The sequence below is a fragment of the Schistocerca serialis genome, chromosome 7, assembly GCF_023864345.2.
Source record: "Schistocerca serialis cubense isolate TAMUIC-IGC-003099 chromosome 7, iqSchSeri2.2, whole genome shotgun sequence".
Lineage (NCBI taxonomy): Eukaryota > Metazoa > Arthropoda > Insecta > Orthoptera > Acrididae > Schistocerca > Schistocerca serialis.
The window spans coordinates 268,184,899-268,761,614 of NC_064644.1; the positions used below are offsets into that span (position 1 = coordinate 268,184,899).

At 39.5% G+C, this 576,716-nt stretch overlaps 1 protein-coding gene and 1 non-coding gene across 2 annotated transcripts; one reads left to right on the plus strand and one right to left on the minus strand.

Annotated features, from left to right (window-relative positions):
• The first annotated feature begins 43,250 nt into the window (after positions 1-43,250).
• On the plus strand, positions 43,251-475,074 carry LOC126412662 (putative helicase MOV-10). Its single transcript, XM_050082364.1, has 20 exons — positions 43,251-43,766; positions 77,905-78,165; positions 130,678-130,894; positions 143,662-143,885; positions 175,931-176,046; positions 192,588-192,706; positions 217,719-217,856; positions 227,824-228,007; positions 288,778-288,920; positions 290,942-291,106; positions 296,317-296,467; positions 331,458-331,594; positions 366,896-367,021; positions 386,283-386,497; positions 393,028-393,191; positions 399,964-400,082; positions 423,158-423,281; positions 423,524-423,700; positions 440,241-440,448; positions 474,350-475,074. Exons 1-20 carry the CDS (start codon positions 43,727-43,729, stop codon positions 474,397-474,399), a joined length of 3,078 nt encoding a protein of 1,025 aa, XP_049938321.1. The 5' UTR covers positions 43,251-43,726; the 3' UTR covers positions 474,400-475,074.
• On the minus strand, positions 434,303-434,377 carry Trnas-cga (transfer RNA serine (anticodon CGA)). The gene has a single exon. It is a non-coding gene; the product is annotated as a tRNA-Ser (tRNA).
• Positions 475,075-576,716: the final 101,642 nt, after the last annotated feature.

Sequence of the window (576,716 nt, forward strand, 5' to 3'; positions counted from 1 at the left end):
AAAGACAATTGCGGTTGTCCAACACGTTAGGTATAGTTGTACGTGGGAGAAACACGCTTCTTTTCAGTTGCCTCCGAGACGCAGGAATGTTTGCTCTTGCGCTATATTGAAAGTCATGTTATACGCTAATCTTACCGGAAATTGCAGTCAAGCTGAATGGTAAGTTAGTTGACACGAGTGACTTGTGTGGACATAATGAGAATATCCACCCCCCATGAACCATGGACCTTGCCGTTGGTGGGGAGGCTTGTGTGCCTCAGCGATACAGATAGCTGTACCGTAGGTGCAACCACAATGGAGGGGTATCTGTTGAGATGCCAGACAAACGTGTGGTTCCTGAAGAGGGGCAGCAGCCTTTTCAGTAGTTGCAAGGGCAACAGTCTGGATGATTGGCTGATCTGGCCTTGTAACAATAACCAAAACGGCCTTGCTGTGCTGGTACTGCGAACGGCTGAAAGCAAGGGTAAAACTACGGCCGTAATTTTGCCCGAGGGCATGCAGCTTTACTGTATGATTAAATGATGATGGCGTCCTCTTGGGTGAAATATTCCGGAGGTAAAATAGTCCCCCATTCGGATCTCCGGGCGGGGGCTACTCAAGAGGATGTCGTTATCAGGAGAAAGAAAACTGGCGTTCTACGGATCGGAGCGTGGAATGTCAGATCACTTAATTGGGGAGGTAGGTTAGAAAATTTAAAAAGGGAAATGGATAGGTTAAAGTTAGATATGGTGGGAATTAGTGAAGTTCGGTGGCAGGAGTAACAAGACTTCTTGTCAGGTGCCTACAGGGTTATAAACAGAAAATCAAATAGGGGTAATGCAGGAGTAGGTTTAATAATGAATAGGAAAATAGGAATGCGGGTAAGCTACTACAAACAGCATAGTGAACGCATTATTGTGGCCAAGATAGATACGAAGCCCACACCTACTACAGTCGTACAAGTTTATATGCCAACTAGCTCTGCAGATGACGAAGAAATTGAAGAAATGTATGATGAAATAAAAGAAATTATTCAGATAGTGAAGGGTGACGAAAATTTAATAGTCATGGGTGACTGGAATTCGGTAGTAGGAAAAGGGAGAGAAGGAAACGTAGTAGGTGAATATAGATTGGGGCTAAGAAATGAAAGAGGAAGCCGCCTGGTGGTATTTTGCACAGAGCACAACTTAATCATAGCTAACACTTGCTTTAAGAATCATGCAAGAAGGTTGTATACATGAAATAATCCTGGAGATACTAAAAGGTGTCAGATAGATTATATAATGGTAAGACAGATATTTAGGAACCAGGTTTTAAATTGTAAGACATTTCCACAGGGCAGATGTGGACTCTGACCACAATCTATTGGTTATGATCTGTAGATTAAAACTGAAGAAACTGCAAAAAGGTGGGAATTTCAGGAGATGGGACCTGGATAAACTGAAAGAACCAGAGGTTGTTCAGAGTTTCAGGGAGAGCATAAGGGAACAATTGACAGGAATGGGGGAAAGAAATACAGTAGAAGAAGAATGGGTAGCTCTGAGGGATGAAGTAGTGAAGGCAGCAGAGGAGCAAGTAGGTAAAAAGAAGAGGGCTAGAAGAAATCCTTGGGCAACAGAAGAAATATTGAATTTAATTGATGAAAGGAGAAAATATAAAAATGCAGTAAATGAAGCAGGCAAAAAGGAATACAAACGTCTCAAAAATGAGATCGACAGGAAGTGCAAAATGGCTAAGCAGGGATGGCTAGAGGACAAATGTAAGGATGTAGAGGCTTATCTCACTAGGGGTAAGATAGATACTGCCTACAGGAAAATTAAAGAGACCTTTGGAGAGAAGAGAACCACTTGTATGAACATCAAGAGCTCAGATGGAAACCCAGTTCTAAGCAAAGAAGGGAGAGCAGAAAGGTGGAAGGAGTATATAGAGGGTCTATACAAGGGCGATGTACTTGAGGACAAAATTATGGAAATTGAAGAGGATGTAGATGAAGATGAAATGGGAGATACGATACTGCGTGAAGAGTTTGACAGAGCACTGAAAGACCTGAGTCGAAACAAGGCCCCCGGAGTAGACAACATTCCATTGGAACTACTGACGGCCTTGGGAGAGCCAGTCCTGACAAAACTCTACCATCTGGTGAGCAAGATGTATGAAACAGGCGAAATACCCTCAGACTTCAAGAGGAATATAATAATTCCAATCCCAAAGAAAGCAGGTGTTGACAGATGTGAAAATTACCGAACTATCAGTTTAATAAGCCACAGCTGCAAAATACTAACACGAATTCTTTACAGACGAATGGAAAAACTAGTAGAAGCCGACCTCGGGGAAGATCAGTTTGGATTCCGTAGAAATACTGGAACACGTGAGGCAATACTGACCTTACGACTTATCTTGGAAGAAAGATTAAGGAAAGGCAAATCTACGTTACTAGCATTTGTAGACTTAGAAAAGCTTTTGACAATGTTGACTGCAATACTCGCTTTCAAATTCTAAAGGTGGCAGGGGTAAAATACAGGGAGCGAAAGGCTATTTACAATTTGTACAGAAACCAGATGGCAGTTATAAGAGTCGAGGGACATGAAAGGGAAGCAGTGGTTGGGAAGGGAGTAAGACAGGGTTGTAGCCGCTCCCCGATGTTATTCAATCTGTATATTGAGCAAGCAGTAAAGGAAACAAAAGAAAAATTCGGAGTAGGTATTAAAATCCATGGAGAAGAAATAAAAACTTTGAGGTTCGCCGATGACATTGTAATTCTGTCAGAGACAGCATAGTACTTGGAAGAGCAGTTGAATGGAATGGATAGCGTCTTGAAAGGAGGATATAAGATGAACATCAACAAAATCATAACTAGGATAATGGAATGTAGTCGAATTAAGTCGGGTAATGCTGAGGGAATTAGATTAGGAAATGAGACACTTAAAGTAGTAAAGGAATTTCGCTATTTGGGGAGCAAAATAACTGATGATGGTCGAAGTAGAGAGGATATAAAATGTAGACTGGCAACGGCAAGGAAAGCGTTTCTGATGAAGAGGAATTTGTTAACATCGAGTATAGATTTAAGTGTCAGGAAGTCGTTTCTGAAAGTATTTGTATGGAGTGTAGCCATGTATGGAAGTGAAACATGGACGATAAATAGTTTGGACAAGAAGAGAATAGAAGCTTTCGAAATGTGGTGCTACAGAAGAATGCTGAAGATTAGATGGGTAGATCACATAACTAATGAGGAAGTACTGAATAGGATTGGGGAGAAGAGATGTTTGTGGCACAAACGACCTGAAGAAGGGATCGGTTGGTAGGACATGTTCTGAGGCATTAAGGGATCACCAATTTAGTACTGGAGGGCAGCGTGGAGGGTAAAAATCGTACAGGGAGACCAAGAGATGAATACACTAAGCTGATTCAGAAGGATATAGGTTGCAGTAGGTACTGGGAGATGAAGAAGCTTCCACAGGATAGAGTAGCATGGGGAGCTGCATCAAACCAGTCTCAGGACTGAAGACCACAACAACAACAATGAGAATATTGAGCGAATTTAGGAATTCCGTTCGAAGTTCATGCTTTTGTCTTGGTTCATCGTTGCATCGATGGATTAAAATATTTTTCTTCCCCTGTTGTACGTAATATTCTGTTTCACTTATTTGTTTGTTGAACTACCCCCTACGTCATTTTCGTTGCTAAAATTGTTCGCTAACAGGATATTGCTAGTTTATGTTGTTTCTCTCTATAAGCAGGAACATTTTTCCGATGAGTTGTTCCTCTGTATATACTACGTTGCACAACACTCATAGGTCAAGGACAGTTTCTCGGAGCGGATCAGTGCGATATGTGCCGTTTCCAATTGTATTGTAGAGCATTCGAGAATATTCTAGAACATTGGAAAACCTTAACTAACAATCGAGAATATTCGTAAAACCTCGAGAACATTACAGAACAGTCGAATTTTTCACGTAAATATACAGTAATGCAAAAGAGACAGAAGATAGCTAGGTGGACCACCATGATGTGACGGCCACCAGATCAAACACTTTTACACTCTAAGACAAAACAAAAAACGACGCACCACGAATGAATTATGCCAATGGGGCGAAAATCGGTACATGTGATGTATATTATAGGTAAACAAATTATTAAAATTTCAGAAAAAATTGATGATTTATTCACGAAAATGGCTTCACAAATTGGGTAAGTCATTAACGCGTTGTTCCAACTCTGGCACTTATTCAAGCAGTTGTTTGGCCGGGCATTGATTGATAGAGCTCTTGGAAGTCCTGCTGGGGGATATCGTGCCAAATACTGTCCAATTGGCGGGTTTGATTGTCAAAATCCCGTGCTGGTTGGAGGATTCTGCCCTTAATATACCAAACGTTCTCAGTTGGGGAGACATTCGGCTACCTTGCTGACCAAGGTGGGGTTTGGCAGGCATGACGATAAGCAGCAGAAACTCTTGCCGTGTGCAGGCGGGCATTATTTTGCTGAAATGTAAGCCCAGGATGGCTTGCTATGAAGGTGTGAGGTAACGGGCGAGTCGTCGCGCCCTGAAGTTCGGAGGAGACAGTGGCCGCTCGGCCAGCCGGGGCCCGGCGGCAAACACGTGGTGCGGAACGTTTGCCGGACGAAAGGGGTAGTCCCAGCGCGCGGTCCATCGGGCACGTGGCTGGGAATTCCTTGGTGACGCTGTGCGCCTGGAGACCCAAAGCTGGCGGACTTTGTGAAATCATCATGGCAGACATTTCACGGTTCGTCTAGAAATTAATAGTAGCCAGACGAATCATGATACCTCAAAAAGAAACATGTACATTACTATTATTTGCACGACGATTCTTATGGTGTAATCAGATTTTCAGGACCTTTGTTAGTTTAAAGTTTAGTATCTGAGAGTAAATTATACAAGTAACACCCAGCAACGAATTTCCAAAATATAAACGCTTCATCCGATTTTGTCGATTGCCGTGTCTGTAGAAAGCTATTAGAGTAAACCTAAATTAGTATGAATTACAGGCATCTAACTTGAATATGTCATAAGTTATTGGAGGTCAAAGAGGCCGATTACTATCGATCGCGTCAGGCCACAAGTATTCCACAGTTACACGAAAAAACGGTAGCAGCATGCTTATAAATATATTTATTCGTCTATGTCTTTGTTTATATCCGATATATACTATTCATGAAGAAATTGGTTAAATATTTACTGTATTTTAGAAAGCACAGAGAAATTAGGCTCCTGGCCTACCTTTTGCTTCTTTTCTTTTGATATATGTTTATTTAATTGCTTATGTATTCAATAATGTGTGTTAGAGCGTGTTTATGGTCCATCCGTAGGAATATTTATTTAATTTCAAGTACACTACTGGCCATTAAAATTACTACACCAAGAAGAAATGCAGATGATAAACGGGTATTCATTGGACAAATATATTATACTAGAACTGACATGTGATTACATTTTCACGCAATTTGGGTGCATAGATCCTGAGAAATCAGTACCCAGAACAACCACGTCTGGCCGTAATAACGGCCTTGATACGCCTCGGCGTTGAGTCAAACAGAGCTTGGATGGCGTGTACAAGTACAGTTGCCCATGCAGCTTCAAATCGATACCACAGTTCATCAAGAGTACGGTAGTGACTGGCGTATTGTGACGAGCCAGTTGTTCGGCCACCATTGACCAGACGTTTTCAGTTGGTGAGAGGTCTGGAGAATGTGCTGGCCAGGGCAGAAGTGGAACATTTTTTGTATCCAGAAAGGCCCGTATAGGAGCTGCAACATGCGGTCGTGCATTATCCTGCTGAAATGTAGGGTTTCGCAGGGATCGAGTGAAGGGTAGAGCCACGGGTCGTAACTCATCTGAAATGTAACGTCCACTGTTCAAAGTGCAGTCAATGCGAACAAGAGGTGACCGAGATGTGTAACGAATGGCACCCCATACCATCACGCTAGGTGATACGCCAGTATGGCGATGACGAATACACGCTTCCAATGTATGTTCACCGCGATGTCGCCAAACACGGATGCGACTATCATGATGCTGTAAACAGAACCTGGATTCATACGAAATAATGACGTTTTGCCATTCGTGAAGCCAGGTTCGTCGTTGAGTACACCATCGCAGGCGCTCCTGTCTGCGATGCAGCTTCAAGGGTAACCGCAGCCATGGTCTCCGAGCTGACAGTACATGCTGCTGGAAACGTCGTCGAACTGTTGGTGCAGATGGTTGTTGTCTTGCAAATGTCCCCATCTGTTGACTCAGGGATCGAGACGTGGCTGCACAATCCGTTAAAGCCATGTGGATAAGATGCCTGTCATCTCGACTGCTTATGATACGAGGCCGTTAGGATCCAGCACGGCGTTCCGTATTACCCTCCTGAACCCTCCGATTCCATATTCTGCTAACAGCCATTGGATCTAGACCAACGCGAGAAGCAATGTCGCGATACGAAAACCGCAATCGCGATAGGCTACAATCCGACCTTTATCAAAGTCGGAAACGTGATGGTAGGCGCCGGCCGATGTGGCCGAGCGGTTCTAGGCGCTTCAGTCTGGAACCGCGCAACCGCTACGGTCGCAGGTTCGAATCCTGCCTCGGGCATGGATGTGTGTGATGTCCTTAGGTTAGTTAGGTTTAAGTAGTTCTAAGTTCTAGGAGACTGATGACCTCAGATGTTAAGTCCCATAGTGCTTAGAGCCATTTGAACCATTTGATGGTAGGCATTTCTACTCCTTTCACGAGACATCACAACAAAGTTTCACCAGGCAACGCCGGTCAACTGCTGTTTGTGTATGAGAAATCGGTTGACACTTTCCTCATGTCAGCACGTTGTAGGTGTCGCCACCGGCGCCAACCTTGTGTGAATGCTCTGAAAAGCTAATAATTTGCATATCACAGCATCTTCTTCCTGTCGATTAAATTTCGCGTCTGTAGCACGTCATCTTCGTGGTGTAGCAATTTTAATGGCCAGTAGTGTATCTAAATGTAAATTCAGTATTTCGAATATGTTTCATAATGTTTGTGTGACTGTGCGTTGGCAAGAAGACATGGCGCTCGTGAATGGGAAGACTGGATGGAAGCGAGTTTCCGGAGAGGACACAGGGGTAGTCCGGAGCTCGGTACGGCAGAGAGAACACGGAAAGGGCTGGGACGCGACGGCGCGGCGGACGCACGGTCGCGACAGAGACTTGGAGAGAGTGGAGCGGTTTGCGAGTGGTCGCGGCAGATAGTAATACATTGGAGTGCCGACTTGTGCACTTGTGAGATTTCCGTGGCTTCTACAGCGAAGGCGTAGAGTGCGTTTACAAGTGAATATCACGCGAGTTGTATTGTTGTTCATAACTAATTACGTGCTGTAGGAATCTATTGTTTCCCTTTTATTCAACTTATATGTTATTTAATTGGTGGACCATCGACACCAATAAGTGTTTTGCAGAAATATACCGCATTCTGAAAAGTACTTCTAGTATCGTACTCATCATTTAAAGTCATTAAGATAGTACCTGCAGATTTTATTTAATTTCAATCTTTCATTTATAAATTTTCATGTTACTTTCATAATTCGAAGTTGCCGAGTGATAGAAACGTTCGAGCAATCGATTCATATGTGTATTCTTATTGTATACTGTAGACTCAGCAGTATTTGGCCTGTAATGCGGCAACTACCTTTCCCAGCCCCTAGACAACGAAACCAGCCAAAACTTTTAATATTTGAACGTTGAGTAGGAGGGCACGTAGTTGGTGGCGACCACACACCAACATCTTTTCATTTCATATTGTATTTGAAAGCCCGCAAAGGACAACAAAACGAGGCGTAGAATATCGGCGACCAACCGCTGTCTGTAAAGATGCCGCGGGTGACAACCAAAGGGGTCCCGCTATGACAGGAAATGACACCCCAAACCATAACTCTTGGTTGTCGAGACGTATGGCGGGCAACTGCCAAACTGGTATCCCACTTCTGTCTGGAGCGTCTCCAGACACGTATTGGACCTATAATGTCAGTGACTGGGTCTCGCTTCGAGCTGAGACCCGATGTCCAGCTCCGGGCAGCACTGGGATACCAAACTGACTGTCGCCCGCCATACATCCCGACAACCAGAAATTATGCCCTGGGGCGCCATTTTGTGAACAGGCCTTGGTTTTCCCATCGTCTAGGGTCCAACTGATACAGTCACGAGCACAGAGAGGCGCTGCAGGCGATGTCATGCTGTTAGCAAAGGCACTCGTGTCGGTCGTCTTCTGTCATCGCCCATTAACGCCATATCTCACCGCACTGTTCTAACAGATACGTTCGTCGTACGTCCCACATTGATTTCTGAGGTTGTTTCACACAAAGTCGCTTGCATGTTAACAATGACAACCCTACACAAATGCCACTGCTGTCGGTCGTTAAGTGAAGGCCGTCGACCACTGTGTCGTCCGTGGTGAGAGGTAATGCCTCAAATTTGGTATTCTTGGCACACTCTTGACACTGTGGATCCCGGAATGTTGAAATCGCTAACGATTTCCTAAATGGAATGTCCCAAGCGTCTAGCTCCAGCTACCATTCTGCATTCAGAGTTTGTTAACTCCCGTCGTGCGGCCATAATCACTTTGGAAACCTTTTCACATGAATCATCTGAATAAAAATGACAGCTCTGCCAATGCACTGCCATTTTGTACCTTATGCACGCGATACTACCACCAACTGTATATGTGCATATCGCTGTCATATGACTTTGTCGTCTTGGTGTAAAACATCGTCTAATTTTTCCCGTAAAAATACGTTGATGTAAACTGATGGCATGGTCGACCACCAAGATATGACAGCGACCACTTCAAACATTTATACCTCCACAACTATACAGATACATCACTTTGTAGGTAGTTTTGAATCGTAAATGGAATTGTTATGTTTGCAAATAGATCACAGACATCATGCTGAGCCGATACTGGTAACGTAGGTAAAGAGAAAGCGCAAACCTCCTCGCTTCCCTTAAAAATTCATCAACAATATCCACACCATTGTGATGTGACTGTCACGTTAGCTAGTTCAGCAGCGAGACGAACTGCTGCAAGTGTGGTACTCATTACTAGTGAAGCTTTTTATTTATATGCACGTTTATAAAGGAAAACATTACAGGAGATTAGATCCGAGATATTCATAAAAGATAAACTTCGAATGTAACCTAGGAGCTTTATGATATTTGCATTTTTACAACCTGCAGAGTCAACATTGTATATTTCACAGTCGTATGGGATCTGTCACGCAAATAATTTAGAATATCGGTAGTAATTCAAGACTTATAAATTCACTCCTTTTTATAAACATCCAAACAGTGGAAATATACAGGCCACAATAGGTTTATAGATGTATCATACCAATACTTTTTTCTAATGCATACTATTATGGCTGAACGACTTGAGGACAGGGAAGGATAACCCATACAATTAAAGCTCATCACACAGTCTTTTGGGAAAAGCACAAGAAGCAATATTTTTAATGCATTAACCAAAGTTTTTTTTTTCACGAAGGGTAAAATTCGTTGGCTATACTTTAAGCGAGAAACACCAGTCTGCTGCTCACAGTAATTAGTATACTCCATTCGATGTAGGTACTGCTTTAAAATATTTCAGTTTAAACCTAAGTTCAAGGTGATGTTTTAACGTCAACCCCCGTTAATTGGGATTTTATTATTTTACTTGCAATTAATACGGCAGGCAATTTCTGGTTGTGAATTATTTTTATATTAAAATGAAAAGCAATGGCGGCAACGTTGAAAGACACTAGGGCCTGTTTCATTAAATGACTGACTTCATTCTGAACTTTTTTACGAAAGTTAATGCAAATTTCATCTGGAATTAGCAATGGCCCTCAGTTTTGTCTCGGAGAGTAAGTCTATTTGGCTCTGAGAACTATGGGACTTTAACATCGGAGGTCACCAGTCCCGTAGAACTTAGAACTACTTCAACCTAACTAACCTAAGGACATCACACACATCCATGCCCGAGGCAGGATTCGAACCTGCGACCGTAGCGCTCGCGCGGTTCCAGACTGAAGCGCCCAGAACCGCTCGGCCACACCGGCCGGCGCAAATCTATTGGTAAAATTTGTTACTGGCAATGAATTTAAATGTTTCCTTGCGGAAATTAGTATTAATTCGATTATCGGACTTCATAATATTAAAACGAGTTCAGATTCTATCGCATTTCACAAACAAACACTACGGCGCATGAAATAGTGCAAGCAAACTACACTTAAGCGCCAAAGAAACTGCTATATGCTTGCGTATTCAAATACAGAGATATGTTTACAGGCAGAATACGGCGCTGCGTTGGGCAACGACTAAATTAGACAATAAGTGTCTGGCGCAGTTGTTAGATCAGTTACTGCTGCAACAATGGCAAGTTATCAAGATGTGAGTTTCAAATGGTTCAAATGGCTCTAAGCACTATGGGACTTAACACCTGAGGTCATCAGTCTCCTAGACGTAGAACTACTTAAACCGAACTAACCTAAGGACATTACACACATCTATGCCCGAGGCAGGATTCGAACCTACGACCGTAGCAGCAGCGCGGTTCCGGACTGAAGTGCCTAGAACCGCTCGGCCACAGCGGCCAGCTAAGTGAGTTTGAAAGTGGTATTACAGTCGGCGCACGAACGATGGGACATAGTATCTCCAAGGTAGCGACGAAGTGGGGATTTTTCCGTTCTACCATTTCGCCAGTATACTGTGAATATCATGAATGCGATAAAACATCAAATCTCCAACATCGCTGCGGCCGAAAAAAGATCCTGAAAGAACAGGATCAACGACGACTGAAGAGAATCGTTCAACGGAATGCAACCCTTCGGCAAATTGCTGCAGATTTCAAATGCTGGGCCATCAACAAGCGTCAAAGTGCGAACCATTCAACGAGACATAATCGATTTGGGCTTTCGAAGCCGAAGGCCCACTCGTGTACCGTTGATGACTACGCGACAGAAAGCTTTACGACTCGCCTTGACCCATCAACACCGAAATTGGACTGTTGAAGACTGGAAACATGTTGCCTGGTCGGACGGGTCTCGTTTCAAATTCTGTCGAGCTGATGGACGTGCATGGGTGTGGAGACAACTTCATGAAGCCATGGACCCTGCATGTCAGCAGGGGCCCTGCGTGTCAGCAGGGGAATGTTCAAGCTGGTGAAGGCTCTGTAATGGTGCATGGGGTGTACAGTTGGAGTGATTTGGGATCGCTGATGCGTCTAGATACGTCTCTGGTAGGTAAACGTACGTAAGCATCCTATCTGATCACCTGCAGCCGTTGATGTCCATTGTGGATTCCGACTGATTTGACCAATTCCAGCTGGACCATGTGACATCCCACACGTTCGTAATTGCCGCAGAGTGGCTCCAAGAACACTCTTCTGAGTTTAAACACTTCCGCTGGCCTCCCCAGACACGAACATTATTGAGCTTACCTGGGATGCCTTGCAGCGTGCTGTTCAGAAACGATATCCATTCCCTCGCACTCTTACGGATTCATGGTATCAGTTCCCTCCAGTACTACTTGAGGCACTTCTTCGTGCTCGCGGGGGCCCTGCACGATATTAGGCAGGTGTGCCAGTTTGGTTCAAATGGCTCTGAGCACTACGGGACTTAACATCTGAGGGCATCAGTTCCCTATAACTTAGAACTACTTAAACCTAACTATCCTAAGGACATCACACACATCCATGCCCGAGGCAGGATTCGAACCTGCGACCGTAGCGGTCGCGCAGTTCCAGACTGAAGCGCCTAGAACCGCTCGGCCACATCAGCCGGCTGTGCCAGTTTGTTTGGCTCTTCAGTGTATAATAAACAAAAGAAATGCTTCCATATTTAAAAAAACACATAAAATTATGAATCTGTACAGGAAGAACAGGTTTGTAAATGAATTATGGTTAAACGTTAACAGTATATTTTAAAGAAATAAAAGTCGACTTACACTATTCCACACAGCAAACACTTGATGCTTAATATTTAAAACAAAAGATCCTCTACGTGAAACGCGCGACATTCTGTTTTCTAAGAACAGTTCCAGTTGTAAATAATTAAGTAACAGTCCAAGAAAGATATTCTATGATCATTACGTCAAGCCCTCACAATTAATTGCGTAACGTGAATCAAGCTAAGCTTGGAACACCGGTTGAAAGTCGCACTTTTTCGTGTGCAGTCATTGCTATTTCGTAACATAAACTTAAATGTCATTTTCAGTGTCTAGTGTATCATTTGTTTATGTAAGGCTTTCCTGCTTCCCCCGATTTTGTGTTTTCACTTTTTTCTGTCTGTCTGCATGTGTGTTTATGTAAGCGACTGGAGGGTTATTTCCAATTCCCGCAGTTGCGTGATTGTCCTTTGTCTTAGGCAAATTTTTAAGTATGTGTATGTACGTATGTATGTACAAGGGGCTGTCAAATGAAAACGAGACAGATGGAAAAAAAATAAGTGAACTGTTTATTATTTCGAAAGTAATTGCTGCAACAATACATTTATATTACTGTGAGACAAGACGGTCATTGCCTTCGTGAAGAAATGTTTGCGGTTGCCTACGCAACTATGATTGTACCCAGGCGTGCTTCTCTTGGTCCAAAGCAAATCGACGGTCACGAATGTCTTGCTTCAGGGTTCCAAAAACACGGGAATCGCATGGGGATGATGTGTACGGGCTTCACAGCAAAACTTCTGCAGCGTACTGGAAACAACCTTGGCAACATGTGGGTCGTCATTATCCTGTGACCTTTCTGACAGGAAATCACGAATCCAGTCGCACAACTTAGGCGAGATTCCATAAGCACCCAGTTCGGTTAGAATACGCTTGTGAGGAACGGTGTCGAAAGCCTTCTGGAAATCTAAGAATATGGAATTAATTTGAAATCCCCTGTCGATAGCACTCATTACTTCATGAGTATAAAGAACTAATTGTGTTTCGCAAAAACGATATTTTCTGAATTCGTGCTGATTACGTTTCAATAAATCGTTTTCCTCGATGTACTTCATAATGTTCAAATACAGTATATGTTCCAAAACCCTACTGCAAATCGACGTTAGTGATATGGGCATGTAATTCAACGGATTGGTCCTACTTCCCTTTTTGGGTATTGGTGTGACTTGAGCAATTTTCCAGTCCTTAGATATGGATCTTTCTGTGAGCGAGCGGTTGTACTTATATAATTGCTAAAAATGGAGCTATTGTATCAGCATACTCTGAAAGGGAGTTGACTGATATACAATCTGGACCGGAAGCCTTACTTTTATTGAGTGATTTAAGCTGCTTTGCGACGCCGAAGATGTCTACTTCTATGTTTCTCATTTAAGCAGTTGTTCTTGATTGGAATTCATAACACTGTACCTTACCTCTCACCACAATATGAGACAGAAAACGATATTCTTCATCGGATACCGTACCACGTGCTGTAGTAATGTCGACATTCCTTGACTTCTGCTGCTCCGTTAGGCTTTGAGGAACCCACTACGCACAGATTTACCGAAGCTTCAGACGCTCTATCATGATGGCTTGAGCGGTACCGTGACCGTTGACCAACATGAACCGAATGTCTTCCACTGCACTGTCCACCATCCGTCATTTTTGGCGGCAGCATCCACCGCAGTAACGACAGAAGGAGTAATGACACGATGAAGTGGGTCCCCCCCGACTGCTGTGTTTCAATGACACCCCGACATTGTCGAAATCGTTTATTCCACACGCACACACGCGCATCTGACATACATTGAGCTGTCAAAAGTCATAGGTTAACAATTTGCGCATATACAGATGACAGTAGTGTTGCATACATAAGCTGTAAAAGGGCAGTACATTGGCGGAGCTGCCATTTGTTGTCAGGTGATTTGAGTGAAAAGGTTTCCGAGGTGATTATGGCCGTACGACGGGAATCAACAGACTCTGAACAAATAATGGTAGTTGGAGCTACACGTATTGGACATTCTATTTCGGGAACCGTTAGAGAATTCAGTATTCAGAGATTCACAGTGTAAAGAGTCTGCCGAGAATAGCAGATTCCAGGCATTACCTCTCACCATGGACAGCGCAGTGCCCAACGGCCTTCACTAAACGACCGAGAGCAGCAGTGTTTGCGTAGAGTTGTCAGTGCTAACAGACAAGCTACACTGCGTGAAATAACTGCAGAAATCAATGTGGGCCGTATCCGTTAGGGCAGTGCGGCTAAATTTGGCGTTAATGGGCTATGGCAGTAGATGACCGACGCGAGTGCCTTTGCTAACAGGACGACATCGCCTGCAGCGACTCTCCTGGGCCTGTCGCCATATCGGTTGCACCCTTGACAACTGGAAAACCATGCCATGGTCAGATGCGTCTCGATTTCAGTTTGTAAGAGCTGATGGTAGGGTTCGAGTGTGGCGCAGACCCCACGAAGCCATGGACCCAAGCTGGCAACACGGCACTGTGCAAGCTGAGGGTGTCTCCTAAAAGGTTTCGGCTCTGTTTACGTGGAATGGACCGGGTCCTCTGGTCCAACTGAACCGATTTGACTGGAAATGATTGTGTTTGGTTACTTGGAGACCATTTGCCGCCATTCAAAAAATGGTTCAAATGGCTCTGAGCACTATGGGACTTAACATCTGAGGTCATCAGTCCCCTAGAACTTAGAACTACTTAAACCTAACCAACCTAAGGACATCACACAATACCCAGCCATCACGAGGCAGAGAAAATCCCTGACCCCGACGGGAATCGAACCCGGGAACCCGGGCGCGGGAAGCTAGAACGCTACCGCACGACAACGAGCTGCGGACAAGGTTATGTGAAAGACCGGGTATACGCTAAACCAGTAAAGGACCTGCAAGACTTGAAACAGCGCATAAGAATTGTCATCAACTATGTCACAGAACAGATGCTCCGCAACACATGGCACGAAATTGATTATAGACTTGATATTCTTCGCGCTACCCGTGGCGCCCATGTTCAAGTGTACTGAACCGTCCACCTGTGTATGAAAACTTGATGAGCTGCTGTATGATTTTTCTGTATTTGTTCGTCAATAAATTGTGTTTCATCTCAGATTTTATGTGTCCAAATGTTGGAGTCTCATTGTGGACACCCTGTATATTTCTGGTTTCTGAATTGCCTTCAGATCTTCAACTCCTAAATACATTTGGTTTCAGGAAGAAACTTTGACCTTTAGTTGTGGTCAAAGTCAATCAGTTTATCGGTTACGACTTACTGCAGATCCATGTAGTAAGGCAAAATCTCCTTACTATCATATTTCATTTAAGTCAATAATAAAAACCTTACCGTCCTGGAAGCGAGTGGCTTTTACATTTGAGAATAGTTAGACCAGGACATTTTTCCATTAAACGAGTAGCAACAGAGTTTTTTGATGCCATCATAGAATTACAACCATCAGAAGCAAATACTGTAATACTGTTTTCAGAAACATTGTACACAGAAAATGAATGCATTTGATTAGAATAACGGTTTTTACTTGTTGCACCTTCGTCTGCCTTACCACATTCACTGTGTTTAAAAATTTCACAAAGTTTCAAAATTTACTTTCAAATTTATTTGTGTCTTTATCAAAATATGTAGTCACGATACATGACGTTTTAACAGATCCTACGTGTGTTCACTCATCAATAAGAACACTGAATTCTGTATATCTCAGTTTTCTAAAAGTCCGTTCTTGTGGATCTCCCCTGTCACGTTTTTTTACGACCTAAGAACATTTAGTGTGACGCAGATGTATAGCGTCGGCGATTTTAGAATCAGGAAAGCAACTCTCAACGACGCCCTCCAGGTGATCTACAAAACTGAAAGGAAATTGTGTTCTGCTACGAATCCTGCCACTTCTTCGATGCCAACTATTAAGACTGATTCAGTCTAAAAGCGATATCTAGATTACTACCGTATGTAAGGTCATAAATGCGTACATCACGTGTTTGTGATAAAAACTTTCTAAAGCTAAGATCGCATAAATATTTTTTATTTACGAGCAACCGGTTTAAATGATAGAACATGTCCAGCTAACGTTAACAGATGTGCTACTGTTCATTTTATTCTCTACTCTGTTTTTTATGACGTAAACAATCATCTGTGTGCGTATATAGTCATGGCAATCTGCAAAACCTGTTTCTTGATTTTAAATGTTTTATTTATGACAGATGTTTATATTACGTGCAGTATTTTATCTACATGACAACTTGGCGTGCGGTCCAACTCGAAATGAACAAATTTTAAAACGTAAGTTTCTGAAGACCTGAAGATAATAGCAAAGTGTATCAAAATCGGTTGCAAATATTAATGCGATCTTGGGTTTAGAAAGTTTTTACCAAAACAGTTCGCTTCTTCTAACTTTTCAGCATGAGAAAATTCAGTCTTTATGATAATGACTCCTTCAACTTCTGTTTTCTTTTGGAATAAGGTACAATTAATGATGGAAATTACTGAGAAGGATGACCTATGTGATTCACTAACGTATTCAGCATTACTTTGACAGTTCTTGTTGATTTCTTTTGCCACACGATTACTATTAGCGTACAGTATAGTTTCCACAGACCCAAAACAAAGAAGAAAATGTCTGCAGAAGAAAGTGTAACGTGTGAGTAATTGTTTTTCACTTGCAGTGGTTCCTGATGCGTGAAGGATGAAACCACTTTTAGTGGTATGGTATAGGCCTGCCGAGAGTTCTTTAGCGTCCTACGTACTCTCCATGCCTTGTTGCCCAGACTGTTTTGCGGACCAGTGGAGTTCCACGGTATGTCAGTAAGTACTACGCGAAAAACTGTCTTTTCTTTTTCGAAATTTTTTCTTATTTCTTAAAAATTTTATTATGATTTCTCTGTTATTATTTATGAATTAAAATTGAAGTAATTACTGAAGAAAACATAGTTTCTCATTTTTTAAAAAAACCGTCCCATTCATTCGAAAATAAAGAATTTACTTTTATCTTCTCTTAAATTTACAGTCTCGCGAACGCTCCTTTCAGCAACCGAGAACTAACCATTGGATGAATCCAAAAACAGTTGCGCTTCTTAATGTAAGTTTTCAATAATCGAGACATGATTTTTTTGGCTGGGGGAGGGAGGGGGTTGTGTGGTTGAAGAGTTGCGTTCCGGCATTTAAAACTTCAGAAACTGAGCAGTAGGAGACAGGATCTACAGGGAGAGGACAGTACCTCAACTACCTTCGGTATCTCTGGTGCAAGACACTCGATAGCTTTCCCAACACAACTATTCCCTGCTGACTGCAATCGTTTGACAGTAGTCAGAGCGGTTTCCAGCTGCTTTTGAACGCCAACTAGCACATCCCGTATTCGAGAACGTCATTCACGGAATTTATGTGACTCACAATTGCTTTTTATTGCGCTGGTTCATCAGTATAGTTTCTGTTGCGCACTCTTAAATATCCCTGTTGTATGCTTTTTACCAATGACATTTTGATTCCGCCAGAAAAGACTAATCACGTGGGAAGTCAGTTTAACGGAATGAAGTGTGTCCAAAAGAGGCTATAAACATAAAAATCAACGAAAAGAAAACACGGGTTGGGGAAATTAGTTGAATTAAACCGGGCTATACGGAAGTACGAGGGCGTGCTGAAAAGTAACGCCTCCGAATTCTTTATTGTGTTCTCAACATCGGTTGATGTATTACATGCCATGTATATCAGTCGACCTACTTTCCTCATTCGCTGACGCAAGTTGCAACTAACTGCCATTCGAGGGCTGAGAATTGTAACGTGTAACATGGCGCTGTGTAACGTAACTATGAAAAACCCTCTAGATATTGTCCACACATGGAGCTCCCTCTTCTTCAACATGTCAGTGCCAGAACACACACGAGCGCTGTCACATCTGCGATAATCCGACGCCTTTGGTTCACTGGCATCTGTCATCTTCTTGGCCCTATCCGATTTTTATCTGTTTCCAGAACTTAAGGAACACCTTCGAGGGCTTCACTTTGATAGTGTTGAATTGGTAAAAGCGGAGCTAAGATTGTGGCTCCGTCAACAAAATCAAATGTTCCACAGTGACGGTATCAACAAACCAATCCCCCGTCGGGAGAATAGTTAGTACCGTATATCTATACGTAACACAGATGGCGCCAAGATAATCGAAGTCAGCGAATTTATTTTGAATTAATTTTGGACGGTTGTCAATCTTCATTAATGTCTGTTCATCCAGACATGCAAGTAAAGAAATGTGTTCGTACTAAAAGAAGTTTACTTAGAAATGCTATGCCATATGCTATAGGGAGTTACAGGATGCCTCAGAGTAACAGTTGGCGTGGCTAGGCTAGGTAAAGTTCTCAGTCCTCATCAACTGACAAAAGCCTCCTTCAGTCATGAATGTCCAGTCAGATGTGTTACGACCCGTGGCTCTACCCTTCATTCGATCCCTGCGAAACCCTACATTTCAGCAGGATAATGCACGACTGCATGTTGCAGGTCCTGTACGGGCCTTTCTCGATACAGAAAATCTGCGACTGCTGCCCTGGCCACCACATTCTCCAGATCTCTCACCAATTGAAAACGTCTGGTCAACGGTGGCCGAGCAACTGGCTCGTCACAATACGCCAGTCCCTACTCTTGATGAACTGTGGTATCGTGTTGAAGCTGCATGGGCAGCTGTACCTGTACACGCCATCCAAGCTCTGTTTGACTCAATGCACAGGAGTATCAAGGCCGTTATTACTGCCAGAGGTGGTTGTTCTGGGTACTGATTTCTCAGCATCTATGCACCCAAATTGCGTGAAAATGTAATCACATGTCAGTTTTAGTATAATATATTTGTCCAATGAATACCCGTTTATCATCTGCATTTCTTCTTGGTGTAGCAATTTTAATGGCCAGTAGTGTATTAGCTTTTGTGTCATTCTACTTCATTCATTCGGAAGCTCCCAGATTTCACACTTACAGGAAAGAGACCGCCAGGGAGACCCAAGAAGCGTGGGAGGGATGGCCTCCATGAAGATTTAAACCAAGCAATAATAGATGTGGACAGATGGCGGAGAGCAGCAATGGACAGAATACAGTGGAGGAGGAAACTTGTGGATGCGTGCGGTCCACTGGGCCTGATCACGTCGTCGTAGTAGTAGCAGCAGTCATTCTATTTCTGACATCATTCGTACTACAGCCAAAGATGTCATTATTACGTAATTGTCAAAAGTTGGAATAATTATGTTTTAATAATCTAACAGATTAATGTTCACTTCGTTCTCAGTTCATTTTAAGATTATCTCGGTTCGTACAAAGGGATATGATGGATACTACTTGGATAACGACTTCGGAAAATTATTTACGTGACAATATGCACGAATACAACATTATTCAAGCAAAAAAATTCCAACTGCGTTGGTCAGTCCATTACACTTCTAGTTATAAAATGTCTAGATCTTATTTCGCTTTATGATGCCGTTGGTTTATCGAGCGGCTTCATTTAGCAGTAAAATAGGGCGCAAGTTGATCTTCTTGCAGTACCATATCCAATAACAAGGGCCCAAAGTACTCCTGATGTTATGTGAATTGGTCTCGGCGGAGGTTCGAGTCCTCCCTCGGGCATGAGTTAAGTAGTGTGTAAGCTTAGGGACTGATGACCTTAGCAGTTAAGTTCCATATGATTTCACGCACATTTGAACATTTTGTTATTTGAATTACTCTTGCTGCATTTGTACTGTGCCCAATAATTGCCATACACATTGTAACCTCCCAACAGATATTTTCCGTAACCTACCAATAATACAAATATATATAGCATTCACATTCAGCGTAACCTACCAACAGATAAATTCTGTAACCTCCTAATAATACAATGTGACTAATCTCTCAATAAAATTGTGGCTCACTTATAACCTTTCAATAATTGACTGTGAATTTAAACTGGTAAATTTTGGATGTCAGCAGTGCTGCGTCATGGCCCTGAAAGATCATACTGAATAAATTGAAAATTCTTACCTTAATAACGTCGCCGGATACATATATCTGCTCCTATAAGAAATATTTCTGGCACAGCCCAGTGCAATGCTGGCCGATAAATTTGTCACGTATAAAAAGAAACAACTGATTTTTCTTTAAATAATCGGGATGACCATGGATTGGAGAAATTAGTAAATTCTTTAAATTGAGATGAATGATAGTCAAAAGTTACTTTTTTTGAGAAAGATTATTACTAAGAGATTTTTTTAAAAACATTTACATGGGACTTGACATAATAATACTACATACGCGCAAGGCTGCTTTTACCTTAGGCAACGCCATCGCTCCGCACGACCGGCCCAGCTAACCCCATACACCAGACAGATCGCTCCTACTTACTCCTACTACTACTCAGTTCCTACTGCTGACAACACTGCTCTCTGGTCTGAGATTCTCTTATAGCTTACATGTCGCAAACAGCGCATGGGCAATCCATCGAAATTACATCTGCTCAAGTGCGCTAGCAACAAATTTCTTAATCATGGACCTCTTACAACATAGCTGGCCCATATTAAACATCTGTCAAAACAATCATTTACGTTTTCACTACTGAAACATCCGTCAAAACAACCATTTCAGTTTTCACTGCTCCGCACTTCAGAAACAGACTTTTTATCTTCGGACTTTTGCATTGCCAACCGGCAAATACAAACAAACAACGACACCAACAGTCTCCTCGTGACTCCGAACTGCTACTTTTTCGGCGCGTTCGCACGCCCAGCGATAATACACTTACAATTTATTGTACTTTTTCACCATAGCTTTTCCCTGGCGAGGCCAGCGTGTCTACTTACAAAATGTTAACATTCCACACTTATTCTCTTTCTTAAATAAGAAATAGCATTTGTAACTTGACAACATATTTACAAGAATAATATTCAGCACAACTAATCAAACAAATTTCGTAAACCACGTTGAAAATGTATGACTATAAACAGAGTTGTGGTGTTATCCACTCTTTTAGTTCTCATTTGGATGATCTCACACTATTTATTGTGCAGGGTCAATTGCTACTTTTCACGCCATGCAGATATCTTGTCTAAATCATTTTGTAACTCGTTTTGATCTTCTGATGACTTTACTAGACGATAAACAACGGTATCATCTGTAAACAATCCAACAGTGCTCCTCAGATTGTCTACTTAATCGTTTATGTAGACATAGAAAAGCAGAGGGCCTATAACTTCGGTTTCACTAGATGATGTACTGTCTCTTACTACGAACTGTGACCTTTCTGAGAGGAAATCACGAATACATTATCACAGCTGAGATAATATATGATATCTGAGTTATTAATTGTGCAGCTCATCTGCGAATACGGAGGGTCCAGAAAAATGTAGACACTCTTTGATAGTTAATATCTTTGGAATAAAATGACATATCATTGCAATTTTGCGGGGTAGCGTAGTCTGTTGTTTTCTCAACAGATCTTGGCGCGCGTTTTCCGTCAGATGACAGTGCAGTAATGAATGGCATATGATTGACTTTTGAGCAACCCAGTGCCGTATTGGAGTGCAACTGGAAGTACGAAAACACCATGGAGGTAAAACGACAGTGGCGTAATGTGTACGGAACTCAGTCACCAACACGTACAATAGTTTATCGTATTCGGTATAAATCTGGAGCCGACGGTGCTGTTCACGATGTGCATAAGGAAAGTTCTGACCGAACAAAAACGTCAACAAGTCCAGCTTCCAGCGCTGCTGTGTTGCAACATTTTACTTGATCACCTCAAAAATCTGTGAAACAGGGTGCACGTGAAAGCGGAGTAAGCCGATCAAGCGTGTGACGAATTTTGAAGGCTGAAAAGTGGAAAGTGTATATTCCAAGATCGCTGCACGCTATGAATAAGGACGACCTGGATGGAAGCAGGGAGAAGTGCGAGTGGTCTGAAGGTATGCTCCGCTAGGATGAACGGTTTGCAGGGATCTGGTCTGACGAGGTGCAGTTCAAACTGAACGGTACTGTAAACCGCCATAATTGCGTGTATTGGGCCCCTGAAAATCCTTACATTCACATCGACAAACATGTTAATCTATTGGGTGTTAATGTATGGTGTGGTCCGTCATCGCGCGGTTTGATTGGCCCATTCTTCTTTGAAGATACCGTAAATGGTAAGGTGTATCTTCATATGTTGCAAACAGCGATTTTACCTGCCATCCGAGAGGTGTTTCGAAATGAAAGATTTTACCTACAACAAGATGGCGCTCCGCCTCACTACCACAGAGATGTCAGAGCCTACTCGGACGATGGATAGATCAAAGAGGAGTTGATGAGTACCCACCACGGTCTCCAGACCTCACACCTCTTGATTTCTAACTATAGGGGACCTTGAAAAATGAAGTTTATCGCTAGAAAATGGTTCAAATGGCTCTAAGCACAGTGGGACTTAACATCTGAGGTCATCAGTCCCTAGACAGAGAACTACTTAAACGTAACTAACCTAAGGACTTCACATACACCCATGCCCAAGGCAGGATTCGAACCTGCGACCGTAGCAGCCGCACGGTTCCGGACTGAAGCGCCTAGAACCGCTTGGCCACAGCGGCCGGCAGTTTATCACTAGAAACCAGCTATGCCGGCCGGAGTGACCGTGCGGTTCTAGGCGCTACAGTCCGGAGCCGAGCGACCGCTACGGTCGCAGGTTCGAATCCTGCCTCGGGCATGTATGTGTGTGATGTCCTTAGGTTAGTTAGGTTTCATTAGTTCTAAGTTCTAGGCGACTGATGACCTCAGAAGTTAAGTCGCTTAGTGCTCAGAGCCATTTAGAGCCAAACCAGCTACACTAAATGAGCTACGAGACACCATCGAGGCGTCCTCTGCGGCTATCACGCCGGCAACACTGATAGCAGTAGTTCGGTCAACAGTTCAGCGAAATCCACGTTGTTTTACTGCTAGTGGGGGTCACTTTGAACACGTGCAAGAATTATGTCATTTTGTTCCATTAATACTGACAATCAAAGAGTGTCTACATTATTCTAGAGCCCTCAGTATAACCAATGTATTGTTAAGCAACAGTAATGTGTCGTCTGATATAATTAGTGTAACCATAATTAAATTAATAGGGATGTAGCCGTACTCTATACAATGAAAACATGTGCTCATTTACAAGGTGGCTATTTACAAGGGGGCTACGTAATTTGGTTTCTCTGAGTCCTGTTATAGCATTGATTGATAGAGACCGTCTCTATATTAACTAGCTGAGCTACTTTTACGTAGGTTTGTGACTGTATGCAACCATAATTTGTCAGTTGTTACAGTGAAATATGAGATATCTTTAATTACACGATCCACTTTCACACTGAAAATATTGGCACAGGTAAGTAAACTCCTGCAGTACATTCCTATTAGTTAAAGATGAAAAGCTGCACTTATATTAACAATTACGCTATCTGATCAAAAGTATCCCGATACTGATTGGTGGATATATGGGATGTGTCAAGCCCTTCACCTTTATTACGGCCTGAAGTCTGCGGGTGCTACTTACAGTGAGGTGTCTGAATGTCTGTGAAGGAATGGCAGCCCACTCTTCCGCCAGAGCCGAAACCAGAGACGGTAGTGATGTTGGTCGCAGAGGTCCGGAGCGAAGCTGACGTTCTAATTCACCCCAAAGGTGTTCCATTGGATTCAAATCGGGCATGTCAGTCCATTTCAGGATTGTTATTGCTAACGAGACATCTCTTGACACATGATGCTTTATGGCAGGGTGCGTTGTCATGGTGATACAGACAAACATTGTCTCCCAAGTGTTTCTCTACTGCACGCGGTGTTCTTATCCTTACGCATTTAGCGATTTCTTAAGCACGACAAGGAGACCACACCCTAGCCACGAAAAACACCCCCATACCTTATCACTACCTCCTTTATACGAGGGTAGTTTGAAAAGTTCTCGGAACGGGATAGAAAAAAAGTACTTACACCACTGAAACATTTTTTATTTTTCAATGTAGTCTCCTTATAGATTAAGACACTTGGTCCAACGATGTTCCAGTGCCTTGATCACAACTCGAAAATGAATTTCCTCCAGACCTGCAAAATAGTTGTCAAATCCCGCTATCAATTCTTCGTTTGAAGTGAATCTACTTCCACCAAGAAAAATTTTCAGTTTTGGAAAGAGGTGGAAGTCTGACGGAGCCATATCAGGTGAATAAGGTGGGTGTGGCAACAATTCATACCTTAGTTGTGTAATTTTGTCATGGCAACGGCACATGTGCGCAAGCGCACATTGTCTTGATGGAATATGACTTTCATCCTTGCTAAACTTGGCCTTTTTTAGCGTATCTTTTGTTGAAATTTGTCCAGGAGGTTAGCATAGTATTCTCCAGTAATTGTTTGCCCAGTGGAGAGATGATCCACAAACAGAATCCCTTCGTATCCCAGAACACTAGTGCCCTAGCCTTTCCCACTGAAGGAATGATCGGAATGATCTTTTCTTTCTTTGGTGGCGGAGAATCGGCATGTTTTCACTGCTTTGACTGTTATTTTGTCATCTGTGGCCACAACCCAGCGCAAAAAATCTTGTTCGTTTCTCATAAAACAGGCCAAACATTGTTCCGATGTGTCCATTCTCAAGTGTTTTTCAAAATGGTTCAAATGGCTCTGAGCACTATGGGACTTAACATCTGAGGTTATCAGTCCCCTAGAACTTAGAACTACTTAAACCTAACTAACCTAAGGACGTCACACACATCCATGCCCGAAGCAGGATTCGAACCTGCGACCGGAGCGGTCGCGCAGTTCCAGACTGAAGCGCCTAGAACAGCTCAGCCACACTGGCCGGCTCCCTTATCATTTAGCTACAATATAGCAGGTCAGCAACTGGAAGCAGTTAATTCCATAAATTATCTTGGAGTACGTTTTAGGAGTGATTTAAAATGGAATGATCATATAAAGTTGATCGCATGTAAAGCAGATGCCAGACTGAGATTCGTTGGAAGAATCCTAAGGAAATACAGTCCGAAAACAAAGGAAGTAGGTTACAGTACACTTGTCCGCCCACTGCTTGAATACTGCTCACCAGTGTGGGATACATACCAGATAGGGTTGATAGAAGAGATAGAGAAGATCCAACGGAGAGCAGCGCGCTTCGTTACAGGATCATTTAGTAATCGCGAAAGCGTTACGGAGATGATAGATAAACTCCAGTGGAAGACTCTGCAGGAGAGACGCTCAGTAGGTCGGTACGGGCTTTTGTTGAAGTTTCGAGAACATACCTTCACCGAGGAGTCAAGCAGTATATTGCTCCCTCCTACGTATATCTCGCGAAGAGACCATGAGGATAAAATCAGAGAGATTAGAGCCCACACAGAGGCATACCGACAATCCTTCTTTCCACGAACAATACGAGACTGGAATAGAAGGGAGAACCGATAGAGGTACTCAGGGTACCCTCCGCCACACATCGTCAGTTGGCTTACGGAGTATGGATGTAGATGTAGAAAGCGCTGTTGTTCTGACATGGAGGAGACACATAGAGACAGGAACTGTCGATGACATACCTCACTCAGGCTGCCCAAGGGCTACTACCGCAGTGGATCACCGTTGCCTACGGATTATGGCTCGGAGGAACCCTGAATAATGCTTTTCGTACAGCCACAGAACGTCGTGTTACGACTCAAACTGTGTGCAATAAGCTGCATGATATACAACTTCACTCCTGACGTCCATGGCGAGTCCATCTTTGCAACCACAACACCAGCGCGGTGCAGATAGGCCCAACAACATGCCAATTGGACCGCTGAGGGTTGGTATCACATCCTCTTCATTGATGAGTGTCGCATATGCCTTCAACCAAAAAATCGTCAGAGACGTGTTTGGAGGTAATCCGGTCAGGCTGAACGCCTTAGACACACTGTGCAGCGAGTGCAACAAGGTGGAGGTTCCCTGCTGTTTTAGGGTGGCATTATGAGGGGCCGACGTACGCCACTGGTTGTCATGGAAGGCGCCGTAACGGCTGTATGATACGCGAATGGCATCCCCTGACCGATAGTGCAACCATATCGTCAGCATATTGGCGAGGCATTCGTCTTCATGGACAACAATTCGCGTCCCCATCGTGCACATCTTGTGAATGACTTCCTTCAGGATAACGACATCGCTCGACTAGAGTGACCAGCATGTTCTCCAGACATGAACCCTATCGAATATGCCTGGAACAGATTGAAAAGGGCTGTTTATGGACGACACGACCCACCAACCACTCTAAGGAATCTACGCCGAATCGACGTTGAGGAGAGGGACAATCTGGACCAACAGCGCCTTGATGAACTTGTTGATAGTATGCCAGACGAATACAGGCATACATCAATGCAAGAGGATGTACTACTGGATATTAGAGGTATCAGTGTGTACAGCAATCTGGACCACTACCTCTGAACGCCTCACTGTATGGTGGTACAACATGCAGTGTGTGGTTTTCATGAGCAATAAAAAGGGTGGAAATGTTGTTTATGTTGATCTCTATTCCAGTTCTCTGTACAGGTTCCGGAACTCTCAGAACCAAGGTGATACAATGTCCCATTTATCTTGACCACCCTAAATAACTGTTTGTCCAGATGCAAATTCCAAAATGTTTCAAGCAAATGCTCTTTAGCCGTCAGCGGGACATCAATCAGCATGATTACCTTCGTTGTAGCTTTGTTTTTTACAAAGATATGAACAGCGATATGACTTTTTTAAATGGCATGCTGTAGTTTGTATTCGGAAATTCATTTCCTCTCTGAAAGTACTATTCAAAAATGTATTATAGTGTACCATTCACTCAAACAGAATATTATTAATTACATAACACAACATTTACATTGTTGTTCCAAGTGCTTACTGCAGGTTCTCGGGGTAATGGAACACATCCACGTGCTGACGTTCACAGAGGACAAATGTAAACACAAGTAGAATGCACACCCGCCATTCCTTCAACAACCATCGTCAGTTGAAGAGTTGTGTCACAAGTTCCATCCTTGCCATGTACACCTAAATCAAGAATTGCATGAGAAAGATTTCCAGAAACATGTACAGTTCTGTCAGTGGGCACAGCAGCAAATCCTTGCCAACCCGAACTTCTTCTCCAATGGTGTATTTACCGACGAATGTTCCTTCTCAAACAAAGGACAGATAAATACAAGGAACATGCATTATTGGTCCAGCGACAACCCACAATGGCTTAGATAGGTGGAACATCAGCGTCAATGGAGAGTTGTGGGATGCTTGGTACTACGATTATTGGTCCTTATTTCATCAATACAGCACAGCGTATGGCAACTTACTCAGACGAATTCTTCCTCTTCTGGATGAAGTGCCGCTAAGAACCAGAATGCTTATGTGGTATCAACACGATGGATGACCAGCTCATAATGCCTTGCGTGCACATCGTGTTCTGAACCAAAGGTATCCTGCCAGATGGATTGGTCGAGGAGGAACAGTTACTTGGCATGCTAGGTCTCCTGATTTAAATCCTCTGGACTTTTTTATTTGGGGATGCATTAAAGACGTTGTCTATCATGATATTCCAACAACTCCAGAGAACATGCAGGAACGTATCATGTTTGCTTGTGATTCTCTTCAGCTGGCAACACTGGAAGCAGTAAATAATTCTTTCATTCAACGAGTGCATCAGTGTATCGGTGTCCAGGGTCACCACTTTGAGCACCTGTGAATGTTCTACTCCTGGGCAATGGTACAGGAGAGTCGAAGTCAATTTTGTGTTATGTTTTTAGTTGGTTTTCATTTGTATTCTGACAACTCCAGCAAGTGGACGAGTTTGTGATCCCAGGCTCAAAGTCAATGTTGTGTTATGTAATTAATAAGGTTGTGTTTCAGTGGATGGTACACTGTGATACATTTTTGAATAGGTCTTTAGGAAGGGAGATGAATTTCCGAATAAAGAATACAGGATGCCATTTTAAAAAGTCATACTGCTGTTCATATCTTTGTAAAAAATAAAGCTACAACGAAGGCAATCATGCTGATTGATGTCCCTCTGACGGTTGAAGAACATTTGCTTGAAATATTTTGTAATTTGCATCTGGACAAACAGTTATTTAGCGTGGTCAAGATAAATGGGACACCCTATATACGTAACTGCTAATACTAGTACATAGATATTTTCCTCTTTTTCTAAAAACTTACGCGATTGTATTCGCTGCTGCGAGAAGTGGTTCCACAGCATGTCTGATATATTTTTCCAGCCTCCAACAGTTTCTCCAAACCATTCTGGATTTCCAGCATGTGAACTATATATAACAAGAAAAAGAAATAAACCATCGATACAGAAAAAAAAACAAATTACGCTACTGCTAAAAACACAAAAAAATCATACTCACGTGGTAGTCCTAGACGCTGGCTTTCCACATGAGGAGGAGATTTCTGTGGCCCAGCCTCTTCCTCCTTTGCCTCCCATGTACTCTTGCAATCCAGGATAAAGTCCTGGAGTTGTGCTGTAAAGAAAAAAGAAACTACGTTACCTACAGGAATTATTTTTTTAACACGCCCATTTTTTCACAATTTAAACACCATAACCATATATATAAATTATTCACTTATATGGTTGTTCATATTCTGCCTCTTCTTCTTCAGCCATTCTACCATGCTTGCTACTGCCACTGAAGTTGGTGATGGTGGTGCTGCTGGGCTTCTTGATTGATTGATGAGAGACAGACACACACACACACACAAACACACAACTACACAGACAAACTGAAGATGGCTGAATGAAACCAGGAGTGGAGGGGGGGGGGGGGGGAGGGTTTATATAGACTCACCGATTTGGGGGGAACCAATTAGGAAGAGCAGTTGATGGAAAGTCCTGAACAGTATTTTCAGTAACCAATAGGAATGTGGCATTCTGCCCCACCTGTAGATGAATACTGGTCTGAGCATGCAGGACAAGTTGGTGCTGGTCTGGCTAGCTACAGTTTCTGCACACTCGTGGATACAGCCGGGAAACTCCTGCTTCTGGTCTGCATTTCACTCTGTGATGAGCTGTGGCTGCTGATGGATGCACCCCCGCTTTGCGAGTCCCCCACTTACGACTGTACCTTATGTAGCAAACTACTGTGATAGTGTATTTAACAATATTTTTTAAGTTATGCGGGATGTTCTTCAGAGTTTCAACGTGGTGTATTTGTGCTCATTTATTTTAGCAAATTTTTTAAAAGTGTATTTTGCCATAATGTATTTCCATTCCATGTGCACCTGGGAAGACTGTGAAGTGTTTTGTGTACAAGTGTATTTCAAACAAACTGGTTAAACCAACATCTGCAAATGTGTTAATGCACGTGAATATTCCAGAGTCATGAGGGAAGACTGAGAGGTTTCACAAATGTGCTGATACTTTTTTCTAGAGTCTGTGTTCAAGTGAGGCGGTATACATCGCAAAATTGAAGCAAACTACTGAGCAGCGATCTTTTTAAAGTCCATATACAGACTTATTCAGTTTGGTTTAGTAACTCATGAAGCAGTTCGTGCTCAAAGCCAAGGGCATTTCCCACAAATTCGCACAAAGTGTCTCAGAGATGGTTTCACAAGTGTGTCGCGATGTTGTCGGAGTCTGTGTTCAAGAGTAGAGGTGGTCGTATTTCCCAGAATAAAATGTGCTGTTGTTTAAATATTCTCACATCATCTAGAATGCTGTCTCTCCCTCATTGTGCAGTGGTACATTTAGTTCATGTGGCACCTTCAAGTTATATATAGGACAGTATTCCGCAACACCAGATGTAATAACTCCAGATGAAGTTCGTGTTCAGTGACAAAGGGTATCCGTGAGCCAGGGATTGGAAGGAGGAGAGGGAGACTGCAGGTATTTCCTATGCAACAAAAAGTATGTGGCCACTCCTGAGGCTACTGGGTGGCAGTGCTGTAAGCCGGTATGCGCACTAGAGTGAACGTCTTGCCTTTTGCACTTCAGAAGACTGATTGAATTTTTATCAAATGATCTATAGTTACAGCACACACATTTATCAATATGAGTTGTGAAGTGTAACTTAGCCCCATCCTGCTGCATATTCATTATTTCATGAAGCGTATTCATCCTCACCAAGTATCATTGCTATTGACAAATTCCTCAGATGCCTGGTTACAGCTAATATACTCCTCCTTCTCCAGCACAGACATTTCACCCATTGAACACAGTAAACAATTACGTCGATCCTCCCAGTCCAGCAGCTAGACACAGATTGAGTATTTTGCCGCCTTTTTTCCCCAGACTGCCATCTTCGAATATGTCATGCGAGGGGAGGAGGCAGGGCCGACAGTACACTTTGGTGGTGGTGTTGTGAACTAGGTAAGTAGGACACCAGACCTCATTATGAACACATTGGTTGGTGCTATTGCATATGGCAACTCAAATTGTTTCGATAAACAACACATCCTATCTGGCAGCCAGCACAGACTGACTCCTTTTCCTGCCATATTGTGAGGGGAGGGCAGGGGAGCAATGGATGCAAAATAAAGACTTGTGTCTATCCCTTTATAGCAGCCCAGCACAGACTGAGTCCTTTCCCAGCAATTTCCAGGTGGGGGAGGAGAGGGGGAGGGGAGGGTGAGGCGAGAGGAGGGAGCAGGGGAGGGGGTTAGGTTAGTGGAGGTATCCCCAATTGACCTGTTTTCCTACAAAAATTTAAACCTCCTGCCATGATGTCATTGCATTGTTGGCACATCTATAGCCGCCATCTTGGATCATACATCTAGGGTAAATTTGGCAACAGTGCAGAGTGGGGTCGTACGAACTTTGTCCCACTACTATGCACATGAATGCTAAAAGGAATCCGCTAAACTTCAGTTACATGATGAATCAGTCAAATCTAAAGGCTGTAAATTCAACTATATACCTAGGAATTACAGTTACGAACAACTTAAATTGGAAAGAACACACAGAAAATGTTGTGGGGAAGGGAAACCAAGAATTGCTTTTTATTGGCAGAAAACTTAGGAAATGTAACCGGTCTACTAAAGAGACTGCCTATACTACACTTTTCCGTACACTTTTAGAGTACTGCTGCGCGGTCTGGGGTCCTTACCAGGTACGATTAATAGAGTACATAGAGAAAGTTCAAAGAAGAGCAGCACGTTTTGTATTATCGTGAAATAAGGGAGAGAGTGTCACTCACATCATACAGGATTTCGGGTGGACATCATTAAAACAAAGGCGATCGCTGTGGCAGAATCTTCCCATGAAATTTCAATCAGCATCTTTCTCCTCTGAATGCGAAAATATTTTGTTGACACTGACCTACATAAGGAGAAGCGGTCATCACAATAAAATAAGGGAAATCAAAGCTCACATAGAAAGACACACGTGTTCGTTTTTTCCGCGCACTGTTCGAGAATGGGATGATAGAGAATTATTATGAGAGTGGATCGATGAACCCTCCGCCATGCACTTAAGTGTGATTTTGATAGTATTCGTGTAGATGTAGATGTAGAATTTGTAAATTATTGACAATGACAACTTATACCTGAGAGAGAGAGAGTGCGCACTCGTTATACAGCATCGAGGAGCGTAGTTAGATTAATGACGAAAACTTGGAACCTTCTACAAAAGGCGAAAAAAATGAGAATTCGAAGATGGCAGCACTCGAACCACCTTCACAGGTACCCAACAGTTCGTAACTTAGTACTTAACACCACTGTACCACGATGAACTAATGAAATACCAGTCTTTGTACTGTTAACTAGGACCTCTTGAAAACTTCAGCAGTTGATAAGTCATTATGTGACACTTAAGTATAACAAATCGTACCAGGAATGATGTATGTTTATAAATCTTCAATGTGCCATTGCCTTGAAACGGCATACTTTCTCAACGCGAAAGTTACGATATGAAATTACGGAATCCAGTATCGTGTTTCCCAAACACTCAGCATAGAATGTTAACGACAGTCGATAGCAGTTCCTGTGGTCTTCGGTAAGTGCGTGTGACGCCAGAGGCCTACGAGAAAAACAGGCCACGGCGCGTTCATCACGAAGGTAGGTCTGCGCTCGCTCGCTCAACTCAGAAAACTACGGTTCTACGCCATTAACTCGTAACTAGGTGTGTACGTAGAAACGAGAATTGCATCTTCTACTGCAATCCACTATTATGGATTGGAAGTCCATAAGTCTACTTACACTACTGGCCATTCAAATTGCTACACCACGAAGATGTGCTACAGACGCGAAATTTAACCGACAGGAAGAAGCTGCTGTGGTATGCAAATGATTAGCTTTTCAGAGCATTCACATAAGGTTGGCGCCGGTGGCGACACATACAACGTGCTGACATGAGGAAAGTTTCCAACCGATTTCTCATGCACAAACAGCAGTTACCCGGCGTTGCCTGGTGAAACGTTGTTGTGATGCCTCGTGTAAGGAGGAGAAATGCGTACTATCATGTTTCCGACTTTGATAAAGGTCGAATCGTAGCCTATCGCGATTGCGGTTTGTCGTATCGCGACATTGCTGCTTGCGTTAGTCGAGATCCAATGACTATTAGCAGAATATGGTATCGGTGGGTTCAGGAGGGTAATACGGAACGCCGTGCTGGATCCCAACGGCCTCGTATCAGTAGCAGTCGAGATGACAGGCATCTTATCCGCATGGCTGTAACGGATCGTGCAGCCACGTCTCGATCCCTGAGTCAACAGATCGGGACGTTTGCAAGACAACAACCATCTGCACGAACAGTTCGATGACGTTTGCAGCAGTATGGACTATCAACTCGGAGACCATGGCTGCGGTTACCCTTGACGCTGCATCACAGACAGGAGCGCCTGCTATGGGGTACTCAACGACGAACCTGGCTGCACGAATGGCAAAACGTCATTTTTTCAGATGAATCCAGGTTCTGTTTACAGCATCATGATGGGAGCGCCTGCTATGGGGTACTCAACGACGAACCTGGCTGCACGAATGGCAAAACGTCATTTTTTCAGATGAATCCAGGTTCTGTTTACAGCATCATGATGGTGGCATCCGTGTTTGGCGACATCGCGGTGAACGCACATTGGAAGCGTGTATTCGTCATCGCCATACTGGCTTATCACCCGGCGTGATGGTATGGGGTGCCATTTGTTACACGTCTCGGTCACCTCTTGTTCGCATTGACGGCACTTTGATCAGTGGACGTTAAATTTCAGATGTGTTGCGACCCGTGGCTCTACCCTTCATTCGATCCTTGCGAAACCCTACATTTCAGCAGGATAATGCACGACCACATGTTGCAGGTCCTGTAAGGGCCTTTCTGGATACAGAAAATGTTCGATTGCTGCCCTGGCCAGCACATTCTCCAGATATCTCACCAATTGAAAACGTCTCGTCAATGGTGGCCGAGCAACTGGCTCGTCACAGTACGCCAGTCACTACTCTTGATGAACTGTGGTATCGTGATGAAGCTGCTTGGGCAGCTGTACTGTACACGCCATCAAAGCTCTGTTTGACTCAATGCCCAGGCGTATTAAGGCCGTTATTACGGCCAGAGGTGGTTGTTCTGGGTACTAATTTCTCAGGATCTATGCACCCAAATTGCGTGAAAATGGAATCTCATGTCAGTTCTAGTATAATATATTTGTCCAATGAATACCCGTTTATCATCTGCATTTCTTCTTGGTGTAGCAATTTTAATGGCCAGTAGTGTATAATTTGTTACGGCTGTAATGGGATACAATAAAAATGAAAATCATGCCAAAATGATTAGCAGCTGCATAAGGCACCACTTCTTGTATGAAATGAGAACTGTTAAGTAGAAGAGACTAAATGCTATAAAAAAGCCACTATTTCATTTATATCGAGTACATCTTAAATTTTGTTGTAATACTGTTAATCAGTAAGACATTGTAATAGCAGATATCAGTAGAAGATGCAATTCTCGTCAGTACGTAGAAGCCCAGCTGCGACTTAACAGGTTCAGCAACGCATTTTGTCTGCTGAGCTGAGCGAACGAGCGAGTTCAGACCTACCTTCGTGACGTACGCGCCGCGGCCTGTCTTTCCCGTGGGACTCGGTGACGCCAAAATGACGTCATGTTTGCACAAAGTCTTGTGAACTGTTGATTAACTACCCTTTGGTAATGAGAGCACTTGGCGACTTTCAACAAACTTTAAACTTAATTTCTCGTTTACGTTCTTAAAGTCAAATATTTAACACGTTAACTCTTCTCGCGGTAGCGATCTTGCTTCCCGAGCACGGGGTCCCGGGTTCGATTCCCGGCGGGATCAGGGATTTTCACCTGCCTCGAGATGACTGGGTGTTGTTGTGTCGTCTTCATCATCATCATTCATCCCCATTACGGCCGGAGGAAGGCAATGGCAAACTACCTCCACAAGGACCTTGCCTAGTACGGCGGTGCGGGTCTCCTGCATCGTTCCCCTATGCTCTGTAAAGGAGTATGGGACTTCATCATCATCATCAACTCTTCTCTAAAGCAATTAGGCGTTTTAAACCGTTTCATACATGGCAGTGTTATCCTTTAAAGAACAGATAGTGGGTGGTTTACTGGTAGGCCTATACTACGGCAATAGAAGCAAAAACGCCTCAGTAAACAAAGTTTAGGAAACAGCAACCGTCTGCCGGATAATTGCGAATGTGAGATTAGAAATGCCCACTGACTTAAGCATGAAATATTGTTCTCGTCGGTGCTAATGTATTTGAAATGCAGACTTTTCGGGTAGTTCCCTATCTAATTGAGCTCAAATTTCACACCAGGCCCACCTTAACAAGAAACACAATACTACTTCAGCATGTTACATGCTGTGATTTACTGTGCTTATTAAAGAAAGTGTTCCACATGTCGTCAAAGGCGCACTCATAGTAGGTGGCAAGGGCTGGCTCCCAAGAAAAGGAAAAAAATATATTGTGTAGCCAGGTGTTTTTCTTTTAAAAAAATTGTATAAAAGTCAGCAGATTTTTAACAGGATTGGAACCAAAAAACATTTTTATGGCAACTTACAAGACGTCATTAGTCTGTCAAAATAACGATATTAAAAATACTTTATTTTACCCACCCACCTAACTAGTACTGCACCCCCCCTCCCCCTACAAACTATCGTATGCGCTCTTGTGTGGCGTCCTTTCATTTAGAGGCAATAACGCACTCGTCTGTGCTGTTAGTTGCGAGTTCTTCCCAACACCCCCCGCATCATCTCGTAAACCTTGACAAGACTCTTCAATCTCAGCTCCATTTTTTCAACTGCATCAACGAGACTGTTGTAAGCTTCACTTCTAGGGTGACGTCAGACAACAACAAAAGAAAGGAACGAGATTAGGCGACCTTGGAGGTCAAAGCACAGCCTATGTTTGACCTGTCCGTCTTGGACCGTACTGGCGCGTTATACGACTTAATGTATCTGCAGCAAAATGTGCCTGTACCCCACATACCACCACATTCTCCAACTTCGTCGAAGGTGAAGCAGACCACGATAGAAATCTTAGCGCTATTATATAAGGATTTAATAGTAAAGCTTGCATATGAAATGCACTTGTACAAAGATGTTTTTCATACTGAAGCCAGTGGCAGTTCGTAACCACACTTTCGCAAATATCTCATAAATGGCTTGCTTGATGAACCATGTTCACTGGAACGTTTTTGCTCCTGTTATCGTTTACTTTTGCACTATCAATTTTCGTTATTAATTGTGATCCGCCCTGTACATACAATAAGATGTTTTTCACTAAAATCTTTTAAATATCTCAGAAATTATCTTAAATTGCAAATGAATTGTTTCATTTCCTAATATTTACCGTTGGAATAAGATCTACAAATTTATTTCCGTTTCAAACCAATGTCTATGTAACAGTGATTTTATAAAGAATAAAAAAACTTCTTCCACGACCACTACATTTAAATTTATTTTTAAAGTCAATAGAACGAAAAACTTTGGCACTATCGCTTTTCGTTATTAATTGTCATCCGCCCTGTACATACAATAAGATGTTTTTCACTAAAATCTTTTAAATATCTCAGAAATTATCTTAAATTGCAAATGAATTGTTTCTTTTCCTAATATTTACCGTTGGAATAAGATCTACAAATTTATTTCCGTTCCAAACCAATGTCTGTGTAACAGTCATTTTATAAAGAAAAAAAAACCTCTTCCACGACCACTACATTTAGATTTATTTTTAAAGTCAATAGAACGAAAAACTGATCCAAGTTAACAGATTCTTTATTTTTCAATCGATGACTAGTTTCAACTGAACGTAAAACTGATCCAAGTTACAGTTTCTTTATTTTTCAATCGATGACTAGTTTCGGGCCGAGACCCAATTTCAAATCAACTTAACAAAGTCGAAAATGGCATTTCCAAAGATGTCGAAAAATGTGTAATGTACATTACAGTGCACAAGGATTTAAAGGTCTTATCTAAGTTTAAGGAAAGGCAATTAATGACTGAGGGGAGTGTGTCGGAGGCGGGCTGCCAAGTGATACGTCGGTTGTGGGAAAATTGTTCTCGAACCGGTTCTGAGGGTACAGTGAGGTGACAACAGTCGTTTTTTTGGTGTGTTTGTGTGTGTGTGTGTGTGTGTGTGTGTGTGTGTGTGTGCTGAAGTCTGATCAGCTTCGTTGATTTTTACTTCTGTAGGGAATGGAAAGGGTAAAAATTTTCGCTTTATTTATTCTTCTTTCAGCTTTAGTTTGGGCACACAGAAGGATCCTTTAACTCGCTGTTTTTGGTGTGTATTTGAAAACAGTGTGTAGAAGTGCTAAAGGACTTTATGTTCTTAAAATTATGGAGAATTACGTAGGGATAACATTTACGGAGGCTCAAATACTATCACCTTTGGTACTTTATATTTGTGGTTGCGTAATGGTTCTACCGTACCTACTGTGGTGAGTTGTGGTGTACTGTCGCGTATCATGTCCAACTTCCGAAATAAGGTTCGTGCCTTCTCCTTGACCTTGTCTGAGAAGTAAGATTCGTTTAAGGCTCGATGAATATCATGATTCCGGATCCACCATTGGGCTCCAGTGATCCATCGTAGGCGTCTGCTTTGTATAACCTGTAACTTCTTGTAGTTAGTGGCACACGTAGTACCCCAAGAGGTCGATCGATACAAAATAGACGGTTCGACCGTGGCGTGGTACAACTGGATTTCGTGCGTTGGCTGAGGTACGAGCTCTTCAGAAATTGGAGGAGAGTTCCCAGCATTCTGAGGCTAGACGCCTTCTTCTCCATAATGTGATGACTATACAGCAGTTTGGCGTCCAGATGCACTCCAAGGTATTTTACAGTTGTTGCCCAGGGGAGTGGCTGGTCTGATATCCGTAGGCGTTCATTGACGATGGGTCTCCGACGTGTGAAGACAATAACTTTGGTTTTCTCTGCATTGACCGTTATTTTGTTCCTGTGGGTCCAGTGGTCCATTAAATCTAGTTGGCGCTGCATCCGTGTGACGAGGTGGTCCATTCTGGTGCCTGCAGTCAGAAGCGCTGTGTCGTCGGCATAGAAACTGGCAGTAACATGTGGCACCGTCGGGAGGTCGTTAATGTATAAATTAACCAGCAGTGGAGATATGACCGATCCTTGTGGAAGTCCTTCAAGGACAGCCCGTGTTACAACAGTCGTGGGATAGCGATACACACGTTTACAGATGGCGGTAGTATCGGGTACACAACGTATGAAAGGGCAGTGCATAGATGGAGCTGTCATTTGTACTCAGTTGATTCATGTGAAAAGATTTCCTACGTGATTGAGACCGCACGACAAGTAGTAACAGAACTTTGAACGTGGAGTGGTAGTTGTAGCTGGACGTTTGGGACATTTCATTTCGGAAATCGTTACGGAATTCAATTTTCCGAGATCCATAGTGTGAAGAATGTACCGAGAATACCACATTTCAGACATTACCTCTCACCACTGACAATGTCGTGACCGATGGCCTTCGCTTAACGACCGAGAGCAGCGGCGTTTCCGTAGAGCTGTTAGTGCCAACAGACAAGCAACACAGCGTGAAATGACCACAGAAATCAATATAGGACGTACGATGAACGTATCCGTTAGGACAGAGTGGAAATGTGGCGTTAAGGGGATATGTGAACAGACGTCCGACACGAGTGATTTGCTAAACAGCACGAGATCGATTGCAGCGCTTCTCCCCTGCTTGTGACCATATAGACTGGACGCTAGACGACTGGACAACCGTGGCCTGGCCAGGTGAGTCCTGGTTTCAGTTGGTGAGTGCTGGTGATAGCGTTCGAGTGTGGTAAAGACCCTACAAAGCCATGGACCCACGTTGTCAGCAAGGCACTGTGGAAGCTGGTGTTGGCTCCAACAATGGGGTGGGCTGTATTTACATGAAATGAGCTGGGTACTGTATGTACTATGTACTGACTTCGCAAAAATCCTAAGAAATTCTGGTCTTATGTCAAAGCGGTAGGTGGATTAAAACAAAATGTCCAGACACTCTGTGACCAAAATGGTACTGAAACAGAGGATGACAGACTAAAGGCCGAAATACTAAATGTCTTTTTCCAAAGCTGTTTCACAGAGGAAGACTGCACTGTAGTTCCTTCTCTAGATTGTCGCACAGATGACAAAATGGTAGATATCTAAATAGACGACAGAGGGATAGAGAAACAATTAAAATCGCTCAAAAGAGGAAAGGCCGCTGGACCTGATGGGATACCAGTTCTATTTTACACAGAGTACGCGAAGGAACTTGCCCCCCCCCCCCCCCCCCCTCTTGCAGCGTGTACCGTAGGTCTCTAGAAGAGCGTAGCGTTCCAAAGGATTGGAAAAGGGCACAGGTCATCCCAGTTTTCAAGAAGGGACGTCGAACAGAGGTGCAGAACTATAGACCCATATCTCTAACGTCGATCAGTTGTAGAATTTTGGAACACGTATTATGTTCGAGTATAATGTCTTACCTGGAGACTAGAAATCTACTCTGTAGGAATCAGCATGGGTTTCGAAAAAGACGGTCGTGTGAAACCCAGCTCGTGCTATTCGTCCACGAGACTCAGAGGGCCATAGACACGGGTTCACAGGTAGATGACGTGTTTCTTGACTTCCGCAAGGCGTTCGAGAGAGTTCCCCACAGTCGTTTAATGAACAAAGTAAGAGCATATGGACTATCAGACCAATTTTGTGATTGGATTCAGGAGTTCCTAGATAACAGGACGCAGCATGTCATTCTCAATGGAGAGAAGTCTTCCGAAGTAAGAGTGATTTCAGGTGTGCCACAGGGGAGTGTCATGGGACCGTTGCTGTTCACAATATACATAAATAACCTGGTGGATGACATCGGAAGTTCACTGAGGCTTTTTGCAGATGATGCTGTGGTGTATCGAGAGGTTGTAACAATGGAAAATTGTACTGAAATGCAGGAGGATCTGCAGCGAATTGACGCATGGTGCAGGGAATGGCAATTGAATCTCAATGTAGACAAGTGTAATGTGCTGCGAATACATAGAAAGAAAGATCCCTTATCATTTAGCTACAAAATTCCATAAATTATCTGGGAGTACGCATTAGGAGTGATTTAAAATGGAATTATCATAATTTAAAATGGAATTATCATATAAAGTTGATCGTCGGTAAAGCAGATGCCAGACTGAGATTCACTGGAACAATCCTGTTGTTGTTGTTGTGGTCTTCAGTCCTGAGACTGGTTTGATGCAGCTCTCCATGCTACTCTATCCTGTGCAAGCTTTTTCATCTCCCAGTACCTATTGCAACCTACATCCTTCTGAATCTGCTTCATGTATTCGTCTCTTGGTCTCCCTCTACGATTTTTACCCTCCACGCTGCCCTCCAATACTAAATTGGTGATCCCTTGATGCCTCAGAACATGTCCTACCAACCGATCCCTTCTTCTGGTCAAGTTGTGCCACAAACTTCTCTTCTCCCCAATCCTATTCAATACTTCCTCATTAGTTATGTGATCTACCCATCTAATCTTCAGCATTATTCTGTAGCACCACATTTCGAAAGCTTCTATTCTCTTCTTGTCCAAACTATTTATCGTCCATGTTTCACTTCCATACATGGCTACACTCCATACGAATACTTTCAGAAATGACTTCCTGACACTTAAATCTATACTCGATGTTAAAAAATTTCTCTTCTTCAGAAATGCTTTCCTTGCCATTGCCAGTCTACATTTTATATCCTCTCTACTTCGACCATCATCAGTTATTTTGCTCCCCAAATAGCAAAACTCCTTTACTACTTTAAGTGTCTCATTTCCTAATCTAATTCCCTCAGCATCACCCGACTTAATTAGACTACATTCCATTATCCTTGTTTTGCTTTTGTTGATGTCCATCTTATATCCTCCTTTCAAGACACGGTCCATTCCATTCAACTGCTCTTCCAAGTCCTTTGCTGTCTCTGAGAGAATTACAATGTCATCGGCGAACCTCAAAGTTTTTATTTCTTCTCCATGAATTTTAATACCTACTCCGAATTTTTCTTTTGTTTCCGTTACTGCTTGCTCAATATACAGATTGAACAACATCGGGGAGAGGCTACAACCCTGTCTTACTCCCTTCCCAACCACTGCTTCTCTTTCATGTCCCTCGACTCTTATAACTGCCATCTGGTTTCTGTACAAATTGTAAATAGCCATTCGCTCCCTGTATTTTACCCCTGCCACCTTTAGAATTTGAAAGAGAGTATTCCAGTCAGTATTGTCAAAAGCTTTATCTAAGTCTACAAATGCTAGAAACGTAGGTTTGCCTTTCCTTAATCTTTCTTCTAAGATAAGTTGTAAGGTCAGTACTGCCTCACGTGTTCCAGTGTTTCTACGGAATCCAAACTGATCTTCCCCGAGGTTGGCTTCTACTAGTTTTTCCATTCGTCTGTAAAGAATTCGTGTTAGTATTTTGCAGCTGTGACTTATTAAACTGATAGTTCGGTAATTTTCACATCTGTCAACACCTGCTTTCTTTGGGATTGGAATTATTATATTCCTCTTGAAGTCTGAGGGTATTTCACCTGTTTCATACATCTTGCTCACCAGATGGTAGAGTTTTGTCAGGACTGGCTCTCCCAAGGCCGTCAGTAGTTCCAATGGAATGTTGTCTACTCCAGGGGCCTTGTTTCGACTCAGGTCTTTCAGTGCTCTGTCAAACTCTTCACGCAGTATCATATCTCCCATTTCATCTTCATCTACATCCTCTTCCATTTCCATAATATTGTCCTCAAGTACATCGCCCTTGTATAGACCCTCTATATACTCCTTCCACCTTTCTGCTCTCCCTTCTTTGCTTAGAACTGGGTTTCCATTTGAGCTCTTGATATTCATACAAGTCGTTCTCATATCTCCAAAGGTCTCTTTAATTTTCCTGTAGGCAGTATCTATCTTACCCCTAGTGAGATAGGCCTCTACATCCTTACATTTGTCCTCTAGCCATCCCTGCTTAGCCATTTTGCACTTCCTGTCGATCTCATTTTTGAGACGTTTGTATTCCTTTTTGCCTGCTTCATTTACTGCATTTTTATATTTTCTCCTTTCATCAATTAAATTCAATATTTCTTCTGTTACCCAAGGATTTCTGTTAGCCCTCGTCTTTTTACCTACTTGATCCTCTGCTGCCTTCGCTACTTCATCCCTCAAAGCTACCCATTCTTCTTCTACTGTATTTCTTTCCCCCATTCCTGTCAATTGTTCCCTTATGCTCTCCCTGAAACTCTGTACAACCTCTGGTTCTTTCAGTTTATCCAGGTCCCATCTCCTTAAATTCCCACCTTTTTGCAGTTTCTTCCTAAGGAAATGCAATCCGAAAACAAAGGAAGTGGGTTACAGTACACTTGTTCGCCCACTGCTTGAATACTACTCAGCGGTGTGGGATCCGTACCAGATAGGGTTGATAGAAGAGATAGAGAAGATCCAACGGAGAGCAGCGCGCTTCGTTACAGGATCATTTAGTAATCGCGAAAGCGTTACGGAGATGATAGATATACTCCAGTGGAAGACTCTGCAGGAGAGACGCTCAGTAGGTCGGTACGGGCTTTTGTTGAAGTTTCGAGAACATACCTTCACTGAAGAGTCCAGCAGTATATTGCTCCCTCCCACGTATATCTCGCGAAGAGACCATGAGGATAAAATCAGAGAGATTAGAGCTCACACAGAAGCATACAGACAATCCTTATTTCCACGAACAATACGAGACTGGAATAGAAGGGAGAACCGATAGAGGTACTCAGGGTACCCTCCGCCACACACCGTCAGGTGGCTTGCGGAGTATGGATGTAGATGTAGATGTAGTAGAAACTGAACCGATCATTGATTGGCAACGGTTATTTTCGGCTACTTGGAGACCATTTGCAACCATTCACAGACTTAATGTTCCCAAACAATGATGGAATTTTTCGTGTGGATTACTATGTGCCATGTCACCGGGCCGCAAGTGTTCACGATTGGTTTGAAGAACATTTTGGACAGTTCTAGCGAATGATTTGACCAACCAGATCACCTGACGTGAATCCCATCGAACATTTGTGGGACATAATCGAGAAGTCAGTTCGTGCACAAAATCCTGCACTGGCAGCAGTTTCGCAACTATGGATGGCTATAGAGGCAGCATGGCCTAACATTTCTGCAGTGTCTTGTTGCGTCCGTGCTACGTGGAGTTGCTACAGTACGCCGGGCAGAAGGAGGTGCTAAGTGATATTAGGAGGTATCCCATTACCTTTGTCACCTAAGTGTACTTTGCTGTCGGCTAATCTTATCACTCAGAAATGCGGGTGAGGCGAAACGCTTTTTGATAACATTGCTTTTTCGGCAATGGAGACATTGGTGAATTGAATATAAAAACCTCCTGAGAAAACTTTTCTGACATTAAACTCTTTTGTACAATGTTACCGTATTTTCTTCGCATCTGTCATCTGTCATTAGGAATACTATAAAACAGAAGAGCAGAAGCGTATTTCAGCAGCTTCATTTATCAATGTAATATGTTCGTGCACAGAAAAGAAAACATGGCCTTAGCCAGCGAAGGGCGCTGAGTCTCCCCACACCTCTAGCCTTCTTAAAAAAATAACTAAATAAATAAAATAAAAAGATCGTCGCTAAATGCATGTGCCCTGCAAAATAGATGAACGCCTCGGTTCAAAATAAAGCCAGAACATGTAAGCTACTATAAGCAAATGCATCCACAGCAATTTTTCGAGAAATCTCAAAATTATTTCGCCGCCAGACTGACCTGATTTACCGTCCTCTGCCCTAGCCCTGATCTTGGATACGATCTTGCAGGGGCTACACGTGATAAGAAAATCTCACACTGCTCTTACGGCAGAGTGCTGGTGTGGGATTCCCCTTAAAGACGATTTTGTGTATCACGTGATTAAGGCAGCATACGATTGGATATTAATGGCACGTGTCATGCATGACTCAGCAGTGTAGCAGATAACACTGTGGGTATGAGTGCGTGCCGACTGCTGAAAACAGTAGTGTGCCGCACGTAGTTCAAGTGTTCGGTAGATGTGACGACGGTGTCAACTCTGTTCTACGGATCGAAAGATATTCCCGGTTTACATAACGTACGACAAAATAAACTGAATATTTCATAAGGTGTGAAGATCAAGTAAACGTGGGTTATCTGCACTGGGACAACGGGAGAACTAGAGTTATCTGTACTTAACAACAAAGGCTGTGGAAATACCACGCGGAAGTGAAATTATTTTTGTTTTTGGTGCATTCTGTGTTCGGCGATTCACGGTAGTGCATATATTTTCACAGTTATATGGTTGTATGTTGCTGAGGGTCGCAACGAATGGGCGCTAGACAAACAATATTGGCTCGAAGGTAAACTATCTGAACGTAGAACAGGTATTGCCGCATCCCCGTTCTGTGCAATTGTGCTGCAATCAGGAAGGGAGATACAAAGAAGATGTTGAAGGGAAACAGGAAGGTGCTGTACCCACGACAATGTAAGTAAACTAATTAATGGAATGTAGCAAAACATACGCACAAAGTAGACTACCTTAGGCGAATACAGCGACATTCTTGTAAACTTTGACAATGTACCGTACCATGTGACGTATCGGTACCACGCAAATCATTTTATGATGACTTGCTGTAGTCGAAACTGCTTAAGTGTCAGTCTGTAATTTATTTCTAAATACACTGGATACGATAACGGCATCGAATTAATACAACACAGAGTCGAATCCAGGAGTTTTGTCGATGGGTGGAAAACGAGATTTTGTTTCCAGATATTAAAACACACCATGTGGAACAAATCTATGTACCGGTGTAATTACCGGTGGCTAAGAGAGGTAAAGTCAGAAACTGAGTTTGTACGCTGTATTAATTATTAATCACACTAGAAATGCAACATGCAGTTTGACATTATCCATGTAATAGCGTTTAACAAAATTAGCTAGAAAGCAGCAGCTTCCAAATAAACTGTTGCGGATTCTCTACTACACCGTTAGCGTGATGTTTACTTGAATTATTCAAGTTCAAGTGGCTCTGAGCACTATGGGACTTAACATCTGTGGTCATCAGTCCCCTAGAACTTAGAACTACTTAAACCTAACTAACCTAAGGACATCACACACATCCATGCCCGAGGCAGGATTCGAACCTGCGACCGTAGCAGTCGCGCGGTTCCGGACTGAGTGCCTAGAATCGCTAGACCACCGCGGCCGGCACCTGAATTATTATAAAAACTAAGTGTACCCTGCGCGCAGTGACAGTTGAGGCCTGTTATCAGTGAAAATTGGGAAGTATTGTATAATATGATACAATCTGTGACCTTTGACACTGAACACACAAAACGATTACAGTGCTCTAAAGCCACGAGACCTAAGCGTAGGCCACGTTAAAGCCAGCTAGGACGTCATAGAAGGACGCACATGCGCTCGCTGCTGTATCGAAAATTGCTGTTATACTTATCCCGCTGTTATTAAGGACCCTTATTACTTGGATCTAGATACTCTCATAATTTCTACAAAGAACTGCCATCAAAACAGAAATTTGATTTACTTTTGAATTGACAGACAATCCCAGTTTCGTGCATTATACATGCCTGCAGATTTTTAAAGATCGCCTTGCGGGATGCAGCATTTTAATCTGATCTGTAGACACGAAAAATTTCGGGATCTTGCATGGTAGTTGTGTAAATCATAGCTCATCCGATTCAAATTATTGTAACTGGTGCTACAAAAGCGGTCACCGAGTAATTATAATTGAAAATGAGTGCAAGGATTCCAAGATCTGTTGTAAGTTTTCTATGACAGTATAGATGTATGTCGTAATGTGTTCTTATTGCCCATTTTTCTGAACGAATATTTCATCGTTATTGCCTCATCTGTAGAACAAGAAGCCGTAAAAGTAAGCTTGTTGAAAATAAACCGACACCCTTCACTTAAAGTTGATACAGTGAGAGATACTTCTGAGTGCCAGACTTAACAAACTCTAGTTTATTATTTAGTTTATAGATAGAGATCTTATATTAGCTTGTTATCCAGCTGAATTCCAAGGAAATTTAGGCCTACTCAATATTAGTGTCAATTTCTCGCAAGAGTAAGTCATTCATCATGTTCCATAGACCCTATCAAGAATGGGAATCTGTGCAGAAATTTGAATGCAACAAGGTACACTTTAACAAATGACCAGAAAATTATAAAAAAATTAAAATTTTACATTGCATTAACAAATGATAACTATACAGCTTAGTACTATTCATAATTTTGTCACATAAACATACCCATGCAAATTAAAGACAAAGTCATTAGGCCTACTTTGAAACCAGTTGCTGCTTTACTGCTTCTTGCGATATAGGTAACAGGACTTTTCAAAACTTGAATTTAGGTAATCAGATAATTTGCAGAATGAGTGCCTTGTGAGACAGAGACTAAAAACTTCATCGTGCTATTAAAAAGTTGTAATAATGATTACTATAATGTTATTTCTAGCATAATATTAAAATCTTGTTCTGACTTGATAGGATTATCCTCAACTTATCTTTGTAACAATCAGTAACTCAGGAAATATTTTCTGACAAACTGCAGATTTATATCACTCCTTCCAGTGTTTTCAGAAGTGTTTGCGAAAGTGGCCTCTGACAGAAGACTCAATTAATGGAGTGATACTAGTTAACTGCCTCTCAGTTGTGTTTTGTGAAGGATTCTCCTCATAGAAAGCAATATAAGTTCTAGAAATAAAGCACTGACAGAGGTGAAAGAGAAAAATTATGCTGTTGGTATGTTGTGAGTGACATTGCCATTAATCTGGTGGACCGCAAAAGGCTATTTGGAATGGCATCCCTCTTGCATAAACTTGAATTTTATCCCCAACAGGAAGCGGAGAATGTCATTAACATATAGTACCTGAAGCACGTAACTGATCTCAGAATGATTATCTGCTCAAAAATATCCACACAACCTCTATGTAATGCAGAACTGACTACTGGATATCAGAAATAGTGGACCTGACAGTATATAAGGAAGCAGGTAGTATTGTGTTGTCAGTTGAGGAGCAGTAACAGCATAATGGAATGGTTTGGAGAGCTCGGTGACTTCAAATATGGATCAGTCTTTCGATGTCACCAAAGTAACAAATACATCAGGGATATTTCAACCATATGCGTACCCAGCTAGGGGCAGGGGGGGCAGCTGCCCCCCCACCTAGAAGATATTCGCAGTTTTTTACTAGTTTACTGTTTTATTTAATAAGAAGTGCTGCATGTTTTCTTGGATTGTACACGTGCATTCTTGTATTTAAAATGTTTATTAAAAGCAGTTTTTCACTGGTTTACTGTTTTTTTTAAATAGGAAGTGCTGTATGTTGTCTCGAGTCCTTGTTTCCTGAGACTAGTATGACCTGCCCCCCCCCCCCCTCCCTAGTTCAGATCCTGGGTGGGTACGCCCTTGATTTCAACCCTTCGAAAGTGCCCAAGTCAACTGCTCATGATGTGACTGTGAAATGGGAATACAAAGGAATAAGCACAGCTAAACCATCTTTGAGGCAGTGGTTTGTGGACAACAACATTCCTGAAATGGAGTGGCCTGCCTAGAGACATGACTGTGCCTACTCGAATACCTGTGGGATGAGTTAGAATGTTGAGTTTGCTCCAGACCTCTGTGTCCAACATAACTGTCCTCACTGGTTTTAACTCTTGAGGAAGAATAGCTGCAGTTCTCCTACAAGACATTCAGACACCTCACTGAAGCTGCCCCCAGCAGTTTCAAGACATCATAAAGGCGAAGAGTGAACACACTCCATATTAATATTCACTAATATGTGTTTGGATATTTTTATTCGATAGCATGACGTGGAGTGCTGCAAGAATAGATACTGGGCCCTAATTTGTTTCTTACATAAATGTTCTTCTAATAGCTTCAAAGGGTGCTGCAAAAACTGCAGTGTTTACTTATGACTAAAGTGTAGAAATCAAGGGTCCCCTTGCAACCTTAGCAGACACAAACTCAAATAACAACTTAAGATGCCTACAAGCTTAAGTCTCAGTCTCACAAAGATTCACGTTATGTGCTTTCACGCCACCAATACTGACCTGTTCACAGCAGCTGTAGACATTAATGGCCACACCCTAAATGAAACACATTGTGTAAAATTCCTTGGTATCCATCAGGATAATGAAAATAAAATAGAAATAAACATCAGAACAGATGTAGACATTACTGGCCATATGCTAAATGGAACTAATTGTGTAGAATTCCTTGGTATCCATCTGGGTAATGTAAATTAAAATAATGAACATGTAAACTTTTATTTATTTATTCATTCATAAAAACATCTCTCCAGATTGTGGCACACAGAACAAACACAAAACAAAACAGTCACACAACACAGTCAAAACAATATTATTTCAGTAGTTACATAAATTTTAGCTTTATCTACAAAAGAGTTTGCACTACTTCCAGTGACTGCACTGTCTTGTGTCAAATCTCTTATAACTCACATGTTCAAAAAATTCTGCCACTGACTAGAAGCAATGATCTAATAAGAATACCCATGGGGTTTTCAAAAGACTGTGTTTGATGTCTTTACTGACTGGACATGAATCTCTTACTTTTGTCTTGTATCATGTTCGTGGATGTTAAAATTTTCATTTATGTCTTTTAATTGTTTTCTAATATGCTTATAGATTTCTAGTATGTAATAGGGAAGTGGGAGGATTGACAACTTTTCAGGGAGGGATTTGCAAGAATCTGTTTGTTAGTCATGTTGTAGTGCTCTTACAGTTCTTTGTTGGGTTAGGAAAATGGATGAACTAGGTGGTGTTTTACCCCAGAATATAATTCCATACAGTAGGATGCAATGGAATTGAGCAAAGTAGGTAATTTGGACAGTGCTAAAACTTGGTTTAACATTGAGTAATCGTAGACCATAACAATTTCATTTTGTTTGTATGTGTATGCCATTTGAAGTTATTTTGAAGCCATATGCCTACAAGCCTTGTTTCCATGAGAAGATGAAATTTTTCTAGAGTTAAATGTCACACTGCTGTTGCATGCATCACCTTTTAAACAGAAATGTAGGAATGTTGTGTTTTTGGTGTTTATTAGTCGTTTATTTGCCTCAAACCATGTAGGCTATGGTATATAACTCTGCTGTAATTTTATGTATAGCTTGTTGTAGCTGACTTGGGGTGTTTCCTGTAGTAAGAATGCTTGTGTCATCTGCAGAAAAAGTATTTTTTTGTGTCTCATTATTCAGGTTTAAATCTTTTGTGTACAGGATAAAGAGGATTTTCTTTCTTTTTTTGTGCATCTGAGAAACACATAGTATTTTCCTTTAGTTCCTGTTTTATTTGTATTTTCTGTTCCCTGGTTGTCAAGTATGTTGTGAACCATTTTAGTGCAGTGCCACTAATGCCATACGCTTGGAAATTGTCCAACTGTGTATTGTGGTCCAGTATGTCAAAGGCTTTACTTAAGTCTAACAAAATGCCAATGGCAATTTGTTTTTTTGTCCATTGTTTGCAGGGTATTGTGTATAAAATCGTAGATAGCACTAGTTGTTGATTTATTTTTCCTGAATCCATGCTGAGCATCAGTAAGAATTTATTTTCTCTGAAAATTTCATTAACCTATTACACATTATTTTTTTCTACGATTTCACTAAATCCAAGGCAGTTGGTCTATTGTTTTCTATATTTTATTTGTCTTCTTTCTTATGAATAGGGAACACTTAAGCAATTTTGAAACAGCCTGGGGATGTGAGTGTGAGAAAAGATGAATTGTCTGTATCTGCAAGAGGCAGTGAAATGTTTGTTAACACATTGTGTTGTATTGTATTGTATTTTTATTGATCCAGGCAATCATAGTATTGTACAGCTGTACATATGATATTGGATAGATCAAGAGAGCTATTTACAGTAATTTTTACAAATTGATATTTACATTATTTTGTAGCAAGGAAATTAACTATCTTCAACAAAACAGTTAATACAAATCAAAGAGATGTAAGGTTTTACATACGATATTGGATAGGTCAAGGGAACATATTTGCAGGTAATATTTAATAAATTGATTTTACATTATTTTGCAATGAGGAAGTAAGCTATCTTTAACAAAACAGTAAATGCAAATGTTGTATGGTAAAATACAAACAGCCAATACAAATGTAATAGTAAAGTGGTCCAGTGTATTTCATAGACATGCACAGTATATAATTTTCAGACCTAATTGAACATTTATCATATTTTTTACATTTTTAACCCCTTTCAAAAAAATGATCAACTGCATAAAAGCAATGGTCCAAGAGATATTTTTTTAACTTATGTGTGAAGGCTCTTGGGTTCTTTGTTGCTTTGATTTCATTGGGTAAATTATTATACATTTTTATCCCAACATTTAAAACACTTTTTTGGTAGCAGGTAGTTCTGGACTGAATCATATGTAGGTCAGATTGCTGCCTTGTTGCATAGTTATGAATATCTCCATGGAATTTTAGTGTGCAGTCATTGTTTAACAGGTATGACTTGACAAATGAGACGATATTATAAATGTAAGCAGAGGGCAGTGTCATAATGCCATTTGTTTTGAAATGTTGTCTGCATGATTCGTTATGTCTTAGATTACATATTATGCGTATTGCCATTTTTTGCTTTTTGAAAATATATCTACCTCCAGGTGAGTTCCCCCAAAATATGATTCCATACTGTAATGTAGAATGGAAGTAAGCATAATATACATGTATGAGAACAGATTTTGTGACTGATTTTTTGAGTATCCTTAAAATGTAACATACAGTTGAGAGCTTTTTTGAGATATAATTTGTGTGTGTCTCCCACTTAAGATTTTCTGCAAGCCATATGCCAAGAAACTTGACAGAGTCCACACACATAAGCTCTTGGTTATTTAGAGTCACATCAGGCATTTCTTGTTTTTGGGATGAGAGTCTGAAGTTGATGTAGGTTGTTTTCTGTATGTTTAAAATCAGTTTGTTCTCATTGAACCATTTGCCGAGTGACGACATAAGCGGTTTAATTTTTTGGTTGTGGTCCTCTGTATCAGTACCCATTATTAGAATACTTGTGTCATCGGCAAATAGTGTGGTATTTCCTGTAGCAAGCTTTGTGCTTATATCATCAATGTATAGCAGAAACAGTATGGGTCCCAGGATTGAGCCTTGTGGCACACCATATCTAATAGGCATTGTGTCAGAGGAGTGGACAGTAGATTGATGGGTGGTTGTATTCTTTTTTTCAAAATTAATTTCAACTTTTTGAAATCTGTTTGACAGGTAAGATTCTAACCATTTGTTTTCAATTCCTCTTATACCTTTATTTGCTAACTTCTTAAGGAGTATGGTATGGTCAATTACATCAAACGCTTTGGATAAATCTAAAAAGATACCAGTAGTGATTTCCTTATTATCCAGTGCTTTTAAGGTTTCGTTGAGATACTCATAAATAGCTGTGGTAGTTGTTTTTTGCTTTCTAAAACCATGCTGGTGTTTTGTCAATAAGGATAGTTTATTAGTAAAGTCTTCCAATCTGGTGTAAAATAATTTTTCAAATATTTTTGAGAATGAGCTGAGTTGTGCTATGGGTCGGTAATTGGCTACATCATTTTTAGAGGCCTTTTTGTGAAGTGGGGTAATTTTAGAAGTCTTTAGTAGGTCAGGGAAAACTCCATTTGTAAAGGATGCATTTATTATGTGGGTTAGGGGTTCTACAATGGATTCTCCACATTTCTTTACAATTAAATCAGGAATATTGTGACTACCACTGGAGTACTTATTCTTTAGTCCTTTTATAACTGTAAGTACTTCAGGATTGGAGACTTTGTGAAGAAACATTGATGCCTGTACCGGTGCGGTTTCTATTAGTGTTTGGTGTTGAGCATTTGGTCTGTGGCAGTTGTTCTTTATCAGGTTTTCTGCTATTTTGCTAAAATAGTCATTAAAACCATTTACTATTTTTTGGGGATCTGATGTGACTTCATCATTTAGGTTTAGTTTTAATGTTTTGTTTATAACATGCTGCTTACTGTTTGTTTCATTTTTTACAACTGTCCACAAGCCTTTCATTTTATTGTTAGATTCCTTTATAAATTTATCATTGTATAATTTTTTTGCTTGTTGGATAACTTTCCTATAGATTGCAAAATAGGTCTTACAATATGACCTAAACTGATCATTGACATCATGGTGTGTCATGTGATTTTTTAAGTCACCCTTTTTTTGGCTGGAAATCCTTATCCCTTTTGTTACCCATGAGTTTGTGTGTTTGTATCCGATTTTCCTGGATTTCAGTGGAAATGCAGTATTGAAGTGGTGGAGAAATGTTTCATGGAAGGAATTAAATATGTAGTTTATATCATTTTCTTTATAGACCTCTGCCCAGTTTTCAGCCCTTAACAGATAGTCAAAAGGCCTTATATTATCATCATTAAATTGCCTTTGCATTTTAGTTATTGTGGGATATTGTCCTATGTAATTTAAATTCGCTGTTAATATTTGGGCTTCATGGTCACTGTAACCTGTGCTGATGACTTCGATTGAGTGGTGCAGTTTGTCTGTGTTCATGAAAATCTGATCTAGAGCTGTTTTTGAATTTTTTGTGATCCTGGTTGGTGTGTTTACAGTTGGGGATAGGTTGAATGAATTTGTAATATTCAACAATTCGTCTTTGTTTTTTCCAGGTGTGAGGAAGTCAATATTAAAGTCCCCACTTATTAATAGAGCTTTGTTTAGTGAGTGAATTTTTGCGAGTAGTGCTTCGAGGGAGTGTTTGAAGGTTTGGATGTTCCCATCAGGGGCTCTATATACATTCAGTATCAATAGGTTATAGTCTGTTAAGATAATTAACGAGAATTCAAAGTCTGTTTCTATTTCCATATTATTGTACTTTGTGAGGCTTTTGTATCTTAAATATTTTTTGACATAGATTGCTGTACCACCTCCCTTACTTTTGTTCCGACAAGAATAACCAGCTAGAGTAAATTCGCCAAGTGGGTTTTTTTTAAATTTTGTCTTCTGTTAACCAGTGTTCAGTAATACAGAGAACATCTAAGTGTGGCTTTGTTTTTAGGAAGAGATCTATTTCTAGTAACTTTTTAAACATTGACTGCACATTATGGTGTAATATTTTAAAGGATAATTGTGACTGTTTTCCAATGGAATGATTTTTGACACCACTCACCGGGTTTTCTTGTAGTTTTGGTTCATGAAAATTTTGCTCTGCACCTGTTTTCCTTTGGTTTGCTGCTAGCAGGGAGCTACTGGTGTTCTTGCCCATAAAAAATCCTGGCTGTGGGCTGGAGGTCTGCGTTTTCGTGTTGAAGATCTTGTCACAGTTTCCAGTGGTACTGATTTGGAGTGTGGCTGCACATTTTTTGCTGTGTCCACTTGGATGTCATGGGCTGACTGATTTGTGGCACTTGATGAGATATTTGCATAGGATGTTGTTGGTGACTTAGTGCTGACTGTGGATACCTTCTTCTTTTCTAAAACTGTTTCTGGTGTTTTTCTTGATGACCCTGACTGCATATTCACTTTTGTTGTTGTTACTGATGGCTCTTCAGCTCCTGGTGTTGCTGTTGGTTCAGCTGCAGTATTGCTCATTCTTCTGAGATTGTCCACCAAATTAGCTTCATTGGACCATGAATATGTTTGATGTCCTGGTGTAACACGTTTTATGGCACTTCTTCTTTCCAGTGGACTTTTGATGGCATTCAGCAGATTAACACACAGTTTCTTTTTCCCATTTTTATGTAAGTGAAGCCCATGCCTGGTGAAGTCTTTCCGTTGGAGGAAGCTATTTACATCTAAAACTCTGATGTGTTCACTGTAAGATGCCTTCTGCATCAAATAACTGTTCATTTGGTAGATTTTGCAGTTTTCATTTGGCATGTCATATCTGTTTGGTATTGTGCATAGAATTAGTTGTGTGTGCCTAGTTTTTGCGATCGTTTCATCTAGTGATGTCATAAAACCACGTTTTGATCCATTAATATCGTTTGCCCCAGCTAAGACGACAACATAATCATTTTGTCCTAGACTAGACGTTTTGTTTTGTATATTGCATGTTATTTCTTTGAATATAGCATTTGGCTTTATCAAAGATGTAAATTTATAGCTGGTTGTTGAAATTTTGTTCAGTACTTCTGCACAGTTCCTACCATGACTATCTGAAAGTAACAGTACCTGTTTTTTGTTATTTGTAAGCTGACTCATGTTCGTGTTTGTTTTCAACTTACTGCAGTCATTTTTCTTAACCATTTTTAAATTACACGAGAAGTGTTCAGAAGCACTTTGTAGGTTACCTTTATTTACTGTTTCACATTTTTCATGTTCACTCTTACCTTTGTTTACTGTTTCACATTTTTCATGTTCACTCTTCTTCAATGGAGCGTCATTTCTTTCGTGAATGCCATCAATCAAGAAGCTCAGTTCTGTGTCTTACCCCTAGTAGCATCTCTCATTGTGTTGACCCAAGAACGTGAGTGTCTGCCTATTTTAACTTTCTGTTGTCCTATGGAATTATATTCTGGAGAAGTGCATCTAATATAAATAAAGTATTTATTCAACATACGCAAGCAGTTAGAATATTGTGTACAACTGACAGCAGTATTTCTTACAGGATTTTTTTATGAGGACCTTCGTTTCTTACACTCACTTCTCGCTACATGCATTACATGGATCTGTGGCACAGAAAGTGTATCTAATATGATCTTCTTGGGCCAGCTGCCTTGCTTCTTTTCTCTTGTTGAGGTATTTAAAGTAATCATCTTGAGTATTTTGTTAGTTTGTACAAAGTAATGAAATCTGCGGCAAAACATGGCATGTATATAGGAAAGATAAATCAGACACTGGAAAATCCTGGATGGAATGTAACAATATTATGAAAAGGATAGTTGTTACCATACAGTGGAGATGCTGTGTCGCAAATAGCACAACAAAAGGACTGTCAGAATGTAACTTTTTGGCCAACAAGGCCTTTGTCGAAAGTAGACAACACACACAATCACGCAAAACCCAACTCACACATACATGATCACAGTTAGCTAAAGCCAGACTGCAAGAAGCAGCACAGAATGGAAGAGGCAATCGGGTGTTGGGGATTAAGGAGGAAGTTGGGGCAAGGAGGGGGAGGCATAGCAGGGTATTGCTGGGAGGCTGTTAAGTGCTGCATGTGGGATCATGTAGGGACAAGGTGGAGAGAGGGTAGGGCAGCTAGGGGCAGTTGAGGGGTTAGACGGAGGGCAGTGGAGAGGGGGTAGGGTTGGCAGACTTGGACTACCACTATCCACCACGTCTACAATAACCTCCAGACCTCCCCCACGTCCCCTCATGGCTGACAAACTCTGTCTCACGGACCAATTACATTCACCGCACCCTCAAAGATGCCTCCCTACCACCACACAGAACCTATACAGACCCAAAACACAGACATGAACCTTTTCTCGAAAAGCCTTAGCCCCGCAGAAGTATCGGTCCTTTCCAAAGGCCTCACCTTTTGCCCCACTGCCAAATTCAATAATGCAGGAATTGTTAAAGACCTTCTCTTGTTCTCCTAGCATCTACAGTGGAAACAGTTCGTTCACGCATTTGGTTCTTTTCCCCGATTTTAAGTGATACGATTCTTTTGCGCTATGATTTTCATCTGAAACCTGTGTGACTTTGGAAAAAAGAGACTGATAACCCAGAAGTTTAATCCCTTTACTCCCCAACCCAACCAACGGACCAACTTTTTCGCCACCAACCCTACCAATCCAACTCGACCAGAGACCGATGTTGAACCCTGCATGACTCAGTTCACTCTTCCATCCAACCGTGATCCACCACCACTGCCCTCATATCAGCCTGTGTTAACTTTCCAGAATTTCTTAACATTGAACCTTGCCTCACCATCATTACCCAAGTCCCTCAACATTCAAACCAACCTTACATCTGCACCACAATCCACCACCTAAAAACTGATCCTGATCTTATAATCCTACCTGCTGACAAAGGCTCCACCACTGTTGTTTTGAACTGCAAGGACTACCTGGCAGAAGGACTCCACCAGCTGTCAAATTCATCCACCAACAAACCTCGCCACAGTGACCCCATTCCAGATATCCAGCAGGATCTCTAATCTCTCTTCAAATCCTTTGGCCCATCCCATAACCTCACCCTGAAGTCCATCTCTCTCTTCACCACTACCACTCCCCTCACACCTACCATACACGTGCTTCTTAAAGTCCATAAACACAGCCACCCAGGACACCTCATTCTGTCCGGTTACTGTTGCCCATCTGAGAGAATCTCTGCTCTCGCAGACCAACACCTTCAGTCTGTTACCCACAACCTACCTTCCTATATAAAAGATACCAATCATTTCCTCCACCAACTGTCCACAGTTACTGTTCCTTTACCACACGGTGCCCTGATCATCACTATTGATGCCGCCTCCTTTTACACTAACATCCCTAATGCACATGGCCTTACCACTGTTATACACTACCTTTCCCAATGCCCAAAGAATTCCAAACCAACAAGCTCCTTCCTAGTTGCCATGACCAACTATATTCTCACCCACAATTACTTCTGCTTTGAAGGCATTACCTACAAATAAATCAGTGGCACAGCTATGGGCACCTGCATGGCATCATTCTATGCCAACCTGTTCATGGGCCATCTAGAGGAATCCTTTCTAAATACCTAGAGTCCTAAACCCCTCACCTGGTTCGGATTCATTAATGACATCTTCATGATCTGGATCAAGGGTGTGGATGCCCTATCCACATGTATCCACAACCTCAATGGCTTCTCCCCCATTCACTTCACCTGGTCCTACTCAATCCACCAAGCTACCATCCTCAATGTTGAACTTCATCTCAAAGATGGCTACATTAGTATCTCTGTCCATAACAGGCCTACCAACCACCAACAATACCTTCCCTTTGACAGCTGTCACACATCCCACACCAAGAAGTCCTTTCCATACAGCCTAGCCACCCATGGCTGTCACATCTGCAGTGATGAGCAGTCACTCTCGAAATATGTTGAGGGCCTCACTGAGGTCTTCACAGACCACGATTATCCTCCAACCTTGTACAAAAATAGATCTCCCATGCCTTATCTCTCCAGTCATCAACCACCTCCCAAAATCCCACTGTCCAGTCACAGAGAAGCATTCCTCTTATGACTTAGTACCACCCAGGACTGGAGCAACTGAATTACATTGCCCTAAAATGAGAAATGTTCTACCCACCATTCTTCCTATCCCTCCCACAGCGGTGTTCCACCGTCCACTAAACCTACACAATATCCTTGTCCATCCTTACACAACCCCTGCCCCCAACCTCTTGCCTCATGGCTCATATCCCTGTAATATACCTAGATGCAAAACCTGCCCTATACATCCTCCCACCACCACCACCACCTAGTCCGGCCACAGACATCACCTATCACATCAAGACATGTGATCTACAAGCCAAGCTGCAAGTACTGTGCTGTATTCTACATTGGCATACAACCAACAAGCTGTCTGTCCACATGAATGGGCACTGACAATCGGTGGCCAAGAAACAGCTGGACCACCTTATTGCTGAACACACCACCTAACACGATGTTCTTCATTTCAGTGACTGCTTCACAGCCTGTGCCATTTGGATCCTTCCCAACAACATCAGCTTTTCTGAACTCCGCAGGTGGGAATTCTCCCTGCAGTATATCCCATGTTCCCATAATCCTCCTGGCCTCAGCCTTCATTCGTTAGCAATTGTCCTTACCCATCTAGCGCCTTCGCTGTTCCCATTCCAGCACTACACAGCCCTCTATTCCACCAACGCATCCAGTCCTTTTGCGTCTCTCATTTTTCGCTATCGCTCCCCCTGCCTTCCATCTAACCTCCCAACGGCACCTAGTTGTCCTACCCGCTCTCCACCTTGTCCCTGTCCACTCTCGCATGCAGCACTTTACCCTACCTCTACACTGCTATCCTTCCCTCTCCCCACCGCAGCCTCCTCCTTACTCCGACTACCCAGCTGCCTTTCCCAACATGCCCTGCTGTTCGCAGTCTGGCTGCAGCTGCCAGAGACTGTGGTCATGTGTGTGTGAGCTGTGTATTGCACGCACACTTGTGTGTGTGTTTTTTGTCTATTTTCAACAAAGGCCTTGTTGACCAAAAGGTTACATTCCAACAGTCATTTTGTTGAGCCTGTCTGCAACTCAGAAGGATAAATCAGACTTCCATGGAGATGCAATAAGCAGAATTGTCAGATCTAGTGAGGCCCGAAATGAATTTGACTGTAACACAATGTGGATGAGAGTCCACAGCAGTGGCGGACTTACATTAATACAATATTTTATCAGCTATGAGAGTCTGAAACACTGGTCACAAAGAAAGCCAAAATTCAGTTGCCCAGAAAAAACCTGACTGTATGTTAACAATATAGCTTAGCTCTAATTTGCCTAATAGTACTTCACAAAACAAAACAAAAAACGTTGTATCCTATGACTATAATGTCAATGAGTCATTGTTGGAATTGGCCAACTCATAAAATATCTGGGTGTAACATTTTGCTGCAATATGAAATGGAATGATCACATAGTCTCAGTCATGGTTAAAGCAGGTGATAGACTATGGTTTATTGGTAGAATACTGGGGAAGTGCAGTGGGACTAGAAAGGATATTGCTTAAAAGTCACTTGTGTGACCCTTGCTGTAGAATATTGCTGAAGCACTTGGGACCCATACCAAATAGGACTAACAGGGGATATTGAATGTATACAGAGAACAGCAGCATGAATGGTCACAGGTTTGTTTGATCAATGTGAGAATGTCACAAAGATACTGAAGGAACTGAACTGGAAGATAGATGTAAACTACAGCAAAAAAGTCTATTAACAAAGTTTCAAGAACTGGCTTTAAATGATAACTCTAGAAATGTACTACAGTCCCCTACATATTGCTCACATAGGAATCATGAGGATTAGATTAGAATAATTACTGCACGTACAGAGGCATTCAATCATCCTTCCTGCCCTCCGTATGTGAATGGAACGGAAAGAAACACACCCTCTGCCACAGGGCACCTCACTGTATTTTGCAGAGTATAGATGTAGATGTAGTATTGACGGGTGGTAAGGATCAACAGTGTTACAAAGTAATTCTGAAGACATGATCAGAAAAATTCCTCGCACAAGTAGTTTTACAGCACACACATGAGATCTTTTTTATTTGTTATTTTTATTTTTTTAATTTTTTTAACATACCGTATAGTTACAAATGGACCCAATATTGTCAAAAATGCTACCGAAGAGACAAAAATTAGTTATTATGATGTAGTTATGGTGACAATGGTCACCAAAGGCAAAAAGTTCATCAAAAACAGGTTGAGGAGAATTAATAGTCAGTCACCAACATCTCATTCAAATAACTAAGAACATGAGTTCAGATCTGACATACATAGAACAGTTGTGATTGAATCAGAAGCAAATTATTAACAGCAAATAAAACATGGCTTATACTCACTTTGGTTTGATGTTACCAGTCACGGAATCTTGCAAAAACATTGATTGTTACAGGTGATATTGTTATTTTAGCAAAAGGATCTACAATGTTTACAATTACAAGGATTTTTACACAATGATTCATTTTTCATGGAGTGTGTGATGTTAAATGGTGTATTGTACTTAAATTTTACAGCATCAAAATATCTTAAAACTTGAATTTAGGATGTATAATGTAGATAAGTCCCTTTACAATTAGTCATTAATTTAACATGTTTAGTGTTAGACAGGAAGCTCCTGATTTAAAGTCAAAGACTGATCAGCATGTTGTTGAAACTGAAGGTAACAGATAGAAAGCCAAAATATTAATCATTGCATTTAAAATTGCTTCATCACACGAGGACAGTACAACAGTTCTAATATCTAACCATTTCCCCATTGACAAATAAGACATCAGGTTCTGCTGAAATTGCAAAACCCTAGGTGCGACTTTCAAAAAAGATGAAAATTCCTCTTTTTCTAGCTTGTGTTTATCGAGAATCTTTTGTGCAGCAAGCACTCTCATGCAGCTGGAAAATATGTGACTATCATGTTTAAAAGGGCAAGAAAACATAAATGCACCATTATGGAACAATTTCCCTAATGCTAATTTTTGTCAGAAAATGTGGGTCAACTTTTCACACAATGTCATACAAGTGCTAGATGTGAGTAAATAGGTAGATTCAGTTTTCCTAGAACCCAAAAGGCATGCTTCAGTTTATCTAAGAGACAGTGCATGGTAGATTACGTCAGGTGCCTTAATGAGATACAAAAATATGCCCACAGTATTCTTCCCTTTATTTATAGAACTATAGACTTCCACAAAAATTCTTTGTAAGCACTTGTGACATTGCAGTCTTTCCAAAATCCATAATGTGCACTTGCTGGATTATTTCTAGTGAAAAAGCCACTGACCTCAGCCTGCACCACTGAATCAAAGATCTTACTAAATGCAGGAAACCGTGATATTGGTCTGTAGTTTGTTGCTTCCCCATTTGATCCTTTTTTGTGTATTGATTTGACTATGCTCCATTTCAGCACACTGGGAAACATGCATTATTACTCCCTTTCAGTCATGTACTTTGTTCCTTATAGCCTGCCAAAAAGGAGAATCTTCAGGGACATATGTAAAGTAGGCAGCAGACTTCAGTTCATTGGTAGAGAACTGGGGAGGTGCAGTCAGTCTACAAAGGAGATTACCTACAAAACACTTTTGTGATTCAGCCTAGAACATTGCTCAATTGTGCGGGACACATAGGACTAATTAGTGATATTGAACATATACAAAGAAGTGCAGCATGAATGACTGGTTTGTTGGATGCATGAGAGAATATCGTAGAGATGCTGAAAAAACTGGATTCGAAAATGCTATTTATCCTTATGACAGCTAAATTTAATCAAGTAAAGTAAAAATGGTAGCTTGATATTAGTTGATTACATAGGTATTTTTCATGGAAAATGAGTCATATTTACAATATGTTGTTACTTGCCAAACTGCTTTACAATGAACACTTCAAAGTGCTATGGAGCAAACACAATGTTTCCCTGTATATAGATATTCAGATAATTTCTAGTAGTAATGTCTAGTGACTTATATTTTTAATTTTCTTTGGAATTGGTGGGGATTCTCCATTACTTGCAGTATGTTAGAGATCTACAGTTGGGCATTAGCGCCAGGAGATAACAGTGGCCAAGAGCATGTGAGTCGTGCATATATTGTGTGTGTGTTTTTGTAAAAGTGAAGAAGGACTTTATCTAATAATTTAGACTATTTTTAAGTGTGCCTGTCTGTTGCTCAATACCTCCTTTATGTTACAAGTAGCAGTCTATCCTAAAGAAAACAAAACAAATATTTCCAAAGAAAAAGAGATATGCTAAGGCACCTTCCACAGATCCCTAATGAAATGATGCTGATGGATGTGAAATTAGTCAAAATCTCTTAAACATATATTATTTAAAAGGCACTAACAAACTGGTCAGTAAATGTGTAAATGTACTATGCACCAAAGTGCTATTGTAGACGAGCATCATCAAAGAGAAAGTCAGCTTACAACACCTATTTACATTGTTCACATTACTGCAATGAAGATATACAGAAGTTAGATATTATGTAATATTTGACATTATTAATGATAAATACACATCAATCAGTTGTACTGAGAATTCGTAAATGAAGTAGTAGGAGTTGTCACCAGTAAATCCTTTAGGCTCCTCTCAAACTAATCTTTATTAGTAGTTAAACATTCCATGTGTTCCTGAATAATGGAAGTCTTTCTGGAACAAAATAAAGGACTTAAAAACTTCATGAAGATTATTCGTAGTTTTAGTGTAGATTCCATGCAGTAAACTGCCAGATGGAAAGAGAGAGAGGCAGGTCTTGGCTATTCAGGATGAACAAGAATATTACAATGTCATAATCTGACCAGTAAATTACAGATCAGGCAACTTTATATGGGTTTTTACATTTCCATGTGAAGTTCGACTCTCAGAAAAGTTACTAAAGCAGTACTATGGCCCAGTTTGAGACCAGTGTAGTTAGCAGCATATCACACACAAAGTCAAGGATTGCAATCCTTCACCAAGAAGACAAAAATGCACACTGTCTTACTTATGCCTTACCTAAAAAAAATCCAGGTTTGTGAATATCATCTGTACAGTAGGTGTATATCCAGAGGGCTCCAAGTCACATGGAAAGGAACACTACTAAGCATCATCCCTACACCAAATACTTGGATGCTACCCTCGACAATTCCCTGTCATATAAGCAACACATAAAAAAAAAAAGAGAAAAGAAAGAAAGAGAGTCATCTGCAGAAACAATATCCTCTGGAAAATTGTAGATTAAAGTGGGGTTGCTTTGCAAGGAGTGATAAAACCCACAGAAATAACAATTCACTAGTCCACTGGTGAAAATGCCTCTCCCGTCTGGTATGAATCTGCCTACGCTGAGCAAGTTGATGTAACACCCAACAAAACAAGCTGACTGATCATGAACTATCTGAAACTTATTGTACAGGTAAGTCCTACAACTTGGCTGGAATTGATTCACTGACAATTTGATGGGAGATAATTGTGTATAAAGAGAGAGTGGAGTTCTCTACATCTGTGTAACGCCACTGTATGGCATTTTCCCATCTACTCTATGGCTGAAATCAAGTAATACCTTCCTCACAGCAAGTTTGTGGTATGAATAACAAACACTGGCTAAATTGGAGGTTTAATCAACTCCAAAAGATCATCATTTGATGGAATCATCACCATGAAAATTGGGAAGTCTGGAAAGTCCTTAAGAGACTACAGATGGGAACAATAAGATCAACTGAAATCTTCTAAAGTAGGGATACATAGTACTGTCGTACCTGTGCAACTGTGATGAGGTCAAGACAAACCAACATGTGTTCTTTGATCAGTGTAGACTTGAGGACCTCATGGCAGCAACTCCTAATGCAGCTGAGGTCACCTGCTTGTCAGATAAACTAGTATAACTGTTACGCTCTGTTTTGTAATACGTAATTTGTGTTGTAAGTGTAGAATATTTCTATTAACACAATATGTACAACATGGCTGTAATGTGAGGCTGCCAGAGATCATCGTACCATAGATCCAGGAACATTCTGGCTGGTTTGATGCAGCCCTTTCTGAATTCCTTTCCTTTCCCAACTTCTTCATATCAGAATAGCACTTACACTCATGTCCTCAGTTATTTATTGGATGTATTCCAATCTCTGTATTCCCCTAACATTTTTGTTCTGGGCCTCCCATTTTTATTTCTTTCTCAGGGTTCATGTACAGATTGTATATTGCCCATCTTTTACACCTACTTCCCTGAGAATTTCGAATGTCTTGCACCATTTTACATTGTTGAATGCTCTTTCTAGGTTGACAGATCCGATGAACTTGCCTTGATTTTTCTTATGTCTTGCGTCCATTATCAAGTGCAACATTAGAAATCTCTCTCTCTGCTGCCTTTACCTTTCCCAAAGACAAACTGATCATCTTCTAACAGATCCACAGTTTTCTTTTCCATTCTTCTGTATAATATTTTTGTCAGCTACTCAGATGCTGCTATGTATTGCGAATACATAGAAAGAAGGATCCTTTATTGTATGATTATATGATAGCGGAACAAACACTGGTAGCGGTTACTTCTGTAAAATATCTGGGAGTATGCGTGTGGAACGATTTGAAGTGGAATGATCATATAAAATTAATTGTTGGTAAGGCGGGTACCAGGTTGAGATTCATTGGGAGAGTCCTTAGAAAATGTAGTCCATCAACAAAGGAGGTGGCTTACAAAACACTCGTTCGACCTATACTTGAGTATTGCTCATCAGTGTGGGATCCGTACCAGATCGGGTTGACGGAGGAGATAGAGAAGACCCAAAGAAGAGCGGCACGTTTCGTCACAGGGTTGTTTGGTATCCGTGATAGCGTTATGGAGATGTTTAACAAACTCAAGTGGCAGACTCTGCAAGAGAGGCGCTCTGCATCGTGGTGTAGCTTGCTCGCCAGGTTTCGAGAGGGTGCGTTTCTGGGTGAGGTATCGAATATATTGCTTCCCCCTACTTATACCTCCCGAGGAGATCACGAATGTAAAATTAGACAGATTAGAGCATGCACGGAGGCTTTCAGACAGTCGTTCTTCCCGCGAACCACACGCGACTGGAACAGGAAAGGGAGGTGATGACAGTGGCACGTAAAGTGCCCTCCGCCACACACCGTTGGGTGGCTTGCAGAGTATAAATGTAGATGTAGATGTAGAAATGTTAAGCTGATTGTGTGATAGTTCTCGCACTTCATTGACTGATGGATTTGCACTGGGAGACAAAACAACAATGCTCTTAGCTCATTATTGCCCGCACTGAAATTGAGTGCATTGTACAGTTTTTCTCCGTGTGATGTAGTAAAGCCAGCCAGTACCTGTGAAGACTTGTAGGAGACCCATTACTAGAAACAAATTCTTCAGAAATTAATGACCTGAATATTCTGCGTCTTTTTACTTGCAATACTTTGCTTTGGAAGATTAAATGTGGCGCAGTTTCATCCCCCTCACTGTATTGCTAAGCTTAGGGGCTTCTTTCTCAGTACCAGTTGTGTGTAGGTGTTTCTTAAAGTTGCAATGACTAGTCATTAGTCTTGGCATGAGTTTAAAAGGTCTCCTTTTCATGCTTAGGATTACAGAATGTCTCTTGAAACATGGTTTGGCATCATTACCTTGTCTTGTTTTTGTATTTGGAACTTAGTCCACTGTTCTGCATGTCTCCTGGGCCCTGTCTATGAACAGTGTTCCTCATCAGGGTCACATCCACTTCGTATCTTCTGAGAAGATGATTCAGCGCCACAGCTGCTACCTTTTTGTATTGCAAGTTAATCTGCAACACTTACAGCAGACAACTGCTGCCATGATCACTTCCAGTATCTTTAATTACTCTGACAACCTGCAAAAACCCTACAGTTTCAGGTCCCGTTCTTGCATTGCCTTCAGGGATTCTTCACCAAATTCCACCACAAAGGTTTGCCCATCAGATACAACACTCCATTTGATTACTTGCCAGACCTCTGTCGAAACCCTCTGGTTCTGCACCTTTACTTTCTTGAACACAGTCTTTGGAGGAGCATCTTTTAATAAATTTTAATAGCCAAATTGATATCTTTGCAGCCTTTACCAGCAGCTTCGCCTACACCCATGGAGTTATTTTGTGCATTGTCTCCTTACACCAAACCACTGTTCCTGTTCCCTCGCAGTCACAGATTAGAGAAACTTAATCCATATAGTTTCTCATGAATGATCCTGAGCCATGAACTTCATCCCCCCCCCCCCCAACCCCCCTCCCCACCCCCCGCCCAAATGTCTTAGAGAGAGCTATTTGAACTAGCTGCTCGTGCTGCAAAGTGATGGTGACCAGTGGATATCCCTGTTGAAAAACACCTAAACATTGAGAGCTGCGATATTATAGTGGGACATGTTCCCTTTTTCTTACTTTGGCTTTTTTGAAATTGGGTTATTGAGAAGTGGGAACATTAGACTCCTCCCTTGTTCTCATGTTCCCTTTCTTGTAGGCAGAAAGTTTTTGTATATTCCCTTCACTCTAAGACAGTCCTTTTATTGAATCTTAGGTTCAAAACCTTTTAATTCTGTCTTTTGCTACCACAGCTCGTGGTTCTATGGTAGCATTCTCACTTCCCGCGCATGGGGTCCCGGGTTCGATTCCCGGCAGGGTCAGGGATTTTTCCTGCATCGAGATGACTGGGTGTTATTGTGTCATCTTCATCATCATCATCATCATTCATCCCCATTACAGTCGGAGGAAGGCAATGGCAAACCACCTCCACTAGGACCTTGCCTAGTACGGCGGTGCAGGTCTCTCGCATCGTCCCCTACGCTCCTCAGAGTATGGGACCTCATCATCATCATTTGTGTTTAGGAAGTCATTCTGTGCCTGCATTTTCTCTTTGTTCTATAGAACTTTTCTCCTCTAGCCCCATACAAGGATGATTTCCACTTGGTCAGTCATCTGATCCAGTTGTAGAAACAGCTTCCATTGGTTCCCACCCCTCAGTTTTTGTTTTGTTTTCTGTATTTTCAATTTTGATCCCTTTTGTCCCACTACAATTGGGGACACATCAGGTTGACACCAACAGAGCCTCTCTTAGTGTAAAGCTAAATACTCAGGCAGATTGCCTGGTATCCCCAAGACAGCACAGTCGACAGACAAAAATAACATCAAAGACGGGTGGAATGGTAGTTATTACCTCAGACACCAAGGCTGCTGCACCTAAGAAAGAAACTCATGCGGCAGTTGCAAGAACTGAAAATAAATACAAGTGGAGAAGTGTAACCTACAGTAAAAATAATTTGAAACATCTCAGTAATGAAAAACAGAATGAAAAAAGTTAATTCCTTGTTATAGGCGATTCCATCCTGAAAATTGTGGTAGTGCTGAATTCCGCAGTATTATAAAAAGGAAAGTTGCCTCTCACACAATTAAAGCTTTCAGCCATTAAAGTCTTCGTCAACAATAGATGACAGACACACACGTCTATTGTTGAGTAAGGCCTTAATGGCCGAAAGCTTTAATTGTGAGTATGTTTTTGTTGTGCTTGTCTGCGACTCAGCTTCTCTGCTGTATGGTGAGTGGCAACTTTCCTTTTCATAATATTGTTACATTCCATCCTGGATTTTCCAGGGTTCGAATTTCACAGTAGGCATTCGTCCAGGAATCAAGACCCACCAGTTGAAGAAACAGTTTTGCAACATATATAGCTTGCAGGATGGTTCAGCAAAGGCATCTCAGAAGAATCACAAAGTAGTCTTCATCCACACAGGTACAAATTCTGTTAGAAGCAACACTGAAGAGGAAATAGTAAGTGAAATTTGATCTGACAGTAACCTCTACAAAATGTCTAGAATCATGGTGTGCGGTATTATCCACAGAAGATCAGTCAGTGATCTGTACATTGAGAGAATAAACCATGATTTAAATGAAAACTTTAATAATCTAGAAGCTGTGTTCATAAATCCAAATAAATTCTTAAGCAATAAATGTTTGAGTAAAGACGGTTTGCATTTAAATAGGTTAGGCTGCAAAATTTTTAGTAAAATGTTGGCAGATACGTGTAAAATTCTGCAAAATAGAAGAAACTTATAAGAAATGATGGAGATGAGAAACAGTGTTTGCTAACGAAAATGTCAAGCCTGAAACGGTACCCAAGGAAGAGTATGCTTGAGATCATAAATAGAAAAGAGTGTCCCCACATAATGCACTTGAATATAAATGGTCTAAGTGCTGACTTTTCAAAGAAAAGTCATAACTCGGATGAATTACAAATTATTCTATCTGAATATAGAAATATCAAAGTTATTTGTGTCAATGAACATTGGTTTGCATCTGACAGCATTAAAATTCTTAATAAAATTGAAAATTTCGAATTAGCCAACAGCTTTCGTAGATGAGAGAAATCACGTGGAGGCTCTTGCATACTTACTCATTTTGATATAAAATATGATATAAGAAATTATTTTAATCATTTGATTGAAGAGTGTATATTTGATAGCTGCTTATCGAGTTGAGGGACCTAAATGTCGTAGTAGTTTCTGTTTACAGAGTACCAAAGAAAGCTACAATTGAAGCTTTTCTGTTGAAATTTCATTGTCTGCTTGAAAAACTAGGTAAAGAAAAAAGGAAAAAGATAGTAATAGCTGCTGACTTCAATGTTAATCTCATAGTTGGGAAAGCAATGATGCATCCAAATTCACTGACTTAATAAAAAACTTTGGCTTCAAAATAAACTTCATGCAACCCACTAGAGTAAATGCAGTCAACTACTTGTGTTGATGAAATTCTAATAAATTATGTATTTGAAGCTGTTATAAATTTTTCCATTGATTTAGGAATCTCTGACCACTCTGCATTATTCAGTGAACTACGAAAAATTAAGACAGAAATTTCATGTAACAAAAGCCATATGAAAAGGAACTTCAATGAAAAAAATTCAGTTACATTTAGAAATAAGTTAAGAGAGGCTGAATGGCCTTACAAGAGCAGTATTTCAAGTAATAGTGATGTTTAAAGAATTTTAAATAGCTTTCTTGAAATATTTGATGAAACTTTTCCACTTAGAACCTCAAGCAACAAAACGACTAATAAACTTCAATGGATAACCCAGGGTATAAAAATTTCTAGCATCAGGAAGAGGAAACTCCACAATGAACTGAAATATAATAAAAACATATGTTTTACTGAGTATGTTCATCATTATAAAGCTATATTTTAAAAAGTTGTGAAGGCAGCCAAACAAATGGCAAACAAGAAGTTCATTGTGCAACATAAAAGTAAAACAAAAGCAGTGTGGTCTGTTGTCAAATCAGAGTTAGGTGTAAGAGTTAGTAGTAATGGAATATCTAGTATTAAAGTATATGATAGCTTTATTGTAAACCCAGCTCAAATATCAGAATGTTTAAAGCAATTCTTCATAAATGTGGCACAGTTGGATGTTGATGTTGCAGAGTATCAGAGTAAAGTAAATCCCTTTGGCATCCACCAAGGAGATGAGTATGTTATGGATTTTTAAAAAGTCACAATAAAGGATGTGGAAAATGTTACATTACTGTTAAAAAATAAAAACTCCTCTGGGTAGGATGGGATATCCACTAAAGTGATTAAAACAGTGTTTGGCATAATACCACCTCCCCTAACTAAAATCTCCAACCAGTCTTTTGAATGGAGATGCTTTCCCGATGATTTGAAGTATGCCGAAGTTTCAGCTCTGTTCAAGAAAGGGTCGAGGGAAGACATGGGAAATTATCAGCCTGTTTCCATTTTTCCAGTCCTGTCAAAAGTGTTAGAAAAAGTAGTTGATAAGCAGATCAAAAACTTTGTTGTAAAAAATGATATTATTATAAGTAACCAATCTGGATTTCAACCAGGAAAAAACACTCTGGATGCAATGAATAACTTTATTGAAAAGATAGGCAAATCATTGGATCAGAGGATTAAAATTGCAGGTATCTTTTGTGATCTCACAAAAGCATTTGACACTGTGAACCATGACTTGCTTATCTACAAATCAAACAAATATGGGATTAAGGATAATGCTCTAAATTGGCTAACATCATATTTACACAACAGAGAATAAAGGGTAACTATCACCTCAGATGCAGTTAATTATTATTGTAAATGGAGTACAGTATCACGAGGTGTGCCTCAAGGCTCCAGTTTGGGCCACAACCTGTCCCTATTCCATGTAAATGACTTACCCATAAATTTAAATTCCCCATCAGCTCTTTGCACATGATACTTCTGTTTTAATTGAAGATAACGATGCAGAAAAATTCCGAGCTCTTATCATAGCACACTGCATACCTGGGTTGAAACTGAACATTGCAAAAACTCATATGGTACATTTCAAAACTAAACATTCAAAATGTATGGAACTTAAAATACAACATAACAGTCAACCTATGAAAGAAGTTGACAGGGTCAAATTCCTGGGACTAAATGTGGACAAGAACTTAAGCTGGTATACAGATATTGAGTTCCTATAAAATAAACTAAGCAGTTTTGCATTTGCAATGCAAATACTGGCAAATTCCACTGACTTGACTACACAAATAATTGCTTATCATAGTTATTTTGAATCTGTCATTAGATATGGGATAATTTTCTGGGGAAGTTCAAGTAGTGTATCTTGAATACTGACACTGCAAAAGAAAGTTGTCCAATACATGTGTATTGCACAGCAAACAGTCTTGTCTTCCATTATTTCGGAAACTACAAATCCTAACTGTTCCCTCCATATATATTTATGAAATTCCTTCACAACAGACAAAAATTATTCGAGGAGAATCATTTTAACCATGCATATAACACTAGAAATAAAAATAATTTTATGCTACCCACACACTGGTTGAAACTGTATACAAAGGGATGACAATATACAGCAAGTCAATGGATTAAAAACATATTTAATATGAAGCCAGAAATTTTAAAAATGAGGCTACAGCAGATTCTGTGGGAGAAATGCTATTATTGAGTAGAAGATTTCATAGAGGATGAAATGATAATTTGAGCAAGGGGCAATTAAGAGCTAGATTTTATTGTTTGTATGTATAAGAAAATTGTATCATTACTATGATGCTGTTTGTTAACATCAGCTATTCTTCGTTTATGGTGAAATTTTACCACAGTTTGACATGTCTCCTGTACCTGAATTAAACGATTTAGATTATGTATGTTATGAGACAAATAAACCACTAGACATGGTCCTATTAGAGGTGGTACGCCATTGTCTTCATCCAATCTTTGAACTGATCTTACCCAGCCAGTTATATGGGGATCTACAATTTAACATTGATTCCAACCTACAGTGCAGCTCAGAGTTTTTCAGATCAACAAAAATTGGAATGTACACTTTGTAATCTGAACACTTCATTCTCTGTCTTCCATCCCTATCACTTCCTCTTGGAACTTGTGCGTATTGTGTGTTACAAATTTTTCCTGTAGTTCACAACTATTTCTCATTTTGAACATCTTGTGCCATTTTATGTTGACGAACAGATTTTAGGTTGACAGATCTTATGAATGTGTCATGATTTTTCTGAAGCATTACTTACATTAAGCACAAAGTCGGAATTACCTCTCTAGTGCCTTTACTTTTACTAAAGCTAAACTGATTGTTATCTAATTGATCGTCAAATTTCTTTTCCCTTAACAGTATTTTTGTCAGCAACTTGGTTGCATGGGCTGTTAAGCCGATTGTGTGATAGTTCTCACAGTTACCTGCTGTTTCTGTGTTTGGGATTGTGCGTACGATATTTTTCTGAAATTCAGATGGTATGTCTCCAGCCTGATATATTCTGCAAACCAGCTTGAATAGTTTTTTGGTCACCCCTCCCTGCAGAGATTTTAGAAATTTTGAATGAATGTTATCTATGTCTCATGCCTTATTTAAACATTAAAACAATAAAAGACACTTCGAAATTTAAAACTGCTGTCCATAAATATTTATTGCAAAAATGTTATAGTATAGATGAATATCTTGAAACATAAAAATTTATTGCCAAATACTTCAAAAAAACCATTGAATTACTTGGGTTAAATATTATATATGGGAGCTGAACCTTTAGTTGTGATAATATTAAGCCTAAATAAGATGATTTAAAAACATGTATCAATACGAGAGAAGGAAAGTACTACTCACCATATAGCAGAGATGCTGTCCGTAAAAAGATTCACACAATCATAGCTTTCGGCCATTAAGGCCTTTGTCAGCAGTAGACACACATACACACATGCAGACACAGACTCACGCAAGTGCAACTTGCACACTCATCTGCAGTCTCAGAGAGCTGGTAGTAATATAATGTAATTGCAAAGTGTCTCATGCCATGTTAAAACTCGTAACTCGAATACCGGATCTTCCATATTGACTTATATTTCTTCTTCACTCACATCATCTTACTGTCCGTCTCTCTCTCTCACACATAGGCCTTCAGTGTACTCTTTCCATCTATCCGCTCTCTCCTCTGCACTAGACAGTGGAATTCCTCTTGCAATTTTAATGTTGATGCCTTTGCATCTAATTTCATTGAAGTTTGTTTTGACTTTTCTATGTGCTGAGTCAGCGCTCCAAATATCAGCTCTGTTTTGATTTCTTCACTTTTTTTTCTGTAGCTGTTTTATTTCTTAAGTGGCTCTATCACTGTATTTCTGTTTTTTCATGAACATTTTTACATTTCCTGCTCTTGCCAATCAGTTGAAGTACTCTTTTTGTGACTCAACATTTCTTCACTGTTATCCTACTTGTACCAATATTTGCCTCTCGAACTCCTGTGATAGAATTTTTTAGAGCTTCAACTGCACTGCCTAATGTGATATTTTTGTCACAGTATCTGCACGCTTACAGAACTTCAAACACACCTCACTATTCCTAAGTACTTGAATATCTCACTTCTTCCTGCAATGATTCTTCCAGCTGATTCTCTTGAACTTCATTGTACTCTTCATTATTACTTAATTGTGATCTGAGTCTATATCTATTTCTGGGTACATCTTGCAATTCAATATCTGAGTTATATATCTGTCTGACCATGATGTAACTCAACTGTTTCCAGGCCTTTTCCAAGTATACCCTCCCCTCTTGTGATTTTTTAATATTGATTTGCCAATCACCATTTACAATTTAATACAGAACTCAATTAGTCTTACTCCTCTCTCATTCCAACTATCAAGCCCATATTCATCTGTAACTCTGCCTTCTATTCCTTCCCTTACTGCACTGTTCCAGCCACCCATGGTTATTAAATTTCCCTCTCCCATTGTTTACTTAATTACACATTCAATATCCTCATATATTTTCTCTCTATTTCTTCATCTTCCAATTGTAATGTTGACATGTATACGAGAAGTCTTTTTGTTGGTGTTGTTTTAACTGTTGATTCTAATGATAATAACCCTCTCACTGAACTGTCCACAGTAATTTGCTCTCTGCCCTACCTTCCTATTCATGACGAATTCTACACCCGTTACACCATTTTCTGCTGCTGTTGGTATTATGCTATAGTCATCCAACTATTAAGCTATAGTCATCTGATCAAAAATTCTAATCTTCTTTCCATTTCACTTCACTATATCTAGACATAGCATTATTAAATTTTATGGTTTCCTTGCCACATTTAGACTTCCAACATACCATGCTCTGATTCATAGAATGTCACTCTTCTGTTGGTTATTCAGTCTTTCCCTTTTACCTTAGCACTCCCTTCCTGCTGATCTGAGTGGGGACCTAATAAAGAATCTTTTGTCAATGCAGAGATCATAACGCTTTCTCAGTTACAGGCCACATGTCCTGTGGATACACTTTGTGTGTCAAGATGCAGTGGTTTCCATTGGCTTCTGCATCCTCATGACATTGATCATTGCTGATTTTTCTGTGTTTCAGGGCAGTTTTATCACCCCTTTGTCAAAAGGGCATCTGTCCGCTACTCTAACATTATTTGACAAAGCCGTTGGCAGAACTGAAATGACTCCTTACATTGGAAGACTTTGGCCACCCTGTTCAGCTGGCATTAAATTGCATGTTTTCATTCCCTGTTGTTTTATGTAATTATCTTTTGTGGTTGCTCACCTTAAGTACACAAATATTTGTTCAGCAGCAAAAGGCTGTATGAATACTGTGTTAGAAATTTTAGGAGTAAAGGTAACAACTCACCAATTAGTTGAAGCACTAAATTATTGATATGTACATAAACAGTGTATAGTGTAAAATGAGTAAGTGCACATCTTGCCGAGGCCTTTTTATGAATCAGGATATTCTTGCACTCGTTCTTCGCATGATTACTTTTTAAAAACATTTTGTCACTTGTAAGAAAAATCAGTATCTGCTGAATTGGGATATGCACAGTCACAATACAAGACACGAGAATAATTTCCATGTATTCTGCCACCTTGTCTGTTGTTCAGAATGTAATTATGAACTCTGGCACAAAAGATTTATGAAACTCCCATCCAGCATAAATAAAGAAATATGGAATCCCACGAGTTCAAAAGAAAATTTAAAACATACCTCATTAGCCATTCTTTCTACATTATTTTAATATCTAGACCCAGAGACTCATAAGTTCTGTTAGCTACATAGCAAGAAGATCCTAGCACCAACACAGCCACAAACATGCAGCTCCATTCTGTGGTGCATCACCTTACATCTGTTCCATGACCTGAATTTGTCTTTCAGACAGAAATACAGACCATCAACATATTTCCTCCAGTTATGGCTATGGCACTGCCCTGTTCGATGATGTACTATGAAAAAAGAAACTATATTAAATTACACCAGTTCTATAAGCTGGCTGACAAGAACTAGTCAGTAGTCACAAAAAGTGTTGCATCTTCCCATATGTTTGCCAAATTTCAGATAACCTCCCAAAGCTGTTAAAGTCTCACAACTACAGGCTAGCATTTTATAATACCAACAACATATCAAAATTTTCAGTAGTATAAAAGAATTTTCTTTGAATACTTCCATTTCTAAAATAACAATTTATAAATGACATTTAGCTTTCATGGGCATTTCATTAAAGTAAGAATGAATAATGTCTCAATGAGACTATTAGTGCTACTTATTACTAACAACCTTTTTTAAAGAATGATAAAGCAATTCTCAATGCATCGCGAGTGCCACGGACAACTGCTTCTCAGAGAAGAAAGCTAACTCTCCACATGCATCTCTTTACTTCTGAACTGACCCAAGACTTCAAGCTGCTTTGTGCCTGACCACTGCCACCAATAATACGACTAATAATATAGTGGAAGTCCTGCACCAGCCATTACATAGTAATTGTTGTACTGTGCTGTCAGTTAGTTTTCTGCTGTGAAGTGAATGATGCTGCAATTTGTGGTCTGTTGAGGAACCTGTGAACAACTCTGAGAAGGCGTCTTCAGCAAATAGTTAAGCATATGTAGTAAATATGGTGCAAAATACAAAATATGTCTGTAGTGGGTACAGTATGTGAGGAAGGTGGCGTTCACATATTCGTTTCACAAGCTGTAGCTTCCAACACATTATATCATGCATTAATGCTAGTAGGTATTTGAAAAAAAATTAGTTATTGGTTACTAAAATAATCAAAGCCAACTGCCTGGCTGCAGTGGTAACACTGGTTCATATCAGATCCCCTAAGTTAAGTGCCTTTAGGCTTGGCTAGCACTTGGATGGGTGACTGCTCAGGTCTGCCTACCACTGTTGGCAAGTGGGGTTTACACAACCCTTGTGAGGTCAATTGAGAAGCTCCTTGCTCCTTGACTGAGAAGTAGAGACTCTGTTCATGACAAATGGCATTGGCTAGTAGTGCAGTGCGCTGATTGCATGCCCTCCATGAGAGAAGATGAAAATTAAGGAAAAAAGATCCAACCTTCACTAATAATCATTTAACAGAAAGCCGCTCGTGTGATGTAGAATGTTAAGTTTTACGTTCTCTTAAGGAAAGCAGAAAGATGATCCTATTGGAAATACTGGAAATCAATGAACATATGATACAGATGCCAACTTCGTATTAATGACTCTGTGTGTTGAAAGTGACACAGTGGTCGATACTGCTGGGCCTTTTGAGGCCTGTTTGGATGGAGTTTAGAGAGTAGTTATCTTATATAATCAGTATTACAGTCATTGAAAATAGTGAAAATAGTAATAATCTTTTAAAAACAATTTAATTGCATCGCCAAAGCAATATTGAACTCTTTTGTTTCTACCCCTCAGGAAATTACATTTTACCCCTCAGGAGTAATTACCCCCAACTTGGGAAACATTGGTATAGACAAACTGCAACCATAGACACAAAGTGATGTGTATAAAATAATGTACAATCACTGAGGAGAGGCATATGTTGGACTGTCAGGTAGAGCTGTGGCAATTGTATTATCTGAACATGAGAGAAGATGAAAATTAAGGAAAAAAGATCCAACCTTCACTAATAATCGTTTAACAGAAAGCTGCTCGTGTGATGTAGAATGTGAAGTTTTACGTTCTCTTAAGGAAAGCAGAAAGATGATGCTTTTGGAAATACTGGAAATCAATGAACATATGATACAGATGCCAACTTCGTATTAAATTACCAAACTCATTTTCATTTTTCCTCTGTGTTAAATTAAGTTTTAGTCAAAAATACTAATTTTTCATCAGTTGTTAGACGTATTTCTACATAAAAAGCGTTGTCTCCTTTTCTAGTTAATGTAACTTTATCTGTGTGAAAAAGGTATACTTTCATATGAAAACACTCTGCAATTCATGATTTTTATATCTACTGCATAAATCATACCCATGTAAATTATGTGTCATTTTTTCTGTGTTTGCAATATGCAGGTGGCATCTGAAAACAGCTGAAGAAGCTGAAAGTTGGCTTTTAACCAAATAAATATAATTTTACAGAACATTAGGACGTTTTTCTATCTGATATTATTGTCATGTTTTACCAGGCAGTGACAGATAATACAGCTAATGTCATATTCTTGTTCAATAATGTTTGTCAACACTTAGGATTTCATATAAGTTACTTAATCAAACAATGGAAAATCCAGGATGGAATTTAACAGTATTAGAGAAGGAAAGTTGCTACTCACTATACTCGTATAGCGGAGATGCTGAGTCACGATAGGCACGCCCAAGCCTCCTCCTTACCCCCACCCAGTCGCCACTCCCATCATGCACTGGTGCTGCTGCTCGCAGTGTGGTTTCAGTTGTCTGAGACTGCAGATGTGTGTGCAAGTTGCGTTTGCGTTAGTGCATATGTGTATATGTGTCTATTGCTGACAAAGGCCTTAATGGTCGAAAGCTTCTTTAACAACTGAGAGAAAGTGTAATATTAAACATTAACAATGGCTGATGACATCACCCAAGGATACTTGAGGTGCTGCATACTTTGTGGGCCTTTTCAGAGGTTCCCTCCTGGTTTGTGGATAATAGTATGAGATTATTGCCTGCCACTTGCTGCTCTTTACAACGGGCATTAGTTTTCAACAATATCCAATTGTGTCACGCACTGGAGAGACTCTAAAAATTACAAATTAACAGATCAACTTCTAACTTTAATAATTAACAGGATCTGAGATGACAGCTGCTCTAACTCATTTTAAGAGTTTATGTCAAGGGTTTGTACTATAACTTAAACTCAGTGGCCCAAAATAAACCTTGCCAGACACATTTCAAATAACAGCTGGTTGGACTTCCAACAGATTCACAGTTAACAGTTTCAGTTTTAATCTCACCAAGTCTTATTTTACACAGTTTCAGACAAGCAAAATTGGTTTGTGAGCATCAGAAAAGGAAGCAACATGTGTAAGATAGGTTGGAATTAAACTGAATAACAAGTTGATATGTCAATTCCTAGATAAACTAATCAAGATAGTTATTACATTCTACTCTCATAACTAACTTTCTTATGTAAATTGAAGGCGGAGGAGGGAGAAATGAAAGAAAGGGAAGGAACTAATGATATCAGCTGCAACAAGACTATACGGAATCATCAGTGACTCACGAAAATGCATCCCAGACCGAGACTCAGACCTTGAATCGTCTGCTTACTAGGCAGTTGCGTTAACCACTGCACCACCTGGACATAGTTTTTATTACAAATGTGTAGAATATCTTCGCCTGCTCCCCAGCTGACTCACGCTTCCCTCCAGTGCCACCTATCCACAGTCCCCATCCATGTCCTCCATACTCAATAATTTTAGATTCCCACTGGCAGTCAAATGTAAATGTCCATCCACACTTAAGGTTGTGGATTCGTTGCCAATTGATATGAATCAGTGATGTCAATGCATGGCGTCTGTTCGTTCAGACATGTCCAAAAGAACAGAAACCATGCATTCATGTAACTGATTCGCCTTAATGGGCAGTGTCCAAAAAAAACAGACACCACACATTAATATAATTGATTTGCCTCAATCTCCAGTGGGAATCTAAAAGTAATGAGCATTGAGAACATGGATGGGGACTACTGATAGATGGGAGTGGTGGGAGAGGGAATCAGCCAGGCAGTGTGCAGAGATAGTCCACATATTTTCCATAAACAATGTATCCACATAGTGCAGTGGTTAATCCAACTGCCTAGTTACCAGGAGATCCAGGATTCAAGTCCCGGTCAGGTGTGTATTTTCCCTCATCGCCACAGATTCTGTACAAAGTCTCGTTGCTGCTGATATCAGTTGTTCCTTCCATTCCCTCTTGTTTTCTTCCCCCCACCCCCCCTCCATCTTCAATTTATGTAATATCTATCACAGAGGCGGATTTCATGTGGTGTCTGTTCCTTTGGACATGTCTGAATATGTTGACCCCTGTTGTCATTTGGAATTATCTCACATGAGAAAGTACCTAACATAAATAAAGTACTTATTCAACAGAAGGGATCAGTAAGAGTATTGCGCAAAAAAGTAATTTTTATCTAGTCTTTGCTTCCTCAGCTATGGTTCAAAGTGGAATTATGTACTCAAGAAGATTCTGTCTAACATAAAGCAAAAAATTGGGATCCTGTATCAACTCAAGAGAAAATTAAAAATATGTCTCATTAACCTCTCCTACTGCAATTTATTTGTTTGTCTAGATGCAAAGATTTAAAAAATACTATTAGCCACATACAATGTGGCAGTGTTCATTGTAAGGCTGTGTGACAGCAAATAGTGTATTTTGAACTAGCCACAGTTGCTGCAATTGTAGTAACTATTTTTTTAATGACATTATCATCAAGTAAATATTAAGCCACCAATAGATGATTAACAGCTACTATTTAATATAACTGAGGAAACTTTACTTACTTCCTTCGGTTTGGTTGGCTCAAGCACAAATAGTATAAAACAGTATAGGGATACTTTATTGTTAATACAGCGTACTGATAAATTTCTATGATAGTCTTGTCTTTTATTAATGTATACATTGAATCGTTCCACTTTCCTGAACGTTTGTCCCTTGATGGGACCTATGAAACTTTATGAATGATGAATTTATATGTTTATTTTTTAAATGAATTGGTTGATTGTATAAGGTCAAAGAACATTCTAAACTAAATGCTTAAAAACAGCATGCCAGTTGTTAATATTTTCAGTTACCCTCTGGTTTACAGATGTTACTGTTGCACGACACTGTACAATATATTTCCTCAGCAAAGGATACATAGAGGATAATTATTCCATTACCAAAGAAAGATTCAAGAACATATTTGAAGAAGAGTACAAACAGAAGTATCCTGTTCGTGCTAATTGTTCAAATATTCTGTCTGCACTGAATTTCTTAAAGCTGATAAAGAGGAGAAACAATTCAAACCCAGAAAAAATATATTTCATCAGGAATGGTATTGATACACTCCAAGAGAAGTGTTCTGATGGTAAGTTTTATTGTAAATAGTGGCACTTAACATTTCCTATTTTTCTAGAGTTCACTTTTTTTTGTGTTGTTCAGTCAATAAATTGAGTTCATGTCAACATAAAGAACAGAAACACTGTGTTAAGTACAAAGATTAATAAAAAGCAAACCAATGTGTATTTTAATGGAGAATAGTAAGTATGAAAGCATTTAAAAGGTTTGGCATGTACAGTGGGGACAGTACTGCCCCCTGTTTAGTTGTATGATATTATGGCTTCTAGGCCATCCATTTAAAACTACTTTACCATTTTTTTTGAGCAGAAATGTATCACATCAATGTACACCCTTAAAATTTTGGGCAAGTGATATGACCATGTCTTAAAAAGAATCATCTACAGTGAAGCTCTGTGAATCAAAGTATGATTCTGTGACTACTTATTTTCTTTTAGATTTCTGTCATTGCTAGAGGTCTACTTAATTAAATGTATTTAGAGAAATCTCTACATCACTGAAAAGCAGTCACTAATGCTTAGGACACTTTTATTGAGGCAAATATCCATTCCTGCTATGAGGAGACAGACCACTGTGATCTGACACCATTGATTTTAAGATAAACTAACTGAAAGTACTCACTTCAGTTAACAGTGAAGTAACAGTATAGAATGCTTAGAAAATTAAAGAAGTGCCATTTATATTGCTTGAATCAAACAATGGAAAATCCAAGATGAAATGTAACAGTATGGTTTTATGAAAAGGAAAGTTACTGCTCACCAAATAGCGGAGATGCTAAGTCACAGATAGACACAACAACAAAAAGACTGTCACAATATAAGCTTTCAGCCAACTTGGTCTTTGTTGAAAATAATCAAAACACACACACACACACACACACACACACACACACACACACTCACACACATGACTCAGTGTGTCACGGGCATGTGCTGTGTTTGCGCGCTCCCTGACAGTCTTTCTGTTGTGCCTATCTGTGACTCAGCATCTCTGCTATATGGTGAATAGCAGCTTTCCTTTTCAAAATATTTATATTGCTTGATTATATTACATTTTAGTATAAGTTGTTATATGGTTGGAAAAGAATGGAGGCAAACTATACTATAATATTTCATAAAATATTTGCAGTGTTAGTGATTTAAAATCCATGAGTTGTTTTTTGAGTACTTCCTAGCAAATATCAAGAGGTAATTGCTGACTCTCACATGATTGATGGCAAAGCCCTGGTACAGAAGTGCTGACAGTCATAGTGCCACTGGTGCCTAATCCATTGTCATATGTGAGGTGATATGAAAAGTTCTCGGAATCACTACGAGTGGTCGTCAGCGCTAGCATGAGTTGTTCACGTGATATTCATTGGACTGTTGCCTGTAAACATGTGCCACAGCAGTGCTCTTGGAAGAGAGCTGTGACGGTTTTGTGGCTCTGTTGTTGTTCCTGCATAGTGATTTGCAGAGATGGAAAAAATCGAGATTCAAGGAGTGATTTAGTACTTCGTAAAGAAAGGTATGAAAGCAAAGGACATTCATGCTGATTTCTAGAATACACTGGGAGACTCTGCTCTTTCATGTTCAACTGTTGCCAAGTGGACAAATGATTTTAAATTTGATCGGGAGAACTTAGATGATGATCCGCTCAGTGGTCGGCCAAGATGTGTCACTACTCAAGAAATCGTTGCAAAATTGCACAAAATGGTCATGGAGGATTGACGATTGAAAGTGCATGAAACTGCTGAAGCTTGCCAGATATCATCTGAAAGGGTACATCACATTTTAACTGAAGTATTAGAAATGAAAAAATTATCTGCAAGATGGGTGCCGTGCCTCATGAGGCTAGATCAAAAACGTGTCCTTTCGCTATGGTAAAATTACATGAACTAAGGTACGAACTGTTGTCACGGCCGCCTTATTCATCTGATATGGCTCTGTCAGACTTCCATCTCTTCCCAAAACTGAAAATTTTTCTTGGTGGACGAAGATTTACTTCAAACGAAGAATTGATAGCCGGAGTTGTCAACTATTTTGGAGGCCTGGAGGAAACTCATTTTCGAGATGGGATCAAGGCGCTGGAACATTATTGGACTAAGTGCATTAATCTGCAAGAAGACTACATTGAAAAATAAAATAGTTTCAGTGATGTAAGTAATTTTTGTCTATTCCATTCCAAGAACTTTTCAAACTACCCTCGTACTACTATCTTTTTGCTCTGCGCCAACTGTTACTGTTTCAACCTGACCTCTAGGTTCCATGCAGTACACACATGTAGGCCACAGTATGTGTCGAGTATTATGTGTTACCTTAATTTCTGTCACTTCTTTTATGATGTTTGCTCTGTTGTCATATAGAGAAGCAAGCCATGCTGAAGTGAGACATACACTTAGCAGTAACAGCTGTTTATTACAAGAACTAAGCTAAATGCAACCTGTAAGAATAATGTCTGCAAAACTTGAGAACAAGACTGTATTAAGGAGCAGGGGGGTTTAATGACAGTCCCACAAGGCTGGTAACTCGTAGGCAGTCTCCTGATGAGCAGCAGGTGCTTTGATAACACAGTCCTTTGAAGCTCAGAGCTCGTTGGCAGTCTACTGCTAATGACAAGGTCCCACAAAGTGATGAACAAGTTGCTAGTCACAACAAATACTGCAAAGTGGTGTCCCCAAAGTGGCTGGTGGAAGCACAACATCAGAAATGGCTCAGGGTGAGGGCAGCATGGCACCTTGGTGAGCAGTGAAATGGCAGCAGCAAGCGGTGTCTGTAGAAGAGACTTGAGGGAGCTGTCGGTTGCTTCAGCTCAGGAGGAAACTGGCTCTCTCTGAGCAGAGCACTGACTGAAGTGCACGCCAGTGCAAGGATACATGCATGGTATCGTGTGAGCATGTTACCGCGCGAACATAAATTAGTGCCTGCTGCAGCAGCACTGTTTGCTGGGACTTGCATGCCATGTAGTGGCAAGACTGACAACCCGGACACTGTGGTGACTGCTGGCAACTTGACTGTAAACAGTACCTTGCCTCTTTTATTTACAAACAACCTCCTAGATGAGGCATGGGCCGTACCTGGCCTGCGAAGCATACGTGTAAATTGTGGTGGCTGAAATACACAGTGGGCAACACTCAGCCCTACATACTCAACAATATTACCCCAGAATCTGTTTGTATATCTCACAATAGAAGTATTATCACATGTAGTTCATGGTCCAATTAACAGAATATGTTTTTCATGGAGGAAAACACCTTTTATGTGACATCTGATGCTGCTCTAGTATATATACTGTTTCCTCATACGGCTGGAACCATTTAATGCAACTGGATGATTTCATTAAAATCAATTTCCACAAGACTATGCTTATACACTGCAGGTATTCTGAAGGCAAAACTGTTTCAGATTGTGACAGGGTAGTGTACCATGTGAAAGGTTGTTGGAGGTCCTGCTCCATCATGTGAGTCTTTAGGGATGGGATTCTAGCCCCCATGGAAAAATGCTGGGAACAGTCAACTGAGAAGCTAAAGGAGTTTCATATGACCCCGTGGCACACAGTACTTGTGTGCCCAGAACTTGCTACACAAAATTTGTTAAATGGAAAACATGGTCTTAGAAATGTAACTGGTTCTACTGTTTTTTAATTAGGGATGGAAATCTACAGAGTAGTAATATCCAAATATAGATGAGTGCAGCCAGAGGTCAAATAACGTAATGTAGTATTATCAACAGAAGTGTGGCGAGAAAAATAAGAAAAAAAAGAATAAAACTCTGTCTGAATGTATTTTTTAATACTCGGGAAAGAAATGGTAGGAAATTTTAAGTACAGCATTTACTACTGCAAAAACCAGAAAATTGAAATGATATTGGAGATATTGAAAACAAATCACAGAGAATATCCAGGCTCTTTCTTTAAATCATGTTCAGTTCAAATAATTCATATCTACCTACACTGAATCAAGCTGTAGAGAAAATAAATTTATAATAGGTCAACTTAACTAACAGAAGGTACACATTGAAAGGACTCATCCTGAGTCATTGAGGAATAATTAAATAGGCAAGGGAGGGAGATATATAAGAGGAAAACTGTAGAGAGAGATCAAACAGATGTAGGGTGCAGTTGTAACATAAAGATGAGCAGACTCTGTAGTGTAACCATTACCTGTGCAGCTATGCCCTCGATAGTTGTCTCCATAAAAATTTGGCTGAAAAGTAGGTGGTTGAAAGTAGGCTATTGCAATTCAAACACTTTACTTACACTGAGATGTTGAATAAAGTTTTGTTTATGGCCAGTTTGAATCTCATGTATTTAAATTATGCACAGATAAACGTCTAGCCACACACTACAGTCGATTGACGTCCTGTAATGTGATTTTTTGAGTGCAGTAACCCAACACTGAAGTGAAGGTAAAGTTCATTTGTGGCAAACGAATAATTAACACATTCACAGAATTATCCTCTTAAAACAACATCTTTTTGATCTAAAAGTCAAATCAGTATGAAAACAATGTGCACAGTAAGTAACTATTGGGGATAATGCTGTTCATAGTCTGATCCTCTTGTCACAGTGAGTGTTATTCAAGATTGACACCATTCATGAAATTAATTACAAGTTACTCAATCATTAAAAACAGTCACTCAATCATGGACTAGCTCCCAGAGATAAAATTTACATAAATCACAGTATATTTTCTGGCTTGTAATTTGTACTGTATGGTCTGTGGTAAGTTATCCCATATTTTTGGACACAGACTTGCTCATTTCATAACCTTCCATAGGTTGACTTAAATGGCTTTCAGCTTGCTTCCTCTTAAAAAAATATAGATTCACATTAATTAAAATTAAAGTTAGCTGTTGTTGTTTGCTGGATTTTCACATACAATTGAAGATTTACATTTCTAAGTAACTGAATAGCCTAAAGATATTTGTTTTAACTAGGACTTAGGTGTGATAAGAATTTCTAGTGTATTATGGTGGCTAGTTTACTGAAATATGGGATTCTATTCCAGTAACAGTGGTTTTACTAAGAAAGCTAATTACTCTTAAACTAAAAGAATGCATATCTTGCTAACATATTTTCAATATTAGATGTATAAATGCTATAATTACTTACATGACTTGGTCACCTACTTTATCAGGAAGTTAGCAATTGGGTATATGTTTACAAATGAATGATGACAATGATATCTTGAATTACTGATGTTTTGTAATTGACACATTTTTTGGCAAACTAGTTAGTTCGTTAATTCCGGATAACCAAGGAATATAACATGTAATAAAGTTAAGTTGCATAAGCCTTGAGTCAGTGTTCGAGATTTTTACGTACTGCGCACATGCCATATAGATGAGCATATGGAAGATATCACAAATACTAATTTTGGGGAAGAAAGTGGAAAGTATCCATCTTCTTTGTTACAACATGCCCTGGATAAATTTGCTTGGAGAACTGTATCAGCTGCTGAAGCAAGAAAATTGTGGTCTGAAATATGGGGGGGGGGGGGGGGGCAGCCATTTTTGTTAGAAAGCTAAAAGACAGTAACAACTTCTAAAACAGACAGAGTGATGCATCTGAATGCTCAAATAATGTTTCTGTTACACTTAAACAAGGAACTCCCATTTAAGATTCAAAATCCAAAAATAAATGTAAGTGGACAAATACAGTAAAAAGAAAATGAAGCCCCACAAAAATGTGAAAAAGAATAAAAACTTAATTCCTTATTGTAAGCAACACCCTGCTTAAAAATTTGCTAGTACCGAATTCCACAATGGACATTTGCCCAGGAATGACATATCTCTTGAACAAACTCTTCAACAATGTATTGAGACAAATACCAATAAAGAAAAAAGTAGCATCTTAAATTCACAGTATTGTTCAGTAGATGCACTTAAAGCAAAATGTTTACTGACTTGTGCAAAATTATACAAAGCAGGGGAAACTTAACAGCCAGTGAATGGGGTGGGGGAGGGGGGTGGGTGGGGGGGGGGGGGGGGGAAGGAGAAGAAGAATGGTGCTCGAGGAAAATTGTATTTAAAAACATAACTAACTGCAAGTCTTCATTCTTAATACACTGGAACATAAATGACCTCAGTGCAGTGTATCCACAGCATAAAATCACGAAAATTGATGAGCTTCAAATTATTCTTTCAAAAGGAAGAAATATCAGAGTCATTTGCCTAAATGAAAACTGGCTTAAGAAAGATTTAGTCTCAGTTTTAAGCAAATTAGAAATCTTTACAGTAAAGAAAGAGACAATTTTAATTTGCTTAATGAAGAACTTACATTTGAAAGTTGCTGTGTATATCTAGAACAACATAATATTATTATTATCTCAATTTATAGGATTCCAGGTAGCGATTTGACTAAATTATTTTTAGAGAAATTCCAGTGTTTCCTACACAAACTCATAAGAAAAGAGGAAAAAACTACTAATTTCTGCTGAATTTAACACAGATAGGGCGAGTGAAACAAGCTTCTCAACTAAGTTTGTTGACTTAATTCAAGAATATTCCTTTAGATTAAATTTCACTGATTTCATCAGAATAAATGAGCAAACTGCAATGTGTATAGACAATATTTTAACAAATTATACATTAAATGACACTGCCAAATTCTCTTAAGACCTAGGCATCTCAGATCACTCTGTTTTGCCTATTGAATTAGTAAAAGTAAATAAAGAAAATGGAAGGAGATGTTTCATGAAAAGACAGTTCAGTGATGAAAACATACACTTGTCCTGTTGTAGATGGAGTGACGTAAACTGGTCATTACAACATGAAAGCACATGTGCAAAAATTTTTGTTAAGTTTTTAAACAGCTTTTTACATGTTTCCAATGAAACTTTTCCACCTGCAGTCTGCCACAGTAAGGCAAGATAAACTAAAGTGGATTACTACTTAGCTGAAATCCAATAATAGTCCTGAGTTCATTAGCTGTGTTAAAACATCTCCTTCTTCTTGGTGCCATACACTTGCAGTGTGTCAGCTGCTGACATTCGGCATTCCCTTGCTTCTTGAACCAGCTCTTCAAAGTTGTTGATACCAGTCCATGTCTTGCTATTCTGTGACCATGATTGCTTCCTTCTACCTGGTGGGTGCTTTCCTTCTATTCTGCCTTCTAGAATTAATTGCAGAAGTTCATATTTCTTTCCCCTCATAATGTGCCCCAGGTACGATGTCTTTCTTCTTTTAATTGTCCCCATTAGTTCTCTGTCCACCTTGGCTCTATGCACCACCTCAGCATTGCTCACTTTTTCAATCCATGGTATTTTTAGTAATTGACACAAGAGCCACATTTCTGTTGCTTCTAATCTCTTTACAGAAGCTGCTTTAATTGACCAAGTTTCCACTCGATAGAGTAGGACGGGGATAACAGAGCATTGTACTACCCTTATTCTCAGATGGAGTGGCATGTCTGTGTATATCAGCACATTTGTAGCTTTAGGAATGTTTCTTTGGCAATCCCACAGCAAATCTTAATTTCCTCATCACAATCAAGTTTTGAATTTATCACAGAGGCTAGATATTTAAATTTGGTTACTTTCTCGATTTTACTACCATTAATGACTAGGGACTATTTTTGACCAGGGGTTCTTTCAACTGACATCCATTTAGGTTTCTTGGAATTTATTCTGACATCAAAATGCTGACCAGCTTTATCCATTTCTGTAAGTATTTTCTGTAGCTCGGCTACGGATGGCGCAAACAAAGCTGTGTCATCCGCATACTGTAAGTTCCAGATCTTCACTCCATTTACTTTTATATCAAATAATTCTGAGTCTTGACCGGATCGAAAAATTTTGTCCAGATACAAATTGAACAGTAATGGCGATGGCCCTGGTGGACTCCTTTCAGTATTTGCAGTAAAGAAAGAGACAATTTTAATTTGCTTAATGAAGAACTTACATTTGAAAGTTGCTGTGTATATCTAGAACAACATAATATTATTATTATCTCAATTTATAGGATTCCAGGTAGCGATTTGACTAAATTATTTTTAGAGAAATTCCAGTGTTTCCTACACAAACTCATAAGAAAAGAGGAAAAAACTACTAATTTCTGCTGAATTTAACACAGATAGGGCGAGTGAAACAAGCTTCTCAACGAAGTTTGTTGACTTAATTCAAGAATATTCCTTTAGACTAAATTTCACTGATTTCATCAGAATAAATGAGCAAACTGCAATGTGTATAGACAATATTTTAACAAATTATACATTAAATGACACTGCCAAATTCTCTTAAGACCTAGGCATCTCAGATCACTCTGTTTTGCCTATTGAATTAGTAAAAGTAAATAAAGAAAATGGAAGGAGATGTTTCATGAAAAGACAGTTCAGTGATGAAAACATACACTTGTCCTGTTGTAGATGGAGTGACGTAAACTGGTCATTACAACATGAAAGCACATGTGCAAAAATTTTTGTTAAGTTTTTAAACAGCTTTTTACATGTTTGCAATGAAACTTTTCCACCTGCAGTCTGCCACAGTAAGGCAAGATAAACTAAAGTGGATTACTACTTAGCTGAAATCCAATAATAGTCCTGAGTTCATTAGCTGTGTTAAAACATCTCCTTCTTCTTGGTGCCATACACTTGCAGTGTGTCAGCTGCTGACATTCGGCATTCCCTTGCTTCTTGAACCAGCTCTTCAAAGTTGTTGATACCAGTCCATGTCTTGCTATTCTGTGACCATGATTGCTTCCTTCTACCTGGTGGGTGCTTTCCTTCTATTCTGCCTTCTAGAATTAATTGCAGAAGTTCATATTTCTTTCCCCTCATAATGTGCCCCAGGTACGATGTCTTTCTTCTTTTAATTGTCCCCATTAGTTCTCTGTCCACCTTGGCTCTATGCACCACCTCAGCATTGCTCACTTTTTCAATCCATGGTATTTTTAGTAATTGACACAAGAGCCACATTTCTGTTGCTTCTAATCTCTTTACAGAAGCTGCTTTAATTGACCAAGTTTCCACTCGATAGAGTAGGACGGGGATAACAGAGCATTGTACTACCCTTATTCTCAGATGGAGTGGCATGTCTGTGTATATCAGCACATTTGTAGCTTTAGGAATGTTTCTTTGGCAATCCCACAGCAAATCTTAATTTCCTCATCACAATCAAGTTTTGAATTTATCACAGAGGCTAGATATTTAAATTTGGTTACTTTCTCGATTTTACTACCATTAATGACTAGGGACTATTTTTGACCAGGGGTTCTTTCAACTGACATCCATTTAGGTTTCTTGGAATTTATTCTGACATCAAAATGCTGACCAGCTTTATCCATTTCTGTAAGTATTTTCTGTAGCTCGGCTACGGATGGCGCAAACAAAGCTGTGTCATCCGCATACTGTAAGTTCCAGATCTTCACTCCATTTACTTTTATATCAAATAATTCTGAGTCTTGACCGGATCGAAAAATTTTGTCCAGATACAAATTGAACAGTAATGGCGATGGCCCTGGTGGACTCCTTTCAGTATTTGCAGTAAAGAAAGAGACAATTTTAATTTGCTTAATGAAGAACTTACATTTGAAAGTTGCTGTGTATATCTAGAACAACATAATATTATTATTATCTCAATTTATAGGATTCCAGGTAGCGATTTGACTAAATTATTTTTAGAGAAATTCCAGTGTTTCCTACACAAACTCATAAGAAAAGAGGAAAAAACTACTAATTTCTGCTGAATTTAACACAGATAGGGCGAGTGAAACAAGCTTCTCAACGAAGTTTGTTGACTTAATTCAAGAATATTCCTTTAGACTAAATTTCACTGATTTCATCAGAATAAATGAGCAAACTGCAATGTGTATAGACAATATTTTAACAAATTATACATTAAATGACACTGCCAAATTCTCTTAAGACCTAGGCATCTCAGATCACTCTGTTTTGCCTATTGAATTAGTAAAAGTAAATAAAGAAAATGGAAGGAGATGTTTCATGAAAAGACAGTTCAGTGATGAAAACATACACTTGTCCTGTTGTAGATGGAGTGACGTAAACTGGTCATTACAACATGAAAGCACATGTGCAAAAATTTTTGTTAAGTTTTTAAACAGCTTTTTACATGTTTGCAATGAAACTTTTCCACCTGCAGTCTGCCACAGTAAGGCAAGATAAACTAAAGTGGATTACTACTTAGCTGAAATCCAATAATAGTCCTGAGTTCATTAGCTGTGTTAAAACATCTCCTTCTTCTTGGTGCCATACACTTGCAGTGTGTCAGCTGCTGACATTCGGCATTCCCTTGCTTCTTGAACCAGCTCTTCAAAGTTGTTGATACCAGTCCATGTCTTGCTATTCTGTGACCATGATTGCTTCCTTCTACCTGGTGGGTGCTTTCCTTCTATTCTGCCTTCTAGAATTAATTGCAGAAGTTCATATTTCTTTCCCCTCATAATGTGCCCCAGGTACGATGTCTTTCTTCTTTTAATTGTCCCCATTAGTTCTCTGTCCACCTTGGCTCTATGCACCACTTCAGCATTGCTCACTTTTTCAATCCATGGTATTTTTAGCAATCGACACAAGAGCCACATTTCTGTTGCTTCTAATCTCTTTACAGAAGCTGCTTTAATTGACCAAGTTTCCACTCGATAGAGTAGGATGGGGATAACAGAGCATTGTACTACCCTTATTCTCAGATGGAGTGGCATGTCTGTGTATATCAGCACATTTGTAGCTTTAGGAATGTTTCTTTGGCAATCCCACAGCAAATCTTAATTTCCTCATCACAATCAAGTTTCGAATTTATCACAGAGGCTAGATATTTAAATTTGGTTACTTTCTCGATTTTACTACCATTAATGACTAGGGACTATTTTTGACCAGGGGTTCTTTCAACTGACATCCATTTAGGTTTCTTGGAATTTATTCTGACATCAAAATGCTGACCAGCTTTATCTATTTCTGTAAGTATTTTCTGTAGCTCGGCTACGGTTGGCGCAAACAAAGCTGTGTCATCCGCATACTGTAAGTTCCAGATCTTCACTCCATTTACTTTTATATCAAATAATTCTGAGTCTTGACCGGATCAAAAAATTTTGTCCAGATACAAATTGAACAGTAATGGCGATGGCCCTGGTGGACTCCTTTCAGTATTTGCACAGATTCTATTTTTAAATTTTTGTTAATACTGATGTCTGCTCTCTGATTCCAGTATAATTGCTGAATGATTCTTATGTCCTTACCATCCAATCGTATTTCTCATAAGATTGTGATAAGAGGGTTATGCTTAACAGTGACAAATGCTTTCTCATTGTCGATAAAGCATATATGTATATCCTGCTGATAATCATAGCATCTTTGCATAAGTATCTTCATGCCAAAAAATTCCCATTCCCTTCATAAAACCAAACTGGGTTTCTCTACAGTGCTCCTCACATTTATGATAAATTCGGTTATGTATAATTATTAGAAAAGTTTTCAGAGCATAACTCATCAATGAGATCTGTCGAAATTCTGAGCACGTTTCTGCATTTGCTTTCTTCGGTAATGGGACAAAGGTTGATTTCAGCCATTCATTTGGGATATGGTGTGAGCTATAAATTTCATTAAATAGGGCTGTCAACATTTTTGAGTCTATGGATTTTAAAATTTCAGTGGGTAAATTGTCTCCACCAGGTGCTTTTCTGTGCTTTGTTACTCGCAGCGCATATTCTACCTCTGATTGTAAGATACGTGGACCAGATTCTTCTTCATTTTGATTTACTGTTGTGTCTTTTTGTTGCAAAACAGGGATGATATGTAATTTTCCCAGTGTTTTGTCATTTTTTCTGATTCGAGAATAATCCGATTATTCTCATGTCTTAAAGCAGTTAGATTCTGTTGTTTAAAGTTTCCAGTTATAACGTTGATCTTCTTATGGAAACTGTACAAGTCATCTGACTTCAGCATTTCTTGTACTTCAGTGCATTGTTCCTCAATCCAGTTTGCTTTTGCTGCTCAAACCTTCTTCTTTACTTCTTCATCTGTCTGTTGGTATTCCACATTTTTATGATGCACCTTGTGTATTCTGTGTTCTTCCATTTTCAGTAGAATATCTTCTGTCATCCAGGGCTTAGACTTCTGTTTTTTGCACATACCAATTTTGGCTGTAGCAACTTGGATGGCTGCATTGTGTACCTTTTCCCAGTATTCATTAGTACTTCTTTCGTGGATTTTGTCTATGGGTGGCATGTTGTTTCCCATTTCTTTCACCACATTCTCTCTCAGTTTTAGGTTCTTCAGTTTTTCAGTATCAAATCTTACACCCCTGCTGTTTTTCAGCTGTGAACATTGAAATTTAATCTTCATGGTACCAATAACAGGATTGTGGTCTGATCCAATATCTGCACCTGGATATGCTGCTGCATAGGTCATGCTGTTTTTAAATTGCTTATTGATCAGTAAATAATCAATCTGATTCCTAACTATTCTCCCTTCTGTCTTGGAGCAACTTCCAGGTGTACAATCTTCTGGGATGTAGCTTGTAAAAAGCGTGTTTAATTGTGAATTATTCAGCCCTACAGAACTCAGTAAGGGCCATACCTCTTTCATTTGTTTCACCAAGACCAAATCCTCCTGTGACTCCATCAGTTTTTGCATTTCCAACTTTTGCATTGAAATCTCCCATTATCAAGTTCATGTCTTCCTTCTTCAAGATTTGTGTTATTGAGAGATCATTGTAGAAGCTCTCTGTTTCATCATTGTTCTTGTCTGCTGTTGGGGCATATACCTGAACTACATTCACATTCTGCTTCAGGCCTCTAATGTGGATGGCAGTTACTCAGTCAGATATTGCAGCTGTGCTAATTTCATAGTTCATGGAACTTTTTCCCAACTATGATTGCCATTCCATTTTTCCCACTTGGAGGAGGTCCTGAATAAAACATTCTTTTATCTTCTTGAATGATACATCCACTACTTGGCCATCTATGTTCACTGATACCAAGTATATCTATCTTTAAGCGTGTCATTTCCTTGAAGAGATTCTGCATATTTCCTCCTCCTAATAGACTTCATACATTTCAAGTAGCACATGAGAAGGTTTTTTTTTTTTCTTTTCTTTTTTTTCTTTAATCTATCTTTCACGTGCTGGTCCAGGCTCCCAAGATTCCTTTAGCTTAGTTAAAAACTATTAAAATATTTAGGGAGGTTGTAAAAGCAGCAAAGAAAACGGCAAATACTAAATTTGTCAACAAGCACAGAAATAAATCCAAGGCAGTACGGACAGTTGTCAAAAGTGAACCTTGAATCAATCCTAGCTGCCAGGAAATTTCTAAAATAAAGATACAGGACAAAATAATTGTAAATCCTGCTCAAGTATCAGAAAATTTTAACAAAAATTTATAACAGTACCAAAATCTGAAGTTGATGTAGACTCCTATCAAGATGTAGGAAAGATTGTATTAAGCCTAAAAAATAAAAATTCTGTGGGATGGTATGACATACCTGCCAAAGTCATCAAAGGAGTTTCAAATATAATAGCACACCCACCGTCTGAAATAATTAATTAATCACTTGAAGTAGGCTACTTTTCAGATGTTCTAAAATATGCAGAACTGAAACCATTATTTAAAAAAGGCTCTGAAGAAGATATTGGACATTACCATCCAATTTACCTTTTTCCTGTGCTTTCTAAAATATTTGAAATGATCATTGCACTCCAAATCCAAAATTTTTGTTACAAATTTAATATCATCTCAAAACACCAATGTTTGTTCCAAAAAGGTAAAAGTATGATTTATGCAATTAATGAATTCATAAATAAAGTTAGTTCCACCTTAGATAAATCACAAAAAGTTACAGGAATCTTCTGTGACTTATTCAAAGCATTGGACTGTGTGAACCACTCACTCTTATTATATAAAATTCCAAAAATACGGTATTACGGGCAGTTCCTTTGTGTGGTGGAACTAATATTTGATGAAGAGACAGCAAAGGATAACCATAACATCAGACAAAAGAAAATACTCCTGGGAATGGAGAACTGTCTCACAGGAGGTAACACAAGGATCAATTCTAGGCCCAAATAAAAATGCAGAATAAATTCCCAAAAATGTTAAAAAGTCTAGAAAATCTAAATGTGTCGTTCCATCTAAATGGTCTAAAACTAAATATTTAAGAAACATAGCTTATACAGTTTAATACAAAACAGTAAAAAATAAGTCATATTCAAATTATGCACAGAAGTCTAGAACTAATCAAAGCAGAATGCGTTAAATTCTTAGGAATGCAGTTGGACAGTAATCTGTCATGCTCCTCCTGTATAGACTATTTAAAAAAATAAACTGAACAGCCTGGCATTTGCTATGCCAATTGTAGCCATGTCACTGCCATAGAAACAAAAAATGTATTATACCATAGCTACTTTGAGGTAGCATACCATAGCTACTTTGAGGCAAGAGTAAGATACGGCACTGTCTTTTGGGGAAATGCTAGCAATTTGACAAAAATGTTAACTTTACAGGAAAAGATTATAAGGAACATGTGTAGTGCAAAGCCATGAGAATCTTGTCGGGCACTATTAAGAGACCTAAACATACTAAGTTTTCCCTGACTGTAATTATATGAAATAATTCTTTCCTCAAATAATAATCCACATTTGTTTGCTCCCAATAACTTCTGCCACAGATATGAAACTAGAAACAAACCAAGTTTCATGTTTCGTATACATAGACTCAATCTTTTCGTCCAGATCCCACAATATATAGGGATGATTTATTATTATTAATTTGATTGGCCACATTGGACCACTTGAGTCATTCCATGTTCACTTTCTCTTTGAAGATTGGACTACTTGCTTCTTGCACTCAGCACAGTACTTTTTCATTCATTCCGAACACAATTATCTTAACTTGTCTAAAATCTCTACTGATCTTCTGTGTGTCATTCCTGCTGAAAATTTATGATTCATAAGGAGAGTATTAATTTTGTTTTTGTTCTCTGCATCGGTAATTCTAAGTCCGACTGCTTCAAGATCTTGCTGAATTTCTTTGACCCACTGTGCCCCTGTCTTCTTTCTGAGACTTCTCATCACTAGTTGTTTTAAAATCCTATTGTCAGCCAGTTGTAAGACATGAAAGAAATATGACATTCTTTTCTTCTTCATTGAGCTGGTGCTTGGGTTAATCTCACAATAGACAGTTTCATTAGGGAGGATTCTCCAGACTCCATCAACCTGGTATTTTTTTATTGATTCATGTTCTGATAATTCTTCGTTCAGTCTATAGGAGTTGATCAGTTCTTCTTTCATTTTTAATTTGGAACAGAGTTCGACAAGCATATTTTGCTTCCAGGAGAGTTACATTTTTGTAATGTTGGATCTTAGTGTCTATTGACAGGCATTTCTTATTATATGTTGACCAGGTTAGAAATTGTGCATTTTTCATTTTGTTGGTTCTATTTATCCATGTTGCTTTCTCACCCCAAGTTGTGCAAAATTAATTCTCCAAGATATTTAAATTGTAGAACTATGTTAATTGCTTGATCATTTATGAAGATTTTGTCTATGCAATGAGGTTTCATGGGCATGATTTCAGTTTTGTCAAAGGATATTTGTAATACTGTTTTTGAAGCAATTTTGTGGAGACTTGTGATCTGAGCATGAACTTCTTCCATGTCAAGGGCTAAAAGAGCTAAATCATCAGCAAACCCAAGGCAATTTGCTCTTTTTGCTGGTTTTCCTCCAATTTTGATTTTACATGGATTTTCTTTTTTCCAGATTGTCATGATGTAATCAAGGGCCACATTGAAAAGCAAAGGGGACAATCCATCACCTTCTCTGTGTCCTGTTTTTATTGTGAAAGCTTTTGACATTTCTCCTTTAAACTTGACCTTTGAATTTGTGTTAGTTAAAGTTAGCTGAATGAGACTTACCGGTTTGGGATGGAGGCCATATGATCTAAGGATTTTTAGAAGTGTGGGTCTATGAACACTGTCTTATGCTTTTTTTAAATCTATGAATGAGATGAATAACTGTTTGTTTCTATACTTGTAATATTCCATTATTAGTTTTAGGCTAAGAATTTTGTCTGAGTGGCTTCTGTATGGTCGAAATCTTCCTTGGTATTGTCCAAGTTGTGGTTCCAGAATGTTTTTGATTCTGTTGTAAGTTATGCAGGAGAAAATTTTATATGTGCAGTCCAGAAGGGTTATTCCTCTGCAATTGTCTGGGTTGGTTCTATCTCCTTTTTTAAATAATGGATGGATTATTCTTGAGGTCCACTGCTCTGGAATTTTCTCTGTGATCCATATTTCAATTAGATATTAGTGGAGATTTATGTGACCACAGATATTCCAGCATTCTTCCAGATTTCTGCAAATACATGGTCTTCACCACATGCCCTGTAATTTCTTAGTTCCTGAATTGTGACTTCTACCTCATTGATAGTTGGAGGATCTATTAGGTCTAGAGTGGTTAAAATTGGTGCTCCAGTGTCTACTTGAAATGTTTCCAGTGGATCATCACAATTTAAAAGTTTGTTGAAAGTCTCTGCAAGGATCTCTGCATATTCTTGATTACTATGTGCCAACTTTCCTGACTTATCTCTCAGCATCAATGCTGGAGACTCATACTTTTTAAGATAAGGTTTTGTAATAATCTCTTGACTGTTTCCTCGGGACGTTCTCTTCTATCTTTTTTGGGGTATTTTTAAGATGTTTGTGTTTTGTCTGTCTGATGATTTTATGGGTTGGGTTCCTTTGCTAAGTTAATTTGAGATGTGATTCTTCAGGCTTTTGGACTTGATGCTTTATCCAACCTTGATTTCTTCTTTCTAATGCCTGGTCACATTCTTCATTCCATCACTCATGTTTCTTCCTAGGATTTATTGGAGCCAACTCTTCTGCTATGGATTTTAATTTGGTGCTTAATTCTTCTCTCTATATAGGGATGATAATACACAGTAAGTAAAAAAAGACAAATTTTCAAAAGATTGAAACTGATTCAATAAAAAGAAAATTATATGGCACTTTGCTACAAAAATGCTGTTACTCTACTGATGAATTTTTTAATGGTGATTTAATCATTTGAGTAGGATAAAAATTAATAGTATACGTATACAGATAGTTTATACTTCTAGCAAATGTATTTCATGTGCAATCTATTATAAGCTTGACAAGCCTCCTGTACAATAAATCAATGATTTGGCACGTATGTTACAAGACAATAGAATTCTGATTCTGATCGTGACTCTGATTCATTTAGTAAGAATTGTAAAGGCATCTTCATTTATGTGGGTACAAACTGTCTTAGAAGCAGTAGTGAAGAGAGAATTGTTAACAAAAACAAAACTGTGATCTCGTGGTAGCTTCCACAGAAAATATAAAGTAGTAGTGAGTGATATTATCTACAGAACCAGCAGTGGTTGGTAGATCGAAGTAAATAAATCATGATATAAACATAAACTGTAACTTAACATGGTTTGTATATTTAACAGTGATCTGTTGTAAATCATCAATTAATAAAACAGTCAGGATCATAATAATCATTTATTTAAAAAAGATGACTGGTTTCGGCCTTTATGCAGGCCATCTTCAGATCTAAAGCACCATAAGGCTGTGGCCGGCGGTGCATGGAACAGCTGTGTTAGCTCATGGTTCTTTACTGCACTTCACACAACTGCTCTGTGCACCTTGGGATGCAGCCATATGGTGCATTAGATCTGGAGATGGCCAGCATAAAGGCCAAAACCTATCATCATTTTTATTAAAAGGTTACTGTGTTCTTGACTGTTTTATTAATTGATAAAAACTGTAGCAGTGTAGAATCTGTATTTATAAATCCAAATAAGTTCTTTAGCAATAAATTCTCGGGTAAAGACAGTTGATAATATTTTAACTAATTACATGTTTGTATATGTCTATAAAATTTGCTGAGATTAAGGAATCTCTGACCATCCGTTGTTCGCTAAACTACCAGAAATCAACAGAGAACTAAAGCTCATATGAAAAGAAACTTCACTGGAACAAATTGGATATTCTTCATTATAAGTTAAAGGCTGAATGGCCTTTTGACAGCTGTATTTTAAATAGAAGTTACTCTGAGAAATTTTGAAGTACATTATATCAAATGTTCAATGAAACCTTTCCATTTAGAACCATAAGTAAGAAAATTACTTAAAGGTAGTGAAAGCAGTCAAACAAATGGCAAAAATGACTACAATTAGAAACTTGCAAGAAACTTCGTTTTACAATATAAGAGTAAGACAAAAGCATTGTCAAAACATAGATTTTAGAATTAGTAGTCATGAAATATCATGAATTAACTTACTTGTTGTAAACCTAGATCAAATATCAGAGTGCTTAAGTGATTTCTGAAATGTAATGAAGGTATATGTTGATATAGCAGAGCAACAGAGTGAAGTTTATCACTTTAAGCCTTACCAAGAAGCTTAATATCTCAGAGATTTTACAAAGTTTTTGATAACAACTGTGGAAAATGTTACTAACTGAAAACGAACAGAAGGAAGAAGAGGAAAATTGGAAGCTCTCAATATAAGAGATTTGGCAAACAATAAAGAAACTAGCCAGCAATAAGTCATTTGACCATCTCAACATGTCAGCCAAGTGTATTAAATGTAGTAGAGGTCATGTACATTATGTAACACAATTAAAGTGTCACTTTTGTGAAACCCCATAATAGTCCCCCACTGCAGTGTATAAGTTTGAAATTTGTCTGAAAGGTGCCTACGACCTTTCTCTGTAGTGATGTAAAAGCAATGTTAACCTTGGACTCTGTAACAATTCAAACAGTGAGGTGCCAACACATGTGGGGAAAAAAATGATTTTGATCTTAGATATATGGATGCAAAAAGTCATCTCAGATGATTGTATACCTGCCAGCTCTCCCATTTTATGTGGAAGACTACCTATTTTCCACTTTTTCTCCCTGTGTGTAGCTAATTATTGTCAAATCTTGAGACATTTGTTTTTAAAACATGCCATTTCAGTTTTTTTGGCCAGTGCTCAAAAGTCCTTCACTTACTAGTTATTTTTAATCAGTATACATATTGATGTAATAGAGGGAAACATTCCACGCAGGAAAAATATATCTAAAAACAAAGATGATGTGACTTACCACACGAAAACGCTGGCAGGTCGATAGACACACAAACAAACACAATCATACACACAAAATTCTAGCTTTCGCAACCAATGGTTGCTTCATCAGGAAAGAGGGAAGGAGAGGGAAAGACAAAAGGATGTGGGTTTTAAGGGAGAGGGTAAGGAGTCATTCCAATCCCAGGAGCGGAAAGACTTACCTTAGGGGGAAAAAAGGACAGGTATACACCGCACACACACACACCTTAAAACTCACATCCTTTCGTCTTTCCCTCTCCTTCCCTCTTTCCTGATGAAGCAACCGTTGGTTGCGAAAGCTAGAATTTTGTGTGTATGATTGTGTTTGTTTGTGTGTCTATCGACCTGCCAGCGCTTTCGTGTGGTAAGTCACATCATCTTTGTTTTTAAGTATACATATTGAAGTTTATGGAAATCAGGAAGAAGCACACAGTCTGTATTGATTGTTATTTTTCCTTTTTCCCAAGCATTTTATAGAATGTTTGCTTGTATTGTTCAGTGTTACACTCTGTTTCAAATTGTGTTTGAGTTTTGTCATTCTGCTCAAGTGAAGCTGCTTATCATTCAAGGTTCTTATAGTAGGTTACTGTTCTTTGGCAATCGTACTTTTTTATCTAAAACAAAAAAGATCCCAACTTAGTGCTGATTACCTGGGCTATCCTGCAGATAAGAGGTATGGAAACAATACTTGGGGTAGTTCAAGTATTTTCATTTGCATTTTTATAGTCGTTACATAGCTTTGTGGCAGCATAAGAAAAGAATCACTTCATTTGTGTCAGGATTTTACTGAAGATGAGTCTTGGTTTTTGATCATTTGTACTTCCTGCTTTTAAAAATGAGTATTCCAGTATTTGTTTTTTGGAAGTTTTCAGGTATGTGATTAGAATATGTGCATAATTTGTGCTATATGTAAGAAAGGGGACATCCTAGAATGTATAAGCTATAGAGGAATTACATTATTGAACACTGCATATAAAATATTCTCCTCCCTTTCTTTATAGTTAATTCTTATGGTAGTAGTAAGAGCAGGAATAGGATGCACGCATACTTTGTGCAGACAGTTTTCAAACAGCTGAAAATACTTTTGGCCATGGTCAGCTATCTTTGGGGTGTTGTGGTTGTCGAGAATCTGGCACATTGCATGGGACACCTCAGGTGTCACTTCTTTCACTCATAGGCTCTGATGCAGATGCATCTTGTAGTGTGCCCTGTCATGAGGCATCTGTCCTCATTGCAGGGTGAGTGACAGATGGTAATGCATTTGCATCATTCGAGCTGGAGAGTCAATGTGGAGGCTGACTGTATGGCCTCACACATTCACCCTGTGAGTGGACAGTTAGGTACTGCTTTGGCTGGGTCTGAGCAGGCACATGGGGGAGGGGGGGGGGCAGCATTTGCTGGTTACCAGAAGTGGAAAGAAGTCATATGTCTACTGGCAGCTCTCATTTGAGATTTGGAAGATGCCCAGCTTGTGGCTATCGACCATGCAGGGTTCAGTTGCCTCCAAATTATGGCTTACATCAGCACCAAAGACATATGTTGTTTCATTTCTGAAGCCATCCTCAGTTCATACACGCATCTGGTAGAGATGCTGAAGACTGTTGTCCTCAATCACAGGGTGCAAGCAGAGCTCACAATTTGCAGCATCATTCCCAGAATTTCCCAGGATTCGTTGGTTTGGAGCCAAGTGGAAGGTCTAATCCAAAGGCTCCATTGATTATATGATGCAGATTTCTGGACTTGGTTTATGGGAAGAAGAATTGTAGGGCTTTCCTAGATAGGCTAGTGGTGTATTAATAAAGGAAGCAGAAACTCAGGTATCGAAGTACTTGTGAAATGCGCATGGGGATATTAGTTTGAGGTCCTCTGATGAACAATTACCAGTCTATATGCAGAGAGTGAAATCGGACCATGCACAAAGTAATGACACTTTTACTGTCAAAATTTTAACAGCAAATTGTCAAAGTGTTTGTAACAAAGCTCTAAATGTACTGCCCTCAGGTAAAATTGTCATGCTCAAATTGTTCTCAGAACCGAGAGCTGGTTGAAACCCAAAACACAAAGCTCCAAAATATTTAGTGAGGCATGGAATGTGTATAGAAAGGATAGATTAGATGCCATTAAGAGGGAGAGTGTACGTTGCAGCTGACAAAAATATTACATTTACTGAGGTCAAATTTGAATGTGACAGTAAAGTTATATGGATTCATGGAACAGGTCTAGGTGACCTCGCATTAATTATTGACCGCATGGAACATGTATAGAAAGGACAGATTAGATGCCATAAGAGGGAGAGTGTACATGGCAGCTGACAAAAATATTGTGAACTGTGTTTTATTCATCTCATGATGTACATTTGCAATCCATTTGGTTTGCGTATAGGAAACATGTCAAAAATCTATAATAGAGTTACAATGATTTTTACATTAATAAATAATAGCACTACAACAAATAATAATACTATAAGGATATTTCTTGGAATATATACAATATTGTATCCAGCTCAAATTTGCAGTTTTTCCTGCATGAATTCATCCACTGAGTAATAACACTTCAGTGTCAGTACCTAAATTCATCTGCATCAACTTGTTTCCTTTTAATTTATTACAAATTTTCATTCCCATATATTAAGGAGGTCCCTGTAGATATAGTCTGAGGCAGTGCCTGGGGAGCATATTTTAAGTTTTCTAAGTAATGCTTGACATGGTTCTTTGAGATTTGCAGGGTACATATTTCAAATGATTTTTTTTTTTTTTTGTACTTTTAGTATCCACAATGTGTTCGTTGAGTTACCCCAAAAAACAATACCATAACCTGATAATGGATTCAAAGTAGCTTGTATATGCTACTTTTCATGTGTCCATGTCAGTTGAAGTTGATAATATTTGCAATGCAAATGCAAAGCTGCTCAATTTATTTGTTAGGTGTTCAGCGTCTGCCTGCCAGCTCAAGTTGTTATCTACATTTAAACCTAAGAATTTGACTGAGTCAGCTTCTTCTATATATTGGTTGTTGTGTACAATCTTATTCTGCTCACATTTTGACTGTTTGATTTTGAACTGCATCTTGTGAGTCTTGGACACGTTTAGATTTAATCCATTTAGCAGAAACCAGGTTTGTAAGGTACTGACGGTATTGATCACAGATTTGGGAATTTTTTCCAAACCCTGATGTTCAGCTAAGAGAGAAGTATCATCTGTGAACAGAACTGATAGGGAGCTGATATTTACTGATAAGTCATTATAATAGAAAAGAAATGGGTTTGGGTCTAATAAGGATATTTTTTTTCCGGTCAGAAAAATAATATGCGCCATTTGAAGAGATACTAACTCTTTGCTTTCTGCTTGATAAGTAGGATTTAAGCCACTGTAGGGCACTGCCTCTAATGCCATAGTTCTGAAGTTTGTAAACAAGCAAAGCATGGTTTACAGAATCAAATGCCTTGTGAGGTCGCAGAAAATTCATGCCAACTTATTTTTCTTCCCTAATGATGTACTTATTTTCTCAATGAAACTGTTCACTGCATCTATGGTGTTTGTCCCCTGCTGAAAACCTAATTGAGTGTTTAGAATTATATTGCTATGGGGTCATCTATACCAAGTGGTCCAGCACTGGTTGATTGACCATCCCATAAAAATTTAATATTTGCTGGGTGAATTCCCCAATGTTTAGTAGACACAAAAATATTTTTTTAAAAAAAATGTATTGTTTATTATTTTGAAAAGGCGGCCATATTTGTTCCAGGCCACATGCGTTTTTTCATATTTGCAAGCATCTATATTTGTTACAATTATTCAATAGTTGCCTTTCAGGTAAAATGCATTTAGTTCAACACACTCTGGGCTACAAATTAACATCATTATCACTTAGCTGAATGTATTCTTTAATATATTTTTAATAGTTCAAAGTAATCAGCCACAAATTTTAAAAAAATTCAATTTTTGAACGGTAATTTTCCAAAGAAAGATTAATTTCTCAGCTTCAATATTCGTTCTGCTATTACACTGTATAGTATAGTTACTTTTTATAGAGTAACAATGGTGAGCAGCTTACAATTAAAAAATACACTATTTTAAAAAATGGATTTCTTTTAATTTTTCCATTTTGTGGCCTGCAATATCTTTGTTGGGGGACCAGATAAAAATGTGAAAATTTCACAGTTAATAGACCTTTATGATATCAAACTTCAGTATAAATTTCAATTTTGAGGATCAATTGGAAGTTATGGGAAAAGATTACGAACACGAGTCAAAAATACATTTTTGAACATCTGCGATATCTGGTAGGCTAATCAAATAAAGTATACCAATTGCATAATGTAACACATCACATTACACTAGCTAATGATAATTTGTTGAAGCAATGCTATGGTAATTGTTTCAGCAGGCTAACACTTACAACTGCAAGCCTATATAAGTCTGATTGTTGTCTTTCCCCTTACACCAACAGTTGTCTACTCACACTTATTTAGCTAGACGTTCTTGAAGTGTGCAGTTGAAAAATGGTGTCTCGGTGTTCTGTTGGTGTTATTATTAATGAAGCATGTCATAAAGGTTTGTATGGAGTGTATCCTAAACACAGTACTTTAATCAAAGACTACAGCGAAGAAGGAAAAATGTTGCTTTACTTACGAGTCGACTCAGAAGTCAAATCAACATGCAAGTACCATGAAATGAAATACTTAAAAAAATTTCATCACCCTTTTGGTCAGTCTTGCATGGACCCTTTTGAGAAACATAAGAAACCTACAACAAAAGGTCTGCGTGTAATAACATTTGATCATTATTCTAAAAATAAAAGCCCTTTTGTCAATCTCGTACCAAGAAAATCATTGTGTCCAACATGTTAGTCTAAGATATTTGTAATTCACAAGAGAAAGGATAGTGAAACTGTAATAACTTCAAGTTGAACGAATATATTTCAAGGAAGACGCAATACATGAAAGTCACATATCAAGTAAACAGAGCTAGATGTGTGTACACTTTAATAGTCAAATCATAACTGAGTCCAAGTCTAGTGGCCACTGGCTGGCTGGCTGCTTAGGTAGCGCTGCTGCTGCATGGCTGGCAGACAGCGCCGCATGTAGAGGGCGCTTGTAACTGTACGGCGGCACTTTGAAATATCGGCGAGTCACAACACCTTTCCCCCCTTTGAATTTTTTGCACAGGTCTTGATGAAGGTGGCCTGAAGATTGATAACGTCCATAGGTGTTGTTTGACTGGCCGTAAAGTCTCGAGGAGGAGGCTTCCCATACGGACGGAAGTGTCCCCGATGATAACGGGTCGAGATGACAGGAGATGTGGGAGTTGAAACACCCCCATTTAAATTCCTTTATTGGGTTTTGTGTAATTTACCGAAGCCGCCAAACAGTTAATTATTATAATTACATGACCGTGTGCTTAATGGATGAAAGGCTATCGGTTTTCCTGCTGTGGTTTCAGGGGTATTCCAACCGAGTGCGGCTGTTCTGAGATGGAATAGTGGAATGATTGAAAGTTTGTCTATTATTAAGGACCATAAAGATTGCAATGTACAAACTGATATATATTTCCTACTAAAACACAAATTCTGAGGCAGTTGCTACCTTTGCCTTAAACGTCTAATTACAGTTATATCTTTTTATTGGTTGCTGATTTTCAGTACTTCGTCACACACAATGCTGATGGTTACCATTCACAACAATCCTCACTGCAATCCATGGTTGTTGCTGGCCGACGCGGTTGACGCGAAACACGTAATTCGGCACTTGACACTTTCTGTTCCATATCACTCTCGAATCGGTATTAGTGAGGGTCAACCCCACGACGATCAGGGGGACGTGCTCACTCATCATACTCCGGTGAATTTTACCGTTTACAACTCACTCGACCACCATTATTCTTGCCTGTCTCTCCAGCACCACCGCTCGCTCAACACTCCAGTGCTACTCCACACTCGGCACTCGTCTCACTGCCTTCGGCAGCGCTCGACAATCGACTCCTGTCTGCTATCGACCTAGGTGTCGGATACTAGCATCTATATTTGTGGGATCACGGATCCCTTACAGGGTCGAATCTGCTGGGGCCCCGTGCACCAATCTGCCCGTTGCGGCAAGTTCGGTTGTTATAACAGGAGACATGGGTGACGTGTCCGCGTCCGTAGGAGAAGGAGGCGAGTAGAGTTGCTCTGACAGATGATGGTCATCTGGTTCCTGCATGGGCACGTCTCCTGGTGGTGTCAGTTCTTGTGCTGGCACCGATATGATGGTGAGAGGACTGCGTTGTGAGTTATGAGAGATTCCAGTATCCCGAGCGTCAGGTAGAGCCGAAGGTGGTGTAGCGGCATCCAGAACAGGCGTTGCCGGCACACGAGGCCGAAGCTGGTCCGAATGACGCACTGCAACACCCGTGTCCGTCTGGATTTCTTACAGGCGTCGGCCACGGTGTCGTAAGATGCAGCCAGGACTCCATTTTGGCTGTCTGCCATATCCCTGTACCCATACTAGGTCGTCGACGGTGAACTGGCCAAGCGAAGCCACTCGTGGCTGTGAGGTGGAAGGCCGCAAAAGATGAAGTAACGTGCGGGGCTGTCGGCCATGTAAGAGCTCAGCCGGGCTGTGGTTGCCCATGGGGGTGAAACAGTAAGAAGCCAGAAATTTGAGAAGCGCATCATCAGCAGCAGAAGAAGTCAGAAGTTTCCTCATCTGAGCCTTAAATGTGTGGACCAGTCGTTCAGCATCACCGTTTGACTGTGGATGGAATGGAGGGGCTGTGACATGCATGACGCCGTGACGGGCACAAAAATCCGTAAAATCGTAAGAGGCAAGTTGCGGACCATTATCAGTAACAAGAGTAGAGGGAATGCCTTCCAAAAAGAAAATGCAAGCTCCCAGGGCTTCTCAGGCGAAGGCCACGATGACAAAGATGACTTCAGGGCGGCGGCCTGTGATGACGCACAAGGGCCGCAGGCAGCAACCATGTGTGCAGTTTCAGAGTCAATGCCGGGCCAGTACACATGACAGCATGCCAGACATTTTGTGCGAGAGACACTTCAGTGCCCTTGGTGAAGGAGGCGCAACACCGAAGCATGCAAAGACATAGGTACCACAACATGTGGCGAAGCATTTTTGGTGGAAAGGAGGATAACACCATCCCTAGCTGTGAGGCAGTAACACAAAGCATAGTAGTTCCGCAACGGATCAGAAGTTTTAGCGGACGGACGATCTGGCCAACCCTTCTGAATACAGCGTAAAACCCGGGAGAGGGTAGGGTCAGAACCCGTAGCAGCTGCCAGCCCGTCCCCGGTGATTGGGAACCCGTCCACAACCCGCTGCTCGGAAATATCCAGGTGGAAACACAAAAGTTCGTCCCTATCAAATGCCAGATCAGGACCGATGGGAAGGCAAGACAGTGCATCAGCATTCGCATGTTGAGCCATCGGCCGGAAATGAATCTCATAATTGAAATGAGACAAGTAAAGACCCCAACGCTGGAGGTGGTGTGCAGCCTTGTCGGGAAGTGATGTTGATGGATGAAACAAGGAAACAAGTGGTTTGTGATCTGTAACAAGATGAAATTTGGATCCATAGAGAAAAACACCAAACTTATGAAGAGCATAAATAATGGTCAAAGCTTCTTTTTCAATTTGAGAATAGGTTTTTTGGGCATCCATGAGCGTTTTGGAGGCATAAGCAATGGGTTGTTCAGAACTGTCAGAAAAACGGTGTGCAAGGACTCCACTGACCCCGTATTGAGAGGCGTCCGTGGCAAGAACAAGATTTTGGCCTGTTCGATAAGTAGCCAGACACGGGGCCTGTTTCAGCATAGTCTTCAATTTCTGGAAAGCTGCATCACATGGCGCGTGCCAGTGAAAAGGCACGTTTTTATGCAACAGGCGATGCAACAGCTGAGCCACCAAAGCAGCAGACAGTAAAAACTTGTGATAGTATGCTATTTTCCCCAAGAAGGCCTGCAGTTCCTTAACAGATGTAGGGTGACGAAGGGCATCGATCGCAGTGACAGTTTGCTGAAGCGGACGAATACCATTCCGAGGGAGATGAAACCCCAAGTATGTGATAGATGCCTGGAAAAAGTTTGATTTCTGAAGATTACACTTAAGAGCAGCAGTCTGTAAGACATGAAAAAGTGTGTGGAGATTTTGAAGATATTCGTCATTGGTGGAGCCAGTGACAACAATGTCGTCCTGGTAATTTATACACCCAGGGACAGTGAGCAACATCTGTTCCAAGAATTGCTGAAAGAGAACAGGTGCACTGGCAACCCCGAATGGCAATCGTTTGTATTGATAGAGGCCGAAAGGCGTGTTAAGGACCAGAACCTGCCGGGAAGCAGCGTGGAGAGGAAGTTGATGATAAGCTTCTGATAGGTTAAGTTTAGAAAAATACTGGCCTTCAGCAAGTTTAGTGAACAATTCTTCAGGTCGAGGCATAGGGTAAGTGTCGATAAGGCATTGAGCATTTACAGTGGCTTTGAAATTGCCACAGAGACAAATATCATCGTTTGGCTTAGCAACGACAACGACAGGAGAGGACCACTCACTGGAAGTGACAGGAAGCAAGACCCCTGAAGCAGTGAGACTATCTAGCTCCCATTTGACCTGATCACGAAGGGCCACAGGAATGGGCCGAGCCTGAAAAAACTTATGCCGAGCAGTGTGTTTGAGCGTGATATGAGCTTCCATCAGAATTTCTAAAATCATTGGGGGAAGTGGCAACAAAACGACTATTCACGTTGGTGTGTAGAATATATGAGTCTGGCGACATACCATCTGACTTTCGGAAAAGCATCATCCACACAATTCCGAAGACGGCAATAGCTGACAAGTGCGAGAATTGTCGCACAATCAGCTTAACAGCTGCTTACATGAATAATATACAGAAGAATGGAAAAGAAAATTGAGAATGCGCTAGGTGACGATCAGTTTGGCTTTAGGAAAAGTAAAGGGACGAGAGAGGCAATTCTGACGTTACGGCTAATTATGGAAGCAAGGCTAAAGAAAAATCAAGACACTTTCGTAGGGTTTGTCGACCTGGAAAAAGCGTTCCACAATATAAAATGGTGCAAGCTGTTCGAGATTCTGAAAAAAGTAGGGGTAAGCTACAGGGAGAGACGGGTCATATACAATATGTACAACAACCAAGAGGGAATAATAAGAGTGGACGATCAAGAACGAAGTGCTCGTATTAAGAAGGGTGTAAGACAAGGCTGTAGCCTTTCGCCCCTACTCTTCAATCTGTACATCGAGGAAGCAATGATGGAAATAAAAGAAAAGTTCAGGAGTGGAATTAAAATACAAGGTGAAAGGATATCAATGATACGATTCACTGATGACATTGCTATCCTGAGTGAAAGTGAAGAAGAATTAAGTGATCTGCTGAACGGAATGAACAGTCTAATGAGTACACAGTATGGTTTGAGAGTAAATCGGAGAAAGACGAAGGTAATGAGAAGTAGTAGAAATGAGAAAAGTGAGAAACTTAACATCAGGATTGATGGTCACGAAGTCAATGAAGTTAAAGAATTCTGCTACCTAGGCAGTAAAATAACCAATGACGGACGGAGCAAGGAGGACATCAAAAGCAGACTCGCTATGGCAAAAAAGGCATTTCTGGTCAAGAGAAGTCTACTAATATCAAATACCGGCCTTAATTTGAGGAAGAAATTTCTGAGAATGTACGTCTGGAGTACAGCATTGTATGGTAGTGAAACATGGACTGTGGGAAAACCGGAGCAGAAGAGAATCGAAGCATTTGAGATGTGGTGCTATAGACGAATGTTGAAAATTAGGTGGACTGATAAGGTAAGGAATGAGGAGGTTCTATGCAGAATCGGAGAGGAAAGGAATATGTGGAAAACACTGATAAGGAGAAGTGACAGGATGATAGGACATCTGCTAAGACGTGAGGGAATGACTTCCATGGTACTAGAGGGAGCTGTAGAAGGCAAAAACTGTAGAGGAAGACAGTGATTGGAATACGTCAACCAAATAATTGAGGACGTAGGTTGCAAGTGCTACTCTGAGATGAAGAGGTTAGCACAGGAAAGGAATTCGTGGCGGGCCGCATCAAACCAGTCAGTAGACTGATGACCAAAAAAAAAAAAAAAGGGGGCTTCAAAGTCGTTTTCACGGTCTAACCCAGGGAAAAAATGGGGCAAAAATGTCGTCGACAAGGAATCCAGTTGAGCATAAGGAATAGCATCAGAGATGATGTTGACTGAGTCATCTATGGAGAACCCAAAAACGGGAAAGGCATCAAAACCAAAAAGATTATCCACATTACTATGGTCGACCACAGATATGGGAACAGTGTGAATGACATATTTGTAAGATACCTCAGCATCAAATTGTCCCAAAAGAGAAATCTTCTGTTTATTGTAAGTCCGTAATTGCCTAGTGACAGGTGACAGGATTGGAGAACCCAACTGAAGATACATCTGAGAATTGATGATAGCAGAATTGATGGCAGCAGAACCAGTATCCACCTGCATGCGAACATCTCGACCAAGTATTTGGACAGTGAGGAATAACTTCCCTAAAAGGGAAGAAGTACAATTGACTGACAACACTGAATCAGAATCAGCGTCATGCTCATGAACATCATGTATGCGGTCGGATTTGCAAATGGATGACACATGACCCTTTTTTTTGCATTTGCCTCACACGGCCCAATGTAGTTGACAATCTTCTCGTGATTGTTTCGTAAAACACCGCGGACATGAAGGAAGTTGCCGTGGGTTTTGCTGCAGTTTCTTAGAGGTTTGTTTACGGTTAGGCTGAGGCTGCACTTGGGAGCGTACTGCGGTCACGTTGGCCGGCGGGGACACGCCACATGCTTCGTCAACATCGCACAGAAATTGTATTTCCCCGACGTTGACCCATGCCTATATTTGCACTCCAGTGGCGTAAGAAATTTCAAAAGACTGAGCGATGGATAGGACTTCATCTAGAGTCAGACTTGCCAACTGAAGGGCACATTGCCTAACTTCTTTGTCGGGTGCCGATCGGATAATAGCATCCCATTCCATGAAATCAGCGTAGGATTCTTTGTGAACTTCAGCAACAAATTGACACTTTCTACTGAGGCCGTGAAGTTCAGCAGCCCAAGCGCGATAGGATTGATTCCGTTGTTTTTGACAACGATGAAAGGCAACACGAGAGGCTACCACATGCGTTTGCTTTTTAAAGTAGACGGACAGAAGTGAGCACATTTCAGCAAAGGACAAAGACGCAGGATCTTTCAAAGGAGCCAATTGCGACAACAACTGATACATTTGAGGTGAAATCCATGAAAGGAACAGAGATTTACATGTTTGTTCGTCCGTGACATGAAATGCCAAGAAGTGCTGTCGAAGACGTTTTTCGTAATCAGACCAGTCTTCCGCCATCTCATCGTAAGGAGGAAAAGTAGGTAGAGACAATGACGAGAGACGCCCCGCATTTGATGCCGCGACAAAATCACGAATCACATTTGTGAGAAGCGTTTTCTGTTCTATGAGACCTTGCAATAGTTGCTCTAAAGTAGCCATGGAAACATGTGGGTTAACGATGGAAAAGAAAAATCCCATCCTCGTCGCCAATTGTTATAACTTCAAGTTGAACAAATATATTTCAGGGAAGATGCAATATATGAAAGTCACGGATCAAGTAAACAGAGCAAGACGTGTGTACACTTTAACAGACAAATCATAACTGAGTCCAAGTCTAGCGGCCGCTGGCTGGCTGGCCGCTTAGGTGGCGCTGCTGCTGCATGGCTGGCAGACAGCACCGCATGTAGAGGACGCGAGTAACTGCTCGGCGGCACTTTGAAAGATCGGCGAGTCACAACAGAAACCTCAGATACAGAATTTTGTGACTTATCAGCAACCATTAAAAAAGTAGATACAGCTTGTGAAATCCTGGGTATATCGCCTGCTAGTAAAATTAGAAAACTAAGTCAAGATAGAAGACCAAGTGCCTTGAATACAAAAATTGAGAAAGTGGCAGCTACAGAAAAAAAGAATTAGGAAGTTTCATTTCAAAATACGATTTGTACTAAACAGATGGAAGTTCTAAAACGTCACCAACCGCTTACGATGATTTGATAGAAAAACTAAAAACTAAATGCAGTACTTCAAACAAAGACGATAAAATTAAGATTATCAATTTACTGCCGAATTCTTGGAGTTGAGCAAAAGTTAGTGTTGAATTTAATGTGTCAGAACGTCTTGTTAAGTTAGCAAGGCAATTAGTAAAAGAACAGGCAATTTTACCAGCATTACAAAAGAAAAATGCATCTAATTTGGTAGATGAAAACACAATCAATAAATTTAATTAGTTTTATGGTGACAACAATAACAGCTGTTTGATGTCTGGAAGAAAGAAAACTGTGTTTCTGTGAAAGAAAGTGGTTCTAAGATTCAAAGACAAAAAAGGTTGATATTGTGTAATTTAAATGAAATATTCACTGAATTTAAAAAAGAAAATCCTGACATTAAAAGTGGGAGATCAAAGTTTTGCGAGTTGAGACCAAGATGGTGTATTGTTGCAGGGGCATCTGGCACCCATAATGTTTATGTTTGTTTGTATCATCAGAACATAAAGTTGATGATATATGGGGCCAATCTTAGAGTTGACTATAAAGACCTTTTGGAAGTTATGGCATGCAATATTGACAGTTATAATTGTATAATCAAGGGAAAAGGTGAAGATTGTCCAGGCAAACAAGCCTTACTTGACATGTTTGAAGAGTCCGAAGAAGACGATTTGATGCCAGACAATATAAAATACAAACAATTGGTGACACAAGACAGAACTGAAATGGTGACAGTCATAAAATCATGAGAAGAGTTTTTTGGAGTGTTGGTGGCTAACCTTGAAAATCTGAAATTGCATCATTTTATTGCAAAAGCTCGAAGTAAATTTTTGACAGACAAAAAGCAAACCTTGGCAGCTGATGAATGCTTAGTTCTTGCTGACTTTTCAGAAAATTATTCCTTTGTTGTTCAAGATGGAGTACAAGGGCATCACTGGGTAAACAAACAGGCCACAGTTCATCCATTTGTATTCTATTATAAAGATGAATATAAACTAATGAGCCACAGCTTTTGTTTCATAAGTGACTACCTTGAACACAACACTACAGCAGTGCACATTTTTCAACTAAAATTAACAAACCACGTTAAACAGCACCACCCTTCCATAAAAAAACTGATTTACTTTTCGGATGTGGCAGCAAGTCAGTATAAAAACAAACAAAAAATGTTAACATCTCCTTTCATAGAGAAGATTTTGGGTTTGATGTAGAATGGCACTTTTTCGCTTCATGCCATGGGAAGAATGCTTCTGGTGGTGTCGGGGGTACAACAAAGCGAGCTGTCACAAAAGCAAGTCTGCAGCGGACCGATGACAATCATATCTTAACACCTCAAGAAATGTTTGAATTATGTCAAAAACATATCAAAGGAATTACCTATGTTTTTGTACAACGTGACGAGATACAAGAAGTCTATGACAGTGTCTTGAAGGAAAGGTACAACTCTTGTCAGAAGATTAAAGGCACTTGATCTTTCCATTGTTTTGTACCCCATTCACACAACTTACTGAAGTGTAAGATCACATTAACTTCGCCTGATAGTGAACATATGAGTGTGGCAAACTTTTACAACTTGTTCTTCAAAATAAAGATATAGTGGCTTGTGTTTACGATGAACAGTGGTGGATTGGCAAAGTTGATAATATTGACTGTCAAAATCAAGATGTACATTTTGTATTTTATCACCCTCCACGACCGAGGACATCCTTTAAAAAAATTGAGAAGGATCAAGTTTGGATGTCACTTAACATGTAGTAAGGAAGCTGTCTCCCTTGGAATTTACAACTGTGACTGGGCGAAGCTATAATTTAACATTTCTCAAATGTTCAATGAGCAATGTACTAAAATCAGTTAACAAGAGAACAATATAATGTAATTAGTAGCCTTATTTTCAATAAAAAAGTAAGTAATCATAGATATGATTAAATTATATACTGTAACTGATATATTTTATTCCACTGGCCTAGATATTGCAGATGTTAAAAAAACATGTTTTTGACTCGTGTTTGTAATTTTTTTTTTCCATAATTTCCAATTGAATCTCAAAGTTGAAATTTATACTTAAGTTTGATATCATAAAGGTCTATTAAATGTGAAATTTTCACATTTTTATCTGGTCCCCCAACAAAGATATTGCAGGTCACAAAATGGAAAAATTAAAAAAAATCCATTTTTTTAAATAGTGTATTTTTTAAGTGTAAGCTGCTCACCATTATTACTCTCTAAAAAGTAACTATACTATACTGTGTAATAGCAGAACAAATATTAAAGGTGAGAAATTAGTCTTTCTTTGGAAAACTACTGTTCAAAAACTGAGTTTTTTAATTTGTGGCTGATTACTTTGAATTACTAAAATATATTAGAGAATACATTCAGCTAAGAGATAATGATTTTAATTTGTAGCCCAGAGTGTGCTGAACTAACTGCATTGTATCTGAAAGGCTTAGGACAATACACTACTGAATAATTGTAAAAAATGCAGATGCTTGCAAATACGAAAAAACACATGTGGCCTGGAACAAATATGGCCGCCATTTCAACTTTTTTTAAAAAATATTTTTGTGACTGCTAAACATTGGGGAATTCACCCAGCAAACATAAAATTTTTCTGAGATGGTCAAGCAATCAATTATTTTTTTCTTGGACCACTTGGTATGGATTGACCCAATGAAGTTTTGGATTTCTGCAACAGCAAGTTTTTCAAATATTTTAGGTATGACTGGGAGAATCGAGATAGGATGATAATTTCCCATGATATCTCTTGATCCCTTCTTGAAGAGTGGTTTGACTTCAGCATATATCAGTACATCTGGGAAACAGCCTTCTTCAAAACATTGATTTGTTATTTGAGCTAGTGGATTTGCAATTTTGTTATGTACCGCTTTAATAACTTTGGTGGGTATTCAATCCCAACCTACAGCTTTTTTGTTTCTTAATCTTATAATAGCATTTTCTACATCCTCCGCAGAAACTTCTAAGAATTTTGTTAAGTTTTCAGAGTTTTCACATAGGCCAAAGGGATTTACCTTGTTGTGATAATCTGTTACATCTACATCAGACTTTGCTACATTTATAAACAATTCATGAAAGTACTTTCGTATTTGAGTTGGACTTACAACAGTTTTTCCCTCAATGTCAGTTTTTGAAATGTTTTGGTTACAGGCTTTAACACCTAACTCAGATTTAATGACTGACCACGCAGCTTTTTTTTTTTTTTACGATTTAAAATTAGCCTGTTATTTGACAGTTGTTGCACTGCCTTGACAAGTCATTTAAATGTGGTTTTCTAAAGTCTCACATATTTAATGTAATCAGTATCTCTATTATGTTGTAGTTCTCTGTGCAGTTGCATTTTTCTTACACTGGAAATTTTTATGCTCTGGGTAATACACTTTAATTTATTTGTTATTTTATTGCTGCAAAGTGTAGGTGGAAATGTTTCATTAAAGACACCAAGAAAACTATTTAGGAATTATTCTAAGTTATCATTGCTCGAATTACAATGATCAGAAGGCCATGTTTTCTCATTTAGCTTCTCACTAAATGTTAGAAATTTTTCTTTGCTAAAGTTCCTGCTGATGTGGTTCTCACACATGAAATGTTCCTGTCTGTCTGTGGCAGCTCAATGAACAATGCGCAATGATCTGAAACACCTAGATCTAGACAAAATGTATAGACATCTTCATATACATAATTAGTTAGAACACTGTCAATACAGGTTGCTGATTGCCCCTTGTCTCTGGTAGTTTCAAAGAAATTCAATTTGAAACTATGTTTCTTTACGAAGTCAGTAAATCTTCAAGTGTAGCTACTATTACATGTGATATCAATATTGAAATCATCAGCTATTCCAGTTTTTTTTCTTTTTTTCTCTACAAAGGTGTTCTAGCATAATTTGAAGCTTGTTTAAGAATAGTTCTATTGCTGACGTCCCTGGAATTCTGTGTATTGAGATTATTATAACATTTGCTAGTTGTTAAAAAATGGCTCTGAGCACTATGGAACTTAACATCTGAGGTCATCAGTCCCCTAGAATTTAGAACTAATTAAACCTAACTAACCTAAGGACATCACACACATCCATACCCAAGGCAGGATTCGAACCTGCGACCGTAGCAGTCGCGCAGTTCCAGACTGTAGCGCCTAGAACCGCTCGGCATTTCCTATTTCGACACAACAACTCTCAAACATACATTCTTCATTTAAATAATTAAAACAGTTTCTGGTCTCTTAATTTATATCACTATGTAGAAGTATATATGAGCCTTCACATGACTTGTTTCTTCTGCAATAGCTACTTGCTAGAAGTTCCCTATTTTGTTTAAAATTTTAATTGTGTCCTCAGTAAACCAGTGCTCATTTAAAAAAATGGTTCAAATGGCTCTGAGCACTATGGGACTCAACTGCTGAGGTCATTAGTCCCCTAGAACTTAGAACTAGTTAAACCTAACTAACCTAAGGACATCACAAACATCCATGCCCGAGGCAGGATTCGAACCTGCGACCGTAGCGGTCTTGCGGTTCCAGACTGCAGCGCCTTTAACCGCACGGCCACTTCGGCCGGCGCTCATTTAAACAAACTCTGATATTTGCACATTCTGACAGAATGGTTTTCAGTTCATCTATTTTGGAGCCTTTTATTTTTTGAAGCTACTCACCATATAGCGGAGATGCTGAGTCGCGATAGGCACAACAAAAAGATTCACACAATTATAGCTTTGGCCATTAAGGCCTTTGTCAGCAGTAGACACACATACACACACGCATGCAAACGCAACTTGCGCATGCGTCTGCTGTCTCAGAGAGCTGAAACTGTACTGCGAGCAGCAGCACCAGTGCATAATGAGAGTGGCGACTGGGTGGGGGTAAGGAGGAGGCTGGGGCAGAGAGGGGGAGGATAGTATTGTGCGAGTGGCGGACAGTGAAGTGTTGCAGTTTAGACGGAGGGCAGGAGAGAAGGTGCATAGGGGGGAGGGGGTAAGCAGCGGAAAGGAGAAAAATAAAAAGAAATTAAAAGACTGGATGTGGCGGTGAAATGACGGCTGTGTAGTGCTGGGATGGGAACAGGGAGGGGGCTGGATGGGTGAGGACAGTGAAGGTTGAGGCCAGGAGGGTTACGGGAACATAGGATGTATTGCAGGGAAAGCTGGTGTTGGTGGGAAAGATCCAGATGGAACAGGCTGTGAAGCAGTCATTGAGATGAGGGATATCATGTTTGGCAGGGTGTTCAGCAACAGCGTGGTCCACTTGTTTTTTGGCCACAGTTTGTCAGTGGCCATTCATGCGGACAGACAGCTTGTTGGTTGTCATGCCTACATAGAATGCAGCACAGTGGTTGCAGCTTAGCTTGTAAATCACATGACAGGTCTTGCATCTAGTCTCTTACAGGGGTATGAGCCATGAGGTAAGGGATTGGGAGCAGGGGTTGTGTAAGGATGGACAAGTATATTGTGTAGGTTGGTGGACGACAGAATACCACGGTAGAAGGGGTGGGAAGGATAGTGGGCAGGACATTTCTCATTTCAGGGTAACGAGAGGTAATCGAAACCCTGGCGGAGAATGTAATTCAGTTGCTCCAGTCCCAGATGGTACTGAGGTACGAGGGGAATGCTCCACTGTGGCCGGACTGTAGGACTTTGGGAGGTGGTGGTAGGACTTTGGGAGGTGGTGTGAGACTGGAAAGATAAGACACAGGAGATCTGTATTTGTACAAGAATAGGAGGATAATTACGGTGAGTGAAGGCCTCAGTGAGACCCTCAGTATATTTTGAGAGGGACTGCTCATCACTGCAGATGCGACAACCATGGGTGGCTGGGCTGTACTAAAGGGACTTCTTGGTATGGAATGGGTGGCAGGTGTCGAAGTGGAGGTTTGATATGGACGGAGGTACTGATGTAGCCATCTCTGTGGTGAAGGTCAACATCTAGGAAGGTGGCTTGTTGGGTTGAGTAGGACCAGGTGAAGCAAATGGGGGAGAAGTTGTTGAGGTTCTGGAGGAATGTGAATAAGGTGTCCTCACCTTCAATCCAGATAGCAAAGATGTCATCAGTGAATCTGAACCAGGTGAGGGGTTTAGGATTCTGGGTTTTTAGGAAGGATTCCTCTAGATGGCCCATGAATAGGTTAGTATAGGATGGTGTCATGCGGGTGCCCATAGCCATACTGCAAATTTGTTTGTAGGTAATGCCTTCAAAGGAGAAGTAATTGTGGGTGAGGATATAGTTGGTCATGGAGACTAGGAAGGAGATTGTTGGTTTGGTATCCATAGGACATCTGGAAAGGTAGTGTTCAATAGCAGTAAGGCCATGTGCATTAGGAATGTTAGTGTACAGGGAGGTGGCATCAGTAGTGATGAGCAGGGCACCGTGTGGTAAAGGGACAGGAACTGTGAAGAGTCAGTCAAGGAAATGCTTGGTATCTTTTATATAGGAGGATAGTTTCCGGGTAATAGGTTGAAGGTGTTGGTCTATGAAAGCAGAGATTCTCTCAGTGGGGGCACAGTAACTGGCCACAATGGTGTGTCCTGGGTGGTTGGGTTTATGGACTTTAGGAGTCATGTAGAAGGTGGGAGTGCGGGGAGTGGTAGGGGTAAGTTGAGAGATGGACTCTGGGGAGAGGTTCTGGGATGGGCCTAAGGATTTGAGTAGTGACTGGAGATCCTGCTGGATTACTGGAATGGGACCACTGTGGCAGGGTTTGTGGGTGGAAGTATCTGACAGCTGACAGAGTCCTGCCACATAATCCTTGTGGTTCAAAACAACTGTGGTGGAGCCTTTATCAGCAGGTAGGATTATAAGGTCAGGATCAGTTTTTAGATGGTGGACTGTGGTTCTTTCTGCATATGTAAGGTTAGTTTGCGTGTTAAGGGATTTGGGGAATGATGTTGAGGCAAGGTACTGAATATTATTGAGGCCAACCTACTCAGATGTAGACCATCTTTATCAAAACAGTTTGCACTTTGAAATTTGTTTGGATAAGTGAAAACAACCAGCTAGTTTATTGCACTGTTCATTAATATTGCAGTTTATTCTCTGCACATAGCTGTCACTCCCCGAACTCCTGTACACAATGCCTCTTATTATTATTCTGGAATTCGAGTAGAGTCTTCTGGCCATTTGGATGAGGTTCCTTGTGTGTTTTACAATTTCTTCCTTGCTGTTGTTTCAAAGCGAATTTGCTCCCACATGGATAAAAACTGCTTTTAGATTTCTGTTACGCTTATCTGCTGAGTTCTCTCTTGAGTTTAAGACTTTTTTAGGTGTGTATGCAATTGATGCATCCTGATTCCTGGTTGAATGTCAATTTTGGAGTTTGGAACAACTATGTTTTTCAACATTGAGTCACCTATAATAAAGAATTCACTTTCTGTCTTATTGTAATGCTTCTTTCTGTCTTTTTTGTATGTAACGCTGATCCACATATATAAACATCAAAAAAAGTTTTGCATCATTCCAGTTCCCAGAACTCCTGTGACTGTGGATATTGTATCACAAACACAGTCCCTTTGACTGTTCAGAGATGTCACTAAACTCACCCAAAGATGTAAACAACCATACATGAGCAGCACCTATTAGACGGAGGAGCCCGACTGCTGATCAGTTCCAATCATTCCACCAGGAAGGAGGTACAGGGCTCATGTTGTCTGTAGTTCAATAATGCCTAGATGGTCAATACCATGGTTTGATCGCATCCGCATTGCTACTTTGTGCCAGGAATGGCTCTCAAAAAGGGAAGTGTCCAGGCGTCTTGGAGTGAACCAAAGCAATGTTATTCGGACATGGAGGAGATCAGAGATGGGAACTATCGATGACGTGCCTCGTTCAGATCACCCAAGAGCTACTACTGCAGTGGATGACCACTATCTACAGATTATTGCTTGGAGGAACCCTGACAGCAACGCCAAGAGTGTCGCATATGCCTTCAATCAGACAGCCGTCGCAGACGTGTTTGGAGGCAGCCCGGTCAAGCTCAATGCCTTAGACTCACTGCCCAGCAAGTGCAGCAAGGTGGAGGTTCCCTGCTGTTTTGGGGTGGCATTATGTGGGGCCGACGTACGCCGCTGGCGGTCATGGAAGGTGCCGTAATGGCTGTACAATACATGAATGGCATCCTCCGACCATAGTACAACCATATCGACAGCATATTGATGAGGCATTCGTGTTCATGGATGACAATTTGTGCCCACATTGTGCACAGCTTGTGAATGACTTCCTTCAACATAACAACATCGCTTGACTAGAGTGCCCAGCATGTTCTCCAGACTTGATCCCTATCGAACATGCCTAGGACAGATTGAAAAGGGCTGTTTATGGATAATGTAACCCACCAACCACTCTGAGGGATTTATGCTGAATTGCCATTGAGGAGTGGGAGAATCTGGACCGACAGTGCCTTGATGAACTTGTGGATAGTATGCCATGATGAATACAGGCATGCTTCAATGCAAGAGGAAGTGCTACTGGGTAATAGAGATACTGGTGAGTACAGCTATCCGAACCACCACCGCCGGCCGCAGTGGCCAAGCGGTTCTAGGCACTGCAGTCCGGAACTGCGCCACACACCGTTGGGTGGCTTGCAGAGTATCAATGTAGATGTAGATGTAGATGTAGACTGCTACGGTCGCAGGTTCGAATCCTACCTTGGGCTTGGATGTGTGTGATGTCCTTAGGTTAGTTAGGTTTAAGTAGTTCTAGGTTCTAGAGGACTGATGAGCTTAGATGTTAAGTTCCATAGTGCTCAGAGCCACTTGAACCAATTTTGAACCACCACCTCTGAAGGGCTAGCTGTATGGTGGTACAACAGGCAATGTGAGGGTTTCATGAGCAATAAAAAGGGCGGAAATGGTGTTTATGTTGAACTGTATTCCAGTTGTCTGTACAGGTTCCAGAACGCTTGGAACCGAGGTGATGCAAAACTTTTTTTGATGTGTGTATTTGTTTGGTTCTTCTGTATCTTCAGTTTCTTTTCCTTTCGTTTGTCAGTTGTATCACTTTGCATATTTGCCATTTTAGGTTCATCTAATAATGGAGTTTCACATACATAACATTCTTCATATTTCGGTGCAATATTTTCCTGCTTCAGCAACATCTGTTCTGCTTTCATAGCATCAATGTCACTTTGAAGAACACAAATAATTTCATCTTTAGAACGTAGTGCGGAATTTAATCGTACATTTTCGTCACTTATACTTGCGAGGCATGTCCACTGAATATTATCATTTATAAATTTCAGACACATGTTTGGGCACTTCTTGTGCAACCAAAAGTTGCACTTAATTCACCAAATTCCTTTGACTACACGTTTTTTACACATTCTGCATGAAGATTGAATTTCACGTGATTTTGGAGCATCCTATTGCCACACAATCCTACTGGCACCATGTTGCCACATCTTTATTGAGGTTAAATTTGAGTGTGATAGTACAGTTATTGGGATTCTTGATGGATTTATTAACTTCAGTAACGATCTTTGCTGTGATGATATCATGGTCACTAATCCATGTCTCTATACTGACACTGTCAGTAAGGTCAAGTCTGCTTGTAGCTACAAGTTCTAAAATATTTGCATTGGGTGTGGGTTGTTGAACTAGCTGTTCAAGATAGTTCCCTGAAAACATGTAGTGTAGAAATACCCAGATTGTGCAGTATTAGTTGTAGGTGACTTTGACCTGCCGAGTAAAGACTGGGACATCTGTGAATTCTTTTCAGCTGGCACAGGCAGGCAGTCTTGTGAATAACTTTTGAACATGTTTTCTGGAAATTATCTTGGGCAGCTTGTTGGACAACCCACACTGAATGCAAATATTTTAGAATTTGTAGTTACAAGCAGGCTTGACCTTATTGACAGTGTCAGTAGAGACATGGGTTAGTGATCATGATGGCATCATAGCAATGATCATTACTGAAGTTATTAAATCCTTCAAGAAGGCTAGGAGAGTATTTTTGCTAGGAAGAGCAGATATGCAGTTATTAGCATCCTACTTGGACAATGAATGGACATCGTTTAGTTCAAATATGATAGATGTAGAGGAATTACTGACAAAGTTTGAACAGGTTGTAAATTATGCTCTGGAGAAGTATGTACCAAGCGAGTGGGCTAAGGACAGAAAAAACCCCTATGGTTTAATACCACAATTTGTAAATGCTGAGGAAGCAGAGACTGTTGCAATCTTGGTTCAAAAAGTCCATGAAAATGACAGCAGGCAAAAGATAGTAGAAATTCTGGTGTGTCTAAGAAGATTGGTGCATGAAGCATACAATAACTACCACTGTCATACTCTTGTAGTTTCCAGTGACTAGAGGAAGCAATGTGGTGCTGATGTGCATGACTCACGTGTCCCCTTCACCATTGGACTTACTTGGAGGTGCTTTGCTGATCTTCTTATCAAGATAGTCGGCTGCGATGATCTGCCCAACTTCTTCTCCAAAGATATGATGCTGTTCAGAGCAATTTTCTCTACTCTTAAAATGATTGCGTACACTCATTATACTTTTAAATCAACCCTACTATATTTCACTTCCACAAACAGAACACCACGTAACTGTTTCACATCAATGAAACACATTTTGTAAATTCAATGACTCCTGGTCCGTCAGAAACTGTTGATTACTTTTGCAATAAATACAGTTCCAAAAATCTCTCAAGGTTCTCACAAGTCCACCATCCGCAACTCTAGAGAGTCAGTAAGTAAGTAAAAGTAAGTGTCTTTTCTTTTCTTTTACACAATTCTGCTGATCACAATAATGACTGACGCAGCACCGTCACAGAGTAAGGCGCACTTGCTCCTAGGGCTGGTCATGTAACTTCTGTGATGAGTGGGGCAACCACTTGCCCGCACCGATCAACCATTCACCTTGTGGCATTCTCTTGACACATGTTCAACCTGCGCACACAGAAAACCGGTGCGAGGTAGACACTGTCCTGTTTCTCATGTTCGTACGTAAAATATCGGGTGTTCGAGACAGTGGAAAGTGGACGGGTCTCTAGAATTCTCGAGGCACTACAATACCTTAGCAAAAGATCAAAAGATTTGGCTGAGAACTTCAGAAAATTCTGGGCCTGTGTAAAATTACTAGGCAATCACTTGTTGACCAATATGGTGTGGCAGTAAAAGACAGCAGAAGGAAAGCTGAAGTTTTAAATGTCACGTTTAAGAAATCATTGATGCAGGAGGATCTTATAAATATGCCACCATTTGACTGTCACACAGACTCCCTTGTGAACGTTATAGTAATACGCATCCCTGGCATAGCAACTGAAAGAGATGAAAAAAATTCATTGCCAGCTCCAGATGCAACCTCAGTTTGATTTTAAAAAGGGTGCTCTGTGATATTGGTCTCTTACTTAGCTTGCATTTATCGTGAATCTCTTGCCCGGTGCAAAGTCCCAAGTTACTGGAAAAACACAGTTGACTCATGTATATAAGGGGGATAAAAGAATGAGCCCATAAAGTTACAGACAAATATTCTTAACGTTGGTTTGCTGCAGAATCTATTAACACATTCTCATTTGAATATAATAAATTTCCTTGAGAGAGGAAAGCTTCTGTCCACAAATCAGCACAGGGGTCAAAACCATAACTCATGTGAAACTCAGATTACTCTTTACTCACTTGATATCATGGGAACCATGGACAAAGGGCAACAGACAGGTCCCATATTCCCAGATTTCCAGAAGGTGTTTCAGACAGTGCTCCATTGCAGACTGTTAATGAAAGTACAAGCATGTAGATAGGTTCCCACATATGTAAGTGGCTCAAAGACTTTTAATTAATAGAACCCAGTACATTATTCTGGATGGTGAGTGCTCATGAGAGACAAGGATATCATCAGGAATGCCCCAAGGAACATTTGTAGGACTGCTCTTATTCTCTACGCATGTACATTATTATTTATAGCTTGCTCTAAAAGTGTAAGCTAATGCAGATGTGTAGGAAAAGCAATTCCATAATCTTCAGATGCAGTGTTAGTAGTATGCTGTGTGACACAGTCATGTCAATTAAATATCTAGGCATAATGTTACAAAGGGATATGAGATTGAATGAGCACATTCGGACAGTAGTGATGAAGGTGAATGGTTGACTTGTGGTTATTGGGATAATTTTAGGAAAACAGTGTTCACCTGTAGATGAGACTTTGAATAGAACATTAGTCTGATCCATTCTTGAGTACTGCTCCAGTGTTTGAGATCCCACGATGAGAGATTAGAGGAAGACATTGAAGCAATTCAGTGGTGGGCTGCTAGATTTTCAGTGGTGGGCTGCTAAAATTGTTGCTGGTAGATAAAGTCAACATGTGAGTATTACAGACACACTTTGTGAACCCAAATGGAAATCCCTGTAGGTAAGAGTCCGTTCTTTTTGTGAAATACTATTGTGTAAACTTTAGAACTAGCATTTGAATCTAACTGCAGGACGATTCTATTGCCACCAACTTACATTTTGCCTAAGGACCGTGAAGATAAGATAATATAAGATAAGAGTAATAGGCCTCATATTGAGGCATGTAGAGAGACTCTTTCCCTCACTCCATTTGCAAGTGTAACAGGAAAGGAAGTGACTGGTAATGGTACAAAGTACCCTCTGCCATGAACCTTAAGGTAGCTTGCAGAGCTTCTCTATAGATATAGATGTACTCATGTAAAACCTTTTGCAGAAAAAAACAGTCAGGGGATAACAGGCAGGTTTTAGATCTGGCAATTCAACTACTGATGAGATATCCACCCTGAGTAAAAGTCCAGAAAAAAAACAAGGAAATACAATATAGAAATGCATCATACATTTGTTGATTTTAAAACAGCATATAAAACCATAAAAAGAAATAAGCTTATTGAACCACTGAATGAACTCGGTGTATCACTGTAGTTAATACATCTCATAAGTTAGACTATGGTAAATGTTCACTAAAATAAACCACCTAAAATGGGTTGCCATGTCTTTCATTTGAAATGTGAGAACATAACAAAAGTAGCACTGCTAAAAAACACAGTGGGATGAAGAAGCAGTCAAAGACCAAGACTTCGATACCGGGTTGACGTACAAGAAGATCTAAAAATTATTGGAGATGCAAGAAATTGGGCAGGAAGGAATGGAATGATGTCCAGAGCGGGCCAAGGCCTATCAATGGCTGCAGCACTAGGAAAAAGCAGAGGAATGTGGAAAGTGTTATACCGTCATTAAAAGACCGAAACTCTGCAAGATGGAATGGGATACCCACTAAAGTAATTAAAAGGATGTATCATATAATATTACCTCCTCAAGTCAAATAATGAACCAATCTCTTGCACAGGAGCACTCTCCTGATGTGTTGAAGTATGCGGAAGCTAGACATCTGTTCAAGAAGAATAAATTGAAGGATGGCATGGGAAACCCTCACCCAATTTCTGTTCTTCCAGTATTGTCAAGGGGCAATATGTAAACCCTTTAATAACTACTGTAACAGAATCTTACTGAAATATCACTCACAAATCCAAAGAACTTCTGGTCATATCTGAAGGAAGTTAGTGATACTGAAATTACATTTCAAATGACACAGGTACTGAAGTTAAGGGTAGAAAAGTAGAAGCAGAAATGTTGAACTCTTGTTTCCAAATGTTCCTTTACTAAGGAAGATATACGTGTACTGCCCCAGTATACTTTTAGCACCACTGCTAAGTAGACTCATTTACACTGGCTGACAAAAAAAGTGAAGGTAATAAAATGACACTTTATGGGTTTAGAAGATATGTGATTTTATTGCAGTGATTACAAAATCAAGTCAAATTTACAAAGAATCTGGCAGTATGAACCCATTTATTAGTATGACATTGCGGTCTCTCTGGATGCATGCTGTGATTCCATTGGGATTATGGGGTGATAGGTTTTATTTTAGTTTTGATTTATTGCATTGATTTTAAAAATGGAAGTTCAATCATGCCACGAGGGCCATTAAATTACTTAGATGAGCAATGACAAAATAGTCTGAAATGAATTACTCACACTCTGTAGTCCGCTTTTAAAAATTTCAGTTCAACAGAACTGGAAAATAAATTCCTACGATGAAAAAATTAAAAGTTCAGTGTTTGCTGTAATCAAAGATAGTCAAAAATCAATTGTTGCATATGCATCAACTTGTTTATAAAACACATAATTCTGCTGCTCCAATGAGCACCTGCCACAGTCCAGAATGTAAATCTCCTCAAACCTCCATTTATCTATACTTTCCTATTCTTCGACAAATTCTTCTAATAATTCAAAGTGTAGTTTTGCTTGCCTGGAAGTGGTAAATTTTAATTGCCAGTTCTCTTCCATATTTATAATATAGGCAATGCACAAAACATGCTAGACTGAAATGAAAGAGGCTTTCAATTATTTGCAATTTACATGAAAGTTCATTTTTTAACAGTTCTATAAAAGTGCAATCTTAAAGTTACTTGATATCACTCGCAGGGTGTCCGATCACAGCCAACTGAAATTAGTGTTTTACACCTATAATACCTATGGTACCTAGGTCTACCCTCATCCTGTATTTGACTTGTACACTTTGAGACTGAAGCCCTTTTTGTTTTTTCTCAGGTTCCTCTTACCTAAAAAAACTACTCAGTCCAATTCACATAGCTCCCACCATCCTTGTACCCACCTCTTGTCTGCACTGATCCATAGCCTACTAAGCACAACATGATACCCCATCAAGTGATGGGGAATCTGCAGCCTACAAGGTTCCAGAACCATCTGAGCCTCTGAATCAGACTCTCCACTTGCCTGTGTATCAAAGGTCCACACTCAGTCCGGTCAACAATGCTACAGATTGTGAGTTGAGCCTCTGAATTAGACCCTCCATTCATATCTGTACCAAAGGTCTGCAGTCAGTCCTGTCGATGATGCTGCGGCTTGTGAGCTCTGCCTTCATGTTGCAGGCAAGACTTTCAGTCATTGCCAATTCAGATAGCAACTGGAAACCAGAGTGAATCTCTTCTGACCCAAAATGACACACATCATTAGTAATGACATTAGCCATCACAAGCCATTGGCTGCACCAAGTGGTCTTAATGACATCTGAAAGGACCCATTACATGTACTGGATGATTCCCCCTCAGTAACCACACAGACAGTACCTTAGACTTATTCTCCCCATTCACCGCCATATCCTTAAGGGCCCCACTACATACCTAAAATTGGAGCCTCCATGTACCAATAATCCCACCCTCTTTGAATGCCCAAATCTTGCAGTCTATGTGGCTGCCTCTGAAACAGAACTGCATGTGGTTCAGAATCTTTATCAGCTACAGAGAGCACCTTTAGCTGTTTGTCAGAGGAACCTGGGGATAGGGGGGTGGGGGCTTTTGTTCTTACCTGCCATATCTTGGAATGGCCTTCCACTCAACCGTGGGTGATATTTCAAATTGAGTGTGGGCAGTTACTGGGGTGGCCACAGTTGTGGATCAATCAGGGGATACATGGAACATGCTGGACGTCCTTGGATCATCATGTCGAGCTCCTCACAGTGATGCCCATTTGCAACAGCCTCAGACCGCATGACAAAAGCTAGCACCACATGAAGCTGTGAGCTAAGTGTCAGTATCCCACCTCATGCCCAAACACAGCAAACATAGTCTCTATCCATCTTAAAGGCAGTGCAACTGTACACTAGACAGTTATTAAAAAGCAAAACTGGGTTCACAACCAACTTAAAAATTAAAGTACGAAGTTCCCACATAAATGAAAATAAGACATTTCTAGTTGGAAGCTCATACAAATAATTCACAAACGAATGATATACTCTCTTACAATGCTGCAGAGTCAGAAGCTGCAAGCTAACTTACATTATTGAGTCTTAAGTTTCTAGATATATTGTCGGAGGAGTGGCTATTGAGGTATTCTTTTACATTATGTGTAAATCTTTCAGGTTTTTCAATTTCCTATCTGATGTCCACAGGCAACCTTTTACACACTCTTGCCCTAGGATGTGAAACACCATCCTGAACCTTAGAGAGAGACGTGTAGCCTGTAGAGAGAGATGTGTAGTCTGTATGGAAATTATTTCTACTTCTGATATTGATATTGTGAATTGCTGAGTTCATTCAATATTCACTTGTGCTATTAACTACAAATACCATTAGGCAGTACATGTATTAGCTTGTAAGTGTAAGAAACACCTAAGTTCCTGGTGAGGCTTCTGCAGTACGTTCAGTTATCAAATTTACGTATATTGTATGCTATTGTAGAAGAAACACTTTTTTCACCTTAGCTGCAATGCCCCAGAGGATTATGACACAGGAGTGAATTTTACGAACATTCTGGTGTCACCTCCGTTTATTATCCATCTGGACACCCAGTAATTTCTCACATGGAATGTATGCCCACTGTCTCAGCAGTCGGTCCTTAGTGCTCAGAGACAACAATAGCCTGTGGGAATTATGTATTTGTAAATGTGTGTGTTTGTGAGTGTGTCTTGTCTATATCTGATGAAGGGCTTAGTCTGATAGCAGATAATATGAAGCAATCTTCATTCAATGTGCCTGTCTACCACTCAATACCTCCTCTCTGCACTGGGCAGCAATCTATCATATTTCATATTGTTGCCTTATAATTAACTATCATGTCTGCAGTTGATTTTAATCACCAAAATACTCAAATTAGTGGTACAAGTTTTATCAGTGTTTGCGATGTCACTGTCGCCAAAATTGAGGCAAATATTTAATGATGAAGCATACGATGTTTCTTGTGTTCAGTAATCATCTTTGGGGACCTTTTATGATACAGTTTCCATTTTGTTTGAAATATTTTGAAGCCTTATTATATACACAGTGCGACTGTGGACTTACTACACTTGTAGCTTATATCTTTGCATCAGTGTGTACCACTCAGCTTCTTATCACCCTGAGAGCAAACTTTAATACAATACGTTTTGTTTTGTTTTTATTTCCCCCTGCTTATGGATAAGCTCCCCCCCCCGCACCCCCAAGAAAACAGTTTCCGATAGATAGTCTGTAGCAGGTAGCAGGTTGTTCCAGCCCAAGTGCCTGCTCATGGGTAGCCAGGTGTCGACGAGTGGTGGGAAGCTGTGGGAAAAAGTTGACATGGGGGCATTCGGGGTACTGGGCTGTAGGCTATGCAGCTGTGCTGCCCTGGCTCACTGCCCACAGGCAGGTGTGCCCAAATGGCTCTTGAATGCTCATAACAAGGAGGGAACACAGTGCAGGGGGGCTACCAGGAAGGTAGCCTACCCAAATTGGTCCACAGGCAAGTCGACAGGTGCTTGTGGGTGTTGGTACCCCATGGCATGACTTTGGAACAGCCCGGTCTGGAGATTCGTGATGTACTAGGCTGTAATTTGAGATGGCTCTGCTCCTATCAAAGTCTCCGAGTAGTTTATGTGGAAAGGTAACTTCCTACAGAATTTCACATATTTGATGTTCAAATGTGTCATATGACAGCAGATGGTCAGACTAAACAACACCCAACTAATTTTTGTTGTAGTCCATTATGCTGTCCGGCTTTGACTTCTGCCTGCCTCTCAGATCAGTAAAGGTGGTCATTTCTGCAGTGTGTCTGATATGTAGCATGTTTACATTCTGGTTATCCTTCCAATAGGTTTATACCTAAAAATTTGTTCACTTCACTGAAGTTCTTGTGATCTAAGCTAGGACTTTTTTAACTCCCACAAGAGGAGTTTCAATTACTTCTAGTTCTGAAACAATTTTTGGATTGATGTACAATATATCTGCAAACGTAGTGTAACCCTTTGCAGATAAATACCTAGCAGTCTTTTCACCATATTCATTCTGCCATACCTCTCACCAGCATAAACAGAGAAATTCCAAATGTAATCTGTGTGATTCAGATAATGTGAATACCTTTAGTTGTATGTATTTGGATTTTTTGAGATTTATTGCTTGAAATACATGCAGCTGCAAATTTTACTCCTGCCTCCATCTATAGCGATAGTCTGAAATAGTGTATATGCACATTGGAAATTAACACAAACAGTTTCTAAGAGAGATCTTTCATTGTACAGAAGATCATAGCTATTTCCCTCCCTTTCCTTGGTTAGTGAATTTTGTTCATATTAAATTTTCTTAGAGCAGACAAAAACCTGTCACAACTTATAACTGTAGGTCAGTCACAGTATGACACAACAAGATTATAAGACCAGTGTTCATGTATATGATGTCTCACACTGTTACACATATCTGTGTACAGGTAGTGAGAAATGGAAAATCTGCTGTGTCACTTCTTTTAACACTTTTAATAAAGATTAGTTTGCTCTTTCATGTTTTTTATCACATAAACTGTAGGAAAGCTCATCCAAACATATACACTATATTGCACTATTATTCTGTATCTGGCACGTGATCAGTAGTCATCCACCTTCCTTGAAGGGCCTGCACCTGACAAGATTTGAATACCTGAGAGCTTAAAGGTGGAAAATAGGATATATGCAACACAGAGATTATTGTTAAAACATTGTTCACAAGTTAATAAGAGTGAGAAGCTAAGCAGTCCCCAAAAGTCAGTTTTTCCTTCTCCTTCTGTACAGTAAGTCCCCCATGAGATGGGGTTCTGGGTGACTTTTCCAAACTCTACCCCTTTTCCTAAACCTCACCATTCCTTTTCTTTCACCCTTCTTCCTTACCCTTCAACCCTTCTGCCAGAAGAAGGAGCCACTATCTCCACAAGCTTGCATGTGTAATAACTTTTATATACAGTGTTTTACAAAAAGGTACGGCCAAACTTTCAGGAAACTTTCCTCACACACAAAGAAAGAAAATATGTTATGTGGAAATGTGTCTGGAAACGCTTACTTTCCATGTTAGAGCTCATTTTATTACTTCTCTTCAAATCACTTTAATCATGGAATGGAAGCACACAGCAACAGAACGTACCAGCGTGACTTCAAACACTTTGTTACAGGAAATGTTCAAAATGTCCTCCGTTAGCGAGGATACATGCATCCACCCTCTGTCGCATGGAATCCCTGATGCGCTGATGCAGCCCTGGAGAATGACGTATTGTATCACAGCCGTCCACAATACGAGCACGAAGAGTCTCTACATTTGGTACTGGGGTTGCGTAGACAAGAGCTTTCAAATGCCCCCCTAAATGAAAGTCAAGAGGGTTGAGGTCATGAGAGCGTGGAGGCCATGGAATTGGTCCGCCTCTACCAATCCATCGGTCACCGAATCTGTTGTTGAGAAGCATACGGACACTTCGACTGAAATGTGCAGGAGCTCCATCGTGCATGAACCACATGTTGTGTCGTACTTGTAAAGACACATGTTCTAGCAGCACAGGTAGAGTATCCCATATGAAATCATCATAACGTACTCCATTGAGCGTAGGTGGAAGAACATGGGGCCCAATCAAGACTCACCAACAATGCCTGCCCAAATGATCACAGAAAATCTGTGTTGATGACGTGATTGCACAATTGCGTGCAGATTCTCATCAGCCCACTCATGTTGATTGTGAAAATTTACAATTCGATCACGTTGGAATGAAACCTCATCCGTAAAGAGAACATTTGCACTGAAATGAGGATTGACACATTGTTGGATGAACCATTCGCACAAGTGTACCCGTGGAGGCCAATCAGCTGCTGATAGTGCCCACGCACGCTGTACATGGTATGGAAACAACTGGTTCTCCCATAGCACTCTCCATACAGTGACGTGGTCAATGTTACCTTGTACAGCAGCAACTTCTCTGACGCTGACATTAGGGTTATCGTCAACTGCACGAAGAATTGCCTCATCCATTGCAGGTGTCCTCGTCGTTCTAGGTCTTCCCCAGTCGCGAGTCATAGGCTGGAATGTTCCGTGCTCCCTAAGACGCTGATCAATTGCTTCGATGTCTTCCTATCGGGACATCTTCGTTCTGGAAATCTGTCTCGATACAAACGTACCACGCCATGGCTATTGCCCCATGCTAATCCATACATCAAATGGGCATCTGCCAACTCCCCATTTGTAAACATTGCACTGACTGCAAAACCACGTTCATGATGAACACTAACCTGTTGATGCTACGTACTGATGTGCTTGATGTTAGTACTGTAGAGCAATGAGTCGCATGTCAACACAAGCACCGAAGTCAACATTACCTTCCTTCAATTGGGCCAACTGGTGGTGAATCGAGGAAGTACAGTGCATACTGACGAAACTAAAATGAGCTCTAACGTGGAAATTAAGCGTTTCCGGACACATGTCCACATAACATCTTTTCTTTATTTGTGTGTGAGGAATGTTTCCTGAAAGTTTGGCCGTACCTTTTTGTAACACCCTGTATGTGTTCTCCTGCTGCAGCTTGGTTGGTACATTTTTTATCTATCCAGTTACACAATATTTTCAAAAATAGATTATTTTTGTTGATATAAATATAGTTTTGCTAGCTAGTAGGAACCTATTGCTCCCTGTACATCTTGGAAAGCCTCTTGGTGTACCAGATTTCATTTAATAGTTCTGTGTATTACTTGTTTTCAATATCAAGCCTCAGAGAGGAAATATCTACTTCACAAATAAAGCTGATCATGAAATTTTCTGGCAGATTAATATAATGAATGAATCAGAACTCTAACTCAGGACCTTTTGAGTCCTGGTCTTGTACACAGTTTTAATCTGTCCGTAAGTTTCATATCGGTACACACTCCCCTGCAGAGCAAAAATTTATTCTCGAAAGCTGATCATATCCAGTTGTATCTTTCTACTCACTAAAATAACAGTCTCTATAACTGGCAGTCAGTCAAAGGGTAGAGCCAAACCAAGTCCCAACTTCATAATTGCAGTGTAGAGATTGTGCTGTATTTAAATGTGATTCTGTGTAATTTTATTTAAAGTAATAGAGAAATGTGAAGAGATGATATATTATGGTGTTGAATGCAATAAGAAACTACTTTTGAAGCATCCTGAACTGATTTCTCACTTCATAACCTTTTACTGATCATGTGACCATTGTGTAGCCATTCTGTCTGAGAACTGTTTACCAATGTGCTATCTTCTGCAGAGCATATTCAATGTCTGTCACCTAAAGTTGGAGGCTTTACTAATTTTTAGCCCTGATTTGGGGACAAGTAGGTTTCCTAGCATAACACTGAAGTTATACACTATTTATTAAATGACTAATGCACTGCATAAGCATCTTCAGAGAGTGACCTGGTTGTGTATGGCAATGGATTGTTTGCAGCATCATTGAAAACAGGTTTTCTATTAATCATAATCTCACACCAATATATCTTACAGTTATATCATCTGCCAGAAATATTTTGGGGGGGAGATGTTATATTGCTTACACAACATTACACTTTGTCTTCAGTTCCTTGCTTTGTTCTGTACACTAGATTTATTATAGTTTTGATAAAGCGTTTGGTGGGAAATAAACTGTGAACTTAAAGATGAGAATGTAAATTTTATTGTGTAGCTTTTCCTTCTCTGTTGCTTAGAAATACTGAAGAAGCATCCTGATGAAACTCTTGCAAAGCCTAGACAACAGATACTAGTGAATCGGCAGTCTGCTTTTCAGACCAAGGAAGAAAAGGCACCAGACATAGAAGGATTGCATTGTTTGTTGTGCAAAGAACTTCTCTCCTCAGAATATGAGTTGCATCAGCATATACTGGAAGTTGATCATAAGTTGAGGTCTCTGTATCGCAACAACAGGTAAATTCAAGCACTTTATCTCACTGTCTTTATTCTTAGCTCTTACAAGCAATTCCTCTCTTGAAAAATTCTCATTTCATGGTTGACTAATAGAGATTTTTATTTATTATTAATTGAAACTGAATGTGATGAATACATGTACAATACATAAAAAGACCCATAATCAAAATGTCAATGGTCCCATGTTTGAACCTAGCTACTGCTTAAATTCTAAATAAAGATCATCAGCAATGGTGGCTGAAGGCTGATCCACAGCCTTATCAAAGAGGGCAGAGGAGCAGGCAGAGGTTCATGGTGCTCTCTTGTCCTTGGGGTGGGAAACTGCCCTAAAATGTGGAAAAATCAGTGATGATCAATGACATAAGGATGCAAAGGAAGACAAATAAAGTGTATCCAAAGGACATGTTGCCTGTAATTGAAAAAGTGTCATGATGATCTCTCCATTGGCAAATAATCTAAAGTTAGTCCCCCATTGGATCTCTGGAAGAGGACTGCCGAGGGACAGGTGGCCATGAGAAAGGAAAGGATAACGTTCTACATGTTAAAGTATGGAATGTCAGAAGTTTGAACATGATAGGGAAGCTAGAAAATCTGAAAAGACAATTGCAAAGGCTCAGTCTAGATATAGTGTGGGTCAGTGAAGTGAAATGGAAAGAAGATAAGGATTTCTGGTCAGTTGAATATAGAGTTATATCAACAGCAGCAGAAAATGGTATAATGGGAGTAGGATTCATTATGAATAGGAAGATAGGACAGAGAGTGAATTACTATATACAGTTCGGTGATAGGACTGTTCTCATCAGATTTGGCAACAAACCAACACCGACGTCACAAGCCAAAGATGAAGAGGTAGAGAGTATATTGAACGGGTAATGCAGTATGTAAAGAGAGAGATCCATCCAATTTCACTTTTGCCAGCATTCTCAAAAAATTTAGAAAAGGGAATATACTGTTGGCTTCTTAACCATCTGATAGGAAATAATATATTCTCAAAGCCAAAGTTCAGATTTCTAAAGTGTTGAGATATTGAGAAGGTTATCTGCACACACAGTGAAAATATACTTCATTCATTAACTATTAAATTACAGGCTACTGGCATATTTTGTAATCTGTTAAAGACATTTGACTGTGTAAATCACAATATATTTTGATGCAACAGGAAAGGCTGCAAATGGTTCAGATCCCATAACTCTGACAGGAAACAAGGGGTGTCATTAGGAAAGAGAGATGTATTAAGCCATCAGGCATCATCCAGCTGGGAACTAATTGTACGTGGTGTCCTACAAGGTTCCATCTTAGGGCCCTTACTTTTCCTTGTTTACATCAATGACCTTTCATGGGTAAAATTACTAGAAGCTAAGTTTGTTTTATTTGCATCTGATATAAACATGGCAATAAATAGGAAATCAAGTGTAGTGTTAGAATGATCAGTTAATGAAATTATCATGGACATTAGTAAATGGTTCCTAACCAATTCATTGTCAAAATATGTTGGAAATACACACTACATGCAGTTCAGAACTTATAAAAGATTACAGCTTGATAGTAAATTTAACAGGGAGGAGCACAGAACAGAACTGCTGTAGCACATAAACCAATCTCTACTTTCAATGTGAATATTGTCAGACATTGGCAATGTAAAAATGAATATGCTGGCATACTAAGCTTAAATTTCATATGAGATTATTTTTTGCGATAACCCATCAAGTGAAGCTGAAGTTTTCTGTGTTCAAAAACATGTAACGATAATTATTTGTGGCGTGAACTCAGGAACATCTTGCAGAACCAGTGATATAAACTGCTGCAAGATGGCGCCAAGTATAAATTGTGGTTGTGTTAATTACCAGAATAAACTCAACATAAACGTTAAAAAGTGCTTAACATGTAAAAAATTTGATGTATATTGTGATGATATGTGTATCGCGTGTTTTGTTATTAAAAAAGTTTCGGAAGGAAGACATAGGGTGGTCCAAAATTGCGAAACTGAAATCGCACATGGAGCTAGTACCTCGTCTGACGAATCGCGAGAGCAAATACAAAGACTTTGCTACTGCAAATCGCTTGCCGTGAAGAGCATAACGTGCATAAACTGTAAAACTGTATACCATTTCGCATGTGTAAAGGCAGAGCCAAGACGAAAACTATGGTGTTGCAGAAGGTGTAATGAATATGGCCTAGACAAAGCACTACAGAAGAGCGACTGCAAAGTCGAAATTATTGCTATGCTGTTAAAAGAGGTACACGCCATGAAATGCAAATATACCAATAACAATCAATGTGAGTATAAAACAAACAGTGATCTTGTAATTGATAATGATATTAGAACCAGCACTAACAAATGTGATACCAAGTGTAAAAAATGCGGGAAAACCGCTAAAAGTGGTATAGCATGTGCAAAATGTGAAACAAAATTCCACTTTCGATGCGCAAAGGTGGACAGCTCATTGAAAGGAAATGAGAAGTTTACAAAAACGTGGAAGTGTAATACATGTAGGCCTACCAATATACTAAGCAGGGTCACAAATATCCCACTAACAAACAGATTTGAAGTGCTTGATGTAGACAGTAACGATGATGCTCCTGAAGCTCATACAGAACATTCTCAATCATCGAATACTGCAGTAACTCTTCCTGGAAGCACTACCGCTTCTGAACTTCAACAAGGAGATCTTCAAGTTCGGTGTGATGCTGCTGTTCCTGTCCTGAGAACCATCTGTCAGCATAAATCGCATTATGGTATTCCAAGGAAGCTTGTGATTCTTGCCGATAGTCACAGTCGAGAGATTGCTTCTCGTATAAATGAAACTGCTGTAACTGTGAAGGCAACAGGATTTGTCAAGCCTGGAGTATCTCTCTTTCAAATATGTACGTATATACATTCAGAAGAAATCGGTAAGTTGTCATCCAAGGATTTCATTGTACCACTCGGCGGCTCTAATGATGTGTACCGCAATGAAACATCAGTAGCCTGCCAAGAACTAAAGAAGTGCTTGTGTTACCTAGGACACACAAATGTAACATATGTAAACAGTCCACAGAGGTACGACTTACATCAGTCGTCTTGTGTGAACAGAGAGATCAAACTTGCAAATGAACAGCTCTCAAACGTATGTAAACAGTTTAAAAATGTAAATGTTCTAGATGTAAGTGGTGTTGGTCGAAGATTCCATACCTGACATGGGCTTCATTTGAACAGTCTTGGGAAAAGGTTACTAGCACAAAAACTAATTGAAAGAAGCACGGGAAACAGTTTTACTACAAATTCAACAGTAATGACAAAATTTGTTTCATCGCCAACCACAGAAAAGAAAAATAGTGATTTTTTTCCACAGCAACACATTCCAGTAATAGTCAACACTCAAATAAGATCTTTTTTAGGCTAAAGAACAGAAGAGAGCACAGTGTAAATGTTGTACCTTTTGATAATTTAACTTTTGTGAAAACTAACATTAAGGAACCAGTTAGAAATAGAATTGATGAGCTGTATTGTTTAAAAATATTTAATCAGAATATAAGAAGTCTTTTGAATAAAAAAGAAGAGCTGCTGCTTTCACTGCAAGAAACAGCTGACATAGACGGAATTATTCCTGTGTTCTGCTTAACTGAACATCACTTGGAAGCCACAGAAATTAATCAGCTACATTTAAATAGTTGTAAAATTGATTCTTCCTACTGTCGGAGCAACTTAAGACAAGGTGGAGTGGCAATTTACACACACAATACTATTAGGTCACAAGTTACAGATGTATCTAAATACTGTATTGAACAGCATTTTGAATGTTGTGCAGTCAAATTAGAGGTTGAAACACAGTTCCTGATCATAGTAACAGTTTACAGGTCACCTGTGGGAGACGTTCAAAAATTTCTCTCTCGGCTAGAAACAGTTCTTACTAAACTTTATAGGAACAATAGTAATGTCATCGTATGTGGTGACTTTAACATAAACTTACTCACAAAAAATAACAACCAGAAACTATTAGAATCACTACTGTTAACCTTTAATCTGCTCCCCATGATCTCATTCCCAACAAGAGTATATGGGCACAGCAAGACCCTGATTGATAATCTGTTCCTAGATCCCACAAATTACAATGAAGTGATGACATGGGCAGTAACAAATGGTCTGTCTGATCACGACGGTCAAATGACAACCCTAAAACTTGCCAACAGAAAAACAACACATGGCCATTGTAACCAAGTTAAACATGTTGGATCAATAAATGCTGAATCTACTTGCTTGTTCAGAAACAGTTCATGCCATGAACTATGGGTGGAAGTGTACCAGGCTGACACAGTGAATGAGAAGTTCAACTCATTCCTGAACGTATTCCTTAAACATTTTGAAGCTTTTTCCCCCAAAGACAGATTAAAATCAAACCAACCTGTAGTAAAAGGAAAGAGTGGCTAACTACTGGCATAAAAATATCATGTAACAAAGAGAGAGATCTGTGTGTACAACAGGGGACTAGTGCAGACCCAGCAGTAAAGTTACATTACAAGAAATACTGTAAAATTCTAACAAGTGTAATCAAGAAGGCCAAACAGTTGCACTATACACAAAAAATTAGCAATTCAAACAATAAAATAAAAACCATATGGCACGTCATAAAAAGTGAGACAAATAGGAACATAAAACCTGACAATAATAAACACAAAATTGCAGCCTCAGATTTCAGCCATTTTTATCTCTCTGTAGCTGAAAAAACAGTGAACCATAATAAACAGGCTCACACAGAAGCTATTGAACTACTTAACCACATGCAAATAACATCTAAAGTAGCACTTCGTTTCAGAAGTACAACCCCTAAAGAAATTGAAAAAACCATAAAATTACTCAAAAACTCAGATTCCTGTGGATACGATGGCATCTCAAGTAGGATTTTAAAATCATGTGTAGACTTAATCAGTTATATATTGTACTATTTGTGTAACCAATCTATGGAAACTGGAGTGTTCCCAGATAGATTAAAACATCCAGTAGTGATGTCAGTCCACAAAAGTGGAGCAAGCGATGAAATATGCAACTATCCGCCCATCTCCCTGCTGCCAGTATTCTCGAAGGTATTTGAGAGAATAGTGTATGATTGGATTTATAGTCACACTACACAAAATGGCTTACTGGCTCCTACACAGTTCAGCTTTCGTAAGGGCTCCTCCACAGACAGAGCTATATTTAACCTAACAGATGAAATTTTAGGTGAACTAAATTACAAAAGGTATCCAATGGGGACATTTTGTGACCTTGCCAAGGCATTCGATTGTGTAGATCACAACACACTCTTAAAAAAGCTTCCACATTATGGCAGTAAAGACAAATCTTTGACTTGGTTAGAATCATACTTACAGAACAGGAAGCAAAGGGTTGTCTTAAGGGGGACAGGAACAGCATTAACATCAGACTGGGGAAATATAAAGTATGGAGTCCCACAGGGCTCAATTCTTCGGCCTTTAATTTTCCTGATCTACATTAATGATCTACCTATCACAATTAACAACAGAGCAAAAATAGTAATGTTTGCCGACAATACAAGTATCCTCGTAAAAGGACCCAACTCCACAATGCAGGATACAGCCACGACAGTCTATACTCAAGTACACAAATGGTTCACTGTGGATAACCTAACCTTAAATATTTCAAAAACCAATATGATACAGTTTCTGACAAAAAAAAAAAAATACAAAGCTCCTGAAATACATGTTAATAATAACAAAATTAATGAAACCACACTTACAAAATCCCTAGGTACCCAGATAGACAGTCACCTAAGATGGAAAGAACAAATTGATCAGCTGGTCAAGAAACTTAGCTCATCGTGCTTTGCACTAAGAGCTCTCCATCAGTTCGTAGACAGAGAAATAATGTTGTTGTCATATTTTGCATATTTCCATTCTGTTCTCTCCTGTGGCATAATCTTCTGGGGAAATGCTGCAGGTGTTGAAAAAGTCTTCAGAATACAAAAACGAGCAGTGAGGCTAATATGTGGGGTCCCTAATGGGGCATCTTACAGAGGTCTCTTCAAATCTCTCAAGATACTTACCATCACAGGTCACTATATATACTCACTGATGTTATTTGTAGCCAACAACAGGGAACTGTTTGAGAAAAATTGTGACATCCACAACCATGACAGAAGACAGGTGAAAAATTTTCATCAAGGCTCTGCAACTCTCACTAAAGTACATAGGGGAGTTACTGAGTCAGGTATAAAGGTCTTCAATAAGCTCCCCATCAATATAAAAAAGGAAGTAAATAATGTACAGTTTTTCAGAATGAAACTAAAATTATTCCTCATCAAACAAACTTTCTATAAAATGAATGAATACTTAGAGTTATGATGTACAAGAGTGGGGGAAACTGTCTAAGAAAAGCACTCCCTTAAAGATAAATTGTGATGATGTTACTTGTAGTTTAACTGAAATTGTGGAGATAAAATGTAAATTTAACTGTTTCATTACGAGAAAATGTGAACTCCCATGTATCCCACTCTCTTGAGCATTCACTTAAACCTCTTCTTAAGGAATGCAGTTGTTGTTGTTGTGGTCTTCAGTCCTGAGACTGATTTGATGCAGATCTCCATGCTACTCTATCCTGTGCAAGCTTCTTCATCTCCCAATACGTACTGCAGCCTACATCCTTCTGAATCTGTTTAGTGTATTCATCTGTTGGTCTCCCTCTACGATTTTTACCCTCCACACTGCCCTCCAATACTAAGTTGGTGATCCCTTGATGCCTCAAAATATACCCTACCAACCAATCCCTTCTTCTCGTCAAGTTGTGCCACAAACTCCTCTTCTCCCCAATCCTATTCAATACCTGCTCTTTAGTTATATGATCTACCCATTTAATCTTCAGCATTCTTCTGTAGCACCACATTTCAAAAGCTTCTATTCTCTTCTTGTCCAAACTATTTATCGTCCATGTTTCACTTCCATACATGGCAACACTCCATACAAATACTTTCAGAAACGACTTCCTGACACTTAAATCTATACTCGATGTTAACAAATTTCTCTTCTTCAGAAATGCTTTCCTTGCCATTGCCAGTCTACATTTTATATCATCTCTACTTCGACCATCATCAGTTATTTTGCTCCCCAAATAGCAAAACTCATTTACTACTTTAAGCATCTCATTTCCTAATCTAATTCCCGCAGCATCACCCGACTTAATTCGACTACATTCCATTATCCTAGTTATGCTTTTGTTGATGTTCATCTTATATCCTCCCTTCAAGACACTATCCATTCCGTTAAACTGCTCTTCCAAGTCCTTTACTGTCTCTGACAGAATTATAATGTCATCGGCGAACCTTAAAGTTTTTATTTCTTCTCCATGGATTTTAATACCTACTCCGAATTTTTCTTTTGTTTCCTTTACTGCTTGTTCAATATACAGATTGAATAACATCAGGGAGAGGCTACAACCCTGTCTCACTCCCTTCCCAACCACTGCTTCCCTTTCATGTCCCTCGACTCTTATAACTGCCATCTGGCTTCTGTACAAATTGTAAATAGCCTTTCGCTCCCTGTGTAGTTTACCCCTGCCACCTTCAGAATTTGAAAGAGAGTATTCCAGTCAACATTATCAAAAGCTTTCTCCAAGTCTACAAATGCTAGAAACGTAGATTTGCCTTTTCTTAATCTAGCTTCTAAGATAAGTCGTAGGGTCAGTGTTGTCTCACGTGTTCCCATATTTCTACTGAATCCAAGCTGATCTTTCCTGAGATCGGCTTGTACCAGTTTTTCCATTCGTCTGTAAAGAATTCATGTTAGGGTTTTGCAGCTGTGACTTATTAAACTGATAGTTCGCTAATTTTCACATCTATCAACGCCTGCTTTCTTTGGGCTTGGAATTATTATATTCTTCGTGAAGTCTGAGGGTATTTCGCCTGTCTCATACATTTTGCTCACCAGATGGTAGAGTTTTGTCAGGACTGGCTCTCCCAAGGCTGTCAGTAGTTCTAATGGAATGTTGTCTACTCCTGGGGCCTTGTTTCAGTGCTCTATCAAATTCTTCACACAGTATCATATCTCCCATTTCATCTTCATCTACATCCTCTTCCCTTTCTATAACATTGCCCTCAAGTACATCGCCCTTGTGTTGTCCCTCTATATACTCCTTCCACCTTTCTGCTTTCCCTTCTTTGCTTAGAACTGGGTTTCCAACTGAGCTCTTGATATTCATACAAGTGGTTCTCTTTTCTCCAAAGGTCTCTTTAATTTTCCTGTAGGCAGTATCTATCTTACCCCTAGTGAGATAAGCCTCTACATCCTTACGTTTGTTCTCTAGCCATTCCTGCTTTGCCATTTTGCACTTCCTGTCGATCTCATTTTTGAGACGTTTGTATTCCTTTTTGCCTGCTTCATGTACTGCATTTTTATATTTTAACGACGTCCTCCTGAGAAGTCCCCGCCCGGAGATCCGAATGGGGGACTGTTTTACCTCCGGAATATTTTACCCAAGAGGACGCCATACAGTAAAGCTGCATGCCCTCAGGAAAAATTACGGCTGTAGTTTCCCCTTGGTTTCAGCCGTTCGCAGTACCAGCACAGCAAGGCCATTTTGGTTAGTGTTACAAGGCCAGATCAGTCAATCATCCAGACTGTTGCCCCTGCAACTACTGAAAAGGCTGCTGCCCCTCTTCAGGAACCATACGTTTGTCTGGCCTCTCAACAGATACCCCTCCGTTGTGGTTGCACCTACGGTACGGCTACCTGTATCGCTGAGGCACACAAGCCTCCCCACCAATGGTAAAGTCTATGGTTCTTGGGGATGGGGGGGTTGCAGTTAAAACTTGTATTCATTCAAACCATGACCATGAAGAAAATTTACTTCCTTATATATGTCAGTAGCATAAAAATATGCACTGTCACTTATTCTACTATTTTAAACAGTTACTTGCAAGTAATTGTCCTTGTAAAATAAACCAATGTCTGTGCAATGTGATGTATAAATGTTAATGTAATACTGTAATTTCATCAATTGACTTGTCCTATATTACTTGTACACTGGCTGTATAATATGTAATCAACAGGACCAAATAAATAAATAATAAAATAAATTCCCAATATATTTATTCCTTAATGAAATTTGTCTTTAAAAATATATCCCTCTTTCAAACCAACAGCTGAGATCATGGAATCAATACTCAAAATAGAATAATCTTCACAATGGTTTAAATACATTTACATTGGTCCAAAAACCTCAGGTGTTCAGGAACACACATTTTCAGTAACGTGACAGCAGACATAAAATGTTTAAGGACCAATAAAGTTCAGTTTATAATGAGTATAAAAGATTTATTGGCGGTCACTCCTTCTACACAATTGATGAATTTCTTAGTAGAACCCTCTGATGTGTGAATGTGTGTTACTAATGATATCAAATATGTATTAGTACAACCTGACTTCTGTACAGAATTAATGCAGTAATGCAATCATTGTAAATAAGAGTTGTAAAATGATTTTTCTATTTAGCATTTCTTATCATTTAAATGAAAATATCTTTAAAAATATTTTTACACACTCCATATCCATGACAATCATTTTCACTTGGGTTCTGTAAATGGTACATTGGCACATTTTTTCATTGTAAATATTTATTGTTTATGCTTGTTTTTCTGACTTGTTCTACATCCTATAGGATCTCCTCACTGTGGATCAATTAGAATGAAAAGTGCATCTAATTTACCATAAATCTAATAAGCACTGGGGATTGGAATGTGATTGTAGAGGAAGGAATAGAAGGAAGAGTTACAGGAGAACATGGGACTGGTAGTAGGAATGAGAAAGGAAAGACACTAACTGAGTTCTGCAATAATTTTCAGTTAGTAATAGCTAATGCGCTGTTCAAATTCATAGGCAGGGGAGGAGGTATATTTGGAAAAGGCCTGGAGACATTGGGAGATTCCATCTGGATTATATCATGGTCATACAGATACTGAATTGTAAGATGTACCCAGGAGCCAATATAGACTCAATCAGAATTAAGTAATGATGAAGAATAAACTGAAGTTTAAGAGACGACGAAAATTGTATGTTAAAGTACTGAGGAAAGATGATGCACATTTGAAGGTCACTAAAGATGAGGCTGCTGAAATTAGGAGTACCACAGCATCAGTTCAGTTGAATAGAAGTATACATCTCTAAAAAGAGCAATCATGGATGTTGGACAGGCACAAATAGGTACGAGGGTAATCCCAAAAGTAAGTTCTCCTATTTTTTTTAAGTACATAAACCTGTTTATTTCTACAATGGTTTACATCAGTTTACAGCTTGAACAGTTAGCTATTTTTCGACATAATCACCATTTCTGTCGATGTATTTTTGTAGGCGCTGTGGCAGTTTTTGTATGCCCATATCTTACCAGCTCACCGCCATGCTGTTCAGAAAGTTATGAACCTCTTATTTCACCTCATCATAGGAGCTGAATCGCTGGGACCACAATTAACGCTGACAGGTACTGTGAGACTCTGAAAAAACTCAAACGGGCAATTCAGAACCGGAGAAGAGGAATGTTGAGCAAGGTCGTACACATTCTCCATGACAATGCACACCCACACATCGCTTGGCAAACTGTTGCTCTCCTGCAATGGTTTCAGTGGAACATAATCACCCACCCACCCTATAGTCCTGACTTGGCACCCAGTGACTATCACCTGTTCCCTAGGTTAAAAGAGCATTTGGCCAGAAAGCAATTCAGCTCTGACGCTGAGGTGAAAGAAAAGGTTCATAACTTTCTGAACAGCATGACGGTGAGCTGGTATGACATGGGCATACAAAAACTGCCACAGCATCTACAAAAATGCATCAACAGACATGGTGATTATGTCGAAAAATAGCTAAATGTTCAAGCTGTAAACTGATGTAAACCATTGTAGAAATAAACAGGTCTATGTATTTATAAAAAAATAGGAGACCTTACTTTTGGGATTACCCTTGTGTAAGAAGGTAAATGCAAAGTACATTGGGTAACAAGTGAAATACTTACATTCATCAGTGAAAGAAGGGAGTACAAAAGCGTTCAGGTGAAGAGAGGAATATAGCAATATAAATCACTCAGAAATAAAATGAATAGGGAGGACAGGGGAGCCACGATAAAATGGCTGCATGAAAAATGTGACAAAATCAAAAAAGAAATGATTTTTGAATGGACTGACTTAGCACACAGAAAAGTCACGTGTGACACAGTGGTTGCGTTCGTGAACCGTCTCCAACTGAGCTTTTCTGAGCCTTCTGCTCCCCCTATTTATATGTTCTTTACTAGGAAGTTAACAAAACTAGAGCGCAATTTTATAAAATTAACAATTAAAAGTTCAAAGTTATCGTGAATAACTATACACAAAACCTTTTGTATTTTATGCCCAAACTGGCATATACAATATAAAAGATTTTTACATAAGATATACATCACATTATACAAAATAGTGAAAAACAGAAATGCCAACGTAATTTTTCTTAATTATGGCTTGATTAATGAATGCAAAATAATGCTTGCATATACTGGACAAACATGACATTCAAGTAATCAAATGAAATTATAAATTTTGTGAAATTTAATATATTACACGAAATCACTTATTAGATACAATTGGATTTACAAAACTCTCAATGAATTGCCTCTTCGGAGAGTGTTTCATTAGGGTATCGAAAAAGGAATGCAAAACAAGGGATTGTTTTATTTCAAGACCAAGAAGGAAAAAACATGTGAGTAAATAAATCCATGTTAGTAAAATCCTGCGATACATTTTCACACCTTGCAGAACAGGTGTTCTCCTTATCCTTTACATTTATGGTAGTTCTTCAACATGTTTCTAGTTTCTTCACATAAAGAGGCAACCACATTTTTTACCTAATTAGTTCCTGTTTGCTCAGTTGGAATAATCAGTATGTGGTTACAAGTAAATTATCCTGCAACAATTAATGGAGGTGTTGAGTCACAGACAAGCACATAGAGAAAGAACACCACACGTATTTTCAGCTTTCGGACAAAGTCCTTCTTCAGAAGTAGAGTTATCACATTTTCACACAATAACAACACATGGCTGTTGTATCACACGTGGCTGGTGTTTTTGGACATTCAAGACCCAGACTTAAGTGCCCAGAGACAGTGACCATATGTTTGTGAGTTGTGTGAATGTGTGAGGGTTCTACTTCTGAAGAAGGACTATGTCTGACTGCTGAAAATATGTCTAAAATTGTTGTTCATTGTGCCTTTCTATGACTCAATACCTCCTCTATGTGGTGAGTATCCTGGACTCTCAATTGTTTGATGCAGCTGTTTTTGTGTGGTGTGCCATCTCTAATGATTTTATTATTGACAGAGCATTAAAAATTCCAACCAACAGTGCTTCATATTTTTGATGGGTCATAAGAAACAGACAGTTCTTGACAAGTAAATATATGTGCCATTCTCTTAAATTGTCATATGCTTTTATGACACTGGTGAGTGGAATGAATAATTTGTGATCTTGTTAATCTACAAGCAATTCTATTCATGCTACTTTATTGCCAGTTCTCATTCAGACCAAGTACAATCCATAATTTGGAAGACCTTTGTTAGTCTCAAGGCATGATTTTAATGAAAAAGGCTATTACATTCCATTACTCTAAGGAATCATAGGTTTAAATGTGGTGGTGTGTTGCATTTATGATTATTTCTTACTTATGTCTTCTGTGTTACCCATAGTGGCCAGAAACACCACTGGGGCCATAGTATCACAAATGCTAGTGTCATTAACTTAACCACTTCTTTTCTCTTGGAATAGGGTAGCCCTTGATGGAAAACTTTATTACATGGATACAGCCACAGTATCTAAGAGTGTAAAAATGGAAAACGGAGAATGTTTAGTCAGACTGGGAGAAACAGTAAATGTTGAAATAGTGCTTGTCAATAATGACAAGACGTTGTGCACTGTTACTGATGTAACTCTGTTAATACCTACGCCTGAAATTCAATTTAGTTACTGCTTACCATCAGATATAGTACCAGGTAAGTACGCTAAATGTTAAGAAACTCATGTAGCTTTCATCAGAATTTTTTGTTTTGTTTTTTATTTTCATTTATTTTTAAGCAGAAATAGCGTCCCTATTTTTGTCTTTTCTCTACCAGTGTGTTTAAGAGTGTACTTGTTAGGGTGTGTTCCAGAATATGGGGGAGGGGGGGCTATAGATGGAAATTGGTGATACGTAAGCATGGAATGTGTAGAGCAGTTTCAACATTTTGTTACGTTTTTGATTTGCTATCTGGAAAAATATAGTGCTGGGTAAGACACCTCTAGTAGCCTCAGGGTTGTAGTGATTATATGAAGGGGGCAGGGAGAGTTGTTTATATATAAAGAAAATTTAAGGGAGAGTTATATATAACAAAAATTCAACAGAAACTATATTAGGATCAAATTCATTGTTTTAGTTACTAGGCTAATTGCTGACAAGCTAATATCGTTTAACCTATAAGGGTGGTTGTGACATTAAGAAATTGTAACGTGTAAAGCACACCTCTGAAGGACTTGGAGCGATTTCTTCCTCATACACATGTGACATACTATTTAGGAAAAAAAATGTTGTGACAGTTAGATTGCGTTGTACCCCTAATTCTTGAGCTGAGTTTGGGAAAGTGGTGATGTGTGTAAATAACTCTAGAATGCTTGGAGAAATTTCAGTCAAATTTGATGTGTATATGACTTAGAGCCTGGAAAAACATACTATTTCTGTAAGACATCCTGAGTATCCTTACAGGTGAAATGTGGCAGTGCATGGAGTGATACATGAACAGGATTCTGGAAATCAGGGAATATAAGGGAATTTCAAACACGTCAGGGAAATCAGGGAAAATTGGTGAAAAAACAACATTGTAAAAATCTCAATTTTGTCTCAGTAGATGAAATGGTTTGTTTACTGAGATGTCATGCAGCATCACTGGCTGGGTGCAGCTGATTATGTGGACTGCTTCCCTACTCCCTCGTTCCTACTGCTTCTCCCCTTCCTACTACTCCTCTCAGCTTGCATTCAGTGCCACCACCACTTCTTACCACTAGCCCACCAGCTGCCAACAAGAGGCAGGGAGGCATGAGGAGTGGCTTTTTTGGATCTGATTCTCAGAGACAGTAGATGCAGCAGTCAGAGATGGTGGTCATGTGTACCTGAGCTGTGTCTGAGTGAGTGTGTGAATATGTATGTGCTCTCATGTTCTGACAAAGGCTATAGCTGAAAATTTAGTTGTGAGAGTGTTATTATCTTTTCTGTGTGTCTGTCAGTGGCTCAGCAAATACCTTCATGGTGAGTTGTTACCTATCTTCATTATTATTGATCCTCAGAGTATTCGCACAAGTTACCTGTTGCATGGATTGATCACTATGGTCTCATTTCTTCAACATGATGTCTGTGACTTGTGATTAGCTGGCCTCACAAGTGGATTTCTGTGATGAGCCAAAACTGCAGGCCATTTCTGTGGGTATCTCTAACTGATCAGACCTGCTGGTCCGAAGCCTGTCATTTCCCACTAATGTGCAGGCCCTGCCCATCAGATCCGGTTCATCGATCTGCCCACAGATTGGATCTGTCTGTGTGTGGTGTAATGTGGCAGATTCTCGTGGTTTATCTATGGACCCAGAACTGCGATGCTCCTTGGCAGGCCAGAGGCCACGGGTGATGGATTTCAGGAATTTTGACTATGCCACCACCATTACGTTGTGGCATTTTATAAACATTTCATTTATCCCAGTACATTTTTGCACTTCGAAAAAAGTTCATATATTAGAAAGTATGGACGATAAGAAGAAGAAAATTGTGGCAGCTGCTGGTGGTTTGTATGCTATGTACTCATATATTTCTCAAAGGAAAAATCACATGATACCTGTAAAATAATTGACATAACACAATGGTTAATGACTGTAACCAACAACAAGGAACATGGTAGAACCAACATTTTATTGGCGGTCACCGATAGTGTTGATTTACACAACTCTTCCCCACCTTGTACATTTTTTTCAAGAGCCTATTTTTCCTGGGGTTATTTCTGAAATTAGTGAAGGTATTTTAAATCTGTATTGTGACCCCAAGGAAATGCATATTTTTGTCACCAAATGTGTTTTGTTTTATTGAAATAAAATAACATCAATGGTCTTAATGAATCACATATACCACTTGGCTTGCTTTCTCTATCTAAAATCAATTTGTTACAAAAGATGTTGATGTTAGTACATAAGATTTTTGCTCACATCAAGAAACACCATCTGCTTCAAGCTTTTTTAGATAGTTCCTCATTTGGCACTATTTTTTCTTGTACTGCAGCTGCAAAGACTGATTTAAAATATCTTCAGTTATTATAAAGCAGCTGCAGACAATATTGTCACACAAGCAAAGAATTTTTTTATGAAACGTCATTTCAAATTTTGTAGCTTAGCTTTTATATCATCACAGTCGGAATACTGTCTAGAAATTTTTCAACCATCTCTTTGTAAGCCTTATTTTTTACATTCTTGTTTATGTAATGTTCAAGCATCAATTTCAAACAAGTTATTTCATGATACCATTGTATGTTTTTCGATATGGTCATTGCTCCAGCCCCTTCATTGTAACAGAATGAGATTTTCACTCTGCAGTGGAGTGTGCACTGATATGGAACTTTCTGGCAGATTAAAACTGTGTGCCAGACCAAGACTCAAACTCGGGACCACTGCCTTTCGCGGTCAAGTGCACTACCAATGGAAACACCCAGGCACAACTCACGATCCATCCTCACAGTTTCAATTCTGACGGTACCTTGTCTCCTTACTTCCAAAATTCACAGAAGCTCTTCTGTGAACCTTGCAGAACTTGTACTCCTGGAAGAAAGGGTATTGTGGAGACATGGCTTAGGTAGTCACAGCTTGGGGGATGTTTCCAGAATGAGATTTTCACTCTGCAGTGGAGTGTTCACTGGTATGAAACTTCCCAGCAGATTGAAACTGTGTTCTGGACTGAGACTTGAACTCGGGACCTGAAGGAACTAAAACTTGCTGTTTCTTGAAAACCACTCACTCAGAATTGGGCAATTTTGAGTAACAACTACATTTCTCTTGGTTTTTTTTTTTTTAATTTACTTCCTTTTGCAAAACAAAGTGGAGTTTGCACAAAATCATGCTTATCATGTAGAAAAATACTCAAATATTTCATTTTTCAAAATCTCGTTTCGATAACGTGGACCATTTATGAGCCATGAGGGATGCTGTGAATATTTTATTCTGTCATTCTGTGGGTACAGTTTCAAGGTTGGGCCTCCACAAACACACAGGCAGGTGCTGCAGGTATCAAAGAATCTGTGGCTCATTGGGAAAATCCTTTTTTCTGCGGCATCTTGCTTTCAGAGGCACACCAGATTTGATTGTTGCAGCACTATTGTTCTAGTAGTATATCATGGTGAAACCAAGCAAGGTAAAATTCAATGCTGAATGGCTGAATGACTGGAGGTTTGATGGTGTTAGAATTCCAGGTGTATTGCACAGTATGCAACAAGTCTTTTGCCCTCAGCAATGTGGCCCTTTTCTAATGTCATGTTTTGTCGTTGATTATGGAAACTTGCCACTGGTTTTTCATTGAAGAGGATCAACAGGGTACGCCTTGCTGCCCTGCTTTCCCTATGTTTCTGTTCTTCTTGCTTCTTCTTTAGTAGAGAAGGTTGATTCTATTAATCCCTTCTCCATTGCACATGGGTTCTGAAACCAGACATACACATCTATTGATAATCACTGTTCTTCCCCTGATAGTACATACCTGCCAGTTATCCTGATTTATACGGGAGACTCTGAATTTTCAGCTTTTGCTCCCACCTCCTGATTATTCCATTATTTCTCCCAATTTTTAGCTATGATCATCAAACCTAAGATGTTTGCTTTGAAAACACATCATTTTAGTTTTTGGCCAATTGTGGAACGTCCTTTGCTTCTTAGTCTTTTTAATCGATTTAGTTCTCAGAGTTTGTAGAAATGTGGAATTTGCACACAACATGTTATAGATTGTACTTTTTCCTCTTTCTTGCACATTTTGTAGAATGTGTACTCATACCCAATTTGTGTGTTGTCACTGTGCCAGTGCTGCCAAGTTAGTGATTTTCCCAATAAATCTAGTGGTTTTTGGTACCTGTCTAGTGGCTAGTGCGAATTATGGTAGATTTTAAACATATTAGGGTGGTTGTATCGTAAAATTGCTCTTAAGAGTCACTTGATTCATTCAACATACAGAAAATAGCACTATTTAATTTATTAATGTCTACCAGCTCTTGAATTTGTATCGCCTAAACATTTATAATACATGGTATTCTGTCATCGGTCTTGTATTGTATTGCATTCTAGTATTAATAAATCTGCAGCTGCATGCACTGTGCATATCTATAGTGCCGGTGTTAGGTGGTTTCTTTTTACATCACTGGATATTGTTTTAGCACTAAACATAGGCAAAGTAAAGGCACAGTATGCCCAGAAATGTCGTGCTGAATGACTGCACAATTGTAAATTTGCAGACTGGTTAGAAAGAATTTTTGGCAATCACACAAAAGCATCTTGCAAATTTTGTTATAGTACTTTGTTAGCTTCTTATGCCAAGATATAAGCCATAGTGCCACAAAAAACAACAAGGCAGCTGCAGCACTAAACAAAAATACTTTCAAAACCATGAAAGGCTCTTTAGACGGGAATCAAGTTAAAGGTTCCCTTGCATTTTTTGCAATTGTGCGATCATACCATGTGGTCACTTAAGTGACTTGTACATGACTAAATTCAGACAATGATGTTACCAGAAAACTTCAAACCCATAGAACAAAGCATAGTATAGCAATAAAACATCTACTAAGGCGCTGTTGTGTGGAAAATTTGTGGCAAGATATTGGTGACAGGGTGTATAACATTATAACTGATGAATCAACAGACATTAGCATGACCAAATTATTAGGAATAACATCAGTCTATTAGAAGGTACAACCAATGCAATTGTTTCAACCTTTTTTGAAATGAGCTGAATGCAAACATTTTCATTTTGTTTTCTTGGAGCAATATTGCAACAATTTCAGTGAATTATTATGTCAAGGAAAGACATGTTGTTTGCATTATATAATCTTTATCTACCTGACTAACCTGCAATTAATATTTAAGTGCTTGACAGACAGTTCATTGTACCATTTTCATATTATTTCTTTACCGTTCCACCTCGAAGAGTGCACAGGGAAAACAAACACCTGAATCTTTCCGTTCGTGCTTTGATTTATTTTTTTATGATGATACTCTCTCCCTATGTAGGTGGGGTCAACAAATTATTTCTGCATTTAGAGGAGAAAGTTGTGATTGAAATTTCATAAATGGCTCTTCTCACAACAGAAAACACCTTTGATTTAATTAGTGCCACCTCAACTCATGTACCACTTCGATGACACTCTCTCCCCTGTATTGTGATGACACAAAATAAGGTTCCCTTCATTGGACTTTTTCAATGTTCTCTGTCAATCCTGTCTGGTGAGAATCCCGTACTCTGCAACAGCACTCTAGCAGAGGGCAGACAAGTGTAGTGTAGTTAGTCTCTCTCATGGATTTGCTGCATCTTCTAAGTGTTCTGCCAACAAACATGACTTCCCCACACACCTATATGTTCTTTACAATTGAAGTTGTTCATAATTGCAACTACTAGGTTGAATTGACAGCCTTGAGATTTGTGTGAATTATCTTCTAACCAAAATTTGATGAATTTTGTTTAGTACTCATGTGGATGCCCTCACACTTTTTTTTTTATTTAGGGTCAATTGCCACTTTTTGCACAACAGAGATACCTTATCTTTGTTGATGTGACATTTGTAATCACATGTCACATGGTGGGAAAAGCGATATTTCAAACCACAGAGAAAATACTAAGTTTGTGACAAAAATAAAAAAATAAAAATTGGAATTTGATGTTAAAATTGTTTACATCATTTAGAATTTGACAATTAATGCCACTGACCATGCGAGTGACTTATTCAGGAAAATGTTATCAGATAGCAATATAGCGAAAAAATACAACTCTGCAAGAACAAAAACTGTCACAATCAAAGGAGAAATGATCAAAAACACATTCCGACCTAGTACCACAATTGAACTATGCTACATATAACAGATATAGAATTAATGCTCTGGTTAGTTCCAGTGTTTTTATTTGTATTTTAATAGCCGTTATATTGCTTTTTGATGTCACAGGAAAAGACTCACATCAGTTGTCTCCAGACAATACTGCAAATGAGCCACGATTTTTGAGCATTCGTACATCTTAATTTTTTTTAAAAGTGCGTCTCCTGATTTTTGGATTTTAAAGGTTGGCAGGTATGTAGGATCACAAGAGTCATTCCATTGTCTTATTTTGATATTTGATTGTTTTCAGTATACTGGTACTCCGGATCACACTCACTGTCATCTGGCAATATAACTGGCAGAATGAAGATGCTCCCTTGACTCTTGATAAGATAGCGTGGTCAATTGGAAAGCTCACTGTTGAGGTCAGTTTGTCGACCTCCCAGCTACTGCAGCCTGGTGTCACTTCCATCATTGCCACTAATGCTGCGCCAACTAACAGTCGTATTGTCATCTCCACCACTGCCACTATCACTCCATTGGCTAGCAGTCATATTTCAAAGTACCTGATTCAGGATGATGTTACAAAGGCGGAAATGTTATAGACTTTACAGTCCTTTTCTACTATAGGAAAGCAGACTACTTTGTTTCCGATTATGTTCCCTAACGATAATGTTGCTAGTAAGATGCAGCTTGGGCAGACCAAGAAATCATATAGTATTTTTCATGGGTTAGCTCTGCACTTTAGGAAAAATATTCTTGAAGATCTTGAAGGGGACGTTCCTTCTGTAATTTTATTTGATGAGAGCCTTAACAAGGTGGCTAAGTTGCAGAAAATGGATATTGCTCTCAGACATTGCCACAAAACTAACAAACTGTTGAAATACACTATTGTTCATCTGCATTTTTAGGCCATACCGCTGCTGCCAATAAGTTGGATGGTTTTAAGATAGAAACTTCTGATCTGAATTTTACCGACATGCTTCAGGTATCAATGGATGGACATTTGTGAAGGATTTTTGTCTTAATTTGAAGAGTATTGATTGGGATAGTGCATCAATATTGATGGGATTTGTGGTCTTCATACAATTCATCAGAGTTGCAAGAATGCAGCCTTAAAGAGTAACTGGGGCCTTGTACCTTTTCTGAGATCAATTATACTGTGCTGGAGTATGTACCTGCAAGAAGAGCTGATTGTAAAAGATTTAATAGACCCAAAAATTCACCCTTCCCAAACAAATTTTGCTCCATGGGCTGGCTGGAAAAAGAGTATGTAGCCAATCAGGGTGTAAAACCCATATCTTCCTAAAGATTTGTGTGAACAAAGTAAAGGAGCACTAGATTAAAATGGATATTTATAGCTAGCAAATGATGTTGAAGTACCTCAAAGATCCTCTGCTACCAGCTAAAATATCTTTTTTAGCTTTGTTTTGGGTCAGGTCACGCCCTTTTTGAAGGAATTCTAATGTGTGGCCCCCATGGCACCTTTCCTTTACAATGCTTTGTCGTCTCTACTTGCTGATGTGCTGTCTTTATTAGTTAAGGCCGAAGTATTGTCTGCCATGAAATCAGTGTGTGGTATAAAACTTGATTATAAAGCTGATCTTATTCATGCAATAGACATGAAGTTAGATATGGTCTGAGCTCAGAAAAGTAAAAGCACCTGCCAAAGGTATTTTAACTTTAAGCACTGAGTGCAGGGTCTGTCTGATTGAAATGTGCTCAAATCTCCTTCTAAAGTCACCTTTTAAGTACAGCATTTGTAGATACATAAGCTTCTGTGATCCATTTGTGATAAATAGCAGCCCAAGAATTAGCAAGGCTAGAATCTTGAATGTCTTGTGGAAATTCTCTTTACAGAATTGGTTAAGTGCTAAGGACTGTGTTAAAGTTGAGTAAGACTTCGTGCAACATCTTGGTAAGGAGATATTTTTGGATCTATTTGTAAACTACAGGAGGACTGAGATGAGAAAAGTTCTCATTCTGAGGCATGGTCAAGCCTTTGTAGAACAAGGTTTTTCCATTAATAAAGAGTGTATGATAGACAACCAAGAAACCAAGACATTGGTAGCCATATGTCAAGTACATGATGTCCTGAAATCAGCTGGTGGTGTCTCCAAGAGTCACGTTAACAAGAGAATGATTCTGGACTATTGCAATGCTCGGGATCAGTGTGGTGATACTTGAAAGCAGAAGCAACCTGAAGAAGATGAAGAAGTCAAGAGAGCCAGATGGAAGAGGTCAATCATCCAGCAATTTAAAGAACTGGATGCCAAAAAGTCACAGATATTGACAAAGGGCCACCGTACTGAGTGGAAAATCTCACAGAGGAGTTCTGATTGGTTTACATTGATTGATTTGAATTGTTTGTTTGACAAAATACAGAGTGTTATTATTTGACAGAGAAAAGTCACTAAACACACGCTAGCACTGTTCTTATTTTTTAAACTTTAATGTTATATTATACAACATATTTCTTTTATGTTTGTCTGACCTGGTACATTGTCTTGCCTGGAAAGTTCACAAGTCCTATATTGTAAGATGAAGGTGTTACCAAAGTACGAAACCTAATGAAAAAGTTGACTGAAAAGATCTCTGTCTACATTTTGATGTTCAGTTTGCCAATCTTGTCAAAATACGAATACATGTTTTATATACTCTAATTTGTGTCCATTTTTTTTCAAACCTGCATGAAATATTTAGTGCCATAATCTTGACCATAGCAGACAGCCCATAACAGTCCATGCTAACTTAGGGAAATAATGGACAGGCAGCTTATGTGCCAGGTGTAGACTGCACACAAAGAAAAGTAAATTTATAAAGAACTTCTTTACAAATGTGTTACACAAACTGATGCCAAAAAGTACTTCAGGTCATGTATCTTAAAACATTTGTTACTCCATTTCCATCAGTTGTGAAGGATCCTTACAACCATTTTGCAAATGAATCTCTTCCTTCACAGCCTTTTAAGGCACCTGTTGCTACCCACATACTGCTTCAGTCTGTCAGTACTTATCTCAACTTTCCACATTCAATTGGAGTTCTGTGCAAGAGTGTAGGTTTGTGTCCTAATCTAGCAGACCTGTCAGGAGGGTGTGTGACAACTGATAATCCTCTGTGAAAAGAAAGATGTATTCCAAAGAATAGTTATTGATGCCACCTCTGCTGCAATATTTGTCCTCAGCCCATCATTTGAAAAATGACTTATATGGTTTGAGACAAAACTTAAAAATGAGATAGTAGTAAATCATTATTGTTACCGGTGATGCATAGATGAATTCTGATTTCCAGCAATTTGTTACGAGTATGTGTACTATAGTTAAGATTTGAACCATTGTTAAAAATTCTTATTTTCTTAAGAACTTTTCAGATACAATGTATATGATGTTGGCCAGGTAAACATTCAGTATTTGCTGAACGTTAGCACCTAATAAAATATGTGGTAACCCTTGTACATAAGGGATGAAGATATGTACTGATTATTTTTATATGTATGTCTTGTTATATTATCTTAGCATTTGTGTGTAGTTGTTCCATTATCTCAGTCCTCCCAGTCCCACATGGTAACTATTGGGACGGTTGGTAATTATTGGGACTGGAGCTATTTAAAAATACACACTCTGTCATTTAAGACTGAATATAATGCCTGAATCCCTTGACCGATCATTTTATACATGCAGTGTGTTTTCTCACAGCTTAAAATTTATTTGAATTTTACATGAAAGGGCTGAAAATGTCACCTAATTTGCTGAAAATTACTGAATTTTCACATACCGTAGCAGCTAATTCAAAGGCAAAACTTCTGTTTAGTTGTCATTCAGTCATAAGATTGTCAGCACTTTAGATATAAAAGCAGTTTTGACAAACTTTAAATTTTGTATTGGTTTTTATCTGATGAACAGTTTTCTTTTCAATTCTTGCACTGTGATTCAAACAATTTGTATAATGATTTGATGCCATCACAAATATTTAAAAGATTTGATTTCATGGAAAATATGTTCTATCTTTAAAAGCATTGATGGAAGCTATCACATCGTCTTAATATAAACACCTTAAAATAAAAGTATTCAACATGATTTATGAGGTTTTGGAGTGATAAGTTGTTGTTAAGTATTGGGTTCTGCTATAAAAGCTTCTTTTAAAGTATGATTTCGTAATACGTCACTGTCATAACTATTAGGTGAAGAACAGTTTTAGCGAAGTAAAATTTTCTGTAAGCACTTTAATTCTGTGCTTTGATAAATTTGTGTTTTTAAGGATACATCATATGCATGTCAATATGTGTTCTGCATATGAAGAGGACTGATAGTTTTGTAGCATTTCTATCTGAGTGTTTTACAATGTAATATTCACCATCTGTGTATTTAAAAATCGAATTATGCAACCAAAAAAGTAAACTAACAGTAACAGAAGAAAGGTTCTTGAATAATTTTTTTTCTCAGTTTCATTTGATTAGTGTTAGCAATTACAGGATTGCTGTTAATCCAAAGTTAGAGTTAACTCGTTAATAAAAACAGAAATTCTTCATCTAAAAATGGTTTCAGTTTACACAACTTACCTGTTTACTTAGCCTTCAGGTCATAAAACCTGTAAAGGAGACAACTTGCTGTTCATTAAAACTTGCTGTTCATTCAAAGCTAGAGGGTTAAGAAATACATAAGTCCTTACATTTCTTTTTGTCAACTTACGTCTTTACTTAATCTTAAGATCTCAAAATTTGTCAGGGATAAAATGCTAAAACCCGCCTGGAAACCAGGGAGTATCAGGGAATTTCACTTGGGGAAACTTGTGACAACCCTGATACAAACAATTGGAAATGAATTACAGTAGTGTTGAATCCATAGTTTTGGTATGTCTGTACACTGATTATTGTAAATAGTGATGACAGTTAACACCTGGGTTGGCAATAGGATGGGGTGACATATAAAGCATAATTTTGAGATGCTTGAAGCAATTTAAACCTGCCTTGGCACACATATGTCTTACTAGCAGGGGTGAAAAACTATGGCACTAAGACTAACTCAGCACTCTGTGTGAAAAGATTTTGCACAGTGTAATTGAAGTGACAGTCAAACTGTGCAGGGAGAGGGTGAAATGCTCTTTGCCCGAAAGATAGCATTTATCTCAACTGACCTCTGTTTAAAAGATGCTATTTCCAGTAAGATTTGCATTATTGATCATAATTAATAAAGCACATGTGCAGCTGAATAAATATTGTGTTTAAGATTGGCTTCACCCAAGAATAAATTTAGTTTCCTTGAGGTGAAGCAAAATATGGTGTGTAATCAAATTTTGTGTGTACTTAATATTTCAGTGAGCATCTAAAACATAAGCAGCAGATCTGACTATTGTTACAAGGTAATTTGCTTCAGAGAAACATTCTGAAGATATAAGAAGGTGAAGATTGTGTGTAAATCACACATCTAATCTACTTTTAGAAGTTTAATGAAGATTTTTTTTATAAGTGTATGTTAATTCTTGTGAACAGCTATAAACTGTTGTTTTTATCGAGACAAAATTTAATGTGATAAATTCTACTTCCAGAAAAAAGCTGCTGTCTGCTCACTTACACCTGTAATTCTGAAGTCCAGCCAATCGAGCTGTGTTCTTAGATTACGTGACATAGACATGTATGCTATAACCTAAGTACCATATATACATTTAATGGGCTATACTCTACTCTTCAGAATGGCTACATACCAAAACTACATAGTAGCGAACAATATGAAAGAGAAGGATTATTCCTAACAATAAAAGCCAGTGCTGCAAATTAATACTATTCAAAAAATCTACTTTCAGTTTTTTAAGAACCCATTTAAGTGAGAAATCTCAAGAATGTACTACAACCTCTCATGTACCACATCTGTAGGAATAGTGAAGGCTAGATTAGACCAATCACAGATCACACAGAAGCATTTAAGCAATCATTCCTCTCGTGAATCATACATGATTTGAGTGGGAAGAAGCCCTAACAACTGGTACAGTGGGAAGTACATCTGCAACTACACCCGTACTCTGCAAACCACTGTGAAGTGTAGGGCAGAACATTCTTCCCAATGTACCACTCATTTGGTCTTCTTGCCATTCCATTCTCGTATGGAGTGTGGGAAAAATTATTGTTTAAATGCCTCCTTAGTGTGCCCTGTAATTAGTCTAGTCTTTTCCTCATGATCCCTATGGGAGCAATATGTGAGGGATTTGTCATTTAAAATTGGTTCTTGAAACTTTGTATACAGGTTTCAAGGGATAGTTTGCATCTATCTTCAAGTGTTTGCCAATTCAGTTTCTTCAGAATCTAAGTGATATTCTCCCTAGAGTCAAACAGACCTGTGACCATTGGTGCTGTTCTCCTTCTCATATGTTCAATATCCCCTGTTAGTCCTATTTGGTACAGATCCTACACACTCGAGCAGTATTTGAGAATGGGTAAGCACTCTTCTTTTCCCTAGTATTCTGCCAGTGAACCAAAGCCTGCCACCCACCTATCATTCAGAGATTTCCATGTCCGGTCAGCATTTCTAGAATGTGGTAATGTTAATAGCCTTGTTATTTGCCTCAACCAAGTCCTGTATTGTGCAGTGTTGTTCCAATAGAGGGCATGTGAGCAAGTGGTGTGGATCTTGCACTATTCCACAGTCACAGTATGTGTCTCCATCAGCTGAAAGAATACCCATGTTTTCATGTCGGTCTTGGAAAGGGTGACATCCATCCTAAGCCTATTCACACATAGAATGAAGAACAAAATGGGCCGATGATCTGAACTGGCAACAGATTGCTGACTGGCTGCTAATACAGTTCTCAGTAAAGAGAAACTGCTGTTGGCATGTGGGAACATGGAGAAGAGGGAATATTGTTTGTTGTGTTAGAGTATCTTTTGTTTATAGTCAGAAGGTTGAGTACAGATTGAGACTCAGAGAAAGATTTGATGCTGGCAGTACAAGTATGATACATCTGCCAACAAGTGAACTGCTAGTCAAAGATTGCTTGTGTGTGGTCTCATTTGATCACCAGTGATGTTCTTTGTTGTTGCGGAGTTCCTGCAGAGGCAATCCCTCCCCCCTCCAAGGGAGATGTGTGGAGTGTGAGGGTGATGAGATGACATGGAGACATAGAGGTCATCTGGGTGCCGTGTAAAAGCGACAGATATGTTATCACCTCCTGCGAGGTTGATGTTGGGAGGTTATGTACACTGCACGGTGTACTGGTGGTAGTTGTGAAGGTACCCTGGCATGCATGGTGGCTGGTGAAGTGTGACTGCATGACGGTGTCAGAGAGGAGACGGAGAGTTCACCAGGCCTAGATGGCACTGGTGAAGATGTGTGACCCAGAGGGTGTAGGTGTGGAGCCATGATGGTGAGAATACCATCAGCAGAAAAACAGGGGCTGACAGCAGTGATATCTATCCCGTGTGGTATCTTAACTATCTTCCTGAACTGACAGGTGACAGAGCTATGGTCTCATTGTCTAGTTTCTGCCCTTCGACGAGGAGGCCGTTTTCAATTAACATGCTGTTTAGGTCTTCTGGGAGGAAGTCATAGATGTCAGGGAGCAACTCAAAGGCTGGGGGGTACGTCACCAGTGGTGGGGTGGTCGTCCAACATCGTAATTGGGGGAGCTTGGCATGGAATGTTGTTCAGTAAAGCTTCTTGCAGGGACCATGCTGGCTCAAGACAATTAATGGACACTGATGTATGTTTTCCATGTAATAGTATAACAAATGTACCACTGTCCATTGAAGTACCTTACAGGGACCCGAATATGTGGGTTGCAAGGCTGGTCACATTGTGTCATCATATATCATGAACTCACAGTCTGTTAGAGCCTAGTGGAGGAAAACTTTAGGCACCGATTGCAGAAGAGGGGGAGGTATTCAGAAGTGAGCAGTGTGCTGATTTACTCATGATAGCAGGTCAGGCAGGTCAAGACGCATAGTCAAAGGCTGTTGGGAACACAGGCAAGCAAATATGGTACTTCACCATACAAAATTTCAATGAGCAAAGCCCTAAAGTCACAGTTTTGGGCTGTGTGCTCTCCCAGGAGTACCCACAGTAATGCTTTTATCCAAGGCCCCATGTAGCACATGAAGGTCACCTTTAAGATACAGTGCCAACACTAGATGAACCCATCGCTCTATGGGTGATAGGCTGCCTCTTTAAATCAACACCTGCCAACCACGTTACACAATTTAAGTAGGAGGGTGGATTCAACCTTTTGGCACAAGACACACGCACGAGTCCATAGTTTACAATCCTTTTTCACATTAGGCCATATAATATGGTCCACCACGTCATCACACACTTGGGTGTGCCAAGTTGCATAACTGGTCAAAGATGATGCAGTGGAATTGTTGGGAAACAAGAGTGTGTTACTGTTTTTTTGATATGTCACAGAGAATCACAATCACATGGGTCTCAGAAGTCGTTAATAAGGAGAAGAAAAAGGAAGGGGCCTAAAGTTGAGCCCTGTGTGACTCCTTGTGTGACTGATATTATATCTGAACAGATTGTTCTTCCACTGTGTGCGGTTTTTTCTACCAGCTACTGTCTATTTAATACATAAGACAGAGATTGTTAATTACCGACTCATAGTGTAAGCATCCAGTCTGCATAGGAACAGTGTCTGATTGACCAAATTAAAAGCATTTTTAAGATAAATAAAAAGTTCAGAAGCATAATTTTTTCCTTAATTGCTTGTGTTATCTGGTCAGTAATTGAAAAGTGAGCCTCATTGATGGATTTATTTTTCCATGAGCCAGACTACAGTGCTGTTAGTAGGAATTTACTTTAAAGAAAGAACATTTCATGAGTATACTGGGTGTCCCTGCTAAGAGCTGTCAGGTGCATTTTCTCTGCTCTGATATTAGCAATTTCATTTTTTCATTGTGTAGCTGTAGTCAGCCCAAACAATTACTGTTCATCACATGTTTTGTCCAGTGCTCAGTATCGGTTTGTTTCTCATTACAAACAAAATTATTTTTAACTCTGAATTTTATGTGCCCATTCGGTAGAGCATTCCCAACTTAGGCTAGTCTGATATTTGTATTATTTATATGTATTAACAGGATCAGTAAAACACAAAGAATAAACAGCAGTCCAGCAGTGACCCAGTAGTGCTGCATACTTGGCGGTAGCAGATAGTGCTGGACAGAGCTATGTTGTCGCTGCTGGAGTACCAATTATCCTACAAATTCTGTTGTCCCTGTTAATACATACTGATAAAACAAATTTTGCACTAGACTAATCTCGACCATTCTGTTGAATGGGCACATAAAATTCCACTTTAAAAATAATTTTGTATGTGACAGCAAACAAACTGATGCTTTCTGTTGGCACTGGGCGTCACATGAAAGACGTGGTTAGCACTAATTTTTTGGGCTGACTCCAGCTACACAGTGCAAAATGAAAATACAAATTTCTGCTGAAACACCAGAGGAAATATGCCTGATAATTCTTAGGAGAGACACTCTGTAGACAATTTTTTTCTGTTATTTTGAATGCACTTGGGAGGAATGATATAGGTCAGAAGTTATTGACCTCATACTTGTTCCGCATAACAGTGTGGTATCTGAAAAAGGCTGTGGGAATATTCATCCAGTCCTTAATAAAATTTTAAATTAATACAAAGATTGAATCCTTGCTTTAAAGATTCACAGTTGTAAAACTGTGTGCATCACAAAACACAAAAATGTCGTAGCCTATGACTACAATATCAATAACTCTCAGTTAAAATTCATTGATTCGTACAGATACTTGGTTGTAACAATTTGTAGGACTGTGAAATGGAATGATCACACAGGCTGAGTTGTAAGTAAAGCAGATAACACATTTCAGTTAATTCAAGACTTACTTACTTACTTACTCACTGGTCATACTGGACTCGAGAGTCCATTACCGCAGCAACGTATTTTCGCCACCTGTCCCTGTCTTGGGCTATTTCTTTCCATTCACCTTCAATACCTAGGCTCCTTAAATCAGCCTTTACATCGTCCTCCCATCTATGCCTCGGACTCCCCACAGGACGTTTTCCCTCTAGGTGCTCTACCAGTACTCTGCGCGCTGCGCTGCCCTGCCCTCATCCATTCGAGCTACGTGACCCACCCATTGCAGCCTACGTGATTTAATGTCAGGGCTTGAATAGAGTTCGTGAAGCTCTTGGTTATGCAGTTTTCGCCACTTTCTGCTAATGTCATCCCTTTTTGCTCTGAAAATTTTCCTCAGAATTTTGTTTTCAAATACTCGAAACGGCTTTTCATTTTGCACAGTGAGAGACCAAGTCTCACACCCATACAGCATAACTGGTAGAATAATAGTTTTGTATATTCTAATCTTTACATTCCTAGACAATATCCGTGATGAAAGTAATCTATTCAGTGAGAAGTAGCAGGCATTTCCCACCCATTATCTCTTCTTCAGTTCGGATTCAATCTCATTTCTCAAAGTGATGTCCACGCCTAGATACTTAAATGTGTCCACTTTTTCAAACTGCATGTTTCCAACTCTTAACATTTCCTGATCTACTGCTGTTGGCATTCTAGTAGTAACCAGGTATTTAGTTTTGTCTTCACTTATCCTTAGACCTACATCTTCACTAGCCTTGATTAACACAGTCGCATTTGCTGTTACAGATTCTTTCCTATCGCTAATGATGTTTAGATCATCTGCATACACTAATATCTTAATATTTCCATTTAACTTCACACCCTCTAAATTATCTGCTGCCATTCGTACAATATATTCTAGGACTAAATTGAAAAGTAGCGGAGACAGGGCATCTCCCTCCTTAAGTCCATTCTGTATTAGAAATTCTTCTGACTCCAATTTCCCCATGCCTACTCTACCTTTTGTGTTTTCCAAACTTGCTTCTATAAGTCTAACATACTTCTTTGGTATTCCAAGTTCCAAAAGAATTCTGTACAATTTTGATTGCAATACTGAATCATATGCTTTTGTAAAATCTATGAAAACATTATGAACTGGTTTATTGTATTCCCATTTCTTTTCCAAAATTTGACGCAGGGTGAATATTTGGTCTATAGTTGATCTGTTCCTCCGAAAGCCGGCTTGGTAATTGTTATAACCTTTAATCACTAATAAATTGCTTGGATATACAAACGTAGAAACAATAGCTGGTTACATGCTACCAATTCCATATCGGTCATTCGACTGCCGTGCCGTGACATGTGGCCAGCGCCGATCGTAGCTAGGTGGCGCTCCCGCGCTCAGACGAGTTGCGGAGCACCTCTATTGCCGTTTGCATGTACTGACGTGGCGGCACTCTTAAATGTCATGGCACTGTCACAACACTTTTCCCCCCTTGAAAAAAAACACTCACTTCCTGGGAGACACGGACAGCGCGGAGACATCCGTGGCGTCTTGGGAGGCCCCGTGAAGATCCCGCAGAGAAACACGAGAGTACGGGTCGAAAATGTCCAGGACGGAAGCCCATGTGTGGAACATGCCTCCTGGATGAGATGATGGGTGAAAACTCCGGAGCAGCATCCATAGGTGTCGTGGACCTGGGGGTGTGCTCCAGCGAGATGGGTCCCGGAGAAGGCGGTGTCACGACTGGGGCCGGTTCCGGCGTACTAGGAAGCGGTAGCGATGTCGGCTGCAGCAACACGCACGGGAGATCGGCAGCAGCGACAGGACTGGCTTCTCGGGCTGGTGGAGGCAAAGGAAGGGGCGGTGGCACCGGCATGGCCACCACTCGTGGGTGCATCTGGTCGTAATGGCGAACAACCATACCGTCGTCCGTACGTATTTCACAAAGCCGGCGGCCGCGAAGAGCCTTGACCACCCCTGGAATCCATTTAGGGTGAGATCCATACCCTCGTGCCCACACGTCGGCGCCCACCGAGTATTTTCCCGCATGAGGAGACACAGTACAAGGCCTGACAGGGTGAAGCAGGTGCAGTAGAGTGCGCAGTTGGCGGCCATGCAAGAGTTCAGCAGAGCTGCGATCACCCAGAGGCGTGAAGCGATAAGAACTCAGAAAATGCAACAGAGCGTCATCTGTGAAAATCACTAAGGAATTTTTTCATCTGGCTTTTGAAAGTGCGGACAAGGCGCTCGACCTTCCCATTCGATTGCGGATGGAAGGGCGGTGCTGTAACATGATGATCCCGTGTCCAGTACAAAAATCACGGAAGGCCTGCGAAGAGAACTGAGGGCCTTTGTCCGTGACGATCGTGGATGGAAGACCTTCTAGCGCAAAGATTTTGGACAAAGCCAGCGTCGTTGCCGCAGTGGTGAGCGACGGACATCGAACAACAAACAGAAACTTCGAGAAGGCGTCAATCAACAGCAGCCAATAAGTGCCATGGAGAGGGCATTGTACGAGGTGCAACCAGTTGTTGAGCACACTGACCACACGCAGCGACCATGTGGGCGATGTCCGAATCAATACCGGGCCAATAAACGTGCCTGCGGGCCAGGGACTTAGTCCGAGAAATCCCCCAATGGCCTTCATGCAACAGTTTGAGAACATCTTTGCGAAGAGAGGCTGGCACCACGACCCGTGGAGATGCGCCATCCGTGGCTAGAAGAACAACACCATCACGAACAGACAGACGAAGGCACAAGGCATGGTAGTTGTGAAGGGGATCCGATGCCCGGCCCCTGGTCCTGTCCGGCCAACCCTGTTGAATAAAACCGATCACCTGATGCAGGACCGGGTCCCGCACAGTAGCCGACGCGACCTGCGAACCTGTAAGCGGAAAACCCTCGACCGCACGATGTTCTGCCTCATCAATGTGGAAACAGAGACCTATTCACCAAGAATCAGCAACATTAATGGGCATGGGAACCTTTGAAGTAAAATATTCCGGAGGTAAACTAGGTTCCCATTCGGATCTCCGGGCAGAACCTACTTCAAAGAGATTCAGACCGAAAGGAACTTTCAGGTTGGGAACATGGAACGTTAAAAATTTGAACAGGCCTGGAACGTTCCCGACATTATTAGACGAATTAAATAGATACAATGTAGACATTACATCTACTCAAGAAACTCGGTGGCAGGGGGAGGATAGCATAAAGAGGGGTAACTATACATTTTTCTATAGAGGTGCAGAAGCTCACAGTTTCGGAACAGGTTTCGCAGTACAGAGAAAAGTGCTTCACGCAATCAGAGATATAAGGTTCATTAGTGACCGACTATCAGTTACAGTGTTGTCTGGCAGGTGGAATAGACTAGTAGTAATTAATGTACATGATGAGTTCTCCTCGTATTATATAAAATTAATCATAGGTGATTTTAATGCGAAGATAGGGAAGGAGGAAGCATTCCGGCCTACAACTGGGAAAGAAAGTTTGCATAACATTTCGAATGATAATGGCACAAGGGTGGTTAATTTTGCTGTTTCAAAAGACATGGTTGTTGAGAGCACATATTTCAAAAGGAAGGACATTCACAAAGCAACTTAGGTCTCTCCGGATGGACACACCCAAAACCAAATTGATCATGTTCTTGTAGATCGGAGATGGCACACTAGTACAGAAAATGTTAGGACTTTCTGGGGAGCAGACTGTGATTCTGATCATTTTCTTGTAGTTGCCAAAGTTCACCAACGGCTATCTACAGCAACATCAAGGTGTCACAATGCAGAACTTGTTAGGTTCGACACTGAGAAGCTAAATGATGAAAACTTTAGAAGAAGGTACATGATAGAAATTTCAAATAGGTTTGATGCTCTCAGGACACATGAAGATCAAGACGAGGATGTAAATAAACAGTGGATCACTGTGAGGAATAATATCAAAGAGGCAGCGAAGGTCACAATAGGTACAATTAAGAACAGGAGGAAACCGTGGTTTGATGAGGAATGCAAGAAACTGGTAGAGGAAAGGAGAAAAGCACAATTAGATTGGAATAGAATGGGAGACAGAAAACGGGAGGAGTTCTTGAACTTGAGAAGGGAAGTTGGTTGTAGGCTACAGGCAAAGAAGAGGGTTTATTTGAACAATCAAATTACAAAAATGGAAACAAACAGTAAAACAAAAAACATTAGGGAACTTTACCTAGACATAAATGGGTATAGGAAGGGCTTCAGGGCTAGGACAAATGCACTTCGAGGGGATGCTGGGGGAATACTGACAGACCCCAGTGCATTTTGAGCATCTATTAAATGTACACCAGGAAGCGGGAAATGAGCAGGCATACGAAATACATACAATAGAACCCCAGATACCTGAGCCAATGTTAAAGGAAGTAAGAGATGCAATCAACAAATTGAAAAACCATAAAGCACCAGGATCAGATTGCATAACTGCAGAATTAGTTAAAAATGGGGGACAGAAATTGGTGGAAGTAGTTCACAAAGTGATAACTAAAGTATGGAACTCAGAGATGATACCTGAAGAGTGGCAGGAGTCGATTCTGATCCCAGTTTTTAAGAAGGGCGACAAAATGGATTGTAGTAATTGTAGAGGGATATCGCTATTACCAGTATGTTCCAAAAATTTCTCGAATGTTCTGCTAAGCAGGCTTACACCATATGCAGCTGAAATTGTGTTGTGACAGTGCCATGACATTTAAGAGTGCCGTCACGTCAGTACGCGCAAACAGCGATAGAGGCGCTCCGCAACTGGGCTGAGCGCGGGAGTGCCACCTAGCTACGAACGGTGCCGGCTGCATGTCATGGTATGGCAGTCGAATGACCGATATGGAATTGGTAGCATGTAACCAGCTATTGTTTCTACGTTTGTATATCCACGCAATTTATTAGTGATTAAAGGTTATAACACTTTTTGGTGACAAGGATGGGATATTTTTGTTCCTGCTTTGTGGATTTGTGTGTTCGTGTCGGGGCAGACATGGAACAGCTTATGCAAGCGCTCATTGAACAGCAAACACAGCTGACAGCTGCTATTCAGGCGTTGTCGACATCGCTTACTCATCGTCTGTCTTCCTCTTCTCCGCCTCCGTTCCCTCCTTACGACGAGGCCGCTGAAGACTGGGAGGATTATGAGAAGCGTTTGCTGCAACACTTCTTGGCTTTCGGCGTTGTCGACGCTCCTATGTGTAAGTCGTTATTTCTACCTTGGATTTCCCCACGGATCTATCAGCTGCTATCTCAGTTAGCCCCGCTGCGGGAACCTGCCTCTCTGACCTTCCAAGAAATGTGTGACTTATTGTCTATCTATTACCGAAAAAACACCCTCATTGTTGCCATCCACGTGGCGTTCTACCGGTGTCGTAAACAGCCCCATCAATCTTACCGGGCTTGGGCGGCGGAACTACACGGTCTGAGTAGCAAATGTCAGTTTATCATGGACACTCATCATGAGTCTTATGATGACAGAGAGAGAAAATTGTTTAGAAGTATTTTTGATTTGCACAGAGTGATTCAGAATTTCTGTTAAGGTAAAGGCAGGACAAATGTCACACATTTTTTAAAATTAATTTTTATCAATACATAAACATTTAAATTGCAATAAAATTAGGCAAGATTGGTGGTTTGAACATTGTATTTTATTATAGGTACCATCACATTACAAAAAACTTTATAATAAAGGAACATTCGTATGATGTACAAAGGCTTGTAAATTTCAATTAATTAGTAAGTGGCGGGCAAGATGCCACAGAAGGGAGGGACAGATGGCCAGTGGCAAAATACGTTGAAAATGACATTCACTTTGATTTTTGTTTTTCAAGTTTATTTTTAAGTCGACCACACAAACAACACATGTTCTCATAGAGAGTGCATGATTCATGAAACCACCTAGAACGTCCTACAAATTGAATCCACTCAGAGGTAGATGTTGTTTCTTGATAAAGTTCAAGGCACTCTACACATTCATTTTCTTCGAAATTTAATTCATCGGAGGAACTACCGTGTGGGGAAACATCATCATCACCTTCTTCTGAAACTGAGTCTTCAAACAGATGCCTCTTTGGCGGTTTTTTCCCTCTGGTTTTGGGGATTTGATTTCTTTTAGCTGCTACATTTTTGTGGGCAGGAGCTTTTCCTTTCTTGTTTCTTTCAGTGATTTTCTTTCTTCTCATTGCTATAAAATCGTTGGATGTTATATTTGTTGCTGATTACTTTCTTTTGGATTGATTTCTCTGAGGCAGTATAGGAACAGGTGAAATCTTTTCCAGCAATTTTGATGGAGTTTCTCCATAAGGTGTCACTGAGTTGTCATTTACACAGCAGCTGCCTTGATCAGTTGGTCAATGAGTGGCCAAATTTGTGCAAGGTTTGCAGGTAGGGTGTTCTCTTAACACATTTGTTTCAGACCTTGATGTGGATGGCTCATCTGGAGTCAGATCATTAGAGACATCTGTAGTAGTTGGGAGTTCAGTATTATTAACATCTGAAACAAAGGCACGGTTTGGAATTACTGCTCTGTCAAGTGGGATACTTCCAGTAGCTCTAAATCTGCAGACACCAATCTGGACAGCGGCAGCACAAATCCATGCTTTGAGGAGCAACTCTCCAAATTGCTGCCTTGTAATTCTCCTGTCTTTGCTTGCTTTATCTACAATCCATGAATGAGAAGTCTCTTTAAAGTAGGATTTTAGTGGCTTGAAAAATGATCGGTCTGATGGCTGTAAAAAGTGTGTCATGTGGCGAGGTAAACAAATTATCAACACTTCATTTTCAACAGCTATATCCAAAAGGGTGACACAATTCATATGAGAGGCATGACCATCTAATAGAAGCAGAGCAGGGTCAGGCGCCTTTCTAGGAAGGAAATGGTTTTTGAACCAATCCACGAAAATATCACTGTCGGTATAAGTGAATTCTCTCCTCATAACAACAACTGATCCTGGAGGCATGTTGTCTTCAGCGTCTTGGTTTTTTATTCACTCCTTTGTAAATTCAGTAAGGTGGTAAGAAATTTCCCTCGCCATTACTGCATGCAATAACTGTTATTGTCTCTCCTCTTACAGCAGAAGTAATGACATGGACATCTCTGCTTCCTTTTGCCACAACAACGTTCCAATGCTCATTGTTTAACTGTAGACCAGTTTAGTCTACGTTGTAGATACTACCTGGTTTATCCAGATGTCCCAACTCTCTTGATTTAAGTGGGAGACTCCCAATTTTTCCTTCTTCCTCTCGATCTTCCGACCGTGAAGACTGATCTCCCGAGTTTCAGAGCTGTTTCAATACTTTCTGTACTATTTGAAAATCCTGCGCCTTCGATTTATTGGTGAATGACAAGATATGTCTGCTACTTGTCCATGTTAACTTGGAAGATTCGTGTGGTGGCTGTCTGGAGCGGCAGGAGGCGTAGCTCACACTTCATATCTACAAGGAAGTAAGGAACTTATCGTTGGCAGCAGTCAGAGACAAATGAATATCTTTGAACTAGTTCCAATTTCCTCTGCTTCTGGTAGCACCCGCACAATCATAAAGTTATCGTGGACAAGGAGTAGTCGATACTCGTTCCAAGCAAAGTGATTAGCGTTGTTGTGTCTACAAGGCAGTGATGCCAAGTTGGGGGATTCCCCCCTAAGCTGCCTAGGGGGAAGTTGAGAGGGATAAATGTTTCAGGGGAAAAATATTTAGGGTTACTACCCTCCCCTCCCTGCCCCTATATAGGGGGAAACGCTGCGCCATGGTTGGCATTACTGCCTCAAGACCATTGTCTAGAACGTAGGACCATTGTGTTCTCAGTTCTGCACGATTTGTGTACACTACTCTGTAGTAGTTGTTCGCTGCATATCTTGGAGGTGTTGATTATTTTTCGTGCAGAATGGTGAAGAAATATGATGCAGTGTTCATAAAAGTGTATAAGGAAGAGTTCCCTTGTTTAAGTGAATCGAGGAAAGGACAAACTTTGTAGTGTATGTAGATGTGACTTTTCAGTGGCTCATGGTGGGAAATGCGACATTCTTAAACATTTGCAAACTAAAAAAAAAAACAAGGAGAGTGTCCATTGTGTAGAACGGAACCAGAAACTTAACTTCTCATGTAAACCCCAAAATGTAGATTCTGTGATGAATGCTGAGGCTTTATTTACCTCATTTATTGTAGAGCATAACTTGACTATAAACCATGCCGACCACGCTGGGCACTTGTTTCCCAAAATGTTTCCCGATTCTGAAATTGCGAAACGATATGGGTGCACCAGTACAAAAACAAACGCTATCCTTACAGAAATGTGCATGGAAGAAAAAGCTAAAATTATTATGCACTTGCAGTCGAATCCATTCACTATTGATACCGATGGTAGTAATAAAACGGACTTTAAGTTATATCCTATTATTGTATCGTTCTTAAGTCCTGAAGTCCATGAAATTCAAAATTGCATACTCTCTGTGCCTAATTTAAAAGGGTATGCCACTGGAGCTAATATTGCTGATCTTCTACTTTCAACTTTATGGGAATTCTGTATTCCATTAAAAAACTGTATGGATTTTAGTGCCTATAATGCTCCTGTAATGGTAGGGCTGGAAAAAGGGTGTGGCAGTATGTTTGAAGCATGAAATTGCTAACTTAATCATTGTAGGCTGTTCTTGTCACCTAGTTAATCTTGCTGCTGAGAAGGGGGCGGCATGTTTGCCTTTAAACATTGACAAAAATATTATTGACATATTTTATTATTTGGAAAGGAGTGCAAAGAGGAAAGAAAAATTTAGAAAGTTTCAAACTTTACGTGACCCAGAAATGAGGAAAATTCTAAAATGTGCCTGCACAATGGTTATCATTGAAAAGATGTTTATATAGGATTTTGGAGCAGTGGGACCCTTTGGTTAGTTTGTTCAAGAGTGAAATTGTAAGTAAGGATTCTGAAGCAGAAACTTTGAAGAATTATAAAATTCCAAAACACACTCAAAATATTGTTCAGCATGTTGAATGATAAATTATACACTCCAAAGGCTCAGGTATGTCCATTATTTAGTATTTACATGTAAGTAATAAAGCAAATGTAATTGAGTTGTTACAGGTATGGAATATTGCAACTTTAATCGTCAGGGATATGTTGTAATTCACAGTAGTACACCTCTAAAATCCTCCTGATTTTTCACTTTTGAAAGTTGGCATGTCTGTTTATCCAAAAGCCCATTTTTGGTCAACGTTTGTGTTAACAGATCAAAGTAAGAATTGACTTCATCTTTGTTCCAGTTGCTCTGGCTACAGAAAGCCCTTGCGCTTTTCTGATGCTTAAGCCCTCATTGCATTCTAAAAATGAGAGAAACCAATCTTTCCCTGCAAGTTTCTTTTCCTTGTTGAATTTGTTTTTCAGTCCCATCTGATCAGCTAAATTGAAAGTTATTTGCCCGATGTCTGACGGTTTGGGAGCAAAGTCACATGATTGCAATTTCTTTATATGGGCAACTAATTTCCTTTCTGCATCTTCATCCAAGTATGATGATGGTCCATACCCTGCTTTCTTGAAATTATGCATAGCAAGTCTTCTCCTTAATGTTCATTCTGGTATATTTTTCATTCGAGCTGCTTTCCTTTTAGCATAACCTTTCTCTTTGACTAGTTTCACTGCCTCTAATAGATCTTCTGCAATCTATTTTCCCCTGTCTGTTGTCCTAATGTGTTTTCTCAGCATTTTTCTGCAAAACAAAAACTTTGAACTCCTGTTAGCATTGCGACATTTGCCCCCAAGTAATGGTGCGCCATCTGCCCAGTTTTGTAGGGACAGATGCCGCACCCCCATTTTCACCAAATATGTTATCAGAAGAAACCATTACTCGACCAACATAACCTACAATGTTTCTACTGCACAATCTAAATACAAGTTATTAGCTACTAGCCGCGTATCTACTTGTATGAGGGTATTTCGGAAAGTAAAGATACACTGTATGCCAGAGGAACAGAAGAGTTTTGGTGAACAAGTTGGCAACACTGGTGTTAACCTTGAACCGTTAGCCTTCTCTTGCGTTAGTTCGGCATTTGAATGTTGCGTCTGGTTGGAGTAGGTCGTGTTTAAAATGGCTGCGCCGATTCAGAATCCCACCAAATGCGAAGTGCGCTCTGTCATACATTTCCTTCATGCAAAAGGTCAGCAACCAGCAGATATTCACAAAGAAATTGTTTCTGTTTATGGGAACATTATGAATTGACAAAATGTAACGAAATGGTGCCGTCATTTCTCTGGAGGTAGGACCGATGTTCATGACGAACAATGAACAGGTCGGCCATTTGTGATCTCTGACGCCCTTCTTCAGAGAACGGAGGAAGCAATTCATGCGAATAGACGTCTCACATGGATAGAATTCCTTCAGATCATACCGGACGGGTCAATGACAACCCTTTATGACACTGTGACTGTCAAGTTAGGGTACAGGAAATTGTGTCCGCACTGGGTTCCAAAACTGTTAATGGAAAACACCTGAATCCAAGCAACAATCAATGCAATGGCGCCTTTCGAATTCACCAAAAGCCAAGAAATGCAAAACGTTGATTTCAGCGAAGAAAATCATGGCTTCTGTTTTTTGGGACAGAAAAGGCAATCTTCTGTTGTAATTTATGCCTCCTGGAATGACAATTAATGCTGCTGCATATTGCCAGACTTTGAAATGTCTTTGAAGGGCAATTCAAAACAAATGCAGGGGAATGCTGACAATTGGAGTCCACTTGCTTCATGACAATGCTCGGTCTCACACAGCACTACTCAAACAATTCAAATGGGATGTATTGTACCATCCGCCATACAGCCCGGACTTTGCGCCCACCGACTTCCATGTCTTCTGTTACCTGAAGTCACATCTTGGTGGAAAATCATTCCACGACGATGAAGAGATCAAAGATGAAGTCAAATGTGGTTCCGACAACAGGCGGCAACCTTCTATGACTGTGGGATACAAAAGCTTGTGCACCGACTTAACAAATGTTTGGATAACAGGGGTGATTATGTCGAAAAATAACAAATAATCCAGTTTATAAGATGTAACTGACATTTTCTAAATAAATGTTCTATTTAAGGACTGCGAGCCATTGTATGTTTACTTTTCGAAATGCCCTTGTACATACTATTAAAAAGGAATTGTGAAAAATTTCCTTGACTTACCTAGGTCCCGAAATGCTATTTTCTTAAATTTCTCCTCTATTTTCCGCTCCTGAAGTACAAAAACTTTGGAGTAAACAGATCTCACCAACAGTTACAACAACAACAATTAGCGTCACACGCACAACAATGTTTGCTGAGAATTTCTTGGAAATGCAGCATCTGTCCTCCAGAGTCATTTGTCCCGCTTTTACGTTACATGATTACAAATGTTGCTGAGTTGACTCAGGGCAGCAATATTTGGTAATAAACCCATGTTCAGAAGTGTGCATGTGGAAGGTAAAGAACTCTGAAAGACTGTCAAAAGATACTCTGCACATGCTTCAAGAAATTCCTTCCTATGTGAACTACAAAATATGCTTGAACTGGCAACCATGAATTTCATTGGGTTAAGTGTACCTATGAGCAATGTTTATATACGCATGGTCCAAACGCCCTGGAATGTCCTGAATGACTTCTGTTGCAGCCTACACACAGGTAAGGATATCGTGCTATGACTCCACATGAGTCTTGTGAATAATACTCTTCATGTAGCCCCAGAAGAAAAAATCTAGAGGTTTTAAATTGCTTGATCATGGTATCTAACAAACTGGTCCAGCACAATCTACCCACCTGTCAAAGGCCACCAACCCTACTGTAGTTTGGGGGGGGGGGGGGGGGACCAGGGGGTATGGAGTAATTGTAATATTTTGGAAAGCAAATGGCGACTTGTAAGTATCCATAAAAAATTCCAGTTTCAACTTTGTTAAAAAGCTGGTTAATACTGACTTTTAAATAAATTTCTAGAAACAAAAACACCTGACTACAATATATTTTTTCCTTTCCCAGAGTGATCGGGGGAGGTCATGGCCTGCCTTGCCCCCAGGTATGGGCACCCTTAGACCTGTCCCCAAGTGTTTGGTGAAAGTGCTGTCAAACGTAATGTGAGAAGAGGGCTGGCATGCCATCATGCTGGAACCAAATTGTCCAACAGAGATGCAGTGGTGCATTCATGACAAGCTGCACCAGTACGTCTTGCTGAAAGGCCAAGCAGCTGTGACCCATTAGACAAGGCATGGACAACCAGATGACCATGGACGATACCAGTCTACACATTAATAACAAAATGATATCAAAATCGATTGGTATGTGTGTCATGGGCGTGTCCCTCATTCCAAATGTACCTGTTAATTAGGTTGCACAGATCTGTTATAAAAGTCACCTCCTCTGTCAAAAGAATGATCCGAGGGAACATCGACCCACTGGTGTAGTAAACATGCACAGTAATTGCCACACAACACAAATTCAGCTGGCCCCAATGCCTGCAACCTCTGGAGAAGGTACTGATGAAGCTGCTGTTCATGGAGAACTTAGCGGATGCTGCTCTAGGTTACATCCACAGAACTTGCAGTGTTGTGGGTACTCATTAACAGGTTCTGGCCGACCAGTTGGACGATTTCCTGTTCCACATTAGTTGTGTGACATGTCCAACTGGGACCACAGTTGGACCTATTAGCCTTGAATGTACTGTTTCCCAAAGTCATTATTCCAATCTTGCAAAACTGGTATTTGATGGATAGGCATAATCTGGAAATGGTTCGTGATATGGGTGGCGCGCTAATCAACTGTGTCATCCACTTTCACGATAGATGAGCAACCATACTCAGAAAGTAAATGCTTTGCCATTCTGTAATACACCATCTTTCTTGATCACTCTCACTTTCTCACTGATGTATGTGTGCTTCAATTCGTTGGGTTGTTTTCTGATAATACATGAAGCAATGTCACACCAGACATCATGTGACATGAGACACTTTCTCTGTCAATGTGTATTGCCTTCTATCATCCAGAGTTGTTTGTCTTCCAAACGGTTCATTTCTGGACACTTTTGCTGTCCTGAGTTCTCTCTAGGGCACCAATAACTGTGAAATTGGAATTCTGAATCACCCTGTATGACCAAGAGCAAAGCATCCAGTGAAAAGTCTACTAGTAAATGTTGCTTTCCAGAATAACTATGAAAAAAATTCGAATTCCATGGCATGTGAGTGATCTAGAAAGATGGAAGACACACAGTAAGAGGGCACAAAAATGGATTTACCATTATTCATGGGTGTTTAATACATGGCTAAATGGGGAATTGAAACCATTGTTTTGATCAAAAACAAATCAAGATGACAAAGGATAAATGGATTAGGGACCTAGTAATAGAATACACAGAGTCTTTTGTGATTTATCTAGAACAACTATATAGCTAAGTGACATTAGCATGCGCCTGGCAGAACAATCAGTAACTGTTACCAGTATATTATTTTATCAACTTTTATGTAACTGATGGTATATGCAAAAGTAACTGTTCCATGCTGTAAAAAAATTAATTTTTGATTTGGTTGCATAAATTTTAATGTTACAATTTTGTTTTGTTAACTGTTTTTGATGGCTATTTATAGCTGAAATATGAGTAAGCGAGAATAATGAAAAATCAGTGGGACTGCAACTGGTTGCTGTGTCCGTATCCTTCCTTAAAATTAGACTAATCAGTGGATGCAGAGGCATTTGAGCAGTCATTGTTCTCACTCTCGATGTACAGTTGCCTATTGCTTCATAGATAGTTTGCAGAGTATGCATGTAGATGTAGCTGTAAATATCTGTAATGTGACATCGAAACCTACCATATTTTTCTTTTCTGTTCAATCACATTTGTAAAAATTACGTATGCAACACTTCAGGTGTCTATATGAACTAGTAGTAATTTTTAAAAAATTTACATTAATGTTATACTGCAACACTTCAGGTGTCTATATGAACTGGTAGTAATTTTTAAAAAATTTACATTAATGTTATACATCTAATATGGGTTAAGTTCTTGAAATTTCTGTGTGTTCCCACACTACGTGGTGCTTTGCTACTTTGTCACAGCTGCTCCTTTCTCACTTGCTGATTCAGGCATTAGACAGAAAGGGCAGTGTTTATTTCTTTAAATGTGTCCGTCATAAGGGCAGAAAACATTTCTTGCCATACACATTTTACCTTTATTATTTATTATTTGCAAGGCATCTTCAGTGGCAAATTTCTAGAAGTGAATAAACCAGCTTGTATGAAATTTGCCACTGAAGGTGCCTTGAAAATAATAAGGTTGAAACACTTGCAGGAAGAAAGATTTACTTTTTCAGTTGTGATAGATGGATTAATAGCAATAATTGTCAGCGTAATATTACACACAACTGAGGACAACAAGACAACAAATAATTTGTGATGTCAACATTTTTGTATTTATTTGTTTATTTTTGTACCTGCAGTCTATCTTAGCAGCTAAAATTGTAACACTGCTCTTCCTATGGTGTATTCTTAGTGCGTACAAATTGCACAAGAAGATATCATTTGGATAACATTAAAATTACCAGTATAAAATACATCTATAGTTTTGCATGTGGACATTATTTTTATAATTTTTCTTATGTTTGTGAAAATCAGTGTTCATCGTATAGAATAGAATAGAATATTTTTATTGGCCTTTCAGTATTTTTCATACAATTGGCTTCGTCAAAGTTTACAGAGGGTTTTAGTTTCAGTACGATATTCAAATAGTTACAGAAAGGGGAGAAAAGGAACTAATGACCTTTTCTTCAACATTATGTAAAACAATGTTTTATACAATAATTAAATACACACATAAGAAAAGAATCACAGTAAATAACTAGCTTACATAATATCAAAACATTTTCTTCATAACTTAGGTAAAACATATATTTTGATGATTAGTTTCTAAGAATTCTTCAGTTGTATAGAATTTGTTGTTTTTTAGCCAGGTTTGTAATGTATTCTTATATTTATTTATTGGTACTGTACGAGCTGAGCACGGTTACTTATTGAAAATTTTATGCTTAAGTACTTATAGTTAATATGGACTACAGCAAGTCTTGTGGAAGTCAAGTCCAGCAGGTGACTGTTTCTTGTACTGTGTGCATGCACATCACATCTCATGTTCAATTTTTTCAGATTTTCTCTGGCATATATTAAACAGTTATATATGTACATGCTTGGCACTTTCATTACACCAAGAGATTTAAAATAATTTCTGCAGGACTCTCTGGGTGCTAACCCTTCCATGCACATCTCATGTTCAATTTTTCCAGATTTTCTCTGGCATATATTAAACAGTTATATATGTACATGCTTGGCACTTTCATTACGCCAAGAGATTTAAAATAATTTCTGCAGGACTCTCTGGGTGCTAACCCTTCCATGCACTTGATTGCTTTCTTCTGCCATCTGAAAATACATTCAGCCCCTGGGGAGTTACCCCAAAGCAATATTCCATATTGCAGTTGGGAATGAAAAAAGCATAGTATGAGTGGAGTAGCAATTGCTTGCTCACACTGTTTCTTAATTTATACAATAAGAAAAGTACTTGTGCTAGTTTACTACATAGATAATTGGTGTGTCCTTCCCATGATCTTTTAATATTAACCACAAATAACATTAAGGAATAAATCTTTTGGGCAGTAAATGTAAGAATATCAACACATTTGAAGAGACCTTTGCAAGAAGAGTGATTCTCTACCATGTGCAGACTGTTATGTATATTTTTGATGAATAAATATTTCATTTGCTTTATCTTACTGAATGAATTTTGTAACACAACAACCAGTGAAGTTCTACAATGTAAACTAGCACCCTGGCACAATTGACATTAAGTCAAAATTATGAGAAATTCGCTGAAGCATAACACAAATTGAACCCATATGTCTTTTGTGGGGGTGTATCTCTGTGTTTCATTTTGATAAATAGTATTAATCTTTCTGCTGCCAGTAAATAATTTTTGTTTCTTTTTTTATGAAATGGAGTCATAGAAGTGCGTTTTTTGTGTAAGTATTAACAATGTTTCACCATGAACCCATAGTTAAATCTATTAAAACGATATGAATATAAATGAATTGCTTTATTTTGTCTTCAAGAATCATTTATTACTATTTTTTGCATAGCTTTTTCCATATATTATTGTACAGATTTTCTTGCAGGGGAAAAGATACAGTTTGGCATCAGAGCTAGTTTCCATGAGATTGCTGCCGTGGTTTATCCTGTTGTTTTTCATATAAGCAAGGAAAATAGAAAAATATTTGTGCTGCATGAAATGGTGAGTCAAATTTTTAAATGTTTAACAGAAATTGTTAATGATTCAAGGCCTTTAAAATTACAGGAATATTTTACTGTAATGTGTAATCAAGAAATCAATAACAATGACTATGTTCTCAAATGCAGAGGAGTTTGTTTTGTCATTGTATTGTAACTACATAACAATATTTATTTTATTTTCTATATTTTAAAATTGGAGCTTAGATAGATTCATAAACCTAAATTAGGATAGTATTTTTATACGTTATAAGCCCCTTCAAATACTATAGGTTGATCATGCCTATCTGTATTACTAAAGGGTTTCATAAATTTGTATCTTATCAAGTATTAATCCACCCTGTGCTTGGTTTGTATCGCAGAATGTTGTTACAATAATTCAACTTTGTATATGAATATTGCTCATACTGTGTTTTTACATAAGATTATCCTTATCAAGTATGGATAAGTGCTATGGACATTGAAGTGTATCCTCCACTCAAAACTCCTTTCTAAAGAGGTGGTGGATTTACGGTGCATAATATATACTTAAATGTTCTGTTTATTGTTGTTATAAAATAATTTATAACAAAAATAATATATAAGAAATGTGTTTTCTTGTATTTCCTTTTAGTAGCAGGAGGCACAAAAAACTTCAGTTGGTGAAGAAGCTCAAATTGTGAAAGGATCCCCAGTAATGAATATTTTGTTATCCTTATGTAACTGTCATTTATTCGGTAATTCTTTTAAATTCTTCAATAAACTATTCCGAGTAAATGTCCACATCAGATTATGATAAGATTTCAAACATTTGACTATACCATTTAATCTTAGTGGAAGATTAAAGCTGTGTTCAAGTTTTAGATCAGCACAGAGTTTTAATCTGCCAGGAAGTTTCAAGATAATGCTCACTCTCTGCAGACTGGAAGTTTCATTCTTTCTACTGGCCTAGCTTAAGGAATGCAAGCAAAGCTCATAATTTGCAGCATTGTACTTAGGTTTGATCGGGGTACTTCGGTTTGGAGCTGAGTTGAGTGTCTCAACCAAAGGCTCCATCGATTCTGTGACAGTCTTGGCTGCAGATTTCTGGACTGCATTAAAGGGTGGAGAATTCTAGGACTCCCATGGATAGGGCAGAGGTGAAGTGCACACAGGAAGTAAGTGCTTGTGTAGCAAAATACTTATGGAGTGTACATGCATTTTTTTAAGGATAGGTGATAGTTTGAGGTCCTCTGATGAACCCTCACCAGTCAGTATGCACAGAGTGAAACCAGACCACATACAAATTGAAGATACATTGTCTGTGAAAATTTTAACAGTAAATTGACAAAGCATACATAACCAAATACTTGAATTTACTGTTCTCGAGGACAGTTGTTCAGATTCTTATTCTTGGAACCAAGAGCTGAATGAAATACAAAGTAGAGAGCTCCGAAATATTTAATGAAGCATAAAAAATATGTAAAATAAAAAAGACTGATTGGACACCATAGGAGGAAGAATCTACAGAGGTCACAATTCAACCAGCCAAGATGAACTCAAACTAATTATTGGATGTTTTTACTGCCCATTTGATTCTGTTTTAACAATTGCAGTATCATTCAAAGAAAGTCTATACTCACTAGTTCTGAAATACAACAATCACGCAATATTAGTTGGAGCTGACCTTAACTGCCTAGTGTGGACTGGGATGTTTATGGATGTATTGCAGGTGGTATGGGTAGACAGTCTTGTGAAGTAGTTTTGGATGTTTTCCGAAAACTTGATTGAGCAGCTAGTTCAACAACCCACAGGCAATGGAAATATTTTAGATCTTGTAGCTACAAACTGCCCTGACCTTATCGACAGTGTCAGTGTATGGACAGCAATTAGTGATAATGATGTAATTATCGTGATGATGGTTACCAAAGTTAATAAATACATCAAGAGGACTGCAAGAGTATTTTTGATAGAAAGAGCAATAAGCAGTTGTTAGCTCCCTTTTTAGATGGTGAATGGACATAATGTAGTTATAATATGATGTGCAGAGAGAAATTGTGGACAAGGTCGAAACTGATTATAAATTGTACTCTGGAAAAATTAAGGAAGGAAGAAACGACCGTAGTTTAATAACAATATTCCATGTATGCTGAAGAAGCAGAGTCTGCTACATTCTCAGTTCAAAAAAGAACACTCAAATGATGAAAGGCAAACTTTAGTGGAAACTCATCTATATGTAAAAAGATTGATGCATGAAACATACAACAAGTTCCACTGTCACACGTTAGCAAATGGTCTTGCTGAGAACCCACGAAAATTGTGCTCCTATGCAAAAGCACTAAGTGGGTTGAAAGCTTCATTCCAGTCACTCATCGACAAGTCCGATCTGACAATGAAAGACAGCAACAAGAAAGCTGAAGTTCTAGATTTCACATTTCAGAACTCATTCATGCAGGAGGATCATACAAACATAATGTTGCATACACTCCTGTTTGTAATAGGCATCCCTGGTGTAGAGAAGCGACTAAAACAATTGAAAACAAGTAAGTTGCCAGATCTGGATGAAATCCCAATTTGGTTTTACCAAGAGTACTCTTAACCTTGTTTGCCCTATTCCTGTGTGATATTCTGCGAGTCACGGATGAAGGGCAACAAGCAGATTATATATCCCCAGATATCTGGAAGTCATTTGGCACCATTCCCCATTGCACACTGTTAACAAAGGTCTGATCATATGGAATCGATTTTCAGATATGCGGGTAGCTCCCAAACTTTTTAGGTAATTGAACCCAGTATGTTATACTGGATGGCAACTGTTCATCGGGGACAGGATTATCATCGGTAGTGCACCTGTGATGTGTGATAGGTCCACTCTTGTTCTCTCCTGGAAAAGGATGGATAAGGAGAGCAGAATCAATGACTATTTGCAGATGACCCTGTTGTCATCATTGGGTGCCTGCAGGAGGATACAGGATGAATTAGACGGAATTTTATTTGGTGTGTTGAATGGCAGCTTGCTCTAAATGTAAAAAAAAAAAAAAATGTAAATTAATGTAGGTGAGTGGGATGATTACCCTGTAATGTTCAAAGACAGTGTTAGTAATTTGCTGCTTGATAAAGAAATGTCAGTTACATATCTAGGCATAACACTGCAAAGTGGTATGAAACTGAATGAGCATGTAAGCATGTAGTAGGCAAGGCAAATGAGAATCTAATGAAAGTTTATCTCATCTTTAAAGGAGACCGCATATAGAACACTAGTGAGACCCACTTTTGAATAGTGCTCAAGTGTTGGGATCCCCACCAGTTCAGATTAAAGGAAGACATTGAAACTATTTAGAGGTGTGGTGCTAAATGTGTCACTAGAAAGTTCATCAATGTGCAAACATTATGGAGATGTTTCATGACCTCAAATGGGAATCTGTGGAAGAAAGACAAGATTCTTTTCACAAAACACTGTTAAGGAAGTTATACGAACTGTTGTTTGTAGCCGCTTTCAGAACATTTCCACTGCTGCCAGTTTATATTTCACATAAGGCCATGAAGAAAAGATGGGAGGAATTAGGTCTTGTACATTTGCTTACAGACAATCATTTTTCCTTTGTTCCATTCACAAGTGGAACAGGAAATAAAGTGACTTGTAGAGGTATAATATACCCTCCACCATGTACCATATGATGGCTTGCTGAGTGTGTATGTAGATGTAGATGTACCTTTCAGTATTTTCGTCAGTTGAATGACTTACTGCCACAGAGATGATAGGTATCTATATATGTAAATGATGAAGTGGTGACCCCAGTAGTTTTGAATTAAAATTAATGGGGACTACAGTTGCCTGCATGTGTTGGCCAAAGATCCTTGTACTAATTTTTTCCTAACTGCAACATGTCAGCTATGAAATGTCATTAGGAAACAAGAGAAAATACTTTCCGACTTTTTGCCCATATAAGCCTATTACATCAGGTATTTCAGATTTATGGAGAGAAACAAAGGGAAGAGTCAAAGGGAACAGTTTTGAAAGTAGTTCAAAAAATAGTGATACCTCTGCAGTTTTATTTCAAACTCTAGTGTGATGCAGAGCCAGCAAATTGAATCTGCTCTGTTCACTTTTGCTTACCTCATAGGTTCTGTATACCATGAGATGCAGCAGAAGTAAATAAATTAGGCACTTTTGTGGTTAAGTTGATATGATGGTCAGGTATACAGAGCACTAGACTGTGGTCCTGGAGGTTGTGGTTTAAATCCTGGGTGCTAGTGGGAATTTTTTCTCATTCCCTTCCCTCCAGGATGGTCCTCCTTCTGGTACTGGAGTGGGTAGAAAGGCTGCACTCTATCCCAAGTCATATCATTTGACCAATTGCCCAAACATATTGCATTACATATAATAAAAACTATGAATGTACTGATCAAGTACTCATTAAGTGTAAACTGTTATTAAAATGTGCAGGAGCACCTAACTCTCAATCTAAACAGAAATACATTATTACGTACTCTGTATCTGAAGTGATTGATTACCTACTAGTATTTATGTTGCTCTTAATGTCATAGAATCAAAAGCTTGAAACTGGACATTAAATATCAGGTTTTCATGAAGATTATGTGTAGTTCTAGATACTATAGGTGATAACTTTTGACAGTAGACATACATGTACTAGGTAGAAGGTAATACATCAGGAATAGTATTGCAAATTGTGTCAGATCCCTGCAGGCTGTGGACGATAATGATACAAAGTGCACAAAATGTTTCTATACTACTATATTTTCTATTACCTCTTGCAGGAGCAAAACCACCGAAGAGATCTAAAACTCAAAGCTAATGTAAGGGAAGGACAAATTCTGATTAAGTGGTCATTTCCTAAAGAAGTTATACAATCTTATGCTGGTCTGATAGTTACTTCAGTCAAACTCTGTTGCAGTTAATGGCATATGTTCCATAACCACAGTTATGTAAATAATCCCTAATCACATTACTGACCAATCAGTAGCTTATGCCAAACTACAGCACAGTGTATTCTGGAGACAGCAGGCCACATGGAAGCACTATGCTACAAAACTGAAGTTCTTCATCCAAGTAGTGCAGACATCACTGGCTGCCCCTTTCAACCAGAGAGTTCATTAATGCCGATGATTATATGACACCCACAGTGGCATAGTTCTCATCACGTTCTAAAATATGGAAGTTAGTTATTAAGTGTTGTATCAGTATGATATCCTTTAAATGTCAGTGATACATCAGGTAAAGGAATTGGGAACACGAACTATTTGTCCAGCAGACATAAATTCTGGCACCTGTTATAAATTACTGGGGCTTAATAATTCTGGGTTCTTGTAATTCTTGAGTACCATAATATTTGATAATCTAAATGAAAACTCCATGTTTATTTATTTATTTATTTATTCCTGTTGCACTTGGAGTTCACTTGTATGTCCATATTCTCAGCAAAAGCACTGAGGAAAGATTAGGATTGAATGTTGATGAGACTGTTGAATACTGAATAAGTGCTATTTTGGGTAAAGATGGTTGGGAATCTGTCCTAGGCCATGCCTTAATCAATTTATGGAAATTGCGAAAAACTTGAAACTAGATGGCCAAGTATGGATTTGAAGTCTTCTGAATGACAGTTCTAATTGTCTGCCTCACATAAGATATGCCACATTTGAAGACTTTTATCATAGGTAACAGGAGCAGAAAACACTGGATGGATAAAAAGTTTTCTTTGTAATGTTAAAGATGATCTATGCCAACAAAAGATGGGTGTGCACCACATTACATGCAAATGTGGTAAACTATTTGATCAGTCAAGGCGAAATACAAGGAACATCAGTGACACAACTGATTAAAACTACCATGTAAGTCAGCTGTCACTGAGCACTTCTAAGGAAGGTACTGGAAATCTAAACAGAGGGTAAGGTAGTAGCTTACTTAGATTGGAACATATTACTCACAATCCACAAGTTAGCTTTAGTGAACTGTGAGAGTCCCTACCAGAGCTGTTCACATTTTGCACACAAACAGCTCCCAACCTTATCATGTGCCACTTCTCCAACATGTTAGTCAGCCTGACTACAGAATATACATGGAACTGTACCACACAATTATCATGTGACTTTAATCAAAGAATGGAAAATCCAGGATGAGATGTAAGAATTGTTACATAATGTGACTTTAGGTCAATAGGTTTTTTATGTCAAAATGAAACAACATTCATGAATTGTGGAAAGCTGAGTGTATTATTGCGTGCTATTGCATCACTGATAACCATTCTAATTGAGGCAGTTTGAATATCATAAGCAGTGGGGTGCAGAAGGTGATAAGAGATTATTGGAGACTTTGTAATTGGTCCTTACTTCATCGAAGAAACCTTACTAGGTAGCAGATATGCTTACTTGTGATTAAGAAAGTGCTCACAGAGCTCTTTCCTGATTGTTAGGATATGATGACATGTTGGCCACCATGTTCACTTTGTGTGCTGTTACTATAGTTTTTTCTCTGTAGTAGGCTCAAAGAGAAAACCCAGTGACACAAGAGGATTTAAAACATTACAGATATAATTATGTAGAATGAATCTCTTCACTCTTTTCAGAAGTCCTTGCACCAGCTGCTGAAAACATGAATTCCAATAAATGAAGGGCAGTTTGATTACTTGATGATAGTAGTGAAATTCGATATGAGTATAAATGACTCCTTCCTTTTGTGATTCCTTTTTTGTTGCTGTTTCTGATTGTGATTTTACAGTGTATATGTGCTCATCAAAACTGAACTCATAAAGTTATTATTTAAAAATCTTTATACCTCAAATTCTTCTTTTATATATCCATTCAATGTGTGACTTTCAAGGTCCTGGTTGAAAGCAGAATTAACTGGTGAATTAACCGTAGCCACCATACCCTTCACCTTTCAGTTGGTGTCAAACAAAGCAACATCTAAAACTGCCAAAATTAAATAAGGGTCTAGGGTCTGAGAGAATCCCTGTCAGATTCTATGCAGAATTTGCAGATGAGCTAACTCCAGTTTTAACCATAGTATGGTGGAGATCCCTTGAACAAGAAAATGTGCCCAATGATTGGAAGAAAGCACAGGTCACACCCATCGATAAGAAGAGCAGAAGTGATCCACAGAACTACTGTCCAATTGCATCGAAGTCCATTTGTTGTAGCAGGCCAGGGCGGCCGAGCGGTTCTAGGTGATACAGTCTCAAACCGTGCGACCGCTACTGTCGTAGGTTCGAATCCTGCCTCGGGCATGGATGTGTGTGATGTCTTTAGGTTGGTTAGGTTTAAGTAGTTCTAAGTTCTAAGGGACTGATGACTTCAGAAGTTAAGTCCCATAGTGCTCAGAGCCATTTCTTTCCATTTTTTGTAGAATCCTACTCGTACTCTGTGCTTAAATACAATGAGGTATCTTAGACACTTTGATCTCCATGCCACCCACCCTGGATTCTGAAAACACCATCATGAGAAAATCAACTTGCATTTTTCTCACATGACGTCCGGAAAATCACAAATCAATGTAATCAGGTGGATACTATATTTCTTAACTTTTGATGTGATACCACTTAAAATTTATTAAGAAAAGTACTATCATAAGGGACATATAGGCATTCTCTGAAAATCATTTTGAGCAGTGAGTTCATGAGCCCATGCGAATAGCAAATGGTTGTGAAAATACACTTGACCTCTTACCAACAAATAATCCTGAGTTATTAACAAGCATCAAAACCGAGTCATGGATTAGTGAACACAGGGTTGTCGTAGTGAGATTGAATATTGTAATCCCCAAATCTTCGAAAAATAAGCGAAAAATATACCTATTCAAAAAAGCAGATAAAAATTCACTTGACGCCTTCCTGAGAGACAATCTCCATTCATTCCTAATTAATAATATAAGTGTAGACCAGATGTGGCTTAAATTCAAAGAAACAGTATTGGCAGCAATTGAGAGATCTATACCAAATACATTAACAAACGACGGAGCTGATCCTCCATGGTACACAAAACGGGTTAGAACACTGTTGCAGAAACAATGAAACAAACATGCCAAATTTAAAGAGACGCAAAATTACCAAGATTGGCGATCTTTTACAGAAGCTCGAAATTTAGTGTGGACTTCAATGTGAGACGCCTATAACAGTTTCCACAACGAAACTTTGTCTCAAAACTTGGCAAAAATCCCAAGAGATTCTGGTCATATGTGAAGTATGTTAGCGGCAAGAAACAATCAATGCCTTCTCTGCACGATAGCAATGGAGATACTATTGAAGACAGTGCTGCCAAAGCAGAGTTACTAAACACAGCCTTCTGAAATGACTTCACAAAAGGAGATGAAGTAAATATTCCAGAATTTGAATCGAGAACAGCTGCCAACATGAGTTACATAGAAGTAAATATCCTCGGAGTGGTGAAGCAACTTAAATCACTTAATAAAAGCAAGTCTTCTGGTCCAGACTGTGTACCAATTAGGTTCCTTTCAGTGTAAGCTGATGCGTTAGCTCCTTACTTAACAATCATATACAACCGTTCGCTTTATGAAAGATCTGTACCCAAAGACTGGAAAGTTGCACAGGTAGAAAGGTAATAGGAGTAATCCGCTAAATTACAGGCCCGTATTGTTAACGTCGATATGCAGCAGGATTTTAAAACATATAATGTGTTCGAACATTATGAATTACCTCGAAGAAAATGGTCTATTGACACACAGTCAACATGGGTTTAGAAAACATCTTTCTTGTGAAACACAACTAGCTCTTTATTCACATGAAGTGCTGAGTGCTATTGACAAGGGATTTCAGATCGATTCCGTATTTCTGGATTTCCGGAAGGCTTTTGACACTGTACCACACAAGTGGCTCGTAATGAAATTGCCTGCTTATGGAATATTGTCTCAGTTATGTGACTGGATTTATGATTTCCTGTCAGAGAGGTCACAGTTCGTAGTAACTGACAGAAAGTCATCGAGTAAAACAGAAGTGATTTCTCGTGTTCCCCAAGGTAGTGTTATAGGCCCTTTGCTGTTCCTTATACATATAAACGATTTGGGAGACAATCTGAGAAGCCGTCTTTGTTTGTTTGCAGATGACGCTGTCATTTATCAACTAATAAAGTCATCAGAAGATCAAAACAAACTGCAAAACAATTTAGATGAAATATTGGAATGGTGCGAAAAGTGGCAGTTAACCTTAAATAATGAAAAGTGTGATGTCATCAACATGAGTGCTAAAAGGAATTTTGTTAAACTTTGGTTACATGATAAATCAGTCTAATCTAAAAGCCATAAATTCAACTAAATACCTAGGTATTACAATTACAGACAACTTAAATTGGAAGGAACACATAGAAAATATTGTAGGAAAGGCTAACCAAAGACTGCATTTTATTGGCAGGACACTTAGAAAATGTAACAGACCTATTAAGGAGACTGCCTACACTACACTTGTCCATCCTCTTTTAGAATATTGCTACAGGATTGGGCTGGACATCATTAAAGGAAAGGCGTTTTTCATTGCGGCGGAATCTTCTGACGAAATTCCTATCACCAACTTTCTCCTCTGAATAGGAAAATATTTTGTTGATACCAACTTACATATGGAGGAATGATCACCAAGATAAAATAAGGGAAATCAGAGATCTTATGGAAAGATGTTGTTGTTGTTGTTGTTGTGGTCTTCAGTCCTGAGACTGGTTTGATGCAGCTCTCCATGCTACTCTATCCTGTGCAAGCTTCTTCATCTCTCAGTACCTACTGCAACCTACATCCTTCTGAATCTGCTTAGTATATTCATTCTTGGTCTCTCTCTACGATTTCTACGCTCCACGCTGCCCCCCAATACTAAATTGGTGATCCCTTAATACCTACTCCATACTTTTCTTTTGTTTCCTTTATTGCTTGCTCAATATACAGATTGAATAACATCGGGGATAGGCTACAACCCTCTCTCACTCTCTTCCCAACCACTGCTTCTCTTTCATACCCCTCAACCCTTATAACTACCATCTGGTTTCTGTACAAATTGTAAATAGCCTTTCGCTCCCTGTATTTCACCCCTGCCACTTCAAAATTTGAAAGAGAGTATTCCAATCAACATTGCCAAAAGCTTTCTCTAAGTCTACAAATGCTGGAAATGTAGGTTTGCCTTTCCTTAATCTTTCTTCTAAGATAAGTCGTAGGGTCAGTATTGCCTCACATGTTCCAACATTTCTACGGAATCCAAACTGATCTTCCCCAAGGTCGGCTTCTATCAGTTTTTCCATTCGTCTGTAAAGAATTCGCATTAGTATTTTGCAGCTGTGACTTATTAAACTGATGTAAGTTACAAGCAACATGCCATCAATGAATTTCTCACCACAGAGAAAGAAACTATGAGGAATATTCAAAAACGCTTTTGCAAAGTCTATGGAGCATCTGCTGTTGACAGAAGTACAGTTAGTTGCTGGGCATTGAGGGTGAGGTGATCAGAAGGTGGTTCAGTGGAGCTCCACCATTTGCAGTGGTCTGGGAAACCATCCACAGCTGTCACATCTGACATGTTGCAGCGAGCTGAGGATTTCCATGTGTTAGGGCCATTGAAGGATGCCACTCGTGGAAGACATTTTGAGGGTGATGAGGAGGTGATTCCCACAGTGAAGCACTGGCTCTGCCATCACGACAAGGATTGGTACTGACAGGGCATTCATGTCCTTGTTTGCTAAAATCTGCAGGCATTTTAAAAATGTGAAATGCATTGATGTGAGTAATATAGGATGTAGATTCCACATAAAAGATGGACTGCACCTGAATGGCTTGGGTGAAGAATATCTGCTGAATCTTATAACCAAGGAAATAAAAAACTCCAAAATAAGTTCAAAACCAAACCCATAGTTGCAAAGCCACTACAAGACCCAACAGTAACAACCAAAATACCTCAAAAATGTAGAAGTGATAGAACCATCAGCAGTAACAGCAAAACATGCAAAAATTTCCAAGAAGTCAGTAGAAACAACAGTGGATAGTAAAGAAAATGACAAGGAAACTGTAGGTCCTCGTCATCCAGATGATTTTTTAGATGAAGACAAGATAAACAAGAAGGCTCCAAGGCAAGAAGTGCTCAGTGTTTCTCAGTTCTCCAACAAAATATCCATTCCATAAGAAATAAAGAGCAACAGCTAGAAGTAGGACTGCAGACTATTGATAGCTCACTTGTTTGCATAACAGAACATTGGTGTAGGGGATCTGAAATTACACGTGTAGCTCTCAGCTCATATAATCAAGCATGCCATTATTATGTAAGGGAAGGGATTATGTATAAAGTTGGAAATAACATTATTTCATTAAGTGAAGAAAAACATGTAGAAATATCAGCTATAGAGATAAGAAAGCCAGATAGGTTCCAAAGACTAACTATACTATGTATTTGGAATTCTCCCTGTGCTGACATAGATACATTCATAGCAAAACTAATCCAAGTATTGGACATGGTTACTAATCCTAAAGGCATAATTCTCATTTATGGAGATTTAAACATGAACACATTTAACCCAGATGTGTTGATTAACACAGGCACAGGGGTAACTAAGCATTCAGCATCAGTCATTGACCATATACTAATTGACTTGGAGAAACAAAATTGTGATGTTCTTGTAGGTAACCTGGGCCTTTCAGATCATTGCAGTCAGCTATTAAAATTAAACATAGCTGTAGAAAACAAAACTAAAATACAAACATATAGAAGGGTTGAATGTATCATTCAGATGAACAATAATACGTGGGAGAAGTGTACATGGAGACTAATATGGATAGGAAGTTTTCAAAGTTTCTGTTGAAATTTAAATTGAGATTTGAAGAATTGTTCCCAAAAATACTATGAGTCACTAAAACACAAAGCAAAAGCAACTGGGTGACTAACAGGATAAGGATCCTCTGTAACACTCAAACACCAGAGCAGCATAAAAAACAACCAAAATGACCCTGCATTTCAAAAATACTACCAAATATACAAAAAACATGTATAGTAAGGTTTTAGTAACAGCAAAAAGGTCTCAAAATGATAAAATTAAAGAAAAGGCAGAAAATAAAATGAATGCAGCCTTGAATGTCATGAAATAGGAGGCAAACAGGAAAAAGCCGTACAAGTAAACATATAATTACAGCACAATGGTACCACAATGCATGATCCAGTAAAAATTGTGAACTTTGCAAAGCAGTATTTCACCAACATAGCTACCGAGCTGCAATGAACATTTGACAAAATACATCCCATACAAACACTGAACTATGTTCCAAACACAATAATGCTGTGACCCACCTCTTCAGAAGAAATAAGCAATGTTGTTAGGAGCTTAAAAAATCAAACCTCAGCATGCTGCCATCATTTTCAAGAAGCAATGGAAACCACAATGAACATTAGACTCATGGAGTGCATAACAATGTGCAGCCTTTTGTGTAAAGAACAGTTTGGGTTCAGGCCTGGTAAAAGCACGCAATTATCTGTGGCTCATTTTACAAATGTTCTTCTGGAAGCACTAGATAAAGGAGATCATATTACAGGCATCTTCCTTGACTTCATCAAAGCCTTTGATACAGTAGGCCACACAGTTCTGTTGAATAAACTGGAAGCTCTAGGTATGAGAGGGACAGAAAATAAGTGGTTTCGTTCACACCTATCAAACAATTATCTGCTTGTGCTCTAACTGTTTGTTGCACGTTTTCGACATCATTTTCACATACCAGGTGTACCGGTATGAACTGAGCGTTTTGTTGTGAAAATGAAACACTAATTTTGAATTGAAAAGTAAAAAAAAATTATTCATAGTACTGACCATTGCTTTCTATACATTTTGACCACCTTTCTGGCAATTTGTGGACACCACGCCAATAGAAATGTTCGTCTTTTGAAGCAAACCAATCAGACACCCAATTTTCGACTTCTTTGTAGGAATCGAAGTGTTCCTCAGCCAATGCGTGTCCCATTGATGAAAACAAATGGTAGTCAGAAGGGGCCAAGTCTGGTGAATATGGCGGGTGGGGTAGCAGCTCCCAACCAAGTGTTTTGATTGTATCCTGAACCAGTTTTGCTTTGTGTGCAGGTGCTTTGTCATTTAAAAAAATTACTTTGCCATGTCTTCTGTCCCATTCTGGTCTTTTTTCGATCAGTGCATAGTTCAAATTGATTATTTGTTGTCTGTAGCGATTAGTATTCACAGTTTCACCAGGTTTTAGAAGCTCATGATACACTACACCTTTCTGATCCCACCAAACACAGAGCATTATCTTCTTGCCGAATCGATCTGGTTTTGCAGTCGATGTTGATGGTTGTCCCGGATTAACCCATGATTTTTCCCGTTTAGGATTCTTAAAATAAATCCATTTTTCATCGCCACTAACAATTCGATGCAAAATTGATTTTCTTTCATGTCTTTGAAGTAAAATTTGACAAATGGTTTTTCGATTTTCCATCTGTCTTTCTTTCAATTCATGTGGCACCTATTTTCCACATTTTTGGATCTTTCCCATAGCTTTCAAATGGTCATAAATTGTTTGTTGTGCAACATTTAGCATTGCTGCCATTTGCTTCTGACTCAAAGTATCATCTTCATCCAATATTGCATGCAATTTGGCATCTTCGAACTTTTTTGGTGGTCTTCCACATTCTTCATTTCTTACATCAAAATCATTATTTCTGAACCGTTGAAACCATCTTTTGCATGTTGCTTCTGATAGAGCATGGTCACCATATGCCTCGACAAGCATTCAATGTGACTCTGCAGCACTTTTGCAAATGAAAACAAAAAATTAATGCTTTCCGCAAATCATCACTTTCTGGTACAAAATTCGACATTGTTAACATGATGAAAACATATGATGTTATTTGTTCCATGACTTGATATATGCACTCCTGGAAATTGAAATAAGAACACCGTGAATTCATTGTCCCAGGAAGGGGAAACTTTATTGACACATTCCTGGGGTCAGATACATCACATGATCACACTGACAGAACCACAGGCACATAGACACAGGCAACAGAGCATGCACAATGTCGGCACTAGTACAGTGTATATCCACCTTTCGCAGCAATGCAGGCTGCTATTCTCCCATGGAGACGATCGTAGAGATGCTGGATGTAGTCCTGTGGAACGGCTTGCCATGCCATTTCCACCTGGCGCCTCAGTTGGACCAGCGTTCGTGCTGGACGTGCAGACCGCGTGAGACGATGCTTCATCCAGTCCCAAACATGCTCAATGGGGGACAGATCCGGAGATCTTGCTGGCCAGGGTAGTTGACTTACACCTTCTAGAGCACGTTGGGTGGCACGGGATACATGCGGACGTGCATTGTCCTGTTGGAACAGCAAGTTCCCTTGCCGGTCTAGCAATGGTAGAACGATGGGTTCGATGACGGTTTGGATGTACCGTGCACTATTCAGTGTCCCCTCGACGATCACCAGTGGTGTACGGCCAGTGTAGGAGATCGCTCCCCACACCATGATGCCGGGTGTTGGCCCTGTGTGCCTCGGTCGTATGCAGTCCTGATTGTGGCACTCACCTGCACGGCGCCAAACACGCATACGACCATCATTGGCACCAAGGCAGAAGCGACTCTCATCGCTGAAGACGACACGTCTCCATTCGTCCCTCCATTCACGCCTGTCGCGACACCACTGGAGGCGGGCTGCACGATGTTGGGGCATGAGCGGAAGACAGCCTAACGGTGTGCGGGACCGTAGCCCAGCTTCATGGAGACGGTTGCGAATGGTCCTCGCCGATACCCCAGGAGCAACAGTGTCCCTAATTTGCTGGGAAGTGACGGTGCGGTCCCCTACGGCACTGCGTAGGATCCTACGGTCTTGGCGTGCATCCGTGCGTCGCTGCGGTCCGGTCCCAGGTCGACGGGCACGTGCACCTTCCGCCGACCACTGGCGACAACATCGATGTACTGTGGAGACCTCACGCCCCACGTGTTGAGCAATTCGGCGGTACGTCCACCCGGCCTCCCGCATACCCACTATATGCCCTCGCTCAAAGTCCGTCAACTGGACATATGGTTCACGTCCACGCTGTCGGGGCATGCTACCAGTGTTAAAGACTGCGATGGAGCTCCGTATGCCACAGCAAACTGGCTGACACTGACGGCGGCGGAGCACAAATGCTGCGCAGCTAGCGCCATTCGACGGCCAACACCGCGGTTCCTGGTGTGTCCGCTGTGCCGTGCGTGTGATCATTGCTTGTACAGCCCTCTCGCAGTGTCCGGAGCAAGTATGGTGGGTGTGACACACCGGTGTCAATGTGTTCTTTTTTCCATTTCCAGGAGTGTACTAAGTATCTTTGACAGATGTCATACCAACCAAACAAAAAAATATTTAGGCTCGCTCACAACAAATGTTCCCTATCGACACATTTGTATCTTAACGCTCATTTCATACCGGTACACTGGTATTTGGAAATGCCATTTTCGACTATGTTACAATTATTTGAAAATGAGTCTCGGCCAGAAACTAGTCATTGAGTGAATCAAAAAGTAAAATTTGCAGTTTTGGACTAGTTTTTTGTTCCGTGTAGTAATGGAAGTTGCTGACACACAGTTACTCCAGCATGCTGGAAGTTCCTAAACTCCAGTCCTACCTACTTGTCAGTAATGTTCTAATCAGTGAAACATCACCAAGTGCACTAAAGGACAAAGCTGAAGAAACACTCATGCATCTATGCAGATGGGTAGATAACAACAAATTAAATGAAAAAAAAAAAAAAAATCCCTTGGGAAGTGATTAGCTTCAGCATACTTTGCACGTAGAATAATAAATTCAGTGAGTAATATCTCATGCACCAGAAGAACATATTTTGCTTATGTTCATTCTGTGATGAATTATGGGATAATGTTCTATGACAAAAAGTAGCAAGAGAACTCGTGCACTGAGTTGAGTTGTTTAAATCTATGGGAATTTTGACTGTTCCATATGAGTACATTTTGCGAACAGTGATCCACATTGAAAAAGACATTGATCAGTACCTAAAAAACAGGTCTTGACATGAACATGGAAACAGATCCAGCCACCACTTACATTGAATGGTGCTGAGGGACATGTAAAGATAATCGCTGTCTTTTGAAAAGCCATCCTTTTTGCTGCTTTGCTACATGTTCCCTTCCAAATTTTGTGTATTAAAACTCTCACAAAGACAGGAGAAAGAATGAAAATTCAAAAATGAGCAGTTGTCATGCATTTATGTGTATCCCCTCTAACAAGTATAGTTCAGCTGTAGGTGAGTGCTTGCCTGTTCATAATATTTCCATGAACTTGATTTGTTAGTTGCAGTTCGTGTCAACAAGAAACAGAGCAGCCATCAATGGAGAAAAAAGAGGCAATAATTTGTATTTATATAATGTATTTCTGTTACCATGTGGTAAGATAGTGATGCAAAAGTAATAGGAAATATTTTCAGTGTGTATGATGATCATTCCTTTCACTCTTACTTGCTAATGCTAGTTATTGTCTGTCATCATTAATTTGAACGTCACTTGTTATGTCACTGTGTGTGTGTGTGTGTGTGTGTGTGTGTGTGTGTGAGAGAGAGAGAGAGAGATATGTTGACTTTTTATTGTTGTTTTCCTTCTTTCAGGTATTCAGAATTCAGAATGTCGAAGTTGATGAATTGGGTCCAATTGGTCCTTACAAAAGATTAAGCCAAGTTCAGGTGTCAGTAGAGTATCCCGTAGTAAGTGGAGTACCACCACCCTCGTAAGTGTGTCATTTCATACGGTAATTAAATCGGTGGAAATATGTAACTGCTTCCACTGTTAAATTTCTTAGTAGAACAGTCTTCAGAGTAGCCTAAAACATGTTATAAAATAAATTATATTTTTCATTTACACCAGGGGTGTTGTGTGGACTAGAACAGTTACATATTTGAGGCTAGGTCACTCATCACTAAATAGAATAGACAGTGAGCAGCAGACAGGCACATAGGAAGGATGGTAACTTGATAAGCTCACAGACAAAGTCATCCTCCACACACACACACACACACACACACACACACACACACACACGCACGCACACACAGAGAGAGAGAGAGAGAGAGATTTGGAAAGACTTTGAAAGTTTGTGTAGTTATTAACCTTTCTATGCACCTGTCTGCTGTTCAGTGTCTCTTCTATTTAGGTAGTGTTGATCTATTCTTAAATCCTTATTTAATATTGTTGTAATTACGTTATTTCAGTTTAATACTGTAAGATCATCATACACCTGAATATAACAATTTAAAAGTCGGGTAAAAAATTACAAATAAATAAATCAATTTGAGTGTACTGTTAAGATCTGAAAAAATATTTTCGTGTCAGGTCCACATCATTAGATTCTGTTGTTAAATGTGATTATAATAAGTCATAGCTTCACTTATGCAATAACAAATCTGAAAACAACTACCAAAAATTAAACTTTCCTCTAAATAATTAAAAGATTTGATTGTATATAATTAAATAACACTATAAGGTTGGAAGAGATTATTAACTAACATTTTATATATTGGACTACCAGTGTGCATGCTTGTTTAATGTTTGTTAGTTATTAATAAACATCTGTTGTATAATTTATATACATAAAAATGAACGTATGTGTTGTGTGTATGTTCTTCTTCTTCTTCTTCTTCTTCTTCTTCTCCTCCTCCTGGACAACTTCATTGATTTCAACTATATTTGGTACACATACTGCTTATTGTCTGAGAAGAAGTACTATGGGGGTAAGAGTCACCTTGCTCTCATGGAGGTGGAGTTGGATGTGTGAAGTGCTGGTTATATCTGATATCTTGGCTGCACTGAGCACCAGACATGTTGTGTGTGTAGTAATGTGTTTCCGGTGCTATACATGTGGATGGGCATGGCTGCACAGAGAGAGAGGGGGGGGGGGGGGGGGGGGGGGAAGAAGATGGATTTTGAGTGTGGGGGAAGGGGATGAGGCTACAGAGAAAGGGGTAGAAAGTGATGGACCACAGAGAAGAGGGCAGGAGATGTTCAGAGAGGGGGGGGGGGGGGGGGGGGAAGATGGGTGGACAGAGATATGGGGGAGGAAGAGGTAGTTAGAGATAGGGGGAGGTGCAGGAAGTGAAAAAAGATGGGGTGAGGAGGGGTGAACAGAGAAAGGGGAATAGGGATGGGTGAGGAAGTGGTGGAAAGAGTGAGAGAGAAGAGGATGAAATGGGCAGCAAGAGGGGAAAGAAGGAGATATGAACAATGTATGTGCGTTACATGTACAAGGACAAAGCCGCAGGTAAAGGACTGGAATATGTTATAGGGGGTAATCAAATGAAAATGACACAGATGGAAAAAAAGTAAGTGAATTGTGTTTTTATTTCAAAAGTAATCACCATAAGTATTATTACATATATCTCACTGTGAAGCAGGATGGTCAATGCCTTCATGGAAAAATGACTGTGATAGCCTACGGAACCGTAATGGTATCCACGCATGCACCTCTTTATCTGAAGCAAATCGATGGCTGAAAATGTCTTTCTTCATGGCTTCAAACTTATGGAAATTGCAAGGTGAGAAATCAGGACTGTATGGAGGATGCATAAGTGCTTTCAAAGACAACTTCTGCAGTGTAGTCGAAACAACCTGCCAACAAAATGCCCACCATGTGTTGCCAAGGTAGTTTTGACTATGTTGCAGTAGTTTCATTGGGTAGCCCTTATACATCCTCCATACAGTTTTAATCTCTACCTATGTGATTTCCATGTGTTTGGAGCCCTGACAAAAGAGATTTGTGGCTGTCAATTGACTTCAGACGAAGACCTGGGTACAAGTATGGTGTTGTAGGGAGCCGCTAACATTTTTCCATGAAGGCACTTACTATCTTGTTTCCTGGGGAGATAAATGTGTTAACAGTTATGGTGAAAACTTTTGAAGTAATAGGCAGTTTACTTACTTTTTTCCAAGTCTGTCAAATTTTCATTTGACTACCCTTTATATACAAAAACTGAAGTACATGTGTGTGTTCAACGTCTACTTTATAACCATTGGATCAATTTCAACAAAATTTGGTACATATAGAACATATACATCTACGTGACTACTCTGAAATTCACAATTAAGTGGCTGGCAGAGGATTCATCGAATCACTTTCAAAGTATTTCTTACCATTCCACTCTCGAACATTATGCAGAAAAAATGCATATTTAAATCTTTTGTGTGAGCTATGATTTCTGTATTTTATTATAATGAATATTTCTTGGGTTTCATCAAAATATTTTTGAATTCAAGAGAGAAAGTTGGTGATCAAAATTTCATGAAATGATTCTGCAGCAATGAGAAATACTTCTGATTTAATGATTGCCACCCCATCTCACATGTCATGTCTGTGACATCAATTCACTCCCCTATTTTGTGATAGTAAATTGCCCTTCTATGAACTTTTTTTGAATTCTTCCATCAAACCTTCCTAATGTAGATTCCACACTGCACAGCAGTGTGTCAGAAGAGGATGGACAAGTATAGTATAGGGAGTCTTTCTAGTAAACCTGTTGCATCTTTTAAGTGTTCTTCCAGTAAATCACAGTCTTTCCCCACATCATTGTCTGTGTGATCATTCCAGTTTAAGTTATTTGTAATTGTAATCCCTAAATGGTAAGTGAATTCTCAACATGTAAATTTGTGTGATTTATTGGGTAATCAAAATTTAGCACATTTCTTTTAGTACTCATGTTGATGATGTATACACATGGTAAATTGTCACTTTTCACACCATCAGATATTTTGTCTAAATCATTTTGCAATTGTTTTTGATTATCTGATGACTTTATGAGATGGTATCTGACAGCATAATCTGCAAATAATCTAAGAGGGGTGCTCAGATTGTTTCCTAACACATTTATATAAATTAAGAACAGCAGAGGGTCTACGACACTTATTGGGGAATGCCAGATATCATTTCTGTTTGACAAAGACTTTCTGTCAATTAATATGAACTGTGACCTTTCTGATAGGAAGTCATGATCTAATTTCACAACTGACAAGGAACGACCATGACGTTGGGACCACAGATTTACTTCAAACTTTGTGTACCTTTAGGAGGCCATTAAAGCAACGTAATGTGTGAGCAGTAAGGTGCACTACTCTGCCAATTCCAAGAAAATTGCAAGAGAAGTTTTACTTGTCTATTATGTAACTGATGTATTTGTGTGATGGTACTGGGCATAAGAAATCATTGTGGCCAAGTGGTTCGTGTTAGTACTTCTGGAGAGGGTTGCAGACAAGACAACAGTTCGAATCCTGCTAACACTTACTTTTCAATCTATTTTATTTTTATTTTTATTTTTTTTTTTTATCACTGGTCACTTTATTTAATTTATATGGCATTTGAGAAGTAATATAATTAAAAAAAAGCAATCCATGTTCATTTTTATGAAGTTGTAGTGAATTTCATAGGTCACTTAACTACTTACTACCTGTAATTAAATTTTCAAGGATGAGGGACAGGCTTGGAAAGCCCAAGTCAGACCTCGATAAATAATGATGCAAATGATGTTATTCACAGTGAGTAATATAGTAATTCACATTGTGCCAGACCACAAGAGTAATGTACAATTACTCGTTGGATGCGCTCTTAACATCAGATGTTGCAGGATAGTGTTTGTCATACAGCCATGGAGAACGTAAATTGAAACGTTATGCAAATACATGCGGTTTTTTTTTGTCATTATATTACCACTCAAATTAAATAATATGACCAATGATGAAAAAAATAGGTCATTAATTACATTAAAGTGAGAGTCGAACCATTGTGCCATACACGCTCATCTTACGGTGCTGGAACACTAATCACTTGACCAACATGATCTCGTAGCGTGTGGCACCTACTCACTGATACATAAGCCACATAACAGATGCATAAAACTTCTCTTGAGATTTTGTCAGAATTGCCAGAGTAGTGCACCTTACTGCTTGCTCATTATGTTGTTTTAATGGCCTACTAAAGGTGTACAAAGTTTGAAGTAAATCTGTGATCCCAACATCATAGCCTCCCCTTGTGATATGATATTCCATAGACACACAATTTGATTGGAAGTTACTTGTGGGGAACGGTGTAAAAAGCCTTCTGGATATCTAGGAATTTGGAATCAATTTGAAATCCCCAGTCAATAATACTCAATACTTCATGTGAGCAAAAAGGTAGGGTCCCCCCCCCCTCCCCCCCCCCCCCCCCCTCCCCCCCCCACACACACACACACAGGAATTATGTTTTCTGAAACTGTGCTGATTATCTATCAATAAATCATTTTCTTTTGTGTAATTCATGATGTTTGAACACAGTATGTGTTCTAAAGTTCTACTACAAATTGATGTTAGTGACATCAGTCTGTAATTCAGCAAATTACTCCTATTTCCTTTCTTGAGCATTGGTGTAACCTTTACAACTTTCCATTGTTTAGGTACGGATCTTTTGTTGAGTGAATGATTCTGTATAATTTCTAGGTATGGAACTATTGCATCAGCATACTCTGAAAGGAACCTAATTCCTATACACTCTGGACCAAGGTACTTGCTTTAGTGGCACTATCATTGGCAACATTACTGTTGCTATAACACAACGAAGATATAGATTGTGTCTTACCACTGGTGTGCTCTCCATATGACAAGAAACCCTTTAATTTTGTTATTTCGAGTCAGAGTTTTGTTGTGGAAACTATTAAAAGCATCTCACATTGAAGACTACACTAAATTTCGAGCTTCAATAAAACATTGCCAGTCTTCAAGATTTTGCATTCTTTTAAATTTGGCATGCTTTTTTTGTTGTTTCTGCAGCAGAGTTCTCATTTGTTTTGTGTACCATGAAGAACCAGTACCATCCCACATTAATTTATTTGTTATATCTCTCAATTGTCATAAATTTTATTTCTTTGGATGTAGACCACATCTTGTCTGCTCTCATGTAATCAGTTTGGAAGGAGTGGAGACTGTCTCTTATGAAGGTGTCAAGTGATATTTATCTGCATTTCCATTTACTTTTGGTGGATTTGGATGTTACAGTATTAAGCCTTGTGGTCCACATCCCTGTATCTATCATACTCTGTATTTGCTCAGTATTTTGCCTTGCCAAGAAGTCAAGAATGTTTTCACAGCTATTTACATTTCGAGTGGGGTCCTGAACCAATTGCTCAAAATAATTTGCGGAAATATCATTCAGTGCATTTTTGGACAATATTTTATGCCTACCACTGGCTTTTACCATGCATTTTTACCAACGTAGCAAGGGTAGATTGAAGTCATTATCAACTATAATTGTATGAATTGCAATTTTCTGTTCAGCAACTGTATCGTTAAACTCCAGGGGTTCGTAAAAGGAACCATTTACAGATTTATTCCAGTTGTCAAGTATAACATTTACTGATATGAACTTGCAGGAACTATCTCTCTCACTTTCATTAAAAGGTAAATTAAACCTAACAGCAATAAACACTCCACCACCAACTGTGCTTAATCTATCCTTCCTGAACACCATTAGGGCTTTGTAAAAATTACTGCTGAACTTATGTCTAGCTTTAGCCAGCTTTCAGTACCTACTACAAATTAAGCTCAAGTGCCTTCCATTGGCAATTTGAGCTCTGGTTCTTTCCCAGCACAGGTACAACAGTTTGCAATTACAGTACTGGTTGCTGCTAGATGTATCCTTGTCCTGTTTTTGCCGTGCGTCATTTTAGACTGATGCCCTTTCTGTGATTTCCTGAGACCTTCTAAACTGAAATAACACCCAGTCACCTCCACACAGCCCTTGCTGCCTCCTGTGTGTAGTGGACCCATGACTTATTAAGTGGAGCTCAGAGCACCACCACTCTAGGGTGCAAGTCTTGAATTTTGCAGCCTACACAGTCGCAGAACTATGTGAGCCTCTAATTCAGATGCTCGGCTCTGCTCTGTACAATAGGTCTGCAGTGGTCCTATATTTATTGCCTGAGAACAAGTACTGTGTGGTTAAGTTGTTAAGAGAGATAGAGAGAGAGAGGAAGAGGAGGAATTGGAGAGACAGGGCAGAGGTGGAGATGGATAGATACAGGCGGAAGGATGAGATGGACACAGAGAGAGGGCTGAGTAGTTGATGAACAGACAGAGAGAGGTATGAGGAAATGGACAGAGAAATGGTGGAGGAGGGGATGGAGAGAGTGAGAGGGAGAGAAAGAGAAAGCCAAATGGTCAGAGAGAGAGGAGGAGGACATAGAGAGAGGTTGAAGAAGGGGAGGGGTGGAAGGTAGGTGGACAGTAGAGTTGGGTAATCGATGGGTGGAAAAGGAAGAAGGGGAAGAGAAAACAAAGGTGGGGGGGGGGGGGGGGGGGAGTGCAGGAGGCAGATGGAGTATGGAGAGGAACAGAGGGCAGGTGGAAAAGGAAGATGGCAGAGGAGGAGTTGAAGAGGGGTAGGAGGAGTTGGACAGAGAGAGGGGAAGGAAATAAACAGAGACAGGAGGAGGAAGAGATGTACAGAGATAGGAGGGAGGCAGATATGGGCAGAGATAGGGGGAGAAGGTACAGACAGAGAGAGGCATGAGGAGGAGGTGGACAGATAGAATGGTGAGGATGAGATGGAGAGAGATAGATAGAGAGAGGCAGAGGAGGAGATGGAAAGAGATTGGGAGAAGAGGAGGTGGGTAATTGAAAGGGAAGACAAGGAGATGAACAGAGAGGGGGGAGGAGGAGATTTGTGCAGTATATGTGCTGCACATGTTTGTGGGTGTAGCAGTAGGTAAAGGGCTAGTATATATGTGTTTATATTTCACGTCTCCTTCATAACCATTATTTTAACCAGTAAGAATCATCTAGTTCCCATAGGCATGGAGGATGGAAAGGTTTGCCAACACATGATGCCTAAAACTGTCCTGAAGAACTGGCATATTGTACAGTTAGTATTGCAGGGTGTATATGCTCTGGGACAACTGGGAAATCCGAGAAAAACCCAGGATTTTTTTCATCAGTTAGAAAACTGGGAAAAATGCAGGAATTTTTCATTGGTTTAGTTTTCAGTAAAATTTTTGTAGTTTTGACTGATAAGAACTGATACTCTGACAAAGAATTTTACTGTATCCCATTATTGCAATATAATACTGCAGCAGTAAAACAGAAACGAGGAAAAAAATAAATAAAACTTGAGTTGCAAAGGAAATGTGCTATTTACAGCAACAAAACACAGCACACATACAAGGATCTGCCAACAGCAAAGTGTGTCAAAGGCTTTAGGATGTACACTATGCAATACTTCATAACAACAAACTGCTTCTGATGGGTGTGATGTCACATTAGGTTTGTTTGATAGTTGCCAGCAGGCTTATGCGCATGCACAGTTGAGTCGCATATGAGCAGTACCTTCTCCCACTTCGGACTACTTGAAGTGTGGCCGTTACGTGTATCCAAGGTAACTAGACACGAGCTGTATCATCAGTAGCAACAAACAGCCAGATGCTACCTGTAAACATTTTTCTGGTGCACCCAAGCTGCCAGATTTGCGCATGTCCAGAGCAGTCTGATTTGTAGTGGGATGAGGGGTAGTCTCCATGTGAACCATGTTTGCGTTTAGTGATTTTGCTGTTTCCTCTTGGTTTACAGCTCTAAGAACAAAACGGATTTCTGTGGCCGGGAACCATAAAGTGAATTAAAATTTTCACTTAATTATGGGAAGCTAAAATATGTTACTAATTTCAGTTTTCAGATTTTATTTTATTTCCAGGTTTTTGGCAGCCAAGTATTAATTACCTTGCAGAACAATGAAGTTATTTTTGTCAATTTGCCAAAAAAAATTTCTTTAATTAATGTTTGCAGCAGAGGCAGTCAATTTATTTGAAACACTATTGGCTAATGTCAACTGTTTACAGAATTTCAAGTGAACGTTGTTATCTTTTGAGACATATGGCATTATGCCACAATAAAGAACTAAACATGAGATAAATACGGTACTGATACTCCAAGAAAATTTGCACTACAAAAACCACACTGAAAAGTTTATTATCAGCTTGGGGCCTACTTCCGTGTGAAGCTGGATATACAGATGTGCTCTTTAAGTCGAATTATGCATTTTAGTCTGGTTTACGAAATTCTGATGCTCTTGGAGTATCCTCTGATGTCATGTTTCATTTATGATGTAATGTAAGATCTCTTAATGTGATACACATATGGGCTACCTACGTCATCATAGCTGTGCAGGCACAGTAAAGCCATTTTCTGGCACCCTCTGACAACTGCAGAAATGAATTCTAACAGGTTGCGGGAAAATATTGCAATTGGTCGTTTGAAAAGTGTTACTTTAAAAGTACTTTTTATTTTACGCAATATGAGTTATTTTATGTGTGTAAAAGTGCTTTGAATTTCTTAAATCACTAAGCGTTTGAGTTTCATGTAAAGCTTAACACTTTGAGGGCCAGCCACTTAGAAGAATTTTGAGCCCCGAAGACCATACATTTACGTCATTACTTAAAATTTTACTGGCACATTTGTGTGATGTGTCAAAGTGTAACACACACAAAAAAGACAAATGTTATATGTGGAAGCTTAACGTTTCGTGTAGCTACACAATTTACATTAATTTAAACCATTAACTTTTCTTATTTGTGTGTTTGTGCTACTTAACAGTGATGTTGCTGTATTCTGACTACATCACTTATCCTATGCTCTGAATCACTACGTTTACATGCAACACATCTTCTGAAAGTGAAAACAGAATTTTGGAAATGGTTTTTCAAAGTCGTGTTTACATGTTAAGGTCTGTAGCAGATTTGCTAGCCCAGTTAACTATGGCACCTGGAAAACAGCACATATAGTTTATGATTTAGTCAGCTCAATCACTATTTCCCTTCAGTTAGACGAGGTGTAAACATCATCAGTGTAATATTTCTACTTACCCTTCACCATTCAAAAAGCCACTTTGTCAATATTAGCCGAAATTTTTGAAAACAAGACGAAACCTGACAGCTCAAGCATGTTTCAATGCTGGCTGTGTTTACATGGGAGCGAAAATTGATTGCAGAACTGAAAAACTGGCAACCAGACGCAGATTTTCAGAGTCAGTTTTTAAGTATTTACATGAACACCCAGAAGCAGTACTGGGAGACCGGTTTACGAAATCCAGTTTTGGGAACCCCATGTAAACACGATGAATATCTGCTATCAAGAGCTGCCGAGATCAAGTGACATGAGCTATGATTGGCTTACAAAATTACATTGCGATCTTGATTTCAATGCTTCAGAAACTAACATTCTGTGTTTGGTGGAATTTGACTATATACTTCCGTAATATGAAAATTTGCGGGGTACATGTTTCTGCAAATCAAAAATCTTTCCAAAACCATTCAAAGGACTGATAGGTTTTATGTATACTGTCACATATCATCGAAAAAGTGTGTTTTCACCTGGGAGAAAGTGCATTTTCTAGCTTGGAAATCAGGGAGAAACCTTGGAATTTTTTTTCCTTGTCTGCTTACACACCCAATATTAGAATGCATTCCAGGTTGTTTACATGTGGATGGGTCTGGCTGAGCAGAGAGAGGTGGGTGGTAGAGATGGATAGGGAAGGGGGGGAGCATGAGATAGACAGAGAAAGGGGGACGGAGATGTAGAGGTAGAGTTAGGGGTAAGAAATTGACATAGAGAAGGATAGCCATAAAGGGGATAAGGAGATGGCCAGATGGAGTTTGGAGGATGAGATGGACAGACGGAGAGGGTAGGAGGAGATGAACAGACAGGGGAGGAGAAATGGACAGATGGAGAGGAGAGAGGAATGCACAGAGAGAGGAGGGATGAGGAGATAGATAGAGAAGGTGGAAGGAGGAGATGGGCAGAGAGAGGGGGATGGACAGAGATGTGGGTGGAGAAGATTGGCAGTGAAAGGAGGATGAGGTGGACAGAGATAGGGAGAGAAAGAGAAGGTGGACAGATAGAGAGAGGTAGAAGGAGATGGACAGAGGTAGGAGGACAAATTGAACACTGAGAGGAGTAGGAAGAGATAATAAGAGAGAAATGGGAGGAGGGAATGGACAGATGGATGGGAGAAGCTGTTTGACAGAGTGAGTGGGAAAGGGAAGCTGGAGAGGCAGATGGGTGGCAGGAGGTGATGGACAGAGAGAGGTGGGAGTAGGAGATAGAGGGGCGGATGTAGTAGATGGACAGAGAGATGGGAGAGGAAGAGATGGGGAGGAGTAGGAAATGGACAGAGGGAGCAGTGGGGCAGGAAGAGATGGAAAGAGAGATAGAGGATGGAGAGATGGGAACAGGAAGTGGGAGGACAAGATGGACAAAGAAAGAAGGGGGAGACAGAGACATGCGCAGTATATATAAAGCCAGAGAGAAGGGGGAAGAGGATTTGGACAGGATGGATGGAGATAATGGGAAAGGGGAGATGGAAAAAAGAGAGGAGGAAGACGAGATGGAAAGAGAGAGGGTAGGAGGAGATAGATAGAGAGGGGGGAGGAGGATCTGAACAGTTACAAGGGGGAGGAACACTGGACTAAATAAATAAGCGAATAATGCCAGTTATTCACTTAAACTACAAGCAGACAGTATGACTGGCCAGTACTTGTGTTCAGGTAGCAAAATTGCAGATAAGATAGATTTAAAAGTGAAGAACTGATCCATGCTTGTTGAACTGTTGGTTCCTTCCTCAGGGTTGAAATAAGGGTAGGTTTTGGAGTGTTAGGAAGGAGAGACAGGTCACTCAGACCACAGATGGGTCCATCTCAACTAGGGGTCTGAGTGCTTTACCTCTGCTTCCCAACAGTCCCAGACATATCCCTCTTTCCTTCCTGAGAAGGAACTAAAGGGTTTTAAATCTGGGAATATATTTTTCATGATGGTATGAGAGCACTTTACTCTCTCCCTGATATTAGATAGAGTAGATTTTTCACTTTTAAAGGTTTCTTAGTTGCATTGGAATTCTGTCTCCTGAAGGTAAGTATCAACTTATTCTGTTTCCCTATAATTTTAGTTTTTCCAAGTGAATTCTCCTTTTGATTCAATAATTCATAATACAATGTATGGGAATAGTTTATAACAGTTAATTATTCTCACTAATGTTTGAGTTCTCTTGTTGCATGCCCTGAAAGTATCTATTTGTAGTAGCATATAGGGAGTAAGCAAAACTAGCTATCATGAAACTGTCAAATGGCATTAGTGCTTGTCATTGTTGTTAATTATCTTCTTCTTCGGTTCAGAGAGTTGTTAAGTGTAGCTCTCCAAAGTAGTCTATCCTTTGCAACACTCTCATCTAAGAATAACTGCTGCAACCTGCATTCATTTGAACCTGCTTCCTGTTGTCGATCCTTGGTCTCCCTCTACAACTTTTACCCCCTTCTGTGTATCCCCATTATTCCCCATTAACAATTTGATGATCCCCTGATGACTCAGGATGTGTCCTACTAACTGTTCCCTTCTTTTAGTCAAGTTGTGCCATAAATTTCTTCTTTCTGTTAATCAGTTCATTATGTCTCAGTTAGTTATCTAATCTACTTATTAGTTGTTCAGCATTCTCTTGTATCATCACCTTTCAAAAGCTTTTATTCTCACCTCAGCATAGCTATTTATTGTACACCTTGCACTATCATATAAGACTACATGTGAGACAGATATCTTCACAAAGACTACCAGACATTTAAATTTATATTCAGTGTTTCTCTTTTTTAAAAATGATTTTCTTCTGTTGCCAGACCCAATTTTATATCTTTTCTACTTCAGTTATTTGCAAACCAAGTAACAGAACTCACCTACTACTTTTAGTGCCTCATTTCCTATTCTAATTTACTGGTAGTCAGCACAGCCCGATTTAATTCAACTACATTGCATTACCCATGTTTTACTTTTTTCACTGATGTTCATCTTCCAATCAATTTTCAAGACATTGTCCATTTTTTTCAGATGATCTTCCATACCATTTGCCATCTATGACAGACTTACATTGTCAAACAATGGAAAATCTAGGATGGAATGTAACAATATTATGAAAAGGAAAGTTGCTACTCACCTTATAGCGGAGATGCTGAGTTGCAGATAGGCACAACAAAAAGACTGTCACAATATAAGCCTTTGGCCAATAGAGCTTTCATCAAAAATAGATGACACACACACACACACACACACACATATGCAAATGAAACTCACACACACATGAATGCAGCCTCTGGCTGCTGAAGCCATTTACATTGTCATTGGTAAATCTCAGTGTTTAATTTCTTACTCCTGAACTTCAATTCCTTTTTCAAATTTCTCCTTGGTTTCTTCACAATTGTAGAGATTGTACAACATCGGAGATGTTATAATGTTCTTCATACCCTTTAATTCTTCTACTGATGAGCCCGTTCATCATGACCATCTGCTTAATTGCATGTTGGTCCACTTTTGGAATGCAATATTGCAGTGATTCTGTGTGATATGGATTCAACAAATTGTAGATAGATTTTCTGTGATATGTGACATGAGACATCTATGTACAGGTCATGGAATTCCCTTAAATTATGGGTGGTGATTTGTTTGTGGAACTGGCACCCAATAGCATCCTAGATATGTTCCTTTGGGTTCGGATCAGGCAAATTTGGTGGGCAAGACATCAATATGAGTTAACTATCAGGCTCCTCAAATAACAGTAACATTATACTGGCATTATGAGGTGGGCAGATATCCTGATGGAAGATGCCATTAAAGTGAAATAAAAGATAGGTTCTTGTGGTAGAACTGCTCCAAACAACTTCATTTATGATCTGTCATGCTGCTAGTTTTTTTAATAAATGTTATGTTCCTTAAACTTGTCAGTTGCCTTTTTGCCTTTTCGTAGTTTCTTGATGCAGTGGATCTGCTATGCAGTGCCACTGCCTCTGGCCATGTGACATCATTGCCATCTTCAGAGAGCTTAGTGCTGTAAGAGAGTGCCCAACTACTACAACTGACTATGAAATAATGTATTTGCTTTTAACAAACTTACCTGTATTCTACCTCTTTCATAAACACATACAGTTGCCAGTATACAGATCACTATGGTATTACTCTCATATAGTTAGATGTGTAACAGAAGCTGTTATCCAAACATATGTTTCTCCAATACATTTTTGTCGTGGTTTAGCAACAGTAATCCAGTTTTCAAATAAAAAGGCCATCTCTGAAATAAATACCTGCAACACAGACTGTTACGAGAGAGTAGTCAATAGATTACAGACTGTCTCTTCTTCTGTTTCTGGATAGGGCCATTGTCACCAGCCCCATTTTTGTTCATAAGTTCGAAGGCACCACCTGGCCATTACTTCAGAGCTTAAGTGGGCCTCCACAAGAGGTGGAGAGACGCATCAGCACCTTGCTGATGTTTTGAGTTCACTCCACTTTCAACAAGTCTGCGCACACACCATAAAAGGGCATGCATTATTGGCTGTTCCACACTTACTAACTACTTAAAATATCTTTTTAATATTTATGAACATCTTTTGTCAGCCTAAGAGATAATCGTCAAACATGTTATTTCAAAGAATCTCATGCTACACTTTACCATCATTTTTGGGGAAGACATGAAGCATGAGTGGTTCGAATCAGTGTTCACATAATTCACATCTGTCATAGTGCCTAAAATTACTGTTACAAGTCTCACAGAAGCCAAGAGTAATGCCTCCCATAACATGATACTGCCCCACCTTCCTGATCCATGATAGGGTGCATATTTTGAGCAATCATGCAGCTGGATGATAGCATTTCTAGACACAACCATCAGGATGGTGTAACAAGAAAAGTGACTTATCTGACCAGGTGACATGTTTCCATTGATTAAAGGTCCATTCTTGATAATCCTGTGCCTACTGCAGTCTTAACTGACAGTGTCATTGCATCAGTATGGGAACACATAGGGTCGTCTGCTGCGGAGCACCATCTGCAGTTTGTTTTTCTTCTCAACATGTCAGTGACAATCATTTAAAAGAACTACAGTGCCTCCAAAAAGTGCATTGCTGTTGGGCTTGTTGCTGCCAGACCCTCTCGCATCATAATACAGTACTTGAGGATGTGGGGTACCAGAGCAGTGAAGGAGATGGGTCATTGTCTGCCAAGAACCACGTGCACATGGCACATCTTGGTTATCACTTTGTCCTATTTTAACATCACATTTTTGCTTTGACAATTTCCCATGTGAAGTTGGTTAAGAGATCTCCATGTCAGACAGGGCAGGATGTTTCATGGGGTAGCTCTTCTTTTGGTGGTATCCAATCATTTTTTATCTCTGTCCTGGGGGCAGCATTTTTGATAAAGCTTTTCCTGCTGTAAAGACACTGAGCAATAGGTTCATGCCAATGAAGTGCCTGTCTATCATCTGTGTTGACTTTGCTCCTTCAGGATTTCGCTGTTACTATCCATCTGATGGCAGGTAGTGCCAGAACTTGGATCTTCTTCATTACGGTCAGTATCTAGCATCCTGTTAGCTGGCAGTAAATTTGGTGAAGTCCAATGTCAACCCGTTTTGAGTGGCAGGATTGACACCACACAGGAGAAGCATATTCTACTAGCAATTGTCACAAGGCTAGAGCTGACGTCCAAAGCACATATGGTCTTGCTCCCCAACTTGCGGCTTTTGAATTTTCTTAAGATACTTCATGGTGCGACCTTCATTCTGACACCATTACATTGCTCTTTGAATGTCAGACTCCTGTCAAGAATAACCCCAAGGTATTTAGGGCAGAGCTGTGATTGAGGGAAGTTCCTATCCAAGAGACTTTTGACTTGTTGCATGTTTATTGCAGAGGTGGAAAGTACTGACTACCTGTCCCATACATCCTCCCACCACCACCTACTCCAGTCCGGTCACTAACACCATCTATCCCATCAAAGGAAGTGCTACCTGTGAAACCAGTCATGTGATCTAAAAGCTAACCTGTAACCACTGTGCTGCATTCTACGTGGGCATGACAACCAGCAAGCTGTCTGTCCGCATGATTGGCCACCAACAAACTGTGGCAAAGGAGCAATTGGACTACCCTGTTGCTGAACACGCTCCCAAACAAGACATCCTTCATTTCAATGACTGCTTCACAGCCTGTGCCATATGGATCCTTCTCACCAACACCAGCTCTTCTGAATTGGGCAGGTGGGAACTTTCCCTGTAATACATCCTATGTTCCCGTAATCCTCTGCCTCAACCTACGTTAGTCACTGTCATCCATCCAGCCCCTTCCCTGTTCCCATTCCAGCACTACCCAGCTGTCATTCCACCATCACACCCAGTCAAAAACTTCTCTCCTTTTCTTCTATCCCACCCCCCTTCCCCTCCCCAACTCTCCCATGCCATCTGTCTAACCTCCAGTACTTTACTGTCCACCACTCCCACCATACTATCCCTCCCCCTCCCCACCTCAGCCTCCTCCTTACCCTTACCCAGTTGCCACTCCCATCACGAACTGGTGCTGCTTCTCACAGTGTGGTTTCAGTTGCCTGAGACTGCATTCGTGTGTGTAGTTGCGGTTGCGCGCGCGCGTGTGTGTGTGTGTGTGTGTGTTTGTGTGTGTGTGTGTGTGTGTGTATGTGTGTGTGTGGTCTATTGTTGATGAAGGACTTAATGGCTGAAAGCTTTATTTGTGACAGTCTTTTTGTTGTGCCCATCTGTGACTCAGTATCTCAGCTATATGGCAAGTAGCAACTTTCCTTTTCATAATATTGTGACTACTGTTTTGCTTGGCATTGTAATACTTTCCCAAGTTGCCAAGGCCAGATGAAAGTTGTCTTTTAACGTCTTACATTGGGTGAAGAGTACTTATGCATGCACAAGTTAAGTAGGGTGGGAACAAGAACACATCCTTAGGAAGTTTACCGTATTAAAGGCCATACTCAGTTCAACAAAGGAACACCACTGATGAGATCTATCTTGAAGTCATCCTTGATATGCTGGGTAAGATTCAAAACCTGTTCTGTGCAAGATTGTCCAGATCGGAAGCTGGCTTATTTGAAGCTGATTCTGCATCTAAGGTGTGTGATGTGAAATACTACAAATACTGCAATACATTACACTTCCATACTTTGAATGAGATCTCTCTATAACTCATGTCATGCCATCTATTCTTGTTTTGCAATCATTTGTACCACATTGTGTTTCTTAAATGTATACAATATCTCATTCATGTTTTTGACTTAAGTCAGGTAATAAAATTGATTTGGTTGATGAAAATTGCTCGATGATGCTTGAGATTGTTCTTAAGGATGGTGTTGAAAAAGATGTAATCTGAAAATTTATGGTTGTCATGGTGGCCAGTAATTTGTCAAGCCCAGTGGCACTGTTACCAGTGTATGCGGGGTGATCTTTTTTCATGTCAGAACACCACATGCGGAGGTACGTCTCTTGTGTGCTGAATGGTGGGCTCTGAAACATTTGCACCAGCATTGTAGTATGTCATCAAATCCTCCACAGAGCCTGCTTTACAGCCATCCGACTTGCACGTTTTGAGATCAGGTATGGATGAGCAATAGCTTGTCACCTACTCGTGATTGCACTGTCCTTCAAACTCTTTCCATTGACTCTTACTATCATAGCACACAAAAAGCTGACCATTTTCACCATTTCCAAGATGCTCATACCCAGCCTCCTTATCCCCTTCCCTGCTCCCACTCCAGCACTGGACAGCCTTCTATTCCGGCAACACATCCTCCAGTCTTTTCCTCCTTCTCTGGTTCTGTGCTTTACTGCTGTATGTGCGTGTGTCTTCTACTTCAGAAGAAGGCCTTTTGGCCAAAAGTTAAAATTTACAGAATTGTTTTTGTTGTGCCTGTCTATGACTCAATATGATGACCATCAATCTATCCTTTTCATAATTTATATCTTGACTTATTCCACATCTCTGAAAGCTCTCCTTCATTTTGCTGAACACGATAAGTAAGTAACTGACTGGTTTAATTAATTAGTGTTAGAGACGCTAAATAACTATAAATAGGAATTGAGTACAAACCTGCTGTTTAGCTTGATATTTACATTACTACACAAATAATTAATGGGTTACAACAGTTCATTTCACACAGATAAAACTGACATCTGTTCGTGCTGAACATGGCTACTGTCATGGTACTAACAGGATTGTGAATTTGAATACTGTAGTGATGCAAAATTTCATCATGCACGAATATAGTTTGTGATCTTCTAGTAAAATTTAGCTTTTTTAGGGTTAAGATCTCCCCATGAACCATGGACCTTGCTGTTGGTGGGGAGCCTTGCATGCCTCAGTGATACAGATAGGTGCAACCACAATGGAGGGGTATCTGTTGAGAGGCCAGACAAATGTGTGGTTTCTGAAGAGGGGCAGCAAGCAGCCTTTTCAGTAGTTGCAGGGGCAACAGTCTGGATGATTGACTGATCTGGCCTTGTAACATTAACCAAAATGGTCTTACTGTGCTGGTATTCCGAACGGCTGAAAGCAAGGGGAAACAATAGCCGTAATTTTTCTCAAGGGCATGCAGCTTTACTGTATGGTTAAATGATGATGGCGTCCTCTTGGGTAAAATATTCTGGAGGTAAAATAGTCCCCCATTCAGATCTCCGGGCGGGGACTACTCAGGAGAACGTTGTTATCAGGAGAAAGAAAACTGGCGTGGAATGTCAGATCCCTTAATCGGGCAGGTAGGTTAGAAAATTTAGAAAGGGAAATGGATAGGTTGAAGTTAGATATGGTGGTATTAGTGAAGTTTGGTGGCAGGAGGAACAAGACTTTTGGTCAGGTGAATATAGGGTTATAAATACAAAATCGAATAGGGGTAATGCAGGAGTAGGTTTAATAACGAATACGAAAATAGGAATGTGGATAAGCTACTACAAACAGCATAGTGAACGCATTATTGTGGCCAAGATAGATACCAAGCTCATGCCTACCACAGTAGTGCAAGTTTATATGCCAACTAGCTCCGCAGATGATGAATAGATTGATGAAATGTAATATGAGATAAAAGAAATTATTCAGATAGTGAAGGGAGATGAAAATTTAATACTCATGAGTGACTGGAACTCGATAGTAGGAAAAGGAAGAGAAGGAAATGTAGTAGGTGAATATGGAATGGAAGTAAGGAATGAAAGAGGAAGCTGCCTGGTAGAATTTTGCACAGAGCGTAACTTAATCATAGCTAACACTTAGTTCAAGAATAATAAATGAAGGTTGTATACGTGGAAGAAGCCTGGTGGTACTGGAAGGTCTCAGACAGATTATATAATGGTAAGACAGGAACCAGGTTTTAAATTGTATGACATTTCCAGGGGCAGATGTGGACTCTGACTACAATCTATTGGTTATGAACCGTAGATTAAAACTGAAGAAACTGCAAAAAGGTGCAAATTTCAGGAGTTGGGACCTGGATAAACTGAAAGAACCAGAGGTTGTAGAGAGCTTCAGGGAGAGCATTAGGGAATGACTGACAAGAATGGGGGAAAGACATACAATAGATGAAGAATGGGTAGCTTTGAGAGACGAAATAGTGAAGGTAGCAGAGGATCATGTAGGTAAAAAGACGAGGGTTAATAGAAATCCTTGGGTAACAGAAGAGATTTAATTGATGAAAGGAGAAAATATAAAAATGCAGTAAATGAAGCAGGCAAAAAGGAGTACAAATGTCTCGAAAATGAGATCGACAGGAAGTGCAAAATGGCTAAACAGGGATGGATAGAGGACAAGTGTAAGGATGTAGAGACGCATATCACTAGTGGTAAGATAGATACTGCCTACAGGAAAATTAAAGAGACCTTCGGAGAAAAGAGAACCACTTGCATGAATATCAAGAGCTCAGATGGTAACCCAATTCTAAGCAAAGAATGGAAAGCAGAAAGATGGAAAGAGTATATAGAGGGTCTATACAAGGGCGATGTTCTTGAGGACAATATTATAGAAATGGAAGAGGATGTAGATGAAAATGAAATGGGAGATACAATACTGCGTGAAGAGTTTGACAGAGCACTCAAAGACCTAAGTCGAAACAAGGCCCCGGGAGTAGACAACATTCCATTAGAACTACTGACAGCTTTGGGAGAAACAGGCCTAACAAAACTCTACCATCTAGTGAGCAATATGTATGAGACAGGCGAAATACCCTCAGACTTCAAGAAGAATATAATAATTCCAATCCCAAAGAAAGCAGGTGTTGACAGATGTGAAAATTACCGAACTATCAGTTTAATAAGCCATGGCTGCAAAATACTAACACAAATTCTTTACAGACGAATGGAAAAATTGCTAGAAGCCAACCTCAGGGGAAGATCAGTTTGGATTCCGTAGAAATGTTGGAACACGTGAGGCAATACTGACCCTACAACTTATCTTAGAAAATAGATTAAGGAAAGGCAAACCTACATTTCTAGCATTTGTAGACTTAGAGAAAGCTTTTGACAATGTTGGCTGGAATACTCTCTTTCAAATTCTGAAAGTGTCAGGGGTAAAATACAGGGAGTGAAAGGCTATTTCCAATTTTTACAGTAACCAGATGGCAGTATAAGAGTCAAGGGGCACGAAAGGGAAGCAATGGTTGGGAAGGGAGTGAGACAGGGTTGTAGCCTATCCCCGATGTTATTCAATCTGTATATTGAGCAAGCAGTAAAGGAAACAAAGGAAAAATTCAGAGTAGAAATTAAACTCCATGGAGAAGAAGTAAAAACTTTGAGGTTCGCCGATGACATTGTAATTTTGTCAGAGACGGCAAAGGGCCTGGAAGAGCAGCTGAACGGAATGGACAGTGTCTTGAAAGGAGGATATAAGATGAACATCAACAAAAGTAAAATGAGGATAATGGAATGTAGTCGAATTAAATCGAGTGATGCTGCGGGAATTAGATTAGGAAATGAGATGCTTAAAGTAGTAAATGAGTTTTGCTATTTGGGGAGCAAAATAATTGATGATGGTCGAAGTAGAGAGGATATAAAATGTTGACTGATATGGCAAGAAAAGTGTTTCTGAAGAAGAGAAATTTGTTAACATTGAGTATAAATTTAAGTGTCAGGAAGTCGTTTCTGAAAGTATTTGTATGGAGTGTAGCCATGTATGGAAGTGAAACGTGGACGATACACAGTTTAGACAAGAAGAGAATAGAAGCTTTCGAAACGTGGTGCTACAGAAGAATGCTGAAGATTGGATGGGTAGATCACATAACTAATGAGGCGGTATTAAGTAGAATTGGAGAGAAGAGAAATTTGTGGCACAACTTGACTAGAAGAAGGGATTGGTTGGTAGGGTATATTTTGAGAAATCAAGGGATCACCAACTTAGTTTTGGAGGGCATCGTGGGGGGTAAAAATCATAGAGGGAGGCCAAGAGATGAATACACTAAACAGATTCAGAAGGATGTAGGTTGCAGTTGGTACTGGGAGACAAAGAAGCTTGCACAGGATAGAGTAGCATGGAGAGCTGCATCTAACCAGTCTCTGGACTGAATCCCACAACAACAGAGTTAAGATGATGTGATCATACTGTTCACTCCATGGATCCACAGTGAGACGATTCTTGATGATGTGGAACATGTCCAAAAAATAGAAATTCATTTGAACCAGAATGCTAGTATTCCCTTGGCAGATCCTAAGTTGAGGGTCTTCAATGATATGCAGTAAGGCAACAATTTCAAACACTAATTTGCTATCACAAACTTTTAAATGTATGTCAGCATAAAATTATACCTAATCAAATTGGACGAGAGTGAAACTGAAGTTAAGTATGTTAAGATTTTACAGATGATAAAATTTTCTACTTGCATAACATCAGAAAGAGACCTAGAAACTAAAGGATTTTGACTATCAGATATAGATAAGTGGACAATTTTACCTGTAAATACAGAAGAGCATCAGATGTCCTACATTCATCACAGTACCTACACTAGGAGTTAAGATTGATGCTACACCTGGATGCGGGAACATTTACAATAACCTGACCTGTATTAATCTTCATATAGATAAGCCTTACGAGCCAATGATCTTCTTCAGTGTGGATGCACACACGTTGCTCAAACTCTTACAGGAATTGGTTGATGGGCTACCGCTAGTAATGAATATAGTGAGCAGGAGCACTACAAATGTAGTGTGTGGACAGTAAGCTGGAAGTGTGGGTCTCGCAGGGAGCATGTCAGAGATAATTTCCCGCAGTCACACTGTTGTCTTTGTCCTCGGTGGCTCAGTCGGATAGAGCATCTGCCATATAAGCAGGAGATCCCAGGTTCGAGTTCCTCTCAGGGCATACATTTTCAACTGTTGATATTTATCACTGCCTGTAAGCAACTAATGGTCTGGATTTCATTGTAATTTCATGTATTAATCTTGGGTCACTGTTCAGACTGTTTATCTGCATGTCCAATGTTCTTTTCATGATGACTTTGGCGTTTACCTCTGAAACATATGGACTGCCAGTCAGAATTTGTGAACTCTTCAGTTTCTGTTTGTTAGAAACTGTTTCTGTGTATCATTCAGTGTAAGTAAAAATAGACTGGATTCAAGGTCTTTAACATGCTATACTAGCTCTGTTGGAATATTTCCTGGAACTAACATAGACTTGCCTAAATCTAACCTCCTTTTGTGTGTGTGTTCTGCTGCCACTTGGTGAGTAGATTTTTTTATCTATCCAATTAAATTATTTTGTCAAAAATTGATTGTTTTCGTTGTTATGCTGTCACATACCTTTGACATAACAAAGAATATAATGCTAGACAGTTTGCTGGCATTTCATTGTTCCCTTTCTTATACTGAGGCTTAAGTATATGATATTTCACCCAGGCAGTCTTATTAAGAGGCTTAATTATAGCTTATTCCATTGTACTGGAAAATGTGATAAATCACAGGTTACACAAACAACATAAATGGTTACTTAACTCATGACAACACTATTTAATTAAGTGTGTTGGTATTTTGTCACAATCACTAATATTTTTACTTTTAAAAGTGTGAAAATAGATTTTACTTTTTTTGATTCAGTTGAAGTTTCTTCTTCTCTCTGTTTAACACTTATTTTCCTTAAGTGTAAGTATCATTCTGCAGTATGTGCCAATCAGTTGTGCACATCAAAAAATAACATTGATAAGTACTGCACAAACAGCTCTATCCTTGACCATGGAACAAGAGTGAACTTACAATTACCAGGAAAGAATAAACATAAAACTCAAAATAGCATTTTCTACCAAGGACTGAAACAGTATAATAAATTACAAACAGTGATAAAAAACATTGCTAAAACAAACTTGTTTAAAAAGGCAGTTAAAAAGTAGCTGTTAAGCAATACATTTTTACATTGAAGGATTACTTAGATAATATAGAGTAGGGTTTGGTAAGAAATGTGACACAAATAAGTAATAATAATGATAATAAAACATATAACGTCCCACAAAACAATTTCACATTGTATGTTTTTTCTTCCTTTTTCCTTTTCTGGAGAAACTTACTTCCAAAAGCTACACAGTCTTATACTCTCTCTGAGCTCAACCTCTCACTCGTTATAGAGGGATGTTGACTCAGTGTAGCATTACCCTTGTTTATTATTAAATAGTTTACTTGTAAAACAGTGTAGTACACGAGGGACTAACTGAATGCAGGAACACTGTTTTGATCAGAGCGTGGCCTTGTATTTGGAGGGAAGAGGCTCCAATTTTCATCCAGCCATCCCGATTTAGATTCTCCTTTGTTTCCCTAAATTACTTCTAGTAAATGCCAATACCTGCTATCAGGCCATGGCAAACTACCTGTCCCATCCTTATCGTACTATACATGAGCCTGTAAATACCTGTATAATTACTTTATTTTTGTCACTTTTAAATAGTAACACCAAGACATATCCCATATTGTCATAAAAGAGATCTGTGGACCAATAAAATTACTACTACTAATAATAATAATACTAGTACTACTAGTTCTGTAATTGCCAATGGTGCTTTTACTATCATGAACTTCTAAATAGCAGTTGTATTTAAACAATTCATTTTGAACATTTTAGCAGCATTTCAAGAGTGACATGAACTTTCTTGAGTTTATAGAGCTACAAACATTCAGAGGCTATTCAGGTTCATTTTTTGTTGTTGTAGCTGACTTATGTTTCACTAGTTTAATTTGAGATTAGAAATATGATGGTGTGGTTTCAAATACTTGTTGGTTTTCATATTGTTTTTTGTAGTTCTAACAACTTTTGGTAATGCATTTTGAATTTGTGTAAAATGTCAAGTTGCTCTATGGTTCCAACTACATATTGAAAAAGACTTCTTTCTGTAGCTTTCTAAGTAAACTGGTGAAATGCAGAGCATTAAGATAACATGGTTTGAAACACAGCTTTCAACCTTTTGCATGGTGGGCTTAAATACTGATTACTATTAACAGAAATATTTCAGTTACTATGTTGAAAAATTGCTTATACATGTGTATCATACAAGTTTATTGAATATTGTAGTAATGCTAGATGCTAGCTGGTTCTTTTTTTTTTTTTTTTTTTTTTTTTTTTTTTTTTTTTTTTTTTTTTTTTTTTTTTTTTTTTTTTTAAAAAAAAGGTCCCCCCGCCCGTCCTCCTCCAACCCCATCCTACCAGCCAGTAGGAGTGAAATGCTTTTGGGACATCCATTGACCACAAAGGAATTTGGATATGACTTTAAAAATCAATCATTCTTGATTATTGTTATCCACAACTCTCCCAGTATTGATAACTGACAACCTATGGAGTTTTTCCAGATAGTAAGAGATGTGTGTACCAAGTTCAGTTGAAATTGTTCTAGCCATTTCTCACTTGCCTTATACGTCACCCCATTTCCATCCTCTCCCCCACACCCTTTCCTGGGTCAATTTTGATCAGATATTCATTGTTTTTTCACCACTTTTATATGATCCATTCCTGTCCCCACCACTGTCCCTACCAAGCTCCTAGGATTGGAATGCCATAAGAACTGTTACTAGTCAGGCTAACAACTCTAAAATCTTTAGATTCAACACTAATATTGGTAGTTCTTGATTATTTTAACACGCCACCTTCCTCTCACCCCCACCCCTCTCCTACTGATGCTAGGGGTGCCTTGTCCCCCACCCTCCCCACCAGACTTTCTTTTTCCTCCAGACAGCAAGTGATGTGCCAAGTTTAGCTGAAACTGCACCAGGCATTCCGAATGTAAGCATACATGTCAACACATTCCCACCCCTCCATACTCAAATATTTGTGCTATGAGTGTCTTACCACCACAGTAATTTTTCTTAGATATTAAGTCATATGTGTACTACATTTGGTTGAAACTGTTCCAAGCATTCCAGAGTCATGCTTTATATGTCACCCCATTCTATCACCATCCCTACCCTCAGTGTCACCACAATGGTCACCCATCAGTGACCCCAAAAATTTTATATCTGAGAGTAATTTAGTTTGTTTTTGATTCTTTTTAATTGTCATCCCCACCCTACTCCTGATGGTAATGTCAGTGGTGTACCACAACAGGAAATGTTTTCCATGTAGTGAGTCATATATGTATCAAGTTCAATTGAAATTTCTTCAGGCATTCCATAGTTGTGCTCAGATGTCTCTTCTTTGTCACCCACAAGTCCTACTGATAGGGATACTATGAGTGTTTAACGTTTATATGAATTGCCTCTCGGCACTAACTTTCATATGCGTTCCAAGTTTGGTTGAAATTCCAGAGATAGCCAGGAACACACACACACACACACACACACACACACACACACACACACACTTGCATGTATCTGTGCAATTAAGACTATTAACTGAGAAAAGTCTGGATTTTCCATGATTATTTGTGTATTGTAACCACTACATAATTTGTGGTTTTATGTATTTCAGATCAAAGAGGACCTTTCCTTGCATTGTTCCTCTTAGTGACTATCCGATACCAGCTGATGTGATAGAGATGATTAACAGTGGATTTGTTGAGAGACGAGAAATGGCAAGTAATGTAAAGGCTCAGCTAAAAAAATTTTTGTAAGTATGATTTAAAATATTACTGCTGGATGTAGATATTTAGTTCTATGTTACATAGATGATATTCACAATAAACTTTGTGATGTGGAATGTGTCAGTGGATTGATTGTTTTATTGATGTGTTTCTTCATTTTTGTCCATAGTTACAAACTGATATTGGACAAGTCACTTTTGGTGAGATGATGAACTGAGACAATATGAATTTATGTGTGATTATTATAGGATTGCACATCTACTACAATATAAATAAGAGGAAGTTCACTCACTTAACTTGTCAGGGAGAGCACGTTTTGATGAAATTTGCAAATGACTTTGGAATTTGAAAGTTACTTGTTATGTAGTGTGTAGTAAATGGATAGTTAAAAAATCTATTTGCCAAGCAGTGGCAGGGGACCACAAACACAATGCTTTCAGAGTCAGTGGCTCCTCCTTCTGGCAGAAAAGTTGAAGGGCAAGGAAGAGGGGTGAAGGAAAAGGTTTAGGTAAAGGGGTACAGTTCAGAAAAGTCACCCAGAACCCGGGAGACGTACTGGATAGGATGAGAAGGAAAGAGTGATTGTTGGGGATAGCACTGGATGAGATTTGAAAACCCGAGAGCTTAAAAATGAAAGGCAGGGTAATACACAAGACAGAGATTATTGCTAAAACATCGTGCATGAATTAATAAGAGTGGAAAGCTAAGTAAGTGCATTGTATGTACCAGAGGTGGGAGTGGGACGGTGAAAAATAGATAAGTCAGAAAATGAAAATGTAGAAGACTAAAATGGAGCGAAGAAAGGAGTAGTTACTTTGCCTATCATTTCTTCTTCCTTTCCAATAATTTTTTCAGATTATATCAACCACTCTTGTGGTGAGAAGTTCTTGCCCTCTCTTTGTCTCTTGTTAACCATTGTCTGTTCTCATGATTTTCGTGCGAATTTGTCTGATTTTTCCGAAATTTTCCCTGCTTTTCTTCCATTTTTCTAGCTTTTCCCACGCTCTGCCTCCCATTTTTGCCATTACCACCATTTCTAACACTCAAAACTGTCCTCTTTTTGCCATGATGAATCCCATCACATATTACATTCGTTCCTTTTGAAAACATGCTTTTGCATTATCAAAATTAAAGTCCCACATTCTGTTTCTTGAAACCTGCTTGTCCCTTGGAGTTATTCCCTAAGGCCTAAGCTGAAAGTCCCTGTTTCTGGATATAATCCTGCTCTACACTAGCCTCTTTTACAGTTTGAAATGCAGCAATCTCTTGCTCTTACCTGATTAATCTACGATGTATACACCTCATCTGTGGTTTTCCACTCCACCATACTTCTGTCCTTCTACAAAATCCTGCAGTACTTCTCTCCTTCTACAAAATCCTGCAGTTATGTGCCCCTCATGTTTCCTTGGATAGTATCATCTGCCAAGCCAACTTCAGACTGCAACAACATTCTGGACTTCACCTCAAAAAGCTATCCCACCTTCTCCTAAACTCTCTCAACAAATGGTGTTTGCCTTCTTGTCCCTCTGCAGCTCCCCAAACACCCACACCATCAACCACTACTCCTCTCCTACAAACCAAGCTTGGACAACCTCCTTAACATCCTTCAGCCTTCACCACTGCCTCACATACCAGTAATAACTTATAATCACAAGAACCAGTCACAACAGTACAGTGTTCTCAAATTCTCATCCAAAGCACTCTTCTCCTCCCCTGCCCCCTTTACACCCTGAATCTGCGTTTAACCATGCTGCTTTGGTGAAGGACCTACGTGCCATTATACGTAATGTCAACCGGAAATATCATTCTGCAACTGAATCCCCAAACATTTCCACCAGCAAACCTGACCTTTGACACTGCCTTGAACAGTTCTGACCACAATTCCTACTTGATCCGCCACCCACAACCTCAGAACCATCCTTTACAAGCCTTCAAAGAATTCCTCACTTCCAACATTGTTTCAAAGACTTTCCTCAGGTCCCTTCAACATGATCCTAACCTGTCCTCTGCAGAACTACAGGCTCTACATTCCCTAAAAGCTAATGACTCCATCAATATTCTCCCATCAGACAAAGGATCTACCACTGGTGTTCTTCACCAACAGGAGTATGTTAGTCAAAGTCTACACCAGCTGTCTGACACCTCTACATACAGCATCTGCCATCAAGATCCCATCCCGTGATTCAAACTGACCTGCAGTCCCTCCTAAAAACCTCAGGACGTACACTTCAATCCATAGAACATCTTACCCCACCCAGACCATGCACACCCACCTCTTACCTTCTTCCAAACCCAATCAGCCTGGCCATCCTATAGTTGCTGAAGTCAGAGCACCCACCGAACATATATCTGTCTCAGTTGATCAACACCTGCAACCCGTAGCACAAAGATTTACCTCCTGTATTAAAGAACCCTACCATTTCAAGATCGTGTGAAATCCATGCTTGTCCCACTCCAACCACCCAACTCGCTTGTTACCATCGATGCCATCTTCCTCTATACCAACATCCCACACATACATGGTCTGTCTGCTGTTGAACATTTCCTTAGTAAACATTCACCTGATTCCAAACCTATGACACCCTTCTTGCTCACCTTAACCTACTTTATACGTACCTGCAATTACTTCACCTTTGAGGGACAGACATACGAACAGATCAGGGGCAAGGCTATGGGGACCAGGATGGCTCCTTCCTATGCCAACCTTTTCATGGGACCCTTGGAGGGAGCTTTTCTGGGATCAATAAGCCTTCAGCCCCTGGTTTGGTTTAGATGCATTGATGACACTTGGCCATATGGACTCATGGTAAGGCTGACCTGTCAAAATTCCTGGAATCTCTAAATACTTTCTCCCAATTAAATTTCACATGGTCCTATTCTGAATCCATGCCACTTTCTTTGATTTAGATCTCATTCTCACCGAAGGCCAGCTACACACTTCTTTCCACATCAAACCTACCAACAAACAACAGTACTTAATATTTTGACAGTTTCCCTCCTTTCTATGTCAAACATTCCCTCCCACATAGCCTTGGCATTCAAGGTAAATGTATTTGTTCAGATGCAGACTCGTTGCAGCAATACACCACCACTCTCATTTCAGCCTTCACTGGATGTAATTATTCCAACAGCCTAGTTCAAAAGCAGATTTCCTGGGCCATCACATTGAATCCTGGTAGTACTGATCCCTCCAAACAACAACTTTGGAGCACACCACTTGTCACCCAGTATTATCCTGGTCTTGAATGTCTTATTCAGCTGCTTCGAGAAGGCCATGATGACCTAAAATCATGCCCTGAAATAAGTAAAATGTAAATGTCATGTGACTTGGGCCTCCCATCGGGTAGACCATTTGCCGGGTGCAAGTCTTTCGATTTGACGCCACTTCGGCGACTTGTGCGTCGGTGGGGATGAAATGAGGATGATTAGGACAACACAACACCCAGTCCCTGAGCGGAGTAAATCTCCGACCCAGCCGGGAATCAAACCTGAGCCCTTAGGATTGACAGTCTGTCGCGCTGACCACTCAGCTACTGGGGGCAGACATGCCCTGAAATGAGATCCATTCTTTTGCTCACCACACCTAGAATAGCCTTTTGTCACCTTCTCAAACTCTGCAATAGCCTTGTCAGACCCTATGCTTCTTCCATACCCATCTCCCTACACTATGGCTCCTATTCTTGTGAGGGTCCCCGCTGCAAGCCTTGCCCTGTGCACCCTCCTATCACCACCTGTTCCAGCCATGTTACTGGCAAAACATATACTATCAAAGGGAGAGCCACATGTGAAATGATACATGTCATATACCAGCTCTTATGTAAACACTGTTCAGCCTTTTACATCAGCATGACTACCATCCAGTTATCAGACAAGATGAGTGGGCACAGGCAGAGGGTATATATAGGCAACACACAAAATCCTGTTGCAGTGCATGCTGTACAACATGACCTCAGTGCCTGTTTCATCACATGCACCCCCTAGTTTCTTCCCCCGAACACCAGTTTCTCAGAACTCCACAGGTGGGATCGAGCACTACAATATGTCTCCTTGGTTCTTGCCAGGCACCTGGCTTTAATTTACGTCAATTCCTTCCATGTCAGCATTTCTTCACAGTAACTACTCCTTTCTTCACTCCCTTTTTGTTTTCTGCATCTTTCATTTTCTGTTCTTCGCCATCCCCTCTCCCATCTCTGTTACACACAATACACTTAGCTTTGCACTCTTATTAACTCATGCATGATGTTTTAGTAGTAATCTTTGTATGCATATCTTCCTGTCTTCCAACTTAAAGTTCTCAGGTTTTCAAATCTCGTCCAGTGCAGACCCCAAGAATCAGTCTTTCCTTTTCATGCTGTCTGGTAAATCTCCTCTGACCTGGGGTTCTGTGTGACTTTTCTGAACTGTACCCTTTTCCCTAAACCTCTTCAGTCCTTTTTCTTCACCCCTTTTCCTTCACCTTCAAATCTTATTCCATAAGATGGAGCAACTGGCTCCAAAAGCTTGTAAAAGTTAAATACTTTTATGTGTGTGTTCCTCTGCCATCACTTGGTGAGTAGATTTTTTATCTCTCCATTTACATTATATTATCAATAATTGATCATTTTCATTGTTACATAGTGTGGTGTTTTGTTGGATTAATCCGCATACTTTTTCCTAAAGTGGTATCTCAGGGTTTTGAAATTACTGTTTTTTTCTCTTGCTCTTGTTACTTTCCTCACTGTTTTCAGCACGACATACAGGAAGCTGATAAACAGTTTTATTTCTTGAAAGTTGATCTTTAAGTATTTTGTTGATGGAATCCCACACAAACTGTTTCACTTCATAGTTCAAGTGCATTCCACATTTGATGCAGCTTGCTTATGTCTAGTACTTCTCATTTATCATACTCTGAACACAGTTTCTGTATTTTAACCTTTGTTTTTCTGGCTTCTTTGTTTACACACCAGTTGTAAATCAAATCATGCCTATGAGGTAGCATGGCAACTTCTAACATTTTTGACAACTAAGAGTGTGTGAAGTGTATGTGCAAACTCCCCACTTCTCTTTCATCAGTTGACTTACTTGGGAATGCGCATCCAATCTTCATCTCTGGATAGCCGGCTTCTGGAATCTCTACAAACTTCTTCTCCGAAGAATGATGCTAGTCACAGGAACCTTTAAGACTCTCTCTCTCTTTGTGAGATAATGAGGTATTCGAAGAATGCTTTTCAATGACTCTCAGTATATTTGAACTTCCACAAAGAACAAAATTCACACTTCTCACATAAACAATCAACTTCTTTTAAGTCAGCCATGTCATCTCACATTAGAAACAATTAAGTTTCATTTACAACAGAGTTGGTTTGATAACTATGACTCTATTATACAGGAACCGTACACCTGTCTTGCCTCTAGCAAGTTGAAGTTAAAAGTTACTAAAAATCTTTTTTCAACTCCATTGTTTTTTCGTCAGTAGCAATAGCCACAGTTATAAAACAGCACATACTAACACAGAAGTTCCTTGGTTCTGCTGTGTGCTTTCATTATAACTTCCACGGCGTGACCGAGAAATACTTGTTGGTGCCGTTCGACTGCCGTGCCTACCGTCTTCTCATGATAAACTTCGGACCTACACACACAGACAGGTGACGCACAGTAGATAGGGTTCCTTTCTCCCACTCACATCTAAACTATCATGTGTTTGAGACAGTGGAAGGCCGAGTGGTTCGAGAATTTATGCCAAAATTCTCGAAGCACTATAAACTATAGTGTTTCTAGATTTATTCACATCTAGAAATTTACGTAAGTTTTGCACACAAACCTCTGCTTCATTTTTAGCTACAACATTCAATGATAAAGTCAGTATCTTGTGTTATTTTCTTTTGAAAATCAGTGTCCACAACATGTCTGGTTCCTTTTCCAGATTTCACTGCTCCAGTCACTGTTCTGTCATGATTTTTCTCTCGGAAAATATGAGATAGCCTTTTGCCATCGCTATCTGCTAGGAAAAGTACACTTCTCTTTCATCTTGATGATCCATGTTTCTTGTTGACATTATTTGTGAAAGGTTCATTTGTTTTCAAATCGTGCTTATTTGTAGTACAGTCATTATCACAGTCACTTTGCAGAACATAATGTTTGTTACTATTAATGAATGTAACAGTTTTTGCAGATTTTGTTGACCTTTTTGTGGATAAAAAATTACTTTCATGCATCACTTTTATCCACTAAAATGATTTATCACATTTGTCTTGCGCTGCTTTATTTGGTATTTGTTTGGATTGTAGGCCCCAGTTTTCTTTCTTCACTGAGTCGATGTCTCTTCTTAAAGTATTGGTTGTGGATTGTAGGCCTGCAATTTGTTCATTTAGCTCTGTTATGTCATCTTCCCAACTGTCACAAGCGCACTTTTTTACTGCATAACTGTAGCTTTTTTTGTAGTGTTAAAGTTACACTCGTGGCCTGTTGAATGGAAGCTTGGGGAAAAAAATAATATATATCTGCACGCTGGCCTTTTACAGGTTTGCAATAGGTTTCTTATTTATATTCAAAAGTAGATGTAAAAGAGAAACAATATTAATTTGCATTTAAAAAGACTTCTGCTGCACATCAGATATTTTAATTCCAGGGACAGATCATGGAATAGTTTTGTAATTGTGCATTTCACTTTTATCTCCGCAAAGCTACATTCACTAGAGGGAAATTCAGATCCTTTTTGCTTCTGGTACTGTATTTGTGAAAATCTCTGTTATTCTAAAACTGAAATGTATTGTTTGTAGCACACTTTAATCATTAATCAGTGTACTGTTAGGATGTTATTCATATTACCAATTGCTTTTACTTTCTTGTATGTGATGAATACTTTTTGTCCAAGTGAGGAGTTCCTCAGAATATTATGCTGTGGGACATTAGTAAACGAAAATATGCAAATTAATTAATGTAAGACTTTGAGGAATAGTGAAGGATGTAGTAAACGAAAATATGCAAATTAATTAATGTAAGACTTTGAGGAATAGTGAAGGATGTCTTGAGAGAGAAATTGAAGCCATTTTCAGGCATTTCATCCAACAACACTACGTAGTGTTGAAGTTGAAGGTGCCAATGACTGCTACTAGTAGTAAAATTTGGTATAATTCTCAAGTCTGTGTATTGATACAAACTTTTCTCGAGAGGTGTGGGTATATTTTGGGTGTTCTTTGACTGGGATACATATCCTCAGTTTGTTCCTCAAGACACCCTTGTCGGTGTTCAGATTCATGTTTGCTGTCAAAAGGATGGCCTAGTGGCAGCTGATGGCTCCTGCAGCTTTGATGTACTGTGGCACTTTTGGGTGTTCTTTGACTGGGATACATATCCTCAGTTTGTTCCTCAAGACACCCTTGTCGGTGTTCAGATTCATGTTTGCTGTCAAAAGGATGGCCTAGTGGCAGCTGATGGCTCCTGCAGCTTTGATGTACTGTGGCACTTTTGGGTGTTCTTTGACTGGGATACATATCCTCAGTTTGTTCCTGAACACACCCTCCACAATATTTCAAAGTTATTGGCATTGTTTTGTTAAACCCTATGTAACAATGCCAAAACCCTAAACTGATTGGTTTGTGTGTCTCCAAAGTTGTGAATTATTCATTTGGCAAAAGTATCCTCACCTAAATGTTTTAGCAGGGCTACTACATTGTTTTTCCAGTTTAAGCTTTTCTCAACATGTGCACCCAATCAATTACAACTTTCTACCCCATTTATTAATTAAGTTAATAGAGGGTGGTCTTTACTCTGAAGAGCCAAAGAAACTGATACACCTGCCGAATATCGTGTAGGCCCCCTGCAAGCACGCAGAAATCCCGCAACGCGACATGGTATGGACTTGACTAACCTGAAATAGTGCTGGAGTGAATTGGCACTATGTATCCTGCAGGGCTGTCTTTAAATCCGTAAGAGTATGAGGGGCTGGAGATCTCTTCTGAACAGCATCTTGCAAGGCACCCCAGATATGCTCAATTATGTTCGTGTCTGGGGAGTTTGGTGGCCAGTGGAAGTGTTTAAACTTAGAAGAGTGTTCCTGTAGCCACTTTGTATCAATTCTGGAAGTGTGGGGTGTCACATTGTCCTGCTGGAATTGCCCATGTCTGCCAGAATGCACAATGGACATGAATGGATGCAGGTGATCAGACAGGATGCTTATGTATGTGCTAAATGTCAGAGTCGTATCTAAACGTATCGGGGGTCCTGTATCACATCAACTGCACACGCCCCACACAATTACAGAGCCTCCACCAGCTTGAATAGTTCTCTGCTGACATTCGGGATACATGGATTCCTGAGGTTGTCTCCATACCCAACGTCCATCCCCTCCATATAATTTGAAAAGAGATTCGTCTGACTAGACAACATATTTCCAGTCATCGACAGTCTAATGTCAGTGTTGATGCTCCCAGGCGAGGCATAAAGCTTTTGTGTCATGCAGTCAGTAAGGGTTCACAAGTGGGCCTTCGGCTCTGGAAACACATATCGATGATGTTTTGTTGAATGGTTTGCATGCTGACACTTGTTGATGGCCCACCTTTGAAATCTGCAGCAATCTGCAGAAGGGTTGCACTTCTGTCACATTGAATGATTCTCTTCAGTCATCGTTGATCCTGTTCTTGCACAATCTCTTTTTCCAGCCACAGCGATGTTGGAGATTAGATAGACATAGAGATCCCCACTTCATCGCTGCCTCGGAGATTCTGTGTCCCATCAGTAGTGTGCAGACTATAATACCATGTTCAAACTCACTTAAATCTTGATAACCTACCATTGTACATCAATAACTGATCTGAGAACGGCGCCAGACCCTTGTTGTCTTATATAGCCATTGCTAATTGCAGTGCAGTAATGCTACAGTTTACATGTGTCTGTATTTGAATACACGTGCCTATACCAGTTTTTTTGGCACTTCAGTACATTTGACAAGACAAAACTGGATGAGTTACATTCTTTTCAAAGTTTAAACCAGTCAATTTGTACACAGCCAAATAATACTTTTATTAAAAACATCACTTACTGTTTTTTCTAAAGATTCTTCTTTGCTCCATTTGACAATAAGGATTAATTCTGCCTCCAGCTTCAAATAAAATGGTAGTCATTAATATAAGAACAAGAACAGTAATGGGCCCATGGTTGAACCCTATGAATTCATCTCATGAAGATGATATTCTGCACCTGTTTGTATTACTTGAACATCCTAGTCTACTTAAAGTAGATAGGATGGCTGCGAGAATTTGGATAAAGGAAGGAGGCGTGCCAGGGTAATGTATGCAGTTTGTGAAACCACTTTGCTAAGGAGGCTTAGTGGCTTACGCACCTATCTAGTAAGCAGAAGATCAAGGAAGGAGGCTTGCCAGGCTAATCCGTGCAGTTTGTGAAACCACTTCACTAAGGAGACTTTGTGGCTAATGCAGCTACCTAGTAAGCAGAAGACATGCGTTCGATTCCCAGCCTTGGTTTTTTTCTATCACTGGTTCATTCTGTACATATAAAGTCATATCTACATAAGACCAGTATAGTCTCTAAAATTGTGTCATTTTATTTGTATAAGTACCTGGACCTGGGTTGCAGCTTCTACATTCGATACTGAGGTGCTATTCCAGAACATGGAAAGCCTTGACAATTCCGGTCGTGAGACTTTAAAATAGATGGGGGCAGAACCGCTTTGCCAAGGTGACTTAGTGGCTAACACCCCTGCCTAATAAGTAGGAGACCAGGGTTTGATTTCCAGGCTTGCCACTGTATTGCTTAGCACTATTTGTGCTTACACTAGCTAAGTTTAGAGCATTAAATCAGAGAAATAATATGATTAGAGAGAAACGAATTCTCTTTGGCTGAGTTACATGACCTACATCCTACACTGGTCACCTCATTCATTTCATTAGTTCGGCAAATGTGTTATGTTACATGTGTAAATGGACACCACTTGTATGTCACTTTTTATGTATGATGTCACATTGAGCTGCTGTAATTTGTATATTTTACTTTCAGAGGAATGTTGAAGAAAACCGGGAAGGGCAAGTTTATTCCAAATCTGAACAAAGAAAACTACAGTCAATTCATGAAGTTTCTACTCTATATGGAAGAACATCAAATGCTCATAGATATACACAAGTATGATCGTGAAGAGGAAACAATGACGTTGCACCCCAATAAAAAGTTATGCATATTGAAGGTAATATTTTTGTGTCACATTATGTTGTTTATCAGAATTGTTAACACTGCAGTATACACACTAATGGAGTTTTTAACATTGATTTATTTGATATAATATTGACCAAGGCTACTCAGAGGTGTAATGTCAAAGTTAGTGTTATTTCTCGGTACAGAGACTGCAATCAGAGATGAAAGCTGAAGTGCAATAGAGAATGACAGCTGGTTCTTAGACGTGGTTATCTTCAGTGATTTGAATCATCTGCAGAAGTTTAACAACTGCTGTTGGATAAACGACCGCTGCAGTATAAAGGCTTGTTCTAATCTTTTCTATACTCAGGGTCGTCAGCATTATACCTCCATGCTATTCCGGCATGCATTCAAATGTCTTTCCATTAGGCCTTCATCTCAGCCTTTCTTTATCTCATGGTTTCAGTCACCTGGATATGTTTACCACCCATCTCTATTTTATTTTTATCACAACTTTAATGCATCTAGTACTGCAGTTTGTCCACTGATCTGTTTTTTTATTTTCTTTCTCTCCTAGAAATTCACATGTTCTCTCTCTTCATTGTTTGCTCTAAGCAGTGTGCAGTTTACTTTCTATAAAAAGTACATGCTTCAATGTAATATATCAAAACTGAAGATGCACACCGTTTGTAAATTCAACATTTCCACCATACTTTAAGCTTAGGTTTCAAAGCCATATGTCATCCATGAAAAGCACTCTATGTTTTCATTTCCACCATACTTTAAGCTTAGGTTTCAAAGCCATATGTCATCCCTGAAAAGCACACAGTGTTTTCTTTACTCTTCTGTTTATTCCTTTTACAGCCCACACAGTTATTGTCTTAAACTACCCTGAATACAAAAACTCATCAAATGGTTCTGTAACCTTTTTCTGTTTTGTTTAATGTCATTATAAAAATCAATATCAGTCCTACTTTAAAACTTGATGTGTTAAGATCTTCCATTACTTGTTGATGTTTATCTGCACTAGTGGCAAGCTATACAGTCATCAGCAAAAGGAAAGGGTGCAGATGTCTTCCATTAGCATGTATTTCTTCATTGGTTTCCAATTTAAGGATCTGAGAATGTCCACTAGGTCTGATGGGTTTAGTTTTAGCAATGTGGAATCTCCTTGCCTGACTTCTTTCACATCCAGTTTTTCTTGATCTTGATGAATACAAATGGTAACTTGTAGTCTTGATGTGTACATTGGTTGAATCAATGCTTTTTATTTATTTTCATAGTTAAAGCCTAGTCCAAGAGAGTTTGCTGAAACTTAGACCAAGAAGTTCCCTCAAAATGTATGAATCCCATGCAAACTATTTGTAAGTGTAAAATTGATTTATCATGCTAACAACTAGGAATGTCTAACCATCTGTTAGGAAAGGAATGTACAGTTTTATTTGAGAAGTTTGTTTCAGATGTTGTAGAATTTTGGAACACGTATTATGTTCAAGTATAATGACTTTTCTGGAGACTAGAAATCTACTCTGTAGGAATCAGCATGGGTTTCGAGAAAGACGGTCGTGTGAAACCCAGCTCGCGCTATTCATCCACGAGACTCAGAGGGCCATAGACATGGGTTCACAGGTAGATGCCGTGTTTCTTGACTTCCGCAAGGCGTTCGATACAGTTCCCCACAGTCGTTTAATGAACAAAGTAAGAGCATATGGACTATCAGACCAATTGTGTGATTGGATTGAGGAGTTCCTAGATAACATAACGCAGCATGTCATTCTCAATGGAGAGAAGTCTTCCGAAGTAAGAGTGATTTCAGGTGTGCCACGGGGGAGTGTCGTAGGACCGTTGCTAGTCACAATATACATAAATGACCTGGTGGATGACATCGGAAGTTCACTGAGGCTTTTTGCAGATGATGCTGTGGTGTATCGAGAGGTTGTAACAATGGAAAATTGTACTGAAATGCAGGAGGATCTGCAGCGAATTGACGCATGGTGCAGGGAATGGCAATTGAATCTCAATGTAGATAAGTGTAATGTGCTGCAAATACACAGAAAGATAGATCCTTTATCATTTAGCTACAAAATAGCAGGTCAGCAACTGGAAGCAGTTAATTCCATAAATTATCTGGGAGTACGCATTAGGAGTGATTTAAAATGGAATGATCATATAAAGTTGATCGTCGGTAAAGCAGATGCCAGACTGAGATTCATTGGAAGAATCCTAAGGAAATGCAATCCGAAAATAAAGGAAGTAGGTTACAGTACGCTTGTTCGCCCACTGCTTGAATACTGCTCAGCAGTGTGGGATCCGTACCAGATAGGGTTGATAGAAGATATAGAGAAGATCCAACGGAGAGCAGCGCGCTTCATTACAGGATCATTTAGTAATCGCGAAAGCATTACAGTGATGATAGATAAACTCCAGTGGAAGACTCTGCAGGAGAGATGCTCAGTAGGTCGGTACGGGCTTTTGTTAAAGTTTCGAGAACATACCTTCACCGAAGAGTCCAGCAGTATATTGCTCCCTCCTACGTATATCTCGCGAAGAGACCATGATGATAAGATCAGAGAGATTAGAGCCCACACAGAAGCATACCGACAATCCTTCTTTCCACGAACAATACGAGACTGGAATAGAAGGGAGGTACTCAGGGTACCCTCCGCCACACACCGTCAGGTGGCTTGCGGAGTGTGGATGTAGATGTAGATAGACTTCTACTACATGCTAACGCTAGTCTCATATCTCGTCCATTGCAGTATGCTTCTGTGAGCCATCTGTATGTGTTTCCAAGCTATTGTGTTTCTGTGCATTTCAAGAAGTTCTGTTTAGAGAAGTTTCTTCATTTGTTTTCTGACTTGTCTGTAATGAAAAATAGAATTTTGTACAGATATATTCATTAATACTCAGAAAATCTCATATGTTCAGAAGTGAATGTTGGCCAGTATATTATTAAATGGGTGGCTTCTGCATGGTTTTGTACATCAATGTTCTTGCAACTACAAATCCTTGATCAATTTATATAACTTTGTGAATTCATGTAATCATCAGCGTAATTTTTGATTCCACATACATGTAATGCTATGATGGATTGTGTCACAAAAATGTAATTTGAATGCTTCTGCCAGAGAACGTAATAGTTTTGTATGTGTTCACAGAGCTCTGAAAGGCCCATAGAAGCAGTTATCATTTTCCCATTTGCAATGCACATAAGTACATTTGCATCCATACAATCAGCATTCTTGTCAGCTGTTGTATCTCCTTAATTTCCTTTAGTTTCCCTTCAACACAGTCTGATTATCATTGTCACTGTCACTCTCACAAAACTAACATTTACACTGGAATGACTATTTTAAAAAAATCAAACACAGGGGTAGCGTGAAGTACTAGGGGCTGTGACCATACCTAATGCAACACATAAAACTTCTTCTCTGTGTCTGAATGCATCAATAAAGACATTAATTATGCATCAGTACAGAAATTCTAAGCCTCTGCTTACAAAATAAGTATCACCAACAGCCAATAGTGATTTCAGTATACACTTATATCAACAGGGTGTATATGACCCGGGACAACTGGGAGATCCGGGAATAACCCGTGAATTTTTTCATCCGGGAGAATACCGGGAAAAACACGGGAATTTTTTAGAATTCCGGGAAGTTTTCATTGTTTTTGTTTTCAGTTAAATTTCGGTAATTTTGACTGGCACGAACCGATACTCTAACAAAGGATATTATTGAATACCGCTATTTCAGAATAATACTGCAACAATAATACATGAACGAGAGAAAAAACGAAAATAAAACTTAAATTGCAAAGGAAATGCGCCATATACAGCAACAAAACACAGTGCTCATACAAGCGTCTGCTAACAGCAAAATGTGTCAAAGGCTTTAGGAAGACTATGCAATGTTCCGTAACAACACATTGCCTCCGATGAACGTGACGTCACAACTGTTTACATTAGATTCGTTTTAGCAGTTACGAGCGGGATCATGTGCATGTGAAATTGAGTAGTACCTTCTCCCGCTTCTGGCTACAGAAATGTGGCTGTTGGCTGTGTAATAAGCAGTGGCAGCAAGCAGCTGGGTGCTACCGGGAAAAATTTTACTGGAGCGCCCAAGCTGCTAGATTCTTGCATGCACAGCAGGCCCAGTTCTAGAAGGGGGTGGGGGCAAATACATACTATTGAGTGAAAAAAACCTTGTTTCACAAAGCAACTAGCATCCAGCGCACGTTAGTCTATCGATTATTCATATGACTTTGAAATGCATCCCTGTCAGTTTTGAAACATTTTTGAACACATTCTAAGTTGATTCCTGAATCAATCGTAAGTTGATTTGTGAATGTGCGCATAGTGCACATGATGTCTCTGTCAGGGGAATCCTCGTTGCATGTCAAAACAAAGTTTCCTACAGACAAAAGGCGCTATAGAGCTGAGCAGAGTAAGGCCGAACGGACGAATGACAACCGCTGTCTGATTGTGTGGTTGACTGGGTTTGCGAATGATGAGCGTTGTTATAATTACTAGCTAAATCCATATATTCAGACTACAGGAGTGGAAATAAATGAATAACAGGTAAGAAAGATTACGTATTACCTGCTCGGTGTATCTAAGAAAATGAAATTTTGACAGAAAATTTTTGGGCAGATTGCTATACTAGTAAGGGCCAGTTGTACAGTCGCCGGCTAGGAGCCGCTTTAAATTCTATTCTGGAAGAAGTGCGGAATATGCGTTGTACGAACATGTAGCAACGCCTAACCGGAGAATAATCGCGGGATAACTAAACCAGTGATTCTGGCAGAGTTGGAGGACTTAACCTGCGAATAACCTTTGACATTGGCAGGAACAGTTACATAACTAGTGCTAACAAGACTGTTTGTTAGAACGAGGAAGGAGAAGAAATGGGGACATCATATAAATTATGGAACAATATGTCAATTCCAAGTTTGTATAAAAATTTTGCACTACTACTTTTCGATCTCATACTTGAGAAACTGGAGCGTATGAATGAAATGTAAAACTACTTCGTAACGTAAGGCTTTTTGCTTGTAGTAGGCCTAATGTTGTTGTTGTTGTTGTGGTCTTCAGTCCTGAGACTGGTTTGATGCAGCTCTCCACGCTACCCTATCCTGTGCAAGTTTCTTCATCTCCCAGTACTTACTGCAACCTACGTGCTTCTGAATCTGCTTAGTGTATTCATCTCTTGGTCTCCCTCTACGATTTTTACCCTCCATGCTGCCCTCCAATGCTAAATTTGTGATCCCTTGATGCCTCAGGACATGTCCTACCATCCGGTCCCTTCTTCTTGTCAAGTTGTGCCACAAACTCCTCTTCTCCCCAATTCTGTTCAATATGTGATCTACCCATCTAATCTTCAGCATTCTTCTGTAGCACCACATTTCAAAAGCTTCTATTTTCTTCTTGTCGAAACTATTTATCGTCCATGTTTCACTTCCATACATGGCTACACTCCATACAAATACTTTCAGAAACGACTTCCTGACACTTAAATCTATACTCAATGTTAACAAATTTCTCTTCTTCAGAAACGCTTTCCTTCCCATTGCCAGTCTACATTTTATATCTTCTCTACTTCGACCATCATCAGTTATTTTGCTCCCCAAATAGCAAAACTCCTTTACTACTTTAAGTTTCTCATTTCCTAATCTAATTCCCTCAGCATCACCCGACTTAATTCGACTGCATTCCATTATCCTTGTTTTGCTTTTGTTGATGTTCATCTTATATCTTCCTTTCAAGACACTGTCCAGTCCGTTCAACTGCTCTTCCAAGTCCTTTGCTGTCTCTGAAAGAATTACAATGTCATCGGCAAACCTCAAAGTTTTTATTTCTTCTCCATGGATGTTAATACCTACTCCGAATTTTTCCTTTGTTTCCTTTACTGCTTGTTCAATATACAGATTGAATAACATTTGGGAGACGCTACAACCCTGTTCACTCCCTTCCCAACCACTGCTTCCCTTTCATGCCCCTCGACTCTTATAACTGCCATCTGGTTTCTGTACAAATTGTAAATAGCCTTTCGCTCCCTGTATTTTACCCCTGACACCTTTAGAATTTTAAAGAGAGTATTCCAGTCAACATTGTCAAAAGCTTTCTCTAAGTCTACAAATGCTAGAATCGTAGGTTTGCCTTTGCTTAATCTATTTTCTAAAATAAGTCGTAGGGTCAGTATTGCCTCACATGTTCCAGTATTTCTACGGAATACAAACTGATCTTCCCCGAGGTCGGCTCTACCAGTTTTTCCATTCGTCTGTAAAGAATTCGCGTTAGTATTTTGCAGCTGTGACTTATTAAACTGATAGTTCAGTAATTTTCACATCTATCAACACCTGCTTTCTTTGGGATTGGAATTATTACATTTTTCTTGAAGTCTGATGGTATTTCACCTGTCTCATACATCTTGCTCACCAGATGGTAGAGTTTTGTCAGGACTGGCTCTCCCAAGGCCGTCAGTAGTTCTAATGGAATGTTGTCTACTCCCGGGGCCTTGTTTCGACTCAGGTCTTTAAGTGCTCTGTCAAACTCTTCATGCAGTTTCGTATCTCCCATTTCATCTTCATCTACATTCTCTTCCATTTCCATAATGTTGTCCTCAAGTACATCGCCCCTGTATAGACCCTCTATATACTCCTTCCACATTTCTGCTTTCCCTTCTTTGCTTAGAACTGGGTTTCCATCTGAGCTCTTGATATTCATACAAGTGGTTCTCTTTTCTCCAAAGGTCTCTTTAATTTTCCTGTAGGCAGTATCTATCTTACCCCTAGTGAGATAAGCCTCTACATCCTTACATTTGTCCTCTAGCCATCTCTGCTTAGCCATTTTGCACTTCCTGTCGATCTGATTTTTGAGACGTTTGTATTCCTTTTTGCCTGCTTCATTTACTGCATTTTTATATTTTCTCCTTTCATCAATTAAATTCAATATTTCTTCTGTTACCCAAGGATTTCTATTAGCCCTTGTCTTTTTACCTACTTGATCCTCTGCTGCCTTCACTACTTCATCCCTCAGAGCTACCCATTCTTCTTCTGCTCTATTTCTTTCCCCCATTCCTTTCAATTGTTCCCTAATGCTCTCCCTGAAACCCTTTACAACCTCTGGTTCTTTCAGTTTATCCAGGTCCCATCTCCTGAAATTCCCACCTTTTTGCAGTTTCTTCAGTTTTAATCTACAGTTCATAACCAATAGATGGTGGTCAGAGTCCACATCTGCCCCTGGAAATGTCTTACAATTTAAAACCTGGTTCCTAAATCTCTGTCTTACCATTATATAATCCATCTGATACCTTTTAGTAGCTCCGGGATTCTTCCATGTATAAACCTTCTTTTATGATTCTTGAACCAAGTGTTAGCTGTGATTAAGTTATGCTCAGTGCAAAATTCTACCAGGCGGCTTCCTCTTTCATTTCTTAGCCCCAATCCATATTCACCTACTGTGTTTCCTTCTCTCCCTTTTCCTACTCTAGAATTCCAGTCGCCCATGACTATTAAATTTTCGTCTCCGTTCACTACCTGAATAATTTCTTTTATCTCATCATACATTTCATCAATCTATTCATCATCTGCATAGCTAGTTGGCATATAAACTTCTACTACTGTGGTAGGCATGGGCTTCGTATCTATCTTGGCCACAATAATGCGTTCACTATGCTGTTTGTAGTAGCTTACCGGCACTCCTATTTTTTTTATTTATTATTAAACCTACTCCTGCATTACCCCTATTTGATTTTGTATTTATGACCCTGTATTCACCTGACCAAAAGTCTTGTTCCTCCTACCACCAAACTTCACTAATTCCCACTATATCTAACTTTAATGTATCCATTTCCCTTTTTAAATTTGCTGACCTACCTACCTACCTGGCCTAATAGGCACTTGATATTGGTACTTTGTAAATTATATTCTGTCATTACAAAAAAGATCGTTTGTGCCAAAACAGTCTCGTTTATTTGGTGTGTGCTACAATTGCTGCATTATTAGAAAGGCCTATTTAATTTTATCTAGCAGAGAATGACAAAATAGACGTAATCAGATCGGAAAACCACACCAGTCTTGGGTCCTATTTGCATTAACAGCTTTTTCAGTATTAGACAACGACATTTCGACTTTTCATGTAGCAAAATATTTCACGAACTTTGATGAGGTAATAGATTCTTTCGCAGAAAGGAAAGCACGCCATGTAAAGCTGTAGCAAGATTAAAGAGAAAAAAATTCTAGGAGCTAAGGATTGAAGAAATGTGTATTGTCTTGGTTGTCTCATGTCTTTACTAGGTTTATGTATCCTATATTTAATTTTACGTCACACAGAGCATGAAGTTGTTAGCTGATAGGGAATAAAGAGTGCATATTTTCTGAAGAGGGGTACGATTTCAAACCGGCCAATTGTAAGCAGGAGAGGCACCACAGCACATTTTAATTTCCACTGTCCTGAGTATGGTTTGATGGCATCCATTACAAAATATAAAATTCCACAGAGCGAAGCACACTGACGTACAATAGAAAAATGCTGTGTGAGGAGGCGAGGCACTGCCTTTCGGCACACTTGCAACCAAATAACTTGTCTTACATTTCCTCGAACACTCATGTTTTATGCATCAGACTCTTCTGAAAGATGTGCGCTACAAAATGTACATATTTTTGAAGATTCGATTTTTTTAAAATTTTTTACATCCTATCTCAAACACTCGAGGGAGTGGCGGGGTATTGCACCGGTTCGGAAATATCGTAGATCCGAGGCTGATGCGCAGAGCAGTCTGAGTTACAGTGGGGTAGTGGGTAATCTCCATGTGACCTGTGTTTACATTTAGTGATTTTGCTGTTTCCTCTTCGTTTACTACTCTCACGTCAAATGAAAACAAAACATATTTCTGATTTCCAACTTTCTGACAGTGAAGCCTTAATTGCCTTGCAGAACAATGAAGTTATTTTTGCCGGTTTGCTAAAGAAATTTTCTTTTTAATTCCACATACTGTTCGCTGCATTTCAAGAACACATTTTCAACTTCTAGCACGTATGGCATTATGCCATAATAAAGAACCAAATGTGAGATAACACAGTACTGGTACTCCAAGAAAATTTACATCCCGAACACCAAATTGAAAAGCTTAATATCATGTCGTGGCCTACTTAACTGGGAATATGGACATACAAATGTGCACTTTAAATGTGGACATTTTAGTATGGGTATCAAAATTCCGATGCTCTTTGAGTATCCTCTGATGTTTTGTTTCTTCTATGACATAATGTACAATCTTTTAATGTTTAACATGTATGAACATACGGGCTCCCTGCGACATCGTAGCCGCGCAAGCTCGGTGAAGCCTGTCATCTGGCGCTCTCTGGCAACTGCGGAAATGAACCTATTTCTAACAGGTCACGGGAAAATATTCCAAATGGTGGTTTGAAAAGCGTTACCATCAAAGTACCATTCTGGCAGTTACAACGGAGCTATGTGCGATAATGTACGATGAATTTCTTAAATCACAGAGCGTTTGACTCTCATTTAAAAATCAACTCTTTGATGACGAGCCATTTAGATGAATATCTAGCCCAGAAGATCAGTCATTTAAGTCGTTATTAAAAATTTTACGACCACATTTGTGTGATATATCTTAAATTGTAGTACGCGCATAAAAGACCAACATTGTATGTGAAAGCTTAGCTTCTCTTGCAGCATATTAATCTTACAGTCCAATATTATATGTGAAAGCTTTGCGTTTCGTGTAGCAACACTATGTGTATTAATTTAAACCATTAACTTTTTCTGTTTGTGCGTTCGCGCTACTTAACAGTGATGTTGCTGTTGGCTGACTACATCACGTGTCCTAAGCTCTGAATACCCGCTGTCATTGGCTGGCGAGATCACGTGACATGAGCTATGACTGACTTACAAAACCCATCGCAATCTCAATTTCAATGCTTCGGAAAGTAACATGCGGTGTTTGGTGGAATTTGAATTTATACTTTCGTAATACGAAAATATGCAGCGTATATGTTGCTGCACATCAAAGATCTTTCCAAAATGCGTTTTTTTCCCTGTGTTTAATTTTATAAAGTACCGGGAAATTCTACTCCCGTGTATAAAACCATAATCATTCAAAGGGCTTATACAGTTCCAAGAGAAAATATACTGTCAGTTAACAGGGAAAAAGTATGTTTTCACCTGGGAGAAAGTGTGTTTTTAACCGGGAAATCCAGGAGAAATCCGGGATTTTTTTTTTCTTGTCCACATATCCACCCTGATCAAAGAGAATGAATCCTGCAATTAAAATCTGGAGCACTATCTGCAGAGACTGTTGTGGTGTGCAAGTGTGTACAGAGTCTCTTAATGTAAACACATCCCCTTACAGTACTCAATGTATTGTTTTCCCATTATACACTACTGGCCATTAAAATTGCTACACCACGAAGCTGACATGCTGCAGGTGCAAAATTTAACCAACAGGAAGAAGGTGCTGTGATATGCAAATGATTAGCTTTTCAGAGCATTCACGCAAGGTTGGTGCCGGTGGCGACGCCTTCAATGTACTGGCATGAGGAAAGTTTCCAACCGATTTCTCATACACAAACAGCAGTTGACCGGCGTTGCCTGGTGAAACGTTGTTGTGATGCCTCGTGTAAGGAGGAGAAATGTGTACCATCACGTTTCCGACTTTGATAAAGGTCGGGTTGTAGCCTATCACGATTGCAGTTTATCATATTGCGACATTGCTGCTCGCGTTGGTCGTGATCCAATGACTGTTAGCAGAATATGTAATCAGTGGGTTCAGGAGAGTAATACGGAACACTGTGCTGGATCCCAACGGCCTCATATCACTAGCAGTAGATATGACAGGCATCTTATCCGCATGGCTGTAATGGATCGTGCAACCACGTCTCGTTCCCTCAGTCAGCAGATGGAGACGTTCCCAAGATGACAACCATCTGCACGAACAGTTCGGCGACATTTGCAGCAGCATTGACTATCAGCTCGGAGATTATGGCTGTGGTTACCCTTGACACTGCATCACAGACAGGAGCGCCTATAATGGTGTACACAACGACAAACCTGGTGCACGAATGGCAAAATGTCATTTTTTTGGATGAATCCAGGTTCTGTTTACAGCATCATGATGGTCACATCCGTGTTTGGCCACATCGCGGTGTGAACGCACATTGGAAGCGTGTATTCGTCATTGCCATACTGGCATATCACCTGGCGTGATGGTATGGGGTGCCATTGGTTACACGTCTCGGTCGCCTCTCGTTCTCATTGACGGCACTTTGAACAGTGGATGTTACATTTCAGATGTGTTACGACCCATGGCTCTACCCTTCATTCGATCCCTGCGAAACCCTAAATTTCAGCAGGATAATGCATGACTGCATGTTGCAGGTCGTGTACGGGCCTTTCTGGATACAGAAAGTATTCGACTGCTGCCCTGGCCACCACATTCTCCAGATCTCTCACCAATTGAAAACGTCTGGTCAATGATGGTCGAGCAACTGGCTCGTCACAATATGCCAGTCACTGCTCTTGATGAACTGTGGCATCGTGTTGAAGCTGCGTGGGCAGCTGTACCTGTACACGCCATCCAAGGTCTGTTTGACTCAATGCCCAGGCGTATCAAGGCCATTATTACGGCCAGAGGCAGTTGTTCTTTGTACTGATTTCTCAGGATCTATGCACCCAAATTGCGTGAAAATCTAATCACATGTCAGTTCTAGTATAATATATTTGTCCAATGAATACCCATTTATCATCTGCATTTCTTCTTGGTGTAGTAATTTTAATGGCCAGTAGTGTAGATGAAAGGTTTCCTCGTTTGCCAGGGATCAAATACTTAATTTGAGTTATCTGTTTCATAGAGCTGATTTGTTGCTGTTGCTGTAGAAAAGAAATAATTTGAAGTCCTGATATTACAAAGAGTGAGCAAGTGGGTAGTAATGCCCACATTAACTCATGCCACACATGACTTTGAGTTTCTGCTTAGTTTATTTCTTTGTGGAAGTCACTCAGGCAATAAGACAAGCCATAGTACAACTGTGCAAGGTTGACACAGTGTGTGCCTTTAAGAATCAATTACAATTCACAAGCAAGATCCACACAGAGGCTACCTTGAAACTTTGGCCAAAACTGCATGCACAACAGTGGTTCTGAATAGACCATATATATGTTCTGCTACAACGACATGATTGTTATAAACAGAAAATTAAAGAAATGCATTGAATTTTGACAGGTATCAGAACAGTAAATGACATTTTATGAATTGTAAATAAAATGACATTACACAGAATAGAGTCTTGTTACTGGTCAGTCTCATTCACATTGAAAATAGCCAGATATGTGAATATAACAATACATATTACCTTTCAATCGACTATTCATAAAATATCAAATATAATTTTGTCCTAGCATGTTTCCTAGCTTTATTAAGAATGTACTTCATTTCAGTAATAACAGTCTTTCAAAAATGAGGCTGGCAGACAAGATAATGCTCTTTGCAGTTACATAGTAAGACTCATACTTAATTTGAGTCTGTTCTTTACTTTAAAATAACATAAGATTTAAAATATGTATCATTGACAATGATTGTAATTGTATTTTAGGGATTTTAAGAAAATAATATGGTTTCAAACTTTCCTACCAATTACAGCATCTACTTGAAGCATAAGGAATACATTGTACAAGTTTACTGCCCATATTTGGCTATGCTTAGGATTTCTTTTGACTTATTATTGGCTTTTCAATTAATTAGTGTGAGAGAGAATCTATTGGTAACAAACTTTGAAGAACCGGAGAGGTCCTAGCTGTTAAGTTTCACCCCCTTTCCAGAAGGTTTGTAGGCACAGTTTTACATGTTTTAAAAGTTGCAAGTGAAAATGACAATGTTAACCTCCAGTTTTGCATGTGCAATACAAATTTGCATGATCAGAATACCACAGGCATAAAAAAATTTCAGAATGACACTGGCATAAATCCTGTTGTGTATGTATGATAGAAATTTACGTAATCAGAATACCACTGGCACAAACCTGTTTGTGAAATTGTACTGTTTGAAAAAAAGATAGATGTTGTGTGTCTAATTTGACACAGAGTGTATGAAACATTAACTATTAGATCAGTAGTATTCTGGGGAGGCAAAAATTCTAAGTTTCACTTGAATCACTATTCATTTGCAACATATTTCATTATACAAGTGTTTTACTCTCAGCTTTTTTCTTTCATTTTTCCATTTCAATTTTTTTACTTGTTCAAGAGGCAGGTAAAGTAATCCCACTTACAAGTATTTTACTCTCAGTCTAATTTTGTCAAGATTCACAGCATTGTGTATGATAATGGCTGTCTTTCACTATTCCAAGTAAGACCCAACTTCAAACATCATTTATCTTTTTTTTAATATCTCAATAATCAATTCTCTGGCTAATAAAGTGTCTAAACAATATCTACATATTTATGAAGTATACCTTTCATTCACAAAATATGGCACATAAAAAAAAAAAATAAAAAGAACAACACACTCACACATCACAGTATCTTCAACTCCAGTTACAAGGTAAGTTTAACAGTTAAGTTTTCACAATACATCATAATACTTCCTTATTTTTTACTTTGTGTACGGACGCAGGAGGAGCTGGCCACTGTTCGCGAACAGCTGAGCGTGTTGATGGCCGCGGTCAGCCGTCTTCAGGCTGCTGCCTCGGAGTGTAGCGGCAGTGGGGAGTCTGGTGCGTCGCAAGGTACACCCCAGGTGTTACATGCTTCACCCACTGTCCCTGCTGTCGAGACATCTTCGCGTGTACTGGGCGCGGTTGGGCCACCATCTCCCCAAGGGGAGTGGCGGGTTCAGCGGCGTTCGCGGCGCACGAGGCGGAGGGTCAATGTGGAGGCTGGCCGTGTGGCATCGCCCGCTCTGCCTGTGAGTGGACATGTGGCTGCTCCTTCAGCAAGGTCCGAGCAGGCACAAGGGGGGAGGGGTTTATTAGTTATTGGGAGCTCCAACGTTAGGCGGGTGATGGAGCCCCTTAGGGAAATAGCGGGAAGGTCGGGGAAGAAGGCCAGTGATCACTCTGTCTGCTTGCCAGGGGGTCTCATCCGAGATGTGGAGGAGGCTCTGCCGGCGGCGATAGAGAGCACTGGGTGCACCCGACTGCAAATTGTTGCTCATGTCGGCACCAATGACTCCTGCCGTCTGGGTTCAGAGGTCATCCTCAGTTCGTACAGGCGGTTGGCGGAATTGGTGAAGGCGGAAAGCCTCGCTCACGGGGTGAAATCAGAGCTAACTATTTGTAGTATCGTTCCCAGAACCGATCGCGTTCCTCTGGTTTGGAGCCAAGTGGAAGGCTTAAACCAGAGGCTCAGACGATTCTGCGGAGATCTGGGGTGCAAATTTCTCGACCTCCGCTATCGGGTGGAGAAATGTAGGGTCCCCCTGAATAGGTCAGGCGTGCACTACACGCCGGAAGCGGCTACAAGGGTAGCGGAGTACGTGTGGTGTGCACATGGGGGTTTTTTAGGTTAGAGAATCCCCTCCCTAGGCCCGATAAGACGCCTCCTGAGATGCAGCAAGGTAGGAGTAGGCAAAATGCAACAGGGAATAACCATATTAATGTGCTAATAGTAAACTGCAGGAGCGTCAACAGAAAGGTCCCAAAACTGCTCTCATTAATAAACGGTCACAACGCCCATATAGTACTAGGAACAGAAAGTTGGCTGAAACCAGATGTAAATAGTAATGAAATCCTAAACTCAGATTGATTGGAATGTATACCGCAGAGACAGGCTGTACAGTGAAGGGGGAGGTGTGTTTATAGCGATAAGAAGTGCAATAGTATCGAAGGAAATTGACGGAGATCCGAAATGTGAAATGATTTGGGTGAAGGTCACGGTTAAAGCAGGCTCAGACATGGTAATTGGATGTCTCTATAGGCCCCCTGGCTCAGCAGCTGTTGTGGCTGAGCACCTGAAGGATAATTTGGAAAATATTTCGAGTAGATTTCCCCACCATGTTATAGTTCTGGGTGGAGATTTTAATTTGCCGGATATAGACTGGGAGACTCAGACGTTCATAACGGGTGGCAGGGACAAAGAATCCAGTGAAATTTTTTTAAGTGCTTTATCTGAAAACTACCTTGAGCAGTTAAACAGAGAACCGACTCGTGGCGATAACATATTAGACCTTCTGGTGACAAACAGACCCGAACTATTTGAAAAAGTTAACGCAGAACAGGGAATCAGCGATCATAAAGCGGTTACGGCATCGATGATTTCAGCCGTAAAGGAATATTAAAAAGGGTAGGAAGATTTTTCTGTTTAGAAAAAGTGACAAAAAGCAGATTTCAGAGTACCTGTTGGCTCAACACAAAAGTTTTGTCTCAAGTACAGATAGTGTTGAGGATCAGTGGACAAAGTTCAAAACCGTCGTACATAATGCGTTAGATGAGTATGTGCCAAGCAAGATCGTAAGAGATGGAAAAGAGCCACCATGGTACAACAACCGAGTTAGAAAACTGCTGCAGAAGCAAAGGAAACTTCACAGCAAACATAAACATAGCCAAAGCCTTGCAGACAAACAAAAATTACGCGAAGCGAAATGTAGTGTGAGGAGGGCTATGCGAGAGGCGTTCAATGAATTCGAAAGTAAAGTTCTATATACTGACTTGGCAGAAAATCCTAAGAAATTTGGGTCTTATGTCAGAGTACCTGTTGGCTCAACACAAAAGTTTTGTCTCAAGTACAGATAGTGTTGAGACAGGCTGTACAGTGAAGGGGGAGGCGTGTTTATAGCGATAAGAAGTGCAATAGTATCGAAGGAAATTGACGGAGATCCGAAATGTGAAATGATTTGGGTGAAGGTCACGGTTAAATTTGGAAAATATTTCGAGTAGATTTCCCCACCATGTTATAGTTCTGGGTGGAGATTTTAATTTGCCAGATATAGACTGGGAGACTCAGACGTGACCAAAATGGTACTGAAACAGAGGATGACAGACTAAAGGCCGAAATACTAAATGTCTTTTTCCAAAGATGTTTCACAGAGGAAGATTGCACTGTAGTTCCTTCTCTAGATTGTCGCACAGATAACAAAATGGTAGATATCGAAATAGACGACAGAGGGATAGAGAAACAATTAAAATCGCTCAAAAGAGGAAAGGCCTCTGGACCTGATGGGATACCAGTTCAATTTTACACAGAGTACGCGAAGGAACTTGCCCCCCTTCTTGCAGCGGTGTACCGTAGGTCTCTAGAAGAGCGTAGCGTTCCAAAGGATTGGAAAAGGGCACAGGTCATCCCCGTTTTCAAGAAGGGACGTCGAGCAGATGTGCAGAACTATAGACCTATATCTCTAACGTCGATCAGTTGTAGAATTTTGGAACAAGTATTGTGTTCGAGTATAATGACTTTTCTGGAGACTAGAAATCTACTCTGTAGGAATCAGCATGGGTTTCGAAAAAGACGGTCATGTGAAACCCAGCTCGCGCTATTCGTCCACGAGACTCAGAGGGCCATAGATATGGGTTCACATGTAGATGCCGTGTTTCTTGACTTCCGCAAGGCGTTCGATACAGTTCCCCACAGTCATTTAATGAACAAAGTAAGAGCATATGGACTATCAGACCAATTGTGTGATTGGATTGAGGAGTTCCTAGATAACAGGACACAGCATGTCATTCTCAATGGAGAGAAGTCTTCTGAGGTAAGAGTGATTTCAGGTGTGCCGCAGGGGAGTGTCGTAGGACCGTTGCTATTCACAATATACATAAATGACCTTGTGGATGACATCGGAAGTTCACTGAGGCTTTTTGCGGATGATGCTGTGGTGTATCGAGAGGTTGTAACAATGGAAAATTGTACTGAAATGCAGGAGGATCTGCAGCGAATTGACGCATGGTGCAGGGAATGGCAATTGAATCTCAATGTAGACAAGTGTAATGTGCAGCGAATACACAGAAAGATAGATCCTTTATCATTTAGCTACAAAATAGCAGGTCAGCAACTGGAAGCAGTTAATACCATAAATTATCTGGGAGTACGCATTAGGAGTGATTTAAAATGGAATGATCATATAATGTTGATCGTCGGTAAAGCAGATGCCAGACTGAGATTCATTGGAAGAATCCCAAGGAAATGCAATCCGAAAACAAAGGAAGTAGGTTACAGTACGCTTGTTCGCCCACTGCTTGAATACTGCTCAGCAGTGTGGGATCCGTACCAGATAGGGTTGATAGAAGATATAGAGAAGATCCAATGGAGAGCAGCGCGCTTCGTTACAGGATCATTTAGTAATCGCGAAAGCGTTACGGAGATGATAGATAAACTCCAGTGGAAGACTCTGCAGGAGAGACGCTCAGTAGCTCGGTACGGGCTTTTGTCAAAGTTTCGAGAACATACCTTCACCGAAGAGTCAAGCAGTATATTGCTCCCTCCTACGTATATCTCGTGAAGAGACCATGAGGATAAAATCAGAGAGATTAGAGCCCACACAGAGGCATACCGACAATCCTTCTTTCCATGAACAACACGAGACTGGAATAGAAGGGAGAACCGATAGAGGTACTCAAGGTACCCTCCGCCACACACCGTCAGGTGGCTTGCGGAGTATGGATGTAGATGTAGATGTAGATGTAGAAAAGTGATTCTGTTGCTGAGTCTACTGTACTTAAAATCTGAGTGAACTTTTCCTATCATGGGCAGAATTCAAATCTCTCCTTATGTCTGTCATTACAAACATTTTTCATCAGACATAGCTCAAGTCAATTGAAACTTTACTTATCCTTTCAGTATTTTACTTTCATCATAGTCACAATCTCATTGAGCACAAACAGAAAACACTTAAAGTCTCTTTTTCTTTTTCCACTTAATGCTTCTACACTCTCCTGGTCCAATTAACAATGTAGGAGTGCAATAACATGCTTTAGTCAAGTTTGTATTATGCAAGAAAATATCATCAGTATTAAGACATCAGAGTATTCCTGTAGTTCAGACAAGAAATATTAACGTTATGGCAGTCCTACTTCCACAAGTGAACGAATCTCTTCCCCATTTATCATATCAAATTCCTCAGTGCAACATTGCAAATCATGAGTGAACGTGTGCATATGTATAATATTTCATCAGTCTCTCTCATATATATATATATATATACAAAGATGATGTGACTTACCGAACAAAAGCGCTGGCAGGTCGATAGACACACAAACAAACACAAACATACACACAAAATTCAAGCTTTCACAACAAACTGTTGCCTCATCAGGAAAGAGGGAAGGAGAGGGGAAGACGAAAGGAAGTGGGTTTTAAAGGAGAGGGTAAGGAGTCATTCCAATCCCGGGAGCGGAAAGACTTACCTTAGGGGGAAAAAAGGACAGGTATACACTCGCACACACGCACATATCCATCCACACATACAGACACAAGCAGACATATTTAAAGACAAAGAGTTTGTCTTTGTTTTTATATATAATATATATAATATGTCTGCTTGTGTCTGTATGTGTGGATGGATATGTGCGTGTGTGCGAGTGTATACCTGTCCTTTTTTCCCCCTAAGGTAAGTCTTTCCGCTCCCGGGATTGGAATGACTCCTTACCCTCTCCTTTAAAACCCACTTCCTTTCGTCTTCCCCTCTCCTTCCCTCTTTCCTGATGAGGCAACAGTTTGTTGTGAAAGCTTGAATTTTGTGTGTATGTTTGTGTTTGTTTGTGTGTCTATCGACCTGCCAGCGCTTTTGTTCGGTAAGTCACCTCATCTTTGTTTTTTATATATATATATATATATATATATATATATATATATATATATATATATATATATATGCGTGGTTCCATTTATCCTTTAACATAATTATCATCATCATCGCCACCATCATAATGTGACAGAATGAAGTGTATCATCAGCGTAAAGTTCAAAGTAAGTACAAAATTCTTCTTCTTGTCCAGCTATTGTGCCCTCAGAGTTACAAAGTACATGGCATAGAGTAACCAAAATCTGATCACCTTAGGATACTGTTGCTCTTAATTTTAGTATTATCAAAGTATTATAGCTGACTATAGTGAGAAAATAAGTACATGATCTCAGTTCATATTTCATCTATTGACTCAGATGTTAAGTCAGCACAATATGCAATGGATAAATTTCAGTGTATATACTGATGTAATAAAATGAGAAACTGGCTCAATACATTATGCAATAACATATTATGATTTGTGTGTGTGTGTGTGTGTGTGTGTGTGTGTGTGTGTGTGTGTGTGTTTAAGTAGTATGATTCTCGTGTGTAACATGTAAAAGCAAAATGTGAATGTTCATAAATTCATCTATGTAATGAAGGAGCAAAAGTTATTTCATATAGCTTTCATATAGCTTCCATATAAGTGCAAGTTTATATAATTCAGGTAAATATCCGAACATTGTAACAAATATAGGTTTATGTAACTAAGTGTGTAATTAACAGAGGAACATTTAGCAGAGCCACAAGTGTAGATTCATATAATCAGTCCAACTGACAAATATAGGTTTAACTAGCCAAGCATGTTAACAAAATGACAAGAGTGAAGTGTTCATAAGCATGTGAATAATAAGGAAATTGAAACTTCCTGGCAGATTAAAACTGTGTGCCCGACCGAGACTCGAACTCGGGACCTTTGCCTTTCGCGGGCAAGTGCTCTACCATCTGAGCTACCGAAGCACGACTCACGCCCGGTACTCACAGCTTTACTTCTGCCAGTACCTCGTCTCCTACCTTCCAAACTTTACAGAAGCTCTCCTGCGAAAGCTGTGAGTACCGGGCGTGAGTCGTGCTTCGGTAGCTCAGATGGTAGAGCACTTGCCCGCGAAAGGCAAAGGTCCCGAGTTCGAGTCTCGGTCGGGCACACAGTTTTAATCTGCCAGGAAGTTTCATATCAGCGCACACTCCGCTGCAGAGTGAAAATCTCATTCTGGAAACATCCCCCAGGCTGTGGCTAAAGCCATGTCTCCGCAATATCCTTTCTTTCAGGAGTGCTAGTTCTGCAAGTTTCGCAGGAGAGCTTCTGTAAAGTTTGGAAGGTAGGAGACGAGGTACTGGCAGAAGTAAAGCTGTGAGTACCGGGCGTGAGTCGTGCTTCGGTAGCTCAGATGGTAGAGCACTTGCCCGCGAAAGGCAAAGGTCCCGAGTTCGAGTCTCGGTCGGGCACACAGTTTTAATCTGCCAGGAAGTTTCATATCAGCGCACACTCCGCTGCAGAGTGAAAATCTCATTCTGGAATAAGGAAATTGTTACTGAATTAATATGACAATGCTTGTAAAAAAAACTTGAGTGACAATAGGCAAAGTGACAAGTGTTAGTTTATACAGAGAGTTGTGAGCAATAAGCAATGTAGTATAGAATCCATTAAGTTGTGTGTAACCCATTGAAAAGCAAAGTGACAAGTGTTGAGTTATACAGACGAGTGTGAGCAATAATTAGTCACACATTGAATCTATTCAATCATGCGTTAAATAAATTGAAAAAGCAGAAAGTGCAAATTTATATAAGCATGTGAGCAACAGATGTTGCAAATACTTCACCAAACATTCAAATAGATGAGTATAGATGATTTACCATGTTTTCTCATCTCTGAAGCAATGGATGTCAGGAATTGTATTTATCCTTGATTCAAGCAGCACACAAGCAGTTTACATACAAAAGGAAAACATATTTTGATACAATATGCAGGTTGATAGCATGTGTGCAAAATGAATGCTAGGAGTTTCAAGTAGGTATGAGTCTGACAAAATTGTACTCGTATGCAAATCACATATTCCAAGTTTTGTATGAGTATGTGTACTGTTACGTGTACACAGAAGGGGCATAAATAATATGAAAAGAGAGCAATGTGACATCAGAAAATGTGTCTTATATTGAAGAAAATGTCATGTGGCTAGGACCCTGCACTTGCAAACTCTTTATGCATAATGAACAGAGTTCACATCCACCTGAGGGTTGTAATGATTATATGTGTCTGAAGAGAATTTTAAATTGGTATAAAAATGCCCAGTAAACAAATTGTTGTGTCAAATGTATCAATTTAGAATGCCTGTATGGTTTCAATCGTATTACATTTCTGAGTCCATAAAGCTTCTTGGATTTTAGATGAATGAACCTGTAAGCACTAGGGTATGGGTTTTCACAAATTTCAAAAGGTCTTATGTAGGTATCAAAAATTTTTTTTAAATTTGTTGTTTACTGCTTTACATTATGTATTTGCTAGAACTGAATTTCCATTTTTAAATTGTGTAGGTTTTACTTTCCTATCGTGTCTCTGCTTTCTCTTGTGGTACTACTGTTTCATAGTTTCTCTAACAGTATTCTCTCTCTCAGTGGCAGATGGGCTTTTGTATGCTGGGAATTAAATGGATTCACTAATGAGATAAGCGGGTTTCCTGTTATACAAAATTTTGCGTGGTGAGAACCTGGTTCTGGTATGTTGTAAGCTATTGAATACAACTTCAAAACTACTGAATCAAACAGTGTGAAATCCAGGATGGAAGGTAACAATATTATGAAAAGGAAAGTTGCTACTCACCAATAGTGGAGATGCTGAGTTGTAGATAGGCATGACAAAAATACTGTTCCAAATAAAGCTTTCGGCCCATAAGGCCTTTGTCAAAAATAGATGACAGACAAACAGACACACACACACGCACACACACACACACCCACACAAACACACTCATATAATTGCAAATCACACACACATGACTGCAGTCTAAGGAACTGTAGCCACACTGCAAGTAGCAGCACCAGTGCATGATGGGAGTGGCGACTGGGTGGGAGTAAGGAGAAGGCTGGGGCTGGGAGGGGGAGGAATAGTTGGGTAGGGGTGGCAGACAGTGCAGCACTGCTAGGGAGCACACTAGGATGAGATGGACAAGGTATGGCTATGTGCAGTCAAGAGGTTAGACGGACACTGCCATGCACCTTTCCTTCAGAAGCCTTAGCTCTACAGAAATACCACTTCTTCCCAAAGGCCTCTCCTTTTGCCCCACTCCCAAATTCAATGATGCAGGATTTGTTAAACCCCTTCTCTCCTTCTCCTGGTCCCTACAGTGGAAAGAATTTTTGACCACCAACCCCCCCCCCACCCCCCCCACCCCCCCTCAACCAAAGACCAATGTAGAACCCTGCCTAATTCAGTTCACTCCCCCATCCAGCTGTGATCCACCCCTACTGCACCCAAACCACCTGCTGTTAACTTTTCAGAATTTCTTAATCTTGAACCTTGCCTCACCATCATTCCCCAAGTCCCCCAACATGCACACTAACCTTACATCCATAGGAAGAATTGCAGTCCACCATCTAAAAACTGATCCTGTCCTTTACCAACGCCCTACAGTTTCCAAACCAACAACCTCCTTTCTAGTCACCATGATCAACTATATCCTCACTCACAATTACTTCTCCTTTGCAGGCATTACCTACAAACAAATCAGAGGTACTGTTATGGGCACCATCATGCCACCACCATATGCCAACATATTCCTGTGCCATCTAGTGGAATCCTTTGTGTACGTCCAGAATCCTAAACCCCTCACCTGTTCGGATTCACTGATGACATCTTTGTGATCTAGTTCAAGCATGAGGACACCCTATCCACGTTCCTCCAGATGCTCAACAACTTCTTCCCCATTTGCTTCACCTGGTCCTACTCAATCCGACAAGCCACCTTCGTAAATATTGACCTCCTCCTCAAAGATGGCTATATCAGTACGTCTGTCCATATCAAACCTACTAACCACCAGCAATATCTCCACTTCGACAGCTGCCACCAAGAAGTAATTATCCTTCCAACCTTGTACCAAAAAAAATCTCCATTTCTCATCTTTCCAGTGTCCCACCACCGAAGTCACTTCATCCAACCACAGTAACTCAGTAGCACCCAGGACTGGAGCAACTGAATTACATTCTCCACCAGTGCTCAGACTACCTCTTTTCATGTACTGAAATTAGAAATGTTTTGTCCACTATCCTTCCCACCCCTCCCACAGTGGTATTCCACTATCCACCGAACCTACACAATATACTCATCCATCCATGAACAACACCTACTTCCAACCCCTGAATTCATGGCTTGTACCCCTGTAATAGACCTAGATGCAAGACCTGTCCCATACATCCTCCCACCACCACTTACTCCAGTGCGATCACAAACATCACCTATCCCATCAATGGCAGGGCTACCTGTGAAACCAGTCACGTGATCTACAAACCAAGCTGCAACCACTGTGCTGCATTCTACATGGGCATGACATCCAACAAGCTGTCTGTCCGCATGAATGGCATGCTGCCAAACATGGTATACTTCATTTCAATGACTGCTCCACAGTCTGTGCCACATGGATCCTTCCCATGAGCACCAGCTTTTCTGAACCTCGTAGGTGGGAAATTTCCCTGCAATATAGCCTACATTCTTGTAACCCTCCTATCCTCAACCTTCATTAGTCATTGTCCTGACCCATCTAGCCTCCCTGTTCCCATTCGAGTGCTATACAGCCTTCATTCCACCTTCACACTCAGTCTTTTTACTTCTCTCCTGTTCCACTACCCCCTCTCCCCATCTCTCCCCTGCCATCCATCTAACCTCTCAACTGCACATAGCTGCCCTACCCTCTCCATCTCATTGCTGCGTGCTCCCTAGTAGCACTGCCCTGTCCGCCAACCCTACTTTACTATCCATCCTCATGCCCGCCCCAGCCTCCTCCTTCTCCCCACCCAGTCGCCACTCCCATCATGCCGTGGTGCTGCTGCTCTCAGTGTTGCTATAGTCCTTCAGACTGCAGTCGTGTGTGTGTGAGTTTCATTTGTGTGTGTGTGTGTGTGTGTGTGTGTGTGTGTGTGTGTGTGTGTGTCTGCCGTCTATTTTTGACAAAGGCTTTACGACCAGGAAGCTTTATGTGGTGCAGTCTTTTTGTTGTGCCTATCTGTGACTCAGGATCTCCGCTATATGGTGAGTAGCAACTTTCCTTTTCATAACACTGTTTCAAAACTACTAATGTATTCTAACCTATATGAACAATACTTACTGCAATAGGTTCTACATATATGGTTGATTTGTCTTATGTCAGTTGGGATAGAGCTTGGTGAGTAAGTGGATATGAGTAAATGTTTTATGTTGCAGTCTTCAGTAAATTCCTTCCATACTTTTGATGTGAATTGACAACCATTACCAGGTAAAACTGCTGTTGGTATACATACTGTGTGAAAAAAGTCCTGTGTTATTTTAGTAATGATTTCCTTCTGCTTGCATTCTTCAAAGGGTATAGTTTTACGTATTTTAAGATTAAATCTACCATGACAAATATATATTGGATTTCACCTTGAGCTCTTGGCAGTTTTCGAAAAAAGTCAGTGCCAACTAAGTCCATTTGTTTATTAGGTACAACACTGCAAATAGCCTCTAATCATTTTGGTACTAACCTTTACTCTTTGGCATCTGGTGCAACTAGCAAGAAACTTTCGTACTCTTCTGGCACTGTTGTGAAAATATATGTTCTCCTGAATTTTGTGAATACACGTCAACAAACCATAATGTCCAAAAAATTCATGAATATATCTTATAACTGTGTCAATATATTGGTCTGGCCAACAAACTTTCCAAGTGTCACTGTCCGGGCTGTGTCTACAAATCAAAATAGCTATATGAATTTAATAGTACGCTTCTACTTTTTTGTATCCCTTCTTTTCTAAATAGCCTTTTAGAGGTTTCCAGTGATCATCATCGTTTGATTTCTTCTGAACTGATTGCAAATTCTACTGGTTTCTTTTTCATCTTTTACTCCTTTCAGACAAAATAACTTTGAAATTACATTTTCCTTTCTGTAATGCACTGAACTGTGTAGTCAAATTGTTTAAAGTAATCTGCCTACCACATAATTCTTCCATGGTATAGCTTACACTCTTGCTCATATAACAGGGCTTTGTGGTCTGAGTAAACTTCAAACTTTGTAATAAAAAAAAATAATTTCTAAGTTTCTTAAATCCCCAAACAGCGACCATAAGTTCTTTTTCTGTAATCGTATACCATATTAACCTGACTATAAGAAGAGTTTTTTTCCCAAATTCCACATTCAAAAAGAATGGGGTTATATTCGCAGATTAAACTGTTGCTGCCGACGCCAATGTTTTTACATTGTTTGAATATAATAGAGGGAAACATTCCACATGGGAAAAATATATCTAAAAAGAAAGATTATGTAACTTACCAAAAGAAAGCGTTGGTACGTTGATAGAAACAATAACAAACACAAACACACACACAAATTTTGAGCTTTCGCAACCCAAGTCCGCTTCATCAGGAAAGAGGGAAGGAGAGGGAAAGACAAAAGGATGTGGGTTTTAAGGGAGAGGGTAAGGAGTCATTCCAATCCTGGGAGCGGAAAGACTTACCTTGGGGGAAAAAGGGACAGGCACACTCGCACACACACACATATCCATCCGCACATATACAGACACAAGCAGACAGATGTAAAGGCAAAGAGTTTGGGTAGAGATGTCAGTCGAGGCGGAAGTACAGAGGCAAAGATGTTATTGAATGACAGGTGAGGTATGAGTGGCGGAAACTTGAAATTAGCGGAGGTTGAGGCCTGGTGGGTAACGGGAAGAGAGAATATACTGAAGGGCAAGTTCCACCAAGAGTGTCTTTCCGCCATCCACCTAACCTTCGTAACCTCTTGGTTCATCCCTACGAAATCCCCAAACCACCTTCCCTACCCTCTGGCTCCTACTCTTGTAACCGCCCTCGGTGTAAAACCTGTCCCATGCACCATCCCACCACCACCTACTCCAGTCCTGTAACCAGGAAGGTGTACACGATCAAAGGCAGAGCCACGTGTGACAGCACCCACGTGATTTACCAACTGACCTGCCTACACTGTGAAGCTTTCTATGTGGGAATGACCAGCAACAAACTGTCCATTCGCATGAACGGACACAGGCAGACAGTGTTTGTTGGTAATGAGGATCACCCTGTTGCTAAACATGCCTTGGTGCACGGCCAGCACATCTTGGCACAGTGTTACACCGTCCGGGTTATCTGGATACTTCCCACTGACACCAACCTATCAGAACTCCGGAGATGGGAACTTGCCCTTCAGTATATCCTGTCTTCCCATTACCCACCAGGCCTCAACCTCTGCTAATTTCAAGTTGCCGCCACTCATACCTCACCTGTCATTCAATAACATCTTTGCCTCTGTACTTCCGCCTCAACTGACATCTCTACCCACACTCTTTGTCTTTACATATATCTGCTTGTGTCTGTATATGTGCCGATGGATATGTATATGTGTGCGAGTGTATACCTGTCCCTTTTTCCCCCCAAGGTAAGTCTTTCCGCTCCCGGGATTGGAATGACTCCTTACCCTCTCCCTTAAAACCCACATCCTTTCGTCTTTCCCTCTCCTTCCCTCTTTCCTGATGAAGCGACCTTGGGTTGCGAAAGCTCAAAATGTGTGTGTGTGTTTGTGTTTGTTATTGTTTCTATCAACGTACCAATGCTTTTGTTTGGTAAGTTACAGAATCTTTGTTTTTAGATATATTTTTACATTGTTTAATATAATAGAGGGAAACATTCCACGTGGGAAAAATTATATATAAAAACAAAGATGAGGTGACTTACCGAACGAAAAAGCCGGCAGGTCGATAGACACACAAACAAACACAAACATACACACAAAATTCAAGCTTTCGCAACAAACTGTTGCCTCATCAGGAAAGAGGGAAGGAGTGGGAAAGACGGAAGGAAGTGGGTTTTAAGGGTGAGGGTAAGGAGTCATTCCAATCCCGGGAGCGGAAAGACTTACCTTAGGGGGAAAAAAGGACAGGTATACACTCGCACACGCACACATGTCCATCCACACATACAGACACAAGCAGACAGATTAATCTAGGGACTGACAGTCATTTACAGATGAAGCTTTTTCTATTTAGTTTGCATACAAATTTATTTTGAACATTCCTGACGGGTAGGGCATGCCAAACAGTACTTGCACTCGAATAGGCTCGAGATTTTCTGATGTGCCAAAGCACACGATACAGTATCAACCTTGCTCGAACAATGGCATGATATTTGTCTTGTACCACTAGTGCAAGGTATACACCAGAAATTATGAGCTATCCACTACAAAGATCTAAAGGTTTGCTTAAAAATTGACGATTTTATGAAACAACAGAGGAAATAATATTAAATCCTATCAACTTACAAACTGTCGTTGTGTTGGAATAGGTTTGCAGTAAATTTTTCATGTATGTATTGATACTGTATTCATATATTTATGTTGCTTTTTAAGTAAGCAAATGTTCAAGGGTGAAAATCTTGTCCTGCAAAAACCATTACTTGATTCTAAACCCAAGAGCATATTTTATATGTGTTTGAGAAACTGATGATTTTACTGAACTAAATCATATCAAACTGACAGTAATTGTTGCCATGAGAACAAATTACAGCAGAAAGACAGTTGTGGAGACAGTACAAACAGACGTCACTATATCATGGGAGGAGCAGAAGTTCAAGAATTGCACTTAATAGTGATTGTGACCGTAATAGTGTTTGGAGTCTTTTATTTATGCATTAGTTTCTGTTGTTACATTGCCCATGTTTCACTGTTGCTCAATTACAAGCACTACGGAAAGTTTGAGGGAGGAACAGTGACCCAATGTGGCTGAGAACTATGATGAGTGAGGGGAAAGGAGTGTTAAGCAGACAGAAGTTTCTTTGTAAACCTTGGGATTCTGTTCTATGTATTTGGCTTTTAATGATTGTATTGAGGGTCGTCTTATACTTGGGTAAATACAGTAGTTCTTTTCATGCTTTTGCAATGTTCTACTAGCAAGTGTAGTTGAGTGATGTTCAGTTACTACAATAACCTTTTTCTTGAAACAGATATACACCTAATACTGTATCACAGCTATCTGTCATTAAGCAAAATTGTAAAGATAAATCTGGTCTATATAGAATAATACTGTCATGCAAATGTTTCTTAGTTTCAGTAACCCACATGCTACTTTTCATAAAAAGGTTATTCAAAAAATGTGCATTTAATGTGGGGGTTCTAAAGTTCTTCCTATAGAGGTCTACTAATCTGTTGTTGTTGTTGTTGTTGTTGTGGTCTTCAGTTCAGAGACTGGTTTGATGCAGCTCTCCATGCTACTCTATCCTGTGCAAGCTTCTTCATCTCTCAGTACCTACTGCAACCTACATCCCTCTGACTCTGCTTAGTGTATTCATCTCTTGGTCTCCCTCTATGATTTTTACCCTCCATGCAGTAATCTGTAAAATTACCTTAATTCCTTCATATTCCTAGGTTTTTAAAATTTTGCAGTGGCTTCAATTTCTTCTTGATGAATCAAAATTCTCCCTTCAATGTGCTGTGACCAAGGACTTCTAATTGTTTCACAGCAAATCTACATCTTTCAAGTTTTAATGTCATTTACCCTAGTCTCATATTTTTCCTAATTTCTCTCAAGGTGTCCATATGTTCTTCCAAAGTTCTACTCAACAACAAAATATCATCTACATGTATAGTCAACTTTTCGAAAAGCTTCCTTCCCAAAACAAAATCAAATCTCCTAACAAATTCTGCTACAGAAATGTATAAACCAAATGGCACAGCACAATACTGAAAGTTTTTTCCATTATATAAAAATGCTGTACATTTTCTGGAATCATATTCTAGGTCAGTGTGGTGAAAACTGGAAGTGAGGTCAAGATTAGTCATAAATTTCACATTTTCATACTTGTGTAGCGATTCATCTGTATTCTCTTGATGGTCTGCTTCTCTTTCAAGATACCTATTCAAATGTCATGAGTCTTATACAAGTCTTATTCCTCAATCACATTTAGATACCACCACTAAAGGGTTGTTGTACTGACACCTACTTCTCTCCATTATTCTCCACTTCTGCATCTCGCTTTCTACTATCTTTCTTTTACATGTTGATATGGCATAGGACTTAAGAAAGAATGGAGCATGGGCTTTTAATTTAAATCCACAGTGATAACCTTTTACTCTCCCTGCCTTAACATCAAAAATATCACTGTATTCCCATAGGAAATTTTCTAGTTCATCTCTGTTTTCTGTATTTAATAGTTTCTGCTTCAGGTAATTTTTTAGCTACTAATTCACTATACAAGTTAGTTTTTGTTTCATCATGACAAAGTTCTTCATCTAACCACTAAATAACGTCTGTCTCCAAAATCTTCCCGCACCCCACCCCACCCCTCCCTTATGTGATGACTTTGGCAATTGTTTAACATTACTATACTTGTTTCTCCAGAAATCCAAGTCTTTGGTTCAGTAAAAGTTTTTTCATATCCTGCTAATTAAAATTTATGTTTGCTTTAACGTCCAATCCATACCAAGTATCAGAGTTTTATTCAGCAAGCATCTTTGTGTGAAGCTAACATCACTGATTTTAAATTCTACCAAAACTTGTCTAGTGATCAATTTGGTACTCTTCTTGTAGCTCCTTTTATTCTAACACCTGTTACAAGATATTCAGTAAAATTTTTGCTACATTTTCATGATAATGTTGACAATGACAATAAAATGCAGATTACTTCCTGGGAAACGCTTATATTCCTGTTCAAATTAATAATTGAAGATGTAACTGTCTTCAGGACACTGGTAATAACATTTTTCAGTATTTTCATGTAATAAATCTCCCTCAATTTCTCTAATACTCATTCTTTTCAGTTCCTCTGAAAAGAAGGAGCTGCCACATTCAACAGGAACTTTCAGATATTTAAGAACGTAGATGCTAGCGGAAATAAAGACAAAGGTAAACAGTTGGGAAATATAAATACACGGTACAGTTAAAGTATTTAGGTCCCTAATAACCATTACATGATTCCCTAGGCTTAATATTACATATGGTAACAGTATCCTATTCACACTAACTGTATTCTCTGAAAAGATTGTTCCATATCTTACAATATATCAAAAGCAGTTGTGATAAATAGTTTTTCTACTGTCCTAGTCACTTGTGTAGGACAGTACTTTCACTGTGAATGCAACGCTGTTTGTCTTGTTTACCACGAGAACACACAAGAAGATTACGGTAAATTCCCTTCTAAAAACATTTGGTAGAATGTGCTTCCTTAAGTTCTGATTTTTGTATGTAATTTGGAACTACTTGGTTTTGATTGTGTAGTTTTAAGCTGTGTCAGTTAGATCTGTATCATGTCTATCCATTTAATATTTAATGTTAATGAATTTAGGTCAAATCAATATCCTAAGCTGTTTCGGGTGTTAATGAGGCTTTGTGAAATTTATTCTGTTTTTTGCTTACAAAGAGCACTAATGTGCCATCTGTGAATAAAACTGATTGGTTTGTAAATATCTGAAGTAAAACCTGTAATGAAATAAAAACAGAAGTGGGCCTGAAAATGGATACTTGTGGAATACCCTGTGAAATAATGTATCATTCTGATGAACAATTTCCTGTATTGTCTAATCAATCTACAGCTGTGAGATTGTTAAAGAAGTCAACAGTTTATCAGTTTTCATTGCTATTGAAGTGTAAACTACTTATATATCAATGATATAGATGACTTCAGGGTACTGGTAAAAGTTACTTTACTTATCTTTTTCTGGCAGCAGTAGTGTAGGGGCATTAAAATTCCCTTCAAACATTCCAAAATTCAGGTCCAGGTTTGATGTATTTTTAACAGGAACACATTTTCTTTCTTCAAGTTGTTAATATATTACTTTGTTCCCATTCAATTCCAAGTTGAAAAAAAGTCACAATAAACAAAATTCACAAATACTTTTCCAGAAATGAGAAACATTTTGTAATAACCAACTCGTGTACACAACTATTCTCTCTTTACAACATGGGTGCTGACGTCTACATTGTGTGCAGCATGATTGACAGTGCAACATTCTTTTGCTGGAATCACAAATCAAAAAGCAATCATATAATAATGATAAATTTACTAAACCTAAAATATAAACTGTAAATAAATAAATAATGGAAATTCATGCATTATTGTGAAATATAATTTGCATTTACTTTATTAATACATTTTATTTGTTTTTCTTTAAATTAATCATATAAATACCAGGATGACTAACTTTCTGAAGTTTTCATATTCTTGTACACTGATCAGAAAATGAATGTAACCACTGAAAAGTATGACAGTACACCAAGCTCCCCTGCAACACACACACCAAAAAAAAAAAAAAACTTCAAAAGATTCTGTTCAGATCAGAGAGTACCGCCTCACATCATGACCACCTACTCTTTGCTTCCACTCTGTTAAATATTATTTGAATGATTTCAAAGAGCTACCATTGATTCTCTTACCTTTCTAATTAATAGAACAGCAGGGAGTGATTTACAGAGTTACTTTTTGGGACTTGTCCATAGATAAGCAAATTTTCTCAACAAATTTGGTAGTGGCACATATTGCACTCTTGGCTCTCTAGAAGTCAAACTGATAAAATGTGATGATATTTGAGTTCTTTCTGAAATTTTGGATTTGAGTTACAATAATTTCTTTTCAGTTTCTTTGAAACAATTGTAAGAAGACTTACATATGGGTAATTTCATCTATCTTCCTTTGATCCTTTTTTGAATAACTGCATTACTACAGCATACTTTCAGGTATTGGGGAAACATCCTCCTTCACATGAGTGATTAATTACTATCGGTAGTTGTCTTCATATTACACAGGAAAGTATTGTAATTGCTGTAGTGGGTGTTGCATCCCATCCAGTGAAATTTTTTTACAGACAGTACTCCTTTTTCTACATCTTTATATATAACTTACATTTATGGGTTCTTAAGTCATTTTATATAATACCAGACACACCAGATTAAAATTAGAAAAACCAAGCAGATTTTTTTCTTTCTTTTTTTTCCCCTCTTGTTTGGTTTGCATCATACAGATGTATCCACATACATAGAAATATTCATATTACTTATGAAAAAAGGTATATATGTACTTTTATACATTTGCACCCAAGTAAACAAATTCACTTATATGGTTTGCCTTCAGGGAGATTTATTGCTTGTGTTGTACATTCTCTCCTATTTTGTTTCACATAATATTTAGTATTATTCATATTTGTTTACTGACAAGACAATATTTAAATATGTAAAACATAGTAACATACATGGCAAATATCACAGTAAAACTGTATAATATATGTTTGCACTCTGTCATAAGTCTTTGCTTTAGGTACACACATTTCTCCTTAAGCACGTACTCTTATTCAAATGTATTTGGAACATGAATGATTTACAATGGATTTGACTGTAACTTAATTTTGGAGATTTGTTGACTGGTAGCTATGACACCAAGTTCAGATTTTAATACTGACCGTACTGCCTTTATTTGTATGGCTCATAATAAGTTTTCCGTATGCTAGATCTTTTGTTACCAACCTTCTAAATACTGTTCTATAGCATTTTAAATATTTTATAAAGTCTTCATTTGTTATACCTTTCAGTTCATTGTGCAACTGTCTTTTTCTGGCACTTGACACTTTTGTTCCAGCAAATATCCATTTTTGTTTGCAAGGCATTTCGTTGTGGCAGACTGTAAGTGGATAGATCAAATTAAACCATACAGTTAACTTCCAAGAAATCTGTTATAGTTTTTAGAACTTCACATTATCCAGTTTACTTCTTCAAATCTACAATAGAAAAAGTTCAATTTTCTTTACTTTATTATCATTTGATGCACATTTTTCCAATGAGTGGTTCATTTATATTCAGGTAGCTCGAAAAACAATGCAGAATGAGAAGAAATCTGTTAATCAATATGGAATTTTCTTATGCTATCATATGTAAAATTTGTCATGGTGTTATCTGTTATCTATATAAGTTGCGATTCGCTCACTTTCTTGTTTGAATTCTGTGAAGTTTAGATTGAAACTAAAAGCTTGAATCAGATCAGAAAAATTGTGCTGATACACTGGATTCATTTACTGTGTTTATGTTTAAAGTCAGTAGCTGTCAAAATCCTTTTTCTTCTCTTGCATTAGTTTCTGCTAGCGACCTCTGACTTTAAGTAGAAATACTTTTGTTATATCTTTATCTGGGATTCCACATATCAAAATTATTAAAATATTTTATCCTGCTAATTCAAGACAACTATTTTCAAATATTTCCTCATCAATCAGAAAATTAATATCATCTCTTACCCATACAAATTCTGTTTCTTAACGCAAAGTGTCTGTCTGTAATATATTTCTCTAATTTATTAAGGATTTTGATACTGTTTAACATGATCTCCAGACTATAGGCAAATTGGCATTTATCCACAATAACAAGTCTTTGCAGATGTGAAACTGGTAATAAGTAACAAAAAATAAATAAAATAAGTATTTGGACTGGTAGCTGATTCAACTTTTGAGTATTTGGATGTGTAATATGGCATTTAACCGCTAAGCTACAGAGTAGTCAGATAAATTTTATCATTTGATAATTTTCTATGTAGTGATTTTAATATTAATATTAAATATGTTATAATATAAACACCAAATACTTGAAATAATTGAGAAAGCAGTAGAGGTGGACTTTTATTAAATTGTAGCCTTCATTCTGATTTTGTGATTGTTTTACATTGATGAAGCACAAATTACATGTTTTAGCTGACCATATTAATACAGTTCTCAGAATTAGTTTCTGCGCTACTGCTATTTGTTTGCGTTTGCTAAGGGTCATCTTGATAGAATGCAGCAGATGCATGAATTATTGAACCACAACCACAAAAAACAAACTAAGTAATGAAGCTCTGTGGAGAGCATGAGTGTTGAAGAGAAGTCTTTGAAAAACACAGAGAACATTCATACAAGTTTATAAGCAACTAACAGTGAACAGCTGATCTTTTAACCTTACAGACACTCATATTATTCATTTCCAAACAAATAAAAGTGAAGTACAAATCAAACAATGGAAAATCCAGGATGGAATGTAACAATGTTATGAGAAGGAAAGTTGCTACTCAGCACATAGTGGAGATGCTGAGTCGCAGATAGCCACAACAGAAACCCTCGCAATTACACAGCTTTCATCAGTTAAACTGCAGTTTCAGTTGACTGAGACTGCAGTCGAGCGCGCGCGCCCGTGTGTGTGTGTGTGTGTGTGTGTGTGTGTGTGTGTGTGTGTGTGTGTGTGCTTGCACACGCGTATGTGTATGTCAGTCTATTGTTGACAAAGCCCTTAATGGCCAAAAGCTGTAATTGTGAGATTCTTTTTGTTGTGCCTATCTGTGACTCAGCATCTCCGCTATATGGTGAGTAGCAGCTTTGCGTCTCATAATAAAAGTGAAGTACAGTTACCTGTAGTAAAGATCATTGGGCTCACACTGGAAGAGGCCGATATAAGAAGCTCTTAGGCATCTAAGATTGACAGTAAACTGAGGTAGCACCAGCAGGTGAATTAGTTACAGTGTTCAGCAGCTGTTTTTAATGTAGTTCTTCAAACAAACTTCACACAGAACTCTTATCTGTTGTTTATATCCTGGCAAAGCTGAAACCTGTTTCATACAGACATTGTTACTGACCCCAAATAAGTTACCAATAAGGAGTAAATTTACTTGCTCATAAGTATGACAATTCCTAGGTCTTTGAGGAGGCTTGTGCAATATTCTTTCTACAAGTTTATATGGAATAAATACTCTTTTGACCTTACCTGCCTTCTGACCCCAAATAAGTTACCAATAAGGACTAAATTTACTGGCTCATAAGTATGACAATTCCTAGTTCTTTGAGGAGGCTTGTGCGATATTTTTTCTACAAGTTTATATGGAATAAATACTCTTTTGACCTTACCTGCATTACCACAAAAGATTATTGTGTTGATTGAAAGTATGCAAAGCAATGTCATCTGCAGACCAACACAGTGATTGGACAATGCGTAGGAAGGATAGGACTGATTCTATGGTAGGTGGTGTGTTCATTGCAGTTATAAGCTGTTTAAATGCAGTTGAGATCGATACTAGGTCGGACTGTGAAATAGTGTGGATAAAGCTGTCAACTCCCCCCATGAACCATGGACCTTGCCATTGGTGGGGAGGCTCACGTGCCTCAGCGATACAGATAGCCGTACCGTAGGTGCAACCACAATGGTGGGGTATCTGTTGAGAGGCCAGACAAACATGTGGTTCCTGAAGAGCGGCAGCAGCCTTTTCAGTAGTTGCAGGGGCAACAGTCTGGATGATTGACTGACCTGGCCTTGTAACACTAACCAAAACGGCCTTGCTGTGCTGGTACTGTGAATGGCTGAAAGCAAGGGGAAACTACAGCCATAATTTTTCCCGAGGGCATGCAGCTTTACTGTATGGTTAAATGATGATGGAGTTCTCTTGGGTAAAATATTCCGGAGGTAAAATAGTCCCCCATTCGGATCTCCGGGCGGGGACTACTCAGGAGGACATTGTTATCAGGAGAAAGAAAATTGACGTTCTACAGATCAGAGCGTGGAATGTCAGATCCCTTAATCAGACAGGTAGGTTAGAAAATTTAAAAAGGTAAATGGATAGGTTAAAGTTAGATATAGTGGGAATTAGTGAAGTTCGGTGGCAGGAGGAACGAGACTTCTGGTCAGGTGAATACAGAGTTATAAATACAAAATCAAATAGGGGAAATGCAGGAGCAGGTTTAATAATGAATAGGAAAATAGGAATGCAGGTAAGCTACTACAAACAGCATAGTGAATGCTTTATTGTGGCCAAGATAGATACGAAGCCCACACCTACCACAGTAGTAGAAGTTTATATGCCAACTAGCTACGCAGATGACGAAGAGATTAATGAAATGTATGACAAGATAAAAGACATAATTCAAATAGTGAAGGGGGACAAAAATTTAATAGTCATGAGTGGCTGGAACTCGATAGTAGGAAAATCAAGAGAAGGAAACGTAGTAGGTGAATATGGAATGGGAGTAAGGAATGAAAGAGGAAGCTGCCTGTTAGAATTTTGCACAGAGCATAACTTAATCATAGCTACCACTTTGTTCAAGAATCATGAAAGAAGGTTGTATACATGGAAGAAGCCTGGAGATACTGGAAGGCCTCAGTTAGATTATATAATGGTAAGACAGAGATTCAGGAACCAGGTTTTATTTTGAAAGACATTTCCAGGGGCAGATGTGGACTCTGACCACAATCTATTTGTTATGAACTGTAGATTAAAACTGAAGAAACTGCAAAAAGGTGGGAACTTGAGGAGATGGGACCTGGATAAACTGAAAGAACCAGAGGTTGTAGAGAGCTTCAGGGAGAGCATGAGGGAACAATTGACAAGAATGGGCGAAAAAAATACAGTAGAAGAAGAATGGATAGCTTTGAGAGATGAAATATTGAAGGTAGCAGAGGATCAAGTAGGTAAAAAGACGAGGGCTAATAGAAATCCTTGGGTAACAGAAGAGATATTGAATTTAATTGATGAAAGGAGAATATATAAAAATGCAGTAAATGAAGCAGGCAAAAAGGAATAGAAATGTCTCAAAAATGAGATTGACAGGAAGTGCAAAATGGCTAAGCAGGGATGGCTAGAGGACAAATGTAAGAATGTAGAGGCGCATATCACTAGGAGTAAGATAGATACTGCCTATAGGTAAATTAAAGAGACCTCTGGAGAAAAGAGAACCACTTGCATGAATATCAAGAGCTCAGATGGTAACCCGGTTCTAAGCCAAGAAGGGAAAGCAGAAAGATGGAAGGAATTTTTTTTTTTTTTTTTTTTTTTTTTTTTTTTTTTTTTTTTTTAGGGCGCAAAACTTCAGATGGAAGGAATGTATAGAGGGTCTATACAAGGACGATGTTCTTGAGGACAATATTATAGAAATGGAAGAGAATGTAGATGAAGATTAAATAAGAGATGTAATACTGCGTGAAGAGTTTGACAGAGCACTGAAAGACCTAAGTTGAAACAAGGCCCCGGGAGTACACAACATTCCATTAGAACTGCTGATAGCCTTGAGAGAGCCAGGCCAAATGAAACTCTACCATCTAGTGAGCAATACGTGTGAGACAGTTAAAATATCCGCAGACTTCAAGAAGAATATAATAATTCCAATCCCAAAGAAAGCAGGTGTTGACAGATGTGAAAATTACAGAACTGTCAGTTTAGTAAGGCATGGTTGCAAAATATTAACACGAATTCTTTACAGACGAATGTAAAAACTAGTAGAAGCCGACCTTAGGGAAGATCAGTTATTCCGTAGAAATGTTGGAACATGTGAGGCAATTCTGACCCTACGACTTATCTTAGAAAATAGATTAAGGAAAGGCAAACCTACATTTCTAGCATTTGTAGACTTAGAGAAAGCTTTTGACAATTTTGACTGGAATACTCTCTTTAAAATTCTGAAGGGGCAGGGGTAAAATACAGGGAGTGAAAGGCTATTTACAATTTGTACAGAAACCAGATGGCAGTTATAAGAGTCAAGGGGCATTAAAGGGAAGCAGTGGTTGGGAAGGGAGTGAGACGGGGTTGTAGCCTATCCCCAATTTTATTCAATCTGCATATTGAGCAAGCAGTAAAGGAAACAAAAGAAAAATTTGTAGTAGGAATTAAAATCCATGGAGAAGAAATAAAAACCTTGAGGTTCACAGATGACATTGTAATTCTGTCAGAGATAGCGAAGGATCTGGAAGAGCAGCTGAATGGAATGGGACAGTGTCTTGAAAGGAGGGTATAAGATGAACATCAACAAAAGCAAAACAAGGATAATGGAATGTAGTCGAATTAAATCGGGTGATGCTGTGGGAATTAGATTAGGAAATGAGATGCTTAAAGTAGTTATTGAGTTTTGCCATTTGGGGAGCTAAATAACCGATGATGGTCGATTTAGAGAAGATATAAAATGTAGACTGGCAATGGGAAGGAAAGCATTTCTGAAGAAGAGAGATTTGTTAACATCAAGTATAGATGTAAATGTCAGGAAGTTGTTTCTGAAAGTATTTGTGTGGAATGTAGCCATTTATGGAAGTGAAACGTGGACGATAAATAGTTTAGACAAGAAGAGAACAGAAGCTTTCGAAATGTGGTGCTATAGAAGAATGCTGAAGATTAGATGATTAGATCACATAACTAATGAGGAGGTATTGAATAGAATTGGAGAGAACTTGACTAGAAGAAGTGATCGGTTGGTAGGGCATATTCTGAGGCATCAAGGGATCACCAATTTAATATTGGCGGGCAGCTTGGAGGGTAAAAATCATAGAGGGACACCAAGAGATGAATACACTAAACAGATTCAGAAGGATGTTGGTTGCAGTAAGTACTGGGAGATGAAGAAGCTTTCGCAGGATAGAGTAGCATGGAGAGCTGCATCAAACCAGTCTCTGGACTGAAGACCACAACAACAACAAAGCTGTCAACCAGACAAGGACTGACCATTGTATTAGGATGCATTTATAGACCACCAGCATCTGCAACAAATTTCGCAGAACATTTCAGGGAAAGTCTTGACTACATAGGAAATAAATATCCAAATTATCCATTAGTTATACGTGAAGACTTTAATGTGGCATCCCCTGACTGGTTAAATTACACGTTTATCACAGGGGGCAGAAGCAAAGATTCATGTGAAGTTATTCTAGGAGCACTCTCAACATACAACCTTGAACAATTGGTTATAAAACCAACTCGAGAGGGGAACATATTAGATACCTTGGCGACAAACAGGCCTGATCTTTTTGAGGAAGTTAATCTAGGAGAAGGTATTAGCGACCATAATGTCGTTGTGCTATGTCAGTGGAAGTTGCAAAAAAACCAAAGAAACAACGTAGAGTTTTCTTGTTGGAGAAAGCAAATAAAAGTGTCATTAATGAATATCTTCATAGTCAGCTCCAAGCATTCACCGTGGGACAGAAAGATATTGAGCATCTTTGATTGGAATTTAAAGGTATTGTCCACCATGTGCTAGAGAAGTATGTGCCTAGCAAAAATGTAGGGGAGGGAATGGATTCACCTCAGTACAACAAACATATTAGGAAGTTGCTGAGAAAGTGGAGAATTTTACACAGTCATTTTAAATGTAGTCACTGCCCAGCTGACAAACAGAAATTATGTGAAATGAAAGCAGCTCCCAGAGGGATAATGAAAGATCATTTTAATGAATTTGAATGCCATATTTTATCTGCAGATTCTAAAAATAAGCCCAAATAAATTTGGTTCTACTTAAAATCTATAAATGCTACAAATAATTCAATACCTTCTCTTGCTCACAGTATGAGTAAGGTAACTGATGATGGTAAACAGAAGGCCAAAATTCTAAACCTAGCTTTCAAAAACTCATTTACAGTAGAGGACTGCAGCACCATTCCCCCTTTTCAATTATCGAATAAATGCAAGGATGGCTGACATAGTGTTTAGTGTATCTGGGATTGTAAAACAGTTAAGATCCTTAGATGCCAGGAAGGCATCTGGCCCAGATGGTATACCAGTAAGATTATATGTTGACTATGCTACAAATATAGCACAATTCTTATCCATCATCTATCAGAGATCATTGGAACAGCGGAAAGTTGCAAGGGTCTGGAAGAAGACACAGGTCATAGCAATGTATAAAGAGGGTAGAAAATCGGATGCACAAAATTACCGGCCAATTTCACTGACATTGATTTGTTGTAGAATCATGGAACATATTTTGTGTTCAGACATAATGACCTTTCTAGACTCTGAGAAGCTCATCTGCAGAAACCAGCACGGTTATAGGAAACAGCGGTTATGTGAGACACAGATGGCCCTCTTTGTACATGATATACAACAGGCTCTGGATACCGGCTCCCAGTTTGATGCCATATTTCTCAACTTTCAAAAGGCATTTGACTCAGTTCCGCACTGTCGCTAACTCCAAAAAGTGCGCACTGACGGTCTGTCCAATGACATATGCAGTTGGATAGAAAGTTTTCTAACAGACAGGAAGCAGTATGTCGTGCTGAACAGGGTGACTTCAACAGAAACAAGCGTAACTTCAGGTGTGCCCCTGGGCAGCGTAATAGGTCCGCTGCTTTCTACGATTTACATAAACGATCTGGTTGATGGTACTGACAGCGACATTAGACTGTTTGCCGATGATGCTCTAGTCCACAGGAAAGTAGTATCACATGAAAGTTGTGAGCAAATCAATCAGGATTTGCAGAAAATTAATGCGTGGTGTAATGACTGGCAGGTATCTCTCAATATTAGTAAGTGTAACCTACTGTGTATAACAAGGCGAAAATCCCCATTAATGTACAAGTAAAAAATAAATGCCCAGTCTTTGGAAGCGGTAACATCCATCAAGTTTATGTGTGTGACTATTAGAAATGATCTCAAAGGGAATGATCAGATTACACAAGTAACGGGTAAGGCAAACTCTAGATTGTGGTTTATTGGTAGAATCCCGTAATGATGCAGTCCTTCACAAAGAAAATAGCGTACAACACGTTAGTTTGTACAGTCTTAGAGTATTGTTTGTCTGTATGGGACCCATACCAGTTGGGTCTGATTCAAGAGATTGAGAAGATCCAAACAAGAGTGGCAAGATTCTTGACTGGTACATTTAGCCATCGCAAGAGCATTACACATCTCATAGAAAGTTTGAAGTGGGACACACTTGCAGATAGACGGTGCGCTAAGCAGAAGGGGCTGCTCACTAAATTCCAAAATCCGATCTTCACTGAGGATGTAGAGCATATATTATCACCACCAACTTTCAAATTGCGCAATGATCGCCATTCAAAGATAAGGAAAATTAGAGCTCATACTGAGGCGTTCAGACAGTCATTTTTCGTTTGCGCGATCCGTGAGTGGAACAGAGGGGGGAAATATGACTTTGGCGCTTGGTGGCTAGCGGAGTGGAACTGTACTTTTGGTTAACTTATCCATATGCTCTTTCTGCCACAACTTATTATCCATCTACAAGACCAGAAACTTCACAACTGGAGCTTCATCCAATATGGGTCTGTTGATCCCTATTTCCTGTACCTGTAAGACATCTTAATTTGCTTGGAACTGTATGGGTCTTCATACAATTAATGATTAAGCTCTTTCCTGTGAAGTAGTTGTTAACTAGTTTCATAATTATTTAGTCTTATCACTGTTGCTTCATTTGTTGAACCTCTGTTTTCTGTTTTTAAGATATGAATCCATCCTTACAAGATAACTGTCTTTAATGTCATGCCATTGTAATTTCCCTCGTAGAACTTTTATGAGCTACATTATCAGAAGTCTTGACAACATCATGGAAAATGTCAGCAGGGTAACTTCCCTTATTTAGTTTTGCCAGAATTGATTTTTTTTCTCTGTAGGGGAGTCTTACTGGGAGCAAAAAATGGTTCATATGGCTCTGAGCACTATGGGACTTAACAGCTTAGGTCATCAGTCCCCTAGAACTTTAGAACTACTTAAACCTAACTAACATAAGGACATCACACACATCCATGCCCGAGGCAGGATTCGAACCTGCGACCGTAGTAGTCGTGCGGTTCCAGACTTACTGGGAGCAAATTGAGCTATTATTAACGTTATTCTGAGAAAGATAGCTCAGTGTACTTTTGTATGCTAATTTCTCAATGCAGGAGGCTGGTTGTTCAACCCTTTTGCTGCTGTGGACATGTATACATGTCCTGATACACGCTTCCCCGGGTGCTGTGGATGTGTGTATGCACAACAATTGCACTTTTCTACAGTTCTATGGCTGTCTGAATGCATCCTGACCCTTTGACCAAGTGAGGTGGCACAGTGGTTAGTATAATGGAGTCGCATTTGTGAGGACAACGGTTCAAATCCACATCCAGCCATCCTGATTTAGGTTTTCTGTGATTTTGCTAAATTGCTTCGGGCAAATGCTGGCATGATTCATTTAAAAGGGCACGGGCGACTTCCTTCTGCATCCTTCCATAACCCGATGCGACAGATGATGTCGATGTTTGGTCCCCTCCACCAAATCAACAGACCAACTTGACCCCTTGATCTCTCACTGCTGCAGATGAGTTACTTCCGTATCTCAGTGAATAAAACTGTTTTGAGTGGTTATTGTATAACAATTAGATAAAATTAAGTCATGGAGGGAGGCAGAGGAGGCTGTATCAGGCAACACCATAACGCCTGAGGCAATTATATAGAGAGACTGAGATGATAATTGCAAAATTTCTCTTCTAGTTATAGAAACATTGCAAGGTGCTACTGGCAGACTGTACAATTGATGGACACCACCAACAACAATAATAGTAATAATAGAGGACAGCTTTGCATTCAGAGTAATTTCTAATAAAATAAAACCCTCTCGAACTGAGGTAACTAATACAGCAGGTTGGAAAGGATCCCATTTACTTGGTCCCTGTAGACAGGAGTAAGTTCATTCACCAACCATTAACCAAATTATAATATTATGCACTAGGTGCAGAACTGAAACAAGTCCACATGTTAGGGACGTGGGATGTGCTCAACTTGCATGTGTAAATACCACTGAATGGTTCACTAGACAACTTCCTCTGGGCTGTGCCAGAAAGCTTTTATTGGCAGGCAGTAGTAATTTAATGGTTCACAAAAAATTGCTATAGGAAGTCACGAATCTTAAGTTTCTAGACACATGTCATTCCTGCCTGGGACTCAAAACAACACTTTACTAGTATTTCATAAAAAATAAGTAAATAGGAAAGGAATAAAATTTAACAAACTTCATCACAATAACTTGTTAGACTTTGAGGCAAATATGATGTCAGAGTGACCCTGAGAAGCGGTTTGAAGCAGTGCGCGCAGTGACGCATACCATTACATTCAAATTCGGAGATAGTACGTGTGACCTGGAGAAATTTTAAGCAGATGGCTGAGCTGAAACACGAACTGGGAGGCAAAGCACATTGTTTATTAGTCAAGAGTAATGACCAAAACAAAGGCTCCTACTGCAACAGGAGGGACACTAGGAACACCAAATGCCGGGATGTGATCACTGTTCATAAATGACCCTGGCTCAGTTAAGTTAGCTCTGAGAAAGATGAGAGTTCCCAAAGGTGCTCATCAGGAAGACCTTGTGGGGTGTCAGATGAAGAATAAGGCCCAGGTATTGTCTGGAGCTTGAGCAGTGCAGCAGATTTCTTCCATCTGCTTGTTTCCCTCGGAATGCACTGGTGTCAATCTGTTGAGTTGTTTTTCCCATGTGCTCCTCAAAAACACAACTAGCATGTTCAGGAGACAAATCAGCAACAAACCATGAGATCAGCAACACGAAGGTCCATGTCCAGGATGCATGCTGAACTCAAAACTGACAGCTGCACTTGTGTCACTGTGACCTCTCCTCGCCACCACTCACATTGACTGTCTGTTACCAAGACCCTGTCCCATGGCTTGGTAAGCTACATGGCCCACACTCTGGAGATAGCCTATACAGAGTGTGACATACTGATTCGCACATCTCAGCCTGCCCCTCCATAAACTGAAGCACCCAGAGAAGGGCTCACAACAGTCGAGAAACTAATCGCAACCACTTACCTTGACTTGGCTCAGATGCACCCAGTGGTCCATTCCTTCGTCCTCATTATGGACTCTAGAGTGACAGAAGTAAGTACCTCCAACACTTGTACATCCCCACGAAATGGGATGTCAGCTTTTTCAGTGCCTTTTTTGCATGGTCTCGACCACCAGAGTCCATCACAAAGACCACATATGTGACACCAATGTTGCCCAGACATCAACCATTGTTGTGCCACACCACTTTTCTTTTGTGTGCACACAGTACTGGTAACCTCAGTCCTGCGCTGATTGTCCTTGATGATCTCCAGACTAATCTTGTTGGGCAGCGGGTCCTGGATCAACCAGATGGACAAGCATGAATTGAGGGCTATGGGAACCTGAGGGATGCTGGGGTAACCTTGTGGATCTATTGTTTTCTATATTAAATGCTAAGGTTAGCTAGGGCAAGGAATGATTTCGTTTAGTTTGCATCCAAGCATGAATATATAATGAGGTTAGACTTTTAAGTTCTGATTCACCCATTCAGCAAAAGAGGGTTGGTTGTAGTAAGGTTTTGTGATGACAGTGTTTCATCCCGTGACTGGAAGCAGAACTCCCAAAACTCCCTCGATACAAATGCTGGGGCGTTAGAACTAACAGTACCCTAGGAGGCTCAAAAAAAGGGAAAGGCCTGATAAAATGTCAAATTCTTAGCCCATCCATTACTTTCCCATTGCGTATCGACTTGCTAAACCTAGAAAACCAGTCCACTACTACAAGTATGTCCATCGCCCCTACTGGGTTATGCAGCAGAGGACCTATGTAGTCAATGAATAAACAGATGCTCCATTGGCCTCTCCACCTGAGTTGATTGGAGTAACCCCCTTCAGAGATCAGCTTGGCCACCATACACTCCTGTCACTGATTTACCATTCTCCAGGCATCAAGATCTAGTAGATTCCTGGATCTTATGGATGGTTTTATATATACCTTGGTGCTCCCCCATCACCAAACTGTGGTAGTAGTTAACCACCACGGATACCAGCATCATGGGCAGCCAGATTATGACATCCTCATCCTGGTGGCTGTAGTGGCAGATAATCCCCTGTGTAGTTCATACCCCATTACATCCACACCTGATGCCAGCCACTCCCTAATGGGGCCTAAATCCATGTCTTCCTCCTGCTGCTCCTGAAGGCTGGCACCTCAGTGACACATGTGTTTACCATCTTTCCTACCTCCCTTGAGCCTTCTGGAAGACAGCTCCTCCTCCTCCTCCTCCTCCTCATAGAACATCCTACTCAGGATGTTTCCCACAATGTTATCTTGCTTGTTTATGTGGCATACAGAGAACCAGAGGGCTGAGATGCACAAGGCCCAATGTGCAAAGTGCCCTGTTTTGTGGGCATGCCAGTTTGCAGCTGAGTGCCTGGTTGTCCACCTCCAAAGTACATTCATGGTTTTTGAGGTAGTATTTGAATTTCACAGTAGCGAATATAATGACCAGAGTTTCCAACTCATATATAGAATATTTCCTTTCTGCTGGAGATAGAGACCTAGTAGACACATACGCTAAGGGCCTGCACTCACCATCATGCTGGTAGAGTAATATGGTGGCCACACCTGAGTTGGCCATGCCCATCTGCGCTATGAATGGTTGACTGAAATTTGGAACCATGAGCACTGGCATGTTACTCAAGGTGGTCTTTAGCACATTAAAAACTGCCTGCTGTCTCTCAGTCCAATACAAATAGCTCCCCTTTTTTGCGCAACTTATTTAAGGATGCTGCCAGCTTAGTAAACCCATTTAACTCTCTCAGCAGACACCAAATGACCCAAAAAGGAGCTCTCATTACTCATTGGAGTGACCTTGGTTAGCATGATGGTTAAACCAGACTCCCTCAGAGGCTGCAAAGCCTGGCGCAAATGCCCATCCTGTTAGCTGTAAACAAACTTAAATTTTATATCTTTAGCACAGAATTGAGAAACCTGGAGAGCACGACCACTCCATTAGAAAGACCGAAGGGCAGCTGATTGGACTCATACAATTCTCAGTTGGTAGCAAAAGCAGTAGCCTCCTTGAATTCTTCAGCCAGATGGATCTGGTAGTGCACTTGGTTGAGTGCAAGCACAGAGAATTAGTAGGGCCCAGAAAACCCAAGAAAAACAGCCAAGCAAATCAGGAAGGGAGAGGGACTCCAGAACTACCTTATGGTTAATAGCCAGTAATTAATCACCAGTCTGAACCCTCTCGCCCTCCACCCACCCACCCCATTCCTCTGGGTGACCGAAAATATAAGTGATGCATATGGAATGTTGATACCTTACGATTCCCTCATCAGCATTTGTCCACCGGCTAACGCAAAACCTTCATTGTGGGAGATGGGATAGACATTACGGAGATTGTCTGACAGGTACTTGGTCAGAGAGTACACTCTGATACTCTATTCAATTGGTCTTTCCCATAATGTCAATCAATACTTCAATGAAACGCTACAAAACCTCAAAGAGAGCTTGGGCCCCCTCAGATGGTTACTGTTCCACTTCAATCCTCACCTGCCCCTCGCCATCCTCCTGGTGACCAAAGTGTAAACCCCAGACCACCCAGAATGTTGTCACTCCAACTGAGGTTGAAACCTGAAACAAAACTTCCCCCAGCATAACCCAAAATCAGCCCTGTCCTAAGTACAATGTCACATCCCAGTGGAAGATACATACTCAATCCTTCAGTCACTGACACCAGCAGTGGCCAAGAAAACTCCCCAATGCAACAAAAAACATGCACCAAGGGAAGAGTCTGGTCATTCAGTCTTAAAGTTCTATTTACGGATTTTAAATCAGGATTTGCAAAGCGCCCTGTATCTAGAATACCACCTATCACCTATGACTCAGTAATCAAATGATGCTACCAGAATACAATAAAGTGCACAGTAGTGATTAATGCTGGCACACATGAGAGGAAGAGGATTACTGGTCACCTTCCTCACTCTGTCACCCAGAAGTTGGATGCCACGGCTAGCTCCTCTGACATCAGCTTCCAAATGTGTCTTTCTGTCAGGCCAAAATTGATGAGCAAAATGACCCTATCAACCACAGCAGTACCAACCACCTTCTGCAAAATGTGTATTACCAGCTGACCCTGCCTTGTGGGTAGGACCTGCACCTAATTTTGGCACCTCTCCACACCCTCTCTTTTAATCAGCTTTTTTAACCCCCTCTATGGCTGTGACTAATATGTACAAGTTGCAGCAGCTGGTTGGCTTTTTCAGCAGACTGCACCTGCAGATGGTCCTCCGGCTTTTATCTCGTCTAAATAGTTCCCATAGTATCACTCTCAGTCAAGTCAGGTTCGAAAGCAGTGGGTGCCATACACACTCCACCAAAGTCTCACGAGCATGTTGGAACTAAAAGAAATATTTCTTTAGCACATCGCTGTTAAGCATGGTGGATAACTGTTCCTGTAACACATGTGCACGTAATTCCCACAAGCACCCTCTCTCTCCTAAGACAACACCCACCATCGTGGCCAGAGAGTCGCAACTCAACGTACATGTCAGCTGTAAAATATTTTCCCATGACATCTTAAAGATGCTAACTTGCCTTTCAAAATCTATGATAATCCACAAGAAATTGGTCAAATGCTGTTGGGTATCAATAGCAAGAAATTGTATTCTGCGTAACACGTTCAGGGATGGATTGGGCAACTTGGCAACTCTGGTTGCACATTCTCCATACCACAACTCCTTGTCCCAGGGGAAACTCTAACATTTTCCAAGGCCCCCAAGGTTTTATAAATCACTAGCCACCTGATAGCTATCCCAGTCCAAGGCACTCAGTTTAATCTGTAAATTCATGACCGTATTCTGGAGTTGATAACCACTCAGTTTCAGTTGGGTATCAGTCATACCAAATTTATATTCTCAATCTGGCGAAACCAGTGTGCAGTTAGCAGCTGCATGTGGTACACCTGAGCAAGGGAAAGACCACTACCTTGCAAAAACTGATGTTCTACTCTGACTTGGAAATGGAAGTGATGCAGTGCTCGATGGCAGTGCTCACCTAATCAATATGCACTGCTATGACCTACATAGGAGTCCATATGACTCTGTGCAGACAGCTCCACCACATCCCCATCTTCTGATTGGTCATGAACACAGTTTTTGTACTATAGCAGCTCCTTGCATAGGTAGCCCACTGCCACCATGACGTGGTTCCATGATGTGACCAGGTACACCTAAAAATTCAACACCAATAGATTCTGCCAAATTCATTAACTTTTACAGAATAATAATTTCATTTCTACATTTACTTAAAGATGTGTTACCAATTATGCTCAATAAGAACATCAGTCCTCCACTTCTGAAGACAATCATGCTCTAGCTACCAATTTGTGAGGCTAGATTCCACATCAAGTTGTTTGCAAGTGGGAGGATTGGGAAAGGGTGGGACTGAACATCACTCAAAATATTGCAAGTGCCAGAACAACAATTATTATCATCTAATGACATTTAATGAAACTCTGAGCACGGTATGAAAGTTGAATTGAACAGTTAAAAATTTTACAATCTTGAAACATGTAAGTAATTTAACTAAACTGTTTAACCCAGTTAATTGAAAATGGAACATTTCATTTACTTGTCAAAATGTGAACCTGGTTTGCCAAGATGAACAGCATTTAATAATATCAAGAACTAAGATTCAATAAGTTGTGTAGGCAGTCCAGATAAAACACTTATTAAGACTAGGTAATTGTCAAGATTAGAATAAATTAAACCAGTTCCTGTTTGAACCACAATATAAGATAATTGATCCACAGTGTTCTCAGCCACTGGCATGAACTCAGGACAGTTAACAAATCTAAAGGCTCAGAATTCTGAATTTTGCACTCCAGAACACGAGACGTGACTGTATAGGTACATGATATAGTTAACAATGAGACGTGCTGAAATCGAGGCAGAGGAGGCTGCTTCAGGCAGCACCATAATGCCCAAAGCAATTATATCAGGAGACTGGAAGGATAATTGAAAAATTTACATATCACTTATACAGGGTGTTTCAAAAATGACCGGTATATTTGAAACGGCAATAAAAACTAAACGAGCAGCGATAGAAATACACCGTTTGTTGCAATATGCTTGGGACAACAGTACATTTTCAGGCAGACAAACTTTCGAAATTACAGTAGTTACAATTTTCAACAACAGATGGTGCTGCGGTCTGGGAAACTCTATAGTACGATATTTTCCACATATCCACCATGCGTAGCAATAATATGGCGTAGTCTCTGAATGAAATTACCCGAAACCTTTGACAGTGTGTCTGGCGGAATGGCTTCACATGCAGATGAGATGTACTGCTTCAGCTGTTCAATTGTTTCTGGATTCTGGCGGTACACCTGGTCTTTCAAGTGTCCCCACAGAAAGAAGTCACAGGGGTTCATGTCTGGCGAATAGGGAGGCCAACCCACGCCGCCTCCTGTATGTTTCGGATAGCCCAAAGCAATCACACGATCATCGAAATATTCATTCAGGACATTAAAGACGTCGGCTGTGCGATGTGGCCGGGCGCCATCTTGCATAAACCACGAGGTGTTCGCAGTGTCGTCTAAGGCAGTTTGTACCTCCACAAATTCACGAAGAATGTCCAGATAGCGTGATGCAGTAATCGTTTCGGATCTGAAAAATGGGGCAATGATTCCTTTGGAAGAAATGGCGGCCCAGACCAGTACTTTTTGAGGATGCAGGGACGATGGGACTGCAACATGGGGCTTTTCGGTTCCCCATATGCGCCAGTTCTGTTTATTGACGAAGCCATCCAGGTAAAAATAAGCTTTGTCAGTAAACCAAATGCTGCCCACATGCATATCGCCGTCATCAATCCTGTGCACTATATCGTTAGCGAATGTCTCTCGTGCAGCAATGGTAGCGGCGCTGCGGGGTTGCCGCGTTTAAATTTTGTATGGATAGAGGTATAAACTCTGGCGCATGAGACGATATGTGGACGTTGGCATCATTTGGACCGCAGCTGCAACACGGCGAACGGAAACCCGAGGCCGCTGTTGTATCACCTGCTGCACTAGCTGCGCGTTGCCCTCTGTGGTTGCCGTACGCGGTAGCCCTACCTTTCCAGCACGTTCATCCGTCACGTTCCGAGTCCGTTGAAATTTTTCAAACAGATCCTTTATTGTATCGCTTTTCGGTCCTTTGGTTACATTAAACCTCCGTTGAAAACTTCGTCTTGTTGCAACAATACTGTGTTCTAGGCGGTGGAATTCCAACACCAGAAAAATCTTCTGTTCTAAGGAATAAACCATGTTGTCTACAGCACACTTGCACGTAGTGAACAGCACACGCTTACAGCAGAAAGACGACGTACAGAATGGCGCACCCACAGACTGCGTTGTCTTCTATATCTTTCACATCACTTGCAGCGCCATCTGTTGTTGAAAATTGTAACTACTGTAATTTCGAAAGTTTGTCTGCCTGAAAATGTACTGTTGTCCCAAGCATATTGCAACAAATGGTGTATTTCTATTGCTGCTCGTTTAGTTTTTATTGCCGTTTCAAATATACCGGTCATTTTTGAAACACCCTGTATAACCATTGCAAGACACTATTTGTGGACATTAAGGCAAACACAATGCCAGTGTGACCCACCAGGAAGCAGTTAGAAGCAGCACATATGGTAGCGCCTGTCATTACACTCAAATTTGGAGACATTATGTGGGCAGCAACCACGAAATTGTAATCAGGAGGCTAAGCTGAAGCATGAACTGGGAGGTAACACACTTCATTAAGTTAAGTCACAGAGTAATGACCCAAACAAATGCTCCTACTACAACCAGAGGGACACGAGGAACACCATACACTGAGCCGCGGTCGTTGCTAAAAAATGACTCTTTCTCAGTAAGTTAGCCCTGAGAAATATGAGAGTTCTCAAACGTGCTCACTGGAAAGATCTTGTGAGGTGAAGAATAATTCCTGGTGTTATCTAAAGTTCGGGTAGTGCAACAAACATCTTCCTCCTACTTGCCCTCCTCAGCATTTGCCCACATCGATCCGCTGAGTTGCCTTCCCCACGTGTTCCTCGAAAATTTGCCCAATGTGTTCAGGAGACAAATCTACAATGAACCATAGGATCCACAACACAGGAGCCCATCTCCAGCAGGCTGCTGAGCTCAAAACTGACGCTTGCACACACCTCATCGTGACCGCTCATGTTAACCATTTGATACCAGGTCCCTCCATCATGGGTTCACTAGCTACGTGGGGCATGGCACAATCTAACAATTCACACAACATCTCACTATCATTTGCAAATAACCTTGTTTCAGTATCTTCAATCATTTATTGCATTTGATGTTATTATGACCACATGATTTACGATGCGCAAGGATGCAAATGGGTACACTGTGTGTGACTGTCCATCAGATGCAGAACCCAATAACTCGAGAATGTAATGAGGTATCATTCAGCTCTCAATTTTAAATAAAATTTTGTCATCTTACCTACATTTCATTCACTGCAATGTATGAGTTAAAATCGACCATACGCGAAGTTTACACTATGTGTTTTTAGCTCCGAAAAATCTTTAAAATTTCCTACAATGTTTTACTTAACTTCAAGCAGCGCACTAACTATGGCATATAATGAAAAGAAATTCAGTCCCTTATTGAATGAAGATATCAGTCTGTAAGATGTGCAAAAATCAAATTTTCTCACCGAATACCATAATTTTCTTAAAACTACATGATAAGTATTTCTTAGCAGCCAGCAAGTCTGCACAGACGGAACTGGGCATGTTGCGTGTGACGGTCAATTGGATATAAAATCAAATAACTCAAGAATGAAATGAGATATTATTCTACTCCCAGTTTTAAATAAAATGTCAATATCTTAACCTACATTTCATTCACTGCAATGCATGAGCTAAAAATCAACCATATGCAATGTTTATGCAATGCATTTTTACTTCTGCAAAACTCTTTAAAATTACATGCAATGTTTTACTTAATTTGATGGAGTGCAGTAAGTATAATGGATCATGAAAAGCCATTCATTTCCTTATTGAACAAAGGTTTCAGACTGCAAGAAGTTCAAAAATCTAATTTTTTCATCTATTGGTTTTCGAAAAATCAGATGATAAGTATTTCACAGCTGTCGGAATGTCATCTCTCAGCACAAGCCACCAACATTTAGCACCCGGTACAGCCATAACAAAAGCTACCCTCAGCATGGAATGCAGGGAGCATATCTTTTCCAGCAAAAGGATTAATTGGGTGTCACTACTTATCAGCACTTTGATAAATGATTATTACTACCACATGCTTCAGTCCTCTAGGAGATGCTTGTGGGGAAGGGGAGGATCAAACCAAAATTGGCACAGAATTTTTAATATTTTTTTAAAAATAATATCATAAGTAGAAGAGTTGTTGTATTTCAGTGACCTAATACTTCTAGTACTTGACATTGATCTCTGCCTCACTGAAGCCCACACCCAAACTTCATTCCATATAAAAGCTACTGACAAATAATGACACTTACACTTTGACAGCTGCCCCCCTTCCATGTTTTTTTAATGTAGCCAAACAATTTAAGTATAGCACTCTCCACAGTTTCTGTTAGAGGGTTGATCTGCAGGGTCTTTCATATTGTTCCCTTTTCATCTCACACAGGATCTCTCACAGAAAGCACATCTCTGTTGCTTGTATATTGCTCAGATATTTCTTTTTCCAAGTCCAGCATTCTGATTTAAAGATCAAAATTGGCTGATAATATGACTTGTACATAATGATCTTTGCTTTGGCAATTATCTTTTAATTTCTAATTATGTCCAATGCACCACAATAAAATTTCAAACAATTTGTTATTTTCTCAGAAATTTTATCCTTGATGTTCCTTTCGTGGTTAATTTGCTTCCTAGATACTTGAAAAAAATCTAGTTCTGTAATATTTTTTTCATTCTTCCTGATGATTTTCATGACTTCACTTTCTGTTAAGCTCATTTCCATGCCTGTTTCTCCAATTACCCTCTACCAGGTACTAAGTTGTTCTCCCAATTTCTGCCCATTTTCTTCCCAAATCATCTGCATATGCCGTGATTCTCACATCATCTGCTGTTGACCCTTGGTGAACTGTCCTCCAGGAGCACACTTCGTGGCTGAACCCCTGTGTTTGTTATAAACTATTCTGATCTTTTGCCATCTATTACAAGACAGTTCAGGCATTTTTGTACTTATTTATAATTCTCAGTTGCATTCCTTTTGACAATTACAGTATGTTCAGACCTTCCCACGTCTCTTCCATTCCATCACTGTCAAAGCCTTTCTTAGGTCTACGAATGCAACTGCTATGTCTTTCCCCAAATTGCCATCCTTTTCTACAACCTGTCTGGTTGTAAATAAGACATCTGTAGTTTATCTTCCAGGTTGAAATCCTTGTTATTCTTCTCTCAATTGTGGTTCTATCTTATTCCTGGTTTTTTGTAAAATTATCTTTTCATAAATCTTCACACAGTAGCATAATAGTGCTGTTCCTCTGTAATTCTCATAGAGCTCCGTGGTACCCTTTTTAAATATAGGTACAATAATCCCCTCTGTCCCATCAACAGGAATCTTTCCATATGTCCAAACTATCCTCATTATTCTACACAGGCACTGAATTCTGATAGGTCCTGTGGCTTTAATTGTTTCCACTGTGATATCATAGGAGCTTTGCAATTTTTCATTTATATCGAAGGTTTCTCTACATCCAAGATTTGCAGATCTTCTCTTTCAGTCTCCTCTTGTTTCATCTCCCTCTGTCTCATTATGTATCTTTGTTTCATCCTGTCCTTCATATAATTTTTGGAAGTATTCTTTTCCTTCTTTAAAAACTTCTTCTTTCTCCAACACTGGTTTTTCCCTCTTTGTTGATGACTTTTGAAGTATTTTCTTATTGCTTCTTTCTATTCGCTAATATGTAGTATAATTTTTTTGTATTATCCTCAAAATTGTCTTCTGTTTCTTTTGTGAATTTTTCCCAAGACAACTTCTTAGCCAGAGCTACTATCATTTCTTGCTGCTCCTCTTAAGTCATTTCCATTTGTCTCTACTATGTTCCACTCTGTTCTTGAACCATTGTCCCTGTGCTTTATTCTTCTTCTTGGCTGCTCCTGCAATTCTCTCATTCCACCATGGAGTTTCTTTGTATCTGACTTGTTGATGTCCTTCCACATGTTTCTTTCATTGCATTGACTAGAGACTGTTTCAAACTCCTCCTTTCTTCCTCTACATCCTTCCCCTCATCTTGACAAAATTGTGTCTTAATCTTCTCCCTGTATATCTCTTGGATTTCTCTATCTTTCAGCGATGTTTGCCTGTCTTTTTCCACCTTATCCTAATTTCTCCAAAGGCCATGCCAATAGTCTGTGGTCTCCTTCTAGATTAATGCTTGGTATCACTTTCACTTCCGTCAGGCAACTTCTGATTTCTTCAGTTATTATTATACAGTCTAGTATGGATGTCTGTGTCAAATTCCAACTAGTAAATCATACAATATCAAAGGCAGAGCAACTTGCAAAACCACACATTTTCTTTATCAACTAATGTCTGTCCCCTGAGCAGCATTATTTGGGGTGAGTCACCTAACGTTACCGCTGGATATATTTCGTAAACCACATAAAATACTGACGAACCGATTCCACAGACCGAATGTGAGGAGAGGGGCTAGTGTAATTGTTTAATACAAACCATACAAAAATGCATGGAAGTATGTTTTTCAACACAAACCTACATTTTTTTTAAATGGAACCACATTAGTTTTGTTAGCAGATCTGAACATATAAACAAATACATAATCAGTGCCATTTGTTGCATTGTAAAATGTTAATTACATCCGGAGATATTGTAACCTGAAGATCAGCACTGGATGGTGATGGAGCTGTGTTCCAGTGAGTCATGCGGAAGAGACATAGTGACAGTGTGCTGTACAGCAGGAGGAGCATGACCAAAGGTGCTGGTGTTGGAGTAGCCAGGTGATGTGGAAAACCACAGTGTACTGTTGTGTGTGTCTCATTGTATGCCTGCGATCTGTGATGGTAAGGATGCTGGGTGCAGTGCAGAGTGGGGTGGTTGGACGTCAGGTGGGTGACACCTGTCAGTGGGGCCAGGGTCATACATGTGCTTCCATTCTCGCCATTGTGACTGTTATGTGTTTTGTGTATGAGCGGCTCATATGGTAGGGTAGGGCAGTGGGTGTGTCATTATCACATTGCAGGAGAAATGTGTTCTCTATGCAGAGTGCTTCCAATGCCACATGGCAGTTGGCGTAATGGTGGTGAATCACCATGAGCTCATCAGCTGAGGAAGACACTGCTTGAATATGTCAATGGATGTGTCACTGTCTTCCTGTTGTGTGTCTTGAATGGTCAATGTACAAGGTAGAGGTGGAGGTGCCAGAGCGAAAGGTCCTGGGATGCAGTGACCCATGACAAAATTCAGGAGCATGGCGTGTTGTACAAATGAGGAAAGGTGGAATTGGCATAAAAATTCCCATCACTAGGACTGGTTCTATGATGTCCTTAAGAGAGAATATACATGTGAGGCAGCAAGATGATAACAGGTGCAGAGTCTGGATCATGGATCCGTGAACTGGGACTGACAAACTGGCAGCTCCGTACAGTTGCAATGCCATACATTAGTCCACTGTCAGTGAGTGGCTAGGTGGCAGGGAGTAGATGTCAGAGCTGATGTCTGTTGGAAAATGGTTCATCATAAGCGGGATGAGAGGGGAAGGAAGCACCTCGCCAAACTTGTCAGAGTCTGGGTCAATGAAAAGATCATGCTCACATGTGCAATCAGAGATGTGAAATCTGGTAACAGTCATTATCAGTTTAGTGAGAGAATATTCATGGCTGTGCTTAATGTAGGGGCAACTGGGATAGTCTTCCTGAATGGAAGAACCTATTGTGAGCAGTATTAAGTATTCACAAGTTGGGCGACAGTCACACGCAGTTTTGGCGAACGGCTCCTGCACGGATGGATGAAGGTCACTGTGATAAGCAGCAGTTATGATGTGTGTTTTATGATGCCAATTGAAACAGTTCTGCCCAGGTGTTGCTTAGAAGGCTGTGTGTGGTGGTTGCGCAGATGCAGCACGGTTGGCAGTGTTCTGCACAAGTGAGAGCACAACAGGATCTGTGGTGTTCTGTGTAAGTCTGGGCATGACATGAGTGCAAATGTTCTTCACAGGCATGGGCTTGGAGTGGGTTGTGGGGAGGCGGAGGTATGTTGATATGCGAAGGTTGACACTCCAGGTGGGCGTGGTGAAGTCAGAGTCAGAAGCAATCAGGTAAAGTCAGTAGGGAGTGACTAATGCGTGGAAGGATGAATGCCAAACCTGTGGATGCAGCACATGGTTGCCAGCATTGTCGTCAACAATGAGGATACAGTGTTGGTGTTCAGTGGAATGTTCTGAAAGTAATTGTTCATTTGCAACACTATTTGTTAGAAATAAATTGCTCACAATCATGGGCGAGGATTGAGGTTGGTCTGTACAAAACTGGATATGTTCCATGTTCATGTTTGAAGCCCAGACAACTGGTAGCAGTAGGGTGGATTGAACAAATTAGTGGCTGGTGCTGAAGACGTGGTGTCCGTGGTGAATGACTCAAATCTGTGCAGCTGGAATGTTGCAGTTTACATCTTGTGTAGTATTTCTGAAAGGCTAGTATGGGAATGAGTTCCCACAGTAGATTGTTTGTTGCTTTCAGTTGTTCAGGACTAGCATCATCAGTTGAACCACAGTACTGGAGCACTTCACTTGCACAGCTGATTTCTATCTTCACTTGCACAGCTGATTTCTATTGATGCTTGAAGACTCAGTTGAGAAGTACTGCACTGTCTAGAACAGAAGCTGTAGGCATGGTGCATGAATTTTGGCACACATCAGTTGGGTGGAGGTTGCATTGTCCTAGTGCAGCAATGGTATCAATGCAAAAATTACCCTGCACCGTCATTGCAAATCACCAGGTCACCAATGTGGGCATTTATCCCTTATACTCAACTAAGGTAAGAGAAATAACTGATCAATAAGAAACAACATTGTTGAATAAATTGTGTACATGGGAGCACAAGCATACTGTTCATTACAACAGCATAGCATGGACTAAAGTCCGATGTTCATCATTGTAGTGGCTTTGTGGACTATCGGTAGTTGCCAAATAATTTTTTTAACAGTGAAGTAAACAAAACAGCAATTATTGAAAATGCCAATACATTACTTACAATTAAAATGTTAATTACAAAAGTTCTTGCTGCATAAGTTTTACATGAAATAAACTGCCAAATTGATACATAGCAGATGTAACTGTGAATTTTGTGATTTACTGAGCAGAATAATCTTTATATCTGATCTAATAATGCAAATAATAAAATACTGATTTTTTTCATAATTACAAATTGGCTTTTGTGGATAAAATTCTCAACAACTTCAGAAATATTGCTTGACACATCCATTAAGCTTGTTTTTTATGAAGAGAACACATTTTTGTGAAATATGATATCTATTTTCAATACATTTCATAAGCTTATAAGTAAAAAGCCATTTTTTTCTGTTTCTGTTACTGTAATAATGATTATCTTGGATTTTGTGATTTTCATAAAAAATAGTATTTTATGTCAGAACCAATAATGCGAAACATACAATGTTTCTTCTTAATTTCAGTTCAGATTTTGTAGCCAACATTTCCTTAAGTTTCAAATATACTTCTTTGCATGATCCAAAAACAAAGATGATGTGACTTAACAAACGAAAGCGCTGGCACGTCGATAGACACACAAACAAACACAAACATACACACAAAATAAAATTCTAGCTTTCGCAACCAACGGTTGCCTCGTCAGGAAAGAGGGAAGGAGAGGGAAAGACGAAAGGATTTGGGTTTTAAGGGAGAGGGTAAGGAGCCATTCCAATCCCGGGAGTGGAAGGACTTACCTTAGGGGAAAAAAAGGACGGGTATACACTCGCACACACACACATATCCATCCACACATATACAGACACAAGCAGACATATACAGAGGCAAATCCTTTCGTCTTTCCCTCTCCTTCCCTCTTTCCTGATGAGGCAACCGTTGGTTGCGAAAGCTAGAATTTTATTTTGTGTGTATGTTTGTGTGTCTATCGACGTGCCAGCGCTTTCGTTTGGTAAGTCACATCATCTTTGTTTTTAGATATATTTTTTCCCACGTGGAATGTTTCTCTCTATTTTTATATATATATATATATATATATATATATATATATATATATATAAGCTCCAGAAAGCCTACAAGCTAACATGGACGCATTACAACAAGAAGTGCATTTCGACAGACGCAAAATTAAGGCACTATACAACAGTGATTCTTCCAGAAGCAATCTATGCAGCTGAAACAATGGTGATTGATGGTCATTCTAAAATTAAGGAAATAGAAAAGCAGGAAAGAAAAATTCTCAGGAAGATTTACGGTCCAGTCAACAAAAATGGCATTTGGATGAAGAGACCACAAAACGAGCTCTATAGAAAGATCAGCATAGTAACAGATGAAATCAGAAAGCGCCGAGCCAAATTTTATACACATATCTACAGGATGGAAGACTCCAGAACAGCAAAGAAATTATTCAATATTATAACAAGGAGTAAATGTGGCACGGAATGGCTGAAAGAAGTCCAGAGGGATCTACAGCAGATCAACATAAAAAATCTCGAAGATCGCACCGAGTGCCGGCATAAAATCACAAGTGTGAAGTTTGGGGAAAGAACATCGTGTCAGCCTGGTAAAAAATGGACAGAGGAACGGAAGAAGGAGCATTCTGAGAGGATGAGGAGGTTTTGGGAAACAAAGAAGAAAAACATCCGAAGATGATATTATGAATTCAAGTTCAATCGCTCTCCTAAAGGGAACAATCGTTATAATAATAATAATATATATATGGTGGTGTAATATTCAGCCGATCCATTCAGTTTATCCCATTACAAGATCAATATACAGGGTGCCCCATTTATCTTGACCACCCTAAATAACTGTTTGTTCAGATGTAAATTACAAAATGTTTCAAGCAAATGTTCTTTAGCCATCAGGGGGACACCAATCAGCATTGATATCCTTCGTTGTATCTTTGGTTTTTATAAAGATATGAACAATAGTACTTTTTTAAATGGAACCCTGTATTTTTTACTCGCCAGTTAATTTCATCTCCTAAAGACCTACTCAAAAATGTATCACAGTGTACCATTCACTGAAACACCACGTTATTAATTACATAATGTGACACTGATGTTGATGCTCCCAGTACTTAGTGCAGGTACTCAGGGTAATGGAACACATCCACATACTGACGTTGACAGAGGACAAGTGTAAACGTAAGTAGAATGCACACCCGTCATTCCATCAACCATCGTCAGTGGAAGAGTTGTGTGAGTAGAATGTACGCCAATGAAGAGAAGGAAGAAATACTACTCGTCTATGGGAAATGTAAGTTAGCAGAACAATAATTGCAATACTGTTTTCTTATGTACGGGTGCATTTAGTACAGTAGTTTAGTCCTTTTATATACTGTCGTGTGGATTAGGCATACAGTAAAGACTGTCCTTCCTACAAACTGTTATTGTTGTTGTTGAAGGTAGGTGAAATCCTACGCAGGCAGCGGAACTGTACAGAGAGCAATGTCCTGACAAGAACTTACCTTCCTGATGGGTGTTTTCGTGTCTTGTTGTGACACTTCAGGAAACAGGAAGTTTCAACCCACAACTGCACAATCCTCATAGCACCCGCACAGACGAAGCTGCCGAAGTTACTGTTCTCGCTTCCGATGCTATGAATCCACATGTGAGCATACGACAGCTTGAACATGAGATCTGCATTCCTAAAACCAGTGTACATCGTATTCTTATATGTCACCAGTTCCACGAACTTCGTCTCCAGTGTTCTATTTACCAATGAATGTTCCTTCTCAAACAAAGGACAGGTAAATACAAGGAACATGAATTATTGGTCCAGGGAAACCGGCGATGGCTTAGACAGGTGGAACAGCAGCGTCAATGAAGAGTTAACATTTGGTGTGGGATGCTTGGTACTACAATTATTGACCCTTATTTCGTCAATGGTAGTCTAAACGGCAAAACGTATGCCAACTTCCTCAGACAAATTCTTCCTCCCCTTCCGGATGAACTGCTGTGTAGAACCAGAATGCTTATGTGGTATCAACACGATGGATGTCCAGCACATAATGCCTTGCATACACGTCGTGTTCTGAACTGTGAAGGTATCCTGCCAGATGGATTGGCCAAGGAGGAACAATTACTTGGCCTGCTAGGTCTCCTGATTTAAATCCTCGGGACTTTTTTCTTTGGGGATTCATTAAACATGTTGTCTATCATGATATTCCAACAACTCCAGAGGACATGCAGGAATGTATCGTGCTTGCTTGTAATTCTCTTCAGCAGGCAACACTGGAAGCAGTAAATAATTCTTTCATTCAATGAGTGCACCAGTGTATCGGTGTCCAGGGTCACCACTTTGAGCATCTTCGAATGTTCTGCTCTTGGGAAATGGTACAAGAGAGTCAAAGTCAATTTTGTATTACGTTTTTACTTGATTTTCATTTGTTTCCTGACATCTCCAGCAAGTGGACGAGTTTGTGATCCCTGGCTCAAAGTCAATGTTGTGTTATGTAATTAATAACGCTGTGTTTCAGTGAATGGTACCCTGTGATACATTTTTGAATAGGCCTTTAGGAGACGAAATGAATTACTGAATTAGAAATACAGGGTGCTGTTTAAAAAAGTCATACTGCTGTTCATATCTTTGTAAAAAACAAAGCTACAATGAAGGCAATCATGATGATTGATGTCCCCCTGATGGCTAAAGAACATTTGCTTGAAACATTTCGTAATTTCATCTGGACGGACAGTTATTAAGGTGGTCAGGATAAATGGGACACACTGTATGTGTCATTTGACAGAAATCTTTCCTTATTCTTCAAGTGAAACATTAACGTATGGCTACTCATAAAACACCCTGTCTATGGGTTAAAAATTAAATAATAAAATAATTTTTTTATCATTTCTCAGTATATTTTCACTGGAGTGCTTGTCTTTTTATCGTGTAATTTGTAGTTTTGTCTTTATAACACGTTATGCAGCCTGCAGGGCCTTCTCAATATGAATCTATGGAACAAAACGTATATCCATCTATGCTAGAGTCATGTATCAGGCTCTGAGAGGCATTTTACTGTGTTGCCTCTGTATCTTTATAATCTCTCTGATTTTTTTTCCTTTCCATCACAAATAAATGCCTGGAAGCACCCCAAAATATGTTAATATGCAGAATTAGTCAATAATAAACTAGAATATTTTAAGTCAGATGCTACTTTATTGTTTTTAGGTTCCAGGGTTGTTTGAAAGACGTCCATCATTGATGAAGAATGACCGAATAATAGTTACGATAAATGGAGAGCCTTATGTTCAGTATGAGGGAATAGTGCATGAGGTCAGAGAGCAGGAAGTGTACTTAGGTTTCCGTGAACAGTAAGTACTGTTTTCATTGTTAAATCTTTCGCTGTTGTTACCTGATTGTTCGTTAATGTTCTGTAAATCTAACCAAGATTCAGTGATGTGGTGTGAGTCAAATTATACTTTAACTGGCAGAAACAGACACTGCAGAACTGCTTCTGTAAAGTATAACAACAAGAAATTATAACAGTTGCTAATCTACTTGCATTGATGAGAATAGTAATTATTTGTGGATAATACAAATTTATACACTGAAGCACCAAAGAAACTGGTATAGGCATGCATATTCAAATACAGAGATATGTAAACAGGAAGAAGACGGCACTGCGGTTGGCTATACCTATACAACACAAGTGTCTGGCACAGTTGTGAGATCAGTTACAATCTCCCTAGGCCAGATAGCAGCATGCAAATGGCCCCTATCTCAGACACATATTGCTTAATATCTCTGTTTTTAATGTTGTACAATATTTTTAACTGTTATATAAATAGAGTTAAGTTTGCAGTAGTTACTGAAAAATGTTTTAGCTCCCATGCATTTAAACTTTACCAGCTACAATTCTTAAAACAGAGTCAACAGTAGAACATGACCTCTGAATTGCCTCTTTTAAGATTCCTTGTAATCATTGTTATTTGCAATACAGTCTTGAAATTTGGTACAGTTGTATTATCGCAGGAACATAATTGAGTGCTGTAATTAGAATGTTCTATTACGAATACAAATGATACTTAATATACCATGAATAAGGACTTTTCGTTCCAGATTTGTTGAAAGTTGAAAATTACTGGTGTTAGTGTATTGGTGCCCCCTATTTAATATTTTTATATGAAACTGAGGCTACATATGAATCTTTCTGAGTCTAATATTTAGCACCTTCAGTTTTTTGTAAAAATGCCGATTTTGACCAAAATAATGCATTGATCAAGTTGAGACTTGTAACTTTCGATTGTGACAGCAATTTTTAGTTATGACATTCATTGGCGTATTCTGAACCACTTTTAGCTATGTAGTCTTATTCAGCGCTGTTTATTTTTTCCTTAAGATGGTATGTTTTGGCTGTCTTATTCATTTGATCATTCTGAGACTCTACAATGTTAACATTAATATACTGAAGCATACACTGACACAAAGTTTGAAACAAGTATTTTAATTGTTAATTTCACTCATAGATTATGGTGCAGTCCTTTGTATGTTAAGCACAGTTGCATTAGGATGAAGTGGCACTGATAGTAGGGAACCAGCACACTTACTCCCTCTGTACCTCTTACGATGATACAGCACCTGTTTCACTTCACTGTATTCTCTGAAAGGATTACAATATCATCGACAAACCTCAAAGTTTTTATTTCTTCACCCTGAACTATTTCTTCACCCAAGTTTTTCTTTGGTTTGCATTACTGCTTGCTTAATGTACAGATTGACTAACATGACCCTGTATCACTCCCTTCTCAAAGACTTCTTCCTATTCATGCCTCACAACTCTTATTCTACCACCTGGTTTCTGTATAAGTAGTAATATGAAACAATTTGATAAAAAGAAGGTTTTGGTTGATGGGACATATCCAGAGGCACTGAGGAATAGTCAATTTGGTTATGAGGAGAAGTGGTGGAGCCTGGAAAGGGGGGGGAGGGGGGGGAGATAGGAGAGGTAAAAATTGTAGAGATAAGCCAAGGCGTAACTACAGTGAGCAGGTTCTAGAGGGTTCAGGTTGCAGTAGTTATGCAGAGATGTATCCTGCACAGGATACGCTTCTGTGCAGTGCTGCGTCTAACCAGTCTTGAGACTGAAGGCCACACAACTAACACGTACTGATTCCCTCTCTCTTTCTCTCTCCCATTCTCTTTCTTTCTCTCTTGTCAGAATTAGCATGTGTTGTATGCACTATTACTAACATTGCAGTTTGAGGATTTTGGTGCCGCAGTAAAATGTATTGTTTTCAAAGTGATATTCGTAGTTATAGTTATTTATGGGCATACAGCTAATATGCACTATTTCTGCATTTTATTTGTATGAAGAAAATTCTATGTTTTTCAGGTTTTTGAAAAAATTTGTAGAAAACCTGAAGCTGAGTATTTCATTTAGCGTTAATCGGTATCCTCTGCAATTGGAACACCGTGCGCTGATGTTGTTGGAAAATCATGAAATGAGCTGGCTCATGTTTCCAAACGAATACAGCTATTCATCAGATGCAGGAATCCGGTAAGCTTGTACTGAGAGACTGTTAATCATAGAGTGTTAGTATTAACTAAAACAGCCTCTACTTCAAACAGTAATACTACGCTAGAGCGACAAAAGTCATGGGATAGCTATTATGCACATAAGCAAATGGCAGTAGTATCATGTACACAAGGTATGAAAGAGCTGTCATTTGTACTCAGGTGATTAATGTGGAAAGGTTTCCAACATAATTATGGCTGCATGGCCATCAACAGCAAAACCACATCCGCTTTTACCGTCAAGATTTCAGAAGAATGCTTTTGAATCTTCATGCAACCTGTGTCATGCCAGCACGCGATCTGTATTACACCACACCACATGTCATTTCATGTGGCCAGGAATGAAGAAGATTGTCATAAGTGGACATCATGTTGCTTACAATGTTAGCATTACAAGGTTAGCCGATATGTATATGCGCCAATCGGCAACTTCCCCAACACTACCACACATTTCACTCATGTGCACACAGAAAAAGTGGGACCACTACTGTCTTCAAATTGGAAATGGTGCCTGCTAACAATTATTGACCGATTGAGCCATTGACCAAAAGTGGCACTTGTGGAAAGTGCCTCCACGGAAACTTTCAAGCATGCTTTCGTGCTAAACAGTGTATCACTTTTTGGCTGTCCTCTTCACACTACAACATATCATGGCAAGCAGTGTAAATCGGAATTGTTTGCCAACCTGGCAGCTTTCTGTGGCATGAGTCATCACAAAACAACCAGCTACTACCTGGCCAGCAATGGAATGATAGAGCCTTCGCACTGAACACAAAAAGTACCTCTAATGTGTCACACCACCGGGTGGACAGAATCTCTGCCAATGGTTCTGTTTGGTTTTTGGAAAATGTACAAACCTGATGTGGATGGTTCCTCTGCAGAACTGTTGTACGGAATTTCGCTATGACTGCCTGGTGAATTTGTAGATGTGGCTCTGCAGCCTGATACAGACCCATCTACCTTTGTCAGTCACCTTATAGATCATGTCAAGATCAGACCTTCACAGCCATCCAGGCATAAAATTTTTGCCACATTTGTCCAAAAAGACCCCAGTACATGCACACACATGATGTTGCATACTGATGGCATAAAACCAGCCCTACAGCCACTGTACAATCGGCAGCACCGAATCGTCAAGAGGGGAGATCACACCCTGGACATTCTGGTCAGAGGCAAGCAAACTAACATTACAATAGACAGCATCAAGCCATCAGATGTCTTCAATGCGCCATCCCCCACTGACGCTTGATATACACAGGCTTGTGCAGCACTTGGTCCAGCCAGGGCAACTCCTGCACCAGCACGTGGTCCAGCAACAGCAATTCCTGCACCTGACTGGTCATGATGTCAGCTCCAGGGGACCAGCACACCACAAGGTCTGGTCAACATGTCCGCTTCCTGACACACTCCCTGGATGCGCTCTGTTTCTGCCAAGGTGGCTGCTCTAGCGACAGTGGCCAGCAGTTCCGTAAAGTGTAGTGCGTGAGAGTTTTCATGCTTGTGTCATGCGAAAAGTGTTTAATTTCGTGCTGTCACATTAGTTCCATGCTGGCCGCCAGGAGCATTGTGTTTTGTCTATAAACTCTGTGCTATTTACACTTACTTTATAACGATTTCGATGTTAATGTTTACTCTCTGTTTAATTCTGTAATTGTGCGTAGGCCTTAGTAATGAGTCAACAAGATGATTAATCATTCTCTCTCAAGTTTGCGTCTAAAAGACATTCTGTATTATTTGACCTATGGACAAATAAGGCTGTTGTCATCCCAGCAAAGAATATATCGCTCGTGTTATTTATTTGTATCCAAACAGGTAGGCCAACTGGTCGAACAGGCTATGTTCCCCTGCTATGTGTTTTTCAGCAGTTGCATCATCATAGGCCTATATTCGACTTCAAAATATCACAATGAATAGCAAGAAAAGTAAGCATAAGTGTAGTAATGAAGTTGGGTGTAAAGTATAAACACAAATGCCCTAGTTTATTCTCTCTGAAGTCTGGTCACCCTAAGTATATTGTGTGTGGCCAAGATAAACTAAAAGCGTCGACACCCCTGATATAAAGTGATGTATGAGTTTCGTCGACATATGTTTCTTGGAAGTGATGTAACCTAACTGTCCATAAGTGATGCTGCACTGCTTCTGGATGGCTATGTCCCAGTACTTTGTTGTGGCTAGGATTTTCTGGTTTCTTTAGGAGTCCACTTCTGCTCAGGATGCAGCCAGCTTGGTTCACATATATTGCTGTCATACATAAAACATATCTCAGAAGTACACAGATCAGCCATAATTAGCTTAAGGAAATGTGACTGTCTTCTAAATATTTTTATTGTGTATTTCAACTGCAGGACACACAGTTGGGATGGTTACTGGTTTTATATGAAACCATCATTCAGATATGTCCAAAAAAACAGACACTACACATTCATATAATGGATTCACATCAATAGGCAATGAATGTGTGGATGCACATTTATGTTTGATCTCTAGCAGGAATCTAAAATTAGCGAACATAGAGTACTTGGATAGGAACTGTGGATGGTTGGTGCCAAGATAGTCCATGCATCTATGATAAACACTGTGTCCGAGTGACACAGTGGTTAAAACAACTGCCTAGTAAGCAGGAGATCCTGGATTGGAGTCCCGTTCTGGCACATATTTTCATTTATTGCCGCTGATTCGGCATAAAGTCACAATGTAGCTGATATCATTGGTCTCTTCTCTTTCTTTTTCTTTCTTCCCCCTCTGCCTTCAGTTTACATAATATTACTTGTTTTGCCTTTTTGCTAAGTTGCCATCAGAAGAAATGCTTAAAAAATGAGAAGAGGGGTGGTAATGTACAAGGAAAAGAAATTACAAATCAAATAAATGTTTTTATATAACTATATGCACTTGAATAAATTAGATATTAATTCTTTGACTGAACAAGCCCAGAAAGGTGCTCATAGTGTATACTTATTTGCATTCTGATTGTTGGAACTGAAATCTACAGTTAACTACATAATAGCACACATTTGATACCTTTTAAGTCACAAATACAATTATGAGTAAAAATATTCAGAATTTTTAATATCAGCATAAACTATCAATTTTTTATTGTGAATACCTGTAATCTTATATTTGCAATTGAAAAAGTTCATAGTACCACATAGTTAATCATAGTTTTCAATTTCCAGTACTGATAGTGCAGATATGTTTATATTGCAAATGCCTCTCCTGGGCTATTCAGTTGAAGAACTGCTATGTAACTTTTTCAAGTGCATATAGTTGTGCAAAGAAGCTTATTTCATATCTAATTTAGTTTCCTAATACTTCGCTGCTAGACAGATCTTCTGATGAAGACTTGGTAATAAGTCAAAACAGCTAATGATACAACTTGTGTGACCTGAAGCTGAAATGTATAATAATAATAATAATAATGTCTCAGAAGATTTCTGCCTTAAATGGTATATAACAGTAACAGTGTTGAGCATTAAGTTCTGCTGCCTGCACAAGAGCAAAATACACTCCTGGAAATTGAAATAAGAACACCGTGAATTCATTGTCCCAGGAAGGGGAAACTTTATTGACACATTCCTGGGGTCAGATACATCACATGATCACACTGACAGAACCACAGGCACATAGACACAGGCAACAGAGCATGCACAATGTCGGCACTAGTACAGTGTATATCCACCTTTCGCAGCAATGCAGGCTGCTATTCTCCCATGGAGACGATCGTAGAGATGCTGGATGTAGTCCTGTGGAATGGCTTGCCATGTCATTTCCACCTGGCGCCTCAGTTGGACCAGCGTTCGTGCTGGACGTGCAGACCGCGTGAGACGACGCCTCATCCAGTCCTAAACATGCTCAATGGGGGACAGATCCGGAGATCTTGCTGGCCAGGGTAGTTGACTTACACCTTCTAGAACACGTTGGGTGGCACGGGATACATGCGGACGTGCATTGTCCTGTTGGAACAGCAAGTTCCCTTGCCGGTCTAGGAATGGTAGAACGATGGGTTCGATGATGGTTTGGATGTACCGTGCACTATTCAGTGTCCCCTCAACGATCACCAGTGGTGTACGGCCAGTGTAGGAGATCGCTCCCCACACCATGATGCCGGGTGTTGGCCCTGAGTGCCTCGGTCGTATGCAGTCCTGATTGTGGCGCTCACCTGCACGGCGCCAAACACGCATACGACCATCATTGGCACCAAGGCAGAAGCGACTCTCATCGCTGAAGACAACACGTCTCCATTCGTCCCTCCATTCACGCCTGTCGCGACACCACTGGAGGCGGGCTGCACGATGTTGGGGCGTGAGTGGAAGACGGCCTAACGGTGTGCGGGACCGTAGCCCAGCTTCATGGAGACGGTTGCGAATGGTCCTCGCCGATACCCCAGGAGCAACAGTGTCCCTAATTTGCTGGGAAGTGGCGGTGCGGTCCCCTACGGCACTGCGTAGGATCCTACGGTCTTGGCGTGCATCCGTGCGTCGCTGTGGTCCGGTCCCAGGTCGACGAGCACGTGCACCTTCCGCCAACCACTGGCGACAACATCGATGTACTGTGGAGACCTCACGCCCCACGTGTTGAGCAATTCGGCGGTACGTCCACCCGGCCTCCCGCATGCCCACTATACGCCCTCGCTCAAAGTCCGTCAACTGCACATACGGTTCACGTCCACGCTGTCGCGGCATGCTACCAGTGTTAAAGACTGCGATGGAGCTCCGTATGCCACGGCAAACTGGCTGACACTGACGGCGGCGGTGCACAAATGCTGCGCACCTAGCGCCATTCGACGGCCAACACCGCAGTTCCTGGTGTGTCCGCTGTGCCGTACGTGTGATCATTGCTTGTACAGCCCTCTCACAGTGTCCGGAGCAAGTATGGTGGGTCTGACACACCGGTGTCAATGTGTTCTTTTTTCCATTTCCAGGAGTGTATGTCATCACAACACTTCTACTTCATCAGCCAGTATTACATGATGAAATAAATTACATCATACCATAGGCCCTTTTCATTTTTAAGTACATTTTTAATATGCAGCTGTTCTTGTGCAGTCTGTAATGTTATTTGATTTAATTCCTTTATTCCGTTTCCACAGTCTGTCCTGTTTTACAAATAGCAAGAATTGACCAAAAAGGTTGACCCCATTCCAGTGGGAACACACTAGGACGGAGCAGATTGTGTTAAAGAATTTTTTTGTTTCAGGTCTTGGTTCAATCGTTTGATTGAAACAAATGAAGAACAGAAAACAGCAGTAAGCCACATAGTGTCTGGTTCTTTCTTCCCATCTCCATATGTGGTGTTTGGCCCACCAGGTACAGGCAAGACAGTCACAATAGTAGAGGCCATATTACAGGTTAGTGACGATGTATTGGTTTCATTTCTTCCCTCCCCCCCCCCCCCCCTCCCCAACTAATACTTGTAACCACCTTCAACACATGAAACATTATGGTGTGACAATATTTAATACTGACGGAGGACTGATAATGAACTCATTGTAAATTAATTACTATGAGAATGCTACCAGAAAATGGCTGTTACAGATGAAAACCAGGAAAAATTTTATATGGTTATGTGATGTAAAGGCTAGAGCTTGTAACATGACAAGAATTGATGGAGAAGTCACGTCTGGCTGATAGAAAAAATTCTAAATGATGAGGGAAGGTAGAGGTAAAACAAGTAGAATACATTGCTGAGGAATCGTAAGGAGAATGCAGTCACACGTAACTTGGCAGCAGATTAGGTTAGATTAGATTATATTAATTTTTCATTCCACAGACCCACAAAAGAGAGGATCCTCCTGGGTGTGGAACACGTCAGATAAACACATTAGATAAATGTAATTAGGAAAACTTGAGTTTCATTAATTTTAATGATCCTCAGTCAATAAACAGTAAAATTATGTACATGAATTAAAATTAAACTTCTAATATTTACAGGTTTAATACTTACATCTACCTTCATTAAATCCATCATTCACACAGGAGCTAGTTACTTGGCTATTACAACCAAGTATTGTCAAAAATTAAAGTAAATTCTTCATTTCAATGATCCTCAGTTAAGAACAGTCAAATTATGTACAAGATTTAAAATTAAACTTCCACTATTTACAGACTTAAGACTTACATCTGCTTTCCATACATCCATCATTCACACAGTAGGTAGTTACTTGGCTGTTACAACCAAGTATTGTCAAAATTTAAAGTATAATAAATTTCCATTAAAATGGTCTACTGCATTTATTGAAAAATTCATGGATGGAATAAAATGTACCCCAAAGTTGGAACCAATCACACTTGAATGGCTCCAACCATCAAGTCAGACTCGGTTTCAAACTCAAATGTTTCAGGAAATTGTTAGTAATGAACGTACTGTGTCTGTAGCTACCGATAATTTTTTAGGCAAAAGTTTAGATCTGTCTCTAATTCCAAAGAAATGACGATTTTTCACCAAAATGTGGGAGGACTTGGTAATAAAGTAAATGACATTACTGTTCTGTTAGAGGAACCACAAGGAATAAAAGATACTGATGTATTATGTTTTAGTGAACATCATGTGAAAGATATTGAAAGGTTACAGCTAAGTGGTTACTGTCAGGCAGCGCATTACTCTAGAACCATAATGGAAAAAGGTGGAGGGTAATTTATGTAAAAAACAACATATCTTACAATGCATTAGATTTAAAGAGCCATTGTATAGAGCAACAAATTGAAGTATGTGGTGTTGAGATTACTGTAAATGACTTCATGGCTGTAGTGTTAGCACTGTATAGATCTCCCTCAGGGAATTTGAATGTATTTCTTAAACACTTGGATTCTTTATTATCCATACTGTACTCAAAGTCCAAGAACTTGATAATTACTGGTGACTTTAACGTTGATTTCCTAAATGAGAGCAATAGTAAAGCTGATTTAGTACATTTAATGGAGTCTTATAATCTGATGGCAATAGTAGATTTCCCAACTAGGATTACTGTTAACAGTAAAAGTCTGATAGATAATATATTTATAGATAAGTCTAAATGCAATGAGATCACTGTACATCCAATCCTTGGCCTTTCTGATCATGGTGGTCAATTGCTTAGGCTCAATTACATCAGTGTGTGCAACAGTTCCGAGCATTCTTGGAAATCTTTTAGGATAATAAATGAACAGGGCCCTAAAAAATTCAATGATAGCCTAAAAGAGATAGACTGGAGCCGAGTTTATAGGGAAACAGATGTAAACAAAAAGTACAATTCATTTTTAAATGAATTCATGTCTGTATTTGAGTCCATCTTTCCCAAAAAAGTAGTTAGAAATAGTCATATAGGCAATGCCAAGAAGTCTTGGATCACTACAGGGATAATAACATCTTGTAGAACAAAGAAGATGTTATACAGTTCTCTCAGGACTTGTAATGATCCAAAGAAACGACAACACTACAAACTTTACTGTAGCATTCTCAAGAAGGTTATAAATAATAGTATGTGCATAAAATCAGAAATTGAAAGCTCAGAAAATAAAATTAAAACTATATGGAATGTAATAAAGAGGGAAACTGGCAGGACAACAGGGAACATGTCTCAGGTAGAGATTAATACAGGGGACAGTATCATAAAGAAACCTGAGTTGGTTGCAGAAATATTTAATAACCACTTTTTGAGAGCAGCAGAGAAGACAGGCTGTAATGGTTCTATGGAAGAATCATTGTCCCTCCTACAGAAAGCTATTAGTAACAGAATCCCACAGATATCCTTACCTCCAGTTACTGTAAGCGAAGTCATAAGAGTAATTAGATCCTTAAAAAATAAAAATTCTGCTGGTGTGGACAATATTTCTAGTAAAATACTGAAACACTGTTATAAATTTGTTAGTCCCGTCTTATGCAACATATACAATGCATCCCTACAAGATGGGATTGTTCCTGACAGACTTAAGTTGGCTGTAGTGATTCCTCTCTTTAAAAAAGGGGATAAAAGCATTGTTACAAACTATCGCCCAATATCCCTATTAACTACCTTCTCGAAAATTCTAGAAAAACTCATGCACAGGAGGATTGTAGACCATCTCAACTTCCACAGTATCTTAAGCAAAAATCAGTTTGGTTTTCGTGCCGGTCTTTGTACTGAACAGGCAATATTCTCTTTCAGCAACCAAGTTTTGGAAGCCATTAACAAAAAAATGTCTCCAGTGGGTATTTTTTGTGATCTTACGAAAGCCTTCGACTGTGTAAACCACCAAATTCTTTGGAAAAAGGCAGAATACTATGGTTTAGGTGGTACTGTTGGCTTGTGGCTGCAATCATATCTACAGGATCGGAAGCAGACTGTAATGCTAAATGGCTCTTCTGGAGAACTTGCCTCGTCTGAATGGGGCACGATAACGTGTGGTGTGCCTCAAGGCTCCGTTTTGGGCCCACTGCTTTTCCTCATCTTTATTAATGATCTTCCTCTTTGTTCTGAGACAAACAGCAAATTTACCCTGTTTGCCAATGATACCACAATTCTAATTGACGATTTGATTGATCATGATCTTGAAAAAACTACAAATACTGTTTTTAATGACATCTTAAATTGGTTCTCCTCAAATGGTCTTTCGCTCAATGCAGATAAAACTCATTATATGAGGTTCCATACATCACAAAGTAATCCCGATGAAATTAACATAAAATGTAGAGATCAACCAATACAGAAAGTTGAAGACACAAAATTCCTGGGTGCTTACATAGACAGTAAATGTAATTGGTCAGTTCACATTCTTCATCTATGTAAAAAACTTAGCTCGGCAACATTTGCATTACGGGTAATTTCTTCAGTGGCTGAAGTTGACACTATTAAGGTTGCCTACTTTGGCTACTTCCACTCATTGATGTCATATGCTATCAGATTCTGGGGGAACCAACCACTTGCAAAAAAAGTTTTCACCATCCAAAAAAAAGCAATCAGAATAATGTGTGGGGTCCAACAAAGACACTCATGCAGGCACTTGTTTCGGAAGATAGGTATCCAAACAACTGCCTCACAGTATATTTTTTCCTTGCTCACCTTTGTGTGCAAAAATTATTCCATCTACCAAGACAACAGTAAATTCCATGGTTATAACACCAGAAACAAAAACAATCTACATTTAGAAGTGAAACGTCTCACTCTGGTACAAAAAGGAGTTTACTACTCCAGCATTAAGCTGTTCAATGCTCTACCACTACATATCAAATGTGTTCATACAGAACTGCCAAAATTTAAACAAGTTCTCAAAGATTACCTGACAGAGAAATGTTATTATACTGTGGATGAATACCTGAAAGAAAATGTATACCATCACTAAACGTATTATGTCTAGAAGTAGTTCAATTGATTTTATTGTGCATTTGGGCATTAGCACACTTTTTGTAACAACAGATTGGCTGTACATGTATTTACTCTTGTAGGCGTAATATCTGATTTAACTTTGTGCTCTTATCTTTAACCTTTATTTGAAACTCCTTTTTCTGTCAAATGGTAGTTATGTTATCTAGCTGACATTGTATCTGTTACGTATTTATAGTATGTCTTACTTAAACTATGTACAATTTGCCATTGAAATGCCCTTGTATTTATTGTAAGTTTAAATTGAAACCTGTACAATTTGACACGTTCCACATCCTTGTGATTGACTCACTAACTGGATCTACGGAACAAGAAATAAATAAAAATAAATGAAGGAGTTGGCCACCAAAAATTCTTTTAAATTATGTTTAAATTGTCCCTTGTCTGAAACTAAACTCTTAATGGTTGCTCGTAACTTATTGAAAATATGCGTTGCTGAGTACTGGACTCCTTTCTGGGCAAGAGTAAGTGATTTTAAATCTTTATGTATATTGTTCTTATTCCTAGTATTGATACTGTGTACTGAGCAGTTAGTTGAAAAAAGAGATGAATTATTTACAACAAACTTCATTAAGGAATAAATATACTGAGAAGCTGTGGTTCGAATGTCCAATTCTTTGAATAGGTTTTGACATGATGTTCTTGGATTTACACTACACATTACTCTTATTATACACTTTTGTACACTAAAAATTTTTCACTGGACTCGCATTTGGGAGGACAACATTTCAATCCCGCGTCCGGCCATCCTGATTTAGGTTTTCCGTGATTTCCCTAAATCGCTCCAGGTAAATGCCGGGATGGTTCCTCTGAAAGGGCACAGCCAACTTCCTTCCCCCTTCTTCCCTAATCTGATGAGACCGATGACCTCGATGTTTGGTCTCTTTCTCCAAACAACCCAACTAAAAATTTTTTCTCGTTTTGTGGAGTTACTCCAAAATATGATACCATATGACATAATGAAGTGAAAATAAGCGTTTTTTTAATATTTATGTCTCTTATGTCTGCCATCATTCGCATTGCAAACACAGACTTGTTTAGGCACATTAGCAGTTCGTTAGTACGTTGCTCCCAAGTGAATTTATTATGAAGTTGTAATCCCAAGAATTTTACACTCTCAACTTCTCCTATTTCCATATCATATTTTATGCACACACAAGAAGGAAATCTCTTGGAAGTTCTGAATTGCATAAAGTGGGTCTTTTCAAAGTTTAATGACAGTGAATTGGCTATGAACCACTAACAAATGTCAGTAAAAATTTAATTAGCTGCCATTTCTAAATTTATATTTGATTTACTATTTATTGCAATGTTTGTATCATCTGCAAATAAGACGCACTTGGTATCTGGTAACGTAACAGATGACAGGTCATTAACATACATAATGTATGTGGACCTAGTATGGAACCTTGGGAAACACCACATGTAATTTCTTCCCTGTCACATGATGTCTGATTGCCTACTGCTGAAGTGTTACATAATGACACCCTGTGTTTTCTATTAGTAAGATATGACTGAAACCACTTTGCAGCACTACCAGTGATGCCATAATATTTTAATTTACTTAAAAGAATGCTGTGATTCACACAGTCAAAAGCCTGTGACAGGTCACAGAATATGCCAGTTGCCTCTAATTTGTTGTCTAGTGAATTAAGGACATTTTCACTGTAAGTGTAAATAGCCTTCTCAATATCAGAACCCTTAAGAAACCCAAACTGTGACTTTGACAGTATGTTATTTTCACTAAGGTGCTTAAGTAGATGCTTGAACATAACCTTTCCAAAGATTTTTGAAAAAGCTTGCAAAAGTGAGATAGGCTGGTAATTTGATGACATTTCTTTGTCCCCTTTCTTGTGGAGAGATATGACTCCAGCGTGTTTAAGCCAGTCTGGGAATGTTCCTGTGCTAAGGGATTGATTACACAAATATGACTAAGCTCACATGAACACTCTTTTATTAACTTTGTTGATATGTTATCATAACCACTAGAATGATTTTATTTTGAGGACTTTATGATGGATTCTATTTCTTTGGGTGAAGTAAGTGTCAATTTCATTTTACTGAGATTGCTTGTGTGCACTGGTCTCAGATATTCCATTGCATTATTTACTGAACCTGACAACCCCATGCTATCAGTAACAAAGACAAAATACTTGTTTAAATGGTTTGCAACGCAACATGCGTTCGTTACCAGGGTTTCATTTTTTTTAGAGCTATTTGTTCCTCCTCATTTCTGGTCCTACCTGTCTCTGACTTAACTATATCTCATACTGTTATTATTTTATTGCTGGTTGTATTTATCTTCTTCTCATAATGCAGGTGTTTAGATTTCTGGATAACCTTCTTCAATATTTTGCAGTAATTTTTGTAATGAGCTATAATGCTAGTATCAAAATTGTCCCTCCACATCAGATAGAGTTTCCTTTTTGTCTCACATGATATCTTTATCCCTTGTGTGATCCATGGTTTCTTATTAGACTTCTGCTTAATTTGAGTTACCTTCAGGGGAAAACAATTTTCAAATAAGGTGCTAACTTTATTAATAAATGTTTTGTATTTTCCATTTATGTCTTGGATGCTGTAAACATCCATACAATTAATTTCTTTGAGCAATCTCCTAAATTTATCGGTGGCCTTCTGTACTCAGTTCTGATAGATTTTTTATCCTGAAAATTTTCAAAATTTAATGTTAGGTGTTGCATGTCATGGTCAGATAGCCCATTTACTACTGGTTTTGTAATGTGGCTTAGTTGCCTAGAATTGTCTGTAAAGATGTTATCAATGGCAGTCTTAGAACATTTTTATACCCTAGTTGGGAAATTTACAGTAGAAATTAACTTGAATGACAATGTAACTGATTTCAGTAACTGTTCACTGACATTGTTTTTCAGGACATCTGTATTAAAATCACCTTCATCCACTAGTTCTTTGTATCTTAATTTTAGATGAGATAATAAATCTTTAAGACCATTTATAAACAGGTTGAAATTTCCTGAAGTTGCTCTGTATATGGCTACTATTATAAAGGACCTATTATGAAATTCTGTCTCTGTTGCACATGGTTCTAAGTGCTGCTGTAAGCAAAATTTATTAATGTAATATTCTTCAATTTAAAACTGTTTTTAACAAATGTGGCAACTCCTCCTTTCTGCATATTTTGTCTACAGAAGTAAGAGGCTAACTTAAATTCTGTAAGGTTTAACATACCTGTACCAGTGTTGACATGCTGTCCAGAGGCAGATTATATCAACTGGGTTAGATGACTCTGATTCATCAATGCACATAAGTAGTTCATTAATTTTACTTCTAAGTCCTCGAATATTTTGATGCACTAAAGATAATTGGCATTTCACATTTACCGAGATGAAATCGGGTGGAAATAAAATTTCTGCTGATTGCTGTAAATTTTTAACCAACATCTGTGTTCACTGATCCAATGTGCCAGGGTTATGCTGTTTGATTTCTTTCTCAAACTGAAGGTTTGTTTCAATCTTTACTTCTCTCAAAACTTGACTTTGTTCTGTCCTACCTATCCTAAAAAAGGGGGACCGATGACCGTAGCAGTCTGGTCCCTTTAATCCCCCAAACCAACCAACCTAAAAAAGGTGCTGCTCCAACACCTATGACCGCTGGTATACTACCTCTCATGGCAGTGCCCCCCCCACCCCCCCACCCCCACCCCTTACATTTCCTGCTATTAGCCCAGCCAGTTTATCTCTCCCTTTCCTGTTGAGGTGTAGGTCATGTCTAGTATAATCCCACCTACTGAGAGAATCAACAGGAAGCAAGCCAATATGTGACCCCACACCTGACCCACCAAGTAGCCATTCTAACTCCAAATTAACTCTCCCGATGGTATAGTTCCCCACAATAACCATGGTGTCTTCCTTGGTAAAATCTTTAGAGAGTGAACCTAAATCCTCGTGTCACCTGACCCAGACCAGCACTAGGTTTAAAAAAATTTGTGACATGGTATTCTGATCCTAACTGGTCCTGCAAAACTTGGCCTACACCTCTAGCACGTGAACTACCTAACAACAAAACTTTCTTTCTCTTTGCTGACTTCCCTACATTCTTATTCAGTTTTCTACTGAAAATTTGTTGTGCCCCTTCTACACCTACTTCTGTCTGAGGCTCATCAGTTTCTAACTGAAGCAACAGGTCAAACTTACTCCTCACATTCACCACAAAGCTGTCTGACAAAGTTCTTGGTCTGTTCCTCCTGTTATCTGTTGCCACTTCCCACCTCTCTTTACCCTTCTCCCTCCTTAACGTGTTCAGATCTTCCCTAGCCTGCTCTAACTGTGCCTGAAGGGCAGCAGTTTTCCCCTCCTGTTCCACTATTTTCCTATCTCTACTGCATATCCTACAGAACCACTGATGAGTCTGATCCACTTCCCCAATTCCCATGCTGCTACAGTCACCCCAGTGGAAAAACTACTGAAGCCATCACACCAAACCCCAGAGCTAACAATTCTACGGCATGTCAGGCACTTTTCACTCATGGTAAAAATCTTACTTTACTGAGAATAAATCAAATTAAATTACTGAAAAAGAAGAAAAGACATTTATGAAAGTTTAGGTCTAGTCTCAATTATATGTAAACATACTTATTACCGAAAAAAGGAAGAAAAACACGTTTACAAAAATTAGGCCTAGTCGCAATTGTATGTAAACAAAGCTGCTACTGTATGTGCAAAGTTTCCAGATACCGGAACTTAAAATTTATGCTGTGTTTTGAAAAATAAAGAGCTAAACGACAAAGAGATACGCTTTTCTTAACTTGCTGGAATGGAAAAGAACAATTAAATGAGTGCCTCTAAGTTTTACTGTGCTACAATGTATGCAAAAATACAGTCGTAACTCAACTTTATGTTCCTTTAAATTTTTCAGGAGTAATACACAAAGAGAAGTGAAATGTTTAATTGTAAACTTGAAAAACACGCTAATACATGTATTAAACAAGTTTCCTGGACTGCAGGCTACATCACTTACCTGTACGGCGGCACAAAACTCATGCATTTTGCCTCATGCAGGGCTATATGTAGCATAGAAATATGCAACAACTGCAGTGAATTGAGTAAGATGATTTTAGCAGGAAGTACTTTGCTTTGTGAGGTGCTAATGGATTCAACACCAGCCCTCAAGTTCGTGGTGTGCCACATTATATTCTAACTGCCTAAGGTAACCAAGGAAAGATGGCCACCATAGGTTATCAAAAGTAGCAGCTATATCAACCGTCACTAGAGTGTATGCAGAATGAGTATCTGTTGCTAGCAGAATCACCTTATAAATTGCATCTTCAGTTGATATGTCTCTTCTTAATCCAGACTGGTGAGGGCTCATCCCATGATATTTTAATTTGTTGCATAATAGTTTTCCAAATATGTTGTCAAGAACATTCAAAAGACAAATTGATCTGTAGGATTCTGGCATCAATGGACCATTTATCACTTCAGCATTCTTCCACAGGTCAAGGGCCCTTCCTTGCAAGAGGCACTCATTGTACAATTCACTCAAGGAACTAGGTAAGTAGGTGACTGTTCCCAGCTTTCTGTTACCATCCCATTATTCGTTTTGAGCATGAATAAGACTGCTGGTAATCATATTTCCTCACAAACTGTATTATATAGTACTCCACAGGTATTGATTTCTAAGTTAGGCTCCACAAATTGCTTCCATGGTACCATTTTTGTTTGCATAACTCTTCCTTAAAACATTCTTTAAAATACCGGTATCTATGCAACCTTCAGACTCTTTCTTCTCGGGTCATACTGTTGTAGTATAGTTTCATGGCTCTTCTTGTTACAGGTCTTAATTTCTGCAGCATCACAGTCTAGATGCAAAGTTACATCTCCCCATAGGTATCAATGCCTCCGTTGTTCTACGTGTAGCCACTGTCAGTTGTTGCACGTTAACATGGAGTCTCAATCTACGTTAAAAGCAAATTAGATTTAGATTATTCAGTAGCAGACCTTAGCAAAATTTGCCTTGAAGGCATATTTGAAGTAGCCGGTATGGTAATACACGCACAAAAAATTGTAATTGTGTCAGTTAATCGAACTCCAAGATCTGATGAAATAATATTTATAGAAAAAATTAACACACTAATTTTGCAGTTGTCCAAATATAAACAACATAAAATTATAATTGTAGGTGATATTAACATAGATATAAGGGCAAAGAAGCAAAATGTTATCTATATGGTTAATTCTTTGAAGTCATTGAACTACTATTGTCTTAATGAAAAGCCCACCAGACAGAATGCATATCTTGATAACATAATTAGTAATGTATATAATGATACTCTTGAATGTGATGTAATAGAATTAGGAATATCAGATCATACAGGACTATGGCTTCGAATAGAAAATTCAAAACTCAACACTAAAGAGAGACAAGTGACTCATAGACTTCTAGGAGAATCCAATGTAAACAACATGATTAATGAGTTACAGGAAATTGATTGGTCTCATAAAATTAATAATAATAAGGCAACTGATAAATGCTTTATTATTTTCCTCACAGAAATTAAGCACATTGTAGAAAAGATATGCCCCACTGTAACAAAAAGACAACATCCTAATAATACACATAAGCAATGTCCTACTAACAAGTGGTACTCTCCAAAACTTAACAAACTTAGGATACTACTTCTAATTCTGAAGGATAAGTGTAATAAAAGTGACCAAGACAAGGCAAATTACATAAATATGAGAAAATTTTACAAATCAGAAATAAAAGGGGCTAAGTGCAAGGCAAATGATGAATACATTTTGAATTCCAAAAACACATGTAAAGCTGCCTGGAATGTCATAAAACAGGAAATTAATAACATCAATAAAGAAAACAACATCCCTATAGACCATGATACACTCAATGATTGTTTTGTAAATAGTGCCACTACCACTCCACTCAATAATTCTACCATAGATGCAGAAGCACTACTCATCCATACAAAACAGAGTAGTGAGAAATTTACTTGGACCCCTATCACCCTAAATGACATTTGCAAATCAATAAACAAACTAAGCAATTCCAGAACAGAAGACTATTATGGACTCAGTAATTTCATCATAAACATATAGCAAAGGAAATCAAAATGCCACTTCTCTCACTGTCAAACAGAGTACTAGATGAAGGAATATTTCCAGAATGTCTTAAGCTCACAGTTACACAACCTATGTAAAAAAAAGGTGATAAAAACCTCCAAAACAACTACAGACCCATATCAATAGTACCAATCATATCCAAAGTAATAGAAAATTGCATGCATATGCAGCTATACAGCTATTTTGAAAGCAACAAATTATGAAATGAACAGCAATTCAGATTCAGATCTAACCTATCAACTGTAAAAGCAATTGAAGCTTTGGTGAACAATGTATATGAAGCATATGAAAAGAGGCTGCATATATCTGGAACACTTATTGATTTAAGCAAAGCATTTGATTCAGTGTCTCATGACATAATCAGTAAATAGTTAGAATACTGTGGCATTGAAGATAAACCACTCACCTTATTCAAATCTTATTTAAGCAATAGGTTACAGCTTGTATATGCAAATAAACAGAGATCAGCAAGACTCCCTTTAAAAAGAGCAATACCCCAAGGCTCGGTTCTTGGGCCTTTCCTGTTCATTGTCTATATTAACAATTTCTTGTATTATATACCATGTAAGAATATACTGTAGACTGATGATATAACGCTAATAACCTCAAGTGATAATTTACAAACTGTGCTGGATAACAAAAGAGAAATAATGCAAATGACTAGTCACTGGTGTCAGGCCAATCAACTGCGCATAAACAATACAAATACAGAAGAAATAATTTTTAATCTAAAAGCTACAAAAAGTAAAAATAAAGCAGTGAAACTACTTGGATTGCACATAGACCAAAAACTCTCCTGGGGAGAACACACAAATCACCTGTGCAGCAAACTAGCCAATGTACTTTTTTTACTTTACATATTGAGAAACAGTGTGAGCAAACAGCTATTACTTCACTCATATTTTGCTTTCTTTCATTCCCATCTGGAGTATGGAATTTTGCTCTGGGGTAATTCCTCACAGGCTAAATGTATTTTCAGATGGCAAAAGAAGGCCATCAAATGTATATTAGGATTAGCACCCAGAGATTCCTGCAGAAACCACTTTAAATATCTCAGTGTAATGACAGTATCTAGAATGTACATATAGGGTAATTCCTCACAGGCTAAATATATTTTCAGATGGCAAAAGAAGGCCATCAAATGTATACTAGGATTAGCACCCAGAGATTCCTGCAGAAACCACTGTAAATATCTCAGTGTAATGACAGTACCTAGCATGTACATATATAACTGTTTAATGTATGCTGAAGAAAATCTGGACAAATTCAGCACGAGATTGATGTACACACACACAATACCAGAAATAGCCACTTGTTGGATTTTCCTTTCTCGAGGCTGGCTGTTGTCCATAATAACTATAAACATTTGGGCATAAAATTTTTTAATAAGTTACCATACTCAGCTTGTACAGCCCCATTTTATAAATTCAAGAGTGAATTGCAAAATTGGTTAAAATGCAGTGAATTCTATACAATTAAAGAATTCCTAGGAAATAGTCATTATAATATAAGCTTTTAATAAGTGATAAAGAAATGTTTTCAATTCTTAAATAAGCTAAATAATTCTGTGTATGTAAGTGTTTATTGTGCTTAACTGTATTCCATTTTCAACTTTGACAAAGCCAATTGTATGAAAAATATTGAAAGGTGAATAATAATATTCTATTCTATTCTATTGGAAATGAAGGAGAATGTAATGGCACCAAGTCAAAAATGAAGAATTGTACCTGGACAAACAAAGATATTACACCTGGGCAACCTGAGATGGTTTATAGATGGTGATCAGCTTCCGACAAAATAAACAACAAAACACTCATGTTGGGTTCACCCAGACCACCCATCCATCATTAGTTTGGTGTGTAGTTTCAGTACGGATCTGGATCACTTCAGTGTTTAGCAAGCTAGCATGTTCTATTTTATGCTGTAATGAGAAAGTCTCTTGAGAAAAAAGCAATAATGTATATTTACACTGTTAGTGTATGAAGTGGGGAAAGAGAAAAAATGCTCTTATTTGTCTATTAAATTAATTCTGACATAGTAGGACATGAATAAAAATTAATCTCATATCGTTAAAGCCACGTGCAGTTGTTCAAAAAATATTTGATAACTTCAAATTTGTAGGAAATTTATAACAGTGGCAGTAAATTTTCTGATCACTGTAAAATGTGTTATGTCATCGTAATCTTACCGTTACCTTTCCGTTCGTATCAGCTCATCTGCTTTGCCTTCACAGACCTTCCTTAATTGTTCCACATCATTCTTGGCCTCCTTTCATATTCTTTTATGCTTTGCTTCTTTTTTGTGTTTTTTATTGGTTTACAACACATTATTTTCCTTATTATTCATGAAGCCAAATTTCATTTTTAGTCCACTCCTGTCCATGTCATTTTTATATGGTAGAGGCTTCATCTCAGTTAGTAAATGGTTTAAATGGCTCTGAGCACTATGGGACTTAACTTCTGAGGTCATCAGTCCCCCTCAGTTAGTAATTTTATTATTTACTTATTAAGCACCTGTATTATGACATTCATGATTTTGGACTTGTAAAAGTACAGAACACTATAAAATATTACATATTTACATCATGTACAAAATCTTATCATTGGGTTCAACACATCTTTATAACAAAAATATTATTCTGCTTATGCACATACAGATAGAATAAAAGCTTACGAAACCCCTTGGTCGATTTTAATAAACTATGAAATACCAGTACTTTGGTTAACTAGGCATAGTAACATACAGCACAAAAGCTAGGTGCATAATTACGTACATACATTGATGAAAGAAGTTTGCTTTTATCTAGGAATGCTTGATAATTACGAATTTTTGTTTAGAGATTTTGAGGAAGACCTACAGATTTGAGCAAAATTCCAGGTATTTGTTAATTCTGTAGAAGCTGTTGTTTATTAGTAGGTTTTTTAGTACTTTTCTGAATGTATAACTGTTTGGTATTTTTTTATGCTATCTGGCAATGCACTGTACAGAATTTTTGGTTTGTAAACAGCACTTTCCTGATATATTGATTTTCTGTGCGCACCCCTATGATAATCATCCCTGTTCCTTGTTTGATAATAGTGGATCTCACTATTCAGAGCTGAAACTTGATGGTTTTTAATGAAGCATTTGCTTTCAAATATAAATATAGATGGTAAAGTCATGATTTTTAATTCCTTAAAGATATCTACATGGTGCTCTGCAAGCAACATCACTTATTAATCTTCCAGCTTTCTTTCGGAGCTTAAAAGACTGCTTTGCAAAAGAGGTATTTCCCCCGAACACTATTCCATACTTCAGTAGACTATGCATGTGTGCATAATAAGCACTTAACACTGTTTCAGTATTGCAGCAATCTTTAAGCACTTTTAATATGTAACAGTACTTGCTTAATTTTTTTGTTAAGCATTTCTATATGTTTTTCCCATCTTAGATGCTCATCCAACTATAATCCTAAAAATTTTATGTGGTTCTTTTGCTGAATTTGGCTATTTGATAATGTAAATTTTACATTGGTCCTACTTTTGTTCCTTATATGGTTGAAGTTCATCCATACAGTTTTCTTGTCATTGACAACTAGACAGTTATCTTTAAACCATTTTTCTGCCACTTCAGCTGTTTTGTCAATTTTTTGCTGCATCTCATAATCGTTCTTCCCTTTTATAATGAAGCTGGGATCATCAGCAAATAATTTGGTATCAGATGTTGAAAACTGTTGAGTAGGTCATTAATGAAAATCAAGAATAACAATGATCCAAATAACGTACCCTGGGGCAGCCCATAATTAACTTTTTTATATTCAGAGTGGTACACATTTCCATCCTTAGAAATTTGTACTCTTTGTTTCCTATCAGTTAAATATGATTTGAACCACTCATAGGAAAGACCACAGACAGCATAATTATACAGTTTTAACAGCAGTAGATTATTATTTATAAGATTGAATGCTTTGGAAAGGTACAAAAACAACCCATACATCAGTCCCTTGTCCTCCATAGCTTTGTAAACCAGTTGTAGGAAACTGAAGAGAGCTGTTTGTTAGATTTGCCTTTTCTGAAAGCATTCTGTGCATTTGCAAGAATTTTATTTTTGTTTAGGAAGTCTGTCATAATTATTCTTTCAATTATTTTCGAAAATACAGATAATAATGATAGTGGTCTGAAATTTTTAATGTCAAACTTGTCACTAATTTTATAAACTGGTATTACTGTTGACTGCTAAAGTGTACTTGGAAACACACCAGTTTAAAAGAAGTCATTGATTATGTCCACAAGTTGAGCAACAATATTATCAGTACTACATTTAACAATTTTGTCAGGGATACCATGAAATCTGCAGGTCATTTTACTCTTTAGTTTGCTGATAACTGTTTGTACTTCTTTGGGTGTTACGGGATATAGGTACATTGTCCTTTCATTTATTGGAGTTTTTACCTTCCTCTTTGGATTATAGTTAGTGGTGATCAGATTTAGGGCTACATTAATATAATGATCATTAAATATGTTAGCTATTAGAAGTGGATCATCATCAATTTCATTTCCGTGTTCTACGGTGACTTCATTACTTGCATTTTCATGTTTGCCTGTATGATTATTAATAACTTTCCGCGTAGATTTCATTTTGTTGTTACCCTTTCTGATATGTGAATCATTGTGCTTCCTTTTTACAGCAACTATAGCTACCCTGTGCTTTTTCCTATAACACTTGACATATGGTTTCAAGGTAGTATTTTGCTTTGCATACTTATATTGCATTCTAAGACTTTCTGATGACTCTTTGATTTCACTTGTTTTCCATGAATTTGATTTTTTGTTTATTTTCATTCCCTTCAGAGGGACTGAAATATCCCAGCAGCATTTATAATTTGACAAGAACTTGTTGAATTTTATATCTACAGAACTATTGCTTTCTAAGTCCCAGTTTGCATTTTTTAACATTAGATTAAAGACATTAATTAATTAATCAATCGTCTCTCAATATATCTCCTGTTGTCACTTTTCTCATGAGATTTCTCTAAAGTCAATTTAACTGCTTGATGATCAGAGAAACCTGTATCCAATACCTCAGATTTAAAGCCACATTTTGATTTGTCAGTTAATATTTGGTCTATAGTACTTTCACTTTTGCTGCCATATCTGGTGATATCTTCTTTTGGCCCTTTTTTACAGTTGTCCTTGAAATTAATATTGAAATCTCCAGCCACAATTATGTATTTTGACTGACTATTTGGATAGTTCAGAAGATTTTCCAAATTTTCAGAGAGCAGTTCAAAATTGTCAGATGGGGACCTATATATACATGCAATTATAATTTTACTATATATTAGTTCACATAAACAATATCCAAAATCTTTTTCAATACAGCAGACTTTTTAAAACCTAATTTCCTTTTATTTAATACCTGTTCTTACATATATACATGTTCCACCCCCTCTGGATGTTTCCCTGCAAAAGCTGTTCACCAAATGGAGGTCTAAAATCCCAATTGCACATTTTTTTTTATTTCTTGCAGCCAATGTTCAATTATACACAAGATAGAAATCTCCTTCAATGAACCATTCAAATGGACCTTTATCTCATATAGCTTACTGGTTATGCCCTGTACATTATGATATAAATTCTATGAGAGGTATGTTTCTTGCCTGGTTAGTTCTTTGAAGAGTAGGCTCCAGTCTTTTCGTTTCTGACCTGATTTGTACCTCCTGGGGGTCCTGGACTTCTTCTTGGTTTTTTTTCTTCTGCAGAGGATTTGGCCATAAAAAATTGTTCGTATGTTGTTTGGGTGCTAACTTCTGCCTGGTGCTTGATCATGATCTGTTGTTTTTAACTTCTGTCCACTCTCGTATGGCTTCCTCCTCAGTCTTTTTACATGGGGATAATGTCTTCTGTGCTGGTTCCCTGCCATTTGTTCATTCCGCTGAAGGGATATTTACTGTTAACTTTTTAGTTTCTTCTTCTGTCATTTTTGTATACTGTGTTGCTTCCTTGTCACTTGTTCGTTCCATAGGATGCATATTTACTGTTAATTTTTTGGTTTCATCTTCTGTTATTTTCCCATATTGTGAGCATACGGTTTCGTTGAGCGACTGATCTGTCTTTTGCAAGCAGTTAACAGAGATCAGTGATGGTGTGGTGGGCTGAATCATGGCTGAATAATGGAGATTCATGCATAGTTTTTCCTTCCCTTTCAACACCAAATGTAGCCCATGCTATGTATAATCAGTCCTCCTTAAAAACAGATTTACATCCAGTACCTTAGCATGACTGTACTGGGCAATATATTCCATCAAGAATGAGTTCATTTTGTATATTTTTTCATTCCAGTCCACCCTGTCAAATCTATAGCGTAACATACACAGAATCTCTTTAATGTTCGTATATTTTGTGAGTAGCATGTTCACAGTGCATTGGTAATCCTTGTTATCTGATTCTGTATCATTTGTTCCAGCCAGAACAATAACACAGTCAGATTTACTGAAGTCCTTTACCTTTTCTTCAAGGTTATCAACAACATATTTCAACTGTGCTTTTGTCTTGACAACGGATGTCACAAAATATCTTGGTGGAAGTGTCTGATTTAATAAACTAGCACATGGTCATCCATGACTATCAGATAGAAATAAAATCTTGTGTCTTGTATCTGCATGCTTTCCAATACTTAAAACTTCCTTGTAGCTGTCATTATTTATTTTACAGGAGTTACTAAACACACTACTTCTTGATGATGCAAGAGCACTTTGTTTAATTTTGGAGTTTTCGTAATTGATTGTAGATAACTATCAAATACTATAACCAATAGCCCAAGGAAAGAAAGTGCTAAATGAATACACATCACTGTGTCACTCTTTGCCACAATACTGCCTATTACCGCCCTCTAAAATTAAATACCCTTCTTCCCATGCTTCACTTCATTCATTCTACCTGTCTATCCATAACTCTTCTCTTTCTCCCTATCTCTGTTTTGGACACATGCACACACACAAACACACACACATGCAAATAAAAGCAAAAACTTAACTGTGTTTGGAGTGTAATATCCTAGACTATTTCTGTATGCTGGGAGCAGCTGCTCTCATGTCTACAACACAATTTTGTAAATATCTGTATGGCAAAGTCTCTCCATAGCTCTGTAGATAGCAATCATTTTCACCTACAGCCATTTGTGCTTTGGTGTTGAAAGCTGTCAAAAGCACTGCCATTTGTTTGGGATTTCTTTAAGTTGACTCAACTGTAGGAATGTCTTAGCAGTAGGGAATAAATGTATTAAAACTTCATAGATGTTGCAACATTTTTTCACACATCTCAGTAGTTATCATGTCATATCTCTTGAGCTATGCATCTTACAATGATTTAATTGTGTAGGAACATTCAGTGGCCCATCTGGATACTGTCTGCAAAATGCATTGTGAATGGAGTAGGTAGCAAAGAAGTAATAAATGTAAACATATTCACAATTTTTCTCTCCTCTCATTGTTTATGATTTAATATCTCCTTAACTACATGTTACCTTGATATAATATTGTAAGTGCATTTAACTGTATGTGTGATAGTTTAGTGATGAAAATTAGATTTACAGCACATTTTCCATGCAATTAATACTTTGTATCTGTGCAATTAATACTTTGTATCTGTGTGTGAAATTGCCTCAAAAAATTATTCCATATGACCTCGATGAATGGAAGTATACAAAACAAACTAATTTTATAAAACTTTCATCACCAAATTTGCAGTGACATGTAGAACTAATGTTACTGAACTCAAGTGTTTGAGAAGATCTGTAATGTGTGATTTTATTCCATGTTTGGTTAAGTATACATACAAGACAGGTTTGTATGTCCTGACTGACTACAGTATGAATGTTCATGTGGCTAAGGTGATTGATGTTCTGTGTGATCCACCAGTGTTTCATGGTGGACATTGTAATGATTCATGTTGAATGTTACTCAAGTTTCTGCTGCCTGGTTGATTGATGAATGAATGTGAAATTTTCATGCTTCACAAAATTAATTCACATTAATTGACATCCAAACTGTACACTCGTCGTGTAAACAAAACATGGACAAACTTCACTGATATCTTTGACTTCCAAAAGTAACTTCAAAACTGACCACTCAATGCATTGCTTTACATAGAATTTTAACAATAACTTCCAAAATAGAGTATTATTAATTTTGTACAATTTTGATGTTACAATTAAAATTTACAAAATGTAAATAAACTGATGTTACAGCCGAATAAGGTATAGAATAGAATATTCAGTGACAATCTTTTGTAGTTATATCTTTTGTTTTCCATAAGAAAATCATTCTGAACTTTAATTACAATAATGTCTTTTGTATTATTTTAGTTATGTAATTAATTACAGTTTGGATTTGGTTACTAATATTCAATGGTAGCACAGTGCTCGTGCTTTATCTGATTACATACATAAAATGCACAAATAAGGCTTCAAATTCTGGAAATCGGAAAAGTGTGAGATATAAACAATTGGAGAGTTAATTAGAAATGTAATTACAAAGAATATTAATTACAGAGGAAGACATAAAAATAAATAACAAATGAAAATACATTGCTTGGTAATAACTTTTGAGCTGTTTCAGATAGTGAGGTCTTCTGGATTTTTAGATTACCATTTTGTTAATTAGAAACATTGATTTTTCATGCTAACATCTCTTCAGTCACTAGTTATTTATTTATAAGGTCTTATTACTTCAAACTCTTGATTAGTTACTTAATTTAGTATATGTACATAATTTTATCAATGATAACAATCCACCGATAATTATGACAAAGCACGTCCTTCCAGAACATTCCATATGCCTTTGCAATGAATATTAAGGTTTTTTTTATCAAATACAACAGAATTATATATATAAAGACACACATACAAGGCCTTAGGAAGCACTGTATTGTCCTATAACTTTCTGGATGCATATAAAAAAAAGTTGTTATCGGACATTTCATATGAGTCCTAAGGGAGGCTGTACCATTATAACATATTGATTTTGTTTAACAGATGTGTGTTGAAGGTGGGAAAACATGGTTGACTGTTACTATTGTTCATGTTGATTCTGCTCTTCATTCTTTGGTAACTGTGTGGAAAATTTGCCGCCTCATATGTTATCACACACAAGAAATGTATGGTAACCCACTTGTATGTTGCTATGAGAAGTGTCCATTATATTGTTGTGACCCCCCATTCCTATTGTGAGTGTTTCTGAGGATTTGATTGTACTGTCTGTCATCATTCTGCCATGCACGGTCAATTTTGTCTACATAATGTAAAAATTCGTCAACACTGTCATCTGGTCCATATACAAGTCCCCACTGAAAACGGTGTGGTAGGCGCCGTTTCAGTGCGTCAATCTGTATCAGTTCGTCCAAAGGTTTGCTCAAATGTGACAATGTCCCTAATTGTTTTTCACAAAATTCTCGCATGCTAATAGCAAGACCTTGTGATATTTGCTACCGTTAAGAAATTCGGATTTTATTCTTGCCTGTTTGTTTTCCGACCAAAACTTTGCCAATATTGGCGTTCAAAATCGGCAAAAGATGTAGTTTTTGTATCAATGTTTTGGTTTGCCCATGTAAGGGCTTCACCATCCAAAAAACGTTTCGCAAATTTAACTTTAGCAGACTCTGACATGTTAGGTTGGAAACTGTCTTTGCACTGATGCACAAAGTCAACTGGATGCAATTTCGCATCACCTGGGTAACATTTTAAACTAACATTGTTACAACTATGCACAAACATCTGGTTTGAATCAAAATTGGACATTATATTATTTTGCAATTTTGAAACTTCAGAGCTGACTGTTTCCACTTCTATTGTTACACTTTCTACTTTCTCGTCAATACAAGATATCTTATCAGAAACAACTTCAGAATTTTAATTCAATCTTTCCTCTACCAATTCTTTTTCTGAAACAATGAGTTCCTGCAATGTTTTTAACTCGTCTTTTCGGTTCAGTAATTCATTTAAAACGACTACTTCCGTGTTTTTGACATGTTTGTTAACTAATTCAATGCTTTTGTTTGTTTCTTTAAATTCGGAGATTGTGAAAGCCTCCAAACACTCAACTTTGGTTTCTACCCTTTCTGTGTCACATGCAACAATTTCTACTTTGTTATTTGTTGCGTTGATTTCTTCTCTTAATGATTTCAAATTTTGGTCCAGCTTTTCTGTGACCTCTTTAATGTTGCTACCTAATTGGTTATTTTGAGTTATCATTTGTTCTAGTTTATTATTCAACAATTGAGATATCTGATCAATTAAATTCGGTTGCTGATTTGCTCCCGAAAAACCATGAAAAGGCGAACAACTACTGCTCACGGAATTTGCTTCACTGTTTAAGTGTACATTTGGAGTTGAAGCATGAAATTGACGGCCTGACCGCGTGGTCATGCCTATTTGATTTAACTGAGTTTCGCTCATTTTGATCAAAGTGGCTAGACACTAGACAAAACACTTTCCTGCCTATCAGGTGAAATTGCCACACGTACACAATGAAACAAAAACAGAAAATTGTAGGACACAATTAAAAGGGGTACTTATCTGATTCATTCGCGATGTCATTCCAGAATATTACTTTTGCTCCTGGCGACGTCCGTGGCACAGTCTGCAACGTACAAGATTATGGTTCCTGCCTCTTCTACATGGAATTCTTGCGAGTCGTCCTCTGCACAGTCTTCCACTTGATCCCAGCTCCTCCACCACGTTGAGATGTTTATATTTTCCCACCTCTGCGTTGCAAATGTTTTGACTTTTGAGTGAAATGCCCAGTCAATGTGCTGTTGTTTTCACGTCAATTCTACCAACAGTGAGAGTTGTTTAGTTCTCTGGGTGTTGTAAAATTTCTGGATTTGTCTCGTCGCTGTGCAGCCTATGAAAAGGATTGCGGAAGACTCCCAAATAAATTCCAAAGTACAGTGCAGTTTTAACACCAATATATTTCCTGGACTCTGGTGTCCGAGCCTAGTGAACTGTACCGGTTACATCACATGTACCCAAAATTGACATCAAACGACACAGAGTTCATAACAATCAACAAACGAGTGAGCCTACAATACATTTGCTCACAACCCTAGCCAAAAAACGAGTGCCCCAAGGCGCCTGCGTGACCTCTATTTATACTTTTGTGAACAATTACCTACAATGAAAAATTACAATTTTATGTAAAATCACAATTAAAAGTTAAACCGAATATGAGCTACACATTGCTAAAAATTTACAATCTCAGTGCTGAACAAGGTGAACCTATTTTCAACTTAGTTACAAGTTAATATAACATTTTCTGACTAATTATGTTACAGGTAACAATTACATTTCTAAATTTGTTTATAACAAATCAACTAGTGCCTGAATTATAGTGCTAACATATATCGGAGATTCAATTAACATGCTTTATTTATATGTTCTATTTAATTTGCTGTAGTAATTTTATAATGATAGGTTTACTGGTACATCCTGACCATGTGCTACATTTCTTTCAATTACTTACAGTATTAATTTCACATTTATATTGTGTTTTTCACACAAGAACAATGTTAATCAGCAAAGCATCATTTTCGAATTATGTGTATACTGAAATAGTGGTTATTTTTGTATGTAATTTGGAAACGGGTCACTTTACAATTGGGCAATTAGGACTGGTGTTTATCTTTAATGGTCTCCGAGGGGCTCTGATAGGTAGCATTGAGATACAGTAATATTTCAGGAGGATTTCATGAAGGATGGCTCTCATTTCAGGGCAGGATTTGAGGAAGTCGTATCCCTGCTGGAGAGCCACATTCAGAGTCTGATCCAGTCCCAGAAAGTATCATGTCACAAGTGGGGCACTTTTGGGGTTCTTCTGTGGGAGGTTCTGGGTTTGAGGGGATGAGGAAGTGTCTCTGGTTATTTGCTTCTGTACCAGGTCGGGAGGGTAGTTGCGGAATGCGAAAGCTGTTTTCAGGTTGTTGGTTTAATGGTTCAGGGATTCAGGATTGGAGCAGATTCGTGTGCCACGAAGACCTAGGCTGTAGGGAAGGGACCATTTGATATGGAATAGGTGGCAGCTGTCATAATGGAGGTACTGTTGCTTGTTGGTGGGTTTGATGTGAACGGATGTGTGAAGCTGGCCATTGGACAGATGGAGGTCAACATTGAGGAAAGTGGCATGGAATATGGAGTAGGACCAGATGAATCTGATGGAACCAAAGGAGTTGAGGTTGGAGAGGAAATACTGGTGTTCTTCTTCATTGCGAGTCCAGATCATGAAGATGTCATTAATAAATCTGTACCAAACTTTGGGTTGGCAGGCCTGAGTAACCAAGAAGGCTTCCTCTAAGCGACCCATAAATAGGTTGGCATACGAGGGGGCCATCCTGGTACACATGGCTGTTCCCTTTAATTGTTGGTATGTCTGACCTTCAAAAGAGAAGAAGTTGTGAGTTAGGATGAAGCTGGCTAAGGTAATGAGGAAAGAGGTTTTAGGTAGGGTGGCTGGTGATTGGCGTGAAAGGAAGTGCTCCAACGCAGCGAGGCCCTGGACGTGCAGGATATTTGTGTGTAGGGAAGGGGCATCAATGGTTACAAGGATGGTTTCCGGGGGTAACAGTTTGGGTAAGGATTCCAGGCGTTCGAGAAAGTGGTTGGTGTCTTTGATGAAGGATGGGAGACTGCATGTAATGGGTTGAAGGTGTTGATCTACATAGGCAGGGATACGTTCTGTGGGGGCTTGGTAACCAGCTACAATGGGGCGGCCGGGATGTTTGGGTTTGTGAATTTTAGGAAGTAGGTAGAAGGTAGGGGTGCAGAGTGTCAGTGGGGTCAGGAAGTTGATGGAGTCAGGTGAAAGGTTTTGTAGGGGGCCTAAGGTTCTGAGGATTCCTTGAAGCTCTGCCTGGACATCAGGAATGGGATTACTGTGGCAAACTTTGTATGTATTTCAAACTCCAATAACAAATTCCTAAGTTGTTCCTGTTGTTGGTCATTAAGAGTTGTAGCTTCCCACACTTTAGAATCTACTACACTTTCAAAATCCTGATCCTCAGTCTCATCAAAATTTATGTGTCATCAGACATCTGGTACTCACCTTGGTTCACAATGTTTTGCAATAGTCACAACTTTTCCCATGGTTTAAAATACAGAAATTAGTTTTCACATATGTATTACTTTTAGGTTCCAAATTAAACAATTCTTTAGCACTCCAGCTGAAACAAGCTTCCACTTTCTCTATCCAATCCATACTGAGAATTACATTTTCTTCCAGACTAGGGATCACTATGTATCCATGTTAAAAGGTCTTGTCTTCTATACTGAAAGTTAAAAGTACCTGAGATTTTACTAATTTGCTTTGATTACCTGCAGCTCCTCATATCTTTACACCTACAATGGGCATTTCCACAAAATTCTTACTATACTCGATCTTGACTCTAAATTGTTCAGATATACCACAAATCGGACTACCTGTATCAATCAAACAGTTGCCTTCCCTCTGATCAATTTTAATCTTGATGTAAGGAGACCCAAAATCTGAATTATCCTCTATGTTGTCAGACACTTCATGCAAAAGATCACCTTCAATTTCATCAAATGCTCCATCCAAACTGTCTTCACAAGGTTTTATCAACTTTACAAGTATCATAACATTTCTTTGATTATTCATGTTGTGAGGTGAAGATTGAACACAATGAATAGTTCCATGACACAACTAACATCACTTGTTACAGAAGGAACACAAAACACATTACTGTCAAAATTACACTTCCTTCTTAGATCCTCTTTCACTTCATTCCACCAATTGGGATATAAATTCTGACTAACTACGGCTAACTTATTCCAAAATGCACCTTTATCTAAGTTATTATCAATCTAGTCCCAAACAAACTTCAAGAAGTTTTAACCTTTATTCTCCTGATCACAGATACCTCACCTTCACTGTTTGCATCATTACTCTGCATGACATTAATGAAAAACTGTTTTGACTGGACTGGTATTCCATGACCCTCCCTTACAACATCATATACATCACTTACCTTACCTGTTTTGTCAACATAATTTACAAATAACTCTGAAACTTCATTATTCTTAAACTCCACAATAGTCCTCCAAAATTGCTCCATCAACATCACTGACAATACAAGTCTCGTACCTCTTCACTTACCTCTCTCAGACTTACTAACCTCAGTTACTTCACACCACTCATTCACATCTACACCCAAAATACTACCTAGTTCAGATCCAATACAGTCATCACCTGATTTATATACATCAATAATACTGTTTTTTGCCCAAAAAAATATATCATTAGTACATACTACATCAAAATTCCCACTATCTCACATTTGCGATTAGCACTTACATCACCATAATTAAACATAGTATCAAAAAAATTTTGATAAAAACATAAATGACAAATCTGATATCCCTTCCGTTCAGTTTCAGATACATGTGCCATATCATTAACACTGTTATTACTGTCTAATTGCAAGTGTAACTTAGGGGTCCTGTGCTTGTTATGTTTCTTCGCCCCAAAACTGTGGACCTTCATTGTGGCAAACTGCTGAGTAGTGACTTCTATGATTGTTTCTTCTATTAAAACGGCCATGGTTATTCCCATTATTCCTATCCTGCTGCTGTTCAGAATTTACCTCTCTGTTGATACTTTGATCCTGATGGAGGTTACCATTATCTCTGTTTCTGTGATTACTCCCTTTGTGATTTCTATCATTCCTATTATTATGGTACATACTTCTTTCTACTGGCCTATCCAGCCTTTCAACTTATCATAAAAACTGTTCAAGACAATCATCAAGTCCATGTACCAAATCCAACTGCAACCTTTCTGGTAATCTCCTTTTAAGCGCATCAGTCAAGGTCATTTCATCAAATAGTTTGCCAAGGTGTGCTAATTTTTTAAATTGGTTCACACAAAACTCTTTCAAAGTGCTGACCCTATTCGTATAATTAGGACTATTAAAAAATTCACTTTTGTTTCTCCCCTGTTCTGCTTCTCACCAAAATTTATTTAAAAAACTTTTCTCGAAACTCTGATATGTTTCACATGACTCAAATTTAAATTTAACCATGACAGGACTTCGCCTTCAAGAAATCTTTTAACAAATTAAATTTTTTTATTGTCATTCATGCCTAACATAAAGCTATATCTGCAGTTGTGCAGAAAATCTACTGGATATTAATTATCTGATTGAAAACTTTTGATAGGAGTGTTGGACCATGCAATACCATTGTTTGCACACAGATTTTTGTTAATACAACTATCCTGAACTGCTGAAATTTTTTGATCTAAAACAGTTGCATCAGTTTGCATTTTGTTTTTTTACATTTAAAATTATTTGGTTTAAACTGGGGACATTTTGTTGGGTGGTAGTTCCAAACACAAACAGATTTTCCACTACAGCTTTCTGTTCAACTCAGATGTCATCAACATTCTTTGATTATTTCACTGACTCAGCTACAATCTCATTTTCTAAAACATTAAAATTTTTTTCTAAAACACTAACTTTTTAATTCAGACTTTTTAACCTCTCGGACAACACATTTTTTACCCCTGAAACTTGATTACTAAGTTTTCTTATGTGATCGTGTATTATGTCCATTTTACTATTGTCTTCAGTTTTCAAGTCATTTAATTGTCCTTGTAGTGAAGCAAGTTTGCTATCATTATCTGCTCTTACTTCAGTTAACTGATCATTAATTGCACTAAATTTGCTAGTGTTGTCTGTCTTCATTTCCTCTAGATTTGCCAAAATTAACTGAGAAACAGCAGTCTTTCTTTACTGTCTATGATTCGACTTGGCTCAAACATGTCCTGACTGGAATCTGTAGCTTTCATTTGTACCTCACTTTTGTTTTTGTTCCTATTTATTTTGTTAACAAGCATATGAGTCCACAAAGAAATTAACTTTACAAATAGTTTTACTTATATTTCCTTTTCAATGTCCCTGGTTATAGTAGTAAAGTCCTCTTCACTTTCATTGATCCAGTCCATTATTATTGGTAGTACATCGTCACTGTTGGTGTAAAGATCCTTTGTTAGACAGCCTTCAGGTTTGCTCCACACGATCGGAAATTAATTTGTACATCAATTTCAAAAATCAATGAAATAAAACAATTTCTGCAACAAATGAAACTTCCTTATTTGCCAATTAATCATGGACAATGCCCACACTTGTAATCTCTCCCCTCCTTCCTAATTGCATCTATTGTCCAGTCTTTTATGAAGGTTTGAGAGGAGCGAAGGTTACAATAAACTTTCTAGTTTAGTTATCTTTCCATGTTGAGTTGGCTCCAGTTCTTCTTGTTTAGGGGTCTCATTCCTGAAGCTGAAAAATGTCACATTTTAGGTCCTCACAATTGAATTGAACTCAATAATTTTGAAGACTGTTGTTGCAGAATTTTTGTTTTTATGTAAATATATTTTCTCTTATTTTAGTATATAATACAGTATTTTGATTTTTCACATTAACAGAGCCGAAATTACATTGTTCGCAGAAAAATACATCCTTCTACCATAGAGGCATGCTTGCCACTCTCTCACACTCTGTGTAAATAACAATATTCCAAAGGGTTTACAATTTTTCTTAACAAATGAATTTCTACTAGTATCTGCTACATTATTAATTTTGATTATTATTCCATAAATGAATCCAGAAATAAACATAGTACATAGTGCACAATTGTGTAATTAATAATAACATTTTTAAGTGTGCCAATAATTCATAATTTCAAATGTTTCTAAAAAAATAATAATTTAGTAATGCTAGAGGAAGATGTCCCATTACACTGTCAAAAATTGATTCTGTATTGATATTTATTAGAGGTCATGGTACTGACATGAAATCCAGTTTTGTAGGTAACATGACACTGTATACTGGTAATAGTATTTGATCTGCATGTATAATAGTATAATACAGTATGTGTATAATGGTATATGATCTGTAGTGTCAGCCATTAACCACACGAGAGTATACTGAGAACCTGTAGACATATATTTCCTTTCTCCTCATACTATATCCTTACTGATGATGATGATATATTAAGCCTTGTACAAAACTGAATCAAATATGTTTTTTTTCATAAGTCAAATGATGAACCATTCAACAAGAGCCAATCAATAATACTTTTGAATATTTTGTTTATGACTCCTGCTGTTTTCATTTGGGCTTGATTGGGATGCTTGCATCACCTGCAAAAACCACTATTTATGTTTTGTCAGTGTATAGTAGTAGTTTAGATTAGATTCACTTATTGTATTTATAATAAGAATAGGAATGCCTCTAGAACTCAACCCATATGGAACACAAATAATAATTTGCCCCCATTTCAAAGAACATTCATCGCAAGACCCAAATGAGCTATCTAATTGATCCTTTGCTTCCCATCAGCTAAATATAATGTGAACCACTTAGTTGTTGTACCTCAAAATTCATAAACTTTAATTTTCTCTGGAAGAAGCTTGTGTTTTGCACAGTCAAATGCTGTGGACACATCATAAAAAAGTCGATTAATAAAACCTTGTCATTTCAGCTATTTTAACACAAGGTAAGTGAATCTTATATTTGCAGATATGCCCAGCTGTCCCTAAGTACATTATCTTTCCCAAAACTTTTGATAAGGATGTCTATAGTGAAATGGGTTACTAATTATCAATGTATGTCCTGTTACCTTTCTTAAACAGAGGTCCAACAACTGCACACTTTTGGCCTGCGTAGAAAGATACCTTGTGAAAGTGATTCATTAATATACAGCTGAGCACAGTGACTGTATCAGAAGAATATGCTTTTAATATTTTACCAACCCAAATATTATTTTTAAGATGGTAATTTATTTTCCTGATTTACATGGCCATAGTTGGAGTATGCAGATTCATTCACTGATTCCTCAATTTTTTTAGAAAATGAGCATTGAAGAGGCTTACTTTGTGTTTGATGTCTTGAATCATCTGGTAATTATGTTGAAATACTAGATCATTTTGTTCCCTTATAGACTTTTCCATTTCCTTTCTTTGATTTTGTTCTCATAATTATCAGTGGATTACCTAATATGTTTCACAGCTGCGTGCATGTGCTTATCCTGATATAGTTCCTGCTACATGATACTTGAAAGCCTTTGATAACAAGGTTTCTTTGATTTAGTGCTGATCTATAACCTACAATTTATTATTATTGTGTGCTCTGATTTTAATGTAAATTTAGCAGCTTCGCATGAAGCCAATGATTTAATAAATGTGCTCGCAACACTCTCCATGAAAAATATTGCAAAAGAATCTACTAGAATAACTCCACTTCTTCTTATTCCATTGACACAATCATTGTAAATTCTTACCCTGTCCCATTAATAAAACTTGAGAACTTGTCAAATGGTCTCTCTGACCACCAAGGCCACCTGTTTGATGTAAGCCTGCCATATAAAAAAAATTCCATGTCCACCTCACCTAAAATAATTCACAGGAGTGCATTAATGATCCTGACAGTTTACAGTTACTTAGAGATTTGTTAAAACAACTTTGAGAAAATGTTTACCTAGAAGAAGCCACTGACAAAATGGCTAAGAATTTTGCTGACACACTGCGCCATTGTTCTGATATTGCCTTCCCTCTTAAGAAGCAAGTAACTAGGACCCGCAGGAAACCTGAATACAAAGGGTGGATCACACAAGGGATACTCACCTTCTGCAAAACTAAGCAAAGACTATACATGGAAAGTAAAAGTGACAGAGGCCCTAATTTTTAAAATTATTTTTAAAAAAATTCTTCAAAAAGTGACATCCAAGGCAAAAAAGCTCTCAGTCAACCAGTACATTAAAAATACAAATAAAAGAGTAAAGCTGCATGGAAAGTTGTCAGTGGTACTACAGGAACAAGCCTAAACAACCACTGCCTGATTTTCTAAAAGAGAATGGGGAAAAAAGAATGAGATCCTAAAGATATAAGTGAATTGTTTAATGCACATTTCACAAATAACATAAAACAGTATTTCTTCAGGAATGACCAAATCACAAAAAACTTTTGAAATAGAGCTAAAAAAATGAAACAGGTCACTCTTCTTAACACCAACATCAGCTGCAGAAGTTATAAAAATCATCAGAGAAACAAGAATCTCAAATTCTTGTGGTACTGGTGGTTTGCCTGATCATTTAATAAAAAATATTGCCACAGAAATTGCTGGACCCATTTGTGATGTAATAAACAGTTCATTAAGCAATGCCTACTTTCTGGAACTCTTCAAAATTGGAAAAGTCATCCATATGACATAAATAATGTCCCTCTTACCAGCACTATCAAAGGTAATTGAAAAAGCCATGTGCAGTCATGTATTAGAATTCCTGAATTAGAAAACTTATTTTCTGAACATCAGTATGAGTTTAGCAAGCACAGATCTGTTAAAGAAGGCCTTTTTGCTCTCTGTGACCAAATAATCTCTTCTTTCAATCACAGAGGATTCTCCTCTGGATAGTTCATTGACATAACCCAAGCATTTGATTTGGTTAATCAACAGATATTGCTTCAGAAAGCAGACACATATGCATCTGAGATATGTATAATCAGTGTAATCAGTGATTTGAGTCATAATTAACAAATAGTATGCAAGTAGTTGAAGTCTCTAGCACTAGGAAAGAAAGAACTTGCTCTAGTAAAGCCCTAATTACCTATGGTGTGCCACAAGGCTCTGTCCCGAGTCCCCTTTTCTTTTGGCTTCTTATTAATGAACCTTCTTAAATTTTCTTCTGTACTTACAATTGTAAGACATTTCCAGGGGCAGATGTGGACCCTGACCACAATCTATTGGTTATGAACTGTTGATTAAAACTGAAGAAACTACAAAAAGGTGGGGCTTTAAGGAGATGGGACCTGGATGAACTGACTAAACCAGAGGTTGTACAGAGTTTCAGGGAGAGCATAAGGGAACGATTGACAGGATTGGGGGAAAGAAATACAGTAGAAGAAGAATGGGTAGCTTTGGGGGATGAAATAGTGAAGGCAGCAGAGGATCAAATAGGTAAAAAGACGAGGGCTAGTAGAAACCCTTGGGTAACAGAAGAAAAATTGAATTTAATTGATGAAAGGAGAAAATATAAAAATGCAGTAAATGAAGCAGGCAAAAAGGAATACAAACATCTCAAAAATGAGATTGACGGGAAGTGCGAAATGGCTAAGCAGGGATGGCTAGAGGACAAATGTAAGGATGTAGAGGCTTATCTCACTGGGGGTAAGATAGATACTGCCTACAGGAAAATTAAAGAGACCTTTGGAGAAAGGAGAACCACTTGCATGAATATCAAGAGCTTTGATGGAAACCCAGATCTAAGCAAAGAAGGGAAAGCAGAAAGGTGGAAGGAGTATATAGAGGGTCTATACAAGGGCGATGTACTTGAGGACAATATTATGGAAATGGAAGAGGATGTAGATGAAGATGAAATGGGAGATATGATACTGCATGAAGAGTTTGACAGAGCACATAAAGACCTGAGTCGAAACAAGGCCCCCGAAGTAGGCAACATTCTATTAGAACTACTGACAGCCTTGGGAGAGCCAGTCCTGACAAAACTCTACCATCTGGTGAGCAAGATGTATGGGACAGGCGAAATACCCTCAGACTTCAAGAAGAATATAATAATTCCAATCCCAAAGAAAGCAGGTGTTGACAGATGTGAAAATTACCAAACTATCAGTTTAATAAGCCACAGCTGCAAAATACTAACACGAATTCTTTACAGGTGAATGGAAAAACTGGTAGAAGCCGACCTTGGGGAAGATCAGTTTTGATTCCATATAAATGTTGGAACACGTGAGGCAATACTGACCCTAAGACTTATTTTAGAAAATAAATTAAGCAAAGGCAAACCTGTGCTTCTAGCATTTGTAGACTTAGAGAAAGCTTTTGACAATGTTGACTGGTATACTCTCTTTCAAATTCTAAAGGTGGCAGGGGTAAAATACAGGTAGCAAAAGGCTATTTACAATTTGTACAGAAACCAGATTGCAGTTATAAGAGTCGAAGGGTATGAAAGGGAAGCAATGGATGGGAAGAGAGTGAGACAGGGTTGTAGCCTCTCCTTGATGTTATTCAATCTGTATATTGAGCAAGCAATAAAGGAAACAAAAGAAAAGTTCAGGGTGGGTATTAAAATCCATGGAGAAGGAATAAAAACTTTGAGGTTAGCCGATGACAATGTAATTCTGTCAGAGACAGCAAAGGACTTGGAAGAGCAGTTGAATGGAATGGACAGTGTCTTGAAAGGGAGGTATAAGATGAACATCAACAAAAGCAAAATGAGGATAATGGAACGTAGTCGAATTAGGTCGAGTGATGCTGAGGGAATTAGATTAGGAAATGAGACACTTAAAGTAGTAAAGGAGTTTTGCTATTTGGGGAGCAAAATAATTGATGATGGTCGAAGTAGAGAGGATATAAAATGTAGGCTGGCAATGGCAAGGAAAGCGTTACTGAAGAAGAAAAATTTGTTAACATCGAGTATAGATTTAAGTATCAGGAAGTCGTTCCAGAAAGTATTTGTATGGAGTGTAGCCATGTATGGAAGCGAAATGTGGACGATAAATAGTTTAGACAAGAAGAGAATAGAAGCTTTCGAGATGTGGTGCTACAGAAGAATGCTGAAGATTAGATGGGTAGACACATAACTAATGAGGAGGTATTGAATAGAATTGGGGAGAAGAGGAGTTTGTGGCACAACTTGACTAGAAGAAGGGATCGGTTGGTAGGACATGTTCTGAGACATTGAGAGATCACCAATTTAGTATTGGAGGGCAGCGAGGAGGGTAAAAATTGTCGAGGAAGACCAAGAGATGAATACACTAAGCAGATTCAGAAGGATGTAGGCTGCAGTAGGTACTGGGAGATGAAGAAGCTTGCACAGGATAGAGTAGCATGGAGAGCTGCATCAAACCAGTCTCAGGACTGAAGACCACAACAACAACAACAACAGTATTTTCTGATGATACAAATCTATTATTCAATAGCATATCAGTGCAACAAATGATTGATCAAATATCAGATACAAAGAGTAGGCTGCTGTCCTGGCTCTACTGAAATAAACTGGTTCTGAATGCAAATAAAACATCACACATGCTCTTCTATCCATCAAAAAATCCCTCTGCTCAAATGACACCAATATTAATAGAAGGCCATGAAATCAATCAAGTAAAAGCAATTAAATTTTGTGGAATGTGGGTAGATAACACTTTGAAATGGGATGTGCACAGGGATAAAGTACTGAATAAGCTGAGCAGCCTCTGTTATGCTTTTAGAATCCTCAGCTAAACATGCAACAACATAGATACATTAAAAACAGTGTACTGAGGTCTTGTTCATTCCATTTTAGCATATGGCATCCCCTGCTGGGGTCATCATACAAAAAAATCTTTGTAATGCAGAAAAGGCTATTAAAGATAGTGAAGCATGAGCATCCTAGATCATCAGCAAAGCCAATTTTCAAAGACTTGAAAATTTTACCAGTAGCCTATATTTATATAATAGAAACAGTCTTATCTGTTAAAAAAACATGCACCTCTTCACAATAAATAGGGGATATACATGATCACAATGCGAGAACAAATTTGAACTTTGTCTGCTGCCCCAGAGAGTAAGTAGGTGTCAAGCTGGTGTCAAGAATATAGTCACTCAGCTGTACAATAAACTTCTTATGACCATAAGAAATAGTGAAGGGCTGTCATTCAGTAAAAAAATAAAATAACTATTTTTCACACACACCTTTTACTCTGTTGATGAGTACTTAAAGGCAAATTTACTGTAACTCTCCAAAATTCCTTCCCAAAAAAGTAAGAACACAAGCTCACAATTCATCAAAAAACACATTAAATTTATTTTTACTTATCCTTAATCTTGCTTTATATACTGAAATGAATTGCACTTTATGTCAACTGAGTTAGGACTGTACAGAAATAAGCCTATATTTTTGTACTTATTGTAATTTCTTAATTCCCATCATGCATTGTAAGCCCATATATATTGCTGTTACTTCCCATATGAATGTAAACTGTCCCCTGTGCGTATTTAGCTTTATGTCAGTTTTTAATTCAATGTACATGTAAATTGTCCCCTATGTGTTTTTAGCTTTTGACCATTTTTTATGCCATCATACATGTAAGCTTATTCATTTTAAAATATTTAACTTTAATACTGTTTGTATTGTCTTATAAAAATTCAAACAACTGTCATACAATTAATGTTAATCATGTCCTATATCTTTGTACAACATGCCAGGCACAATAAATAAATAAATTAAATAAGTGTCATATTTCATGGTTTTTGTTTGGAAATAATGGTTAATGGTGCAGAGAAATTAACTTAGAAATGCATGAATTTAGAATTTTCATCAATTGTGTAGTGTACCTCAACAGAACTGATGCTTCTCATGTTCCTGGTAAAAGTGCCTGTTGTGAGCTCATTAACTGTTTGAATGGTTTCTTGAGAGTTCAGTCCAGTATGTCTCTTTTTAATACTGAGTTACTACATCATAACACAATGGAAATAGCTTCTTTGTGGACTAGAATTTTTCTTGTTAGGAGATACACCGTAGGGGGGGGGGGGGGGGGGGGGGGGACCAGAAAATGGAGTCTGAAACACAAACTTACTTCTTACTGCAATAGAAAAAACAGTGGACCATCCATGGCTGACATATATTTTGTTGCTGACACCAAATGAAACGACCTCATTCTCCATTAGCTGCCTTACACAAGTTGTAAGGCAATATTATGGCATTATCAGAATACCACTGCACTTCTCTGTAGCAACAAATATTGTTACTTGATTATGTGGTTCCAGTTTTCCTCACTTCTTGTCACTGTTCCATACATTTGTTGACAAATACATTCTACTGATTTATTATTAATGGTTGCTTTGCAGTTATGGAAAAATTGTGATGGTGCCCGTATTTTAGCATGCACGCCATCCAATGCAGCTGCAGATGTTCTGACTACACGAATTCTGCAACAAATTCCAAACAAGAGCGTCATACGTATGTATGCTGAGTGTTGGACAGGGTAAGTGTTTCTTAAGGGGGAAATAACCTGAAGAACAATGCCAGTTCATTGTACTATAATTGTGTATTTTAGTGCAACAAACTATTTGCGTATATTTATAAATCCCGATTCTGTAATGTAACTGACATGAAGAAACATTAATGTTTATCCCAAATTATAAAAATTGGGTTGCACTGACGTAAGATAGTGAATCCGTTGCTTTGCTTACCTTCCGAATCAGTAAATGTTGAAAAACAGAATTCACTCATTATTTGCATATCATGTTTCAAAAAACCCATAATGAAGGAGAGCTTTCAAGGATGTAAAACACGCAGGCAGAAGGAGCTACTGCAGGCCACATCTGTAGAATATGCTAACAACATATTGTAAATGGCAATACACTCTCACTGATGATTATGAGAATTACCTCTAGTTCACTGAGAGATAGATTTGGATATATTTATCAGGACAGAAAGTAGGTGCTTTGATAAAAACAAAAACTGTCCTCTGACACTACTCAGCTATTTTTCTTAACTAAATGATCCATGACATTTCAGGAAAGGAGTAAAGGATCTAATGTAATTCCTTAAAATTAAAAAAAAAAACTGTTAACTGCCTACATATATATAGAAATGAAAATATGATGGCTAGATTAGTTTCAGTTGTCAGTCTACCCATCCTTATATCATGCTCATATGAGATGCAAGTTGAACAAAAACTGGATGTACTGCAAATAGCCATGTCATGCAATAGCTTGCCTCTGTATAAGAGATCAGTTCAATAAAAAATTTTGGTTGTAACAGCAGAAAAGAGAGAGATACACCATCTAACACATAAAAATGAATGTATGGGTGTTTGTTCGTATGTTATGCAATGCCATATTGTTCAGTCGATTGTGATGAAACTTTGCAGACTTATTGTTTCCATTTGTGTGATATAGGCATAGTACAATTAACATACAGTATGTCGCACACTTGTTGTACTGGCAAATGTATGTGAAAAAGCATGCGAGATGTTTGAATATGACAGAAACAAACAGATTAGTGTTTCACGGTGTGTTACACATCTCAATATCGATAAATGTGGGTTATATCTAATCAAAATTTTCCATTGCAAACAGTAACTTTTTCTGTTTCTTCTAGTGAATCAGTGAACAATATTTTGGTTGTACAAGGGTATATTGTGTTAATTTCTTTGTCAAAGAATATGCCTTCCAAATGTTCATCACTTAGTAGATCTACTGGCGCAGCACGTAGAAATAAGGGAATTAATGCCTCTCAAATAAGCGAGGAATGACAAGCGAGCAATGAAGCAGATCATTTATGAATTACTCATTCCAGTAGATCAGAATCTCAAAATCAATGTGGCAAGAACTGAAAGAGAATGTTTATGTGTTACCTATCACATGCATCATAATCCTAAGACCAACATGCAGCAAGGAATGAAGCAGATTGTTTATGAATTGCTTACTCATATGCATCACAATCAGGAGGTCGACATGCTGCAACAATTGAAACAGAACATTTATGTCCTACCCATTGCAGGCACCAGAATCAGAAGTCCAGCATGCAGTGAGCATCAAAAGAGAGCTTTTGTGAGCCCTCGCTCACACGCATCAGAATGAGAAGACCAACTTGCAGCAAGAATTGTTTCTGGGTGACTCACCTGATCGCAAACATTTTTTGCAGAACATTCGCTAATATAATTCAGTGTTTCAAATGACATCTTTTGGAGCCAACAAAGTTTTCCAAGATCAGAACATGCCTGTTTTCAAAATTCAAAGATAAATACGTCATCATGTTGGTTCACTTCTATCCATTTCCAATTCTGAACATACATTTCTACAAATCTATGTTATGAGTGGTGATGAAGCACAGCTGATCAATACTGTGTGCAATTCCAGGCACTAAATGGTACATTATGCCCTATTTGCAAACATTTTTCCACCAACACAATGCATTGATAAAATTATTTAAAACTTCAATTGACAACTTACCGGTGGATAACTATGCAATTCAAGCACTATCTGACAAAACACCATTCAGACAGTGTGTTGGACACCACAACGCACTTACCATCAATGAAGTTCCAATTCTCATAGTTGGCGAAGACTGATATATATAATATAATTTGTCAGTGATGGAATAATACAGTTCTACGTGTCGCTGAAACACATCAATTATACGATGCGCTGCAGTATCCTAAATTTTTTGGGAGGGGCAGAATGGATATCACTTCAATATTATGCAAATCCCTCCCCATGAACCATGGACCTTGCCGTTGGTGGCGAGGCTTGCGTGCCTCAGCGATACAGATAGCCGTACCGTAGGTGCAACCACAACGGAGGGGTATCTGTTGAGAGGCCAGAAAAACATGTGGTTCCTGAAGAGGGGCAGCAGCCTTTTCAGTAATTGCAGGGGCAACAGTCTGGATGATTGACGGATCTGGCCTTGTAACACTAACCAAAACGGCCTTGCTGTGCTGGTACTGCGAACAGCTGAAAGCAAGGGGAAACTACAGCTGTAATTTTTCCCAATAGCATGCAGCTTTACTGTATGATTAAATGATGATGGCGTCCTCTTGGGTAAAATATTCCGGAGGTAAAATAGTCCCCAATTCGGATCTCGGGGCGGGGACTACTCAAGAGGATGTCATTGTCAGGAGAAAGAAAAGTGGCGTTCTACGAATCGGAGCTTGGAATGTCAGATTCTTTAATCGGGCAGGTAGGTTAGAAAATTTAAAAAGGGAAATGGATAGGTTAAAGTTAGATATAGTGGGAATTAGTGAAGTTTGGTGGCAGGAGGAACAAGACTTCTGGTCAGGTGACTACAGGGTTATAAACACAAAATCAAATAGGGGTAATGCAGGAGTAGGTTTAATAATGAATAGGAAAATAGGAATGTAGGTAAGCTACTACAAACAGCATAGTGAACGTATTATTGTGGCCAAGATAGATACGAAGCCCACGCGTACCACAGTAGTACAAATTTATATGCCAGCTAGCTCCGCAGATGACGAAGAGATTGATGAAATGTATGATGAGATAAAAGAAATTATTCAGATAGTGAAGGGAGATGAAAATTTAATAGTCACGGGTGACTGGAATTCGGCAGTAGGAAAAGGGAGAGAAGGAAACATAGTAGGAGAATAAGGATTGGGGCTAAGAAATGAAAGAGGAAGCCGCCTGGTAGAATTTTGCACAGAGCACAACTTAATCATAGCTAACACTTGGTTCAAGAATTATAAAAGAAGGTTGTATACATGGAAGAAGCCTGGAGATACTGACAGGTTTCACACAGATTATATAATGGTAAGACAGAGACTTAGGAACCAGGTTTTAAATTGTAAGACATTTCCAGGGGCAGATGTGGACTCTGACCACAATCTATTGGTTATGAACTGTAGATTAAAACTGAAGAAACTACAAAAAGGTGGGGCTTTAAGGAGATGGGACCTGGATGAACTGACTAAACCAGAGGTTGTACTGAGTTTCAGGGAGAGCATAAGGGAACAATTGACAGGAATGGGGGAAAGAAATACAGTAGAAGAAGAATGGGGAGCTTTGAGGGATGAAGTAGTGAAGGCAGCAGAGGGTCGAGTAGGTAAAAAGGCGAGGGCTAATAGAAATCCTTGGGTAACAGAAGAAATATTGAGTTTAATTGATGAAAGGAGAAAATATAAAAATGCAGTAAATGAAGCAGGCAAAAAGGAATACAAACGTCTCAAAAATGAGATCGACAGGAAGTGCAAAATGGCTAAGCAGGGATGGCTAGAGGACAAATTTAAGGATGTAGAGGCTTCTCTCACTAGGGGTAAGATAGATACTGCCTACAGGAAAATTAAAGAGACCTTTGGGGAAAAGAGAACCACTTGCATGAATATCAAGTGCTCAGATGGAAACTCAGTTCTAAGCAAAGAAGGGAAAGCAGGAAGGTGGAAGGAGTATATAGAGGGTCTATACAAGGGTGATGTATTTGAGGACAATATTATGGAAATGGAAGAGGATGTAGATGAAGATGAAATGGGAGACATGATACTACGTGAAGAGTTTGACAGAGCACTGAAAGACCTGAGTCAAAACACGGCCCCGGGAGTAGACAACATTCCATTAGAACTACTGACAGCCTTGGGAGAGCCGTCCTGACAAAACTCTACCATCTGGTGAGCAAGATGTATGAGAGAGGCGAAATACCCTCAGACTTCAAGAAGAATATAATAATTCCAATCCCAAAGAAAGCGGATGTTGACAGATGTGAAAATTACCAAACTATCAGTTTAATAAGCCACAGCTGCAAAATACTAACACGAATTATTTACAGACGAATGGAAAAACTAGTAGAAGCCAGCCTCGGGGAAGATCAGTTTGGATTTCGTAGAAATACTTACCCTATGACTTATCTTAGAAAATAGATTAAGAAAAGGCCAACCTACGTTTCTAGCATTTGTAGACTTAGAAGAAGCTTTTGACAGTGTTGACTGGAGTACTCTCTTTCAAATTCTGAAGGTGGCAGGGGTAAAATACAGGGAGCAAAAGGCTATTTACAATTTGTACAGAAACCAGATTGCAGTTATAAGAGTCGAGGGACATGAAAGGGAAGTAATGGTTGGGAAGGGAGTGAGACAGGGTTGTAGCCTCTCCCCGATGTTATTCGATCTGTATATTGAGCAAGCAGTGAAGGAAACAAAAGAAAAATTTGGAGTAGGAATTAAAATCCATGGAGAAGAAATAAAAACATTGAGGTTCCCCGAAGACATTGTAATTCTGTCAGAGACAGCAAAGGACTTGGAAGAGCAGTTGAACGGAATGGATAGTGTCTTGAGAGGAGGATATAAGATAAACATCAACAAAAGCAAAATGAGGATAATGGAATGTAGTCGAATTATGTGGGGTGATGCTGAGGGAATTAGATTAGGAAATTAGACACTTAAAGTAGTAAAGGAGTTTTGCTATTTGGGGAGCAAAATAATTGATGATAGTCGAAGTAGAGAGAATATGAAATGTAGACTCGTAATGCCACGGAAAGCATTTCTGAAGAAGAGAAATTTGTTAACATCAAGTATAGATTTAAGTGTCTGGAAGTCGTATCTGAAAGTATTTGTATGGAGTGTAGCCATGTATGGAAGTGAAACATGGACGATAAATAGTTTGGACAAGAAGAGAATAGAAGCTTTTGAAATTTGGTGCTACAGAAGAATGCTGAAGATTAGATGGATAGATCACTTAACTAATGAGGAAGTATTGAATAGGATTGGGGAGAAGAGAAGTTTGTGGCACAACTTGACTTGAAGAAGGGATCAGTTTGTAGGGCATGTTCTGAGGCTTCAAGGGATCACCAATTTAGTGTTGGAGGGCAGAGTGGAGGGTAAAAATCATAGAGGGAGACCAAGAGATAAATACACTAAGCAGATTCAGAAGGATGTAGGTTGCAGTAGGTACTTGGAGATGAAGAAGCTTGCACAGGATAGAGTAGCATGGAGAGCTGCATCAAACCAGTCTCAGGACTGAAGACCACAACAACAACAACAACATTATGCAAACTAATCCAATTACACATAAGTGCAGATATCTTTGTTTCATTTTACCAAATTAAAATATTATTCTTTTTTTTAACTTCCTAACAATTGTAAGTGTAATTTACATTATTCTTCTCTTCTTTTCTGTGTTCTTACAGGTGAACAACTAAAAAAAGGTATCAGCAATGAATGATTAATCATAAAGCATAATGATAACTCAGAATGGAACAAATCATATTCTGTGATGCCATCAACTATTCCATCAATATGTGGTAGACATGTATGCCAAAATTCAATTCTAACATTTGTTATTCATTCTTTTAAATTAAAAATTATTGCTTTAAAAAGAGTACATTCATTTACGAGATGCAATTGCAAATAATGGAAATGTTTCTGACATTGGCAAAAAGGTCATACTTGCAGCATACGTCAATAGCAGGCCACAGCACATGCAGGAATTTGCACAAGATAACATGATGTATGTGCATCCATATGGCTGGCCCAATTTTTTCTTCACATTTACAGGCAGTCCAGCATGGAACAAGATAACAGAGCTTCTACTGCCCGATCAGCATCCATCCGTCCAGGAGAGCTTCTGTGAAGTTTGGAAAGTAGGAGACGAGATACTGGTGGAAGTAATGCTGTGAGGGGAGGGTGTGAGTCGTGCTTGGGTGGCTCAGTTGGTAGAGCACTTGCCCGCGAAAGGCAAAGGTCCCGAGATCGCATCTCGGTCTGGCACACAGTTTTAATCTGTCACGAAGTTACATATCAGCGCACACTCAGCTGCAGAGTGAAAATCTCATTCTGAAAGCATCCATCGAATTGACATGATTTGACTGCACAAATATTCGAATAAAACTCACTAAGTTGATGGACTTAATTTTGAAGAAACAGATGTATGGTGAAACTCGCTGCTGGATATATGCAAATGAATGGCAGAAGAGAGGACTTCCACATGCTCATATTGTCATGTGGCTTAAAATGAAAATACATGCAGGTAAAATTGATGATGTTATTTGTGCTGAAATTCCTAATCCTGAAGCAGACCCACTGCGATTTGATATTGTGTCAAAAAGCATGGTACATGGACCATGTGGAGCATTGAATCCACAGTCTCCTTACATGGTAGATAACAAATGCACAAAAAGGTGTCCTATTGACTTAGTTCATGAAACATGCACTGGTGATGACGTATATCCACAATACGTACACCGAAAACCAAAAGATGGAGAGGATACACCGATAGTCAGAATAAGAAATGTTGACATTGAAATCAACAATAGATGGATTGTACCATATTCTTTTTTATTATCGAAAACATTTAAAGCTCATATCAATGTCAAATATTGTCTTATTTGCAAATATGTCAACAAAGGCAGTGATACGGCAGTATTCAGTATTGACAGGGCTGATGCGTGCAACGATGAAGTGAGTCCATTTCAAACAGGTCGATATATCAGCAGCAATGAGGCTGTTTGGTGCAGTTTTAGTTTCCCAATTCACAGTCGGCCTCCCAGTGTTGTTCATCTCAGTGCTCATCTTTAAAATGGACACAGAGAACAGAATTTTGTGCTATGAATGGAAAAGATGTATTTGCCAAGACGTTATTGTTTGCAGAAGTTCCAAAATACTGTACGTGGAATGCTGCCTCCAAGAAATTCCAGTGATATAATCAAGGCATGTGCATTGAAGGCTCTCAAAATCTGTATTTGCCTGATGCATTGGACCATTATTCACCATCAATTGGACCATCTGTTCACCATACAACCCAAAAGATTTATGGGAGAAAGAGGATTCAAGTGAAGAAATTTTGCACTGTGTTCATACCATTAGCAATGGAAACTCCATCGATGTTTTGGACAATATTTTCAATCTAGTTCTGATCAAAATCAAGAACATGTGTTTAACCATAAAGAATAAAGTACTTGTTCATCTAGGTGTGATTGCACCAGAACATTCTACATTTGACCTTTATTACCATTATTTAGTGAGAGAACACCAATACAGTGCTAATGATTTGCTTGCATTTGTTGAAGCAAATGAACAAATTTTGCTTGCATAACAAAAATATGCCTATGACACAATTACAAATGCCATGTTAAATGACAGAGGTAGTCTGTTCTTCCTTGATGCACCTGGTAGTATTGATAAAATGTTCCCCTTCAGTTTGCTATTGACTCACATTTGATCTCAAAACAGAATGGCTTTGGCTCTTGCCTCATGCGTTATTGTGGCTACATTATTAGATGGTGGACAAACAGCACATTTGGTGCTCAAATTGCCATTATATATGCATTTCTCAGATGATCCAACATGTAAATTTTCAAAAGCATGTGGCATGGATAAAGTTATGAAACTGTATGAGGTCATTGTCTGGGATGAATGCACCATGGCTCATAAGAAATCACTTGAAATTCTTAATCAAACTCTTAAAGATTTGTGATCAAAAGCACAACTGTTCAGTGGTGCTCTCATTTTATTATCTGGCAACTTCAGACAAACTGTTCTAGTGATACCTACATCAACACAGCTGATGAGCTGAATGCTTGCCTCAAAGCATCACATCTTTGGAGATATAAGACCAATATGTGCATACATGTACAATGTGATGCATTGGCAGCTCAGTTAAAAAAAAAGAGCTATTGAACATTGGTGAAGAAAAAGTACCACTTGATGCTACCAAAAAATCTAATTAATTTCCATTGAACTTTTTGTGCCATTGTGCCATACATTGAACAACTCATTCAGAAAGTTTTTCTGCAAATTGTCACCAATTGTAAAAATCATAAATGGCTTTGTGAAAGTGCTATTTTGGCAGCAAAAAACACCGATGTCAATACAACCAACCTTGCGGTTCAAGAAAAAATTGCAGGCAATTCTGTTGGCTACAAATTCATTGAGAGCATTATGAATGTGCACAAATTTGTTAATTATCGTATCAAATTTTTAAATTTGTTAGATCTTTCTGGTGTCACTCAAAGTTGCCATGCCAGTTATTCTCTCGTGGTAGATTAATCCACCCTGACTGTGTAATGGAACAGGACTTGCCGTGAAGAAACTGATGCCAAATGCCATCGCAGCAGCTATTCCTAATTGAAAGTGGAAAGGAGAAGATGTGCTCATTCCAGGCATTCCCATCACCCCCACCAACATGTCATTTGATTTCAAATGACTGCAGTTCCCTATTTGACAAGCATTCGCAATTATTGTGAACAAGGCACAAGGTGAATGTCTTCAGGTGTGCAGATTGAATCTAGAAAATGCATTTTTTCACATGGCCAATTTTTTGTTGCATGCTCATGAGTTGGATAGTCAAAAACCAGTCCTAAGCAAAGAAAGGAAAGCTGAAAGGTAGACAATATTCCATCAGAATTACTGATAACCTTGGGAGAGCCCCCCCAAAAAAAGACTTTTACATCTAGTGCACAAGATATATGGGGAAGCCAAAATACCCTCAGACTTCAAGAACAAATGCAATAATCCCAATTCCAAACAAAATAGTTGCTGATATGTGTGAAAATTACCAAACTATCAATTTAATAACTCATGTTAGTAAAATACTGACACAAATTCTTTAGAGAAGAATGGAAAAACTGATAGAATCTGACCTCAGGGAAGATCAGTTTGGATTCTGGAGATATGTAGGAACACACAAGGCAATACTGACCCTATGACTTGTCATAAAGGATAGGTTAAGGAAAGGCAAACCTATATTAATAGCATTTGCAGACTTAGAGAAAGCTTTTGACAGTGTTGACTGGAATGCTCTCTTTGATATTCTGAGGGTAGCAAGGATAAAACACGTGGAGTGAAAGGCTATATACAACTTGTACAGAAACGAGACAGCAGTGGTAAGAATTGTGGGGTATGAAAGTGAGGCAGTAGTTGAAAGGGTAGTGAGACAAGGTTGTAGCCTATCCCTGATGTTACTCCATGTGTACACTGAACAAGCAGTAAAGAAAACCTAAGAAAAATTTGGACGAGGAATTAAAGATCAGGAAGAAGAAATAAAATTTTTGAGGTTTGTCAGTGACATCTTAATTTTGTCAGAGACAGCAACAGTTGAGTAGAATGGACAGTGCCTTGAAAGAAGGATGTAAGATGAACATCAACAGAAGAAAAACAAGGATAGTGGAATGTAGTCAAATTAAAGCAGGTGATGCTAAGGGAATCAGATTAGGAAATGAGACACTTAAAGTAGTAGATGAGTTTTGCTGTTTGGTTAGTAAAATAACTGATGACGTCTGAAGCAGAGAGGATATAAAATGTAGACTGGCAATTAACATCTAATATAGAATTAAGTGTTAGGAAGTCTTATCTGAAGATATGTATATAGAGTGTAGCCATGTATGAAAGTGAAACATGGATGATACACAGTTTGGATAAAAAGTAAACAGAAGCTTTGGAAATGTGGTACTACAGAAGAATGCTGAAGATTAGATGGGTCGATCACATAATTAATGAGGAAGTTCTGAACATCACTGGGGAGACAAGAAATTTGCAGCACAATTTTACCAAAGGAAAAGACTGATTGGTTGGACACATTCTGAGACATCAATGGAGGGAAGTGTGTGTGTTTGGGGGGGGGGGGGGGGGGGGGGGGTAAAAATAGTAGAGGGAGACCAAGAGATGAATAAGTAAGCAGATACAGATACAGGAGGATGTAAGTTGTATTAGTTATTCAGAGATGAAGATGCTTGCACAGGATAGAGTAACATAGACAGCTGCATCAAATCAGTCTTAGGAATGAAGACCACAACAACATGGATGCTACAGGCACATCCAGTTTGTTTGTGGTTCCCCCCCCCCTTCCCCTCCCCCCTTGTGTCTCATACAAACATGATCTGAGGATGGTCGCATTGACAACTGAAACCAGTTTGGTCATCATACATTCAAAAGGGGGTAAAAGAAGATGCTCCACAAGGGAATTATCTGAATGGCATGGAAGTGATGGACATGTACAGACAAACAAATGGCTACAATTTCAGAAGAAATTGGATGAGCTATTCAAAAGAAAGAGCTTCACAAACTCAGCAAGGCAATAATGTGTTGGTCCTCCACTGACCCTTATGCAAGCAGTTGTTTGGCATGGATTTTATTGATAGAGTTGTTGGATTTCCTCCTGAGGGATGCCGTGCCAAAGTCTGTCCAGATCATCAAAATGCAGAGCAGGTGTGCGTTATCTTGCTGAAATCTAAGCCAAGGGTGGTTTGCCATGAAGGGTAACAAAGCAAGGCATAGAATATCATCGATGTACCACTGTGCTGTAGATCTAAAATAGCAATCAAAGGGGTCCAGCTGTGAAAAATAATGGCAAACAAGACCATCACTCCTGGTTGTCAGGCCGTATGGCATGTGACAGTCAGGTTGATATCGCACTGTTGCCTGGGGCATCTCTAGGGACATCTTTACTGGTCATCAGGCTCTATTAGAAGTGGGACTCATCACTAGAGACAGCTCTACTCCTATCAAGACCACAAAGACTTCTTTTGAGATGTCCTGGACAGTGGTGGGATATCAACCTGACTGTCACCTGCCATACAGCCTGACAGCCCAGCGTTATTGTCTGGGGTGCTGTTTCTTTTCATTGTAGGACCCATTTGGTTGTCATCTGTGGCACAATCACAGCACAATTGTATGTGGATGATATTCTTTATCTCGTTTTGTTGCCCTTCATAGAAAGAGATCCTGGGCGTGAATTTCAACAAGATAATGCACACCCACACACAGTGAGAGTTTCTACTGCTTGTTTCCATTATTGCCACACCCTACTTTGACCTACCTGTCCAGATCTCTTCCCAATTGAGACCATTTGGGGCACTATGGGCAGAGCCCTCCAACCCTCTTGGGATTTTGATGATGTAGCATGTCCATTGGACAGAATTTGGCATGATATCCTTCAGGAGAACTTCCAACGGCTCTATCCATCAATGCCAAGCCAAATAACTGGTTGCATAAGGGCCATAGGTGGACCAATGTGTTATTGACTTGCTCAATTTGTGAAGCCCTTTCCCTTAAATAAACTATCCAGTTTTTCTGAAATTGTAATCATTTGTTTGACAGTACATGTACATCGCATCTATTGATTTCTGTCCCATTTGGATCATGCCTTCACCTTGCATCAATTTTTTTTTGTATTAGAATGCATTTTAATCACTTTGCAAAGACCACTGCCAGCTGTCTACCTGTTGGCAAAGCCAAGAGATGTTTTTTATTATCAGCACAGTGAAACTGGTGTTACATCCCAGAATTCAAATATTCCCATTATTTGTGTGGGTGGCTAATTTAATTTAAACAGTAGAGATATTTTATATACACTTCAGAGTATGTGGATGTAGACCAAATACACTTGAATTATAAGGAGTGTCACAAAAGAAGAAGAAACAGTGAAAAATTAAAAATATTATGTAGTTGTCAGTGGAAGCTACAGCCATGTAAACAGCAGAAGAAAACTCCAGTGAGAAGATAGAAATACATGGATTATTGCAGAATGGTAATCACATAATTGGTGATACGACAACAGTAAACCGTTTTCATTCACATGCCAGCTGCTGGTAAAATACTGAAGGGAATCCTTGGAAATGCATATGATACAGAATTTCAAAAAGTTTGAGGGAAAAAGAATGCATTTTTATTGTAAACCATCATGCCCAAAATAACTTGTAAATATTATTTAGTAATTAAGAAACAATCCTACGTTCACTATAGTAACTAAAAGCAGTTGACAGACTCTACTCTGGACTCAAAAAGACGATAGTTTAACTACAGACACAAGTAGCAGAACCCGTAAAAGGCAATACTGCTATGAATGGTGAGACTAGTGGGGCCAATCAGTGTGATACCAATGTATAGTCCAGACGTTCATGCCATCCAGCTGTCAGTACCCATGAGTTAACAATATAGATGGTAATCTTTGTGGAAAACAAATATAGATGGCAGCTCACTGGTATGGACCACAGACAATGTGGTTAGTTTTAGGGAACATTTGAATGCATTGCTTTACTGATTGCACAAAGACTGCCTGCTGAGTTGCAATGTTGACTTTAAGGTTTTGCTGACATGTGAATGTGTTCATATTCATCCCTGGGTGGAAGAAGGAGAATAAGCTCTGAGATATAGTGGCATGCTGCTGTAAGCATGATTATTGAACCTTAGCACTCTCACGTGTCTCACCAAACTCTGCAGGTCTTGGAGAACAATTGTACTATAAATAAGGTTATTGGAGACCTTGCAGACATATGAATTCATGGGATGCTGGTATGTGGGTTTGGTTTCAGGGATAATGGGCTGAAAGAATGTAGGAAGTGAGTTCAACCCATGGAGATGTGATCAACTACTTTTACACCTGTATTTGTTACTTACTTGAACAGTGGCGAAGTAAATAGCAGAATCCCAACTGCTTCTCCTAATTTTTATTGAGGGACAATAAATTAAAGAAACTTAAAATCCATCGAAAGGAGTATGTAGTAGGAAGAACAGTTGAGTGAGATAACATATCATGTAGAATTGCCATCAACAGTGCAGTGCGGGGATAAATTAAATTAAAATCAGAAGATGCGTATGTTATCTTTCAAAGGAGTGGAGCAGGGAGACAAACCAAGTACAGTATTTGTTATAAATAACAAAATTAGAAACTTTATTATAGAAATTCTAACAACAGAATTCCAGGTTGGAATGTTTACAGTATTATGAGAAAGGATAAATTGCTACTCACAATAAAGATGCCACTTTGAGTTGCAGAAAGAATGATGAAAAAATAGATACAAATAAGCTTTCAACCAAAGCCTTCTACAGAAAGGGGGAACCCAAACACATTCACATAAGTAAATGTGTGTCACATGCACACGACTGCCGCCCCTGGCCACTAGAGCCAGATTGCAACACAAATGCATTGAACACGAACAACAATCAGGAGCAGGACAGGAAAGGACAGATAGTTGGGTATGGGTGGGAAGTAGAATCATCACTGCCTGACAGAGATTGTAGGGACTAGAAAAGTGCCAGGACACGGCTGACAGGTGCACCATCAGGTAGGTGAATAGTAGGGGGTGGGGGGAGTAGAGGTGTGGAAGAAAAATGGGGAGAGGACTGTTGGATGCACCAGCCGAGAGCATTCACAATGAGGGTGAGGAAACTCAAATTGTGAAGAGGTGACAGGACAGAGGGAGCAGAAGTAAGTGGGTGGAGGGTGTGGGCACAGTAGGTTACCATAGGTTGTGGCAGAGATGACTTTGGAACTGGAGAATGTGTTGTAAGGATAACTCCCATCTACACAGTTCAGAAAAGTTGGTGGTAGACGGTAGGGCCCAGGTGGCCCAGATTGTGAGAAATCATTGAAATCAAGTATCTTATGTACAGCTGCATGTTGTGCCACAGGGTGGCCCACTTTGCTTTACACCACAATTTGGCAGTGGCCATTCACTCTCATGGACAGTTGGTTGTAGTCATACCAATATAAAAAGCTGAACAGTGATTGCAGCAGAGCTAGTGTATAACATAGTTGCTTTCACAGGTGGCCTGACCTCTGGTGGGGTAGGTTAAGCCTGTGACAGTACTGGAGTAGAAAGTTGTGGGTGGGTGGATTGAGCAGGCCTTGCACCTGAGTCTTCCACAGGAAAAAGATCCCTCTAACACGTGATTGTGATTGGGGTGGCATATAGGTGCATTAGAATGTTGTAGTGGTTGGATGGGCAATGGGACACCAGTTTAGGAGGGGTGGAAAGGATCTTGGGTAGGATGTCGCTATTTCCAGTGCATGGTGACAGATAATTGAAATCATGAGGGAGATTTGTTCCAGTATGGTGTGGTATTGGGTAATGAAGGAGACACTCCTCTGCCCAAACTCTTTGCCTTTACAAATGTCTGCTTGTGTCTGTGTATGTGCGGATGGATATGTGTGTGTGTGCGAGTGTATACCTGTCCTTTTTTCCCCCTAAGGTAAGTCTTTCCGCTCCCGGGATTGGAATGTCTCCTTACCCTCTCCCTTAAAACCCACATCCTTTCGTCTTTCCCTCTCCTTCTGTCTTTCCTGATAAAGCAACCGTTTGTTGCGAAAGCTTGAATTTTGTGTGTATGTTTGAGTTTGTTTGTGTGTCTATCGACCTGCCAGCACTTTCGTTTGGTAAGTCACATCATCTTTATTATTTAATTGGATAGATAAAAAATCTACTCACCAAATGGCGGCAGAACACATGCATAAAAGACGGTTGTAATTGGCAAGCTTCTGGGCCAGTGGCTCCTTCTTCAGGCAGAAGTGCTGAAGGAGAAGGAAGAAGGGTGAAGGAAAAAGACTGGAGAGATCTAGGAAAAGGGATAGATTGTGGGAAAGTCACCCAGAACTGCAGGTGAGGGGAGACTTACCATACCGAATGAGAAGGGAAGGAGTGTTTTCTTCTCATCCCGTACGGTTAAGTCTCGCCTGACCTGTGGTTCTGGGTGACTTTCTTGAAATCTGCCCTTTTCCTAGGCCTCTCCAGTCTGTTTCCTTCATCGTTCTTCCTTCCCCTTCAATCCTTCTGCCTCAAGAAGGAGCCACTGGCTCTGAAAGCTTGCCAATTACAACTATCTTTTATGTGTGTGTTCTTGCATCGCTATCCAATTAAATAATTTTATCAATAATTGATTGTTTTCATTGTGACATAATGTCTTCGTATGTCAGATGTTTTACTATCTTTGCCGCTTCTGACCAGCACACAGTCTTTTATTCCCTTGCATATGTTTGCTTTGTTTTTAAGAAATGTTTGTGTCTTTTGTTTTTAAGTGCCTTCATTTTATTCAAGAAATAAAATTCTTTCATCATATGCTGTTATAATTTAATTACATCCTACCCAACAGGTTATGTGCCCAGGAAAAAACATGTTCATTTACTGGGCTAATGTTTTACTTCCTTAATGTCAATTAGGTTTCCAATTTCTGTTCAATTACTTGAGGGATTTACTTGGAAAGTGAGAAGGTGAAGGATGGACTGAACAAATCTCTTCAGTACCCAAAAATTCGACGGAGATATTTTTCAGTTATGGAAGTATCAAAGGGAAATCATCTTTCAAGCTGAGTGAATTGGTAGACTTCGTTGATGGAAGTAAAGTAAGACCAGTTGAAGCCAAAGATGCTCAGGACTTAATGAACTTAATGCAAAATCAATGCTTTTTATTTCATCTGGAATGGAATTTGACCAGCTGTAAACTGTCATGTCTTGTGTTACAGTAAATGATATGTGAAATTGCCTGAAGATAATTCATCAACAGTGATCTGCAACAAATAAAGTAGAGTTGAAACAACAGTTCTTTAGATATAAGATGTTGCTCTGTGATACCATTGTGCACCATATCAGTAAAGTTGAAGTATTAGCACATTAGAAGTTTGTGAACCAGTGGAAGATACAGACAAGACTGCCAAAATTCTATGTGAACTTCCAGCAAAATATGGTTCATTTGTTACAGCTTGAGACTCGTGTGACAAAAACAAACAGACTTTCAACAACTTAAAAGACTTTTAACAATTTAACTGAAAGGTGAACAACATTTGTCTTAGATTGAAGAAACAGCAGCTGCTTTCACAGCTGTTAATGGTAATCCTAAAAAGCATAAAGGTCAGGATCAGTGTTTACAAAGCAAATTAAGCAAAAGTTTTGTGAATAAGAATACTGTTGAGTGCTGTTATTGTCGTAAGAAAGGTCATTGTAAGTTTGAGTTCTAGAAAAGACTGACAAAATTGTTAAAAACCTAAACATTAAGCTCTGAATGCAGAAATCAGGAACATTTTGGCTACTAATTGTGATAATGCTAGGCTTCCTGATAGTGCTGCATCAAGAAACACATGACATCACACAAAAGTTCCTGCTCAGTTAGGATATAATTCAGTTGCATATGATGAAAGTATTGGATAAGTCAAGTTAAATTTGCTAGTAAATTGAGTTAGAGAACCCCATGCACTGTAGGATACATTCTATGTACCTAGCTTGAAAAAAAATCTTTTTTCAGTGGGAGGAGTAGCCAGTAAAGGTTTGAAAGTCACCTTTAACAATAATAAGATTGAGATATTTAGTGAGAGCTAGTGGCAGGTGGTGTAAAGCTGAAAGTCAACATTACAGATTGTTAAATCAAATGCTTTAAGTAAGTTTCTTTATAAATCATGTTAGTTTGGTAAATTGCATAGGAAGGGATTTAGATCAAGTGTCCAGACGTGTGCATGTGCTCCAAGAGTGTTTATTCATATTGATGAGTGAGGAAGGATGCCATACACATCATTTGGTGGAGCTAAGTATTTTATTGTATTTAAAGGTGACTGTACTTCATATAAGTTTGAATATTTTCTCAAAAACAAAAGTTATTTTACTGCTGTGTTCATAGGGTTTCAACAGTTGGTGAAAAGGCAGACAAGGAATAAGTTTAAAGTTACTAGGACAGTTAATGGGACAGACTTTGTTAATGATCAATTTCATAATCATTTCAAGAAGACAGGTATCGTCCATGAAACCAGTCCACCATATGCATCAGAGTAGAATGATAAAGCTGAATGTGGTATCAGATCTAGATTGGAAAGTGCTCCCAGAATGCTTTATTGATTGTGGCTTGCCAGGCACACATTAGGCAGAAGCTGTCAACAATGCAGTCTGTATATTAAATTGCTATCCCTGTGGTGATGTGTCTTATGAGAAATAGTTCAGGAAGAAAACATCATTAAAATAAATAAGGAGCTTTAGTGCTGAATGCTTTATACATACTACCAAACAGTTTCAATCCAAATTTCAAAGTAAATCAAGGAAGATGGTAATGGTTGCTTACAGTGGTTACATTAACAATTATAGGCTGTATGATTCTTTAACAAAGAAGGTAACGGTTTCACAAGACTTGGTTTTCAATGAAAATGCCACAGAGTATCCTGGAGAACTCAACCCCCACAACATTACATATGAATACAACTTCCTGACAGATGCAGGAGGAAATTAAATTTAACAACGTGCTGAAAATAATGAGGACTTTGTGCAAGACCAAGGACCCTATGCTACTGAGAAAGCTGATGAGTCAGGAATGACATCATCCTCCAGTTCTTTTCCAAAATTGTGTGGCTGATGCAGCAGTCATTGATGAACCACAAACTTTCAGAGAGGTGATGGCATCTGGAGACTGTGAGAAATAGTATGAAGCCATGAAAGATGTAATGTCATCATAGACACTAAATAATACCTGGGATTTAGTGGATCTATCTCCAGATCACCAGGCTTTTGCTGTATGAGGATTTACAAAATTAAGCATCAACCAGATGATAGCATAATTAGGTATAAAGCTAGAATATGTGCAAAAGGATATTCTGAGAAACCTGGACTTGAATATGGGGATATCTTTTCACCTGTTGTTTAGTATGAATCAATTAGCTTTCTTTTGTCTTTGGCAGGAATGTCTGAATAGACGTGAAGCAGTTTGGTGTGAAAACTGATTTTTTCGGTGGTGATATGCAAGAAAATATACATGTAACAGCCTGTTAAAAATATGTTCAGTTTATTAAAGATTTCTAACAGCGCCATTCAGTTAATTGTGTATTTTGTGCACAAGTTGATGCCCAAGAAGTGTTTTTGGTTATTTTTGTTGATGATAGACTAATTATGAGAAAATCCACTACAATTATAAATAACATACTTAAAGAATTCAGAACACCTTTTGAAATTGTGTTTGACAATCCCATTTACTCTGTATGAATGAATCGAATGAAACGATGAAACTAAAGAACTGTTTATCTGCCAAGTGGGCTACACTACTCACCTCTTACACAAAAAACCAACATGTACAATTGCAAGCCCTATGCAGCACCCACTGATTGCCGTTTACAGTTGCATTAAGGCCAGTGCCCAGTGAATGAAGATAAGAAGTCTATGGAAAATGTTTCATTTCCAGGCTGTCGGTGGACTGATGTTTGCTACCATAGTGACAGGATCTCATATAATTTTTTCTGTCAGTCAGGTAAGTCGGTCACCTAACAACTTTGGACCTGAGTAATGGACTACTGTTAAATTCATCCTAAATTATCTTCAAGGTACAAGAGACAAAGGTGTTTAATACAATAGTAATAAGCTTAAACTTCATGCATATTCAAATGCAAATTTCACTGAAGGTATCAATACTCATTATTCAACATTGGGCTACATCAGTGAACTGACCAGTGGATTTGTTACACGGGCATCTTGCAGGCAAAAACGTGTTGCCAGATCTATGACAGAAGCAGAATACTTCGCAGCATCTGATACAGCTGCTGAAATCACGTGGCTTAGTAATTTCTTACAAGAGGTGGGAGTTGACATGGGGCAACCAACACACTACTCCGTGTTCAACCAGAGTGCATTACAATTAATGCGAAATAATCAACATCACAAATGGACTTAACATACCGTTATAAAGTTCATTAGATTCATGAAAAAATAAGTGATGATTGTTGTTTCTTATGTGAAGTCAGAAGATTAGTTGTGAAGTCAGCAAACAAGAGTGGGAGTGTTTGGACAGTACCTATATAATAACTCTGTTTGTCTGATGTTCTATTATTTTTGTTGCTTCTGACCAGCACACAGTCATTTATTCTTTTGCAAACTTTTATGTTGTTTTTTTGGAAATGTTCTGTGTCTTGAGTTTTTAAGTGCCTACATTTTATTCAAGAAATAAAACTTGTTCACCATATGCTGTTATAATTTAATTACAGCTTGCCCAACAGTCTATCTTCCCTTCGGAGGATACAGTTGACAGTTAGTAAGGTGTATGAGGAAAGAGGTAGTGAGATTGGTGTCTGTAGACATTGGGAGAGTCAGTGTTCACTAGTGGCAAGACAATGAGCATGACGGATGTTGATGTGTAGGAAGTGACATCAACAATGACGAGTAGGAATCCTGGAGGGAAATGGGTGGGGATGGTGGAGAGTTTGTGAAGGAAGTGGTTAGTTTCTTTGATGTGCCGTGCTAAATTTTGGGCAGTTGGTTGGAGGTGTTGGTCAGAGAGGGCCAAAATTCCTTCATTGAGAGCACAACAACCAGCTACAACTGAGTGTTCAGATTGTTGCATTTGTGAATTTTGGGGAGAATGTGGGAGATGAATGTGCAGGGTGTTGTAGGAATGAGGAGGGAAATGGATTCAGCGCCAAAGGCTTTAAGCAGGGATTAGAGGTTATGTTTGACTTCTGGGATGGGATCACCCATGCAGAGTTTACAGGTGGAGGTGTCACACAATTGACGGAGGCCTTCCATAAGATAATCACTGCAATTCATGATGACAGTGGTGGAACCTTTGTCTGCAGGTTGGATGATAAGGTCAGGATCTGTTTAGAGGTTGTATAGCCATATACTTTATGCTGCTGAAAAGTTTGTGTCCTTAGGAAGAGACCTAGGAATGATAGTGAGACCAAGTTGGAGATAAGGAATGCCTAGAAGGTGATCAGGGGGTGCTTTGGTGGGATGGTGGAAGATTGCGGATGGATGGTTGTCTCAACTGGTGGAGGCAGGGTTAAATATTGAGATTATGTTGGCTTTGGTTGGAAGGATTGGTATCAAAGAAGTGTTTCCATTGCAGGGATTGGGAAAATGAGAGTAGGCCTTTGACAAGACTGACATTGTTGAATTTGGGTTGCAGGGCTGAAGGTGAGGCCCTTGGATGGGAAATGTTGTTGGTGGAAAGGTTAACAACAGTGTTGTGGTAGTGTTCCAACTATGGGTTTAGTCAAATGTTGAAAGGAAATTTAGAGTGTTGTGGCACGTTGAAGAGGTCAGCTATTCAGGATTTGAATGGTGTAAGGGTTTGATGAGGAGGAACTCTGTGGGTAGGATAGGGCTTGCAAACTGATGCCCCCAGGCAGCAGTAGGATGTTAGAAGGCTGGATAACTTATGGAGGGCCGGCCAGGGTGGCCGAGCGGTTCTAGGCGCTACAGTCTGGAACTGTGCGACCGCTACGCTCGCAGGTTCGATTCCTGCCTCGGGCATGGATGTGTGTGATGTCCTTAGGTTAGTTAGGTTTAAGTAGTTCTAGGGGACTGATGACCTCAGAAGTTAAGTCCCATAGTGCTCAGAGCCATTTGAACCATTTTTAACTTATGGAGGTGGTGCCTGGAACGATCTTCTAGGTGCTGTATTGCAAGAGACTATTTGAGAGATGTGACCTATGTTTCGGGATTGCACAGTAGCAATATCTAGCGGAAGGAGCAGAAGTGCATCTGCAGTGCCTATGCGTTGGAGATATGGTGTTTCAGATCCAGGTTTGTGAGGGTCAGGGACTGGCAGAATCTGCAAAGGTGAAGGCCACTGTGGAACGAGGGGTAAAATCCAGAGAAAGGAATTTTTATGATTAGTCTGTGGGGAGTTGGCTGATTCCATGGTTTAGGCAGCATTTAAGGAACAGGGTGTCAAACTGAGTTTTATCCATGGAAAGAGATACTGAACTAATGCAGAAAGATGGAGCAGGAGTCCATTGTGGCAGGGGAAATAAAATAGCAAATGGACAAATGAAGATGTTAGATGGTTGTGAGGGGAGCTGTGTAACAGGAAAAGACACATAAAAATACATATATATATCTAAAAATGCACACAAATATGTGAAAGTATGTGCAAATATGAAAATACACAAACAAATGTGCACAAATACTTAAAATATGTACAAAAAAGTGTGGGGAAAAGGACAGAAAAGATGAGGTATGGGGAAATGCGTGTGTTGGGATAAGAGAAGAGAGGATGGGGGATTTATTTGGTTTGCAAGTTCATGTGGCACAAAACACACGAAAATACAGTAGGATGAGGCAGAAAAGGTGATCAGTAGGAAGAATTTAACTCATAATTTTTGGCAGGGAGATACTGCGCCTACAGTCTGCATAGTTATGGAGCCATGTGTTGTGTGCAGATGAGAGCACTGATACAGTGTGCCTAGGAGCATGTGCGGCTTGGCCAACAGTGAAAAACACACAGGAAAGCAGACACAGGGTAGAATAATGTTTTAGAGAAAAGTAACAAAAGCAAAACATCACTGCATTCTGGGATGGAAGAAAAGCCATTAGGCAAAGTCAAACCATGGGAAGTCCAGGTAGGAATGTCAACAGTATTAAGGAAAGGATAAATTGCTACTTGCCATAAACATGCCACATTGAGTTGCAGACAGGCTTGATGGCAAGACGGGTGGGTGTTTTTTTTTTTTTTAAGAAGCTTTCTGGCAAAGCCTTCGTCAGGAAAGAGAAATACACACACATTCACACAATCGAGCACACCTCAAACCTGCATGACTGCGACCTCCACTCTGGCCAGACTGCAACAGAAGTGCATTAAACGAAGGCAAAAATCTGGAGTGGGGTGGAGAAAGGGGGGGGGGGGGATAGCAGGGTATGGATGGGGGAGAGGAATTGGCAGTGGCTAGCAGAGCATGCAGGGATTAGAAGTGTCAGGACAGGGCTAACAGGCACAACATCAGGAAGCTGTTGGAAAGGGAGAGGAGTGGGGGAAAATGTGTTGAGGAAACAAGAGAAGCAGAAAATTGGAGAAGATTGGTGGATACTCTGGCAGAGAGCATTGCACAATGAGTGTGAGGGGAGGTAAATTGTGAGGTGTCTATTCATCCTCATGGACAGCTGGTTGGTAGTCATGCTAATACGAAAAGCTAAATAGTGATTGCAACAGAGCCGGTATGTAACATGGTTGCTTTCACAGATGGCCCGTTCTCACATGTGATAGGATAAACGTGTGACAGGACTGGAATGGGAAGTGCTGGGTGGGTGAATGGTTCGGTGGATTGTGCAAATCTTGCACCTGGGTATTTCACTGTGATATGATCCCTGTGGTAAGATGTTGGGATTGGGGGTGACACAGGGATGGATTAGGATGTTGTAGAGTTTGGGTGGGTGACAGAACACTGTTTCAGGATGGGGTAGGACAGATCTTGGGTAGGATGTCCTTAATTCTAGGGCATTCTAGAGAACCAAAGCCCTGATGGAGGATTTAGTTCAGTTGTTCCAGTTCAGGGTAGAACTGGGTGGCGAAGGAATCCTCCTTTGTAACTGGTTCTTGGGGATGGTTGGAGGATGGGGATGTGTGGGGATATGGCATGGGAAATCTGTTTGTGAACTAAGTCTGGGGGATTGTGTCTGTCTCTAAAGGTCTTCATAAGACTTTCAGCACAATGACCTTATCATCCTATCTGCAGATGAAGGTTTCACCACTGTTGTATTGAATTGCAGTGACTACATGGTGGAAGGGCTCCACCAAATGTCTGACACCTCCACATATAAACTCTGCCAGAATGATCCTATACCAGAAGTCCAACATAACCTCTAATCCTTGCTTAAATCCTAGACTCTCACCTGAATCCATTTCCCTCCTCATTCCTATGACATCCCACACACAGACACCGAGCCCTCTCCCCAAAATCTGTAATCACAACATTCCTGGACTCCCCATTGTAGATGATTGTTGTGCTCCCAGTGAAGGAATTTCAGACTTCATTGACCAACAACTCCAACTTATTGCTTAAAATCTAGTGTCCCACATCAAAGATGTCAACCGCTTCCTTTAGCAATTCTCCACCATCCCCACCCCTTTACTTCCCTGATCCCTATTCACCATTGTTGATCCCACTTGATAAACACCAACACCCCTCATCCCTGGGGGCTTGCTGCTATTGATTGCTACCAATCCCATTGTCCTTCGGATTCCAGACCACCTGCCTCATTCCTCATACACCTCACTAACTATATCCTAACACACATCTACTTTTCCTTTGAAGGGAAGGTATACAAACAAATCTGCGGCACAGTCCTGGGTACCCACTTCACACCCTCCTTTGTCAAACTGCTTATTGGCTGTCTAGACTCTTAAAACCCCAAACCCCTTGTCTGAGTCAGGTTCGTTTATGATGTCTGTATGATCTGGACCCAGCAGGACACCCTATCCTCATTCCTTCAAAACCTTAACATCTTCTCTCTTATCCACTTCACTTCGTCCTCATCAACCCTGTGTGCCATCTTCCTGGACATTGACCTCCTCCTCTCTGATAGCTCCATCCACACCTCTGTCCATGTTAAACCTGCTAACTACCAACACTAGCAGCATTTCAACAGCTGTCATCCCTTCCACACCAACAAATCCCTTTCATACAGCATGGTCAACCAGGGTTGGCATATTTGCAGTGATAAGAGCCACCATGCTCAGTATGCTGAAGGTCTCACAAAGGCCTTTACAGACAGACTCTATCGCCCAGACCTAGTCTGCAAATAGATTTCCCATGCCATATCCCTACACACCCCAAATCCTCCCACCACTCCCCACAACCAGCTACAAAGGAGTGTCTTCTTCATTACCCAACACCACCATGGACTGGAACAAATGGACTACATTCTCTGCCAACACTTCGATTATCTATCATCGTAACCTGGAATTAGAGACATCCTACCCAAGATCCTTTCCACCCCTTCTAAACTGGTGTCCCACCCACCCAACCTCCACCACATTCTAATGCAACCATATGCCAACCGAGTTGCAAACACGTGCCAGAGGGATCTTTTTCCTGTGGAAGACCCATGTGCAAGACCTGCTCAATCCACCCACCCACCACTTTCTACTCCAGTTCTGTCACAGGCTTATCCTACCCCATCAGAGGCCAGGCCACCTGTGAAAGCAACCATGTTATACACTAGCTCTGCTGCAATCACTGTTCAGCTTTTTATATTGGTATGACTACCAACCAGCTGTCCGTGAAGGTGACTGGCCACTGCCAAATTGCGACATAAAGGAAAGTGGGCCGCCCTGTGGCACAACATACAGTTGTACATAAGATACTTGATTTCAATTGTTACTTCACAATCTGGGTCACCTAGATACTACCCTACACCACCACCTTTTCTGAATTGCACAGATAGGAGTTATTCTTACAACACATTCTCTGCTACTGAAATCATCTTGGCCTCACATCTACCAGTCTTTTCCCCTTCTCTGCTCTTCTTCTTTCTGCTCCCCATTCTTTTTCTCCCCCTCTCTCTCCCTCACTGCCTCCTGATGCTGTGCCTGTCATTTCTGTTGTGCCACTTCTAGTCCCTGTGTGTTCTGCCAGCCAGTGCCCATTCCTCTTCCCCTGTACCCTACTATCCTCCCCCGCCCCCATCCATTTCCAGATTGTTGGTCCCATTTGGTGTGTTTCTGTTGCAGTATGGCCTGAATGGCTGGAGGTACCGTGTGTGTGTGTGTGTGTGTGTGTGTGTGTGTGTGTGTGTGTTTGAGGTGTGCTTGCTTATGAATGTGTATGTAGTTCTGAGGAAGGCATTGGCCAAGAGTCTTTTCATCGTGCCTGTTTCAACTCAGCATGTCATGGTTACAGTGAGTAGCAATCTATATTTTTCATTATGAAAGATCTGCTATTTAAAATTGTGGTAGGCACATAGAAAATAGAAAATTCCTAGGTAATGAAAAGATACCACTATAACCATGCTGATATTTAGGAAATGTGTTAATCACAAATGCAACAACTATAGAGCTAATCCACTGTTCTCGGTACCTGGAAAAAGTTTCTATAGAATCTTACAAACTGCAAAGTTATCCCAAAATTCACTGACAAAGTTTCAGTGATTGTTCAGGTATATTTTTTGTGTATTTTGATATAAGTGACATGTGCTCTCTGTGGCTCATTGCAGAATAATTGCATTCAGCCTGATTACTCGCATTTATCATTGTATCTATATTGCAATTAAAATACCTGCATAACAGTGTGAATGTGAATGGTATGTGCTGAGGTATTTGGTTGAAAACTTTTTCCATCAACTCATTGTATGTACTATTGACAACAGTAATGCACACGTCACTCATTGACCTCATGCCTATACTCAGTACTGCTCGTATTTGTGTTTCTGAGAAGGCTGGTTGTATGTTAACAGTGATACTCATCAGTATGGATATGCACCTTTGCATCTACAGTTAGACCTTCAAGCAACCAGATCCTTTCTTGTTAAAATGGAAGATACTGGCCATGTGATGTAAGCCAGAACACTTTGTCTAGAAGATTTTCACGGAAACAAAGGTAACCAAATAAATCACAGTGAACATCATTTCTCTAACGATGCACTGGAAACCACAGTTGTCTTATACCAAATACAGTAAAACCTTGGTAATTCGAGCCCTGGAAATCCAAACCTCCATTTAATCCAAGGTGTTTGATAGATGACTACTACATTTCATCGATTAACTGAAAACACACTGTGTGTAAAATCAGCAGCTGAGATGTACACACTTACATTGTTTACAATCAAGCCTTCTTAAAATGCTGTTGTTGTCTCACCCACTACTAGTCAGCCAGTGACTCTTCAGGCTCAATGTGATACATATGCGTAGTCAGGTCGTGTTACATATTTATTGTTTTTCCTGCCATTTTTCTCCAATATGAGTTCTGACTCTTCAAAACAGAGAAGGAAATTTGTTTCTTTGGGAACAAAAGTTTTAGTACTGAAAGTATTGGCAGTGGGAAGGCTGAAAAAAAGTTTCCAGCAGAGTTGGGCATAGGTAGAGTAACAGTAGGTGGGGATGACAAAACAGAATGAAGCTAGAAAATGACTTCCTCTTCTTCTAAAAAGCATCATAATTCATTAATCCTAAAACTATGAAATCATCAGATTACAAAAAACTAGTGAAGCCCTTTATTTGTGGTTTACTCAGCTGTGAGCTAAAGAAGTCCAATATGAGGTCTGGAGGTTTAGGGGAAGGCACTCTTATTTCAAAAAGAATTAGAAGAAGCAGAACAAATTTTTTCTGCTAGTTCTGGCTGCTGGATAGTTGGACAAGAAGATATGGGATGCACCAGCTTGAAATCTGCAGTGAAAAGTTATCTCCTGACAGCTAGTTGTCAAAGTTATCCGAGAAAAAAAATGATAGAAATATAGTAAATCAGGAAAATCTGTCACTGGATCAAATGATGAGACAGCACTCAATTGTAGAATGCTTCTGACTAAAATACTAGCAGCTAGAATGAAGCCTCTGCTCCAGGTTATAAGAAATCAAAAGATAGAGTAACAATCATAGCTTTCAGCAGTGTCTCTAGTGATCATAAACTGATAAGTCTGCCATACTAAGAGTATTCAAAAATATACAGAAGTCAGCCTTACCAGTTTCGTGTAAAAATTAAACAACTGCTTTAAGGTGAGATTTTTTGACACATTTGTGCCAGAAATAAAAAAAAATATTTAAGAACAGAAAGTTAACACCCAAGGCAACCCTTATTCTAGGCAATGAAGTATGTCACCCCAAACCTGAATAATTTCATAGAGGTGACTTTTTTTATACCTCTCAGAACACTGGTATTTCCCAGTCAATGGACTAAGGAACACCGACATGTATGAAAACAATGTATCAGCAAAAGTTGTTGCAAACACTTCAACAGTCAACAGGAAATGAGCCCCAATCAGTAGAAGCTGTCCTGAAAAAAATTAATTTGAAGTATGTTATCTACTGAGTTGCAGAAGCTTGGGGTCATTTAAATTCAGAAACACTAAAAAAAGGCTTTGGAAACTCTCTCAGAGAAACATAATGAAAATGAAAAAATAATGAAATGTGCAGCAGAATGTGGCAACTTGAGTTAACATTATGTGTCTACACAGGTGGCAGGAGTACACTCCTGAGAACAGGTATTCTTGGTACACTAGTAATAGTTGCACAGTTGTTAATGTAACACACATGCATCTACAGTAAATGTTTGAGTTTCTACTAGAACATTATTTCCAAAATTAACTTTAAGTAATAGATTACTTGAGGAAATAACTTTTTTTACTGTAATAATATGAGTAATGTAAACATTAAGTTCTGAATCTGTTTTTAAATGAAAGGTCTCTAAAATTGTCACTCTTTGTATAATTCAAGTTTTTGTAAATTCAAGCTCTACTCAGTCCCAATTACCTTGAACTACTGAGACTTTATCATACTCAGAAAATATCTCTGAACAACATCCAAAATTTTGTTAGTAGCGTTTGGGATCACCCTGTACATGAGGGAGGAATATTGAGGGCAGTATGGCTTTTGTCCAGTAAAGGCAGTGACAATATCATCTTCACACATATGAAATGTCTAGAGAAATACAAGATCCCATTTCTTGCTGCATTTTTGGATTCAGAGTAAGCATCTGATATGGTTCATGAAGCTGAACTCTGGATGTTGGTGGAATAAAGTTCCGTCAGCTGGGCTTTATGTTGATGCATCAGGAGCCCATATGCAACTTGCACAAATTGTATGACAGCTGGAAATCAGATATCTACTGAATTCATTATGAGGCAAGTAGTTCATTATAGCTATAACCTCAGCTTCTACTTTTCATAATGTAACTTAAGCAGGTAATGAAGGCATGTAGCACAAAACTTGAAAAGCTTAACATTGGAAACTTAAAAAGCTTAACATTGGAAATTACTGGATGAAACATGTTCAGTTGATGAGCTTAACTTTTGCAGAAGAACATGTGATAGTAGCCTCTAGTGAACATAACCTCCAATGCATCATTGTCTGTATAGAAGAGTTGAAAAAGAAAGGAATGAAGGTTAATGTCCGCAATACAAAAACCATAATTAACGAAAGGTGTGAAACACAGTTGAATGAAAACCATGAAAAAAAGTTTGTAAATTAAAGTACTCAGGGTCCTCTGTCAGGTGTGCAGATGAGAAGATTGATGAACACATTCTGGCTGGAGTTAGGGTAGTAAGCTTTCAGTTTAATGCTTCAGATGGAATTCTCACAAAAAGAGAGGTATATCGAAAGACACATATGTAGATCTAACTGGGTACTGCACAACTTGGGTACTGATTGAGTGAATAAATGTAGAATCCAAGCAGTAAAAATGAGATACCTATAGAATATAAAAAACAAGATGGTGGAACATTATTCAAAACAGTCACTTGAGGAAATATAAATGGGAATCCTCTGGAGAAGACTGTATTCAAGAATCATAGCTGAAGTCATTTGGCATGTCCAGTGAATGTACTGTGTGTTCAAAAATTCAGTGCCCAACCTAACTTGGATGATACTGGAGGCAGAAACAAACATATTTCATAAAGCAACCATGTGTCGGAAACCCATATTGTCTGGCTATGAGCATGCGTAGGTAATACATGAGATAAAGGTCATTGTGTCTAATGTTGTTACACTAAATGTTAGTTTGAGAACATAGTGTGTCGTAATTTCATGCTCTTCGACCCTGGGTCAGTTAAAATGCACTTTGAAGAATCAGTCCAAGAAGTAATAACCAGTACTTTTGGCAGTTGGAGGATCAACTGGGGAGGACCTGTATATTGGCCAGCAAAATACATGGACCTCACACCGTTAGACCTCTTTCTCTGGGGCTACATGAAAGTCAAGGTGTATTCTAACCCTCTCAACATGGAGGCAGAATTGGTTGCAAGAATTCTTGCAGCAGCCACACAAATACAGAAAACACTAAGCATTTTTCAGTGAACGTGGGGCTCCCTGCTACATTGATTCTAGCTCTGCACTGAGGTTAATTTTCAACATTTATTGTGATGTAAAAGTGATCAGAATGATAAAGTAATGAAAAACGTTTAACACTTTTTTCTTCTCAACACACACAGCAACATCCTGCATACTCCATACTCCAGCAATATGCATTTCCGACACGTGGTTGCTTTACAAAATACACTCCTGGAAATGGAAAAAAGAACACATTGACACCGGTGTGTCAGACCCACCATACTTGCTCCGGACACTGGGAGAGGGCTGTACAAGCAATGATCACACGCACGGCACAGCGGACACACCAGGAAACACGGTGTTGGCCGTCGAATGGCGCTAGCTGCGCAGCATTTGTGCACCGCCGCCGTCAGTCTCAGCCAGTTTGCCGTGGCAAACGGAGCTCCATCGCAGTCTTTAACACTGGTAGCATGCCGCGACAGCGTGGACGTGAACCATATGTGCAGTTGACGGACTTTGAGCGAGGGTGTATAGTGGGCATGCGGGAGGCCGGGTGGACGTACCGCCGAATTGCTCAACACGTGGGGCGTGAGGTCTCCACAGTACATCGATGTTGTCGCCAGTGGTCGGCGGAAGGTGCACGTGCCCGTCGACCTGGGACCGGACCGCAGCGACGCACGAATGCACGCCAAGACCATAGGATCCTACGCAGTGCCGTAGGGGACCGCACCGCCACTTCCCAGCACAAATTAGGGACACTGTTGCTCCTGGGGTATCGGCGAGGACCATTCGCAACCATCTCCATGAAGCTGGGCTACGGTCCCGCACACCGTTAGGCCGTCTTCCGCTCACGCCCCAACATCGTGCAGCCCGCCTCCAGTGGTGTCGCGACAGGCGTGAATGGAGGGACGAATGGAGGCTTGTCGTCTTCAGCGATGAGAGTCGCTTCTGCCTTGGTGCCAATGATGGTCGTATGCGTGTTTGGCGCCGTGCAGGTGAGCGCCACAATCAGGACTGCATACGACCGAGGCACACAGGGCCAACACCCGGCATCATGGTGTGGGGAGCGATCTCCTACACTGGCCGTACACCACTGGTGATCGTCGAGGGGACACTGAATAGTGCACGGTACATCCAAACCGTCATCGAACCCATCGTTCTACCATTCCTAGACCGGCAAGGGAACTTGCTGTTCCAACAGGACAATGCACGTCCGCATGTATCCCGTGCCACCCAACGTGCTCTAGAAGGTATAAGTCAACTACCCTGGCCAGCAAGATCTCCGGATCTGTCCCCCATTGAGCATGTTTGGGACTGGATGAAGCGTCGTCTCACGCGGTCTGCACGTCCAGCACGAACGCTGGTCCAACTGAGGCGCCAGGTGGAAATGGCATGGCAAGCCGTTCCACAGGACTACATCCAGCATCTCTACGATCGTCTCCATGGGAGAATAGCAGCCTGCATTGCTGCGAAAGGTGGATATACACTGTACTAGTGCCGACATTGTGCATGCTCTGTTGCCTGTGTCTATGTGCCTGTGGTTCTGTCAGTGTGATCATGTGATGTATCTGACCCCAGGAATGTGTCAATAAAGTTTCCCCTTCCTGGGACAATGAATTCACGGTGTTCTTATTTCAATTTCCAGGAGTGTATATTTATTTTTGTCTCCATCATCATACCTGTTAGTTTGGTCACAGAATTTTTGATCACCTTGTAGAAAGATATTGTACCAAGTTTAAGGAAGAACTTTATGATACAAGGGACAAAGGGTCAAGTACAGCCAAGAAATACTTTCGAGAATGGGACAGAAGAGACACTGTGTGACAGGGAATTGCTAGTGAGGTAGGCACCCTCTTCCTTATCATGAGTCAGTTCCTCTCATCCTGAGATCCGGGTGATCTGCCCTTCCTTTTTAATCTTCCTCCTTTCTTCTCACTGAGGAATGAATTAATATTTCTGGAAACTAGGATAATGTCATCCTTTTTATGCATGTCTATTGACATTACTGTAGGTAGTGGGGAATGGGTGTGGTAATTACGATGACAAATAAACATAGAATGCATACTACAGAGAACTGATCTGGCAAAGATACAGTTGTTCTTGCTTTGGTAGGGCAGCAGTATTACGGGCGGGGGTGGGGGGGGTTAGAGTGGTTCCATGTCTCCACAGTACTGAGCATTTCAACTACTGAAAATAAGTACTGGCCAGCAATTCTGTCTCCAGTAATTAGTAATCTAGATTGTCACTTACTTTTGAGGATATAGAAGACCTTTACAAAGAGTTCGAGAAGGTGATAAATGATACTAATACAAATCAAAAGTGTCTTAGAATAACACAACTTACCCATAACAATAATGGAAATTCCCAGATGGACCAAAACATAAACTAAGGAAAAGGGAACCACTACTCAGCTATAGGAGACTGATGCTTGGAATACAGAAACGCATAACAGAAAACAACATTCACACAAGCTTTTAAGCACTAACTTTTAAAATTAAGTTTAGCTATATTTTAGGAAACAATACAGAAATTTTTCCTGATATGATAGCCATAAACCACTGGATATTGATCAGGCATCACATCAGTAATGTAAACTATGAGAACTTTAAAAATGGGAGCTATGCCTTCTTAAAGTAAGCAATGAGTTCAGAAATGTGTAAAATGGAGAGTATACAGCCAACAATATGGGAACGATAGATTGATACTCACCACATAGAGGAGGTGTTGAGTCACAGATAGCCACAGAGAAAAAGAATACTATAAATATTTGGCTTTTAGACTAAGTCCCTCATCAGATGTTGAAAACATTCACAAAAGCACAACTCACACACATGACCACTCTTACTTCTGCATGCTAATGCCCTATTGTGATTGCATCTGAGGTGAGCAGCAATTTAGTTGATGTATATGAAGGGAGAATGAAAGAGTTGTGGGCAGAGAGGTAGCAGAGTGGGGATGGGGAGAAAATGCTATTAGTGCCTATGAGAGTGTACAGGGAGAGTTCCCACTTGGGCGATGCAGAAAAGCCAGGGAGGCTACAGAAGTGAAGGATACATTGCAGGGAGAGTTCTCACCAGGGCAATACAGAAAAGCTAATGTTAGTGTGAGATGTCCAGATGCCACAGGATGTAAAGCAGTCAGTAAAATGGTGCACATCATGCTGGTTGGTATGTTTGGCAACTGGGAGCCCCAACTGTCTCTTGGCCAGAGTTTGACTATGGCCATTCATGCAGACAAATGATCTGTTTCCAGAATGAGATTTTCACTCTGCAGCGGAGTGTGCACTGATATGAAACTTTCTGGCAGATTAAAATTGTGTACTGGATCGAGACTTGAACTCGGGACCTTTGCCTTTCGCGGGCAAGTGCTCTACCATCTGAGCTACCCAAGCACAACTCACGACCCATCCTCACAGCTTCAATTCTGCCAGTACCTTGTCTCCTACCTTCCAAACTACACAGAAGCTCTTCTGTGAACCTTTCCAGAATGAGATTTTCAGTCTGCAGCTGAGTGTGTGCTGATATGAAACTTCGTGGCAGATTAAAACTGTATGCCGGACCAAGACTCGAACTCGGAACCTATGCCTTTCGCAGGCAAGTGCTCTACCATCTCAGTCCGGTACACTTTAATCTGCCAGGAAGTTTCATATCAGCACACACTCAGCTGCAGAGTGAAAATCTCATTCTGGAAACATCCCTCAGGCTGTGGCTAAGCCATATCTCTGCAATATCCTTTCTTCTGGGAGTGCTAGTTCTGCAAGGTTTGCAGAAGAACTTCTGTGAAGTTTGGAAGGTAGGAGATGAGGTACTGGCAGAATTGAAGCTGTGAGGACGGGTTATGAGTCATGCTTGGGTAGCTCAGATGGTAGAGCACTTGCCTGCAAAAGGCAAAGGTCCCGTGTTCGAGTCTCGGTCTGGCACACAGTTTTAATCTGCCAGGAAGTTTCAAATGATCTGTTAGTTGTCATGTCCATGGAGAATGTGGCACAGTGGTTGCGGCTGAGTTGGTAAATCACATGGCTGCTTTCACAGGTGGCCCTGCTTTTCGGGGGATATGAGATGCTTGTGACAGGCTTGGAATAGGTGATAGGGGTAGGAGTGTGGATCAAGTTTTGCATCTAGGTCTGTTACAGGGATATAGAGGTTCAGAGTAGGGGTGGAGTACGGATGGACAAGCATATTGCATAGGCAGGGTGATGATGGAATACCACAGTGGGAAGGTTGGAAAGGTATTTTTCATTTCAGGATACAATGCGAGGCAGAGACCAGTTGCTTCAGTCTTAAATGGTACTGAGTCAAGAGATGAGTGCTCATTTCCGGATGGGAGTGGGGGCAAGGCATGGAACACCTGTTTCTGAACAAGGTTGGGAGGATAATTTCCAGTGAGATCCTTGGCATATCTGGAGAGGGACTGCTTGTCACTACATGTGTGACAACCATGGATGGCTAGGTTGCATGGAACAAAACTTCTCGGTATGGAATGGTGCCACCATTACAGTTGCATAGTCCTTTCGCTCTCTCTACTTCTATCACTTCCCCTGTCCCCTCTGCTCCTCCTCCAAGCACATTCTCTTAATGTTGCACTCAACAGCCCTATCCAGTATCCTGTACCCTCCATGTCCCTGCATGCTCCCACACAGCACTAGCATCATCCATTACTCCTAATTTGCTATCCCTCTACTTGTCCACCACACATTGCTTCTGTATCCCCACTACCCATTCCAGGTAGGTTGGTGCTCACCACAAACACACTCGGAGTCAGGCTTTAGCACATGGAGATGACAGTGGCCATCTGTATGTGAATTGACTTGTATAAATTTGTGTGTTTTTTCTGTCTGATAAAAGACTTACATTGGTCCAATAGCTGAATATTTCTAGCATTCTTTTTCATTGTACCTGTCTTCTATGCAATGCCTCCTGTGTGTGGTTAGTAGCAAACTATCCTTCCCATATTGCTTTTATTCTGTGCTCATTGTTGAAGATTCTGGACTTTGCTCTGTTGAAGATTTACACCTTCCCTGCAATACATCCTATGTTCCCGTAACCCTCCTGGCCTCAACCTTTATTAGTCACTGCCCCCACCCATCCAGCCCCTCCCTGTTCCTATTCCAGCACTACACAGCCATCATTTCACTGCTACACCCAGTCTTTTATTTTCTTTTTCTTTCTCTCCTTTCCGCTACTTACCCCCCCCCCCCCCCCCACCTTCTCTTCTGCCCTCTGTGTAAACGGCAGCACTTCAGTGTCCATCACCCCCACCATACTATCCTTCCCCCTCCCCACCCCAGCCTCCTCCTTACCCCCACCCAGTCGCCACTCCCATCATGCACTGATGCTGCTGCTCATAGTGTGGTTTCAGTTGCCTGAGACTGCAGACATGTGTGCAAATTGCATTTGCGCACATTGTGTGTGTGTGTGTGTGTGTGTGTGTGTGTGTGTGTGTGTGTGTGCGTGTGCATTGCTGACAAAGGCCTTAATGGCTTAAAGCTATAATTGTGTGACTCTTTTTGTTGTGCCAATCATGACTCTGCATCTCCACTGTATGGTGAGTCGCAACTGTCCTTCTCTAATATTGTTACATTCAATCATGGATTTTCCATTGTTTGAAGATTACACAGACCTAGATGAAAGCAACAATTGTTTAACAATGGCAGTATGACAACAACTCATGATCTTGCATGTAGGAGGAAAGCAAAAGAAAAAGAAAGTAAATCTCAACAGTGTAGGAAAAGACAGATTGCTACTTACTGTAAAGAAGACATGTTAAGTTGCAGACAGGCAGGATTAAAAGACACTTACATAAAGCTTTCGACCACAGCCTTCATAAGTAAAAGAGAGACACAAACCATTCATACACACAAGCAGGCACATCTCATGCACACATGACCGCCAACTCCAGCTTCTCGGGCCAGACAGCCTCAAATCTCATATAGATTAGCCAGTTTTTAACCATAAGATGATAGTCTCAAGCAATCAGTAATAAAGAAATGATAGAATTTCCCAAATTAAACAAACCATCTGGAAATATAAGAAGACAAAATGAATATTTGGTAAAACAAACAATTGTAAGCAATGTGACTGTGAAGGAAACATATCAGGAACTAATGATCATGTCTTGACTCTGGTGAAGATTAGCTGTTAAACCTTGATATTGGTTGCATTAACAAGAAATATCTCCAAAAAACTGAAAGATTTTTAGGGCCTGAATTCAAGTACATGCGTATCATGCATTTGCTTCCAAGCAAGTATAATTTTCAGACAGTATGAAGAATTAAGTCAAATACAGGAATAAAAACCAGCCAATAACACACTTTTTTTCAAGTCACTGAAATCAATTTGTAGACTACTGTTTACTATAATTCCTATGAAGGTATAATTCTATTTTCATAATGCATTTTGTCCTCTTTTTACAGTGACAATATACCTGAAGAGATTAAAGCAAGCAGTAATTTTGATACAGAAGAGAAAGCATTTTATTACTCACTTGAAGAGGTGTTAAAGAAAAATGTGGTTGTATCAACTCTTATCACTGCTGGCAGGTTTGTTACTTTAATATAACACACAGTGATCATTGATTATGTAACTGTGGAATGGTTTTTAAACTAAAAGTAAATAGCAAGTATTCTAAAAGGCAAAAGAGCCACTATAGTCACCAGTTTTCATTATAATATGGATGAATATTGTACCTAAGTGTAAGTGGTTTGTTAAAATATGTTTTATTTATGTTAACAAACATTTACATAATGTAGATGAAAAATCACCTAACAGAACAGTAACTGAGCAGGAGACAGGCATATAGGAAAGGAATTTAACTAACTGAACTAAGCAAATGTTGTAGCAAAGTTCTTGTAGAATGTAAATACTGTTGAATTACACTGTAAAGCAGAAGTATTGAGCTGTCAATAGGTGCACACAAAAGAAAGAAAACTTGCTGTATTTAGGAGTTATTCTTTAACAAGCTTCAGTAAAATGAAACACACACACACACACCCTAGCCCCTACAAGGAGAGCTAGACTCTCAGTGCCAATGTTATTCTTCAGCAGATGGACTGCTTGTGGTGGGGTTAGTGTCAGGTGGGTTGGGTAGAGGAAAAGGGAGGCAGGAGGCAGAGAGAGGGCTGGAGTTGGGGGGCTAGCACCTCAGAAGGAGGTTATTGGTTTACTGATTAGGAATGTGGAAGGGAGGAGTGGCAGGATTATGGCTGAGACAATTGTGGGGCTGGTGGGAAGCAAAACTTGCTGAAGGTGATGTGAATTGGGAGGGGGTGATAGGATGGACATCTCACCCTGGATCCTTCCCACCCCTCCAAAAGTGGTGTTCCATCACCCAATCAACCTAGACAACATCCTAGTCCATCCCTGTGCCACTCTCATTCCCAGACTATTGCCAGAGGTGCAAGACCTACTCAAATCTGTACACCCAGCATCTCCTACTCCAGTCCTAACAGGCTTATCATACCCCATCAGGGGTTGGGACACCTGTGAAAGCAGACATGTCATACACCAACTCTGTTGCAGACGCTGCTAGCCTTTTAAGTTGATATGACTACCAACTAGTTGTCCACCAGTATGAATGGGCATTGCCAAACTGTTGTCAAGAACAAAGTTAACCTTCCAGTAGTACAACATTCAGCTGAGCACAGCATGCTCAATTTCAAAGTCTGCTTCACAACCTGAACCATCTGGGTCCTTCCCTCCACCATCAGCTTTTCTGAACTGTGCAGATGGGAGTTGCGCTTACAATACATGCTGTGCTCCCGTAATGCTGGCCTCAATCTCAGGTAACTCACAGTCTCTTCACACTCCACCCAATAATTTCCCATTCCTCTGTACTGTCCTTTAACCCCATCTGTATTCATGTCACCTTCATTAGGTGTTGTTTCCCACCAGCCGCCATGATCGTGCCACATAACTGCCACCCCTCCCACCCACATTCCTAGCATGATGCTGGCCGCCTCCCTCTGAGCTGCTATCCACCCATCCCCAGTCCATCTCCCTGCCTCCCTCCCCCTCTACTCAACCAACCCAACACTACCTCCACCACAACCAGCCCATCTGCCGAAAACTAACATTGGCACTGTAAGTTTAGCTGCACCATGTAGGGGCTCAGGCATGTGTGTGTGTGTGTGTGTGTGTGTGTGTGTGTGTGTGTGTGTGTGTGTTTACTTCATTTTATTTTACTCTAGCTCATCAAAGGATAACTAGCAAGTTTTCTTTCTTTTGTATGTACCTACCAGCAACTCAGCACATCTGCTTTTTTGTGAATGATTTCCTTTAATCCTGAAATCATTCCATTATTTTCCATTGATTGATGGGTTTATTTTAGTTCAAGTTTAATTAGTATGATCATGTGTGATTAAACACAATCTGGCACGTAGTTTTTATGTGACAGGATGTTCAAAACTAGCACTCTCTCTACTGCAAAGTGGAAATTCAGTTTGGGAACAGATTCCTTAGGCTGTCTTTAAGCTAATTCTCTGCAATACGTTAGTGCTAGTCCCATTAGGTATGCAGGAGAACGTCTGTAAAATTTGAAAGGTAGCAAAGAAGTACTAGTGGAAGTATAGTGTTGAGGGTGGGCAATGAGTAATGCCTGGCTAGCCTGATCAGTAGAGCATTTACTCACAACAATCAAAGGTTCAAGTCCTGGTACGGTACACCAGTTTTAATCTACCAGGAAATTTCAATGAAGAACACTGCTTACGTCAGCTTTACTCTAACAACCTGCAGCTTACTGCTATAACTGTTTTGAAAGAAGCATTTGCTTTAAAACCTTCAACTTTCTTGTTAATTATTTTCAACAGTCATTTTACAACTTAAAGCATAAAACAGAAGAAGGCGATGTGAATTTGAGAAATAAATTATATTTTCTATCTTGAATCATACATTATTTTAATTTTCACTGCAAAAGTAGTTCATTATAGTTGCACCTATATGGTGCTCGTTGCACAGTCCTAAGTTTTCTCTCTCACGGTAAAATCTATGGTACTTTGTGTACATATGTGTTGTTCAAAAATACGGCATATTTAACACCACATGCAATGGTTAATTAATGGCTGATTGCATGCCACAACAGTCAACTAAAAAAGTACCTCTAGCTGGAGTCCAAAATGAAAGCAACAAACTGCTATTTCCCTGCCCTGTGTCTAATTCATGATATAATCATACAAATTGTCATCAACAGATGTCATTATGATCGTGTTCTGCATGGAAGATGGAATTCTGATCAATGGACAGCCACGCCAGTAATGACGTCTAAGGGCATCTATCAAATGAGGTAGTGTCCACATTCGCTGTGTACACAGTCACAGACAGTGCAGTGTGGCACAGAGAAGATACTGTGGAGGGCCATAGGGAGAATGGCAGCAGGAGAGTTGCAAAATAATGAGGCCTGATGGCTTAATGTGAATCGTTCTGTTGTTTCTTGGATGAGGCAACAGTTTATAGAGACCGAAACTGTATCCCAGAGACCAGGGCAGGACCGACCACATGTGACGTCAGAAGGAGTGGACCATTATTTGGCTGCAAGGGCAAGACAGTACCACCTTACTACTGCATTGGAACTGGCATCCAACCTCACAGCAGCCCCTGAAATGTTGTATCGAGGCAAACAGTGTACTTAAAGATTCAGCAGAGTGACCTTAATTGTTGGAGACCTGGTATCTGTTTACTTATGGTGTGTCTTCACAGAAGGGAATGTCTATAGAGTGGAGCCATCAACATGCCACCTGGACAGTAAAGAAGTGGGCCAATATTCTTTTCACTGTTGAATCCCGATTTGGTCTGGAGAATGATTCTCAATGGATTCGCATCTGGAGAGCGTGTGGAACATGCTTTCATGATCCAAACATTGTGGAAAGAGACCGATATTGAGGAGGATCCTAATGGTGTGGGCAGAGATTTTGTTGACCATTCGAACACCTATTCATGAAACTGTATGTGTGAATCAGCAAGATTTAACTGCTGTCAGGTATTGTGAGGAGATCTTGGGATCTCATGCACAGTTGCTGTTGGCTCAGACTTTGTATTGATGGATGATAAATGCGCGACTTCATAGAGCATGGGTGGTTGATATATTTTTGGAAATGGAAGATATTGCATTCATGGCATGGGCTGCTCGCTCTCCCGATTTGAATCCCATAGAGCATGTCTGAGACACACTACAGAGATGAGTTGCATCACGTTAGCATCCACCAACCCTTCTCCAAGACTTGTGAGCAGCTCTACAGGAAGAATGGGCATTATTGCCTCAACATGAGATTGATGACATCATTCACAGCATGTCCCATTGTTGTCATGCCTGTATTGGTGCCAGAGGTGGTCACACCCCACACTGAGCACATTAACCAGTGTCAGAATGTGTGTGGAAATCTGTTAAGCTGGAAAACTGCATGTTGCAGTTGATTATGTTCTGTATTCTTTATGTTGTTTCTACTTTACTATCACCTGTTTATACTGTTTTGTGATAAAATATATGTAAGCTTGCAAAATTTCTGTTTGTTGCTTTAATTTTGGACCCCAGTATATATCATTCATGTGTTCAAAATCCAGAGATCAATGCCAATAATCGAAATGTTTACACAATACATTAAATGTAACTGATGATTTTGCTCTCCATATAACTCGTCCCCCCTCCTCTCCCCCAAATGTCTATTGATACTGTAGCATATGTAACACAAGGAGGGAGTGGTGACTATAGTTTTCCCAGAGTCACAATTTGTAGCAGTAGAAGGCTGGATGCATGTCGTGCCCTCATAGAATCACTAACAGATACTTACTTGGTGTTAGATGATGACTCTGAATTGGTGTAAATCTCAGCTGGGGTTATGGCCAGCTTGTGTCTGTCAGTGAATGTTGTGAGAGAAGACCCTTTGATGTCAATGTAGAATGTTTTGTTAAAACCACACCAGTACTGTGATAATTGGAGAGGGTTTTGATTGGTGCTGTATCAGATGTAAACTTGTTTGCAAGAATGCAAATAGTAGAAAATGAATGGTCACTGGATAGTATGTTCTTTTGAAGCAACCAGCAGAGACTGAGTATCTGCGAGTGTAGATGTTGTGCAAAGTCTGAAGCTTCAGTGATATTGTATCATCTGTGTTAAGAATTTTCCAGTGCTTGCTGTCCTTGTCCATACATTTGTTCAGCCATTGTCACATTCAGATCTTCCTTAAAAGCGGTTTGAATGCATAATTGACAGTTCAGCCATTGTCACATTCAGATCTTCCTTAAAAGCTATTTGAATGCATAATTGACAGTACAAAGGCTGTCAGTGCAATGCTCTCTGGCATAGCATGTGGTAATGGAATCATTTTATGAGGACATTAGCAATGAAGTGGTAGCTAGATTCTAATTTGGTTTATGCTAAGCAATGTTTAGAGTTCATACTTCTAATGAGAGAGTATGAGGGGAGAGGAAACGGTTGTTGGCAGAATTCTGTCGTAATGACTGGTCACACTTGCAACATGGTAGGTCCACAAAGTAGTACTGAGTTTAGTCATGGTACTTAAAAATGATAGAGTAGTAGATGTGACATGCTTCAAGGAATGTCTTTAATTTATTACCTCTGTCATGAGCTTTGTCAAGTGGTAGAAAGACAAGTTCCTTCATAATGACATCAAAGGGAGACATTGTTTCTGTTGGTTAGTTCATCTCATTATTGATATGTTGAATATCTGCTGTGAACTGCAATGTGGAGTCCAAAACCACAACCTCGGCAGTGTCTAGATTCTGATGAAAGGTGAACTTGTGTTGCTTATGATGTGTGATAAAGGTGAAATGTCTGTCTTCAGGCATGTGCCTAAACTTTTTGATTTACACATAGGCTGCATAGAGTTTATGGTAATACATGGTCCAGTTTTTTTGTGGTAGTGGTACTTTTGGTTGCCAGTCATGTTGTACACATTATTGTAATTCAATTATAATGCTGATACATCTACCATAACTGCAAGGAGTAAGTCAGCAAGTGAATGAGGAGGTAATGCAGCATCTGCAATAGCAGTTTTACTCCGAGAAAGGACACTTTTTTATCATTTGATTGCATTTTTCTCATGGTTTGGGTGAATTGTTTTGAAATTTGTTGATATGCCGTGCTAAATGCATTATTATGAACAAATCATTTTTAAACCTTTGTCAAATCCAATGAATGGTGTAATGGCTTTCACTGTGTCTAAGTGTATCAGGGTTCATTTGGCATGGGTAATTTTATGGTTGTGGTCTTCAGTCCAAAGACTGGCTTGATGCAGCTCTCAAAAATAGTCTGTCCTGTGCAAACCTCATAATCTCTCTGTAATGACTGAACACTGCATCCATTTGAATCTGCTTACTGCAATCACACATTATTTCTGCCTCTGCAAATCCCCCTCCCCCCTCATGCACATACTTCCTTCCATTGCAGCTGATGCATCCTCAAATCTCAAGAATGTGTGCCGTCAACTGATTTCTTATTTTAGCCTAGTTGTGCTACAAATTTCTTTTTTTCCCCAGTATGACTCAATGCCACCTCATTAATTATTCTATGTGCCCATCTAATTTTCAACATTCTCCTGTAACACTTCAAAAGATTCTATACATTGCTTGTCTGAACTCTTCATCATCCATGTTTCACTTCCATACAATGATACACACCATACAAATATATTCAGAAAATACTTCCCACCACTTAAATTTACATTCAGCTTTAACAAATTTCTCTTTTTCAGAAATGATTTTCTTGATATTGCCCATTTGGATTTATTATCTTACATATTTTGGCAATCATCAGTTATTGTGCTACCCAAATAACAAAACTCATTGACAGTCTTTAGGGTTTAAAGTCTTAATCTAATTATGTCAACATCACCTCATTTAATTTGACTGTTTTCCATTACTCCTGTTTTGCTTTTGTTGACGTCCACCTTATAACCTCTTTTTGAGACATTATGCATTCCATTTATTCATGGTGGGTACCACAACAAGAAATGTATTACAACATAGTAGCATTTTTCTGCTGTATTCATTTTATTGGTACATGACTACTTTCTGCCTCTTAGGCCATTTTCAAGTAATTTCCTATATAAAAGAGAACACACTAGACTATCTTTAATAACAGAAATGTAATGATATTAATGTTACTCATTATAAAAATAGTTAACTTCAGTAAAAAAATTTGCCATTTGCATTAAAATGCCGTGTCCTTAAATTTACATGTTTTGTTCATTTTGATTCACACATATGTTGTCTTATTGTTGTAGTTTGATAACTTGAGAGTTTAGTATGGTTCAAAATTTACAAAGATATTACATTGAGCAACAAATAAAGCTAATCATGAAATAATAATTTCAAATAATTAAGCCTGTATATTTTGTGTTCATTTGTGGACAGTTGATAAATAGTAAAAAATAATTCCATTGATATCACGTTGCTGTTATGGAATTCTATTTTTACCACATGAATCTTTCTGACAAGAAGCATCATGACATTTCCACTTGAGCATGCTTACTCTACTCAAACCTTGATCTCTCTTTACAGTTTTTTCACCCCCACTGTTCTTTCCATTACACAGTTGACAATTCCTTGATAGCTCAGGATGTGTCCTGTCAACCAGACCCCCTTTAAATTTTATTTCCTCAATTTGATTTGTTTATTGGTTTTTCAATCTGCCCATCTATTCTTCAGCATTCTTCTTTAGCACTACATTTCAAAAGCTTCTATTCTCTTCTTGCATGATCTGTTTACCCTTCACATTTCTCTTTGGGAGAGTAATTATTAATTTGCTTTGTATTAGTAGTTGTGTTGCATCCAGACACACAATAAACGATAAGTTCCATAGATGCTGGTGTTTTCTGCTCCTTTTGTTACAGCTATGGTGATGACGCACATTGAAAGTGTGACCACTCTATGTTGCAGGGGGACCTGAAGATGGTGGATTGTATCACCAACAACCAGTTGCAATTAAATAAAAATAATACACTTAGCTGGTGATTTATTGTTGCGGAACATAAATGAAGACAGTTGCTATGTCAGGATCCATTAAAAGATGAGTGTATGGGAACAATCCCAACATGTTATTTGTTTCTCATCTTTTGTCTGAGAATAGGGTCCAAAACCCGGCTACCTATTGGGATACCCTGTGTGGTGATGATCTGTATGACCACAATTGAACTGATTCCCATTCCAACTCTCAGCAGTTCCTTTATCTTTTTGACTATTTTCTCACTGTAAACTTGCTCCCACCTTAACCTTCTAAAATCTACATATTTCACTGCTTGAATATTTCACACTAATGTCTCTATTTGAGCCAAGATATCATGGAATTTACAACGAAGGATTCTCTCTGTATAGAGGCCTAAGACCAGGTATAATATCTTGTACAATTTGTTTTTCAGGATGTGGTAAACACAACACTAACGTGCTTTTTCTGACTCTCTCTGAATAATCAGTGTACTCTGCCAGAAATCCTTGCAACAAGTTAGGAAACTTCACAAACAAATTATGTGAGATTGTGCTCTTCACCAGCTGACAGCACTTGTCTTGTCTCACTAGACCTGTAGGCTTGCTTATTACTCTGCCCATGTTCTGGATTCGGTCACCCACACTTATTTCTTCCTCGCCTTTATCCAAACCCTCCAAGCCCTCTAGCTGTTTTGTATAAAGAGCATATCTAGTGTGTATTCTTCTAACTTGGTTACCAGTAGGCAAAGAACAATAAGATCCTTCTGCAAGTTGTAACAAATCCTCCACAGCAGCACAAATTGCAGCAGTGGCCAAACTTACTTCCTTTCCAATTGTTATCTTCCATACTCTCAGATTTTGCCGTAATTGTTCAATCAGTTCCAGTACATTCCCCTGTGGTTCTATCGCTCTTCTCTGTAGCTTGTAGCATAACTCGCCCCTCCTTAAACATTCCAGGTTCTTCATCACCTTATAGACAGTCTGAAATAATTAAGAGAAATATTACCATTTAAAATTTAATCTTACTTCTTAGTTTATTTTAGTAGTATGTTCTTGCACCCAATCAACCACACTCTGCTATCACTATTTTTGTGGTGCTGCTGGGCCTTTACCACAATGGTCTGGTTTGATTGTGGTGGAAAAATATACTTAACTAATATTTAACCAGTTTATTTTAACAAATAGATTTGAGTTTACAAAAAGCTTCATGTTCAGATCTAGCAACATTAAAATGTTTTAATATGCCTGAAATCGTGTTTACGTTCAAATTATGATTGCTGTTACCCTTAAACTCAGCACTTCTGCTTTTTGAAATACTGTTTAGACAGATTGTATAGTTATTTATTGAGGCGGACTTCTGCACCTCTCCTCCTGCATTTGTGATGGAATATGAAAACTGTTATCAAACCTAAACTTTCTACTAATGATAAAAAGTATTTCTTCTGGTAAGAGACACATTGTCTTTCGTGTTACAGTTGATGATAAAGCGAACACTACATTTACAATGAACATTAGATATCATGTTACATAAACTCAGTTTGATAGTACTAAATACAGTTCTGTACCATTCTTAATAGTAGACTGACTCTTCTCTCTCTCTCTCTCTCTCTCTCTCTCTCTCTCTCTCTCTCTCTCTCTCTCTCTCTGACATAAGCATGACTATAGTGTCATGCCTGTTATTTTCAATGGCAAGTTGCACTTCTCCAAGCTGGGATGTCACAGCATGGAATAACTGACAATCAAGCAAGTACCAGAGTGAGTAGCGGAACAGCTATTATTGTCCCGTCCTGGAGATGCGTGGGTCTGAAAGGGCCATTGTACACATGCAAACAATTGAATTTCCAAACAGTTTATAGTTAGAAACAAGTTAACTAATAACAAGTACTTTCACCAAGGTGATCATCATTCCCTGGTCAAGTAGATTTGTAATACGTGATGTTACCAAACAGAGATGTATTACATGATACATTTTAAAAACTGTAAAATGTTTTCCCAAAATAATATTTTTATAAGCATGGCAACAATAAATGTGAACATTAACATCTGTCATTTCAAGGCTCAACATTTAAAATCTTTAGTAAAACTAAGCAGTTCTGCAGCAATACAAAAACAATGTTGAATATGACAATTGTTTAGCCTCTTAACACGTGCCACTTTGTAGCTCAGTTGAAACAGAGAACATTAAATGTTTTCAAGCACTTACTTAGTTCATAAAAATATTAAATGTGAACATTTGTTTAGCCAGTTAACATCTGCTGGTTCAGGACTAATTTAAAATAGATGAGATATCAATCTTTTTTTAAAGCTGAGCAGTTCGTTAATGCAGTAAAGAAAACATGATTGATTTTGAACAGTGTCTAACAAATCAATCACCTTAATCACTGTGATTTCCCTTTCCTGATGCTCTTTATGTTTGCAGTTGTCAGTCACTGACCACAAACACCAATGTACTTTATAACTCCTGTTCTTCTGTTGCTACATGGCTCCTGTTTCTTGCACACAGAGAGGCTGATGTCTACTATGCTCATGTAACTAAGCACTCTCATTGCACACATCACAGGTACTACTTCATATGACACAATCAGAACAATCATGGACACCTGCTCTGGCTGACTACCAGGAATTACTATCTCCTACATTTCCAACCCACTGTTATATCTCAAACTGAGCTGAGACAAACAACTTGTTCAGTTTTCATCCTTGGTATAGTGCGTTCAAAAAGTATGATAGCGCCAACCTTTGCATATCAGTTATAATATTTCTACTGAACTCAAATATACTATAAGTAATAAAGTCACCTATACATGAAAATGTTTCAGATGAGTTATTGTGCATCCTGTTTTTCCAAATTCATAATTGCTTCATAAAATCTACAATTTTATTTCTCAGTGCAAAAATAGTTACGTGCTTTCTCCCTGGAGAGACATATTTATCTGACAGCCACTTCACATTTTGGAAGAAATTCATACATTGGGAATTATTTGGAAACTGAAATAGTATTAATTTATTTTTTAACTCTTAAGGGCCATGTCTGAGCTCATCATATTGACAGCCATCACACTTCCATATGCAGTAAAAATGTACTGAAATCGAAATTTGTTTCATCATATACATTTATGAAAAGATGACTGTTAAGTGCATAACTTTCAATCAGATTGATTTTCTTATCCATTAAAGCTTCACAATAAATCATGCAAAAACATTGTTTATAGATCTAACCTAAATACCAAATCCATGTGTTTTTCGTGAGATTGCTGCAGCACCTCTATTACATTCTCCAAGAAGTTTATCCTCTTCCAAGTCCATTTCCTCAAAAACTTTGTTCAGCTTTTTGAAAGATCTTCTCATCCGTATCATTCACTGCTAATAGGCAACAAAACAGTAAATCGATTCATCCACCAGAATTGCAAATTTTGAACATTCTTTATTTCTTGCAATTGCTCACACTGGTCGTTTATAATTTCCAAAATACATCCACATATTGTATGATTTGAACATGTTGTCCTATGTTTCTTTTTCTTTCCTCCCCCCCCCCCCCCTGCCCTCCCACTGCCCCCCCCCCCCCCACCTCCACCACTCCTCTCGTCCAGTCTGAAAATTTTTGGCCTAAAACTCATTCGTACTTCTGCTGGTGCCACAAGATCTTCACCTATGATGCATCATTTATTAACCTTTGCAGTTAAATAAGAAGGTTCAGAGGAGCAATAGCATGTGCAAATTCACTGAATTAATGAAAAATGTTTGCTTCAAAATAAACTTCATGCATCCCACTAGAGTAAATGTACAGTCAGCTACCTGTATTCATAATATTCTAACAAATTGTGTATTTGAATATATTTATAAATTTGGTATAGATTTAGGAATCTCTGAACACACTGCATTATTCATTGAACTACCAAAAACTAAGAAAGAAATTTCATGTAACAAAAGCCATATGAAAAGGAACTTCAATGAAAAAATATTAGTTACATTTAGGAATAAGTTAAGAGATATCATCAAAATAAAATGAGAAATCAGAGCTCGAACAGAAAGGTTTAGGTGTTCGTTTTCCCCGCGCGCTGTTTGGGAGTGGAATGGTAGAGAGATAGTATGATTGTGGTTCGATGAACCCTCTGCCAAGCACTTAAATGTGAATTGTGGAGTAGTCATGTATATGTAGATGTAGATTGAACAGCCTTACAACAGCTGTATTTCGAGTAATAGTAAATTTAACAATTTTTTAAGTAGCTTTCTCGAAATATTTAATGAAACTTTTCCACTTAGAGGAAACTCTACAGTGAACTGTGAAATATAATAAAAACAGATGTTTTACTGAGTGTGTTCATCATTATAAAGTTATATTTTTAAAAAATTATGAAGGTAGTCAAACAAATGTCAAACAAGAAGTTCATTTTACAACATAAAAGTAAAACGAAAGCAGTGTGGTCTGTTGTCAAATCAGAGTTAGCTGTTAGAGTTAGTAGTAATGAAATATCTAGGATTAAAGTAGATGATAGCTTTATTGTAAACCCAGGTCAAATATCAGAGTGTTTAAATTAATTCTTCATAAATGTGCCAAAGTCAGATATCAATGTATTAGAGTAAAGTAAATCCCTTTGGAATCAACCAAGAAGTGGAGTATCTTATGGATTTTAAAAACATCACAATAAAGGATGTGGAAAATGTTATTCATTAAAAAGTAAGAACTCTGGTGGGTTGAATGGGATTCCAACTAAAGTGATTAAAACAGTGTGTGGCATAATAGCACCTCCCTTAACTAAAATATTCAACCAATCTTTTGAACAGGTATGCTTTCCCAATGTTTTGAAGTATGCCAAGGTCAGACCCCTGTTCAAGAAAGGGTCAAGGGAAGATGTAGGAAATCCAGTACTTAGCCATATCTGTAACTTTTCCTTTAGGAGTGGTCGGTTTCCTGACTGATTAAAATACTCGGTAGTGAAGCCACTTTATAAAAAGGGAGACAATGATAATGTTGACAATTTTAGACCTATTTCTATCCCATCGGTGTTTGCTAAAGTTATCGAGAAGGTTGTATATACAAGGTTACTGGAGCATTTAAATTCACATAATTTGCTGTCAAATGTTCAGTTTGGTTTTAGAAATGGTTTAACAACTGAAAATGCTATATTCTCTTTTCTCTGTGAGGTTTTGGGCGGATTAAATAAAAGGTTGCGAATGCTAGGTGTTTCCTTTGATTTAACGAAGGCTTTTGACTGTGTTGACCACAAAATATTACTGCAGAAGTTGGACCATTATGGAGTAAGGGGAGTAGCTTACAATTGGTTCGCCTCTTACTTTAAGAACAGAAATCAGAAGGTAATTCTCCACAATATTGAGAGTGGTAGTGATGTTCAGTCCCAATGGGGCACTGTAAAGTGAGGCGTTTCCCAGGGTTTGGTGCTGGGGCCACTGCTGTTTCTTATTTATATAAATGATATGCCTTCTAGTATTACAGGTGACTCAAAAATATTTCTGTTTGTTGATGACACCAGCTTAATAGTGAAGGATCTTGTGTGTAATATTGAAACAATATCAAATAATGTAGTTCATGAAGTAAGTTCGTGGCTTGTGGAAAATAATTTGATGCTAAATCACAGTAAGTCTCAGTTTTTACTTTCTAACTCACAATTCAACAAGAACCGATATTTTGATCAGACAGAATGGGCATATTATAAGCGAGACGGAACAGTTCAAGTTCCTAGGCGTTCTGATAGATAGTAAGCTGTTGTGGAAAGCCCATGTCCAGGATCTTGTTCAGAAACTAAATGCTGCTTTATTTACCATTAGAACAGTATCCGAAATAAGTGACACTTCAACACGAAAAGTAGTCTACTTCACATATTTTCATACGCTTATGTCATATGGTATTATTTTTTGGGGTAATTCTTTTGATTCAAAAAGGGTATTTTTGGCTCAAAAACGGGCTGTTCGAGCTATATTTGGTGTAAGTTCGAGAACCTCTTGTCAACCCCTATTCAATAGTCTGGGAATTCTGACATAGCCCTCACAGTATATATTTTCTTTAATGTCGTTTGTTGTTAGCAATATTTGCCTATTCCCAAGAGTTAGCAGCTTTCACTCAGTTAATACTAGGCAGAAATCCAATCTGCATGTGGAATGCACCTCCTTGACTCTTGTGCAGAAAGGGGTGCAGTATTCTGCTGCATCGATTTTCAATAAGCTACCACAAGAACTCAAAAATCTTAACAGTAGCCCAAACTCTTTTAAGTCTAAACTGAAGAGTTTCCTCATGGCTCACTCCTTCTGTTCTGTCAAGGAGCTCCTGGAAGAACTAAAAAATTAAGCAAATTCCAGTGTTACATTGTTGATTTTCTTTATTTAAACTTACGACTTGTCACCTGAATATGTTTTTTTTTTATATATATATATTTCATTTTATCTGTTTCTAATATCCTGTTATAATTTCATGTATTGACTCGTTCCATGACCATGGAGACTTCTCCTTAATTTGGTCCCACGGAACAATAAATAAAAATAAAATCAGCATATTTCTTTTCTTATAGTGCTGTCAAAAGTGTTAGAGAAAGTAGCTGCAAACCAGATCAGAAACTTTATTGAAAAAAATGATATTATGATAAGTAATCAATTTGGATTTTATCCAGGAAAAAACACTCTGAATGCAATGAATAACTTTATTGTAAAGATAGGCAGTTCATTGGGTAAAAAGAGTAAAGTTGCAGGTATCTTCTGTGACCTCATAAAAGCATTTGACTCCGTGAACCATGACTTGCTTATCTACAAATTAGACAAATATGGCATTACGGACAATGCTCTAAATTGGCTAACATCATACATACACGACAGAAAACAAAGGGTAACTATCACGACAGATACAGTGAATTATTATTCTAAATTGAGTACAGTATCACAAGGTGTGCCTCAAGGCTCCATTTTTGGGTCAATCCTGTTCCTGTCCTACATAAATGACTTACCCGTAAATATAAAGTCCCCATCAGTTCTGTTTGCTGATGATACTTCTGTTTTAATTGAAGATGATGATGCAGAAAAAAGGGCTCCATCGTATGCACACTGGATACCTTACAAAACTGGTTCCACTTAAACATTGCAAAAACTCACATGGTACATTTCAAAACCAAACATTCAAAATGTGTGGAACTTAAAATACAACATAACAATCAAGCTAAATGTGTTTAATGTTGAAACTTGCCAGGGTAAAAAAAAATCTATTAAATCTGAGTACAGGAGGGTAATAAATAAGTCAAAAATTGAGAAATTCAGGAAATTGTCCAAAAACTTGAACTGGATAGATATTTACAATGAGTCTGACTCAAATGGAAATTATAAAGCATTCATTAATAAAGTTGCCTCCGCTTTTGAAAATTATTCCCCCTAAGTTAACTCAAATCACACAGAAGCCAAAAAGTAAACTGTGGACTACACTATGAATAAAGATATCATGTAGGTCAAAAAAGAGACTGTACGTACTATCTAGGAACAGTTCTGAAGTTAGAATTGTAATGTATTACAAAGAATACTGCAAAATATGGAAGCAAGTAATCCAGAAATCGAAGCAATTTTATTATGAGAAAAAGATAATTACATCAGGTAACAAAATAAAAACTGTATGGGATATTGTGAAGACGGAGGCAGGTGGGGCCAAAAAGGAAGAGGAACAGATAGCTCTAAAAATAAATGAGACTTTGGTAACAAGTACACGTAGTGTTGTAAACCTCTTAGCCGGCCGAAGTGGCCTTGTGGTTAAGGGCGCTGCAGTCTGGAACCGCAAGACCACTACGGTCGCAGGTTCGAATCCTGCCTCGGGCATGGATGTTTGTGATGTCCTTAGGTTAGTTAGGTTTAACTAGTTCTAAGTTCTAGGGGACTAATGACCTCAGCAGTTGAGTCCCATAGTGCTCAGAGCCATTTTGTAAACCTCTTAAACAAGTACTTCATTTCTGTTACTGAGAGCTTGGGGTTATCAGGTTCGGTGAACAGTGCAATGGAGTTCCTGAGACCGTCTTTAAAAATAACTTCAGTAAAATGGAAATGACACTCACGTCTCCCAAAGAAGTAGCATCCATCATAAAATCCTTAAAATCTAAGTATTCCAGTGGGTATGATAGCTCATCAACATAGTTAATCAAAGAGTGCTCATGCGAGTTGAGTTCTATCTTAAGTTATTTGTGTAATCGATCTCTTATCAGCGGAACATTTCCAGACTGTCTAAAATATGCTGAAGTTAAGCCTCTTTACAAGAAGGGGGATAAAGAGATACCATCGAACTACTGACCAATTTCACTTTTGCCGGCTTACTCAAAAATATTTGAAAAGGTTGTGTTCAAGTGTCTCCTTAAGCATCTGACTGTAAATAATATATTGTCCAACTTGCAGTTTGGATTTCTTAAGGGTTTTGATATAGAGAAAGCTATTTACATTTAGAGTGAGAATGTACTTAATTCATTAGATAATAAATTAGAGGCTACTGGCATTTTCTGTGACCTGTCAAAAGCCTCTGACTGTGTGCACCACAGCATTCTCTTAAGTAAATTAGAATATTGTGGTGTCAGCGGCAATGCTGCAAAATGGTTTGAGTCTTATCTACCTAACAGAGAACAAAGGATATCATTGCGAAATACGCGCGCAGTAATCAGTCAGTCTTCATCTGACTGGGAATTAATTACCTGTGTTGTTCCTCAAGGTTCCATCTTGGATCAATTGCTTTTTCTTGTGTACATTAATGATCTCTCATCTGTTACATTGCCAGATGCCAAGTTTGTTTTGTTTGCAGATGATACAAACATTGCAATAAGTAGCAAGCCAAGTACAGATTTAGAAATAGCTGCTAATCAAATTTTCACTGACCTTAGTAAGTGGTTTAAAGCTAATTCTTTGTCATTAAACTTTGAGAAGACCCACTATATGCAGTTCAGAACCTGTAATAGATTTCCTTCCAGCGTGAGTATAACGTATGAAGACATGCAGATCGAAGAGTTTGACAGTGTTAAATTTCTGGGATTACAACTCGATAATAAATTCAGTTGGGAAGGCCATACCACAGAATTGCGTAAGTGCCTACACAAGTCTGTATTTGCCTTGAGAATGATGTCAGATGTAGGAAATATAAATATAAAAAAAACTTGCATAATTTGCTTACTTTCATTCTATTATGTCATATGGGATCATATTCTGGGGCAACTCATTAAACTGAGCAAAAGTTTTTAGGGTGCAAAAGCATGTGATAAGAATCATTTGTGGTGTAAATTCAAGAACATCTTGTAGAAACCTGTTCACGGAACTTTGTTTCCTAACAACTGCTTCTCAGTATATTTATTCCATAATGAAATTTGTTGCATTTAATACAACGCTATTTCCAACCAATACCTCAATACATAGTATCAATACTAGGAATAAGAACAATCTACATAAAGACCTAAAATCACTTACCTTGGTCCAAAAAAGGGTCCAATATTCAGGAACTCACATTTTCAATAAATTTCCAACAATCATTAAACACTTGGTTTCAGATAAAGCACGGTTTAGACAGAGTTTGAGAGACTTTTTGACAGGCAACTCCTTCTGCTCCATAGATGAATATCTTAGCAGAGACTGTTAAGCCAGCTTAAGTAAAAATATTGGTTAGATTTCAGTTTTGACAACACTTGGTCACAACAGTCAAGATTAGATTATTTGTGTATGATAAATTTATTAATAGTGCCTAACAGTGTTTCATTCTGGCAGCATGTTAATTCTGTAAATATTAGCTGTTCCAGTTTACTGCATTGTATTAACCTATTTCGACTATCTCCTGACAAATGATCAGGGTAGTAAGTATTACATTCAAATGCTTTATGTTTTTATGTTATACTTTCTAACATGTTCCACACCCACGAGAATCATCTCATTTTTTGGGTCTATGGAGCGAAAACTGAATCTAATCTATGAAAGAAGTTGACATGGTCAAATTCCTGGGACTAAATGTGTTTGAGAAGCTGGAATACACATATGGAGTTCCTATCAAATAACTAAGCAGTTTTGCATTTACAATGCAAATATTAGCAAATTCCACTGAATTGAGTACATTTTGAATTTATCATTAGATATGGGATAATTTTTTGGGGAAGTTCAAGTAGTGTATCTTGAATACTGAAACAGCAAAAGAAAGTTGTCTGATAGATGTTTACTGCAGAGCAAACACAGTCTTGTGACCCATTACTTCGGAAATTACTAATCCTAACTGTTCCCTCCATATTCATTTATGAAATTGTAATTTTCCTTGACAGCAGACAAAAATTATTTGAGGAGAGTCATTTTAATCCTACAGATAACACAAGAAATTATGCTGCCCACACACCAGTTGAAATTATGTGTACGGACTCCACAGTATATGGTAATGAAAATATATAACAAGTTAATGGACGAAACATATTTAATATGAAGCCAGAAATCTTAAAAATGAGGCTGCAGCAGATTCTGTGCGAGGTATGGTACAATTCAATAGAAGAATTCATAGAGGATGAAATGGTAATTTGAGCAATGGGTTATTAAATGTTAGATTTTATTGCATGTATATATAACAATATTGTATTAGTATTATGATGCTGTTTGTTAACATCAGCTCTTCTTTGCGTTTGGTGAAATTTTACCATAATTTGATGTGTATCCTGTTTCTGAATCAAATGATTACAAATAAACCACAATTCACAATGCTCTTAACTGATTCATGTCAACCAATTTATGAGACCTTTTTTTGGATTTTCTGTGATGCCATAGGGCGTTCATAAGCCTTAGCAGGTTTGTTGGAATAAAAAGCACTTTTTGTCTTCAATTTGGTAGGTTTCAAGCGTTCACTCACTAAGCATTGATTACTGAAATGTTTTTCACTTTTTGGATGTGAAGACACAGTATTTGCAGTTTTACGCATCTCCACATACCTGTTACTCCAGCCCTTGTGCTTCAGCATCCATAACTGCAATGTCATCTGTTGTCTTGGTCTTTGACAGATTTAATTATTTATCTTTTCCTAAATTTTTTTTTGCATTATGTTTGTCTCTGAAACAATGCCAGCTCATAACATTAATATTGTTCACTCAGTGTTTGAACAAAGAAGCACAGTAGGAAACTAGACAAAACTGAACAACTTTCTACATCACTGAACATACTGGTCACAGACTGTTACCCGCCACTCGCACACACCAGCCGTAAATCTCAACACAGCTAGTCTGCAAGTGCTATTGTTTGAACCTGATGGAAGTTACCAGTATGCCATTACTTAAACATTGACCAAAGTAGAGCCAATAGAGTCACTGAATGCTACAACAAATGAACATGAACATGTAATTATTATTAATGCCTACTATGAAATGTTTAAAATAAAATATAAGAAACCACGTCCACTGGGACGTTACAGTTTTTCATCATAACAGATTATGTTAACACTGTTGTTGAAAGTGAAGGATGATATTGTTACTTATGAAAAATACTTTTTCCCAGGTAATTGTGTGACCTGAACATATTCAAGCAAGCCCCAGCGTGAGAAACCCTAGGTTAAGGCACTTGCATTTAAAAGGAAAAGGATCCAAACCCCAGTATGGGCATCTAGATTTCAGTTTTCCATGGTTTCCCCTAAATAAATTAAGGTAAATGCTGGAATTGTTCCTCTGTAAAGAACATGGCAAACTTTTTTCTCCATCCTTATCTCTGAGATTGTGCTTTGTTGCTGGTGACCTCATTGTAAATAGAACATTAAACCACAATCTTCTGTCTTTCCTCTTTTATTATTTCTTATACTTTATGCTTTGGTTTTATTTTTGTTATCCATGTATTTCAGATATTTAATTCTGGTGTCCAGGCTATTTAATTTTATTTACAGCTTACATAACATTTCAGGTTAGTCACTGCTGGTATACCAGCTGGTCACTTCACTCACATCTTTGTTGATGAGAGTGGCCATGCCCCTGAACCTGAATTGCTGGTGCCTGTGTGTGGATTGTTAACCAGCAGCTCAAACCCAGGAGAACTAAAAGGCCGTCTTGTTTTGGCTGGTGATCCAAGGCAGTTGGGGCCTATTTTGAGATCTGTTCCTGCTAGCAATTTAGGTCTTGGTAAGTTATGAACAGTAGAAATCATTGCATCTCTCTCTCTCTCTCTCTCTCTCTCTCTCTCTCTCTCTCTCTCCCAGATTGTCCTAGCAATGTCTCGCATGTTGCCCTCATTATCCAGCAACAAGAAACAGAAAAGTATCAGTAAATTATACACCACAACTGTCATGTTATAACTATTCAGACACCTGTTCCAGGGAATTATATTTCATTGCCTCTTTCAAGACGGTTGTGAGCCTAAATTGTTCTGTTACTAGTTGCTTTGTCCCCTGTTTCACCACCTTCCATACGGAGTTTAACTAAGATGTCTGTGTTGTAAATATCTGATGTAAATGCAGTACAGCAGGAAGAGACTGCTACAGTAAGATCAAATTAGTATGATACAAAATTCAGATTAAGAAAGCATATTGATGCTGATGGCAAACCTTAATGACTTTCCTTAATATACAGGAGTATTTTTTATAGTGGAGAATTGAAACTGGATATGTAGCTCTCCTAGTTGTACGTCATGTAGATTTCTCTTTTCTGTTTACAAGATACTGTAAGCTCTTGAATTTTCATTCCGTTCTACACACCTTATGTGCCATCCTGAGCTTGGCCGTGTGCTCATATTGTGAAACAGAAAATACTGTCAGCACTTTGCATAAATAAATTTAATCTGTACATTATCTTGACTACAAACTAGCACTGTACTGCTTAGTACCGTTTACGATTACAACAGCTACAAGAAACTTAGTATATTAGAAGAGAAACATCTATTTTTTTAGGGGGAAGGGTTGGGAGGAATACAGCTGTCACATCCTCATTTCTATTAAATAGATGCATGATGGTGCGAGTGGAGTGGTCTATATTTATGGTACTTCTCATGTACCACTGTGTTGGTGTTATCCTAACACATTACATTCCTCCACAGCAGACCATCAGTGCACAGTATTACTGTTAGTTTTTGGAGCATCACGTGCAACCAGCTTTGTTAAAGAAGCAACGCCACTTTCTGCGCAACCCACCCATCACTTTGCATGTTAATGTGCGGGCGCATACAGCACAAGTTGTGGCTGCTCTGTTTGGTCGATGGGACTGGGTAGTACTGTACCATCCACCAAACTCCCAGGACTGAAGTCCTTGTGACTTTGATTTGATTCCAAAGATGAAGGAACCACTTTGTGGCATTCGCTTCAGAACTGTTGCAGAGATTCGACAGGCAGTAGACCGCTCCATTCGCACCATCAACAGGACAGGCTCTGCTAATGGTGTACTATGCCTTCCACATCACTGGCCACAGGTTCTACACAATGCTGGTGACTACTTTGAAGGACATAAACTGGTGCAAACATGTATGTCTTTTGTATCGGTTGTGATTAAATAGTTGCCGTTATTTAAATTCCAACCATCATATTTATTTTCTATCGTTAGCTGATTATATTGGATTTTTTCAAAGAAAATAGTTACCTACATCTGTAATGATGGAGGCCTGCTTAGAATACATTTTTTAGAATACATTTCTACTTGCTCGATCACATTTTGGGATGTCCAATGGATATACAGTATACTTTATTTACCAAGACAGCAGCTGTCAGTTGGATGACACATGGAAACCCATTTTTTCATGATTTGCTCACAGCAAAATTGACAGATTATGTCAAGGACCATGGTGTTCAGCAATCACCAACCAGTGAGTTCTACATTCATGTGATCAAGGGTAATGCCTGTTGGCAATTTGATTGGTTATGCAGTTTCAGTCATGATGCTAGCACAAAATGAATATGTTGCGCCATTAAACTGTGCCACGTACAAGCCAATGTTAGTCTTTGGCAGCTCACCTGAAGGTGTCTGGCACATGTCCAGGTGAAATAATGTGGTTGTAAGCAATGACCAGTTCCTCTCCAGAAATATCATTTAGTATTCAGTTTGGCAGGAAAAATTCTTGATTTACCCATTTCTACTTATCTTGAAGCTTTGCTGCTACTCGACATATAGTAAAAAGGAATTTTCAATCCAAGGTTTAGAGATTTTTTTAAATTTTATTTTCAGTTGGTTGGGATTCCTAATTTCGAGCTGTATATTAGATGTGAACTTGGTGAATACATGTGTACCTGAACACATAACTACACTCTGAACTGCAGACAAGGAATTTGAATACATGAAACTTATTTTTTTGTTATATTGTGATTGTTCAAATTACAATTCAACTGAAACTGCGTCTATAAGCATTCTCTGCAGAACAATGTGAGATGCATGGCAAAGTATATTTCCCATTATTGCACATATTACAGTTTCTTCCTATTTCATTTACACGTGGAGCATGGGAAAAATGACTTCTAATGCCTCTGTTCATGCTGTATGTAATGTAGCAGAATGGGGCAGTATTAAACAAAGGATAAGATTCCACACATATTGAAGATTGTGACACTATCACATAAAGTTTATTCAAAGTTATATACGTGCGTTAATTTAAACTATGGCATTGTTAGCCTACTGTATTAATGAAAACTAGTTGACTTAAAATGAAATTAAAACATTTTTGACAAGTTTATGGAAATATTTTACTACAAATCAAAACTATGTTGAACAAAGTGTAAACATAAGGTCAGCTCATCGTTGGTAGAATTTACATGTGGCAGAGTAATAGCAATAATGATAGGACCCACTGTAAAGACACATGATTCATGTCAGGAACAAATGTTATGTTGCAGTTGTAAAATAAGTAACCCTTAATGGTGCCAACCACATATAAGCAAATCTATTTACCTCAGTGTGAGCCCATTTTCTCAGTCTCCTTCATTCATTACCAGCCATTTTTACAGTACTTCGTCCTTATAATACAGATTCGGGAATAATAATAATAATTTTTTTTTAAAGACATGAATGAAGCTTATTATTTCCTCTTTAAATACACATCATTTATGGTGCCCTGCTTTGTAATCTTTCATAACCACAATCAAAACTAAAGAAGCTGTTTTCAGGTAGGAAAAAAATTACCTTGTATGTTATAGAATATTTATTTACACAAATTACGGAGTTCATCTATTTACATACAGAGATCAGCAGCAATTGGTGTTATGCTTTCCCTGTCAGTTCTTGATTCCGAAATAATATGTATATGCCAAATGAATGTGAATGACATTTACTGTAAGTGCAAAGAAATGAGAAAAGGAAGGATCACAATAATTTATTTTACCTGTGAATTTGCGCAGGAAGTATATGTGAAAAACATAAAAAATTACAGCAATTACCAAACCTGATGCTGATTCAACATAAGTTGGATCTTCAGTATTGTCATTGCTGTCAAAAATATCACTCTGTGGGCTACTGCTTGACATGTTGCTTCATCTAAGAAAATGCTCACACTAGTGTTTCACAGTCTATTAGATATTGACTCTAATTAGTCCTTTGTGAGATTATAAAGTTGACCTTTTAATCAAATACGCAATACACCATATTGCCAGGAACACACATCAAGAAAATCTTTTGGATATATGTTAAAATCAACTACAGAAGTCTGTGACACATTCATCGAATTCAAAGCACGAGTAGAAAATTAAACTGGTCGGAAAATCAAAATACTTCAAACAGACAATGGAAAAGAGTTCGTCAATCGGTGCATGAAGTTATTTTTCAAGAGGAATGGAATTCAACATGAAACAACAACTCCTTACACACCAGAACAGGATGGTGTTGCAGAACGCTTAAATCAGACAATCGTTGAAAAAGCAAGATCAATGTTAACAGATGCAGGTCTAAGTAGACAATTTTGGCCTGAAGCTGTAAACGCAGCAATTTATTTGAAGAATCGATCTCCAACAAAAGCTGTTAAGAATGTCACTCCTGAGGAATTATGGAGTGGTCGTCGGATAAATTTGAGTCATTTATGAATCTTTGGATGTCGAGCATTTGTACATATACCAAAAGGACCAAAAGAAAAAAGGACGAAATTTGAAGACAAATCTAAGGAACTTATCTCTGTTGGATATTGCGAAGATTCTAAAGCGTATCGTCTGATTGATCCAAATCCACCAAAAACAATTGTGAAAGCCCCTAATGTGCAATTCATCGAAAACTCAAAGTGCACTTGTGGAAACAGTATTCCAAACAGTAACCCAATTGACGATAATCGTATAGACAGTCGTCAACTAGTGCCAGCACCTAACATCACTGAAGAGGCGACTGAACTGACACAACCTGCTGAAGTTGACAGAAATGCAGTTTATCTTGAATTAGCACAAAGTGACACTGAGAAAACAGTAAATAACAATGTACATAGTCACACAGAAGTTGCGCAGCCAGAAATGCAACCAGACATTAGAAAATCATCACATGAAAGAAAACCAAATACTAAATATTTTAATGATGATTTTGCTTGTCTTGCTTGTACTTCTGAACCAAATTTGTATGAAGAAGCAATGAATTATGATGACTGTGAAAAATGGAAGGAAGCCTTAGATAATGAATATAAATCTTTACTTGAAAATGAAACATGGATTTTGACTGATTTACCACCAGGCAGCAAGGTAATTAATTCGAAATGGGTGTTCAAGGTGAAAGAAACGTCAAATGGGGAAATTGAACATTATAAGGGTCATTTTGTAGCGAAAGGTTATTCCCAAATACCAGAAATAGACTTTGATGAAACGTTCTCGCCTGTTGTTCGTCATTCTTCACTTTGCATCCTGTTAGCTTTATCAGCTGAATTTGATCTTGACATTGAACATATGGATATTCAAACTGCATTCCTATATGGTGATCTCGATGAAGAAGTTTACATTCGTCAACCTGAAGGCTATGTGAAGAAGGGGGAGGAGATGAAGGTTTGCAAGCTGAAGAAGGCAATTTATGGTCTAAAACAGGCGTCACGCGTCTGGAATATGAAATTAGATGTGACATTACAAAAAATGAACCTAAAGAAGTCAACTACAGAAGCTGAGTATATGGCTCTATCAGCAGCAGCGCAAGAAGCGGTATACCTTCAAGGATTGCTTCGTGAATTGTGTGTTACACATAGTGAAAAACCAGTAAGTGTATGCTGTGATAATAGAGGTGCCATTACACTGAGTCACAATGGTGTGCATCACGCTCGAACAAAACACATTGACGTGAGGCACCACTATATTCGTGATTTAATTAAAACAGGAAAATTCAGTGTGAAACCTGTAAGTACCAATAAGCAGCAAGCTGATTATGCAGGACTGACAACTCGATCCCGGACTAGCAAGAGGTAACATCTAGACACTGTTGCCTCAAGGAGGGAGCAATCTCACAGAAGAAGATAACAGTGTTAGTATTAGTGTGGTACAGTGGATATGGTATTGGACTTTTATTAAATGGGTCATGAGTTCAAGACCCGTCTTGTGTGTTAATTTTAATTTTTATATTTAATTCTAATAGGTTTTAGATGTGTCAAGAAGCAGTGTTCTGGAAGGTTGTGTATGTGTATATAGACTGTGTAATCTTCTGGCTGGAGGCAGTTCACTCTATGCTCTTGTGTATGTGTGTGACTTCAGTTCCCAAAAAATCTTTGTTGAGTTAAAACTGGTGTTCATTATTCACCTAGCTACATCTGAGGACGCCCGATTCTTCCTACCTGCATGAAAATATATTGCAAATGCAGTTACTTCAAAATTAATATGCATACACACACATGTAAATTTGCCTCCCAGAACTTGGTCACTAGCAAGTGGGTGTGGCTTGCATCGAACTGATGTTGTAAAATGGCTGGTGCAGTAGCTTGCAACTCCCATTATTGCCATGAAATGTCACTCCAAACCCCAAATGAGTGTGGAACCAATAACATTTGTGTCTCCTGAGAACTTTCCTGGCATTCACAACTTAAATTGTTAAATTTATATGAAAGAGAGGATATTTGGGGATCTAACCTTGTTTTCTAAATTTTAATTGTAACTCTATGCACTGGCCCATAAACAAAATAACCATTATGTCAGACAAGTCATTTGGCTGCAGATTATTAATGCTGCCTGTGCAAAGTTGGTGCCAAGTTGTTTGTTTTGTATATGAAATGTGATTTATTCTTGATACATACAATTTTGAAATCATTTGGCATAGTGCAACAATTTTCAAATCATTTGGCATAGTGCATAAGAGACATCTCAGGTTTTACGATAAGAACATTTTTGGGAAAAGTTCAAAAGTTTACCTTATTTTAATATACGTTTCTGAGCTACAGTTACTCAAATACCTATTATCATTTTCAGTGCACAAAAATATAAAATATATAAGTCTCTTGTTCAAACTGTGAAACTGCATAACTTTACTTTTCCACCAGAAGAGTAAAGAGCAATTATTTTCATTGGCCCAAGTTCCAAATTGAATATTTTACAGATTTCTGTTTTATTGTAAATTTTTAACCCTAATAGATTGTGGTGTTTGGGCATAGAGTTGTAAACAAATTGTGGTTCAATCATTTCAAATACATTCTTTTTCTCCTGCAATACTATAGATAGTGGCACTAGAACTCTCATATCTCTCTTTCTCTTCATATGTATTTGTTTATGTAAATTTACTGTAACATCATTTTTTAGGTACTTCTTTCCTGGAACGCCTGGTGACAGCAAATGACCAGTATAAGAGGAGTAATACTGGCGAGTACAATACTGCTGTTATTACCAAATTGGTGAAAAATTTTCGTTCTCATGAACTAATTCTGAAAGTCCCAAATGACCTATTTTATGACAATGAACTGAAGGTAAAATATTATTATTGCTTCAGAATCACATAATAATCTATTGCAATATGATGATTTACTGTCACCCACCAACTGTGTGGTGAATAACCATCCAAATAGTCAGTAATAAATAAAACTCTGGCTGCAAAAAATTTTGAATGAGAAAATACTTACTGGTGCTGTGGATTAAGTCCTGAAAAACGGTCACAGCTATTTTGTTTCTCACAAATAAGGAACAGTGTGCCTAAATGGCCACATGCCAGTCAGACTACAAAACCAAACCCCTGGGTCTCTATCGTCAGTCAGTGTTGGGATTTTTTTCCGTTACTTATTGCTACTTCTTTTCTGGAAATGATGTATTAATGGGGAAAATGTCAAGTTATGCCATAATTTGGAGACTGGAAGTTGTAGGTCCCCTCGTAAGTGGCTGAAGAAGTTAGTTAGAAAGCTAGAGAAAGGCAAGTGTATACCATCTCCGACAGGCCCATTCTTAGTAAAGCACTTTGATGTTCAAACCAATCTTCGGCTCAGTGAGCACTTCAACTTGCCATAAATGTTAAAATATTAAAAAAGACTCAGAAGAAGATATAAAAGCAGTTTCATTGTATGAATCAATTAACTTTTCTGTGGTAGTAGGGAGTAGGTCACACTGAAAAATTTCAATGGGTATTAGCTGCCTTATACAGAATACATATTTTAATTCTGATTTAATAAAATACTGACAAGTTGAATTCCTTATATTGTTTGGCAATGCTGTATTGTTAACAGTGTTAAAGCTAGTTGGCAATAACTATAGACACAATCCACAATAATTGTAGCTAAAAGATTCCTTTGAATGGCATCATATACAGCAAATCTGCTAGGTGTCAAACAAATAAATGTGGCAAGCGGAGAACCCCCAACTACTGACTTAATAACTGTTAGGAGGTGGCTTGTTTGCATAGGGCAACTATACATATTTTTTACGGAGCCAAATAGGGTTAAGAAACAGCTAATTAGCAACAATTTACAATGATTTATTGGTAAAAGTTTTACAATGTGTGACTGGAGTATGAAGATTATGTGGTTGCAGTATATTTCAGTGTTTACTTTCACTGATATGTCTTCAAATGTGGGTACAGTCCTAAATACAGTGAAAGAAGACTAAAAACACATACATAATGTCTGATTTGGCTCCTCTTGGTTGCAACTGTAGATGAGTCCTGAGACACTCATTAATGTAAGACACTGTCCAAGTACTGTTTTGATGATTGCCTGATGATTGTCTTGATGTACTACTTGCTGAGTGGAACTGTATTATATTCATATTTGGCAGATGGATGTCCACTTGGGAGCTATGTGTGTTACACAAGGTGGATGCGTAACATTGTCTTTTTTGTGAGCATCCTCTCTAGAGTCTAATCCGAACTATGTTGTGGCTGAGTCAAATGCAGCTTGGTGCCCATCTATGTAGACTGTATCTCATACCTTCTGGAGGACACAGTAAAATATTTAGCCACCCCATGTCATATGCTGTTTATGTTAATGAAGGTCTTTGAACATCACCATCATATACTGTTCACCAAGAACACAAAGATCAGATTATTTTCTGAAAATAGTAAGGCTCTACATTAAAAAGAATTACCAGCTACGTTTTGTGTGTGGCTGTCCACTTCAATTATCCACTACCAGAACCCATCTGTTTAAACATGTTTCACTAAACATGTTTCACTTATTTATTCATCATACACTGTACATGTCATTTTAATCATTGTGTATGTGAGAATGAAGATCAGGTGACAATGAACATTGCAACTAATGCAGTTATCAGATTTGTTCAATACTTGAACTAGGATAATTATGTAATTTGTGTAGTGGCTAGTAAGATGATGTGACTTACCAAACAAAAGTGCTGGCAGGTCGATAGTCTGCTTGTGTCTGTGTATATGTGGATTGATATGTGTGTGTGTGTGTGTGTGGGAGTGTATACCTGTCCTTTTTTGCCCCTAAGGTAAGTCTTTCCGCTCCCGGGATTGGAATGACTCCTTACCCTTTCCTTTAAAACCCACATCCTTTCGTCTTTCCCTCTCCTTCCCTCTTTCCTGATGAAGCAACCGTTGGCTGCGAAAGCTTGAATGATGTGTGTATATATGAATATAATAAAGGGAAACATTCCACGTGGGAAAAATATATCTAAAAACAAAGATGATGAGACTTACCAAACAAAAGCGCTGGCAGGTCGATAGACACACAAACAAACACAAACATACACACAAAATTCAAGCTTTCGCAACAAACGGTTGCTTCGTCAGGAAAGAGGGAAGGAGAGGGAAAGACGAAAGGATGTGGGTTTTAAGGGAGAGGGTAAGGAGTCATTCCAATCCCGGGAGTGCAAAGACTTACCTTAGGGGGAAAAAAGGACAGGTATACACTCGCACACACACACACACACACACACACACATATCCATCCGCACATACACAGACACAAGCAGACATTTGTAAAGGCTGTCTGCTTGTGTCTGTGTATGTGCGGATGGATATTATAGGGCAAATGTGCTGGGAAGTGCATGTAAGAGTTTGTATTTGTAATTCTTTATTGGTTCATTAAGCTTTATTTGGTCAATAATTCCACATTTGACACTGGACAAATCAGATTTGAAATAGTAATACATTTTGAAGAGGCAATGGGAGGTATGTGATTGTCTTGGGGGGGGTGGGGGGGGGGGGGGAGAGACTAAACAAACTTAAGCATAAATCACTACAAGGATATTTAACTTAAACAGTAATGTAAATGGCCAACATGTTTCAATATCTTTTGCCCGTACTGGTTTGAATGACTGTGATCGACGGTTTAACATCTGCGTGTGCTTGTAGGCTGAATAAGGGAGGTAGGCTTGACTCAGCTTGATGTAACAATTTATTAACGAGGCCCTGCGGGCAGAACAGACAATAATACACTGCAATTAATAACTCTTGTGAAGGCATGAGAAAAGTTCATTACGGTAAATTATTCCGTATCTAACACTTGGATTCACGCTTTACCTCAAGGAGTAGAACGTGGAACAGAAAACCACAATCAAAGAGTAAATCACAGAACAGATGTCACTTGTGTATAGCATCTCTGGCGTTCAGTGGGGAAGTTTCGCAGCACTGTACTTGCAAACACCCGTGCATGTCAAGGCACTGGATGATGACAGAAGACACCACATCTTTCATGGGGAAAGTGTACTACAATGTAAAACTGACTCATTCCACATCATAACAATAATCACAGTTATGAACCATGAAACATGCAAATAATTAAGCTAACTGCCACATCTTGGCAGTGGTTTGGGAGTCAAAATGGTGCAGCTTTTCTCAATCTTCCTTTGTAAAGGAACATACAAAATCACAGTTCAGTATTAGACAGAATTCAATGTTTCTCAAGAACTTTCTTAATACAGTCTTTATAAAAATAAGGATCTTTCCCATCATGAACTGTTCTACTAGCAACATATCTTCAGTGGTTGAGCAACTACATTTTTCAGCAAGAACCACAGTACCACTACAGTCTCCTTGAGATATGGCACAACTTTCTCTATACCTAGCTTACTGAATGTGTAAATCTTTCAGCTTGTTTCCTTTACAAAGGAAAACCCAGGAGAATTGTCCCAATTTAATCCTTGCACCACTGAAAAGATGAATAAGTATTAGTGTCAGTGGTGTTGAGAAACAGCTGAAATCATTAATCCCTGTGAGTTTCTATACTAAATTTGCGACTGAGGTAGCCCATCTTCTAACTATAATCTGTTATAGATCTCTTGAACAAAAAACTGTGCCAAGTTCTTGCAAAAATGTACAGGTCACACCTGTTTACAAGAAGGGTAGCAGAAGTGATCCACAGAACTATTGTCCAATATCCTTGATGTCAATTTGCTGTAGAATCCTAGAACATATTCTGAGCTCAAACATAATGACCTCCTCAATGCCAAACAGCATGGATTTCGAAAACATCGATCATGTGAAACTCAGCTCACACTTTTCTCACAGGAGATACTGAAAGTTTTGGATCAAGGCAAACAGTTAGATGCTGCATTTCATGATTTCTGTAAAGCATTTGACTCAGTACCACACCTACATTTATTGTCAAAAGTAAAATCATATGGGGTATCGAGTGAAATTTGTGTCTGGGTTGAGGACTTTTTGGTAGGGAGGGCACAGAATGTTATCTCGGATGGAGAGTCACCATCAGAGGTAGAAGTAACTTCAGTTGTGTCCCCTGTGAGTATGTTGGGACCCTTCCTGTTCACATTGTATATTAATGACCTTGGAGATAATATTAAAAGAAAAATCAGGCATTTTGCAGATGATGCACTTATGTATAATGAAGCACTATGTGAAAGAAGCTGCATAAATATTCAGTCACATCTTGATAAGATTTCAAAGTTGTGCAGGTATTGGCAACTTGCTTTAAATGTTCACAAATCTAAAATTGTGCACTCCACAAAACAAAAAAAACATAGTGTCCTATGACTATAATATCAGTGAATCGCTGCTGGAATCGGCAGAATCATACAAAGACATGGATGTGACACTTTGAGGGATATTATGAAATGGAATGATCACATAGATTCAGTTGTAGGTAAAGCAGGTGGTAGGCTTCAGTTTATTTGTAGAGTTCTGAGAAGTGCAATCAGTCTACAAAGGAGATTGCTTACAAACCACATGTGCAACCAGTTTTAGAATACTGCTCAAGTGTGTACCAGATAGGACTGACAGGGGATACTGAATGTATACAGAAAAGGGCTGCAGGAATGGTCACAGGTTTGTTTCATCCATGGGAAAGAGGCACAGAGATACTGAAGGAACTGAACTGGAGTATTTTTGAACATAGAAATAAAATATCATGAGAAAGTCTGTTAACAAAGTTTCAAGAACCGGCTTTAAATGATTACTTTAAGGATATACAACAACCTCCAATCTATTGCTCACCCAGGGCTTGTGAGGATAAGATTAGAATAATAACTGCACATACAGAGGCATCCAAACAATCACTCTTCCCATGCTCCATACTTGAATGGAATGGGAAGAAACCCTAATAACTGGTACAATGGGATGTATCCTCTTCCATGCACCTCCTGGTGGTGTTCAGAGTATAGATGTAGATGTAGTTCTCCAACCCCTTTTGAAACAGCTTCCAACTGTCTGATAGCAGACAGAGCAATTTCCAGCTACTTTTGAACAGCAGCTATCTCATCCCATGCCGAGAATGTTGGTCTGAACATCAAACAAGGAACTACAAATTAGCCTTAGTCATTCCATTTTAATTTTAGGATTGTAGGATTGCAAGTTCCCTATAATATTGGTGCTAAGAATGTCATTTGTCTTATAATGAGAGAAACCCCATTTTAAAATTTATGGATTCCTTGAAGATAAATTTGTGCCTCGAACTGCTGCCAAAAATATTTTCAGTAACAGACACATGTATCATTGTCAAAAACAGTACAAATGTGGACAATACACACTACTGTTGAGTGAGAAAACAAAGTGGAAGACAATATGACAGTTATATGCAAACCATTATCTGCTGTAGATGTAGGTTATGCTTTAATGTGCACCTTACCATATTACAGTGGATTCAGTTCTAATGTGAGTCCAGCACGTCAATACCAACCTTTCCAATAGCCAATTAACTTACTGCTCAATATTGTTAACCCAAAGGTCATCTTCCCACTATATAATCTTGACATGGTCTGCATTTGTGTGTACAGTTGCTGCCCCTGGTTTTTACGTGGCACTCACAATAATCTGTCTTTGGTGGTAGGTGACACTCTTACTTTTTCCCTCCAAGTTTCAGTAACTGATTCTCCTGATCCCTAGTTAATGCTTTGACTTTTATTATTATTATTATTGTTATTATTATTTTCCCCCCAAAGCTCGAAGTTTAACAATGCTTATGAATGAAATCCTTAAGCTTAACATTTCTTGTATTTATTTACCTTTTGTGGTCTTAATAATGCCTATAACTTTCTATCTATGTCATCCTTCGTGTATGATTAGCACATGACTTTTTTTATATTCGATTTCTTTGCTAATATCTTCTGGATACAATGGTCACACAAACTTTATTTTTTACAGCTGGTTGTACTATTCATTCCCAACTAACAATCTTTTTCACCATGTGTGGATCCTCTTCCCCAAAAATTTCTTGTGTCAGTTGGAAAAATAGCTCATTTGACTCCTCAAACAATGTAAACAATTCATAACCAGAGTTCCTTCATTTCAACCATATTCGAAAATTAACCATTAATATAATATACTTCACTATGAGCTTCAGACTCCTCCTTCCCTCTGGTCCATATACAATAGAGTAAGTCAATTACATTACATTTTACATAAAGTTTGTTGTTAATAAAGTCTCTTTGGTTACTACTTGGTGGGCCACCATAACGCATTCCATCGGCGGCTGAACAGAGTCACATGTCCACCACAGCAAGTGACGATGTCCATGCACCACTCATACTCACAGGAGGAGCAACTTCTGCTTGTATTCTTGGCTCTGCATAAACAGAAGCCTAACGACATTGTTTTGCTCCACTCTAGCTCAATTAACTTAATAGTCTTTCTCTCTGTATTCACTTGAATATTTTCCATTTCTTGAAGAGCCAAAGAGTGTACCATGGCAGACTGATACCTCATCTTATGTCTCTACCTTACTATTTCCTAATATACCAAGAATTATTTGGACTACTTATTCCATCTTAGGTGAAAGTTACTACTATTAGAGTGTTAAAATATGCAAACAGTTATATTTTTTTGTTTGTCTGTCACAGGCCTGTGGTGGAGATTTAACAAGGATGGCTTGCAGATGGAGTCAGCTGCCCAAAAGGGAATTTCCTATAATTTTTCATGGAGTTCAAGGCAAAGATGAACGAGAAGCTCACTCACCCAGGTGCTTCACAATCCTTTCCATTCTTAGTTTCTAGTATTTTGTTGTTATATGTGTTCCATTAATAACCTCTGGCTTTACTGAGGCAAATGCTGCTCCAGGCAGATATTTGGAAAAAAACCTATTTCCCAGTAGGTTTGTCTTTAATTATGGTCTCTGTTTTAAATTTCATATTGATAAAGGATATATTTGTGAATTAAGTAAGATGACTTGCATGGAGTACTCAAATCTGTTAGAAATGTGTAATTGTTCTGTCTGTGAATGAGCGCCATTAACATTTTTATGTCCCAGCAATACACCACCGTGTGTATTAATATAAAGTTATGGTCACACACCCTCCTTTTGTGATGTTTTTCTGTGACAGATTATGTAATTCTTTAATGCAAAAAATGTATCCCAGTGCCTCTAACCTACAACTTTTGAAGAACTCTCCATACAAAATGCAGTCCAAAAATTGATACAGCAAAATTTTATTGTAGTAGCAACTTCCAATGTCATATTGGCAGAAGCCTAACCAAATGAAGCATATAGCATCTGGCACTTTCATGTAGCAGCACACAAGTAATAGCACTTTTGAGAATTTCATTAAAAATACTGTCATATCAAAATCACAATTATGTCTAAGTTCAAAGGCAGGGTCTTCAGTGAAATAAGACACTTAAAAAGCACATTTATCTGACACTGAAACATGAACAGAATAGAACTGACCTCTTGTATAGAGAGTGCACCTATTTATACAAATACTGAATATTCTAGAATACAAGTATTTATATGTATATTAAATATTCTAGGGTGTACAAACAAAAGATATTTCAAGAACCTTCTAAAAACGGCAATGCGAAATAACTAATAAATGCTGGTGGTTGGGTTTGAACTGGTGACGCACACCACACCAGTCAGCGATGTTAACTTCTATGCCACACTGCATCACAACTTGCACCATTGCTCCTCTCCTAGAGAAACAGTGACACATTGTTTCAGAAGAGTTCTTGGAACCGAATGCAGCACCACAGAACCAGATCTTGCCAGTGTTCCTGTGCATGGCAAATCCTTGCTTTCTGGTGATGTTGTTACATCCACTCCACTATGAAGAGCATGGAAGATAGCCCCTCCCTTCAAAGGTTTCCAATAATTGAGTGGGTTTTCAGTTTCCTTCAGCTTCCAGTCATCAGTCTGCACCTTTGGACTGTTGTAAGCCTTCATATGACGGATATGGATTATGTCATTTACGTTTGTCTTCCGTGATGAGGGGTCATAACCCTTGACTTCAGATTTGTCATCTGACAAGTGAAAAAAGATAGAATATAGCCCAGAGTAGCACAATTGGCAATTGACCCTAAATAATGAAATTGTGAAGTCATCCACATGAGTGCTACAAGGAATTCATTATACTTCAGTTACATGATAAATCAGTCAAATCTAAAGGCTGTAAATTCAACTAAATACCCAGAAATTACAATTATGAACAATTTAAATTGGAAAGAATACATAGGAAATGTTGTGGAGAAGGTGAACCAAAGACTGCGTTTTATTAAAAGAACACGTAGAAGGTGCAATAGATCTACTAAAGAGCCTGCCTACCCTACACTTGTCCATCATATTTTGGAATACTGAAACATGCTGTGGGATCAAAGAAGAACACCACATTTTGTATTATTGAGAAACAAGAGAGAGACACGGACATGATATGGGATTTGGGATGAAATCATTAAAACAAAGGCATTTTTCGTTGCGACAGGATCTTTTCATGAAATTTTAATCACCAGTTTCCTCCTCAGAATGCAAAAATATTTTGTTACTGCCAACCTGCATAGGAAGAAATGATCATCATGATAAAATAAGGGCAATCAGAGCCCTCACAGAAAGATATAGCTGCTTGTTTTTTCTGTACGCAGTTCAAGAGTGGAATAATCGAGAATTAGTGTGAAAATTATTTGTAAAACCCTCTACAAGGCACTTAATCATGATTTGTAAAGCAGCCGTGTAGATGTAGATGTTTACTATGCTTGGAACTGTAGCACTCTTGGTCTTTTCTCCTGGAGTCAAGAATTTATATGTAACCCAGCTGCCTTACTTCTTTGATCCTGGTGATGAGGTGTTTCACATAGTCATCCTGAGTATCATCCAGCTGAAACAGAAAGAGTGTATCTGTTGTCATTTCATCCTCATTACTGTGGAGCAAGAAGAACAGTGTGAAGCCTTAGAGCTTGCTTCGCTTTGTTGTATGTGTATGTTACGATGGATGGTAGTGCAGTCCCATTTTTCTATTCTTCATCAATAGGTATTTAGAGGATATCTTCCAGCTTGTTATTAAAGCATGCTTGGGGCCAGTAGCCTGTGGATAGTGAGTGGTTGTCATCCTGTGGGTGATGTCACAGAATGAAATCATCCCTGATACAAGTCTCAAGTGGAAAACATTTCCACAATGAGAGGGCATCACAGGGAGTGCTTCATGCTTTTAAAATGATGTCGTCTTTAAGGGACTTTGCCATTTGTGGAGCTTGGCGGTTGGCACAGTTTTGGTAATAGCATAGCTGGTGAGATAGTCAGTGCAGACTTGTATCTATTCCCATTTGCAGCCTTCAGGCACCTCGCCAAGAGTTCAATTTCAGTTCAGTGTGTAATAAAATGTGGCGAAAATGTTTATGTGAAGTTTGGAATGTGTATCGTAGTTTAAAACAAGAAAAAACAATGTTCAGTCACTACCGAATTATTTCATACCACATTTTACAACACATTACCCGCATTCAGATAACCCTCAACCAGTTTTATATCTATCTTGTGTAATCTGGGTTGCTGCTTCTTGATGATGCCTTAGATTCATTTTGATGTTACTGCATCATCACATGGATATTACGTGTTGGTCAAAATAAGTTTTAGTTGTTCTTGTTTACAAAGGTTTTTATTTCACATGCTAGATGTTTGGCGGTGAACTTGTTTTACATTGTAGAACTTACATCTTCCAGTTATAAAACATTTTATATTGTGACAAAGTCTTTTTACATGGTTTTTTATACAAAATTCAGTCCAAGACTGAAGTATTGTTTTTAAACAGTTACTATATTATTACAACTGAATTTTTCATAAGAACAATTAGAGTTTTTACATACATCTTCCCAAATTACATAGAAATTTACATAGAATAAAAGTGAATAATTCCATACAAAGACAGGAAAGAATCTGTTTCTATTAAGACTATAAATTACATGTTTTATTATTCCAGCAATATATTTTGTTAATTTGCATGTAGTAATTAACTAACTGAAACAAAAATCACATGAACATATCCATCCGCACATACACAGACACAAGCTTGTGTCAAAGGCCTTTGAATATGTCTGCTTGTGTCTGTATATGTGTGGATGGATGTGTGTGTGTTTGCGAGTGTATACCCGTCCTTTTTTTCCCCCTAAGGTAAGTCTTTCCGCTCCCAGGATTGGAATGACTCCTTACCCTCTCCCTTAAAACCCACATCCTTTCATCTTTCCCTCTCCTTCCCTCTTTCCTGATGAAGCAACCGTTGGTTGCGAAAGCTAGAATGTTGCGTGTATGTTTGTGTGTCTATCGACGTGCCAGCGCTTTCGTTTGGTAAGTCACATCATCTGTGTTTTTAGATATATTTTTCCAACGTGGAATGTTTCCCTCTATTATATTCGTGTGTGTGTGTGTACAAAGATGATGTGACTTACCAAATGAAAGTGCTGGCAGGTCGACAGACACACAAACAAACACAAACATACACACAAAATTCAAGCTTTCGCAAAAACTGTTGCCTCATCAGGAAAGAGGGAAGGAGAGGGAAAGACGAAAGGATGTGGGTTTTAAGGGAGAGGGTAAGGAGTTAAGGAGTCATTCCAATCCCGGGAGCGGAAAGACTTACCTTAGGGGGGAAAAAAGGAAAAAAGGACGGGTATACACTCGCACACACACACATATCCATCCACACATATACAGACACAAGCATATATATATATATATATATATATATATATATATATATATATATATATATATATATATATATATAATAGAGGGAAACATTCCACGTAGGAAATATATATATATATATATATATGGTGTTACAAGTGGAATGGTGCTGTTGCAGTTGGGACTGGTAGCAGAAGCCCTTGAAAGTAATTGCAGCTTGTGCTTTCACCACTGTCATTCTTTACTGTGGCTCACATAGTGTCTAAGAAATGTCTAGCAAATTACTGGACACCTGGCCAGTGATACCTGCATCTGTGATTTTATCTAGTCTTCATGAATCCCAAATCCCAGATGACCAGTTGTTGGAGCATCATAGAAAAACTTCAGGATAACTGGCTGTAGATGAGCTGGGATGACACGCAACCATTTCTGCACCTTTGGATCATAGTTCATCTGTACAGTGCTCCATTAGTGAATTAGAATCCTCCTTTGGTCAGTTAGTCTTTCTTCAAGACTTCTGTGGTAATCAGCAGTGCTCATTCTTTCCTCTGTTCAGCAACAATATCATTTATTGCAGCTTATTATTCCAGGAAAGGCAGTCAGTGTCCTTGTGTTTGCTTCCATTTTTATACCACTGTGATGCTATACTCCTTACACCTCAGTACCCATCTTCCCAGTTGACCCAACAGATCCTTTAGGCTAATCAACCAACAGAAAGAATGGTGATCCATTTTTTTTTATAAACCATTCTGATTTGCAAAAAAAAAAAAATTGATAAGTGTTATGCCACAAGTAGGAACAGGATCACGGCATATGTCTTGAACTCCATGGGATTTCGCTCATTGGTGCCAATCCTCAAAAAACCACAGCCTGTTATTGTCACTGTACTCTTACTTTCTGAACATGCCTCATAGTTCATGGGGGATTTGCGTCTCTGGTGGCCTCACCTCCATAGATGGTTGCCTCACTCAGTTTTCGTAACATCAGCAGCTGGGTGAATGGCTGTTATCTCTTTATGGCTATGGGGAATCACTATGACATGCTGGGTTTGCAACCTGGCCTTGCCCATGGTACCACAATGGACTTTGTCATGCAGGTTGACTGTAGTTGCCTGCAGTTGACTGATGTGAATAGATCTGTTGTGATATTTGGCACCTGACAGTGTAGTAGTTCTCAAAAACTCTCCTTCTTTCTCTACAGTAGCGTACAACATGTCCAGGACATCCACAGTGAAAACACAATACTGTGTTGTCCTCCGTTCTCCAAATCTCTGTACTTCTGTGGGGCATAAGTTGGTTGTACATAGAGTTGGTTGTACATGCATTGGTGCTTGGTTCTTGTCTGATGGTTGCGGCATAAGCCAAAGTTCACTGAGTCCATTCTGCCTGGTGTGTTCAGCTGTCGGTGGATATTGCTGCTAAAGGTCAATGCACGTCTTAGACATTCTCCATTACCTCCTGGCTTATGGGATCAACATTCATGACTGCTATTTATTGTGTATTCAGTCCGACTTTTTTGGCTGCACTATACCTCACTATCTTGTCTCTTACTATCTGGTGTATGAGGATGGGTGAGTTCTAGTGGTTTCCCCAACTGCCATGGGGACCGCTGTTGACAGTCAGTCATACTTCTTTTGTCCAACTCTTTCTGTTGCATTTACTTGATTCGCTGGAATCAGTAGATGAATTCCTCTGTCATTGTGACACCCTTTACCAGAAGTGCTTGATACATGACTTACTGACTCCTTTTATCAAGTATGAGATTCTGTTGCCTTCTGTCATTTGGATTCATGATTTGGCATAGGACCAAAACATCTGTATGCACGACTCTGTCATTTCTCCATGACATTGGATCTTGTTCTTCAGTTGTTCTGCTGTGCAGGCTTTGCTGATTGCCACTAAACGTTGTCTACAGTTCTGCTTGAAATTTATGCCATTTATTGAGCTTCTCCATGTTGTTCTTGAACCACCGATGGGCTGTGCAGTTGTGACAGGGCAGCATGCACACACAGTGTCTATCAATCAGCCTGATCATGCAGTTTGTTAATAACAGTATGTTTCCAATGATATTAGCAACACTGATGCTATATGTTGACCTGTTCAGCCTTTCAATCCTCTTACCATGTAACTAGTCTTTACACTGCCCCACTGAGATAGTCCTGCTATGACCTTAATTTTATGTGAATGGTGCAAATTGTTCCATCAGTACTGACTGATATCACCATCATCTCTTCCAAGGAAATACTTTATAGTAGCAGGTTCTTGTTTAATGGGACTAGCAGACATTAACTGAGTAACTGTGGTAAGTAAATCTGCTCATAATCTCAGGCAATAATGTATTTTTCACAGTTCAACATATAGTTCATGTCATCTGTAAAACAACTAGCGATATTAACACTGCAACTAGTCACTCATGAGTGCAACTTTGTCACTCATATCTCTGGGCTTACATTCCATCAGTGTCAGAAATTACAGCACCCTTCCTCTATTGAAAACTCTACATCACTTAAAGAGCATGTAACAGGCTTTCAAAATTGGTCGTGGATGTTAACACTGCCTTCAGAACCCAAAGTCGCTTCACCAAAAATCATCAGTCTTGAAGATAGTCTACATCCCTTTTTCTCAGCCTCATTCAATAAGTGATTCTGTTTCTGTTCAATAACATAGTCTGGGTAAGATTTAACACAGTGAGCATCTATCACAAACACTGTTGCAATAAACTGCTTCTCAGCGCAGGTTTTAAATTTTCATTAATAACACCTTCTGTTCAGTTTTTATTCATTCTTCATAATACATTTATTCATCAACATAACAATAGAAACTCTGGTTGGCCACACATATTAGTGTTGCTGAATACTATGGAGACAACTAGGCAACAACTGATATATGAATTAAGATCTTACAAATGTTTTCATCTTTTTTTTCTTTTTCCGATAAAATACAATATCTTTTTTAATAATAATCAAAGGCCACTGCACCAATGATGATATCTATCAGCCTGGCATGGCCGTTGGCTTCACATGTATAGTGACCAGCTTTCAACAATGCTGTACCTTGTTGCAGCAAGCCCTACACTGTTGCTCCAGCATCCTCAAACCCATGTAACAGAAAGAAACAACAGTGCAGGTACACACTATTTCTAACATAAATCTGTATATATCGCAGACATACACATTTTTGATAATGACCTGATAAAGCTTAACTACCTTTCCTTTAATACGAATATTACAAACTTCATATATTAGAGGTGTTACCACAGAACATGCTTCAAACTGTGTCACTGAAGAAAAGTAGTGCCGGCTAAGGATTTGCTATATTCTCTCATGAATAGCGGCACATACCCTCTCTCCAGCTGCTTGATGCATGGCTATGACAACTCAGACATTTTATGTTAGACTTGCCTCTAAGCCACCATGTCGATTCATAATTAACTTTACGGTCATTAACTAAATTTCCTTTAATATGAATATTACATACTTTGAATATTCAGAGATCTTACCACAAACCATGCATCGAAGTGCATCACTGAAGAAAGGTAGTGCTGGCCAAGGATGTGCTATATTCTGTCATGAATATCAGCACACCACTCAAGTGTAAGAACACATTTTCAAAACACATGATGTCATTCCACCTGTTGTATTTGGTGACTCAATTGAATCCTTTGATCCATTTCCCCAAATCTTGACCAGCATCTCTGGAAAACGCTGATGGATGCCTGATTTGCAGCTGACTTACTGCTATTTTGGAATCCATCTGTCTACTGAGTATAGGGATATTAAGAATGATGTACTGCTTGTATTCCCGGTCCTGCTTCTTTAGGCAACTGTTGTTATATAGAGCCATGGTCGTATAGACGTTTGAAAATAACTGGCGTCTCCACCAAATAGTGTCATGTCGAAACCAAAATCAACTCCAAATCCAAAGGGAGGGTCATCAATTAAATATAACACTTAAAACTGAATGCATGTTTAGTACTGACACCAAAATACAGTCAGAACAGAGCTGGTGGGTAGTGCTCACCAAATCTGTGATATTTTTGATCAAGCGAAACATGTCCCCCAAGTGTTCTAAATGGTGAGCAACTATCGGAGCATAGCATTTGTTCATTGGATATGGACTTGGTGGAATCTGGTTTCCTGAGCTGAGGACTGCACAACTGCTTGATAACCTTAAGTTGCCTTGCAAGTCTCTCTAGAGCTTTATGGATGTAGAAAGGTCACAGTGCTTCACAGTGCTTCTCTAACTGTAAGCTCTGGATATGCGTCAGTGACCACTGTGTGGTACAGAGGCCAAAATTTTGTGTGTCACAGAGAACAGGGATCTTCGATTAATCACCCAGGTCATGAATATGTTAAAAGCCTCTATTAAATCACTTTAACATCACTGTATGCTGATGAGAGGTGTGGGTATTGAGTCTTAACAGTCGCTAGCTGGCAGCTTCTGGGGAACCTGCTGCACCTCATTGTAGAATACTTACTGAAGGCAAGTGGTGCTCTGCCTGGTTGGATCTGTACTTCTCTAGCTGTTTATGGATCTTCTATGAAGCCTAAACCCTTTTCTTGTAGTTTGGTGGTCTGTTGGGCAGTATTAACACCCAAAACCCAAAGAGACCACCTGATACATCTTTGAATGAGGGTGACAGCAGTAGTACTAACAAGACTACATGCTGTAATAAATAATGCGCTTATTGTTGTTATATGTGTTGAAGGTTAATTGGAAACACTGTGATCTTTCTACACTCCTGATCAAGATGCTGAAAGCTATCCAAGCAATAAAGTTGTTAAATCCCAAAGTAGCTTGAGAATGTGCTGTCATCAGTGAGTTTTATTACATTATGAACATAGACACCAAAAAACTCCAACAGAAATGTGAAAGCAAATAGCTCACTGAAGTTAAGGATTTCATGAAATGAGTTGATTGTGAGCTCCAGAAGTCAGCATCATATAATCTGAGATTGAACCTACCAATGTTGCCTGAATATCTTGCTGTTTCTGACTTAAGTTAGACCTTATGTACCTAATGCAATGTGGTGCTTTGACTTTAAATGCTTTGGTCATACCATCTTGGGTTGCAACAGTCAGGCTACTTGTAGAAGAATGCAGCTCTGCTGTCCATGAACCTGATGTTCAATTTACTGCCCTGCCCATGTGTGTCATTTGTCCTACCTCATCTAATTTGGAGCAAAGAATGTCCTGTCTTTGCAGAAGAGAAGAAAATCCAGAAGATTAAAGAACACTATGCATCTCATACTCTCACTCATGCTGTACACATCCGCATACCATGCCATTGCTCAGCCACCGATGGGAAGGCTCTTTCATACTTGATACCATGCAGCGAGGCCCTGTGGAGTTCAGGCAAAGGATAGCCTTCTGGAGATGTACTTGAACGCATTCTGCTTCCATGTTCTTCATCAATAATAGAATCATGAACTTCAACACAGCTTGCATAAATTTGCTACTATGCACTGGTGACACCTTTTTTGTTTGTATAATAATCTATCATCAGCTGAGTATTCATCATGAACTGTTGACACTAGTGGTCAGCAGCTTGAACCTTTAGCCATCTGTCTGCAGGTATACCAGTATGTTCCACAGCACTTGCCTTGCAACTCAGCCAGGCTGTTTTACCATGAGTCTCTCTGGGTGAATGTATGACATAAGAATCAGTCCCGCTTAACTGTAAAACCCACCAAGACAAGCAGCTCGATGGATCCTTAAAACCCAGAAGCCAGTTTTGTGCTGCATGATCTGATGGTCATGTAAGCAGGTCAGATCAGAACTTTATTGCATCATGTGCTACTTGCTGATATAACAAGAGCTACGCTATGACACTGAGATCATGCAGCACAAAAATTGCGGTGGTACTTGATGCTGTTGCTAAGCTGGGCAACTAGAGACACCAAAGTACTGACACAGCAGAAAGATGGAGTGGCCACAGTGTGGGTGGCCTGATTACCTCATGCCCAGGCCAAGGTACTCTTATAGCTTGAGGGAAAGTAACCAGTATTGTAGCAAAACAAGCATGTTCCAGGCCTGTATAAATATTCCTCTTTTTCAGTCAGAAGTACCTCAGTCTGCTGGCATCCAGCTATGAGGAGGGATCGGTAACAGTCTTCAGTCTTCGGTCTACTTATTTACAAGTTCCTTGGGTCTACATGCCTTCTTCTGTGCACTTAGACACTGCTCGGTGGGGCACTGTATTCATGGAGAGGCCAATGTTGAGAGCTTGGTCCTCTGCAGCCAGAAGATGTTTTTGTAGCCTCTAGTTCATGATTGACGGCATCCAGCTGCTCATCTGCTCCCACTTGCATGATCAAACTACCTGCTGCCTGCAGTGTTTGCATGGGCAAACTCCACTGCTGATGGCTGCTCCTATTGTACACAGCCAATATCGTGATCATTCCTGTTCTAACTGCATATTTCTGAGGCTGCTAGCAGCATAAGTGACACAGTTTGCTGGCTTTGGAGGTCAGTGGCCATGTATGGTTTGTCAATACTGTCTCCTTGTAGCCTCATCAAGCCTCTAGCAGGCATCCATTCTCCATTCCACCACTGACCTAAGTCCTGGGCAGGTGGTTCGCCAACATCCTGACCTTGAGCTGCCCATCATCACCAACACCAACCATAATGGCTGGGCAGCGTGGTCGTTAATACATGATAACATAAATTGTTTCTGGTAATCCAGAAAAGCAAGGACAAGACCAATGGTCAATAAATCCTTTAATCACACAAAGGTACCTTCCTATTCTGGAGCCCATTGAGCTTCACCCCTATCTTCAGTAAATGTGTCAAGGGTCTTGCTGTTTCTCCAATTTTTTGCAAAAATTTCCCTTAATAATTACATATTCCAAGACAGGACTTCCTCTGTTCTAGTCTTTGGAAACTCCCACACAGCTTGTAGAAACTGAGAGTTGATTCACAGTCCCTCATGGCCAATGGTATGACCGAAATAGTGAACTTCTTTTAGTATAATATGACACTTTGCCAAACTCAGTGTTAGTTGTGCCACTCATAACTGAGTAAAGGTGACAAGTAACTATACCACATGTCCTGGGCGTCCTTAGAAAAACTGTAATATCGTCCGGGTTATACCGTGCACTGTTTCACTGTTTAACTTTTAAAAGACATAACACACTGTCCAATTAACACTGGAATGTCATCATAGCATGATTCAGTCAGAATGGCAGTTGCAGGTGCTGATAATAGCTGAATTGGACCGTCAGTGCCACCTTAGGCCGATCCTCTGGTGCTGCCAGTGCATGTCATCATAGCTCCACTTCTAATGAACACTGACAGGCACTGTCCATCTTCCGTCAATGTCTTCTACACAGTATAAACTGTAGCAAATAAAACACTGTACTTTATCCTGTTCTTCATTTTGCATCAAAGGCTCAACCACACACAAAGGATTAACTGGCATGTCTGCTCCCATGACCACACGGACTATCTTTCCCGTACCTTCTGATATTACAGGAGTCATTTCAAAAGTCCTTCACACTGTGCATATGAGACCATTACTGTGGCATTTTCAAATTGAAATTCATGTCAGCTGTGAGTGAGACTTTAAATGTGATGGTTGTATGTGTGTTTCCTGTTCCGCATGGCTATGTCATGAGTAATTCAGCTGAAACTGTGTCAAGTCAGATTACACACAGTGATCAGTGTTCCTACATCAAAATCGAATCCCTGCTTGGAAAGAACCCAGTGGAAATTTACAAAGCGTTGAGAGAGGTGTGTGGGAACAGTGTAGTTGATCATAACACAGTATCATGATGGTCTGCTCAACCAAAGAAGTAGAAGGCCATCAATTCCAACAAACTACACCTCTCAGTTTATTGTTTATGACAGTTTGAGAAAGGATTGACAAAAAGACCTGTGAGGAAACTGCATATGAGGCCACAATGTCCGTCACTTCTGTTTACAGAATCATAACTGAAAAGTTAAAGATGAGAAAATTTGCTGCCAGATGTGGGCACATGACTGGAGCAAAGAGCAGAAAACAGCATGCAAAAGAATCACAGAAGAATTGCTTCCAAGTTAATGAACAAAAAGAGAACAGTTCATGAAAAGGATTGTTGCACCTGATGAAATCTGGATATGAGATTTTGAGCCAGAACTGAAGTCTCAGTTGCCACAATGGAAAATATCCAACTCTCCATGTCCAAAAAAATTCTGCCACCAGCATTCAAAGTTGAAACTGATGATTATTTCTGATTATGACATGAATGGAGTCATAGCTACAAATAGGGGACGTCTGTAACAGGTGCATTCTACAAGCTGTTTCTGAAAAATGTTTTGCACCCAAAAATTCATCAAAGAAGGCCTGGCGTGATTTTCTGTTGGTGTCCTCATTTTGCACGATAATGCAAGGCTGGATATTGCCCTATCTACGTTAATGCAAGTGGTATATTGCCCTACCAGTGAGGAAAACACTTGACAGATATGCATAGGAAATAATTCCCCTCTCATCTTACAGTTCTGCTATGGGCCCACCAGAGTCTGGTTTCCTTCCCAAACTAAAGAAACAACTCAGTGAAAACTTTGATACAGTTGATGAAGCTTCCAGTGAAATGATCCAAGTAATTAGACAGCTCAATAATGAGGGTGCCCTACCTAAATGCAGAAGTTGCCAAAACATTGGGAAGCTGCCATAAGCAAGAATGAAGATTATATTGATTGCCTATGAATATATTTTGTAAAGTAGATTACTTTCTTCAATTCTGTCTTACAACAGTGCACAGAACTTTTGAAATGATCCACATATATCCCATGAGTTGTATCTAAGAGACTTTGTATGCAATGTAATCAGCTTTCCTGTTATCTACCATATTTTATGTGCTATAAGATGCATTTTTTTTTTTTCAAAAAAATTGCCTTCAAAATTCAGGTGCATTTTCTACTCGAAATTAATATAAAAATGTCCAGTGTTTGATTTAAAATTCCTGCCAGTCTTAAAAATGGCCATATATTTGTTGCCATTGGAAACCTATCTCTATCTGGCAACATTGGATTCAACTGGCAGCAGCTGTGCACTGATGCGACAAACATGAGTTGCGGGGACCCACAAGCTTGCTACCACTGTCTCCTTCCCACCATGCCCATCACAAACTCAGAACACTAACTAGCCTATGATGCATCATTGCAGTCTACAATGCCAGTGAAATGGAATTGAAAGATATTTGTGTTATCCGTCACAGTACAACATATTTGTCAGTAGCTAGGTTCATAATGGAAAAAAAAAAATAAAAGGTATTCTTATGATGCAGGCTATAAACTGAAAGTAATAGCATATTCAGAAAAATGTGGAATCAGAGCATCTGAGTGGCATTTCAGCCCTCCACCAACAGTAAAAAACATTTGCATTTGGCAAGCTAGTAAAGAAGAACTGAAAAAAGTGAGGAAGACTAAATGTGCAAATAGAGGACCGAATGAAAACTGGTCAGAACTAGAAGATGATTTATTGAAATGGATTCAAGGATACTGTCAAAATGGCATTGGAACTGATACAAAAATTATTCACACACACACACTCTTGTAAGTTAGTGCTACAGTGGAACCTTACAGACTTTAAGGGTAGAAATAGTTGGTGCCACAGGTTTATGAAGCATCATGGACTTAGGGTGCAAACCAAAATCAAAACATCCCAGAAAATGTCACAAGAGTATGAAGTTAAAATATTAATTTTCCATTGCTTTATTATTTAACGTTGAAAGAAAACCAGTGTAACTAAGCCAAATAGCAAATATGGATGAAACTTCTCTAACATTTGATGTGCTGAGTAACAGAACTGCTATGAAAGGTGCTAAAACTGCAGTTATAAAAGCAAGTGGGCGTGAAAAAAATCACTACATTGTTGTCCTTTGATGTTGTGATAATGGTACTAAACTTAATAAAATGATTGTTTTCAAGCACAAAATAATGTCAAAACCTTCTGAAATACTGTCAGGTGTTGTTGTTCATGTACATGACAAGGATTGGATGAATGAGGCTGGTATGAAATTATGGATCAACAGAGGATGGGAAAGAAGGAAAGGTGCTTTATCATAGAAGACTTCTCTTCTTCTGCTAGACCAGTTTTAGTAGTCATTTGAAAAATTCTGTGAAAGAGAAACTGATACTAGGAAATACAGAGCTTGCTGTTATACCTTACTTCACAATTGCAACCTCAATAACCATTTAAAGTTTATATGAAAGAGGAATGGAACAAACGGATGATAGATGCAACCCAACATGGATTCACACTGAAGGTACTTTAAAATGACCTATAATCAAACAAGTGTATCAGTCGATAAAACAGTCATGGTCTAGAGTGAGAGAAGACATTATTGTAAAATATTTCAGGAAGTGCGGCAAAAGTAATGCTCTTAATGGCAGTGAAAACCATTTTACGTAGGAAGATGATGACGAAGAGGAAGAATAAGAAGAAGAAGAAAGTTCATATGGCAATTTTCAGCGATTTTAAAAGTCAGTTCAGTTTTATAAACCCAGACTTTTTTTTCATTCTGGCTTTGCAATCTAATAATAAAAATTGTAAAAATGTTATTTTTTTATTTTAAAAAATAGCCAGCCAAACAATAATGTACCACTGAGTCTGCATGTGTGCTAGTATTCACTGGGAATGCTGTACAGTGGCTGCACTAATTCCTCCTTCATTTAACATTGGAATGCAAGATCTTGCCTGTGGGTCCCACAGACAAGTTTGGATATCCTCCTGCAAGCATTCTCATTCAGAGTGTCGAACCTGTTTACACTTCTTACATTGCAACTTCCTACAGTAATGCTGAAAAGGTCCAGCTGAACACATGTAGCACATAATCTGGTATTAAAAACTGGTTTCCCCTCTGTAGGCTTGGTCAATGCATCAATATTGATCAAAGCTGGCGCAATTGTAACAGCCTTGTTTAAAGTTTGTGCAAGCTCCTTGCAACTTTACCCAGTGTCACCACAGACAAACTCCACAAAAACACTGTCTCTAATGACCTTGTTGTCGACGGGACGTTAAACAGTAATCTCCTCCTCCTCCTCCTCCACAAAAACGTATGGAGAGCCCTTTGTACTGACTCTTGTAAAATGGCCTTATTGGCATTGTCGTCAAATGTCGATTCTGCGTATTAGTGTTCAATTTTCCTTACTTTACCCACAAAACTGTTCGCAGCCCCCCCCCCCCCCCTTTGTACCTGAGTTAATGAAAGTTGTTCCCAATAGTATCTAGATATGCTCTTTCTTCTGTATTGCTCCACTTGTCCTTAGTGCAAATCCTGGGGCATTTTGCAACCTGTCATAATGCGCTCACCTGCTAATTTCAGTTGAGCAATATTTAAAAATTGCTCTTTATTCCAGTTCCCTAATTTTCTAGCTTTATGTGACTTTAAAAATAATTATTAAGAAAAAGAATCATCCCTAGGTTTACTCGAAAATGGAATCACAAATGAGGCTGTGCTTGCCTCTAGGACGGGTGGGGACATGTTAGGAATTGATTGTTCCCTTCTTTTCCACCCTAGCCTGTTTCATCTATTAGTACCAGACTCATACAACATACCCCCCCTTCCCCCCCCCCCCCCCCCCCCCCCACAAAAAAAAATGGTCATCAATAACAGTCTGCCAATGGTGGTGTAACTTTTCATTTCTGCAACTGTACAAATCACATGCTTTTTAGGCAAAGAACTCATTGAACCATGTTCCGACCACATTTTCATCCAGAAAGGAAGTTCCTTGAAGGGTTTTTGGTAGAGAGCAGAAAAGACGACTTCCCAATGCAACAACTGTGCATTGTTTTTTGTCAATTTAGCAAAATGTGAGTGACCTTTATTGTTGAGTAGCATCAGTTCACACTGTTTTCCTGGTCATTGTTCTTGGATTGCAGCTGCAAGATGTCTTAGTTGTTGACAATAGACGTTAGCAGTGGCGGTTACACCTTGAGGAAGCATTTTTAGTACATCATACTGTCACTGTTCCACCAAATGCATAACATTATCATTTGTGGATGCATGCAGGTCTTTGAACAGGGACTTGCTGCTTTGTATGGGCTCAACCATTCCTTTCCTTTCCTTATGTTAACATAAAGGCACAATTTCTTCTCACCAGTAATGTCACAGGATAGGAATAGTTGATGTTGTCCATGAGTCAGCTGATGATGAGGAAGCAGAATCCACATATGGCCACCCACTGATTTTTGTGACTTTATTATAGAACATGCGGAACCCATATACCCAATTTTTGAACCTTCCTCATTGCATGCAGATGTCACAAGATTGTGTAATAATCACAGTTCATCATATTTCCCTGTTCTCTAGTACGCTGATGTGGATCATTGTGGTTTAGTGCAATTAAATGATCTTCATCAAACCCAGCAGATCTTCCTGAATGTGGAGAGTCTCTAATGTCAAAACGATTCTCCTTAAAATGAGAAAACCATTTTCCTGCCATGCTCTGTCCAGTGGTATTATCCTCATACGTGGCACTAATGTTTCTGGCTGTCTCCGCTGCTGTCACCCCTCTATTGAATTCAAACACAAGAATATGTCAGAAATGTTCCAATTTCTCCACTTGGCACTCCATTTTCTAGCGTCCACACCTCCATTCACTATCTCCAGATGACAATATGTAAACTCAGATAGCAACTGTGAACTACAAATAAGAGATGGCAATTGATAAATAAACCCATGGCAACTGGAACATCAACATTTGAAACAGAAATGATACGAACTTATGCACTAACCCAATAGAAAAATTTTAAAATTGGTGTTAAATTATGCATTCTTGTCAAAAAAACACTGCCACTGTCATTGTCATCATTCCAACCTCCAACAGATCTTCTGTTTTCGCTTGTAAAGAGACACAGGATAATGCACCCACTTGTAATGGGCATGGGTAGGCTGTGAGTGAGTGATTCTCTGGTGGAGGTGGAAGATAGGTGTAGAAGATACAACCACCCAGTGTTGACAATTTGTTGACTTCTATGTTCAACAAGTGTAACAGCTTCCACAAGAGATAGATGGCAATGTTCACTTGGTGCACCCAGGATGGGACAGGCTAGCAAGGATGTGCTGATTCAGCACTTTTATCAGTATTGCTTGGCAGAGGCCTTGCCAATATTGCATCGTTCGGCTCAGTGCTGTGTCAGGGGGAGGCAACTCTGCACTCATATCTGCAGCTGGAATGAGACAATATTCATCCAAGCGACAGCCAGCTGCATTGCCCAGGGTCAAGCCATTGAGCAATGCTGGAGGGTGACATCTGGACCTGGTGGGCCGTGGAGGCTCAGAGATGAGAGAACATTAGCTGTGCCTGAACCTCCATCTGGCTGCCTCTTCAAGATGGTGGCATCGTGGTCAAAACAACACAAACAGCAGATGCCAAATTGAAGCCCAGCTTTGGCAATATGCTCTGCCTGGCCCAGTGGCCAAGGTGAGGCAGATCTCACAACAGCTGAGTACACATATGTTGACCTGCCAAGTGCTGTCAAAAGTCTTGAAACCCCAGTAATTGCCTCAGTACCCAGGTCGCAAGTGTAGAGCTACTGATATGGTCTGACTGCTACACTTGTGGGTGGAGGCAGGAGCCCAGACTTTGACAGAAGGCCCTGGCTTGTGCTCACGCCAATACATCTTGTGTATCAGTCCTTCTACTTTCTAATAGAGCTCAGTTTTATTCTAGCAAATATTAATGTTATCAATAGCAAGTCTCTAACTGTAGTATTAGGAGTGACCATTCAGTATTCCAAGAAGTCCTCCAAAGCAAGTTCCACATAACTAAAGATGGTGATTTGGCGGAAATGATTGTTTCAACTGCACAGGAAATCGGTGGCCTATGCCAAAAAAATAAACAACCAAAGAAATTCAGTACCAAAACTGAAACCCTTTTACAACAGAGGAGAGAAATGAAAATCCAAACCGATTGTGACATGGTAGCGTATTCCGAACTATGCAAGGCAGTGCAAAGAGAAATGAAAATTGACATACAGAAATTCACTGAAGACACCTTACGAGCAAGCTTGGAGAACAAGAAAAGTTTAAAGTCAGCCAAACGCAAACTCGCAATCGGTAAAAAGCAGATTATCGCACTTGATGGAAATGACAGTCGAATCACTGAAAAGGAGGATGTTTTGAAGTTCATCAGAGTCTTTTATAGCAATTTGTATAGCAATCCAAGGGAAAATTTGAATGTATCTAAATTAAATGATGTACCTAGTGTTCCAGATATACTCCCATCGGAAGTCAAGTGTGCTGTAGATAACATGAAAAAGGGAACAGCGCCGGGTGATGATGAGCTCAGTGTTGACATCCTCAAACTGGCAGGAGAGGTAACAATAAATCACTTGGCAAAAGTATTTACTCCCTGCCTGCACTATGCTTCAATCCCACTATCGTGGAACAAGGCTAAGATTATTTTGATACACAAGAAAGGAAGTATTCACAATATTAAAAACTACCGTCCTATCAGCTTGTTCTCAATTTTGTACAAAATTTTCACAAAGATCTTGTTAAACCGAATTAGTTCCACCCTAGACTCAGCCCAACCTATAGAACAAGCAGGATTCCGAAGCAATTTTAGCACTATTGACCACATTCTGACCATTAGTGAAGTGATAAGCAGAGCGAATGAATACCAACTGCCTCTCTGCATTGCCTTTGTTGACTTTGAAAAGGCATTTGACTCCATTAGCCATTTAGCCCTCCTCCAAACTTTGAGTGAGCAAGGAGTGGGAGCAGCATACATTGAAGTGCTCAGGAAAATCTATGAGAATTCTTCAGCTTATGTTAACATCGGCGAATCAACTCAAGAATTCCGCATCATGAGAGATGTCAAGCAAGGCGATCCCATCTCCCCAAAAATGTTCTCTGCTGTATTGGAAATGGCTATGTCAAAGCTGAGCTGGGAAGGTAAGGGAATTATAATTAATGGAAGAAGGCTTACCAACTTAAGATTTGCTGATGATATTGCCTTACTGGCCAAAGACTTTGCAGAGCTCCAGAACTTAGTTACAGATCTTCTATTGGAATGTCAGCTGGTGGGCTTGAACATGAACCTTTCCAAAACAAAAGTAATGTCCAACAAATGGGTCCCAGCTGGAGATGTGAAAGTCAAGGACAGTCTATTACAATATGTCTACCTTGGCCAGATTATAAATATGAAGGGTGACATAAGGCCAGAAATCTATTGACGCATCAAGCTTGGCTGGCAAGCATTTGGGAAGAATTCAACAGTATTCAGATCAAAAGTGCCAGTAAATCTGAAGAAAGCAGTATTTGATAAATGCATTTGCCCTATGATGACTTATGGCTGCGAGACATGGACACTGAACTCATTTAGAAAAGGGAAACTTAGGATAGCACAGAGAGCCATGGAGAGATCAATGCTGGGCTGTACAAGAAAGGATAGGAAAAGGGCAGATGACATCTGGTCTGTGACAAAGGTTAAGGACATCTTAGAGACAGCAGGTTCCGTGAAATGGCAGTGGGCTGGCCACATCGCAAGAAGAAAAGACAACAGATGGACGAAGCTAGTACTGGAGTGGAGTCCGAGAGAGCACCGGAGGCCTAGAGGAAGACCACCAGACAGATGGGACAAAGACATCAAGAAGATCGCTGTAACCCAAGACCATCCCACTTGGAGAAGACTGCTGAAAGCCTACCTGAATCCATGACTCAAAGAGGCCACATCCTTTAATGACTGAATTGGCTGATGATGATGATGATGATTCAGTATTTACTAGTAATAATAAGATAACCAGGAATACCTATGTTGGTAAAAGCAGCAGCAAAGGACAGAAACTGTGGAGAATGGAATGCGTATAACAGTTAATTAGGGCATAGTAGGTATGCAGAAATGTAATACTGACACTCAAAAGAGGAGATGCTACATATCCTCAACCCATTTCATAGACTGAACTGTAAAAAACAGGTGTGTGTGTGTGTGTGTGTGTGTGTGTGTGTGTGTGTGTGTGTGGTGTGTGTGTGTGCATATATGTAAATAGCGTTTTATTGTAAATTTCAGAACTAAAGTTGCAACATATCTGGAAACACACATTTCACATTTGACCATTCATTAACCTAATAGAACACGCTTGCTCCAGTATTGGGGAAAAGGCTTGGAAATGCAGGACAAAAGTTACACACAGTTCTGCTCAAGACGTAACTGGGAGGGACAGGGCCAACATTATGATGCTACAAGATCATAGTGACAGCTGAATACCTCTTAGTGATGAAATTTAATGTGGATTAAAATTTGAAATTGCTTATGTGGCTCAGACAGAAGCATGTAGTACCCAACATAAAAAATTAACCAGAATATTATGATCACATGATGTCATTCGCACCTGTTGAAACAACTCACAGTAGATATGATTGCTTGTCACCTCTGTAAAAGGAATCCTTCATATACTAACTTCAAGAAAATCTACAATATCAGTGGTAAGTCGTAAGTGAGTAACTTGGCTGCAGTGCCAAATCTGAAAGTATTCTGCTTCCTGCCCCTTGATGAAAGATGATAATGATTGTAAAAGAAGGTGCCTCCAAGCTGTCAGTCCTCAAACTTATATGAAGAGACAACTGAAGAAATAAAAGAGTATGAAGTCATTGAATTATAGTATGTAAACAAAGTGCTTATTGAAAAAGGAGAAGAAGCAGTTGTTTGAAATTCATCTCTGACAACTCCTGTTCCTCTTCCTCCTCCTCACCCTCACCCTCTTGATATCACACATAATCCTTATTGCATGCTCCTGTGCAACAGATACTTTTTTCTCATTGAAGAGTTACTCCAGAATATGATGCCATAAGCCATTTGTGAATGAAAACACAAAAAAGGAAGTCAACCTCTTGACATTTTCATCTCCAAAATCTGATGTTATCCATAATGCAAAACTCACAGTGTTTAGATTTGTAAGAAGATCTGTAACATGTGACTTTCAAATCATGTACTTATCAATTCAAAAACCTGAGAATTTAGAATATCCTATTTCATTGATTGACTAACCGTACTCTGTTTAAAACTACTTGAGAGTTGACGTCTATCACTTGGCACCAGAGTGTTACAACATTGGATACCACTCAGTTAAAGGTGACACGTAAACATGGATGATCACTTCACAAGTAGTGAAATACTATTAATGCAACATGGAGAAATGTTGGATGCTGCTGCCATCAGGGGTGGCGGAAACGCAAGGTGATCTGTCCACAGCGATTTTAAATGACCAACAACTGAACTGCGGCAGATAATGCATTTTGTAGTCCTGAATTTCCACTCGTGTCCTAGCCTAATCACAATCTGTTTTTGCGAAATATGTCCAAGAAAAGGGCAGTCAGCAACCTGCAGCAGAACTATTAATTATGCTCTCTTTGCAAATGGCAATTAAAGATGACCAGTACAATCAGACTCCAGACAGAAAAAAAACAGGTCCGGTGCTAAAAGTGAACTGTAACATGTTGCTTTTTCCAAACAAGCTGATGCAGATAGATTCCAAATGAAAAAAAAATGATAGGAAGAAAAATATGATGATTAAAAAGATGTGACAAAAGCTTAAAAATAAAAAAGTTACATGGAAACCAATTAATTGAAAATAATAATAATTGGAGTCATTTTGATAAAGATTTAAAAATAAAAAAAAAAAATCATCACTTTGTGGCATTCAAAGCTATGACTTATGTTTCTCAACCCAAAGCTTTAACACTGCACTGCAGAAGATCTACAGAATATATTGTTAGATTTACATATCTATATGATCAGCTCCAATGATCATTTGCTGCCTTCAAAAACTTCAGTTTCATGCCATGCCATATGAGGTTAACCTATAGTAAGTCAGTCCCTGTGATTATAATAACTGAATATGTGAAGCCAAATTGCATCTTGTGCAAAAGAATCCAATAGTCTTTGGCTAATAATGTGTACAAAATGTGTGTTATTGCATTGCCATCATTTAGTGGGTTTTGTTTTGGTTGTGTTTATGATGTGTATTGTTGTTGTGGTCTTCAGTCCTGAGACTGGTTTGATGCAGCTCTCCATGCTACTCTATCCTGTGCAAGCTTCTTCATCTCCCAGTACCTATTGCAGCCTACATCCTTCTGAATCTGCTTAGTGTACTCATCTCTTGGTCTCCCTCTATGATTTTTGCCCTTCACACTGCCCTCCAGTACTAAATTGGCGATCCCTTGATGCCTCAGAACATGTCCTACCAACCGATCCCTTCTTCTAGTCAAGTTGTGCCACAAACTCCTCTTCTCCCCAATTCTATCCAATACCTCCTCATTAGTTATTTGATCTACCCATCTAATTTTCAGCATTCTTCTGTAGCACCACATTTCGAAAGCTTCTATTCTCTTCTTGTCTAAACTATATATCGTCCACGTTTCACTTCCATACATGGCAACACCCCATACAAATACTTTCAGAAACAACTTCCTAACACTTAAATCAATAGTCAATGTTCACAAATTTCTCTTCTTCAGAAACGCTTTCCTTGCCATTGCCAGTCTACATGATGTGTAATGAAATGCAAAATTAAAGGCCGGACCCAGGATTTGTGATCCAAACACAACAAGAAAAAAAGCCAGATAAGAAACTGGAAGACCGCTTGTTTTGGCAGTTTGGCAGTGGCAAACAATTCGGTTGTGCCATTGAGCACTCTGATTAGAGGGAGACACCTCCAACATGTGAAGTGGCAACAATCAAATAATTTTAAACAGACTGTAGCTAACTTACTCTGATTAGAGTATCACCTTGGTGGAGATAATGCTGGTGACATTCTCTTGAGTTCAGGCTCAAGGCGTGTGTGATCTGCGTAGAGGATCACAAAAAATAGTTCAATGGTGGGTTTTTCATTTATATATGAAGTGTGAGATATCAAAGATACTTTTGTCACATCTAATATTAAAGATAGTTTGGCCAATGTAGTTCTTAAGTGCCTCACTTCTCACAACTGCTGGAGAGTAGAAGATGATTGTACAGTGAAGACACTGATTTATGAATTATTCTTTACTTATTGTTGAGGAATTCCCAATTTGATGTGGAGCCTATTTCCAAAATGTAATTTTTTCTTTCTTTCTTTTGAATTAATTTTCATATTATTTGAAATTTAAGTGTTTGGATTAATCATGTTTGTACTGCATCAGTTTGGCACACAGTATATATGTTGCTTATACCATTTTTCACTTTTCAGTTATTTTAATCGGCAAGAGATTAATGTCGTTATGAAATATGTGGAAGCTCTGTTTGAAGAACGCCTGAGTGGCTACAAAGTTCAGGAAAGAGATATAGGGATTATAACACCATATAGGCTACAGGTAAACTTATAGTTGTTTGTTATTCAGCTATGCAATGAGTGTCATTTTTATACTATCTTGAAACACATGTTATTATTATTACTTCTGCTAAAATTTTACCCTTTTAACAAAGGTTCACTTCTATAAAACTTAGTCCCATGTTTATTCTTACAAAAAAGCTCTGGAATAGGTACAATCTTTGCATGTATACATAAGAAATTCATTTTATGGATTATATGTTGTATTAACTATGTGTGCTGCAGGTACACAAATTTCGGGAGTTGCTGCGAAAGAAGAATTGGCAAAGGACAACTGTTGGATCAGTTGAAGAATTTCAAGGACAGGAGAGGCTTATTATTATCATATCTACAGTACGCTCTAGTGTAGAGCTGCTAGATGATGACTATAAGCATCATCTTGGGTTCCTGAAAAATCCAAAGGTTTGTTATTAATTTTATTTTATTGGCATTTAGTAGCAGCCATTCACTTATAAACTAAAATATCATGACCACTGCCCAAGGCAATATTGAATCCCATCTAGTGATCTTGTGTGCACACGAAATGGAAAGGAAAGTATATAAGCAGAGCAGAGGCAAATGGGGAATCATTCTAGCAATGATACAGGCCACAAATGGAGAAATCCACTGACATAAGCAACTTTGATGAAAAGCAGATTGTTATGGCCTATCACGTAGGAGAAAGCATCTCAGGAACAGCAAACCTTTTTGACTGTCTGCTGTGTTATGAAAATCAATGGGAAGTGGGTGAAGGATGGCGAAACCATAAGGAGGCAGTGAGGTGTTGAACATGGAGGTCAGACGCTTGCCCACCCTGTAAAGTAGGATAGCAATATGTGGCAGATCTGACAACAGAGTACTGTGCTGCTGCAGGCACTAGTGTTGCAGACCACACTGTTGAGTGTGGGGCTCTGCAGCAGATCTCATGTTGAACCAGTGAGATGATCAATTACGATTGCAGTAGGCATAAGATCATCAAGATGTGCAGATGCAAGTCCTGTAGGTGAACCTCTGCTTGAATCGTGCACCACACAACAGACGTAACCCTTGGGGGCAGTATTATCCTGTAGGTGACATGCATTGGGGCTTACATGTGGCCTATAATAAAAATTAAAGGCACCATGACAGCTGTAGTCTGTTGGTGTTATTGTCTTCAGTCTGAAGACTCATTTGATGCAGATTTCCATGCTAGTCTGTTAAGTGCAGCCCTTCTCATCTCTTAATAACTGCCGCAGTCTACATCCATCTGAACCTGACTACTGTGTCAATTCCTCCATTCCTTGGTCTCTTTTTACAGTTTTTACCCCACACACTTCATACCATTACCAAATTGACTATTCCTTGATACCTCTGGATGCATCCTATCAACAGATCCCTTTATCCATCAAATTGTGTAACAAATTCATTTTTTTCGATGATTGGATTTAGTACCTCCTCATACTTAATAGATCTACCCACCTAATATTTCAGCAACCTCCTTTAGCACCATGTTTCAGAAGCTTCTATTCTCCTCATGTCTGAAATGCTTGACATTCATGTTTAACATCTGTACAAGGTTACACTCCAGGCGGATACCTTCAGAAAAGACATACTAACACTTAAGTTGATATTAGATGTTAACAAATTCATCTTCTTTTTAGAAAAGTTTTTTCTTGCTATTGCCAGTCTGCATTTTGTATCCTCTCTACTTCAGCCTTTATCAGGTATTTTATTGCCTAAATTGCTAAACTAATTTACTAATTTTAGTGTATACTATTCTATCTAATTCTCTCTACATCATCTGATTTACTCCAGCTGCGTTCCATTACCTTTCTTTTACTTTTGTTGACGGTCATCTTAAAACCTCTTTTCAAGACACAGTCCATTGTGTTCAACTGCTCTTCCAAGTCCTTAGCCATCTATGACAGTATTGCAGTGTCATCAGCAAATCACAAAGCTTTTATTTCTTCTCTCAGAACTTTAATTCCCATTCTAAATTTCTCCTTGGTTGCTCAGTGTAAAGATTGAATAATATTGTGGATAGGCTACAAACCTTTTTCACTCCCTTCTCAACTATGGCTTCCCTTTCAAGTCATTAAACTCTTAGAACTGTAGTCTGGTTCCTCTACAACTTGTAAATAACATTTTGCTTCCTGTGTTTTATCCCTGCTACCTTCAGAACCAAACTGATCTTCTCTGAGGTCAGTTTCTACCAGTTTTTCATTCTGCTGTAAATATTTCAAGTCAGTATTTTGCAAATATGACTTATTAAATTTATATTTCAGTAATATTCACATCTGTCAGCACCTAGCTTGAAGTTATTACATTATTCTTGAATTCTGATGGCATTTTTCCTGTCTTATGTATCTTGCATACCAAACTGAATAGTTTTGTCCTGGCTCACTCTCCCAAGGATCTTTATAAATCTAAGGGAATGTTGTCTACTGCAGTGGATTTCTTACCACTTCCCAGGGAAGTGCATTGCAATGTAACATTCAATCGATAATTACTGCCTGAGGAGACCAACCAATAGCAATGTCTCTGGTGCAACATTCCTTGAACCTGAATTTGAGGAAGTATGGCATTGCCAAACAAGAAATAAACATTTTGGGGCACCTAGTTAACAGAAATGGATTTAAATTTGGTCCATAAAAAGTAAGAGCCCTAACAAATTTTTCAGACCTTTGGTATATTAGTTATGGAATTCTGTGCTGTCTCTACAGACACTAAATAAAGGATTTCAGATGAGAGGCATGGCCACTATAAGAATTACGTCAGGGAGATGCCAAATTTTCTTGGGATGATGATCAAAAATGAGGTTTGTGTGTCCTTAAGAAGGCAGTGTTTTCACCAGACATTTGTTAACAACAATGCCAAAACAGAGACTTCCACACTGATGCTAGTGACTGTGGAATCAGTGCAAATCCAGGAAGGCACTAAAAGAGTAATTGCTTATGGTTACAGAGAACCCTCTGACTCTGAGAAGACTCTCTCTGTGGATGAGAAAGAAAACCTTGCAAAATTAGGAAGTTCCAGCAATATTTATGTGGCAGACCATTGATAGTTGCATCTGACCATCATTCTTTATGCTGCCTGACAACCTAAAGAATACATTTGGATGATCCCAGGATGGGCATTGAAGCTTCAGGTATATTCTGTCACAGTAGTACTCAAAAAAGCACTAACTCATGGATGGTGACTGCCTCTTTTTGAATCCTCTGTAGGAACAGCACATACCAGTTACTGCAGCACGGACAAACATTGCAGCTTAACAAACAGAAGATCCAGCTTTAATGAAGACTGTGGAAGACTTAGAGAAGAAAGAATTCAGCTTAGCAGATAGTACACTAGGCGAAAGTTACTTTCAATCTAATGGAACACAAGTGATTGCTCATCATCTCAGCTCATTTAGATCTGGCCATTCTGAAGTATTTTTCATGGCACTCCAACACTAGGTCATTTGGCATCTGCAGAGAATGCTGTTAGAATCAGAAGTACGTGTCGTTGGTCTGGTCTCTGCCGATGTGTTAGACAATATGTAAGCCACTGTAGGGAAACCTAGTGATGAAAGTACATGTCTGAATTACCTCCATGACATCTGGTACCAACATCTCCTGCATTAGCTCCATTACACTGGACTAGAATTAACGTTTTGGTCAGTTTTCTCAAGTCAACAGATGGGAATGAGTGGGTAGTGGTTTGTTATGTGCACTGACTATCTCACCTGCTATGCTGTCACCAAAGTAGTACTGACTGATAAAGACCAGAAATCACCAGGTTTCTAGTAGAAGATGATTTTGAAACTTGGATCACTACATGTAAGGATCTCCCATAAAGGGGAAGTATTTCATTCAAGACTCATGTCAGAAGTAATTTCAAAGTGCATCTTAATACACTGGATGATAGCTGTCTACCACTCAGAGACAAATTAATCATGGAACATGTTAACAAGATATTGTTAGATTTCCTATCGTAAAATTTGCATACCGCTAATCAAATGAAGTCTCTACAAGTTTCACACTATTTTCCCTTGTCTCTGATGGAGGGGCTGAAATAAAAATGGAGACTTTGATTTGATTTCAGCCTCATGATGTTAAGTTGATTACATCAAACAGCTTATGACCAGAACTGAAGAAGCAAGACAGCTGGCAGATATACTGGCCATGACACATATGATATGGATGACGAATGTTGTAACAGTTATACTATACTACTAACATTATTCATTGTTTTATTATTTCATTATTGCTTCATTATCTAATAAGTAAACATGTGCCCTGCTTATCCAATGCAAAATTGATTCTACTGACAAACAGCCCACAGTAACAGTTCCTTATGCTAAGGCAAACTTAACTCTCATTACTGATCAGATAAAAATTATCACTTAGGAAAAGTATTATTTCACTGTATTCCATCAAATTTCTTGAGATTCTAGCCTCAAGGGTGATTTACATACAAATCTTGCTTATTCTTTCCACACTCATTACTCCAGGCAACTGCATTTAAAGCTTTATTCCCTTTAATGTTAGAAGAGGCTGTACCATGACACACTTCTATAGGTAGATAGTTATCTCCATATACTGATTGCACTGAACACAAACACTTCTATTATATCACAATTAATATTAAGACCTAGTATTCGAGATGGCTTTTCCTACATATTGCTTCTGCTGATGCACCAAATTATACTAATTTTGCACATGAGCTGATTCCTTTAAATGTTAATTATAGTTTTCAGATAATCTGCATCTTCTCCTCCACATATGCTGACACCTTTCATCTTCTATTTTCCTGACCTCTTTGTTTGGCACAAATTCTTTAACCATGACACCAGCTTACTTTCATCACATTTCACAAAACTAGAATAAACACAGTATCTCATAGGTTTTTACCAAATACTACAGCTGTTTTTTTTTTTTTTTGTTTTTTTTTTATTATTGCCTTTTCTTCCATCCTCTTATGATTCCATTACTTATCACTCTCATGACATAATCTATACAGATAACACTGGAGAAACCTTTTCTAAATTATTCCTGTAATAAAGTATCCTGCTGTACAAAATCATACAATAGTCGAAGATGTAATGTTTCTGATCCACTTACAAACTACAGATAGGGTAGAAGAAGAGTTTGACTGCCTCAGGAAACACAAAAAATGAGACAGACGTCTAGGGTAAGCATTATCACCACATAATTGAATCCAACACAGAATGTTGAACACCCTACTTGCTTCTGTTGCTTGAATTTTTCCTACCATTTTTGTGGCCATTCTGACTATCCACTGCATCTTCATGCCCCACACTCCAAACACAGCACTGTTCAAAAAAGGATCACTCAATGGCTCACCCCAACTGACCAGACAGGTGGACTTCATTTTCCAGTTTACCACTGACATACAAGGTCGTACACTGAGGACTACATGCTTTCAAACTTCAACACAATGGGAAAGACAAAATGGTTTCTATGGAACAATTGATGCTGGCACACTTGGAGATAGAAGTGACGAAGGACATTATGCCAGTACGTCCTACTGCACAACCAACTGCCCCAGACCAGTGCAGTGCTGGTGATCACACCTGGGTTGACTGTCATCAGCATGAACCCCCTTCCTTCCCCCATCGCACCCACCCTCTGGAAGAGGCACCAAAGACTACAAGAGCTGGACAAACCCTAAAACACCAGTTCTCTAACACACACAGGGCTCCAAATTTTAAATAAAGAGGAGGAGGCTGATGTAGTGACACAGATCGATAAACAAACAACAGCCCAAAGACAGTGTGTAATAACTTTTACAGAAATACTTTGGCTTTATACTCTTGGCACTATTCTGTGTGCTTGTAATGTTATACCTCATAGTTGTTTGAAATAAAGGTATAAAATGATCAGTCAGTATATGCCACTGCATGTACCATACTTCAGAAAGCATCCCTCCAGATCTACAAAAATGTAAAGAAAAACTGGCAGACGAGGAAGAGCTTGTGTTAAATTGCATTCCTTATCAGCATGCTGTTGGTTTGCTCCTATAGTTGGCTCAAGTCACAAGGCTGTAAATTGCATGTACTGTGGGGTATGTAAGTAGATTTAACTCTAATTATAAAAAAAAAACATGTGGGAAATAACGAATTATGATATTCATCAAAGACACCATAAATATAGTACTAACTTTCTGAAAAAGTAGGAGAACCAAAACTGAAGCCTTCTGCAAAGCTGATTATACTTCAGATCTGGATTGAGGATATGCTGCATTTTTAAGTTAGCTGAGGTAGCAGTTTCCTGGAATTCAAAACTGCAACAAAGAGGTGATCTATCAATGACAGAAGACAGATACATGTCCCTGTCAACTGTAACATGATAAGTAATATGCCTTCAAGGAGTGGTCTGCGAACTGTCATACAGTGAAAAACATGTAAGTGTGTTCTGTGATAACAGAGGTGACCTTGCACAGTGTCACAATCGCGTGCATCATGCTTGAATGGAACACATTGACATGAGGCGCCACTATAATTGTGAGCTAATTAATCCAGTTGAGTTCAGCCTCAGGTTGATCAGCACTGACAAGTAGCAAGCTGATTTTTTGATGAAGATAAAGGTGAAACACCTGTGGAGCTGCCAAAAGATATCTCTTGTAATTATCATGGAAAAAAAAGGTTTTGATAGTCTGTGTTTCTGAAAATATGGTGTGTGTGAATGTAATTCATTATTAAGTCATCTTTATATTTTCTTAACCAGCTGACTTGAGTGAATGACCAGTTAGAGGATATGTTGGAGAGACTGTTTTGGGGAAACTGGTTCTGAGCAGAAGGGATGGAGTGAGAAGTGTGTTGTAGCAAGTGCTCTGCTTTCATAAGTTATGCTATTGATCATCCTCGTAAATTGGATACCTGACAGTTTGTCTATGTCCATTCATGATAAATGCAAATTTGGTGATGGTTTTCTCTTTAAAAGCTTTGAAGTGGGCACATGCCAACTGAAATGAAGCATGATTAGTTTCACATGTGGCCCTTCCTTTGATGTTGTAGATTTTTCCAGTGATGGTCCAGCAGTAACATTTGGTAATGGGTGAGAGCTTGAATCCAGTTGTGGAGTAGGGATGGTTGCAGGGATAGGAACTTTAGGGTATGTATGGTTGCCTGAAAATGTCAAAGTCTTTGAAAAAAACATTGTTAAGCTCAAGAAGGGTACAGAACAAAGCTGTGGAATGTTTGATAATGATAGAAGAGAGGGATAATATCATTTAAATGTTCAACTTGCAATTGTTACTTCCCAGGCATAGCAATTTTTGAAGCATTCAAGGCGTGAGTGTGTATCCACAATGGAGTGAGAAGGAGAGAGCCAGAAAGCTTTAAGAAAGGAGATGCTGGGAGAAATTATTGTATAAGTATTGATACCTTCTCTTAAAGATTCAAAAGAGAAAGGTAACCTTTGGAGATAGACAAGCTAGAACACAATGGTTCTGGTGTGGTACACAGCTGAGCACAGTAGCCAAACATTTATTGGTTTACTTAATTTACCCAAGCATACACAGGCATACAAAAAAATTCATACTTCCTTTTTCTTAAAAAAAATAATAATCCTGAAAACACTAAAATCATGCAAATTTTTTAGAATGTAAAATATTTCAAAATATTTAAAGGTAATTACTGAAATTCTGAGTTACCCAAAATTTCCCTTCTCTTTAACATTGGAACCAACACCCCTAAAAAGTTACAATGATCCAAGGAATTTAGAATAATCACTGAAGTTCTAGATTGCCCAATTTTCCTTTTACTTTAAACATTAACAACAATAACTTTAAAAATTTAAAATCATGCAAGGTATTCTTTCTAAATCAAATAAGCTTAAGTTCAGAAATTTTTTCACATTAACATAACTGGCCATAGCGATACTGACAAATGATTGAGTTAGCACCTGTTCAACCACTCCGGTTATGAGAATACCAACATTATGGTAGTTACTGAAGAACCAGTAACCAACTTTAATTAAAATGCGCTGAAACATAACATGTGCTAATGCAGCCACACACAAATCACTCTTCATCAGTGTCAGATACATCAGTACATGGCTCACTTAACTACAGTCCCATGCTAAGGACAAACTCTGTAAATGACAAATTATCACTATCAGCCTTAACCAACATTCACCCTGCCTCTTGAACATTAGGTAATTTGGAACAATTGATGGGATTGATTGACAGCTTTGTAATCACAGAAATTAATTAACTCCCTTACTTGCAAATTTCGGCCAGTGGAACCTTAGAACATATATCCACAATCACAAACTTCCCTGAAGCTACCATCACTTCTCTAGAATATCAGGCACACAAGTCAACATGATTTACCCACCTTGGAAAGTCTACATCAGAAAGGCATCTGATTAGCCACACATACAAGCAAATTTGCAGAACATTGCCATGGTACAATTTCGTGACACACGGTCAATGATAAACACAGCTCAATCTTTGGTGCAACATCCAATATTATGTGTCCCAGAAGAAATAGGAAAAATTCTCTGGAGACTTGCTAACCATAAACAGTTCAGTTTACAGACTGAACCTGTATGTGACCAGAGTCAATCATAGATGGACAAATTACAGTTCCAGCCAAGGAAAATAACCCATTTTAAATTCCAGACTGAATGCCAACACCCATGGAAATCAGTAGAAGTGTGAGGCACTAATCCTGATGTAATGTGTACCCCACCATCCAACTAAAAAGCAATCTCTGGGCCACTGATCCATCACTCAAACGATGCCGTGGCACTTCCGGTGCTTGCAGTCCACAATTAGCAAGTGTCCAGCTTCCACTACACAGCTTACTCTGCCCTCTGTCTTCCAGTCCACCAGTCGTCACAGGCTCACCCGCCACATGCTTAAAACTGCTATCCATGCCTGGCATCTCTGACAACCGAACAATTTTTCTTTGCGTAAAGGCACACTGATGCCAGAAATCGATACGGTTCCTTGTATGCATCGCAGAAATATGAACTGAAAGTCATACGACCATAACAGTATTGAGACGTTTGGTGTTAGAGGAGATACATTTACCAAAGTTACTAAGGCTGCAGGTGTTTGATGTGAATGTGGTGGCAGTTACAAAAGTGGAGATGTTAACTAACTGACACAAATTTACTAAAAGTTGCTTTATATAGGGAGGACCAGCATAAACGTGAATGGACATAGATAAACTGCCTGCCCTTGGATGTCCAACACATTGTTCAAGAGCATGCTTTACAACTTAACTCTATTTGCAGATGAAAAAAATGATGAAAATGATTGCTAACCCTTATGACAGTGTCCTTCCTTCAAGTAAAGAGACATTTTTCTGGAATGGGGGCTGTGTCAACAAGAGAGGGTTAGAAAAACAGATAGGGTTGATGACAACTAAAGAGGGAGCAATGGCCTGGGAATAACTGTATTGGGGAGGGGGGGGGGGACAAGTTGGCATGGGCTGAGAAGCAGCCATTACAGTCAAGAAACTTTTGCTGAGCATCATGCTCTGCTGCTGAGCCATCGTTTGGAAGTGGCAAATGATTCAGGCTAGTTGAGGCATAAGGATGGGTACCACAAAATCAGTGCACTATCCCTGTCCATCTTATGCAACACTGATCTTCAACCCCTTCACACATGGGTTGTATCCTTGTGAAAAATATGTGTGTAAGACTTATTTTATGCACCCTCAAAACATATCCTATTCTAGTCCTGTCTAGTCCACCTGTGAAAATAGCAGTGTCATATACCAGCTGCACAGTAAATATAGTCTTTCATATGGATGTGAACACCAAACCAGCTGTCCACCTGAATGAATGATCACTGCCAAACTGTGGCCAAGAGCAAAATCTACTACTGAATGGCAGAACATGCCCCTGAACACATGTATTGCACCAGTAGCTGCTAAAAAACTCCATGCCATTTGGATCTTCTCCCTCCAACCCTCACCCCCTTACACACACACACACACACACACACACACACACACACACACACACACACACACACACTCACTTCGCTTCTGCAATACTAGCTTCTGTTAATTATGTGTGTGAGAGTAGTTCTCCTTGGTCCTGCACCCTTCTAGCCCAATCTCTGCGAGTCTCCACTGTACCCTCTTTCTATCCCACTCTAATTTTATTTATCTGCATCACCACTGTTCTCTTGTTGTCTCCCTCTCCCTCTGTTGTACCTCAATCATCAAATCAGTTCCTCCTCTTTTCCTTGTGTGCTGCACCCAGCCTATCCTGCCTGGACCAGGGTGGGTTCACTTGTGCCATGTTCTTATTTTGTTTCCTTTTGCACCCTGGCTGTCATCCCCACCCATTTACCTTCTCCTCTCCTTTAAACTGACCTCCTCCCTGTTCCTCCCTTCCATTCTATGTGATAAAACCTCTCACCCAGTGAGACTGCAACACTGGTGACCTGGTGGGACAATGCAGCCACGTGAGTAGATGGGTTGATGCTGTTGATATGGGGAGGGGGAAGTGTATGTTTTCATGTTAGCTCTGAAGAAGGAGATCATGAGCTTAGTGATGGATTTCATTCCATTTGCCAAGCTTAGCTCTTGGAACTGTCCCTAAAGATGTCATACTGAAAGTTCTCATATGAAGCTGCAACCTATCTTTCCATCAGTCCCTTCGTACATTCTTAATGGATCATTACTTTGTCCTTATTTAACTTTTCCTTAATCTATACATTGCGTTCACTGACCAACACTCCCTATGCTCGTTGTAACTTCCTGGCAGATTAAAACTGTGTGCCAGACCGAGACTCGAACTCGGGACCTTTGCTTTTCGCGGGCAAGTGCTCTACCAGCTGAGCTACCCAAGCACGACTCATGCCCCGTCCTCACAGCTTTACTTCTGCCAGTACTTCGCCTCCTACCTTCCAAACTTTTACAGAAGCTCTCCTGCGAAACTTGCAGAACTAGCACTCCTGAAAGAAAGGATATTGTGGAGACATGGCTTAGCCACAGCCTTGGGGATGTTTCCAGAATGAGATTTTGACTCTGCAGTGGAGTGTGGGCTAATATGAAACTTCCTGGCAGATTAAAACTATGTGCCGGACCGAGACTCGAACTCGGGACCTTTGCCTTTCGCGGGCAAATGCTCTACCAACTGAGCTACCCAAGCACAACTCACACCCCGTCCTCACAGCTTTACTTCTGCCAGTACCTCGCCTCCTACCTTCCAAACTTTTACAGAAGCTCTCCTGCGAAACTTACAGAACTAGCACTCCTGAAAGAAAGGATATTGCGGAGACATGGCTTAGCCACAGTCTTGGGGATGTTTCCAGAATGAGATTTTCACTCTACAGTGGAGTGTGCGCTGATATGGAACTTCCTGGCAGATTAAAACTGTGTGCCGGGCCGAGACTCAAACTCGGGATCTTTGCGTTTTGCGGGCAAGTGCTCTACCAACTGAGCTACCCAAGCACGACTCACGCCCCGTCCTCACAGCTTCTGAAAAAGTTTGGAAGGTAGGAGGTGAGGTACTGGCAGAAGTAAAGCTGTGAGGACGGGGTGTGAGTTGTGCTTGGGTAGCTCAGTTGGTAGAGCACTTGCCCACGAAATGCAAAGGACCTGAGTTCGAGTCTCAGTCCGGCACACAGTTTTAATCTGCCAGGAAGTTTCATATCAGTGCACACTCCGCTGCAGAGTGAAAATCTCATTATGGAAACATCCCCAAGGCTGTGGCTATGCCATGTCTCCGCAATATACTTTCTTTCAGGAGTGCTAGCTCTGCAAGGTTCGCAGGAGAGCTTCTGTAAAAGTTTGGAAGCTAGGAGACGAGGTCCCGAGTTCGAGTCTCGGTCCTGCACACAGTTTTAATCTGCCAGGAAGTTTCGTATCAGCGCACACTCTGCTGCAGAGTGAAAACCTCATTCTGGACTCCCTATGCTCCTCTACGTACTCTCAGAATCTTTGTCTTTGAAGCCAGAGATAAATATTAAATTGAATGAAATAATGTTCTCAGACTACCATCCCTATGCCTAAGTTATTACCTCTGCAACTATTCTAATGCACCCACCTATTACCTCATACTGCCATCAAACACCACAGGCAAAACACATGCCACTGAAGGCAGCAACAAATATGAATCTGCTCATGCCATCTACTAAATGGCTTTTGTCATTTTATGGATTTCTACATACAGATCAATGCCAAACTGACAGAATGAATGAATGAGGGGGTGTTCATATCTGGTCATTGAGCTTATTCAATAGCAAGAGATCTTACGAGATAACTTGGGGGTAAACTGCCACAGCCCATCCATAGAATATACTGACTCTATTGCAGTCGTAATTGGTAAATGCGTATTACAGAGCTCTATGCATACAACCCATAAGTACATGGTAGGCAAAGTTTAAAAACCTCCACGGCTAAATTCATGACTGTTTGTCCTGCAGAGGACAGCTGCAAAGCTGGTCTTTGTAAAAGTGGTCAGTTTGTAGCTGTGGATGATGAATATTATTCCATTAATAAATCTGAAATGAAATTTTATAATTCATGTGATGTAATAGCATTATGTTCCTCAGTCACACAATACAACTTGTAGAAAACTTTTGACAGTGTTAATCATATTAAAACCACATAAATTAAAAACTTTAACTGTAGTACAAACTTTTTATACAATGCTTTGGAGATATGACATGAACAAACATTTCCGCAAACAGTCTAACTTCATTTTCATGAATATTAATAAGGGTCTATCATATGTCTGCAGCAGCAATTGACTGTTGATGGATGCTAGTGATTCATTACAAACGAGTTTGCAAATGATAATAAACATCTTTGATTGTTGTCTTTGATCATATGTTCACTGTGTTTTCTGAAACAGTATATCTAGTTTGTGTTAGTTAGAATATCATTGACATTAGTTTGTAGTAGGTTTTTGGAACATATTGTGTCTTCCATATACCTCAAAGAACAACAAAATTAGCTATCATCACATAGAACATGTTGTAGGGAAGGCGAACCAAAGGCTATGTTGTATTGGCAAAGCATGTAGAAGACTCAACAAATCTGTTGAAGAGCTTACCTATACTAGGCTTGTGTATCCTCTCTTAGAGTAGTGCTGCATAGTATAGTATTCTTACTGGGTAGACTGACAGAGGATATCAAAAAAGTTCAGAAGTGGGGAGCTCGTCTTGTGTTACCATAAAATAGTGAAGAGTGTGTCATGATTGGTGAGTTGTGGTGGCAGTCATTACAACAAAGGCATTGCTCATAGTGGTGAGATCTTTTCATGAAATTTCAGTCACCAACTATTCCGCAGAATGTCAAAATATTTTGTTTGTTGATTCCTACCTACTTATGTGGAAACATCATAATAAGAGAAATCAGAGACTGCACAGAGAGATTATTGTGTACATTTTTCCCACGTGCTTTTTGAGAGTGGAATGGGTCTGAAAGTACTTCTATGAACTCTGTGCCAAACACTCAAGTGTAAATTACACAGTAATCATATCTAAAAAGAAAGATGATGAAACTTACCAAACAAAAGCGCTGGCAGGTCGATAGACACACAAACAAACACAAACATACACACAAAATTCTAGCTTTCGCAACCAATGGTTGCCTCGTCAGGAAAGAGGGAAGGAGAAGGAAAGACAAAAGGATATGGGTTTTAAGGGAGAGGGTAAGGAGTCATTCCAATCCCGGGAGCGGAAAGACTTACCTTAGGGGGAAAAAAGGACAGGTATACACTCGCACACACACACATATCCATCCACACATACACAGACACAAGCAGACATTTGTAAAGGCCTTTACAAATGTCTGCTTGTGTCTGTGTATGTGTGGATGGATATGTGTGTGTGTGCGAGTGTATACCTGTCCTTTTTTCCCCCTAAGGTAAGTCTTTCCGCTCCCGGGATTGGAATGACTCCTTACCCTCTCCCTTAAAACCCATATCCTTTTGTCTTTCCTTCTCCTTCCCTCTTTCCTGACGAGGCAACCATTGGTTGCGAAAGCTAGAATTTTGTGTGTATGTTTGTGTTTGTTTGTGTGTCTATCGACCTGCCAGCGCTTTTGTTTGGTAAGTTTCATCATCTTTCTTTTTAGATATATTTTTCCCACGTGGAATGTTTCCCTCTATTATATTCATTACACAGTAATCATGTAGATGTAAATTCATTAGTTTGGTGTTTGGACCCCATAGCTCCACTACCCTCCTCCCTCGCACCTTTTGTGCTGCATACTAACTTCCAAGTGACTGTTCACATAGTATCCAGCTTCCCCACCCTCTTAATTGTAAAACCTGCTGTCCGGAATTGATTTAACTGCATGTGTTGTGCCAGGTGTTGAGGGAGAAAGCACACTGACAGAAACAAGGAAGGAGAGAAGTTGTGATGTCCGGTGGCAGGAATCCAAAATCATCTGTACTAAACACTTGAAGATTAGTTGAACTCTTTATTTCAAAAAAAGAATGGAAGCATAACCTCTCTTGATTCCTTTGCCTCCTGCATGCAAGTACTGTAGGCTCTATTACTACTCACAGAATGCAGGCTAAGTAATGTCTCTCTATTACTCAGTACTGATGTCCTTGCAGCCTGCAACCGAACTGCAGCTGACTAGCAATGGGCACCTGGTTAAATCAGTGTTGACAGGGGGTGTTGAACTCTGTCTTTGTGCAGGTGTGACGCTGCCCACTCTTTCCAGTGGTGCATGGGTTAGCACCTACTTGATGCCCTTTTGCGGCACTGAGCTAGTCTGTGTACAGTCTATGGTTTAGGACTACACAGTGTGTGTTCTATACCACTTACCTATTGAATCCTTCCAACATCACTAGCTTTCCTGAACTTAACAGATGGGAACTTATTCTCCAACATATCCTCTCATCTTGCCACCCTCCAGGGCTCCATTTATTAATCTGGATCTCTATCAGAATCCTTCTCTATTACTCTTTGGGAATTGTCTTCAAGTCTTCATAGTAAATTGGGACAGAATGGTATCACTTTCTACTTCCATCCAATCCATTTTCCTTTATTACATGATATGCCATCATAACATATAAAATGTTTTTCATCCTTACGTCGGTCCATGATTTTTTTTAACCTTCTCTTACTTATTATGTTTCAAACTGAATTTTGCTGTGTTTCTCATAGTACACAATATTAGACTTCATGAGATTCAGCATCTTTATGGTAAGCTCACAGTGCCTTAGTCTGTGCCTCATTCATAATGGCTGCAGTGCGTACCTAAAATTACATTGCAGCTTTCTTTTGCTCTAACAAAGCTTGAATATGTCACACAAATGCTAAACTGAAGATATATTTGGTGCAAGTGTAACAAAATATTGCATTAGTGTGCATTCTGACCTCAGTCTGACATGTCCCTGTCTCTTCTTTTTTTAAATACCAGTAACTTTCAGTAGTTGAAAATAGTCATAGCCTCACATTTTGGCAGTGTTTTTTTCCACACAGTATTAACAATTTAAATATCCTTTCTATATAACAAGAAAATAAGAAAATATAAAAGGGCAGTATACCACATTGTAAGGAGTGGCTCTGTATTTCATGGTGGCCAGCCTTACTATTACTTAATGGCACACTTTTTCTTCCTCTTTATGTGAACACCATCTCACTCATAATTACAAGAGGCTGCCAGTTAAATGGGGAATCTGAACTGTGCTGAAACTTGGTATTTTGTATGTGCAGTATGCACTTACAAATGTGAAAATTTTATAGTTAGATTTGTACTTATTCTTGAAGCTTAGTTGCTCATCTGAATAGTATAGTAGTTTACCCTAGCTTCTTTCTTCTGTTACTTGTTGCTACTTTTCTTGTACTATCTCTTCTTCCACTCCACAATTCCCTTCCACTTTCTTCTCCATTTTTTCTCCTTTCTTCCTTAGAGTATACAAATGCTGTTATTTGCTTGCTGTTTCCATCTTTATTAATTTCTCTTGGATTTGACAATTTAAGTGCCTGCTGCTTCTCATAATAACTGAAACTTTTCTCTTGCCTGTGATATCATATTGTTGTTGTTGTGGTCTTCAGTCCTGAGATTGGTTTGATGCAGCTCTTCAAGGTTGTCTACTCTGTGCAAGTCTCTTCGTCTTTCGACAACTACAACAACCTACATCCATATTTGAGCCTTGGTCTTCCCCAACAGTCCTTATACCCCTCCCTTCCCCATCTTCCTTCTGTTACCAAATTGATAATTCTTTGATGTATCATGATGTGATCAGTCAAGCAATTCCTTCTTTTAGTCTAGTTGTGCTACAAATTTCTATTCTCCCAGTTTGATTTAGTACCTCTTCATTAGTTATTCAATCTGCTCATCAGTATTCTTCTGTAACAACATATTTCGAAAGCTTCTGTTCTCTTTATGTCTGAACTGTTTATTATCCACATTTCAGTTCCCTACAACACTACACTCCATATTTATACTTTGAGAAAAGACTTCCAAACATTGAAATTTATATTCTGTATTAACAAATTTCTCATTTTCAGAAATGTGTTTCTTGCTACTGAGAGTCCGCATTTTATATCCTCTCCACTTTGGTAATCATCACTACCAAAATAGTAAAACTCATTGACTGTTTTTAGTGTCTCATTTCCCAATCTAATTCTTTCACCATGACCTGATTTCATGCATCTGCATTCCATTGCACTAGTTTTAGTTTTTTTATTTCCATCTAATAACTGCTGTCCAAGACACTACCCATTCTGCTGAGATCACATTATTCGTCTGGAATACTAACATTTCCATGTGAATCTTTCTGACAAGAAGTATCAAGAGCAAAATTAAATGCCAAATGAAGAATAATAATGTTGTCTCTTCTTACTTCTAAGTTACTTTTATTTTTATTTAGATGTATTGTTTCAATGTTTATTTGCTAATTAATTAAATCAAAATTTCAAGATTTATAGTGAAATGTGGTTTGTAATTATCGGTAACATAGTGAATCTTATGACTATCACTAATAGTTTTCCTAGATGGCTACAATTATATAAATATTGACACTAACAAGAAAATGTTTAATTGCAGAGATTCAATGTGGCTGTGACTCGTGCAAAAGCGTTGCTGATTGTTGTTGGTAACCCTAATGTCCTTCAGTATGATCGATCTTGGAAGAGTCTTCTTGAATTTTGTCGTAAAAATGGTGCATATACAGGTTGTAAATATCAGCCACAGGAAGAGAAACCCATTAATGATGATGAGAACAATGGGTTAGATATTGCAGGCCTCAGTCTGGGTAAGAATATTATGCAGTATAACTTATGTTTTGATAGTTTAACTTATTTTATGATACATGACTTATGAAGTAGTTACATAGGGAAGAAGCCACAGAAAGATGTGCTCTAATTTGGATAATAAATTGTTTGAAGGAGTGAAGATAGCGTATTTTATCGCATAGTATCTTTTGGAAATATTTCAGCAAATTTGAAAATGTATTAGTATTATTGTCAGCAAAGAGCTCTGTAATGTTCATCAGACTGAAAATAAATAAAACTGAGGGTATTCCATGTCAGGTGTATTATATTGCATTTTATTGGTCCATGAATCACTTTATACGATATGTGACAAATTAGTATAATGATGTTTTGGACTGTACATGGTGCCATGATGGTCACTAGAGCTGTACAACACACAATGTTTATCAACAGTACACTGTAAAAGACTCACGCATTTCATTAACAGGTTCATACAGCAACTGCTTAACAAAACTGAGCAAGCAGCAAGTTTTCGCTATGTAACAGATTTTCTGTTAATTTTACATTGTTAAATTTAAACTTAGTTAGCACAAGTAGTATATAGTGATCGGTTGCATGTTGTTGTTAAGATCTTGTACATATTTAGTTTATGAAGAGTTTGTATGACATATGCAACTGTTTATCAACAATGTGTTGAAAGATAGATTGCTACTTACTGTAAAGATGACACATTAAATTGCAAACAGGAACAGTTAAAAGATACTTACACATTAGCTTTTGGCCAGAGCCTTCATCAGAAAAATAAAGAGGAACACAAGCAAGCACACCTCACGCTTACATGACCATCATGTCTGGCAGTGTTGGTCACAAATAATGAGCAAATTAAGATTTAAAAAAATACAATAATCATCTGTTTAAATAGGTTATCAATATACAGAAATTTTAAATCCTAATAGTAATTCAATGTAAATGTATAGATAAAAAATCTACTCTCAAAGTGATGGCAGGGGAACACACACACAAAAAAATTTTACAAGCTTTCAGAGCCAGTGGCTCCCTGCTTCTTCTGGCAGATCTGAAGGGGAAGGAATAGGGGTGAAAGAAAACGACTGGAGAGATTTAGGAAAAGGGGTACAGTTTAGAAAAGTCACACAGAACCTCAGGTCAGGGGAGACTTCCCGAATGGGATTGGAAGGAAAGACTGATTGTTGGGGACTGCACCAGATGAGATTTGAAAACCTGAGATGGTAGTCATGCTGATGTAAAAGGTTGAACAGTGTTTACATAACAGCTGGTATTTGATGTGTTGTTTCACAGGTGGTTCTCCCTTTGATAGTGCACGTTTTGCCAGTTACAGGGCAGGAATAGGTGGTGGTACAACGGTGCATAGGGCAAGTCTTGCAGCAGGGACATTGTCACAGGGGTAGGAGCCATAGTGTAGGGAGATGGGTGTAGAAGGAGCATAGGATCTAACAAAGGTATTGCGGAGATTGGGAGGGTGACAAAAAGTTTTTCTAGGTGTGGTGGGCAAAATCTCAGAGAGATTGGATCTCATTTCAGGGCATGATTTTAGGTAAGGATGGCAACTGTCAGAATGTAAGTATTGTTGTTTGTTAGTAGATTTGATGTGGATGGATGTGTGTAGCTGGCCTTTGGTGAGGATGCCATCAACCTTCAGGAAAGTAGCATGGGATTTGGAATTGGACCATGTGAAGTTTAATTGGGAGAAGGTATTTAGAGATTCCAGGAATTTTAACAGGTCAATCCCAGAAAAGTCCCCTCCAAGTGACTCGTGAAAAGGTTGGCATTGCAAGGAGACATCCTGGTTCCCTTTGCCATACCCCTGATCTGTTCCCCTCAAAGGCAGATTAATTGCTGTTAACTATAAAGTTGATTAAGATGAGCAGGAAGGATGTAAAAGGCTAGGAATCGGGTGGGCTTTGACTGAGAAAATGTTCAGCAGCATACAGACCATGTATGTGTGTGTGTGTGGGGGGGGGGGGTTCTGATACAGAGGAAGATGGCATCAGTGGTGACAAGCAAGGTGTGTGGTGGGAGTGGGATGAGCATGAATATCAGACAAGCTAGAAAATGGTCCTATTCTGAATCCCGTGGCACTTTCCTTGATGACCTCATCCTCACCGAAGACCATCTACACACTTCTGTCCACATCAAACCTACTAACAAGTGACAAAAAAAAAAAAAAAGACTTTAGAGCTAACCACTTGTGACTCAGTATTCAGTATTATTCTGGTCTTGTCTCCTTTGACAAGGCCATGATTTCCTAAAATAATGTCCTGAAATGAAATCCATTCTGTCCGAGATTTTGCCCACTATTCATAGAATATCTTTCCACTGCCCTCCCAGTCTCTGCAATATCCTTGTCAGACCCTATGCTCCTTCTGTGCCCATCTCCCTACCCTATGGCTCCTACCCCTTTGACTGCCCTCACTGCAAGGCTTGCCCTATGCACCCTCATACGAACGCCTGTTCCAGTCCTGTAACTGGCGAAACATATACTATCAAAGGGAGAGCCACCTGTGAAACGACACGTCATATACCAACTGTTATGTAAACACTGTTCAGCCTTTTACATTGGCATGACTAGGACTCAGTTATCAGTCAAGATGAATGGGCATAGGCAGAGGGTGCAATACAGGCAACACACAACATTCTGTCACAGAGCATGCTGTACAATATGATAGTGATGACCTCAGTGCCTGTTTCACCATACGTGTGATCTGGATTCTTCACCAAGACACCAGTTTCTCAGAATTCTGCTGGTGGGAATTAGCACTAGAGCATGCCCTTCATTCTCGCCACCCACCTGGCCGTCATTTACATTAATTCCTTCCATCTCAGCATTTATTCACAGTAACTACTCCTTTCTTCACTACTTTTTAGTTTTCTACATCTTTTATTTTCTGACTTATCTACTTTTTGCGCACCCCCTTCCACCTCTGTTACATACAATGCACTTAACTTTTCATTCTTATTGACTCGTGCATGATGTTTTAGTAGTAATCCCTCTCTTGCATATTAGTCTGTCTTTCCTTCTCATCCCATCCAATAAGTCTACCCCAACCTGGGGTTCTGGGAGACTTTTCTAAACTGCACCCCTTTCCCTAAACCTCTCCAGTCCTTTTCCTTCACTTCCTTCCTCTTCATCTCTTCTTCCATAAGAAGGAGCAGTTCGCCTACTTTATTTTCTTCATTTGTTGTCCTCGGTGTCAACATACTGCGTTGTTACACTGGCTGAAGAATAGGATTGGGAAGTAAACACTGACTACTTTGAATGATGTAGCTGAAAGATGCACATATGCATTTCACAGATGTTTACTTTCACTTTTCACAACCCCCCATATACACATTTAATATGGCCAGTGCACTATCATTTAACTATTGATAAGCCTCATTAATAGTTTTCAGGTGAACATCAACATACTGCTACAATCGTTTATTATTGAACATCTTCAAACAGTGAAAATCTAACCACAAAGTTCACAGTTCTTGAAGAATATAAAGGTACATATGGAGCAGGCAGTGTCATTTTTTTAACACACGGCCTAATTGTGTAACACTTGTTTCAAGTTAAGTTGAAGCATTGTTGTTGTACTAACCAGCACAGGTTTCTCATCTGAAACTTGGCCGTGGACTGACTGTCTCATGACCAAAAATTGGGTCATGACATTTCATCACAATAATAGATTCTGAAACTACACATTGTTTGAAGTTAAATTTACAGAAATTACAATTAAAACTTAGCTCATTAAATTAGCTGAATACGTCAAAAAATTCCGTTTTTTAACCTTTTCTTCTACTGCAAGGGTTAGGCCGAAATATTTGATTAAATCATGAAATCAACATATATAGTTACGCAAACTATACTTTTGACAAAACTGTTAGTTACTTTGGAATTAATTAAGGGCTGGGTTTGCTAACATGTTTTCGAATAGAGCCAAATAAATCCTTTAAGAATACTATTAGTTGCTCCTCCAAATGTTTATAATTAGCACAGAATTTACATTTCTGTATACGTCAACAATAGAATTTAAGTTACGAATTAATTATTGATTTCACCCTATAACAAATGATACTAACTAGGAATAGTCAAAATAAATTAGAAAATCAATTACAAACCTAAAAATAAGCACAAAATTAGATCTGGTGTTATATTCTGTAAAACTAAGGGCCAGGCTTTCTCTTTTATGGAAATGCAGATTATATTCATGTATGTTAATGTAATTAGTTAAAATTGAAAAAACTAATTTAAGTAGGCAGATGACAAAACAAGAGGGGAAGTAAAAATGTCCCACTTGCTTCGTCACACACTGGCTCTGAAAGCTTGTAAAAGTTAAAGCCTTTTGTGTGTGTGTGTTCCCCTACTGCTGCTTCATGATTACATTTTTATCCATCCATTTGCTTTATATTATCAATAATTGATTATTTTCATTGTTATATAATTAAATTCGATTGATAATTCAAAGGTCTGGTAAGAGATCAAAACTATGTCTCAGTCATATATATCATACAGCAATAATAAACTTTTCTTAAAATAAATGTGTTCACAGAATCATTTAATTTTTAAGCAGTAACTGGATTGCATAGTCCATGTTTTATTTTCTTTATTTATTTGTTACAAATTCGATGAAACAGTATTGTGATGTATCCCAAGGCTGTTAAATGAGTCAGTTTTATATTTTTATAGAGATACAATATAAACTTTTACAATAATAAAAAATTATTAAATTGTTGTATAAGCATGAAGGTTGGAGCAACATTAAGAAGATATAGTTTAGGTAGCCATGACATCAATTACTGAAAATAACTTTAGGTACAGAAAAAGAATATTTACACATTATTCATCTTAAACAAGGAATATAAGTAATGTTTAACACATTATCAGTACGAAGTCTCAAAATATAAATACAAGAGAAGATACAAATTTGTAGAAACAACCATTGATTTGTCTGCAGGCACTCATAAAGAGAGTATAAGGATTTATCAATAAGGTATTTTCTTAATCTGGATTTAAGACAAGGCAAGACATTAATGTGGATTTTCATTCACTTTTGTGGCAGAATAATGAACACTTTTTTGCACAAGACTTAAATTGTTTAGATCTCTACATAAATCATTTAACGTACACTATGTTTTTGTGGTCATGGAATGAAATACTGTTTTAAAAAAAGAATGCTTAGTAGAGACAAAAATCATCAAAGAAAATAAGTATTGAGACATGGTGATTATTATTTGGATCTTACAGAACAGGTTTCTGCAAGAATATGTTAGATGAACACCACTCATGATTCTACGAGGGCAGTTCAATAAGTAATGCAACACATTTTTTTTCTGAAACAGGGGTTGTTTTATTCAGCATTGAAATACACCAGGTTATTCCCCAATCTTTTAGCTACACAACACTATTTTTCAACGTAATCTCCATTCAATGCTACGGCCTTACGCCACCTTGAAATGAGGGCCTGTATGCCTGCACGGTACCATTCCACTGGTCGATGTCGGAGCCAACGTCGTACTGCATCAATAACTTCTTCATCATCCGCGTAGTGCCTCCCACGGATTGCGTCCTTCATTGGGCCAAACATATGGAAATCCGACGGTGCGAGATCAGGGCTGTAGGGCGCATGAGGAAGAACAGTCCACTGAAGTTTTGTGAGCTCCTCTCGGGTGCGAAGTCTTGTGTGAGGTCTTGCGTTGTCATGAAGAAGGAGAAGTTCGTTCAGATTTTTGTGTCTACGAACACGCTGAAGTCGTTTCTTCAATTTCTGAAGAGTAGCACAATACACTTCAGAGTTGCTCGTTTGACCACGGGGTTAGGACATCGAACAGAATAACCCCTTCAGCGTCCCAGAAGACTGTAACCGTGACTTTACCGGCTGAGGGTATGGCTTTAAACTTTTTCTTGGTAGGGGAGTGCGTGTGGCGCCACTCCATTGATTGCCGTTTTGTTTCAGGTTCGAAGTGATGAACCCATGTTTCATCACCTGTAACAATCTTTGACAAGAAACTGTCACCCTCAGCCACATGACGAGCAAGCAATTCCGCACAGATGGTTCTCCTTTGCTCTTTATGGTGTTCGGTTAGACAACGAGGGGCCCAGCGGGAACAAACCTTTGAATATCCCAACTGGTGAACAATTGTGACAGCACTACCAACAGAGATGTCAAGTTGAGCACTGAGTTGTTTGATGGTGATCCGTCGATCATCTCGAACGAGTGTGTTCGCACGCTCCGCCATTGCAGGAGTCACAGCTGTGCACGGCCGGCCCGCACGCGGGAGATCAGACAGTCTTGCTTGACCTTGCGGCGATGATGACACACGCTTTGCCCAACGATTCACCGTGCTTTTGTCCACTGCCAGATCACCGTAGACATTCTGCAAGCGCCTATGAATATCTGAGATGCCCTGGTTTTCCGCCAAAACAAACTCGATCACTGCCCGTTGTTTGCAACGCACATCCGTTACATACGCCATTTTAACAGCTCCGTACAGCGCTGCCACCTGTCGGAAGTCAATGAAACTATACGAGATGAAGCGGGAATGTTTGAAAATATTTCACAAGAAATTTCCGTTTTTTTCAACCAAAATTGGCCGAGACAAAACATGTGTTGCATTACTTATTGAACTGCCCTCGTAACTCATATTTTTTTTATATACACTAAAGAATTTTCAGCTAAAGGTTGATTACCCCAAATAGCTATACCATATCACCTGATAGAGTAAAAACAAAATAAGCACCTTTGATAGCATTCATACCACCAACAAGGGTAATTACATGAAGAGTATTAAATTCCCAGACTAAGTCTTTCATGAAGATGTAGAATATGCAGAGATCAGTTTAGCTTGACATCAATTAGAATGGCCAGGAATTTAAAAGGCTCACCATGTAATATATTTTGGCTGTCACAGTTCAAGGGGATTGCTGTGATGCATAAAATTGGTTATATTGAGATTTTTCAATATGTAGAGTTAATCCATTGGACTTAAACCAGTGTAAAATGTATACTAGATACAGCATCACATTTATTTTGTAGGTCAGTGATAGCGTGGCTTTCAAGGAGAATAGTAGTGCCATTAGCAAAAATCGTAAATTTTTTCTTGGTGTTTGTACATAGTGGGAGGCTGTTGATGAAGATAGGAAACAGTAAAGGCCACAAAATGATGCTTGTGGCACTCTTACATTCTAGTGTGCCCCAGTCAGACGAAACAGGACAGCCATCAGAACCATTAAGAATCACCTTCTGCTTTCTATTCTGTATTTATGTCTACATCCATACTCTGCAAACTCCCATGAGTCAAACAAACCTATGATGATTTGTGTTGCCCTTCTATGTATATGTTCAACATCCCCTGTTAGTCCTATTTGGCATGGATCCCACACGCTTGACCAATATGCTAGAATGCATTGGATGAGTGCTTTGCTTTGAAGTGCATGGCAGAGACTACACCCTGTTGTACCAGTTATTAGGGTTTCTTCCCATTCGATTCACGTATGGAGCACAGGAAGTATGATTGTTTGAATGCTTTTGTGCATGCGTTAATTATTTTAATTTTGTACTCACAACCCCTGTTTGAAAGACATATAGGGGGTTGTAGTATATTCCTATAGTCATCAGTTCCAAACGATTCTTGAAGCTATATTGGTAGACTTTCTTGTAATAGTTTACATCTGTCTTCAAGAGTCCGCCAGTTCAGTTTCTTCAGAATCTCTGTCATGCTTTCCCGTGAGTCAAAAAAACCTATGACGATTTGTGCTACCCTTCTATGTATATGTTCAATAGCCCCTGTTAGTCCTATTTGGCATGGATCCCACACACTTAAGCAATATGCTAGAATGGGTTGGATGAGTGAATTGTAAGCTATCTCCTTTGCAGACAGCTTGCCCTTCCTCAGTATTGTACCAGTAAACCAAAGTCTACCACCTGCTTTACCCACAAGTAAGCCTATGTGATCAGACCATTTCATATCCCTACAAAAAGTTACACCTAGGTATTTGTATGAGTTGACCAATTCCAACTGTGGCTCATTGACGTTATAGCCATAAGATACCACATTTTTTCATTTTTTGAAGTGCATAATTTTACATTTCTGAACATTTGAAGGAAGTTGCCATATTTGCATTACTTTGAAATTTTATCAAGATCTGACAATATTTGTGCAGCTTCTTTCAGACAGTACTTCATTATAAATAATGGCATCATCTGCAAGGAGTCTGAGGTTACTATCAATATTGTCTGCAGAGTCATTAATATACAATATGAACAGCAACAATCCCAACACACTGCCCTGGAGCACACCCAAAGTTACTTCTACATCTGACGATGATTCTCTATCCAAGATAACATGCTTTGTTCTCCCTGGCAATCAGTCCTCAGTCTCATCACAAATTTCAATTGATACCCCATATGATCGAACTTTTGACAATAGATTCGGGTGTGGTACCGAGTCAAGTGTTCTTCGGAAATCAAGAAATAGTGCATTACCTGTCTGCGTTGATCTATAGCTTTCAGTGTGCCACATGAGGAAAGTGTGAGTTGAGTCTCATATTATCGATGTTTGTATCTATTGTGCAGATGTCATTCAATTTCACCTATCATGCTACCACAAGAATCAGCCTCCCTTAAGGAAATGTGGTCTGCACAGTCCAATGCTTTGATGTGTCACAAACGATCTCAATAGATGACATTTTGTTATTTATTGACTCAAGAATTTTTTTTAAATCAAATTTATTACTACTGAGGTTGTTGGGAATATTGAAGTGGTCTACAATTGTTTTATACATCATTTTCTCTGCTATTTTTAAGAAGGAACTTACAGAGATGGAAGTTTTATAAATTAGTTTTGTCACCCTTCTTAAAAAGTAATTTCACAATAGCACACTTTAATCTCTCAGGGACAGCACCTCGCTGCAAAGATTCATGGAAAACGTGGCAGACAGCGACATATACAATCAATCCAATTCCTTAGGGATTTAGATGAAATACCATCAACACCTGTAGTATTTTTGTTTTTTAAGGCCTTGATTATATTTTTAGCTTCACTAATAGTGACTGGAGCTATAAAAATTGGGTCGTATACATTGTACAAATTGGGACATAAATGTTGCAGACAGCTCTTTGTAATAATTGGCCGTGATTAAGGAATCCTTAAAACGTAAATGTTTTGCTGCAGTGAAGAAGTGATTGTTAAATGTGTTAGAAGTTGTTACAGGATTACATACAACCTTATCATTATAGCTTATCTCTGTGGTATTACTGTTCTTATTGCTCTTGCTAAACTCTCTATTCATAACATTCCAGATTGTTTTTATTTTGTACTTAGAGTTATCATTTTCAGATTTAATATGTAAGCTTGTGGATTTGTTTATCACCCTTTTAAAAATTTTACAATACAGTTTATAATATATGTAATTTATGATAGGTGTAAAACAAAGCATAGGTCTATAGACAGAGAGATGCTTAGTGAAACACATTCGCTTGTCAAGAGGGCAATGAATGAGGGCTTCAGTGACTATTGTCAAGTGGTCTTTCACAGAACCCAAAGAAATTATGGTTGTATGTAAAGGCTGTTAGTGGTACCAAAGTTAGTGTCCAGTCAATAGTGAATGAGACAGGAAATGAAATTGAGGGTAGCAAAGCAAAAGCTGAAACACTTGACTCTGTTTTCAAATATTCCTTTACAAAGAAAAACCAAGGAGAAATGACCTAGTTTAACCCTCATACCCTAGAAAAAATGAATGAAACCAATATTAGTATCAGTGGTGTTGAGAAACAGCTGAAATCAATAAAATTGAACAAGGCTCCAGGCCCCGATGGAATCCCTGTCAGATTCTATACTGAATTTGTGGCTGAGTTAGCCCCTCTCCTATCTGTAATCTATTGTAGATTCATTGAAGAAAGAAACATGCCCAGTTCTTGGAAAATGACACAGGTGTGTGTATACCTGTGTATAAGAATGGTAATAGAACTGATCCACGAAACTACTGTCCAATATCCTTGGCACTGATTCGCTGTAGAATCTTAGAACATATTTGAGCTCAAACATAATGAGTCTCTTGAACAACAGGGCCTCCTCAATACCAACCAGCAAGGGTTTCAAAAACATTAGTGATGTGAAACCCAACTCACACTTTTTTCACATGATACACTGAAAGCTTTGGATCAGGGCAGTCAGATAGATACTGTATTTCTTGATTTCTGAAAATCATTTTACTCAGTACCATGATTACACTTATTGTCAAAAGTATGGTCATATGAGGTGTCAAGTGAAACTTGTGACTGGATTGAGGACTTTTTTGTAGTGAGGACACAGTATGTTATCTTGGATGGAGAGTCATCGCCACCCATACTCGGGTGTGCCCCAGGGAAGTATGTTGGGACCCTTGCTGTTCACATTGTCAAGTGACCTTTCGCAGAACACAAAGAAATTATGTTTGTATGTAAAGGCTGTTAGTGGTACCAAAGTCAGTGTCCAGTCAATAGTGAATGGGACAGGAGACATTACTGGTGTTTTCGAAACTCTTGCTGGTTGGCATTGAGGAGGTCTTGCTGCTCAAGAGACTCATTATGTTTGAGCTCAAATATGTCCTTAAGATTGTACAAGAAATCAATGTCAAGGATACTGGATGGTAGTTTTGTGGATCAGTTCAACTACCCTTCTTATGGCCTTGGAAACAGTATTAAAAGTAAAGTCAGGCTTTTGGTAGATAATGCACTTGTCTATAATGAAGGAGTATGTGAAAGAAGCTGGATAAATATTCAGTCAGATCTTGACAAGACTTCAAAATGGTGCAGGTGTTGGCGAATTGCATTAAATGTTCATAAATGTAAAATTTTGCACTCCACAAAACAAAACAAAAAAAATAGTATCCTATGACTGTAATATCAGTGAATCACTGTTGGGATAGGCCAACTCATACAAATATGTGAGAGTAACACTTTGAGGGATATGAAATGGAATGATCACATAGATTCAGTTGTGGGTGAAGCAGGAGGTAGACTTCAGTTTATTGGTAGAATACTGAGAAGTGCAATCAATGTACGAAGGAGATTGCTTACACACCGTTTGTGTGACCATTTCTAGAATATTGCTCAAGTATGTGGGACCCGTACCACATATGACTGACAGGGGATATTGAATACATACAGAGAATGGCTGCATGAATGGTCACAGGTTTGTTTCATCCATGGAAAAGAGGCACAGAGATATTGAAGCAACTGCACTGGAAGATTCTTGAACATAGACGTAAACTGTCCCAAGAAAGTCTATTAACAAAGTTTTGTGAACTGGCTTTAAATGATTGCACTTAGAATATACTACAATCCCCTATGTATGCTCACATATGGATTGTGAGGATAAGATCATAATAATTACTGTGTGCGCTGAGGCATTCGAACAATAATTCTTCCCACACTCCATATGTGAATGGAATGGGAAGAAACCCTAATAACTGGTACAATGGGACATACCCTCTGCCATGCTCCTCACAGTGATTTGCAAAGTATAGTTGTAGATGTAGATAATTAGTTATTTCAAAGATATCATTTGATACTCTAAATGAGGTGTGTAATTGTCACTTAGTCCTGTAAGAAATTTTAATTCTTTCAGTAATCCATGGTTTTCTGGAAGAAACCTCACCATTGGTTATCCTATACAGCTGATCACAATCTATGTTTGACAAATGGTAAATTAAACGCAGAAAGAGTTTCAGAATTTATGCATCTAATGGACTTATAGGTGTGGGGAATTTTCTTGCACAAATGAATGTTGTTAAACTTAAGATGAAACTATATGACCCCCTAGTTGCAGTTCAGAGGTTGTAGAAAGGCAGGGGCATACCATATCATCTCCAGTAACACCATGCCTTGTACAGCACTATGATGTTCAAGCCAACCTTCAGGTTGAGGATAGCTTTATCTTTTACCTTATGTTCACTAACATTTTACAATGATCAGTTTTCATTTTGTTTTTAGGCTATGTTATTGTCGAAGCTTATATCTTCAGAGTTAAAATTTTTATTTTTAGATCACTTGTAGGCCAGCTCATTTCATCTGCAAAAATATTTTTGTTATAGATAATCACTGAGAACCACTGTCAGTTTTACAGTACCTACTCATTTAATTTACTATAGAGCTTCGCTTTTTGAAACCTGTTATGTTTCAGAGTTTGTGATTTGTGTGTGTGTGTTGTAAAATGCCTTTTTTTAAATAGTGTTCAACCTCCATTGACACATCAAAGCACTGACACTGGTCAATTTTTGTTGTTGTAATTTTATAAGTATGCATGTCTGCATTTGAAAGTGTTAAATGGTACTTAACTGGATTTTGTGCTGGCTTTGTTGTGTTCTTTGTAAGGTAAGATGGTCAAGAGTTTTTACTTTGAAAAAATCTGAAATTTTTAAGGCCATAAAGGTTTATTGGGTCTGTTTAATTATGAATTCATTCCTTTCTGCTTCTATATTTTAAAATATTCAGGTAACTGGTTCACAACAATTACATAACTTCCATGTTTGTATGATTTTCATCTGCTCACATGATCTAGTGGAAATGAGATTTACATAGTTTTGTGTTAAATTAAAAACACATAAAATGTAAACAACAATGCATGAAAAATGACATTTACATATAAATAGATTTGTATGGGGTTACTGTCTTATGATCACTCAGTGCATTAGGCTAGTTTACATCACTGTGTGTGTGTGTGTGTGTGTGTGTGTGTGTGTGTTTGTGTGTGTGCATTTCATTTAGAAATTTGTACTTTACTCTGTGTAAAATTGCACACATCATTGTATTACATACTCAAAAATTCTTTTATGGAGTAAAAGAAGTTGCCAAGCAAATAAGATTTCAGTTTGTGTTTGAAGGTAATGGACACCTGTGCATAAATGGACAAAGAATTTTATGTGTGAATAGCTCATTCTTTCCTGTGTAATGGGTGGTGGACAGTGTAAATCATTTCTCCTTCTGGTACTATATTGGTGGATGATGTGTAGTTGAATGTTCTGGTAGAATATAAATGATTTGGGAGTAAAAATAGCAGCTCCCCAAAGAGTAAAGGTATTGAACCATCAACAGGCACATAAACAGGATTGCAAAATTTCAGTCTTGTTTATGTGTATGTTGCTGAGTCAATGCCGCTACTATTTGGTAAATTGTTACCTTTACTTCTAAATTAGTTACTGTTGTTATTGAACTGCAGTTTTAAAAAAAGCAAAAACAAATCTGCTCATTCCAGAATTTGAACTTGTAGCTTAGCTTTTAGACAATGCTCTCCTTCAGAACTAACAAATAAATGCCTCTGATCATCTCAGAAATCCTTTGTTCATTAAAATCATGCTGTAGTGAGAAAACAGTATTGAATGCGTATCATGCGTACTTTCATTCTCGTCTTAGATATGGGGTCACCTTCTGGGGAAACTCTAAAACAGCTAATAGCACTTTTAAACTACAAAAAAGGGCCATTAGAATCTTGTTTGGGTGCAAGCCTAGAGACTATTGTAAACCCCTGTTTAAGAAATCTGGTATTCCTCCATTACCTTGTGTACACATTATGGAAACCCTTTTGTTCTTTAAATTAAATGTAATAGGCAAGGACCGGAGACTGTAAAAAAACTGTGATATACATGAGCACTTTACCAGACAAAACAGAAACTTACATATGACTCAAATCAGCACAGCACTGTGCCAAAAAGGTACTTTTCACATGGGAGTTAAGCTTTATAACAAACTTCCTGAAAACATAAAAGCTATCACTAAGGTCAATACATTTGGAAAAACTCTAAAGTCATATTTACAGCATCACTGCTTTTACTCCATTGAAGAATATTTAAGTTTATGAAATGTGTTATATAAATATTATATATAAAAACAAAGATGAGGTGACTTACCGAACGAAAGCGCTGGCAGGTCGATAGACACACAAACAAACACAAACATATACACAAAATTCAAGCTTTCGCATGCATTCTATGTGGGAATGACCAGCAACAAACTGTCCATTCGCATGAATGGACACAGGCAGACAGTGTTTGTTGGTAATGAGGATCACCCTGTGGCTAAACATGCCTTGGTGCACAGCCAGCACATCTTGGCACAGTGTTACACCGTCCGGGTTATCTGGATACTTCCCACCAACACCAACCTATCCGAACTCCGGAGATGGGAACTTGCCCTTCAGTATATCCTCTCTTCTCGTCATCCGCCAGGCCTCAATCTCCGCTAATTTCAAGTTGCCGCCACTCATACCTCACCTGTCTTTCAACAACTTCTTTGCCTCTACACTTCTGCCTCGACTGACATCTCTGCCCAAACTCTTTGTCTTTAAATATGTCTGCTTGTGTCTGTATGTGTGGATGGATATGTGCGTGTGTGCGAGTGTATACCTGTCCTTTTTTCCCCCTAAGGTAAGTCTTTCCGCTCCCGGGATTGGAATGACTCCTTACCCTCTCCCTTAAAACCCACTTCCTTTCGTCTTCCCCTCTCCATCCCTCTTTCCTGATGAGGCAACAGTTTGTTGCAAAAGCTTGAATTTTGTGTATATGTTTGTGTTTGTTTGTGTGTCTATCGACCTGCCAGCGCTTTCGTTCGGTAAGTCACCTCATCTTTGTTTTTATATATAATTTTTCCCACGTGGAATGTTTCCCTCTATTATATTGGTGTTATATAAATACTTACGTGTAAAGTGTATTATTGTAAGCTTAAATATGTATGCCTTGAAATGACTTTCAGCCTGTATATTTATAACCTGACTAGTCAGCTTGTCATAAGCTGCTATGTAGACAACAGAACCAATAAAATACAATCTACAGTACAGTTCAGGACCCAACTATCAGAATGCCAGAAAATTAAAATAAGCCATAAGAATAAGGACGTAACAGCAATGGAATCTTTCAAATTACCAGGACTAAGTCTAGACAAGTACTGAAACTGGAATGTGCATATTGAGTGCCAATCAAGAAAATTATGAAGCATATAAGTTAATAGGTTTCTGCGGCCAGAGTCAGTTTAATAAAATCATTTTGGCATATTAGGCCACATCAAAACGAATCACTGAAACAACTAAAATGCCCATGACAATCTTTGCGGTGATTCTCTTCAGGGTGACTAACTGCTGGACTCTGCTAATGGTCTTCCCTGTATAATATCACACCATAAATAGCAAATAGTAGAATGATTTCTTACCTGGATGTTGAAATGTTCAGAACATCTAGTGTCAAACAACATAAAGTGTACTAGAAACTTATATACATCAACAGATATCTGCATTGTGAGTCACACTGCCATCGATTACATATTATGCTGCACTAAATATGCTGACTGATGAGCTTACCATGTTAGTGATACTCACAAACTGCAACATGAAATGAACGAGCTCAAGACAATATCCTGTGTAAGTGGATATAGCAACAAGAACATACAACAAGCTATGAAGTACAGTGATAACAAAAGAGACAAAGGAACTGAAGTAACCAATATTCCAGAGCCTGAGAAGCATCAGCGGCTGATAGGCAAGATGATTCAGTGCATAAGAATTAAACCAATATTCTAGAGCGGCTGCAATATCCATTATCTGTTGAAGGCCACAAAGTATTGTGTAGAGTATCTCCACACTTCAGGCATCTACAAACTTCAATGTGAATGTGGTGAAAGTCCACATTGGTGAAACTGGGAGACCTATTAGCACTCACATGTTGGAGTATGAATGCCACATGTGACTAGGACAACACAACAAATCAGCTACAACTGAACACTGCCAGTACTATGACCATCTATTAATATTAAAGAACATAATGTGCTTGCTTAGCAGCCATGGATGCAGCAATGAGAAACAGAGAAACTATTGAAATAATTAAACACCCCAACTGCATGAACAGAGAGGATGGCTACAAGTGACCAGTGGCCTGGCTGCCAGCAATCCCATTATGTGAGACTGCATGTATTGTTTGTCAGCCAGCAGGTCAACATGACCGCGTTCAATAGTATAAACAAGTGACCACAAGAGAACTGCCATGTGGCATTAGCATCTCACTGCAGGAAAGCAGTACCCCTGGGTACAAGCTGAAGGTCCTCTATCGCCTACCAGTCATCTATCAGAGTAGCACAGGCAGTAACCTACAATGCAGCCACCTCTCCAAAACAATCTCTGCACTGAATTGGCCATTGGCATCTCAGTATGTGATTTCTATAGCCACCTGACAACTGAAGCGAGACAGTATATACAGGAAGACCATCAGCATACTGCAGCAGTTAGTCATCCTGAAAAGAATTGACAGGAAGGGGGTCAAAGTGTGAGCATTTTCGTTGTGTTTCATAATGATGTGACCTTATACCCAAAAGCATGTTATTATAATTAGATTATGAAACTTTATACCATAAGATATTACTGAACAAAAATAGGAAAAGTGAGGTTTTCATTCATCTAGTATTGGAATATTCTTCTTCAGTAGTAAAATATATGTTTGCTGCTCTGTTCTAATGTACCAGCAGTGTCCTACTGGAGTAACATACTGCTTTCTAAATGCTGGATTAATCATGCTGAATTGTCCCTCTAATTGATTTTTGTAGTGTAAATGGTTGTATATGTAGATCTGAATCTGCTCTAATCTACATGACGCATCGCTGAACCAACAGTTTAGGACTATCCTCAGCGTTCCACTACCAGTAACTGCCTTTATGTCTTTCAGTGGAGAAACTTTATAAGAAAATTCCTCACCCTGGAAGTATTTCATTTTGTTTTTTAGGTAAAAAAGTAAGTTCCTATCACAATTCCTTTTTAGGTCAATGCAGTTTCTCCAGGTTTTTTGGGGGGGAGGGAGGGTCAATGTTCACTACATCCATGGCATTTGGTATGCCACATACACCTCTTGTATAATTTCGAATGGTAAGGACCTCAGTCTTGTTTGACTGAGTTTGTTTTTGGCAAACCTGGGTTTCCCAAGCTGGGGACTGGTGAGTATCACTAGCTCTCTGTACATGTGAGCTATGCGCATGGTTCAGTGACCACCATGCTGTGTGTCAGTGGAATACTGTGCCCCATGGAGCAAGCATCTTGGCTTAACTGCCTGTATCATGAGACTGGTGCAAACTTTATAAAATATCTCTTAACTTCCATGTGAAAATGATACAGATAACGTCTTTGGAAAAGTTACAGCTCTTCCATAAGTAGCTAGGTTCAGAAACTTTTGCAACCAGAATAATTGCCAATTTTGAGAATATAGTAATTCGTAAGCTAACATACTTTGCATACTTTAACTCTCCGATGTCATACAGAATAATATTTTGGGGTAACTCAACACTTAGGCAAAAGTATTCAATGCTCAAAAGAAATTGGTTAGGATAATGTGGCTCACAGTCACACATCTTGTAGGCATCTGTTTAGAAAGTGAGGAATTCTTACAACTGCCTCACTGTACATTTACTCAGTAATGAACTTTTTTCTCAATAACATGGACCAGTAATAGTTTCAGAAATAAACTGAAATCATGTTTCCTTGACAACTCCTTCTATACCGTATATGAATTCTTTAATAGGAATAAATAAATCTATAGGTATAATGTATGCATTTTGTGCTGTTTAAGGGAATGGGGTAGGTAATAATAATCTGAAGCTTAGAAAAACAAAGAAGAACCTTGCTTCAGGTGTGCCTTTCTTAATGCACTTCACGCTTTCCACATCATAACAGTTACTGTGAGATTGATCAATGGAACACATAACTAACTAACTGACATTAGAGTGTTGAGGTTATATGGTTATTTAGTGAGCAATCTCTGGGGTACCTGCCACATTTCAGTTTTGTAATGCTTTCCCAGGCAAGTGATGCTCTGTCTATATGGACTTATAGTTCCCTAGCTGCTTATGGAATGCCAGTGGATCCTGGATGTTCAGTTGAGTAGTAATCAGACTCATGAAACATGAGACATATGGCTAGACCACCAGAGATGTCTTCAAACACTAGTGTAAATAAATTTTGTGAAGGACCATGTTCAGTGGTAAACAATGTATTTATTATTAATAAAAGAGAGGAAAGAATTAGCAGGGTCACCAAATTTATTTTGAAGCTTTGAAATGGTACTCTCATAGTCAAGGCAGCTAGAAAAACATATGTAGGCAAGTTGTTAAATGCAAATTCACTAGCAGAGTATGCTATAATTACAGAGCTGCACGTAGTCCTAAATTGTAGTAAAGGGGTATTCCCTTGCATAGGCATAACACACTTGGATACCAAACAACTTCAGCAAAAGTGGGAAATTCAAGATTTGACTGAAGTGAAAAACATTATGAAAAGATGAAACTATATGGTTCCAGAGAGTTTTCCAAGCCTGAAATGTCTATAATGTATACATGCAGACTGCAGCAACGAATGAAAATTTGTAGCAATACTGGAATTGAATTTGAACCTGGATGTCCTGCTCATGAGGCAGATGTGCTTACTGCAACACCATCGTGGCAAAGTGGCTTTGCACAAGTGCACGGAGTACCCTAGCACACCTCCCTCCTCAGTCCAAACACCCATTCATGCCTGAACCTTGCTGGCATTCCCCCAAAACTCAAACAGTATTACAGAGGCTCTCCAATTGTATTGCAATATCACCTCAACATTGAATGAAATTGTGGATCCTGCCTAAAACCCAGACATAGGTGCCTTAGTCAAATGAGAATATATGGTTCCAGAGACCTTTTCAAGCTTGAACGGGAATTTAGATTTAGAAGGGAGGCATGCTAGGGTACTCTGCGCATTTGTTCTAAGCCAGTGTGGCAGGGTGATGTAGTGGTTAGCATATCTGCACACTGAACAGCAGACCTGGGTTCGTACAAATTTTCATTCACTGCTTCATGAACCGTGAATTTACTTTCAAAATCTTTTCTTAAGAATTTGCTTTATTTACTAGCGATTGATCAAGAACATTAACACATTTCATCACACTATGTGAGTGTGGAAGAAGTTGCCAGTGGGCAGTTGGTAACTGATGAAAACGTATCAAATTTCTTTCAACAAATGGAAATTTTATTCCTAAAAGCCCCCCACCTTTCTTTTCTAAGAAAAAAAAGAAAGAAAAAAGAAAAAAAAAGAAACAGATTTAAAATTATAATCAGAAATTTGTTACTGTATGAGCTTTCGGGCTGAGAACCTTGCCGCTCCCTTTTGACATGGCCGTAGTCACAACCGCTCACAACAACCTCCGAAAGACTACACTGGTGTAAATCTGCAACACACCAAATTACTTTAAACTAAAAATTTTAACAACTCACACAAGCACATAAACTATGCACCCCGTTGAAGGGATGGAAATGGTACAAAACACTAACATTAAAAAAATTAACTTGCCACCAAAAGTGCAACTTAATTTATATATATATATATATATATATATATATATATATATATATATATATATATATATATATATATATATAAAACAAAGATGATGTGACCCACCAAACGAAAGTGCCGGCAGGTCAACAGACACACAAACAAACACAAACACACACACAAAATTCAAGCTTTCGCAACAAACTGTTGCCTCATCAGGAAAGAGGGAAGGAGAGGGAAAGATGGAAGGAAGTGGGTTTTAAGGGTGAGGGTAAGGAGTCATTCCAATCCCGGGAACGGAAAGACTTACCTTAGGGGGAAAAAAGGACAGGTATACACTCGCACACACACACACACATATCCATCCACACATATACAGACACAAGCAGACATATTTGTGTGTGTTTGTGTTTGTTTGTGTGTCTGTCGACCTGCCGGCGCTTTCGTTTGGTGGGTCACATCATCTTTGTTTTTGGATATATTTTTCCTACGTGGAATGTTTCCCTCTATTATAATCATATATATATATATATATATATAAACAAAGATGAGGTGACTTACCGAACGAAAGCGCTGGCAGGCCGATAGACACACAAACAAACACAAACATACACACAGAATTCAAGCTTTCGCAACAAACTGTTGCCTCATCAGGAAAGAGGGAAGGAGAGGGGAAGACGAAAGGAAGTGGGTTTTAAGGGAGAGGGTAAGGAGTCATTCCAATCCCGGGAGCGGAAAGACTTACCTTAGGGGGAAAAAAGGACAGGTATACACTCGCACACACACACATATCCATCCACACATACAGACACAAGCAGACATATTTAAAGACCCCAGCAGAGAGTACGAGTGTAGGACAGTAAATCTTTGACGAGGGCTGTCTGGTTGAATCTGGGAGTGGGGCTGAAGGTGAGGCCTTTGGATAGGACAGAGGTTTCGGATTGGGAGAGAGGTTTGGAGGAAAGGTTAACTACTGAATTAGGGTGTTGTGGTTCCAGATTGTGTTGATCGGAATTTTGAGGTTTTGGAAGGAGTGGAGCTGGAAGTGGGAGATTGAGTAGATGGGAGAGACTGGGTTTGTGTGCAATGAGAGGAGGTTGAGGTTTGGTGGAAAGGTTGTGAAGGGTGAGTGAGTTGCCTTTCCGGAGGTGGGAAACCAGGAGATTGGATAGTTTTTTGAGGTGGAGGGTGGCATGCTGTTCTAATTTACGGTTGGCCTGTAGGAGGATGCTCTGAACAGCCGGTGTGGATGTGGGAGAGGAAAGATTAAAGACTTTTATTAAGGATAGGAGTTGACGGGTGTGTTCATTGGCTGAGTTGATGTGTAGGTGAAGGATTAGGTGGGTGAGGGCAATGGATTGTTCAATTTGGAACTGGTATAGGGACTGATGGAAGGAAGGGTTGCAGCCAGAGATGGGAACTTTAAGTGTGAGGCCTTTGGGGGTGATGCCAAATGCCAGACAAGCCTGAGAAAATAGAATATGGGAGCGTAATCTGGCTAGGGCGAAGGCATGTTTGCGGAGGGAATGTAAATAAAACTTAAAGGGGTTGTTGTGGGGGTGTTGTGAGGGTGACATGGTATTAGAAGGTGGAAAGTGTAACATGAGGTGAAATGAAAATGAAAATAGAAATATATGGGGAGAGATAAAGGTGAACCGGAAAGTAACTGGAGATCTGGAATGAAAAAAGGCGAAAAGGTGTTGGTTACAGCTGGGCTATGTTGGACTGGGTTGATAGACAATGATGTGCATAAAGGTTAGGTGGTTGTGTTGCCGCCAAAACACGTTAAAGGACGGAGAAATTCGGGAAAATTTCGAAAAAACTGCGTGTAGTATATTAAAAGGAGTGGTATTGTGGTGGCAGATTATGAAAATGAGGCTAACAATTGTCTGACGAAGAAATAATGACGTTAAAACCTGTGGGAAGCAGCTAAAAATTATAAGTGATGTGGGAAAAACGGAAATGGAAATAGCGAAAGTTATTAGAACTGGCCGAAATGGTTGTTTAAAAGGTGAAAGGAGCTGTTTGTGAACTAGAAACGGTGGATATTATAGTGACGGTAGTGCTGAAAGTGGCAAAAAAATTTTTTTGGTTATGGGTTGGAAGTGGGTTACGTATTATTTAGTATATATAGGCGGGATAAAAGAGTATAGCAGATTACGGTAAAAAGGAGAAGGTGAATACAAAGTGAAACTACTGGCAAAAACAGAAAGAGGAAAATAAGACAACAGAAAAGATTTCAAAATGCAACAGTGACACTAACAAACGTAATTGTTGGATTCAAATTAATGATATCAATATAATAGAGGGAAACATTCCACGTGGGAAAAATTATATATAAAAACAAAGATGAGGTGACTTACCGAACGAAAGCGCTGGCAGGTCGATAGACACACAAACATACACACAGAATTCAAGCTTTCGCAACAAACTGTTGCCTCATCAGGAAAGAGGGAAGGAGAGGGGAAGACGAAAGGAAGTGGGTTTTAAGGGAGAGGGTAAGGAGTCATTCCAATCCCGGGAGCGGAAAGACTTACCTTAGGGGGAAAAAAGGACAGGTATACACTCGCACACACGCACATATCCATCCACACATACAGACACAAGCAGACATATTTAAAGACCTGCCAGCGCTTTCGTTCGGTAAGTCACCTCATCTTTGTTTTTATATATAATTTTTCCCGCGTGGAATGTTATAATTTTTTTTTTTTTTTTTTTTTTTTTTTTTTTGGTGGAACAGTGGCAACTTTATATACTAAAATGACCATTTAAATAAAAACCCATGAAATGCAATCTTACATAAAATATACAAGGTTGGCCAAACATGCTCTACGTTACACATATACCGCCTCTCAAGATGATAGGCAAGATAAAAACATATTTCAGGAATTCGGCTGTTACACTTCAAGCAATAAATTCATTAACACCGAATCTGACAAACATGACAGAGGCAGCTATTAACGTACAGCACACCGACAGGCAGACAGACAGACACTAACTGCCTAACAAATGCAGACAGCAGACAGATAAGGAAGCTGGGGACGAGAGACTGACTAAGAAAACAAGTATAATTTAACGAGTAAATGAAACAACATATCACGAATCACTTAATTTCTACTAAACTGCGATGTCTGGTGAAGATCTGGCGCAGCACCCCCAAAACGCTCTCCCGAACCTTCCGCTGCCAGCCACTTCAACGGATGCGTGAAGGCGCGCCGTTCTCCCGTCTCACGGCGTCACAGCTCGCACCGGCTAGACCAATGTCATGGGTTGACCCCTGTTGCTCTCGTGTGGGTCGCAAAGCCACTACCTCTCGCTATACAGCGTGGCCCACTGGACTGATGTGGCGACCTCACATGAGCCGATGCTCAAGATGGACAAGTCATCTTGTGCCTCAGTACACGACCGATCAATCCAACCGCCAATGACCATTGCCTGAACAAACTCGAGCAGACTGGCGGCCTAACACATACTAGCACTCCGGACGACAGACAGACACTGACTGCCCCACACTGACCTGGCAGACCCACTGACTCCTGGTGAGCTCATAGCACCCCTTAAATGCACGTGAACCAGCAACATTTCCCCTTTTCCCCCAGAGGGAGACACCAAAGCTGCGATTGCCACAGCAGCGCCACTGCCAGAAACGAAGGGCGACTGCTTCACACAACGCGCTGCGGCGCGCTTTTCAAATCAGCAATTTTTTCCACTGCTCACTTCAGTCTGCATATACACATCCTTGATGCCTGAAACTTGAAAAGGTGTCTGGAACCATACAGTTTCATTTGAGCAAAACACTTATGCATGGGTTTCAGGCAGGATCTCCCATATCGTTCATTGCTGAGTGCTATTACAAAACAGTTGGAGAACCGCTACAATGCTGTTTGAGTTTAGAGGGAATACCAAGTGGGCTGAGGTGTGAATGGGAATTTGGATTGAGGAGGGCAGCATACTAGGATAGTCCATGCATTGTGCAAAGCCACTGTGCCAGAATAGCATAGTGGCTAGTGGGTCTACCTGGTGAGTGGGAGACTGGTTCGAATCCTGGCCTTGGTACAAATTTTCATTCGTTGCTTCAGTCTGCACGTGTACATCATTATGAAGAGAGTAAACAGTAGTGTTGGCAGAACCAGCTTGTAAAAAACTGGGACCTGAAGACTGGTGTTGTAAGAAATCGGTGGGAGAAGGGACTAAAAGGCAGGACAGCTACACTTACAGGTAAATATAGGCTCTCCTTCCAGTTTTTTGTTTAAACGGCTGTTATCATAACTCAAATGATGCCAAGAAACTACCTTGACCTTTCAATGTGCCACATTGCATGTTTCCAAAACTTTTTGACACACACACAATCATTTTCTTGTAACACACATGGCTACACAGCACATAACAGAATTCATACCTATATTCACATTATGTGGAAATATAATAGGTAGGAGAAACAATAAAACTGCAATATTTTGCAAAAAAACAAAATGGTTTAGTTTTTAGTGTTCATGGCATTATGATTCATAAGCTTGTCTAAAAAAATCCATAATACAAAAAAATGCATTGAAAGTTTAAATATGAAGGAACATGCAACAATGTGGAATTGTAAGCTTCATGTTTCTTAAGAATACTAATCATCAGCATCAACTTTCCACTCCAGTAACTTGGGTGTGGTTGACAAGCACTCTCCACTTCTGTCTGTTCACATACCATTGTTCCTTCAGGACTATATTCCATCTCACTCTTCTTGTTCCCATATACATTTTCATTGGGTCCAGCCATCTCCTTCCTTGTTCTCCCTGCAGATTTTCTTCCAGTCACATCTGTTTGCAGTGACTCCTTTGCTAAGCTTCCCTCATCCATTCGTTTGACATGGTTAACCCATCAAGTGGGTAGTTTGCGCATGTGCGCCTCTTCCACAGTGGGTAATATGCACCAGTGCACGTTGGTGCTGCTTACTGTTCTCACGCATAAAAGTTTTCCTTCATGTTTTCGCTGTTGAATTTAAATTGATATTGGGTGGAAATGAATAAAATATATTGCAGAAGTTAACAAAACTGTATTTTCATGATATTACAAGTTGTTTTCAGTGTGAGACATTTGAAAAGAAGGTGCTGCACACTAGGAAACTTTGATTCTGTGCACCAGTGTGAAGTCTCTTTGCGAAGCGTTTCCTCGTGCATACCAAACACTTCCTTTTTGGTCTTTTCTTCTTTGTGGGTGACAGAAGGTCTGGAAAATGCCTGTCTGTAAGGCGTATTGCTTTCGGTTTTCGAGGTGAGCATCCTACTGGTGTCCCTTGTTGTGGTGAAGATATGGTCCACTGATCACCAAGAATAATCATGAAGCTCATTCTACTTTGTTCGCCACCATGCTTCTTGTACAGAACATGCAATGTCCAACAAGTGGCGGAAAAGGTTCTGATAATATTTTTTCATCCTGCTCCTGGCCATCTTGTAGCTTTGTATCTGAGAATCACACCTATCCATGACCCCCATATTCTTGTTGTAACGAACAAAACGTGTGGCTTTTGAATGATTCCCTTCTTCGAGTTTACATTTAAAACTGTATCACCATGGAAGGTGCTGACCGTAACAATGTCTCTTTTGTTCTTCCATTTCATTATTATCTGCTTGCCTCTGTACCCTGTTATGCACTGTCCTTTCTTCAGTTTTTCTTTGTTTACAAATTCAGGGAACTCCTTCCTGTTTTGCTGCATTGTGCCGACAATGTTGGTGCTATTGCTGGTTAGTTTGTCCATCAAATCTGGACTGGTGTACCAGTTATCAAGGTAATGTCGTGTCCTTTCCCAAGTAGATTGTGCGCAAGCTCCAAAACAATTCAAGAGGTAATTTTTTCATCTTGATGGTGGCAAGCATAATTAGTGTCCTTTACAGGGTAAAAAGTAAAGTCCCATACATACCTGAAACTGCTTTCACAGAGTTTGTACAATTTGATGCCAAATCTGCTATGCTTTGCTTTCATGGAATATATTGCCTCCATCCAAGCGGTCCTTTCCAGAGCAACGATGATTTGTCAACAGTGATGTTCCTTTCTGACATGTATACTGATCTGAATATACACCGCCAATGCTCCATAATGGAGTGAATTTTGAATAGTTTTCTGCTGATAGTGTCCAGTGGGTTATACAGGGTATTGTCAGCCAAGTGGAGGAATTTCAATAAAAGATGAAACCACTTTTCCCTCATCAGTTTCCTGAAGAAAGACGTGTCAACTGGTTCTCTCGTTGAGAAGTACATCTTGTTGTCTGGTTTGTGAGGAATTCCTTGAAGTATAAGCATTCCAATAAGTGTTTTTACCTCATCACGTGTAGTATCCCACCAACTCTGAACCCTGGAGTGTGCTGCTAAATTGGGATGAGAAGCTATGAACTCTTCTGCATATAAGTTTGTCTGTTCACCTGTTATTGTGCACAAAGCATCATCCACAAATCACTTAAAATAACTCATCACATCACATTGTTTTAGAGGCACAACTGTACCACTACTATTACTGAACAAGTATTGATTACGAACTGAACTAGCATGCACAAATGCGCTAGGTACCATTTGCTGCAGTAGTGTCTTGTCGTCAGGTGTTTCTGAATCAAAGTCACCTTCACTTGCCTCAACATCCATGTCTAGAAAACTTTCAGAACTCTCACTGAAATTATTGTCACCTTCTAAAAGTAGCGGATCTGATAAACGACTTCGTTTCACCTCTGCAAAAGATCACTCACTAACGTGGCACTAAACACAGATGAAAAAGGCATGTTTTTGCGGCTACTTCTTGGGACACATGCTGTAAATGCGCACTCGAGTGGACAATGTTATAACTAGCGTAGAACATGCTGTGTTGCCTGATGAGAGCTGCCATCTAGTAGATGAAGCTCAACTAATACCACAGTGTCAACGGCAGGCCGATAACTCATCATTACCACTATCTACTAGCCACAGAATGCAGTGGATGGATATATATGTCAAACCCACTGTGAATTAGCAGAGCATGGATGGATATATCCGTCATGCCCACTTCCCACTTAAAGCATTAAACCATCTCAAACAGACCATCTCACTATTTCTTACAAGTATCTGTACACTTCAGCTTCTTCCCTTTTTTTTTTTTTTTTTTTTTTTTTTTTACCCAATCCTATCTAGTTTTGAGAAGCATAGTTCATAAGAACTTCATATCTGCAGCTTGCAGTTTTTGTCAACCTGTTTGGTTGTTGTGGAGGTTTCTAAGCTGTAAGGTATGAGGGTAAAGTATGACTGAAGTAGAGTCTGTTTTGACCTTAAGGGGACTTACCCATTACAGAAAAGGTTCTGAACTTGATGATAGAACTGAGCTGATTTTTGAATTCAGTTATTGATCTCATGCTGTATCCTGTTATCACTTGAAATCACACATGCAAGATATTTGTACTGCTTCTTTGCTACCTGTTGACTGACATTCCAACCATTTTTAATGCAGTTACTTAATATAGGTACTTTGTTTCAAAATGCTACATATTCTATAAATTACTTACTGGTCGTATTTTAACCAAATGTTGTTGAGTGGCGGTGGGGAGGGGCAGGGCAGGGGTTGGGGGAAACTGCTCAGAAAGCAGTGGCACAAAAGTAACAATGGAAGCTACACAGTTGAGTAGTTTAGAAACTGCACTTCAGGCATGTGCTGAGCCATCCCTTTGGTTCAGTGGCTTATCTCCAACTTCTGACACACTGTATTATAGTTTTCTTGGTTACCACTGTCAGTGTGTTTAGACATTCATTTCAGGAATACCATGTACTCGATCAGTTTTTAAAGTGAATATGCATCATACACTGAAGAGCCAAAGAAACTGGTACACCTGCCTAATATCTTGTAGTGGCGCCGCAACATGACATGGCATGGACTCTGTTAATGTCTGAAGTAGTGCTGGAGGCAGTTGACACCATGAATCCTGCAGGGCTGTCCATAAATCCATAAGAGTACAAGGGAGTGAGATCTCTTCTGAACAGCACATTGCAAGGCATCCAATATATGCTCAATAATGTTCATGTCTAGGGACTCTAGTGGCCAGTGGAAGTGTTTGAACTCCGAGGAGTGTTCCTGGAGCCACTCTTTAGCAATTCTGAACGTGTGGGGTGTTGCATTGTCCTGCTGGAATTGCCAGAGTCCATTGAAATGCACAATGGACATGAATTTGCAGATGATCAGACAGGATGCTTACATACATGTCACCTGTCAGACTCATATCTAGACATATCAGGGATCCTACACCAATCCAACTACACATGCCCCACACCATTACAGAGTTTCTTCCAGCTTGAACATTCCCCTGCTGACATGCAGGGTCCATGGATTCATGAGGTTGTCTCCATACTCATGTCCATCCACTCAATACAATTTGAAATGAGACTTGTCTGACCAGGCAACATGTTTCCACTCATCAACAGTTAATTGTCGGTGTTGACAGGCCCAGGTGAGGCATAAAGATTTGTGTCGTGCAGTAATCAAGGGTACATGAGTGGGCCTTCGGTTCAAAAAGCCCATATTGAGGATGTTTCGTTGAATGGTTCACACGCTGTCTGTTGAATGGTTCACACGCTGACACTTATTGATGGCTCGGCATTGAAATCTCCAGAAATTTGCAGAGGGGTCACACTTCTGTCATGTTGACCGATTCTCTTCAGTTGTTGTTGTTCCTGTTCTTCCAGGATCTTTTTCTGATCGCAGCGATGTCGGAGATATGATGTTTTACCAGATTTCTAATATTCGCGGTACACTCATGAAATGGTCATACAGGAAAATCCCCACTTCTTTGCTGTCTCGGAGATGCTGTGTCCCATCGCCCATGGGCCGACTGTAACACCGTGTTCAGCCTCACTTAAATCTTGGTAACCTGCCATTGTAGTAGCAGTAACCGATCTAACAACTGTGCCAGAGACTTGCTGTCTTATATAGGTGTTGCCAACTGCAACACTGTATTCTGCCTTTTCACATATCTCTGTATTTGAATGCACATGCCTATACCACTTTCTTTGGCACTTCAGTGTAGTTCAGTATTGGCATCCCATGTGAGGTCTCCTCTGAACAAATTGTAACACCCATAAAAATTGTGGCATCCCACAAAAATTGGGACATGTGGCAACACTACTAGAAAGTGAGCTAAAAAAGATGGGCAGTTTTTGTTCTGACATTAAATGTACCTAAATTACCAGTGTACACTGCAGCAGACTACATCTGCCAAACGTTTAGGCTTTATATACCTAACCCCATGCTGTGCTTTAAATTCCAACATTTTGGGCACACCACCTATGGTACAAAGGATGGGCAACATATTGCAGAATTGGGCAAGCTGCCCACAAAGATAATCCTCCCCATACGCCTCCTCGTGTGTACGAATTGCTCGCTACAATATCATTTACAGAGCAGAGAATGTGTGGTCTTTATAGAGGAGGAAGAGATATAGGAAACATAAGTCACCCAACGTAGCCCATACTTGTAAATGAAAAAGACATTTTAGGTCACCAAGCTATCTATGTTCGTAAAGTCATTCACCTCAGCAATGAAGCAGCCAGTGTCATAGAACAGTGATGACACCCATACATTGTCAGCTGATCAGAGCACAACAATCTCTGTCTTTAATTGTAGCTGCAAACCTGCGCCACAGACTAAACCAAGCACGGATATTACAGAATCACGAGGCAACAGAACATATTGTTGAGGAGAACCATTTCCTAATATTCTGGCCAGCTACAAAGATGTCCTGCCCTTGGTTAAACAACAAACACTGTTCCACAATCATGAGCTGGTGGACAGCTTAGCACAGATTCAAATGATGGGCAACTTTAAGAGAACTGCACAGCCTTTCCGTTAGCAAGTGCAATTTGTTGTTGAATTATTTTGGAGAGTGAGAATACCTTGTGGCAACACCATAAACCGTTTCACTAAAACTAAAATTGTATAAGAGACTGTCAGGAGTACTTCAGGGAGAGGTCTTAATTGGCTGGTGTGGTGTGAAACAGAAGTCTCCAGACCAAACAACTAGACATTTCCTGACAGTGGCACATATTTTGCCAGAGCACAATCAATCAGGATCCACCTTTTTGGCACCACAAAGTGGACACTGAAAGAGACTGGTTGGCTGGTTGAGGGTTAAGAGGCTGAGAGAGAGAGTTATGACTTAAGTTACATCAATGATGAAAAATAAAACTGCCCCTTTCTTATGTGGGAGCTGGATTGTGCATTGCTGGTAGCTCATGACACACCACCTTGTCACTGCAGGGTCCATTACTAAGTAAGGTGGCATCTCAAAGGGAGAAGCAAAAGACACTCCTTGCCCTTTTTAACTTAATCTGGGTTTTGCTTTCAGTGTGGGTTTATGATGTCTCATTTCGTCCCTGATAATCTTGCCCTCCTGCAAGCAGCTATACCACAGGCTTTCCTCTGCATATATCACCTAATAGGTATAGTTGTTGATATCAGGCTTTTGATACTACCGTACTTGGAAGTGTAATACCCTGAGACAGCTCCATGAATGGAACTTCTTGGCATTTCTTTCCATTTTTATATGGTTTCTCCTCTTCCCACATTATTTTATACATTGAGTCAGTGATGTTCTCTCTGACTATTTTCACAAAAGAATAGTGTCCCTCGAAGAATTATTTCATGTGATTGTCTTTGCCATACCTGGCAGTAGTAGTTGACAGTACAAAGTCTTGTTTCTCTGGTGTTTTTTTCCCTAGCTGTGCACATGCAACCTGTCATGTACAGCTAACAATTAGAAGGTTGGAGACAAAATATTTGAGTTTTTCAACTGAGAAGAATGTATGTGTTCATTTTAATTGTTCAAATTCTGTTTTAAACTCTCCTTTGTTGAGGGAATACTATTCTTATTTTTAAAGAATTGGTGAGATTTTTCGGCCTCACATGTGAACTTAAGCTTACTTGATTGTCACATCTTAGGAACCTGAAATCACTAAATATTTAAAGTACATTAGTCATAGTTTGTGGGGAGCAGACCAAATAGCTGCTCCAGTATTACTGACAATTTGTGCATTTGTGGCTGGGTTATTTGTGAAAGTCATCTGCAAAACACGTACATAAACAAATGTCGAAATTGGTGTACCATGTTGGAATTAGGCTGCCCACTGGAGCCTTTAGGACGAGCAATATTCTGACCCCTCTGTACTAAGGTTGTGAGCCACCATTAATCAAGTAGTGATTCCTCATGGTGCAGCATACCTACAAATGAGATCCGCACCACAGATGTCTGCATTCAATACTGTTCCTCACCCACAAACAGAAGGATTTTTCAGTAAGTGTCTGAGATCAACAATGCCTTTTGGGATTCATGTGAAGTCCTATGTATTAGAGATAAATTTGCCTCATTGTAAGGATTTATGCCAAGGTTTGTAGCAGATCTTCACCTTGACCCTTAAAGAGGCCCAGAATTATTTTAAATCTGACAAATTTTAAAAATGAATGCACTATAAATTTAATGTTTAAGCTCATGTTTTATTATATTTCAGATAGGTACATAATTTTAATGCAGTATGCACTAATGGTTTAAAGAAATGGGATTACCTTGGCTGATCCATGGATTTCTCTGACCATGTTGTCAGAATTCTTTTTCTAAATCAGTACACTGTATTTAGCATAGAACTTTATGTGATCATGAAGGCACTAGAGCAGATGAGGCATCGTCCAAACAAAAAGTTCCTCATCTGCTCCAGTTCTCTTGTGTCCTACAAATATTGTAACAAATGTACCCAGCAAAGAAAATAGTACAAACAATACAGGGCAAATAGATTCCTCTTCAGCTGCAAGGGAATCATATAATTCTGAAAGGTACTGGTGTACATAGTAATTTGGGGAACTCAGTATGCAGATCAAGCAATGAAGAATGTCTCCAAGGAACACAATGGGCTGTTCCTCAGCAGACTGTCATCCCATTGTTGAGTCAGAGAGCCGTGTTACTGTTGGAGGAGGATTGGCTTGCTGTGAGAGACACCAAGCCACTCAGTGAAACAGCCACCCAGCGGAGTAATACTTCATACTAGTCACCCCAATGTGATGTAGTTGTAGTGACCAATATCTGAATTGTTTACAATCCAGTAATTCATGGTTCCATAGCCAGGCAAGGGGAGTGTCACCCCTCCCCCCATTTTTTATGCCTGTGGTATATAAACTGTTATATGGCACATGCTGTCTGAGAGCATTAAATATTTTGATGAGACAAATTCACGTGGGTTCTACCCTCTACTTTATGTGATGATACAATTAGTGTGGTAAAGCTTTTAAAAAAATTTGTAGTGTCTGTACTCTGGCCTAAACTAAGGATTTAGTGTGTTGCAAAATGACTGGATCATCCTTTTCCAGCTTGGTTATCACCCAGCCACCTCCATCTATTATAATCTTTTAGATCTCTCCATTGCCTCTCTCCTTTTTATTAGACATTACACAACTCAGTATAAACATTATTTCAGTACTTCTTTGTGTGTGTCTGAGTGGGATAAGCATACGCTCGCACATGTATGTGTGTGTGTGTGTGTGTGTGTGTGTGTGTGTGCACGTGCACTTGCTCTGTCTCTCATGGGTTTTAGTGAATATTTATATTTTAAGTCTTGTTGAATTTTTACTGTTTGACTACTTATAATCACACTTGCATCAGAAAAGATTTTAGTATATCCATTGAAGAGCTTCATATTTTTGGTCCAAACAAATACAGTATATCACCACCATGATCATCATACAATGTTTTCCATTAGTAGCCCATTTCGTAAGTGTGTTTCTTGAAGATCTGCAAAACACTCATCTACTGTTTCCGTAATTTCTTCATCAGCCTCAATTTCTTTTTTTCCAATCACATACTTCTTTGTACAGGAATGGGTGTAAGCTGGAGGGTCCCAAATCTGGAGAGTCAAGTGCATGTTTCATCTTTTTACTAAGTTGCTTAGTATTTTGATCTGATTGACCAATATCTCTTCCACTGTAACAATTTAACACACAAAATTAGCTGCATTCTTTTTAAAACATTCCAAATATTGCCAAGAAATTAATTTTTCATTTGTCTTTGGTCATCATTCAATGAATGCAGCACAAAATTACAAAGCTTTCTCATAGTTAATTCTTCATATAAAATGTACCATACTTTTTGCCAGCCAACATAGCCTGCGAGAGCAAGTAACCTACAGAAGGTACCTTACCACAAGGAGTTGCTTTGTTCTAAGGAACAAAGTGGTCACTTTTACTGGACATTGGTTCCACATGTATAGGGGATGTCATGGGCATGCGTACAAGGTGGCTACATCTCACCCAAGGAGTAGTAGTTGAGCACAAGAGAGTTAGTTTAGAGATATTCCCGTATCAGTTAAGCTTTGTGAATGGACTTTGTTTCTGATTTAGCTCAGTCACTCTGTACTTAAGCAAGTATATCTCCACTGAGAGAATGTTTTTCCCTGAACTATAGTTGAAGTATTCACTTAGACAAACATTAAAAAATTTACAGTTGACATTTATTGTTATTTGTACATCCCCTTCTTTGAATTTCCCACACCAAATTTGCCCTACTCCTTTCATAACCCTCTCATCATGCAGCTGTCTCTTTACTCTTTAATAAATCTCCCCTTTCCCCTATATGTGCCTCAAAACAAGTGATCAGTATGCTAAGGTATGTGTAACATTGTATGACTAATGACACAGCCATAATTTAGTTCAAAATGTGACTGCCTCTTACATATGGGGCTGTTCATTCACTGTGCTGCACTTTATTCATTTGTATAATAAATCAGTTTGAATATTTATCCTTTTAATATGATTGCCGGTGATCCTTTGTCCATGTCAGAAACTTGTGTGTGAGTGTCGCGCTGTTTCTTTGCTTGGCAGCTGACACTATTCTGTGTTATTTCTCATAAAGTATCCTGGTCAATTATAGATATTTTGACTGAGTTAAGTTTCTGTTCATGTTGTAGTTGGCAGGAGAGCCAACACCGGGTTACTAAAGGAAGCCGAAAGGCACGCGTTTTAGCTCATGCAGGCAGGCGTGAGGTCTGGAACAGGACAAGGAAATTAGAATTTAGAAAAATGGACATAGCTGGTGGAATACTTAACTTTAATCCGTTAATGAAGAACGTCGGTCTTGCCGGTACATGATTCAGTATCAATAGTAACTGGTAATGGCGCCTTGCTAGGTCGTAGCAAATGACGTAGCTGGAGGCTATGCTAACTATCATCTCGGCAAATGAGAGCGTATTTTGTCAGTGAACCATCGCTAACAAAGTCGGTTGTACAACTGGGGCGAGTGCTAGAAAGTCTCTCTAGACCTGTCGTGTGGCGGCGCTCGGTCTGCAATCACTGATAGTGGCGACACGCGGGTCCGACGTATACTAACAGACCGCGGCCGATTTAAAGGCTACCACCTAGCAAGTGTGGTGTCTGGCGGTGACACAACAGTCCACTCAGAATAAACATTGTGTTTCACATGAATTGAAGTGCAGGTTGTAAGTGAGAAAACATTTGCACAACTAGTGTGAGATTCTAAGTGATTTTGATGACTAACTGGCATTTATACGCATAAACATTTGATAATAGTTGTTTTGAACAGACAGAGAAATTTCTGTTGTTAACATTCTTGCTTTCTTGCAGATGAACCATCAAATGTAGAAGATGGCCCACAATGGAGAAGTGAAATGTAAAAGATTTTAATGGCATGTTCAATTTGTAAGCAGTGTTTTCATCATCTATAGAAGTACAGATTTTGTATCAGAGTGGGCTACATTGTGTGAGATGCACTGAACTTCTTACTTGTCAAATATTCAGCAAAAAGAATGTGTAGTATTGTTGGTAGACAGAGATAATGGGTTCAGTTTTCAGATACTGGAGATATTTGTAATTTTATAATTTATTGTTTTATTTTGATCATAAGTGATCTATTGCATTTGACAAGCATTTAAAATTTGCAGGTGTTGTATGACTACACAGTTACTCTGAATTTTGATGTAGTGATTGAATATTGAGATTCTTGATATTACTGTATCTAGAAAAGAAAACCATTGATTGACTCATCTTTCTTACTAGTAGTTTCACTGGTTATTGTCACACAGACATGCCTACTGCCATTAAGCGATTTATGCAAGTGCTAACTCCGATAACTATATATAATCTGATGTGTCACTGACTGAAAGTAAGCAATGTATATGTGGCTTGTGGAACTACTACTATTGTGCCAAATGAAGAACTTAACACTTTTAGTGCACCAGTATTGTGTAATAAGGTTTCTGTATCTTGTTCTCTTTACTTGAAAGGGCCATTATCACTTATTTATTTTGTAAGTTCATGTATATTAAATAAACAACTGCTTTTTTTCTTGACTTTGTATTCATTAATTACCTCATGAACTTAGTATGCTCTCAACAACTTCACTCGTCTACTGATAAACTTCCTATCAGGCCTTGGTAAATATTCTTAAACCAGATCACTTCCACCAGAAATTAGTAATTCAATACAGTATGTACCTTTATTTATAGAAAGGGCATCCTTGGGTAAAAAACCTATTTATTGGTCTTGTAGAATAAAAATAGTGTAGAATAAAAGTGGTGTCTGAGTTACAAAGATATAAAACTTTGAGACTTACAACACAAAACTAACAACAAGAATAATAATGATAACAATAATAATAATTCAGTCATCACTTATAGAATACAAAACAATTTTCTTTGGACTTTCAAGCCTTTGAAGTGCATCAGTTTCTCCGAGGTGACACTGAGAAGTCTTTTGTGTCCCAGAAGACAGCAGCTGGCAGTGTGGCTGGGTTCTTGCTACCCTCTCTCTGCTTTGATACCTACCACTGGGTGCACCTTGTTGCACAATCTTCTTGGCTACTTCAGATAGAAAAAAAGCAACACACAAAATTAGAACAATCATATCATATTTAACAACTTTATTACTCAGTAAACTCTTCCGGGCTAAGTTGCCGTGGTCGATCTGTAGAACTTCTTCTCCCTGACGTTTCGTTCTCAACTACAGAGAACATCTTCCGAGGTGAGTCGACTCACCTCGGAAGATGTTCTCTGTAGTTGAGAACGAAACGTCAGGGAGAAGAAGTTCTACAGATCGACCACGGCAACTTAGCCCGGAAGAGTTTACTGATAAAGACGCCGGCCGTGAAAGCCTACATGGAATGAACTTTATTACTATTTTTGTGCCTAAGACCAGACTATCTTATTGTGTCTGAAAATTTAATCCCATCCACATTAAGTGCTGTTACACTTCAACTGTTACATGTGTTGTGAAGTTCGCTTGCTTCATTTCTTCATTGATAGTCCTCCGTGGCGATGTACTGCATTGTTATACTTGCTGAAAAATGGGAGGGTGGAAGTTCAACACTGACTACTGTAAAAGATGTAGCTGACAGTTGCACAGTTGCTTTTCACAGTTCTTTACTTTCACTGTTCACAACCCCACAATATTACACACTTATATCGCCAGTTCACTGTTGGTTAACTTTTGATAAGCCTCATTAATAGTTTGCAGGCAACAGTCAGCATACTCCTACAACAGCTTACCATTGAACATCTATGAGCAGTAAAAACCTAACCACACAGTTCTTAATACGGTACATGTGACACTACTGAACAGACACTGTCATTGTTTTAACACGTGGCCTAAATATGTTACACTAATTCCACTGTGTAGTTGTTACTTGAAACTGATACAGACTTCCCGTCTGAAAATTGGCCGTGGACTGACTATCTCGGGACCAAAAATTGGGCCTTTATATAATCTCACAATAATAGGTACTGAAACTATACATTGTTTGATGTTTAATTTACAGAAATTACAATTAGAACATAACTCATTCAATTAACTGAATACATTGAAAAATGCCCGCCTTCTAGTAGTGTCTTCTACCACAAATGTTTAGGCTGAATTATTTGTTTAAATAATTAAATTAACAGATATAGTTATACAAACAATATTTTTGACAAACCTGGTAATTATTTTGGAATTAATTAAGGGCTGGCTTTGCTAATATGTTTTCGAATAGAGCCAAATAAATACTTTAAGAATCATAGCAGTTTTTCTTCCAAATGTTTATAATTAATACACAATGTATATATGTTTATGAGCCAACAGTAGAATTTAAGCTGCAAAACAATTACTGATCCATCCTGTAACAAAAGTATTAACTAGGAATGGTGCAAATAAATTATAAAATTGATTACATACACAAAACTAAGCACAAAATTAGATTTGGTGCTATAATAATAAAATAATAATAAAAAAATTTTATTGTCATTCGGCTGATTACAGCAATAGACAAAGTCAAGAGCATATATTTCTACATAAACTACTATATCAATGTAAATTGGTTTATATAAAATAGGCACACATTAGAATACAGTATTTTCATCTTCAAAAAATTCATAAATGGTATAAAACGGATTGTTCACTAGTAGCTTGTATGATTAGCTTTAAAAATATTTACAGGCAGTTCTTTGAAGTCAGCACTTAGTCTATTAAACATCCTTAGTCCAAGAACTAGGTAGGAGTTCTGCAATTTTGATAATCTATGATATGGCACATTTTCAGATGCTCTGTTTCTATTATTATGGCTATCATATCACTTCTCAGCATAAAATTAGAGACATTGTTTCTAATGTACAATAAAAAATTGTGGATGAATAAGTTTACTACTGTAAGAAACTGCAATTTAATAAACAGAGGTTTACAATGTTTTGTTTTATCAGAATCTGTTATTATTCTTATTACTTTCTTCTGTAAAAGTAAAATGTCATGAAAAGCTACTACCCCAGAGTAAGATTCCATGAGAGATGATGCTTTGGAAGAAGGCAAAATATGCTGGTCTCACATAGTCATTGGGAACATGTCTTTTTAAATTTCCAATTACATAAATAGCTCTTGAAAGCCTAGCCAATATATTTTTAATGTGGGGTTCCCATGTCAATTTATTGTCAATAGTAACAACTAAAAATTTTACAGTTTCTAATTCTTGGTAGTTAGGAATCTCCTTGAGGCTAAAGTAAAGTGTCTGGGTTTTGTTTTCATTTAGTAAGAAGCCATTAGCTTTGAACCATAATGAGGACTGAGAAATGGTATTTTCGGTCAGTGTTTTCAGTGTACCTAGATCAGAGCTTTTACGTAGAAAAGTTGTTTTATCAGCATACAATATTGTGTGATAATTTATGAATGAGGGCAGATCATTAATCATTAGTATAAACTGTAAAGGTCCAAGTACCGACCCTTGAGGCACTCTGTACCTAACATTAACCAAATTTGATTTCTCCCTACCAATTCACACAACTTGTTGATGGTTCTCTAGAAAAGACCTGAACGTATTTATACTGTTGTCATCAAAACCATAGTAAACTAGCTTATTCAGCACAGTGTCATGCTCTACACAGTCAAAGGCTCTGCTCAGGCCACAAAATGTAGCCTGGGCATAGTCCCTAGCCTCGAACACATCTAGGACTATTTTGACGAGGGAGTCCATTGCATCTGTTGTGGATTTACCTTTCCTAAATCCAAACTGTTTATCACTAATTATATTTAGTTTAACCCAAGCAGACACTAACTTGCTCATACATAATTGCTTCCAAAAAATTTTTTATAACTGAGGTTATGGATATAGGTCTGTATTTCTGAAGAGTGAGGGCCACCCTTTCTTTTTCATGAAAATGCAGATTATACTCATGTATGTTAATGGTAATTAGGCAAAAATGAAAATAAAATGAATTTAAGGGGGCAGATGGCCAAAAAAGAGAGGAGATGAAAAGATCCCAGCTCGCTTCGTCACATTACCCCCTCACTTGATTGACCAGATAGATATTGCAAATAGCTAACTGGGCAAGTCAATGACCACAAAATCACTAAAATGCCATATCTTGGCATGAAATTCGCACCATTTATGGACTCATATCATCTTAATGTCCAAAATATGTACCTTACCTCTAACAAAAACTCAAAATGTACAGTACCATGGATTTACTAATCATTACATTGTGAAAAGAGAATAGTCACCATCACATAACTTAATTACTACTCAAATCAAAATTAAGGGAATGGAAGTTGTACCAAATCGTCACCCTACTTCTTCACTCAACTATTAGTGCTACTCTCATCCAACCAGAAAATTAAATCCGCACAGAATCACAAAATGTTACCAAATAGTTGACCTGTCAGATTATTCACATCACTCTAGTACCACAGTTATCAATTAATCAGGAAAATTACTTTTCTTCATTGTATTATTACCACTTTAAGCTCGTAATTCCTCAGAACACAAATAGAAGTTTTCAGCTAACCTATACATCTGCTAATGCAGTGTTATATGACTTGTACCTCACTAAAGTATTGCTCTTTCTGTTAAGCTCCCATTCCCAGCTGCAGTGTCATGAATTGCACAGTATACACATCACCCAATCTTGCCTAGTTCAAAAATATATCCTCAATATAGTTACACCACATTTGTTTGTATAGAGTTACCTTTTTCATTACTCAATCATGTCTGCTGGCTCCATTATTTTACCTACATTTCTTACCTTGTTAGCTAGTGGAGTGCTTTCTCAAAATAATATCCCTACTCCAAAGACAGGCTCCCTAATCATTAAGACCCTAACTTTATTCATTATTTTATTATTTCATTATTGCTTCATTATCTAATAAGCAAACACCAGCCCTGCTTATCCAATGCAAAATTGATTCTACTGAAAAACACTCCGCAGTAACATCCTTATCCTAAGCCAAACTTAACTCTCATTACTGATCAGACATAACTATCTCTTAGAAAAAGCATTATTTCACTGTATCCCATCAAATTGCATGAGATTCTAACCTGAAGGGTGATATATATACAAATCTTGCTTATTCTTTCCACACGCATTACTCTATGAAACTATGTTTAAAATTTTATTTCCTCAATGTTAGAAGAGGCTGTACCACGACTCTTCTATAAGTAGATAGTTATCCCCATATACTGTTTGCACTGAACACAAACACTTCTATTATACCGCAATTAATATTAAGAGCTAGTATTCAAGATGGTTTTTACTGCATATTGCCTCTGCTGCTGCACCAAATTATACTTATTTCACACATGAGATGATTACTTCCCATGTTAATTATAGTTTTCAGACAATCTGCACCTTCTCCTTCACATATGCTGACCCCTTTCATTTTCTATTTACCTTACCTCTTTGTTTCACAGAAATTCTTTAACCATGATACCAATTTACTTTCACCATATTTCATAAAACTACAATAAACAAAGTATCTCATAGATTTTTACCAAATACCATTGTTGGTTTTTTTTACATTGGCTTTTCTTCCATCGTCTTATGATTCCATTACTTCTCACTAACACAACATAATATATACAGACAATACTAGAGAAACATTTTCTAAAATATTCCTATACTAAAGTATCCTGCTGTAAAAAATCACATGACAGTCAAAGATAGAATGTCTCTGATTCACATATAAACTACAGATAGAATAGGAGAAGAGTTTGAGTGCCTCGGGAAACAAAAAATGAGACAGACAGCTGGGGTAAGTATTATTGGCACATAATGAATCCAACACAGAATGCTGAACCCCCTAGTTGCTATTTGCACAAGAAATTAGTCCCAAATATTACAGCAATGCTGAGGTTTTTAATCACCAAGAAATTGCACTCAAACAGCTGTCCTGCCAATTCCGCAGTTAATAATACCTCTCGTTTCACACTCTTGAATAGTTTACCAGTAGCAAGAATAATTTTTATTCCAGAAACATGCACCATTACTAGGCCCTCTGTGTTCGTACTAGATTCAAAAAATGCCTGCGAAATGCCATTCAATTCACTGTCACTGTCCAGTAAACACTTAACATGTATACCTTGTACACTTGTTGTTATTACAGGATTCCACACTTCCTTTTTACTTATCATGTGATCATCATACAACAAATCCACATTTATGCTTTCCCTGGGAAAACTATCATCCTGCTTACCAAAACAATTATCAGACACAATCAAATGACACATAGCATGGTCCTCTTCATCATTACCGCTCTCAAACTCTAACTCTTCATTATCCCTAATATTATTCTCCTTTATGTTTTTTTACTTAACACATTGCCATTATTATCAATTATAAATTCAAATACCTCATCCTTATCACTACTGCTATCATCATTACAACTTCTCTCAGAATCAGAACTACCGTCACTTTCATTGTCCTCCAATACTTGGCTAAGCAGTTGAGCCTTGTTTCCAGTATTAGACAGCAAAGCAAAACATCTGAATTCCTTGTGTTCTCTTAAAAACTTAACCATCCATTTTGATACTTTGGACATCCTGAGCAACAGCAACACACTCTTTTCGTCACTTAATTTTATTATAGTAACTTCCTCCTTTCTTTTTACAGGATAAACATTGCTACAGACGCCATCATTCAATGTTGTTGTTGTTGTGGTCTTCAGTCCTGAGACTGGTTTGATGCAGCTCTCCATGCTACTCCATCCTGTGCAAGCTCCTTCATCTCCCAGTACCTACTGCAACCTACATCCTTCTGAATCTGCTTAGTGTATTCATCTCTTGGTCTCCCTCTACGATTTTTACCCTCCATGCTGCCCTCCAATACTAAACTGGTGATCCCTTGATGCCTCAGAACATGTCCAACCAACCGATCCCTTCTTCTAGTCAAGTTGTGCCACAAACTTCTCTTCTCCCCAATCCTATGCAATACCTCCTCGTTAGTTATGTGATCTACCCATCTAATCTTCAGCATTCTTCTGTAGCACCACATTTCGAAAGCTTCTATTCTCTTCTTATCTAAACTATTTATTGTCCACGTTTCACTTCCATACATGGCTACACTCCATACAAATACTTTCAGAAACGACTTCCTGACACTTAAACCTATATTCAATGTTAACAAATTTCTCTTCTTCAGAAATGCTTTCCTTGCCATTGCCAGTCTACATTTTATATCCTCACTACTTCGACCATCATCAGTTATTTTGCTCTCCAAATAGCAAAACTCCTTTACCACTTTAAGGGTCCCATTTCCTAATCTAATTCCCTCAGCATCACCCGACTTAATTCGATTACATTCCATTATCATTGTTTTGCTTTTGTTGGTGTTCATCTTATATCCTCCTTTCAAGACACTATCCATTCCGTTCAACTGCTCTTCCAAGTCCTTTGCTGTCTCTGACAGAATTACAACGTCATCGGCGAACCTTAAGGTTTTTATTTCTTCTCCATGGATTTTAATACCTACTCCGATTTTTTCTTTTGTTTCCTTCACTGCTTGCTCAATATACAGATTGAACAACATCAGGGAGAGGCTACAACCCTGTCTCACTCCCTTCCCAACCACTGCTTCCCTTTCATGTCCCTCGACTCTTATAACTGCCATCTGGTTTCTGTACAAATTGTAAATAGCTTTTCTCTCCCTATATTTTACCCCTGCCACCTTCAGAATTTGAAAGAGAGTATTGCAGTCAACATTGTCAAAAGCTTTTTGTAAGTCTACAAATGCTAGGAACATAGGTTTGCCTTTCCTTAATCTAGCTTCTAAGATAAGTTGTAGGATCAGTGTTGCCTCACGTGTTCCAATATTTCTACGGAATCCAAACTGATCTTCCCCGAGGTCGGCTTCTACTAGTTTTTCCATTCGTCTGTAAAGAATTCGTGTTAGTATTTTGCAGCTGTGACTTATTAAACTGATAGTTCGGTAATTTTCACATCTGTCAACACCTGCTTTCTTTGGGATTAGAATTATTATATTCTTCTTGAAGTCTGAGGGTATTTCACCTGTCTCATACATCTTGCTCACCAGATGGTAGAGTTTTGTCAGCACTGGCTCTCCCAAGGCTCTCAGTAGTTCTAATGGAATGTTGTCTACTCCGGGGGCCTTGTTTCGACTCAGGTCTTTGAGTGCTTTGTCAAACTCTTCATGCAGTATCATATCTCCAATTTCATCTTCATCTACATCCTCTTCCATTTCCATAGTATTGTCCTCAAGTACATCGCCCTTGTATAAACACTCTATATACTCCTTCCACCTTTCTGCTTTCCCTTCTTTGCTTAGAACTGGGTTTCCATCTGAGCTCTTGATATTCATGCAAGTGCCTCTCTTTTCTCCAAAGGTCTCTTTAATTTTCCTGTAGGCAGTATCTATCTTACCCCTAGTGAGATAAGCCTCTACATCCTTACATTTGCCCTCTAGCCATCCCTGCTTAGCCATTTTGCACTTCCTGTCTATCTCATTTTTGAGATTTTTGTATTCCTTTTTGCCTGCTTCATTTACTGCATTTTTGTATTTTCTCCTTTCATCAATTAAATTCAGTATCTCTTCTGTTATCCAAGGATTTCTACTAGCCCTCGTCTTTTTACCTACTTGCTCCTCTTCTGCCTTCACCACTTCATCCCTCAAAACGACCCATTCTTCTTCTACTGTATTTCTTTCCCCCATTCCTGTCAATTGTTCCCTTATGCTCTCCCTGAAACTCTCTACAACCTCTGGTTCTTTCAGTTTATCCAGGTCCCATCTCCTTAAATTCCCGCCTTTTTGCAGTTTCTTCAGTTTTAATCTACAGTTCATAACCAATAGATTGTGGTCAGAGTCCACATCTGCCCTTGGAAATGTCTTACAATTTAAAACTTGGTTCCTAAATCTCTGTCTTACCATTATATAATCTATCTGATACCTGTCAGTATCTCCAGGCTTCTTCCATGTATACAATCTTCTTTTATGATTCTTGAACCAAGTGTTAGCTATGATTAGGTTGTGCTCTGTGCAAAATTCTAACAGGTGGCTTCCTCTTTCGTTTCTTACCCCCAATCCATATTCACCTACTACGTTTCCATCTCTCCCTTTTCCTACTGACGAATTCCAGTCACCCATGACTATTAAATTTTCATCTCCCTTCACTATCTGAATAATTTCTTTTATTTCATCATACATTTCTTCAGTTTCTTAATCATCTGTAGAGCTAGTTGGCATATAAACTTGTACTATTGTGGTAGGCTTGGGCTTCATATCTATCTTGGCCACAATAATGCGTTCACTATGCTGTTTGTAGTAGCTTACCCGCATTCTTATTTTCCTATTCATTATTAAACCTACTCCTGCATTACCCCTACTTGAGTTTGTGTTTATAACCCTGTAGTCACCTGACCAGAGGTATTTTTCCTCCTGCCACCGAACTTCACTAATTCCCACTATATCTAACTTTAACCTATCCATTTCCCTTTTTAAATTTTCTAACCTACCTGCCCCATTAAGGGATCTGACATTCCACACTCCGATCCGTAGAATGCCAGTTTTCTTTCTCCTGATAACAACATCCTCCTGAGTAGTCCCCGCCCGGAGATCCGAATGGGGGACTATTTTACCTCCGGAATATTTTACCCAAGAGGATGCCATCATCATGTAACCATACAGTAAAGCTGCATGCCCTCGGGAAAAATTACGGCCGTAGTTTCCCCTTGCTTTCAGCCGTTCGCAGTATCAGCACAGCAAGGCCATTTTGGTTAGTGTTACAAGGCCAGATCAGTCAATCACCCAGACTGTTGCCCCTGCAACTACTGAAAAGGCTGCTGCCCCTCTTCAGGAACCACACGTTTGTCTGGCCTCTCAACAGATACCCCTCCGTTGTGGTTACACCTACGGTATGGCTATCTGTATCGCTGAGGCTTGCAAGCCTCCCCACCAACGGCAAGGTCCATGGTTCAATATCTTAACTAAAATTAGAATTTACACTTTTCTTACTACTATCATTTACATTACACTTACCTGTGATTACAGCACATTTATATACGCGTGGCTCTTCATCACTACCTCTGTAGTGTGAGCCAAAACTGGAGCATTATCTAGTTTAAATGGATTGATCCAGAATTAAAATCATCTCCTCCATTTCTGTTAATTGAATTTGTCCTACCATTTCGATGCCCATTCTGGCTATCCTTTACCCAACCATTCCTCGAATTTCTACTATAATTAGTCCTGTTCATCCTATTTACCGGAAATTCTCTCCGTGATTGATTATTGTCATCAAAATTCCTCATACGATCTTTCACTGAGGGCTTTAGCACTCTCCACTTTATCAACATAACTTCAAAAATCACTAATGTTATCTCTAGGGGCAGGTACAAGGTGTAACATCCACGAGATAAATTTGAGCTACAGTGCGACAAGAGGAAATTATGCCTCTAACAGTTATAAACATTATCTATCTGACATGAAAAAACAGTGAAACAAAACAATGATAAATATTAATTATTTATATAATATTTTATGATGTAATTGGACATATTGACGTGTATCATACAAAGACAATGATAATTGTAAATTCCTTTTATGATCTGCGTTTGTCTTCCTTTGTTTTTACCTTTTGTTGATTGGCATTTGTAGGTTGCGGCCACAAGACGTATATCAAACTGAGGTCTGTTAATAAACTGTAATTATTTGTTAATTATTACTTGAGAATAGAGTTCATTATTATTATAAATATGAGTGAATAATTATTTGTAACTTTAATTCCTCTCTCAATAAGCATTATCTGTGTTAATTATTTCTTTCTGCTGCAAGAAGCACAGCCATTGATGATAGCAATTTGTATCGCATTTTTATTGTGTTTCTTACAAAAGTATCAAAGGTTTGCTTGATGAAAATTAGTCTAAATAGTGTACAACATGAAAGCAAAGTTTAATAAGCATTTCAAATACTTATTCTGTTAAAAGGAAATTTGCTCTAACAACAGAAAGTCTCTATCAATTGTCTGCCGCCATCATAACAATTATCTCAGCGGCAAATTCAAATTACGCAACTCTGCAGACATAAATGCCGAAGGTGATAAAAATGTGTAAAAATAAATGTGCATCGGTGTTCCCGAACTCATTTTAATGATAATAATTCAAATCAGATTGGTTCTTTAAAAAACAGTGCTCATAGCACGATCCATATAACAAACTTTTCTTGCTGATGTATGTAGTTGAAATTAATTACGCATGAGTTGCGAAGAATATTGTTTCAGGTAACATACGTCAGTGTTGTGCGCGGCTGATATTCGGTGGCTTTAATTATCATTTTGCTGAAGATAACTGTTTCCATCATTATCAATAGTTGTATAGAATCTGTTGTATGAACTGTGATTGAGTGACACTTCCACAACTTACAGACAACACTTTAACTCTACGTTAACTTGGAGTTCTTTAGCAGCTTGACCAAATCTTTAGCCGGGAAAAAATTATTTAGTAATTATTCACTGTAATAAAATAAGATTATCATTTTCATTTACAAATTAGTTAAATACCAAACCACTGAATAACACAGCAAACGCCACAAAGGTATTCTCTAATTTTCTGAGGCAATTTAGCTTCTAAACACATAATTGTTGATTCACTAATTAGCTCTTTGTCCAAATATTTCACTTTGTTTATCCAAAGCTGACAGTACCCTTCCTAGAGTCAAATCTCCCCCCCCCCCCCCCCCAAAAAAAAAAATAAATAAATAAATAAAAATAAAAAATATATATAAAAAAATTCACTCAAAATTCTCTGCTGCTTCTCTTTGGACCAATATTCAACAATAAATGCTTTCTTAAAGCTAGGCCAGAAAGTACAACTATCAGCTACCTGAGCCGCCCATCCATAAGCATCCCCTTTAAAAAAAACTCTCACAAAAGACATTTTCTCTTTTTCATTCCATGTTTCAGGCAAAACATTAAATTTCATTAATTAAATCCAGTGGATACACTTCCTCATATGATTCAAAATCATTAAATTTCTTTCAAATAACAAATGAAAGATTGTTTGGCACACTACACTCTCTATGCTTTACATTTTGTACCTCTTCCACCTTTTTCTCCATTTCGGCCAATTTTGACCCTGCAATTTTATGTACTTTTACCAGTTTTTCCTCTACCACTACTGCACTCTTGGTTTCTACCTCCAGTTCTAAATCATTTTTAACCTGTGCATCTTCATATTTTTGCGACGAAAATACTGATCAATAAAATTTCGGGCATGCAGCCGCATAATAAATAATATTTATGTGGCGGCATGTCCAAAATTTTATGGATCATTTCGAACCTGATCGATTGGGTTCTCAAGTCTAACCCTATTTTTAGCACAAAATTTCCTGGCTGCTTTGACATCATCTTTACACTGTTTCTTAGAAGCCTCCACCTTACTACTGTAGTAATCATACAGTCTCTTTCTCTCGTCTACACATTTACTACTCATTAATGTTAATTCTCATTAGTATTCTGTACTATTTTCTTTATCTTTTCATCACAATCTTTAACTGCTGCCTTGACCTCCTTATTTAATTCTGAAACATTAGAGCTGAGCACCTTAATCTCCTTTTTAATTTCTTCCTTCAGTTCATGCTTTAAGCTAACTATGTCAGTTCTAATGGTATCAGTTTTTTTTTCTTTTTCCACCCTGTTAATGTCTTCTTTCTTACTATTTTCCACCCTACTAATGTCTTCGTTTGTACACATACTACTCATAATATGCCTTAACATCACTTACAATTTTCATCTGCCATAAACTGTTGCTGTTGCTGTCTTTTGCTACTATATTCCTCCCCCTTACCCTTAACGATTTCATCCACTTCAGTACTGTTTTTGTCCATTTCACTCACATCACCACACAATGTTGATGACACTTTTATCATTTCATCTACAATAGGACTTTCATCCCTATCATTCAAAGTTATATTCATGTCCGATTTATAGCCATTATTATCTACAGAATCAGTCCCCATTACGTCTTTCTGTTCATTTAAAAACTTTACCTCCACAGCTTTGTTATCAATCATGTCACTCCCATGTTGTCCTTTCTCCCCCATCACAATGTCTTGTTCATTAAGGCCACTCATTATGTATCACTTAATATAAAATGGCTTTTGCTATGAATTACCTTATTCTTATTCACTCTTCTCCTGCCTCTGCAATTCATCATCTGCCTGGCTGCTGCAAGTTGTAATTTTCTCAGTGAGGCATCTTGTTTATCCTAGTTGGCTGTGTCCAACTGTGTGCTGATTGGCAGCCTCCTTCGTTAAAATCGTTGTATTGCAAACCGTTCTTGAGTTCACTGTTCAAAGTTCACGAGTCCTTGCTTATTGTGCCCAAATACAATAGTCCTCACCCGAAAGGGCACCATATGTGATGTTCACCTGCTTTATTTCTTCGTTGATAGTCCTTGGTGTTGATGTACTGCATTGTTGGTTGGTTGGTTGATTGTTTTGGGGAAGGAGACCAGACAGCGTGGTCATCAATCTCATCGGATTAGGGAAGGATGGGGAAGGAAGTCGGCCGTGCCCTTTCAGAGGAACCATCCCGGCATTTGCCTGGAGTGATTTAGGGAAATCACGGAAAACCTGAATCAGGATGGCCGGACGGGGGATTGAACCGTCGTCCTCCCGAATGCGAGTCCTGTGTTTAAACACTGCACCACCTCGCTCGGTACTGCATTGTTATACTGGCTGAAAAATGGGGGTGGAAGTTCAACACTGCCTACTGTAATTGATGTAGCTGACAGTTGCACAATTGCTTTTCACAGTTCTTTACTTTCACTATTCACAGCCCCACAATATTACACACTTATATGGCCAGTTCATTGTTGGTTAACTTTTGATAAGCCTCATTAATAGTTTGCAGGCAACAGTCAGCATACTCCTACAACAGCTTACCATTGAACATCTATGAGCAGTAAAAACCTAATCACACAGTTCTTGCAGATTAATACGGTATGTGTGACACAATTGAACAGACACTCTCATTGTTTTAACACATGGCCTATTTATGTTACACTAATTCCACTGTGTTGTTGTTACCTGAAACCGATACAGACTTCCCGTCTGAAAATCGGCCATGGACTGACTGTCTCAGGACCAAAAATTGGGCCGTTATATAATCTCACAATAATAGGGACTGAAACTATATATTTTTTGATGTTTAATTTACATAAATTACAATTAAAACATAACTCATTCAATTACCTGAATACATTGAAAAATGCCATCTTTCTAACAGTTCCTTCTACCACAAAGGTTTAGGCCGAATTATTTGTTTAAATAATGAAATTATTCTATGGGTCAGAGCGTGGAATGTCAGATCCCTTAATCGGGCAGGTAGGTTAGAAAATTTAAAATGAGAAATGGATAGGTTAAAGTTAGATATAGTGGGAATTAGTGAAGTTCAATGGCAGGAGGAACAAGACTTCTGGTCAGGTGAATACAGGGTTATAAATACAAAATCAAATAGAGGTAATGCAGGAGTAGGTTTAATAATGAATTTAAAAAAATAGGAATGCGGGTAAGCTACTACAACAAGCATAGTGAACGCATTATTGTGGTCAAGATAGATACAAAGCCCACACCTACCACAGTAGTACAAGTTTATATGCCAACTAGTTCCACAGATGACTAAGAGATTGATGAAATGTATGATGAGATAAAAGAAATTATTCAGATAGTGATGGGAGATGAAAATTTAACAGTCATGGATGACTGGAATTCGGTGGTAGCAAAAGGAAGAGAAGGAAACGCAGTACGTGAATATGGAATGGGGGTAAGGAAGGAAACAGGAAGCCGCCTGGTAGAATTTTGCACAGAGCATAACTTAATCATAGCTAACACTTGGTTCAAGAATCATGAAAGAAGATTGTATACATGAAAGAAGCCTGGAGATACTGGAAAGTATCAGATAGATCATATAGTGGTAAGACAGAGATTTAGGAACCAGGTTTTAAATTGTAAGACATTTCCAAGGGCAGATGTGGACTCTGACCACAATCTATTGGCTATGAACTGGAGATTAAAACTGAATAAACTACAAAAAGGTGGGAATTTAAGGAGATGGGACCTGGATAAACTGACAGAACCACAGGTTGTAGAGAGTTTCAGGGAGAGCATTAGGGAACGATTGACAAGAAGGGAGGAAAGAAATACACTAGAAGAAGAATGGGTCGCTTTGAGAGATGAAATAGTGACAGCAGAGGATCAAGTAGGTAAAAAGACAAGGGCTAATAGAAATCCTTGGGTAACAGAGGAGATATTGAATTCAATTTATGAAAGGAAAAAAATACGAAAATGCAGTAAATGAAGCAGGCAAAAAGGAATACAAACATCTCAAACATGAGATCGATAGAAAGTGCAAAATGGCTAAGCAGGGATGGCTAGAGGGCAAATGTAAGGATGTAGAGGCATATCACATTATGGGTAAGATTGATATTGCCTACAGAAAAATTAAAGAGACCTTTGGAGAAAAGAGAACCACTTGCATGAGTTTCAAGAGCTCAGATGAAAACCCACTTCTAAGCAAAGAAGGGAAAGCAGAAAGGTGGAAGGAGTATATAGAAGGTCTATACAAGGGTAATGAACTTGGGGACAATATTATGGAAGTGGAAGAGGATGTAGATGAAGATGAAATGGGAGATATGATACTGCGTGAAGAGTTTGACAGAGCACTGAAAGAGCTAAGTCGAAACAAGGCCCCGGGGGTAGACAACATTCCAACAGAACTACTGACAGCCTTGGGAGAGCCAGTCCTGACAAAACTCTACCATCTGGTGAGCAAGATGTATGAGACAGGCGAAATACCCTCCGACTTCAAGAAGAATATAATAATTCCAATCCCAAACAAAGAAGGTGTTGACAGATGTGAAAATTACCGAACTACCAGTTTAATAAGCCACGGCTCCAAAATACTACCACAAATTCTTTCCAGACGAATGGAAAAACTCTTAGAAGCCAACCTCGGGGAAGATAAGTTTGGATTCTGTAGAAATGTTGGAACACGTGAAGCGATACTGACCCTACGACTTATCTTAGAAAATAGATTAAGGAAAGGCAAACCTACATTTCTAGCATTTGTAGATTTAGAGAAAGCTTTTGACAATGTTGACTGGACTACTGTCTTCCAAATTCTGAAGGTGGCTGGCGTGAAATACAGTGAGCGAAAGGCTATTTACAATTTGTATAGAAAACAGATACCAGTTATAAAAGTCGAGGGGCATGAAAGGGAAGCAGTGGTTGGGAAGGGAGTGAGACAGGGTTGTTGCCTCTCCCTGCTGTTATTCAATCTGTATACTGAGCAAGCAGTAAATGAAACAAAAGAAAAATTTAGAGTAGGAATTAAAATCCATCAAGAAGAAATAAAAACTTTGAGGTTTGCCAATGACATTGTAATTCTGTCAGAGACAGCACAGGACCTGGAAGAGCAGCTGAACGACATGAACAGTGTCTTGAAAGGAGGATACAAGATGAACATCAACAAAAGCAAAATGAGGGTAATGGAATGTAGTCGAATTAAATCGGGTGATGCTGAGGGAATCAGATTAGGAAACAAGAAGTTTAAAGTAGTAAACCAGTTTTGCTGTAATGATGGTTGAAGTAGAGAGGATATAAAATGTAGACTGGCAATGGCAAGGAAAGCGTTTCTGAAGAAGAGAAATTTGTTAACATTGAGTATAGATTTAAGTGTCAGGAGGTCGTTTCGGAAAGTATTTGTATGGAGTGTAGCCATGTATGGAAGTGAAATGTGGATGATAAATAGTTTAGACAAGAAGAGAATAGAAGCTTTCAAAATGTGGTGCTACAGAAGAATGCTGAAGACTAGATGGGTAGATCACATAACTAACGAGGAGGTATTGAATAGAATTGGGGAGAAGAGAAATTTGTGGTGCAACTTGACTAGAAAAAGGGATCGGATGGTAGGGCATGTTCTGAGGCATCAAGGTATCACCAATTTGGTATTGGATGGCAGCGTGGAGGGTAAAAATCACAGAGGGAGACCAAGAGATGAATACACTAAGCATACTCAGAAGGATGTAGGTTGCAGTAGTTACTGGGAGATAAAGAAGCTTGCACAGGATAGTGTAGCATGGAGAGCTGCATCAAACAGTCTCTGGACTGAAGACCACAGCAACAACAACAATGAAATTAACAGATATAGTTATACAAACAATACTTTTGACAAACCTGGTAATTATTTTGGAATTAATTAAGGGCTGGCTTTGCTAATATGTTTTTGGATAGAGCCAAATAAATACTTTAAGAATCTTAGTAGTTTTTCTTCCAAATGTTTATAATTAGTATACAATTTATATTTGTTTATATGTCAGCAATAAAATTTAAGTCGGAAAACAATTACTTATTTCTCTCTATAACAAAATTGTTAACTAGGAATGGTGAAAATAAATTATAAATTTGATTACATACACAAAACTAAGCACAAAATTGGATCTGGTGCTATATTTCTAAAGACTCTTTTATGAAACTGCAGATTATAGTCATGTATGTTAATGGTAATTAGGCACAAATGAAAATAAAATGAATTTAAGGTGGCAGATGGCAAAACAAGAGAGGAAGTAAAAAGATCCCAGCTTGCTTCGTTACAGTGCTACCTGGTACTAATAAATGACTGTTTAAAACAGTTGTTAATATTTGTGGAAACTAATAACCATTTTCTTAAATCCACATATTTTGTTGTGCAGCAAGATTACATTGTTACAAGTACACTAACATACATTTGCTCTGGAGTATGTCCAGAAATAAACCTTTCCCTCCAAGCAAATGGCAGTGGGCCTCATATTAGACTAAAACCACACATGGACTACAAATTTTCCTATTTGTACATAATGTACACATAATTAATTTGCAGTTCACTGAACAGAAAGAAACATCTGATATGTAGTACTGGTATACTAAAGTAGCCTCACATTTGCTCATTATTACTTTTATTATTATTGGTTGGTGGCTGCCTTAGAACAAATGATTGAGCTATCAAATCCAAACACTTATAAAAAGCATTGCAACAAACATTTAAAGGCTTGCATGTAAACAAATGTAAAGAGCAAAAATCTCAGTCTGCAACATTTAATGTGGTGTACAAAAATCAAAACAGAAGAATCACAGAGTGAAATCAAGTGTATGCATAGAGAGTACTACAAAACTCCTCAATTTCATTGAAGCTACTCTATAAGACAGTAAGATTGTTAGTGTCATACAATTTACATTTTTGTCTATAGTTTCAGCTCAATAAATGAATCCACCATACATAAACAAAAAGGGGCTTGAGAGTTTGGGAGTAACATAAATGAATGGAAAACTTCCTGGGATCACAGTGTATATAGATATGAGAGCAGAGATTAAACAGAGTAGTATCCTGTTGAAGCCAATGTTTTTTGGAGATGGAGTGGCTCAGTAGGTGACAGTAATTTGGAAAGAACCATCTCGGCTTAAGCACTTTAGGTGTAGTGCATGCAGAGCTGGGACCCCGTATATTCAGCCACCACACTCAAGGATGTGCTTTACAGGCCAGGTATGGCCCATGCTTTATCTCAGGAGGTTGTTTGTTAGCAAAAGATTCATGAGGCTGTTTACCACCTTAGTGACTAGGGGCACAAGTTACACCCAAGTATGGTGCACAGGTTGCAGTAATTGGTGCAGCAGTTGCAGACATTTGTGTCCACCTGACACCACATTTGTAATCTTCCACTGACAGGTATTTAGGTTGCTGCTCAGGAACAACCACAGCTAAACAAAGACAAATCAGATACCATATACTGACGGACAGGAACAGCACTGTGGAGGGTGGCTGCAAAAAGTGTGATGAATTCAGCAGAAGGTATCATTCACGAGTTTCAAAGAGCTACCAGCAGTTCAGTTAGTATAGTGACTGTGCGTAGGGAGTTAAAAGGGATGGAATACGACAGTCAAGCTCCTCACGAGCCACACATTTCTGTAGTCGGTGCTAAGTGACACTTTGGGTGGTGTAAAGAATGACGTCAATGGTGTGGTCCGCTTATTGCCCTTAACAAAATTCTGAATGTAATGTGTATTAAAAGATTTTACAGCACTGTGTGCTGCATACTGTAAGAGGAACAGAATGGAGATGATGAATGTTTGTATCAGCATGACAATGCACCCCATCATATACCAGCATCTTTGAGGCAATGCTTGGTGGTCATTTAACATTCCTGAAATGGATTGACCTGCCTACAGTCTCAATCTGAATCCTATGGAACACATTTTTGGATGAACTATAATGTCAACTTCACTCCAGACCCCAGCATCCTACATTCTGCCTTCCCTGGTTTCGGCAAAGGATGGACATACCCTGTTTTAATGTATGCTATAGGTGTCCGGATACTTTCGATCAGATAGTGTAGTCCTTATATCTGGAAGAAGTATTATGAACATGCATTCTTACAGTAATGAATTTGTTTATCATTGTATAATTTTTGGGTGAATTAGAACAATTACATCACAGTACAAACTTGTCAGACTTCATCTCTGACAAAATAGTGGAAGATTCAACTCTATAGATTATCATATCACAGTTTGCTGAAATAGGCTGACTCTCACTCACTGGACTTTAGCATCACACGCCATACAAATCTTGTGGCATAATAAGTCTTAATCCCAGTTTCTTTGCAACATATTTCAAATGAAAAACTGAATTAATAAGAGTACATAAAAACACATAGGCCTACAATAGAACTATTTTATGAACCTTAACGATTTTCATTTTTAAATGAGATCATGTTCACTGATAGTTATACTTGTTTTTATTTCACTACTGCAATTTTGAGATTTTTTAAGCACAAGATTTTATGTTGTATTACACTATGCCACAGAAATAAGTTGAAAATGATGTTCTTGTAGGATTGTATTATGCTTGATAGTAATACAGTCTTGGGGTAGTGGGAACATTAGCATTGCTGGCGAGAGAGAAGAACATGTAGTCTTATCTCTGACAGTCAATGGTAGCAGCAGTACGCTCTATGATTCAAGTGTGTTATATCATGTATTCTTCTATGTACCAAGTTTTTATAAAATAAAGTGTGTTGTATACTCTGTATCATTGTGTCGTCTATCATTTGCTATCACTACATACCGGAGTTCCACATTGGGGACCCTGATGTGATATGAACATGCAACCTTCTGCTTAGGACACCGACATCCACATGGCCCATGCTGGCAAACTCTCAACCAGTATCTCCATCCCGGATGATATTTTGGTCTTGTCAGGCATCAACAATGGCATTGTGCATTACATTAACACTACACCAGGCCCAATGATTAGTCAGTGCTCCAGACTTTTATCCCATCTGCCTCCACGTGGTGAAGGCAGTGCTGGATGAATTGTTACAAGCTGGCATTGATTGCCCATCAGATAGCAGCGGGCCTTACCCACCCGCCTCATCCCTAAGTACAGCTCAGCCAGACTTTGTGGGGACTATCGTGCCTTGGCTTGAATGCTCACACGATCTTGGTCGCTAATGTCCAACACTTCACACACTGTCTTGCCAGTGCCAAAGTGTTCAGTTTAATTGATTGTAAGAAGGCATATCTGCAGATACCAATTACAAACATGAAATTCACAGAACTGCCATAACCATATGTTTTTAATTGTTTGAGTTTCTATTATGCCAATCAGTCACAGGTAGCTCACAAGGACCACAGACATGGAGCACGCTTTTCAAGGATGTTCTGGTTCAGGCAGCCACCACAGCTCACCCAATTCCAGAATCTCCCCTGTCCGTCACCACTGACACAAGCAATTTAGCGATAGGAGCTGGCCTTCAGCAAGAGGTGAACAGCTCCAATCAGTCCTTACTGAGGCACAGCACATGTGGTTGGCTTAAGACCAGAGTAGCTGGCCATTTATAATGTCATCTAGTATTGCAAAGAAGACATTTTCATGGACCACCAGCAGCTAACCAACAACATCCATAGCCTACCAAATGATGAGTGCCTCTGCCACTACCGTCACCTCGAATGCATAGTGCAATTCACCGCAGACGTCCGTCACATGAAAGGCGCAGACAGTGTAGTTACTGACTACTTGTTGTGCATCGGCACCATCTCTACGACGATCAATGTTGACAAGTTCGTGCAGGCTCAGCAGGAAACCTCTTAAATGATTCCTCCTCCATCCCCGTCATTGAGACAAAGTTTATCCCCAGTTCAACCTACCTTGTCCTCTGCAACACACACACCTAGATCCTGAGAAGGACGGCTCAGCCAGACTTTGTGGGGACTATCACGCCTTGAATACTCGCACAATCATGGGCAATTACCTGGTCCCTATTATGCAAAACTTCACACGCTATCTTATGGGTGCTAAAATGTTCAGTGTAATTTATTGTAAGAAGGCATATCTGCAGATACCGATGTACAAAGATGACATTCACACAATGTTTTATAGACAGCCTGCTTTTTAAATTTTCTTTTTGTTACATGTATCTGGAAGATATCCTCATTTTTTTCGCCAGACATGGACTAACATTCTGCCGACCTAGAATAAGTTCTTGGGACTCTTGAAGCCAACACTGAGGTGATCATCACTAACGAATGTCAACTCCATCAGGCGCAAGTCACCTTTTTGGGCCACATCCCACATCGTTAACACTCCCAGCATCCGCCCAACTCCAGAGCACAACAAGTTGATTTGTAACTTATCACCACCATCCAACTACCACGAATTACACCGTTTCCTCGGGATGGTCAGTTTCTATTGCCGTCACTCGCCCTACGCAATTACTCTGCAGGAACCATTAATACAGGCTTTCAAAGGCAAAAATACAAGCATTCATAGGAAGACCACATGGACCAACGACATGCAGCACAGCTTCAAAATGATCAAGGACGATCTGGTTCAGGGAGCCACCTTACCTCACCCAATTCCACTATCTCCGCCATCCATCACCGTTAACACTAGTGGCTTAGCGATAGGAGTTGTCTTTCAGCAAGTGATTGACAGCTCCAGTCAGCCCTTGCACTTCTCCTGTAAGCTGACCGAGACACAGTGCATATGGTTGGCTTCCGAGCAAGAGCTACGGGCCATTTACGAGGCCAAGCAGTATTCCAGAGGAAATATTGAAGTATATTTCTTGTCGTTTACAGAGACCACATGCCCCTAGATAAAGTCATCTGTAGCCCATCCATGCCTGTGTTGTTACCGTCACCTCGAGTACATCACGTAGTTCGCTTTGGATGTCAGTCACGTGAAAGGTGCAGACAATATAAGCCACGACTGCTTGTTACGCATCAGCGCCAGCCACAATCGACTTCAACAAGCTTGCGGAGGCTCAGCATAACGACCCTCAGCTACAGGAACTCATACATGATGCCTACTCCACGCTCATCATTGAGCCAAAGTTTATCCCTTGCGACATGTCCCAGGGACGCACACACCCACTCGTCCCACAACAATTCCACAGAATTATTTTCGCTCTGTTTAACATCCTCACCCATCCCAGCGTCAAGCCTACTACTCCCCTTATAACTGAGCTACTCATTTGGTTCCGTGTTAAGCGAGACTACAAGTTGTGGATGAGGACCTGTGTACTGTTCCAGTGATGTAGAATCACTCAGCACACTTAGCTCCCACTAGTTACATTCCAGATACCAAAGGGACACTTCCAACACAATCATGTCGACCTGTTCAGCCCCCTTCCCCCATCTGGCAACTACCGCTACCTCCTCTCCATTGTTGAGCAGGTAACATGTTGGGTGGAAGCAAGCCCCATCCAAGACATCACTGGTGAAACAGTTTCCAGAGGTCTCATGTCTACCTGGTTCACGCGTTTTGGCTGCCCTGCCTCCATAACCAAGGACAAAGGTAGGCAATTCGAGTCCTCGCCGTTTGCTGAAATCTGTGAATTGTGCAGCATTGCCCTTTCCAGAATCATGGCATACCATCCTCAAGATAATGGGCTTGTTGAGAGGTGCATGGCACCCTAAAGGCCCTTCTTATATGCCACAGAGGCGACTGGTCCGATGCACTCCCATAAGTGCTGAGGGGTATCCATATAGGACATAAAAAAGACCTCAGTGCCTCATTAGCCAAGATTCGATACAGTGAGGCACTGTCCCTTCCTGGTGATTTCATCTCTTCCGACAGCCCCATATGCCAACGTTTCTTCCCACCTTGGCTGACAGCATCCGATGTCACACTGCCGACCACCTCATCCCGTAGCCCTCCTAAAATTTTCGTCTCCACAGACCTAGCCACATTATGCAGCATGACAATACTGTCCGCACCACTCTCCAGCCCCCATTCTCAGGCCTGCGTAGAGTTCTCCGACTTGGCCCCATCAATTGACTGAAACGTGCCTGCTATCTCATCAACAAGTCCCCCGATAAGGACTCTACTTCATGGTGGCTTCTTCCGCCCCTAACCCCAACCCTCTTCCCCTTGTGACTGCGTCCCCTCCTTTCCAGACGCTACTCTATGTCTGCTGTTTCCACTCAGATCTTAGCTCGTGGTTACAGACAAGGAGCTGGTATTCACAGAGTCCCACAGTGACTGAACAATCTCACCTGAGTACCCGGTACACCATTTCCAGGAAGTTCTCATCTTACCTGATAACATCGAGCCCACAACTCTGCACGTACATTTCGCTGATGACGACTGTCTGGCTGTCTCCACTATTCACCTGTCCCATCACGAACCAACCCCACACACAATATGAGGGGTACATCTTTCCCACCTCCCTCTCGCATGCTTACCTGCACAGGTCGCACCATCCACATACCTTCCCATCTCTGTGATTATCATCTCTACGCCCTGCATCAGACCAGCCTAGCCCATGCCCGCGCTTCTGCCCCTCCCCCCTTCCCCAGTTGTCTCCTTCACACCATGTTCCGCACTATTGGCAGGAAAGGGAGGGGGGGGGGCAGCTCTGTAGGAATGTTAGCGTCACCCTCCAGTCTTATCTCTGATGGTTGATAGTAGCAGTAGTTTGCTCTGTTACTAGAGTCTGTTACGTCGTGTATTGTTGTGTACATCGAGTTTTTGTAAAATAAAGTGTGCCGTGTACTCCGTTCCACTGTGTTGTCTACCATTCTCTATCACTATATACCGGAGTTCCACGGGATGTTATTAATGATGTATGTAGAATTTTTATTACATGGCAGGTTGAAGTCATGTCAACAACACATCTACTTAAGTCTTCAATAACAACCAATGATTATAATCCCATCAAGAGCAACACGGTCCTACAAGAATCTTGTTTTTAACCTATTTCTATGACATAATATAACATCGAATTTCATGCATGTAATGGCGTGAATGTAGGAATTGCAATAGTGAAATAGAATCAGTTACACACAAAAGTGAACATGACGTCATTTAAAAAGTTTATAGAGGCTGTGGATCCATATTACATTAAATTAACCAGATTAACAAACCTCATAATTCTTATTATTTACAATTGTAGATTTGGTGTAACATTGTCGCATAAGAGCATTCGCCGTTTGCGACAAAACGGATACCAATGGATAAAACAGATTCAGCGGTACGGTACATACTCTGGCGCCTCAGACACTAACAGCAGATACCAGCAACCTGTCACCAGGTCGCATCACTGTCTGTAGATTACATGTGTTAAGGGCGATCGCAGATCGCTCGCAATTTCCTAGCAGTTTGATGAACGGCGTACAACGGATTAGCAACTCCTAAAGAAAAGAGGTGCTGCTCGGATCCGCTTGTCCTATTATTAAGTGCGGTTGTGTAGTTCTATTTCGTTTCGCTATATCCGCTTTATGTTAGCGTTTATAGTTAACTCAGTGAACACCGACCACTCCGAAAAGTGAAGGCGCAATCGCGATTAATATTGAGAAGGAATAAAAGTCTAAACACAGTCATACTCTTAGATTTTGCTGTTAGCAAATTTTGAAATTTGTGCTATAGAAGTAGAAATTCACGGGAAGTCGCAATACATCTACATCTACTACACCCATACCCTGAAACCCACTGTGAACTGCATGGTCGAAGGTACGTCCATTCCACCAGTTTCTTGGGCTTTTTCCCGCCCCATTAATGTATGGAGCGCGTAAAGAATTATTGTTTAAATGCTCTTGTGCGTGCTGTAATAATTCTAATCTTGTTCTCACGATCGCTATGGGAGCCATATGTAGCGGGCTGTAGTATATTCCTAGAGTTGTCATTCAAAGCCAGTTCCTCACACTTTGTAAGTAGGCTCTCTCGAGATAGTTTATGACTTTCTTCAAGAGTCCGCCAGTTCAGTTCCTTCAATATCTCTGTGACACTCTTTTGCAAGTCAAACAAACGTGTGACTATTCGTGCTGCCCTTCTCTGTATACCTTTGGTATCCCCTGTCACTCCTATCTGGCACGGCTCTAACACATTTAGCAATATTCTAGAACTGGTTGCACGAATGATTTGTAAGTAGTCTTGTTTGCAGATTACTTCCCCAGTATTGTAGCAACAAACTGAAGTCTGCTGCTTGCGTTACCCACGACTGAGTCTTTGTGATCATTCCATTTACCTGATCCTACGAAGTGCTACACGTAGGTACTAGTATGAATTTGCAGATTCCCGCTCTGGCTCAATGATGTTGTAGTCATAAGATACTAGGTTTTTTTATTTGTGACGTGCATAATTTTACACTTGTGCACATTTATTGTAAGTTAGTAATCTTTGCGCCACCTTGAAATCTTATCAAGATCTGACTGGATATCTGTGCAGTTTGTTTCAGACTGTATTGCATTATAGATAATTGCATAATTTGAGAAAAGTCGGAGATTACTATTGATGATGTCGGCAAGATCATTATCATATAAGACGAATAGCATGGGACCCATCAGACTTCCCTGGGATACATCGAAAGTTACTTATTTATTTATTTATTTATTATCATCCCAATGATCACATTTGTGATATAGGATTTGTCAGGATACATTTAACAACTATATAATATCTTTACAAAAAATTTTCTATGCTGAATTCATATGAATCTATCTTATGTTTAATACAATATACAACTAATAAGTGTTCTTATAAGATAATTTCTTGTGTGCTTAAAAGACCTATCCCTTGATGTTGTGCTTTCATTTGTCACATTTATGATAGCATATATTCTTATACAGTTGAGCAGAGCTATTCACTTATATTGTAGTGACATCTGCTAAGCATGTGGTTCTTAATCTTCTTATGTGCTTGATAGACATATTCATTGATGTAATTTCATTTGTCACATTAACTTAAACATATATTCTTATACAGTTGCGCAGAGGATTCTCCACCCAAGAAAACTTTCTGCGCTCTCCCTACCAAAAAAATACACAATCCAGTCACAAATTTCGCTTCTGACACTAATGTGTATTTCACTCCTCTTTTCAGTAGTACGAGCATTAAATTGGGGCAATATGTCTTTTGTAAAGTAGCATTTGGAAACAGGGTTAAACACTACTGCTTTTGTTTTGCTACCCACAATCTCAGTTCCTGTCTCGTCCATGATTATATGGCACTACCTTTGGTGCCACTAACAGCCTATACATACAACCAGAATTTCTTTCGGTTTTGTGAAAGATCATGCGACAGTATTCTGCTAGGGTAGTCACTGAAGGCTTCACGCATTGCTATCTTGACACGTTTCGTGCCGCATGTCTCTATCTACACTGATCATGACCACCTAGCTAACAACCAGTATGTCCACCTTTGGTACGAATAACAGTGGCGACACATTGTGGCATGGAAGAATGAGGCCTTGATACCACATAAATTCCAGGGAGGAGGCCGATGAGTTCTGACGCGACGCCATGTTCAATCACGTTCCAGATGTGTTCGATCGGGTTCAGATCTGGTGAGTTAGGAGGGGGGGCGGGGGGGAGGCATCGCATCAATTGGAACTCGCCACTGTGTTCCTTGAACCATTCCATCACACTCCTGACCTTGTGACATGGCGTATTATCTTGTTGAAAAATGCCAGTACTGTAGGGAAACGTGATCATCATGATGGAGTGCACGTGGTCTGCAACCAGTGTACGACACTCCTTGGCCATTATGTTGTCTTGCACGAGCTCCACTGGACCCATGGATGCCCACGTGAATATTGCCCAGAGCATAATGGAGCCGCTGTCAATTTGTCTCAGTCCTGTAGTACAGGTGTCAAGGAGCTGTTCCTCTGTAAGACGACGGATTCACGCCCTCTCATCGGCATGATGAAGAAGGTATCGGGATTCATCAGACAGTGCAACGCTCTGCCTGTGCGCCAACGTCCAGTGCCAATGATCATATACTAATTTCAGTCGTAGTTGTCATGTCATGGTGTTAACATTGTCACATGCATGGGTTGACGGCTGCCAAAGCCCATTGTTGCGAGTGTTCAGTCCACCATATGTTCAGCACACCTTTATTCTGCCCAGCATTAAAGTCTGATGTTAGTTCAGCCACAGTCGCCGCCTGTCCTGTTTTACCAGTCTGCCCGGCCTACAACGTCGACATCTATAGTGAGGAGTGGCCGCCCAACCCCACGACGTCTTTTCGTGGTTTCGCCATATGTTGAAGACACTCACCATAGCACTCCTCGAACACCTGACAAATTGTACAGTTTACGAAATGCTCGTGCAGAGCCTCTGGGCCATCGGTAAAACTGTGGACAGCAGCCAGATAATCTGATATAGCTTATACTTTGTTTTACAATGCAATAGCCTCTGTTTACTTAGAAGTTTCTTTACAGTGACTATATTCCATAAAGGGTTCCTCCCATCATGAACTGTTCTATTGAGTACATATCTGTCCAGGGAACGGTCAACTATTCTTTTAAATTTGAATCATAGTACCTCTACATGCGCCTGTCCTGAGCTACCAATTTCACCTATCTTATTGAGAAATTACACCATTGCTTCTTTATCTGTTTCATTGATCATACAGACCTTTTTACTTTTTTTAGTTGCCCATTGTACTTTCGTATTCATTGGGCTCCAGCTTGACACTGAGTAATTTATAAAACATTTAAACGCATTATAATTTTTAACTTATATCAAGTTAAAATTTTTAATTTTAAAGATTCTGCACTTAATGCCCATGCCATTTTACATAATCTTCGTTCCTCTTCTACAATCTACAACAAGAGCTACAGCAATCAGCAGTGCTGCTACTGGTAACTTACCTATAGACACAGCGATATTTGTAAAGCCATTTTGTAAAATATTTGTACGAGGGCGTGCTGAAAAGTAATGCCTCCGAATTTTTATGTGATGATTCTTAAGGCTTTATAAATAAAACAAAATTTATTAACGTTCTACACCTTTACTCTTCACGCCTACATATTTATTGCTCAAGAGTGTCGTCCTGCCGACGAACAAATTTTCGGCAACAGTTTGTTGATACCGTCACTGTAGAATGTTTGACTTTGTTGATGGAGCCACAACCTCACCTCTGCTTGCAGTGCCTCATACCTATCACAACGAAGTCATCAAAGGCGTTCTTTAGGTTTTGGAAACAAATGATAACAGATGATGGGGCCAAGTCAGGACTGCATGGAGGACGATAGATGACAGTGAACCCAAGGGCACCCCTATCTGGGGGCAAGTGGAGCCCCCCATCCCCCACCTCCCAGCATGCCTCTCAGGGAAAGGAAAAAATATAGTCAGGTATTTTTCTTCCAAGAAAATGATTTAAAAATCTATATTATGCAGTTTTTAAGAGTTGGAACTGGAACTTTTCTATGGCTACGTAGGATTACCATTCGTCTTCCAAACTATTGAAAATAGTCCATACCTCCAAGTCTACCCCCTACCCCCTAGTAACTACCGTATGGGAGCCCTTGAGTGAACCCAAGGCGTCGGATTGTAGCATAGGTCGCAGTACACGTGTGTGGGTTTGCACTGTCGTGCTGAAGAAAGAAGGGTGGAAGATAAGAAACTAGATTACAGCAGACTCTTTCTCACGCACCGACATAGTCACGTTATGCACCAACACATTACATGATACAATTGGGAGCCCTCTAGCGACAGAGAGTAAAGTTGACAGAGTAATTCGCATGACATATAATACGCCAACAGGTATCGAGAACTAAGTAAAAAAATCGGAGGCTTTACTTTTCAGCACCCCCTCGTAATTAAACAAAATGATTAATAAATGAAAAAGCAACTGAAGGTTTTAGAACGCATTTGCGAAACACAGACTGAAAAGACGTGCAAAACACACGCGATAACAACTGAAATGTAATGTATTCTGTAACATAACGCAAAGTTCTCAAGAAATTAATTCCAAATGGAGTTTAATAAATTTCAATTCCGGTTTACTTTAATATTTATTTAATTTTTGTATTTATTTCCCAAGTATTTTTGGACATACGGAGATCAACTGTCACTGCTGCTAAACATAGTAGTTCGTTTGCCGTAGTGCAACTTCACGACGACGAATAACTGGTTAATTCCTTGGTAAATCGCTCATGTGTAGTGAGGTCGAAGTGGGCGAACAAATGCATGCGATATCGCTGCCGGCATCAGCAGCAATCCGTCGCTCGTGTTGGGGGTCCCTGGAACCACGAATAAATGTTATCGTTGGCGTTCCATTTCTTTATCATCTGTAACAGAAAAAAGTCAGAGATAACCTCGTACCTTGAACCCCGAGAAGCCAGTGCGATAGTGGGTCAGCATTTGTTAAGACATCCTATTGTCTTATACAAAGCTTGTTCACGTAGCAAGAGAGTTCAGATAACGATGGTAGTTGTCTTTTTTTTTTTTCAGACAACTATATAACGATATCAGAAAGGCGAGTGGCTTAGGTCAGGCTTTTCAAGACATTTCAGTTACTTCCAGAGAATGAATGCCCATGTAAAGATAAACTGTACCACTACGGAACAAACCGCCGTTCGAAGAGCAGTGCAACAGTGATGCCCGCTGTCATCTCCTTATATGTTTTATTGACGGAGGCGCTACTATGGAAAATCCGCTCCGCCTTTCCGGGTGCCTCCTTTCGAAGAATTGCTCTATTAAGATCGGGACACACATGTCCGGACCTTACCCATGCCGAGACACGTCCGAGTATCGGCCGTCACCCGGACAAGGAAATACATCATTAAAACAAATGTAGCGGGCCCCATTCGACCGGGCCGTGCACGGGGAACGTCAACGGGCCGGGGCCGGGCCGGGCGGGATTCGCAGTGCTTAAATTTTTCACGTGACGGACACGGCCTGACGGTAAAATTGTCTTGTGAGCTGTGCAACTGCGCAAGACTGTTCTGTATACAAAACATGGATGTGGAACGACTAATAGAAGAAGTTCGTAAGTTTCCTGTTCTTTACTATCATGAAAGTGAAAACTACAGGAATATCGAGCACGAAAACAGAGTTTGGAAGACAATTGCAACAGATCTACAAGCCAAAGGTAAGATAAAAACTATACGAGTTTTAATATCCGAAAGATGTTTATTTACTTTTTATTTTACAAACATGTTTGGTTTATGTCATCGTTATATCGCCAACGCGACATGTTCTTGCCATTCCACAGCCCCTTGTGGAGAATTCAGGAATTTTTTGAGTTGTTCTCGTACAGCAAATGCAGCATCTGTTGATCTCCCACGAATTCGAGGTAGGTTTCGAAGATTTGATGATCTTCCGGATCCCTCAGCAGTTTCCTTTTGATCCATCCTCTGTTTGGGCGCCCTATAACCTTCCATTTTGCGAATAAAGTTGTACAGTACACACGCAGCCATCACAATCATTGTAAGGTTATTAGGATCTCCCTGAAGGAGATCTAAATATTCGAAATTTCTGTTGCAATATACCGAATGCATTTTCGGACATTCTTCTTAAATATAGCCTTGTCATTTGTTAAGTTCCTGCCAGGATATGGTCGCATCAAGTATGTTTTGAGAGAAAAAGCTTCATCGTCTACAATTACCATTGGAAGTTCAACATCAGTTCCGGGTAAAGTTTTACTCTTTGGGACGCTAAGCGTATTGTTTTCCAATGACTTTCCAAGGTTTGAATGTACTAGAATGTCTCCATCAGAGTTTTTTTTCTGTACGCTCCCATGTCTATTACAATAAAATTATAACATGGGTCAACCAGAGCAAGAAGCACAATGGAAGATGTTTTTTTGTAATTCCAATAGAGACTTCCTGAGTTGTTTGGAGCCTGTATTGTTACGTGCTTTCCATCTAAAGATCCAATGCAGTTTGGAAACTGCCATTATGTCCAAAACTCCTGAGCTATAGGATTCCATTTTTCTTCATTCGGCACAGGCATCCTCTAGAGGTGTCATGGACCTGTAGCTGAAGGAAATAGTTTTAAAGGAATCTCCTGTAGCAAGGAACCTGAAAAAAACTTGAACTGTATGAGATGAGAAATACTGTATAATCTATAAAATATTTGCAGCATTTTAAACCTTGTAATAGAAAATACGCGATTTAAAATATTTTTGCTACAGGTGGAATAGAGGAATGCAAAAAAAAATGGGGATCTGTTCGTAACCAACTAAGGAAGACCCTGAAGAAAGGGAAAACTGTTTCAGGACAAGCTGCTGCTCATCAACATAAATATAAGTATGAAGATCTCTTAAAGTTCCTCCTACCTTACATGGTAGAACGAGAAACAGTTTCCAATGTTCCTTACACGCAAGACAAATAATGAGCATCAACAAGAATCAAATACAGACAGATTCCCAAGGGGAGCAGTCTGTTGTTGAAAACGAACTAAGAGTCTACACAAGAAGACATTGCAGATGAAGAATCGATCATTAAAACGCAGGGTAGTGAAACAGAGAATTTGATAGAGCGCACTCGGCATTCCCAGACGTCCTCAGCTCATTCGTCCGTCACTTCAAATAAGAACACGTTTATGAAACCACCACTGAAACGAAAATTTCAGCGTGAGGTTAAACCACAAGAATCTACATCAAGCCAGCTCATGGCTTACATTTTGGCAGAAAAAAAGCTGAAAAACAGAGAGAAATACAAAACCCAGTTGATGCTTTTTTGGCTGGTATAGCACCAGCCCTAAAATCGTTGCATCCACTACTTTTTCATCAAGCTAAAAGTAGGGTTTTTTTCAATTGTACAAAACTTTGAACTGAAGCAACTCATGAATGACGTATCAGTCCATCAATTCACTCCATCATCCTCCAATTCCTCAGCAAAATCTGTTTCAACACCACATCCTTCACCTGTGGAAAACAGTCAACAGAACCTACACAGCAGCTTTTGGATCTGCAAAGGGATTCCCACAATTTGTACATAAATAACCAAAGCCATCATCCTCCAAGTTCCCCTGCATCCTCATCAGCTTCAGAAACTAATTCACTGAATAGTCCTCATTTGTTTTTCTTAGGGTAGTAGAAATTTAACTGTATTATTTACTAACTTATGTATTTATCTTTCAATTACTAAAGTAACAGAATAAAAATGCTGTCCTTAAAACTTCTTATTTATTTGTGTTCTGTGTACTTTCCTTTAACCTACCTTAAAAAACAGCCAGTCGTTCTTTGGGTGAAACATACTCTCCAGAAAGTGTCGTTTTTGCTCAGTCTTGTTTCTAGTTTCTTTAAAAGTTCACAGAAGGTGTACTGCGTCATCCTAAAATATTCATAAAACTTAGTCTCATCATCTATGAGACGAGAAAATAATGTTCGAAACTCTCCCTGTGCTGGTCTTATTTTCCAGGCACTGTGGATCCATAATTTTCTTCTTCTTGTTTGCCTTCATTCTTTTTCCTCTTCGTCTAAAGCAAGTGCTATAAGTCCTCATTCACTATTACGAAAATTAGTGAACATGTTTTACAGCTTTCACAAACAGAAACACAGATCACCGCGTCCGAGTCACTACAAGGAACAACAAACACACGGACGTGCCCCGGTCATCTGTGGCCCCTGCAGGAACGGACCGGAGCACGGCCGTCACTCGTCCGACGCTCGGCCCTGACACGGCCCGGACGTGTGTGTCCCGACCTTTAGGGTCGAAGCACTAACGTCTCTTTGGCGATCAAGCGACAAAGCTGTGCTCAAAGACCACGCCCGGGTATACCTCGGTCCGAGATTTTCTCCAAGCGCGTGCCTCTGATCACTCGAAAACTCATTTCATTTCGTATGAGAACAGTGTATGGACATATCGCTGCCTGTGCCTTTACAGGCGCTGCCTTCTGTTGTCAATTTCTAGAATTATTTCGAAAGAATCAGTAGAAACCATATTTACTTTGATGTGCCGACACTGAGCTGCACCGAACCTCTACTTGGTTTTGCGCGGCTTGGCCTATAAGAGCTGCTGTCGCAACTGGTTGAGCCAATGTATAATCGCGTCACTGAGGCGCAGCTGCCCCTAGAGAGAATTGATCTAGTTTACGGATATCTAAATAGGCCTGCAACTGTAGGACCCAAATTTTTGATGACCTGAAGTACCTGGAAAATTATCACTAAAATTAGCAGAAGAAATCGATAATATGATGCAAAAACTGACCAAGTGCGAATAGGACACACTGAGCGTGAGGTTTCCGTGTATATAAAGTTTGCACGCAATCCTCACTCGCAGTGTGTGAGTCCTATTCACACTTGGCCGGTTTTACGTTATATTAATATTTTTAATATGTTATTCTACAAGCAAAACTAAAGATTATTATACAAGTAAATTTTTTTTACTTTCCATTAAGAATGTAGAAACGTTCATGTCATTGTCGGACACCGTTGGTGAGTTGTTTCAGTCGTTTCCTAACCTTGAAACGAGTTAGTTTTCTGTATTGTTCACTGAAAGAACATAATAACAACAGTGTATTTAAGTGAAACCACATAGTATGCATCACATATGGTATTAATGAAAGCAGATTATCTGGCACATTCATACAGTTTCAGTTAACGTTATTACCATCACTTTTCCAAAATTAAATTCTCTACAGCTTCTGTTGAAAATTCTGTGCAGTTGTCTGAAAATTAAGAAATAAGTTGAGCCAAGTAGCCAATAAATTAAAACTTTTACGAAATTACTTCTTTGCTTCTCTGGATGTTCTGGTAAACTGCTGCAGATACAGGTCTGGGACATGTTTTATTAGATTCACCAGATCAATAACGACAAAATAAATGGAAATCATGCTTTACTTTAACCCTGTACGGTTTTGCGATGCCTTCATGTTAACTAAGTTGCTAAAGTTCAGGAAAAATCTTTTGTTAGCCGTTACTCCGTAACTAAACATTTTCAGACCTATGTTTATATAACATTTTTCTTTATTTTACTTGTAGAGTAACATATTAAAATATTTACATATCTTCGTGAATCACCGTGTATAAAGTTTGCACCGAATTCTCACGCTCAGTGCGTGAATCCTATTTTTTCAGTGATAATTTTCTGGGTACTTTTCGTCATAAAAATTCTGGGTCCTGCAGTTGAACATTAATAAAACAGACAAACTCTAGGGACTGATTCCTGACTGTAAATTGAGGAAAAAAGATCCTGTGTGTCCGGAAATGTGTAGTTGCCACAGTAGAGGGCGCTGACGAATGGAAGTTCCTCTGACCACGTGCCGTGTGTTCTCTGCGTGCTGCAGGCTGTGTGATTGACCCAGCGTGCTGTAAGCAGCAGAATGGTCCGGTATTCATGTCGGAAACAGGACGAGACAGTGTTCTGTACGCCAAGCAGATGGAAACGTTCGAGAGGCAGCACGGCTATAGTTAAAAAAGTACCCTCACAGACACCAATCACATTACACAAACCACATCACACAACGTTGCAAACCTTTTTGGGGGGTTGTGTGATCTTGGGTCCTTTCAAATAGACGAACGTGCTGGGAGGTGGCGGATTGTGCGCATATCAGATCTGGAGTACCGGATTCTACAGAATGTTGAGACAAACCCTACTACCAGACCCAAGAAAGTGGCCCGCCAACATGGTATAAGCCAAAGTACGATTAGGTGTATCCTGCATGACAACCACTACTATCCCTGTCGCCTGCAACGAGTGCAAGGATCCCTCCACGGGCAGAATTTTGTCGATAGTTTTTGCACCAGACCACCACAATTATGGGATTTCTGTCATCAGTCCTCTTTACTGACGTGAACGCGTGCATTACATCCCATGGAGGCCACTCTGAACATCTGTTGTGACGTGCGGTGTAGCTCTGTATTGTGTTGCGGGACGATTTGTTGTCGTTGCACGCACACCGTCCATTTCCGTATACATGTTCTTGGGACTTTTTTTTCCTCCATTGTCAGTGAGGAATACGACCCTGCAGTTCGTCGGTTTCATTAATGTACACCCTGCATATACACTACTGGCCACTAAAATTGCTACAACACGAAGATGACGTGCTACAGACGCGAAATTTAACCGACAGGAAGAAGATACTGTGATATGCAAATGATTAGCTTTTTAGAGCATTCACACAAGGTTGGCGCAGGTGTCGACACCTATAACGTGCTAACATGAGGAAAGTTTCCAACCGATTCATCATACACAAACAGCAGTTGACAGGCGTTGCATGGTTAAACGTTGTTGTGATGCCTAGTACCATCACGTTTCCGACTTTGATAGAGGTCGGACTGTTGCCTATCGCGATTGCGGTTTATCGTATCGCGACATTGCTGTTCGCGTTGGTCGAGATCCAATGACTGTTAGCAGAATATGGAATCGGTGGGTTCAGGAGGGTAATACGGAACGCCGTGTTGGATCCCAACGGCCTCGTATCACTAACAATCGAGATGACAGGCATCTTATCCGCATGGCTGTAACGGATCGTGCAGGCACGTCTCGATCCCTGAGTCAAGAGATGGGGACGTTTACAAGACAACAACCATCTGCACGAACAGTTCGACGACGTTAGCAGCAGCATGGACTATCAGCTCGGAGACCGTGGTTCCAGTTACCCTTGACGCTGCATCACAGACAGGAGCGCCTGCGATGGTGTACTCAACGACGAACCTGGGTGCACGAATGGCAAAATGTCATTTTTTCGGATGAATCCAGGTTCTATTTGCAGCATCATGATGGTCGCACCCGTGTTTGGCGACATCGCGGTGAACGCACATTGGAAGCGTGTATTTGTCATCGCCATACTAGCGTATCACCCGGCGTGATGGTATGGGGTGCCATTGGTTACACGTCTCGGTCACCTTTTGTTCGCATTGACGGCTATTTGAACAGTGGACGTTACATTTCAGATGTGTTACGACCCGTGGCTCTACCCTTCATTCGATTCCTGCGAAACCCTACATTTCAGTAGGATAATGCACGACCGCATGTTGCAGGTCCTGTACGGGCCTTTCTGGATACAGAAAATGTTCGACTGCTGCCCTGGTCAGCACATTCTCCAGATCTCTCACCAACTGAAAACGTCTGGTCAATGGTGGCCGAGCAACTGGCTCATCACAATACGCCAGTCACTGCTCTTGTTGAACTGTGGTATCGTGTTGAAGCTGCATGGGCATCTGTACCTGTACAGGCCATCCAAGCTCTGTTTGACTCAATGCCCACGCGTTTCAAGGCTGTTATTACGGCCAGAGGTGGTTGTTCTGGGTACTGATTTCTCAGGATCTATGCACCCAAAATTGCGTGAAAATGTAATCACATGTCAGTTCTAGTATAATATATTTGTCCAATGAATACCCATTTATCATATGCATTTCTTCTTGGTGTAGCAATTTTAATGGCCAGTAGTGTATATCATCCATCCTGGAAGTTGTGATGTTACAAAATAAAAGTGATGTTATTGAATGGAAAGTTGGAAATTGAGATTTAGCTTACTGTTTTATCAACCACAATTGGCGTAAGAATCGTGGATTGACCATTGTCATAAAATATTGCATTATGAGATGTGAATAGTTTTTACTTGCAGTTTCGCGTGGCTTGAGGCAGTCACAACTAGCGTGCTATTGATTAAGAAATCGCATTATCGTCTTTCTAATTACTTCATGATCGTAGATAAGATCATACCCGGTTGTGAAGTTATTGTTATGACAAAACAATTTCCTAAGGGACCAGAAAGTTCTTAAGGGCGCAAAAACAACTGTAACATCACACAAAAGGTTAATTCAATATTAAAGCTGATGCAAAAAGACGATAAAACAGTTTTCTTTTTATCAATGTAACACGCACATTGGACTGCTGATCTCCGTGTCTGTAATCTTATCAAAATGCATAATTAAAATGAAAATAATACTGAGGAGATGATAGGAATGAGCACTGCTAAATGACTCAGTATTCCCAGAACAAATATTTATTATAAACTAAAACATATATCGTACCTTAAGCTTAGTACTACAATGACGGTAGATTTTTATGTCCGTATCATGTCCACTGAGCGCTCTTTTATATGGCCATTGTCTTCTTTGAGTCGCTCGTGCGTCGTCACGGTAAGTTATAACAGTTCTTTACACTTCACTCAAACTTAGACATCACACGTTTTTATACATTTAGTAAAAAATTAGATCAGACTGCCACAAATCTGCGTCCGTCTTACTTGAGAAAAACAGTACAAGTCTTTTTAGCGCTCAAGGCTTCATTTGTTCTCCAGCGAACAAAATAGTGAAGGATCGCATATCTATCCGTATTTTTCTGTTTATATTGCCGCCCAAAGACGACGAATTACGTTATTTAGAAAATTCCACCGTCGCCATGCGACGCCTCATTATACATTAATCATTATTTACAAACAAGTATCTGCCTTCTGGCTGAAAGTATTAACTACTCGTATTTGCTGTTTTAATGTAGTCAAAAATAGCGAATATCACAAAGTCGAGAAGGTCAACTATTTTTGCCCTTTTTCGGTATAGATACTAGCAAGATATCGGTCCCAGGAATTCCAAGGTCATGTCAAAATCTTTTCAGCAGTTCCTCAGACTAGCCCGAAAATACAAAAAGAAGCGAGCATGGGATTTCAGTTTATGTATGTAGATATAGAAGCTTAAATAAATTTTTTTATTTGCTTACTAAAATATGACTACAACTTACATTTTATGGAAAAAATTTGGAAGTTTGTGAAAGTTCCTGTGGGACCAGACTGCTGAGGTTATCGGTCGCTAGGCTTGCACACTACTTAATCTAACTTAAATTAACTTCACGCTAAGGGCTACACGGCTACACCGCGCGGCCTACATCTTATGTTTGCATCAGTAATGTTCGTCTATAACGCTTTTGATGGATGATGACTGCAATGCATCTTCTACTACCAAAAAGATATTTATTATGTAATACAATTACAATTTAAGAATTTTCAGTTTTTTTTTATTTACTTGTACTGTGAACCTTGTTTGCTGCTAAATTTCATGGTTCTACGTCAACGTGAACTACCCTATCTTTTTTGGTGAGTAAGTTTGCGAGTATCAAATGTATGTAACATAAATGGCCGAATCTTTTGATTGCATTGACTTAGAAGTTGAATTTTTATACATTGTCAAGGTACCATGACCCAAGTAAGCCACATAAATATGAATTTGATACGCCAACCTGTTTCAGGGAAAAAGGGGTCTTCACATAACGGACAGACGGATAAAACGCTACAAAAAATATTTTTTCGTGTTATATGATTACAAATTAACAAGTTGCGAATTTTTCCTTTACTGTACTAGGAAGCTTTGCTTCAGATGGACAAGACAGACAGATGGATAAAAATATGCTCTTTTCATGTGATATAGTTGCAAATTAACTATTTTCGGATTTTTTCCTTTGCTTGTGTTGTCGAACTGTGCGTCTTTGCAAATTTCGTGATTGTAGGTCAACGGGAGGTACCCTACAGGTTTTGATGAGATTTCGGTTATCAAAATATACGACATATGGCGGACGGTATCTTCGGATTGCATTGACGTAAGGCCTGGCGAGACAGAATGCGGCCTGGCCGTCAGGCCTGTGGCCTTGAAACGCAGCCGGCAGGCCGCACTGTTGATTCGTTCGTTGTATGGCGGCGGTCACACGAGAGTACGGCTCTGACGCACCGGCATGCGGCTGGCCGCACCGGCCTCCGCCGGTTTGGCACAGATTACAGATTCACCGCAAGCCGGAGCGGCTGCTTGCCTCTGTTGGCGCATTCAACTGCTCTGCTGTCACACTGGAAGCAGTGGCGTGAGCCGGTTTTTGTCTTGCAACTCGTAGTGAAGACAGAAAGGCATATAGAGGAGGTGAGAGAATACAACTTTTTGTATGATACACGCGATCCTGATTTGGAGGTTGAATACTTTTGCCCTCAATATACTCTTGATAGAAAGCTGAATTCTCAGAAATAGTGTTGTCACTGTGAAGTCCATAACTTCCAATATCAACTACTGTAAACTCGTAGTATGGATCAACGATCGCCAGGAGAGCTAGCGAAAAGAATTGTTTGTAACAGAAGAACTGGGATCCACTATCCTTCGGGCATTTTAACCTGATATGCTTTCCGTCTATGCTTCCAAGGCAGTTCGGAAACCCCCAAAATTCTAGAAATCCTTCTTCAGATTTCTTCCACATCTCTGTTGTAGGAGTAGGTAAATACTTGGGTTGTAGAACAGTCCATATTGCGTGGCACACTTGTTTCACAATTTCTGAGACTGTTGAACGTCCTAACCGAAAAGAAAAAGCTATGGTCTCGTGACTGTCGCCTGTAGTCAAGTATCTGTTAAAGATTAAAATACATTATGCCGATAGAACGAATTTATAAGTTAACGACCAAAGATGTGTTTGTTTAAATTCAATGACAATGTTATGAATACAATGAAACAAAACAATATATTAAGTAGAAAGTTCTCTCTAGCGGGACATACGGAACTGGATGTTACTATCGTTTGCTGTATTCGTAAACCCTGCAGATAAATTTATCACTCTACTCGTAACTACGTTGTGGGATAGCACTTTCTTCCGCCGAACCTTTGATATGATACAGCAAAACTCAAATGGAATAACTTATGACTTCTGTTTGAAGCACAAAAAGGCCACAAGTGGAGAAACTTACCTCAAACAAATAGCTAGTCTGTGCCTTGTATCAATTGGCTCTCTCCAGTTCGTTGCGCACTTCTCGGCACTACCTTTTTATCAGGCGATGCAGTTCCTCGAAACATTCTCGCGAGATACGAAAATATTTGAAGAACCTATCTTCGTTAGACTCTAGATCAATACACAGACGATGGTATTCTCCTAAGCTTTCTCTCCTGCCATTAGTGTCGTGCACCCAACATCTCCTCTTCTTGGTGCCATTTCGTAGCGCTAGGGCGATCTACTCATTTCTGCACTTAAAAAAAAAAAAAAGCGTCCAAATCGTCTAACTCCAAGACAATCGCGCTAGGCATGCAAGCCTTTTGGCCGGTATTACACTATGAAATTTCTTTGTCCAGTATCTTTGTCAAAGAAATCTGATGGTGTAATAGGGAACTTTATCTAATGTCAAATATTTGATCAAACGTAGGGCCTCGCTGTAGATTTGATCAAAGAAGTCGCTTGTCCTCAGTTCCCTGCAATGTGACATGTTACCACGTGGAGCGCTAGCATCGTTGCAGCTGTAGTGTTTTTATAAACATTGCTGGTAAATACAGTTGGTGTGTACTGACAACCACAAAATTAATAGAGATGTATGAAGCTGATGAGGCGCTTTACAACGTGAGGCACCCTGAATACAAAAATAGATTAAGAAGATTGGAGACCTAACCTAACCTAACCTAACTGTCTCCAGTAGCAAGGAATCGGAGTGTTACAGTGAGCCTGTCTTCTGCAGATATAGCAGTTCTTAAGTGAGTATTGTGCTTTGTGATATGAGGATACACTTCACTGAGCACATACAGAAATTTATGCTCATCGATTCTTAAGTAACTGAAGTACGACTTGACGTCCTCCACTACAAGCTCACATAACAAGTTTTGTTGAATGCTTTTATCGTGTCGTCGTAAAACCCACGGCTTCACCCAGGTACACGTTTCCTTTTTTCTCCCCGCTTCTCTTCCACGTGTGCACACAGTGCAATTGTGGTACATGCAACTGCTGCGGTTAATACCAAGTTGTTGTCAGCCATCTTGAACTTTGACGAAAAATATGATGACAATGTAATACCCATTTTAGCACCACGTCGAAGATCTTTGTCAAATATATTTGACGAATATTTGATCACATCTTTGACAAAGAAATTTGATAGTGTAATACCCATGGAGGTAAAAATAAGAGGAGTTGTCATGACGTCACAAGCTTGAAGCCAACCCAAGTGAAGATCCGCCATGTTAGCTACGGTACCCCAAAACATTCGCTTCTGGTGGTTTGATTCCGTGTAGTCGTGAAGTGTTATGATAAAAAATGCCGGCTTCCGTCGCTTATGGGTGTACTAATAGTTCTGATTGTAGTCTAAAGTTTAAACAAATCACATTTCATTCGTAAGTGGGCTTATTTGTAGGAACATGAAACGTATTGACCTTGTCGCACTAACAGCCGATTGCTCAGAAATCTCATGGCATCAAATAATCAGAGAACCTACAATCGACGGCAAAATTAATGAACTTGGTGATAAACTCACTGTCCTCTATGACAAACATGCACCTGTGCGCACAATCCGTGTAAGAAAATCTCCTGCTCCATGGCTGACAGCTGAATTACGTCAAATGATGACTAATAGTGATGCTGCCCACAGGCGTTTCAAGGCAGATCCGAAACCCGAGCGTTTCGAAGAATACAGAAAGCTACGGAACAGAGTGAAACAATGCATTCGCAATGCTAAAATCAGGCACGCTCGCTCCCTTGTATGCAGCGATCTGACGCCCACGACTCTATGGAAGAATCTCCGTAGCTTGGGGGTCGGAAAGGCAAAATCGAAAACTACTTTTCATGTGTCAGCTAACGAATTAAATGAATTCTTCTCTGCACCTCTGAATACCAGCACGGCTGATAATTACCGTCCACAAGAATCCCCAAACAGGATAACTAACAACGATAGCTTCCATCTAAAACATGTAACAACAAATGGTTCAAATGGCTCTGAGCACTATGGGACTCAACATCTTAGGTCATAAGTCCCCTAGAACTTAGAACTACTTAAACCTAACTAACCTAAGGACATCACACACACCCATGCCCGAGGCAGGATTCGAACCTGCGACCGTAGCAGTCCCGCGGTTCCGGACTGCAGCGCCAGAACCGCTAGACCACCGCGGCCGGCTGTAACAACAAATTCGGCAAAAAAAGCAATAATGAAAATCTCTTCTGATGCAATAGGCAACGACAGTATCGGTATAACCATGATTAAGAATGTTGCCGTAGTACCTGTCTTAACTGACATATTTAATTTTTCCCTCGTGAACGGAATATACCCCACTGCATGGAAAAGAAGCATAATTCGACCCATCCCTAAGATCGAAAACCCGCAACTGCCTAGTGATTACCGACCAATTAGCATACTGCCTGCTGTTTCCAAAGCACTCGAATATATTGTTCATGACCAAATCACTGAACACTTGCATGAATTCAGCCTATATGACAAATTTCAATCCGGTTTCCGTAAACATCACAGCACAAACACTGCTCTAATTAAAGTAACAGATGACCTGAAATGTGCCATCGACAATCGAAAGGCAACAATATTGACGATACTGGACTTCAGCAAAGCTTTTGACACTGTTAACTTTGACATATTGCTCAGAAAAATGCAACAGCTTAATTTCTCTGATAGTGCAATGAGATGGTTTGAAAGCTACTTAAAAGACAGACAGCAATGTGTTGTCTGCGTAAATGAAAAATCTTCCTGGAAACATGTTTCCTCGGGAGTGCCACAAGGATCAGTCTTAGGACCACTTTTGTTTTCTTTATATGTCAACGATATTTCGTCGGTTCTGTCCTCCTGTAAATATCATTTCTATGCCGACGACCTCCAGCTCTACCTAAGCGTCAGACCTGAAGACGTAAACACTGCAATCGCTCAGATGAATGATGATCTGTCTTCAGTAGTGACATGGGCGAAAAGCCTGGGGCTTATACTAAATGCAAAAAAGACGCAAGTAATCTTAATAGCCCATCAGAAATTAATAAGTTCAGATGTCCGCGAACGGCTACCTCCTATTCTGCTCGACGGTACTCCAATACCATATCAGAAAACAGTGAAGAACTTGGGTGTAACTTCGGATGAGCATCTCAACTGGGCGGAGAATACAGTCGCAGTGTGCCGAAAGACGTCTGCTTGTCTCTATGCTCTCAAAAAGTTTCGGAACATATTTCCACAGGACTTGAAACGCCAGCTCGTGCAAGCACTCGTTCTACCGAACCTCCACTATTGTGATGTGATTCAACAAGGCACGAGTAGTCAAAACAAAGACGCCTAGAGCTAACCATGAATGCCTGTGTGCGTTACACCTGCAACATTCGCTGATATGATCATGTTAGTGCTTCATATTCTGAGCTACAGTGGCTGCGGCCGTACAAATTGCGTGACTACCATACTCTATGTCTACTTCACAGACTCCTCGTCGCGCAAGCACCCCAGTACCTTGCTTCAGAGATTAAAAACCTGTCATGCCATCATAATCGAAAGACGAGGTCACTCTTATTTGGCATCCTAACTGTGCCCACTCACAAAACAAAAATTTTCAAACTCCTTCTCAGTTGCCGCTGTCCGCCTCTGGAACAAACTGCCCCTTACCTTGCGCAAAATTCAATCTCCTGCTGCTTTTAAGGAGAAGCTGAAGCATTTCCTACTATCATCCTCATAAAGTTCTCCACAAAATTAATGTACCAGGCCAATCCTCTCATCTGTCAAATAGCAAAGCTAGCGTCTCCTATCTTGCTCCTGAGATGCCTTCCTCTTCATCTATCTCTATTAGCCAGGCAATCTTCTTTTCCTTTATATTTCCTTAATTATGTTTCATCATGTCTATTCTTCTCCTCCCTTCACCATGAGTCTCCCTCATACTCCCTGCTGCCAGCACTCCTATCTAAAATTTGTCTCTTCAATAATGTCTAATTATAAGAGTACTTATGATCTACGAATATAAACTCTATATGTATGTATTTTTCCAGGTGTACCTTTCTAATTGTTTATTTCACTTTTTGTACTAGATGTAGTTTAACATGCCTACTAAAACGTATGAATGTAAAATAAGTAGAATGCCTGGTTAGATGTAAGAGAGGGTCTGATGGCCCTAATCTTGCCAGGTTAAATAAATCAATAAATAAATAAATATTTAAGCACTATTTTCTTATATATACTCGAAGTTCTGATGCACTGTGAAGTTTTACAGTATGGTCTTATTTCTGTGATTTGACTTTAGATTTCCTATCAATCTAATGCGAAGAGCTCTCTGGAGGTGAAGAATACACTTGGTTTTCAATGTTTGGTTATTTCCAAGTAACCACAAAGTCCTGCCAAGAAATATCCTGGAAATGGGGACTAATGTTTTGAAATGCAATAATTTAAAAAAAAAGTAATGTAACTACATTTAGTTAATTAAGTCTTAAGTAAAATGTGCGGAACACCTGTTACAGTGGTTAAATTATAAGTACTTAAAGGGTTACATATTTGTTAAAGCAAAGTTCCCTATCTAAGACCAGGCTTAGATCATTACATTAATCGCTGTGTTGTCGTGTTACCTTGTAAATTGCTGTTATTTGCCACACTGAATGTCATTTGGTAGGTACAATTTAAAAACAAAGCAGATGTGCGAACTACAATGGGCCTGACAATCTTAAATTCAGTTCTTTTCCTTCGTAATTTAACGAATCTTTCACTTTGTAGACATGACAGCTGGCTTGTTTATATCATCGCTGCATACATCTATGGGGCACCAAAGGAAACGAGATAAGTTTCTTGCAAACTGGAACATTTAAAATTTTCATTTGACTTGAAAATACAACGAATACAAATCGGTGCCTCTAAACAATAAATCATTGCTTTTGGAGTTCTGGCATTATCAAATTATCGACACAAGCACAATGAAAGTGAGTAGAAATGGATTACGAAAGCACGCTGTTCATAGTACATACTTCTCTTCTCGGTTATTCGAAGAACATAAACAAAATGGAATTACAGTACTGAGGCCAGAAGCGTCATATTTTCGTGTCCTATTACTGTATCGAATACGCATTTAAGACCAGAAAACGTTTCAAATTGCGTTCCTTATGCTTTGCTGTTCACTAAAACAGTGTAACATTTACTATGTAAAACGAATATCGCATGCACACGACAGAAATAACGAACAAGAGGCAATTGCAAACACTCGTCTGCTAATGTTTTGGGGGATTCAAGATGGCGGCAGGCCCCGCCCACTGGCTTCAAAACAACGTACAGCGTAAGTCTGTAGCGCCATCTCCCCTTATTCTATCTCCATGGTAATACCGGCCTTTCCACAGTGTAACAGCTGACGCATCAAGAGTCGCTGCGGTCGGTCGGCCGGCCGTTGCCTCTGCGCCGTCCGTCGCAGCGGCAGGCCGAATTCTGTCTGGCCAGGCCTTTAGAAGCTTAAGCGTTTTACACCGCCAGTGACCCATAGACCTTAATATGTGATACAAATTTGAACTTGATGCGTGTACCCATTCCTGAGAAAGAGGATTCTTGGCAGTCGGACACACAGACAGTCGGAAAAGACAGATGGACAACGAAGTGGTCCTATAAGGATTCCGTTTTTACAGATTGAGGCAAGGAACCATAAAAATGATGTAAACATTGTAAAGTGAGTTATAAAGTAAGCCCGAGTAATGAAAACTTTGGAGGAAGTTGAAACTTAAGTCACAATTAATTTAAAATGCCAATATTTTTCTTAAAGAAATCTCATTCTTTGATAAAACAAAACTTGTTTTAAAACGATTTTAAAGCTACTGCCGTGTATGACGGTCAGCACACAGAGCGTCTTAAAAGTGAGGGAACACCTTTTGTCAGACAACACGTGCCTGTAGTTGGAAAAGCTCGTTCAGCAATTGCTGAAATAGCCTGCGTGTGCACTTTGATATTTCCATTTAGCTTCAGAAACGAACCATAAATGGACATTACGTTTAGTACAATGTTTTTCTTTCAATGCCCGCACAAGTTAACAACAATGGCGTGATGATGACGGTAAGCGTGGGGAGTGGCAGGCCGTTCCCGCCCGACGTTCGAGTTCTCCCTCGGGCATGGGTATGTGTGTTGTTCTTAGTGCTAAGTTAGCATAAGTAGTGTGTAAGTCTAGGGGCCGATGACCTCAGCAGTTTGGTTCCTTAGGAATACACATATATTTGAACTTGTAGGGGAGCCGACGAGCCATCAGTTTATTTTCAATATGTACAGATAAATTCTTTAGCAACACTGCTGCGTTTTTCTTAAAGGTTAAGTGCAAAGTTAGTTCTCGCCAACATTAAAAAGATAAACTGTTGTGCCGCAAATGAACGTTAAACACAAACATGAAAAAATGAAGTAAAATCTTAAAAATGATATTCAAAAGCTAAAAACTAAACTCCAGAAAACCACATGGTGTCGGACTCATCATCTGGCGTCTTGCGGATGCGGTGCGGAGGAACATTTAGGCCGGGGCCACACGAGCGGATTATTTCCGCAACGGTCGACGGCCTGCGGCTAGACGCAGAGACCTGTAGCCATGCGGCTAGCGGCGGAATGTTCGTGCGGAGAGCCAAATATTTAGTCATCTATTTTGTCTCGAAAAAAATTGTTTCATGTAAACAAAGGAAAGCTACATCCGTCCATGTAGTTAGTTTCTCATTACAACTTATCCTTTTCGTGTAAAAAATTAAAAACCACTGTTTTGGAATTCGTCTGTGTTCTGCGCTACGCAATCTCTTTCATTCGATTGTGAGGAAAGTCATCTATTTTGTCTCGAAAAAAATTGTTTCATGTAAACAAAGGAAAGCTACATCCGTCCATGTAGTTAGTTTCTCATTACAACTTATCCTTTTCGTGTAAAAAATTAAAAACCACTGTTTTGGAATTCGTCTGTGTTCTGCGCTACGCAATCTCTTTCATTCGATTGTGAGGAAAGTCATCTATTTTGTCTCGAAAAAAATTGTTTCATGTAAACAAAGGAAAGCTACATCCGTCCATGTAGTTAGTTTCTCATTACAACTTATCCTTTTCGTGTAAAAAATTAAAAACCACTGTTTTGGAATTCGTCTGTGTTCTGCGCTACGCAATCTCTTTCATTCGATTGTGAGGAAAGTCATCTATTTTGTCTCGAAAAAAATTGTTTCATGTAAACAAAGGAAAGCTACATCCGTCCATGTAGTTAGTTTCTCATTACAACTTATCCTTTTCGTGTAAAAAATTAAAAACCACTGTTTTGGAATTCGTCTGTGTTCTGCGCTACGCAATCTCTTTCATTCGATTGTGAGGAAAGTCATCTATTTTGTCTCGAAAAAAATTGTTTCATGTAAACAAAGGAAAGCTACATCCGTCCATGTAGTTAGTTTCTCATTACAACTTATCCTTTTCGTGTAAAAAATTAAAAACCACTGTTTTGGAATTCGTCTGTGTTCTGCGCTACGCAATCTCTTTCATTCGATTGTGAGGAAAGTCATCTATTTTGTCTCGAAAAAAATTGTTTCATGTAAACAAAGGAAAGCTACATCCGTCCATGTAGTTAGTTTCTCATTACAACTTATCCTTTTCGTGTAAAAAATTAAAAACCACTGTTTTGGAATTCGTCTGTGTTCTGCGCTACGCAATCTCTTTCATTCGATTGTGAGGAAAGTCATCTATTTTGTCTCGAAAAAAATTGTTTCATGTAAACAAAGGAAAGCTACATCCGTCCATGTAGTTAGTTTCTCATTACAACTTATCCTTTTCGTGTAAAAAATTAAAAACCACTGTTTTGGAATTCGTCTGTGTTCTGCGCTACGCAATCTCTCTCATTCGATTGTGAGGAAACTATTCGACGAAAAAAATTTATTTTTGCGCATGTTATAGCCTGATATCACAGCTTGATAATGAACTGGTTTTCTTTTCGCTGCTGCCCATGGTTATCGTGATACTTCATAATTAAGTAAAATGCAGAGCATATTTTGAAAAGTTTGCAGTAAAAAAAGTCGTCGCTGGCTACTTTGCGTTTGGTGCATTTGAGGTCGTATAATGCTGCGTACGAATTGTAGCTAAGATATCGAAATTGTTTTAACACTGGAAGGAGAGCCATATCTCTTTCCAGTCTCGAGTAATCGAGTGATATATATTCGCGCTTGGCCGCAGCTGCCTACGGCGCGCCACGCTCGAGGCTATTCCCGCTCACAACGCAGAGTTCTGCTGTGTTTATTTTCCGCATGTCGTCTATGAAGGCGTTTACAGTCACACTTTATGTTAACGTTGCATCTTTAAGAGGTTCATCATTTTAAAAGTAGAAAAAGGCATTTGCAGATTCAGGTGCAGAGTTAGCTATTTGCTGTAAGTGTCATTTTTTCTTGTCTGCTCTGTCTGAAGATTAGACGGGTAGATCACATAACTAATGAGGAAGTATTGAATAGGATTGGGGAGAAGAGAAGTTTGTGGCACAACTTGACCAGAAGAAGGGATCGGTTGGTAGGACATGTTCTGAGGCATCAAGGGATCACCAATTTAGTATTGGAGGGCAGCGTGGAGGGCAAAAATCGTAGAGGGAGACCAAGAGATGAATACACTAAGCAGATTCAGAAGGATGTAGGTTGCAGTAGGTACTGGAAGATGAAAAAGCTTGCACAGGATAGAGTAGCATGGAGAGCTGCATCAAACCAGTCTCAGGACTGAAGACCACAACAACAACAACAACCCTGTTTCATTCACGAAACATTAAATAACTATTATCAACACAATTTTTAAGAAAGTACGTAAAGTCGACCTGGTAACTGTTTACCTTGCGATTAAATGACAATAGAGACGAGAAAAAAAATACACTTTTCATTCTAGTACAGCGCGAAATGTTCTTAGAATGAAGATAGTTCGCTTCATAGCCGCGAGGAGGCCAAGCAAATAGACTGAATTGTTCTCTCCTTTTTTTTTAAGCTGGTAGTCGCGATGGATGTTCGTCACTGTGCAGTAGTGGCTTACGTAGGGTTAAAAATACTGAAAAAGAGAAAAATACACCGAAAGTACTGGGTGCATCCAGTAGTGAGTAGTCGGTTGTTGCAAGGAGCGTTTTACGTTGTATTTAACGAGCTACGAGAGGATGAAATGAAATTTTTCAACTATTTCCGAATGTCTTTCTCAAGCTTCGATGAATTACATCACACGCTTAGAAACGCTTTACAGAAGCAAGACACGAACATGAGACTCGCTATACCTTCAATGGAAATGCTGGCTATAACTTTAAGGTAAGTCAATCCTAATGTGTAAGTATCCTGTTTCTGCCAAAAATTATCTCAGCTAAAATTAAAGAAACCCAGTAATGTCTATAACTAGCTTTAACAACACTTTCATTTCAATTAAAAAAAAAGATAATGAATAGGCCAATAAATGAACAAGTTTAATTCTCTTTTCTTTATTGATATTGAATGATATGTTACACGTAAATCTGTCTTTTGAGGATAAGAAACATCAATCAACTGTAAATGAAATTAACAGAATGGACATGCAAAAAGGGAAAGTAACTCCTTTTAATTCACTTTTCTGCAAAAACCCTCTACTCAAGAGTCAGAATCAATAAACTCTGGTGAAATAGAAGGCGATTTTTCTCTAGACGTCAGAATTCTTTCAGCTCGATACTGTTGAGACTGCATCTGCACTAATTGAGGAGCTGCACGCTGATTGTACATATTTCCTTGTGTATGAAATGTTTGGAAATGTCCTGGGCTTACTGCATGCGTTGGTGCATGTTGCATAGGTTGCTGACAAGCTGCATAACAGCCATGAAATGGTTGCAATTTTGCGTTTCGGATGCGCTAAGTAGGCGTAAAACTTCCACACGGAATTCTAGTTTTTGATCTAAATCAAACTTACGCAGCGTGGGCAACAAGGAATCAAAAAAACGATTTGTCTTCGTCCTCATCAGCGGACGGAGAACGAATTGGAGGACTATCCAGAAATTTGCATAATTTAGCTTCAAGACCTGTTTTCACGCTTCTCACTTTCGTTTTCTTTTGTGGAACTGATGAGCCTACTGAAATCTGCTCAGGTGTTGAGGCGACAACTGATGTTACTGGATTACCGGTGTCGTCTTCTGCCAGGGAAAATTCCAAAGGATGTTCCAAGTGCTGAATTTCGTCTTCCTGTAGACTTGAAACTGAATCTCTTGTTTCTAAAACAGGTGCCAAGAACCCCAGCTGGTCAGCGTACACGTATTTTAATATTCTTACTGCTTCTGAACCAGATTTCTTCACTTTCCTTACATATTTCCGATAATAGTCCCTAATGTTACGCCACTTTTGTTGTGCCTTCTGGCCTACAAAGGAGAAAAAAAGAAACGGAAATTTAACGTAACTTTAAAATCTTTAACATCATTAAATAATGACTAAATATTGGACGTAATTTTTATACATTTATATCTTTGGTTTTAGGTATTTGGCTACTGGTTGTCACTTAGTTGATCTGCACTATACTTACAGAATAGGCAAGTCAACAGCCAGTGACATAGTGAGGAAAGTGTGCTGTGCGATTTGGGGCTGCCTGCGTGACAAGTGTCTGCCTCAGCCGACAGAGGAGGAGTGGAAGAATATTGCCAATGGATTCCAAACCCGTGCAAATTTCCCAAATTGCATAGGGGCAATCGATGGTAAACACATTCGGTTGGTCAAACCAAAGACGAGTGGTTCACTGTTTTATAATTATAAGGACTTCTTTTCCATTGTTCTTTTAGCAGTGGCAGACTCAGATTATAGATTTGTTTTTGTTGACATTGGCTCGTTTGGAAAAGGTTCAGACAGCACAATTTTTAAAAAAATCTACCCTATGGAAACGTCTGAACGGAAATACATTGTGTATAGCAGAGCCCTCTAGCTTACCAAATGCCACTGGGATAGTTACATCGTACGTATTTGTTGGTGACGAAGTATTTGGACTCTCAGAACACGTACTACGACGATATGGTGGTAAAATGTTGATACGCGAGAAGAGAATTTTCAACTACCGTTTGTCACGGGCTCGTAGGTACGTTGAATGTTCCTTCGGCATATTGTCGAACAAATGGCGCATGTTCCAGCGAGCCATGATTGTGAAATTGGATTTTGCTGTTGACATAACAAAAGCATGTTGTGGTCTGCATAATTATGTGCGCGAGAGAGATGGGCACCAAATTGAAGACACATTTATTGTGAGTGGATTTGAGACTGCAAGAAACTTGGATGAAAGAAGAAGAAGTGTGTCAGCAATAAGAAACAGAGATGTAATGGCAAATTATTTTGGTTAAGTGAGGCTGGTAAAGTGCCTTGGCAGGACAGCAATATCTGAGGTGTTACACAGAGCAGAAAATGAACTTTTTTATGCATTTTCCTTAATATTTACAGTTTTATTAATTTTATTGTTCTAGCTTGTTATTATCGGTAATTACACCTGTAAATTCACCTGAGACTTATTAAAACTAACTAATAAGCTATTGTTGACTCTTTCATACACTATCCAGAAATTCGTTTGAGAGCAGTGCTTACTGAACCTGGTTTGTTTAATGTTCTATTTTTAGTGATTTATCACTCTATCCAATATTGTAATTGTCTAAGGCGATCATGTGGCTTAATTCGTGCGATGCAAAAGAATCGATACCATTATTGCCAATTCTTACATATTATTGTCCAAATATGCTGTTCTTTTCTACTGCTATATTTGTGCATTGTTGTTACATTATCAATGTGTAACATGTCAACAATAGAAATGCAGGACTTTCTCAACACTTATCATTGTTCTGCAATCTCTAAACAAAAATACTTAACGAGTTCCAGAAAACTAATTCGCTAACTATGTTGCAATTCAGATTGATCTTTTAACCAATTGTATTATTCTAATAGTGGACGAAAAACTTACCGCCCGCATCTCGTGGTCGTGCGGTAGCGTTCTCGCTTCCCACGCCCGGGTTCGATTCCCGGCGGGGTCAGGGATTTTCTCTGCCTCGTGATGGCTGGGTGTTGTGTGATGTCCTTAGGTTAGTTAGGTTTAAGTAGTTCTAAGTTCTAGGGGACTGATGACCTAAGATGTTAAGTCCCATAGTGCTCAGAGCCATTTGAACCATTTTGAAAAACTTACCAACGGATTTTTTCTCTGTGCTTGAATGATCTGCGAAATCATCGAAAAATGCACAGCAGATTTCATGCCATGCTGCATCCTTATTATTTTTGTCCTTGTATTCCTCGGTCCTCATATCCCAAATACAAGGCCTTTTTTCCACTTCCATTATCAGAATCTCCATATCTATTTTCTCAATGTCTAGTGGGCACACCGTGGAAGTCACTTTGTAGTCACACGGAACGGAGCACGCAACTGCCTGCTGCAAATGGCCACTCTACTCCACTCCCAGCACTGACTGCTGCCAGCTGGCCCTTCTCCGCACACCTGTCGCACCGCCCGTGTGAAACGCCCAATTGATTCCCATGTCCCATAGCGCTCCGTGTGCCGCAGCGGGCTTTCCGCCTCGCTATGGGCGATGCGGCTGGCAAGCGGCAAAATTCCGCAGACGTTTCGCCCCTTGTGGACTACTGCATCTACCCCATGCGCCATAGCGGTGCGGTCATTTACCGCGCGTCTGACGTTCCGCAGCTATTCCGCTCGTGTGGCCCCGGCCTTAGCACATTGCTCTGCCGGCTGTTGTCGACTTTTCGCGAGCTGGGGCCGCTGCTTCACATTTAAGTAGGTACTCAGCTGGCATCACAAACATAAGTGATCACAGTTCCAATCCTCCCCCCTTCTCACCCCCCACCCCTCAAGGAAAAAAGGGTCCTCCACATTAGAGTCAGACCAATTGACTGCAGTGGCAGATCAAGAGCGACACCATGCCGTGATGCTCTACTCGGGAGTAAGGCGGCTCGAATGCTGATGTTGGGAAATTTTCGCTGCCAGTATTTGGCCGGCGAGGGAAGAGGTGGTGGCGCAAAGTTTCCGCTCTCCAGTCTTTGCCCTACTGTCCTGGATTCAATTTCAAAGCTCTCCATAGTGCTACGTGAAAGGATTTTGTGTCACACTGCTGATGGTGATTAGTCCGTCGGATGGGGACGTTAAGCTTGGAGGCTATTCGAGAGCAGTGGGGCATGTGCCGGCACCGGATTTTATCCTTCTCTTCCTTTCATCCGTAGCGACACAAACCCAACACTACACCGTCCAGGCACTTACCACAGCCATCCACGCGATACGGATACTGATTGGCCATGATAACTCGACGATTTCGCTAGTGCTGCCAGAAGCGGATAAAAATGACACTACTTGAAAGACATTCATTTGCCTCATAGCGCCGCCAACGTGAAGTTGCCCCAAGACGGGAAGTATTACGAAAGGGCTCTGTCTACTATATAGCAAGTAACTTTTGTGAGCACTTGCTGACGTATTTACGTTACAACACACACTTACTCAAGTTTACTTCTTCAAATCATTGAGGCAACTTTATTTCAGGAGCTGGCTGGAAGTACTTGTTGCAGAAGTACAGTTATTCTTAATATTCGCAGCAGTCGCCACTGTTGTTGCATTATTATTTATGATAAAAATGTAGACGAAACATGTCGTTGTTGTGGTCTTCGGTCCTGAAACTGGTTTGATGCAGCTCTCCACGCTACTCTATCCTGTGCAAGCTTCTTCATCTCCCAGTACCTACTGCAACCCACATCCTTCTGAATCTGCTTAGTGTATTCATCTCTTGGCCTCTCTCTCTACGATTTTTACCCTCCACGCTGCCCTCCAATACTAAACTGGTGATCCATTGATGCCTCAGAACATGTCCTACCAACCGATGCCTTCTTCTAGTCAAGTTGTGCCACAAACTCTTCTCCCCAATTCTATTCAATACCTCCTCATTAGTTATGTGATCCACCCATCTAATCTTCAGCATTCTTCTGTAGCACTACATTTCGAAAGCTTCTATTCTCTTCGTGTCTAAACTATTTATCGTCCATGTTTCACTTCCGTACATGGCTACACTCTATACAAATACTTTCAGAAACGACTTCCTGACACTTAACTCTATACTCGATGTTAACAAATTTCTCTTCTTCAGAAACGCTTCCCTTGCTATTGCCAGTCTACATTTTATATCCTCTCTACTTCGACCATCATCAGTTATTTTGCTCCCCAAATAGCAAAACTCCTTTACTACTTTAAGTGCTCATTTCCTAATCTAATTCCCTCAGCATCACCCGACTTAATTCGACTACATTCCATTATCCTTGTTTTGCTTTTGTTGATGTTCATCTTGTATCCTCCTTTCAAGACACTGTCCATTCCGTTCAACTGCTCTTCCAAATCCTTTGCTGTCTCTGACAGAATTACAATGTCATCGGCGAACCTCAAAGTTTTTATTTCTTCTCCATGGATTTTAATACCTACTCCGAATTTTTCTTTTCTTTCCTTTACTGCTTGCTCAACATACATATTGAATAACATCAGGGATAGGCTACAACCCTGTCTCACTCCCTTCCCAACCACTGCTTCCCTTTCATGTCCCTCGACTCTTATAACTCCCATCTGGTTTCTGTGTAAATTGTAAATAGCCTTTCGCTCCCTGTATTTTACCCTTGCCGCATTCAGAATTTGAAAGGGAGTATTCCAGTCAACATTGTCAAAAGTTTTCTCTATGTCTACAAATGCTAGAAACGTAGGTTTACCTGTCCTTAATCTATCTTCTAAGATAAGTCGTAGGGTCAGTATTGAAATAAAAAAAAATAGAAAAAATGTTAGAGGAGTACATAATGATGTTACCAAGAAACAACTATTCAGTTAACTGAAATGAGAGCACTTCACTTAGATTAATAACTTTGAGGTTATCGTATGGAAATCTCGAACATCTATTGTCTACTGTATAAACAAATATATGCTAACATGAAACAACAGTATCTCACTAAACAGAATATCAATTTGGTTTTGCATGGGGAGAAACACAACAGGGGCCATCTTGGAAATCATTGAGTAAACTGTAACAGATTTTGAAAACAGTAACGTGGTATCACTGGTATTATGTGACCTAAGCAAAGCTTTTGATTGTATTCCTGTTGACATACTATTCAGGAAACTAGAGTTTTATGGGGTGAGAGAGAGCATTTTAGCTGTGATAAGTTCTTATTTAAGTAACACAAAACAATTTGACTCAGTCAAAAATGTAAATTCTTCCGTAATGGAAATCAGCACAGGTGTTTCACAAGGGTCTATCCTTGGACCCTTCCTCTTCATTGTAGCTATCAATGATTTACATGAAAACATAGCCCAACCTGTCGTATGTTACAACACTACTTATCAAACTTCAGAACATTTCAGATCTGAGTAGCGTGACAAAAGAAACACTTGATGAAGCCCTGGACTGGTTTGCAGCCAATAAGCTCCTGTGCAATCCTCATAAAACCCAACAACTTTTGCCGGCCGCGGTGGCCGTGCGGTTCTAGGCGCTGCAGTCCGGAACCGCGGGACTGCTACGGTCGCAGGTTCGAATCCTGCCTCGGGGATGGATGTGTGTGATGTTCTTAGGCTAGTTAGGTTTAAGTAGTTCTAAGTTCTAGGGGACTGATGACCTAAGATGTTAAGTCCCATAGTGCTCAGAGCCATTTGAACCCAACAACTTTTAATGGGAATATCAAATGAAGTAGACAATAAGTCAGTAAAACTCTTAGGTATTTATACTGACTCAAAACTCTATTGGGATGAACATGTCAATCACGGTTGTGAAAAAATATGCCAGGTGGCATACCTTATCTTGAAACTAAGGGAGGTAGTGGGCTTGGAGTACCTTAGGGTGACATATTTTGGGCTATTCCAGTCACATATTTCATATGGTCTGATTATATGGGGGCACTCCCCTCACATCAAGAACGCTCTGAAATTACAGAAAAAGTCTTATGCCTAAAATGTAAAAGAGGTCATATGCATCGCTGTCGTCCTCTTTTTCCAGACTCAGAGTACTCACAATTATAAATTCATACATTTATGTATCGGTAATCTATAATAAAAACAATATTTCAGAATTTGTTGCCAGAGGGGAAATAAATGAACACAACACCAGATCTAGGGGTAATTTAGACATGCCACGCCATGGATTAGCAAGAACAGGAAATTCCCACAATGTAAACCCACTCAAAATGTTCAGTAAATTACCAATTCATGTTCAGTCGATGGATATAATTTTTTAAAAAAATGAGTGGTACAGCTGGCTGTCAGATCATCCGTTTTATGACATCAAAGAATTCTTTGACATGCCTGAGGAGGATATTAGCATTTAAAAGTTTTCTATAGCTAAACATATTATTGTGTGCTGTGGTTAAGTCGTGTGTCATTACATAGTGTTTACAATACACTATGTATGGGGCATACTATACTGTATTATATTATAGTATAGCTTATGGCATTAACTTTTAGAAACCATCCTGGTGTAATATGGTACACTGCCATGCTTAAAATGTATACTATAATGTACTGACATTAGTTTATCTTATTATTATGTATGTACTACTACTTCCTGTATGACGAAGCCAATATCATTGTAAAATGATTTATGGTGAATAAAACTCTTCATTCTTCAAGAGACTGCCATTTAATTAGTCTTCGATTTTTACAATCAGTATTTATTACGTTTATCACGAATGTAATGTATTTGTCTATGTAGCATTAAAAAAAGTCAGCTAAAATTTAAAGATGTATGTAGGCCTACTGCCATTCTACTATCCCTTCTGGTGAAACAAATTAATCAGTAAGCTCATTTCGTACTTCATTGACTGGTAGCGCGAATTACGTGAGTTTTGGGATTTCAATGGTACATATCTTTCTGCCCATTTGTCTTTGTGAAGTTCTTTTCGGCGCAGATATTTTCGTACCGGTACTGAACACACACAACTTCTGTAAGTTTGAGAAAAACTTCCACGAAATGACAAATTCGGCAAGTACTTGCAAGAAAATGTAAGCAACTACGACGAATTGACACCCTGCCGCGAAGTGTGCGCTGATTTGGAACTTCCTGACTAATTAAAACTGTGTGCCGGACCGAGACTCCAACCTGGGAACCCGGTCTTGCACACAGTTTTAATTTGTCAAGAAGTTTCAAGAAAGAAACTGATTCCGCTAACTTGTGAACGCCTAGAAGTTGACGAAAATAGCGAACATCGACGGAAGGGGAGTTGCAGAAGTAGGAAGTTCGACGGAATGCCTAATAAATATGATTTCGGGATTACGATGTTAGAGTGGTTACGAGACAGGCACATAACCTGCAACGACTCAGCGAGGAAGACTGAACTTTTATCTAAATAAAGGAAAACAAACCAGCCGAGAAAGTGTACGTCGTGGATACAACCGCTGAGTGCAGGGGCCACAAAGTAGTCCGTCTACCCTCCTATAAATGCAATCAAAATCAGATAGAACAGGCATGAGCCAAAATGAAACACAGTTTCAGAGAACAATGTCACTGGTGACATGTCGGAGGAAAGACTGCAGAATCTAATTAATGCTGCTTTCCTTTCAGTTACTACGCAGGACTGGTAAGGTTACTGTAGGAAATTGCAGCAGCTGGAGCAAGAGTACTGGACACGAGATGGGATAATGGAAATAGTCATCGATGAAGTTATCGTCAATACCATGCCCACAAGCGATGATGATCATCATCATCGTCATCTTGAATAAAACAGAAATGACAATGATCTTTAACGAACACCACTGTGACAGTTTTTTCAGGCACTGTTAATTACGCTTTTTAAACAGTAGTGTGTAAACAGTGCTGTGTTTAATATATTCAGTGAGGAAACAGGTTCCAAAAATAAGTTCTTTGCTTTCGATTCGTAGTGCCATAAGTTGTACATTCATCAACATTCATTTTTCATATTTTTGAGAAATAAATAATACATAAGTTGTAGGCAATATTCTCGAGTGTGAGTATATCAACAAATTAGGTGGCTTCCGATCCGACGGAAGTGTCACTTACCCAATTTCCGCGAGTGCCGCCTCCGATTTCGTGCTACGCACAAAACACTGGTATTAGTGTCCCCTCACAGCTGCTCCCGCCCCCCCCCCCCCCCCCCCCCCCCTTTGGCAGCAAACATGCTGCGTTACAGCTGTTCCCTACAGCCACCGCGCGCTAATCATCAGCTAACCGTGGACAAACATTCCTGGCATTCACAACAGGTTGGCGGCAGGCAACGGAAAACCACCTCCACTAGAACCTTACCTAGAACGGCGAAGCGGAATTTCTGCACCTGGTTCCCCACGCTACTTTGAGTTTCATAACCGGAATATCTAAGATTTTTGGACAACGCATAGCTCATACGGAAATACAGATTACATCTTTACACACTGCAGTCATTAGTATTGAGTTATAATAAAATTACATTAATGCTGCGACTCGACTGAGCGACGATACTACTACATGTGTACAGCGTTCTGTTAAGAGGGAGGTCCGCGGTGAGAGTTCGATCTCGAAAATATTGCCTTCCTAGGGACCGAAAAAGTCACCTCCTCAGTTCCTACGCACTAGGTGCGCGGATCTTCATAAACCTCAAATGGATATTGGTGATACAAAATAGTTGCACGCCAAAAAACGCTCGACAAAAATTTACTATTCCAAAATTCAAATAATAGTTAACAACTGTCAGGCGCTGGTTTAAAGCAGCACATTGCGTTATATTTCTTTTCGTTTGCTGGCGAAATTTCGCTTATACAATCCGCCTGCTTAGCTGGGTGGTAACGTGCTCGCCTCCCATGCAAGCGGGCCCGGGTTCGATTCCCGGCTGGGCTGGAGATTTTCTCCGCTCAAGGACTGGGTGTTGTGTTGTCCTCATCATCATTTCATCCTCATCTCCGGCGCGCAAGTCGCCCAATGTGGCGTCGAATGAAATAAGACTTGCACTTGGCGGCCGAACTTCCCCGAATAGGGAACTCCCGGCCAACAATGCCATACGCTCATTGCCATTTCACTTGTGCAGCGTGGTCGACGATCGGTAAAGTAGGAAGTCTTCGGTAATGGAGACACTGCAAACATATGCGATCTAGCGGTGGGTGGCGGTCATTGAGCAACTATTGTACAACCACCTTCATTTCGTTAAGTTTATAATCATTACTGCAAATAAGCAACACATTTGAGCGTGAACGTCTCAGTAATGCGCTGTCAGCAAGCTCATCTGATCGGTAAGGAACGTGAGTGTTGTCGGCTAGTTGTATCTCACTTTTTCCATAGACAACAATGAGTTATACCTAAGTCGTAAGGCGTGAACGTGGTTTACTTAGAATCTTGTGCAATGTGAGGTGTAAAAATTCAGTGAATAGAGTAAAAAAATTACCGATGCTCGCAAAATGTTTGTATCTCATAAACGAATGAATATGTGGGAACTGAAGGATACAATGGTGTGCAAAACGTAAGGACAAAAATAACTTTCGCATGATGTGCCTCTATCAAGTAACAAAACTCGATGAAACCTTGACCACACAAAGAAAGAACTGCTGGAGTATAGTACAGAAAGTAAACGAAAGAAATGCGCAAAGATAATACGAGGGTCACTCCAAAAGTAATTCACACTATTTTTTTTTAAATCCATTTTTTATTCTACATGTTTGAAAGTTTTACAGTGTGTAGGTACATCCTTTAGGAACAATATTTTCATTTCTCCACACAATTTCCATCGCTCTCAACTGCCTTACGCCATCTTGGAACCAGCGCCTGTATACCCGCACGGTAAAATTCTGGACCAACCTGTTGGAGCCACTGTTTGGCACAAGGGAGTCATCATCTTCAAACCTTGTTCCACGAAGACAGTCTTTCAGTTTCTCAAAGAGATGATAGTCACACGGAGCCAGGTCAGGACTGTAAGGCGGGAGTTTCAGTGTTGTCCATCCGAGTTTTGTGATCGCTTCCATGGTTTTTTGACTGACATGTGGCCGTGCATTGTCGTGCAACAGCAAAACATTAGGTTAGGGTAGTGTTTAACGTCCCGTCGACAACGAGGTCATTAGAGACGGAACAGCAAAACATCCTGCTTCAGCCGATGTGGTCAAACACGAGTCAGTCGAGCTTGAAGTTCCTTCAGTGTCGTCACATATGCATCAGAATTTACGGTGGTTCCACTTGACATGATGTCCAAAAGCAAGAGTCCTTTGGATACGAAAAACACTGTAGCCATAACTGTTCCAGCAGAAGGTGTGGTTTTGAATTTTTTTCTTGGGTGAATTTGCATGATGCCACTCCATTGATTGTCTCTTCATCTCTGGTTAAAAATGATGGAACCATGTTTCATCACCTGTCACAATTCTTCCAAAAAATTCATCTCGACCATTCTCGTACTGTTCCAAAAGTTCGCTGCATACCTTTTTTCTTGTTTCTTTGTGAGCCACTGTCAACATCCTGGGAACCCACCTGGCACAAATCTTTTTTAACGCCAACACTTTAAGTATTTTGCAAATACTTCCTTCCTCTATCCCAACGTAGCGTGACAATTTGTTCACTGTGATGCGTCTGTCAGCAGTCACCAATTCGTTAACTCTCTGGACATTGTATGGAGTGTGTTCAGTACGAGGTCTGCTGCTGCGAGGACGATCCTCAATATTGCCGTGCCCGCTTTCATCATGTAACCTGCTTGCCCACCGACTAACTGTACTGCGATCGACAGTAGCATCTCCATAAACCTTTTTCACCCTCTTATGGATGTTGCCCACTGTTTCGTCTTCAAAGCACAGGAATTCTATGACAGCACGTTGCTTCTGACGAACATCAAGTGTAGCAGCCATCTTGAAGACATGCTGTGACGGCGCCACTCACGGGAACAGGTTGAACTAATTTTGAAAACAAGCAGGAGGGATGTATCTATACACTGTAAAACTTTCACACATGGAGAATGAAAACTGTTTTTACAAAAACAGTGTGCATTTCTTTTGGAGTGACCCTTGTAATAACACTGAAGTCTTCGCAATTCATAATGATCTCCTGGACATTACAAAAGAAGCGACACTGCTCGCAACGGGATATGTGGTCGCCACGTTCGGCAATGGGGTCTCTGCAACGTGCTGCCATGCCGACCACAATATTGACTTAGAGTTCTTGGGCAGGGCGCTCCATTCCTCCATCAGCGCAGCTGACAACTAGCTGGATGGTCGTATATGCATGTGGACGTGATGCAGTACATCTTCCCAACGCATCACACATTTGATCACTGAGATTTAAGCCCAGGGAACCGGCAGGCCAGTCCATTCATCGAGTATCCTCTCGTTCAAAGAACTCCTCCACGTGCAATTTTCGATGCCGCAGTGCATTGTCACTCCTTAAACTGACACCAGGGCTGAAGGTGCCTCTGAAATGATGCCCTTGGGGAAGGAGCACAGTTGCACAATAATGTTGACTTGGTGACTGCACCGTCTTCAAAGATTTGGAGTTCAGTAGGTCCATGCAACATTATGCCTTCCCACACCAAGCCACCTATACCACCAAAACGATATTCGACAAATTTTCTTGGGTGCATTACGTGTTCCCACCTCTTGGCATGTGATGGTAAGTAAGGTACTAAGGGACACTATCTAACGTGACCATTTTGGCGGTCCGAATGTAATGGTGTGGAGAGCTATACATTATGTGATCAAAAGTATCCGGACACCTGGCTGAAAATGACTTACAAGTTCGTGGCGACCTTCATCGGTAATTCTGGAATTCAATATGGTATTGGCCCACCCTTAGCCTTAATGACAGCTTCCACTTTGGCAGGCATACGTTCAATCGGGTGCTGGAATGTTTCTTGGGTAGTGGCAGCCCATTCTTCACAGAGTGCTGCACTGAAGAGAGGTATCGATGTCAGTCGGTGAGGCCTCGCACGAAGTCGTCGTTTCAAAACATCCCAAAGTTATTATATAGGATTCAGGTCAGGACTCTGTGCAGGCCAGTCATTACAGGGATGCTATTGTTGTGTAACTGCTCCGCCATAGGCCGTGCATTATGGACAGGTGCTCGATCATGTTGAAAGATGCAATCGCCATCCCCGAATTGCTCTTCAACAGTGGGAAGCAAGAAGGTGCTTAAAACATCACTGTAGGCCTGTGCTGTGATACTGCCACGTCCCCTCCATGAATAACAAATGGTTCAAATGGCTCTGAGCTCTATGGGACTTAACTTCTGTGGTCATCAGTCCCCTAGAACTTAGAACTACTTAAACCTAACTAACCTAAGGACATCACACATATCCATGCCCGAGGCAGGATTCGAACCTGCGACCGTAGCGGTCGCGCGGTTCCAGACTGTAGCGTCTAGAACCGCTCGGCCACCCCGGCCAGCTCCATGAATAACACTACCACACCATAACACCAACGCCTCCGAATTTTACTGTTGGCACTACACACGCTGGCAGATGATGTTCACACGGCATTTGCCATACCCACACCCTGCCAGCGGATCGCCACATTGTGTACCGTGGTTCGTCTCTTCATACAACGTTTTTCCACTGTTCAGTCATCCAGTGTTTACGCTCATTATACCAAGAGAGGCGTCGTTTGGCATTTACCGGCGTGATGTGTGGCTTCTGAACAGCTGCTCGACCATGAAATCCAAGTTTTATCACCTCCCACCTAACTGTCATAGTACTTGCAGTGGATCCTGATGCAGTTTGGAATTCCTGTGTGATGGCCTGGGTAGATGTCTGCCTATTACACATTACGATCCTCTTCAACTGTCGGCGGTCTCTGTCAGTCAATAGACGATGTCGGCCTGTACGCTTATGTGTTGTACGTGTCCCTTCACGATTCCACTTCACTGTCACATCGGAAACAGTGGACATTTAGGAGTGTGGAAATCTCGCATACAGACATATGACACAAGTATCACCCAGTCACCTGACCACGTTCGAAGTCCGTGAGTACCGCGGAGCGCCCCAGTCTGCTCTCTCACGATGTCTAATGACTACTGAGATCGCTGATATGGGGTACCTGGCAGTAGGTGGCAGCACAATGCACCTAATATAAAAAACGTATGTTAGATTAGGTTAGTTTTTCTTTCCATAGATCCGTCCTGAGGAGATCCTCGTGGATGTGGAACATGTCAATTTTTTTTTTTTTTTTTTTTGCTGAAATAACAATACTAATAGTATGAATATATACATCATTTGTTTCTATTAAAAAATTCGTCAGTGGAGTAGAAGGAGTTGGCCACTAGTAAGCCTTTCAGGCTCCTTTTAAACTGATCTTTATTTGTAACTAAATTTTTTATGTTTTCTGGCAAATTATTGAAGACGAGTGTTCCTGACAAGGGAACCTCCCCATCGCACCCCCCTCAGATTTAGTTACAAATTGACACAGTGGATAGGCCTTGAAAAACTAAAAACAGATCAATCGAAAAAACAGGAAGAAGTTGTGTGGAACTATGAAAAAATAAGCAAAATATACAAACTGAGTAGACCATGTGTAAGATAGGCAACATCAAGGACAACTTAGGCTGAGTAGCGCCGTGGTCCCGTGGTTAGAGTGAGCAACTGTGGAATGAGAAGTCCTTGGTTCGAGTCCTCCCTCGAGTGAAAATTTTTATTTCTTTATTTTCGCAAAGTTACGATCTGTCCGTTCATTCATTGACGTCTCTGTTCACTGTAATAAGTTTAGTGTCTGTGTTTTGCGACCGCACCACAAAACCGTGCGATTAGTAGACGAAAGGACGTGCCTCTCCAATGGGAACCGAAAACATTTAATCGCAAGGCCATAGGTCAACCGCTTCCTCCACAGGAAAACACGTCTGATATATTATTTACGGCACTGGTGACGGCATGTGCGTCACTTGACAGGCATATATTGTCGACCCACCTAACTTGCACACTTGGCGAATGGGTAAAAAGATTCTTCTACCTTGCCCGATTTAGGTTTTCTTGAGGATGTGATAATCACTCCCAAAAAAGTGATGAAAACATAAGAGTTTGTCACATAAACTGCAACAAATGAATGCAACAGTTTCAGAGTCGCACAGTTTTCCCTGTGCTCTGTCAAAACATATGTTTTTTACGTTTTCAAATGTTTCCGTGCGTAGACCGTCAAATTCTGCATATGTCCAAGCAAATCTGAACATGTCCTGGAATTTTGAAGAGCGAAGTTGATTATGTGTGAGTGCCTGAACTTTGATAATTATCTGAAAATAAAAAATTAAGCTTTTCACTCGAGAGAGGATTTGAATCAAGGTCCTCTCAGACCGCAGCTGCTCACGCTAACCACGGGACCACGGCGCTCGTAAGCTAACACGCCCCTTGATGTTGCCTACCTTGCGCATGGACTACTCAGTTTGTATATTTTGCTTATTTTTTTCATAGTTCCCACACAACTTCTTCCTATTTTCTCGATTGATCCGTGTTCAGTTTTTCAAGGCCTATCCCTGTGACAACTTATAACTAAATCTGAGGGGGGTGCGATGGGGAGGTTCCCTTTTGAGTAGTGGACACCTTTTTGAACTAAAGTAAGTGCTTTTAAGTCCTTGTGCAGATCATTTTTGTTCCTGGTGTTGAATGTATGAACTGAGCTGTTTGTTGGAAAAACAGATATATTATTTAGGACAAATTTCATTAAGGAGTAAATATAGTGAGAGTTAGTAGTTAGTATGCCCAGTTCTTTGAAGAGGTTTCTACAGGACGTCCGTGAATTTACTCCACAAATAATATGTATTACACGGTTTTGGACTGTGAAAACTTTTGTTTGACTTGAAGAGTTTGCATGGGGGCTTAATTAAATGTATGGATTGAAAATGGTTTAGGTTTTTAGTAGCTGTATGTCCGATTACGCTGTGTCTCGTAATCGGTTGGCCCTGACTAGTACTATTACGCAATCTGACTGCAACAAACAATGTAAGAAAATTTTCGTGAACACAGTTAATTAATTAAGTCCCCAGCATCTATAAAACCTACAAAACCAATAAGCACAAGAGTAACTGTTCTGTATGTGGGAGTGTGACTCAACGTCCACATCTGGCACGGTTCTTTTCCAACAAGACAAGAATTTTTAAATACCAACTATGCTGACGTGACAAAAGAAATTTAGAAAAACTATAATTACGCAAGAAAACCAGAATTCACTCTAATACAAGAACACAAGCCAGATGCTTTGTTGACTGAACCTGTAGTGACGCATTATTTCAGATACACAATTAATAAAAGAACATTGTAGTTTTTACCTTCATATATATTGACGAAATGCACACAATAACATCTGCTATCTCTCCCATCAAATAACTGCATAAAACATGGAACAACACTCTTTACTACCACATCTCACTCCGACTTCACGACAAGCAGTGCCCACTAGCACATCTCGGTACGACTGACTACAACGAGCTCTCAACAAGCACTGACTGCTATGAGTTCTTAACACACACTGTGGAGGCGGCTTAATAGTACTCTTTGGCGCAATCTCTGGCGCAGTGGCACAGTGTAGCCACCTTTCATATGCCCCTCCTCCACAGGCCAGAATTTGATGGTATTTTTGCCAGCATTGGTGGTGAAAATACCACCAAATTCGTCCAGAAAAATACAGACAAAAACAAAAGATAATATTAATACCTAAATATCACATAATTAGTTAAAATTTTGGCTTTGCACTGACCTTTCACTAACCTAACATATGAAATACAGTAAGCAATACAACTTCTTTTCATACATGTGACTTTACCTAATAGTTTACACAATATACAAAAAATCAGTTTATACAAATGTTCACATAAAATGCTTGCAATGATTAGTTTATACAAAAAAAAAGACACTAACAGGTGACATCTTTTTAGTAGAAGCAGTCCATCAGTTGCACCCAGTAAAGTTTAGCAGGTACACCCAGCAACAAGTCACATTAGTTCAGTAGAAGCAGTTCATCAGTGGCACCCAGCAATGTTGAGTTGGTGCAGACAGCAACAAGTGACTTCATTTGAGTAGAAACAGTTCATCAGTTGCACCCAGCAATGTTGAGAGCAGGTGCAGACACCAACAAGTGACATCATTTCAGCAGAAGCAGTTCCATCTGTGGCACCCAGTAAAGTTGCAGAGGTACACACAGCAACAAGTCACATTAGTTCAGTAGAAGCAATCCATCAGTTGCACCCAGCAATATTGAGTAGGTGCAGACAGCAAAAAGTCACATTAGTTCAGTAGAAGCAGTCCATCAGAGGCACCCAGCAATGTTGAGTAGGTGCAGACAGCAACAAGTGACTTCATTTCAGTAAAAACAGTTCATCAGTTGCACCCAGCAATGTTAAGCAGGTGCAGACACCAACAAGTGACATCATTTCAGTAGAAGCAGTCCATCAGTTGCACCCAGCAATGTTGAGAGCAGGTGCAGACACCAACAAGTGAGATCATTTCAGTATAAGCAGTCCATCAGAGGCACCCAGCAATGTTGAGTAGGTGCAGACAGCAACAAGTGACTTCATTTCAGAAAAACAGTTCATCAATTGCACCCAGCAATGTTGAGCAGGTGCAAACAGCAACAAGTGACTTCATTTCAGTAGAAACAGTTCATCAGTTGCACCCAGCAATGTTGAGCAGGTGCAAACAGCAACAAGTGACTTCATTTCAGTAGAAACAGTTCATCAGTTGCACCCAGCAATGTTGAGTGCACGTGCAGACACCAACAAGTGACACCATTTCAGTAGAAGCAGTCCATTAGTGGCATCAGCAATGTTGAGTAGGTGCAGACAGCAAAAAGTAACATCATTTCAGTAGAAACAGTTCTAACAGTGGCACTCAGTAAAGTTCAAGAGGTACACACAGCAACAAGTCACATTAGTTCAGTAGAAGCAGTCCATCAGAGGCACCCAGCAATGTTGAGTAGGTGCAGACACCAACAAGTGACATCATTTCAGTAGAAGCAGTTCACCAGTTGCACCCAGCAATGTTGAGAGCAGGTGCAGACACCAACAAGTGATACCATTTCAGTAAAAACAGTCCATCTGTGGCACCCAGCAATGTTGATCAGGTGCACACAGCAACAGGGGACATCTTTTCAGTAGAAGCAGTTCGATAAAATTCACTAGCACTGATCACACTGTTCATCAGAGTTTATGAGCAGAAATTAAACATGTCCTAGTGGCACCAATCATGTAGAAAAGGTACAAATAACAGTCCATAATTTTTTTGCCATCACTGATCACACAGTTCATCAGCAGAAATTAAACATGACTAAATGTCACACATCATGTTGAAAAAGTGCAAGTAACAGTTCAGAATATTTATCTTCACTAATCAGACAGTTCAGGCATGAACAATAGTTTGAATGCACATACAAATGCTTTTACAGTAAGATACAAATCATAACAAACACACAAATGATATCAGATAATTATCCTATTAACTATTACAATACACAAATACCAGTAAACCTATAATATTCATGGGTGTCAGTGCAAGCCACTACCAACAAATAAAATAATATTTAGGAGATAGGTGGGTAGGATTAGTAAAGGAAAACACACAAAACACACTCACTCATCTTTCATCCACATTAAGTACTACTGTGTAACTGAATAGTGTTAATTGTGTAAATGTAATTCTGTCAAAATTTAATGTTCATCATGTGTATCAAGTAGTACTGGCAGCAATGTATAACAGTCAATAATAGTTAAGTCAACGTCATAGTCATCATGTCAAGACCAATGTTTGCCAAGCCAGATCAAAATGTACTGTTGTTAAACAACTGTCAGTGAGCCAAGATATGCAATTACTTCCTCTCTTCAAAAAAAAGTATATACTGCTTAGTTATTTAACAAAGTGTGTGTATAGACTATCTTCCTTCTATTTTAGTGTTCTAGTCTGGTATCTTCATCCTCCTTGTTCCATAAGACCAACAAAAAAAATATGCTCCTCACTTACTTTACCTCTTATACACCAAAACTCCAATAATCATCAGCATCACATAATCTCAATACGTCACTAATACTTCTTCAATACGTCGATACATATAACTCTTATCATCAATATCATTTACCTTACCTCTTGTCCACAAAAACTCCATAATCATCAACTTCATATAATCTCTATACCTCAATAATACGTCGATAAATGTGAACCTTATTGCCAATATCATCTCACTTCCAACACAACTCTTTCCTCTAGTCAGTCTCCTCGAACAAGTACAGATAAAATCCTAATGCAAACCTCATCATCCCATACAATCCGAAGACACATTGTCAACACACAACCTCTGTGTAATCCATCTGACCCAAATTTTCTACTCATTATAAATTATAAGATACATTTTGGTTCCTTGTCCATCATTAAATAAAAGAAATGCATACCTGACCTCTAACAGACTTAGTTCGAATAACTCTCAGTAATTAAGTACGATTACGGAGTGTGAATGATCATAATATTTCACAGTGTGTACACCACTTCAAGAATTATGGCAAACAGAAGCAAACATGTGGAGTATTTCTTGTGTCAAGTGTCACTTCCTATTTCAATTGCTCACGAAAAATGCAGTGTAATAATTGTTAATGGTCTAAACCTAGTGTTGGTATGTCATGTCGTTAGCTTCCTTCCTATTAGCATAAATTTATACAGTTTCCATAAAGCCTCAGCTCATGTGACTTCAACGAAGTTCTTTGTACCAATGTCGTTCGTCGAATTATAGCAGTTCATTTTTTTATCTTAAAAATATAAGGCACTGAGCGTAAGCAAAACATGCAATAGCGAGTAAATATACCAGTAGAGAGCAGAATGTCAACAAGTGGATGCAGCACAATCCCTACAACGAGGCTCTGCCAAGCGAACAATCTATAATTAATACCATAGTGTGACCTAAACTCTATGTTTGTACACCTTATATCAGCATTTCTATATACCAAATTAAAGAGCAGTTATGGCAACAAAACAGAAATGTGTAAATATGTAATCCATACAAAAAGCAGCAAACATATATCTTACGTAATAAACAAGTCATTAGCATCATATCAGCCTAAGCAAATAAATGTTCATATGTCATCTTAATAAGTAAACATGAAGGCGCAAGCAGATAAATCACAAAGTATAACTTACATACCTAAACACATCAGCACAATAAATCAGGTGACAATTATAATTTAAATAAATAAGCACAGCAGGCACATAATTAAAAAATATGACATCAGTGAAAAAACAGTGCAGCCAAGCGATGCATAATATACAAATAAGAACCCTGTTCATTAATAAAACATTGTCAAAATCAGTTAATGTATACAAGCACGTCGCTTCACAAGTAAATCCATAGCACATGAAATTAGCACAAAGTATGAATCACGTAATTGCGAGCAGCAAATTACGTCTAAAGTACGTACCCAAGTGAATTTATGTTACCTGAAAAATAAACTCAATTAATAGTTACCGTTTTTTTTTTTTTTTTTTTTTAGTTAATTAGTTTCTTCTTCGAAATTACATTCTTCCTGAAAATTTCTCGATAGCAAGTCGTCTTAACGTCGGACACGCACAGAATTTACCTGAAGTTCTTAAATATTTTATACAACCGTATCCTGCAAAATACTGAATGTTAATAACACAATTCAACAAGTTCTTATAGCTTTATACAGAATTTAGTCGGAGAAATTAGACTGTGTATTTGTTTACGGCTGTCAGTGCATTCGCACTGAGCGCTCGATCAGCTGTAGGCGCGTGACGTAGGAAGCAATTGTTTGCGGTCAACGACTGCCTTGTGCGGCGCGCAGACTTGACTGTTGCTTTGAGTATGTGCCGCCGCCAAAACACAGCGCGGTATCCTTGTACTCAATGCGTGTTTACATCTAGCTGTTAGTTTTTCACAAGTATGTCATTCTACAAAAATTTTTCAAAAGTATATCATTCCACAAAAATTTTTACGTTAGATATATGATGTATTCCTTTAGAGCGTCGAGATTTAAGAGTTTCTACTTCAACAGTGTTATCATGTATAATTTTGCGAATTCTATATGGACCGTTATAAAGCAGAAAAAATTTGCGACACAAGCCTTTTCCTTTGTGAGACAAACGGTGGGACTTAATTAATACCTTCTGACCAACTGACAAGATTTTTAAACGACCAGGACGTTTAGCTGATTTCTCTCTTCTAGCAGCCGCAGATGCAATATTTTGCAGAGCCAGGTTGACAACTTCAGAATGCCGCAGTTTCCGTGAAGGCGGAAAAGGAACGATTTCAGAAATGCGATTTGTTGGTACTTTGTTTTTCAGTATCATTATAGGCGGTAAAGAAGTTGAATCATTAGGGAGTTCATTCAGAATGTTTTGAAAAATATGAAGATACTGATCCCAAGTTCTGTGATTCTGATGACAATAAAGTCGACACAATTTATTGATTTCCTTCATCCATCTCTCTGAAGCATTAGATTGAGGGTGAAAAAGTGAAATGAAAATTGGTTTAATTTTACGACGCTGTAGAGTACGAAGCCAAATTTTAGAACGAAACTGTGATCCATTATCTGATATAACCTTATCAACGTGACCGACTTCTTTAAGAAAATGTTTGATAAAAGCGTTAGATACTGAACGAGCTGTTGCTTTGCGTAAAGGTGTAAAACACACATATTTTGATGTCAGTTCCACTACTACGAAAATGTACGCAAAACCATTAGTAGAACGAACCACTGGACCAAACAAATCGACTGCAGCCATCTCCTTTAATTTCGCTGGAATGATGGGAAACAACGGTGCTCTGTGAGAAATCGTTGGAGGCTTAGCCATTTGACATAATTTGCATTTGGCCAGAACAGATCGAATACGTTTTTCCATATTACTGAAGTAACAATTTTCTCGTAATTTATGAAAGCATTTTCTGGACCCAAAGTGTGCATAACTGAAATGCGTATACCAAATCAATTTATTGACCCACTCATCAGGGATACAAACTAACCAAACAGAGTTGTCGACCGATTTTCGTTTAAAAAGAACTTTCCAGATAGATCGCATAAACGTGGTGTGGCCAAATCGTCCAATTTAACAAAGCGTCTAAGAAAATTACAGACACCAAGGAAACTACGAACATCACGTTTTGTAGTAGGAACAGCATAATTACGAATAGCATCTAATTTCTCTGGATCAGGGAGAATACCTTCTGTAGAAATAATGTGACCGAGAAATTTCACCTGAGAACGACCAAATTCAGATTTTTCCAAGTTCACTGTCATGCCAACTTTTGCAAAGATACGTAATAATGAGTCCAAAATTTCGTTGTGCTCACTCCAAGAACGTTTAGCAATAATAATGTCGTCAACATAAGAAGTAACATTGTCACGAAGATAAACAGGTAAAATTTCATTTAAGCTACGAATGAATGCTGCTGAAGATACTGTAAGTCCAAACGGTAATTTCCGAAGTCACTTTTGGGTACATTAGTCAAATCCGGTTATTGTTTAATTACTCACTAGATAGATTGATAGTCGAAGAGCTGGTTTGACAGATGCAAAGAATAGTAAAAGAGTAGGCAGCGGTACAGAAAACTAAAAGAGAAATAGCACCACTACAGCTCGGGGCCCTATGCTCGCTACGGCACATATTCACTTAGAGTAGTGAATCCCCTGAGGACATTAATAGCTGCACATAATTTCAAGTTTGTGACTTAATGGCAACTTTGGCGGAAGTGCGTACGCAAATTGACCTGACCATGAACATGGATGTATGTCATTCTTAGAATTGCGAAATATCTTAAATTTCCGGACAGTCAAAAAGTGTTTATAATCAAAGTTTTCGCCTCGTGGCGACAAAGACCTACCGCGTCTGTCCCGGTCCGAATGTCGATTATTGTAAAGTTCGCGCGCCTGGCGCTCTCTTGTTGCTTCTCGTAAATGAAATAAATTACTTTCTTCACATCCTTCTGCTACCTGTGATTCTAAATTTCTTCTGCTATCTTTTCCTACAATTTCGCCTTCGATCTGCTTGACTTGCTTTCGTAATGCCTCAAATTCCCTTTTCACGCGTTCATTAAATTTTTCCTGATTTTCAACATGCTTATTTATGTTCTGGTATTCTTCGGTTTCTGCAAATGGCAATGGAGCTGTATCATCTGAATCTCTGTCCCCATGTAAACTAAGATTTGTCAATTTATCTGAAATTTCCTCAACTCTTTCCGATAAGTCACCTAATTGTTCTTTTTGTTTGTTTACGTCTTCCGTAAGTGTCGCGACTCGGGTTTCAGTATTGACACATTTGGTAGCTAGCTGTTCATATTGTTGTGTTAGGTTATTTATTCTGTCATTTGGTACGGATTCCTCGATTCTTTCAAATATTTCTTTCTTATCGTTTGCACGTTGTAAATTTAACTCTGAAAATTTCTGTACTATCACGCGATCTCTTTCTTCCCGTTCTCTGTCCTGTTCCTCTTGTCTGATTTCTGTTGAAATTAAACTATTATTGTGAGAATTTAAAATCGGTTGTACTTCTTCTCTAATTTCTTTCTTTGATTCATCATTCGTATTTTTGAAACCTGTCCCTCTTCGTGAGCGTAACCATGTTGTCATTGCTTCTATCTGTGATCCCATTGTTTCCATTCGTGTTACCATTGTTCCCATTTGTGATCCCAGATTTAATATTGCACCCATCAACTGCTCCATATTAACTTGTTCTAAATTCTTTTCGCCCCTAACATCTCCCGCAAAACTAACTTCCTTCGTCACAGCTGTAAGGCTATCTGTGTTCGATACTATTTCAGAATCTTCTGTCGTTAATCTCAGATTCTGTAAATTTTCTGATTGAGAAAAATTTTGAACTGTTACCGGACTATTTTCCTTGCTTATTAAATTGTTTTCCACTACATTATTCATGACACTGTTTTCCTCTGTTGGCGAGTTCGCCTTGTTAACAATTTCGTTATTCTGACTATTCATCATTTTTGCCTGTTTCATCGACCGCGTAATCATTTACAAAACATAAAAAAATTCGTCACTGTTCGAAAATCACACAATGCCTCCTTATCTCCAACAATACCATTCACATGCAATGTCTCCCTCAAACACGATCAATCGAACAATTGAAATAATTGCACAAAATTGTCAAACGCGTATACAAGGCAATAAAAATACAACAAAAAAAAAACTAAATTTTGAAAAATACCATTAGAAGAATGCCAATTACCAAATCTACACATGCAAAATAGACTACAATTAATAAACTACAAATTACTACAACAATACTACAGTCTACTATTTTTACAATCAGAAAAATCCAAGGGACGATCCGAAGCAGCGGTCGCCACGTGCATGGGGGCTTAATTAAATATATGATTGAAAATGATTTAGGTTTTTAGTAGCTGTATGTCCGATTACGCTGTGTCTCGTAATCGGTTGGCCCTGACTAGTACTATTACGCAATCTGACTGCAACAAACAATGTAAGAAAATTTTCGTGAACACAGTTAATTAATTAAGTCCCCAGCATCTATAAAACCTACAAAACCAATAAGCACAAGAGTAACTGTTCTGTATGTGGGAGTGTGACTCAACGTCCACATCTGGCACGGTTCTTTTCCAACAAGACAAGAATTTTTAAATACCAACTATGCTGACGTGACAAAAGAAATTTAGAAAAACTATAATTACGCAAGAAAACCAGAATTCACTCTAATACAAGAACACAAGCCAGATGCTTTGTTGACTGAACCTGTAGTGACGCATTATTTCAGATACACAATTAATAAAAGAACATTGTAGTTTTTACCTTCATATATATTGACGAAATGCACACAATAACATCTGCTATCTCTCCCATCAAATAACTGCATAAAACATGGAACAACACTCTTTACTACCACATCTCACTCCGACTTCACGACAAGCAGTGCCCACTAGCACATCTCGGTACGACTGACTACAACGAGCTCTCAACAAGCACTGACTGCTATGAGTTCTTAACACACACTGTGGAGGCGGCTTAATAGTACTCTTTGGCGCAATCTCTGGCGCAGTGGCACAGTGTAGCCACCTTTCAAGTTAGCCCAAAATATTACACCATATGACATTATGGAATGAAAGCAGGCAAAGTATGCAAGCTTTTTCATTTTTATGTCGACTGTGTCAGCTAACACTCGAATTGCAAATACAGATTTGTTAAGGCGTTTCTGCAGTTCTGTGGTGTGCTCCTTCCAACTGAATTTATTATCAAGTTGTAATACCAGGAATTTAAGACTGTCAACCTCTTCTATCTGCTCTTCTTCATACTTTATGCATATGCTGGGTGGAAACCTCTTTCAGATTCTGAATTCCATATAGTGAGTCTTTTCGAAGTTTAATGTCAGTAAGTTGGCTTTTAACCATTTATTAATATCCATGAAAATATCATTAGCAGATCTTTCTAGAACTACACCTGACATACTATTTATTGTAATACTTGTGTCATCTGTAAACAAAACGAACTCTGCTTCTGGCAGTGTAACTGATGAGAGATCATTAATGTACACCAGAAAGAACAATGGCCCTAAGATGGATCCTTGTGGGACATGACATTTAATTTCTTCCCATTCTGATGATGAATGATGACTTAATTCACTAGTCCCTTGCACTGACACCCTTTGTTTCCTGTTAGCGAGGTATGACTTGAACCATGTTGCAGCACTGCCTGTGACCCCATAGAATTCTAATTTATTTAAAAGGATGTTGTGGTTCACACAATCAAATGCCTCTGACAAATCATGGAAAATATCTGCTGCTTGTAATTTGTTATTTAATGAATTAAGTACATTTTCACTGTAGGTGTGAATAGCTTTCTCAATATCAGAATCCTTCAGAAATCCAAACTGTGTTCTTGATAATATGTCATTTGTGGTCAGATGGTTTAGAAGCTACCTGTAAATTACGTTTTCTAAAATTTTTGAGAATGCTGGCAAAAGTGGAATTGGTCTGTAGTTTGATGGTATCTCTTTATCGCCTTTCTTGAATAGAGGCTTAACATCTGCATATTTTAACCAGTCAGGAAATGTCCCAGTTATAATTGACTGGTTGCACAAGTAACTTAGAATTCTACTAAACTCACAAGAACATGCCTTAATTAACTTTGTTGATATTTCATTGTATCCACTAGAATGCTTTGTTTTTAAAGATTTTATTATGGAAATTATTTCTTTTGGTGAAGTGAGTGACATATTCATGTACCTGAAGCTATTTGTAACGGCTAGTTTCAGACATTCAGGGGCATTATTTACTGACCCTGACAATCCCACTCTATCAGTAATGGGTATAAAGTACTTGTTAAATAGATTTGCCACACTATGCCCATTGGTTACTAATGTGTCATCTACCCTTAATGCTATTTGCTCCAGTTCCTTTCTGGTTCTACCAGTCTCCTCTTTCACTGTATCCCATATTGTTTTTATTTTGTTCCCTGGCATTGCTATCTCCTTCTTGTAGTGCATTTGTTTAGATATCTGAATTACTTTTTTTAATATTTTACAGTATTCCTTGTATTTAGCTAAATCATCAGCATTCGAGCCGTTATTGGTCAACAGATACATTTTCCTTTTTGTCTTACAGGAAATCTTTATTCCTTGTGTTCAATGGTTTTATTATAGACTTCTGTTTAATTTGAGTAACTTTTAGAGGAAAACAGTTTTCAAACATGGTACTGACATTGTTCATGAATGCGTTATATTTTTCATTCATGTCATGAGCACTATAATCATCTTTCCAGTTCATATCTTTGAGCAGTTTTCTAAAACACTCAATTTTTGGTTGGTTGACTACTCTCCCGTACTCAGATTTGACAGTCTTGATAATCTGCTTAGAATTTACATCTAAAACAAGGAGCTGCATGTCATGATCTGATAGTCCATTTATTACAGGTTTTATGATATGATTTTGTTCCTTTGATTTGTCTATAAAAATGTTATCTATTGCTGTCCTTGAGGATTTAGTGATCCTAGTTGGAAAGTTTACAGTGTGAGTTACACTGAAAGACATTATTACCAACTGCAGTATATGTTTACTGGAAGATTGCATTAGAAAATCTGTATTAAACTCACCAGCAATCAAAATTTCTTTGTTTCTTCCTGTTAAATAACCCAAAAGAGCTCTTAGATGATTTATGAATAGATTATAATTTCCTGCAGGTGCTCGGTAAATAGTTACTATTATATAGGATCTGTTATGGAACTCTACTTCTTTTGCACATGCTTCTAGACGCTGCTCTAAACAGAATTTATTAATGTCAATGTTCTTGAATTTATGGCAGTTTTTAATAAATGTGGCAACTCCTCCTCCATCCATATCTACTCTGCAGAAGTAGGAAGCTAGCTTAAATCCTGAAATGTCTAACATATCTATGCCAGTGGTCACTTGATGTTCAGAGAGGCAGATTATGTCAATTTGGTTAGATGAATTCATTTCATCAATACAAATGAGTAGTTCATCAACTTTATTTCTGAGTCCCGGAATGTTCTAGTGTAATAAAGATAACTGATACTGCATACTAATGGGATTGTAACTGCTTAGGCGAAGATGAACTGGCAATTTCTGATTACTTTCTGTTAAACATTGTTTAAATGGAGGCTGTATGCTAAAATCTGACTCCTGTTCATCTGGTTTCTCAAACTGAGTGTGTCTGCCAATCTCTCTTGAAACTCGTTTTCTTTGCCCCTACCCTATCCCAAAAAGGCATCCCTCTTACACCTATGACCACTGGTATTTTACCACTCGTGACAGTGTGCCCCCTTAAGTTTTCTGCAATCAACCCAGACAGTTTTCCCTTCCCTTTCCTATCGAGGTGAAGGCCATGTCTAATGTAGTCCCACCTATCGATAGCATCCACAGGAATCAAACCAATATGAGACCCTGTATCTAAGCAGCCACTCCAACTCCAAGTTCACCCTCCCGACGGAAGAGTTCAAATGAGGCCGATCATGGCGTCTCAACACAGACACGAATCCTACACTCGTGTGCTTCGTTGCTGATGCTATCTTCACCAGGTCACACTCTATGGAATATTCAGAGTCTCTGTCAATGCTATTTTCCGGACCACCCACTATAACCACGGCACCCTCCTTTGTGAAATCCTTGCAAAAAAACCTACATCCTCTGTTACCTGATCCAGATCTGTACTATCTGCACTAGGCTTGAAAAAGTTTGTGACCTGGTACTGTAACGCTATACTAATGCACACGATACTCTTTAAAGCCTGTACTATGGTAAGTTGACGGGCTTCACCTTAAGAGAAAGGATTTTTGTATAGATTTTGACCGCGTGTACCTGAATGGAGGCAAATCAGACGTACACCCACTCAGTAATAACAATGATACGTCGAGCAATTCCGGAGTGCAACCACACGTTAGGACGCACAAGAAACAACACAGCAGATGCTACCAAATTGTTAATAATACGGTCGCCAGCCTAATTAGGCATTAACTGAGTTTCTTCCCTGTACAAGTGGATGTACGTTCAAGCATAACAACACGTAGTAACACTGCATAATATGGTAAATTTTAGAACCGGAAATTCTACTGAACTGATAATTTCACTTTCTGTACCAATATGGATAAATCATAAATACATAACATTACACTATAATGTTTACTACAAGACTTCGTACTGTCTATTGACCGGATTAAAATCGGGCATAGGTTACCCTAGAAATAGCACTTTCGAAACACACATACAATGTCAATTTTGAACAGGGTAAAACACTGATAAATTTTGGTTTTATATTGACTTTAACTTTGCTGGTCAAATCAGTTCAGTATATTTCAGAATCCAATTGAATAAGAAAGAGGGGGGGGGGGGGGGAACCTTAAACTGTTATGATCACTGTATTGAAACTTTCGATTATTGAAATCATTAAGTGCTCAAGATTTCCAATATATGAATTGCTACTCTTTTTAGCTTATTTCTTGCTCATTTAATTATCATTATATCTGCATCAAAATAATTAAACTTCATTACGGAATCAGTTTCAAAATTGTCTTCCAACATTGTCATTCCTTAGTTATTTACCTATATATTCATTAACAACAAAGTTCTTTAAACATCATTCTAACATAGCTAGGTCCGCAGGTAATTATTATTAACATAAACTTTAAATCTTCATTTCGGGACACTCGGATTGCACAACTTGTGGGAAGGACCCTGTCTAGGTTAGTTGTGAGGATAATTAAATGATAGGACAGTTCTGGTAAAATTTAAGTTGTTATTGAACAGTATGGAATAAAAGTAACACTGGTCCACACGAATACAGTACTAAAAGTTTCACCTGTTCGTATCGATGCCGCGGTCGGCAGGCAGCGAGATGGCGAGGCACAGGGCACACATACAATCACAGCAATGGCTCTTGATGTATCGGCACTTCGCTTCTTCTTAGCGTCGCAATTCTTTTCCATTTAGTGCCTATGGAATTTTGCCATGCTGTATAGGCGTCGGAAACGGCACATCCGAGGCTCAACGAAATCACGTTTTCCAGGAGAGCCTCCTCGATCCAGATCGTGTTGCTCAGATCAATGCCCAACTCCGACTACTACTGCTGAGCCCGTTATGCCGTGCAGCGCCCGTGTGCATTTTCCCGCGCTCGCCTGCCATCTACCTTTTACCGCTCCCCTACAGACAGGGTATTCACCAGAGGTTTTGCATTCTACATATCCCAATACATTGCCTACGTATGGACCAGACGCACAATTACAACTTCAACATCTTACAACAGATTCAACGTTTCTTACATTTCAATTCTGTTATAATATTGCTTAAACATTTGACATAAACATTAATATTCACATCGAAAATAGTTTACAGTTCCTTTAACATAATGGCATGAAACAAAAAAAAGAAATGAAATTAGAACATCGATTATACTAATCTATCGAAAATCAGAAAAAAATTATTATATGTACAATAGTACAGCGTTGTTGTTGTTACAGTACTCTGGACCTAGCTTTTCCTGTAGTAGTTGGCCAACACCTCTACCATGGGAGTTCCTAACAACAGAACTTTCTTTCTCTTTACAAATTTTCCTACCTTTTTCAAGTCCTTGAAAGCTTGTTGTCCCCTTTCTACAGCTTCAGCTACATGAGACTCGTCCGATTCTGACTGAGGCAACAGGTCAAATCTATTTTCAAGATTTATGACAAAGCTGTCTGATGCTCTCCTTTGCCTGTTCCCCCTATTACCTGTTGCCACTTCCCACCTCTGTTCACCCTTCTTCCTCTTTAACCTGTCCAGATCCTGCCTTGCCTTGTCTAAGTCAGCTGAAGAGCTGCAATCTTCCCTTTCTGTTCCAGTATTTTCCTATCTCTACTGCAGATCCTACAATACCACTGGTGAGCCTCACTTATGTCCCCATTTCCCACGCCGCTACATTCGCCCCAATGAAAGAAACTACAGCACCCATCACACCACACACAGGAACTAACGATCCTACGGCATGTCACACACTTCTCACTCATGGTAAAAACAGAAATCGTATAAACCGATTTAAGTACTGACTAAAACGTAAACAAAGGACCCTAGAAACTATTCAGGCAGATATAAATAAATTGGAAGAGTACTGAATAAAAAACTGGCGATTACATATAAGCTTAAGTCACTGTTTACTTACGATACGCGCGCGTGAAATTAGGCCTAGGATTCGTGCTACAGGCGCGAGAAGAAAAATACGCTTCTTACCCCGTTTAATCTTATTTTATACTTCACTGGGGGTGGCCGGATACTTTTGATCACTTTCGACCATGTGCACTCACCGGTAAACTTTATCGTAAGACTGTACTCCTTCTCCACGTGTGTCTTTTCGCGGGTGCCTTCGGCCCTGACGTCATTTTTGTGGATGTCAATGAACGACCACATTGAACAGCGCAGGTGGAGGAGCTCTCTGAAACGAGAGGATACTCGGCGAATGGACTGGCCTGCCCTTTCCCTGGGCTTAAATCCCAGCCATCAGGTGAGACACGCGTTGGGAAGAAGTATCGCATCGACAACCAACCAGCAGGTGTAGCTTCCACATAAAACAATCTGAAAATCGATGTTGAAGCATGTGTCAGTGGTTCAATAGCGCTAAATGTAGAAAATATGATCCATCCGAAAATTTTAATAGCAAGAAACAATTAACTGAAAGAATAGGGCTTACGACAGTACCAACAGAAAATAACGTGAGTGGTGGAAAATCATAAAATGTGGGACTCGGGAAAGAGGTTTACTGTGATTGTACAGTTAGCTGTTTAGTGTGTGTGCCATTGACCAGGTATCAAAAGTGCAATGTGAAAACCAACAAGAGAAAATGAGAAAGCAAATAACAATCTCCTCAAAATTTCTGAATCACACAGAAGGGGAAAATGTTTTGCCCCTACTAACATGAAAAGCTGCAGGCATCCCTGTCGTATTGTCGTTAATTTCGTGTGGGTTGTGCAGTTTGCTGTAATTCTGCTGTCAGTATGTCATGTCTGTTGAGTGAGGAAGAAATTTTGGACGCTCAAGAGGAAGAATTCTATGAGTCTGGATCGGAGGGAGAATATGAGTGGAAACAGTCTGAAGCTTATTCACATTCGCGTATATTGCAGTCTGCTACCATTTTTCGTCGCTAGCATTGTTCCTATGAACACTGCTGCTATAATTACAACTTGGCTCTCTTTTATTTGTCTTAATCTTGTCTTTTTTACAGATGAATCTCATGATGAAGCAGCTTCCATCATAGGTTTTCGAGATCTGTTTGGTGGAGACGAGACAATTTACTGGCAAAAAAAGCATAAAAGAAAACAACTAATATTGCCCTGATTGCAACATACCTGTCTGCATGACAGAATACTTCAGACTTTTTCATGCAAAAGCGAATTACGCAGTGGCGGCCGTTGATCATGAGCTAACGTGCTACAGCACACTGTGAATAGCGCCCTTATATCATGTCATTTATTTTCAAATGCGAGCGGAAAATCGCATGAAAAACACGCCATTTATCTTCGAATGTGTGCTGATACGCAAAGGAAACGGACGAAAACATGTTTTGTAGCGCTCTCTCCAGGACAACTAGAAACCAGTGTCGACTGCTGATATGATGGTCAGCCCCGCTACGATCAACTCTGAGAAGGGACGCGACTGCGCATGCTCCGATGTGAATTCGTCCCTTCCAGAACCAGGGGCAATATAATTATTTGAAAGTGCATGTAAAGTTTTGTGCAAGCATAGAGCATGAGGACTTTCGGAGCAGCATTTCACTTGTTGGAGTCTAGCATAGTAGTCAAGCACGCTGACTAGCAATTTGTCAGCTCGGGTTCGGTTCCTGGTGCTACCACAGATTTTTTCGTTTTATTTTATTCCTCAGTATCCTAAACAATTAACTGTAAAATATAAATATATTTAAACAGTTCAATTTACACACATAAAATTAATATATTCAATTTAACCCAGTTACTACAATTTAACCCAGTTACTAAGTCAAAAGGCTATAGGCAGTGGATAAAAAAATGGAGTATACAAGGAAATTTAATATGGAAGTATATAAAAAGAGTTGAATCTGCGCCGGCCGCTGTGGTCGAGCGGTTCTAGGCGCTTCAGTCCGGAACCACGCGGTTGCTACGGTCGCAGGTTCGAATCCTGCCTCGGACATGGATGTGTGTGATGTCCTTAGGTTAGTTAGGTTTAAGTAGTTCTAAGTCTAGGGGACTGATGACGTCAGATGTTAAGTCCCATAGTGCTTAGAGCCATTTATACCAACTGAATCTGCGGGTGTGAAGTTGGCAATGCAATTTTTGCTTCCCGTGTTTGTTATTTGGGAATAGTGATGTGTGGGGTGCAGGGGAACAGAAAGGTCTAGGGCTTGCTAATGCATTAATAAAGACCCGCAGCGGAAGTCATGAACGTATAAACAACATACCTCATGTTAGTGCATTAGAAGAACTGCCATAGCTACAATGTTATATCGCGCCTATCATGATGACGTTGTGTAACGCAGTCTGTTTATTTTTGTAATATTGTAGCACATGGATTCTGCGCGAGCCGCCACTGTAATTACGTGTTAAATTGCTCGGACACTCACTTCGCACTTTTTCTGGAAGAATAATTATGCTTTCTTACACCATTATTTTAAAATTTGTAATCTATCAAACAACTAAAGTAAATACGAAAAATAAACCTTGAAGTTTTGTCATTTATAATATGTATTACCCCTTAACGTATATCGAATACATATGTGCCAGTCACTTTAAGTAATGGCATAAATGGCTGGTTTGCTAGTCCAGAATTCTTCTAAGTGGCTGGACTTCAAAGTGGTATAACCTACACATTCCATGGCTGCTGCCACAAAATGCGTTAATCCTCTGTGTAGGAATAAGAAAGTATCTTTAGTCATTCGAAAGTTTTCTAGCCATTCCATATCCCCAAAATTTTGGTGTATAATAAATAACTGGCGTGGATAAGATTTTTAAATTTCTTTCCTTAAACAATCTCCTTTCCACTGACATCCTTTTCGTCACAGGGTTATTTGGTAAGCGTTACGGGGATGTTTAGCAAACTCAAGTGGCAGACTCTGCAAGGGAGGCGCCCTGCATCGCGGTGTAGCTTGCTGTCAAGGTTTCGAGAGGGTGCGTTTCTGGATGAGGTATCGAATATATTGCTTCCTCCTACTTATACTTGCCGAGGAGATCACGAGTGCAAAATTAGAGATATTCGAGCGCGCACGGAGGCTTTCCGGCAGTCGTTCTTCCCGTGAACCATACGCGACTGGAACAGGAAAGGGAGGTAATGACAGTGGCACGTAAAGTACCCTCCGCCACACACAGTTGGGTAGCTTGCGGAGTATAAATGTAGATGTAGATGTAGAAAACGCACTCTCTCTTCTTTTTTATTTTTATTTTTTTTTTTTATTTATTTATCTCTTGTTCCGGTGATCCATGTTGTGACAGTATCACAGGATATGGAACGTGTCAATTTTACAAGCTTTTGGCCAGAATTTATGGTAATACATAAAACAAAACAAAAACAGTAAACAGTAACTTAGGTCCCACTACAAAAAAATACATTTTAGATATAGATAGAGATTACAAAACAAAAAACAGTGAACAGTAACTTAGGTCCCACTACAAAAATACATTTTAGAGAGAGATAAAGATTACAAAATAATAAGTGTTACAAAGAAATAAATATTGCAAAATATATGTTCACAATAAAAATATTCGGTATTACAAACACAAATTTGGGCATTTCACAATACAAGAGATGTTAAACACTGTAGTTCAGGAACTCTTCTAATGTATAAAATGATCCTTGCAATAGGAACTGCCTTAAGGTTTTTTTGAACAGGAGATCATCATCTATCAAACACTTAATTCTTGAAGGGAGGGCATTAAAAATCTTACAGCCACTGAAATGGACTCCTTTCTGCACCATACTTAGATTTGGCTGTTCATAGTGGATATCATGTTTCCTTCTAGTATTGTGACTGTGATATGCACTATTCAGCTTAAAGATGGATTTGACCAAATGACAAAGCTATTGACAGCCTCACTTCACCTTGGTCACGAAATCGTATAAAATAATTAACAACGATTGGATGAGACAAACAAATTCGACTCGAACCTAGAGTAGGCTTAGGTTTCTGCAAGCTAAGTCCAATCACGGATCCAATGGGGTTGAGGGTCGTGGGGGTGATGACCGACCCACCCCCACCCCAAAGAACATTTTTGTAAAAACGTTTATATTTTTACACGAATCAATTTTCCAATTTTCAGCTTACTTTCGGAGAGCAAGAAAACTAAGAGTCTTTTACACAGAATTCTTTTTAGTTGCTTCTCTGTGGAGGGCCTAAAAGGATGCAGAAAAAAGTGCCAAGAGAAAGGGGCGGTCATCTAAAAGCTCACCGAATCTGCTGTCAACAAGTCCGACACGATTCGTGAATACACACCCAGAACGGGGAAACCACAGAAGGTACTTAATACGGTGTTTTCTGAATTCCTTCACCAAAGAAGATGTAGTAAACATTCCAGAATTCGAGTTAAGAACTGCTGCCAGCATAGCGAACTTAGGAGCAGGTACCGTCGGTTTAGCCAAGAAGCATACGTCACTCAATAAAGGCAAGTCTTCCGGAACAGATTGTATACCAATCAAGTTCCTTTCGGATTATTCTAATGTAATAGTTCCATGTTTACCAATCATATACAACCGTTCGCTCAACGAATGAACCGTACCTAAAAACTGGAAAGTTGCACGGGGTACACCAATACACATGAAAGGAAGTGAAAGCAATTCGCTGAATTATATACCCCTGTAACTGACATCGATTTGCAGTAGGGTTTTGTAACATATACTGTGTTCGAAAATTGAGATACCTCTAAGAAAACTGTCTGCTGATACACGCAGCCAGCACGGATCAGAAAATATTGTTCCTGTGAAACACAAGTGGCTGTCATTCACACGAAGTAATGAGTGCTACCGATAGGGGATCTCAAGTTAATTCCACATTTCTCGATTTCCAGACGGCTTTTAATACTCTTCGTTATAAGCGTCTCATAATCAAATTGTGCAGCTATGGAGTATCGTTTCAGTTGTGCGACTAAATTCGTGATTTCCTGTCACAAAGGTCATAGTTTGTAGTAAAACAGTCATCTAGTAAAACAGAATTCACATCTGGGGTTCCACAAGGAAGTGATATAAGCTCTCTGCTGTTTCTAATCTATGTGTACGATTCTTAGTCCATTTAGGAGACGATCTGAACAGCCGTCTTAGATAGTTTGCAGATGACGCATTCGTTTGCCGTCTAATAAGCTCGCTAGAACATCAATACGAACTACAATGATTTAACAAGATATCTGAATGGTGCAAAAAGTGACAGTTGACCAGAGTAATAAAAAGTCCTCCACCTGAGAATAAAAAAATCCCGTTAAATTCCGGTTACTCGATAAATCGTTACGGATTTGAAGGCTGTAGAGTATCATAGGGGTTACAATTACGATCAGCTTAAATTGGAACCACCACATAGAAACTGTTATGTGGAAAGCGAACCAAAGACAGCGTTATATTGGCAGAACACGTGCAAGACGCAATAAATCAACTAAAGAGATTGTCTGCACTAAGCTTGTATGTGCTCTTCCGGAGTACTGCCGCGGGTATGGGATGCTTTCCAGGTAGGATTGATGGAGGACATGAAAAAGTTCAAAGGCAACTAGTTTTGTATTGTCTCGAGGTAGGGAGATAATGTCGCGGATGTGATAAATGTAAGATGAAAAACTGTTTGGGACCAGAAAGAAGCAGTTCTCTGATCGATACGATAAGATATGGACTGGAATGAAGAAAGAGGACAAGTTCTTTAATGAGTAATATTACAAGGGAGCGTCGAGACTTTTGGCAGAGCAGGATAATGAGTGGATGGATCTGCCACACGTAAGTTATACTTAATCCCGTTTGGGAGACGAAGAACCAGAGAGAGGAGAAACAGTTACGCCCGTTACAGAAAGATAGCAGGACAAGTTGCTCGCAGAGAATAGCTTCTCACTGAACGTTGTCAACAACGGATAGAGTCAGCTGCTCAAATCGGTGAATGACGAAAGTGAGGAACTGTCCTTGAAATCTACGTGAGGACACAGTGTCAGCATGCTTCCTGTTGTGCGAGTGCATGCATTAAATGACGTTCAGGAGTACTCAGTCTTATGTCTGAATTCAGATATCGCCTTATCATTGGCACAGCGGAAGTGAGGCTTAAGAGCCACTGACAGTTACGTTACCTAAGCATTTCATGACCATGGGCGTAGCCAGGAACTGAGCTAGAGGTTTCACGATGACTGACGAAATAGTTTCGAGATCCCGCGACAAATGGCTCTGGCTGCACCTGCTGGCATTATGTCTGTTCCATCAGGGACTGACTGAGGACGTCTTTCGGTTTGGCTGGGCAGGAATCGAGTTCGGTTTTCAAATATTTTTTCTTTGGGGGAAGGTGCCCTCCCCTTCCCCTCGCTGGCTACACCCCTGTTCATGATCATCTGCATCTACATACATATATATTCGTACCGTTCGGAGATATATGTACCATCAACAACTTACTTACCAGAGCCCACACGGTCAGGGATGTCCTATTTGTGTATCTGTTTCTTCAACTGTCTGAAGGCAGTGGGACCATTTTTTGGCTCCTGTAGCGCGGATAGTCGCATTGTTGTTAGAGGCGAATCGACCTACTTGTGTAGAGGCAGTTTCCTTTATTTTACTTCTACACCTACATACAAATTCCGCAAGCCACCGTATGGTACATGACGGAGGGTACCTTGCACCACTACCGGTCATTTCTTTTCCTGTTCCAGTGGCAAATGAAGCGAGGAAAAGGTGACTGTCTATATACCTTCGTACGAACCTTGACTGATCTTGTCTTCGCGGTCGATACGCGAAATGTACGCTGTCGGCAGAAGAATCGTTCTGCAGTTCGCTGCAAATACCGGTTCTCTCAAGTTTTCTCAATGGAGTTTCCCTAAAAGACCGTCGTTTTCCTTCCAGGGGTTCCCATTTGCATCTCCGTAGCGCTCGCGTGTTGATCTAAGTAACGGGTAAAAATTCTAGCAGCACTCCTCTGAAGTACTTCGGTATGTCCCTTTAATCCGACCCGGTGTAGAGAGTTAACACTCGAGCCGCACTCAAGATGGATTGCTCTAACGTTCTACTCTTCCCTAAAGGCTTCCCAATAAACTGAAGCCGATCTCTGTACTTCCCTACTACCTTCCTTACATGGTCGTTCCATTTCACATCGCTTTGCAGCTTTACGTCTAGACATTTCACTGACTTGACTACGTCAAGCACCAAGCCATTCATCACGCGAAATAGAAATGATAAGTCATCCTACACTGAAGAGCCAAAGAAACTGTTACGCCTGTCTAATATCGTGTAGGGTCCCCGCCAGCTCGCAGAAGTGCCGAAGCATGGTTTCAAGTAATGTCTGAAGTAGTGCTCGAGGGAATTGACACCATGAACCCTGCAGGGCTGTCCATAAATACGTAAGAGTAGGAGGGGGTGGAGATCTCTTTTGAACAGCACGTTGCAAGGCTCCACAGATATGTTCAATAACGTTCATGTCTGGGGAGTTTGGTGGCCAGCAGAAATGTTTCAACTCAGAAGAGTGTTATTGGAGCCACTTTGAAACAATTCTGGACATGTGGGGTGTCACATTGTACCGCTGGAATTGCCCAAGTCCATCGGAATGCACAATGGACATGAGTGGATGCAGGTGATCAGACAGACCGCTTACGCACGTGTCACCTGTCAGAGTCGTATGTAGACGCTTCAGGGGCCCCATATCACTCCAGCTGCACACGCCACAAGCTATTACAGAGCCTCCACCAGCTTGAACAATCCCCTGCTGACATGCAGGATCCATGGATTCATGAGGTTGTCTCCATACCAGTATACGTCCATCCGCTCGATACAATTTGAAACGAGACTCGTCCTACCAAGCAACATGTTTCCAGTCATCAACAGTCCATTGTCGGTAATGATGGGCCCAGACTAGGTGTAAAGCTTTGATCCGTGCAGTCATATAGGGTGCACGAGTGGGCCTTCTGCTCCGAAAGCCCATATCGTTGATGTTTCATTGAATGGTTCGCACGCTGACACTTATTGATGGCCCAGTATTAAAATCTGCAACAATTTGCAAAAGAATTGCACTGCTGTCACGTTGAACCCTTCTTTTCAGTCGTCGTTAGTCCTGTTCTTGCAGGATCTTTTTCCGGCCGCAGCGATGTCGGAACTTTGATGTTTTACCGGATTTCTCATATTCACGGCACACTCGTGAAATGGTCGTACGGAAAAATCTCCACCTCATCGATTCCTCGGAGATGCTGTGTCCCATCGCTCGTGTGCCGGCTATAACACCACACTTAAACACACTTATATCTTGATAACCTGCCATTGTAGCAGCAGTAACCAATCTAAAATATCCGCCAGACACTTGTCTTATATATGCGTTGCCGACCGCAGTGCCGTATTCTAGCTGTTTCCTTAGGGTTGTATTTGAACACACATGCCTATACCCGTTTCTTTGGCGCTTCAGTGTATATCCTTCAGCAAAACTCAAGAACATTCTCTCCTGCAGACCACAACGCCATCAGCAAACAGTCTCAGACTGCTGCTCTCCCTATCGATCAGATGATTTACGTGTATAGGGAACGAAGGCAGTCCTATCACACTTCCTGGGTGCGCTGCTGACGATACCCTTGTCTGTGATAAGCGCTCGCCGTGGGGGACTACGTACTGGGCTTTATTGCAAAAAAAAAGTCTTCGAACCACTCACGTACCTGGGAATCTAATCCGTACACTCACGGCTTCGTTGACAGTCTGCAGTGGGAGCCGCGTCAAACGCTTTCCGGAAAATTTCGAATATGACATCTCCCTGTTGTCCTTCATTCATCGATCGCAGGTCATCATTTGAGAAAAGCTCAACCTCACTTTCCCACGAAAGATGCTTTCCAAACCCGTGCTGATTTGTTGACAGAAGGGAATGTTCTACATTCAAAATTCGAACATGCTCAGGAGTTCTGCAGCAAACCGATGTTAACGATATCTGCCTGTAATTTTTTGGGTCCGCTCTTTTATCCTTCTTGTATGCGGGAGTCACCTTTGTTAATTTTCCAGTTGCTTGGAACTTTTCTCCGGGCGAGAGATTCACAATAAATGCTGGCCAATTCTGTAGATTACTCTCCGTAAAACAGTATTGGGATACCATCCGGTCATGGCGACTTACTTATAAATTATAGAGTGTAGTAATCAGTCGTCCTTTTTTAGATTTTATTACGCAAATCCAGATTTCGGCTAGTAGCTAGCCATTCTCGATGCACTATTTTCTATCCTCAATGCATGTAAGGCCCTGTTGTTCGAGCGTCAGTCACAGTTTTTTGAATACTAACAGTCACATAGCAGTCGCTGAGAGCACCCACTTTCCGAATGGAATGTAACCTGATGGCGTCTTACTTGTTTTCAACTCTTTCAGTCGTTTCTTCATCCCAGGGATGCCTTTGTTACTACGTCCTCCAAGCGGAAGTCCGTGCGACGGTCAAACGACGTTCTTCTAAGAGATAAGGCTATTGAAAATATTTCTTAAATTTATTACGTTATCTGCTTCAGATATGGCGTTCAGCACATTACAATGATTCATAAAGTGTACTTGAAGTGGTTGAAGGTTCTGCGTTGCAGCCAGTGAGTGTAGGGGAATGCTTTTGCCTCGCACACAGCGAGTGTAAAGGTATCGCTTTATATCTACGGTAAAAAGAAGCCTTTTCATATCTGTGTCGTAGGTGTCTCTACAAAATTATTTTCTTTTCTGCTGTTGAGGATTCCTGCCGAGGTCACTCAAACTCGACAACGTCTTTTTTTTATTTTCTGAACACGTCATGTGGAACCGTTAACAATGGTAGTCGATACGACCAACAATCTCTCTGCCTTGTCCTTCTGAGATAGCTACCAGCTGTACAAAGCTAAAGAGGAGAGACTTTCACCAATGAAGCAAATTGTATAGGTGCAATTCCTGGCCGGCCGGTGCGGCGAGCGGTTCTAGGCGCTACAGTCTGGAACTGCGCGACCGCTACGGTCGCAGGTTCGAATCCTGCGGCCGGCCGAAGTGGCCGTGCGGTTAAAGGCGCTGCAGTCTGGAACCGCAAGACCGCTGCGGTCGCAGGTTCGAATCCTGCCTCGGGCATGGATGTTTGTGATGTCCTTAGGTTAGTTAGGTTTAACTAGTTCTAAGTTCTAGGGGACTAATGACCTCAGCAGTTGAGTCCCATAGTGCTCAGAGCCATTTGAACCATCGAATCCTGCCTCGGGCATGGATGTGTGTGATGTCCTTAGGTTAGTTAGGTTTAATTAGTTCTAAGCTCTAGGCGACTGATGACGTCAGAAGTTAAGTCGCATAGTGCTCAGAACCATTTGAACCATTTGACAATACGTGTGTTCTCTGCAGAGTGCCTTATTGTAAACTTCTTCCCTTCAAAAAATTCGTAGCTCGTAACTTTTAAATAATTGTGTTTTTATGATACAATGTTAATTGTTATTCTTCTTTTTACACATCACAGTCTCAGGGGCGTACCCTGCGAGGAGCAAGGGAGGGCATTCCCCCCCCCTCCCCCCACCACCCAATACAAAGCAATGATAAAATTGTAAAAAGCTGCGCAGGATTACAAATTAATTCGGCCTTGAAATAGTTAAAAGACGTAACTGAGTTATGTTACTGCGAGGAATTCACCGAAGTCGCTCGCAACGCGAGGCATTTCGCAAGCATTGCACAACAGGTTTTTCCCCTGGCTGCACGTGTCCGCTCTGACTCGCTAAAGAGCAAAGGTGGTGTCGCGCTGTTGTTCGCAGATGCCGCGCGTGGCGTAGCGCATGCTGACCGAGCGCATGTACACCGAGGAAATGTGCCACCGAGCATTGTTTCCTGAGGGACTTGCGGTGCAGTTCCTACAGTGTTGGCGCCTGCGGCCATTGCACGGTCTTCTCCGGCATCAGCGAGCGCTTCCCGAGGAGCGGCTGAGCTCTTTGGCTCATAGCAGCACCTGAAAAAACGTTTCCTGATTCCCTTGCTTTAAAAACATCTGCCCCAGACGACTCGTGTTTTAACAGTGAAAAACCCGTGACTGCTGTTCACGTGGTAACACACGTTCATTTACTTCTGTTTCTCGATCTCAGCGAGAGCAAAAACATTGAACTGTGTGGAATTAATGTTTCCACTACTTTTGCCCTTGAAATCTGCATTATTTTGAGTTCCATTGTTCTTCTGTGATGCACGTGTTCTTACGTATTTTATTTATTTTTAATTATTCGAAGAGAAATGTGTTGATTCGAGTATAGATTTCAGTGTCAGGAAGTCTTTTCTGAAACTATTTGTATGGGGTGTAGCCACGTATGGAAGTGAAACGTGGACGATAAATAGTTTAGACAAGAAGAGAATAGAAGCTTTTGAAACGTGGTGCTACAGAAGAATGCTGAAGATTAGATGGGTAGAACATGTAACTAATGAGGAGGTACTGAATAGAATTGGGGAGCAGAGGAAATTGTGGCACAACCTGACTAATAGAAGGGACAGGTATGTAGGACACGTTCTGAGGCACCAAGCGATCACCAATTTAGTATTGGAGGGAATCATGGAGGGTAAAAATCGTATAGGTAGACCAAGAGATGAATACACTAAGCAGATTTAGAAGGATGTAGGTTGCAGTAGTTACTCGGAGATGAAGAAGCTTGCACAAACTAGAGTAGCATGGAGAGCCGCATCAAACCAGTCTCTGGACTGAAGACCACAACAACAACATTCGGAGACAAATTTTTCATGCATGGTCGCATTCGGAAAGTGGTCGATTTTAATCGTTCTTCCGGATCGTAGAACACGTCTTAATTTTCACTGTGATTATCATTCCTGAATAGCACTCGTAACTGTCACTTTTCTTTGATAAATTGATGATAATACTGGCTGCAGGTTCATTCAGTACGGTGAAAAACCGAGATGTCAGAATTCCATAATACAGTGGTGTCCAAAATTAAACTAACAAACGGAAATTTTGCAAGGTTGCGTTTATTTTGGCACAAAACAGTGTAAACAGGTGATAGTAAAGTAGAAACACTGTAAAGAACACAGAACGCAAACAACTGCAACACGCATAACGGTAGTCAAAAATATTCTTCGTTTTTTCCAACTTAACGGATTTGCTCACACATTCCGACAAATTGTTAATGTGCTCAGAATGGGATGTGATGACCTCTGACAGCAATACAGGCCTGGCAACGACGGGGCACGCTGTGAATGATGTCATCAGTCTTATTTTGAGGGAGTAACGCCCATTCTTCCTGCTGCTGACCGAAAGTCTTGGAGAGAAGTTGGTGGATGCTGACGTGATGCAACCCGTCTCCGCCGGCCGAAGTGGCCGTGCGGTTAAAGGCGCTACAGTCTGGAACCGCAAGACCGCTACCGTCGCAGGTTCGAATCCTGCCTCGGGCATGGATGTTTGTGATGTCCTTAGGTTAGTTAGGTTTAACTAGTTCTAAGTTCTAGGGGACTAAAGCCCTCAGCAGTTGAGTCCCATAGTGCTCAGAGCCATTTGAACCAACCCGTCTCCCTAGTGGGTCCCAGACAAGCTCTATGAGAGAGATGGAGCAGGACACGCCATGCGTGCAATATCTTCCGTTTCCAGGAAAACATCAACCATCCTTGCTCTATGAGGTCGAGCATTATCGTCCATCAGTACGAATCTGGGCCCACACCACCTCGCAGCAACCGTACATGAGGTCCTAAGATATCGTTGCGACACCTGAGAGCAGTTAAACCTTGCCGACCCATCCATACAATTTCATCAAGAGGTGTTCGAGCGGTCAACATAATCCCCACACCACTAACAATTCTCCTCGATATCGGTCTCTTTCCACAGTGTTTGTGGAAATCGGGTTCCACGTTCCCCCAAGATGCGAATGCGCCGAAAATCATTCTCCAGACCAAATCGTGACTCATCTGCTAAAAGAACATTGGCCCACTGTTTGACAGTCCAGCTGGTATGTTGACGACACCACTCTACAAGTTCCCTTCTTTGAAGATGCATCAGAGGTACATACTGAAGGTCTCAGACAATAAAGGCTACTCTGCCGAAGCCTTCTGTACACCGTTTGTTTCGGTACAGCTCGTCCAGTGGATGCTCCGAGGTGAGATACCAGCTGCCGTGCAGTACTGAGACGGTACCGTTGTGCTCTTACGGCCAAATAACGGTCCTCTCCTTCTGATATCACATGCGGTCGGCTATGTCCTGGTCTTCAGAATACTGTTTCGGTCTCTATAAATTGTCGTCACATTTTAGAAGCAACAGAACGATTCAAATTAAGCCTTCGGGCCACGTCAGTCTTTGACTATCCTGCTTCCATTCTTCTAATAGCCCTCCACCGCAGAGAGTCTGGTAGGTGTCTTCTTTGTGCCGTACTGCACAGTCTGTGACTACACAGCAGCTGTGGATGTGGGACTACCCGGCAAATACTATCCCGTTTGATAGGTGCCATGACGTCGTCGTAGACGTGGTTGTCTATTAACCGGAATGCCATCTTCCGTGAAGAACATGGTTATACGGACATCTGTTGACATTTTACATGTATATGATTATTCAAATAAATGGTTCAAATGGCTCTGAGCACTATGGGACTCAGCATCTCGGGTCATCAGTCCCTTGAACTTAGAACTACTTAAACCTATCTAACCTAAGGACATCACACACATCCATGCCCGAGGCAGGATTCGAACCTGCGACCGTAGCGGTCGCGCAGTTCCAGACTGAAGCGCCTAGAACCGCACGGCCACCAGCGACCGGCTATGATTATTCCGTGAATTAGACACACGTGGGGAAATAGTGGTTTGTTGCTTTAATTTTAGACATCAGTGGATTTAAAAAAGTAATACTCCTTCGTATTACTCGAATGAAACCATAGATATTTCTTTTTATTCATTCATTTGTTTACTGGCGTTTGTATTTTACAATTTAGCTACGACAAATTGGCATGTTAGCACTTAAGTGAACAATGCTATTTTTCACACGTAAAGTCATGTTTCAAAAGGATACTTTGTGCCGAATACATAACAGTATCAAACTTTCGGAAAGTATCCACCACTCTAGTTGCCAACAGAATGTTGTTCTGTATTATTGCTGCGTGCATGCACTTGCCTGTGGCCGGCCGAAGTGACCGAGCGGTTCTAGGCGCTACAGTCTGGAACCGCGCGACCGCTACGGTAGCAGGTTCGAATCCTGCCTCGGGCATGGATTGTGTGATGTCCTTAGGTAAGTTCGGTTTAAGTAGTTCTAAGTTCTAGGGGACTGATGACCTCAGATGTTAAGTCCCATACTGTTCAGAGCCATTTGAACCACTTGAACTGGTAAACCTTTAGGAACGTTTAAGACAGAAGAGATTCCAGGACAAAACATCTTGTAAGAAACAAGCACTCTCTGATTACACGAAAGAATGGAACAGCTTAGACAGAGAATGCACTGTTAGTGAGCAAATACCGGGATTCACTCCAACCAAAGAGTTGAACATCATGATCTCCCAGTAATCTATTCGAAAAACAGTGGCTCTCCGCTCGGAGGTAAGATAATTTAACTCCTGGTGATGGGTGAAATTTTTACTGTCAGTACTTGGCTGGTAGTGGTGTAAGGTTCCTGATCACCAGTCTTTGCCCCAATATCCTAGATTACATTTCAGACGTCTCCACGGTTTCTCTTACGGTGAGGGCATGTGACACTGTTGCTAATGATTCTTCTGTCAGATGGGGACATTAAGCTCGAGGGTCCCTTTGGGTCTCTCTAGCAGTGAGGGTATGTGACACTGTTGCAGATGGTTCTTCTGTCAGATGGGGACGTTAAGCTCAGGGGTCCTTTTGGGTCCTCTTGCAGTGAGAGCATGTGACACTCTTGCGGATGATTCTTCTGTTGGATGGGGACATGGGGACATTAAGCTTGGGGGGCCCTCTGGGTCTCTCTTGCAGTGAGGGCATGTGACACTGTTTTGGTTCTGAGCACTATGGGACTTAACAGCTGTGGTCATCAGTCCCCTAGAACTTAGAACTACTTAAACCTAACTAACCTAAGGACATCACACACATCCATGCCCGAGGCAGGATTCGAACCTGCGACCGTAGCAGTCACACGGTTCCGGACTGCGCGCCTAGAACCGCGAGACCACCGCGGCCGGCATGTGACACTGTTGCAGATGATTCTTCTGTCAGATGGGGACATTAAGCTCGGGGTCCCTTTGGGTCTCTCTTGCATTGAGGGCACGTGACACTGTTGCTGATAATTCTTCTGTTTGATGGGGATGTTAAGCTCGGGGGTTCCTTTTCTACTATCAAAGAGGATTGTGCTATGTAGATTGTGCTATGTACCGGCACCGACTTCCACCATCTCCCTTCTCTCATCGTCTTCACAGTACAACACAAGCATAATACTATACTGGATACACATCCATTACACTCACCATCAGTCCACAACTACAATGTGCTCCCATCATTGGGGTGAGATGTCACTCCAAATGCCAGTTCAATATGGAACACATAACATTCATGTCTTCTGACAACTTTCCTGCCATGCACTGCTTACAACGCCTACATTATATAAAAATGACGATATTCAGTTGCTTAACCCTTTCACACCTGAATTTTTCCTGGAGGAAGGAAAATTTTTCTGTGTATGGTAATGCCTTAGGTGATTTTTTAATGATTTTATATACGAGGTTTATAAAGAAATTTTATTGATTAAAATACCTAATTACGAATAATTCTGTATTGTAATAAATAGCAAAATAATCATTTAATAATTACCATCCCAAATAACAATAACAATTCTCGATTATTCAGTGGAATATAGCGGACCAACAACAACCGTGTAATCTAGCGGTCACTAACTGCTGCGCACTGCTACATTGACTTGCTGACATTTTCATAGTGATGCCCAACAGTTCACAGCATTTGAACATGATGAAAACGTTGAACATTCACAAATGTGTACCTGAGGTTTCCGTTGCAAAGAGATACTTTTTTTGCATCTAAGACACAGTAAAAGTCAATGTGCACAATTGTAGCCGGAGGTTCTGAAAGGATAAATGTTGTTCTCCGTGTTGTTCTCTAATATTTATTCGTAGCTCTATGCAGTGGCCCGCAAACAAAATACAAAATAGCCACGCAAGTCTTCTGTCCATAGATGCTTAAAGCTACCCGTACGAATCTGGGCCGGGTCGCTAGCAATGTACTAAACAGCTGTGTACGCCGGCGACCTCGCGGCAATCAACATATCATGGTAAGTGATGACCTGAAACAAGCCACGGACAATTATAAGGCCACAATAATTCACTCTACTTAGACTTCAGCAAATACTCTGGTACTGTAATCTACGGCCGGCCGCTATGGCCGTGCGGTTCTAGGCGCTTCAGTCCGGAACCACGCGACTGCTATGGTCGCAGGTTCGAATCCTGCCTCGGCATGGATGTGTGTGATGTCCTTAGGTTAGTTAGGTTTAAGTAGTTCTAAGTCTAGGTGACTGATGACCTCAAATGTTAAGTCCCATAGTGCTCAGAGCCATTTGAACCATTTCTAATCTACGACACACTACTAAGAAAGTGAGACATCTAAAATTTTCCGATAGTATGCTGAAGTGGCTTGAAACCGTGTTGAAAAACAAACCACAGTGTGTTATTTATGGGAATGAAAAGTCATCTTGGAAGCACGTTCTGTGAGGGGTGCCACAGGGTCAGTCCTAGGTTCACTTTTGTTTTTCTTGAATGTCATTGATATTTCGTCGTTTCTGTCTTGTAAATATCGTTCACGTTAGTGCCAGTCCTGAAGATACTAATACTGCGATCGTCCAGATGAATGATGATATGTCTTCTGTGGGACGAAATCCTGAGACAAACTGAATGCGAAAAAGTGCCAAGTATTTTTGGTATCCTATCAAAAATTAGTAAGCTCAGAATTCTGCGAACAAATGCCTCCTATTCCTCTCGACAGTGTTCCAATACCAAATCAGGAAACAGTGAAGAACTTGGTTGTAACTGTGGATCTAATGTTTCAGTTTGCAGCTTCATAGAAGTAGCGTGAATGTCTTGTACTTGCAAGTACTGCAGGTGACATGACAGAGTAGCCCTTTTAATTTGGACTGCAAATGTTCTCCATCTCAATATACATAAGTTAGTGACATATACATCAAACGTTTCTAAGAGATTTCTAGACCATTTCTGATGAACTGTAAGGGTGCTTGTACAGGAAAATGTGCTATAATAGTTTATACAGACGTGTGAATTGATGTGGCTCACCTGATAGAGTACTAGTGGCTATAGTATTAGTAGTAGTAGTAACAGCAGATTCAGTAGATTCAAACAGCGAATATGGTAAGGTAGCAGCGGTAGATTCATACTACAGATTGCAATAGGTTCCAAACTAGCTTCAGCAGTAGATTTATAACCGCGGATTCTCATCCAACTGTACCACAGCGACCACACACTTTTTGGTGGTGACAGTATTATTTTTTAACTAATGCTGATTTTCGCTGTAGGTGCTCTTTGATCTGATGGAAAATTTAATACTGGTGTAGACGAAACTTAAACCTAATCGTCGTTCTTATCTTCACAAAAATTGTAAGTATTTTATGTTGTACATAAGACCTTTAACATTTCCGGTCGATTCTAAATGGTGGCGGATGGGGGATCTGAAGATGTTGACTAGGTGAAACTGCTTGTAATCGACTGATGGTGTAGTGGGACTTTTATAAGCAAGCACATAAGTTCCCGTAGGAATTCAAAATCATTTTCCAGTAAATGCAACTGATGAGCAAGGAAAAGCTGAATACAAAAGACTAAGGAATTTAATTAACAGAAAAGCTAGAAAGCAAAACAAAATTTTCTTGAAGAAATGTGCAGGGAAGTGAAAGAAAATATGCAAAACGGAAGAACTGATTTAGCCTAAAGAACAGCAAATCTATTTTTAACAAACGTAAAACTACACTCTCAGGCACAATAGAAAATAAAGAGGGGAAAATGCTGTTTGGAGAAGACATGGTGACGAGATGGAAAGAATACATAGAGGAGCTGTATGCCGGAACACCTCTTTCGGAGGAAGTAATAGGAAGAGAAGAGCAAGTAGACGAAGATGACATGGGACATGACATTCTGCAAGAAGAATTTGACAGAGCTCTAAAAGAAGTACGGGACAACAATGGGACAGGTATTGATGAAATCCCTGCAGAACTAGTAAAGAACGCTGGTGACAGCATGAAAATGATGCTGCTTAAACTTATTAGTGCCATCTATAACACAGGAGAGATACCGACAGACTTACAGAAATGTATCATTGTTCCTATACCAAAGAAGACAGCATCTACAAAATGTGAACAGTACCGAACTCTAAGCCTAATATCACATGCATCAAAAATCCTCATAAAATAGTTCTGAAGAGAATTGAAGAGAAGGTGGAGGATATGCTGAGTGAAGATCAGTTTGGTTTCAGAACGGGACTGGGAACAAGAGAGGCGATTCTGGCACTGAGGCTCCTTATCGAAAAGCAATTACAGAAAAATAAACCAATTTGTGTTGCCTTTGTAGACATGGAAAAGGCATTTGATAAGGTTATCCGGCAAGAGATGTTCAGAGTGCTGAGGAGAAGTGGAATAAAGCACGAAGACATCCGTGTGATACTGAGTTTCTATAAGAATGAGTTGGCAGTGATTAGGAACTGTCACCAGGAACAAGAAGCAAATATTAGAAAAGCGGTAAGGCAAGGATGTGCTCTCTCTTCTCTTATATTCAATGCTTACACCCAGAAAGCTATAGACCAAGTTCGAGAAACTACTGAGGTGGGTATCGAAATTAATGGGCAGAAGACAGACATGCTACGTTATGCAGATGATATTGCTATAGTTACAGAGACAAAAGAAGATCTAGTGGAAGTCCTCAGAACAATGGAAAAAATTCTATGCAATGAATATGGAATGAGAAAAAAAAAGAAAAAGACAAAAGTGATGGTATGCAGTAATTAACATCTGAGAATGAGAATTGGAAGTGAGGAGTTGGAAGTGATAAAGGAATTTACTTACCTGGGAAGCAAAATCACAAGGGATGGTAGAAGCCGGAAAGAAATTGCGAGCATAACACAAAAGGCCAAAATTGCATTTAATCGGAGAAGGAACTTACTCACCAGCAACAACAACAGTCTGAAAATAACTAAACGTATCATGAAAGGTTTCGTTTGGAGTGTGGCCCTAAATGGATGTGAAACTTGGACAATAGGAAGAGAAGAGAGAAAACGAATAGAGGCCCTGCAGATATGATGCTATAGGAGGATGATGAAGATCAGCTGGAGAGACAAAGTAACAAATGAAGAGGTGCTTAGAAGAGTACAGGAAACCAGATCTCTGTGGAGGCACATCTAAACAAGTAGAGACAAACTTGTAGGGCACATCTTACGACACAACAACATCATTGTAACAATAGCAGAAGGAGCTATTGAGGGGAGGAATCGGCGGGTACGACCAAGGATATCATGCATGCAACAGATCATGAATGACGTTGGATGTAACACATACGTGGATATGAAGAGGAAGGCAGACAGAAGAGAGGATTGGCACTCTGCTGCAAACCAACCTCAGCGTAGAACACTAAAAGAAGTTAATTGCCTGTACGATTCTTCCAACAAAGGCGCTTGTGCAGGAGGTCTTTCTGCTGGTCGCAATAGTAGGTATCAGGAGATAGGATGGGAAACTACTAAGTGCGTGGTCTTGGGGAAACTCTACTAACCTGCTATGTTGGAGAACATTGAAACATGTTTGAATATAACGAAATATTTCCGAATATCGCTGAACCAAGTCAAAGTCAAAGTCACGAGGAGTATTCCGTACGAAGCGGCAATATGGCGGGAAATTGAACAATTTATGCAGCGCACAGTGGAGACTACATAACACTTCATCTCATGCACCCATATGTTTTAGCAAAAATTGTAAAAAAAAAAAAATGCTCTCCAAAACTGTACACAAGATGACTGATCTTAACGCAGCCTGCATGGTGAGAAAACCAACATAGTGATCCTGAGGGAACTAGAGCAGTCTGCATGTTCCTAAAGTTCAATATGGCAATCCAAGATGGCATTCCATGACGCCATCAATGAAGTTTGAATCCAAAATGGCGATCCAAGGTGGGGGAACTGGGGATAGGAGCAAACCCTTCAACTTTACCAGCCAAAACAGTTTTTCGATTTTCTGTGGTGGTACAGTCGTCTACCTTACCACTCACCCGCAGTGTCTAGGTTCACTTGTGCTCTGTACTCCTTAGTGAAAGACTGATCACCATCATGAGACATCATCAGATGTGCCACATCCATACAACAAAAAAAAGACTTCTGCAGTCGATCGTAAGTATTAAACTATTCCTCTCTCTCAACGTTTATTATTCGTTATATGTGTATGTGTTTATTTTCAACATTTTCTTCATTTCCCCGCCGCCACAGCAGTTCCCTGGCATATCCGACGTAGTGCTTGAGACATTTGACGTGAGTTGCAGCGGAAATCAAGTACGCACACAGGCCAATTCCGTGGTGTAGCACCTGATATATCAGATTAGGACACAGAACTGTTTCCGATTTCGAGTTTCCAATGTATTCAACATATACACCGATGGTCGAACCACCAGTATTGCATAGTGTACCTGATACATCGGAGCAGAAATCAGTTCAGCATGTGGAAATGTTTCCAGATTTTGAGTTTCCAAAATCTTCATCTACATCTACATTTATACTCCGCAAGCCACCCAACGGTGTGTGGCGGAGGGCACTTTACGTGCCACTGTCATTACCTCCCTTTCCTGTTCCAGTCGCTTATGGTTCGCGGGAAGAACGACTTCCAGAAAGCCTCCGCGCGCGCTCGAATCTCTCTAATTTTACATTCGTGATCTCCTCGGGAAGTATAAGTAGGGGGAAGCAATATATTCGATACCTCATCCAGAAACGCACCCTCTCGAAACCTGGCGAGCAAGCTACACCGCGATGCAGAGCGCCTCTCTTGCAGAGTCTGCCACTTGAGTAACGCTATCACGGTTACCAAATAACCCTGTGACGAAACGCGCCGCTCATCTTTGGATCTTCTCTATCTCCTCCGTCAACCCGATCTGGTACGGATCCCACACTGATGAGCAATATTCAAGTATAGGTCGAACGAGTGTTTTGTAAGCCACCTCCTTTGTTGATGGACTACATTTTCTAAGGACTCTCCCAATGAGTCTCAACCTGGTACCCGCCTTGCCAACTATTAATTTTATATGATCATTCCACTTCAAATCGTTCCGCACGCATACTTCCAGATCTTTTACAGAAGTAACTGCTACCAGTGTTTGTTCCGCTATCATATAATCATACAATAAAGGATCCTTCTTTCTATGTATTCGCAGTACATTACATTTGTCTATGTTAAGGGTCAGTTGCCACTCCCTGCATCAAGTGCCTATCCGCTGCAGATCTTCCTGCATTTCGCTACAATTTTCTAATGCTGCAACTTCTCTGTATACTACAGCATCATCCGCGAAAAGCCGCATGGAACTTCAGACACTATCTACTAGGTCATTTATATATATTGTGAAAAGCAATGGTCCCATAACACTCCCCTGTGGCACGCCAGAGGTTACTTCAACGTCTGTAGACGTCTCTCCATTGATAACAACATGCTGTGTTCTGTTTGCTAAAAACTCTTCAATCCAGCCACACAACTGGTCTGATATTCCGTAGGCTCTTACTTTGTTTATCAGGCGACAGTGCGGAACTGTATCGAACGCCTTCCGGAAGTCAAGAAAAATAGCATCTACCTGGGAGCCTGTATCTAATATTTTCTGGGTCTCATGAACAAACAAAGCGAGTTGGGTCTTACACGATCGTTGTTTCCGGAATCCATGTTGATTCCTACATAGTAGATTCTGGGTTTCCAAAAACGACATGATACTCGAGCAAAAAACATGTTCTAAAATTCTACAACAGATCGACGTCAGAGATATAGGTCTATAGTTTTGCGCATCTGCTCGACGACCCTTCTTGAAGACTGGGACTACCTGTGCTCTTTTCCAATCATTTGGAACCCTCTGTTCCTCTAGAGACTTGCGGTACACGGCTGTTAGAAGGGGGGCAAGTTCTTTCGCGTACTCTGTGTAGAATCGAATTGGTATCCCGTCAGGTCCAGTGGACTTTCCTCTGTTGAGTGATTCCAGTTGCTTTTCTATTCCTTGGACACTTATTTCGATGTCAACCATTTTTTCGTTTGTGGGAGGATTTAGAGAAGGAACTGCAGTGCGGTCTTCCTCTATGAAACAGCTTTGGAAAAAGGTGTTTAGTATTTCAGCTTTACGCTTTTCATCCTCTGTTTCAATGCCTTCATCATCCCGGAGTGTCTGGATATGCTGTTTCGAGCCACTTACTGATTTAACGTAAGAACTTCCTAGGATTTTCTGTCAAGTCGGTACATAGAATTTTACTTTCGAATTCACTGAACGCTTCACGCATAGCCCTCCTTACTCTAACTTTGACATCGTTTAGCTTCTGTTTGTCTGAGAGGTTTTGGCTGCGTTTAAACTCCGAGTGAAGCTCGACGTCTGCACCATCCGTCGAGCCGCTACCATCGTTTAATGTAGCTAAGAAAAGGTATTATCTGCTGCAATCTACAAGATGAATGTGAATGACAGTAAATGTGTAGTTGTAGGAATTTCCCCAGATTTTAAAATGACGATTTAGAGAAATGAAAGTAGTGCTTTCAGGCTATGAGTGGTATCAATTATGCCAGAATTGAAGATAAATAACTGCAATGTTCAACGCTCAAACACCGGCAGTGTTACTCGTAGATTATCACACAGTATGCGGTGGGAGTCCACAGCTCGTGGCCTCGCGGAAGCGTTCTCGCTTCTCGAGCGCGGGTCCCGGGTTTGATTCCCGGCGGGGTCAGGGATTT

What these genes read in the sequence shown, in the direction of transcription:
- LOC126412662 (XM_050082364.1), top strand. Translation starts at nt 43,727, where the DNA reads ATGTTGAAGGGAAACAGGAAGGTGCTGTACCCACGACAAT. An exon ending in TACTTAGGTTTCCGTGAACA is followed by an intron (nt 288,921 to 290,941) that starts GTAAGTACTGTT and finishes TATGTTTTTCAG; the next exon opens with GTTTTTGAAAAAATTTGTAG. An exon ending in CGAGAAGCTCACTCACCCAG is followed by an intron (nt 400,083 to 423,157) that starts GTGCTTCACAAT and finishes TTCACTTTTCAG; the next exon opens with TTATTTTAATCGGCAAGAGA.